At 39.4% G+C, this 513,727-nt stretch overlaps 8 protein-coding genes and 1 non-coding gene across 17 annotated transcripts; 2 read left to right on the top strand and 7 right to left on the bottom strand.

Annotated features, from left to right (window-relative positions):
* Nucleotides 1–25,899: 25,899 nt before the first annotated feature.
* LOC129133254 (small nucleolar RNA SNORA47) lies at nt 25,900–26,028 on the top strand. Its single transcript, XR_008535938.1, has one exon. It is a non-coding gene; the product is annotated as a small nucleolar RNA SNORA47 (small nucleolar RNA).
* Nucleotides 26,029–27,189: 1,161 nt separating this feature from the next.
* AGGF1 (angiogenic factor with G-patch and FHA domains 1) lies at nt 27,190–51,691 on the bottom strand. Of its 2 annotated transcripts, none has more exons than XM_077171216.1 (14): nt 51,206–51,691; nt 50,110–50,206; nt 49,457–49,662; nt 48,583–48,729; nt 46,200–46,388; nt 41,941–42,010; nt 35,428–35,539; nt 34,120–34,171; nt 32,025–32,126; nt 31,514–31,679; nt 31,188–31,270; nt 30,055–30,182; nt 29,109–29,208; nt 27,190–28,287 (listed from the first exon to the last, which is right to left on the bottom strand). In XM_077171216.1, the coding sequence occupies exons 1-14, from the start codon at nt 51,383–51,385 to the stop codon at nt 28,087–28,089; spliced, it is 1,833 nt and encodes a 610-aa protein (XP_077027331.1). In that variant the 5' UTR covers nt 51,386–51,691; the 3' UTR covers nt 27,190–28,086. The 2 variants fall into 2 exon arrangements, with proteins under 2 accessions (XP_077027331.1, XP_054508233.1); XM_054652258.2 differs by lacking the exon at nt 41,941–42,010 and adding an exon at nt 37,097–37,448 and having other exon boundaries at nt 51,206–51,628.
* Nucleotides 51,692–83,399: 31,708 nt separating this feature from the next.
* Nucleotides 83,400–92,290, bottom strand: CRHBP (corticotropin releasing hormone binding protein). The gene is made up of 7 exons (XM_054652433.2): nt 92,118–92,290; nt 91,587–91,680; nt 90,804–90,961; nt 88,733–88,943; nt 86,950–87,098; nt 85,507–85,624; nt 83,400–84,130 (listed from the first exon to the last, which is right to left on the bottom strand). The coding sequence occupies exons 1-7, from the start codon at nt 92,196–92,198 to the stop codon at nt 83,973–83,975; spliced, it is 969 nt and encodes a 322-aa protein (XP_054508408.2). The 5' UTR covers nt 92,199–92,290; the 3' UTR covers nt 83,400–83,972.
* An 11,399-nt stretch (nt 92,291–103,689) lies between these two features.
* Nucleotides 103,690–105,184, bottom strand: S100Z (S100 calcium binding protein Z). Its single transcript, XM_054652767.2, has 2 exons — nt 105,001–105,184; nt 103,690–103,848 (listed from the first exon to the last, which is right to left on the bottom strand). The coding sequence occupies exons 1-2, from the start codon at nt 105,139–105,141 to the stop codon at nt 103,690–103,692; spliced, it is 300 nt and encodes a 99-aa protein (XP_054508742.2). The 5' UTR covers nt 105,142–105,184.
* Nucleotides 105,185–125,688: 20,504 nt separating this feature from the next.
* Nucleotides 125,689–131,813, bottom strand: F2RL1 (F2R like trypsin receptor 1). Its single transcript, XM_054652674.2, has 2 exons — nt 131,549–131,813; nt 125,689–127,574 (listed from the first exon to the last, which is right to left on the bottom strand). The coding sequence occupies exons 1-2, from the start codon at nt 131,619–131,621 to the stop codon at nt 126,472–126,474; spliced, it is 1,176 nt and encodes a 391-aa protein (XP_054508649.2). The 5' UTR covers nt 131,622–131,813; the 3' UTR covers nt 125,689–126,471.
* A 32,183-nt stretch (nt 131,814–163,996) lies between these two features.
* F2R (coagulation factor II thrombin receptor) lies at nt 163,997–172,214 on the bottom strand. Its single transcript, XM_054652267.2, has 2 exons — nt 171,734–172,214; nt 163,997–165,485 (listed from the first exon to the last, which is right to left on the bottom strand). The coding sequence occupies exons 1-2, from the start codon at nt 171,792–171,794 to the stop codon at nt 164,281–164,283; spliced, it is 1,266 nt and encodes a 421-aa protein (XP_054508242.2). The 5' UTR covers nt 171,795–172,214; the 3' UTR covers nt 163,997–164,280.
* A 3,627-nt stretch (nt 172,215–175,841) lies between these two features.
* IQGAP2 (IQ motif containing GTPase activating protein 2) lies at nt 175,842–299,794 on the bottom strand. 8 transcript variants are annotated; one of them, XM_077171411.1, is made up of 38 exons: nt 299,723–299,794; nt 278,203–278,302; nt 236,527–236,683; nt 235,316–235,393; nt 233,491–233,567; nt 228,893–228,960; nt 228,455–228,568; nt 224,008–224,189; nt 223,338–223,425; nt 222,613–222,776; nt 222,004–222,091; nt 219,402–219,565; nt 218,702–218,862; nt 216,230–216,354; nt 214,023–214,186; nt 204,507–204,597; nt 200,375–200,536; nt 199,070–199,212; nt 197,975–198,145; nt 195,135–195,218; nt 194,365–194,436; nt 194,132–194,201; nt 193,629–193,837; nt 192,747–192,896; nt 191,734–191,897; nt 190,898–191,122; nt 190,143–190,283; nt 189,710–189,794; nt 188,032–188,264; nt 185,828–185,960; nt 184,322–184,424; nt 183,281–183,422; nt 181,488–181,575; nt 180,378–180,590; nt 179,374–179,534; nt 178,387–178,530; nt 177,268–177,376; nt 175,842–176,804 (listed from the first exon to the last, which is right to left on the bottom strand). In XM_077171411.1, the coding sequence occupies exons 1-38, from the start codon at nt 299,766–299,768 to the stop codon at nt 176,691–176,693; spliced, it is 4,983 nt and encodes a 1,660-aa protein (XP_077027526.1). In that variant the 5' UTR covers nt 299,769–299,794; the 3' UTR covers nt 175,842–176,690. The 8 variants fall into 8 exon arrangements, with proteins under 8 accessions (XP_077027526.1, XP_054507591.2, XP_077027530.1 ...); XM_054651616.2 differs by having other exon boundaries at nt 175,844–176,804; nt 224,011–224,189; XM_077171412.1 differs by lacking the exons at nt 222,004–222,091; nt 222,613–222,776 and having other exon boundaries at nt 175,847–176,804.
* F2RL2 (coagulation factor II thrombin receptor like 2) lies at nt 206,237–212,526 on the top strand. Its single transcript, XM_054651617.2, has 2 exons — nt 206,237–206,797; nt 208,512–212,526. The coding sequence occupies exons 1-2, from the start codon at nt 206,740–206,742 to the stop codon at nt 209,597–209,599; spliced, it is 1,146 nt and encodes a 381-aa protein (XP_054507592.2). The 5' UTR covers nt 206,237–206,739; the 3' UTR covers nt 209,600–212,526.
* Nucleotides 299,795–311,193: 11,399 nt separating the features above from the next.
* On the bottom strand, nt 311,194–431,121 carry SV2C (synaptic vesicle glycoprotein 2C). The gene is made up of 13 exons (XM_077171924.1): nt 430,739–431,121; nt 396,826–397,529; nt 376,216–376,396; nt 363,285–363,436; nt 342,815–342,948; nt 342,583–342,672; nt 338,154–338,264; nt 336,350–336,438; nt 335,831–335,995; nt 333,014–333,147; nt 331,424–331,623; nt 330,379–330,542; nt 311,194–320,702 (listed from the first exon to the last, which is right to left on the bottom strand). Exons 2-13 carry the CDS (start codon nt 397,403–397,405, stop codon nt 320,519–320,521), a joined length of 2,184 nt encoding a protein of 727 aa, XP_077028039.1. The 5' UTR covers nt 397,406–397,529; nt 430,739–431,121; the 3' UTR covers nt 311,194–320,518.
* Between the last annotated feature and the right edge of the window lie 82,606 nt (nt 431,122–513,727).

The following is a 513,727-nucleotide window of genomic DNA, read 5'->3' as shown; positions in this document are numbered from 1 at the left end:
TCAGTATAAGTAAATGAAGGAGACTGTGCTTTATCACTCAACCATGCAGCCTTTTTTGCTGCTTAGACTGCAGTTCTGCATGAGACCTCAATGCCTCCCAGAGCATAATGCACTTAGTTGCAGATGAATGTGTCCTAAAACCTCACTTAATAACAGGAGAAGCCAGTTTTATGCATTAATCACAATACTTTCAAGTCTCTCTTCCTTTCTATTAATGGTTGGGAAACTTAAATTGGGGATTTGAGCTGCCTGCCCTACAGTACAACTGAGATTTGGAAGAGAGCCAGGAGCTCAGGAATGCCACTCAGAACACATACACTTACAGGGTACATACAAAACCTATTGTTTTTGGGTAAGCGATGTTACCGAAAAGACCTCTAAGATTTGTTGACTATCTAGTTTGAGATGTTTTTCATGAGAATTTACCCAGGTATCAATGGCAAAAACCATATTTTAACTTTGCAGACTGAGCTTGGTGAAAATATTATGTCATATCCTAAACTGTGTTGCTAGCTATTCACAGTCCCTTCTTCTGAATTGATATCAATTATCAGATAAGTTATTTTGTTAGTCAGTCAGTCAGGTTTCCGTAACATCCCAGTATTTCAGTTTCTGCCTTGCTCCCTTTGAATTCAGTGAAAACTTTGCTGTTGGTTTCAGGCAGCATTGCAGGAATCTGCCCATTCTCACATGGATTTCCCTTGCTTAGGTATACATTTGAGTTGATGCCAGAAAATAAGCTGTAAGAATAGAAGTCTCAATTCTGGAGAAGCATTGCTAATGCAGCCCTCAAGCAGCAACCCCCATGCTGCTTACTTTAGGTTTATGGTGAAAGAGCACAACTAAAGAGGATAAGCCTCTCTGTGCAACATGCCAGAATGCTTGAGAGGAGTGAAGGCTGCTGCAGGATGGGGAACTATGTGGACTGCTGAAAAGCAACAGGAAACTGTGAAGAGTAACAATGCTTTGCCTGACAGCAGAATCAAAAAGTCCTAGAACCAAAGGATGGTTGAGTTTGAAAGGGCCATGAGGTCAAATCCCCCACACACCCAAGAAGGGTGTGTGGCTGGTTGCTTGGGATGGGTATATCTGGATGTAGTTTTTTGTGGGAACTCAGCACATCACTCCGGATGTCCAGAGTTACCGAGAGAACCCTTGGGGGTCTCGGAAATCCTGGAATGTTGCCAGGAGTGTTTGGTGGCTTGATTTTGATCCATCTACGGAAGTGACAGCAGTTTGAGGACGTGAGAATCACTTGGGAGTGAAGGGTGTAAAAAACACACATTTATAGGGTGAAATATAGATTTTAGGGTTTTGGTACAGGGGGGTTATGGAGACAAGATGGAGGGATCAGGGCATGTCTCGTCCTTCTTCTTCTTCTTCTTGTCATCCATTTTCTGTGGTGATGTTGGCACTTGGGGATTGGTCCATGGTGAAAGTGCACTTGCTAATATGGGTGAAAGGTATTGGGAAATAAAGGTAAATATCATGTACATAGATTTTAGTATAAAAAAACATGACCGCCCCGTGGGTGGTCAGAGTGCCCTTGGCTGCCTTGCAGGTCAGACTCTGTTGAGCAGACAGAAAATTTTGTAGATAAGAAATAATAAACAATCTGAAGATCGAAAAACTGAAGAGTCCAGACTCGTCCTTTGAAACGTGGGCTACCCAAGAACCACCCTACCCGTGTCCAGGTAGAGACAGACAGCCGAACTGGACAGTTTTTAGTATCTCCAAGTATGAAGATGACAGCTCTGGACTACCTATTCATTCCAGTGCTCAGTCACCCTTACAGTTCCCTGATGATGTTCAGAGAGGATCTCATTTCACAGCTTCTTTCATGTCCATTGCCTCTGGACCTGTCACTGTGCACCACTGAAAGAGTCTATCCACCTTGCACCCTTCTTCTGTTTTACATTGATGAGATATGCCCTGAGTCTGCTTTTCTCCAGGCTCAACAGTCTCAACTCTCATCCTCTCCTCAGAAGCACAGTGCTCAGAAGGAGCTTAGAGACACAAGAATGTAGAACAAGTAAGTGATGATCAGTGTGAGCAGAAGCTGGAGCAGAGCTGAGTGGCTGCAGAGGAAAATATGTCTGTCACTGAAGTATGAACTGAAGGAAAGACAAGACTCCTTTTCCTACCATCAGTACTCTTTCTGCATCTTGCCTGTGAGAAGACAACCATGGATTTACTGAACAAGGAGAAAGAGGGAATATTTAGAGGGTGCACACTTATAGCACACTTTTAGCACCTCTTACAGCACACTCCAGTCATGCTCCTGAAATCTTCTTGCTGCAGTATGCCTGGACTGATGAGAACTTAAGCAGAAGGCTTTACTGTGAGCAGCATGCACCAGCCAAGGATGTACAGAAGAAACAGCTATATTGAAGCAGAATCTACCTGCAGAAATGCATATTTAGTATGGCCTCAGAATGAAGTCAGTGCATCCAGGCACTGGAAAATATTCACATGTATCAGTTTTTCCACTACTAAAGAACTTTTGCTGGCTTTAACTGCAAAAATATATATATCCTAACAAATTTTATGCTCACAGGAAACCAGTTTTTCACACATGACTAATTTCAGCATGATGAATTGAAGCATATGAGTGCTTTTGGAAACCAGAGGTTTCCCTGAAGCATCTTCTATTTTTGTTTTTTTCCAGGAGAAAGCAGTGGATATGCATTCTCTATGGTGTTTACACCGGCAAATCCCTCCAGAATGAGGAAAATATACTCCCCAAAACTTTATATCCCTTCCAAAGCCAGTCACAGGCTTCACTCTGACCTCAATATTAAGGCCTTATGCTCTGAGTAGATTGCAAAGTTTATGTTGGTATTATTGGAAGTATCATCTATAAATCCCAGTTCATTGCAGTAAGAATATACTACTTCAGAGGTCCTATTTTACAGGGACTTGAAAATCTGGTACCTGACAACCCACTATTGAAGCCAGTTACACTCTATTCATGGGTCATTTACTGTAAAACCAGTTTAAGAATATATAAGTAAGCCTGTACAAAAAAAAAACCAAACAAAAAAACCAAAAAACCGGGCTCTTAGGCTCAACAGTTTCTCGGTCCTTTCATATTGGTCCAACAAATTTCTTAACTACAGTAAAAAATAACATCCTGTAAACTCAGATTACAGCAAAGTCAATACCTAAAAACTATTTAAATTATCCAGATTCCATGCACTGTTTTTAACTTAAACTAGATATGAGAAAAATAGTCATGACAGCTAGAATAGAACTTTTCTTGGTACACCACTGTGTGTTAAAACACCCCCGTCTTTATGGTACTTTGATAATGTATAACATATTATCAAAGGCTAACTTCATGCTTTTACTCATCAACAATACAAGAAATCATGCCACTTGGAAGGTAAAAAATATATTAAATACAACAGGTGAAGGTTACTTTTGCTTGAGGAAGAGCAAAGTGTGCTTTTCAGTCCACAAATCCAATGATTCTCTCAACAAAGATGAAGAGGAACATTACTAACAATAATGACCTCTCTCAAACTCAACCAAAAAGCAAAAGAATCCTTTTTAAAAAAAATTCCTGCCCCAAATTCCTTTAATTTCATAACTTTGAAAAATCACTCACAGCAGCAAAACTGTGTTTTAATTTACCTTGATTTTGTTACACTGTCTCTGTGACTGCTGCAAATAATTGTCTCCCAGTTGCAAAATCCTACAAAAAATATACCCTCTGGTAGGTATTGTTCAATAGAATGACGTTCCTGGAATTGCTTGCAAATCTCACTATAGAACTTGACTTTGATCTCCCTTTAACAGTCAGATTTTGACGGGCTTTGACAATGCCATTTCACTTAGTTTTGCCCAGAAGTTAATAAAATACTTGACATTATGGATATTTTGCAAGTGGAGTAAGAAATCTGCTTCAAGGGAGCAAAGCTGAAGAGAAAACAGTCTGGTTTCCTTTCCACTAGCACCTCTTGCCCCACTGTATGAGTTGCCAGGTGCAGATTGTTCTGAGAGTGCAACAGAGGGGCAGGTGGCCTTCTCTTACTCTCTACCTTTGTGTGTGAGCAAGGAAGTTCATTGGTGCCTGCCCTTCTCTGTCCGCAGTTGTTTGTTTCTCCCTACAGGAAGGAGAAGATGAAGTCCTGGCATTTTGCTCCTCACTGCTGAGAGGTGATGAGGTGCCCCAGAGATGCAGATTCCCTCCTGGGGACGAGCACCTGCAGTCATTTTCCCTAGAATAGGCCAAAATGGTACTGTCCTTACTATCAGCTTTATTTTGAGAGACACAGCAAACCTTTACTACAACGTTTTGAAGAGGAAGAGTAACATATAGAAACACTTAGCAACAACAGTCTTCAGCCACTAGCAGTAGCAACGGGTGTCAGCATTTACCCGAGGAGCTGAACTTCTGGCAGGACAATGGCCACGTACTTCTAGTTATGGGCAAATTTTCTAGAACAAGATGGATCACACCACATTTAAAAGGCTTAGGCTCCTGCTCTCGAGCAGACCCTTTGGTTTGCCTTTGGGTTGCCTGGAATCAAATACTTCACAGCACTCAAAAGCTAAGAAATGCAGCTGTAGCTCTCCTGACAGCACTGAACAGTTCCCCCAAGCAGCACTTGGTGGTCGTTTCCTCAAAAGCAGCTTGTTCTTTGCTCGTTATTACTTCAACAACAGAACTCTTCTCCCTTGATTTATTACTCTCCGGGAATATCTGCACAGAAAATCCCTCTCGGGTGGTCACGGCACCACCGGAAAGGTTGACTCCTCGGCTTTGGGGCTCCGGGCACTCTGAGCACAACTCCCGGCGAAGCTGAGCCGTGCTGAGCGGAGCCGGGCAAACGCCGCGGCGGCCTCGGCGGTGGGACACATCTCCTCAAGTCCCGCCGACCGGAGCGGGAGAACGCCCGGAAAGTGTCAGCGCTCGACGCTGTCGTGCCCCAGCTTCGAGCACCCTGTAGCAGGGGGCAGCTCCTGGGGTAGTCCCGACAGCCCCTGACCCTCCCGGCTTTCCCTTACCTTTTTCCCAGACCCGTTCATCCTCCAAGGAGCGGAAGGGAGCGACCCCGGAGAGCTGGCGCTGCTGCCCAGGTGAGCAGTGCTGGCACGGCGGCCGCTGCCACCTTTTTCAGGGCCGGCCCGCCCCCGCCACCGCCCCGCGCCCGGCCCCGCTCTGCTGGAAGCGCTCCAGGAAGACGAGATTCTCCTCCGAGCCTCCCGTGAGGAAGGAGCTCAGAAAGGCTTCCCCGAGTTACCCGCCCCACGGGCCTCCTCTCTTGTCCCTGCACTGGATCATTGTTCGCCCTGATCGGGAACATTTACTAATGGGGTAAAGCGTCCGGGGAAAGTACAGCCAGCCAGGTGCTCTGAGGCTAGCATGATTCGCATGGCTAAGAGTTACACAGCTCTCTTTGAGACAGAGTGGTAAATCCACGTGCAGAACTGATAGCTTGCTGCTGGTGCTCTTCAGGATTCTCCAGTAAAACTCAGCCTCACACTCAAGAAGAAGGGACACAAATTGCCTGGAGTTGAGAAGGAGTAGAATAGCCATGATCTGGAGCAAATCTAAACTGCCAGAGGTGGGACTGAAAACATATTTCAAACATGTATATTAATCTTTGAGATATCCTAGTATACAGCATGCATGAGGTAGGTGGAGAGCATCATCTTGGGAATGACATCTTTGGGTTTGACTCTTTCACTTTATTACTCTTCCCCCCATGCCTTAAAAATGCTAATGTCTGCTTTTCCATTTGACGTACTGCTGTTTCTACAGAGCTCATTAATATAGTCAATGCTTTGTAAAGGTACTCAAGGCCTCAATGAGGGAACTCTATAAGATACTCAGACAACACCATAAAAACAATCCCTACCCCAAAAAAGTCAAAGGCTTGCATACAAGGCAGTGGAGAGCATGTGCATATCACAATAGCAGAGCAACATTAAGGATGACTGGGAGCTTTGGGACAAATAGTGGTCAAGTCACAGCAACTGTCTAACCAAAATCACCAAAACCCTCAACTACTACACAAAATAAACCCAACACACTAAACCTGTACAGAAAATTAGTTCTAGACAGAAGAAACAGAACCAGCATTGATCAGCAGGTTATGTCAGATTAAGACTAGGGACTGTGAAGATCTGCCCTATTTCTAGTGAAAAAGACACACAGTCAGCAAATACAATCTTTGAGCTCCCCAGAAATGCTAGACAGTGCACATATTGAAATGTCCTCAAAAGCAGGTCAGAACATCCCCCTTTTTGTGGCCATACATCTGCAAGAGCTGTTGTCTGGGAGCTCATGTGACAGAGGCCTTGAAATTCTCTCAAGGTCTTTGTCCTGCACGGATGAGCTGGGTGGGAGGTTAGCTACAGCCTCAGCTGCACACAGCCATATTCTTGGATACTTGGTACTGGAGCCATGATGTGGTCTCAGAGGAGACATAACCTTCTTTCTTCAGAACCTCTGCACAAGCACCAGGTACCAGTCAGCCAACTGGAAATCTCAGAATCAACTTAGCTCAGTTATTTCCAGTAACTGTCAGGGAAGAAAGCATCACAGTCTGCCCTGGTACCCTGCTTCCCCAGGTGGACAAATTAGGGATTAATTAATTAATCTTGTCATTCTGTGCAGCCATGCTGTCTTTGCAATAAAAACCCAGAAGTATCTTACCCAGCCATGGCATCACAATAAGGGCAGAGTGCTCATATGGACACAGGGGCTCCAAGGGCCCCCAGCATGAAGTTTTGGATACAGCAACATAGACTTTTTGCAGTTTCCTCACAGTCTTTTCCTTGCATTTCTCCTTCATTATTTTTTAATGCAGTCCTTATACACCAGCTAGAATTTAATCTCTCCATAGGTTTTCAGACCATCACAAGAACAAACAGAAAAAAATATCATTAAGGGTTGATGTTAGGAGCAGAAGTAAACAGATATCTAACAATACTGTCTAGTAGAGCAGTAGAGCACAGCTGGATGAACAGGACACTGCCTGACAGAGATTCATCATGTCAGGCATGCTCAGAAAAGTATTGCTTGTGGCTAAGAAGGAACAATTTTTTCAGAGAGCAAATGTCATTCAGTAATAGTAGTAGTACTACTACTACTACTACTACTACTACTACTACTACTACTACTACTACTACTACTAATTTTAATAAATAGCAACAATAGTTACAGATTTACATTCCTGGACAATTCACTGCCATTTTATATAAAATATGAAGGTGACAAAGCTGTGGGCTTTATGCTGCTTTTTAGATGGCTGGTTCTTGGGCAGTCCCAGTTCATCTTCTTCAGCCTGGACTTGGGGGATGAAATAGAACTGCTGCTCACTTGAGAGTGAGGGGTGTCGGTTCAAAGAGTTTCCAGCAGACTTCAGACGGTCCTGATAGTATTTGACTTTGACAGGACTGCTAACAAGAGTGAAAGGCTACAGCATACTTTGCTAATCCTCTTATCTATAGGCTTCAGAATGTATCAATTATTCAATTTGCCATAGTTAACCTTTCACAGTGTAATCTTTGTATGCAGTCAATTCCATAATATTTTAAGTACCTATCAGCTGATGTTATAAATTGCATCAGTTAATATATACAGTAGCTTCTTTTCTTGCCCTGGAGTGGTTCATTGGTTGATAGACAATCCATTTTTTGTTACACATGTCGTCAAATGGAACTATTTTACATTCTTATGAATAAAAAAAAGTAATTAAATATAAAAATAGTATAGAAATAGCACAGCAAAATTTGTAAACTACAACCTAGAAAGCCAGAAACATCACACAAGGCAAATACTCATGAGGGATATTACCTGTCTCTAGATTTAGTGCAAATCAGAAGAGAACACTACACAACACTGAAGAAGAACTACAAATAGTGAAATGCCCAATTCAAGGAGCCAGACCAGCAAAATAAAGTATTCTAAGATATTTTTGTCTAGAATAGGGAACAAACATTTCACTACATATTTCAGATGAGCTTTTCTTACTTTCAAGTATATTTAGGACACCTAAGGACAGGTCCTTTGGTCAGCATGAGGACATTGTTTTGTTCTATCATTAAGCATCACTGGTGGATCATATGATCCACTCCTGGTTCTGTAGTAAGCCATACTACTAATAGAATCAGATGAAGGAGACATTCTCTAATTGGGAAACAGTTTAAAGGAATTCAGTAATTCCTCACTTGCACCATATTCTTAAAAAAAAAAAAAAGGAATTGCAGAAAAAACTCATATTAAAAGTAGTGTAAAATAAAAAATCTTCTCTAGCTCAGGCAAAGTTCTCTGTACTTTTTACTGTGTCCCACAAATGAACAGTAAGTAATAGCTTTGGGAATTTGCTGTTGAGTATTCACTGACATAAATTTTGCTATAAAATAGTATTAGGAGTATTCATCTTAGCCATTGTAGGGAAATTCTTCTTCTCATTTTGGCAGGCTGTGTACTTACTGAGAATATCTTCCATCCTGGAAAGACATGAACATGGCTTTCAAGAGCTACAAATACTTGGCAAAATCCTGTTACTTGGCTAGGGCACAAAAGAAGGAAGCAGCATGAATCACTCTGTGCCTGTAATCTCTCAGGGTAACGCTTCAAACACACAAACATGAATTCACTATTTTAGAGCACTCCACAGCAGGACCATGTTGTAAGCAATCCTTTGTCAAAGATGATTATTACATCACAGACTATGTACTTGTGTGACACCCATGCATGGATAGACAGGCACAGGGCTCATGCCAGGGTAACTATGATGAATACAAACTTCATGTGAGTCACTGACTCTTTAAAAACTCATCAGTTCTGGGGCAAAAAACAATATACCTGTGCAAAATGTGTGTTAATACTATGGTTACAAATGAATGCTTCTGCACCTGCTAGAATACAAATATTTTAACAGGTACATTTGAAAACTCTTCAATGTTATTGCTTAAAACACTACCCAGCTCATTGTGCAGAAATAAGCTAATTTTTTCATCTCTTTGCAATAATGCAATGAACATACACAAATACAATTGGTTCTAAACAACTAATGAGACAGACACAGCAAAATGAATAATTTCTGTTGCATGTTATAATGTCTAACGCAGAACCATTGCACCAAAAAATAGTGTTTACAGATGTGCAAGTCATGGGTTTCTACAAATAAATACAATTTAGAAAGTCTGACTCTCTTTTTGGCATTTTTGCTTTCTATTTTACATTTAGATGAATTAGTGTAGCACACAAAAGACTGAGCTACTCTAGGAATGTCTAAAGTGATTTCATCTTAGAAATACAGTGAAGGCTCCTTAGGTCCAGCAGTTGGCAGGGAAAAAAGCAACCAAACCATTCTATTTCATGTAACATTAAAATTGCATATCCTTTGCATACAGTAGTCTCAGGGTATCTACGTATCTACATATTAGTTGTAGTTATGTCAGGCTTGGACAAAAACAATTTCCAGAGCAGGAATTGTAAACACTTCAAAAGCAACACTTCCAAAAAAAAAAAAAAATCAAACCCAACAAAACCCCATAAAGAGCATAATAAAGCATAGTAATTTGTGAAGGATCTGGTGGTGGCAAAACCCCACGTTTCTCTCTGAGCTGCACAGTCCTTAGTACAACAGCTGCAATCTGTTTATTTCCACAAGCAATGAAGATGACTTGTGTTGCCCTCCAAGAAGCATCCAAGCAGCATCTTCACTACCTTCTTCCCAGCTGTGGTAGTAGGCGGATTAAAAACATACCTACACAAAAGGCACAGAAGTCCTTTGCACATGGCAAATGAGAGCATAAAAAGCTGTGGTGTGTTCAAGGCATAATGCTCTAAGGGCAGCAACAAAGAGGTGCAGCTACCCCTTTGCGCCTCATTCCTGGAGGCAACCTCAAATTTCATAAACCCGGGGGGTAGAGTCACTGAACTGCTTGCTGCATACCAATAGTTTTACTCACTAAGTGGCAACACGCTGTCTGCCAAGCCAAGAACTCCCAGTCTGCAGTTCATCCAGCCTGTAGACTCCACATGGGTATGGATGGATTGCTGGAGGAATGGCAACCAGGTCCTACCTATCTTACCACCTTCTTTGCCATAGTGCTGGGTTGCTCTGCATGGCTTTTGAGCTTACAACAGCTGAATGAGCTCCTCTTTAAGAGACAGGCTGATTTCTTACAGGCCCCCTAGCCTGGAAAATCACATCACACAGACTGTGAGATCTCCAGAAGCAAAGCACTCCTCACAGAACTCATAGATAAAGGTACTACTCACTTGAGTGATAACTTCTTGTGCAAGGACAAAAGGTATGAACACTGCCATTCTTCCCCAGCTTATTTCTGGTAGCAGAATAAACACATGAGATCGCAGATCAGAGGGCAGTCCAACCTACTTCTGGAAAACACTCCTAGAAAAACCTAGGGAAGCAAGACCATTTGCAACAATATACAACTCCTTGCAACTTGTTTGCTGACCCAAACCATTTTCATCTGTAAGTCAGGTAGGTAAAATATTCTTTATTTGCAGCTACAAATCTCTGTGTGCAATGTTTACAGGCTTGTATCAATAAACCAAGTTCAAATCTATTTTAAAATCTGACTTTAAAACAACATAATGGGTTTCTCAGTGCATTGTATGAGAGGGATTATTTTTCCATTGTGGGTTATTTCAGATACTAACAAATGCCACAACTTCAGTGAAAGAAAGAAAAAAAACCCAGTAAAAAAATTGTGCTGCCTTAGACTTATAATCGTACCCCCTAGTGTTTCTTGAAATATGCTTTTGCAGAGAGTACCCTGCCTCAGTTTCCCTTCAAACTTGCAAATTCATCCCATTGCTTCTCCCTTCCCTGTGTCCTTCCCCACCTCTATGAGCTTTTTCTCTCTTGCAGTTTTTGCCCTTTTGTCCTGCCTGTCTACAGGGTCACACCTTCACTTTCTATTCAAAAAAACCCTTTCCACAGCAATAATAGTTTGTAAAACCTTCTAACACCATCTTTCTCTCACCTCCAAGATTTTGGATTATGCTGTTTGCTATCGCTGCCTAATTTTCCTGCAATTAAGTGGTGACTCCCTAAATCAGCTTTCTGCTTTCTGCTTTCTCGCTAATCCATCAATCAGTTCTTTTAAAGGCTGATCATATTCCCCTCTATAGAGTCCTCCATATTGCTGGAAGAGTCAATAGTGACAGTGACCATTCACTCACAGGATAATCATGATTTCCAGTTGATTGAGCACAACCAGAAGTTGGTTTAGGATTCTAAATGGAATGTATTAGGATGTATTTAGGATTCTAAATACAAAAAAGATCAATCAAAAAAGAAATTATCAAAATAAAACCAAGAGAGAAAAATTATCCCAAAGCATTTCTACCTTCTCCCGTCTGTGACCATCACCATGTATTTATCCTGTCTTATAACCAAGAGTCAAAATTAAAATGATCAAAATTAAATTAATCTAGCTGCATACATTACATACTCCTGCCCATTGCAAGATCATCATCTACAGCAACTGCTGCTCTTTTACTCACATGACTCTGAAATAACAGAGATCAAAAATACTGAAGGCAGATGGATGAATTTCTCCTCCTCCTTTGTACAAGGAGTAGTTTAGCATCAGTACTTAATAGGACCACAATTATACATTTGCTTCAGCAGGTCAGAAAAACCTCTCTGAAGAAATTGTGATACCCGGTTCTACACAGGACAATGAAAAAAGAATCAGAAGTACAATCTGTTCTCAAAAGGAGTCAATTCATTGAAACTCTAAGAAAACTCCTTGTCATTGTCCCTGCAAAATTACATTCTAACCCAAGTAACTAGAAACTCTGGCTTACCCTGAAACAATTTCATCCACAATACGCCTCAGAGCTGTATACAGTAAAGGCCCTCAATTCTGTATCCACAGGCTGGTCAGGCACTTTTCTGGAGTGCTTTCTTTAGAGACCTTATCTCCTTTTCCTCATCTGTCTTTGGAAATTGCCAATAGCCTACAGTCATACATACTTTTCTTCTTGCTCTTTGGATGCTCTCTTTCCTTCCAATCCATTAATTCCAGGAATCTCCTTGGGCTTGGTTTTGGTTTGGGTTTTTTTGGACCTATAATCTCTCAAACCAATTTTTAATTAAATAATGGTTCTTTACAGTTTCTCAACCTATCCCGTAGACTGAAGCAAAAATGGGGAATAAAAATAACGTTTTTTGGGTTTTCTTGGCACTGTCTAGGTATGTGGTGTTCCATAGATTACTCAATTACTGCCAAAGCCTAGTTAATCTGTGAGGCTGGTTGCTAGCTGCTCAGATATTCTGATTATGTAAAATTTCCTATCTTTGACCCTGGAAAGTATAGAAGAGTCTACACACAAAGTATTTTAAGTCACCACAAATGCTCCCACCTGGTGGAAGTTTTTAACACAGGATAACATTATACAATGCAGTGAAATTTACTTACAGAAGGGTGGCTACACTCATCATGCATGAGGCTTATGCAAGTTCTGTGCATTTGCATAGGCTTTTTAGTACTGGTGACACAGTGAATAGTTTTAGGACATGGAATACCTCCTTGCATGGGAAGTGGAAGTTGGTATGTTTGGAGAAGACATCTATGCTTATTTCTCAGAAGGGGACAGAGAAGGGAGTGAGCCATGTACTACAGGTTTGCTTATCCTGGTCCTGAATTCCTGGATTCTTCACATCTACTTTAATCACCTGGAAGCTGTTGTTTAATGCTGATTTCACATTTGCAGAGTAGTAAGGCATGTCTGGCCATAGGAGGAGGAATGCAGTAAGAGTATTTGTGCTGTGCTGATCATTAAAAATTAAAATAACTCCAAGATGATGAAGAACTAAGCCATTCAGCAAGAACCCCTCACCTTGCAGAAGCTCTAAATAAAGAGACATAGAGAAAACAAACAAGCAAATGAACAAACCAGCCAAAACAGGTAGGAACATGAGAGTTAAAATCAAGGCTAGCTGCATAAAAGCCCCAAATCCCTGAAAGGACGACGTATGAATTCCCGCTAATGCTGCTGTCTGAGCACCCCCTGGTGGCCCATAATGAGCAGCTCCAGAGACGAAAACGCCGTCCCGCAAGGGGAGGATGCAGGAGAACGTAGTGTGTCCCCGACTTTGTTTGGACAATTGAAGACTGTATGCAATTTAATTATTTTTCTTCATGTATTTTGTTCCCAGAATTTCCTTAATTTTCATGTCATCTGACTGGTTAAAAACTTGTGTTCATTTAAAACTATTTTACCAATTTGTTTTAAACTAATTTTCTTTGGAATGTGAGATTAGAATCAACTGAAAAAAATAAGACCGCATAATAATATTGGGAGGGAAATATAGAGGGAGCAGAAGTCAAATTTGAAGTGCTTTCCAATATACTGATGGCATCAAAGTATATTTTAATTTAATTGCAGAACATGCTGAATTTACTTGGTTTCAATGCAAGGCTATTCACTGTTTTGCACTTGTATTTAACCTGGAAAAATAGTGGAGAGTGATCTAATCTGTCGTGTTCATACATCACAGCTTTGTAGTTCCTTATTTTTCCAGAAAAAAATAAACTTAATTTTACATATGAGAGTATTTTTACCTATGTACAGAATATGTGTCATGTTTGCTCTTTTCTGCAATTATTTGGCTTACAGTCTGTTATCAGTTGGGTGCAATGTTCAAGAAGTGTAAAAACAGTGTACTGTTTGTCCTGGTTTCAGCCAGGGTAGAGTTAATTTCTTCTCAGTAGCTGTGACAGTGCTGTGTTTTGGATTCCAGATGAGAATGGTGTTGATAACACACTGATGTTTTGGCTTTTTGCTAAGTCCTGTTTATCCTAAGCCAAAGACTCTTTTTTTCCCCTTGTCTTGTACTCTGCCAGTGAGGAGATAAAAAAAGAAAAACAAAAAACTGAGAGGGAGCATAGCTGGGACTGGTAACCCAAACTGCCCAAAGGGGTACTCCACATCACAGAAGGTCATGCCCAGTACATAACCTGGGGGGAGTGACTCAGAAGAGGGGCCAGTCTGAGTTTGGGAAGGATAGTCTGGCATTCGTTATTGGGTGTTGAGCAATTGCAGAGTGCAGCACTTTTTTTTCCTTATTATTACTATTGCTTATTATTATTTACTATTATTAGTGTTTTCTTCTTTATTTTCAATTATTACATTGTTTTTATCTTAACATACAAGTTTTTTTCAATTCTTCTCCTCATTCCACCAGGGTGGGAGGAGAAGGGAGAGGGTCTTGAGGGAGTGGCTACATGGTGTTTCAAGCCCACCTGAACTTAAAAACAATATTAAAAGAAAAAAAAAATCACCTGAAATAGCATGAGACCTCTCTTTCCTATGGAAATTTCATATATTTACCACATTTCTAGATCCACCAGACATTATTCCTGGAGACTTTGCCATAATAAAGGCACTTGTAGTTAGAAAGAGTTTAACTAGTGCTGTCAGACAAAAGTCCATCTCTTATACTCTCTTACCTCTACTAGATATTACCTAAGTTTCCCACAACAGAAAAAAAAATCATGCATATATTGCTTGGGTTCATATGAAAAATTACTATTTTCTCAGGCTTATGGATTGAGAAGAGAAAATGGAAAATATCTTATGTGCTGGATGAAAAGCATGGAAGACAATGACCCTCCTAAGTAATCTAAAAATCCAGGGCAAAGTATCACTCCAAACTGATTAAGAGTCTGGAACTTGGATATCTAAATGCTGGAGTATTTCAGACTGTTCACAAAATATTTTGACTGTCCTTGCTTGGAATCCTGAACACAGGTCCACTAAAAATGCATATTCCCTCTCAACCAGTCATCTACTGAGAGAAAAATCAAAGTGATAACCCCAGCAGATGTGTCTAGTTACCAATTATCTTTTAGTTTCTCATCTTTTTCTTAAATACATGAGGGGAATAATTTATACCTTGATTATAAGATATGTAGCAGAGGGGTCATTTAAAACCTTTGGTGGAGCATGTATTTCAGAAATACAAGCAGAGAAAAAAAAAAAACTTCATTACAGTTAATTACAATTAAAATGGATTTGGAAGAGAAACTACTCATATTTTAAAGGCAGACATGAAAAATGTAATGAGAGCCAGACCCTGATCTGCACTTACCCCAGTTTTCATTGGTGTAAGCCTGCTGCCTTTGAAAGACTTTCTCTCCCTTCATACTCCTCCCAGTGAGATGAGAATCAGGCCTGCAGCCTACCTGCCCACTCTTGCCATGATGATGATGAGAATGATAATGAAAAAATTAATGAACCTGGAGTCAGTATTAAAAATTGCTTGTACCTAATACTAATTTTCCTCATGGCTGTGAAGCCCTCTTTTTGATGAGAAGAAAAACAGAACAGTTACCAGCTGTTCACATAATGACGAACACTAATAAGGGAAGACATGCATGTTAATGAGCTGGGGGAGGGGAATCAGAAGGGGCACTCATCAGTGCAGCTGTCAGTGCAAATCCTTCCTCTGAGTATTTTGGAAATCTGATGGCATGTCGGCATGTTACGCTGGCAAACAGACTTGAGAATGGAATCAGCCCCAGGTAAGGAAAACAGCACTTCTAGAGTCTACTTTCAGCCCTGGCCAGGTGATCAGCCTGTCTTTTACCATGCTGTTAACAGTATTAGGACAGGTATTCTCACCACGTGTCATCTTCTAAAATATTATTATTGCAGTCACAAATGAACAGTGAAGCTGAGATGACCTCATGGGTCCAGCAGAGAACAACAAGTAAAGAGAGATGTGTGGATCAGAACTGGTGGGAGAATAAGGATGCCCTTTGTATTCTCTGGTCTGTATATCACACAAACAAACTGAAGCTTAAAGGCTTGTCTGCATGCAGAGCTCTGGTGCCTTCTTTCAAAGTGATTTCAACCTTGTAGTTTTTTCAGTGCAAAACCCAGCACAAACCAGTCGTCCTTAGTTTAAACCCAGTATTTTCATCAGTTTTGGGTCAGAGAAGCACAGGCTTATGCTGAAATAAGCCATTCAGCCCAAAGCAAAGTTTGCATTTAGGCTTACAGCACTCTAATTAGCCCACATCAGTTATGTGAAGACAGCACCTGCTCCCAGGAGTTGTAGGTGTGACAGACATCAGGCCACAATAGGTGCTAATCAATTGCTTGGAATTCACTTTCTCCAAATTTTCTGAAAGCAATCTGAAGAGGCATTAGATTCGTGGAGGACCTCAGCAACATGAGTCCTGGTAGCTTTATTAGAACGTACATTTGTTCAATTTGTTCACACTGAATAATCTTGGGAGGCTAAATCATCAAAACTGAGCAATTTAGATCTGGAGAATGAGGCCAACCTTAAAGAAAACCATGCTCCAGAGCATTTTGACCTGCTGAGGATTGCTTAGCCCCATTCACATGTGCCAATCCACATATGCACAAATTATAGTCCTACATAGCTAGAGGTAAGATTGCCAATATGAAGGACAGTGTTTCATGCAAAAACACAATAGGTAATGTAAAGCTGCATGGCTGGATCTATGCTGATTTACATCTAAATCTACACTTATGCATTAAAAATGCCTTTAAGTTTTTAGATGTGTAAATAGGTCTTGACAAAAGCTCACTTATCAGGTTTTTACTTCTCAGTAACAGATGTGGCACTTAAATCAGTACTGCAAGTTGTTATATCATCCTCCATGTTGGGCTCAGATTGAACAGAAGCTGCCAGGGACACGTTCTTTCCTGATTAATATGAAGACAGTAATTTTCTTTTTTCTTTTTTTGCTATTATAGCTGCAAGAAAAGTGTATGCTACACAGCAGTCAGCACTTCTCAGCAGGAAAAATTGAGACCAAGAACACAGAGATCTATGAAATCAGAGATGGAATGGAAAACCTGAACAAGAGACATAAATTAGAAAAATTATTTAGAAAAAAATCAATTTCCTAGTAAGTTCCACTTAGTCTCACAGAATACCCTGAAATAAAATGTAAAACAGGGAGTCCAACTCCATCAAGATGTAAAGGTTGCACAGTATGGAGGTCAGTGGCACCATGTGAATTCATTTAACTCTGAAAAAGTGTTCAAAAAAATAAGTTCAGAAAAGTAAAGGTTTCTGTTGCTTTTGCAAATGCCTGAATTTGAAAGATGTACCAATAATAGGATGAGGTGCATGGTAAAAAAAGCACACCCACACACAAGTGTTCTGTAACTTAGATTTGCAGGCAAAGGCCACTTCAAGAGGTGAAATGAACTGCTGGTGACCTGACTACTCCCTACTTAAGTGACCCAACAACATTACAAGGTTGCTCCTGTACATGCTCCCTGCAGGACACAACAGCGGTCAGAATAGGGCTGGAAGAAGCTCCTGGATATCTACCCTGGCTGCCCTCTTGGAAGCAAGACCTTGAACAAAACAAGAACTCATTGCACAGGGACAGCTGTGCAACTTGCTACAATAAATGTCCATTCTGCCTGGAGATTCCTTGACACCCATGAAAGGGGAAAAATTTCCAAATCCAGTCATCTTGTGCTGCACCCTAGACTCATTCATACTAGTTTCTTCCCACATAAATTTGGTAGACAACTGGTTATCATCCTCTTCAACACCATACCTGCAAACTCTTTGTCCATGCACTCTTTTTTTTGTAAGAATTGATAAACCAAATTATTTAGCTTGTCATCCCAACCATGTTTTCAAGTCCTCTAGTAATTCTTGCTATAGTCCTCCAGACTACTTCCAACTTCTGGCACAGTAGGAGCTGAGGGGGGGTATGCATGGAAAAACAGATTTCTGAACGCCAAAGAAATGCTTAAATTACTTAGATGAAGCTGTAAATAATCACAAAACCTACTGCCATTCTCTTGGTGAAATGCAGACCAAGGCTTTCATTCTGCAGAAGCATGAAGGCAGAGGTGCATAAGTCACTTTTCCAGCCTGGGAAAGCACAGGTCTCATGTCCCATCAGCCAAACAGGCAGCTGAATTTTCAATTGTGACCGCAATTATAAAGAGTGTTGAAACCACCAGACTTCTGATAACAGACTCTCTGCATACCTTCAGGGCGCCTCTACCTCAGCAACCTTTAACAGGCCATGTCAGGCCAGGCAGAAATACTTTCTGCTCTTGGGAGATGTTGTGTGGGTGTGCTCCTCTGTGACATTACTCTGATCATAATCCCTACTTATGTGGCCATGCTGGAAATAAAGTGGTCTCCAGCTTTTGCAGCCCTGGTGATAATGTCAGCGCAAGGAGCCACTGTTGTCACACACGAGCAAGGCAATTGTATGCCAGTGCATAGCTACAGCACAACCACTTTTGACATGAAACAACAAGGAAAAACAAAGGGAAAATTTGGCAGGAAATTTATCCAATGGGAATTGCAGTCCTCAAGGTTGAAATTTGGTCAAATTTTTCCATGTGTTCTGAATGCCTTATGGAAACTTTGACAGCCCAAAGAAGATCTTGGACTTTCACCTCTTCTGGAAGACTGCAGTACAGTAGGACACTGACCATGTATTGATAAGAGCCTTCAAAGATTGGTTTTCTGCATCAAAGCACTAAAGCTTGTTCATTGATTTTACATATGGGAGTAACAAACATAGTGGTCAACATGGCTTCACTGAGGGCAAATCATGCCTGACATATTTGGTGGCCTCCTACCCTGGGTGGATAAGGGAATGTCATCTAAGTGAACCTGTGCAAAGCATTTGATGCTTCCTTGCATGCCCTTGACTCTAGAGTGGAGAGCCCTGGATTTGACAGGTGGACCACCCAGTGGGTAAGGAATTGCCTGAATGCTCCTGCTTGAAAGAGTTGTGGCCAGTGGCCAGGAGTCTGGGTGGAGAGGAGTGCTGAGTGGTGCTCCTTGGGGCTCTGCACTAGGGCCAGGATTACTCACATCTCTGTCAGGGACACAGCCAGTGGGACCAGGTGCACCATCAGCAGGCTGGCTGATGACACCCAGCTTTGCAATGTCACAGCTGCCTGAGGGGCCACAGCACCACTGGAGGGGCCTCCAGCATAAGACATGAACCTGCAGGAGCAGATCCAGAGAAGGGCCACAGAACTGACCAGAGAGCTGTAGCACCTCTCTTATGTGAAAAGGATGAGAGAGTTGGGGTTGTTCCGTTTGCAGAAAAGAAGGTAATGGGGAGACCTCTCAGTACCTAAGGGGGACCTCCAGGAAAGGTGGGGAGGGTTTCTTATCAGTGTAATTATAGGATAAGGGTGAATGAAAGAGCACAGCTTATATTAGATATTAGGAATAATTATTTACTGTGAGTCCACTGAGGCACTGGAAGAAGTTGCTCAGGGAAGCTGTAGATGCCCCATTCCTGGAAGTATTCAAGGCCAGGTTGGGTGGGGCTTTGAGCAACCTGGTCCAGTGGAAGGTTTCCTTGTCCATGGCAGGGTGTGCAACTAGGAGATCTTTAAGGTCCTTTCCAACTCAAACTATTTTACGAACCTATGATTCTATCACCAAAAACAGTAGGTAGCTGATGTGCTTATATTTTAAATCCTAAAAATCATTAATTCAATTGCTGCCACCACTTTCTGCAGCTTCTTCAGCCTCATGTTCATGCACTGGTTTTAAGTGTGCTGATGTAGAGTGCAGACCAGACAGCATGGGAATCCCAGTGATGAAATGTGTGCATCCAAGGAACAGCATGAGATTTTTGCTGTAGGTCAGAAGATATGAATAGGAGACATGACTGAAACGGAAACAGAGACTGAAGGCAAAAAATGGGATCCAGTTGCTTGCCTGCTAAATACGTTCTGGTCTGTGCAGTAAAAGTTAGGGACTCTGAGAGTACAGAGGGCACAACAATATAATTATACATTAAATGATAAAGCAAAAAAACTTAATTGAGATGACAGTGGTGTTAAAGCAGTCAACAACTGGAAAGTATAGTTCTCGCATTTCTGCAGCACTTGAGAGCCTTACTGCAATGATAACAATGTTCTCCTCATGTTGATTTTCTTTGTGATGTATCAATGAGCTCAGCCATATTTTGACTTTGGTTACTATCACGCATTCTGAGGATCTAGGGCTAGGAACGTATTTCTGTTCTTACTAACTCTAACTTAAATTCCAAGTAACTGAACTGAACTCAAAGAGGTGTCATCATCAAAAAACCCCCAATAAACAAAGAGATGCAACCATCAATGAAATAACATCATATTCTTATGTAATCAACAGAAACTTACAAGTGGCAAGTATGGTAAAAAAATACCATTCTGAAAGCCTAAAGTGAAGACTGTTATCTTTACTTTGCATAAAAGGATTTTTTACTCCAAATGAGCCTTATGGATTCCAAAATACACTTTGTAAAGCCACTGCTAACGTCAATCGAGTCACTCCAACTGAAGCCAGTAGAAAAAAATCATGCCAGTGCAGTTGTCAAGAGTTAGGTACTTCAAGGCTCTAGACTATTGTTAACAGTATAGAGAATATAAAACATGTAATCATTCAAAAGAAAGTTACACAATCTGAAAAGTACAGTGTTTTCAAAATAAGCAAGTATCTTGACCCTGTAACATTGCTGCAATTTGGTTGACACTATGATAACACCAACTATTAGTGCAGCTGTCACTGCACTAATAGTTGGCAATTCAACAAAATGCTGAGTACAAACAACCAGTAAATGCTTTATTTAGGTGAGCAAACATAGGGGATCTAAATCAATGTCAATAGAAAGATCTTCCTTGGCTAACTGCAGTAGTGTAACACACATAGTTTGGCAGGAGGATGGTGCTGCAAAATGAGAACACATTTTCTCAGTTTGGGATCATGTTCCTGCAAAGTCTGACATAACCATTTGAAATTGCAAAATGAGATTAGCTCAGTTCATTAGAGCATGATGCTAATAATGCCAAAGTTGTGCATTTGATCCCCATATAGACCATTCACTTAAGAGCTGGACTTGATAATCCTTGGGTCCCTTCCAGCTCAGAATATTCTGTGATTCTGTGAAATTTCTCCTCCAGCTTGAAGAGTGGGGGTACATGTATATGCGTGAAGACTTCTATACCAACACTGTTCAGTTTGCATGGACAGATTTTGGTAGCAGGGGAGCTGACAGAGGTGGCTGCTGTAAGAAACTGCCAGAAGCTTCCACTGCAGCCCCAGGAGGGGTCCCTCATCCGAGCAGGTGAACACCTGAAAGGAGCCTGTGAAACTTTTTGGAGCACAGTCCTAGCAGGGACCCGTGAACCTAGAGAGGGACGGTCAAGCTGAAGTAGGTTTCCTGGTAGGACTTGCGTCCCTGTGGAGGACCCACACTGGAGCAGAAGAAGGACCCCTCTCCTTGTGCAGTGGCAGGAACAACTTGTGATGAACTGGCTGTAACCCTTATTTCCTGTCTCCCTGCACAGGTAGGAAGTAGAGCTTGGAAAAGAGGAAGGGATGTGGGGAAGGAGGTTTTAAGACTTTATCTTACTCCTCATTATCCTGCTCTGATTTTTTTAGTAATCAATTCAAGTAAGATCCTGAAGTTCAGTCTGTTCTGCTGGCAACAGTATTTGGCGAGTGACTTCTCCTTATCTCAATCCATGAACGCTTTGTTGTATTTTCTCTCTCCTGTCCACTGGCAGAAGGGAGTGAGAGTGTGGCTTTGGTGGGTGCTTGGCATCAAGCCAGCATCCAACCACTACCTTGTTCCTGCAAAATCTGACACAACCATTTTGATTTCTCCTGCAGCCTGAAGAGCTAGGGCAGGTGTACGTGTGTGCAGAGTTCTGTACCAGCATCCAAGCTGTTATCTACTTAGTAAAACTGGCCTATGAGCTTCAGCAGTCAGATCATTAGGTGATGGCAGCCAGTGTGCACTCACTGAAGTCAGGGTGAAATCCCAGTTGAGGGTCCTATCTTTACATTCCAGAATCTGTAGGTTTCTCTCTTGAGCTGTCAAACCCAGGCACACTGTCTAGTGAATAGAAACTTGTTTCTTTCAAAGCAAAACAAATAAAAACTATGGCGAACAAAATGACATGACTTGTTAGTTAAAATCCCCCAAGAAAACATACTCTTTACCTAAATCAGCAGTGGCAGCTATTAATAATCCTGCCAGCTGTTACAGGAAGCCTTTGAAGTATACTGAGATCTCCACTTAAAGGTCTCCTGATAACACATCTACTGCAGCATTTTAAAAATGAGCCTTACACTCAGTTAAGCCTTTTTAATCTTTATTTGTAATGACTGAAGTGATTTATCTAGGCTTCAACAGTTCATTAGTTTTAATGGTGGATACTGGGAATTGGCATATTACCGTAGCCAGGTGTCAGCAGTGTCTAGGGGAAAGAAAATACTGAATGCAAGTCACAGGACAGTGAGGAAAGAAGTGAGCATCATGTCAATGTTGTAGACAGTTGTTTAAATATTTTTGTAATGCTTCACCATCACTCAAATAACTCCAAATAAACAGACATGGATTTTGCAGAAGACCTGAGGAAGAAGGAATGTAGCAGCTTGTTCATACTTCCAAAGCGTGAAAGGTTACAAGCATTAAAACCACATTCAGTTTTCACTCAACTCTGGCTCTGGCAAAATTCAACGTAAATGGGCATTTGAGCAAGCAAGGTGCAGACTTCAATCATCACCCTAATGGGAGGATGTCTGCAGGGTGCCACATGTACAGACATGAGGGAAAACAGGTAAAGCTGAAAGTCACATCCATCTTTCATATGTATTTCCCGATCAGTCAAAGCATACAAAAACTATCTAAGTTTGTAATGAAGCCCCACATATTGCAAATTCATCAGAAGATATATCCTTCTTTAAATACACTAAAGACAAACAGTGGGTAAAGTTATTTTAGGGAGCTTTTGTACTGTGAGCAATTTCCAAGTCAAGTGTTTATTATATAAAGGTTGAAGTCTCAAATGAAGCATTTATATGATAAAATGTAAAATGGAACAACTGCATTAAAAAAGTATTCTTTTCAAGAACATCTCAGTATATCCTCCTTCTCCAAGTGCTTTAAAAAGCTCTGAACTGTTGGACAGGGGACTTGTCCATCCAGTTATGTTATGCCCAACCTGAACAAAGAGAAGAAGCCCACTTCTAGTGGCCCCCTAGTAACCATGTTCACATCACATTGACTCTGTAGTAGGTAACAACTGCTCATGGCCAAGTAACACACCCAGACAGAAGCTCTGCTCTTTTGTATCAATCACAATCAATAAACCCCAAACCTCTTGGTCAACAAAGGCCAGAAAGTCTCTCAGAAAGACTCCCAAACAGAAAATACACCCCAGATATGCCTCAGCGGGGTTTTTCCTGCCACTGTCTTCAGGAAGGATGAGTGCACCTACATTACATTATATCCATTAACACAGTTGTACGCAGACCTGCCTCTAAGCAAATCTTTGGGGTCACCATAATTTTGCATAGCGTTACACAACAGAGAATGCCTCTTTAAAAACCATGTGACAACATAAAAAAACTTGAAATGGTCAACTGCTGTGCCACTTACTGATTGTATCACCTTTTTTTTTTAACCTATGCTTCTCTGCTATGCTCAGTAGAAGAATGCTGGACTTGCCAGCCTGCCAAGCCATCTCCAAAACTCTGGTTTAATCTTTACCATTAATCTTTACCATTCACACTCATCACATGCTTATTGTTCTTGCGATTTAACCTCTGTAGAATCATGAATCCCAGCTTCAAAGACAACTGGTGAAAGGTAGAGTGGTCAGCAGATTTTTCCTCACTGGAAGGACTTCAACTGCCAATTCTCCTTAGGCTCTTTGCTGGTTTTCTTACTAATGTGAGTTCAATACTTCCTTCTGCTTGCCTAATATGCCTACAGCCTCTACCCCAGCTATATCCAAAAGCCAATCAGTTCTTGACTGTACCTTCTGTGGTAATCACAGAGTTGCAAAGTAGCTGAGGTTGGAAAGAACATCCGGTGGTTTTCTCTTCCAACTCCCTGCTCAAGCAGGGCCACATAGAACTGGTTGCTTTTTGAATACCTCTAAAAAGGGAAAAAATAGTCTTATTTCTAGTGCATAGTTGAAGAATCAAACAGAATGATTAAGGATTTGCCAAGGAACTTACAGAACAGAAACTATAATTTTGATTCACAATAAGCCTTACTCAACATCACTGGGCACTTTAGACTATTCCTGCCTGGTGGTGGTACAGGCTGAGTAAAGAGGATAAGATGCTGAAAAAACAAGCCCAGCAAGCAATCTGATGGTGGTAACTCAAATATCACAGTTTTACTTACTCAGCATCTTGTTTTTTATGTGTAGAAAGCAGCTAAATCAAGAAATCTGATGATCTAGAGAAAAAAATAAGCTAGAGGAAGCAATAAAGGAAGAAATAAAGGACTGAAGGAGGAAAATGCTGGAGGTGAACAGGTTATTGTGCAGGACTCAGACTGCTACACATTCTAGCTCGACAACCTGTGAATTTTCCAGTCCAGCAGTTGAGGTTTGGCCAAAGCACACCACCTGCAGCAGGAACCAGGCTTGTCCGAAGACTATCAAGGCAACATCATTGTCCTTGGACAGAAAAGGGAAGGAATATGAACAGAGGCGCTGGGTAGCAGGGGCTGTAAGGCTTTTTACAACAGAGAGGCAGGGCATGACAGATTCAATTTAGGAGTCAGCTCTGTGTGAATGAGGTGCTCTGCTGACTCCCTTGGTGGGCCACGCTAGCTCTTCCTGGCATCTTTCTCAAGATCACTCCTGAGACACCACTCATTCATTCTTAGGATCATTTCTAAGTCTAAATGTTAAAAAAGTAATGTAAGTGTACTTTTAAACTACTATCGACAGCTTCCGTTTTCGTTTGTCTACCTGTCTTTTGGTAATGTGATGCATTCCCTACTCCCTTCGCTGCTCCTGAGCTGCAGAGCAGCACACCAGCGGGCAGCTGGAGGCCCGTGCCGGCGTCGTGCCTCTGCCCTGCCCGGCAGGGGAAGCCGCGGGCGGCGCGGTGCCGGCCGACGCCGCGCCGGGCCCCGCTCTTGCCCCGCGCCGTGAGGGCAGACAAGATGGCGGCGGGGCGGAGGCTGGCGGGCGGCGTGGGCCGGCCCCTGCAGCGGGAGGCGCTGCTGGGCGCTGCTACTGGGCGGCCTCCCGGGCACAGCGCGGGAAACCAAGCCGTCAGCCGCGTTTCTTCCCTTGCCCTATTAACGAAGAGCTGCAGGAGCGGCAGCATGTGTCCTGTTTGCAGCGCTGAAATGACACCAGGATGCTTGGGCACAGACGGAGAAGAGCGGATGGTGCCCCGGTGCGCTGAAGGGCTGAACAGGATCACTGCTGCTGTAAAGCCGTATGCAGGTATGTTCATCAGCAGAGAAGCAGTGCTGGATTAAAATAAGGTGCAGATGAAACCCGTTTAGAAATCAGAAACTCGCTGAGAAAAAAATTCCCACGTTTAGAGATCAGAGCATTTGGAAAAAGATCACACAGAAAAAAATCCACTGGAATGCACTTTTCAGTATGTCTTCTTGGTAACTAAGATGCTGGTTTTGACCTCTCTTCTGCTGCTGTGGATTCATCTGCTGGAAAGACCCAGTCTTTCACTAAACACAACCTTCGCATAACCAGCTGCAGCAGCTTTGCTGGAACAAACACTCCTGTTTCATCCTACTTTGTTTTGTAAAAGCAGTTCATGTGCAGATAGTTCGGGGCCTTGCAACACAACACTGATTGCACTCCATGTTTTTCTGTGCCAGCTGGACGGTTCCGCTCTTAAGATAAGAATGTACCTACTACTCTTTATTTTGTATTTCAGAAATATGTTTGCTAAGTTGACAAAATTCACTGTGAGGACTACAAAAAACTGTTTATATAAACTGATTAATTTTATCCTTAAGAACTTTAGGATTATAGGTATTCACTAACAGTATTTATATATAAAGCAAACTGCTAAAACTTGACTTTAGCTGTATAAAAAAGTAGCTTGAAGTGTCATAAGCTGGGAAAGGCAACAGGATGGTTGGAGGACTGAGAAGGTAAGACAGTTCACCTTTATGCTGTATCTTACTGGTTATAGCCTCCAAAATTATAATAGTGCAATAGCAACTCATGTTCCCCTTCTGACATGAGGGAAAGCAGTACTGCATTTGCACATAAGACTTGCACACCACTGGTGGTTTTCACCTCATTTGTAAGAGGTGACTAAAGGATGAAAAGTCATATTTAGCACAATACAAGTCTTCTTACTCAATAAAGGCACACAACTGCTTGATGACAATTACTCAAACTTACCTCCAGTTGTTTTGTTAACAATCTGTGTATTAATGGTAGTGTTTTTTCCACTTCCCTAGGCAGCATCAAGAGAGAATAGGATTTGTTGCACCAACACTGAAAACCAAGACTAAGCTTCAGCCCTTTATATGGAACTGCTGAAAGAGGAAGCTGCAGTACTGAAAGCAGTCAGTCTTGACTGCGTGAGACCATGCCTCTCACAGAAAGCAAATGATGTCTTACTTCAAAAGCTTCATGAAATGCAAACTTGTTGATTTACTGTTCTTAGAGCTGTTACACTTGAATAACTGGGGAGAGGGGAAGTTATGGTTCCTACTCACACCACATTAAGGTTTATAGTTTGATTTACTTTGAAGACTACAGAACTAAAAAGAAAAAAAGGTAAAAACATTATTTTAGCATACAGGGGCTTTTTCCTTCTGCTGGCAGGAAGAGGCTTTTAGATAAATGGTGATCTAAAACTTAACAACTACAGACCAGAACTTACAGAACATTTTTTCCACAGGTATAAAAAGCCTCTGAAAAGGTGAAGTTGCCAATAAAAAGGAATGCAACAGCAAAGTACATAATATGGCAATACTTGTATATTATTGCAAAAGCAATAATACATGTCTGTCACTAAATCAGTAGAAAACTAACTGCTTACAAAGGCAAACAGCAACCTCATTTTAGTTATGCTGCTCCATGCACTGAGTGCGGATAATTTTATCTTCACCTCTGTCTGCAGAAGAGTAAGGTGTGCTTCACGTTGTAAACTTGGGCAAGTTTCATGATTTAAATAATAGACTGGACATTTTGCTTCATACTGTATGTGTCTTGATTAAGACAAATGGCTGGTAACTTGTTCTGCTTTTACTCCACAGTGCTTCACAGTTGTGTGCATGATCTGGTAGGATGGTGAGACTACGATGTTTTCCTTGGACAAGTATCAGAACTTCAACTTGAACAAAGTGGGATTAAGTTTTACTCATTTTAGAAGAGGATTCCCATCCCAAAGACAGTTTGAAGAAGCACACTGCTTAAATTGACAATGATTTATTGTGTTTAGGAACATTCAATAAACACCAATCTTTTAGCTTCAGTTTGGAAATCCTTCCCCATCAAAAATCAGTTATTTGTGTTGTTTTTTCCTGGCATAAACTCCATTGCCAGCAATGGATGTATCAGAAAAAGAAGTTAATAAATACAAACAGACAGCAGTTTTCTAAACAAACCTCCTCTTTTAAAGGCATGATACAGATTTACTAAACAAATCTCAAACAAGTTCTTCACAGAAGAAAATTTTGCTACAAGCTGTCTCTGAACATTGTTTTCTTCACTAATGCTGGTAGTTTATTTCATGGAGTATGGTATTTTTGAACAGTAATGATGAATCATTTAAAAACAAGCCTTTTCCCCCTTTTCCTTTGCCAAATGTCTGCTGAGACATGTAGCTAGTACTGAACTGTGTGAATTTAAGAGTGGTGTGCCTCTTGTTGAGCACATCATGACAAACATGAAGAAACAGCAATATGGTACTTTTTTTACTAGGGATCTGGGGAATTTATTTTTTCATCTTGATTTTAAACCACTGTTCAAGTGTAAAGGTATCATATTTAAGTGTAACAGATGTTTTGTGTAACTTTCTGTGAAGTGTAAAAACAATGGAAGATTCCTGTTTCTGATGAAAATAATTTTCAAGTACTTAAATTTGAATATCCCTCTAAACTCCATTCATATCGTATTAAAAATGCGTATAAAAGCATGAAGACTACAGAAAACCAGTTAACATAACAGAGTTAATCTTGAATAAGGTTTTCCACAACTGTATTTTACATATAACCAAACTCCTGCTTTAGCAAAAGCAAAAAGAATAAAAATAAATTCTCTCCCAACTATTTATACTCAGGAATTACCTTGCTGTGGGACTAGATAGTTCAGTCTACAGTCCCTCTAACCCAAAGTGTACTCTTAGCTGTATCCCTTTGTGATTTAGGGTCTTGGAAGTTTTCAGCAAACCTCTCTCTTGCTTTATCCCAGTTCTTTTTATTCTTGCTCTGGACAAGCTGAACATCTTCAATTGAGGCTGGTCTCCTAGTACCTAAACCTGCATGCTTCTGATGTAACTCCAGTTGGATCTGTCAAATACATGAAATATTGTTGTAATTCCAAGTTAGGTATTCTAAATACTACAAATTCTGGTTTTTTAATACACATGCCACCCCCTCTCCCCAAGCACTTCTCTTTTATGTTCTAAACACCTAGATCATACATGAACAGTACCATGAAAATGATGTGTCACATCACCACTTCTGGAACTATGATGTAGAGTCCTGAATAATATCCCAAAATGCCACAAAAATAACTATTATACACCTCACCAAGTGAGCAGCATATGATCCCTGTGCTGGCTAGTTTGACAACACAGGGTATGGTGTGGCTCTGAGTAGCACTACTGCCAAAAGACAACACATCTCTGGGGACAAAAATGGGGCTAACATGGTTGCCACAGAGGCCCACAACTTCCTGGCTACAGTGACTTCTGCCAGCTTTTCCTCTCTCAATGCCCATCATCTAGCTTGATTTTTGTGCTACGTCAGCCTCTGAGAAAGAATTCCACCCTAAACTGATCTTCAAATCACATCACATAAATTATTCCAATTTTCCTCCAGACTTTGTATACAAATACGAGATTACTAATTCAATGGCTAGAAACTGCCTGTCTTCCTTTGCTTACTTTCCTAATGAACACAGTGTAGGAAGGGACAACACTACTGAAAAATTTCAAAATATCCCATTAGTCAAAGAAAAAAGAATTTGAGGTTAGTCCTACTGAGACTATTCTTTCTTAACCAGGCTTTTTATAAGTTTCAAGTGAATAGTGGCATAGAATTATATACTTTTCTCTACAAATACATTCCTATTATTTTTGTCTCAAGTGAAAACCAGAAAGACCTACCGGATCCTTCATGCCACCACCATCCTTTCCCAGACCTTCCCCCTTCTTCCATCCCATCTTCTCCAACATTTTATGTCCTTTGTTGCTGTTGCTGATTTCACTTTGAAGAAAGTTTAAGATAACTGATAAGCAAGAGTTAATATAAAAGAGTATGCTTTCAAATACTGAAAAATAGAAATGTGCATACATATAGAAATCAGGAATCAGTCCATCAAGAGCTATATAGAAGAACAAGCCTCAGGTCAATATCAGCTTTCTAAAACCTCCTGAACTACTTGTTTGCTTTAGGAGTTAAAAGATACATCACGGTTAGGAGGGTATGGATTACAATATGGAAAAAGTGGTATCGCTGCCAAATCATCCTCCTGCACCTATTTCATCATCTCACGCTTCCTTTTATTAATTATCATGCACCTACAAGTTCATGCTTCTTAAAAAAAACCCCAACTACAGCTACAGAGGCAATGTAACAACTGAAGGAACATCAAGTGTCATTTGAGAGGTATATAAATACATCTCCTGTGAGTGGCTGGATATTGACAGTGAGAGAAGCTGCAGGTGAAAAATCTGCATGTGCACTATTACTGGAACTGAATAGGAAAAATAAAAACTGAACCACTTGAAAAACAGACACTATTGAAGATGTCACTAATGCAGCTGGGGAGTTCTTTACATTTTTGAGATGTAAGTGTCCTTACTGCCATCCTTAAGTCCTCACCTTCCATATATTTTTATATGGAAGGTGATGAGTTAATATATAAAAGAACGTGAAATGGGAAGTGTGAGAAACTTAAAATTTTCTAGCTCTCCTAACACAATATATACAGGTTATCTGTAATTTAACAAACTGCAGCCTAGTAACAAATTGATACTTATTTCATTATCATTTTTTTAAAGATTCACAAGAGAAGAACATGGAGGATACTTTCCCCCACCCGCAACTTACATATGAACAGAAGCTGAACTATCATCTCTCTGGAAGGTTCCTTCACTTCCAACGGTCTCTCTGCGTTTTCCTGCTCTGTCTTTGTACTTTGGATTTTTCACTGCCTTGTTGTCTTCATATTCTGTGTTCTTTCCAAGCAGATTTAATTGCATCAAGACAAAGAGAGTGGGGTTTAAATTCTTTGTTTTTGTTAACTTCCCTTTTTCCCTCCAAAAGTATGGGAGCTTCATCCTTTTTTAGTAATTCTAAATCTTGCAACAAAATCTGCAGTCCTCGCTTAGTATTTTCTTAGCTTACAAGCATACCTTGGAAACCATATTACTGCCATCATCATGTAACATTGCCAAATTCAGTAATTTCTCAGAAGCTGTAAATAAAATAACAGATTCTTTTGACTCTTCTCTTGGTACGAAGAGTCAATCTCTCCATATTAAGCAGAAAATCATGTGCACATCACACTGGCTTTTTATATAACCATTTAGCCTGTTCCTCAGCAACTACTTTTTTTTCAGAATAAATGACAGAATTAAGTATGTTTACAGACTCTGTATCAGTATTATTTTGGTATCTGAAGAATTTCATAGAAATGATGGCATTTTGTTTTCTACATGAATACTCAGTACAAATGCTGGAAGCAACGGCATGTTAAAATTATCTCTACAACAGAAGTAATTTGAATACATATATTATATTGCCTGTATGTTCATGTTTCTGTTCTTCTATGGACTTAAAAACCTGAAAAAATTCCCATTCCCTTCCATAATTTTTTCAGTTGCTCATTGTGTTTTCTTTCCAAATGAAAGACAGGACTGCAACTCAGTGAAAACTTAGTCTACAGACATAAAAACGAAGTATCTTGCAAAATCTTAACTTCCAAAGGATTAGGAATCTTGTACACTTTGAAAGGATCTTCAATTTTCAATGGAACTTTCCTGTCCTCTTATCATCATCTTTCTTTGTAGAGGTTTGTAAAAAATACTTATTCAGGGTACAAAAGACAAACAAGGATAAGTTTAAGGGCATTTGAAAACCTCCCTTATTCAACAAAGTCTGTGGCTTAAAATAGGAATCACAAAGTACTTAAAAGAACCACAAGATTACAAAAACTTAATCAACTTCTACTGTAAACTCACCTGTAAACCATATTTTACCCGTATTTGTTTTAATGCTTTTCTTCTGACTAGCTCTCTCTCTTCTTTGCTAAGTGCTGGACAAACTAAAAGGAAGAACATAGGATTGAATTTGCAATTACTAAGGTAACAATGTTCTGAATTATAAGACAAAGGAGAGAATTTTTGTTCTGACATTATTATACATAGACACATATACCAAGAAGAAAATACATCATTATGTACAACTATTACAAGCTGACAAGAAAACTATATGAAAACTGAACGAATTTATTTTTATAAAGTAAACAGCCATAATAAAATATGTATCCTGTGATAATATTACTAACCAGAAGACTCTTTTTTCTTGTCCAGGCGAAGATGTGCTCTAACTTGTCCTGGTTCACATCCATCACAAGTATCACTGCCGGGGTGAATATGAAAAGAAAGCACAGTTTCGCCAATCTTCACCTCATCTCCATGCTCCAGGATGTAGGGATCACACTTTGTTTTAGGCTACAGCAAACAAAAGTTTTAGCAGGCAAATTTAAAACTCATGAAGGACACGAACTCTATTTCATGCACACTACTTACAACTCAGCAGTTCAGTTTGCTCTCACAAATGTAGGCAACTGTTTAATTACAGTGGATATTTCACTCTAGCGACTGTAACCATAGCGGATTTTTCCTAGCAAACATTAAGTACTCCAAGTGGCTAAAATCAGAAGGGAACCAAGGCACGCAGTAATGTATGAAAGAAGACATACAATGGCATTGTAAGTGATTTGCCATAAAACATTTAAAATGACCACAAGATTAGTTTTCTGCAATATAAAGAGCACTAAAACAGGAGGTACTCACCTGGAGAATCTGATTTCCATTAACAACTGTTCCATTCTGACTGCCTTGATCCACAAGAACATAATTTTGCAAATCGTGGTCAAAATACACTTCTGCATGAAACTGACAAATAGAAGCCTAAGTTAAACGTTCTTGTTAAGTGAATACTTAACAATTTAAATGTTATTTTACAGTAAGATTTCAGAATATATTTTGAAACCTTTAAAATGAGCGGCTCTGGTGCTCCACGTTAATAAAGTTTTCATATTTTATGATTTCATTCTTATGAAATGTAAATGAATGGGCCACAACAGTATGAACTAATGTATACAGTTAACGTAATGACTTTGTTCATAAGCTGATTCATTACTGGACAACTATATTCTTCCAACGTGGCAAGTATGCTTTACTTAAAGTAACTGTAAGATTTGGTAATATAGCCTTCTTAACTGTTCTTCTAAATAACAGGCTTTTTCCTCTTAAGGTATTTTAGAGCACTGGCATTTAAAAATAAATCTCATTCTGCTTCCATTTACTTGGTCTTTCATATCTGAAATAACTCCCTAAATACCATGCTTTTGTAACTTTCATATAACTCACCTTCTCCTGCATCTTAATACTTAGGACACAATCAGTACCAATCTTCTGCTGCTTCTTTTATCTCCTTTCTGATATTGAGACTAATAATATGGTGGGTTTTTTTGTTTTGTTTTGTTTTTTTTTTGTCTTTTTGCAGTTCTGTATAGGTATTGCTCCCACAGACCAGAAAAAGTGCAACTCCTAGCCAAATTCATAAAGACATGTACTACCTCCAAAAAAGGCCACTGAACAAACCCAAGTATCAACTTCTCCAACCCACTAGAACTTTCAGTAAAAGCAGTAAGTCTAGAGAAGTGGCTGTTGAAAAGTGACTGTTTCAAAATTGACAATTTAAAGCAATTGTAGTTGCTGTTTTCAGTTAAGAAAAAATAAAAATTGAAGATTGGCTAGCATTTCTTACTACATGGAACACTCCCATAATGATGCAGACTGACTCTAGCTCATTCGATAGACATTTCATTTTCTACTTCTGCTTTGCTGAATAGAACTAAAACTTCTAAAGAGGTCAAATCTGCAAGGTGTAGCATTTTTTAAAATCTCACTTTCCACTCAAGAAAAGCAAACACCAAAGTTGATCACAGCTAAAAAGTAAGAACAGTGAGGAAAACAACTAGTACATAACTTTTTATTTCTGCAGATATGTAATTTATCTTTTCACCTTTGACTCCTTATCTAAAAAGTGAAGTAACTTCTTACATAAACTGTCAGTACCTGTAAAGTACTATAATGGTAACATTACAGAAAAATAAAAGTCTTTTGGTTTCTTTATTTGCCCAGTTTCAAACACATGCCTTAAAAAGTTATTAATAGCAGGGAAATATTTACTCCGGAAATTTTTCTGTATGAAATATAGCAACTGATTAATGAAAACTATCATTTAAAGTAGAAACAGTCAAGTGTGTTTCATGAGATACTTGCATTTATAGATTTTTTTTTTAACAAACTTTTTGCTTGGATGACACAACTTTGTCAATCTACAGTTTTATTTTATTAGGAGTGCTGTATTTAGGGTCTGTGTTGAAGTATTTAGCAAAATAGAGCACAGAATTTATAACAAAAATTTCTATTCAATCTACCATTGAAAGGAATTCTGTTAATTTTTCAAACTCTCTCTACATAATTTCCACAGTTGCTTGAAAGAAAATAAAAGAAACCCCTTTGCTCTGAGCGTAACTGCAAGGATTGCATTACTTGGTAAAGAAATTCTTACTATCTGGCATCAAAATTTTATATATCATTAGTACTTAACAGGATTTGTTCTTAAGTTCAATAACAACAAAATTAAAGACTCAAAGCTTTTGAAAACACACTGTTGATCACGTTAAGCTCCCATTCAGTAAAATACTGTATGTTTTCATTTTTTCTAAATTCAAGTCTGGCTAAACCCATATCTCAATCCGAAAGTTCTTTCAAAAGATTAACACAATGTTCCAAATTTAAAGCCATAAAATCTAAAGCTTCATTCATACATTTATATCTTCTGATCTACCTTTCAGCAGACATGAACAAGAGTTACCTTACTGACTCCAACTTCAGGAATCTGAAGTGTGTGTCCAACATCTTTTTCTCTGGAAAGGCAAGTTGATATACAAATCACAACAAAGTATAAGTAGGTGTTTTAAGTGGCTCATGAAAGGTACATTTCAGTTGAACTGTAGTATCCTATTTCTCTTCAAAGCTATTAGGAATTTTTTACAGATAGAAAGTATTGTGTTGCTGTATACACAATGTAAAGACTTGCTTTAGGTCCCTTCTGCCATTTGTATAAATGATATAAAGCAGATGATTATAAATGATCAAAGAGTACCAATAAATTCTTATTTATAAACCTGATATTTCTATCTGAACTGTCATGCGATGCCTTTAACAGTCTGAACTCTGCATCCTTCAGGCTCTTTAGTGCATCTTGGTGTCCGTGTTCCATGGTGAAGCTGAACTCTTGGTCACATTAGGCAGGTAATACAAGTAAACAAAGAGTAATCTCTACAACAGGGTGAGTTTTGGTTTATTTGCATTTTTTGTTGTCAAAACAGTGCAGTAGTAGGAAGAAGGGATTTGTGTATTACATTCTTATACTAAGGGATTAAGAAGCAAGGCAGCTAGTAAAAGACCTATATGCAAATTCAAAGCAGAGCTGTCTGTTGATCTTCACATACATGACTCAACCTTTAAGAGCAAATCAAAACATGTCTATCAGCATTAGACAGAAACAGCTTTTCCAGGATAAGGTTTTCAAGTAAGCATGGAAGAAAGCTTTACATCATCATTAAATTCATCATCCACACTGAACAAACCAGGTTTAGAACTGTAAGAATGCATACAGTCTAGCACAAACCAGCTTATCATCTAAAGCCAATGAACAAACCCTACTGAAATTTGAAGGTGTGAGGAAGTCTAGTGATCCTGGATTTCTGAAGGGCATTCTTCCATTTCTGAAAAAAAAGTACTTCAGTGGCCTGGGACAACATTTACTTACTTTCTAGGAAACAAGTTTTCAAAGAAGGGCTTGCAGCTGTTCTGCCACTGGAACTCAGTCACAACATCAAGTTATCACTAACTATTCAGGTGTGCTGAGCTGCATTAAGTGTGTATGCTGTTACATTATCATGATGACATGTTATGTGACCTGATTTCCATTTCTTACTGTGGACTCAGAGTTCCTCACAACTGATTTGGTTCCTAACCAAACTCAGAGTTCCTCACAACTGCTACAGGCTAGGGAGACAAGCATGAGGAGTAGAGACAAGCAATCCTAAGTGCTTTTCACAGCTTTTAAAGAGAGGTAGTTTGGGATATAGATGTAAAAAAATTAATTCAGTCTTACCTTCCAATTGTAGCAGGTTTCACAGCAGTGATAATATAAAGTGACCCAGTCTGTAGAACTGGTGATCTTATTACAATTACTCTGATACAAGGAGGCCAGATCTTTTCTTCATCTATAATTATATAGGAAAAAAAATCACCACCACCATTACTACCAACACGTTTCAATTTTAACTTTATAGTCTATAGTTTTCAAAAAACTGAAAAACATTCAGCCTTTAGCTGGCTGAATAATATACAACTTTCATTAAAAGAAATATGTAACAACATCTGAGAGAAAACTTTGATGAGATTGTGGTTTCAAAGGCTGAGTGCACACCAAAGTATTACAAATATTTTCCTAATTCTGGTTTACATGTGGACAACTCTTTAGTTACAGCAGTAAAATATATATACATTTACAAAATTTACTATATATAAAGTATACTATAAATTTATGGATCATTAATTGTCACAGATTAGAAAACAATTTTACTTTGAGAAAAGGCAGCACCTTTTTGTTCACCACATCACAGACCTACTGCATATCAAACTTTGTATCTGACAATTTCTATGTCAAATGCATTTTTACTGGTTTTTTTTCTCTTAGGAGTACTGTTCATCAACATGGATAAGAAAAAATAATAGCTAGAACCTACAGATGCATATGCTTTTTTGCCTGATGATTATATTAAGATACTATATTCTGACAGCTGCATGAATTCTGTACTTGGATGTACATTTGTAAAACAATCTCCAATGATCTCAGCTAGGAGCAGACATAGATAAGAAGATACTACCTTAAAAGGTACTAGGGGAAGAGAAACTGTCCCCAGTTTTTATTACTTCAGCAATACTGCCAAATTGGATATTAAGAAAAGACAATTTAGTCTGAAAGCCTGATGGTAGCAAGCACATTTTGGTTAGCATTAATCAGCCACAATCTGAGTAGTTAAGTAAAGTAATGAAAACATAAGAAACAAACTGACAATAAACTGTGAGCAGGGCACAGGCTACAATACAGTTTTCTATGGGTTGTATTTAATTCTATGATTTGGAATGTCCTTTGCACATACTTAGTTCCAACTGGCTGCATCAAGCCTTTCACAGGTTACCTTTACTTTTTGTTTTGGTTTTTTAAGGACCTAGTACAACACTTTGTTATAAAACAATATACAGGTTTCCTGTCTATATCCATTTCTCACAATTTGCCACTGGAATATAACAAAATAGGATTTCAACTAGTACTGACTACTCCACACTGCTTTTCACCACAGTAGACTGATCTTGCATTCAATTGCACATGACGGTTTACAAACAGTATAAAAAATACTGTATATTAATTTGAGAGAGTCAATACACAGAATTACTGTAAATTACTGTCTAGAACCCCTATTTTAGCAGGATTTAGAGTTTCTTTTCTCCTTTCACTTTCCCAATCAAACAAAATTTTTGGAATCCCTGAGGTTTTTACACAAGCACAGACGTTACATCAGTAACAGCTTTTATAGAAACTACTATTTACTTTTGTACAAGTGAGGAGAGGGAAAGAAATGCTGGTAACATATAGCACGTTTTCAAAACACCCCAAGTCACATACTTTTATATATTTTTCAAATTATACAAACTGTTTTTTTTAACAGGCTTCTGGAAAAGTACAGTAATACCATATATAATCCACAATAATTCACCTTCATTTTCTGAGTATTCTGAATCACCAGTTTCTTCACTTGTTAATTCCTCCTCACTGTAGGTTTCACACTCAGAATCTGTAATTTCACCTTCTTCTAGTTCACTCTCTGTGTCTGCTGTTCTACTGTCATCTGTACACGCTGCAGCATCTGGTGTACTTTTGTGCGAATGTGAATTTATACCATCTGTAGAAATGGATTCTTTGGCTGTTAGACTGTTTAGTGGTTTTGTGTCCATTTTAGTCTTCTTTCTTATATTTGGAGACTCATCTTCTTCAGTAGAACTTACTTGCTCGGTGGTGGAAAAGCAATTCAGACTGTTAGATGATTTCTGCTCTTCTGTGTCCAAATCCTGGAGGGGAGTTATACAATGTTACAGTCTTTACAGATTGAATTTTTCTAAAGAATAGCCTGGAAGTAACTTCTTCACTTAGGAAGAATTATTTTTAGAACGATTAAGAAATAGTTTATTTCACACATGCAGTCAGGAGAACTTTTACATTTCAGTGAAAATATTTTCACATCCTGTTGGATGTGACTGAGACCATCTTCTATTTGGGAAAGTGTGACTGCCCTCCTCTTCTAAACTTCACTTACTCCTCTTCTAAACGTCACTCTTTTCTCACACTTTAGAAATGTTTAGAAACTTTAGAATCTTGTCCTCATTTTCAAACTTGTACAACATCACTCTGAATATTTTCCTATTTTGCTTTTATGACACTCACTTCTGTCCCTCTCTTATTCAATTCTTGCAACTTGCTTAGAAGGTCTTTAACAGATCTTCATTGTATCTTCCTGCTGTTTTTTCTTCTTTTTTATTACCAGAGTCTAGAGTATCTGGAATGCTCACTCATGCTTTAACTATAGACCTGTTCTTCCTCCTTTCAAAACCACATCTTTAACAGAGCCTTTAATCAAGACAGCAGACAGAGAGTGCAAGCTTAACTTATGCTATGCGAAATAGTTATACTAAAAATCCATTTTCTACTGCCAAAAGTTTCTCAATTTCTCTACTGAATATCAGACAGATTGGATCATTACAGGTTTTTCCACTTCCACTTATTTCATCATCAGGAAAAAAAAAAACAACAACATTTTTTAACGGAGAAACCTGAAGTTTCATATTAATTTTGCCAGAGTACCTTAAAAATGTAATTCTCAATCTAGTAGCTTGACAACTATGTTAAAAAAATAAAAGGGAAACAAATAGACAATAGAGAAAGAAGAACAGAAGTATCTTTAAAAGATAAATAAAATCTCAGATTAAATTATGTGCCACTTTGAGTTCAGAGTAAATGCATTCAATTGCCTTGAATTGTATCAAATATTGCAATACAACGGGTAAAAAATACATCCTTGACCACCTTCCATGTGTTTCCATTTCAAGATAAGTGAAATAATGTGAATATTAATATAATGGAAATTAAAGCACTTTCAGAATTGTTAAAATGCATCAGTGCTACAGACTATGACAAACACAAGAATTCCTCTCAGCTATTGGTTAGGAGAGTGTACATTTGAAACACCTTCAGTAAGACAGCAGGTTCTCAGGTAAAACCAATGCTTTTATGCTTTAACTGAAAGACTATTGGTTTGTTCAGGGTTTCTCTATAATGCACTTGCCCTCCTCCCTGAACTCCTTAAGTTCTTGAATAGAAAGGAACAGGACAGGAAGGTCACTGTCTAATGTTGTTTATTTTAAACAAAAAAGTAGTAGTCTTGCCCTAAATAAGCCTACACAGTTTAGACATGTCAAACACATTAATTCCATTAGAAATATTTTTGGAAAATCTGATTTTTCCTTTTATGAGTTATATTTTTCAGTATGTCTGTCTATATTTATGTTTGGTACGGGTATTATATTGATACCAAACATACCAAGGTGTTCTGCACTCTAAAACATATTACTTCTATTACAGAGTAATCTAATAAAGTAGTTCAGGGTACTAATGTAATCTGAAAACAAAGAAGCTACACCATCTGCTCAAATCACAAGCAAGGTGAAACAAGACATGACTGTGATGCACTGATGCCCAAGTATGAGGCTCTAACCACTCAACTCCACAGTGAACCCCATGACATTCTTTGATTTTTGGCATAATTTCAGATATTTTAAACTAGAAAGTAAAAAGGTGCTGTTTCAAAGCCTGGCTACTAAAAACTCTTGGTTCTGTGTTCAAAACAGGAATTTTTAAAAACAGTCTTATAAACAGACCAAGGATTCCACACATACATTCATTCTATGATTTTGCCAATATGACCATTAAGCCTCTTCTCAGCAGCTTCTCTATTTTTTCACAATTGCTGCATTCAACTGTTAAGAAAGCAAATAAACTAAATAGTCAAGTACTGATAAAAATGCAGTCTTTACATTTGAAAACCATGTATGAAATAAAGAATTTTAAAATTGAATATGCATTTTGAGCACTTCGTGATTTCATGGATCTGTATTAAAATGCACATCTGGACAAAGTGCAGATGTATAAACATTAAGCATATGGATAATGAATGAACCTTATAGCATTTGACACAATCTTGTGTTGCAGAAATGCTCTTCCATTGTGTGTGACTATGTACTGGTTTCGGCTGGGGTAAAGCTAATTTCATTCAACGTGCCTAGTGCAGGGCTGTACTTTGGATTTGTATTGAAGATGTGGCTGATAATGCAGAGATTTGTTTCTAGTTTATTGCTGAGCAGCGCTTACACAAACCAAGGTCTCTTCTTGCACCACTCCACCAGCAAGGAGGCTGGGAGTGCACAAGGAGATGGAAGCAAGACACAACCTATATAGTTGATCCCAGCTGTCCACAGGGTATCCCACACCATATGGCATCATGCTTACCAATAAATGCTGGGGGAGGGACAAGGAAGCAGGAGGGATGTTGAGACTTTGGCCTTTGTCACTATTACCTGTGCTGGAGCCCTGCATTCCTGGGGATGCCTGCCTGGGCAGGGAAACAGTGAATTAATTTCTTGCTTTTTCTTTTGTTTGCGCATGTGGTATATCTCAATCCACAGGTTCTCTTACTCCTGTCCTTCCAATGCTCTTCCCAGTCCTGCTGCTGGTGGAGTGGGTGAGCAGCTGTCTGGGACTCAGCTGCTGACTGGAGTAACCATGGCTGACTACCCGTACTAACACAGAACATGTGTAGCACGTAATAAAGTCTAACTAGGCAAACAGCACCTAATGCCTTGCCTCTGTAGAGTCATCACTTAAAAACCAGGAACTGGCAGTAAGCACAAAATTTGGTAAATACTAGTGTAGTATTTCAGGGTACTAGTGTACCATGAAAAATGCAGTAAATTCTAGCAATGTACTTGATTTCTCAATGACTATCTAACTCTTCATCCCAAACTCACTCCACAAGACACAAAGTATGCAAGCAGATGCTGATTTTAACCATTTTTTACACCATGATATTTTCTCATACACGTACATTTTTTCATTGTCGCCTTGCCCAATACATCTAGACTGACACCAACACTCATGAGTTAGACATGGATAGACTCAATGTGATCCAGGTTTGAAAAACTTTATATCTACTGGGTATTACCACATGATCTCTGGGATTTTTCTCACTAAACTGAAGCTGAAAGGTGCAATCAATCTGACAGATAATGAACTATTTTTTAACTACAGAGTTGAGTTGGTTCATATTTCTGCATCCCTGACAAAGTCAGCCAAAAGTACTTTGAAATCAGGATATTTATGTATCCTATTAGGACTGATCTTATAAGAATAACAAATAATGCCTATGTGACTGGAACTGATTGTTTTACGTTATAGAAAATATGCCACAAACTTTTACAATGACCTGTTGAAGTACAGACTGTCCTACTTAGAAAATATATATTATCATTGTCATTGAACTGTTTTTAATGAAAATTTCAAAGTATTTTAAGCATTTAACTATACATTTTGCTTTACTGTTACAGAGCAAGACATTTTGTCTTTCAACACTTCAATTTTTCTGTACTATGGCTGACCACCATGCATGTTCATGCAATTCTTCAGCATCCCCATACATGGGAACTTATTATTGTGAGCATAATTGGCTCAATTCTAAGAACTGCACTGTTTAAATTATTTTTTTTTTCTAAATTTATTTTATACAAAGCAGAGAAATATAGACAGATACAACTTTTCTCAAATGTGTAGCCTGTTTTTTGGTCTGCTAGAAGTTCAGTAGGTGATTTAGCAGATTCATTTGTTCTCAGCACTCTTCTACAGGACTGAATAGCACGCCTTTAGCATTGACACCTTCAATATGAAATTAATCTGAAATTCAGTATTTTACTAAAGAAGTAGTTTCAAACACTTAAAAACAGCTCTTCCACTCAAATGACTAAGGTTTCATGTGCTAAAATCATTCCGCAAGTACTTTAGTTACTCTTATCCACTCTACACAATACTCAATTTTCCAGTGCAAAAAATCTAATTAAATGTCAGAAAAAAAACCCTCTTCCTACAGCATATTGGAGCCATTTTATACACTGGTGGTGGACAGCTCTGAATTAAATAACAGTACCTAAAGAATGAGTAGTTTCTTTAGTCCAGTCGATTTATGTTATACAGGGATGCTAAATACTTCTCTTCCCAAATATTCTAGAATGCCATCAAAGTTTTCTTCAGATGTTACTTACAAAGTATTTAAAATCTATTTGAAAGCTACTTTCCAGGTGAATGAATTTTGATTAAATAGCTTTAAAAGATTTATTAATTCCTTTAGGAAAAAAATGTATCCAAACATCAATTACTAGATATTCTTTTTTCTTCAACAAAAATATCAAGGTTAAAGGTAAACATCCATGGACTAATGTGTGTTTGTTGTCTCAACTCTACCTTTACCAGAAGCTGCCAATCCAAAAGAAGAAATCTTCATATTAGCCATGGTTTCTGTCAACTGACGTACCTAAAGATGGGATGAATATCAGCAAAAAGTAAACTACATGTGATAAAAAAAGTAAAAAGTCACTGCTTCAAGAGTTGTATGGGAAACACTGCTATAACCACCTTGCCTCTCCTACAGATGTAGCTATGATGAATCTATAATGGAAAAGAACATGGTAGAAGTTAATTTTAAGTACCACACTGAAATAAAATTTAGTAGGTGGTAGCTTGAAAATTAAAAAAGAAAAAAAATTATGGAAAAAATGGCACGTGTCAGAACTTCCTTCTAAATTTTGCTATGTATTTCTAACAGCCCAAATGCAGCAAGTAGAACTGCAGGATCACTACTGCACAGTCTATTCTCCAAACTACGTGGAAGCCCTGGATCTTGATACTCGGCCAGGGATCCTATTATCACTTATGTCACCTTTTAAAAAATTTTTAAACTTTTCCAAATTTAGTTATTTAAAGGTTTTTCTTGTACAGAAGAAAACACCATGTTTCTTGTCCCACCTTTTTTCTGACCTACCCCTTCAAAAAGATACTAGAAGTCAACTGCATGTCTAAAAGTTTCAAGGTATTCTACCAATGCTTTTTTATGAACTGCACGGAGGCCAGCACTTCATCCTGGCAAAAAAATCCTGACTGTCAGTTAAAAACAAGCAAATAGAGATAGCATACTTTGTTTCACAAGTCAAAAGAAAACTATTTGCAATACAGTTTCAGTTTGTGACTGAAAAGCAAGGATGTCTTTAAGGAAAGTTCTTGTATGAATTAGGAACATTTCCCAGGTGATAGTAAGCACACGATTTTCCACTCTGCTGTTTTTTACAATTAGAATTACTTTCATATTAGCCAACATTTATGAGTATTTTCTTGTTTTTCAAAAGGTTATTCACCTCTTAAAAAATGCAATAATATTTTAACATATTAATTTTATCCTTTGCAATCTCAGAATTATATTGGATTTTTTTTAAGAATGTTACAATATTTTTTGACAACTCACTTGTCAAAAAATAATTAACGCCTATTTCTGTAGGGTTAAGTATCCTAGTTTCCCACTTACAAATAAATACTGTATGTAAGATAGCTGAGTACATGAATTTCCTCACAATAGCTAGAAATTAAACCACAACAAAAAACCCTTCTGTGACCAGAAACAAAGTTAATGGATTGTTCCAGTTACAATAGTTTTTAAAACAAAAAAGGTACTTTGGCTTATATTAAGTCATTCAAAAAATCACACGCAATTTTGGTAAAAATCATTGTTTACTAATACCATCTACCTAGAAATATATGCTTGATAATCTACACACATAACTGCTAAATTTCCTTATTTCTTGTATTTGACAATTTCTAAGTTATTATAAATATCTATAAATATTTGTTCACATTTATTCCTTTAACTGAAAAAGAGAGAAAAATTGGATATGGTTCTGTAAGTACTGCTGTCTTCCCCTGCCTTAAGGGGAATGGATATTCTTATAAAGAATAAGAATGGGTATTCTTATAAACCACCTCAGCTTCAACCAAGAATTATAAAGTTCATGGGGTGAATGACCTGTTCCAGAAGGACACCCTGTTTTCTTAACACTAGTGGTCTATAGCCCAGGCATTAAACCAAATCCTCCTCCTACCTGTAGAAAGGCAAGTAAAACCTACTTTGGTCAAGAAATGAGGCAATGTTGGGACCAGTTTTCAGGCTAGCAGCACAATTTAATAATGAATTGGGAAAAGCAGTAATGATGTACTAGTCTTCAAAAGCATTGTAATAACCTGAATAATTTAAACAGCATTCAGGGAAAGAAAAGGGAGAAGGCTGGGCAGTATGTTTGGAGAAAAGCATTTCAATATACAATGCTTCAACTACGAAGTCCTGTTTAAAACCAGATGTTTTTAGATTTATTCTACCATGAATGAATTAGTGCCTTTGCCAATACAAGACTAAACTGGACAATAATACTGCCAAAAAATACCATGCATCTATGCACTTGACTGTGCAGCTTATAAACTAATTTTCCAATTTTGTAACAGAAAAATACTGTCTTTTATTCTAGAAAATCTTAATCTTTTATATTAATGTAACATGGAATTTTTAAGTGATTAATAACAGTACAAGAATGAAATGTTTTAACTTAGCTATGTAAACTGTATCTGTAAGTTTTTCTTCTAAATCCAGCAGTGCATTTACAAAGAAGTGCACTAATAAAAAGGCATTATTTTATTTTTGAAGTTTAAAATTGAGAGCGTCCTATGTTTCACTTTGTATTCTCTCTGTTTTTGTTAAAAAAATAAAAAAAGACCACAATTACTTCTTTGACATAGGCCTTCACTCCCTGTTCACAGAAGAGAAGATCTGTGCACTACAGTATACTTTAAATGATTTCTCTGTTACCTTTTTGGTGAAACAAATTAATTCACAAATAAAGCAAAGTACTCAGTTCACCATGAATAAAACAGACTAGAAAAAAATGGATGTTTACCTCCTACCTTGTGACTGTGGAAGTCTCACAGAAAAGATCTGCTAACAAGACTATCTAAACAAAAATATTGGTACAAAGTAAGCTTAAGACAAACCTCTATTTCTAGTATAATGAGATTACAGAAGCAGACTATGATGGGAGTCTAAAAAGTAGTCAACATTATTTGACAGGTCAGAGCTATACATGGCTTAAAACTTTTATAAACACTTGTTGGTTTAGGTAACAGTTCATCACAGAACTAAATTTAAGGGACCTATTAATCAGTTTATGATAAAGACTTATTCCTATGAGCTTTTCGTGATTCTTTCCTGACACATGATGGATAAAATTCTGTACTGACCAATGCCTTTTGAGAGTGGCAGAATGCTAATTCAGCATTTGCACAGAGCAGGCTGTGAACCTGGGTGCTGGTAAAACTGCACTTCCACTGCAATAGCTCTGTTCTCTTAAGTCTAAAGAATCGTTATGCTTAGTGTTTGTAAGTACCCAGATCAAGCTTTCCAAATGGAAAGGTTCACTTGAGGTTTCCTCAAGGAGCAGAAATTCCTGCATTAGCCACAATTTGTTTATAAAATGTGTAATCAGTCAACAACCACTATACATGTAACCTATTTACACTTTTTCTTAATGTAAATAGTTTCCATTTTCAAGTCTTTCAGATGACCTCACTCTTGATTAAAATTTTGAACTGTGCACTGATGTTATATGACTATTACGTATGGATATCTGGACAGTAATGTAATTATTTCAGGTTTTAACCAATCTGCATGTCTGAGGCCTATATAATGAAGCTATATAATGGTTAAAGCAGTAGCTTTGAAGAATGCAAACCAAAGAGAATTCAAACTGGAGAAATCAATATACTCAATTTTATCTTAAAGTAATGAAACAAATTGACAGAATAGAACTCAACATCAGTAAGAGTGTTCGTAACAGAAATGCTTCCTGAGGTTTAATAGCTGTGTTAGTACTTCTTGGTGTTTAGGAGTCAGTAATGTTTTTCAAGAAATGGTATGCTTTCTTAGCACTCAGAAAAATTTTGTAATTTAAAATAGGTATTAATTACAATGGGCATTTATTAAGATGTACAGCTTATCCACACACTTATGACAATGAAAATGCAGTGAGCAAGTATCAATAGGAGAACATAATATGCAAAGAAAAAGAACTTCAAAAACACCAATCCCAAATGATAGCAGAGATACAGTAAAATGGCAATGGACTGCACTCTGGAATGCAGTCACAGAGAAAGGATTGTGTACGAGTGTATTTTCAAAATTTAAGTTTTTTTTGTTCATAATGTGAATCTGAAAAAATCCAACCACACATAAAAACCAACACCAAATCATAAGCCAAAATCCCAAACCCAAGACATTGGATTTACATTCTGATGTAAATCCAGCCCACAAAACACTGAATTCATTGTAGTGTACCTGCTATTCAAAACACTCAATTTTAGACTCCTTTACAGTTGGGTAGTATTTAAAAAAACTTGAAAAAGTGAGGGGATCCAAGTTAAAAGTTTAATTCTTAATCACTCAATGGGAAAGTTATTTGAACACTAACTACACGTTAGCAACCTGCTGTATATAGTTTTAGTATGTTTAAATAGTTTAAAAAATAAAGCATACATTCTCTGCATAAAACCAAGCCCCACAGTCTGTAAATTGCATCATAGACAAAAACCCAATAGATTTTGCATTTTCTGTCTATCCGTTCTGAGGTTACCTTATACTCATCTGCAGCAATCCACTCTGGTTCTTTTCTCTTCTTCTTCCCCTTTTTATCCTTGGTGTGCTTAGTACCAGAGGCCTGGTAAGACTGCAGATCCACTCGTGAATGAAACTGGTATCGGCCGCTTTCCACATCACAGTAGTAATAAATTCCAGTTGCTGGGTCATAATACAGTTGGTTTTCCTTTATAAGAAATGAAGAACAATGTTATCACATCAATAAAAATACTGTTCAAAGAAGCATCTAATTAATAAAGAACTGTGGTGGCTTGATCCTGGATGGCTACCAGATGCCCATCCAACCACTCTGTCCACTCTCCTCCTCAACAAGACTGGTAAAGAAAATAAGATGGAAAGCTCATGAGTCAAGATGAAAGTCACTATCATGGGCAAGCCAGATTTGACTTGGAAATAGCTAAAATACAGCTGGATGATAAGGATTAAATTAAAACATCTCTTCCATTTTTTTTTTCACAAGCTCAATGGTACTACTTCATTCCCAGCTCCTCTCCCTGTCTTCTCCCACTTGAGTGGTGCAGGGAAATGAGGAGTAGAGGGGCTGAGATCAGTTAATGGAAGTCTCTCTCTGCTGCTGCTTCTCCCCTGCCCAGCATGGGATCTCCAAGAACTGCTCAAGCATGGGTCTTCCACAGGCCACAGTTCCTACCAGGGAAGCTCCTACCAGGGAGATGTGCTCTGAGCTCTGGCATGGGCTCTCCAGTCCCCTAAGTGATGCCTTAGGATTTTAGCTTTTATATTTTTCATGTATTTGTAATCCTGCAGTTTATTAGTGTCTAACTCCAAACTCCTTATAGAGTGTTAGCTGCTGCTTTCCCATTTTGGCCAGACAAAACAATTCCTCTCCAGGCCTGGGAATTAAGAAATGTAAACAAAAGTGAGCTGTGGGTGGAAGCAGACTTGGGGTAAATGACTTCATTATCTGAAAGTGTAAATGGAAGATTAACCCCAAAAATGCAAATGGACCAAACTTATATAAATATAAAAACCCATGACCTGTTGTCCATTTTTTGGGCGTAGCCTCTAGGGAGGCTTTGGCTGCCCTAAATGTACCTAAAGGCCCTTCAATAAATGTAACTGCTTATTCCCTTGATTTTGTCTGGTCTCTGTGTTTAGGTAGCCAAAGAAGGCATCATAAGGAGCTGCTTCTGTGTGGGATCCTCCATGGACTGTAGTATGAGTAGTTTCTGCATGGTCTGCTCTGGTGCTTGGAGAACCTCCTCCTGCTCCTTCTTCTTTGCCCCTGGTGTTCACAGGGTTATTTTTCACACTCACCCCCCATACAGACTCCACTGTGCACAGTTATGCCCCTTCTTACACTGGTTTCAGAGAGGCACCACCAGCTTCTCTGATGGCCGTGCTGTGCCCTGCAGTGGGACCAGCCATGTCCAGGCAGCCCCTGGCCTTCTCTCAGAGAGACTATCTCTGCACCCCGGCCCCATCATAACTTTGCCAGCAAACCCAATGCAAGAACACTTCCTGTAATTCAGAACACTTATGTACCAAGAAAAGATATTCTTTTGGATAATTTGGATAATTCTACCATAAACTGTAATCTATAGCCCCAAACAATTATGTATAACTATATCCACAAACAATGTCAAAACCAATGGTATCCTTTAAGACCTTAAAAACGAAGTCCAGAAGCATCCTGAACAGAGTTGCCTACCTGATTCATTTTCTACAGTTGAGTTGAATATAACACAGCAAACAAACTCTCTGTTCTCAGTGCAGTACAGTGTATACATATCTATCCACATATCTGTATACATATACAAACACACCTCAGAAGACAAAAAGAAAACCTTTGCAAAAGCTATATAAAAACAAACATCAAAAAGTAACCATTAAGAATTTCTAACCCATCATCTAATCTTCTTCTAACATTTCTAAAAGAAGTGTCTTCTTTTCCTGTAGAATCAAACTAGTTGGTAACAGTACTCAAGTAAAAGCACAAACATTTTGTGTATTTTCTCCCAAGACTCTTTTCACTGTGGAGAACTGACTTCAGAAATATGTTTTTTTTTCTAAACAAGACATCTTTAAGCTCAAGCTTTTAAGTTTGAAAGAGTTACAGATCAACTTTATAGCATATAATCTGTACAATTCCAAGTAACTTAGAGACCTATGAGACATCAAAAACAGAATTAAAATCTAAACTTGTATCTTAGCCTGCTATCTTTAATTTGACTGAAATAATTAATAAACTAATTAACAAACTTTTAACTATTCATTTTCAGTAACCTGTTTTTCAAAACATAAGATCAGCTTGGATCTTAGTTCTTCGCTCCTATCAACTTTTACTAACAAAACTTTTGTGATAGACAAAATATTCCAAGGATTTAGGAAATGATCCTTACTGAATTGTAGTAGAATCCAGTGCTATGGTCATAATACAATCCTGTATTTTCATCATATATAAATCCAGTTTGTGAAACAGCAGCCTCTGCAGCAGCTCTCAAGCTCTCTGCCAAAGAACCTTCTGGTGCTGAAGTTTCTTCTGTCTCCTGATAACAGAAAGCAAGAAAGATAAGTGGTCTGTGAATCTGGACTGTTTCAGAAGGCAAAAATCCGGCTGTGGTTTACTGGAAAACTCCTACTTATTTAACAAGGACCAAAACTCCTACTTATTTAACAAGACTTCAGCCTGTGTCTTTCATTTTTCTCCAGCTTTACTCAAAAGTGACTCAACCAAATATACATACAAGAAATATCTTTCAGAGCATCCCTAAGACAGATTTCTGACATCTATTCCATTTCAGATGCTAGATGCACAAACTCAGTAAACTGAGTGACCTAAGAGAAGGCTGAAGATCAGGGAAGAAAACCAACCCACCACAAAATAAACAAAGAAACCCCACCACCAATGTTCTTCTCCTTATATCTTACTTCCTTACGTCAATGGAAGAAAATACAAAAAGCACTATTTAAGAAAATTAGCATGGACATATTGGACATACTATGCTGAAAAAAAGATCTCGCTTCCAGGCTATGCAGGATATATATGCCTTTTCACAAGATCTCTCAAATTCCAAGACACAAATCTAAGAGGGTGCTCCACCTGGAACATACTACAAAAAGAACTAGTTTTGAAGTACAAGGGAATTATCAGCACTAGACCATCACAAAAAATCATTTTGTATAAAGATCTCAGGACCGCAAGCACATCTTTTAGATGGAATATTAACAGAATACTGATTTCAAAACTGATAAAACTCCAGACAGTCCAAAAACCTGTGAATTCTGGACGAAATTTTCCTCTTCTCCACCTTCAATAGCTCTGGTGCTATCCTTCCTCAGCGCAATATTAACACCTGCCTCCGATTCCTCTGTGGAGTTATGCTCAGTGCCTTCACTCTCATGACTGTGCTGCACTGGTAGCTCCGATGCACAATCTTGAGTATCAGTGTGATTGTAATAATTTTCATAGTAGTAATAATCTGTCGGGGAAGAGAAAGAAAAGTTGAAGTTGCATAAATTAGCAAGGGAGTATTTTACTAATGCAGTTTAAGGATGCTAAATCTTAAACTGGAAATTTATACAATTAAGTAGTCTAACGAAAATCAAATATTAGGTAGTGCCTCTACTCTGAATTTATTCCAATCCTACGTCTTGTTTTCATATACTTCAAAAATTGGTAAAGCATGTATGTTTGCAACATGAGATTACTACGTAACAAATTACAATGGCATGAGTTCTGCTACTTCACGCTACATTTGATCCTGAATTAATGCCTTGAATGAATACCAAAAGGTCTGAAAGATAATGTCAGGTTAAGGAATTTAATTCAGCAAAGGATATCGACCCGAAATGTATTCTATATTACAACATTTTCAAACTAAGATACTGTTCTATATCCCTAGTTAAACAGTCACCACCCTCTCTACCTGCTTGTGACCATGCAGCACAGTCCTCTGTCTGTACTTCTACACTAGACGTATCCTTCTCCTTTCTATTATGGATTTCTTTAGTGAGTTCTTCTACCTGAAAGAAAAATTGCATGTTAAAAACACAATACTGCCATCAATTTTAGTGCTCTGCCATCTCAGAAAAGAGAGTCAGCCTATTTCGCATTCTGTAATTCAAACAAAACATAATGGCATCACAGGTGTTTCAAGTGATTTTGTTTGGCAGGAGACAATTTTGTACTTGAATGGCTGGCATGAAGAAACACATAATTTCTGCTCACAAAGGAGCACAGAAACTTAACCGAGGTTATTCCTAAATGCCCACCCTGTAAACTTGGATTTCAAGCAACGATCACTGTCCTGTAGTGATGACTGTGGCATTTACAAAGCACAGAATGTTCTGAACTAGAAGGAAACCACGAGGATCACCGAGTCCAACTCTCGGCCCTGCACAGGACACCCCAAGAGTCACACCATGTGCCTGAGAGCATTGTCCAAACGCTCCTTGAGCTCTGGCAGGCTTAGTGCTGCGACTGCTTCTCTGCGGGACCTCTTCCATTGCCCAAGCATCCCCTGTGCCAAGAACTTTTTTCCAATATCCAATCTAAAATGCCCCTGACACAACTTGAGGCCGTTCCCTTGGGTCCTGCCAGAGAGGAGATCAGTGCTGCCCGGCTGCCTCCCCTCACAAGGAAGCTGTACACCGCAGAGAGGACTCCCCTAAACTTCCCTTTTTTGCCAAAAGCATTCACAGAGACGCCTTGCCATTCTTCCTTTGCCTAACACTTCGTTCAATAAACTTATTTTCCTCTGATACATGTAATTTTTCCTTCTGACTGCAAATCTAACCCTGTGGTAGAGAAGGTGTTACCATTCTCACTACCAAGCTCTGACTCGAGACCTCAAACCTGCTCTGCCCCTCGCAGGCCAGGAGAACGCGGCGAGCTCCGGGAGCTGAGGAACCCTGAGGAACGGGCACATCGGGAGGAGGGGACAAGCGGAGCGCATGCCGAGCGGCTCCCGGCCGGGGGGCGGAAGGGTCGGAGGCCGCGGTATCCGGGGCGCGGGGCCCTACCTGCCTCCTGAGCGCCGCGCCGCTCTCCCGCTCCCGCCGGTACAGGCGTTGGGCGCGCCGCAGCCGCCGCCGCGCCCGCTCCAGTTGCTCACGGCACGCGCCCAGTTCCGCCTGCAACGCCGCCACCGCCTCCTGCTCGCCCGGGTCCGCTCGGCTCTCGGCGCCCGGCGGGGAGGCCATGGTCGCCGGCCCGCTCGCCCCTGTGCCGCAGCTCAGCGCCCGCCCTCCGCCCGCCCCGCAGCGCCCGCGCGGCTCCGCCCGCCGGCCCCGGCCATGGCCATGGCGCCCGCCGGGCGCGAGGGCAGGAAGCGGCGCAGGGCGCGCGCCGCCGCCGCACCGAGAGCTGTCCCGCGCGGGGCACGAGGGTCCGTCCGTGGGGCGGGGGCGGGAAAGCGGCGCGGGGCCCGGAAACGCGGGGAGCAGCCGGAAGCGGCGCGCGCGGTAGTGCGCGTGCGCACGGGAAAGGGCTGCGGCGGGACCGGGGGCGGGGCTGGGGCCGGGCCGGGCCGGGGGCGGGCCCAGGGGCGGGCCCAGGGGCGGGGGTCAGGGGCGGGGGTCAGGGGCGGGGCCGGGGGCGCGGCGAAGGCGGGGGCGGGGCAGGCGGAGCGGGGGCTCCCGGGGACTGGGCCGACACCGGGAGCTGGGGCGGGCCGTGCCTCCCGTGTACGGCGGCAGCGTCGGGAACAAGATGAAGGATGAGCAGCAACGCCCAAAGGCGGGGTGGTCTCGGCGCCGGACGTGCTCGAAGTCTGTTACTGAGCTCCACCATCACCTAGGCTTCGTCGTGTCAGGCAGAGCTTGCTGCTGGTGGTGGGCCCCAGGGTTCCAGCTGCATCACATAAGAAAATGAAAAGTAATTCTAGCGTGTGCTTTCATGCAAAAGTAGGGCACATTTTTGTTTGAGGGTTTTTTTTGTGTGCGTTTGTTTGTTTTAGAGTGGGGAGGGGGATGTTTCTTGAGACTTCTCAGTCAACAGTGTGGCAAACCACACCATCTCCTGGCTAGAAATTGCCGCGTCCGGAGGTTGTTGCAGTTGGAGCCATTTACACATCATTCAGAGTCAGTGCTGAGAGCTGCGGTACTGCAGCCCTGGATAAATTTCTGCTCCTGAGATTTCTAGAAGCAGTTGCAGAAGGTTCTTGGGCTTTCCCCATGAGCCCCATCTCAATATCATAATTTTCCAAACTTAACCTCACAGGCTTCTTATTTTAAGTGTGCTTAAATGATGATGATGACCACGGTGCTTCTCAGTTTTCAATAAATTGTGTGATACACTCTGTTGCTTTTGTGTCTTGCTGCAGAAACGAGAAGTATATCATAGTAGGCTATTAGGTCATAGCCTAATAGCTTTCAGATGTGGCAACAGTGAGTGTGCTGCATACATGGACATCTACATCTGCTTTCAGATATATCCTGAATGATGCACCACCTTTACACTTCAAGTACACTTTAAGTAATATATTAATTTCATTTGCATGCATATGTTTTTAACATATTACATTTCCAAAAATACAGTCTAAAGACACCTGAGTTTGAAAAGCATGGTACCTCGCAGTGCTAATTTAACAAGAATGCTACTGTTCTCTGTGAAGACATGCAGTCATGCGCCACTCATCAAGTACTGTTCTGACTGAAAACCACCACAATCTAATGCCTGATCTCTATGAGGTGGGCTACATGAGCAGGCAAGAAGCAAATCGACTTCTGTCCATATCCTAACTCAAAGGAAATAGGAAAAATAATACATATATTTTGTCTTTAAAGCATTTTGTGAAAGGATGTAAAGCTCAACTGTGGACTGGAGGTCCTGAGAGATACTAAAATAACTAACACAGTTTCAGACCTCAATATTCCTGATTGGAAAGGTATGTCTCATCAGTTGAGAATTAGTGTATTGTCTCTATCAAAAAGTGTTTTATTTTAGATAATGGCTTTTGTTTGCATCAGGATGGTTTCACTCAATGTGTATAAGTAAAGAGACCTGAGCTGGAGTGAGATACTTCCTGAAAGAGCAGATTTCATTCACTGCCCTGTGTTAAATTGTGTGAAGTTTAGGGAACTGCACTATCTTCTTTTTAAAAGACTGGCCTTTGATCTGTACATTAAATATTCAATTGTAAAAGTAATGGATGTTGCAGTTTAGGCAGTGAAAAGAAGATGAAGAATGATGCCAGCTCTCTAAACAGTGCCTATTCCTAAAGGTTTGCAGCAGACAGAAATGGAGAGGGTGGAGATGATGTGCATCCCTGCCACCAATCTGTCAGTGCCTCTCAATATGCCATGTTGCTACCCATGCTCTTAGTGTGCCCTTGACATGGACTCATGAACTGCTGTTGCCACCACCCTGTCTGTACTCCTCCTTCATCCTCTAGGATTGAGTCCTTGTGCTTGGAAGTATAGGTGGCATCTCAATCCAGCTAGACAAGAAACAGATGCTTAACTCCTGCACCTCGTGTACTAAAAGGAGGTGAGGACTTTGGTCATAGGGGCATTTGCCACCAAAGGACAGAGTGCTGTGGAATAAAGATGAAGTGGCTTGTAGGAAGCAGGGACAGCAAGGCTGCTGAAACACAAACTGTCTGGCCAAGGGCATTATCTCCAGAAGAGCTTTCCTCACCAAAAAGCTGTCACGAGCCCAGACCTGCATGAAAGAAAATGCCACAGCGCATGCTGCCAGCTTTTATGGCTCCAGGATTGCTCTCTCTATTTCCTCATTCCCCTACCCCAGTGGAGGATGTGGTCCTCATCTATTCCTTTTTGCAGGTTTCTCCTTCTAAGGGGAGTGCAAAGAAGTGGATGAGTGCTTGAAGCCATCATTGCTATCACATCTTCAAGGCATTGCCCCGCCTCTGAGACGGTGAAAGCCTCTGTGAATATGATTACATGTGTTTTCTATTGCAAAAATGAGCTTAAATATAGTGATTCAAAATTCCTTGTCATTTGTAACCTTGGTGCTCATAGTTCTGTATTCTTGTCTTGTCTTCTCTTCTTCCATGTGAGTGCCAGCCCCACTGCACTCCAGGTTTTGGGGTAAATCTCTGGCTGTTCTTTTCAGGTTTGAAGTTTCTTAGGAAGTGGTGATCATGGGTTTGGCAGATACATATTTTTAGCCTTGCAACAACATGGAGATTCTGAAAAAGCTCTTCAGGTGGTGATATCATATCTTGAGGTATGGATTTTCACAGCAAAATCTTCAAAAATCTTCCTGGAACTTAATGGTTCCTTCATCAGCATATCACATTTGATGAGGCAATGACAAATGCAAATTTCAGTGCCCTATTTAAAGCAATAGTGGCACTACTGCACACATCACAACCTACGCATATATCTTAAAGAGAAATCAGCTACAGGGAAAGGAAAGAGAAAACCAGTTGAAGTAGATCAAGCTGCAGATCTTTTCAGCAGGGAATCGAGATTTTCTTCCCTGTCAGCACTCTCCTTTTCTTATGGATGTATATTATTTGAAAAATGGATGCTTTCAAGCTTGATCTTAGCTCTCTGGTGTGGCCCTAAGCTTTTTTTAAAGGCGAGAACATTGTCTAGAGTGGCACTTCTCAGAGAATAAGTTCTTTAGTACATCCCCTGGAGTCTCATGGTCTACCTCTTGCCATGGTGCTGCTTTGAAGAAGGCAGATTGATTGCCTGTGAGTGGATTAAGGGATCCTTTGCCATGATGAGGAGTCAATACTGCAGGAGAGCAAAATGTGTCATGCCAGAGAACTTCATGCAGTTCCTCAGAGCTTGGGCAGATCTCTGGCTTGGCTTTGCTCTGGTCTGGGGTCCCAGCTGATTGCTGATCAGGGGTCCCAGCAGCATCTTCTCAGAGACATGAGGAGTATTTCTGCAGAAAAACAGCCCCAGAACATTATGTATCCAAACAGAGGACAGCTGGTCAGTGACCTCTGTTCTGATAGGTACTGAGGATATGGCACAGGGGTTTTGTCAAGCAGGACCAGGAAGTGCTTGTGAAAGGCTGCAGGTACCAGCAAAAAGTCGGTAATTTGAGCTGGAATTCATGCTATATAAACCCTTTCAGCCAGCGTTAGCTTGTTTTGCAATGCTCAGAGATTTCAAATAGAATCAGTGAACTACTTGCTACAATCTTGCTGTGGCAACTTTGAACCAGTTTTAAGACACCAGTATTAATAAGGTTTTAAAATTTCTGCACGTGAGATTCCTTTTGTGCCTGCACCATGGGTGGCTGTCTCCCGTGACAGCATCCTAAGGCTTCTGGGCTCACCCAGACACTAACTGCATGTCATAGGCCTACCCATTGTCCTACTGCAAGGACAGGCTCCCCAGTTTGCAGCTGGGGATACTGCTCCCATGTTGAGGCATTTGAAAATGAGACATCACAGCACACAGATTGCAGAGCTTGAGCTCTATGAGCATATTTCCAATATTCCTAGAACTTCTGACCTGGAGACATGCAAGTGAACTCAGAAAATCCAAACAGGTCTAACCATGACTCCATGCAGTGGTCCTTTTCCACTGGTGTCTCCCTGTAAAGCAGGGATGTTAAAATAGCTTTTACCAGTAGGTGGCATTTAAGGATTGGGTTTGGTGGTTTTTGTGGTTTTGTTTGGTTTTTCTTTTTTTTTTTTTTTTCCATTTTTCCCTATTTTTAATTTTTTAAAATTTAATGCTCTGAAATACAGTATTGAAAATTGCCTAACTAGGCCAAATGCATTGCTAACCTGATTTTCTCCCTCCCTCCAGCTGCTGGAGACTGTCACTGAAATTGGCTTGTGGCTGTTTCTTGAGATGATCTAAGGGCTGCCAGCAGAGTAAAGGAGCAAGACTTGCCTATTGTGTCTATAGGAATTGGTACCCTAGAGAGAGTGAATCACCTGCTTCTAAGGGACAGATTCTTTCTACCCTTCTCCTTGGAAATGTCTGCTGCTGGGAGATACCTGTATCCTTAGTGCTGTAGAGTGAACAGATAACGTTAGCACAGACACCTGAGCTGCTCCAAAGTTGGAATGTTCTTTTTTGAACTTGCTATTAGTGCAGAGGAGTAAATATGGATGTGCCCTTCTTGCTGTACAAGAGATAACACTGCATGCATTTTATCATTACCCCCTGAGGAGCTTGTCTCAAAGAGTACATGCAGATTCCGAGCATGTGTGACTCACCATCCAGCATCAACCTAAACTCTTTGGCTTTGATGCTAACTTTGCTTACTTTATAAAGGCTATTAAATACATTTTTTCAGTTGCAAAAAGCTTCCAAATATCCGAAATCTTTGCTTAGTGATTGTGAATAAACTTTGACAACTTTCCTGAATTACAAAGGCAAAAATAGATTAATGCAGGAAAGAGTCAAAGTGGTAAATGAAGGCTGGTCTCTGAAGACAGCAGAGTTCAATATTGGGGGTTCAGGCTGAAAATCCCAGAAAAAAACAAGATCTGATGCTAATGATGCCAAAATAGTTGCAGGTAGCCCTCTCTGCAATGCTACATCCCCATCACAGAAGGATCCCACTGGCATGACAATCATGGTGGATTTGTTAGCTTGTGTCATGCGTGCCCCTTTGTCAGTGCAGCAGCAGGTGAGATCTTACTTTTCTTTGGGATGTGGTGCTGTGGTGTCCAGTGCCTGTCATATGCTCACACCCAAGGAGCATGCCTTCCCACGTGCTCTTTCCAAGTACTCAAGTGCAAACCCACTTCATCCGCTCCATCTGCACTTCTGCACCAGCTGTGCTGATATTCCTCTTGCTCTTCACCCTGGCCTCTGCCAAATCTTAGGCTAACAATGGCCAGGCAATGACAAAGTGTGTGGTTTGCCTGCACACTGCCTACAGGGCCTTTCTCTGCCTGTAGCATGCCCCAGAATCAAAGATGACAGTGCTTGTTACAGGAAGAGAATCAATCACACAGGTCAATTAAAAGCAGATGGCTAAGACCAAGAAAACTGCCCGTGTGGGTTTTTTTATCATGTGATATCAGGGCAGAAAGTGTGCCCACCTCTCCATGGCCCATCACACACTAGGAGCATGCAAATTTTATGCCTGTTTGATCAGCAATTGTTAAACATTAGTAATTGCTACTAATAATACCATAGTACTTATAGTATTAATTATTACACATATTTCTGGAAGTTGCAGTATTCCCACTTCCTCTCATCGTGCAACAGTACAGGTTGCATAATTTTTAAGTTCTGGTTTTAGTAAAGAATTAAAAGGAACACAGAAAGACTGGATGATGTGCAGGTACAAATTTGAAACACTTAAACAAATTGCTGACAATTAAAAAGCTCTCTTTACAGGACTTTTTCTTGCAAATGCCGAACGTTTCCATCTGGATAAATGTGGGGAAAATGAAAAAAAAAAGCAAAAGAGATAGTTTTGTGAGGGAAACTAGGAAGCAAAGGAAGAAAACTCATCACGGGGTTAATTAAACTGTCAGGTTTCTTCAGCTGATTCATATTTCATGTAAAATTCTATAGGTGTATTATCTGTTAAAAAGTAGCTGGAGTAGTGATCCCAAAACTGATTTAGACATTTGTAGCCATGGACAGATGCATGTAACTATTTATCTTCCAATGCTATTATGTAGAGGCTCCAATTAAGAACAAATCAGGTATGACATATTTTAATACATATGCCATAGGAATTACCTGACATTCTGCTGGAAACCTGATGAGTTAAAATTATTTTAATAGCTTTATTATCTGAATTGGAGCCAAATGGAGTTTAATCTCATTAAAACAACAAAAATTTTAATATTAATTATTAGATAATTAAATGAGAACCAAATGCAACTCAATGTCCAGATTATCTACAGTTTTGATATGAAGCCAAATTTTTAATTTTTACATGTCTTTGGGTTGACATGGGCAATATATCAGATTTTTATCTAGTATATTGGGGTTTTATCTGCAAAAATTACCATCTTTTCTATTCTATGATAAAGTAACATTGAGGATTGTGGAGTTTTAGCTTTTTTCATTCTTGACAGCCTCTTGAGTCTGATTCATTCCTCACATCCAGAACAGCTTCCATCCCTATGGAATGGAACAAAAGTTGTGTCAGATAAGCAATGTTCAACATGATATCCTGTTCCCAATTATACCCCTATGATTTCCCTGTGGTTTCTCCTTCTGGGGACCCATTTGTCCTGAAAGAGAACACTCAGGCTGTAGTGTTTTCAGTTTGCCATGTGAAGCAGGTCTTTCAGTACAAACTTTAAAAGGTATTTGTGAATATACTGTCAGAATTTGTATCTGCATTTAACTTGTACTTTCATGTCACGCACACACACACTCATGAGAATGAAAGAGGGTTTAGAGATTTTATAATGAAAAATACAGGGTTTTTTGAGTCACTCAAATAGAGTGGTTTAAAGGGGCATATTTTATTCCCCCCACACAGTCCTCATCAGAAATTTTCTTATAATTTTCCCAGTATATTCCATCAAGTCCTAAACCAGATCAGGAGTGGTGTTCACTGTGAAGAAAGCATAGGGCATGGCTAGGAAGGTTGTGCTCTTGAAGGGACATGCTCCACTGTGGGTCAATAGCTGAGGTTCAGCTCAACTCCAAAAACACTGCTGACAAGCCAAAGTGGGGAGATGCGGATGTGCTTCAGAGGGTTCCCTCTGCATGATGGTGAAACTTGTGGTGTCTTTCTTTTCTCACCACTCTGTTTAGCTGGCTTCCCAAACATCAGTAAATCACAAAAATTAATGTTTTTTTAGTATGAGCTCTGAAAAAGTTATTTTCCTGCTGTGTGTTAGAAAAGTGCATCAAGTAAGCAGGAATGCATCTGTGTTTTGAAAGCAGGAAGGTGAGCCATGAAAATTCCACCAAGACCATGGTCTCAAAGCAGTCCTCAATTTGCATGGCTTTTTGTTTTCCCCAGAAGCTATTACAATGGTTTCTTTCCACACAGAGATTCTTCTTAGACATCAGCTGCTTTGAAACCTTTGGGTTTACCAGGGCCTTCTTTTTAACTGGTGCTCAGGGCAAGTGTGTGAAGAGACAGGTAGGAGAATGTTGTTCCTCAGGTGGCAATGTCTACTTTTCTCTCTTTGCCAGCACAAATACACTAAATTCCTTTGCTAGAATTTCCCTGATACTAACTAGCCTGTACTGTTTGTTTGCCACTGTATTATTCCCTTAAATTTCTGTTGAGATTTACATGTGCAAATACACAAATCACCACAAAATTTATGTCTAGATGTCCATCAGCTGCAAGGCATAACAGCTGCCTCTTGTTATTAATCACACCAAAATTGACTATTTGGACTTCTCACTGCAGAGTGCCAGTTTGCCTGCCCAGTTTTTGAAGAGTGTGAGACTGGCTACAAATGAGACCAAGAGAAAGCAAAACTTGTAACTGTTACAACAGTTTTAGATACCTAATCCAGCTACTGAGTTAGTGATGACAAGCCAACTTTGAAACAGTAGCAAAACTGAATTAACGTCTAACTCATACATGAGGCCGCTAGTATTTTCCCTTCTCTTTCTCTCCGCTTTCTTGCTGCTAGTTTTGCCTCTGCCAAGTCCTTTAGCAGTCCTCTTTTTCACTGCAGATGGAGCACAAACAATTCTATAAGTCTCTGCTCATGATGATGTTCATAACCACAATGATGTTCAGAACGCAGCTACTCATTTAATGCTGTAGTATTAAAATGTAATGCTACTCACTGTCGTGCCTCTGTTCAAATGACTTCTTGGTCAGTAATCAGTCCCAGCATCATAACTCTGGTGCAAACATCTATGTTTTTCCTCTGCATAATGGGAGGGTTGAGGAGAGAATTTTGTTACTACATTGCCAGTATAAACTAATCATCTCTACCCTGAGAAACATACTAATAGCTTTTCACATGAGAGGGGGAAAAATTCTGCTCTGTGCTAGCTAGATTTGTCAGGATACTTTAATAGCAGATAATTTATCTTTTGCCAAAGTAGCAACGAGGGACAGAGAGATAAAAACAATGGGTGATTTTGATGTGAAACTGGACAAGAATTAGGAACTTATTTCAACAGCTATGATGTACTGAGAAATAAATATATTCTCAAGCCATTAAAAGTCTTGGAGGGGCCTGATGGCTTCCAGTGACAAAGGTCTGTGACTTTGATACATGTACCCTTGTCCAACAGCTCTTCAGAGAAAACTGGAAAATTTCACAACGCAAACATTCTTTCTTATAATCAAGCAGATCAGACCACTTTGTTCCATGGGATGGTGAAGTTTCCCCCGATCACTTTGATCCTTCCTCTCTCCCCAGTCTTTCTGATACCCTATGAGGTTATGTGAAGTAGCTGGGGAGCTGGACTGCTAGGCCTGACTGCATGTTGTTACAGCTAATGGAAAAGATCTTTTCTGCAAGGCTCAGGGCTCGTACCTGGGGCAAGCAGCTAGCTTGTTCAAAAGCCATCAGCAGCCACTGGGCCCTCTAACCTGGATTTGCTGAACAAAAAGGAAGGTCAGTCAGTCCCTCTCACAGGAGTGGAGAACTGACAGAGCGGGCAAAGGCCACAGCTGCAGCAGTGGCTGCATCCTACACGGCCCCAGCTGCACAGTTCTGTGAGTGCCTCTGGCATGTGCAGAAATTGAATGGCGAAGGGAAAAGCACATCATTGGTGGTTCTGTGCTCATCATGCTCTCACCTTGGCCATAGCCAGAGCCAAGAGGCACTGGCTCCTCTGCCACCCCAGGACAAGGGTGGCCAGCAGGGTCCTTCCTTCCTGTGCAGGAGCAGGGGAGCCACAGGCACGGCCAGTGGGGGGTACGAGTATGCTGGCCTGGGGAATTGTGCTCAGGACTGTCCCTGTAGGTGCTTGAATTTGTTAGTGGCAATGCAGCTGTGGTGTATCACTGTTCAGCCCCACAAGGTTCTCCTCAGCTTCTGGAGTTACACAAGCAAGCCTAGTGCTTCCCTGCCCTCACATAGCTGTATGCAAATACTGAGTGTGTGAGAGAGGATTCTGCAGGACTCTTGTGACTCTCCCTTCTTGAGACTAGTTTTCTTGAGATGTTGTGGTCAAAATTTGAGATTTATGAGATTTTTTTTCAGGGATTTATAGCAGAATTTGTAGGGGGTGGGGGGGGAGTATTTGAGTACTCACGTGGGCTGCTGAGACATTCTGTCTCTCAGAGAAAAGTGTTTTTTTCCAAATAAAATGGTAGGGCAGCTTGAAATCCATCTTAGCTGTAAGAAGTTGCAAAACTTTAACATCCAGTACTCCAAGCAGATGTTATCAGTGCCTGTAACTCATCTTTTCAGTCACCCTGGTGAAGGGTCATGGTAATATCCCACAAGTTACATATACTTCCCTATAGCTAAAAAGTAACTATGCTAATAAGATGCTTCTTCCTGGATAATCTGATCAAATAAATGTCTTTCCCTGCAGCGATTGCTCTATGAAATCCTTTGAAATAAAAATTTTTAAAATTTAGAGCCTTGGAGAGCTCTTTAGGTGATGTTTCCTTTTGGAATCCACTAAGGCAGCATCTGCATTTTTCAGTCCAGAAGGTTTTCAGGTGAAGTGAACCATAAGATTTCTCCCAAGTAAACATTCAACTCTAGCTAGAAATGGCCTCATTACTCAGCAGGTTGTACATTCATTACTGGTTCTCATCTGGAGATCTTGCAGAGTCACCTGGAGCCTCGTCTAAGTGTTTTAGCATTGGCAAAAATGGGTATTAATGATTGGACCTAATAGGGCCCCATTGTAAGATTTGATTTGAATGTCACTGAGTAACTGGGCCACCTGGAGTTGACCTGCCTGAAAATGTCAGTACAGCATGTGACTATTGAGAGGGCTAGGCACTGCTGTTTCGATTAGTCATTTTATGACTCTGTCCCTAAATCCATCCATTCAGCCTTTTTTGGGCTTAAATCCAACCCCAGCTGCTCAGGCTGGGAACTGCCTTCTCTTAGGAAGACCAAAGGAAATTATTTGTGCTGTGTCTGTTTGAATCAAAGACCAGCAGGGGAGACTTTCTTCCCATCACAAGTGAGTTCAAGGCTCTGGGTGACAGGTAGGCCACCACTGTAGCTTATAATTACTCCAGTTAAATCCCCAGCTGCATAAATAAAGTGAAAATTAAATTAGGATATTGTAAATTAGGATATTGTACAATATTAGATATTGCATGGTTCCAGATGTTGGTGTCTTGCTTTCTTAAAATAATCTTTAAAATGCAGTCACATGCCTAAAGCTCTATGATGTGGTAAAACTTTTCTGTCAAGCCATGACAGGTACCAATGGGCTATGCTGCATCTGAATGTATTAGGCAAATCTGACTCCAACTCTAACACTTAAGAGATGCTGTATTTTGAGATAGCCATCCCTGGAGTCATCCCTCTTATTCAAAAGTGGAGTTACAGACTAAATGTTGAGATCAAAATTATAAATGAAGTGAATTTTTTAAATTGCATGAATTGTGGTGGCTGATTTCAGGAAAATGTAGTGATCTCCACTTTTCAGCAATAATATCCATATAGTTGGTGTCTGATTATGGGATTGAAGGATAATTCAAGTCATAATGGATTTTCAGAAGTCCTTAGAGGAAATTCATGCCCAGAACATAGTCAGCAATGAGGCGAAACCAGATTATACAGGATTTGCCACATTACTTCAATGTCCATTGGTCTTTGCCCTTACCTTCTTTCCTCCTGCACAATCTGAGGATCACACACATAAAGGTGGTTGGACTTGATGATCTTGGAGGTCTTTCCTAACCTTAATGATTCCATGAGAGTCTCCCAAGTTTGCACCAAATGATGTGAATGTATGTTTAATATATATATTTATGTTAGGAATGAGTGAGAGCTCCTACCTTAGGCTCAGATTTCTAGCAGTAGCTTTATTTGAGGCAACCTCCATGCACACCAAATTGCTCTCTCTCACAAGTTCTTAAGGATGGCCAAGTAGGTCTATTATAAAATGAATTATGTACACAAGATTGACAAACAAAAGATTTTAACAGACTATTTACACCACAGGATAAACAAAAGAACGGCTAGTACATACATGAACAGTGCATGATGAAGGTACCTATGTTAGCGTTCAAACACACATAATCACATAAGTGATTATATGTAGTGCTTTTTATTTAAGAGCTCTGGGAATTGGGGTAGTTTCCACCCAAATCTGATTCCGACCATACATTCGAGATGAACGTGTTTTATACTCTATCATTACATAACTTTCATGTTAATTATTAAACTTATATTGTTCTATTGTATACACAGATTTCAGCTAAACATAGCCCCCTTTAAATTTCCAACATAGTTTCTCACGTTTCTTCTTATGGTTATATAATAATTATATTTAATTACTAAACAATCATCACATCTAACAATTATATCTTTTATCATACTGCTTACGCAGGTGCAGTGATCTGAGAAAACACAAAGCCCAATATTTTCAAAGACTATTTTTAACATTTTCCAGAGCTCCACTATCACCTATATTACAGGTAGTGAAGAAACAGCGCAGACTTAGGAAACCAGTGCAACTTACCACTGAATTGATGACAGAGCACACGACTTTCACTCAGTTCCCAGGAAAGTCACTCAAGACAGGTGTCTTCATTTTGAGGAGAGGTCCCCACACATTTCCGGGAAATGCGCAGAAGACTTGCTTTGTGGAAATTTTGTGTAGCTTTTATGTTTTGTAAAGTGAAGTGTTGGTCATTCAGAAACACAAGGCTTACCTCCCTTCAATTTGCTCTCAAGGCAAGAGAGAACTCACGACTGAAGAGCTGTCCAGCCTGGGTTATCTCACCAGTTAGCAAATTCATTTGAGGGGGAAAATGCCCTGAGTTATTGGACCAGCTGATAGACAAAACAGATAAGCTCTTCCATGGTAGAAGTCCTGCTACAATATATTAGAAAAATACTGGAAAATGGAACCCAAAATGCCTCTGCTCTTATTTACACCTTATTAAGTTGGTTCAGTTCATCCTTAGTTTTGATTCTTGCATGACCATCTTTCTTCAGCGTTATCAGGCTCTCACAGAGTAACATTCAATTTCTGCATTAAAAACATTTACAAAAATGTGCCATATTTTTGCCACGTAGCTGTCACTATGATAGGAATGTCTCAGAAAAATAATTATTTTATACACAGCAGAATTATATTTCTGAGTTGCACACTGGTCACAGGTCTGTTTCAATTGGCTTGCCAGTTCTTTCACACATATCTTTTTCATGTTCACAAGTACAGACTTCCTTTCTTTGGTGTGTGATAAAAGATGTCTGTTGTTGATACTACAGTCCAGCTTGTCAGTTGATTACAAGGTTGTATGAATTTGCTACCCTATTTCAATACACCATTAATTTTCCTTGGAAAGATCTTAAACAGATGATCTTACTCTTTTAGGCACTTTGGAGAGATACCTCCATTTATTATTCTGTGAATGATATATCTTTAATTAAATACCAGCAGAAATATTTCCAAATCATCATCACTCCTTCCTGTCTGTGCAGGAGTTGATCTTTGACCAAAATGGGGAATGATCTCCAGACTGAAGCAGCTTGGGTGCTCTCCCCGTCTGCTTCAAAGATGCCCTCAAGGACTTGGCTGCCAGATGCTTGCAAATAAGTAGTGTTAATGCTGGAAGTTACCAATGCTGGAAGTTAGGAGAAAGCAGTGACACAACTTCTTTTGCCTATTCTTCAGATTCTATTTACCAAGCAAGCTCTCATCTTGGGCTGAAAGCATGACTCAGACCTGTGTGAAAAAGTATTTCAAGAAGCTCATGAGTCTTAATCATTATCCTCCACCAGATGTCAGGGAGCTCTCAAAGTTTTTCAGAGACAAAACTCCAGTTCTTATCCATCTGCTCGGGACTAATTAAAATATGGTCTGGACAAGACAAAAATGTATGTTGAATAACAGCACAGAAAAAAAAGCAAGATAGCTTCTGTGAAACAATTAGCACTCTGCAGGCCACAAACATTTGGTGCTGTTGCCATCCTTTTGCACAGTAATGTTAACAGGCAATCTTTTTGTCCCTGTGCTTATGAGGAATGACTGTAAATGGTCCCATTACTTTTAGTATCCATCTACAGGCCCCAAAAATCCATTTTGGACAACCAAGGCTGAGCTGATCTGTGTTGGTGGCTTTTGCATAACTTTGCTGCATCGTCGTGCAGGCTGGTATGGAGAAGTGTTGTAGGTTTGTCACAGTGCAAAAGAAGATGGTGTTTGTCATCATTGCCTAAAGAAAGGCAGGGAATGTAGAAACAGCATCCAGGAAAAAGGGAACAATTCCTGAAACAATTAATCTAGAGGAATTGCATTCAAAAACAGGATAATGGAGGGATAGTTCTTCTCTAATAGGAGTGAAAGAGGTTTTTGTCTTTAGTTGTTAGTGATAAATAAAAAATATACATTTTTATGAACACCTGAGAGAGCAAGTAGTCATAATAGAAATCTTCGCATAAAATCCAGCTTCTAAGCGTAGAAGTATAAAAGGTTGTTTAGCCTGGAGAAAAAGAGGCTCATGAGACACTTTATCACTCTCTTCAATTTCCTGAAAGAAGATTGTAGCCAGGTGGGTGGTGGCTTTCTCCCAAGTAAGAGGCAATAGGACGAGAGAAAATGGCCTCAAGTTGCACCAGGGGAAGTTTAACTGGATATTAGAATTTTTTTTTTCTTGGAAAGAGTTGTAAAGTATAGAAACAGGCTTTCCAGGGAAGTGGTGGAGTCACCATCTCTGGAAGTATTTAAAAGACATGTAGATGTGGCACTTGGTATGTGGTTTAATGGTAGACTTGGCCATGCTGGGCTAATGGTTGAATTTCATGATCTCAAGGGTCTTTTTCAACCTAAACAATTCTATGATTCTATGGTTCTAAATAACAATTCAAAGTTAAAACAATCTGTATTATTCCATACAGTGGGCTAAAAAAAGAAATATAAATCACAGGGGATTCACACTGAAATTTCATTCCGGTGACTCAGATACTTGTTTCCAGAAGAAGCCCCATACATAAAATGTACAATAAGAGAAATAAACTAATTATTTTTAAAACCTGTAAATTGTAGAGACTCATTTCCCCCTCCTCCCCTTATCTGCTTCACCAATGCCATCACAAAGCTATCACCCAGCAAGCAGAGAAGGTAGTACTGCAGAAAATATGTGCAAGGAATTGGGAAGCAGGTAATATGAAAAAATGTCATGCTACATAAAAATATATTTCCTTTGGGACATTCATAATAAAGTGACAGCTACATCCTAAGAAATATGGGATTTTTTTTCTAAAAAGTTAAGTTTCTCTGCAAGATTCTATCTAAACCTGAAAAAAACAGGCCTGATTTCTAGACTAGCTGATGAATGTATGTAGCACTTTTCCAATTTGTTTTGTGGAATGGTAAGACTCTGGCATAAAAGAGCAATACTGGAAGACATATTCAGTAGCTCTTGGGAAAAACTGGTGTGAGGGCCAAAAAGGGGAAATGAAGGAAAAGCTCTGCATTCCTGTTGTGAGCTCTGGGCCTTTTTATTTGGATTCTGACTGATAAAGTTTCATACTTCCTACATGATCTTTCTCCTTAAGGTACAAATTGTTAAACCTGAAGTATTCAATTAATCTAGAGGAATTGCATTCAAAAACAGAGTAATGGACGGATAGTTCTTCTCTAATAGGAGTTAAAGAAGAGGTTTTTGTCTTTAGTTGTTAGTGATAAATAAAAAATACACATTTTTATGAATACCAAAATAATGTCTTCCACTGTATAACTGTTGTGATATTTAATTATGTGAAGTTACAGCCTTAGCTAATTAGTTGACAAAAATACATTTTTTAGAGCTTTTCCTCTGGATTTTTTCATGGAACTAAGGATGTTTGTTTTTTCTTTAGCTACATAATAAGAAAAGGCTTCAGGAGATGTTCATCAGGAGAACAATGACTATTTGGAATATGAATTTTTCTTTTGAATCATCTTTTCAAGGAAAACTTACATATATCTTACAAAAACACTTCCCATGATTTCCCATGGGGAAAGGTTCACATCTATGTGTGCTGCCTCTACACAATTGCTTGTGTTCAGCTCTTTAGGGAACCAAAACTGAATAGACCAATTTCAAGGGTACCTTGATGACTGGTAATACATGAATATCAGGAAATACTGATCTGATTTAGGGGTTTTGTCTTAACACCTGAGAAAAACAGCAGATATATAAAACCCCAAACACAATGAAATCATAAACATTTAGTCTCATGAGCATTTGAGTGAATTCAAGAGACAACATTGGAGAAGTGGGCTTATATGATACCTGCAGGGTTTTATTTAATTTCAGTCCTCATCTGTCCTTGATTCTTCAGAGAATCCAAAGACATCAGCTTGGATCTGTGGGCTTTGTCACACCTACAGCTAAGTGATTAATTTGAAATTTGGAAGGACTTTCTGGTTGAGTCATAACCTCCAAAGGCACCTCTTCTGCAATGCCAACAAGCATTTCCACCTTCAGCATGCAGCCACATATTACCGTAACACAGTGAGCCTCCTGTTTGAGTCTGTCCAAAATTTCCTGGTGATAGCTAGGAAAAAGAAAAAAAAAAAGGTTGCTTTTATTCTGCTTCATTTTCCTGTTCTGCTGTACAGTGTTGCCCCTGTGTCACTGGGTGGTGGGAAGTAACCAGGTGAGATCTCCAGTACCTTGTCCCAGGTGACACACTCAGTCAAGCCCTTCCCCAGGAGAAAAGATGGGTTCAAAATGTTTTCCCCTAACAGCTGCTTCTGCTGTGATGCAGCCAGGCAGTTAGATAGGTGTCTGGACCAGTTACCAGAGCCAAGGGTTGCAAGAAGTCCCAGCACATGCCGATGCCCCCCAGGAGAGGACTTGTGTTTACAGCCATAGGCAAGTAGAAGATAGGGGCAGGTGCAGTGGCTCTCAGCTTGGGAGACCATGCTGTTTTTATGATGAGACTGGAGCCAAGGGCCTGCCTTGCTTGCCAAGGGTAGCCAGAAAACTCCCATGGACCTGGGAGGCTGGGAAGAACGTGGGAAGTGCAGTTGTTCTCAGCTCTCAGGAGCCGCCTCCATATACCACCCCTAATTTCTTCAGCCTTTACGTCTGTTTATTAAGCCAATTTAATCTAGCCTTAAAGTAGCTAATATTAAGATCTGTTTCCTGTGCAGAAGGCAGCAGGTCCCAGAAGCTGTCTCACCTGGAGACACATGATTCTGGAGCCAAAAAGCCCCTCCATCACCATGGGCTTCTTGCAACATGCAAAGTTTGGTTTGCAGCTCAGGAAGATGAGGTGTTGGTCAGAAAGAGGACGAAATGGCTTTTCCCTTCACTAATGTCAAGGTCATGGCTAACATTTCCTTTTCCAGGAATATGGCTTACTTGTCTTCAGTTTCTTCTCTTGGTCTACTCTAGAACTATTATAAAGGTGATTTTTATTACTTTATTAGTGACTAAGTGGCTTTAAAATGGGACTTTTACAATGATGTTATACTAATATCTAATGGAAAATATTTTATTGAAACCTGAATCATGTTGGCATTTTAACTTCACCTCTGACTCAAATAATTAATACATTAAATGGGCACTGAAATATCTTGAACAGCCAGATTTGAAGTAAAGTATCTTAAATTGAAAAAAAATTAAAGCTAATTGAACATGACATATCTTTCAGAAATTTGAAATAACAGCTCAGATGCACTGAATACCAACCCCCTTCCTTCTCCCATGCACAAAAAGTATTTGTTTCTTTTAAACATCAAAATGTCATGAATGTGCCTTTTAACCACATTTGTTAAGAAATGCACTGAGCGGTGGTTAGAAGTAAACATGAGTTTTAAATGTTCTTAATTGTTTATCCTGCCTATTGTACAGTCTTGGAGCTCATTTGCCCCAAATGAGAAAACAAACAGTTATTTCCATGACTCACAAGCACTCAGAAAAAAAAATAATGGAGTGTTTAAATACTAATCTGAGATTTTCTTACTCCTTGGAGTAAAAAGATATTCTCAGCCAGTAAAAAACCACTTTGGTCAGCTCTAGTCATAAAGGACTAGTAGTAATTGCATTCAGGAGCTCAAAATGTTGGTGCTGCTGTTGGCTCTTTCTGTTCTCGTACCCTAGTCTTGGTCTTTGTCATGTAATGGACAAGACATAATCAAGTTTTTCAGTAAGATAAATAACCTGCTCTCCTTCTTTGAAAGTTAAATAAGATTTACGGGATGGAATGGAGATCTTTACTAGCTTTGTAATTTGAAAACAATTGCTATTAATGAACAGCTTTCTTACAAAACACACAAACCACTTTTGATTCCTATACTACCAATGAAGTAAAAGGCATCTGAAATGTCAAGAATGGTTTTCATTTAATCAATGTTAATGTTTATTCATCAGTTGAGGGATTTATTAAGAAATCATTTCTAGAGGAAAGATGAGGGGGGAAGCTGATGCATCTTTTTAATGGTGGAGCCTTAAGATACAAAAGATACAGACTAGGGCATGCTCATGGCAAAAGATACAGACTAGGGCATGCTCAGAGGAACAAGAAAGTCAACTAATGCAATAAAGAAAAAGGATCTGAGATGAAAGAGGACACTCAGATCTCCCACTCCTTTGGGGACACAGCTGTCTCCACAGGAGCTGGCAGCATCTTGCTGAACACAGAACACAGTTCTGGATAGTCTCACATGGTCACTGAGGCCACCCCAGTCTGGGAACACCCAGGCCATCTGGGCCTCTAGGTCTTGGGGCTCAATAACCTCTCCAGAGCATACCTGGTACTGCCCAGCACATTTGAATGTATGCTCCAGCATGTGGCATTAGCTTCTGCAGCATTCTCAGCAAGGCTGGTGTAAAGGGAACAGCAGAGGTGGGGCAGCATGGAGGCAGCACCCTTTGGTGACCTAAGCTGGATGACATCTTCCAGCCACATGTTTGTTGTCTATTTTAATATTGGAAATGTTAGTTTTACCCACAATCATAATGTGGTTTTACAACTCTTGTCCCTTGTGTCCTACTGGTGTCTGATTTTTGGCAGAGTAAGCTAGTCACATGCAGGTTGATCCATGCTGCCTGGAAGAAACTGCTCTCTGAAACATGCCCAGGTTTTGTACTGAAGAGATCTGGTACAGAACACAGGCTAGCAGCAGGTCAACACTTGCCCAGAGTGATGGTTGATGGTTCATCAGCCTGTTTTGGTTGCTGGCACCCTGTGGTTAAATGGTATAAATATTTTCAGTGAATCTCAAGAATCAACATTCAGGATAACAAATCTATGCTATTCCATTAACACATCCTCCTGCTTTATGAACTGAGCTGACAAAAAAAAGGGGAAATTACTTCTCTGTGTTTTGATCTCCCCAAAACAGCTGTGTTTCAGCATACAGTTTTGACCCATAAATTTTCTCAACTTGTAATTACCTTATTTGATGCATGCAAACTCATGTTGTGGCTTAGAATAATTCTAGATTATCTACTTGAAGCATCTTTGCTATTAAAGTCCTGTACCACTTCCAGTTCCTACACACAAAGTACTATCTCCTACTTTATTCAAGTATCAGTAAAAGTTAATGGATGGAAAAACCTAATATCACTACAGCTAAAACATGATCTCAGTATATCTCCCTGCAATCATTTTCTTTAGGCCTGCATAGAGGGAAGAAGGGTGGGGGATTTTGGACCCTAGCCAGGATCCCTATTAAAGGCTAATTTATTCTTCATTGTTTAATAGACAATGTTGAAAACACAAATATCAGTGGGATAAAAATGGTTTATGTAAGTAGCAGTGGGGAAACTCTGTGGTAAACCAAAGGTGAGACTAATCCCCTAACAGAGAGAAGTGAGTAATCACAGCTGAGTCAGAGAGAGCAAGGTTTTGCTGGGTGTTGAATGTGTCCATGAGGAGCTGAGCATTTCTATTCCTGTGACAGTGGTCACTACAAGAAAGGCAGGACCTATGTGAGCACCACAACAATTTGGAGACAACTGAATTTCTTGAATTTCTAGTGAAACCGGACCAAGTGGCTTTTTACCATCTGTGAAATGAGAATTACCACTGAGCAATTCATTACTGGAGGTAAAAATGCTCCATGTTAGTACTGCAAAAAAACCAAAGAAGAATCATTACTATGCATTTCTTTAAAAAGGCCAGATAACCTTTTCAAGAGCGCTCTTAAGCCAGGAACAGCGTGATCTAGAAAAAGAGATGTATTTCCAATGCTCAGCTAAGATCGTGCCACTTTATAGCTCTTGTTAAAAGTGTGCAACATCAGGGGAGAATTTAGTATGCTGTTTCTCAGGGGAGCCATTTGCCTTATGGTATTTGCAGCTTGCATAAATAGAGGATGAGAGGGATGTTGATTCTGAGTCTTTTCCATAAGTATTAATACTGAAGAAAACAAAACATGTGGGTGGCTAGGCCCCAGAGTGTGCTTGGAAGATTGCAAAGGGAAATCGTCTCCTTCAACATATCCATTTGCAAACTTCAGTCTAATGGTTTGTCCCTGGAAAGCAAAGGTGTGTTCCAAAGCAATATCAGATCCTTAGTTAGCTGTTGTCTCAACAAACTGGGAAGTCTCAGGCTGTTCCAGCAACTTGTCACTGCCAGAAAGGGGAGATTGTGTTTCCACCCTCTCCCAGCCTCAGTTACTCACACCTGGCCCCGAATCAGAGTGGCTCACGGAGTCCTTTGCTAAGCTGCACTGTCTCACTGGCTTGGCAGGGAGTGATGTGACAGGTTCTCCATGGGAGTGGCACAGAGGAAGGTCACACACACTGGAGAAGCCAGAAGGAAGGAAGAGGAGGACATGAGTGGTGTGACTCCAGCCTCAGTCACTAGCATCCTCTGACATCTCAGCAGAGCAGACAAAACCAACTCTTTTCCTGGCTTCTTTTTTTTTTTAAAGAAGTAAACAGCTTTAGATCTTCTCTTCTCCCTGTCTCCACCATCATGAAGGATGATGATGATGGTGGTGATATGAACACAACTTACCTGCTGGCTTCATTTGCTGATGTGTCCGTGTAGGGTCCTAGCACCTCCCCTTGGGGTCTGTGTTCTCCCTGGCAGAGTTATGGTGCTCCCTTACCTTCATGGCTCTTGAGGCTTATCTAGTCTTGATAAAGCAAAAGGGTGAAAATAAACCACACTACAGATTTCAGTCAGATGTTCACTTCTAAACACAGGCTTGTGTTCAGTATCAATGCACATCAGTGCATTGCTATCAGTATCAATGCACATCAGTGACCGTATTGTTCAGTCTTGCATTTGGGAGTGCTTTCCAATTAAAAGCAAATCACTGAAAGCGACTTTCAAATTGGTTTCATTGAAGAAGAAGAAATGAAGGGAAGCTACTCGAGATCTGACAATAGCTGGAGTGATTTGTAAGCATGAAGCATGCAAGATAACATTTAATTAACAGTGGCAAAAATAGAACATCACTTTGAATTTACGTAAGTTCTCTTGTTCTACATATGAGCAATGCCTTCTCTTTAAGTTCCTCTTTTCAGAAAAATGTATTAACCCTCCATTCCTGTAGATGATGTAACAGTCACAGGTTGGGCAGCATTTCCCCTCCCTTTTTTGAAGATTTCAATATTCACATATAGGGTATCCAGACAGTATGTTCCAAAAAATCTCAATCAAATAATTTTCCCTAAAGCAGTGAAAATTACTGTTTGTATAGTAGAAGTTACAAATAAATCCTCACATCTAACTGTGCAGAGATTTGTTTATTAGCTGCTGCATGAATTTGAAGCATCTCTGGCTTAATCAAGTATTATGTCCAGAGCATATGGAGAAGCTGGGATGCCTGTAACTCAGGTGACAATCCTGGCCCCCCTGATCAGCAGAGCCAAACAAACAGGGTTTTGGTGCCAGTCGCCTGATCCATTTTGGATGCCTGCTGTTCCCAGGCACTATTTCTCACTGATGACCAGTGAGAGGACCCTGACACTGTGGATGACTCCAATTATTCAGAGGGTCTTGGCTCAGAGCATACCTCCCAACCCCATTATTACTCCAGTGATTCCAGTGGATGGGATCCCACAGCCTCTACTCAGCACACAGTATGACAGTGTTACTGTCTGTATCCAATTTCCATCCTGCATCAGAATGCCAGTGTTGAGACACCACTAAAATGGCCATTAGGTTTGCTTCAAAGCCCCCTCCAACCCCTCTGGCCTGCTGCATCTCCCTTTGCAGTGAAGCTGGGCAAGTTGCCTCTCTCAGGACACCATTCCTGCCCACCAGCTTTGAGAGCCAGTGATGGCAGGCTGATGACAGAACAGCAGCTGTTTAGTGGGGCCGATGGTGCTGGACAGGGTGCCCACCTTATTCTCTGCTCTTGCAATTCCCTTGTGATGGAGAGGGTGTTTTGGACCTAGAATACAATTGGAGGGACCATATAATGCTGAGTAGGCAGGGTATGGCCTCCCTGTCCATGGAGAACTCCACCCTTCACTGGCTAAGGCCCTGAGCATCTTGGTGTGACTATGGAGCAAGCACCCAGATACCTGCTGAGTCCTCTCCAGAGAGAGCACCTTTGAGGGGCTGGGCACTGCAGTGAGTGCACGGCTCACTGGCATTTGAACACACTTGGTTTTACTCCACTCTTGAGTTTTGCAGGCTTACTGCATACTATACTACACCTCTGTAAGTTAGAAAAATCAAAGAAACCATATCCCAATATGAAAAACAGCAGTAATTAGTAATGATAGTAAGCTGTACGGGAATTAGTAGTTAACCCACTAGTAATCAATAACTAATTATACATGGCAATTAATCAATTCTACAGGAAACATGAGCATAGGTGGGATCTATTTCTGTGATCTTATTATTCAGAATTAAGCTGTGCTCCAGTTTTTGTGACAGCTGTTTTGAAGTTGCTGGCAGAACTGATGGCTTTTGAATGATGGTGCCTCCTAATTGTACCCCTGGGTCATGATGAACCAGCTTGGTCTTTTCCAAATTATTTTCCTTTTTGCATTTGATGCAATGCAGGATCCAAAATCTACTTGACTTTGATGTGTCCTCTGTAAAGTATGCGAATACACGCTTGTCAGAGCTTTCCCTTCCAGATCCACTTTTCCTTAATAAGATGGTAAGAACAACTGTCCAAATCAGCCAAGAGATGGGAATACACTCTGATGGATCATGCTCCTCAATTAGTCTGGTTTTGGATAAGAGCAAGCCACAACCACTGAGACAAATCCCCCAGGATTCAGATTAGTTCATTCTTTATTTTAGATTAGATCTTCTGAACACCATTGCCACTGTATCCTCACCTCCCCACAAAATGGTACCATTTACTGCCTGTAGAGATTGACAGCTCAGATGGGCTGAGAATGAGCAGGTTTCTTATTTTTGTAATCACTGTTATCTGTGTTCAATCTAACCAGATTATGATAGCACACACAGAGCAATTTCCATGTTTCCATGTGAAGAATCTGTTTCTAACATGAAAAATATTGAATTTGGACAGGTAGGGCTGATATAGCTGTAGTGGCAAATGGATCAGCCAAAACCAATCTCCTTCCAAAAAATAGCTACATATTTGGATGTAATGAGATGATAAATGTGGGTGTCAGCTGCATTAAGAATGGACTTTATTATGCAGGGATGGCTCTGTGAAGCTTTCCAGATTTACTTATTTTCTGCCTTTTATTTTGAGGATCCAATTCTTCCTGCTTCTAAGCAAGTTTTTTTTTATTATTTTTATCATCTCCTCTCTTAAAGGAACTCAGTGTACTTGAAGGAGTCTTTTTTCGCCAGTTACACTAGTAATATTTCTTCTTCCCAAAGCTTCAGGTCAGCCCCAGAGCAGCATGAAGACAAAGGATTTTTAGTACAATAACAAACTACTTGTACATTCCCAAAGGTGAGGTTGGAGCTTGACTGATTAAACACTCAGAGAACCTATTTGGTTACCACTTCATTTGGGATACTTCATTTTAGGCTTCCAATCGATTGTTGTATTTGGCAGAACTTAAGGAAGATTTACCATAACTCAAATTCAATTATGGTAGTGTAAGAAACATGCCTTATCAATCTCATTTGCCTTGCAAACTGGCCAGATTTCCAAACCGAAGTATTTTGAAGAGAAACCAAAAACCTGGGTTTGTGTTTTGACTTCCTTCAAAAGGTGCCTATTTCAATGCTCAGTTTGCTACAATATCTGAAATTGAGCAGGAATGAAACCAACAGCTACTTAGAAATCTTGTTGGTTTTGTCATGTCTTGTATCCTCACAGAAGAGACAACAAAGTGCTTTGAGCCTGCTTGTTGTTGTGTCTGATTGGTGCAGTTCTTGGGCCCAAAGAATTCATCAGAAGAGAATTTTTCCCTTGTAAATATAGACTTCTTAATTCAAGAGGTTGTGAAATCTTTCCAGAGAGGTTAGGTTTTGACTGTACCCCTATACACCTAGCTCCATACTGAAGGGCTTTTTGGGACCCACAACATCCACAAGCAGAGATCTCTGATATCAAGAGGTGCCTGGCTTGGGTTGCAGTAGGTGGCAGGTGTAGGTTGTGAAGCTGCATGTGTCCAGCTCCTGCTGAGCCACTCACCTCGTGTGACTCCTCACCACCACAAGGGGTTTTGGTCTGGGAAAAGCAAGGTAGGATCAGCTGAGATTCTCAGCAAGTACCCCCATCACTGTAATTGAACTCCTGACATCTGAACAGAAGAAGTCATCACCATCCAGGTTCTTTGAGTTCTACTGTGCTGTACATATCTGCTGTCAGTTAATTAAAGCTGAGTTTTCCAACGACAGTGATTGTTCTCCAGACAAATTATTATGATTTTTTATCATCTGCCATTATGATAATTCCGTAGTTATTTTGTTGTGTGACAAGTACTCAGTCATGCCCTCTACTATTGCCTCTTATTGTTTCAATAACTGAGCTTTATATAGTGTTTTATTTAAATGCATGTCAGTGCCTGCCTTTATCTGCACATGTCCAAGGTATGTGCAGTGGTCAGTGGGCCCTGATGATGGTCAGACTGAGTGATAGAGTAGCTTCTTCTGCTCTCCTCCACAAAAATGATCCTTCCCCAAGCACCTCCTCACCACCAGCATTGGGAAGCATCCCAGGGCAGGAGAAATCCTGTGGGAGAAGAGCCAAGATTATCCTCAATCAACAAGAGAGAGCCAGGCATGGCACCAGGGCAAAGGAGGAGAACTGGTGTGCTGTGCCTGTGACCTTAAAATTCAGAAGATGTTTCTCCTCCAGCTTTGGGGCATGTGAGTTCCTGGCAGAAGCGATAAGGCATTCCTCATATGGCTTCTCCTCTAGGTGCTTTCCCTTCTTCATAGCCCTCTTCTGGATGATCTCTAATAGCTTTATATTTTTCTTACACTGTGGCACCCAGAGCTGCCCCAGCACTGGAGTTGAGGCTGCCCCAGTGCAGAGCACAGCAGGACAATACCCTCCCTTGCCCGGCTGGCCATGCTGTCCCTGATGCACCCAGGACACGGGTGGCCCTCCTGGCTGCCAGGGCACAGTGGATGCCAAGTGGTGGGACACCCATGAGAAATGTGCCCTTTGTGAAACAAGCATCATGTGCTTGGCTTGAAGGACAGGCTAGGGGCTCTTCAAAATGCTGTGTGAGTCCTGATGAGGGATACTGAGCACCAGTATATAGATGGAAGGCAAATTTTGGTAATAAATCTGCTTGCTTTCCTGTTGAGGGGCAAAGTTATAAAAAAAACTATTAGTCAACACTGTAATTGATGGTTTGATGGTAATTTGCAGCAGCATGGTACCATGAGTATCAATTTTATTCAAAAGAACAGATAATGAAAACTTTTCATTTTGTAGTGACTCACGTGTAATACACTGCATTTCCTTTAATAGGAAATGATGTGCGTACAAAATCCATAGTTGCTATGATTAGTTGTTGCTGATCTTTAAAGATAAGAAGCAAAGTGGGGGGAAAAAATTGAAAACTGTGTCAATTTATCTACAAGAAAGTTACTCAGATACTGTAAGTAATGAGTCTCTGAATAAAAATGACTATAATGAATCACTTCCTTGAAGTATAATTTAGCTGTGTTTAGAACTGAGTAAGTACAGCTTTGAGGTCCTAAGGAGTGTGCATTTCATGAAGGCAAGTGAAATTTCTTAGACCCATTAAAAATTAGCTTAATCTCTGTAATGTAATTGGTAATACAAATACTCCAGTGAAGGATAATGGAATCTAGAGCTTTTTGAACCCTATGTGAAAGAAATAATGTAGTCCCTGCAGATACATAAAATCTAATTGGCATGTGAGGCCCGTGTAGTGTGATGGCACACGAAATGTATTTTAAATTTGCAGGAGCAGACTTTGGGTGGGAAGGAGGTTATACAGTCAAGCAGTTATTATGTTCTGCAAATCTACTTTCCTTACTTTTCCGCTTTCGTGAAACTCCTCCCTGACTGTTGATTGAAACTTCACCACAGAGAAAGCAGGGCATGATTTCACAGACTCAATGTCAGAGCAGATATTTAGGAGATGTTTTAAAGTTGCTCAGACTGCTGTTCAGAAGGACCAGACACGTCTCGCTCTGAGTGCTTATTTTCATTGTCAGTTGTGAAAGATAAAAATCAACATAATTTTAGCAGCAAAACTTCAACTTTAAAAAGATATTGTACATTGTTACAGGGAGTAGCACAGTACTGCTAATAAACCTATGATTTTTTTTGTTGCTGCCTTATGAAGAAAGACTCTAATTCTGAGAACATTCAGTCACTTCACAAAAAAAAATCGTTGTAATTTCTCACTATTGCTGGTCATTCGAAGTTACAATTGTTCTTCTGAATTTTTACCTCTGAAGACAGAAATCAATGGAATTGAAGAATCATTAAATATCCTGAGTTGGAAGGAAGGCACAAGAATCAAGGTGCATGTCCTAGCCCTGTACAGGACATCACTGTGAATCCCACCACGTGCCTGAGATCATCGTCCAAATAATTCTTGAGCTCTGTTTGGCTTGGTGCTGGAGAGCCTGTTCCAGTGCCCAACCATCCTCTGGGTAAAGATCCTTTTTCTGACATCCAATCCTGTTACAAATTCAGGCCATTCCTGTGGGTCCTGTCACTGGTCACCACAGAGAAGAGATGAGTGCCTGTCCATCCTCTTCCCCTCACCAGAACAAGATGTAGGCTGCAATGAGGTCTCCCCTCAGTGTCCTCCAGGCTGAACAGACCAGGTGACCTCAGCTGCTCCTCATAGGGCTTCCCCTCAAGGCTCTTCAGCATCCTCGTGGTGCTCCTTTGGACACTCTCTGGCCTTGCATGAGGCTATTGTGGCACCCAGAGCTGCCCCAGCACTGGAGGTGAGGCTGCCCCAGTGCAGAGCAGAGCAGGACAATCCCCTCCCTTGCCTGGCTGATGCCCCCAGGACACGGGTGGCCCTCCTGGCTGCCAGGGCACTGCTGCCCATGTTCAACTTGCCATCAACCAGGACCCCCAGGTTCCTTTTCATGTTGCTGCTTCCCAGCATCTAATTTCCCATTCTGTCCATACATCCAGGATTGCCCCATCCCAGGGCAGAATCTGTTACTTGCCATTGTTGAACTTCGCATGATTGGTGATTGTCCATCTCCCTAATTTGTTGAGGTCTCTCTGTGGGACCTCTCTGCCTTCAAGGGAGTCAACAGCTCATCCCAATTAAGTGTGATCAGGACAACTTTGATAAAAGATTTCTAATCCACCTTACTTATTGAAAATAACCCTTAATTTCTAAGTGTTTTTTTTTTTCCCCTAAGAATCCCAAACAGCTTGAACAAATCTCTATCTGTTCCTGTATCAAGTCCTATATTATAAGGCTCTTGGCTGTGATTCTCTCAGTTTGTTAGAGCACAGTGCAAATAACACCAGGATTGTGGGTTTGATCCCAGTATGGAGACCATTCAGTAAAGAGTTGGACTTCATGATCCTTGTGAGTCCCTTTCACCTCAGAATATTCTGTGATCTGTGATTGCTCCGTGCTGGTGGGTCTGGTAACAATGTTCCCCTTTCCATTGCCAAAAAACTTGTGACAAATCAGACAACTTTTTTCAGCTGACTGATTCTTTCAAATGCCTAGAGTCACTTCTCTAGGAACAGATTTTTTTCCCAGCACCTCCAGAATATTTCCATCTTCTCTTCTGAATAATTTTGACAACAAAGACTCTGCACTCTCTATTAAATCTCTGCATTATAATTCACATATTTCATTTATACCTGGTATAGATGGAAAGAAAAACCCGAACAATTCAGCCGAAGAATTAATGCATGGTTTTAAGTAAAAGAGTTTTCATTGTCAAACCTCGGTGGATTTGAGATCTTTAAGGTGGGAAATTCAACTTCCCCCTGGGCGTTACATTATTTTTTCTGAACAGCCACCCTGGATTTAATATTGTTTCCTGTCCAATATCCCTCTGTCTTTGAAGAGGTTTTTTTTTGCAGTTAGAATTGTTGATTATTTCTTTTCCCTGCCTTCAACAACTCTTGACAGTAGGCTCTTTAGTAGTTTTTGTGGTGCTGCAGAGTTTTTCAGTCACTGCTTAAGTGTTGGCTCACCTATGAGTTCAAGGCTTGTTGTTTTCTTTCCAAGCCTAGCACAGTGCTCTTGTGCCATGTGCTGCTGTGGTATCATGACCCCTTTTATATCACTTCCCTAAAAAATTTCAGTGGTGACGCCAAGTAAAAAAAGATGAAGAAAACTGGTCAATTCTCAGACATCAGAGTCTGCACTAACACTGTCACTCACACTTTTCCCCCAGGATTTTTTTGGTTTTAGCATTAATTGTGAGATTTGATGATTTTGCCTGCAGTTATGGATGACAGGGTGTCTAAATAGTGGACATACAGCTTCTTATCAAAGCCAACATTTCAAAACACTTCCTCTTCAAAGACTTTCATTACATTTTTATTGTTAGGGTCTTGATTTCTTTCTTTATTCTTAGGAGGCTTTCCATTTCTTGTCATCCTCCAGGTTACAACCTTGTTAATTGATAAGTGCTTTCCTTGCTTCTTTCAATAGATGTTCAAGTTATTCACCTATATCTAATCTTTTTCTTTTTACTCATTTGCAAAATTTCCAGTTGCCTTATTTTTTATTTTTCTTCTTGCAGTGCTTTTATTGTCTTTTTAAAAACTTTTTCACTTATGAAGATACTTATTTCCTTACTTCTCCAGTACTAAACCCTTGAGGATTCATGCCATTTGACATCTGAGAGCTGAGTTCTTGTGACTGAAGTTCTGCAACTCCTGAAATGATGAGGGCCTCCATAGATACACATACACGGATTGAAGTGACTTGATTTTCTTCATGAGGTAGGTGTTACAGCACAGACCAGAGAATGCCTCGTTGTTTGGGATCCAGGTTTGTCTAAGACAGCCATCAGGGAGGAGTGATACCATTGATGGTGATGCCTAAATTTATGTTGATTGGAAGACAGCCAGTTCTAAGAAAACCAATATGTACTGGAGTACTTCACATGAAACAGGATCAACAGGAGGTGCTGCCCATCATATCCTGTCTTCTTCATTTTCCTTTATCCATAACAATAAGTTTTCTTACTAATAAAGTCGACTTCTGTTCAACATGGAAGGTAAAATCTCAAATATCTTAGCATTAAGATTCTTTTCTACAAGGCCTTGGTGTTTTGGAGGTATTTAAGCAATGTTAGCATTGAAAAAAAGGTACAACAAGAAGCTGAAAGGTGGAAAATCCCACTATGAAACTGCATGAAGTAAAAGACTCTGAGTTTACCTTCACTGGTGACTTAGTCCTCAGCTATTGGATCTGAAAGTTGTTGAAGTTTCAACTCCTCTGTTTCCTAGTGACCAAGGTGTAGTGTTTTAAAGACCTCTACCTCTCCCCACTTTGAAGGGAGGCATATGAATGGGAACAGTTTGACATAAGAGCTATTCCCAAATGGCGCAGTGCAGAAACTGCTCTGGTTCACTGAAGGGTGCTCAGAAAATGCTGGTGGGACTACACACAGCTAGGGTCACCCTGACAGGTACAGGCACCCAGAAAGAATGAACTGAGCAAGATGTTAGGGGACAGACATGCTCTGTCACTTCAAGCTTTCTCAGAAAAAAAGCTTTTTCATTGAAAAACCCCTGTTTTTCTCTCCCTGACTGACCAAATCAGTGGCCTTCTATAATGGAGTGACTAAATCAGTGGACAAGGGAAGGGTTACAGATGTTATTTATCTGGTCTTCTATAAAGCCTTTGACACAGTCCCTCACAATATCCTTCTCTCTAAATTGGAGAGAAGGATTTTATGGGTGGATTGTTAGGTGGATGAGGATTGGCTTGATAGCTGCATCCAGAGTGTAGAGTCAATGGCTCAGAGTCCCAGTGTACATCAGTGACAGGTGGTGTCCCTCAGGGGCCTGTACTGGGACCAGTGTGATTTAATATCTTCACTATTGTCACAGATGAGGGGACCAAGTGCACTCTCAGCAAATTTGCAGATGACACCAAGCTGAATGCACCTGATGCCATCCAGAGGGACCTGGACAAACTCTTGAGAGGGCCATGGGAATCTCATGAGGTTTAACAACATTGTGCAAGGTGCTGCCTGTGGGTCAGAGCAGCCCTGGTACCAGCACAGGCTGGGGATGAACAGATCCCAGCAGCCCTGCCCAGAAGGAATTGGGGGTGCTGGTGGCTGAGGCTGGACATGACCCAGCCATGGGCACTCCCAGCCCAGAGAGCCACACGTGTCCTGGGCTGCATCCAGAGCAGGGTGGGCAGCAGGGCCAGGGAGGGGATTCTGCCCCTCTGCCCTGCCCTGCTGAGACCCCACCTGCAGGGCTGCATCAGCTCTGGGCTCCCAGCACAGGAAGGACAGGGACCTGCTGGAGGGAGTCCAGAGGAGGCCACAGAGATGCTTAGAGAACACCTAAGAACACCTCTCCTCTCAGGAAAGGCAGAGACAACTGGACTTTTTCAACCTGGAAAGGAGAAGTGCTAGGGGTGATCTAATTTTGGCCTTCCAGTACCTGAAGGGATCCTACAAGAAAGATGGAGAGAGGTTTTTTACAGGAGCATGCAATGGCAGGATAAGGGACATGGATTCAAACTGGTTAGGTTAGGTATTAGGAAGGAATTCTTTACTGTGAGGGTGGTGAGACACTGGAACAGGCTGCCCAAGAAAGTCGTGGATGCCCCATCCCCAGACGTGTTCAAGGCCAGGCTGGATGGAGCTCTGGGCAACCTGGTCTAGTGAAAGGTGTTCCTGCCCACAGCAGGAGGGATGGAACTACATGACATTTAAGGTCCTTTCAAACTCAGGCCATTCTATGATTTTAGGATTATAGGATGTGATGTTTCTGACATTGGGTGGTGATACCAACACTGCTAGCACTTCAGCACAGCTTGGAAAGCCCACAGTGGTTTGCATGAGGCTGGAGCAGGGATGTAGTGGCCAAGAACCCCCCAGTCAGAGACCCGAGTCAGGGTTGCTTCATGTCGTGGAACAGCCATCAGTATTTCTGTCTGTTTTCCTTGGAATGAAGTGAAGCATTCCCACAGTCCCCACTTTTCCATAAACACAGCCCTGCAGGGGTGGATACGCTCACCAAGTCTGACCAGTCTGCCAAAGACATCCATCTGTTTATGAGTCAGTCACAAAAACAGGGCTTCCAAAACCAAAAGAGGGAGATTCTGAGGCATCCTGTGGTATTCACCCTCTTCAGTCACAGAGATTAACTGCAGAGCTGCTGAATAATCAAGACACTTGATTTTGGATGCATGACTGTGAGATTAAGAGCCATAATTTAGAGTGCAAGATTTCAGGAATGCAGCTGGGTCAATTAGGCTTCATCGTTAATTGAGCCCTGGAGGAGGAACAGTGTACTCTTGTTACTGGCAGGTGCCACTCCCAGAAAACATACCAATCAGACCTTGCTCTCAAAGCTAGGACACAGCTCTGGTCCTCTACTGTACTTGTGCTTCCCAGAGTTCTTCAAGGCTGACAGTCCTTTCCTAGAAAGGCCTGGAAAAAATAAATCTATATTTTTGTATCCTTGCCTTCACGGGTCAGCAGGACACCTGACCAAAAATCTGAAAGAGGGAAGGTACCAGTAAGTGTACTTCTGAAACATTCTGTGTGGAGGGAAAACCAACCTAGAGAAACCAAATTTTTGCTCATAATAGTTCATGGTTTTTCAGCAACATGTATTCAAAATTTTCATTTCCAGAAAACTGCACAAGACTTAGGAAGTTTAATCAGTGTGTTAAAAGACCTCTTCATAAAAAATACAATATAAGAAATCTTTGCCAACTCTTTGAATATATTTATTTATGTTTGGATTTGTGTAAGGAAGACTCATGCTATAAATTTTCATTAAAAACATGTCATTAGAAATAAATAGTACATTTATAGTCATAAGTAAAACAGTAGTTTTTACGCACACGAATGTTTGGCTTCCTCTTACAAAACAGGAATTGTATTTCACCACCTTTTTTTGTTTATTTGTTTATACTTGATATAAAAGGATAAAGCTGCTGCATGAAGTTTATATTTATTGTGGATTTAATATATCCCCAGACTAGTTTTTTGTCTATTTTCCTAATAATATTGATACAGGAAAAGTACCCCTCTATTCTTGTTATTGATTTTCGATATGGTAAATGAGCTTAAACATCACAGAAAGAATATAATGATAATAACAAAGATTAATACATTTTTTGCTTTCTTCTGCTTGCTGATGGGAATGACTGATTTGTATGAGAAAAGAATTATGTTTATAGAAAGGCTTGACACCACCAGCTACTTAAAGGAAAAAGTACATTATTATAGAACTTTATTTTCATTAGCTATGTGAAGATGCATGTCCTGGTTTCTCAGATACTAGGAAAGCAGAATTCCTCAATGCTGTTCTCCTTTCTTGTTTCTGTTTCCTGCAGATCCAGCTGATGATACTCAAATGTCACGCGGTTGATGTGTTTGCCACTGGAGACCATCCGCAGCACAGTGTTGTCACAGCCAATCTTCATTTGGGCTGTTTAGGGAAAAGAGATATAAAGGGGCTATAAAGACACATTTATATGACAGAAAGTGAGGGAAAAGAGATATGTAATGATGGGAATTATGAAGCACCAATACATGCAGTTTTGGAAATAAAGAAAATTTGTGTGTCGTGATGACCTGCTGGTGGTGATATTGCTGATTAACGTTTGTGTTTGTGAGTTTTGCTTTACCATGCTTGGGTATTTAATCAAGTATCCTTCCCTCCTCCAAAGGCTACTCCATATCTATGTGCTACTGTTAGATACCATGAGTGATGGGTAAGGGTAATGGCACTCTATCCTGGAGTTAGCCAAAATTAGCAACATCAAAATATTTCCCATTAGAAGGATGAGTGGATTTGTGTGTAAGGACGTTCTTCACAGGAAAAAAGGCATTTGAGAGTCCCATCAAGACAAACTCAAATGGTAGTGCCCAGCACGTGGTCCTTCCACTCTGAGGGAAATTGAGTGTCACTAACTGCTGCTTTAGGCATGCCATTTGAGTGGAGGCTTGGCAAAGCCTTTTTGTTTGGGGAGCTTGGGGGAACTTCCTCACTTGAGATCAGGAGCTGCTGAGATGGATTTCCACTTCCTTCACACCACCAGGAAAACACATTTTAATCTCGTTCCAGTGCTCAGGATTATCATTTAACAGCAGCGCTTACCAGTTAAATCTTTGAAAAGTGCCTGGACTGTTAAGTTGTAGTGTGATGAAAGGCAAGGGAGACCACAAGGACCAGGCACATTCCTGCCCTGCAAGTCTTTGGAAATGCTGCTTCTCCAGTGCCCTGTTGGTACTCCTGAGAAATGGCAGATGTGCCACAGGGGTTAGTCTGTCATATCACTGCCACACTTTACAGTCTGCTATTGAATATTAGGGAAACTGGAAGTTCTTATTTTTATGGGGAGAAAGAAGGCACTGGACTAGCATGATAATGAAAGAGGTTCAGAACCCCAGCAAGTTCAAAGTATAGAATGGGCTTTTGGGATATGTGTTACACCACCAGCAGAAAAGGTCTTGGGAACACTAAGTAAATGAGAGAAAAGCTCTTTAACTGAATCTGTCTTCATTTGTAGTGAATTTCCAGACCTTTTTATGTGCTGACATTTTAATATTTGTTTTTGTCATAGGACAAGAATTTTTAAAATATGTCTGATTCAGCCTTGTCATAATGATTACTAAAGGGGCAAATGAAGGTGGTCATGGGTGTGCTGTAACACATAGCCAAACCACAGGCTTCAGCTCTCATGTTCTGCTAAATGTGAAATTCACCCTCTAGCAGGAAGTCCAGGTGTGTGGGGGGATCCCTGCATGTCTTATTATGGTTAATTATTTTATTATGTGGAGGTAATTGGAAGAAGTTCTTACCAGACCCATGAAAGGAATGGCAGAGGTCAGCTAGTGGAAACATCTTGGATGGGTCTAAGCCAGCTCCTCCAAGAAGCTCTACAAAATCTCCCACTCCTGCACAGCTTGCAGATGGTTTCTTAAAAAGGCAGAGGCCAAAAGTTATTTACCATTCATCTTCAAAATGTAGCAGTTCTGCAGACATTATTGGAACTAACAATAGGTTTTAGAAATCCCCAGTGCTTAAAGCTGTGTGAAATCAGTTTCTCATCCTGAGCAGTACTACCTTGATTTTATATTAGTAAGTTAATTTTCTTCAGGCATTCCAAAGAAAGACCTAAGTAGACTCTGAAAATTACTAACAAGTAGAAAAGGTGTTGATTCAACTGCTTTTAATGCAGATAGGCAATCTGGTTCTGGGTGCTTAAACACGTAATCAAATTAATGCAGGCATGGGCTGTGTGTATGCCTATATTCAGCTGGCAGGCAGGAACTTCAGTTTCACTATACCATACTCATTCCTAAAAAAATGCTAAAGTGCACCATTGTGGCAAAGTTCAGTTAAGGTAGAAATTAACAAAAAGAGTATTTTCTTTTAAAGCAATGGCTTACTGTATATTAAACCCACAATTTTCCTGAAATTAATGCTGTTTGCCAAAAATCTCTTGTATAGACACCTTGAGCACCTTTGGGCTGTCACCCCTATGCTGCTATTTAAGTGCCTGCTTTCTTTACCTTCCTTTGCTGTTGTCCTTTTCTGCTCACCACTGAAAAAGTCAACTAATTCACTTGCCCATCTCTCAAAATCTAGTTTGTTCAGACACTGGCAATCTCCTTGAAGAGCTCAGGCTGTCAGACTCACTGCCAGGACAAAAAAAAAAATTCCTTGCTCTATTCTTCTGAATATTTTGTAATTGATACCTTCTTACACCACCCAGGCACAGGTATCACCAATAGCTCCTGTCTTCTTTTGTTGGTTTGTCATCAAACACCAAATACCCCAGAACAGAGCAGAGAATGCTGAGCATATGGAGCAGGCAATCAGCTGTGAGCACATTTGTATTTTGTCTGTGACAAAATACCTTGCTATCTAGTGGCTCCATTCTCTCTTCAGAGGGTTTGCTGCTTTCATTAATTTAAATACAGACAGACAGCTCTCGGAGAGAGGGCTCCTTTCTTTATAATGAAATCCTTACCCTTTGCTATGGCAAGCAATAGTTACTTTCATTAATGGTGCTTTGCATGATCTGGCTGCCATTGCAACATTACAGAGACAATAGTGACAGAGACAGCCCCAACTCTCCTCTCTGGGAGAAACCAGAGCCCTCCTCGTGCACACAAGAGGTCCAGAACACCCATGCCTTAGCAGCCAGCATCACAGCCTGTCCCTGCTTCACCCCTTCCCGCTTCTGTGCCCACAAAAATTGCACATGCTAATATTTTCTTAGGAAACAAAGATCTCACCTTTAAAAAGAGACCATTTAAATGTCCCAGGATAAGATCAGATATTTTTATCACCACTGGGTAGATTATGGAGAAGCTGCAGTTTCTGTGCTGGTGAGGAATGACCATGGTAAACCTTCCTGAGGGGGTCTGAGAGATGACATTGCAAGCTGGGACATGGGAAAAGGTACAAGAGTTACTTGTCCAGTCATCGCTGCATGTAGCAAAACTCCATCATTACAGTAGCAAAAAAGCAGAGATATAGTTTAATTACTGTGAGTTACAACCAAAGGCTGAAAAAAAAATTGTGGCATTTTCTGAGGTTCTTGCATAGCATTTGTTCCTTAAAAATTCCCTCCCCCTTTTTTTACTATATAGCATGAGGTCTGGCAGAACCTGAGGGTGAAGCAGTCATTAGAGGAGCTCACACCTGAAATCTGTACATCAGGGGCTCATGCTGTCAAGGGCTCATACAGTTTGTCAGTTTGAAGGAGGCTAAACATGGGTGGAGGGAGGAATTGTGTTTAGTTTTGACAGCTTATTGCCTGATATTGCCAGCAATTCCCTAAATCCTATTCTGCTTCTCTGAACTGGAGTTTCTTACACTGCAAAATATCTCATTGAAATGGGAGCATGATTTTATCTTTAAGTTCAAACTTATGAGTTCAGGTAAAGGAGTATCTTCTACGTGAGCAACCCGAGGGATCCTTGGCATAGCTCTGGAGTCCTGCAGTTGCTTCAGCAGGACAGTGACACCAGCCACCTCCAGCAGCTGAATATAATAATCACATCTGTGGGCATGAAGCCACGCCAGAGTGGGGACCTAGCTTGCAGGCCCAAGTCTGAATAACTTGCAGTAAAGACATAGCAGACATACTGTCACTGCTTTTTGGTTTGGGGAGCCTTTTTTTTTTGGTGTTTTTATTCGTGTTTTTTTTTCCCTTTTGTTGTTTTTGGGGGGTTTGTTTGTTGTTTGGGTGGGGGTTTTTGTTTGTTTGGTATTTGGTTTTTGGTTTTTGTTTTGTTTGTTCTGCTTTTGTTTTGTTTGGTCACTTTGAGTAGTTAGCAGATAAATCAGACTGGCCTGAACAATAATTGTTAAATGTCCTGTCCTCTCTGGAAAACATAATTCAAGTGAGGAACATGTTGCCCAGTCAAGTTGTGGGTGTCCCACTGCTGGAAAATTTCACAACCAGGTTGGATGAGGCCCTGGATAACCTGGTCTACCATGTGACATTCCTGGCCATGGTGAGGGGGGTTGAAACAAGATGATCTTTATGAACTCTTTCAACCCAAGCTATTCTACGATTCTGTGATAATTTGTGCCTTGTCGGCTCAGAGGCTTAGGCAAAGAACTTGCGGGTAGATCTCTGTGATCATATATCTCTCATAACTACCATATAACATTCAATACACTGATTTTACTGTTGACCTTTTTCAAATATTTTTTCCTCATTGTTCACCCAGATCTAGAAAATGCTGAGATTGAAGTTACTCAATTAATACTATTTGTTCTAGCTAAATGAGTTGGAACATGTCAATATTAGATTGGGAGGGATCTTATTTGAAAGAAAGAGCCTTATGGTCTTGCATATTGAAGCCTGTGTGACCTCTTAAGCTCCTTTGTTTTCCTGGGACACACACTGAGGCTGAGTCAAGCCTGCAGGCATGCAGGTGCACATGGTTCCACTGCAGCCATGTCAGTGCAGACAACCACAGTGAGAAACTCAGTGCAAAGCAACACATTCTCTTGGCTTCCTGCCCCAAATTCAAGCCCCTTTGGCAGAATGAATTGCAGACTTACGGAAGAGATTGCTGCTTTTCTTGACTGTGACAGTAAATCCATTGCCTGGTAGCTGAATCCTGAAGAAGATCATTGCCACGTTCTGTGATGATCTGATGGTCCTCTGAATATTCCCACTTTCACAGAAGTCTACGTATCTTTGAGAAGTGGTGAGAGGATGGTCCAAGGAACTGGGAAATTTCTCTCCCTTGAGTATCCATCCATCAAACACCTACAGAGGTCCAATAATATAAAACTAGGTTTTGCTTAATACTCTGTTAGCAGAGAGCAGAAACATGAAGTATAACAGACACTCTTTTCTTTTGACACCAAATAACCTGTTCAAAGCCACAAACTGAAAACAAAAATTCACTGTATTTATTGATTTCCTAACATTTGACTAATTATTCATGCTTCAATGGATGTTTAGGAAAGGGATGCATATAACTTTTGTTTTTATCTCCTTCAGGTGACAGCTTTTGTTACCTACTTTTTTTTTCACATTCTTTTTTTTTTCTTTGCAATTGCATTGTTACTATAAGGAGTTTTTGACCAGCTTGATTTAGATGCTTTACAGCTTGTCATTAATGGTCCCAGTGGACATGCAGAGATATTGGAATACAGAAAACTTTAGGGAGGAATTATTGGCAGAGGTTTTGCTCTCGCTTGTGTCAGCTATTTTACCTCATCCTAACCACTAGAAAACAAAACGAATCCTGCATTATTTATCTGGACTTTAAGTATCAACTTCTACAAATCTTTCCTCCATTAAAAAAAGCAACAATTTTCCCTCACCATCTTCAGATCAGAAGCAGAAATACCTATTAGTTCTAGCATAGATACACAGCTGCCTGCCCTGTTGTTTCAATTCCCTCCTAGCTGCTCCCACATGGCAATTCCTTGAATACTTCAGTCAATATTCCCAAAATTCAAGGATCAGGTTCAGCTGTCGCTTCAGTCAGTAATTCTGATGTGAGACTTCCTGATGAAAAAAACATCAGGATCTGTCTCTGGATTTGCCAGAACTATAAGTTTCTGAAGTAATGGGATGTAGGTGTTCAAATTACATGAGAGAAAAGCTGTATATATATATATATATATATATACATATATATATATACAGAGAGAGCAATATAATAGAGAAGTTTGGGACACCATTACCAAAGAAAGGAAAGCCCAATAAAACATAAAAGATATCTTGGCATTTTTCTAGCCTCCATGAGCGACCATAAGTGCAGGTACAAAAGCCTTAGCCCCACAAGAGACTGAAATCAGCCTCCCTGCAGCCACGTGGGGAGACATCTCAGCCAAGATATGGAATGGAAGGACAGAATTCTGAGCAGGAGACAAGGAAAGGGCTGAAGGGCAGCTTTCCTCCTTCACCCTGTTCCCAGACCTCAGCTTGCCACTAGATGGGTTGTGGTCTCTTCTGTGCCTTGCCAGTTCAGCAAAAAGGGAAAAGTGCAAGGCGAAGGGAGCCAGGGACCATTGAACCTCCCCTTCTGTCCTTGACTGAGTTCAGATCTTGGTGAATGCTCCTGCCTGCCAGAGAAATGTGCTGGTAAAGTTTTTCAACACTGGAATATAAATGGTTCTGAGTCATGAGCCTCTTTCTGTTCAGAGCCAATATCCTGAAAAGTTCTAGCAGGGAATTTTTAAAGAAAACCTGCAATGATCCACTCACTATTAATCTGATGGTAAGTGACCTGAGAGCAGAGGTCCCAGAGCAGTAACAACGATCCAGAGATCTGTATCATTATCTGCTGGCTCATCTGATTCACAGCGCAATGAGTAAATCCTACTGCCCAAATTTTCAGCTGTTCACCTGGGTATGGACACTCCACAGAGGCACTTCTGGAAAAGTTCAGGAGAGGTACTGTAGGCTGGAGAGGGATCCTCATCCCACATCTGGCTTTGCTTTAGAGGAGTGGTGATGGGGGGGACACAGAGTGCCTCAGGGAGGGGAAAGAGCCATCCCAGGGGAGGTTGCCTTGCCTGCTTTTTACACACAAACACACACAAGACACAGATGTGCACGTGTGTTCGCCTGCCCCTTGCACACACAGTAAACACCTCAAAAGCAGCTTCTTACCTTCAGGAAGTCCCCCCCTTGGCAGTCGATGTTTACAAAGTCGTAGTGAATCGTGATGAGCTCCTCGGGCTCCCCGATGAAGAAGGTTGCGCAGTGCAGCTGTGGTTGGTCTGCGGTGAAGGTGAACTGCCCCTCTATACTCAGCATGTCAATGCACCCTGGAGAAGCAGGGACAAAGGGCTGCTGCTGCTGCCTGCTCTGGAGGAAGACTCCGTGCCAGCTCCCACTGTGCAGGGAAGGAGGGGGATAGGAGAGACCACCCCCCCGCACTGGGATCCGGCTGGCACTGAGGACAGGGAGAGCCAGCTGAAGCAATTAGGAGCCTGCTGAGCATCAGAGGATGAATAGTAACTGGCAGGTGTGAGCACAAACGTGTGACGGGGGGAACGAGGGGGGACGGTGTGTCAGTCAGTGTGTCTGCATCTCTGAGCAGAAAACTCTGTGTGTACACGTGCACAAGTGCACAAGCACTCTATTCTTTCAGATTTCTCTCCAGTCACAGCTGCTACACCTGCCCCACCCCTTGGCAATGTGACCCTGCCTAGCGACATGGGTAGGAAATCCCCATCTGACTCCAGTTATTTGGGACCATTAACTATGAACCCCAACCCTCTGCCTTAAACCACAGGTTTCTGCAGGTTTAATGCTTTGTCCTTCTTCTCCCTAGTCTTGCAAAAAGCTCCTGCAGCTCTGTTACTCCCAATTAGCCCTTTTCCTTCCCTGAGGTACACCCAGGATTCTCTACCTGTCAGTAGTCCCTACCAGAGCACCAAAGAAACTCACGGAGCGACCGCCGGTAGATCTGTCCTGCAGACAGCTCTCGCTTCAGATCCTCACTGAGTAGTAGGAAGGGGTCATCTTCACCAGCATCCCTCACCTGGTTGAAGATGGAGGGCAAAAAGAGTCTGGGGCAAAGTGAAATGCAGCTCTCTCCCTGCACCTCTCAAGAACAGGCACAGCATATTATGTCCCCCGTCCAGAAACAGTGCAGCTCTGGAAGAGCTCAGGCTGAAAGCTGCCAACCTGCAGTAGAGGGAAAATAAACTTGGGATCTAAGAGGTGAGCCCAGCAGCTGAGTGCACTGAGAGTTTCTTAAATCCTCAGCAAAATTGCTGAGCATAAATTAATAGAGAGGTAGTACAGAATACATGGGACTGTTGCATTAATGTTACCCAGGCATAAGTTTAATGCAGGAGAAGTGGGAATAGGAAAGGGAGAGAGAATAAAGCACAACGCTTGAAAGATGAGAGCACAAGTTAGAAGACAGCAGCTAAAAGCACAGTGAGATGTTTAATCTCTAGCCCTATTGCTCACCTCCAGGTATCTGGTTTCTCCTTTGGAAGCTGCCAGGAAGATGAGAACGAGGTGGCATTGAAACTGGAAAGCAGACGGCATGCTGACACCTCCTCTGGCAGCTGTCCCCCTGTGACCAAGTTTCTCCGGGTCTGTGCCGGTATGCAGAAGCCGCTGGGGTGTCTTGGAGCGACTCTTTTTATAGAGCTGTTGGGAGGGGAGGCACTTGGTCCCCGTACTGATAGGGTAACCCATGGTAACTGAATTCCTCTCACAGTGACACAGTACGTGGGCATGACAAGGGTCCAAATTACAGCCACAAATTTTCAAGACGGTTGAATTCCCCTCTCTGGCAGATGTCTTTCCTCCTAATCTGTCTGGTGGAATAGCTGAAAACCTGTGGGGGAGAGAGCCCATCCCTGTGCATATATACGGGGCACTCATACACTGTGTTTATTTCCAGTTATTCCAAAGCAAGCAATGAGGAGCAACCCTCCCTCCTCCCGGGGCAGTCTGGGGTATTTCAGACTGCAGGGCTTTCTGCCTACCTTGTGCTGCTCTGTGACATGCAGCTCTCTGCAGTGCCTGTGCCAGGCGCTTCCTTCTGGCCAGGCCTGGGTGGGCACCCCTGTGTCCCAGGCAGGTTTGCAGCCTGTGCATCCCTCCAGGGCTCTGCAGCAAGCACACGGGCAAAACCAGACAGCTCTTCCCACTGAAAACAGCTTTCATACAGAAATTATGAAAACTTGGGCTTCCCAAGGGCATATTCATTACAAAACCCCTGATACCACTTCAGCCTTGATCCCCAAGTGAAACCTGAGAAGACTTTTAAAAGTTGAGCCTGTGAGAGTTCTGCAGAGTTAAAAAAAATCTGGAACTCAGCAGAGGTATTAGACGTAGGGTATATATCTGAAATCCATTGAAGTTCCTTGGGAATTACAAGTTTTGTTGGAAAAATGAAGGGTTTAGTCCCAGTCTGCATTAGAGGATGGCTGGAACATTAATCAGGAAGGTGAGAGGTGCCTTGGAGACCATGAGGACCAGAAGGGGCTGCAGAGGAGCCCAGCCTTACTTTCTTTTTTTTTTGCTCACTCTCTAAAGAGATTGATAAGGTTAAAATTATAGCTTGACCCCTCCAATCCCAAAATCGGGCTGCAGTGTCCCAGTTTGCCCTGCCAGTCCCCAACCTATACCTCAGACACTGAGTGTTGAGGAATATTCAGTGCAGGGAGGTGGGTGTGCAGCTGCAGTGAGAGCTGCAGATGGAGGAGTGGGGGCCAGGAGTCTGAGCCCAAAGTAAGAGGCTGTGAACTGCCAGCCTCTTGAATTCCAGAAGGGACCTGTAGTGCCAGCCAGGTGACCAGACATTACAGCAAGAGTCGCAGACTCAGCTGGAAGACCACAGAGCTTCACATCCATAGACTGTGAGGGTGCAAAAGCCCAGGCATTCCTTTGTTCAGGGTCCCTCTCTGGATGCACCAGCTCAAGGTTTCTATTCTGCTGCTGCACCATTATAAAATTACCTAAAAGAGACAGAGGTCTGAGAGTCTGCTGTGGAAAACCTGGGTTTGAACTGGTGAGGAAAGATAGCCTGCCTGCATGTGGGATGTGTAGGGATTTGAGTGGGGACCCATCAGCTCACTGGAGCTGCCTGCTATGAAGGAGTTTGGATCCCAGCAGTTAAAGGCTCTCATGGTGGGTGTGACTGCCTGAATGCCTCCTGAATGGTCAGACTGGGACATTATCTTGCTGTGAGTCCTTGAAGATCGTCAGTGAAGGACAGCGTGTTTGATTGTGTGTCAATTTGTTACTGAAGATTTCAGATTTCAGAATTCAACTCCAAAAATTAGTGAAGGACACATGGTACTGCAGCTAAAATATTATGACTCTGTTAAACCAGATATGAGGTAATCTGCTCAGAATGAAACATACAGCAACGATGTCACCATAGTTTAAATTCTTGCCTATGAACAGCTAAAATGTGGGCTTAGCACAACATTCACCGGTGGAAGAAAAGCAGGAAGCTCCACAGTCTGGAGGACACCCTGGCAGATGAAGTGAGGGTACTGTCCTTCTCCAATAAACAAGGCGGTGGGAGAGACAATAGGTGACATCTCCATATCTGCTATAATTTATTGCTCACACAGGGCCTAAGGTGACTTTGAAATTCCTATGCAACACGTTGGAGCTTGTTATGAATATACAGATATTCTGTGCAAAAGCTGAACTCAGGTATTCTTTGCTGTTGATGTGGAACTTAATTTTAACAAAAGTGCTAAGATTTTTTTTCCCCCCCCACTTTTCAGCTCCGGGCTCAGCAGGAGCTGATAAAGCACAATGACATCCTGACCAGCATCACAAAGCCCCCCAGTGCCTGGAGTAACTCTCTGTGTCTTCAAAGACAGGGCTGTCCTCAGCCCCCAGTCTCATATGCCTTCTTTTGTGCAGATCTAATGCTTGGGGAAGACAAGAGTTCGGGATGGAGTAGGGAACCACACTCAAAGAGATGCAGCTGCTGCTGCTGCCTGGGGCTCTGCTGCCTCAGGTGGAGCTCAAACAGATCCCCAAAAGGGACCACTCAAAGGGAAAAGAGGGGGTTCATCTCCTAGCCCTGTATCCCAGCTGCCAGAGGGTGAGAGAGGATGTGAGGCCATCTTCTCACTCAACTCTGCTGCCTCCTCAGTGTATCACAAGTCCCCTTCCCCTCTACCCTCCCTTTGTCTCCCGCAGCACTGCTTTTGTTAAAAGTCACTTGCAGAAGCTGAGATTTTCAGGGGATGAGAATGTGACTAACAAAGCAAAGAAAAATCTCTTTGAATTGGGTTCAAAACACCCCTGCAGCATTTCAGAAGGGAAAAGCACCTTCAATGTGATACAAACCCTTGGTGAATGAGGAGAGTGTCATTTTTCTTTCACGGAGTTGAGTCATGATAACACTCTGAAGGACAATTTTTTTTGTTAATATCAAATTGTTTAGCGCAGTAAAATGCCTTCCCAGTGACACCCTGTTACAGGCTAAACAATGCAGTTGATTGGCACCTTGGTCTGCTAACAACTGTGGGTTACCCTGGGAGCAGCCCCTTTCCCTGGCAGAAATGACGGAAAGCCACGATGCTGGTTAGAGCCTGGGCTGAGTGCAGGGCATCACTCACTCTGCTCTGCTGCAGCTCAAGAAGGTATTGTTTAGGCACCCCAGCCTTTGCAGAGCCTTGGGCTGTTAAAGCAGGGGGTGGTCATGGGTGGTCTTTTCAGGAATGTGCTTTGGAGGACCTGCCTTCCCCACTCGTGCTCAAAGCTTGTAGATGTCTTGTCAGCTATTATAGAAAAGAAGAAATCCCAGCTGTAGTAAGAAGTGGAGAAAATAAAGCTGAATAAAGATGATAGTGAAACAAACTCCATTTACCCTCTCCCATAGTGATCAAATCATGCTTTGTCCTACAATATAGATGGTAAATGCAGCTTCTTCTCATAAAAAGTAACAGGAAGAATACACTTGAAGAGCTCAGTAGTGAGATTTCTTAGTGAGAAGTGCTTGAGCTACAGACAATCCTTAGGGATCCCTCCCTGTAGCAAAGAGGGGCCAGGTGTTGTGAACCCTTTTGGGCTCTCAAAAAGGGTCCCGTGGGTGCCCATCTCTTCTTACACCTCAGCTGCAACCTGGCTTCATGCACAAGCAGCTTGAGCAGACCAAACCCCTCACTAGCATCAGGGTCTTAAACATGAGTCAATATTTTCTGAATAGACACAGTTCCAAGCAAGCTTCACCCCACAGGGAGCAGCCTGGCTGCTGCATGTCCCGTGGGGGCCCCTCTGCTTGTCTGTGACTGGTGGTTCCTTGAACTGAGAGGAGCAGCAGTGAGACTGCAGTACAACTGCTCCAGGGAAGAGGAGCAGTCCTGCCTCAGGCACTCTGTCCTCAGCTGTTCATGCTGATTTCTCACTACTGCTCAGTGCTGGCTGAAGAGATGCCATGTGGGGTCATGCACAGTGTGAGACATCTGACTGGGCTTTAAACTTCAAATCGTGTCTGTCAGCTGCTAAACCTTGTGCTGAGCTACACTTATTTCCCTTATGCTTTTTCCCACTCTAATTGAGAATTCATTCAGGGGTTAGCTTTTCATTTCCCTCGTGGTGTCTGTGAGATGTAGTACTAGTCATTCCTGTCTTGTTATCATGTGGCTGCAGGTCTTGTACCAATATCAGTGTCTTTGAAGACCAGGAGATTGCTACACATCACTTCTAGTTTATTACACATGTTAAACTGTTTGTGAATCCTTCAGTATATTGTTTCTGTACAACCAGATCAGTTAGCCCAGATTAAAATGAGAAAGAAATCTAGTGTCTCTATAGTGTCACAACTGCTACAGTGAAGGCTAAATTTTTTGTCCCATTTTTGCTAAATCCCAGTTAATCACTGCTTTGAAATAACACCCCAGAAAATAAAGCAAGGGGAAGACTGTTCACAGTCCTGAAAGCCATTAGGAAACCACATCTTTGATACAGACATGTACAAGATTTCACTTCAAACTCTGTCTGAGCCAAAGACAAATGTGCAAGAAGTTCCTGTTCCTGGCTCACAGGACTATGGACATACAATAGGAAAGATAGAATTCAGCATGGCTAAAGTAAGTTGGCCCTGTCAATGGTTTGAAGATATGTCCTTTTTGCAAGAACCCAATCAGAGTTACAGTGACAGCTGAAGGAGAACATTTCTAGCTGCAGGAACACAAAGTCTGAGATCACATTTTGTGCTTCAATCCTTTACTCATGTTTGTTTCAATATCAGGCAGGTGTTCCAAGAGTCCATGATCCAACCTGAGCCCAGGACTCCTCCCTCTGTAATCAGTCCACAACTCCATCACTGATTTCTCTCGCTACCTGTCTGCCTCAGCTTTGTGCTGGGTATGACAAGCCTCTTCCAAACCTCTCCACACATCTCTCTGTAACATCACTTCTATTACTTCTCTGTATGTGTCTAAATTGGCTTTAAATAGAGCTGAACTTTCCATTAGGTGAAGTAAGAGTGGCTTGTTAACTCTGGGCAGTTTGACACAAGAGATGGTGTGATTTGTCACATTAAGTGGCTCACAGGGATGGCAAACGCATGTGATTTATGAACTGAAAGTCTATCAGCATCATGCAGGCTTGACAATAAGTCTTGCATTAACTCTATTTATGGCATTGGCTAAAAGCAAAGACTGTGAAACTCGCAGTTTAGCGGGTTACAAATAATCAAGCAAACATTATATTCAGACACTGAGATTATCCTGAGGGCGGTTATCACAACCAGCTCTGCCTGTGAGTCAACCAGCATCTACACAAAGCAGTCAGGGCCAAGAAGTGGGAGAAAAGTTTTTTCTCAGGAAGGAGAAAAGAGATATGAGAATGGGTGACTGGAAAAAGCACATGCCATTGCTCTGGTGCCAGTACCGGATGTTTCTTGAGCTGTTTAATTTTATCGTGGACTTTCCTCCTCTGTGGATCCTTTAAACAGAATCTCTGCCCTCAAGGGTTGCTGCAAGAAGGCCTCAACACCAGAGCTGCAGACAGGTGTCAGCATGGCCCCCAGGCGGCCTCTTTGAGCCCATCATATTTGCCTTTGCCAGCTGCAGCAGCTACTCTCATCAGTACCAGTGTCCCTGCAGAAGAACAGTCTCCTTTCCAAAACATGGCGCAGTTACTGCATCTAGACTTTGTTTGGAAGCGTAACCCTCATGGCCCAGGTTCCATCCTGTTCTAGATCTCCTTTCCCACAGCTGCAACTTTCTCCCAGTGATCCTCCCCAAAGCAACAGCCCCTGTTCCTTCTCTCCCAAATTTTCTGTTCAGCTTGGGGCTACTAGAACATTTATCACTTTGTTTTCAATGCCGAGCCAGTTTATTACATAGAATATAATCTCAGATGTGTTGAGAAATCACTGCATTTCCACTTATCATGTTTCAAAATTTGTTTCATCTCTGAAATACCTTTGAAAAAGGACCACTTTCCTAAGTGACATTTTAAAATGCTTTGGGTTTTTTATCCAAGGACAAGAATTTCTTAGCTAAAGTGACTCTCCCTGAGGAGAATAATTCTCATCCAGAAAAAACTGTAATTCAACACAATTCTGGCAGTGTTAGACATCACAGTAATGGACCCAACTTCAGAAACACTGTGAACTGTTCACAATTCAGGCAGTCAGTATGAGTCAGATAAGAGATGTCAGCATACCAAACATAATAGTATATTTATCCTTTCAACTGCTCCCTCTGCATAGTCCTTTGTTTTTCATGTGTGTGATTCCTTACCAGTCATCCCCAGTACTGTGCAGTCTGCAGAGCCAATTTGATTAATTAGGCTCCAAATGCTTTTAGGTGAAAGTACAGGAATGTCTTGTGTTAGTGTAGAAATCACATATGTTGAAGGACCTTGGCTCACCTGGTCGGCATTTTTCCACTTCCTGATGTCTAAAGGCAACTTCACCTTTGCTAGCAATGTTACAGAGCACCTTTAGCTCAAGTGTAGTAATGGGCTTTTTAATTTCAAACATTAACTATTCTCCTTCTTGCAATACTACTCCTAGGGCACCAAAATGACCAAAAAAACCCCTCCTCTGAGAGAGAGGACTTTCCTAAAAGTGCAGAATTCGGTCATTAGTGCAAGGGCAAAACCAGTTTTGCTTTCATCTACCGAAGGCATCGATAGTGCAATGGGATGGAACTCTCCAGCCCTGTGTCTTATCCAGACCCATCATTCAGCCACAGGGATCTGCCACTTGATGTCCCCAGCCAGAGCTGAGGAATTTACATTCTTCTGCAGCAGTCTCAACTTCTCACCATTTTTCTACTCCAAGAAAACAATCTTAAGTAGGGCTCCAGGTGGTTCAGTTGCTTTTCTGCCCTTTATAACTTATTCTACACACAGATCTTTTTCCTGCCATAGCTTTATTCTGTAGTGCTTTTCTGAGTTCATGCAACTACTGGGAATGTAAAATCAGAGCCATACATGGAGTTTTAAGGCAGAGTCCATTGACAGATATTTGAAAGCAATACTGTGATGATTGCTCTGAACTCCATACAGTCAAACAGGACTTGAGAGGGCAGCTTGAGATTTAAAGCAAATGTGTGACAGGAACATTTTGCACTGATTTTCCCCCAAAGACTTGGGTTCTGAGCAACTACTTCTTCTGTCCTCCTCTTTGCTGTCTTGTTGCAATATTTGCAGTTTTATAGACATGTCCTTATTTAGCCAACCAGCTTACAGAAACACAACTTTCCATTGAAGGCTAATTTAGAGTCTCAAGCACATGTTCTCAGCTGCTGCAAAATTATGCCACTGAGTGCAATAGGCTCTGTCATTTTACATCAGCTGAGAATCTGCTTGCAAGGGCAAAATAAGTGGATGCAGCTGCAGTTCTCTTCCTTGGGAGTTGCCCCTTATACACAACTGATAGCAGGTGGCTGAGAGCTGGTATTTAAAAATGACAAGATTTTTGGTGTTTCTTTTTTTTTAAAATATTTTTGCTGAAGTTCATTCATGTGCTCTCTTTGTGCTGCCTGGTCTATAGCCCACCATCCTCCAACTCAGAGGAAAGGATGTGGACAGAAGTAATTTAGAAAATGGATTTCCAGATCATAAATTAAACATTCTCTCTCATGCCATATCATGTGGCAGAAGAAAGATCAAATCGAAAATGTTACCCCTTTTTTCTTCAAATAATACAGTGCTATTCAACAGACGTAATTATCCCTAAAGGCACATGCAATAATTGATGGCCTGTCAATCAAAGCCCTTATTAGACATGCACATGATGTCACATCACAGTTTAAATCTTAATCTAAATCTCAATCTTCCTGCCAGTCAAAAACCTTTATATAGATTAATCTGATTTCAGATACAAGTTTTGTGTGCGACCTTTTACCCAACCTTTTCAAGGCTGTGATCAGAGAGGAACTGGATCTTTTATGTGTGTTGTTGAGCTCGTATGATGGACTCTGGGCTGTCCCTGAAAGTTTGTTCTCCTGGCCCTGCCCTGCTTTATGCTGTAGCATGGAGCCTGGAAAAGGGGTCTGCCTTGGGTGGCTGAGGGACCTGGGGTGGACCTACACTGCTACATTGGTGGACGGCAATTAATAACATTACTAGCTACTGGAAACATCATCTGTTCTGCTGGAGTCTCCTGGGGTCACTTCTCTTTCCCTTCTCACAAAGCCAGGCAACTTTGTCTCTCATCTTTACAGGGAGAAAATGGTGTTGTGGGAGATTGTTATCCCATTACACTTGACGCCTTCCAGCTGCTTGGGATTATTCTCCTACTGCACTTCCACACCTTCCTTTGAAAGGTGGTGCCTTCCTACTGGACCTAGCTGGTAAGTCACAGCTTGGAGGCACAGCTCCATTACAAACTCCTTGTCTTCATGGGGGTGTCATGCACAGCTCTTCAGGATTGGTAGCTGGATAACAAATCTGAAGAAGTTATAAATTTACCAACAGGTAATGCATCAAGCTTTGTGTTGCCAATTGCACAGGCACTTCAAATCTCTTTTGAACTGAAATAAAAGCAAATGGCAGAGGCTGAGGCTTTCAAGATAGTGGAATTTGTCTTCTGCAAATCTGCTCTTTAGATGTCAAGCAAAGAAATTTCACAATATAGAGAAAAGATCTTGTCTGGCATTGTTCTATTTTTATTGGTCTTTGATGTAACTGGAAAATATTAGGCCATGTTTTGGTGTTCAAATTTCTATAGGTTTTTAAGACAGCCTGATATAACAAATGGAAAAAATGTCTGTAGTTAGTCATCATTTCTAATGCTGAGGTGCTCTGGAGAAAGCCACACAGCAAGCTTGATCTGCATGTAAAACTTCGAAGTGCTCACTAGATCCATGAATTACAGAAGACTTGAAGTCAGTGGGCAAATGTCAGTAAAAAAATCCTACCTTCAGGTTTGAAAGAGAGAATGAAGACCCAAAAAGGTTTGCATCAGCAGGACATCATGTTCATAGTGAGGTTGGCCTTGCATGCACCCTCTTGCATAGCCAATGTCCATGGTTTCAATGCCATCTTCCTTCCTGAGGAGTGCTTACAGAACAGAGGATTACTCACAGTTTTTTTTCTGGCTCAGAGGCAATTCAAAACTTTCAGGTGATCCTCATATATCTTTCTTAGAAGCGATGTCTACTGGAACAGCTAATGGTCTAATGGAACATTACTTGGCTCCTGTGTGAGAGGAGTGAGAGAGGGTGCCGTGGGTCAGCCCACAGGTAGCCCAAGAATAGGATGGCTAGTCTTACCCCAGGGGCCCATATTGTGTGAAGGCTTTGTGGGTTTGAGCTTTTGAATGTGTTTTGTGCATTTTCTTAGTTTTCTGCTTGGTTTCCTGTCTTTGTACAAAAAAGTTTCTTCTGACAGAACAGACAGAGTTTAACATTTGTCCTTGTAGTTAAAACAGCAACAAAGAAACACCTAACAAGACAAGCTAAAACCAGTGATTTATGAGGTTTTATGAAACTTTGTTGGAAAAAAGATCATTTGAGTCATTCTCCTCTGACTCTCCCACAGCTCATCTGCAAGTAAGCCCCTTCCACAGAGCAGTTAGGATGCACACAATCCCTAGCAAATTCAGCTGATGAGATGGCTCTCTGGCCCTCTCCGCTGCAGCAGTGACTCTTGCTGCCTGACTCCAGGGGAAATTGCTGCTGCCAGCTGTGACCCAGCATAATTCTGCTATGCACATGGGCTGCTACATGTACAAGGGTTCATCAGGGATTGCCTTCTTTCTGGAGTTTCTTTCCAGAAAGATTCTTGTTCAATTTTTTTAGAGAAGGAAGTGGCTTCTACTGGGATAACCTTAGTCCTTTTAGCTTGGAGTTGAAGATTAAAACAGGTCTTCTTTCACTTCCCCTTGGAGAACAGGGAAAGGTATAGTGGCTAGCAACTCTCTGGGGCCCCTGAGAAACCGTAAAAGTGGTCTTATATTTTCTGGCTGATACTTTTGCCATCCTGGTCCAACACTTGCAATGATATTGAAGTACACAACATTAAAGGGAGCAAAAAGTTGTCCATTTGTTGCCAGTTTTACTTTTGTACTTTCTGTCATGTTGGCTTAGAAGATATTTTGTGAATCCTGCATAACTTTTTCATTCAAGGGTTAAAGCATGCTGTGGCACTGTCACCATTGCAAAGTTTGCTTTTCTTCCCAGATAACACCATTTGGTGGTGGCCCTGTTCTTAGGATGCTGTCTGCCCCTTGTTACATTTATTACACCCTGCAAAATCCCCTGCTAATAAGAAATTACATATTCTTAATCATATGTAATTTCATACAAATGTACACTTTGCTAAATGATATTTGGATGCCTGGGAAGGAAAGACAAGTGAACTAATTCTGCAAATATTGCCTTGCAGGGCACATCTTCATTGGGGAGTGGTTTTTTAATAATGTCTTACACAAACAGAAATTCTTCATTTAATTCAGATGCCCTTTATTATAGTTTGAGGTTACCAGCAAAATAACAAGGATATAAGAGCTCTCTGTGCAGGAAAAAAAGCCACAATATCCTGCCACTGAGGATGCTTAAGTATGCTTAATTCAAACAGGAGTGTGTAAATACTCTTAACTCAACCCATGAGCAAGCTAACACTGGAAGGAGTTTGCCTACTCTCTCTTGCCTGGCCGTGGGGCTCAGGGAACCCCTAATTCCATACAGGGTGGGGATCAGTGTAAGATGAAATAACAATTTTTCCATAAGATGACTCACATTACAAAGCTGTACCCTGGAATTTCATCATTAAATCTTCCACAAGTGGTCCTAAGAGGCCTCCTTTTAACCATGCCAAAGTAGTCAAAGCAGAAGGCATTTACACATTTCCCCCAAAGACCCAGTCCTTCCATCAGCCCTCCAAGCAATTTGGTGACTAAATCTTCTATGTACTTGAATAATTTATGATATGAATAAATTCATTTATGCCAAGTGAAGAGGTTGACTACTGGGATGCAGCGATGCCAACAGAACAAAATTGAAGCTGGAGACAGGAGGAAATGAACCCATAACAATGGCAAGCAGTATTGTATGCTCCAGCAGCAAGAGACAGCTGTGACCACATCTGAAATATGAGTGTGGGGAGCAGCAACTAACAAAGGTTTTAGAATAAGCAGAACTGAGCTAAAAAGAATCTGCTGGTTTTGAGCTGCAAAATAAGATTATTATAAAATGACTGATAACTAAATTGCAGGTGTTGTGTCTCATTCCAAATTTTTTCCATGCAGAAGGTATATAAGTAACATTCCCCTGCCTTTTACTTTCCACTGACATTGGAGAAATAGAAGTCTCAACTCGTGCCAAATGATCTGTCACCCCAAGCCCTTGACCTGGCCAACTGATGAAGGCATGTTACAGATGCATGGAGTGCAAAGACTGGAAATATTGCACATCTCAAGTAGTGCAAGCTGGCTGTAGTCCAGCTTACACCAGCTGCTGACTAGGTCCATAAATGTCTTAGAGCAGTAACAGTTGGAGGAATTATGGTTTGCATTTACTAATCACCAATGAGGGCTACCTAACTAGGCATGCTTTGCTTGCATTTGTGGACTGGAGATTGATTACATAGAGGATTTTTAAAATTCCTCTTTCTTTAGCTGTTCTTCAAAGAAATCATTACATGCCACTGTCAAAGCAGCAACCAGAATGACAAATTCATTAAAATCCACTTCATTGTCCTTATTGGAGTCCAGGTCATTCATAATTTTATCGACCAGGAGGGGGTCCTTTTGGCCCTAGAGAGAAAGAAAAGTGACTTAGCTGTGCAGGTCTTGAATGTGCACTTCTGACATGCCTGACACCACTGCTATGTTACAAGGCTGGTGTTATTAAATAAAGGCTGCATTAAATATGCACCTGAACAGTAATACATCTCTAGTCACTGCAACATCAGAAACTAAAGAGAGTGCAGCCCTTAAAAGGTATACGGGTTCTAAATGAGGACTGAAATGAGTCAAACAGATTTTAGGAGATACTAAACATGGATCTTCTTGGTCAAGGTGGATCTGTAAAGTGCATTTCTCTGTATCATCCCTTGACAAACAGTACTTAGATTTCCAACAGAATACTCATAAATTGTCGTATTATATATCCATTTACCAAATTCAGAAGAACTCTGGTTGGCAAAAAACCATCCTATTCAGTGGGAGCAAGACCATTGAATCTCATAATAATAAATCAATAGCCAAGATTAAAAGAAAATCCAATTCAAGGAAATGAGTGCAATGTAAAGAAAATCCTTCTGGGATAGGGACCACAATAATTTTTATAATTAAGAGGATACATAAAACCATTATTTTTAAAGCTTTGATTCCATAAAAGCATCTATGCTGTGTAATGTAGAACACAGCAAACATGCAAAGAGATATTCAAATCAGCAGATTATCATTGAAAGGATTTCCTTAGCACCTCTCTGCAGGGCACACAAGCATCAGTACTGTGTGGCCAGTATGCACAAGCTACTTTCCTCTCTCATGACAACTGGTTGCTGCATTTAAGTCTTCAATGGATTTATCTATGCCTTATTATTAAAAACAAACAAACAAACAAACAAACAAATTGACCATTATTTAGCATTGATCTTGCTACTGCTCCTAGGCCGGCCTAGGCCTCCCGCTCAAAAGCACTGTGGAGTTTGCAGAGCATCGGTACCCATCTCTGCTGCCAGTGGTACATGGGAGGGTACTGACCACCCTCTCAAAACATATTTCTCAAACGGGACATTTGACATCATATTCTTCTGTACAGCTCCACAAAGAACTGTTATCTGAGAGACTGTCATAGGATGGGCCTTGCACAAGGAGGTGCTATCCCTATCCAAGCACTTGGATAGCTGCTTAACCCACTCATGACACAGTCACTCAGGAGGTTCAAAAGCTGCATCTTACTGAAAGGAAGTCAGTGAGCTCACTGGTGAGGAGCTCCTTGAGTTCTCCTTTACTGAGCTTGTTCCTGTCTCCTTCTTTGCCCGAGTAGTGATGGAAAATCCTAATCAAGGTGTCCATTGCATCTTCCAGTGGAGTGGTCATAGCAGTGAGCAGGAGAGCTGTGGGGCAAAGATACGGTCACTGACATTGCACAGGAGTCAAACCAAAGGCCAGTCTCTGGGAAAGGAAGGAGGGCCAGATGAAGACAGAGATTGTTAGGCTAAGAGTCAGGCTTTCAGTTGATCCATCCTGTTGGCTGTGTATGAGAAAGGATGGACTGTAATAAAAAAACTCCATGGTCCTGAACTCATAAGCAATTGCTTCAAAAAGGTGAATGGAAAGAAAGGATTTTTATTTAAGAAAACAAGCTACTGTGTTTCCATTTTATAAAGCTGCTGTAAAAGGAAAACTTTTGTGCCTATACCTGAAAATACAGGAAAAATGAAGGCATACTTTCCTTCCTGATAATTTAAAAATTTTCTCAAAAAAATGTCTTCAAAAAGTTCCATCTGGGAAAGTAAAAGTGCATTTATATAGAAAGCTCCACACCAGTTTAAAGGTGGTCAGAGGAAGATCACCCGTAATAAGAATAACTATCATCTGTCAATTTACTCAGTCATATTTGCTTGGGCTGAGCCTTTTCCTATAAATTGCCTGCAGTAAACAGATGTGAGCTGATCATCCCCAAGGTTTGCTTCACTGAGGATACAGTAAGTATGCTGCTTATGAGTGAGTACACAGGGAAGCAACATAAAAAAAACAGATGGAAATGCAATTACTTGCAAAGTAGTGGATTCCAAAAGTAACTGAAAGTAGAAATCCAGAATAAGTGAAACATGTTGAATGAGCCCCAGAGAAAGATTAAAAAGCCAGAATGCACTTCAGAGTAGGACTGGAGTCCTAAACAATATCATAATGCAGAGGTTAAGACTTACCTGCTTTACAGGCTAGCGGAGGTGTACACAAGAAAATACCTAGATCACAGAAGGTGATGGTCACCTTCCTTTCAAAACCCATGCACAGCCTCTTGTTTATCAGGCTGAGAGGGTGGATTACACAGAGACAGACGTATAATTGTCACAGGGATGACAGGTCTTCTGTTTCCCTCTGCATTTGCCTGCTCTGTTCAATAAAACCTCTTGCTCTAACTGGGTCACTAAAATATTCACCAGGCAAAGTAAAGGCTCCATTTGGAACACATGGGATACTTTTTATCATTTGACCTTTTACAAATATGCCCATTCAGGGCCTTGAGGTCAAAATTAGAAAATGCTAACAATCACCAAGTCGATATAAAACAACTTTCCACCATTTTTAAAAGAACACTTCCTAATCTGTCTTTCAGCATTTCTACAGTCTAAGTGCCTCAGTGCTGGCAGCCAGAGTTCAAAGGTGCCTGGGTACCTGGGGGTAGGCTTGCCCGTGAGATTGCCACATATCTCTTGAGATATCTACTTTAATTGTCAGATATCTCCATACACCTAAAACATTTTCTCTTGATGAATGAAATTCTTGCTGTAGTAAATGAGTCCCCAGGAAGAAATCAGGGAACCAGTTTCAGTGGAAGGTGTGCCTGAAATTGCAGTGTACATTGAACAGCAGTCTTGGCTTCATTTTTACAGTCCTGCACAAAAACTGTAGTCTAGCATTCTTTCTCTGAATAAATGACCTGGCCTCAGATTGTCAATAAGTGTCTTCTGCCCAAACTTCAGGAACTTGTTGATGCTGGGAGTGATGGCTGAGGGATACAGGAAGCAGCAGCTTCACCATGATAGGGTGTACCACCCCAAATAACAAATGACCAGGGTTTTCATGACAGACACAGGAAACAGAAAACTGCTTGTGAGTTTGCTTGAGGGTTTAGTTTCCCTTAATAAAGCCTTGTACCAGCTGCACACACTTGTCCGGCAAGAACAACTGTGCAGACGAACAGTGGAGCTGCAGCTCCTTCTTTGTTTCATTCCAGCCAGAGGGAAAGAGAATTAGGTGGGCATTGTTTTTAGCTCTGAAATCCTCTAAGCACTCCTAATTTTGACTACTACCATATATCTCAGCCCACACCCCTGCCTGCCTCCGGTGCCTTCAGATGTGTTTCTTCTGCCTGTGCTGTTGTGACAAGTCTCCACAACCTGGGGGCCTTGTGTGGGCCTCTGGGGAAAAAGGGAGGGAAGAAGAGGGGGTGGAACACATAGAAATACTGGATCCCAGTGATAAGGGAAGTGACCATGAGTAAAGTTTCATTTCCAAAATACGCAGGCCCTTCTGGCTAGGGGTCCCTGTTGGCATGCACGGTGCTGTGTGCAGGGCATACACCTGCAACTGCCATCCCTGTGGCCAGGAGTACTCACCAGGGAGGGGCAAGCCAGCACTCAGGGAATTGTTATAAAAGGTTAAGGTAGAAACCAGAGGAACCAGAGGAACATATCTCTCCTGCAGTCAGAGGAAAGTGAAGGAGGAGAGCTGCTCTCCATACCTCTTCTGTATTTGGGGAAAGCTCATGGGTGCCTGATATCGTGCAGGAGTTGTCCTTGTGCTTCTGTCCTCCTACAAACACTGGGATTTAGCTGGATCATATAGAGCATATGAGAGAAGAACATGAGTGATATCAGGCACAGCATATATCTCCCACTCAGTTCTCAGAATCCTCTGTGTCTGCAGATGAGAAGAAAAAGTGCGGAGCTCCTAATGTAGCTACAGCCACATGGTTCTCTCTTGCCTGTGATTCACTAATGATTATAACTATTGCTCAGAAATATTATACAGATAAACATCAAAATACTTGGTTGTTTTTTGTTGTTGGGTTTATGTGGGTTTTTGCCATTTATTCAACAGCAGCTTCACCCACGCCCAGAAGAAAAACCACAGCTGACTCAATATATAAGCATGAAATCCCTTTGTTTGTCTATATATTATTACACTGATCCTCTGGCTAATGAATATTGCAAATTAATTATCTAAGCAGAGCCTACAGGAGGTACAACTTCCAGGAAGCAGGTGTAAACTTTCAGAGTTGCCATCCTTAGGACAGAAGAAAGAAAGAGTTTCCTCTATTATCTCCAGAACATCAGCTCAATAATTTATACAGTGATATCATATGCACAGATTCTTTCTACAGGTACTTTCACTCCAGCTAATTGTGCAAGGAACCTTCTTTTCCACCCATTAGTGGGTGACATACACAGGGAGCAGCTGCAGTGAGCTTGTTTGTCAAGGCGTCCACGCAGTTTGCTGTGACCAGTCCTTTCCTCCCTGACTAGCAAAATCCTAACAGTGGCTCCAGTGACAGCAGATGTCTCACAACTTCTATGAAGGCAAGTCCCAGCACTGTATACTGAAAATTCATGATTATCAATCAATCAGCTGTTTCATACTTCCTCATCCAACACCCCAGAACAATCTGGTTTAGTATGATAACCAGTTGGCACTGAAGATAACTAAAGTCAGCACAGCCTGTAAAGCAATTCAGTATCAGGCCAAGACCTGACTGTGTCAGCAAACACCACTCTCCCATCAGTTCTCACCCTGCACTCTGGGTTTCCAGCAAGTTAAGCACAGGAGCAGCACCAGATGTGGCTGACAGAGAATGTAGGACTGCCTGTAGACATGGTGAAGGATGGTGTCTTCCTCATTCATGCCTTAACTTTGTCCATCAGAGCCTGCAAAATGTGTTGGTGGGAAAGAACCTCTGGAGACGCTTAGTTCCACTGCCTGCTCAAAGCTGGATAATCTTCAGCATTAGACTAGACAGACACAGCTTTGTTCGGTAAATATTAAAAATCTCCAAGGATGGAGATTTCACAAGTTCTTGGGTAACCTGCTTAGGTGTTGCTCTGTCTCCCTGGGGAAGATGACTGCCCTAACATCCAGTCTGAGCATCCCAAAGTACAGTGGTGGGCACTGGCCCTTTTTGCACCACCTACCACTACACCACAAATACTTCGACTTTATAAATTACCTTCAAATAGTCTTGACTCTTCACTTAAACTCAAAAATAAATTTGGAAGCAGTCTATCTACCTAGCAGTCTACCCTGACTCACCCAATCTATTTCCATGTTTTACTGTCCTTTCATGTTATGTCCTTGACCCTTATATATTCTCCCAATGAGTGTTTCAACATTAAAGAGTGCCCTGTGGAAGTGATGGCTGTCAGAAGGCAAAGGGGCAGAGTCTCCACCTGGCCTGGCACAAGTAGTCTACAAGGCTGAATTCTGTATGCCATGTTTTCTCAATCAAGTGATAGACTTATGCTAGCTAGGCTTACACAATGAGACAGTCACCATGATTTCCAGAAGATCATCAGAGGGATGGGGTACCTCTCACGTGAGGACAAGCTGAGTGACCTGAGGTTGTTCAGCCTGGAGAAGAGAAAGCTCTGGGGTGATCTAATTGTGGCCTTCCAGTACCCAAAGGGAGCTGATGAGAAGGCTGAGAGGGGCTTGTAAAAGAGCAGGTAGTGACAGGACAAGGGGTAATGGCAGCAAATGGACAGAGAGTTGGTTTACATTTGATATAAGGAACACATTCTTTTCTGAGGGTGGTGAGGCACTGGCACAGGTTGCCCAAGGAAGTTGTGGATGCCCCATGCCTGGAAATCTTCAAGGCCAGGCTGGATGGAGCTCTGGGAAACCTGGTCTAGTGAAAGGTGCCCCTGGACACTGCAGATGAGTTGGAACCGGGTGATCCTTAAGGTGATCCTTCCAAACCAAAGTTTTCTGTGATTCTATGATTTCACTGGAGGCTGTTGAGAGAAAGGAAGGTTGTTCCTTGCTCTGTAAATCTGAGAAAGGACCCAACATGCAGGACTGATTCCCCTTATTTTAGTTAGGGTAATATAAACATGCACCCAGCTAGAAGGGTCTATAGTACTGTTTCTCTCCTCCCACTTGGAGATGGGACAGTTAGATCATAGGCAAAAAATCTTATTATTCTTTTTGAGGTCTCTGCTCCTCAAACAATGAGCAGAGCTCTGACTTGTTTGAAAATAGTCAGTCTTTGACATAGGTCAGCAGTCTTCTTCCTCCACAGCTGGGAAGGAGCTTTGACTTATTCACCAGGATTTCTCCTTGATCTCGAGACAACATGACACAAGCTGCCTTTAAGCCAGAGCAGTTTATAAAGTGCCACTCTAAGCCATAGTAAAATACTACTCAGCTTAAGTGTGAAAATCTTGTACTTAGGGCATTTGGCTTTCAACATTTGCCAGAATGCATGAGGGGAACATTTTCTCAAAAGTAATTATTGCACTGGGAAAGGCAAGTCAGCCTCCCACCTACATCCTGTCATTATTTATTTTTCCCAAACTCACACAGCTCTTGGTATGTACATATTTTGAATCAGTGTTGTAGTCCCAAAGTGGGAGAAGGGTGAGATGGAAGGCAAAACTGCAAGGTTCATAAAGACATTTATACTACACAATAATAATCCTATATTGGATTAGAGCCTAGATTAGACCAGAGTGTATTAAATAGATTAAGGAGTTTATGAGACTTACATTCGAGTTAGAAGTTCTTGTGAAATTATAATGAGCATTTTTTCATTTTAGGATTGTTAGCATTTACATTGGTGGTTTGTTGCCATATCTGGGTGGCTGATTGATCTATTCATTTACATAAGAAATGTCTCCCTCCCCTGTAGGTTCCAGCTGACATCTTCAAAGTTGTTTAAACTGCTGTGATCCCATAGGCAGCAGAATAGCAAACAACAGTTGAATGTCTTGCTAGTAGCTTTTACCACCTGATACTCTAGGTATCTTTTTTAATGTGTTCCACTTCAAGGGCTGCCCAACTGAAGTGTGTCCTTATATTCTCTGTTGAGTCCTGTTTTGAACAAGTTACACACCTCTTTTCCAAATACATAAGTGACTTTTTCACTGAACTGTCAAGATCATTGAACCCTGCTTGTTCCCATAGTGGTCATTCCTCTTGTGATACCCACTTAGCACAGAGATTGTGGCATTGTCAGTATTTGAGGTACTGACTTCAGTTACCACATACTGCTTTCTTCTCCTTCTCATAGAAAATTTTTCACCATTTCCTACCTCTGTGAGCAACCATCCATTATTAGCCTGTGAAGGCAACATCTACTGTATATGAATGTACTGTGCTGTATATGAATATGTAAAATATGTAGAAAACTTTCATTAACCCTAAACTGGAGTTTAGAAGTATTTCTGGCTAAAGTTCTTTCTTCCTCTTATGCCTCTGAAGCAGAGAGATCTGTGCAGCTGTGTATCAGCCAAGAAATTTATGAATTTAACATTGTCTATCTACGCCCAGGAAGGATGCCAAAATAGTGTAGAATATCTTGGTGTAGATGGAGAATCTGAGCCAGTTGTGCTCCAGGTAGTGGCAGAGGGTCCCATTACAGAGCAGCCTGGTAATCAGAGACCACACACCCAGTGCCAGCTGGCTGTGGCAGCTCACATTACAGCTAGTACTTGGCAATACATCACCATCTGAACAAAGCCAGGATACTCATTCCCCTTGCATTAGATCTGCTGAGCAGTAGGGCAAACCCATCCCTATGGTGGCTCTGACTGGCTCATGTTTTTTCTAATTCATACCAACATGCAGCAGTCTTCAGTCTGATTCACTCCAATGTCTGGTTCCTTCCACAAGGGTTTTGCAGCTAGGTCCAGGTTATGTTTCATAATTATTGGGATCTCTCCTTGCAGGCAGTGGTCCTGTGTCCTGTGTCCCAAGATGGTGAGCAAGGCACCTAGTAAGTTGTAGTGGTAACAAAATCTTACACAAATTTTCCATAGTCTTAGGAGGGTTGTTGAATTATTCCTGCCTCAGTTCCTCCTTCCTGGTTTCCAAGAATTCATACAGCAGCTGCTACTTTGGGAACAGGACTCCAGGGCCTTGTGTGAGTAGCTTTCTGTTGCCAAGGAGCATCTCTGAGCAGTGAGGGCTCCTGCCCCATGCAACTATGCAATGCTACATGTGCTTGGCCATGCCATGGTGTGTGGGGTGGCCACCATAGCTCCAGATGCAGAGCTCACTGCGTTTTTCCATCTTCTCTACCCACCCTGTGAGCTCAAGCAGGCCCATTTACAGATGACTGGGAGATAAATTCACACCTTCTTCATCACCAGTGCCAAACTAAATAGTAAAAATGCAACAGGAAAAAAAGCATTCCAAATCAACTTGATTCAGTTTTTCTGGGCACAACTGATGTTAAATCAATATAGAAAAATGAGGAAAATATAGTGTTTTCTTAATTTGTGTGTATTTAAAAAGTAGGAATATTCCTTTGGTCTGGAGCTGCCCCTTAGTGTCCTGCTGAAGAACTGCTTCTTCCAGATCTCAAACTAGCAGCAACTGCCAAAGCTGTGGCAACCAAGGGAGAGGAACCCCCTCCTGTCTGCTCCAAGGTACACACAGATGTTTCACTACTGCTTTAGTACAGTAAGCCCTGTACAGGGGTCAGCATTGTCAACAGCACACCAGTCAAGAAAAATTATCATTAAAAATTATGGAGGAAAGAAATAACCATTGCACACAGCCCTGTTAGTAGAGGTATAAACTCTGCAGAGAATTTAAGTACTTAATATAGGCCAGTGTTAAAATAATGGAATTTAGGCTCATGATTTGCTGAAGTCAGGCTTTGTATTCCACTATTGGCCCTTAACAACTCATCCCAAATTTATCAGCTGCAGAGGGAAAAAGAAAGTTCAGAAGCACTTAAGGTTAATGCTCCTGTTTGAAGGGTAAATGCAGGAAAGGTCTAGAATAGTGTAATGTTCTCCAGAAATGTTACAGGAGCATTCTGCAAACAGCCACGGACTCTTGTCCAAGTGCAATAGGATCAAGGAACCTCAAGAGGGCATCGAGAGTCAGTAGATGGTGAGGGTATAGAAGGAAGGCTTTAAAAAGGTAAGGACATGGCTGAAAGCCTAAGCATTTTGCATGTGTTTTTGCTGTTGTGGAGCTTGAAGAGGTTCGCAGAGGATAGAGAAAGAGATATGTTGAAGAATCTGTCCTAGTCTAAAGTGAAGGTGGAAGATGTTATAGGACAGATCCTCAAAACAAGAGGTAACAAGCCAGGATGGGATGGAATCCAGCCTAGGCTTCTAGAAGAACTTGAGGTAGATGAACAATGGGAGCCTCTGGCTCAGGAACACAGCAAGGAAAACTGACTGGTACAATGCCAAATACTACCCAGAAAGCCAGTGAACATCAGGTCTGCTGTCATGTTGGACAAAGAGGTAGAGACCCACCTGAAAACCAGAAGGGTGAGAACACGACTAAACACAGTACACTGGGGAAAAGTAAAGAACAGTCACAATGCAAATCTGCTGGCACTCCCTGAAGGAGTTTGTGATGACTGACCTCCCTGATTACTGCCCACATTGTTCCCAGAAAGCATTCCTCACTCTTAAGGAAACTAAGCTGCCATGGAATACAATTAAAAGAATCACACAGGAGATGTCTAACTGGAAGATAGGTAATAGTAAATTATTGGGTTTTACAAGGGAACAGAACAAGCAATGGGGTCTCACAGGCACATGTGCTGGAGGTAGTGCAAATCAATATGGTCATTGGTTATTTCAGAAAGGGAAGGAGAATGAATGAACTTTTTGTTCATAAAAGTTAAAGTTCTGCTGTGAAGGATGCAAGAGAACCTCATGAAATTAAGTGATATCGTGTCAGATAAATTCAACACAGATTAAATACAAAGTGTCATGGGTACATTTTAAGCTCTGATTTGACTATAAGAATTCATAAGAGAGATCTTGAGGTTACTGCAAGTGAACATGTTGGTTCAGTAAGAACCTTAAAACAAACAGGGCTAGGAAAGAAATGGAACACAAAAAACCAGAAGTGTTTTTATGCCACTGAGCTCAAGGGAAGGCCATTTATTCAACATCATGGCATTCTTCCCACCTTCATCTTCCTCTCAGTACAGCAGAATTATAAGAGCAGCAAAGAAACAGCTTCTATGTTAGAAAGAGCTAAATATACAAGACATCTCAGCCTGCAGAAGTATTTAACTGGGAATGTCAAAGAATTATGTGTATTCAATAGTGGCACAGAGAAGGTAAGAAGTAATTACTCATTGTGCTTACTGGATGTACTCCCTGGATGTTCTTACAGCTATTGCAGCTGCAGTTGCTCTGAGGGATCTGCTCCAGAAAAGTGAATTTCTGATAGTACTAGGAAAGAAGCTACACGAACCCTACAGGTGCAATGCATGTCTCAGCAGAGGCTAGCTTGAGTGTTAGAGGCTGATGCGAATTAGGAGGCAGAGGTAGAGGTAGTTAATACACAATTGATTTAATTGTCTTTAAAAGACAAGGAAATTAGTTGGTTGTTCCTGGTTTAATGAGCACCATAAATGGCCCAGAGATATTTTGCATGCGTGTGAAAATCAAGAACAGCTGAGATGGTGGAAGTAACAGAGAAAGTCAACAGGCATAATTTCCTCTTCACACCTTAGAGTGTGGGACTGCATGTTTTCTCTCTATTTGGAGGAGGAATTGATAATACACTATAGTGTGTAGATACACTCCAATGTATCAGCAAGATGCACCACCCCTTCTGTTGTGCCTCCACGGCTCCCTTTGCAGGGCAGTAGCAGGAGCTCCTGGCTCCCAAAGCCCTGGCAGGTACCCCATGCAAGCCATACCTCATGCAAGCTGTACCTGGCCAGTCAGGGAGCTCCTTCATGTCAAACAATGCGATGGTCCCTGGGCTTCCTGTTGGTCTCCTGGCTCACACCCTGGCCACACACTGCCAATCTCATACCACAGCCCTGTGCCACCTGGCATGTATGGTGCCAAGAGGCTAGGTATAAGCCCAGCATGGTGACACAGAATGCACTTGCACTTGTGTGTCCCTGGAAACTGCACAAACATATTCTCAAGCCTTTGCCAGCACTTGCTGGGTACTGCTGTTCTGATTCCTGTCACTTCTCTTTGCTGTTTTTATCCTTGCTTCTGCACCTCCCATGAATAACACTTGAAGCATTTCAGCCCCTGCATTTGCAAAGGGCTTCCCTGGCTCTAGTAGCCTTCATCGCATCTCAGTCTGCAGCATGAGTTTCTTACAAGGTTGTGCATCATTTCCCATCATCCTGCTACAGGAAGCCTGTTTTCTGTGGGTGATCAGTTAGCTCACTTTCAAGTCTGCTACATTAGATGCCGAAACTTAGCGTGAATGGAAAAAAAATTAATATTTCAGCAAACACCTTCAGTGCATAAAGCCAAAGACATAGATGTTGGACGAGACAAAGCAAACACAGGTGATTGCAGAACTATTACTCAACCAATACACATCATGGTTAAAATATATCATCAAAATTTGGAAAAAGAGGGAAATAAAATCACCAAAGTGAGTTAAAATGGGTGAGTAAGAGTTTTGAAGGATTGAAAGCCTACAAAGCAATTACACTGAAATGGGCACTATGTCCCACTAAAATAAGACATCATGTCTGCTGTAGGAAACAGAGCAGTCATCCACAAATCCTTTGCTCTATTGCCTTCTAAAAGGATGTTATATTTTATTGCTCTTGTTCTATTTCCCAAGTACTTCTATAACAAAGCCTTGAAAAAGCTTAAGTTACATTCACAGCCTCCTCCTCATCTCCTCCCAGCCATGGTGAACAGTATTACACCTTTTATCAAAATGTCTTCTCTTTACTTCAAGGAGTGACATAACACTGTTTAAACTCTTTCTGAATCACAGGACATTGTACAGGTTGCATTCAAACTCTGTGATTGCAGTTTGTTTTCTATATCTGTTATACCTGAGAGTTTAATAATATTAATATTGTACCTTCTAAGAAGCATATATCACTCTGAACAGAAATTCCTTCATAATCAGATTCATACGAATTTCTGTTATTTGCTTTTCAGATATTTGAAAATATCAGAGTCCGTGAGCTATGAAAAGGAGAATGTCAGTGACTCATATGATGTGCGACATTTTAAAATTTATACTTTTACTTTCCCTGCAAGTATTTTTTGCCTTTTTTTCTTGCAGTGATTTTAGTGTGACATTAGATTTTAGCTGTATGGAAAGTCTTTTCCAAACTAACTCTTTTGCCTTCATTTAAAGGATTTTTTAAAGTTCATTGTCACTCTGTTATTTCCAGTGAAAGCAGGACAATACACTGACACATATGCAGAGACTGGTGTTAAATGAGGTTTTAGGTGTACTTTTGATGATACAAAGCACTACCATTAGTGAATTAAAAGGCTTGATGATATCACCATTCCTACTTGTTCTCTTGTTCTAGAATATTCTGGTTTCTTGGGGTAATTGGCAAATATAAGAGGCTGGTGGGTTTGCAGGAGCAAGTTTATGCTACTATCTTCTTTCTATTGTGTTGAGTTGGATATTTAAATATGTTCCTTTTGGTACAAAAGTGAAAGCATCCTTATTTTCAGATAAAAATAAGCAATATCAAATAACTGAGGCTGTTAAGACTCCTTGGAGGCATACTCTGAAAGAAGTATGTCAGAAACTAGTATTACATCATTAGTGACTGCTGCCTTAATTGTACAGCCCTCTAATTATGGTTCCTTTATTAATTACACATGCTGTATCTTCCAGTGGTCATTGAAAAATAACAGGCACTGATGTCTTTTATAGTAGGGACTATCTATGTAAAATGATGCCACTCATGGAACTTACAAACAAATGACAGATGTTGCTGATCTGTGGAAAGTTCCTAAATGATATAACAAATTATGTGGTTTTTTTGTCAGGCAACTGAGCCCAGGCATTTCCCATTCTTCATTCTTCATGTTACTGTCAAGAAAAGTCTGCAGAAAAATGAAAGGCAGATGCTCTCATTTCCTCTAATGATGCAATTCCACTAGTAGGACAGGTCCAGCACTCTCAGTTGTTCCTGACTCACCTGACACAATAGGTTGCAGCTCAAGAAGTGCATCCCAGCCCATGTTCTGCCTGTGATATCAAAGAGAAGGACTTGCAGCATCTTGCAAGGGTATTACAATTCCTCACTGAGGAATCACAGAATCACACAGAATCACTAGGTTGGAAGAGACTCTTAAAATCATTGAGTCCAACCCATGCCCTAACACCTCAACTAAACCATGGCAGCAAGTGCCACATCTTTTTTTAAACAAATCCAGGGATGGTGACTCCACCACCATTCCAGTACTTTATCACCCTTTTTATAAAAAACTTTTTCCTAATATCCAACCTATATTGGATAGACGGCAAAAATTAGGTGCATATCAAGCTCTGCTTTTGCTCAAATATTGATTTCTTACTTAAGAAGTACATTTTTTTCTTGAGTCCACTCTTGTGAAGCAGCCTCAGCCACCACTCTCAGCAATATGAAGTTATTTGTAACTACAATGGCCATGGTAAACATGCATTAAGTCAAAAGTAGAAGTTGCAGGTGAAGCAACATTTCCACAATGGAAAGCTTCACATGGGCTCAGATGATCTGGAAATAAAGACAGAAATCAACTATCACTGACAATAAACTTCTGCCTGTCATACTATTCCAGAAATCTGGAGATTAAAAGACTTAGACAGGAACATCTCTTCTTGCTCAGATAAGCTTATGCTTTGAAGATTTGGTTTTAGCAGTGTTTCAAATCAAAGAAAAAACAAAGGAGATTGAAAGATATTGTGAGAATATTCTGCTTTGAAAGTTACACTCCAGGAGCCCCATATCTCCCCAGCAATCTGCTTCCCTGATCCCAAACCTAGCAGGGATATTTAATATCACCTGTTAAGTCGATCTTCTTCTCTTGCATCAGATATGTATGTGTATTTTGAAATGGGGTATTACAAAATAAAGCATAGCACACGGAAACCGGATTGTCTTTCGCGCTGGTTTGTTAAAGAGTGTGCAATAACAGTTGGGAACAGAAGAGGGAGCCTTTAATCACAGTATCAGCTCTGTTTGGCGATACTCGGAAAGTTAAAGCATTATCCTGCATGCAACATTCTTTTCCCAGATGATCGACGGAGTCCTCAGCTAGTTCCAAAATATCACCGACCTTCTTGGGCTTGGACTGACAGCTTGGCTGGGATGTGACACGTACCTCTCCCCCTTCGCTGAGAAGCTGCGGTCCTGCACCTTGCCGTGTCCCTTTTGTCTGCCCAGACGGCACCGTATCCAGCCTCATGAAGCTAGGAGGCTGCTCTGCAACAGTGTGGGTGTGATCTCAGCGGAGGGCTGTCTACTCCACGGAAACACCAAGAGCTAAAAACCTTGCATCTCTGACTTTAGTGCAATGGCTTCGGCTCCTCATGGGGAAGTGGGTGCTCTGGGAGGGAGGAAAGAGGCGGCCAGGCAAGATGAACTACCTTCTGCAGGTGTCTGCCTACTCATTTAGGATGCTTAGATACCAAAGTAGAGATGTGTGTCTTGAGCTCACTTCTGATTACAAACTGTGAGGAACTCTATCTTTGAGAAAAGAATTAATTGCTCAGCCAAGAGGAACCATGAATTCATGCTAAGGGAAACTGTGCATCAGCTGGCATAAGATGTGTCCCATGTGCACACTTGAGTAACACCAGTACCTGAACAAGAACACAAATGGTCCTCAAGCCACAATGCCCTGTGGAGCCCTTGTTCTTCCCAATCACATCAGACAGGTCTGGTTCAGTGTCTTTGAGTGCTACAACCAGACTCTAGGGTTGGTGTTCATGCCAAACACTGTTTAAACTTAAAGCACACATGGAATATCAAAGATTGTTGAAACAAGAGGGCTGCTTTCTAAAGACCTGCTATCTTGATTTCAGGTGTAAGCAGTGGAAACCATGACCTTAGCAGCAATGTCAGGTAGTGCCATTTCCCCATGCCTGGCAGAGGTATCTCCACTCTGTGCTATCCCATGTCCTAGAGACAGAACCTTTGTTATCCATCTGCTCATGCCCTGCTATAGCACAGTTACCAAAGTGAAGGTAGCTGGCAGTGGACTCTCCTCTCTCTCTTGCCATCTCTTCCTCAGCACCTTCTTGGCTCAAGCTGCAGAATTTGATTACACAGACCTCACTGTGGGCTGACTTTTGCTGATGCTGGTGCCGGCCCTACATCCTTCAATAGCAAACCTGAAAAAAGGCACCTGCATTCTTCAGAGGCATCAGACCAAACAGACCCTTGACAAGCAGTTTACCAACCATCACCTTTAGAGATTTTCTTTGTCATCTCCATTGCTGACCCTGCTAACCAAAATGCCATGCTTGCTGGGAGTGCTGCAAGGCTCCTCAACCTTGTCGGCTCACCCAGGGTCTGGCAGTCACTCAGACATTTACTGAGGATAATCTTACTGGCTATTGTTGTAGTGTTCATGACTCTGCCTATTTAGTCATAGTGACACAGAGAGCTTCCAGGCAACCAGCCTAATACACACAACACAGTCTTTATAAATTATGACAGAGCAGTTCCATAACTTCCTTTCAGCATTTCATTTCGCCATCAAATCACTCTTCATAGCAGTAGCATACTTCCCCCAGCTCACAAATAATATCACTACAATACAGCATCCCAAGCATTTCAAGCTGTGCTCCTGAAATTAATGGAGACACATTAGTGACTTCAAAGCAGGCAACTTCATTTGAATGGGATACAGCACCACTTGCCTCCAACATGTCCTGGATTAGTGCTATTGTCCGAGATACTTTTACTCTTTGAACCATGTTGTTCAGCTTATCCACTCACAGAAAGCCAGATAGGTTTGCCAGACTGGGATTTGAAGATGAAATGTCAAGGGTCGTGTTGTGTCAATCTGAAAGTATGTGCTAGTCCTGAGTCACCGCCAGCTAAATTCAGGGAACACCACAGTGTGGCGCTCCCTCCCGAGACAATGCAGTCATTTTGGCTCATCGACGGCTTCTTGTGTTTTCTTTATATCCCCCTGGCTTCTGACAATGCATGACACAGGACACTCTTCAGCACATTAAGGAAACTCCTACCCATCACATTTTATCTTTTAATTTACGTTCTTCAAGTTAATTATTTCATTTATTTCCTCTTATTTAGTGGGTTACCCTCTCCAAAGAAGCAGCATATCCCCTTGTTTTACCTACCCAAATTACTCCTTTTTCCCCAAGTGCTTACATATACAGACGCAGGCTCCATCCGAACGAGCTCTAACTCTCCACTTGCTGCAGTCCACAGGATTATGTGACAGAGCAGTCTATGACTGCAGTCATTCAGCTGGGGAAGCATGGACCCAACTGCTAAACCACAACACTATGAGTACATACTGTCCTGAACTCACTCTGTGGAGAAAGCATGAATACTGATAGTGTTCTGTACTGCTACACTGCCATATAATTAAAGGCAGCATAGCCCAAATGTTCAAGACTTCCCTGAACTAAGCCCTTACTAAGCAACAGGATCTGTATTCATACCATGCACTATGGAAGAGTATTATCTCCTCTACAAGATATCACATAGCCATTAAAATCCTGGTAAATGCTATAAATTAGGGAAGGGAGGGGAAAGGGTATTATCAAATAAACAGCACTTCAGACTCAAACATACTGAACTCTGTCCCCAGTAGTTTGCTTCTTGAAGGTGAGGCACAAAGCTGGAGTGCAGTTACTGAACCAAATGTAGTTGATAACTGCAACAGAGATATTCACTCATGCCACTCATGTTTGCTCTCAGATGCACTCACCACTTGATGCATGCTCGACAATTAAAATCCTGCCAGCCTTAAGAATTACTGTACATTGATTTTTAGAAGTATTTTAAAACACAGACATCCCTCCTGCCCATTGTTTCACCAGAGATCTCTGCACCAACTGACTGGTTATGGGAGCTGAAATACCTGGAGGCGACCTACTGATAGACCTGAGAGTTGTTATCAGGGCATTTCTCAAGTTCCATATGTAGATTGGTCAAATTTAGGCTTTTCTTCTCCTCCCACATTTTGTTGCCTTGCTTCACGATACAAGTGCTCATTCATGCTCTTTACTGCATATTACTAACACTTTTGAAACAAAGGATTGAGGCTCAGTCCATGTGTGCTACCTGCAGACCTTGTTGTTGACACGCAGAACTCCAAACACAGACCTAACTTTAGCAGCAGGACTTGACTTTACAACATGCATAATAATCCTATGGAGACCAGATGTAGCAAGTTCTACCATGAAGATGCAGTCTCTAGGTTCCAGCTATATTAGGCCTCTAGCTATGGGTCAGGTGATCCGAGATTACACTCATTCTCTCCTGTGGACACTCCTATGCTCTGGCAAAAAGCAATATCCAGGTGAGCACCACACTGACACAAGTCGCACAGAGCATTCAACAGCTATGTGGCAGGGAAGCAGGGTACCCAGAGACATGGGAATGGACACACTAGCTATCTCTGCACTTGGAATGCTGCATCTATACTGAGGCACAGACGCTGGAGATTGACAGGATTTAGTCACAAATACCAGGTCATCCTTGGTACTACTGAGCTGACTCTGTACCACAGATGCAATTCCAGGTTCTTAATGAACTCCAGAGTAGCTATGAACCTACTTGTCTCCACGTTCACACAAATAGACCTTTCCCCCCTTTTGTCTGGCCTCCAAAGAGCTGGCCAGACCATCAGGGAAGCTGGTTGTGGACATACTTCAATGACATAAAAATCCATGTCACAAAAGCTAGCACTGGATCAGTGAGTCCTCATGGATTGAGAGAAGTGGTCACAGCATCTCTGCACAGCATTCCATGCATCCTTCACAATCTCTAGTCTTTTTTCCATTATCTGAAGCATCTCCACCTCCCTTGGCCTGGATGACAGAGAGCTGACTATGTAGCCAGCCTGTTGTACTGGTCCTGCTAGCAAACAGTGCCTGGAGAATGTTTACCTGCAAACCCAAAGAAGGTTATCACTCCTGAGACAAAACATGTAGGTAATATATACCCTCCTGGCTGTTGTTGAATCAAAATGATGACTACTGTGTTTATGCCATATTTAAGAGTGATGCTGTTTATTAACCGTGTTCAAAGAGCCTGTGACAGATCAAATACATCCGTAATGAAACTTAGGTCCCAAATGGCTGTTTTTGTAGGTAGGCATTATACTGCTTGATTCCCAGGGCAGTTACAACATAATGTGCTAAATATCTTCAGTCATCATACCACAGTCAGACAAAATGAATGCTAAACTTGGTGGGCACAGGTGGTATTCATTGAGGAGATATGAAAAAACTTAAGACAAAAAAAGCTGAATTACTAACTGAAGTGGGTTATCTTTTGCCAGAGTTATACCTGAGTACTGGGAGCCAATGCTGTAATCAATAAAAGGTTCTGACATGTCAAGGGAAATATAGTTCCATCAGCTCAATACAAGTACTGAGCAGACAGTGAAGAGTCTAAGAAGAGTCATCACTATGGAACTTCTTGACCTTTCCGGTAAAAGTCACCACTGTTTTTATTAAGAGAATTCTGGACCTAAAAACTTTATGGAGTTCTTGGAAGAGGCCAAGCACAAGTGGAGATAAGGATGATCCAGCATATCCAGTCTACTTGGATTTCCAAAAGATTTTTTTGGCACAATTTCTGATCAAAGATTTTCAAATAAAGTAGTCAGCCATGGAATAAGAGGGAAGGTTGTTCTAGAATAAGTGATTGCAAAGAAAGAAATACACAGTAGCAGAAAAACAATCAGTCATCACTACGCCAGTAACTCACCAGAGTGGTGCCAGACTTGTAATGTTCTGCATGTTTATAAATGGTCTGAAGAGTGTAAAGCACTGAGGAACAAAAGTTTTCAGCTAACATTCTAACTTGGCATACAGAACTACGGCTAGTGAAAAGACTGTAACCAGTCAGGAGAGAGATGTAATTAGACAGCTGCACGAAAATACCAGCTCAATGCTAAGGAACAGGAGAAAAAAAAAAATTAAAAGCAACCTTTAGTAGTCAGGGCTATTGGGGAAGCAACACAGTGCAAAATAGAAGTCATCACTGTACCATCCACAGCTTGACTACTATGTGTCATTTGGAGACAGTGTATGGAAATGGGAAGGTCTGAGAGAAAGGAAACAAGTCTGTTGCTGAGTGGCTGACTGGGAAGGAACTGGCTATGACACTGCAATTTGCAAAGTACCTAAGAGGGAATATGATACTGGCTTACAAAATTTCAAGTGGATGGACAAGACAGTTAGGGACTTACTCATATTATCTTCTCCTTTAGGAATGAGGGGCCACCCAATGAAGACTATGGGTCCTGATTCAAAGTGAATAAAGTGAGGTTGACAACATGACACTCAAATGAGGCCAGCCAAAAATTCTAATGCTGAAGGCAGCAGGATTTTGAGACACTGTGATGGGGGATGTGATTCTTGGCTGTGTTGGTTTTACTCCTACCTGAGTGTCTGCCTCTAACTTCTTTCTGTTGCTATTACACATTCTCTAGTCAGATAGACCTGCTCAGCAGCAGCTTTCCTCACAGCTGGCAAGGACTTCAGCTGCCCCAGCCTTTGTCTCCTTTTTCTTTCTGAACTTCAGAGCACATTTCAACTATGCTCCAAACTGCAGCACACAAGTGGTGCTGGCCACATCTTCTGTGTATCTGGTGTGCTGGCCAGGTGCCTCGTGCAGCAGTCCTGCTGTTTTCTTGACATGTCCCTTGATGCCTTGCTATCTTGTTGACCTCCAGAGGAGAAGGTGAGATTATTCTAGCAGAGCTGGATCTACCCTGAGTCAAAGTGAGCAGAGCCATTCCTATGGGCATGGGTGGAGGCTTGCTCCCTGCTGCTTGGAAGATTAGGCAGCTACTGTGCTTTGATTTGCCTTGTAGCTGCACAGTGGAAGCATGTTGATGGTGAGACAGTCTGAGCCTCTCTCCTGTTCTGGACACAGAGCTCATCCAGCAAAACAACCAAATACTGTTCCAAGCCAAAAGTAAACTTTTCACCATCCTCCTAGTTTAACTTTAACCCAGAGCTGATCCAGTCCACCCCAAGGTCACACTTGCTTGTGACAGTATGAAGAAACAGTGTGATCACACAGCTGGGTTAAGGGAAAGGCTAATCTATTTCTCAGGTGCGGCATAAGCTTGAGCTGCTTGTGAAAGCTTGACACGGTGCACATAAAATACACCTGATTTTCAACTCCCCGATGCTTTCATGAATGTTGCATTGATTATTTTTTTAGCATCTAAACCTTTAATCAGCAATAGGCAGGAAGAATTTTTGGGTTCTCTTAGTGTTTGAATTACAAAGTTGGCACTGTTCAGGCATATATTAATTTTAAGCTGAAGACAATTACCTTTATACCAACCAACCCTGCCCAAGGGTACAGCCTCCCCTTCTCCACTCCCCCTCCCAAAAAGGTTTAAGCAACCACCTCCACCCTCACAGGCTGTATTTTTTACCCTACCACTACCTGGCTGCACAGGCACATAATCAGCAATTCCAGGAACTAAATAAAATCAAATGAAGAACCAGACTAGTCTAACTGCTTTGTTAATTGAAGCAAACTAATTCATGCTAAATTCAGGAAAAGGATTTGCAATATAGCTACACAGAAGGAAAGCTTCACTTAAATGACTGTGAGCTCTTTGAATAGTATTCTCCAAAATCTGTCACACATCACAGAGCCCCATTTTAAAAAGAAATCATTCTATTTATTAGAACTTCTTTCTCAAGAAGCTTTCAACATACTGCAGTACCGTCTAATTCTTACTTGTACCATTGGCAGCCCTCCACTGTTGCCACAGGTAAGAAAGATCCTTCATTGCAGCCTGCTTTGCCAACCTGCAGGTGAAGGCTAGAAGGGAGAGATGGTCAAAAGGATCAGCACTTTCCTTCACAGGAGCTGCAATAGAGTTGTCTAATTATTTGACAGGAATGACAGGAAAGAAACAAAGAAAGTATAGATATACAAAGAGTGCTTAGTGCACTTCTGATTAAATAATGCAAGAAATAAATTTTGTTCCCCAAAAGACAGGCTATATGAAGCATGTCATATTTTAGACATTTAACAGTCATCTGTGAATCATGACAGTCTCTTTGTGGTATTATACAGACACACACTGCCAATCTATCATCTTTACAACATATAACCTATAACCTTTGTACTCCTGACAGAGCACAGGTAGGTCTGTAAGTACATGAACTGAATGCCCTTTCTTCATATTACTCACTACTGCATATAGAGCAGGAAGCATACTGCTTAGCATGATAAAGGGAACAGACTATGGTAAGAGTTCAGACAGCCTTTTGTGAAGACAGTGTAACTCTCTTAATTTCAAATTCTTCCAGTGAACTGTGGCCTCTTATGTACGTTCATTTTCCAGAATGAAAGGGTGCTAACACCTTCAGTTCAGTAATAAATATGCAATTATTTCCCTGCACTTGTCAGGAAACAGGAACAGAAAATTGTTTATGTCTGAGAAGCATTTGTGTTCCATGTCATCTAGAGCTGGAGTAACTCTCCACTCCTTAATGAGACATATGTTAATATACATTGCTATTTTAGCTAGGCCCTCTGAAATACTATCACAAAACATCCTACTTTCATTGCTCTCCAAACAAACGTGTCATTAGGTAAATTTTACTTAACCCATTTAGACATTACAGCTACAGTTGTCATGCTTGCAACAATTGTTAGGAATATCATCTTTGTTATGTGAAGCCAGGCAAGCTGAACTAGTCAAGTTGAACTACTTTTGAAGTGCATGTAAAAGAACAAAAGAGAGCACTCAACTCAAATGTGTTACAAAAAAAAATCTTATTTAGATGTCTTAAAAAATACAAGGCGTATTTTATAAAATCAAATATCTATCCATCAAAACTTTGTTGTATATCCCCATATAAGATCATGTACTGGCAAATGTTAAGTAACAGTGGATAATCTCAACTAACATTTTATCCCAGCGCTAGCTGATAAGATCAGCTTGTCAACTCTAATAGGATAACATTACAGGTTTTTGCTATGTTAGTATTTACAGCACAACTTGGAAAACAAAATATAAATTATATTATACCAAAGATAATAAGCAATCTAATCCAAGATGGTGAAGAGGATTCTCTTCTACTTCTCTCTACAGCTTCAAATGATAATCAGTGTAAGCAGGTAGACAGAGCAAGGTCCTATACACACAATCTGTTCAGCTGCTTAATAGATTACAGTTACAGTTAAACAAAACAGATTTTTCTGGCAATTAAAAATACTAACAATACTGTGTAATATTCCAGAGACATTTTGCTTATTAGCAACTTTTATATTCAACAAGAATGTCTTCAGCCTCACTTCTAGGTCAGCAGCATTTTTGCACAGCATCTGAAATGTCTTCTTTTTTTCCCCCAGTTTCCCAGGAAGATTTATCTGCTTATAATTTCTACATAAAATAAGCAACTGTCAGTTCCAAATTCCAGACTTCAATGTAATTAAAATGCAGAGGTGTTTCATCAGAGTCTCTTGTACAAAGTCTACTGTCACTCACATCCTTTCACCAGTAATAACAAAAGTTCACTTTCCTAAGATTAAACTCAGTAGGTTGATTTATTGGTCCTACTTGAGTTTGAAGAGTAAGAATTTGATTTCTTGAGGTACTTGCTTGATGAGAGAGACACTTGCATCCTCTGTGTAGTTCGCACACTTCGGCAAAGAAGAGCATATTTAAGGTTGTCTCTGAAGTCTTTTGAAATATAATAGTAGATGAATGGATCGATACCACTATTCAAAGCGGAAAGACACAGCGCAGTTATGTACCACACATACAGATGGCTCTGGCTGTAGGTCTTGAGGAGTGAATAGTGCACAATAATCAGCACATTGCTAGGTGTAAAACAGACGAGATACATGGACAGGACAACAATAATGAGTTTGATTGCTCTTTTTCGTTTCTTCCCAGTGCTTACATCTATGATGGAAGCGCTCAGGGTCTTAATCATTAGAATGTATGCAACAGCAGTGATGATAGCCGGGATTAAGAAGAGTCCAATCGCAAGTGAGAGGAAATAACTGAACATATCATGAGCCAAAACATTTTCAGGCAACACATCATGGCAGGTTGTGATGTTTAGATTTGAAATATATGCTGTCTGATTAACAAGATACAATGGTATGTTGCCCAACAAAATCAGTATCCAGATAGCAATGGAGATACCCAAAGCAATTTCTGATTTCTTTTTTGAATTCACTATGGGGTTCACTACAACCCAATACCGTTGTACACTGAGACATGTCATGAAAAGGATGGAACAGTACATATTTCCATAGAAAAATCCAACAAATACTTTGCAGAGACCTTCACCAAATAGCCAGTTATTACCATTTAGATGGTATGAAATCTTCAGTGGGAACCAGACAACAAAAAGAAGGTCTGCCAATGCCAAGTTAACCATATAAATCACAGCCGGATGTTTCTTCTTTGTTCGGAAAAAAAAGACCCAGAGGGCCATGGCATTGCTCGGCAAGCCAATTATAAAGACAAGTATATAAACAATGGGAATAAAAACTGTAGTCAGCTTTCCTGTGAGGACTTCTGCTACAAATTCATCCACCTTGTATAACTCTTCTGAATTATTTGCAATTGGAACCTTATAGCCAATGAAACTTCTTCCTTTTGGTTTGCTGGAGCCATCATTCTCTAAAATTAAAAAAAAAAAAAGTTGTTACTGGTGTTGAAGTACAGACTTTTTGCCCTTTTAAGAAATAAACTAGATACAACGATTTGCTCTGAACATTTACAGACAGCCTCATCAGCAGAAAAATTAAAACTGATATTCAAACACTTCATGATTTATCTTCCTTTTCTTTTAAATTTATTACCCAAAGGACAACCTTTATCCCTTCAAGAATTCAAGGATTCTACCAGAAACCAAAACACTTCTCCATGTCACCAGTGATATTAAAAATGCCTTGTTAAAAGGCTCCTACCACCTGAACAGTTACAGTAGAAACTGCTTCAACTACCCCAGGGCACCATTAGCTTTTCACAGAGAAGAGCCAGATCACCTGAGTGCTGGGTCACAGCAGGCTAATTTAACTGCAGTAGCTTGGCCAGTTTAGATGGCCCAAAAATCAGGTATGCAGTTAATAGAGAACATATTACCTTTCAGACAAGCTAAAACTGAAAGTCAGAATGCCATGTCCAAAGCCCTGCACAAATAATCTCTATGGCATGCCACACATTACAGTGTATCCAAACAGAAATTTGAACACACTATCTCTGTGCATGAAGTTGCAAAAGCATCTGGGATCTCCTTCAGGAGAGTTGCTCCCTGTGATTTTTACTCGAAGTATCTATCAGGTGGTAGAGCAGACACCTAAGGTTGCTTCATACACAAACTGCTGTCACTACAAGCTTTGCTCTGCCTCTTTGAATGCTGAGGGAGCTTACAAACTGTATGGGTGAGGCAGGTGCTCCTGACTCGAGTCCTGCAGGACAGACTTTGAACAGCCCAGTTCAGAACCTCTGCACACACAGCACAGTCCTCCTCTGCTAACAGGCTAAACTGCACAAGCAATATCCTGGAATCCACACCATTCTGAAAAGTTAGACATTCACCTACTGACATCCATTCCACACAGCTAAACTGTACGGACATGGAAGCTGACTGGTTTAGGGAGGATTATTTCTAAACTTTCAATCAATATTTGTGGTTTTGTTTAGCCAAAGCCCCCCAATTGTAATATAAAAAGAGTCTTTTTGAGTGCCTGAACAGTGAGCAGCATGAACAATGTTGAAGCACAGCCTCCCCCTTTGTTAAAAATTATTAATACAGTTCCAAATGAAAAAATGCTTCCACCTTACATTTTAAAGAATTCTTACACAATATGTAAATACACAAGCGTGTGTTTCTCAGTACAGATTCCACAAGGCAGTCCACTTTAGATGGCTGTTCCTTTCAAATTATAACTGCAAAAGTCTGATGTACAGCATTGATTCCTGTCTAGACTCTGCAACCTTCTGAAAATGCATACAGAAATATGCACACTCTTGAGAATTTTGAATTCAGTTAACTTTGATTCACTTGAGCACTTAAAGATCTCCAGACCCAGGCAGCCTTCTCTGGAAAACTGAGGTGCAAGAAAACTTTTTGCCTGTACAATGACATGGACAAATCTTTGCAGTAGACTGCATGAAGACAGAGGCTTAAATTATACTAACAAAACCACCATCCTAAAGAAAATTAATACAAATGCCAAATAGTCATTTTGGTCTATATGTGGTGTAATTACAACAAACAAAGCAGAATAATAAAAATTCTCCGTTCAGACATTCAAGCCCCATGACCACATCCGCATACTGTTCACTGTACTGCAAAAGTTCATTATAATGCAGCAATCCTAGTTCCCTATGCTGAGCTATGAACAGGAGAACCCATAAAACCACCCTAAAGGACATAGCTTACAGATACCAGATACTGAAGTGATAATGAGCTAAGCAATGCTGATTTATTAGGCTCACAGCTTAGCTGAGAAAGATCCTGGGAGATGCTTGGAAGCAGACCCTACAGACTAAGTTGATAGCAGTGATCAGGATACAGTAATAAAATGCACCATACAGTGCTATGTTAAGTACCTGTCCATCAGAAAGTGGTCGATACCATCAAATTCCAGTCATGCTATTTTTATTCCATTCCAAAGACTCAAATTATTGTAGAGAACCAGAAGAATATACACTCCCACTTTGTTATTACTAAAGTTTTATGATCAGATATAAAACAACGCTTTGCAATTGAAGTTCAGAGGTTAGGTAGGAAAAAAATAAAAAGCCTCATCAAAAAGTCCTGAAGTGTTAGTGTGAGACACTACAGTAAGAGGTACACTAAAGTGGATGCACAGATACCTGAACCACAGACAGGACTTTGTACTGCAAGAGTGTCAGCATAGAGACAAAGGTTTGTTTTATTCTACTTTGTAAGACAGAGTGATTTCACAAACCAAGTCTTGTTTTTATACTGACTTTAATTCGAGCCTCAAAACATACTGGGCAGCTTTTTTCAGACCAACTAGCAACCTATACATATAAGGACACGGTGTCCTGTTACCCTGCAGTTAACACTCCCTCACTGAGCAACCAATCCTTTGTTAGGTATGTGCATTTCTACATCCTTTCTTTACTCATTCACCACTTGGCGTTTTCCATAACAATCGAGCTCTTTTCCAAGACTGAGTTTCACCCTGCTTGACTCACATACAGAGAATGCAGTTGACTTGCTAATCTGCCCATGGGAAAAGCGTTACTCTCTCCTCCCACAAAAGACTGTTTCAACACCTCTGCCATTTGTCCAGAAGATATAAGCCACTACAAACCAAACACAGGATTATGCCTACCCTGCAGACACAAAAGTGACAGCAGCACGGAGTATCCAAAAATTAACTAGTTTACTCGTGGTAGTAATACTCCCAACAGGACTAAATTTAAGATTATTCTGGGTTTTGGATCTTTAACCTCTCTCCCTCTTCCCCGAGAATTCCAAATTCCTTACTCCGTTCAGGTCAGATAATTAGGGTATTAAATGGCAGCTTGATTCAGGAACTCCGCTCTGAAGAACACAATTTGCAGTTACCTATTATCGATCCCTTGAGAAAATATGACGTATGCTTGGCTTCAATACGTATATAATGTATATCCTGTGCTTGGCTTCAATATTTGCACAATCTTTACGCATATGATTTTATTAGGTAAATAAGCCCGGTAAATGAAATATGGAAGGACACAGCGAAAAGGTATGCACAGATATGGCAATGGGGTTTATTACGAAACGTGGCAAAAAGTTAACTTCAAGCAGTGAAATATTAATATAGTTAAGGCTTTTTTCCTCAAACTGCACTTATGTTCAACAAGCAATAGCACAGACTAAAAAATTTAAAAAGAATCCTAGCTTTTTAAATCAGGGAAAAAAACCTAACATGGTCTTTAAAGATTTTTCATGTTTATCGCAAGGGGAGGCGGGAAGGGGACTATAAGAAGGTTGGACAGGGGCATTTTACAAGGCCACTAAGTGACAGGACCAGACGAAATGGTTTTAAATAGAAAGAGAGCAGATTTAGACTACACGGTAGAAGAAACTATTTATGTGAGGGTGGTGAGGGGCTGGAACAGGTTGCCCACAGAAGTTATGGATGTCCCGTCTGCGCCAGTGTTCAAGGCCAGACTAGACAGGGCTCTAAGCAAACTGGTATAGTGGAAGTTGTCCCTGCCCGGGACAGAGGGGAAGGGTTGGAACTAGACGGGAGCTTTTTGGTCCCTTCCAAGCCAGACCGTTCCACGATTCTCTACAAGGCGAGTGAAGCCAAGCCCCACGGGTCCCACAAGCCCTGAGAGGGCTGCGGGCTGCTCGAGGCGCCCGGCTGTGCTTGCCCGTGAAGCGCTTTCCCCGACGGCCAGGGAGCCCTGCCCGCGGGTCCCGGCAGCCACACTGCCACCCACACGAGCTTTCCAACCCTCTCCGTTCCGGGCTCCCCGAACCCCAGACAGGCCAGACACCTGCCCCGCCGAGCGCCCCGCCGTGCCCCCGCCCGCGGCTGAGGGGCGGCCGAGCCCGCCGGGGGTGCCGCGCTCGCCGCCCCGCTGATGCCAGCCGAGCTGGCAGCTCACGCCGCTCCGCTCACCTTCAGCAGGGGCGGCAGCTCGCAGCAGCACACAGAACAGCAGCACCAGGCACAACCCACGGCGTGCAGCCATCTCACCGCGCTCCGGCCGCCGCCACTCGGCCCCCACTCCCGGCCAGTTTCACCTGATACCTGAGCGGGGCGGGGCGGAGGGCGCGGCCGGGCCCAGGACCAGCCCCGTGGTGGGCGGGGCCAGGGCGGGCCCTTCCCTCTCGGCCGAGGGTGGCGGCGCAGTCCCGAAATGGTGGGAGTCGCTCGCCGCCGCCTCCGGTTAGCCCGGCGCAAAATGGCGGGTGCGCAGCAGCCCCCGCAGGTTGTTGGTCACCGTCAGGCCGTGCCTGGCAACCGCTCGGCCGCTGAGGGGCGGAGCAGCTCCGGGGGTCCCGGCTCTTACCCTGCTCACGCTGCGCCCGCGGTCGCCCGTCCCCGAGCCCGCCGGTGGGCCCTGCCCGCGGGGACTGCGCTGTAAACGGCCCCTCACTGCCCAGTCTAGCTGAGCGGCGCGGCTGCAGGAGCGGTCCGTGCCAGGCTGCTGCTGGAGCAGGGCAGGATTGTTCTGTGCCACACCGGCAGGGCCCAGCAGCGTTTAGTGGGGGCGTGTTACTTCGGCTGCCTCGTAACACACTGTGTTGTGTCTTCCAGGTTTCTTATTCTTCCGTGTTATAACATCCCAGAATTGTGGAATCTTAGAACAGGGCATATTGGAAAAGGCCATAGAAATCATCTCATCTAGTCTCCCTGCCCAAGCAGGTTCCTCTGGAGTGCATTACTCAGGATTTTGTCCTGTCCAGTCAGCTTTTGAATACTTCTGGAGAAGGAGACTCCACACCTTCTCTGGTGAATCTGTTCAGTGCTCTGTCACCCTCACAGTAGAGAAATTCTTGCTCATGTTCATGAGGAACGTCCTGTGCATCAGTTTTTGCCTGTTACATTTCTTCTGTTGCTTGGCACAACTGTGAAAAGCATGGTCCATCTTCTTGACAGCCTCCCTTCAGATCATTAAAGACATTGATGAGGTCCCGTCTGTCATGGGTGGCTGCACAGCACTCCGGATAACAGTGACTCCTCCCAGTTTTGTGTTGTCAGCAAGTTCTCTGGGGAGGCATCTGGCCCTTCATCGAAGTCATGGATGAGCACGTCAAACAGCCCTGGGCCCAGATATGTCATATATGTGTTACATGCATCATATGACAGGCAAGAGAATGTCTAATTGCTGCTTAACCCCCAAGCATTTTGTGGTAGTACACTGGCATGAACCAGTAAGAAAGGTTAAGTAAGATGTTTTCACTTTGCAGCTTTACTTAAGCTTAGAATACCCCAACTTCCCTTTGATTTTGCAAATAGGTATTTCAGGAACAAAATTAAGCACAAAGTAATGTCATCAGTATTTTCTGTTTATCTGCACAGATAAGAATTTTGAACATTTTCATGGTCATCAAATCAAGCACACTGCTTACCAAATTCCAGAATTAAAAGCATGTGTTCAACCCTGGTTGGTTCATACCTACAGTCAGAAATGCTCTCTCTGCCTTATTCTGCAAAATGCTCTGTGTGCAAGCAGTGATAAAATTGCCTTCTTTTCCTCTTTTTTGAATGAGCGTTATATTTATATGCATATACTGTGTGGTTCTGGTTTTACATGGTTCTGAAAGAGAATAAATATTTTTGGTTTTGTCTTTCTGTGGTGGCCATGAGATACAGTTGGGAGTAGATGTCTGGGAGTACAGAGAGATGAAGGTAAATGGCACTGGGAAGTTTTGGGTGTTCAAATTGACATTAAGGACCTCTTGGTTTTGAGTCTTTGTTATAAATTACTGCATGCTTAAAGCACAGTTCCTGTTTGTCTTCCACACAAGTTCCTGTTTGTCACCCACACAGTTTATGGATTTCTCATCTAAGTCCCAGCCTTCTAGCTAAACACTGGGAAAGTCATAGCCCATCCCTCCAGCCTACCTCCCTGTCTCACTTTCAGTGCCATTTTATTTACTTTACCATTATAAACCACTTCAGAGGCATTTAATCCTGCTTTTAATCACCTTGTACAGTGAGCTGTAGTCTTCTCATTTAGCTTTTTATTTAGCCTCCCTTTACTAGTCTCCAGAGTTTTTCCTCTCAGATCTCTATTACTAAGGAGTGGTCAGTCTTTCTCATCCACCAGCTGTAGCTGGTGCTCTCTGGCCAGTGCCCTGTTACAGTTTTCATTCTTAGTACACTCTTGATTTATTCCACCCAGTCCATCTTTTTGTCCCCTTTACATTCAGAGCAGACAGCTCTTTCTCTCTCTTTCTTGGGTCCAGCAACAGTGGAAGAAACTAAGCACACGTGAGAAAAGTATTTATTGCTGTTGCTAAGTAAAATCTGTTCCCAGCTGTCCTGTGACAGATCATGACAGGAGAAGTCCTGTGGCTGTGTGTAGAAGCACGTGTCACTGCAAGCAGCTCTGGACTTTGCTCCAGGTGAGTGTAAGGAAATGATACCAGCATAGATTTGTAATTTGTCTAGTTTCTTGTAGAGGTGTCAGAAACATGTAATTGATGGGAAGATAACTTCCTTCAAATTTTTATATTAATATAAAATCATTAGATTCCCAAACAATTAAAAATGGAGCTTACAAAAGAAAATGTCAGGAGACTTTAATATCAGAGAACACTATCAACCTGTCTTATAAGAGAGACCTTATTGCTGCCTTATGTAGAAGGGGCTCTTGAGAAAGGTAGGGAGAAACATTTTACCTGTAGTGATAGGACAAGGGCTAAGATGTTTAGCTAAAAAGAAGGTAGATTTAGATAAGTGATAAGGAAAGCGATTCTTTACTGTGAGGTGGTGGGACAGTGGAATAGGCTGCCAAGAGACATTGTGGATGGGGCATTTCTGGAAGAGTTCAAGGCCAGGTTGAATGGGGCTTTGAGCAACCTGGTCTTATAAAAGGTGTCCCTGCCCATGGAATGGCATTGTACTAGATGATCATTAAAGATCTCTTCCAACACAAATTACTCTATGATTCTATAGCAAACTAATGGTCTTTGGCACCTGTAAGCAGTTCCTGCAGTCTGTGCAGTGCCAGCCAGGCTTTTGTTCTGATTTTGTTCTACTCAATTTATTGAGAAATTAGAATTCCTAGTTTACACTTTCAGAAGGCATAATATTTGTTATGAAGATTCCCCACATATAGTCTATAAATCAGTTCTTCCTCGAGACTTAAAAAATATTTAAGAGAAATTAGAAATTGTCTTACTCCTGCTCAAATCACTAGGACTTCTCAACAGAGCAATGTCAAAACTTGCTTATTTTAGATGTTTTTATTGAAGACAGCTGATTTGTCAAACCTATTTGCAGTCCTAGTGTGTCATTTATCAAACAGTTTGGAAAGAAAATTAACAATTTGTAAATAAACAAAAGCAACTGTGTTCTTGTTCACACTTGTTTATAATTGATTTAAATACAACTGCCACAGGAAAAGTAAGTACATGACTGTAGAGGCTTATGAAACCTTCGTTCTCTGTTACAAATTGGGTTCCCAATTTTCTTGGGTTTTCTATGTACTTTTCTTTTTCTATTACATATCTGTTTATATCTCTGTGTGTCTGTGTACACACACACATATATATAAAATACATATATATGCATATATAAATATAAAAATACACATATACTCCTATGTTATATTATAATGTGTTGGGAAAAATCATCTTTAATACAGTGGCTTGAAGGGAAGTTTGACCTTGCACATCATTGCTTATCAAAGCATACCCAAAGCTGACAAAAGGTAAGTGAACAGCTTGTCATTCCCTGCTCTGTCAATGTTTGTTTGGAGCATGTTGTCGTGAGAGTCTCGTGCACCTTGGGACAAAGGCCATTACTGGAAATGTACCCTCCCTTGCACTTTGAGTAGCTGGCGAGTGTGGTTTTAACACAGCTCAGCACAGGGGCTCCAAAGGGGACCTTCTGTGATACACTCCTTGGGCCTTGAGTCATTTTAACAGCACGGTGATGTCATGTAATCATGAAGATATATTACTGTCAAAGATAATTGTTACCCCTTAGGTAATTGAGAAATGAACATGGTGTCATTGCAAGGCATTTGTCAGTACTCGTGAAGTGTGTGCTAGAATAAATGGGTGGGAGCATTTTTATTATGTAGGGTTTGTCGTGTGTACTTTTTTGCTCCATGGGAGTTTCTAAATTCAGATGGCAAATATGTTTTTAGTGTGTGGCTTATTTTAATTATATGGTATGTCTGTTGGGGGAGAAGATAAGAGACAGTTGTTTGTGCCTTGTATCTGACATAAATATATGGATTTTTTTTAAGGAGCAGGAAGAATTTGGTTTTGGAAGGGAGAAGAAATAAAAATGCCATAACTTTAAAAATCAGTATGTCTTTTAGGGCTGGCACAGCACTTAAAATATCCTTCAAAGAATGTGGCCAGTGCAAGTGTTCTTGGAGGGAGAGTAAAGGTTGGATCAAATGAAACAATGTCAAGAATTTAATTTTAAAAACTAATGTAATTTTGGACTCAGAAGAGCTGATGCATTATCTCTCAGTGCTTTATCCTGCCCTCAGGCTAGCCACCTGTCTTCTTGGAAACTTAGGGGAGTGGAGTACCTAATGTACTCAGTTCTCAGGAATGTAGAACCATGCTACCATGGTTCTTGCTTGGTGCCTAGTAATTTTGAACATCCACACCAGTGCAGGTATGTTCTGGTGATAAAACTGAGGGCTCAGTTTATCTTGGTTAAATATGTTTGATAATGTATTTGTGGAACTGACTGCCATAGCTAGTATTTCTGCCCTCCTACTGCCCTCTGCTACTGGGCTGGGGAGGTCTATGTGTGCCCTCACATGCATTATGTGATAAGGTTGCTCTCAGTGGCAGATGAGATGAATTAATTTCGAGAGCAAGTTAAACAATTTTTCGTTTGATATTTCCTTCAATAAAGAATGTTCTGCTCTCTCAGCTATCCTAGCTACATACACCGAATCCATGACTAAATTAAATAGTTGCTTGAATTTCTCAAAGGCCCTAATGGCGGTTGCTAATTCAGTGATTTGAGGAATCCCTTCAACTGCTTGAACTTCACACTCCCACTTCTGAGTGTTCGGATTTCTCCACGTCATCACAGATTTGTGTGACCTCCCAGAACCATCAGTAAAAACAGAGCCTTGAGTGGTGTCTTACTTTTTAAAGAATTTGGGACCAGATGAAACATTTCTTTGAGTAATTTGTGTTTTGGATAATGAGTTGAAATTTGGCCGGGATAACTGTCAAGAGGAATTGGAGATATTAGTTTGTCTGGAGTAGTTTCTAATTCGTTAAGTTTCAGTGGTAAATAAATGCCTGTGAGGTGCCACCCAGCAAGGGTCTGGATGCAGGTTCTGGCCTTAGTAATAAGTTGGGTCATTAGCTCTTGAGGAGTAGTTATGGTTTTCTTTGGTTGGTGGGGTAAAAACAACCACTCAATAATTAATAATTGGGCTACAGAGGAAGGGTCCCATTGAAAAAGAAGACCATGGAACTGGGGGGACTTACCAAGGACTGCAAACTGGAAGGGAAAAATTGGATCAATGCACTGAGCTTGACGAGTTGAGATTGCATGCGCTACTTTCTGTAGGGTGTTATGGGCTTCAGGGGTGATGATGTGTTGTGAGTCCAGGTTATTGTCTCCTCACAACAGGTCAAAAAGAGATGCTAGTTCTTCAGTAGTCAATCCTAAAAGGGATCGGATCCAATTGATGGAACCACACAATTGTTGTAGATCTCTCAGTGTTTGGGGGTCATCTTTGATGGCAGTGTTTTGAGGGACAATGGTCCGTTTGCCAGTTAAAAAGCTGAGGTATTCCCATGGACAAATGTGTTGGATTTTTTCTGGAGCGATCTTGAAACCCACTTCCTCAATGGCTGTGACAGTCCTTTTAATTACGGAATAGAATAAGTCTTTGTCTTTGAACAGATTAAGATGTCATCCATGTAAAGAAGGACAACAGCTTCTGGGAAGACTTTTCTTATCAGTGATAAGATTCTGGTAACAAACATTCGGCACAACACAGGAATTTTTCATTCCCTGTTTAAAGTACACTATTGATATCTTTTAAAGGGAGCTTGATGGTTGACTGATGGGACTGAAAAGGCAAATCTGGGAGCATCCCTGGGGTGGAGTGGAATATTAAAGAAACAGTCCTTGTTATCCAGAACTGTGAGTTGGGGAGTCCTTGGGGAGCATGGAGGTGAGGGGAGACCTGGCTGTAAAGGACCCATATCTTCCAGGATTCATTGATCTTGCAGAGGTACTGGAGGAGTCTCCACTTGTCTTTACCTGGTTTCTTTATAACATAAACAGGAGTGTTCCAAGGACTAGTGGATGGTATAACGTGCCCCTTGGATGATTGCTTGTCAGCTAGTAATTGGAGCGCCTCAAGTTTGTCATTTGTGAGGGGCCACTGATCCACCCACACTGGTTCGTTGGTCTTCCAGAAAGTGGTGGAATGGCGCACTCCACAGTGGCCCCAGCTAGAAATCCCAGGTTGGTTGCGGGGGTTGGTTGCGGGATTTCTAGCCTTGCCCCCACTGGGACAAAACATCTCTGCCCAATAATGTGATGTTGCTTGGTACTATAAAAGGTCTCACTGTCGCAATTTGTCCCTCTGGCCTTTCCACATTGATAAGATTTTTGCTCCCCAGGGAGGTGACAACTCCTCTGATCCTGGAAATTGTGCCACTGGGAGACACCAACTTCCAGTCATCTGGCCATTTGCACTGTGGAATGAGGGTGATATCAGCTCCAGTGTCAGCCATTCCTGTGATAGAAAGAGTCTTTTCTTTATAAGACATGGCAATGCAAACCTTTGGCTTTTCCCTGCCGAGGACATGAGAAAGGTAAATGTCATAATGATCTAAGTAATCTTGTCCATTTAATACATACATTTGGGCAAAGGGCGTGATCTTGGTTAAAGTGAAAGGTGGGTTAGTACAGATGATTGAAACAGTCACCTCTTGACCAGGATCACCTGAGATGACTTCTGGTGTGATGTAATGTTGTTGAGAGTGTGAATAATATCTCCCATTAGCAGTACTTGGGTGGGTCTCTCACCTAGGCTAGGGTTGAGGTATCCTGCAGGTACCCTTACAACACTTTCATCATTGAGCATCAGGTACGGAGAGCTGTATAAAACATGACTTGTTGATTGATTTAATTGGTTGGTTCGCTGGAAAAAGCGGAGTCCCTCTGAGTGATCTCTTTCCTCTGAAATGTACTGTCTGGGAATTGGTCTCCTGGATGGTGGGGAAACTGGGGCAATACAGCCTTCCACTTGTTGTCATGGCATGGGGTTGTGTCATGATCTGCAGTCCATTTCCCAGCCGATACTGTGGACTTTAATCTCTGGATGACTTAAACACAGGGTGAGGACAATGTGCTCAGATGTGCCCCATCTGCCCGCAGTTAAAACACTTGATATTGTTCTGTGTTGCCAGTACTTCCCCCACCCCTTTACTGACTGCTAAGGCAACAGTGTGTTCAAGGGAAGTTACCTTTGAGCAGGTTTCCACCATCTGATGAATTGTTGATTCTGGATCCTGAGGTAGTGTTCTTAATACCTTTTCACATTCGGAGTTGGCATTATTGGCTGCCATTTTTCTCAGGAGTTCCTCCCTGGCCTCTATGTTATCTATTTGCTTGTCTATAGTGTCCTTTAACCTGTCAATGAACTTGATAAAAGATTCATCAATGCCCTGTTGGATGGCAGAAAAGTTCTACTGGGGGGCATTGCCATCTGGTATTTTGAGTAATGCTGAGCGAGTGGCATCTTTGTTGTCATGTAAAACAGGAAAGGGTAGCTTGGCCTGAATGAATTATCAAATTCACTCTCCCCTGACAAAGTGTCCATGGCATCTTTTGCATCTCTGTCTCCCACCTCATGCTTTGCAATTAGCAATTTTTTAATTTTAGCAATTTTTTCCATTGTGTCTCCCATAACATAAATTCAGAGGGAGACAACAGGATCGTCATTAAATACCGAATGTAATGTGGTACCAATGTATGTCCTGAAAAAGTAATTTCAAGCACATTTTTGAAATAGGGTGAGCTCCTTCCATAGTCTTTTGCTGCCTTTCTCAGTTCTTTCACTTCATTGTATGGTATTTGTTCCTACATGGGATTCCTTCCCTGGAGCGGTGGCCGGTGAAAAGTGAAACGCCCAGGCTAGATAAGTGTCCAGCCAACCTCCAGCCAGTCAGGCACTTCCCCAACCCGGAGTCAGGGCCTTGTGCCTAAGGCGATGTCAAGCCTTGCGGACGTGTGGCCGCAGTAGAGAGCTCCGAAGTCGCAGGATGAAATGAAGAGGCGACCCTCAGTTTCTTCAGGGAGGGTGGTTTTATTGGTAGGGAAACGTGCAGGTTCAGGTAGAAGGAGCTGAGGGCCCCGAGGCAGGGAAAGCCTCGGTTTTACAGAGGGTGGGAGGGGTGAAAGATAGCAAATCAGAGAGGGATACATTAAGGATTGGCATGATCGGAGAACCCATCAAACACAGTTGCGGGAGGGACCCTGGCCCCTAACCCAATCACTCGACACCCTGGCCCGAACTCTCTAGAAAAAGAGGCAGGGGTGTCGAGTGACAGGCAGGCTGCCAGGGGTGGGGAACAAGAAAGATAACCAAGACAACTGGGGAGGGGTTTGGGGATTGACACAAACTGGTAACAGGGCAGGATCTTCTGAGAGAACAATGGGGGGAAAACTGAACAAGCATAAAACACACCACAACACTTCCCCTCCTTAAAATAACTGGTGCAATAAAGCAGTCTAAGTCTTGTGCTAAATCTAGATTCCCATCTTTCAAGGCATCTTCCCTAATCTGTGCCCAGCTCCCTCCCGGCTGGATGTTGTGGTCTGAGGTGTCACTGTCCTCGTCTTCCAAGGAGACAGGGAAGGACAGGCTGCGGTATGAAGTCTCCTGTTGACCAGTAGGATCCGGTGGCATGGACCTGTGAAGGCCAAAATGACCTTCTTCTGGCCAGTCCAACTTCTGGTTCCGGTGGCACAGGAACCGGAAGCAGCAAGTGTTGAAGGGGAGTAGGCTACATCAGGGGTAGGCCACAATTGGCTTTTCAGGGGAAGGGGTGGGTCCCAACGCACACACCATCAACGTCAGGGGCAGGGAGGAACCCAACACAGGGTGGAATGCAATGACTGGGGATGGAGAGGTGGAATGGCGGGAAGGGCTGAATATGAGGGGAAACCACCATTTTATGCCTTGGGACTTAAGATGGGGGTCACTGCCATGTGGCCAACACCATGGGATTTGTACCCATTTTGGCCCATTATGTTCAATGAACAGAGAGGAGAAGGAGGGTAAGGCGGTGTTGGATCAAGGAGGAGGTTAGGGCTTGGACTGGTGTGGCCAGTGCCAGCCCAAGAAAGGGACAGAGGGGGACAGGAGGTAGCAGGAGGCAGGTGGCTCTCCTGTGCCTCGGGGCAGGTTCTCCATCCTGGCCCACCCTTTGGGGAAGAGGAATTAGGGTTGGGGAGGGAGGAGGGGGACAAGTGGGGAGAACCGGGGCCCCAACTTTCCCCCTTTTCCTTTACTAACGTAACAATAGCATCAAACAGAGGATAAGCTCTCCCGACCTTAAAATTCCCACTGACCTGTTCCCTGTATGAACATTTGCCAACCTTTCCCCAGAACCTAAACAGAATCGACATCCTCCTGGGTAATTCCTGGCAAGTGTTTAAACAGAAAGCAAACAAAAAACTTTAAATATTTTTTCAAAAAAGAAACATCTCCCAACAGCAGAGCTCCCTTAACTTGGATATAGATCTCCCACTGCACGATGGACAGTTTAATTCCCAAGGCTGCCTTCCCATGAGATAAAAGTAGAACAGAAAAGAAGAGCTTGTGTGGGTACTTCCCCCAGCACCCAGCAGCACCCTAGCTGCATCATTTACCAAGCAGAACGCAAGCCAAAGAAAGGGTCTTGTGGGGGTCTGTCGGTTCCAGGTGATTCTCTGAAGACGTCAGACTCTGCAGGACGTGCTCCAGGAGGGTTGTCAACTGGCCAGTTGAAGGATGTCTCAGACAATCAAGATGATCTTCTTATGGAGCTGGAGTTCTGAGGTGACTGGTGTCCAGGCACAAGGACTCACGGAGCCGAAGCATGCTGGAGACGCTCTCAGGGATCCTCCAGAAGAGGTCCCTGTTTGGGCGCCAGCTGCAGCTGCATGGCAGATGTCGCCGGGATGGCCACCTTCTCAAGACCATCTTCCCCAAGAAGATGGATAGCCCAGTCAAGCACCAGATGCTCATATGGCCAGTTGTTGAGGTTAAACCAACAGAAGGAAGCAGGAGTGGCTCTTGTATGGGATTCCAGTGACTGTTTACTGACAGGTGCACTGAAGGGGGGGTCCAGGGACAGCAAAGAGCCCCGAACGAGGGAGAGTCCAGGCTTTTTAACCAACCCAGAGTCGGAGGTATATAACAACCTGAAGGCCAGTGGGTGAAAGGACAAGGAGAGGTACAAAAGTGGGATCAGGGGACAACAACCAATGAGGGAACAGGGGAGGAGTGACAAAAATGTGGACCAATTGGAAGATAGAGAACAATGAACTTTCCAGAACTGGGGTGGGGATTGAGGGTGATGTTACAAGTACTATTAACATAAAACCCAGAGAATTGTGGGGAAAAGGTCCAAGGAGTCACTCTAACCTGAACCATGCTATCCTCCCAAGGCATCTCAGCCTCTCCTTCATCCAGGTGGGATACTACAGCTGAGTTTGTAAAGTTGTCTTGAGGGGAATTGACATTTATTTTCAGTATGGATTTATTACAACTCTTGTCTTGTTTGTACCTCTATGCTGGAAGGAATATAGGGAGGAGTGTATAAAATAACAATTCCTCTTCAGGTAATCTGAATCATTACATAGTGAATCACAAACATACTGTGTGCCCACAGTGTTGTCTTGCATCAGAAAAGGTTGTTGTCTGTAACATACTTCAGTGTAGTTTGTTTGCTGTTCCATTGAGCACCAATATATTATTTGTTGGATATTCTTTACTCCATCCAAATCTTCCCTAAAGAAAACTGGACAAAGTCCAGAGATTATGTAAACAACTGGAATACCTGAAGAACCTTTGTATTCTAAAGACTTGTTGAGTCTAAAGAACATTTGGAGAAACCTGATAACATACCTAAAATATGTCCAGGGCTGCAGCATATTTTCCATATTCACTGAGTTGGCTAAAGTGTTGGCAAAGCTACATATTAGGAAAAATGTTTTAACAATCAGCACCTGTTTTGTGGAGCACTCATTTTCTGGAGAATCTGTAGGACATCCATCACTGTCACTTTTAAAGTTGAGACAAACGAGAATGATGTAGGCATGTGTAGTTTATCCTGGCAGGAGAATTAGGTGATGCCTTGAGCACAGAAGTAATGCCTCCAGCAGAGCAAATAGTGACTCTTCAGCAATGTTTCTAGCTGAATCAAATCCCAGTCCTTTATTGCACTGACCTCAGTGGTCTTACTTTTGTTTAGAATCTGAATACAATAAGATCTGATGTAGTGTTCTACCTTGTAATTCACCCTCAATGGTTTCACAGAGTTTCACTTCTGTTAAAAAATAAAACAAAAAAAAAGCTATTGGAATGCTTTCAAGACCCTGTCTAATCTGATTCTGACTAGGAGCACCAGATCTTTAGGTCATGCTCAACATTACTGAGCAATTGTGAGTCAGGCAACAAGGAGGAATCGTTACCTTTTGAGAGAGAAACTGTTCAGCCCCCCTGCATTTTTGCTTCCCCACCACACAGATGACAACAGTTTTCCCAACCAAATGAAAGACCAGTAGCTCAGAGGGAGAAGCACCAGGTGGAGCACTGAAGAAAACCACCACCAACTAGGTTTCAGAGTAGCAGTAGACCACCAAATCCCCATGGGATTTGTACCCATTTTGAAGAGCTAAACCACAGGTGTGGAAAAATGCCAATCACAAGCCACAAAGTTGGGTGAATGCTGGGAATAACTGCTTTTTGAGTTTGAGATAAAGAGCATGAAGAGAGTGACATTAAACCACATGCCTGGTCCCCTTCAAAGTGCAGTACCTCATGCATCTACTTCCACCAGCCATTTCATGTTTCTCAGTTTACTAGAAGTATATTTTTGAGCGATGTTCTGCTACCCTACTGTTACTACGCCTTACATCACAGTTCTCAGAATTTTTGACTCCTTCTGGCTCATGTGTAGGGGATGCCTATGAAAAGAAATTCACAAATCAAGGGAAAAAGCAGTGATTTATGAGTAATGACTTGGTGATACTTTTTTTCTTTCCCTCTCAAGATCCCTTTTTCTGCTTACCAGAACTACAACATACTGTGCAGCATTTAAGTAAATCTCCCGCAAATCCACAGATGAGAAAAATGCATGTGGAGAAGCAGGGATGGACTGAGGAGAAGTTGTGTGAAAGGAAGAACAGTATTCCTCAGAAGAGGCTCCTGAAATCTACGCCAAGTTAAAACTGTAAACTTGCTTTAACCTAAGCAGTAGTCAGTAAAAGCAGGTGGTGCTTTACTGCTGAACAGCTGATACAATGTGAGCTGTGATTTGGTCAGTGCATTCTGCACGTGTCAGTTTCAAATGGTGTTGGTTTTGATTACCTCAGTTTTGTTGAGAATATGTAATTATCTAGTCAGATAAGTCCTGATACAGCTGTAGGGATTGATGAACTCTGAGAATTGTTGATGGTTCCTTGAATTTAGAGTTTGCCCAAGCAGTAGTGCCATTCTCAGTTGCAAATGAATGCCAAGAGTCAGCATCCATTTAATGGCAACAATGAAATCCTGTGCACAACAATTAAGCACTTGCTAATGCTGGGATCTGTCTAATCAGATAATCTTTTTAGATTCCAAATGATACTTTCAAAGAACAAAGTAGAAATTAATTCTGAGAGCTTCGTGGAAGATCTCTGTGCAAAGATTTTAGTTCAGTTGGACAGATGAACATGTGACATTCATTCATTACAGGGCTGACCAATGTAAAAAATATATGAACAGTATGAACATTGTTAAATAAAGAGGGTTTAAGGACAGAATTCCTAACTCCTACTCTAAACAGTTTTTCTCTATGTAGTTGCTTCATCAACTTTCTATTTTTAGGGCCTGTCTCTTCCTCATCCTTGAAAATTGATACTGGTAATAAATTAAAAGTAATAACTGTTAGGAATATATGATTTATTGAATCAGAGCATCATGTTCTAAATTGGGATGAGTTTAAGGTTTATATTGTACCTGATTATTTCCCCATTTTTATTCTGTAGCCTTTGGAAGTTTATGATAGCTGCTAGTCTGAATTGCCCTTTAAGTTGCATGTATGAAATACAACATTTTAGCCACATCTCCTAACCAGTTGTGAAAATTTTAACAGAATCATTAATTTATTAACTTCTGACCATGAATTTAACCTGTGTATTTACCTGGTATGTCAGTATATCCATGTTACATACATATGTTCCTAATTTATCAGTGATCTAAATAAGATATGAGCAATTGTAATTTTTCTATTCATCATGATAGTGAAATTTTGCAACTGGCATCTGGTAGAACGATGGGGGAAAAGAAAATACTTGAAAGGCCATAGATTTTCTTTTTCTTCACAATGTACGTTGACTTGTACTATTTCCATACCATCTATGTGGGTTGGCCCATAGGCTGGAGCAACTACGTAAGAATCATGGCATACTTATTCAAAGAGAGGCAGAATTTTAACAAGATCAGTTCTCCAGTCTGGTTGATGTCATGCCTATGTTGATGTAAAAGGGAGAGTGTTTCAGATACGTGCTTAAAAAGTCCAAGGGTGGGTCAGGCAGTTCATGTGGTAACAGTACTGGTTTATGATATTTAAAAGGATGCATGATGTTAGAGTTCAAAAAAGGCAAGTAGAAGAAATTATTGTTTTGGCATTGTCTGTTTTGGCAGGGACTAATATCTTGACTATTTTAGTTTTGTGCCAATAGATTAATATCAAGGAAGTTAAGCAATAGACATACCAATGACTCTTGCAAGCTACATTGAACAGGATTAAAGTTAACTTCTACTGCTTGGCATAACATACAAAATGGTCACATTAATAATTTAGGCTTTGACAGGAGTCCAACAGTATTTATGGCACATGATAGAAGTGATAGAAAGATGATAGAAAATGTTGCATCACATTTGTATAAGACCTGATTTAGGCACCTGGGAACACTTCAGTCTATTCACAACCTATTCTTCACAACTAGGGACTGGGGTCAACCACCCAAACACTGAACCAGGTTCAGATATAAAAATCATGGCACAAAGGGCATCCAGAAGGTAGGAGACTTGTGAAGTTTCTTGACAAATGATGCTGGGCATGCAAGAGGTTTCCACAAATTCTCATGAGCATGGTGCAACTCTTGTGGATTACTAAAGAGACAAACCATAACTAACTGGTAAATTTCCCTAAGCAGAATGTATTATTTGAGTGAAAGAGTAATTGGGGAAATACCATTAGTATTTGTCCTCTTTTTCTTTTCTGTGTATCTGCTTATGGTGACTGTTGTGGCTGGTATCCAGACCCGTGGGTCTTCCTTTGAATAGTGTGTTCATTTGCCATAGTTTTCAGGCTCTTCTGAGGTATAGGTTGAACTTTAGTAGGGCCATGTGTCATTATGGATGTTATTCAGGTTACACTCTGATGTCCTCCATTGCTTCTCTGTGTTTCCTTCTGCATTCCAGCACAGCCACAATTTGCTGATGGAGAGGACACCTGGAGCCATTCTGTGCTCTCCAGGGAGACCAATTGTGCCATGCATTGGCAGGATCTGCAGGTTTGGCTGGGCAAGCATCCACAACAGTGGACTGCAATAAAGATCACCATTTGAGAGAGATGCTGGCACTTCGTAACTTTGCAGAATTTCCTGCATCAAAAGTTATCTGTGAAAGGATAGGGCAGGTCTCTGTACATGCTGCCTTGTGATAGACCTTCCTTGCAAACAGATGTTGTTAGTTGTGGCTTTGGGATGGGCAAATTAGAAAGGCTGAAAGAGAAAAGAAATCTTTGTTTGAACCCATGTATCTCCCAGTTCTCTAACATGGAGGTGATGTGTCTGTTTGGTTTGAGCACATATGGTCTTTTCATAGTTTTGGTGTCATCCCTCTAATTCCAGTAAATGCTATTTCACCATAATTCAAGTGGTTTGCAGATAACTTTTTTGAGAATTCTTGCTATCATTGTCATTAAGGTGAAAGGGGGCTGCTTTTTTTCCTCCTAGGGATCGTTTAATAAAAAATGCAGAGATTTGAACTATTTCCAGTTGTTTTATCAGTGGCTTGTGGTCTATCTAGAAGCAGAGCCTAATGTCCACAAAGAAATTAGTTTAATGGATAAAGTGTGTCAGTTGACCAGGATGCCTGAAAATTATTTGGAAATTCCCAGTTGAAGAAGCATGTGAGGAGGAGATCCATGCAGCTGTGCTGAGTCACAGGCTTTCCACACAGCATCCTGTCTGTTCTCACAGTGTTTATTCAGTGCGGCAGGATACACCCTTGTCCCCTCCCAGTGTCTCAACCCACCTCCCACTGTCTGAACCATCAGGGAAAAACCACAAACACTTTATCATATTCAATACCATTGATTGGACCAAAATTGAAGCCTGCCACAGTATTAAAAAAAGCTAGTGTTATGACCAAAATTAATTTTATTACCAATGGTATAATTTCTTTATAATTTTAATGAACAACATAATAATTATTATAATTCATATTTAGAAAAAAATTTTCTATTCAGCTGAAATTTTTCTAACTTTTAAACTGCAGATACATAATGTGTATGTCCTAGATGTAATATGTTCTAGACATTGATTATGAAAATGCTTAGTCAATTCATATTTAGAAGCAAAGTGCTTCTAAAGAAGCAAAGAGCTGTTAGGATTTGCAGGTTATTTGCTGCATGTGCAGAGCAGTCACTTTCACCACTGAAGAGAAAAACTGTTAGAGAAGGACAGAAAACTTCCATCTGCCTTGCTGCAGGAGGACCATCTTGGAATGTCATACCTCTGGATGCTACATTGTCCCTGCTTCTGCCCTGATGTCCTTTGGAGTGGCAGGGAGAAGTGAACACAAGCAATACTATACACCAGCAACCCTAGCCTGATCACCTGAGCACAGCACAGCAGTACTGGAGCCCACCTCAAATGTGGGGCTACTGCTGCAAGGCACAAAATCAGGAAACATTTTCATTTTCTCCTTTTTCTGTCTAAAACTGTTAAGTGTTTTTGGGGGATGCGCAGGGAGGAAGCAGGACTTGGATTGCTAATCAGCCCCCAGTGCAAGGAGCAAGCAGTTAATTCCTTCAGGAGGGGTGAAATAGTTTCTTCTGACAGTTGTATTTATTCCAGCCGCACTGTATTGTACCAGTCCCAGGCAATTTTCACTATTTTGGTTGCTAGGTGACTATGTGAAGTGAGATACTTCATCCCAAGATGCAGGCATAAGAGCATTCGGCAAGAGCCTGTCTTCACCAGCTTCTTGTGAGGGATAATCTTGATTTTTTGATGGCCTGTTGTTTCCAGTTCTCAGGTAGTGGTGTACTTGGCACAAGCCAGGGTCTGTCACGGAGGCTTCGCATACCTGCTTCTGCCAAGGTTCTAGTTCAGTATCCACTGCAAGTCTGGGCTTGGCTTCTGCAGGCACAGTTGCTTCTGAGACCCTCTTTCTCACAGAATCACAGAATGGGTCAGGTAAGGGACCCCTGTGGGTCATGTTGGCCAACCTCCCTGCTCCAGAAGGGTCATCCCAGAGCACATGGCACAGGATTGTGTCCAGATGGTTCTTGAATATCTCCAGTGAAATTCTCCACAACTTCTCTGGTCAGTCTGTTCCAGTGACTGATCACCTGCACAGTAAAGAAGTTCTTCATGTTCAAGTGGAACTTCAAGTACATAAGTTTCTACCTATGGCTTCTTGGCCTATTGCCTGGCACTATTTCTGCTGTGCTTAAGGCAACTAAACTCACAATTCTGGCTCTTGATGAGTGAGGAGCTGTTTTCCCCTTTTCCTTCCTCTCTCGCAGCCAAATATTGGTGCAGCAGGGTGAGGTCAGATATCTCCTGCCACTTTCCCTCACTCCTGGGGGAAAGTCCCTGATAAACACACACCCACCAGCTTCCTTTGCTAAATCCAAGTAAACCTTTTTACACTATGTTTAATAATTTTACATTGAAACAATATGATCTTACCTCTGTATACTCTTTTAGCAGTTAAGAATTGTCATTTTGCAAAACAGTATAAGAGACTAAAGTGTAGGAGCAGCAGTACTTGGATTTTAGCTCCCTACAAGTTCTGCATGGTAGTTACCTGTAGTAGCTACTCAGTATATTAGCTAAGGTCTCTGGCTTTGACAGCAAATTAACTAGGAGTATGGGTGTGGGAATTAAGAAAGTCTAAATGTTTCACACATGTTTTCTCATTGAAAGGTATAGTCTTAGGGTTGCAAAGGTTAATTCTGAATATTTAATTCAACATATCAATTGATGCTGGCAACTTCAACACTAGCCTTACTGCTGAGCATTTTCGGCAAAATGAAGCCCAGTACTTTTCTACCTACCTACCAATCTGTGGTTCCAGGGATTTGAAATAAAGAAAATATTGGATTTTATTTTGCCCAGTGTATTTAGGCTTGTTGAGACTTTAGCAGAAAAGCTGGTTGATCTGGTTTTTCTAGGATGGAGTCATAACTGTACTACCTTTCTTGACCTGATGAAAGATAGGTTTTTTTATAGCATGCATATTGTGGTGTACACATAAAAATTATTTAAATATGATTAATCTACCTCTACTTATATAGAAAAATTACATTAAAATATATAATGAATATGCAATTAAATATTCAGTACTGGTCATAGGAGAATACAATGAAGTATTGTATGAAGATCTGAAGGATTTATGAAAAGTAATTAGATGGTTCAGGTAAAAACCTGATCCAAAGAGATAAAACTCTTGGTATTTGGCTTCCAACTCCCTGCAAAGAAAGTAGCCTTGTTCCTGCCAGCCTCCCACGCTGGGCGGAGCAGCAAGAGGCTGCCCGACTGAGCTTGGACCTCTGGATGAACTGCAGGCAAGGCTGTCCCTGCTGGAACAAACTAGCTTCCTTTGGCCTTAATGGGAGTTACAGATACTCTCTTGTGGAAGATTTGTCTGAGCGGAGCTGGGGGAGAACAGGTCTGGCTGTTTCTCCTCTGTAAAAGCATGACACTTTCTGCTCTGTAAAAGCAGACACCCTGACTGCAAAGACAAAAAACTGCCCCGAAACCAGCAGTATGTCCTTCCTGCAGGCAGAGTTGGGGCCCTCTGTGCCTAAGGGCTTAGGGGCTGGCTGCTGAAAGTAAAAGTGCAGTCTGCTCCATGCCTGAGAGACATCAGATCTCTAATGCAGAAGATCCTGATTCTGCTTTACCACTGGATGTGGCAACAAAAATTTCTTCCTTGCTCTCAACCTTCTCCTCCCCAAAAGAAAATCTGCAGAGAAACAGAAGGAAGAGGAACACTGCCCTTTTTTACCCATTACCTTGAGGACTGAGATGTGTAAAGGTAGCTTAGGTAGCTCTTCATACAAAGCAGTGCTTCTATCACCAAGTTAAAAAAGAACTGCAGTGTTTGGACATTTTGCTTTCTATTTATATCCTGACCTGGCAGGATATGACCTAACACCACAAAATCTTCAAAAATGTGAAATAAAAATATGAAGGGTCATTCCCTACATTGCTTTCCACATTCTCAATATCTACAGCAATGAAGTGAACAATTTAAACATGCACCAAAACTTTACAATTTTCAGGTACATTCCTGACTGAATTATCAGGTTCATTCCTGAGAGCAATGAATTCCCCTATTTTATTACTGACTATGTAACATAATGGCAAACATCATATTGCCAGACTGTACAGTCTTTTTTAGAGTGCTTGTTCAGGGACCTATAAAATAATTTTAACTGGTATATATTAATTCATTTTAATTAGTATATATTTTCCCTTTCTTTAGACCTCTCTCTTTAGTTCCCAAAACACTACCTCTTACCAGGCAATTGGAAAAAAACACAGAACTGTTGAAAATTAGACAGTGGTAATAGCATGTCTATAGTTGAGTTAAAAAGAAGCTGTTGACAGTCACTACCCAGGTTGATACTATTTTGCAAATAATAAGCATAGTTTTTCATTCATTTATTGTCTGTACCTTTAGCGATTAGAATATATGCAAGTTGCATTTTTAAAGGATTTTTAGTTCTTCTGGGAAAGTCAGGACTTTTTTCAAAATTTTATACAAAAGCTGGATTCTCACTGTAACTAAGTTCAGCATTTAAACGTTAAGAAAATACAGTAATTATAATCCTCATCATAAAGCCTCTTGGATAGTAATTATCAGCTCTTCAGGGCAAGGATTGCATAGTGGCTTACTCACTTTGCACTGTTTGTGCTTGCTTTTTCTAGGCGCTATCAAAATATACATTCAACTCACTAACTTTTAAGGAAAAACCCATCCTGAAGTGATGAAATGAGGAGGTAGCCTGGAGTGATGCCACTATGTGCTGATGCCAACACTGAGCTCTTGACACAGAAGCTCACTGCGCATGGAGAGCAACAAGGATATTTATTGCTGCCTATGCCTTTTTCTTTTGTGTTTTCTGTTCCCCACCCATGTGTAAGTCTTACAATAAAATAAGTCAGATAATACTATGCCATATCCGGCCTTCCAAAGGACAGGATCCCCTCCCCACTGGACAGTGCCAAAATAAAGGACTTGATGTCTCAGTTCATCTAGTGAGCCTGTGCCCGAGGACACTATCTGCATCATCCTATGGTTTTCAGCAGTCAAATACAACATGATATGAGCAGAAAGATGGGCTTCTGGAAAAGAAGACCAGTTTTGTTTAAATCAGGGGAAAAAAAAAATTTAAAAACTTGGGATGAGGAGCAGGAAACTGAAGAGGAACATAAAGATTCCATGAGGATATGCAAAGAGAAAACTGTAACAGGCAAAGTACTGCCTTAAAATACAATACAAAATCTTTTTATAAATACGTTGACTCCAAAAGGTGGTGTAAGGAGAATCTCCATCCTTTATCGGATGTGGAGCCAAACAGTGACAAAGGAAGAGAAAAAGGCTGAGGTTCTTAAGTGCCTTCTGTTCTTCAGAATGAAGCAAAATTAAAGAGCAGAATGAAACTCCCATAATCCAAGGGGAAATAGTCAGTAATTTGCTATACCACTTATACACAACTCTATGGGGCCAGATGGGATCTACCTAAGGGTTCTGAGGGAGCTGCTGGAAGTGCTCACCAAGCTTCTTTGCATCATGTATCAGCAGTCCTGGCTAAATGGGGAGATCCCAGTTGGCTGGGGGCTGGCACAAGAAGGGCTGGAAGGAGGATCCACAGAACTGGCTATGGTCAGTCAGACCTTGGTGCCAGGGAAGGTCACAGAGCAGGTCATCCTGAGTGTCATCACCCATCCAACATGGATTTGTGAAAGGCAGGTCCTGCTTGACCAACTCGATCTCCTTCTAAGACAAGGTGACACATTTAGTGGACAAAGGAAAGGCTCTGTATTTTTTCTGCATATATATTTAAAAAGCCTTTGGCCATTTCCCACAGCATTATTCCAGAGAAATCAGCTGCTCAGGGCTTGCACAGGTGCACTGTTTTCTGGGTAGAAAATTGGCTGGATAGTAAAGACCAGAGAGTGGCAGTGAATGGAATTATATCCAGCTGGTGGCCAGTCACCAGTGCTGTTTCCCAGGGCTCAGCACTGGGGCAAGTCATATTTAGTACCTTTACTGATGATCTGGATGAGGGCATTGAGTGCCCCCTCAGTAAGTTCAGAGATGACACCAAGCTGGGTGGGAGTGCTGATCTGCTGGAGGGCAGGAAGGCTCTGCAGAGGGATCTGGGCAGGCTGGATCATGGCTGAGGCCAATGGTGTGAGGTTCCACAAGGCCCAGTGCTGGGTCCTGCCCTTGGGTCACACCAACCCCAGGCAGCTCCACAGGCTGGGGCAGAGTGGCTGGAAAGGACCTGGGGGTGCTGGTGACAGCAGCTGAACATGAGCCAGGCTGTGCCCAGGTGGCCAAGAAGGCCAATGGCATCCTGGCCTGGATCAGCAATGCTGTGGCCAGCAGGGCCAGGGCAGGGATTGGCCCCCTGTGCTGGGCACTGGGGAGGCAACAGCTCAAATCTTGTGCTTTCATTTTTGGGACCCTCACAAAAGGAAGTACATTGAAGTGCTGGAGTGAGTCCAGAGAAGAGCAAACAAGCTGGTGAAGGGTCTGGAGCACAAGTCCTGTGAGGAACAGCTGAGGTAGTGGGGGATATGTAATCTGGAGGAGGGACATTGCTCTCTACAAATACCTGACAATGCAGCCTGGTCAGTCTGTTCTTCCGAGTAACAAGTGACAGGATCAGAAGCAATGGGTTCAAGTTTCATCAGGAGAGATTAGAAATGGAAATGGTTATTCAAGAAGAGGGTTGTCAAACATTGGGACGGGCTGCCCAAGGAAGTTGTGGAATCATCATCCCTGGAAGTGCTCACATGTGGATGTGGCACTTTGGGACATGGTTTAGTGGTGAACTTGGCAATGTTAGGTTAACACTTGGACATGATGATCTTAAGGGTAATTTCTCATTGAAATGATTCTGTGATGATTGGCAGTTATTTTAATTCTATTTCTAAATAGAACTAAACTGTTCAGATTTAAAAGAACAATATTTTGTAATTAGTGTTCCTCTTCCGAATGGTTTATTATCTCACTGTTTTTGTCATAATGAGTGTAAGGTTCCAGTAGATGATAATGGGTAATTTCCATCATACATATTTGATGTACTAATCTGAGCTCTGACTTGGGGACAGGCAGTGCAAGATCAAGATTTAAGTGCATTTAAATAGGAGGAGTCAGTTAGTGATGCTAACTGAGTCAGTTAGTGATGAGTAACCTGAAAAAGCTGCACTTTCACGTATGGTTAAAAGCAAACCTTCAGTAGATGAAAGACTCTTCAGTCCTGCCCTTTACTGAAAAGAAGGTGAAAAGAATGGAAAATCCCTTGAATGCATAGTGAAAGCTAATGAAAGGGTGAAAAACTCATGGTTATTAATGATTGCCGTATCCTCAATTTAGACCAAAAGATAATTTTTTTAATGAACTGGTAGAGAGTGTTTCTATACTGTCAGCTTTTCCCAGCCCTGCTTATTAATGGAATCATAACACAGTGACAAAATGCACAGCAAGAATAACATGTGGAAGGAAGTAATCTGCAAAATGGCTTAGTGTTTGGATGGTTATGAAGTCATGCTTCCTACCTGGCACTGAATTTTACTGTAGCTATTACAAAGTGAGTGTTGCTGACAGCTTTGGCAATTCATTGTGCTGAATCTCACTGAAATTGCACAGTGCAATGACTTGCCTTTAATTAAAGAAACAGTTACACTTGATAGAACCGGCTGCTACACCCTACACACAAGCCCATGATACCAAACCAAGACATATGCAAAATATGTTGGCAGTGACTCCAGCAGAATCTGCAGCAACAAAACCTAAAAAACCTTTCTGGATAGAGCTCTGACTACACAACAGAGGAAGTTATTAGCAGAGAGAGAAAGGCCTGCTACTCTCTATCTAATATCTTCATTCTTTGTGCAATTAAAATTTGTAGTGCAATGAATAGAACTGCTACAGTAAACATCCAGCTATATAATTTTTACCTATGAAAGAGTTGTTGAGAGAAAGTTCTTAGCTATGTATGAAAAGGAGAGCACAGCGATTGCATGGATGATTATGATTAGATTTATTGTTGATACAATAATATTGCCAGGGAAGTATAAATAAATAATCACTTTGTCATCTACTGCAATAGATTATAGTATAGTCAGGTCATGTCCCTCCTGTTGAGTTGCAAAGTTCAGTGAGACCACAATTGCTTTCTAAATTTCTCAGGGAAGTCTAGGTGCAGCTAGGTTTACTCATTCCAAGACTGGTCAACAGTTGATCTCCAAAGTGCTACAATATAAGCAGGTTTAGCTAGAAATGTTTAGGTTTAGAGTCTTTGGCCTTACAAAAGTCCCAATTGCAAAGCAACAAAGCACCTATGTTGCTACTTTAGGATTTCATGTCTGTATGGTAGCACTTTTTACTCACCCTCCAAAAGTGAGTGTTCCTTGCAGGCATCCCTGCCAGGGAGGGGGTCCACCCTGAAGCTGCCTGCAACATCAGGAGAATAGTTTGCCCAGCTGACCTAGCCTCCATCAATGCTTTATCCTTATGCAGGCTGATGTGCACCAAAGTGAATCAAAAACATCTCAGCTCCCCCATCTCTGGAATACATTAATTATGCCATCATCCAGATAGTTCTTCCTGCAATATCTGCCTGGTGTTTTATATTAGGACAAACCATATTGACTGCTCCAGGGACAGTGGTGTGGTGGGGAAGGACACACATGAAGATCTGTTTTGTCTTTCTTCACCATCACAGTGAACTGCTAGCAACACTCAATAGGATTTTAGAATAAGCAGTAAATGTACTATATGCTGAAAGTTGGTTATAAAACTAGGGCTGTGATAGCAAGCTGTACTGGCCATGACACAAATGAAGCTGCCCTTGCTATGCTTCAATCAAAATATGTTGCAATTATAGTAGGTTCTTGTCCAATACAACAAGCAAGAGTCAAAACTCTCCAAGCAACCTCTTACAGAAAAGACAGCAATGCTATCTATTTGTCCCTGCCTTTGTCCCAAAATATTTTTTGATGAGTTTAAGGAGCTACCACATCCTGCAAGGACTCACTCATGGTATTTCAGCTTTGTTTATAAAATGAGCTCCAAATGTTTTTCTATGTAGAATTTATTCCTGTTGAACTATACTGAAAGATCATCTTTGAAAATGTCATGCTTTTGTTGCGTGTAGTCTCATTGCTGCAGACTGGTTTGCTAGAGAAGTCCTGGGTTTAGGCTGTGGGGCTGGATGTTGTTATCAGTGTCATTATGAGCAGTGATTGACTCTGGTTTTATGGCTCAGAAAACATCTGCTTCTCTGTGTGAGGAAGAAAAACAGGAAATGCCTGCTTGAGAATGCTGTTGTTGCAGTGTTTCAGTGACAGCAATCAATTAAAATAAAACTGATAAATGACTAATACAGGTCAGGGAGCTGTCAGGGTGGGTTCCCATTGTGCATACACTCCAGAGTGGCTCCACGTTTTGCATTAGAGCAGTGTTTGATATGGTTGCTCTATAACCTCACATGCCTGCAGGTCCCCAGCCAGCAGAGAGATTGTTCCAGTTCTTTAACCCAAGAGTAATGTCATCTCTATCTCCATGGTCCCCACATAGGGCCTTCCTCCTACTCCTCCCCTGTTAGGAGCAGAGTAAGTCTGGGCTGTTTGTATATTGCTTATGCAGGAGGAAGAAATGAAAGAAAGCTGGAGGCAGAAAGTTGCTTTTCTTTAGCACCAAAGAAAAGGGAGGCCAAGAGGGGTTATTCCTCAGTCAATAGAAACTCCGGAATTAGCCTATTCAAGGTCACTCAGTAGCCAAACCCACAAATTTTTAAGTGGGAAAAGCCTGTTTGCTGATTCATTAAGCTAAATCTTGTTTTTTTTTCACCAGAGGCAGCTAAATCTTAGAGGCTGTGCCTGGTTTGTGACACAAGCAAGACTAGTATGTGCCTATTAATGAGGGCAGCAAAAATTCCTGCCCTGTATATGATAGAGGAATCCCAGGTTTTGCCTGGAACTAACATTCTCAGACAGAGCTGTTCCTTTGCTTGGGGCCAGAGGCTAGGCAAGCTCCTGAGCTCCAGAGAAACAGGAGGCAGAGCCTTGCTTGCTGCACATCCTAGAGCTTGTATGCTGCTGCATGTGAGCCCAGAGAGCATCAGATGGATGTTGATTCATCCTTCCTGCCTCTCTTCCTCCTCCTCCTCAGTTTGGGTGTGTAGCTGTGCTCACAAGAGTTGGCAGGTCAGGGATGGAAGGGCCATGAGGGCCAGGACAGCCAAATCACAAAGGCACCTGCTGCCACTCCAGCTGTCCCCAGGGGGCTGTTTCTCCCCAGTCTCAGCTTGAGGATGTGATGCTGGGCTGGGTACATGAAGCAGTCAATGTAGCTGCAAATCGTCTACTTGCTCTGCTGAATGAATTTGCCTTTCTTTGATGGTTTTGAAAATCATGACAGTTCAAGAAAATCTAAAATCCCACTTAGATTTCAGTAGTGCTATCCATCCACTACAGGTACCTCTCTCACTTGAGCGCCTCATAAAGCATACAAAAGTTGAAAAGAAGATTCCATCAATGTATTTGTAGAGTTTCCTGTATATTCATAAGTGAACTCTAACCCTCTTTATGTGGGCAATGGTTTTACAGTCCTTAGTTTACCCCCCAGTGTAAAAAAATAGCCCTGAATGGAGAAGTAGCTTTCTCTTGAATGGCTGTTCTTTGCTCAGTTTGGTTTTTATATTCTGGTCTGGAAAGGGGGGGTGAGGAAAACTAAAACACCTTGTTTCATTAGAGTACAAACAGGACATACTGTGATGAAGCAAAGATAAAATACTTTGCTTAAAATAACAGTTGCTCTTAATGACTGATTTTCAGCTTAGAAAATATTTTCACTGCTTTCACAGATCATGTCAGTGCACTACTAATACCAGTTCATAAAAAAGATAATAAAATATAGACTGAAAGGTACCTAGAATGGTTTAAATTACAAAAAGCCCATTTTTTTCCCTATCACAATGTACATAATGTATAAGTGGATGAACAAGAGATAATATACTTTCAGACAAGCCTGTCTCTTAAGCAGTTTTAAGATTTGAAATATAATTTTGAAAGTATTTTTAGTAATAATATTCAGTATCTCTGCTGTAGTAAAAAGGGTTAAAGACTCTGATATAAAAGGGTTAGAAACCATTTAAAGAAAAAATTCTATACAGCTCAGCAAATTAAATTTTATGTTTCATCTAGTGAGGGAAATGCAGTAAGTCTCTCCTTACAAAAACTTTAGTAAAGAAAACATGCAAGTAAAAATAAGAAAAACAAATAAAGCAAAGATATCTATCTATGTTGCATTTCAGAGCTTCTGTAAATACAGTTTTCAGTGATAGGGGAACTATATTCTATTTTTACACCTCCTAGCTTGTTTTTGAATTACAAAAGCAGAAATCTTCAGCATATTTTTAATTTCCTTGGTCATTAAAGCTGTGGTAAGTAACTAGATGTATTATATTCTTTCCTGGGTAGGATTGCATTTATTTCTTGGAGTCAGGAAAAGGAGACCAAAACCAAAGTGTGAAAATAAACTGAAAGAAATGCTACAAGTGGCATTAATATACAGGTTTACTTCTTATGTGACTGTTGTATGTTGTGTTTAGTAAAGTTGATTTGGCACAGCCTGGATTTTGGTAGTGGGGAGAGCCACAGAATAGGTTTCTGTGAGAAGCTGCTAGAAGCTTCCACCATGTCTGACAGAGCCAGTCCCTGATGGCTCTGGAGATGGACTGCTGGCCCAATTAGAGAGGTTGGTAATGCCTCTGTGATGACACATTTAAGAAGAAAATGAAAAGAGTGCAAGCGCAGTTTTTTCCAGGGATGGGGAGGCAGTGCTGCCAAGGCTGTCCCGGCACAGCACGTGGCGATGCGCTGCGGGCAGAAAGGCAGAGTGGCAGTAGTGGCTTCTCCTTCCTGGTGCCCCACATGAAGAGAGGCATTACATAGCACCAGCACCAGGGTGGCCACCACTGCCTGCTGTGCTGGTGGGGCCTCCTGGCCAGCAGCAGAAGCATGGTGAGCGATTCCCTAGATGAGATCAATCAACTTCTCAGCGCAACGGGATCCTGCAGGAATCTTTGAATTGGTAGGACTCATTGGCAGTAGTACCTACAGGCAGCAGTTTTTCTTCTAGTCAGATAAGAGAAGGAAGGCAGGGCGTGAGGGAGAACAACATGAAGGCATACAGGTCAGGGGAGAAGGAGGGGGAGGAGGTGCTCCAAGCACCAGACCCAAGATTCCTCTGCAGGCCATGGTGCAGACCATGATGAAGCAGCTGTGCCCCTGAAGCCCATGGGGATCCATGGGGGATGCAGAGATCCACTTGCACTCATGACAGAAGTACTCGCATGGCAGCAGGCAGGAGAATATTGTGATCCCAGGGAGATGGCCCCTGCTTCCAAACTAGAGCAGCCTTTCCTTAGAGAACTGCATCCTGTGGAGGAGTAATCAATGCCATGCTTCCCCAACAGTTTTGGGAAGATTGTTTGCCTGTGGGACGGACCCCAGGGCATAGCAGAGAAAAGGCTCCTCTCCCTGGGTGAATAGTAGAAGACCTTGGGTGATGAACTAACCAAAAGCCCCCATGCCCTGTCTCCCTGAGCTGTTGGCAGGAAAGAGGGAGAGGCTGGGAATAAAGAGGTGCTTTAATGGCTTATTTTACTTCTCATTATCCTTCTCTGACTCTGTTAAAATAAATTTACCTTATACCTTTAAATTTAAACCTGTTTTGCCCTAAGAGTGTTTTCCCACTTCTTATATTGACTCATAAGCCCTTGGTTAATTTTTCCCCCCTGTCCACTGCCCAACTTTCTGTAGCAAGAAAGAGTGAGCAAACGGCTTTTGTGGATGTCTGGTGTTTGGCCAATGTCAAACCACAACAGTGACCTATAGGAAAAGCATCCAACAAAAATGTCCTTGGAGTTATTCAGAAAGAGGAAGAAATATTAACACTTGAACAGACAGATAAAACAATGTAGAAGTTTGCCTAGCAACATTTTCTCCCTCCTGCTGTTTGTTCTTCCCCATCTGGGACTGAATTCTCAGTACATATGCTTTAGGCAAGCTGTAAAGGTTTATCCACATTCAGGTTATACAACTACTCTAGTTATGCTAGCTGATCCAATTTTGGAGCTGAATTTTTTTGCATTATATAGTTCCTCCAAAAAATGTCAGATGTGAATGGTATCATGGTCAGATGTGAATGGTATTTACAAATCCACAGGTTTGCTGCAGGCAGGAAGAAATCTTCTTGCTTAGAGCATAGTGTTAATAACACAAGGGTCATGGGTTGGATCCCTTTTTTGATCACTCACTTAAGGGTTGGACTTAACCAACTCAGAATATTCTGTGATTCTTCTATTTGCAACTATATTGATGAGCAATAGAAGATTGAATAGGCAGTAAGGATTGTTTCTTTTAAAAGAGAAAAGATAAGAGGAAAATCAAAGGAGTGACCACATCAGAAAATAAATACTTGAATCTCTGAGTTAAGTTGTTGAGTAATGACTAACTAGGTGACAGCAAACCCTGTGTGCTTTGAAAGTAGATCTCCAAGACATCTTGCTGTATAAATGATGATGGGAACTGTGTGGGATATTGTCTTGAACAAGAAGCACTCAGTGTGTCGGGAGGTTTCGGTAAACAGGACATAGTAGGAGGTGGCAGTAACAGAATGCACACTTCCAGAGCTGGATGCCTGTTTTCAATTAAGTGCCATTCTATGAGAAAGGAAGTGTACAGCAGCATCATCATTTCCCATCAGTGTTACTGCTGGCTTGTGTCCACCATATCACCTTCTGATACACAGGGTCTAAGTGCTCCCCACCCTCTAGAGTGGATGCACCTGAGTGCCTGGCTGAAATTGAAGGTTTGGTTTTAGGAACATAGCCTACTTCCTGTACTGTTGATAGTGAATGCTCTTTCCAGTTGGTAAGAAAAAAAATTGCATTATTGAAACACATATCTAAAGGGGGGGAAAAAGGAGCATTATAAGGAGCCAAAAGTGATTAAAACTTTTAGAGGTAATCTGGCTCTAAAAGTATATTCAATAATTTCTATTTCTATGTTCCCTTCTGAGGAAAGCATCTGTAAAAGAAGCCTGCCATCTGCACAGGAGTCAAAGTGAGAGACATGGCAAGCCAGCGACAGTGGGCTGTGAGTCCCATGGGAGTGTGAACTGGGAGCCCTGAGCCCAAGTGCTGTGGCACCACCTTCACTGCTGCCCTGGGCACATGCTGCTCCAACCCTGAGGATGAGAATACATATATAGGAGCTTCCCAAGAATTGCTGGCTCTGGTACATTATAGTGTGGCACAAAAAAAATAGTGAAGACACGAAGTTCCTAACACAAAAGTGAAATGATCCAAAGGCAAGAATAGTGACTTTCCCTGGTCCATAAAGGAACAAAGAAGAATTTGACTCAATGTCATTGATTTTTATTTTAGTGAGGGAAGAGCAGGACAGATTTGTATTGTAGGTTGACGTTATCAACTCTGACCTTGGTGGGATTATGTTGTGTGCAATGCATTTTGTGACATGTTTTAAATGTCAGACCCTGCTTTTGAGGAGAGATGCTTGTTTAGAGGCTACAGACACCACTACTGTAAGGCTGGTAGCACAAAGATAAAAAAAATATTTCCCAAAACTTTGTTGAACCTTTTTGCAGGTTCTGTTTAAAATAAAGCCACTTACTTTTTCAACAAAATTCCAGTATTTTTTCACCTTTTCAAGTACAGACAGTGGTTGAGAGGGCTAATCAGTATTTTACAGTTCAGCATGATACTCAGATCTGGTTTCTAGTGGTCTCCTCCCCAACAAATCAAATTACAACAGCCATATCTAGTTATTTTAATGCTCTCTAGTGTTGACTTGGATTATAGCATGTTATTTTTCATCCTCTGCAGCTGTATTAGCAATGACTAAACCATTTTCCAGCACTTGCAAAATATAATGATAAAGCCTGTATTTGGGTCATTAATGTTAGAGGTTACATTAATTTCTTTTTTTTAAATTTGCTCAGCATCTTTTAAGATTTTACTGTGGTTAGATCAAAAAAGATGAAAATGATGGTAAAAAAGGCCTTATTCAGGAATTTATTTAAATATTGCACTGAGCATATTAGACCGTTCTCATTCTTCCTCTGGCTCTTGGAGACCTCCAGTGCAAAGCCATAACTGATGATCTACTGGCAGGTTTGTACTTTCTTTCCACTTCTGGATTCTGTCTAAAGTGGGGAGAGATCCAATGACCTGATGCAGTTTGCCTGTTGCAAAACATTGTTAACAAACTTTGCAGCCATGCTCGCATTTCTGGCTAGGGTTCACCTAAATAGGTATGTAGAACTTAGAGCCAGCAGACCATATTTTTTTGTCTGAGTCAGGCTGCATGCAGGTGGCAGGCTGTAAGGCAGGTGCATGCTCAGCATTACCTCATGCAATGCTTCTAGTGAGAACATGCCAATCCCTGCAAAATCCTTGCCTTGCTAAATTAAGCAAATCCTCCCATGTGAAATTAGTTATACCAGTGACTGCTGGTATATGAGGTATTCTACCAAGAGAAACCATGTTGATTGCAAATCTTCCTCCACCAATATTGCTGCAACATGCAGCTGGCATAACTGGAAGATTAGCAAGCTTCCTTATGCATGTTTAGTGCCTGAGACATCCTTGTCTCCAAATGTTATATAGCACAAGCTGGTTCTATAGCTTGCTTCACATAGAAAATTATTCATTTTATATTCAACATTATGGAAGAAAAATGAAGGAAAGACTCAAGAGCAGAAGGTAGGGGTAAAACAGCATATACATAAATGGTTTCACTTCTCTTGGTCAGATGTTTACTTCTTCCTCTTCCCCCTGAAACAAGCTGTTAATTTTCTTTCCCAGCTAGCAGTGCAAGCATGAAGATATGGCTAGGTTTTCCTGTTAATTTAAGCATGTCAGTCTAAATTGCAGTACTTTCCTGGTTCAGTTTCTTCAGAAAGCTACCACATTCTGCTTTGCTGCATGGCCATGCTCAGCAATTCATAGAATCTTCAATTCATAGAATGGCTTGGATTGGAAAGGACCTTCCAGATACCCAGTTCCAACCCCTTGCTGTGGGCAGATATTCCTTCCACTAGACCAGGCTGCTCAGAGCCCCATCCAGCCTTGGCTTGAACACTTCCAAGGATGGAGCATCCAGAACTTCTCTGGGCAACTAAATCTACTCTGCTTTGGTTTAAAGCCATTATGCCATATCCTATCCCTGAAGGTCCTGGTAAGTCTCCCTCTCTTTCTTATCAACTTCCTTCAGGTTCTGAAAGGCTGAATTAAGGTCACCCTGAGTCCTCTCCAGGCTGAACAACCCCAGCTCTCTTAGCCTATCCTCACAGGAGAGGTGTTCCATTCCTCCTCTCAACATGGGCTAAAGAGCAGTCCCCCAGGCTGTAACTCCAGGAAGCACAGAGGTAATTCTTTTCAGCCAGGAAAGAGCAAATGTGTCTTGATGGTTTCAAGATGGATTTGGATTTTGCTGAAAAACAAGACCATCCCTAATGTGATATTAAACAAAATGAGAATGTAACTTATGTCCATTTGTGGAGTCTTAGGCTTGCAAACCACATAGATGTATCATTCTCACTCATGTACTTAAAAATGGCAAAACCTTGAGAATAAAAATCTATGCTTGAATCCATTAAGGAACAGACACAAACCAATAAGAGATCATAGTTAGAAAGTCTCTCACTGTCACACCATATGCAGGAAGATTAGGTCTTGCATCACTTGTGCTGGACTAAAGACACCTTTTTTCCACTGCTGTACTTCTTGGCAGATTTTTGTGGCAAATCCTATAAACAAATTCCTACTTAATTGGATTTCCATTTTCATGTACAGTCCTATTACCTACATGCTTGTTTCTAAAACTGAATTTCTGTTATTTTTCTTTACTGTTCTTTGTAGCAAAAGACTGCTCCACAGAATGAAGTTAGCTATTGGTTAGCTAAATACCACAGCCATTTCAGTAGATATGGACACAGTGTAAAATGTGAAAAATGTCCATGCTAGCAGGGATAAAGGATATTTTCAAGTCCTAAATATATGTTTGATGACTAACCACGTGCAAGAAAGCACATTTGGAAACAGCATAACAAGATGATAAATAGAGATTTTCCAATGTATTTTTGGAGAACCATTTACTTATTGTGAAACAAAATCTCACAAATTTTTCTGAAACTAATTCTCAAAAATACCACATTCCTAACTGAAACGCCTAGCATACACTAATGGTAACAAAACCAAAAACAAGCTAGCTCCAGCTGCTGGAAATTATCTCCCAAGTCACACACTGCACCATGCAATAGCTCGGTTTTGGTTCCTCACATTCTGAAAACCATACAGACTGTTTTGAAGTAGAATATGTAAAAACATAAAATGAACAATTTCAGTGTCCAGAGATATAAAATAATGCTAAGAAAGTAAGTTAACAGATAATTCTAGAAATTACATATAGGAGAAAAAAAAAAGCCTGGAAAGGTATTTTCACTTTTTTCAGGAACAACTGGATGGATAGAGTGATTCCATATATAATAATTTATTCAACCTGATAGGTATAGTTCAAAATACTAAACTGGGATTTCTACAATAAACTGAACAATGCAAAGGATTTGTCTGAAAAAAAAGTTTATTTGAAAAACACTCAACAACTATTATTAAGAAATTATTTTTCCTTTCTACATTAACATATTTACATATACTATACACCTTTATATATATGTATCTATGCACACACACATACAGAGTTTTAATTTGAATTGTGTATTACTATATTGGATCCATAAAGCTATGTATCGTACAACAACTTGGTGTAGGGTTTTGCATTTCTTGGATATAACAGTCTTCTTTTTGTCTGTAACTGTGTAAAATTGACCAATTTGAAGACAGGTTATCTCAATGCATTGCTAGTAATTTCCTGTAGACACTGTTATTCACATTAGTAGTCAATGTAGCCCTTCTAGTACTAGTGGTAGACATCAACTGGCCACTGCTGTTACTAATGTTAGGATCAAAAGTCTTTTTACAATTGAAGAGACTGAAAAATTGTCTCTGATACTGAGAAGAAGCATAGTAGTAAATAAAGGGGTCAATGCAGCAGCTAATGCTGCTGACAGAAACACAGAGTAGATAGGCAAAGTAGAGATACTCTAAGCTGTTGTCATATGAAAAATGGATATAATGAATTAAGAGGAGAACATTTGTTGGTCCAAAGCAAATAACGAAAACAGAAAAAACAGCCACACACAAGAGCAAGGCACGTGTCTTCTTATTTTGCTTTGCAACAATGGTGGAAGAACTAAGACAGCGAATGATACACACATAACAGACAGTAGAAATAATAAATGGCACTATGAAAAACACAGAAGAGAAGATAGAGAAGAAGTGGACGTAATAGCTGTGAAGTTCGGATTCTCTCAGCACATCGTGGCACGTCGTTATATTTAACCTGGGTATTTCCATTGTTTGCTCTCGTAGGAGAAAAGGTATAACCCCGGTTATTGCTACAAGCCATATGATGAAACAAACCAGTGAGGCACGAGGTAGTGTACGCCACCCCAGGGACTGCATGGGGTACACCACAGCTAGGAAGCGATCGACGCTTATGCTCGTCATAAGCATTATTGAGCAGTACATGTTGCAGAAGAAGGCAGCAGTGATGAAACGGCACATCTGAGGCCCAAAAACCCAGTCATTTCCAGAAAAGTGATAAACAATCTTAAATGGAAGCACACTTACAAAGAGAACATCTGCAAGAGCCAAATTCAGCATGTATATTACAGCTGGCTTTTCGATTTTCATCTTTTTCAGAAACACGAGTATCGCTGTAATGTTCAGAGGGAGACTCAGCACAAGCACTACGGTGTAAACCGAAGGAACAAAACGAGTCAGCCATGGACTAGTGAGGTATCTTGCCGTTTGAACTGACATCATTCGTCGTTCAGGTAGAAATGATGCAGTCTGATTGGTGGCTCCTGATCCAACTTCCAAGTCATTTTCAGTATCACCGTCAACAGGAATAAGATCAGCCACTGGACTGGAAGAAAAACGGATGGAAAAACTTCTGATGATGTGTGGTATGCTGCTGTTATCTGGAAAGCCTGAAAAGTAAAAAGTATTAAGATTAATAAGTCAATATTTAGATGGTATGGGGAAGTGAAAACATCTTTCAAGAAGGAAAGTTAAGATTAGATTAGGTAAACAAAATAATAAGGTTAATTTCTGATTCAAAGCACAGGTTGCCCACAGGTCATCCATTTTATTTTACCTCCTCCTGCTACAAATTTAGGTAAGATGTCCTTCTTTGTTTCCCATCTCTTAGTTTGAAAGCTTTTATTAGTAGTGATTCTAGCTATGCTCAAGGATCCAACCTAATCTATGCTCTCCTTGGGCAACTTTAACACAACAGGCAATCTGCCAGCCTTGAACTGTCTTGGCCAGACCCTTCACACATTTTGTAAGAAATGAGATGCTGGCATAAGTGCTCATGCACAAAATTCCCACTGGAAGTACTAGAAGTACTCATCACCAAAATCACAAAAAGTAAAAGTGCAACTAAAGCATCATGGTTTGGAAATATTTCTGTGTGCTCTGGAAACATCTTACACAACTCGAAGGCCCCCATTAAGAGAGATGGCAGAGCAGTTTTCTAGGTAGATATGGATCAACCTTTTGCTTGTAACAGATGGTTAGCCACAGATGGCACTGAAACACTTCCCGAGTTCTACTTACCCTAACCCACAGTGTGCAGGACAGGATGTGTCTGCCACACCCCCAGGGCACTTCTGAAACCTACAGTTCCCTCTACAGTGAAGTCTTCTGCAGCATGCTTTCATAGCTAAGTCATGACAGGCTATATCTACTTTTTGAATGTAACAAGCCAGGAAATCAGTGTCATGAAGCATTAACTGTCTGGCAGGGGATTATTTATGTAAAAAAGAAAAAAACAACCAATTAATCAAAAGAACTATTTAGGCATTATTTCAGCAAAGTTGTTTGTATGGAGAAATACTTTCTAAGACTGTAATTTTCAGTTTTGGCTTAATCTGCTTTGGCATAGAGTAATTCAAATGTACTGTGGGTAGACAGAAGTGAGAAAATTACACCTACTCAAGTAACCAGTCACCTGTTTGCCTGTGCAATTGATCCTTTGTTGGATCTTTGATAATTAAAACAAAAATGAGGTGTCTTAGCTCACATTTGTGAGTTGAAAGTACATGATTCACCTGTGTAAGATCCTGCCTGTTAGAAGCAATTATTTGTTCTATAGTAATTGAAACCATTTTTTTTTAGCAAAATATCTGAAGGAAGCAGATGGCAAAGAGAAAAATGGCTCCATCTTTAAGCAGGAGTTACCTCCCTTTGTGCACAGGCAGTGGCAGAAGGGCCCTACCCGGCATGGATTTTTGTGAAATTCAAACTTGAATGTGGGGGGGAGATCAGAGGACTGGTAAGGCAATTTGGTGATTTTATTTAGAGTGGCTGTGCTTTATGTACCATGCTGTGTCACAGCAGCATTCTAGGGGCAGAGAGACAAAAGGGAAGTGTTGGAGAGAACAGTTTTCATATGCAAAGTGACTAGATTGCAACCTCTGCTGGCCAGAAAAAAAGATGCTGGGAGCTCATTACAGAAACTGTAGTAGGAATGATGTAGTTTGAAACAGAAATGATAGCAGTACTTGAGATTTGCTGATTGCACAGAAGGGCACTAAACACATTTATACTAGGGTCTATTCTGTCTTTTTAAAGAGAACAACGGCAGAACTATAGGTCCTTAATCTTTAACACATTATACACTTAGTCCAAGCAGCTGCATGGCTCAAAGAGTCAGCTCCTAGCTTTGCAGCCAAGCTGCAGCACAAGTCCTTTTGTATGACACCTCTAACTTCAGCCTGTGGCTGACATCAAAGAGTTAGGAGATTTCCTATATTTAATGATCATTGCAATAGAAATATGTCACAAATGACAGGACTGATCTTCATCTCTTTTGGGGAGCATTATAACTATACTTGAATGAACAACCTCCTCTCCCCATATTTCTTACACCTGGAAGCTTGACTCCATGGTAAAGACATCAGTAAAAGTGAGGAAAAATCTGTCAACTATACCTACTGTATCTCCAGTACACACAAGTTTTATAAATTTAAGACTTTTAATTCTATGAGTATTTTCAAACCAAAAAACTATTGAAAGAGAAGATAATGATAATTTTAGTCCCCCAAAGGTTGACATGTCCATCTTGCTTTCTCCACCACTGTAGAACAGTGTACAGAACCAAAGAAAGAGGTGACATGGTTCCATGTGAGGAATGCATGTTTTTGGGAACACAAATATTAACAGACTTGAGAGAGGAAAGCCTGGAGTTAGGAACTGTGTTGCCAAGACTACCACTGCATGAGGTGGTAACTGAGACACCAGCACCTCTCTCATCCCAGTGTCCCTCAGCTTTGAAGGACCTGAGCTGTGCTGCAGTTTCACACTTTTGAGAACCAGCAAACCAACTTAATCAGTCACTGACCCTTAATGATGAGGTTAAGTCTCTTAGTGTGGGTGCTCTGGGTGATAACCTGACCCACTTCTCCTTACTAACTCCTAACTGAGAACAGTACAAAAATATGCTACAAGAAAAAAAATGCTATGACTGGGACAAGTACCTTTCACTGACTGCCAGCCATTGTATTAGCTATTGCCTATAATTAATTGAACATTGCTAATAATTTTAATTACATCCTGAATTCTTGGAGACATCTTATTTACAAGTTTATTAGATGAAGGGATTTAGAGTCACTTTTACTCCATTACAGAAATTTTCTAAAAGTAGAATCCTATTACAATAAATCAGAACAAAAAAGTATAAATAATTCAAGTTTCTTTAAAATTATCTGGAATATTTTGGTGAAAACTATGTGTTCTTTGTATAAGCAGAGGCTTTCTAAGTTCAGAGTTGAACTCAACCTTCATTCTGTCAACATCACCTCCATGCTGACTCCTGTTCTCAATCCATGTCCCCATTTTGAACTTAAGATGACATGAGGTACTACTTGCAAGCCAGCTTTGTGGAAAAATGTAATAAGGCATCACACTTGCTATTTCGGTGCCACTTGACAATATAAAGAATGGTGACTTAAATTTTCTTGATGAAACTAATTTAATTTGAAAGCTTGACAGCCATGTATCAGTTCCTATCCTTTACCAAGCTGCTTGTATGACAAAGTGTAATTCTAGAAAAAACAGTATGCACTCCATACTCTCTGAAACAGAAAGGCAGACAGATACTGCCCTGAGGTTTTGTATTCTTTTTCTGTCAGTGTTTACATGAAAAAGCTGAAGATAGAGATTTATTCACAGAAGGGAACAGGATGAAATAAAGTCATATAATTTCAAAAGATTGTAATGAACCTTCATAGCAAACAAAAAGGCCAGAACAGGAAAGAAGCATTACGTTTAAACTGGGTTAGTACACGACTGCCAATGTACAGTAGCTCCACAGAAAATAGCTACAACTACACCAGAATCTGTGCAATTATTCTTTTCTAGCTGTTTTCAAGCTACAGATATCATTTGTCTAAAACATATTTCACTACAGCTTAATTATTTTTTAATAATTAAAAAATCTGTTAGAAAAACACAAGTAAAGCTTGTATAATGATTATAAATGTTCAGAAGGTCATCTTATTTTTCTAGGCTGCCATCCAATCCTTTTGGAAGAAGTCAAGCTTGGTTGATTTTTATTTTTATAACAAATAGGAACTCTGTCATATCAGCAATGAGAATAACTGCTCTATCAAAATATCTATAAAATTTAACCAGCTATGAAAGAACAAGATTAGTAAACTATGAACAAATCAACAGCAGGATAAAGCAGTGAGGTTTTATCCTTGAGGTGTGTGTACTCAGGACACTTGAATAATAAGCAGTCTTTGCCTCCAACAAGTACTTCAAGAGGCAAAAATTACATAGAATCAGTATGACACTCAAGTTGCCCAAAGTCTTCTTTTATTCCCTGGAGTTTTTTCATCAGTTCTCCAACAAGGACATAGAGGAATTACATAGAAAGCTCAGCAAGTTTGTGATTGTTTAATTTTAACACTCCACAATGTGCTATTTTCTATCAATTATTACATATTGTTCATCAGCATATGTGTATAAACTATACACATATGCTGTTACCCTGACATTTTTTTAAAATACAGAGATATTTGTAATTTCTTTTCATGTCTATTTTCATATGCAAAGGACTACTCTGCATCCCACTCTGTGAAAAAAAATACAACAGCTTTGACCAATCTTAAGATCCAGAAGAAACTTGAAAAATATTTCTGTAGGCCCATGAGTACAGACAGGATGTTATAAACCAGCAGACTTCACATCCCAAGGGATATCTTTGTGATGTGAGAGACTAGAGAATAGGCTCCTACACAAGCCAATCAAATATGTTCCCTATGTGCTGCTGGACAACCAATAATACTGATTTATGGGCATTACTGGTGACAGCTGCATGTAACGAATAGGTTTCTTTTATCTCCTCTTTATATAACCCCAAGTGATAAGCATCTAGAATCTAAATTACTCAGTAGCCCATAAATTAGGCATATGAAGGCAAGCTCTGAAGTGCATGCCAGACACATTAATTACAAAATAAGACACAATCTTGTAGGAGTGATGATAGTTATTTGCTTTTATAAAAATAAAACTGAATTTTTTATGCGTTCACATCTCCATTTATACAGAATTCATTATTAGATTACACAACTGATGTAGTAGCGATCTGAACACATTTACTTGCAAGTTGTTTTCTTGCAACTGGGTGTCTGCTCTGTTTTGCTCTCCTTTCTCATCTCTTTAACCACATATGCTGGCTTCAACCAATATAATCACTCTATTTTGCCAGCAGTGTCCCAAGGCAGGGAAGTCCAGGCGAGTTCAGACCTTAGTCAGCTCAACAGCACTGGTCAGATAGTTTGTGGGCACTTGACACCAACCTACTGCCAAACTAGTGCTTTTTCACCTGCCCAAAGGAACAGCACGGTCAGTAATGTGGTAACTGTGCACAGTGAAGGATGAGGGAAAAGCAGGAGAGAAACTGCAGGTCAAGGCCAGAGCAGATCTCGGAATACAACAGTGCATGGGCAACAGGAACAAAGTACATTGTGGTAAAAACAGGTTATCTAGGACAGTGGGGAAATTATATTATTGCAATGGCAATGAGCACAAGAAGAGCAGAAGACATATTCAGACGATTGGGTTTTGTTTGTTTTGTTGTGCATGAAGTAACTGGAAGAATACCACCAACAGTGAAATTTTTGTCTAGCATTAACATGTACAGTTTGTTATGTTAATAACAAGCCAGCACCTCCTTCTCTTAAAAAAATATTTTCTTTAGACTCCCCATATGAACATGATCTTGACAGCTTCCTTCCCACTTGTCCTTGTGCCAAAAAGTTGTCTAGCAAAAATTATTTACCCTCTCTGATGCTTCCCTCCCAGCATACTTACAAACACTAGGTCTATCCCCTTTCAGTTTAGCTCAGTAGTCAAAGTATGTTATGCTCTGAAATTTCCTCTTAGCTGCTCATCCAATCAGCCCTTTCATGTATGTAGGACCTGAGGCTTTACTGCAGGCCATCTCGTGGGACTAAGTTATTTCTACAGCAGCACTATCACCACTAGCTGACTGAAAGAAATCTTAAACTGAATCAAGCAAAACAATAATAGCAAAAAACCTTGTGCTAATCTCTAAATGCACAATCCTTTGTAGTGCTGTGCCTCTGCCGTAAGATGTGAGGTTACATGCATGTATGTCTTCTCTCACCTTCCTTTCCTCAGCATCTCCATCGTCTAACAAGCTCTGAGCGGGACGGAGCCATGGGCTCACCAGTTAGGGTACTGATGTTGCTATTAGTGAATAACCCTGAAATATCCATGGAAATCATCTATCTACTCGGGGTGCATATTCTGAACTGTTTTGTGCTTGGCAGATCATCCGAAGTTTGCGCCGCCTAGAAATTGAGCTGGCACTCCCTCCTACGCTGTTAATGAAAGGTTAAGAGAATCCAGCAGCAAGTCTCGCCGACCAGGTCCGTTCCACCACCACCTGCTGCTGCCTGCCGCCCTCCTTAGCTACGGCGTCACTCACCACCCGCAACAGCCTCTCCTCGCCGCTGCTGTGAGCACAAAGAGCCCAAGAAAACTCGGCCCGAACTGGAGCTCCCAGGCGGGAGCCGCACGGCCCGGCTGGTGCGGGCACACGGTGCCGTGCGCTCGGACCCCTCCGGTGGCTCCCCGCGCTGCGGGCACACAGCGGGCCCCGCCGCCAGCCCCGGGCCCGGCCCCCGCCCCGCGCACCCACCTGGCCGGGCCGGCGGGCAGCACAGCAGCGCCAGGGCGCACAGCAGCGCCCGGGGCCGCATGGCCGCGCCTTCCTTCCCGCACTCCCTCCGTCCGTCCGTCCGTCCGTGCGGGCGAACCTCAGCAGGCTGGGGCTGTCGAAGAGCCGCACCGGGACTCGCTGCTGCCGCAGGGAGGGGGCTGCGCTCCGGGGCGCGGCGGCGCGGGAGGGGAGGGAAGAGAGAGAGGGAAGGAAGGGGAGGAGAAGGCGCAGGGGCAGCGGCCGCGGCCCCACGGGACACAGAGCCCCGCAGCAGCCCCCGCGCCCGGCTGGGACACGGGAAGCGGTGGCGGGCGCGGCCGGGGTGAGAGGTCGGGAGCGCCGGAACAAAGGGTTATGTTCAAGGAATTATTCTAAGCTAAGTTTGCCGAATTTGCAGTCCGACTGCTTCACGGGAACAGTTCCAAGGCCAGATGAAATGCCTGCATTACTCACAGCTGAAAGATCACGCTGGTTCAGAAAAGCCCCTTACAGTTGATCTACTTCGAATAAAGGAGATGACGTCCAAGCTTGCTTTTATTGCATGTGTTCAGTAAACTGCTCTGCAAACACAGGGCAACCCAAAAGTGATTCATTGCCCGGCTCTGCAGCCCTGTCCGCTGTACCAAAATCCCCGAGAAAGCGGTGGCGCTCCCCAGTGCAGTGGCGCGTGCCGTGGACAAACTTGTGCTCTCCTTTAGAGATGCTCATGAATCAAGACGGGTTGAAGCAAAACCTACATGAAGGTTATATAGGAAAATATTTTGGTAATTTTGCAGCTATTAATTAGAAGCTTTGCTTTACAAACATCCCACTGATGTTTAAGTGCTTTGTGTTTATTAAGCCCGTAAGACAGTCAGAAGCTTTAAAGTGGACACTGGCTTGCTAGGGTGTGCTATCCATGCCTCAACTGTACTGTTTACAGCAGTACAGACAAAATGGGAAGGAGGGGAAGGTTGATTTGAACTTGCTTATATGTATGAAGTGCCTTTATTACTGCAGAAGCACCGACCTTTGTTTTTAATGGAGAATAAAGACCCGGAAAACAAATTTCCCTCATCATAAGTACTGGTTCCCAGCAAGCTCTGTGTCCCTGTGGTGTTCTTCTCACAGTGCTAGTGCTAGTTATATGGCATGGTTGAAGCTGACTCTGTATAGAGCAAGAAATAAATAAAAGTTTTACAGCTGGCCAGCCTTCCTACAGTTCTAACATCCCACATGCTCTGGGAAACCTAGAAAAAATACCTTATACTTAATTGAACTATTCATCTGTTTGGAAAATACCGTGATAAGAGGTGATTATTTCATCTGGGAAGAGAAAGTGAAGCTATTCTTGGTCATTTCTGTGGTCTCACAGTTCTATAAACACACACAAAGATTGCTCTTCTAACTTTCTAAACCCAAAACAGAACTGAACAAAACCAGGTAATTGTAAAAATTACTCAGGTTCTCAAAAAAAACATATATTGCCAATATTTTTCTTACATTTCAAGAAGCCTTAACCAGTGGGTCAAAGTTTGAGGAATACATTAGATTACAGAGTTTGTGAAACATACAAAGAGAAACTCAGATTGAACCTCCAGGAAGTATTTTAGTCACAGACATTAGAAATAGTCATAGTGCTATTCCATTTCATCTTTGTAACCTAGTTATTATAAATACAGCAAGTGAATAAAACTCATGCTTGTTAAATTTTATGTCTGCATATGAAAACCAAATTTAAATTTTGTATCCTTTAGTTATGTGAATCAACTTGCTCCTTCCTCTCAAGATAACTTATTGTAACAGAGATGAAGAGTTCATGACTTATAAAACTTTAGTTTTTAATTCTACTTGTTGCACCTTTTTCAGAATTTTGGGTTTTTTTAGTAGAGGTATGTTACAGAACAAAATTTCATTCCTGTTAAACACACCAAGTTTACCAAAAAAAGACTGCACCTACCTAGTGAGACTGCTACATCATTACTGTTTGTGGAAGATCATTCTTGCTGCCAATACAGATTACCCTGTAGCATGTCAGAGGTGGGTAGTTACTGCTGAAAGATGAGCATAGAAACATACCTCAAAAGCAGGGAAATCAGTCATCTAGGTAGATGGTTGTGTATCTAGTTACAAACTTTTCAAAATCACATGTGGCTGTCGGTGTTTGGATTTTCTGGGAATGAAGGTTTTTGTTTTATTCCTGTATTCTTTAAAAGAAAGTTGGACAGCTAAAGGAGGTCCGCAGACCAGTGAAGTAGTGAAATAGAAAAATCTAGTGCTAAGTGAAATAGAAAAATCTAGTGCTTGTGTTGGTGTTCCTGGCCTATGCAGACGGATGTTGTTCTGCAATTTTGTGGGTAGTTTTGTATCTTCAGAGGCCCTTGAGAATGGAAAAGTTCCAAAATAAACTAAGTTAGCTGCCAAGCACTCTTAGTCAACTCTGAAGACACGATAGAAAAATGCAAGCCTTGGGGTTAACAGGCTAAGACTATTGCCTATTATAATTTCTTTTCACTACCACCAGTTAAGGAGGACAAAGTTGAGAGATAGGCAGGTTGTGCAAAGAAATGCATTTTCTCCTGTAGCAACAACTGATGCATAGGCCCAATTCAGTTGTACTGGCTTTTTTTCCTCAGATTTTGAATTGGCAATGCAAGTGTTTCCACACCACCATTTCATGACTGAAGCTGGTTTCAGCAAGTCCTATCTACTGTTGAAGTCCCCACATTGTATCTTACAGTAGCCTCTAAAAAGCCTTTCTTTTTTGTTGTAGTTAGTAGCAGTCAGCAGCAGTGGGTGATAACAGAATCACTTTGCTCATTTGTATGGTGCTTCACACTACCATCAATCTTATGTGGGGGTAGAAAACATTGTGGTCAGTCCTGTTTAGCAGGGTTCATATTATTGTTCAGTGGCAAGGCCCTAAATGGAACTACCTAATTAAGGAAAAAAGCTTATAAAGGAGTTCAAAGAAATTAAATGGAAGTTACTCTTTGATGTGCACTAGGAAGAACAGAAAGCCCAGGAAAAGGGGTGTGCTGGTACACAGACTGTACCATTCATACTTGTCATTATGTGGGAACCAAAGAAGCTTTTCTAAGCTTGCCTGCTCCAGGAAATAACAGAGGAATGTGCTATTTGCATTAGAACCAGGCAGGTACTAGATGTGTCAAGTGTATCACACAAAATTGCATATCGAGGAGTGAGTTACTCCTGTCAAGGCTGTGGGTCTCTGGCCTGTCTCACCAGCACAACTCCAGGCTTTTGGCATTTCCTCAAGAGTCTGTTCTTAGAAGCATCATCACACCTGTGGCAGATATAGTGCTCAGCTAGAGTTTGTTAAAAATACAGCCATTAGTCAACTCCGTTGCAAATAAAAAGGGGAACAAAAGATTGGGAATTTAATTGATATTCAAGTAAAATTCAGTTCTCTTCTTTGGAAGGAAAAGTGATGCGCTGTTTTCACTTTTCTATCTAGCTATTTTAAGTGAAGCAGGGTATCAATACTACAGCGTTTATGTCATATTAAAATAGTTTATACATAAACAGCTAGAAGAAAAATGGAATCACATCATAGTTTTTTAATCCTGTAATTCGGGATATTATCTGTTTTAAAGTAGTCATGTATTCAAACTTAATGTCATGCATAAATTAATACCTCTGGCAAATGTAATAATTTTTTCAGCTCATGTAACACCACAGATCAGTTAGTATATCAGCTGAGTCTGTAATCCATTTATCTGCCAGTGACTTGACACTGTTCTATTCCCTTACCAGATTTAATATTTATTTAATATTTGCTTTTATAATTTGTTCCAGAATGTCTCATTCTCCATCTTCTGAAGTGTTTGTTACAAGAAAAGTGAGAGAAGGAAGTATTTTCTATTGGTCACATTACCTATGGCACAAACTTTTTCTCTGTAGATATAAGTGGTAGTTCCAAAGCAATATCATCATCACATTCAATAGCATAAAGGCCACGAAGTCTTCACTGCTGAGCAGCTTTCCTCAAGTGTACTGGGGACAGTCAGGCTTAGTTGCATGCAATTTTATAAATGCTCTGAAAGAAGTTCTTTCAATTACCATCTAAATTTCAGCTTTAATAATTCCTTGAAATGAAATTTAGGGACCAAGCCAGTTTAATTAGGTAATGTTTATTTTACATAAAACAATCTCCAAAGAATATTTTAAAAACCCAATCTAAATACTGATTTTATTGCATTTATTTTCTTACAAAAAAAAAAAAAAGACAGACAGGCACAATTTAGGTATTCAAATACTTCAAACTGAACAACTGTTCGCTATTCAGATTTCCCCAATACCACTCCAAAGGCTGTGAAAGTAGAAAATGTCATTTTGCACGAGGCAGTAGTGCATTTAGTAGGAACGAATCGCAAAATATATTTTTGTGAAGCAAGTCGTTATTGTCGCTTTATAATTACCTGTAAAATTTTTTGAATTGCACAATAAGTTTGCTTTGCAATTGACAACTGCCACAAAATAGGCCTAGTATGTAACTAAGTATCTGCTCAAACTATCCCTTAGAAACAAATTAGGTTTTCTTTTGGTAAATACTTAAAAGTCTAGTATCAGCTATATTATATATCTGAGGTAATTTTAAAAATGTTTCAATAGGAAAAGGTTTATATATTTAACTAAATTCAATTTCTGCCTACCTTAAAATCTACACAATAGCTGTGTGTCATAAAGAATATTTTGATTTGAAAGTACCAACACCAATGAAATCTTGAGCTGTTTAAATGAATAGATTTCTTGGTTTTCTGTTTTTTTATCAATGCTGAAAAGGCACTGTGTACATTCTTCTGAACTTTTGGTGTTTTAGGGTGTGTTTTTAAAATTTAACAAGCATCCAACGACAAACTTCAAATGTTTATAAGCAAAAAAATACTGAATAGACTTCCCACTGATTGATGAAGTCCATGATATCTGAAAGTACTCATTTGCCATAGAACTTCTTATTCAGCAAGAATATGAGCAAATTCACATTCACTTTAGCTTTATCAAACATTTTCATTACAGCCACACCTTCATACTGCATCTGAAGCAAATCCTGAAATGAGAAAAAAATCATTAGTGTCTGTCTGAATCCATACCTTACAGTAACAAGATGTGATAAACATCACCAACTCCAGGTTCTTCATTACTTAAACAATTGCATGCAAGTATTAGATACATGCAGAAAACATTACATGTCCTCTAGATCTTAAGCTACAGATGGTCAGTAACAGCAAACCAGAAGAAATACTGTTTTCTGTGTATTTCCTTTTTTTTTTTAGTATTTCCTGCTTGCTGCCTGAACTAACGTGGAGGTTGATTTCATATACTTGCCCCAAGATAAACAGTAATTCAATGCCCATGCCCAGCATCCTGCAGAAATTACATAGTTGTTTTCCACATTAGCTGCTGCTCTGTACTGATTGACTGGTTCATGGATACATGTGAAAAAATATTGAAAAGGTTTGAGTTACACGAAATGCAACAGCAGCTGTACAGCAAAGTAACAAAATTCAAACCTGGAAATGGAGCTGCACTTTTTCCATCTCAACTCCTAAAAATTTTGCTTTGATTTCAAAGTCACCCACTTCTTCTCCAGGTGTGATATCAAACATCACATTCTTAAACCTTGAAACAAGAAAGGTAATTGAATACATAGGCTGTGCAGTTTTGTATAATCCAGAGACAGTTTTGGGGAAAAAGCCTGCAGAACATAGAACTTTGACCACAAGCAGTGTCATTGGTCTCAAAAGAATCTCTCCATCCCTCCCTGCACTGCATTCCATACAGTGTCTTCTTAGAGACTTTCTGGTAGTATTGGTAATATGAAATACAGAATTCTGAAGTCTTTGGTACTGGAGAAACACCCCCCCAAAAAAACCCAACCCAAAAAAACCCTACCAAATAAAACAACCTACCAACTAAAACCAAACCAACAACAAAAAACTCAACAAAACAAGACACCAAAAAAGAAAAAAAAGTCTTTAGGAAGTTTAGTGAACAAATTGGATCCAACACCCAGTGGATAGAAACAGGACAACCAGATTTTCCTTCTGCCATGCCCAAGGATCTCCTTGCAGGTACATATTTGCCTCATGTGGCTTCCCCTACCTGATAAATCCACTTGAGGGGGAAAAAAAAAAAACTGGAAAAAACTTTTCCATGCAGAAGGTGAATGGCAAGGTGCAAAGAATGGAAGACAACTTTCACTACCACAGCCTCAAAATGGAGGAATACAAAAGGGATGTTAAACCACCACATCCGTTCACCCTGCCGTAGAGTGAGGAAGAGCAGAAAACCTCAGGGTAACTAAGTTATTTGAAAGTGACTGGTCAATATATGAAAAAGATTATGACAACTGCATAAAAACGTGGTCATTAATAGTGAGTCTGCTGCTAAACTTGCACTTGTCCACGTAAGACAGTGCTAGGGTTTGCTTGTTAAAATATTTTCCCAAAGTAATAATACAGCAAGGCACAAAGTTAAAAAAAATTATAACAATTAGACTGTAGCATCCTTCTGAATGCAGAAGTCTGAGGAAATTTTAGCTGTGCACAGGAAATTGTTAAGATTTCTTTTATCAAAAGCCAGACCCTTTCAGAAATTGTTGATTAGAAAATACTTGGAATTGCACTTACTGATTGGTTTGAAGATCTTCAATTTCTAGGATGACACCTTTTTCATGAAGTCTTGCAGCTGTGTACTTTAGTGAGGTCTGTTTCAGCTTTTTGCTTCCCTTCACCTCCTCTTTTCCATCAAATTTAATTGACCTCCGTGAATTTCTGGGAAGAGAACAAGAAAACTGGCTTTTGGTGTGTTTATCAGATCCTTAATACTTCAGTTACTCTTCAGCCATATTTAACTTTCTTTCACTCTTTCTTGAACTTCTCTAAAAAAACCAAATTAACATCCCAGAAAATCTAAGAGTTAGAGGAATTTTTAGCATGCAGTGAATCATCTAAATATCTTGCCAATGGTTTTGAATCACCTTTTAGCACTTCTTTCAATTCTATTGTGAAATGCAACTCTGATCCTCAAAAGTCCTCAATCTTCAGTTTAAAATAGCAATTTGTAAACTTAAGGTGACATACATAGTAAATACTCTGTAATTAGAGTTAATTTTTGGATTAATGAAGCATATACTAGGAAAATTCCTATTCATGTCAGTAAAATGTTTTAATTTTAATACTTTGGTGGCATTGGTGGGGGGATTGCTTTCAAGTAACTCCATCATATCTGAAAGATAAAATTATTTAGGCATTTATTTCCCCCGTTTCCATTCTAAAAATAAACCCCAAACTATAAAAAAGGAAGAAACCAATAATTACTTCCCAAAGCTTCATGACCTCCAACCTTGCAAGTAGATCTGCAAAGTAGCACCAATTAAATATATTGAAAACATCTATGTATCTCTTTACATAGACATAGCCTTTCTTTCTCCAGGTAGTCATTAATAAATGCTAGACTTTAATATCCAGGTGCTGACACAGTTAACAACTCTCACAGACCTTTTGCAGACTGTCAATCTGTTGGAATCAAAGCTTTAAACTACAGATTAACACCTGCTCTCACTCTTGATAAAACACACTAAAAGACACATTAAAAGAAAGAAAGACTCAACTCACCTCCTTGTTAAGTTGTCCAAGCAAGTTTTTATATAGGTGTTGTAATAATTAATTTGTTCCTCATAAAATGCTGTCTTTGAGTTAAGTGCATTCAAAGTCTGCTGGAGTTTCACCAGTTCAGCTTTTCGATGATGTCTGTATCTTCTTTGATTCCGGATATCCTAAATAAATTTATTAATTTCATTGTTTTATTAATTTGAAATTTTAAAAAGCCTCAGTTCATTACCATTCCATTTTGTAATTACAAAATCTGACTTCATTACTGAGAGAAAGCACAAAATTATCCTGTTAGTTCTTACAAGAACAGTACCTGTAGGGAGTACTACAGTTTCTTCACATGGCAATCACATTGCTGCTCATATATAGAAGTAGTGTTGAACTTTGCTGTGCTCTACAGGGCCTAACAGATGAAGAACTCAAAAGAAAAATGTCATTGTTGTGCTAAAGATAGTTGAATATTCTAAGGTTCTTATGACCAGTATGGGTTGTGGGTGTAGAATAGGATTTGTTGAGAGCAGTCCCTGTACTTTATCAGCATCAGGACGAGCACCACTATTCTTGTGTCCTGCCTAACCACAGCAGATCAGTGTTAATAACAATCGGATTATCTTTCATAGGGGTTTAAGGCTTTTGAAACCTTATCAAGATCACAGCCATCCTTAATTGAAACACCACCAAGAAATTCCAATTAATTGGAATTGTTAAAGTATACGAAGTTATATTGAAACATTATAGAGGAGGAGTTAAATCATCATCAGCATCAAATTCAATATCAGATTTGGATCACAAAGGTTGCAGTTTTATGTCATTCATTTCAGACAGCTATTCAGGAGTGTACTGTCTCTCACTTATTTTGTCAGTGAACGAAAACAATTTGCTTCGTATGTGGATACTTCAGTAGCTTAGGGTAGCATTCCCTAAAAAATATGTTTTACTTCTCTGATTGGAATGTATTTAGGCTAGATGTTAAACAACATTGATATACAGGGAAACACTCAGTTTACCTTAGCAATCTCATTTATAATTTCTTGGTACTTAGTTGCTGAAGACACTAGTCCTGCTTGTTCCAATGTCCGGAGATTTCTCTGAATTTTCCTTTTCTTTTGTTCTATTGGTAGCTGCCCATCTTCAAAAATAGACTGACTGTGCTTCATTTTCTCTGGAGTTTTGGAATCTAAGATGGCACGTTTTTCTACAAGTTTCAAATTCTCAGATTCCTGGAGGTGGGGGGGGAAATCCAGAACAGTTATTTTCCAGATTTTAATAACAGTTAAAAGTTCAAGTACATTGAATTCTCAAGTACATTGAATAGGAGATTTTCAGGAATCAGGGCACAATCTTTATGTGCTATTACCACTTGGTCTCAAAGTACCCCATTTACTATGCCTTTGGACATACTTTAGGTACGTAGTGACAACACTGAGACACACATTTGAATTAATCAAAATGTCTAATTCAGCCAGGCTCAATGACTTCATCACCTTGTGGGAAGACTGCCCAGATCTCACATATGCACACACTGAGGTGAGCTAAAACCTGCACATTATTAGAATGCAGTTTTGTGTGTCAGTGTCTATGGGAAAAACTTCAGCTGTGAGCTCTTCCCACTCGATTCCCATACTAAGGATAGCAGTAGTTCCCTGAGATTTGCTTGTATAGATTAAGCAAATAAACTAAAAGGTCAGGCAAGTTGAGTTACAATACTGAATTTAATGAGGGGGAGAAAAAAGATGAGTAGAAAGATTCACCTCAGCTATTTGTTGTGTTATAATATAGGAGAGAAAAGGCCACGTTAAGAAAAAAGTAAAGAAAAAAATATTCTAGTCACATTCTAGTGACTCCAATACAGCAAGAAAAAATATTCTAATCTAGTCTAGCTCACAGCAAGACTTATATTTTGTTTTCATCTGAAGTTGTTTTCCAATTATACAGTAAATAAACCCAAATATACAAGTCTCATATTTTAAAGACTCTAAGTCTGAATAGTCTAAAACTGTCAACAAACAATTTCATTGTTATAATGTGATGGAGAAAGCTGTCAGAGATCTGTTAAGGTGTTCAAATAGCTATAATAAAATACTTCCTTCCCTATTCAGGCACAGTATAACACTTACCTGTTGTGCAGTGGCTGGTGTTTCTAATATTTCTAAGAGTGTATCCCCTGGTTGTGTTCGTATCACATCCACAATGAGTCTTTTGGTCCTTTTGAAAAGGATATATAGATATTACAAAACAGTTATGACTGTATCACTTGTACATGTCATTTCTTCGATCATAAAAGAAGTAAACTCCCCCTTTATTATGGATTATTGGTAAAATTTGCTTTTTAGCTTTTTATGTTTCACATCTTCCTTTAACAACATTGAGTATCTGGTTTCTACACAGTCTGAATAGAGAAATACATGTAAGCTTCCCTCCATTTATTTTAGAAAACAGACAACCTACTAGCACAGTAAAACAATTACTGTTAATAAAATACAAGCAACAACTCGCATGTGGATTTTAATAGTGATCATGACAAAATAGCAGACAGAAATGTAATGTTTGAAAAGCCTGAGCTACTCAACATTCCATTAAGGGTCATATTTACTGAATACAGTGGAAATGCACTCAGAAGTGCTGAACTTTGAATGAATTTTTCATTTGATGCAGCACATTTACAAAAACCATTTAAGGACGCATATTTCTCTAGTGACCACAGACAAGAAGCATTTCCTTGCTAAAAAAGGGAAGCTGCTGCACCCTGATATGTTAACCAGTTCTTTTCTTGGTAAGAATTTATCTAATTCCTGCTGCCTATTTTTTTATAATACTTCCAAGAACATCCTGCTACAGAATTCTATTAATTTAGAGGACAGGATTACTGAAATAGCTCATTATTCTTAACAATTAACAGAAAATTAAAGATGCAGCTTAAGTTTCCAAGGAAAATGTCTAAATATTGTAAAAATTTCTATGATAAAGCCTAATAGAGTTTAAAGTGATAGTCTACCTAAGTACAGTTGCTTCTTCAGAAGTAAAACATTACACCATTGAACAAATCCAGAATACTTATTTCTGATTTAAAAAACCCAAACAGCTTAATAGATCAGATTTTAATTACAGCCCATGTCTGCACTCCTAGTTATTGGTGCTGTCTTTCCATTTTAATGTGAATTTTTGCCTTCACACACATGGGGTACATATAAGCCCAGTAATAGAAGAGAGCAGCATTCGGTTCTCCCCCTTTCTCAGATTGTACTAGGATCTGAAGTAGGCCAATCCCTTTTCTGGATAGCTTGAAATAACGTCAAAAGATGGATGCCAATAATGTGAAAAAACTGCTGTTATATAATTAATTTTTACTATAAAGTAGCCTGCATTCCAGTATATCCCTGCAGCCATTTTTTAATTTGTTCCCAAGACAAAATAAACACAATTTTCTTTCCTGGATAAAAGTATGAAGCATGTGCTATTCCTGCTGAAGTAACAGTTACATTCTTTAAAAATGGCTGATGACAGTATATCTGGAAAGTGTTTATTTTTGAGGGGGAGCTAAGGACATGGTAATACTGTCTGACCCTCATAAGTGTAGACTGCTTTTCATCTCTGCTTTCCCAGGGCTGAGGCATTTTAAAGTAGAGTGCTTATACAGCTTCATGAAAAAACATTTCCTAGATAATCATGCAGTCATGCTCCAAAACACAGATAGCAATATATTTCTTTTTTCTGGAAAAACTGGCAGTTATTCTGATTTTTGTAAAAGTTTGAGTAGCACTGACCACAAACTGTCTTTTGAAAACTGAATGCACTCAGCACCTCAGAAATGTACTTAGGCAGGGTAAATATTTAAAAAGCAATAGTTAAAAACAAACAAACAAACAAACAATAAGTATTGCCAGAATATACATGTTTGAGCAAAACTTACTTTATCATCAAACTTTTGAGATCCTGATCTTCACCTTCTCGTAACTCATATTTGCTTGTTAGAGACAGTGAAATCTCTGTTTTTGCAAGTTGATTCAGTGTGCTTTCCCTGTTGGGGTCGTTGGGATCAACAGCTCCTTCCCCTAAAAGGAAACATATTTTACTCCAAGTTTTCCAATTTTCCCACGATTCAGTACATGAAGCAAACAAGTACCTAGATGAATCACTGTAAACATTCAGAAATATTAAACTTATTATATAGTGCCTCCAGCTCCTTTCACTTAGAAGCAGTCTTTTTTTGGACATTGAACAATCAAAACAACAACTTAGCTATTTATAAGCCCAGCTACAATGTTTTGGAAATTACACCAATCCTTGCTTTTCAGGCTCCTGATGTGCAAAAGACTTTCATGTTGTCTTCTTAAAGAATAATACAAACAATGTAACATCCTTTATCCTAACATGCAGTGATAATGAAGAAACAGAAGAGTAGCAGCCATGTTAACAGGCTACTCACTTGAATGTTGGTGTTATCCGTGACTCCTAGCTACTTTCTAAACAGTTTTCTACAATACATGCAAATTAAATACCACTCAAATGCATTACTTTCTAAGGAATTTGCATAATTTTAACAAAGTAATTTTTATTTGGATAATTAAGTATCAAAAGAAAAAATGGCTGGTTTTAGAATTTTCTATGTACTTTGTCTAAGTTTCTACCCAACACCAGCAAATCTTAAGATCAGCTTGTTAAAAAAAAATCACTTGTTTCCTATCTGCACATAAAATAATCTATCTGATCATTCAAAATAATAGTAATGTTTGGATTTTGAATCACACATTAATTTTTAGAGTGAGTAATGCAGTTAAGAAAAAGGTTCAAATATATGGTTCAATGTTACAATAAGTGTTTGGAAAATAATTCTGTGGTAAATAGAGAAGCAGAAGCTATTGGTCTGAGAGACACAAGAGTATTTAAGCCAAGCCTCTGTTTAATTCTGCCCCTAAAATGAAGTTACCCATAAAGACAAAAAACAACATACCAAGGAAAGATTCTATATCAGGAACAGGTCCCAGACCTTCCAGCAATTCATTCAGCAGGTCCTTAGTCTCAGTGGCAATGGCATCCTGGTGTTCCAAAAGCAGCTATAAACAAATGTAAATTATATCATTATCCAGAAAAAGCTTTCCTGGTATCTTTATACTTGAAAATAAGCCTGGAAACTAAATACTGAAAAACATAGACCTATCATGATCAGGATCATGGAGGACCTTCCCAAAATCAGGAAGCACCCTGGATTCTGGGCTAGAGTTTGGAATTGCCCTTGCTGTAAAACAGCTTGTCTTGCTTCTCCAGCTATTGTCTCTGGAGTGCTCAATATCATGGCTGAGCAGAAGATCTGCAATTAGGACTAACAAAGTCCTAATTGTCACAGAATAAAAGATAATAATCCCAAGCAGAGCATTTTGGTGCTGCATCCTTAACACCCAAAGGAATAAAGACAGTGTTGGTGATCCACAGAAAGATACTATTTTATGTATATCCGTTCCAGTAGCTTACAACAGTGTCAGTGATACCTTTCAGAAAGGACTGTATTTTCTAAGTGAGGAACAAGCTCTGCAGCACCCTCTGCACCACCTAATAGACATGTTATGCCAGTCACTAGACTCACTGGAGGGACTAATGCTCACATACAACTTCTGGTCATTACCTGCAGGCATAAGTCTGTTGCTTCAAAAATTAAAAGAACAGGCAAAAAGACAGACCAGAAAGTTTTTTTTAGCAGATTAGGTTATTTGTTTTCACTTTAACTTATAGAGTGGCCCACTGTGAGTTGGGTGTTCTACCTTTTCCATAGTGTACCTGGCAGTATTTGAGAGAGATTCTTTGTGGTGTTTGTGGCCTTTTTTTTTTTTTTTATGGGGAAATGTTGTTGTGGGATTTTTTTTTTACTTGGCTGGGGGACACACAGGAGACATATTGCAAGCCAGGAAACAGATAGTAGTATCCCAGTTTTAGGAGTAACAAGTGGTAAACATTTAACTTACACCCTATTAAGTCATACTTCAGACTGCAGTTACTCTGCTTTTTACCCACAGTAAGAACAGGAATGATACCACAATGTCAATTTTTCTAAATCTGATGTTTTTCTTGGCTTCCAAGCAGTCACATGACAGAATGCTAGAGCCACAATATACAGTTTCTATTCACAAAGGTTTTCCTTCAAGCTTTCACTTTCTTACCCAAGACAGAAGATTGTTTTAAAGTTAGAAATGTCACATGAGACTGGAACATAATTGTTCTTTCCCCTTATCAGAAAGTGTTACATACTAACTATTATTCAAGATGATGCTGTTGCATGAAAGCAGCATTTACATTTTTCCTAGGGAAAAAAATAAATCTAATATTCAGCTTCAGAATATTTCAGAGATGAAGTAAAGAAATAGCTTCAAAAATAAGAATGAAAACTAAGCTTTCCCCAGAGAGTGCAAATATTTGATAATCTGTATACCATAGTCCATTGACTAGTCTGTTTTGATTGACTTACTGAATGGGTATTGATAATTTCTTCAATAGAAATATATATGACAGGCTTGCTAAGGGTCACCATATCAGAGTATTCATCAATATTGAATTTCTCCTCTGGTTCAGGAACATCACACGCTGCTTGAAAAAAATTCCTAAGAGAAAATGAGAAAGACTTCAATAATTGTCCCTTATAAATTCTCTTTATTTAGCCTGTATAAAAAAGCCATAGTCAAGTCTTTGACATGAATTATGTTTCTCTTATAGCCTGCAATCTACCCTCAATGTTTCAAGGAGGCAATATGTCAATACAAATAAGTCTTCTCTTTCCTGGGTAGCTGGTGGAAGACTATTTTAAAGGGGCTGGGTTTTTTCCCCTACTTTGTAAACAAAGTACATTTTAAGGACTTAGAGAAATATCTATTTAATAGCCATTAAATAGATATTTCTCTAAGTCCTTAAAATTATAAAAGGATTTCCCTGTTATTTTATGAAGGCAATTCGCAGTATGAGGTGTGCTGAGAAGGAATTGATTGAAATAGATGCACAAAATTCCCATTTGTCCCACAGATATTTATATTGCTGTTAGGCAGAAAATGAGGTGTTCAAAATGAGAGAAAATTTAGATTGTTTATAAATAGAAGAATCTTGAGAGGAAAAAATGCAGTGTGGTTGAAGTGTTACTTCAGTATGACTAGCATGCACATGGAGTACTGAGACCTGCTTCCCAAAACAACAACTGGTGTCTCTCCAAGCAACTGACTTCTTCAGGGATGAGCACAGATAACCAAGAACCAGCAGGGTCCTCTTGTAGAGAACCACTTTGTTTTCTGAAGTGAAAAGACCTGAAATGCAGCAGCTGGGAAAAACAGGGGTTTGGATGATGCCTATGGGTTTCCTCCAGGAGCCATATTGTGCAGCCCCTATGGTGTTTCAGGTTCACAGCACCTTTAAAGTATTGGAAAACAATAATTAAAAAGAAAAAAGAAAATGGGCTGAGATTCTTCACTTTGGAGAGAAAAAGCTGGGGACTACACATCAAGTTATGCAAAATCACGGTGGTATTGCATGAGATGTGTTCAGAATTCATTAATCAGTCCAAAAACTAATGGCCAGTAGGGTATGCAATGAAACTGCAGGAAAATTTTAATTTTAACTAACAGGTCGCAAACCTCTAAATATTGCTACAGGAGGAGTTGTGAAGGCAGATGATCTCAAAGGCTTAGGAAGGGTGTGGACAAATTTCTGCACAAGTTCATAAATGCAGAGTAAAAGATCCAGGCAGGCTTAAAAGCTTTGAGCATAGCTAACATTGCTAATATTGTTCCAAAGGGGACCAGGCAGCTAAGGGCAGCCACTGTTGCTGTCTAGGAAGGGCTAAGTACAGAGCATAGGCATACAGATATTTAAGTTAGCTTAATTAGTTGTAGCAATCAAGGGCTGACTAGAGCAGTGCTCTTTTATTAGCATTTGTTATTCTAGCTGTAACACTTTCTACCTTATAGCTTCTTCATGTTTATGTCATGCGCTTAAATACTTCATTAAAATTACTAATTATCTTATTATTATTAAAATTACTAATTATGTATCATACTTTTTATGAATTGAATAATCTCTGTGTCCATGGTTGATGTCTCTCAAGGAAACCCATTATATGAACAGTGCATTTGCTTTCACAAAGGGCAGACACTAAAGACAGAAACTCTGAGTGCAAGTTTATTGCAAAACTCAACAATACCACAATGTAATAGCAATGAATGGGCAATAACCCCAAAGAACTTGTGTCCCAGAATGTAGGAAAACGTGCAGTTTCCTACAATTGCAAGATAAAAGAATGATATCTGTATAGAATCCGTCAGCAAAGATCAGAGAATAAAAACAAACCCTACAACTTTGTCCTGGCAAATATTTTTTTCTTCCTCAGACAAAATGTCCAGATGTCCTCCCAAATCAAAGGAGACATTGATTCATCTGGATAATGATTTACCACAGTCTGTTCTGTTTTGCTGTAAGGCAGCAGAGGCGATCTCAAATTAATGCACAAGCTAAAATGCAACCTATTACTCCTGCTCCAGTTTCCTTGTCAAGTGAGCATTTCTCTTTGCCATATCACTCAACATTTTTAATATTTTGAACAGGAAATTCCTATCAACAAGGAGTCCACCTCCCTTACTCATCCTAGAGGAAAGCTCTTACTCTGTAGGTATTTGTGAGGGCTGTGCATACCTGAACTTCTGGTAGGTCTGTGAGAGGTAAGAGTTCATAGATGACAGATGTTCACTCTCTCCTTCAAAGAGTTTGTTAGAAGCAGCATGCTGGAGGACTTTTGCCACACAGCCTAGGTTCCTCCTCTGGTCAGGGTGTATCTGACCCCCAGCTGTTATATCAATTATATCAAAGCCATCAGGAGCAACTATGGCCGGGTTCATGTAGCGATAGTACAGAAGGTTGCCAACAATCTAAAGAAACAGTTAGAGAAGAAAGTTAAGAGATCTTCCCTTTGTCTACAGGAATGACACCTTACAAAACATGACCAATCATTTCTACTTCTAAATTAGACATAGGAACTGGTGCTACAAGAATCCTTAAGACACACATTACCTATGGGGCTAACTGGAAGAACCTCTTACATGATACTTCTCCTACAACACCTCTGTGAACATCAGTTATGGACTTTTACAACCATATTTCAATTTGATACTGGCTGTAGTTCAGCTAATGCAAAGCATGGAGTTAAACACAAACACAACTCTTCTAAATTTTGCAAGGTTCTGCTCCCAAGGCTCATTCTTTGAAGTGCTGCAGATACTGGCAGCATTTAATGCACTTGTTGATAAGGGGACCCATTAATTCTCAAAGGGACTGGACAGCAATGCAGCCCTAGAAATCTAGAGAACAGATTTCCCAAACTGCAGTTTCTGTAGCAATGCTGCAGCATCTTCTGAAGATAGCAACTTCAAAGCATTCCTGGTCTCAGAAACAGGCAGGACTTTGCTTTCTGCAATTTGCTTTAGCTGATATGCATGCATCTGCAGAACTTCCAGCTTACACATTCAAAGACTTTCAAGGGGGTACTCCATTTGTTATCTAAGTTTTTTAATGTGTTGAGCAGTTATACTCAGTATTGCTGGAGTGATGAACAGTGAAGAATAGGGAAGTTCAGCTAAAATGAAAACCTTGTACTTTTAGAACCATGAAATTAAACACTGATAAAAGAGTCTTTATTGAAGTGCAAAATAGTCCTAATTTGACAGGGTTGTCATTCTCTCAGATGTTTAGAAGGCTTATGGAGCAATGCCTCTAAGTCCTCTAAAGAGACACCATGGCTGTGGTAGGATAACAACAGCCACTGTGCCAGCACCATACTTACACTCGCACCTTATTTTTCAGTCTGCACAAATGCTATTTTTACAACTTTTACAAGCATCTTAAGTGTAATGTAATCAAAGTGTAGTATAATCTACTCAAACTTTTCTTTTAGAAACCTTCCTCATTGGATTTAAGTTACAATTTCTTAACATTTTAACGACTTTAGATAGGGGAGAAAAAAAGAAGAGGACTACAGTGTTCTCCAATGAAAGGACTGGTGATCACAAGGACCTCACTACCAATCCAAGCCCCGGGATGATTCAGATAAACTCCAGCCTTGTCAGTACAGTTACTATCCAAAACAGGTTGAGCACCCTCTTCCATAAGAATTGCTGAGCACCCAGTTTAACATACTTAGATTGTGGCAACAGAATTCCCCATTCCCCCTTCCTCAGCCCCTTTGCAACTCAATAAGAAGTGCCAAATTCCTTCAATAAATGCTGCTTTCCCAGTTCCTTAGAATATTTAGTGTTAATAAAAATCTACTTTGTCAGTAAAACAACAAGCTGCTGGCAGTGTGCCCTAGGAAGTCTACCTTTAATAATTCATCTTCAGTTGCATCCGGGAATTTCGCATGGAGTGAGCTCTTCAGAACTTTGGCTATGTATCTCATTCCATAACTACATGCAGAACAGATGAAAAGGCAAAATATTGGAAAAGACTTAGATGAAACAGAAAGCAATCATTCTAGTCAGCGTAAGTTACTGGCTTCTTGCCCACTTGCCCATGAAACACTAGAATGAGTTGATAATGGAAAACACAAAATGTTTCAAGTACAAGGAGAGGTTTGCCAGGCTGCTAAAGCAGGGCAGAGGCAGAGAAACCACTCCCTCTACTGGGCAACCCATCCCAGAGGAAGTATCACAAGCCTTTGAAAGCATGGGAAGGATTTGAAAGGATCTCCATCACAGAGGTTCAAGTGAACTGCACATGAACTGCCTCTTGGAGAGTCCTAACAGAGCACTTACGGCATCATATTGAGAGAAGAGAATATGGATGTGAGAACTTTGTCAGTTACTGCCCGCAAACTCTGAATAGATGATTCCAGTTTATTGACCACTTCTGCATGTGTCAGTGCTTGTTCTGTGGTCACATCGTATGGCAGTTTGCTGCAAAGCAAAAAAATAAACATGAAACCAGGTTATATACATTTGAGAATAACATTTTTTTTTTCTTCATAAGGGCCATTAGTGAACAAAAGTCTAACAAATACAACTGAAGCTGGATTTTGTTACTAAAATTGTTTTGTTGTGTTAGATGCTTCGGCTTCCTTTTTTTGGAGGCAACTAATTTGCTTAGTTGGGAGTGCACATGTTATCATGTACCTTCCCTTAATAACAAAAGCAGAATACAAATATAAAGCATGCATCTCCACATCCCTATCCCAGCATAGCTCATCAAAAGCCTTGGACACTACTAACATGCTGTAAGTAAAAAACTTGAGAAAAAGACTAAGTTGTTCCATGGCATAATCTATTACATTTACAAAGATTAAGTAATTGACTTTGGAAGGACATGACAATAAACGTGATCCTTTCATTTTTCAGAACAAGTTAAAGCACCTGTTTGTCAAGCATCTCTCCCTAAAATCTCTCTGCTGAAGGAAGACTGAGAAGGGGTGCATGGGCACACATACAGAACAGTTTGACACAGAAAGAATAGGAGAGCAGAACTGAGGGGTTCCTTATGTGTATGGTACAATATGTCCATCTTCCTCACTCACCTGGCCTCACCAGTCTGCATTTCTAGCTGGTTTACCCATGCCTTGTAAACATCCACAGGACTAGTGTTGATTATGAGAGACTTGTCCTCCATGATTTCCTTCACCACAGGGGCCAGGAGCTGGCGCAGGGTGTTCTGCCCACGAGCGCCTCGATTGAAGCTGACAACCATCTTAATGACAGTGGGGTTTCCAGTCACGATATCCTGGATCTGGTCTACCTTAGAGCTGTATCAGGAACAGAAGAGTTATGACTTATGCGTGCAGTAATCCATATTTTCGAATCCCACACTTTCAAAACTACTCTGTTTCTATGTTGAAACCTCTTTATATAGCCTACTTCTTAAGGCTTTTATATAAAATAAAGTGGTACATAGAGACTACCGTCTGAATTCTGCATGTGTTATAGTAATGTCCTGGAACAGCATAGTCCATGGCAGCTAATTTATACCTGATTCAGACCCAAATACCTGTTCAGCCAGTATCCATTAAGGGTATAAAATAACATTTCATTATTTCAGGATTTACAGAACATAAGATTATATGAAGAAAGATAATACTTTACCCTTACATACTCAAGCACAAACCAAGAAGCCCTAGCCTCTTTTTACAAGCCATTTTTTCATAGAGGAATACAATAGAAAGATTATTTTTTTCTTGAATCAGGGATCACTTGAGTTTAAGAATGACATCCAGAAAACAAAGTTCTCTTGTAATAAAATTATGTATGCAATTTTATGGTAGTTTAAAGATTAACCACCAGCTTCCTTTAATCATGAAGCATTCATTGAACTGTCTAAAACACAAACTAGCTGAACACTCTCTGTGACTGCACATACGTTATCTCCTCTTCTAGAGCAGTTTTGAAGAGTTTCAGAAGCAGGTATTCTTCCCGTTGATTGGAGGCATAGTTGTATAGAGTGAAGATGACTGTATCCATAAACTTCGTTGATTTGTTTTGTGGCATCTGGAAAATCAGCTTTGCCAGATACGTAGGATTAGTCTACAAAGCAAAAGAAAATTACTTGTATATGGTTGTCCCGGACAAACTCCCCCCCCTTGGAGGGCAGCTCTCTATGTTTATTCACACCTAAAGCAGTTATGTTGACTCAACTATATGTCAATTTTCCCTACGTGTTTTACTTTTTTCCAAATCCTAGTACATAAGAAACACAGAACACTGCACAGTCAGTGAGAAACTCCGTCAAGTATTTTATTTGCAGTCTCTGGATAGCAAATAGAGAGTCTCTGCATCTAGTCTATGTATTTGTTGACAATTAGAATTTACCATATGACAATAGCTATCTACCAATAAAACTTTGCATACTACATGTCTGCTTTGGAGGGAGTCTGCCCTGGCAGAATCTAAAATTCTTCTAGAAAAATATCAGTGAGGTCAGATAAAAAAAGCACAAGAACAGATACATCATGTCCTGTGAACTGCATTGCAGACCACTTCCCTAGCACCACATAAAATGTACGCCACTAGTGACAGTAATTTATGTGGACTACAGGGAGGTAAACATTTCTCTTCAGACAGAATGTTCTGTACAGACTGAAGTATGCTCAAGCAAAAGCCAGCCATATTTGCTGCACACTTTAAAAACAACAAGGATTTTCTCAGTTACAGGAAGTATTAGAAATTGACCATAGTGTCTGCTGCAGTCTGCATGTTATTTGGAAATATTTTCATAATCACTAATACAATTATTTAAAAAATAAATATTACAATATTTATTACAATACATTTCTAATACAATACATTTCTAATACAATACAATTTCTATACAATGTATTTCTAATTTTTCTTCAAAAAAATTGCTGCCATGTTAATTTTTGCATTAAAATTTACCTGTAGAAGGTAGAATAAGTGTTGATAAGCCTCTAATTTTTTTCTTCTCTCCTTACTCAAACCTTTGATGCCCTGTTTGTCAACCATAACCATCTCTTCCAGTTGACTTTTGCTCTTTTTGTTAAGTTTCTTACTGTGCAGTACCACATCCTGCAGAAAGATGATCAAAACTCTGGATTATATATTCACAATTATATATTATTATATATTCACAATTATATATTATTATATATTCACAATTATATATTCACATTATATATTCACAGGCAGATTGGAAAAATGAACATTTTCCCAACCATGTTAAATGCAGTATTACTCTAAGTGCCTTAATTAGCAAATTTGTAAATTTTGCTGTGCTACTCATTACCCAGTTTTTTAACATCTTCATCTCTCATCATTATGGCTTACTAACAATGATTGTGTGAGGCCTGATCTCCTACACAGACTAATTCATGATTAATTACCATTGAACAAGCTGTTGAATATGATCAGAAGTCTACTCTAACACAGAAAAGATGTAAAAAAATTTAAATCTGCCAAGTAATTACTCTTGTCCACAACTGGCAAAATACAGTGACGTACAACTCAGGACAACAGAACATCTAGCACAAGGCAGACACATGCAAAGATAGTGCTTAATTTACCAGGAGTACTTTGACTGAGCACTAGTACAGGCTGCTCAGATTGTTGGAGATAATTAGCCATCTGGACATGGTCCTGGGCAACCTGTTCTGGGTGTCCCTGCTTGTGTAGTGGGTTTGGACCAGATGACCTCCAGAGATCCCTTCCAGCCTCAGCTGTGATTGTGTAACCTTGAGTTCCTTCCACAATGGGAAGTGCTCAGTGCATGCTACTAAGGGAGCCTGAACAGAGCCTGCTGACCTGAAGGGTGATTCTGTTTTTCACCAGCAATCCAATCTTTATGTCCATTAAGTTCAAATCCTTCTCCAGTTGTTGATTGGATCGAATTTTTGTAACCACTTCTTCCCTTAACCTCATTACTTCCAGTTCTTCTTGAAAGTCTAAGTCACTTTGGTCCAAGAGGTAGGCAAATTTGCGCAGAACAGTCAAGGGTGGATTTTCAGCACCAACTGCAGTTGAAGAAAATAGGCTTGTTAGTTGATGCAATACTGAACATCCCTAAAGCCCTCAGGAAGCTGATCACTATGCAGAAAATGTGAAGTTCATGCCAATTATGCAATATTTTTGTCATACTTTAAAAGTACAGCTATACAAAATAGTTTCAGCTGTAGAACAATTGTGTTACAAACACTTGGACCTGCTTTTAAATAAGAGACTGAAATCTCATGTGAAACTTATAAAAAACCTTAGAGCACAGTAACATACTTGCCCCCAAATATACACACCCAAATGTTACTACTTACTTAGTGTTCTGTAGTCCTCCCTGGCCTTGTTTGCTCTAAGAAATGCTTGTATTTTCACAATTTGGTCATTCTGAAAAGGGTCAAGATTAGGCAAAATAATTAGCTGTGACACAGTTCTGCTCAGAAGCATACTGCAAAACTTGCACCCTCTTTCCTGCTTCCCAAAACTGCTCCTGCATACGTACTACCATGCTTTAATATTTCATCTTCAAAATGGATAAAAAATTACTTACGTGATCCTTGAAGTATTGTAGGCGGTTCCTGTAAGCTCTCCTTGCTAGCCACATTTTGACCCATGACTGAATCTGAAAATTAAATAAATTAATTTTAAAAGTTAAGGGACACTGCACAAACTTTCATGTGTGTAAGTTTACTTTTGAATGTCTGCTTCTGCAGCCATGCTGTTCCTGTGTGCTCAGGGCCACAGATGACTGTACCACCAGGCTCCTACTGGCCAGTGACCAGATAAAGGGGTTCCCACTAGGCCACTATATCAAGCAGAGTTCAGGTTTCTACCACCTGTGTGTAACATTATCTTTGGAAATAATTTATACCTTCAGGTCTCAGATCTCAATTCTAAACCAGTTCCCCTCAAAAACAGGAGATTCTGTCACAATATTCCATCTGTGATCTACAATCCAATCATGATATAATGGTCCCATTAGCATCTCAGAAAAGTGAGCATTTTTCAGAGAGAGAGATTTGACAGCTTTTAAGGAAATAATACACTGTCATCCCAAATGTTTTCTAGTTTAGTGCTGGGAACAGAGATGTAAGGAAATCTCTTTCAAGAGCCCTTCAAGTTCGGCAAAGCCTGTTGAAAGTAAATGCAGAGCTTTTAAGAAGCAATTTGCTTAACCTATCAGCTAAACAACTTTGAATGCCATGCAAATTTCTGGAAAACCTCCAGCCCTGTACTCCTAGTCTCTGATTCCCAGGTGGTGATGGACTATATCAAGGAATAAAGCATATTTGATCCCCAAAACACATTGGGTGCTCTTACCTTAACAATAGCAGCAACATTGCCTTGAAGCACCTTTAACCTGTCAACATAGCTTTTCCTTTGTTTGAATCCTTTCCAGAAAGCCTGTTTTAGAGAAGGCAGAAGACTATTATCCCTAGTAACAAACTCATGTTTATTAAATCTATGTAACATACTAAAATCATTAACAGTGATTTTTTAGGAAAAACTCTGCTATTGTGATAAATAGATAACTAAGGTATAAGTAAGCTTGCCTCTGCCACTATTTTTTAAGGTGCCCTCATACATGACATGTTAATTTTGATCCATCTCAGCACATTTTATTGTCCAGTGCTATTTCCTTCACCATCCTGAATTCATCCTTACTCTTATCACCAGTACACCCACATCCTTAGCATCCCAGTCACTGGCTTCATCCCACAAGTGACTTGCAGCTCTTGCCATTACTTAGCCTCATCTCCCATCCCTGGAATAGCAATGGAGTGCCTCAATCTGGGACCATCTCTGTCCACGTGGATAACAATATGATGATCAGGAATAGTCACCATGGGTTTGTAAATTAATTGTGAAAGGGTAAGGGGAGAGCGGTGGATATTGTCTACTTGATGTCAGTAGGGATTTCAAGACTGTCTCCTAACAATATCCTCATAGACAAACTCAGGAATGTGGGCTGGATGAGTGGGCAGTGAGGTGGATCAAGGACTGGCTGAACAACAGAGTCAGAGGGTTACAATCAGTGTCACTGGGTCTAGTTGGAGCCTGTCCCTAGTGGTGTCCCTCTAGTGTCACCCCTAGTGGTGTTCAATGCTGTACTGTTCAATTTATTCATCCATAACTTGGATGAAGGGGCAGATGCCTCCTCAGCAAAGGACACAAAGCTGGGCAGAGTGGCTGATACCCTGGAGTGCTGTGCAGCCCTTCAGAAGGACATCAGCAGGTTGGAAAGATGGACAAAGAACCATCTGAAATTCAGCAAGGGCAAGTGCAGGGTCCTGCACCTAGGGAGGAACAGCCCCAGGCACCAGCACAGGCTGGGGCTGCCCTGCTGGGGAGCATCTCTGTGGAGAAGGACCTGGGGGTCCTGGTGGACAAGAAGCTTCCATGAGCCAGCAGCGTGTCCTGGTGGCCAAGAAGGCCAATGGTATCCTGGGGGCCATTGGGAAGAGCATTGCCAGCAGGTCATGGAAGGTGATCCTGCCCCTGTACTCAGCCCTGGTGAGGCCTCACCTGGAGTGCTGTGTCCAGTTCTGGGCTCCTCAGGACAGCAGAGACATGGAGCTGCTGGAGTGGGTTCAGTGGAGTCTAAAAACATGATGTGGGGTCTAGAACATCTCCCTTACAAGGAAAGGCAGAGGGAGCTGGGCCTGTTTAGCCTTAAGAAGAGATGACCGAGAGGGCACCTCATCAATGTCAGTAATTATCTGAAGGGAGAGTATCAAGAGGGTGGATCAGGCTCTTCTCAGTAGTGCTGAGCAAAAGGGACAGGAGGCAATGGGCAGACACTGATGCACAATAAGTTCCACCTGAGTATGGGGGAAGAACTTCTTTACAGGTGGCCATGTACTGCAACAGATTGACCAGAGAAGTTGCAGAGACTTTGGAGATATTCCAGAACCATGTGGATAAAAGCCTGTGCCATGTGCTCCAGCATAACCCTGCTTGAAAAGTGAGTTTGGACCAGATGACCTGCTGTGGTCTCTACCAGCCCTCCCCATTTTGTCACTCTGTTGCATCCAGAAATTGTCCCTTACCTATCTGGACCCACATTGCTCTTGCCCTGGTCTCTTTTCCAAGTTAATTCCTTCAGCTTACTCTGTTTGCTAGCTCAGAAACAAACACTTGTCAAGGAATCCAATGACACGGATATCAGATACTTTTACTGCTGCTTTTGCCTGTCATCTCTATCAGCCAGTGACACCAGCCTTGTTCTCTATTTGTTGTCTTTCCACAAGTCTTTTTTACTTTAATGCAAATAGAAAGAAAACAGAGAACAACTTTATTTACCTATATTTCTCCATATTTTGAACTTATTCGCACAGACTTTGAATTTCTCAAAGTACAATTCTTTACTGGGCTCAGACACCATGCCGGAAAATGAAAAGTCAATCCCAATAACAACCACTAGAGGTAAAGATATTTGTCATAATGAATTGTTAAACATAGTTACTGTAGATTAAAAAAAAATTCTCTTGTGTATTTTTCCTTTTTTTTTTTTTTTTTTTTTTTGGTGAGTGGGTGGTGGAACAAATTGGTCCTAATGGGAGCTGTATATTTCACCATCTAAAACCAGTGTGCATGTCTCTGTCAGTGTTTGCACCCTCAGCAGAACATTTCCTTTTAGAGTTCAGCAAACCGGAAACATCCAAGAAATACTGCCAAAGAACACCAGGACTGCTGCCACTCCCTGTCCAGTTATGACTTCATGGAGCAGAAACTAACCACTTCCAACTAGGGATAGTCTAGTAAGGAATGTATTTCTTATGTCATGCTTTGCCAAGGAATTTTTGCTTCGATACTTAACAAATACCTTCTGGTGTTGTACTGTGCATAGTTAGGCACACCACAAAAAAATCTGAGCATGCCAGAACAAAGCCAGGGCTGTGCATTAATGAGCTTTTCCCAAGTAACTTTCACTGGAGGTGGATACAATAGATTCTTTTAAAATTGGACATTTGCTGTGTGAAAGAACATAAACTTGTGCTTTCACACACTTCTACAGATGTAGAAGTTTAAATTGCTGCTGCTGGAAACAGGGAGATAGATCTGTTTGAGAATTTTATCAGTGGTAGTAACCAGTCATGTCACCTGTTATATGCAAAAAGCAGCCCAAGTCACATTACCTTCTTGTTCTAGAACAGTACCTGTATTTTGATGGCAGATGGTTCCTGGTTTTGAAGATAGGCTTTTCTCTCCTGAAAGTTTTTTCTGACTAAGAATCCCCTTGCTCGGGCTTGCAGCCCAACAATCAGATTTTCATTGGCAAGCCACAGCTGCTCTCGATTGTAATCTGCTGTAACTTGCCCAGCAATGTTCTGTTAAGAGATTATGGAAAAAGGTCATTTAAAAGACAAAACTGTCCTGGAATTTGTACTATGTTCTCTCCACCTCCGCAGTTCATGTTCATCCTATCCAAGTCCCTCTGATTTACCCTTACATTTTAATCAGTAAGAAGAAAGATCTGTGGGGTTACTGCTGAACCCTACATGACAGGTAACTGAACAGCTTACAGGCTTCAGTTATTCAAAAGGGTATGCAATTTTAAGAGGGTATTCTTTTATACATTAGCAGGGTTCTGCTTTCCTAACACAAGTGTCTTGTACAGCTCAGACATCTAGAAGTACTAACTGAAGCAGCAAGCTCTCTGTTTCAGAAGGACTTACACTGACTCAAGCTCTTTGTGTAGAGGAGTAAGCCTGTAACTTAGGTGAGCTGCATCAAAATATAGAAGAACAAATTACTCAGAGGCTTGTGTGATCTGCTTTGTTCTATTTCACACTCGTGCAAAACCTCTACAGTAAGGGAGCTAAAATAGCACACTCATCCTCTTGAATCTGGAGATACATGAATGCTGTCAGAGGATTAGATTTAAACAGAAAATGGTGGTTCCACCTGCTCACAAATACATCATAAAATTATTTGTTATAGGCCAATGCAAAGTCCTATAAAAGGATATGGAAGCAATCAGACTTTACTCCATTGTTGTCTGCTGATGGTCATTAAAAGAAATGCTGTAACTTCCAGTAAGGAAATCCCTAAATCATTGTCAGACACTAGACAGGAGACTGTGCTGCCTATCACTGTCTGCTTAGACTTAAGTTGCTGCTCTTGTCAGAAGCAGATACTGATAAAGTGACCTTCAGTTTGACCCCCCACAGCCTCTTGATAATTTCATGTCTCACGCTTTCTCAAATGTTTATGTTGCCTTTGCAATAAAAACCAATGTTTTAGCCACCTACCTGGATTTCTTCACCAGTTAACCATGAAGTTTTTGGTACAACTCCTTTGGGGGCAACACAGGTACCCTCTTCAGTTTCCACATTGTAATAGTAATCATACATGGCTTTCATTAAAAGTTTAATCCATGGACTTTCACTAGAACCTAAAAGCAGTTCATACCGTTAGTATACATTTGTGTCCTGTTTCACTGATAAATTACAGCTCTCCCTACTCATTTCCCCTTCCTGTACTTGCTGTGAACCCCTTTGACACGCAAAATCTCTGTATATCTTGGGCCTTTTTGTAGTAAGGATTTTGAGAATACCCTGCTAGGTGGATGAGAGTCATTCCTCTAGAGCAAACTGGTGATAAGATTAATAAAACATCTATAAGGTTGGTACAGATCCACTGCTACCCTCTCCAAACCCTAACATGTCAAGTTAGTGCTCCTGAAACAGTGTGTCCTCTGTCTTACGTAATCTCTCATAAGTGAAACAGACTGTGTTTATAAAAAATATTTTTCTTGTCTTCTGCCCAAATTCTGGACTTACTGACTCTTAGCTCACACACGACATTTCCTATATCCACATCATTTTCTTACTTATTGCTTTGGTAAACCAGTCTGCATCCTGACAGGCAGGAAAAACCTCATTTCCTCATGGACAAAAGGCCCCAAGATAAAACTAGTAAGGCCTTAAAAATATTCATGTTGCAAAGTGAAACATGCCCATCTACTGTAAGAACGGGTGCTACACTGACAGTAATTTTTTTTGTAACCATTAGCTAACCTTGGCTGTTGTCAGCTCTGACAAAACATCCCATCATCTGCTAAGAACAGATTCTAGCCCCAGCTTTTGCTGGTAACTGCTGCTCTGGCAATGCACAGGGACCATAATTGGGCTGTGAACACTGTCAGATGCTGGCTTGATCTTTGACAGCAATCTGTAAGACTGATGCGTGCATCTCTGCATCTGCTAATATGAAAAAAATTGTCAGCGAGCAATAGTTTTCTGAGAGAATGGACTAATCTATTGACAGTCACAGAGGAGTTGCCATAAATTCACTCAGAGGAAGGTTTGAGATTCTATGAAGCCTCTGCTAGACTCTAGAAGTCACTAGACTTACTTCTCAGCAGGTACTGTGGTCTGCATTATGTGCACAACAGTACAATGTCACGTAAAATGCACTTGGAAAAGTATAACATTTGTCAAAAGACTTTAAAGCAGCAGCTGTCTCCCTCAATTCACAGATACCTCCTGTTCTAGCTTTCTGGTTGCCTCAGTGATATGAACATGTGGAACTGTCCTGTTTAGGAAGTTCTTTACCTTCTGTAGTTTTCATGTTCTTGGCTTCAGAGAGCTTCCAGAAGTAGGCTTCAGCACATTCAGGAATGACTCGTAGTCCAAACCTTGACTGTAGTATCATCAGGATTGGCTGTGAATCACCATTCTCCAAGCTCTTGTTAATCATTGATATTCCAACAGCCACTAGGGTCAAATAATAACAGAGAAAAATTAAGTGTCTTATACTCTATGTACCCCTAACTGTAGCCTCCAGAAACTTTGAAAATAGACTTCTAACACTGGCACACACAGACAGCATGGCATACACAGCAATTCAGTGCTTTACTCATTTACATCTTCCTTCATGCTTGTTAGGACAAGTGTCTTAGATAGAAAGTGTCTGCTCCACCCAGGCTTGGATGCAGCCCCAGCAGAACTGAGAGCTGTCTGAGGGCATAGCTGCTCCCCATCATGGGACATACCAGGTGACAGCAGGGCAGGGGTTGAGGATGGCAGGTAGCCACACACTCAGCCTGCCCTAACAGACAGGCCGTCATCTGCTGATCACCTGCAGCCTTCTAGAGATACATGAAGTAATTTGGTTACAGGCTGTAAATGTTAACATTCACTTCTACTGTACAAAATGGGAATTAAAACTGGTTGCCTTGAGTAAATTCTTGCAGCAGCATAGTCAGCATCGTGAAGCAACCTCACCTCCTCAGGAACTTGTTGAAAGCTAATTCACGGCCTCAAATTTGCCAGAGATGCAGCTTTTGCTTTCAGGGCATATAAAAGCACCCTGAGAGGTGATGCTGTGAAGGATGTGCAGACTTTGATGTCATGTGGCATTACCCATACTTTAATTCAGGGCTTCCTTGCTCAGATCCCACCATCACTGAGGGAACAGATTCCACAACACCTGGCAGCATATGTGTGGAAGCACACGCCACTTCAAAAGTACCTTACCCACTAGATGTTTAGGCTGCTTTAGAAATCACTGCTCTGGTTTTTAAAGGTGTTCCTTCACATCTAAATTCAAGATCCATGCACAGAGGAACAATTGAATAGGGCTAGAACATCCATTCTGTGCTTTGGAACAGACCTCTGCCCAGCACACACATGTACTGGAAATGTCTTTCTACCATTGCTGTGGCACTGTGATATCCAGGCATTGGGCCTCAGCAGCGAGGAAGCAGAAAAAACTGGGAAGCTACACATTACAGCTGGCTGCTGCTGGCCCCAGGCTCATACACAGTCCCATATGCCTCATCAACTCTGTTCAGCAGTATTTGAATGCTTTCCTTCCTCCTTTTCATCATGCAGTTAAGAGTGCTGGAAGATATTTTTACAAAGACAAAAGAAAACACAAGCTAAGATGCATTTATGTAGATTCACTGCCATCTGGCTTTTCCCCATCCTTTAGTTAATTATGTTTGTATTTTTGAAGAAAAAGGTAAGAAAAGTATTTATCAGGGAAAAAAACTCAGCAGAAATTATTCCTTTCAAGTGCTAGCAATTAATACTGTGGCTCTTACTCTAGAGAAAGGCCATTTGGACCCTGAAAAATCATAAGATAACTGGGGGTTAGCCATCCCCAACTGCCAGAAAACTGTCAGCTCCAGTCTGCTTCTCTAGCAGTTAGGATGCCAGTACCAGATCAACACTGCAAAGGGCTTTTTTCCACACCCATCCTCCCTTTTAAACAGCTGTGATATACAAAGCCACAGTTGTCTGGTGTGATAAGCCTGAACTCTCAACAAGGCCAAAGATCAGCTTTTTCCTATAACTTGGACTCTCTCAGGACACACAGACTTCCTGCTTTGACAGACTCTTCCTGTGCAAGACTGAAGTCAGTGTTCAAATCTACTCCTGAAGGCTATATAGCTGATATTTGGCTGATCTCTTTTTGTCCTCCACTTAGATAAGAAGTACAATGGTTGAACTCATTAAAGAAGTGAAGCAAGGTGATGCAAAACACAGAGCAAGCACCACAAGAAGTTAGGAAGTGCACCAGCACTTACTGAACATTTCTTCCTAAATAAAGGTAGAAGAAGTCCTTAACTGACAGGGATGACTGTAAAAGCCTTTCAAAATTTTAGTATTGTACCATTTAGTATTTATATAAGGCATAAAAGTTAGTTTGGAAGTGATCAAGACTGTTTCAGTACCACTGCCAGTATCTTCTCTTATTTTACTGTTGATTTTATTGCCATTACTGCAGGAATCTCAAAACCACTTTTTAAACTGAAAAATACATCTTTGACTACCTTGTGAAAGTTTTGGAGTTGTTTGCCTTTCAAAAATAGTGCCTGAGTGATAGATCAAATAAAAGTTCCTTTCCAAGTGGTGATCAAGCTGAACTTCATGTTTAGACTACGTGAACACAACATGCAAACTTCCTGAGACAGGATGTGTTGGTTATAGGAAGTATCAGGTTCTGTGCCGTGGGGAAAGGTTAAATCTCAGGTTTTAGTTGCAAAACTTAAGAGCTCTTTAAGAATGAATGCCCTGTGCTGACAGTGCTTCTTTTCAACTCACAGGGCAGAATACACAAAATTAGGGTTTTTTTCCTAAAAGTGAAATGTTAAAACAGTTCCACTGAGCATCGTTGATTGTGAAAAGCTGGGCATTTACTACCAACACAGATTAAAAGAAAAGATTTTAGTACAACAACTAGGTAGTGGATGGACCAGTGATTTACCATTAGCAACACTGTATGGTATTGCTGTATGAATTATGCTGTCTTAATTTCTGCAGGGTGCTTATGATACATATTCTTAATGCTTTTACTCCAGTGAACACTAATGAGGCAATTTTTAAGTTGCTCTTTAGGTTTAACTCAAATCTGTTTAGAAGCTACGTGTTTCCTTCTCTTCTATGTGCTCATGTTTCCTCACGGCTCTGGGTGGCATTCATGGGAAGCAGGTTTTTCCACAAAAGAAGGTATCAGCACTCCCTCCTCCCTCAATACAAAAGCTTGGTTGAGACAATGTGTGTGTATCTGACCCCGTCTCAGAAAACACAAGCCCAGTGCTTTCTATGGATATGTGACCTACAAAAATACTTCACCTGTCTTCAGTGTATATGCCTTGTTATGTGAAGATATTAGTTGTTTAAATAATTTCTAAAGTTATAGTAACACAAAATGCAACGTTCCTGTAGCAGGGATAGCTATTTGTGGTGTCCATCTGCGTTCTCTTCCATCCACCCCTTCCCAAGCAGTAACTCCTGGCATGCCTGTGGGCTCACGGCACAGGGGATGGCTGAGCACGGCACTGCAGGAATGCACCGACTCCAGCACTTGCATTCACAAGCTCCAAAGGTGCAACAGAAAGCAACACTGACTCACGCACAGCCAAGGGAAGCAGAAGGCTGACCAACACCCACTGCCTTGTCTGTGCTGTGCTGGCCTGGCCTGGAACAGGCAGGCACATCACCGTGCTCTCCAACCTGCCCCATAAACCCAGCGGCGCTTGCTTCTACATTGCTTGCCAAAGTTTATTATGTATCATGAATATTTTTTTCTATAATTATTATATTCAATCAAAGCTTTGACAAAAGGTGTTGAGTGCATTCGGTACACAGCATTCTGACAGATTAAGCCTCAACATTTTTCCTACAGATTTCCTCTTCCTTACAGATTGGAAGACCATATACTTTTCAAAAAGAGCTAGCATTCCTTGTACACTGCTTTAAAAGTTAATATGTTCCTGATTTTTGTTTGTCAGCAATCCATAAAAGACAACAGAAAGAAATATGAATAAGCAAAGTTGTAAACATAAAAATTTTCCCTTAAAATATGCATAAAGATTTTCATTTTAAATACAGCAAAACAAGCTCCTGAACAGCATATCTGTTCTCATTCATATATTTCAGGAGTTACATGAAGATACAGTGACATTAGAAAGATTGGTCATGATGAAAACCTGTATAACCAAATCTGTTGAATTATTAGCCACACCTTAAAGATTACCACTTTAGATGGGATAGGACTAACACCACTCCTGTAGTTTTAAGTCATCTCAGTTTTAGTATGACAAAGAACACGCACTAATTTCTTTTCATGTATTTAAAGGCTTGCACCTTCCTTGCACAGTGGAAAACAAAAATTACCAATTTCATTTTCCCAAGACCAAGAAAAACAAGAGCAGTGGAGATGCAGGTTAATGCTTACAGGCTGCTGCTTCTTTTATGTTGTTATTGCTGTCATTGATTCCTCTTTGTATTTCATCCAGCCACAGAAGTGCTGATTCATCTTGAGATTCCTGGGAAAAGGACAGTAAAAAGCCTTGAAAAAACTGAATAATAAGAGTTCTCTCAATACTGGGATACAGCTGCAATATACAATCTCTGCTTTGCAAAGCTGTAGAACACAAAAAAGGATTTGACTGTTTAAAGTCATCAATGAAACACATTCATATTCTATTTACTGACTGGAAAACAATCCTATTCAGATACAAATCTCTGAAAGTTTTGATGTCTAGAAAAACAGAATTTGCTAATACTGCTGGCATAGAATTCATTCTACTAAAGATCAATAAAAATTGAAACATTTTTATTTCCACAATATGTAGGCAAAGTAGTCTGAGTCACATAAAATCACACATTACCAGGAAGCACTGTGATAGTAGGAGAGAATAGCAGAAGGCTGCAGGAAGTTGGCTTTCTTTCAAAATCCCTTATTTGGAAAGGATCCTTGTGTATATCTAAATACATGTTATATTAGAAAATAGCAGTGAATAGTCTCATAGAAAGACAGCTCAGCTTTAGTAATGATGACTTAGCTCATGCAAGCATTTCTATAACTAAGCAGGAGAATAGGTACTCCTCTTCTTTCAGGTCTAAAGTGCATGACATTAAACCCAATGTAAAATAGGAGGTGTAGAGTGGGATAGTAGAGTGGGATCAACATCCCCACTAACCAGCCCTACTGCCTAGGTTCACTGGTGATACCAGCACTTCAGCAGATAAAACAGGGTTAAAGTGATATTTAAAATCTAATCCAGTAGGGTTGGTGGGAAATTCATGCTAAAGAGGAAGTAGGAGTGTCAGACCTATAACAGACTAATGATGAGAGAAGCTGGAATGTATCAATTAAGAGACATCTAGGAAAATATACACACAAATATTTCAGGGAAGAAAACCAGCTAGAAACACATTCAAACTAAAACAGTGTGGACAAAGAAGCAGCTTTGCAATAAGTATCCCTGGTTAAGCGCTGAACCTCAGACCAAAGATCTAATAAATCTGATATCCACAGAAGCTACAAAGAGAAAACAGGGTAAAAAACCACTGAAGACATGCTCTTCAGCTTGCATCATATGTGTAAACAAGGTAGCAGAATACATAAATAACATGAAGTGGTGTCAGACAATCACAGGACAGTGGACACATACTGCTTATTTTTCTACCAAATGAGAGTTAGCACTTGAGAGAATGTTTAATAAATTCCCAAACTGCCACTGAATTTTGAGAAAAGCATTGAGAGTTCCTAATCTGGTACCCAGCTTTTACACATTAAATACAAGAACAGAAACAAATACTGCTCCAGAGACAAGTACAACTTATGCTGAGCCTCACAACTAGCCTGGACGCTTGACCAAGGCTTGGGCTAATTTTGCTTGCTGAAACAAGCTGTCGCTATTTGGCATTGAAGGGAAAAAAGACGGGGGCGGGTGGGCGGGGCGGGGAAGCCAGTCAGAGTAAAAGGAAGGGATCAACAAAGCTGCGAGTGAAAATAGGGGAAAGGTTTTAGAGGCTGCAGTCTGTGGAGGGGTGGAAATTGTCTGAAGAGAGGAAGTAGGTGGATTGAAGGAGCCAGACAGCTAACAGTGGGCAGGGAGGCAAAAGGCAAAGCAGAAGGCAGTTTTCCTAAGGCATTTTTGTATGTGTGGCTTCTTTCCACCTTTGCCTTTTGCTAAACTGAGTTCATCACACTCTTCTGCAAGCCCAGCTTTTCTCTGGAGTACAGAGTTCAGCCACATGACATTTTGGTCTCTGAATGAGACCCTTGAGGATTTACTAAACACATCCCCTGATTTTTCCAAAAAACATGTTTTTACTCCAAATATCTGTATGCACATATGTCAGTAGAACCCTCCATATTAGCTTCAGGCTTGTGGTAAATTAGGAGTTAAAATGCTGCTGTAAAGCAATTTTATCTCTGTGTTGGGCTGAGGCTGAAACTGAGTCATGTGTGCATATTTGGATACGTCACACCCTCTTGCTGAAGTAGACAAAGAACAAATTAGTTCCTTACCATAAACCTCATGCTTACAGGATGCTTCTGGAGGACAGATCAATCATTCCTTAATCCCTTACACAGGGGAAAAAAGCCCCCACAAAACATCTCTTGAGATGAACTAGCACAGCACCATTGTTCAGCTGGCTGGATTTCACACACTACAATGAAGATACTGTTTTTCACTGGACTGCTCTCTTTTACCTCCAGTCTTTGCACTACAGGTGAGTCCTCCTTTCTGTATCTATTGCATCTTTTAGTCAATAACATGGACTTTTTGATAATGCTGTTGCTCTACCAGCTGTGAACATGAAATTAGTTGTACATGCATGTACCAATTACGAAAAACTGTTCCAGGATGTCTCCTTTAAAGCAGATTTTTATTCTTTCACTTCAGTGACACCTTACCTCTGCCAGTCATTTTCTGTAAAGAATTTTTTAAGGGCACTTTCTGCACTTACTGAAGACACATCTTTTATCTAGTATTTTTGTAACGATACAATAATTTTAAACCTGCAGTGTCTTGTTTTGCAACTTTATAGATGGTGTTATTAGAAGGAAATGCTCAGATGACTATTGTGATAAAAATAACTAAAGGAAATGATCAAATAATAAACCTTCCTAGAATTAAAACTGTTTTCCAACCAAGCTCATTTTGAAAAGCTGGTATACATAAATATATATATACACACACATACATATAATATACATATATATATGTATTTATACCTTTATCTATCCATCTACACACACACACCAGACAATGCAGGCACATGTATGACTTTTAATGAGTGATTACAACCAGCTCTCTGGAGTAACCATCAAAAAAAACTACTAAAAATTATGCAGTCTGCTAATTCTTATTTTAAAACATTCTACTGTAAATCTGACAGTGAACAATAATAAAACTATTATCTTTATTTTATTCAAATATGGAAAGGTAAAAAAAGGTTCAAAGATTTTCACCCATATTTCAGTTTGCTTCTGAATTCCAGTTTCATGGTGCATGCTGAAGGCTTTACAATAAGTATTCTTGCATTAAATGCAGCTAAGAAAACTTAAGTGACACAAATAATTACACAGTTGTTTACTGCGCAAAATCTATTTTACAACACATGGCTTTAAAAAGCATTTTGAACACATTTGGGCTTCATGTGAAGATGTCAATGTCCCTACAAATTTGTCAGCTAAAGACTGAGGAACAGGTGTTAATAAAATAGTATTACTGTTTTTGCCCGCATGCTGACAATATTTACTCAGAGATAATTTTCCTGCTGCTTGAAAAGTTTTATTCACTCCCCAGTAAATTACACCTAATACCTGCCCAACCATTTGTTTTCAATTCTTAGGACATTGCCCTTGCTCAGGTATGAGAACCTGAGAAGATCTGGTTTGCACTAGGCAGAAGCTGAAGAAAAACAATTTCACATGTGAGACCAAAAAAACCAAGGATAATTTCAGTTTTCTAATTTGAAAGTTTCAGTTTGTCTTAGGCTAGAGAGTGCTTTTTGCAACTTTTGCAGTCATTCATTTCATACATGAAGTGACAAGGATAGTAATGGTGTTTGATCAAGCCTAAACAAAGACTGCTCATATGATGAATGACCAACATTCCTGCTACTGGGAAAAACCCTCCACTGGTCATAAGAATTACAGAAGTTTCTTATGTTTTTCACCAAAGATTACTGAAAACACTCAAAATGCAGAAAGATCAGCTAACACTACATTAATGATGAATTTTCAAGATTTGGTGTGAAATGATAAATGAAGACTGATATCTGTACACTTGAGCACCAAAAGCAGAGGAGAATATCTCCAAATATTTTAAACTTATATTGCTTTTCATGTAGAGATGGTTATCTTTCTCTGCTCCTGAGTTACATGGTTAATACAGTAGTTTGTCCTTTTTAACAATTTTCACTTTGTTTTATTTTTAAGCTTCAGAATTTTCACAGAATGGCTCTGCAATTAAAACAGTGTCTCTTATCAAAACTTTTCGGGGAATTTCAGCGAGAGACTATGATTACATCCCCCCTTATGCTATAGAAGGGGAAACAACAACCATCCATATCAGAGAAAACAAATGCACTTCAAAAAAGTCAAATGACTCCACATTAACAGAAGTGAGCAACACCACACTGGAGTACCTCACTAGCTCTCTGAGCACCAAGCTAATACCTGCTGTCTACCTCAGTGCTCTGTTATTGGGCGTGCCTTCTAACGCCATCATTCTGTGGATGCTACTCTTCAGGATCCGCTCCGTGTGCACCGCCGTCCTCTACACAAACCTGGCTGTTTCAGACCTGCTCTTCTGCATCATACTGCCCTTCAAAATAGCCTACCACATCAACGGGAACAACTGGGTATTTGGGGAGACCATGTGTCGGGCGGCCATGGCGGTGTTTTACGGCAACATGTACTGCTCCATTCTGCTGCTCACGTGCATCAGTGTCAGCCGCTACCTGGCCATCGTCCACCCATTCACCTACAAGAGCCTCCCGAAGCGCGCCTACGCCATCGCAGCCTGCGCCGCCGTCTGGGCCATCGTCTTCCTCTACATGCTCCCGCTCGCCATCACGCAGCAAAGCTATTATGTGAAGCAGCTGGACATTTATACCTGCCACGACGTGCACAGCGCCTGTGAAACTGTGTCTTCCTTCCAGTTCTACTACTACGGGTCCTTGGCTGTATTTGGGTTTTTAATACCGCTTGCAACTATCGTGTTCTGCTATGTCTCGATTATACGAACACTCAAGACTCACGAATGGTTCTGGTATGTCAAAGTCAGTCTTTTGATTCTTACCATCTTTGCTATTTGCTTTGTGCCAAGCAATATTATCCTTATTATCCATCACATCAACTATTACTATTACAACACGGACAGGCTGTATTCTTTTTATCTAATTGCTTTATGTCTTAGCAGCCTAAACAGCTGTCTTGATCCTTTCCTTTATTTTCTGATGTCAAAAATTAGAAGTCAATCCAATATTTATCTGACAATGGTTAAAATATCCAGGGAAAAATGAATTTATTTCTATAACTGGAATTATGGTTTTGTACAGTACTAACACTGACAGCAACAAATCTCAGGTGTGACATTTATACTTCAAGTAAAATGGGTTAGAAAACACAATCTCAGTTAAATTTACTTCCTTCCACACAAGGAATATCTCCAAAAATACACTCTCCAGCTCTATAACTTTATTACATGTGTTGCAACAACTGTGGTACCTAGATTCAGGGAAGCAGCTCTGCACCTCCATTTCCTTCTGAGATCGCTTTCTGGCCATGGAGAAGCTGCCAGAGTATCAGGCACCCCAGCTTCTAAATACCAGAAGAGGAGTCAGCACCCAATGAGCACTTCTAGGGCAATTCATGACACTTGAAATTAGCTCTCAGCCAACAATCACTGCAGGAACAGTGTTACAAAAACGAGTTTTTGGCCTGGTGAAAATGGGAACAAGCACTTGGTACATGCCAGGGAGCAATCAAGAGCAAGTACTGCCCAGGATGTTGGAAATACAGAGTCCCCATAGGTTCACAAAACATAAGTCTACAGCAGTGGATGCAGAACCTGACTCTTCCAAGGCTACCTCTCCCATGAGGCTGCTTAACCAGCTCTGCACTGGAGACTTGTTCTTCCACTTCGTCAGCACCTGCACTTCCCTAACCCACAGGGATTGCTGGGAGCTAACCCTTATCAGTGTGAATCCAGGCATATATTACTCTTGCTTGGTAAGCAAAACAGAGAAGCTATTTTGTAGTATTCTCTATTTCCACATCCTCACAGGAAATACCTACAGTGTTACAAATACTGCAGCTAGTTACTGTTGACTATTAGTAAAACAATGGGTCAATTTTTACCTTTACAGAAACTCAAAACCTACTTATATACTAAGTTCCTAAAAAATTCCCTCAGTGATGTCATTTGAATTTGTAACTGCAGCATGTAAGTGAGGATAAAAATGTTTTATGTAGTTTTGATAATAGTATTGTAAAAAAACTTTACTTAAATAAACTGAGTTGCACTAGAAAATGCCTCAAGGGAATTTGCAGCCTGGTGACGGTCCCCTTTTTCTATTTCTTCTGGTTCTTAAATTAAGTTAATTTTAATCCTGCCATTCCTTCAACATGCACAAGAACAAACTTTAAAGATAACTCTAAAATAATTCAAATATTACACAACTGTTGAAAATATAAATGAGGTGAACCCAACTAAAACCTCTGTACCTATCACACAAAAAAATGCTACAACCAAAAATAGTAATTTGGTCCATCTGTTTAACTTTCCAGCTATCCACAATATGCTCCCTTAAGACAGGATTTCTCTCCACTGGGACCTGAATACATTTGCCTTGAAAAGGCTTTCAAAACTGTTAAAAGCTGTGGTTTAAGATTTACAGGGCAAATGAGTTCCAGGTTTGTGTTTTCAGTTTCAAGCAAGGAACAAATAGGTCAGATCTGAGATGAGGACCTCAGATTATAAGGATAATGTGTTCTGGCAGATTTGGGTGCAGACTCCTCCAAATCACAGAATCACAGAATTTCTAGGTTGGAAGAGACCTTTAAGATCATTGAGTCCAACCCATGTTCTAACACCTCAACTAGATCATGGCACCAAGTGCTACATCCAGTCTTTTTTTAAACACATTGTGGGATGGTGACTCCACCACCTCCCTGGGTAGATGATTCCAGTATTTGACCACTCTTTCTGTGAAAAACTTCCTCCTTAATTCTAGCCTGTATCTCCCTTGGCGCAGCTTGAGACTGTGTCCTCTTGTTCTGTCGGTTGTTGCCCGGAGAAAGAGACCGACCCCCAGCTCACCACAGTCACCCTTCAGGAAGCTGAAGAGAGTGATAAGGTCACCTCTGAGTCTCCTTTTCTCCAGGCTGAACAACCCCAGCTCCCTCAGTCGTTCCTCACAGGGTTTGTGTTCCCAGCCCCTCTCCAGCCTCGTTGCCTCCTCTGGACAGGCTCAAGCATCTCACCGTCCCTCCTGAACTGAGGGCCCAGAACTGGACACAGCACTCAAGGTGTGGCCTCACCAGTGCCGAGTATGAATGACCTCCCTGCTCCTGCTGGCCACACTGTTCCTGACACAGGCCAGGATGCCTTTGGCCTTCTTGGCCACCTGGGCACACTGCTGGCTCATGCTCAGCTGACTGTCAACCAGCACGCCCAGGTCCCTTTCCTCCTGAGCACTGTCCAGCCACACCATCCCCAGCCTATAATGCTGCAGGGGGTTATTGTGGCCAAAGTGCAGGACTCGGCACTTGGACTTATTGAACTTCATCCCATTAGATTCTGCCCATCCATCCAACTGTTCCAAGTCCCTCTGCAAAGCCCTCTGTCCCTCTAACAGATCAACACATGCTCCCAGCTTAGTGTCATCTGCAAATTTGCTAATGAAAGACTCTAAACCCTCATCCATGTCATCAATAAAAATATTGAAGAGGACTGGCCCCAGCACAGACCCCTGAGGGACACCACTGCTGACTGGCCCCAGCTGGATGTGGCACCGTTCACCTCCACCCTCTGGGCCCGGCCATCCAGCCAGTTCCTAACCCAGCACAGAGTGCTCCTGTCCAATCCATGGGCTGCCAGCTTGTCCAGGAGTGTGCTGTGGGAGACAGTGTCAAAAATCACCACAGCTATGGGGAAGTGACAGCAAGCTGCTTAGAATAAGTGAGTAGGTTTGACACATATGTTTTTCCAGATGCTGGGGCAGGAAGTTTATAGGGAGACCTATCTCATCCTTGTAAATCAAATACTTCCTTTTATCACAGCTCACTCTTAAAACATGCTAAACACAAATTCTGAGAGATCTGCTTTATAAACAGGGGATCAGAAAAAGTGGAAAATAGACAGACTTCAGAAATTGCACTCCCTTTACAATTGTGTTTGGATTTTTTTTTAAGGAAATGTCAGTCTAAATCATATTTTTACCTAAAGAATGGCCATATCTATGATTGATCTTTGTTAAGAGTAAGTATGCGTCTAAGTGTTTCTTTTGGGAGCACTGTGCTTTGTTCTCTTCTGAAACAGGAGCAGCCCTCCTGTTCACAGAGAAGGTGCTCTAAGTACTTGCCAAAAGATTGCAAAACCAAAATAGCTCAGAAGAGAAAGGCCAGTAGAAGTCTCTAGGAACATCAAAAATCTTATAATGAGAAGACTTCAAAGAGATTATACAATTTTTGTTCCAAAATATGGAAACACTCATTTGTTTCCTATGAGCACATTCACACCAGGACAGGAGTAGGCATCAGGTTTGCATCTGGGGAGCACTGGGGCAGCTGGCAGGAGCGAGCCAGGGTAGGACTGCTTTGTCCTGTGGGCTGCAGGTCTGTGCCTTGGGGACATCCTGGCTCCCTGTGCAAGCACATGGCATATTTTGGGTCAGCACTGTGCAGCCAGCACCCTCTCTGTGCACAAACACTGACCCCAGCCCATCCAGGACAGGTGAGGTCAGAATGCACGAAACCCTCCCCAGCACACATGCTGAGAGAGAAGGCTTTTCAGCACTGAGGGCTCAGTGAAACCAGCCCTTACCTGGGAACCCTGGTGAGAAATTGATTTGTGCAAACACCTTTCAAAAGCTCTGACAGCATGGTTTCACAGCAGGTACCCCAGGTGAGGTGACACAAATGCTGGAAGACACGTTACAAGCCAAAGTTTGTAGACTTTCCCCAGCTTACCATGTTACCTCAGGGACACACTGTGTGAATTTTGATTGTGTTTTCCAGACACTGGGCATTTTAAGTACTGTGCTAGTAGCTTTAGCTAACCTTCAGTCACATCCTGCAAACTGCTAGGCTGATCTTTGTTTATGCTTCCCTGAGCTGTAATGCTAACCAGGCCACTGCTTTTGGGGAAGCAGATAGCAACATCCAGCTGAAATAAGTTTAAACTGAAGGCATGTGCAAGACCATCAGCTTGTTATTGCATGATAAAGCTGAAAAAGAAATATGTACAAAATTCCACTATAATAAAACAACATAAACAAAGGAGACTCCTCAAAATACTTCCCAAAGATTTGTTAAATAACACCACAGTTGTGACTTCTTTCTGGCAAAAACCTCACTTTCCATCCATACTGCCTGACACAGTCTTGTAACTGTATCCTTATACAAATTCCTAACTGAGAATTGCTGCTTCCTGTATTTTGTAATAGCTGCAGCAACCTAGTAGAATTAAAATAAATGAGATTACAACAGTAGCAAGACATATGCATAAAATGTCTTAATTTTAATATATTGAGAATTAATCCATTTTGCCAGCTAGAATAAGTTATAGTGCAAAATTACTTAGTGCCAGTTTGTAATCACTCACTTATTTACAACCTCACTGGGCAAAGACAATGCAAACATCAGGGGACCAGGACAGGGACACAGAAGCAAGTGAAATGAATTGGCATTTCACTTTTCACAGAGAACAGTAAAAATTCTAACCTTGCATTTTTGTGCTTTGGCATGGTGCAGAACATCCTGATAATGCCTTGCATTTACTGGTCTCACATCTTGCAGTTTGGCTGTGGGCAACAGCAGGGCTTCTAGAGTTTTCTCAGGATTTCCTTGGTCAACTGCTTCATTAATGTGTCCAATTGCAATGATTCCTGTGAAATAGAAATGTTATTAAAGATGCACTTATCTAAGAAAGTTGCAACTTTTTGGATATCACATACAAAATCAAAGAAAGTTGCAACTTTTTGGATATCACATACAAACAAAGCAGTAACATGAAGAACAGAAAAATCACGAAACAAGAAGCAGAGGCAGCAACAGCAGCTGATTTTAAATTATTTTTGTTCTTATATTCATTTGAAGCTATACAACTTTCCTTCCTATCACAGTGATTGATATATTTGGATAAAACTCTTCCTAAAAATCAAAATTATCCTTGGCAAAAAAGGGAAAACAGATATTTCTATTTTCTGGGAAGAAGCACCTACATGAAGATTAAGAAAAAATTGGGTGCCACATATTTATATGTTTAACATATTGGCTCACAGTGATGAAACTTTTATTTCCAAGTGATTTCAGATCACATTAGTTGAAACCCTGATTTGGACAAATACATATAAACTGCACTCCCAGCTACAGCATTACATAGCAACTTAACCTCATTTCTTGTAATTTCTCTGGAAATAACCAACCTAACAATGCTGGCCAGTGGCACTCAGCACTTCAGTCAGGAAGTAAGGCCAAATGTATTTAATAAAACCTTAACTCATTTTCTTCAGACTGGGCCCAACAATTTCAAATCCATTTCCTCCTGCCCCTAAACAGTACTGAAATGCACTGCTTGTATTCCCTAAAGGGAATCACAGAAAGGCATCAGTCAAGGGTTTCACCATCACCTGTGAGGGATGACATCCCTGCTCCCAGGAGATCGTCCCTCAACAAGTGTCTCTAGACCCACCAGACCCACCTGGTGAGGTCACAGATCCAGGTCATCATGAGGCTTGGGGAACGAGCAATTTTTCCAAGGTGGTCCAAAAGAGGGACTTTGCAGATATGGGACTTGCTTAAAGAAACAGAGGCTCCCTTCTTCTTCTCTCTGCCCATCTACCCTCTCTAAACATTCCCAGGCAGAGGTCAGTGTCACGGAGAGCAAGAGCAGCTATTTTGGTACTGAAGACTTTCACTGCTACTGCAAGGTCTGTTCCAACTCCTAACAAGTGCAGAGGTTCAGACAAAAAAGTGACTCTGCCAGTCAAACTGCTCAGCATCCAACCTTGTTGGAGGACACAGGGCAAACAAGCCGTGAGGATCCATGGCAACCACTGGACTAGATTTAGGAAGCAATAATCCAGCCAGTTTTAGAAATTCTGCAATATAAAATTTCCCTTACCAGTATGAAACAGCCGCATGCAGGACACTAATGGCAGTCCAGGAAGGGCAGGAGCAGCCTGTGTCTTACAAAGGCTTTCAAAGTGCACTGAGACTGCTTCCAAAATGGCAGGCAGTCTGAAAGCTGCCTCTTCCTGCTCCAGCAAATTTGGCATAACTTGATAGCCTCAAATTTCTACTACAGTGGAAGATTTTGGTGCTTTAGCTTTTTTGAGGTCCAAATAACCAGCTATCACATTTAATATAACACCACCCTCTTATGGCAAAACAGTTACCTTCAACTTCAAAAATAAACTCTAAATCCATTCACTTGAGAACACATGGGCATAAGAAGCTACTTGTCTGACAGGAAATCAAGTTACCCAAAAGGAGAGCAAGACAGATATTTGCATTGTCTAACTGCTTACTGACTCCTTTGTGAAAAAAATCACTTGGAATCATTTACACATTAAAATACACTTTTCAATGGAACACTGCTTGTAATTTCCTCCCCTATCTCCCAATATGCTCTTTGCTCACAACTGCAAAATCCCCAAAGTGAGACCATCCAGGGCTGGAAGATACTGCCAAGCAGGCAGAACCACAGCATTTTTAACATTGCAGAAGGCAGGCACCCTGTGATATCCTTCAGTTGTCTGAAACAAACAGGAATATTTCAAGGACAGTCAAAGATCATCAGGCTTTCAAAAATTTTAAATGCTCTTCTCTTTTCAGGAGTGTCTGAAGGAGGCCACTCAGTTCATAAATTTACATACCAAAGACCTGACTATGACCTCTGCGGGCAATGTGGAGGAAGAATTACTTACTTTCATTTTCTTCTTGAATTTGCATATTAACCATGTCAATGCAGTTCTGGATATCATTCCAGCTTAAATAATCTTGGCCTTGAGATGAAGCCTCTGACTTAATAGACAATAGTGTATCAGCATAACTATAAGAAGATATAAAATACATAAGTGTATTTCATATGTAAGATAAAGTGCCATAAAGTATTAGTCAGATGTATCATCCATCATTTAGTGACTAGTATTTTTTTTTTCCAATGACTCAATTTCAGACAAACTCAGCTCTTGGCAGGAATTATACAGACATGCAAGCTGCCTGTTCTACACATGCATTTCAGGATCTGAAGAAATGGCCCTGTAATTCAGAGAACTTTTCTTGGTTATATGGCATGATGGCAGTACATACACACACATACAACTTCCTATGTGGTGCAACAGATAGATGTGGGGATAATTAGTCAGCTTCTTGCTCTAGAAAGCTACTGTTGCCTTCTAGACACTAATTCAAAGACCAGAATGTCAGTCAGTAGTGTCAGGTAGTAGCATCTCCTGCTACATCCATGAGGAAGATGATGAACCATGGGCAAGGGACTAAAAAAAAAATTATGCCCCTCTTCCCACAGCTCAAGATCATCCAAGCACAGACTCTGTAGCCTGTGTCTACGCTTCCTAGAAAGCTCAGCGATCAGATGAGCTTCACAGTACTCAACATTTGCACTACTTCACAGTAGTGCAAATTCACATGTATATAAGTTAAATAATTTTCATATTCCCAAATCAAGCGTAGAACTACTACAGTATCTCAGATAAAATACATATCTTCTATTTCCATCAGAAGCCTGAGGAATGAATGCCTGGCAGAAAAAAAATAGGAGAGATTTATAATTTCCTAATCTGATTTGTCTTTCCAGCATCTAGTAGCCTGTGTCTAAGGATTTCTGGAGCTGGAGACTGTGTATCACTTTAATTGTTGCAAACAAGTCTACACTCCGTTAATTTACCTGCTCTATTTTAAAATCTTATGAATTATTGAGGAATTAGCCCCACTATGGGTTTTTTGAGATGACAGCTTTTTAAAAAAACAATTAAACTTTATATTTGACAGATCCAATATTTACTTCATTAAATTCTCAAAAATCCCCAAACAACTAGAGCTACTAGAATCTGATTCTAGTAACTAATTCTAGTAACCTTCTTCACAACATTCACAGTTTTGGAGACCTATGACATTCCCCTGAATTCTCTCTTCCAGAAAACACATTCCAAACAACTCCATCTCTTCTGATAGAAAGCCATTGGACAGCGTCTTCCTCAATGAAATTTTTCTAGTTCTACTCTATCTCTTCTGGTACTGTGCAAGTCAAAGCTTCCTGTGATATTCAACATATGGTTGGCAGCACAGGTTAACATAATGGCATAATAAAAATTTATTTAGTTGTTAAGTCCAGCTAATTCCTACCTGTTTCATCTGTGTTTCCTGACAGTGTAATCTAAAGATTGGGTCAGTAACATTGCCAGAAATGCTGCACTTGGGACACTTTGGGGCCATTCCTGCATATTTCTAACATTGCTTCTCTTGCTCACAAGCATCACCTCACATCAGCAGAGGCAAAGTAGCAGAGTAGTTTTGCTCCATTTTATGTCATTCTTCTCTCTCTCACCAAAACTGGCCTCTTATTTGTAATCTGACTGCCTTCCTTCTGTCTTTGAGACACCCAGCAAGGGCTGCTCTCAGATTCATGTCCCCAGACAGCCTAGTGAAGATCTTCAGCTTCTGTGGTCCCTTTTGCCCACTAAGGCCTTCCAGAAGCATGTGGAGCCTTCCACCACCTGTGCCAAGGGACAGGAACTGGTCCACATTTCCATGCTCTCCTTTGCATGCTGGGGGCACAGGTCTCTTGTGTTGCCTGATTTTTTATTGATAGACAAGAGAGCAATTGCAGTAACAGCACGCCTATGGTAAGTCAGGCAAGCGGCAGGGCAAGCAGCTGGCAGCCAAGTGGAGGCTATCATGTAATGTTGAACACAGGTGCATGCCACAGCATTTTATTCACTCATCCAGCAAGCAAAAAAGGGCTTGGCCATGGCTCAAGAGATCACCTGGACCCTGAGGCATTAAACACTATCTCGTTCCAAAGACCATCTTTCAGAATTGCAGAATGGTTAGTGATTAACAGTTTCCAGCTACAGTTGTTTCACATTTTAGTGTCTGCAAAAATCCTTGTAAGATCTTCATGTTTGCTTTCTGAAGATATTCTCCCTGCAACTCACACGTCTACAGCCTTCAAGGCTGTTATTGCTTATATTTAGATTCAGCAATTGTAGTACAGCAATTGTCACACTCTTCCTTATTAATTTAATCCACAGATGTTTATCTTGCAGCCCTTTCAACTTCACAGCCACAACACAGGACAGCCCACCCAAAAAAAAAGCCTACTTATTTTTTTCAGAAGTTGCCAAGTCTCATCCAGACAAGACAAAATGAACCTTTACCGTTGCAAGTTTTCCTCTTCCAGATTATTGAATCCAAGACATGGGTTTCTGAGATGATTTTTTATCATTAGGATGTCCTTATTTTCCAAGGTCTGGTTTAGCAACACAACAGCTGACAACATTTCTACTGCAATAGACAGTTCATCATGTGCCAGGTAGTTCTGTAGGACAATAATGTACTGCAGTCAGGAAGCTAAATAAGCAGTGTAACAGATTTGAGTTACACACTCTAGATACCATCAAGGAGATGGGTTTGATTTAAGAAGCCTGGAAAGTTTCCTGGTCACAGACATGCCAGACTGACACAACAGCAATGGTGGAGCTCAGTGGGTTTCTATGTTCCATCCAGTCTCCCTTTCCTTCTTTTGCCCCACAATCTCATCTCTTCTGATCCTACTCATAACAGGAGATTACTTTTCTACATAATATATAAACCAGAGTTAGTCCTCATTAAGAGCATGCAACAATTAAAAAAAGTCAGTTGATTTGTTGCAACACAAGAGCTCAGCCAGACTGAAGTGTGGCAAGAAACAAACTATGCAATTAAATATTGCCTTTTCAACCAAAATGATTCATGCAATACATAACACCATGGCAAGAGAATTATGTCTGATTTTACACAACAACATGCTATGTTTGTGCTCTTTCATGGTCTGGCTACACAACATCAACGAGCAGGTTGTAAGTTTTTCACTCTTACCACAGCATTCTGTTGTTGGAGGTTGAACAGCTCAGTCTGATAGACAGCAGCAGCAAATGAGTGAACAACAGGCAGCTGTGCCTCAGGTTTCATCAGTGCAACCAGTGTTTTACTAGGATCACAGTTACGAATTGCTGTATTGATATTGTCAACCGCTATAAGTTCTAAAGAACAGCAGGGAAAAAAAGCTTATTAATTTTCATATGCTGTTTGCTCTTCATGCCATGTAGATGACAACTAGGTTATTTCAAAGAATATAATTTTCTGTCATAAGAGAAAAAAACATTTTTCTGAAATGATATGACTGCTGAATGTTGCAAAAACTGTCTCTGTTCAAAGGTATCAAGCAAAAAATGGACTGGAGGACTTTAAAACTTCTGGACTTTTAGAAATGAGAGACTACTTATTGCACCTCTAACACAAAACAAGGAGCTGACTCCACCCTGGCACAGAGAAAGATCAAACTCCTCCTGGGTGTGCTTGCAGCAGCTATTGCTGTGTATGTCAGCTCCAGCATCTCAGTTTTGCTTCACCCCAAATGCTCCCTTCCTTCTGCACCACATTTCCTCTCTCACCTCTTCCTTTGGCAGGTTCGAATTGAGCTAGCTAAAACAGGCCAGTACCTGAAGCACCAACAGCATTATTAGCATCCATTTCAGGAGGCCTGGTGGAAATCAGCCAAATGTATTAGAGGGGTGGGATATTCTGCCAGAAAATTAGTAGCTGAACAGATGAAAAACCACATGCTATGGTTTCTAGAGCTTCCTCTACATACCAACACCTGTTTGCTTTTCTGCCAGTGTGGAAGATCAGTCCTTACAGGCACTGCCACCTAGAAATGAATCCCTTTGCTACAGCTCAGATTTTAAATTAAACAGGCAAATAAAGGAATGTGAGGGTACGAGTGTAAACCTTTTCAGTACCTCAACAATTTGCCTGTTTTGCTGTTTGCTGGACTGACTTTATCAGGGGTTTGAAGCCCAGCAGAAAAATGCTGAAAAACACTCCCCACTTGGGCAGCTGCAGAAGCATTACATCATCCCTCAGCTTAGTCACTGCCACCATAATTGCACACCTGGAGGAGCCATCTTTGGAGATAGCCAGGCCAGGACACACCCAGGAACACACTGTAAAAGGCACCACTCTGGTCTGGCAGAAAGGGAAGCAGCCTTGAAGGTTAGAGCACATGTGGCTAGTTGAAGAATAGCAATTATGCAAATGCCTTTTCCATCAATAAGCCCCACTCCTCTACCTTATCACATGGCTTTTCTGTGTACTGTTACCCAGGGAACATTTTTAGTTACCACTGATTGCTCAAATCTGAGACAAGACTTCTTGTACAGAAGATACCATCCACAGTTCATGTATACAGCAACACTCAGAGCTTATTACACAAAACAAAGTCTTTAAAAACCTTCTGGCCAGGCACACCTGAAAAAGCCCCTCGCCTCTTGTGTAATTTTCTCTGAAGCATAGTCATATGGGGCCACATTGTCCCTGAAGACTGTCTCTATTGGCTATTCCTAAAGTTAGAAACCAGGAAAGGCTCTCATAGCTACAGCATGCATTCATGCTTTTTTAAAGAAAAAAGTAAAGAGGAAAGGAGTCGAGGTCCACAAATGGACTAGACTAGTTCTGCAGCCAATAACCAAGCTACTGACTTCTAGTTTTGAAACCCAGCATGCGAATTGCAAAACATATTTTACATTGCTCACAGTCCTATAACAAAAGCCACTATTTTTTTTCTTCTCAAGCCAAACAGAAGAACTAATTTACTCTCCAGATTGCTGTTGTTAATGCTTTTCACACATCACATCTTCTTCCCTTTATCAAGAGGTAACTCTTTCAGAGAAAGTACTCTTCACCATGGCTAATTAATCTGAAACAGGCTAACATTTAAGGTATAAAGTCAAATTTATCTTCTGACTGAAGCTGACCTCACAATATAGCCTTTAAGGCGCATCACAAAAGCAATCAGCCTGGATTTCAAAGCATTGAATACAGTACCAGAGACAAAACAGCCATGCCCAAATGCAGTATGAAATGACAGGAGATCAACCAAAGGTTAACTTCCTAGCAAAGAAGTTTCCAGTCAAAAGCAGCAACACATGCACTGCAAATTTAGATCCCCTTTAACTATATATTTTTTACTTGTGTTGTGTGGCATTCTTAACAGACTAAGAATAGGTTAGATTTAGGTAATATGTGTCTAAAAGTGAGAAAATTTTTTCCCTGCAATGTGAAAAATATTCCTCTGTCTTAATTCTACAAGTATGGTCATTGCTCCCAAATGAGAATTAATACTGCACTAATAAATATTTGTTCAAGCCATCAAGTTTTCAGTTTTTTGCTGCTGTGATTGCCAATAGCTCAAATCTCATTTATCTCAATAAGAGTACATATATACTTAATAAGAGTACGTCCAATGGAGCACAGATTGGTGACTTGGCAATTGTGACACTGAGAAGAAAGATTATGAGTGTAAAATGCAACACATATGGTTTCAGTTTGAGAAACCTTGTTTATGTGCAAGAATTGGTGGACTCAATTATCTTAACATAATTAAATGGTGATGGTAAAGAGTATTAAAACAGTTACTCACTAAGCTTGTGAGCCTCAGCTTCCACATTGGCAACACTAACTTCTTTCTGTATTTCACTTTTGTCGAGCATATTTGGAATGCCTGCTATCTAACAGATCAGAAAAACAAGGTTTGATTATGCTTTTGTTTTATGGGAGATAAGGGATAAAGTCTGGTGATGGTACACTGGAATTTGATTGTACTATCACCTGTGCATCAAATAAAAGGCTAAGTAAACACAGCATTAATCTTCTCCTGTGATTTTCATCTTACTTAAATTAATAGATTTTCTCCTTAAAACCCAACTGGCACTTTATTTTAATGTTAATGATTCAATATTACTTTTATTTGTACTCAAGTTATAACTCACTTTGAAAACAAAATATTAGGGGCTGCATGTTATGCCTTAAATTTTCTTCTTGTATCTTAGTTAGTAAATACTCAGAAGGATACCATGCTCTTTAGAGCAAATGCAGCTCTTTGGTGTTGATTAATACATCAATTATTCTCAAATCTTTATAAAACTTTTCATAAATGATGCAGAAAGGCAGAGTAAAGACAATTTCTCTCTGGATTAAAACCAGCTAAAAAAGTGCAAACTGACATGTAGTACCTGTTCATTTCGATTACCTGCATTTTCTGTTCTTTAGAATCACACAATTGCAATAGATACCATGAGGAATTTTGCGGCAGAACTTCAAGTAGGCTCAGAGCAGGGCGGTTCAAGCCTGCCATCAGTGCCCCTTCATCTTGCCGGTCAATAGCCTCATTCACTTGGACTAAAGCTATGTGAACTGAAAGGAAAACAATGCCTATAAACAGCAAATACAGCTTTCCTGGGGAAAAGAAGTCCATTGCTGTCAGCATCTCACTTTTTGCAAAAGCCAGCTAGCATGGCAATCTTTATCTAGCAGAGAATTACCTCTTTCATGTCCAATCCTACAAAGGGAGTCTCTGGCTCTGTGTGAGCCTGGGTGGAAGCAGTTCAACCACAGCTAATCAAAAGTCTATGAATTAATTTTGGGTCTATATAGAAGAGGGGGTCAAAATTTACAGTATACTGCACAGAAAAAGAACATAAAGAAACAGAGCAGGCAATAAATGATTTGATTCTGAACTGAGGAATCCTTACAGCAAAAACCACAAACAGAAATTAGCCCCTCCCCCAGCAAAGATTAGTAGAGAAGGAATGGCATGACAGAAACAGTTGTAGACAGATATTAGGCATTTGTGCATATTTTACAAGTTTCCAAAGAAATGTTTTGTTTGTTCAGGTGGACTCTAGTTGTGTTCCGCTGGAATCTGGGAGATGACATATTTTGTGCACACTTCCATGAGGATCCAGAATAGCTTACTGTTTATTTTATTGATATTGCCTTGAATCTCAGCTTGTGTCAGCAATTCCTCGTAGACATCTCTCTCTTCATCAGAAATTGTGCCATTCTAAGAAAACAAAATTGTTACTAGTTCACACAAAACAGTTTGCAGAGAGAAAAGCTATTAGCCAAAATCATTAAAACTGCATCAGCTAAAGCATTTGCTGAATGTATTTGTAAAGCAATTTGTTGACTAAGTGAACTGAGGAAATTGGCACTTTTTCATAGAGACCATTAGCTCTCATGTAAAAGAACACTGCAAATAATTTCACATCAAATATCTGTGGCAGAGGTTATACTTTATACTCAAAGAAGGGTATTATTGTGTTTACAACTTTTTAAGCAGTAGATTTGTTTTTCCTAAAGCAATTAATGGAAGAAAACTAGGTTTTTTTACTATTTAGTCTTCTGGTATATTTAGCCTTTGGGCAAAGTTAAGCTGCATCGTACTCATAGTAATCATATTCTTATAAAATTGGCTTTTAGCTTATTTCATTATCATTATTTCTCTTAGTTATCTTAAAAGTGGAGGTTTCTTCCCAACTGTAATAATTTTAAAAATTAAGTTAATTTTTAGAGCAATAATAATGCTATAGCGTGACAAGAAATATGAAGAAACACGTGTACTAGAGTACAAATAAAACACCACTACCTTGAGTCTTGCATTTGATTCTTTCTTCCTTTTAGCATCAAAGAGCTCATTCTGATAGTCCTGTGCCAGTTCCTCATCCACGTTGAGCAACATTGCATTTGGATTCCTCAGGGTCACGATGGTTTGCTCTGCTATTCCCTTCTCCACAGCTTCGTTGATTGCTATTACAGCTGCATGCACTAAAATTGAAAGCACAGTCCTAAACTTCAGGAAGCAAAAAAAGTCAAAGCTGTCACTGTTTCTTCTGATTTATTGGAAAGGAGTGTTGGATTTATGTTCAGTAATTTACAGATTTGAACATTCCACACCATTTTCCCTCTAGACTGCAGAACTTTGTGTTTACTCAAAGGTGGCACATTGCTGTCTGTTCCATGTTCACCCTTCCCCCAAACAGGGGGGTGCTCGTTTCATCTGGGGTAGAGTTAATTTTTTTCTCAGTGGCTGCTATAGGGCAGTGTTTTGGATTTGTGCTGAACAGAGAGTTGATAATACAGAGATGTTTTTGTTACTGCTGAGCAGGGCTTGCTCAGAGCCAAGGCCTTTTCTGCTTCTGGTACAGCCACACTGGGGAGGAACTGGGGGTGCTTGGCAGGCTGGGAGGAGACACAGCCAGGACAGGTGACCCAAACTGACCAAAGGGATATTCCAGACCACATGGCACCAAGCTCAGTGTATAAAGTGGGGAGGAGAGGGAAGAGGGGGACATTTGTAGTAATGGAGTGTGTCTTCCCAAGTCACTATCACATGTGATGGGGCCTGGCTCTCCCGGAGATGGCTGAACACTTGCCTGCTCATGGGAAGCACTGAATTAATTCTTTGGTTTGTTTTGCTTGTGTGTGTGGCCTTTGCATTTCCTATCAAACTGTCTTTTTCTTAACCCATGAGTTCTCCAGCTTTTACCCTTCTGATCTTGCTGGTTGGGGAATGAGTGAGGGACTGTGTGGGGCTTGGCTGCTGGCTGAGGGTAAACCATGATATGGTTAATATTTTACTGACAGAAAACAAACCCCATTATTTATATTTTATCATTAAAGTGCTATTTTATTTAGAAGGTAATTACATGTAGGAATTGAAAGTATTTTTGGTAATTTTTATCTTAAAGCTGTGTGTCTCCATATAAGATTACTGTCTAAACTGAGTATATCTGAGATATGCTGCACAAGAATAAGGAAATTGAAGTTCCATTAAACTAATCCTCTGGAAAAACACATTTAAGACCCTTCCCCCACAGGCAGGATGCAGCCCTGCACATCACATTTGAGCCTCTCTGAGATGGATCTTTGCACATCAAGATCTCCATGAGCCCCTAGACACATGAGACACCCTGATGTAATGGTCCCTCCTCCTGTCACCTGCAAAGCCACAAGACAGCAGAGTTCAAGCAGAGGCAAAAAACATTCAGCAGGCTTTGCAGGTCCTCAAAACACAGGAAAAAGGGAAAAGAGTGCCATAGAATGGACTCACCGCAGACACTGATCAGCTTAAGTGTTAAGCCTTTCCTTTGAGAAATAAACTTCATCTACTAAACAAATAATTGACTCCAAGAATTTAAGAGTCACAAAATCTCATGCTTTTTCATACAGTAAATTTGCATGAGTGTACAAATTCAAAACCACTTATAGATGAATTAGATGTAGAGTAATAGCTAATATACCCCTCCCAGTTACTCCCTGAACATATTTGGCCCTAAGATCAGTCTGGATGAAGGACTTGCACTAGAGCTGCACTTTATATCTGGGCCTTCATGCCACAAAGAGACCCCAGTACCTGTCTGGTGGCACATTAATCTCAAATATTTTACAGACTGTGTATCTAGGTCATATCCCAAAGGAGGAACATTGCAGCTCCCCATTTATCAGCACAGCAGCTTGCCTAGGATTTACTTTCATGCCACCAAGGAGATGTGTGAAGGGAAAACACAATGACCATCTTTCCTTACTTTGTCAATACTTTCTTTCTACTTGGCCCTGCATTGTGCTGCTAAAGTGGAGAAAAGCATGCAGTAAAAAGAGGTTATTTGGATTAAGTTTAACTGTAGGTCTAAATATCTGAGTCTAAAAGACTTTAATTTCTCTCACTTTATGAAAGAAAGTAGAGATGCTTCAGATTTGAGGTTTTAGGGAAAAAAGGACTGTACAAATTTAGGGAAGTCAGACAAAAGATCATATCACTGAAGACTCAATAGGGGCAAATGAAGGATGAAGTGAAGCTATACACCCTCAGAGATGGCAACTACTGGAACTTGCATGGCTGTTGGTGGATAATCCATTGCTTAGCACTGAGCTCATGCCAGAAGGTTGTTCTAAAATTGTTTCACTCTAGCTCAGCAGAATACAGCTGGGCAGTAGAAGCAGCTAGCAAGGTGGAGGAGATACAAGCAGAGAAGCACACTGGTTTCATTTGTCACTGAACTTTGTGAAAAGACAAAGTTCACATTGAGCAGGAGGAAAGGTTTTTCATTGAAAGGGTGGTAATCACTGGAACAGGCTCCCCAGGGAAATGGTCACAGCATCAAACCTGACAGAGTCCAAGGAGCATCTAGACAATGCTCTTAGCTGTATGGTTTAGTTTTATGTAATTCTATGCAGATCAGAAACTTGGACTCAATTGTCCACATGGGTCCCTCCCTGCTTGAGGCATTCTGTGGTTCTGTGTACATCCATACCCACTCCAAGGGACAAAGAAAACTGTCCTTAGACACATATATGATCCAAACATCCTCATATAACAAAACACATAGGAAGGGTGTTGTCTCTTCCACAGTTGTGTAAGAGGCTTCAGTAACCTAAATGGAGCTAGCAAAAAGCAGTCAAAAGATACGTTCAAGATTAGGAGAGAATCAAAGAGATGTTGGTAGATGTGAACCACCTACCAGGAGAAAAAATGAGAAGCCTGACTGGACTTGAAAGAGCAGGCTGTAAGCTGGTAATAAGAGAGAGGTTTCCTTCCCGAAAAAGCTCTCTGTGAAAGCACCTCAACTTATTCTTCCCATGCTGATTTATACTATTGCTGGCAGCAGAGCGGGAGTCATCAGCAGTTGTTCCACTTTTCTATCTCCTTTTGCATACTCCACTTAGGAAGAGGACGGTAGACCCCTTCCTTTGGCAGGATCTCCATTATCCAACCTCACTAGTGTGTGGGTTCCCATAGCAGATGTTTCCTGTCGTGGGGCAGAGCATGTTATCTACAGCACAATCCTTGTTCAGAGGGACAGAACCAGCATCAGGAAACCCTGCTTTTTTAAGATTGAAAATACTTCACAAGTTCAAGGAAGCCCTACACACTATAATAAGACTTTCAGTGAAGGATGTTTCATCTTCAGTGGAGGAAGCTCCCTGAAAAAATACTTGGTAGCCACTAAATATCTAAAAATCTGCTAAAAAACTCCTGCCACTTTAAAAAACAGCATTTTAAGATCTAGCTTTGGTGAAGCGTGCACACATTAAGCAGGTTTCAAAATACGCAACACAGACAATTTGAATCAACGTCAAGTGTGTTTTAAGTTAGGCTCTGAAAATTTCAGCACGCTAAGTAATATCATGAATCAGCTTGCCACTTTGCAGGGTTGAATAAAGTAGCAAAGACAACCCTTCTGTTCCTCAGTTTACTCTTCTGAAAAGACAACTAAGATCTTAAAATAACTAGAGCTCAAGTGTTGATTTAAGGGAATGCACTTGATTTCATATAATTTAAACTCAAGCAATTTTTTTTTGTTATGTATCACTTCATTTCACACACACAAAAAAAGTGATATAGAGAAAAACACCAAGACTTACACATGAATAGGCATGAGCAGCAGAAAAATTTCTGGTTTTGAATGGAAGCTGCTCAAGATAGACTCAAAAGAACCCTAATTGTCCAGCAGGGCCTACCCTCCAGCAGGGTTCTACCATGCAATGGGTCAGACCCCTGTGGTCAGACAGATTGAGAGCTACCCAGGGAGGCAAGTTCCAAACATACAACACCATATGTGAGAGAGTCCTCTGTCTCTGGAACAATGACTTGTCCTCACAGCAAAATGTTTGGGTGTTGTAGGAAAACTGCAAAAGGCAAAAAATAAAAAGAGGCAGCACAGAGAAGGCACCATGTTCCCATGGCTGTCTTCATTGTACTCATATGGTGCAGAGGCACCCACAGAGATCAATTCATTATTCTAGAGGAGCGCTACCTACCAGAAAACACAAAACATAAAAACAGAAACATCAAAATATTGTGAGAAATCTTTGCTTTTGGTAGCACTTCCTATAGGTCAATGGAGATACCAAAAAACCTCAGACTGCAAATTTTGAAGAGGTGTTGTAACAATAAAGCAATGTGGTAGTGAAAATTTGTTTGCTTTCCTTTCTAGCTCTTAAGAGGTGGCAAACTAAGTGAATGAGAGCACAGAACATACATTGTTAGCATTCTGTCAAAGCATTTGGTAGAGAACAGGAGTCACACTTACAGGCAGCTTCGTCCACTGATAATTCACTGGCCAGAATCCCACCAATTTTACTGAAAGATGGCATCTGTATACCATATTTCTCTAGCTCCTTTCGCATGTTGCTGATTTCTTCCTCTATTCAGACAAAAAAAAAATATTGTCAGAACAGAAACATGACAATTTCACTATGAATAATCATACCTACAAAAATGTTTCTGAAAGTGCTTCTGACCAGGGCTTCTGAGAAGTTTTCCTCCCCGTTTTGAAGGACTCTAAGACATGACAAGTATTCAATGAAAATTCCCTCCCTCCTGCGCAGCCTTCCACCTGTTTAATTTGTAACAGTGTTTGTAACAATGTTGTCAGACGAGAGAGGCCATAATAGAAAATATGTACAATGTTAGCAGATTTTCAGTGTAAAAAAACATTTAATATATGCTTAGATAAGCATTTTTTTACCTGTGAAGTCTACTTTTCCCAGAAGGTCCTGGATCTGTGGAGCTAGTCCTAGTTTGAACAGATATAAACTGCAAAGAAGAAAATTAGGGTTTAAAGTTCTGCATGTGGTTGAGAAGTTTACTTTCTGTACAAAAGAAAAGCACTTTTATAGAAGCTTGTCCTTTAACCCTTGACTTGCATGTGGCAATACAGAATAAATTGTCACTTCAATTTTCTTTGTGCTGTATTTTTAAATCTTACAAAAAAAGAAATCTTTTATTTCCAAGAAGCACCTCTGAGAGAGAGGCACTGTCTGTGTATCTCAGGTCACAGGGGATGTATAAACAAGAGGAAAGTCTCAGTGAAAGATAGGTAAAGAAATACAAAAGCTAGTACTGGGGGAAAATCAAGATCTGAAAGCATTTTAGCACAGCTTATATCTTTGGATCTATGTTATGGTTTAACTTGCATTAATTACACCCCTGTAATTACTAACAGAAGACATAAATCACTGACACCCTTCTTACTAAGGGTAGAGGAACAATGACCTGTAAGCCCACCCCACACCATCTCAAAATATTTGTGTCATTAGCTATTTTACTCTTGGAAAATGAAGAAAGTTGATTTTATGTACTATCCAAGAATACTTTCATTTCAATATAGCATGAAAAATACCTTCACTCATTCCTAGAGCTCTGGGGTGATATTGGAAATAAAACAGCTGAATACATACATATTTTGTCAGTAGCTTTGAAACACAAGGCATGTACTTATCTACATAAGACTTATGTTTCTATAATTTATCAGTGAAATTCAATAAACAAGTAAGTTAAGCAAGAAAGAATGAAAAAAGATAAGTTGTAAAAATCTATGTTACGTAAATAACACATTCTTCCAAAAGGATTGTTTTTCACCTCTTTTGAAACTTACTTCACCCCAGCATCATTCATTGCAAATGTGCTTCGTGTTTTAGGGGTTTTGTTTCTAGAGAAGCATATATCCCTTCTGTGTTTTGTTGTAGAGGCGATTTTTTGTACTAGCAAATTATGGGGTGACATTTCAAAGCACGTAGTTTGTAGCTCTTGTACGTATTTAGGAGCACATGGAGTCCTCATTTATCTTCCATGCTGCCACAGCTACTCCTCTGTCCTGCCCCCATGTGGATGAACACAACAAAGGATCTCAGGTAGGTCAATCTGCCTTTACAGCTTCTCAAAACTACTGCTGATACCATTCTTATATTTCAAATCTGTCTAAAATGTAAATTGCTGTTTCAGGGGGAAAAAAAAGCACATAGACTTTAGAAGACTATAGTTAGGAACCATGTTCCTCTGTTACCCAGGTCTGCCTTCCAGTCTTTCTGCGTAAAGAAAGATTTTGCTCCAAGTTTGAGACAGGGACACAATCCTGTCTGAAATGCTGGGTGTCATACAAACAGTTATGGAAATCAGCAGCTGATGGTGCTGACTCTTTTTTGGGTCACCACAATAAAAAGATACAAGAAAAAAGAGTGCTATGAACATTAAAGACTATTTCTTTTGCTGTTCAGCACTTCCAGAAGGATGTTGAACCATGTATGGTATTTCCTATACTCCTTTGTTTGGATAAACTTATTAACCACCAGATGGTGCTGAAAATGTTCTTCAAGTCTTGCAGAGAACACAAAGACACTTCCCCTATAATTTCACTTGAAACAGCTTGCTTAATGCTTTTGTTGTGTAACTTGAACCTCAGAAAACACACAAAGTCAAAAGCAGGGATCCCCGTGGTTAAGAAAACTGAATTCATCAGGAGCAAGGGGAAAACAAAGGAGAAAGAGGAGTTCCCAGGTGAAACTCCTTTCAATAGAAAGCATCACCCACAGAGAACTGCATCTCATATCAGGCAGATGTTCCCAGGACTTGCTTTAGGATTAGCTCATGTATAACATGCTGTGAAAAATAGATATGAAAATAGCATGTTTTTTCTTTTACAGCATGCTTGTTATTCTGCTGCTTCCTAGGAAAACAATGCTTTGAAGCAGTCCAGCTTCCAGAGGGATAGTTTCTGTAGATATAGCACTGATCTTCTCACAAAGATAATTTGAAAACTAAATTTTTTGGTGAAAAAATATCCCCAAGCACTGCTATTTATGAAGAAGAATCACTTAGCATCTTAATTTAAATGAAGCTGTTCTTAACCTCATTTAGTGCACGAATAAACATAAGTCTGCTTTCAGCATAAAAATGGTGCAAGAAATGGAATCTATGCCTTTGTATTTTTCAGGTCAGAAGCAGACGTTCTAGTTCTACCACTAATTTCTTCCCGGCCTTTAGCCCAGTCAATACTTCAAGTATTGATGTTTCAGTGAGAGAAAAGCAAGAGGTAATTACATTCATCAGGAATATAATAAGAAATTATTTGCTAAGTAGCTCCTTCCTGGCCAGAGCAGTGTTATATTTGACAGCTCAAGTCATCCCACATGCTTTAAGTGCAATGGTCTTAATTTCAGTCTTGAATCAGTACATATCCTAAAACTATATTTAAACCATGATGCTTAGAGTACCCATCTATCTTCAGGCCTTCTAGTAGCAAAAGATCAGCAAAACAATAAACTGCCAATGACTTTTCCTGCAAAATATTATTTTTTCAGATGTCAAATATAGGTTTTGGATACAGCTCTGCATTCCTCTGTGCCAGTCCACCTGGGAGCACTGATGGCCAAGCAAAGCACGCTGTGCTTAATTCTATTCTTTCCCAAACAGCTTCCAATGTACCTTGTGTGACATTGCGTGACTGAGATTGAAGTTTGATTTAAAAGATTAAAGTGAAGGACTTCTGGCATGCATTTTACCATTTAAGGTATGGAAATAAAGCTCAATCATTGCTTCTTCTATTCTTACATCCTGCACAGGATACAAGCACAGGGGCCTACAATCTCATGGGAAAGCATAATAAATAAAAGCATTCCAGGCCTATTCCCCTTCAGTATGGCATGACACATTTGATATAAAGTCCATTTCTAAAATAATAACACTAAAAAAACCCCCAAAAACATAATAAGTACACAGGTACAGAGCTGGAGCTTTGTGCTGATATGCATCAAGAAAAAGTAATTTAAAGAGGACAACCTTCGAAGCGAAAGCTGAGACAACACAGACTAATTCTGGTACTGCATAAATCTTGGGGCATGCCAAGATGGAGAAAGGAAAATTTTTACCATAGGTCAATCCACTGTAAACCTCAGTTCAGGATAAGAGGCATTGCCATTGCAATGATAAAGCAGATATTAAGAAGATATTTGATGGAGCTGTTGTTTACGAAGCATTCAAATCCAGAGTTAATAATGTCCTATATACATGAGAGAGCAAATATTAAAATTAAATGTGTTCTTGCACCTCCTGCAAAACATCCGAGCTGGCCCATAACACAGCTGGGGGGTGGGGGGTACAGAGCCCCTGAGTCAGCCTGACCTGGTTTGGTTGTAGCCCCACATATTCTCTTTAGGAAATCGCTTCAAGCTTACACAAGGCACCTGCTGTCAGAATAGACTGCACTACCAAGTTACAGGCAAGAACCACCCTCAAATAGTCCTGGTGTCAATTCCCAGTTAATAGTACACCAAGTACAATAATTTCAAGGGGGAACTCTAGTCAAAGATGGCAAAAATATACTGGGCTGTCAAGGATGAACACCTGGCATGTTAAGCAAATACAGTGAACATTAGTGACATAAGTCCTGTTTACTGGGAGTGAGTGCACATCCCATAATTCAAGAGTGGGCACATAATTTCAAGGATTAACCCTAAAGAAGATTCAATAAAGCATGTATTAAATAGTTTCTGTCTTACAGCCCTGGAGCAGATAATGTGCCTTTGAACAACATTAGAAACAGAGAAGAAAGTTTGGACCGCAAGTTAATTCTGTTCCTGTGAAAGATTAGTGCCAAAAATATTTAAAGGGAAAGGTCTCTATGTGGAGGAAATTAACTAGAAAAACCACAGGAGGGTGGAGCTGTCTGCCAACAACACTGCCCCTCACACCAGGGACAGCACAGGGCAGATGTTTTTGTGCTAAACATAAAGAAAATCCTTAAGGCAGAACACAAAAAAACCTTAATCACTACTTTCAGTGGTGTAGTCAAGGCCTCTCTGACTTTACATTAAAAGTCAAGTTGCTAAGAATTTTGAAGTCTTTGAGAATGTATCATTTTTACATTAATCACCACAGAATACAGTAATTAGTTGCTTCAGTTTTGGGGCAGAAATACATCAGTTCATCATTATTTTCACTCTGATCAGCATGTCTGCTCCATGGTTTTACTAATGTTTTGCTAAGTTTCTCTTAATTTGTTTGGTTGATTTTGGTTGAAGTCTTTATTTTGAAATTGTATGTTAATTTTGCAAGGGGGGTGTACTATTGAGAGAGGGATATGTGTGCTAAATTCAGTAGTCCTTAATATCTATTTTGAAAGTCATTTGTCCAATAGACCTGACAAAGTTCAATTTTTGTCTCCAACTTATAACTAATGAACTTGAAAATTCTGACAGATTTTGATACACTGGTTATGCTGAAACCATTTCAAGACTTACACTCCAAACTTTGGCAGTTACTATGACTTTTATAGGTGTCAGCAGTTACCTTAGAGCGTGAATGCAGTATATCATCCTAGGGATGTTTTTCCGATCATAGACATCTGTAGTCTCTGGGTAAAAGATCTAAAAGGCAAAGAGCACACACTTAAAAGAGAAGACTTATGACTGAGCAGAAACATTTACTCTGCAGAACCATACCTTAAATTTACAGAATTTCAGCTGTTACTTTTATACAGCCATGAGTCACATCTCTTCTGATGTTATTTTAACTCAATCAGTAGTTTTCATAAAGAGCAGCTAAATAAAGCATAAAAGCTACTTAATAAGAGGGGAAAAAAGGAAGATGAGGAGGCAGCATTTCAATAAGATTTTTAGAAAATGTTCTTTGGCATAAGCCCAGCCAGTAGTGCTTGTCCTCTACAGACATGCAAAATCTGGAATGCAGTTACAATTTGCAAAGCCTCATTACAAACCAAACCTATCAAGTATGGTTTAAAAATGCATAATTCTAATTGCCAGCACCCTTAACTTTGTGAATACATCATTTGCAAAGGAAGATATTTAGAGAGAGGAATATTAAGCAATTTAGCCAAGAAGTCACATCATAAGTTCCAGTTCTGGTTCTACCACTAATTTGTTCCTGGCCTTGGTCCCAGTCACTAAACACTGTTTCTCCACAGAAATATAATAAAAAGACTTAGTTAGCCGTGAGAGTTGGCAGCATGTGTCCAGCCCCAGCTGGTCACTCGGGGCTGCACTGTCCCATGGTTAATAGGACCAGACTGAGTAAGTCAGGAGTACAGTGCCCTCTTCATCATTTACTCAAAACAGCTTTGTGAGGGAGAATTGGGAAAGCTTTTGGCCATGACCATCCTTTGCGACAGAAACACAATCTTTCAGAGGAGAGATGGCAGGGTGGAAATCAGCCAGCTGAACAGAGGACTGAAGGACTCAACTGAGAAAAAAATGCCTAACCTGGAAAGGGCAGGAAACCTTCCCACCTCTCCGGCATCTCTGATGGCAGTCATGAGTCCCCTTTTTGTTATGGGCACCTGCAGAGAGTTTGCCTACAGCAGCTGACCCTTGGTCCATTCTGCCCTTCAAGGAGCTGCCTGAGCATCCCCACTGTGCCTGACCACAGTGCCTCAGGCAGCACTCAGGCTGTGGGCACCCAGACACCCTGGGGTGGGGAACTGCTCACCTTGGCCTGTGTGTTGCTGCTGGAAGGTACAAACAAGCAGCATAGGTGTTTGCACACAGCCCTTTCTTAAAGGATTTTCATCCAAAACAGACTCACTGGTGCCCAGAAACAGCAGCAGAGGGGGGAGATGACAAGTGAAGACCCTCAAGGAGGAAGGTAAATATAAGAGGTGACCCAAGAAAGCAGCTGGTGGAAGAAGAGCAGCAGCACAGTCACGCAGATGCACTGAAGGGTGCAAGAACAGTCTGGAAACAGGGTAGAAGCAGAGAAACTGGCACGTACAGTAAGAGGAGGAGGCAGCAAGAGGCACGATGAGAAGAGGTAACCTAAAGGAAGCAAATATTTAAGTTTTCTGTTTTAAACCATGTTCCTTCTAGGCCCCCCCTCCAGAGACTGCATTAGCAGTAAGATATCAAGTGTTTGAGCTAGCTCAAGCACTGCTAGTGTCCCTGCCTCAGCCCACACACACTGCCAGCAGCAACACAGCACTGACACTCCCACTGCTTTCCACATTACCTTCTCCTCAGATTTGTTTTTTGAATTACCCCTTCCCTGTAGACTTACTATAAGGAACTGTTTATGCTCAAGCAAATGAAAAGGTATCTCAGTGAGCCAATGATTTGAGCCAATGGTTTTATTTAAATTTCTTTGCTGAAATTTAAAGGCTTACCTTAGGCAGACCAATGGACTCCATTGCTCTTAACCACTGCACAGTGTTGTCAGTGTGTCGAAAATGAAGGCCAGATCTCTATTGGAAACGTAGAAGATTATGAAAGTCACATTAAGAAAATTCTCTACTTATTGATCCTCCTGTTGTTTCCCAGTTTTATATCCTGAAGTTGAGTTCACAGAATTTTCCCTTATTTGAACCCAGAGACCAAAGTGTAGCAGCTTCAATTTTGCTAATGAAGCATCCTAACACATAAACAGCTCCATGCTGAGTTCAGCTCATTCTTTCATGTTACATAAGCCAGATTTGTACCCATTAGGGTGGACTGTGATGGAAGTAGAGATTTGTACAGTCCTTCAGTATTCTTTGGGAGTAGAGGTTGGATGTCAAAGACAAGGAACCAAAACACAGGAGTTGCAACACTGCTCAGCACTACCATGAAGAACAGATAAGGAAATCTTGCAAGTCTTCAGTTCTACCTGAATACCTGACCCTCCCTAAAGCCTATACAAGCAGCATAAGAGTACAGTGGGAATGTATTTTTTATTTTATTTTCAATGTTAATTTTTAGGGTAAAGGGAAAAAGGAATCTCTCGAGTTTTTGAGATTTTCAAGAGAAATATTTAAATGTAACTGGAATTCTTAACCATGAACTTTTTCTGGCCCCTCTACATGTTGAGATAATGCATTCTATAGTGGGACTACTGTGCATGAGTGTACATATCTTTGTATTATCAAGGTTCTTGGAGCTAGCAAAAGCCTGCACAGGGAACAAGCTAGGCTTAGTTACTGGTGGCTTGGTTTTGGCTTCTTGTTGTTAAAAGTTGATAAAATAAACACAGAGATCAAATGAAGTGAATTTCAACATAGAAAATGAAGAAAGTTTGAAATAGTTGTTAAATTACTTTTGACTTCTATTCCTAATGAGAAATAACTTTATCAGTTGAAAAGCTCATGATTTCCATGGAGCCAGAAGTGTAATTTGTGCATCTTTAAAAACTTGAAACAACACCAAAACATTTTTTCTAAGGGTAGAATATTTCTAACTTATCATGCAGGCTTCCTGCAGCTGTGCATCTTCTATCTAGTCCCTACAGCCTTTAAAGAAAGATACAGAAATCTAACCAGCCATGCTTGGGAATCTTTAGGAGCTGGAAGACAAACATTGCTGGGTTTTGTCATCCTTGTGAGAGAACTGAGAAAGTTATTACCTTGTAGCGTGCCTGCTCCACATCATAGATCTTTTTGTCTGACACCACATTAGGTGCAAAGAATTTTGCAAGCTTGGCAAGGTAAACACCATTTCTTAAGCCTTCTTCCAGTTCTGTAGTTGGGGGCAGCTCTTCGTCCAAGCAGACCTCCATCCATCTACAGAGACATTTGAGAAACACTGTTATTTGGGTTTTAATATGAGTTACAGCTTTTGCCTACAGCTATCATACTTTAAATGTCACCATCACAATGTTATTATAACAGAAAAGGACAAGGGCTAAGAAGAAAATTCTCGCATTCATTCACATGGCATATCAAAATGATTAGAGGGTCATATCTATGATTGTAAGCCATCAATAAGCAAACAGCATGCTTTGAAGTATTCACACCCCAGGGAGTCTAACTCAAATATTTTGAACAGTACTAGGCTTTTGAATTAACAGTAATTAAAGCTGAAAACCAGAAGAAAACATGGAGTGTATTATTGATGTTTGCATTCAAAAAAACCTCAGTGATTTCTATGCCAGTGCTGAGCCTCATGAGCATCAAGGACAGAGTTCTGGGCAAGGCAGGCTCCTGCAGCCAATGTGCTGTGCAACACAATCTCAGGCAATGCCCAGCTCAGTACAGAGCACTCCTGCAGATTATCTTCCTCCTCCTGCATGGGAGCTCTCCACTGTCACCCATGAAACGCAGTACTGGTGCTGGAGGGATGAGTGAGGGTCTTGTGGAAAAGCCCAGGGTAATTTACACACTTGAGGTCTGCCTGGCAGTAAGCAGGTTGAAACATGGCTTTTCCTTAGTGACAGTGACTAAACTCTCTGAGGTCAGAGGATTAACTAAACTGAGTTTAACTAAACTCTTTATGCATTTGAGACTTAAGATGTGATAGACATGGTGCTAGACAGAAAACAATATTAATTGAATACATAGCCAGTTCAGAAGGCAAATAACAGACATGAAACCATATTATCTAGTATGTTTATACTGAGTAGCCAAGAAAAATTGCTTCCAAAGCATTTCCAAGAAAGATTAGTCTCTTAATCACTGAACCAGAAGTTCTTTACATTGGTGGTCTAAGTGCTTTGGCCCTGTGATATTATTCTTATTTCCAGCAGCTAAATCACATTACAAGAGCTTTAAATCTGCTTAGTTCTTCACAGTGTTGTTTTTTATTTGCTTAGTCAATCTATCATGCTTTTAGGACATTAATATCAATACAAATAAGAAAGCTGAAGGGCAAGAATAAAGTGGAAGACATTAGTTCACTTTGCTTACTGTCACTAAGGCAGCATCACTGTAAGCAAGACAGCATTCCAAATCTAACATCACCTCCATAGGGGTGACTTCAGAAACCAGAAATCTTGGAGCCAGGCTGGAATTGCCATGTAGAAGAAGAAAGCTCACTACATCATTTTTTTTAACATTAAAACTCTAGACAAATGTTCTACTCCATTCCACTTTTGGATGTGTTACAGGACATATGAAAGTTGTTTCACTGAAGCACAGACTACCCAAATAGCTCTTTAGGAAAACAACACCCATAAATTGAACACAATATCACACAGAACTGCACTAAGGAAGTGTCATTAGGAGAACTGTATTCTGCAGTAAAAAAGCTGCTTTAGTGAGGAGAATTATATTCCTGATGAGTTTCCCAGCTTTATCCTGCACTACATGTTTGCATGTTATGGAACCATGCCAAGGGTCCCAAAATGGCATTTTAGAAACTAAATAGATTTATACACTAAGGCATCATTCTTGGCATCTCCAAAAAAGACAAGGAAGAATGTACATAGGTGTACTTCTAGGCAAACATGATTTTTATCTGAGCCAGTTAACTTTTGCTACAGAATTTATTTCCTAGAATGTGACTTCTAGAAAAAGAATTGTAGAGGTAAGCATCAGGAGCTTGCTGAACCCCAGCAGGTATTCACTATGAGCCACAGCTGACTCTGCTGCTCAATAGACCATCTCCAGAGAGATGAACTGTGTGCTCAGAGCAGCATTTTGTACCTTGCACTGGATTCTTTGCACTTCTAATTCTCAGTTTTCTTCTGGAAGGGTTTTTCTAACATCTTAAGTCCAGGGCACCAACAAGGTACTGCATTGGAACTGTTTTTGAAGAAGATACGCACATGCGCCCACATGGAATTTCTTTTCTTCCTTACAGTACAAAAATTTACTACTTTTATATAAAACCGAGCCATTTCCTGAACTCTAAATGAGATGCTAATCCAAAGTGAAAGCTACTCCTTGTCTTGTCAAACCTCTTGTAATTCAACAATAGTAAAATTGTTGTAGGTTTTTCTCCAGCACGGTGATAAGCCTTTAAAATTAATCTGGAACCCTCCTGTTCTAGTTAGGGAAGTTACTGTGTCTAGCACGTAAATGTAGTAACCTGAGGAACAAACAGGAAACAGTATGAGGGTGCAAAGAAAGCAGAAAGAAGAAAAAAGGTAATGTAGAATACAGCTATCAAACAAACAAATCCAGATAAATATACAAGGGAGTAAATATCTTTTGTGAAGGAGAATGTTTGCAACTGTGTGGAAAAAAGAGGGGAAAAGCAAGAGAGAACTAAGTGGAGCAGGCTTGAAAGATGCAAACTTTCTTTTCAATTTATGGCCAAAAATCTCTAAGTTATATCTACTCTAGAAAAAATTAGGGGTCTGCGATAAGGCAACTAACAGCATTTGGTAATCAGTATCCAAGACTGAGAACACAGCTCTAGCTGTATTACATGTAAGATATGTTTTACCAATGCCTGGAAGTTGCAGAATTCAGCTACAAGATCTACTGTGAAAGGATTTACTGTGTTTTGCACATGTTTAACCAGAGGAAGGAAAAACCTCAGGATTTTAATTAAATCCTGCTAGCATACAAACAACTTTGCAACTTAGTTATGCAAACAGCTGGAAGGTGCTATAAGTATTCTGCAGAGCCTTCTCTTCTCCAGGCTGAACAACCCCGACTCTCTCAGCCTGTCCCCACAGCAGAGGTGCTCCAGCCCCCTGATCGATTTTGCAACCCTCCCCTGGGACCTGCTGGACCAGGTCACATCGTTCCTGTGCTGGGAGCCCAGAGCTGATGCAGCCCTGCAGGTGGGGTCTCAGCAGGGCAGGGCAGAGGGACAGAATCCCCTCCCTGGCCCTGCTGCCCACCCTGCTCTGGATGCAGCCCAGGACACGTGTGGCTCTCTGGGCTGGGAGTGCCCATGGCTGGGTCATGGTGAACTTCCTGTCAACCAGCATATCTGTAGTACTTTTCTCCCCAGTGCTTCTTGCAATAACAGAAGTTTTGTTCCCTTTACACTGATCCAGTTAAAAGGCAATTGAGGTTTTAAACAGAAAGAACATTACTTCCAACCTTGTGAGGTTCTGCTTTTTAAGACATAGTTTGGTGAGTTTATGAAGGTTTATATGACATGGTAGAGTCAGCAGAAGCAGACTGGACTGAGAAAACCAGAAATGCTTCCACTTTTATTTCGTTAAGTGAAATCGAGAATATCCACATGACAGAAAGGATTTATAGGGACCTTTGGAGCAATTTATTTTGCTTCAATGCTAAAGAAGCAGCATTGCTTTTGGCTCACCTACTGTTTTCCTGAGCACAGAGAACTGCAGCATCAGCATCACCTTTCAATCTGTTGCAGAAACTGTTGCCCAAAAAAAGTAGTTAATGCTGTTGATACACATGATGAGGGGTCTATAACTCAATCTCAGTTAGTATGTTTTCCTTCAGTAAGAAAGCTTGTAGAATAAGACTGTTATAGCTATCAAATGTGCACAGGCATTTCTACCATCCCTTTTAAACAATATAATCCCATAACAGTACTTTTAACAACTTTAAGTTAAAGACTGAGGTAGGCCATGAAAAATTTACAAATTGGTGAACATGATGGTTTATTTGGTCTCTCATTTAAGCTAAACCCAAACCCAACTCCATGGTGGATAGACAAAAGTCAGCTTCAGGGAGCAGAGTAAAGCATACAGCATCACTGAAGTTCGGGGTTGTACTATGTAAAATTAAAAATCATTCAAACAGTCCTACTGAGTTACCCATGCCAGTTATAGTCCTATTGTCTGGATAAAACATGCATAAGCAGGTGTTTTCCTAAAGATAGATTCTTGGGAATGAATAAGTAGAGCCCACTTTGATTTTCATAATACTGCAGTACTTACCAACACACAAACAAAGGATTTGCCTTAGACAAAAAAGCAAATCTAGATCTGATCAATGAAAATATATCTCCAAAACTTCAGTTCCAATACATAGTAGTAGAGAGCCAGCCAGGCATGAGTATTGAGTATTTGCTTTGCTCAGTTCTGTTTTAACTCTTGACAATCCATGGCAGAGCTGTTCAGCAGGGAATTTCTGGCAGGAAAATGTGTGACGACTTCAATGCCAGACAGACTCAAGAGCAACAAAGAGCATGCCACTGAACAGGAGATCCAGTTTCCACATTTGACTATGTGAGGGAACAGATTGCCCAGAGAAGTTGTTGAGTCTCCCTCACTGGAAATACTCAAGAACTGGCTGGACTCGATACTGTGCAACTGCTCTGAGATGACCCTGCACGAGCAGGGAAGTTGGGCCAGATGACTGACTGTGGTCCCTCCCAACTTTAACCATTCTGCCATTGCATGAAAGCAGCAGCAGTAAAATTATCTTGGACTGCATTTTAAAACAAAACCCCCTTTCTGAAGCTCGTTCAAGGCAAGGTCAAGGGAACTGGAAGCAACAGTGCTGCACTATGAACTTAACCAGTTATGAAGTTGTCATTGACAGTCTCTGTGGTCAGCAAAGCAGACACACAGGTCAAGAGACTGGAAATGCTAGAGTCAATGTTCAGCAGAGAAGAGAGGATACATTGCACAACCCACCCAAAGCCCATCGCATTCACCACGCAACCACGCAGTAAAATTTATACTTTTGCTGCCCTGCCCTTTCAGATTTTTGTGGCAAGATGTGGATTCAAGGGCACCAGGTTTACACCCTGTGGGAAGCAGACCTTCAAAGAAGAAAATATGTGACTTCAGAGCCAAAGCTTAGAGCTTTGCTGCATGCTGCTGTGGAAAAGGTATAGTGAAGACAAGATAAATGTAAGTTATGACTCATTTATTACCTCCCTTGCTCACAACCACAGCCTTTCAACCTAGTTCAGCACAAGTGAAACAGACTGCTGACCTAGAGAGTACAATGTGGTCAACTTGTTCCAAAGAAAAATATCTTTTTTCTAGAAAATAATAGTAACCACAATCAGACCCAAAGCAAATTGTTAGACTCTAGCTTTGAATGTCTGTGAAGTGGTAGAAGTGGTTTAAGTCAAAAGTTTTACTTAGAGATATGCAAAAATACAGAACTATATGAAGCACATGAACTCATAATTTAAAATTCCACACTATTATGTCTCTAGTTTCTGACTCTACAGATTTGTTAAGAAATCTCAGCTTCTAAATTTCCATTTGCTTAAAAAAAAATATAAATTTCTTTTAGCTGCCAACATTCCCTTAAATATTATTTGTTTTATAAAGGATGGTGACAGCAGCCAAAGCAACCCAGGTGTGTTCCTTGGCTGAGTAGGGGGGTAGTAGTACTGTTGATTTGTTTATAAGGAAAATCTGTGTGTTAACTTTGGAATTTGTTCTCGTTATACTGCAAGCTTTAGTATGATACATCTCCTAAACCAGAAAACTTAGGAAAAGGTTATTTCACAAACAGCCACAGGCTACTTCCAGGGAAAAAGCAGGCAAAACTTCCAGCCATTCCAGGAAAATAGATAGATAAAATTTGAATACCATCACAGCAAAAACCTATTAGTTGTATAAAAAAGTGCACAACCTTGGAGGGTTGACTTTGAGGCTGTGGAGAGTAGAGTGGATAGCTGAAAAAACTACTTTCTTCCTTTTTCCCCCCCTCATGTTTTAGTACATTCAGCCCCAAACTGTTCTTGAGATGAGAGCCTTAGCTCAAGACAGAGCTTCAGTTCTCTGATGCCAACTTACTCCTGGAGCCAGACACCCTGGAAACATCAGCTTCTAAACTTGAGGCTCTAGTTTCATACTCCAGAGACAGTCTATACTGCATCTGTAGTTTACCCATCCTAAGAACTTACCTTGTCTGAAAGAAATCAAACTGTGATTGTGGGTCACCACAGCAGCAGGGTGAAGGAAGGTGTGATATAGGTCACCCCAGTCACAAGTTTTCTTGTGTTACATACAAGAAGTAATGTGAAAGCAGCAACATGGAGGACACCATGAATCACTTGGCTACACAAGGTCTCAGAACTTCAGCACATAAAGAAAATGTCAAATCCTTTAGTAAGAGATTTTGGGTAAAATTGCAGTTGACAATTTTTTTACACTTCCATGAGTGGGTTCAAATTCAAAGCTGCATATCTTTGAATCTCCAGCTAGTGTTAGATTTAACAGCATCTCAGCTTTCTACAATCATGATTTCACCAGGGAGGATACTGACTTTCAGCAAGAGCCACACTGAAAACTATGAAACATTCATGTGTGGATTCTTAGTGTATAAATGTTAAAACAATACAGATCTCACTGCACATTTTTGCATTTAGTTGAGCCATGCATGAGCCTGAAGTTTGTTGCGACATTCATTTCCCTGATCAAAGCCCTTCTGATGCATTTCATATTCAATTAAATTAAGCAGAAGCTAGGAGCAGTCACGCCTTGCCTGACCTGCACAGCACACTAAACCAGCAATAAATCATATCAGCAACATTTTTCTACACCAGATTTCTGCTGTCATGACAACACTGCCATGTTTACAAAATAATCTTAAAGGTGTTATAAAATTCTGGTGCACAAGATGGCAGCACAGATACTATGCGCTGGTTTAATCTGTTTTATTCCAGCCACCCTTTATGTGGGTTAATCAGTGATTAAAGTTCACAAGGCAAGGTGCTGCTGAGGAAGCTCTGGAGCCACGACCTGGCCCCACTGCCATTGCAGGCTGCATGCACCCAGCAGCAGCCAAGTCCTGTTCACTCTGTAGTCTTTTGGTGGAGAAAAGATACAAAGACTCTCAACCAACACCACAGCTGACAACAGCAACACACTGTGCATGTATTGCAGGACAGTCCTCAACCTTAGCAAACAGCAAGGCTTTGTTTTGCTGCCTTGTCTGTTTACAGAGACATTAAGATTTAGCACTGGGTATCAACTACAAACTCCAGGACTGCTATTTGAGACAATGGCGCTTGAGTGGGGGGCCAACAAAGCCCTGGCTGATGGCTACAGGGATGCCTCATCTTTCCCCCCTGCTCTTGGCCAGGCTCCAAGGTGCCAAGGTCTGGAGAAGAAAGCTGAAGAGGCAGTAGAAAGAGCAGTGCCAGAAAGGGAGCTCACCATGGTGGCAGAGACTGATCAACCACAGCAAATATGTGTCCTTAAGAAACTTCACCTAGTTCTTCTAAGCAGAAACAACAGCACTCAACAGGTTACCTGAGCAAATGAGGTGGAATTATTAAGCCTGTGTTCAAAGGTCTCAGGAGAGGTTAAGTATCTGCTGATTGTATGGTGTGAAGTAGCCTTTTTTATGTGAAGAACTGGATTTTCATTTGAACAAAAAGGGGAAAAAAGGATGGAACAGAATAGTGCTAAAAATCTTGCAAAACCTGCACAACTAAGTTAACACAACCCAGACTGACATGCATCACCCAGCTGCAGTGTCTAGACCAGTTTTAATAGCCTCTTCCAACAGGCAGCAGAGACACAACAGCAGAAACACAAGTATTTCCTGTGTTAGTCTGGCAGTGGTGGCTCAGTGGCCCCTGGAAAGCATAATTTCAGACAGATGACAGACTCAAATCACTAATGCAATTTTAGGTAGTGCAGACACAAGCTCTGTAACAAGTCCCACATACGAACATAAGTGGTCTCCCTACAAATAAAACACCACTTTTCTCTGAAAAGAAGATGAATTTGGCATATGAATTAATCTCAACTTAGTTTTTCACTAATCTGTATAGACACTGATTTGATAAACAGAAGCAGACACAGCAATAAAAGCACTTATACAGTACAGCATTTGTACATATGGAAATGTTGCAAAACACGTTCTTACCCCTGAACACACATGTTTGCTTTAGGAAAGCACTGCAGATTGTAGTTTAGACTTTCACATTGTAATGTCTTGCTACATGGTACAGCAGTTTGCTTTGCCCTATTGTATCTTCTATAGCTACACTATGGTAATACAGTTTAGAGCACACTCTTAAAACAGCATATGGTATTTTAGACCTACCAATTTAAAAGGTTCTGGCCTGGAATAATCTCATAGTCTTCCAAGCAATCCACTTCAGCAGAAGATTCATGCCCTTGGCAAGTCTCAGAAATATGGCAGTAAAATAACCAATGAGTCCTGGAGATAATCTTCACACCTTCTTCACACAGTAGTCCCACTAATCTTAAATCACAGTCTTTACTCAAGGCCCACACCCTGTCATGGCAGTAATTCCTATCCAAATCCATAGAAAATATAGCTACAATCTCCATGAAGTGATCTAACAGTCATTTTGATGAAGCTTCTACTGAAACTAAATCACAGCTGTCCATTAGGAAACATGCTAACATGTCCATTAGAAAATAAGCTAACCCTCTCCCAAAATCCACTGCATCATCAGATGTGTTGTTTCTAGCAGCTGTCAAACTAGCCACACATGGAAGAACATCTAAAAATACCATCAAAGTAATACAGTAATTCTTACATCAAGACCTAGTATTATATGTGTTTGCCCCTTACCACTGCAAAGTGCCTTCCATGCAAGTAATAGTCCTCAAGTGTCCAAGGGATGTGCTATTACCTTTCTTTGCAGGTGAGCAGAAAGGCATAAACATTCCCACCATGTCTACAATCATCACACCTTTCTAGGGAAGAAAAGTAACCCAGGGAAATACCTCCTGTGTAGGTTCAACACAGAAGTTTTTATAGTGTGCAAGTGTTAAAGCCAAGGCTACAATTCAAGATCAGCAACAGGAGACAGTTCTGCCTGCAGACCTGCTTTTTGGCAACTAAAGCAGCTGGATCAGCAGAAACTCCCAAAGGACGTGCAGACTGAAAATTGCATTGAGGCCACACAGATGAACTATGGTAGAAGAGGAAACCAAACTTGAGCCTGGCAGGATGCAGAGTGCTGCTCTGACTCCTTGAACAGTTCGAGTCCACTGGATCAGATGTGGACATTTATATTTTCCTGACTAATATCTAACAAAGGTTAGTTTTGTGAAAGCAGCTAGCAGCAAGTCTGCAGGTACAGGAGCCATAAAATAACCCAAGACATACATCTTCTAGACTAGCAGCTGAAACTTTTAGAGAAAGGTGCAGGACAGCAGCCAAATCAGAATTAAAAGCCACGCATGAGAGAACAAGATGTTAAAAGAGTGAAAAGACTGAAAGAGCCAGCTTGTGAAAGGCTGAACTGTTGTTCAAAGCATTTACTGTTACGTAAACTTTACAAAACTGCAACAAGCAGTTTCAACTTGGTCCCATGTCAAAAAGAAACACAAGATTGAGGAACAAAGATAAAACCAAGGCATTTAGGTGAGACACAACATACATAACACCTACAGTTACCTGTTCCTGTTTATTTCTTCCCATGATAATACAAGAAATGCTCTCCTCCACTTTCCATGGCTCCCTACCCACTTAACAATCTATAAAATTCTGAAAGCACATGCACACAAATTAAGTCTGCTATAGAGGAGGAAAATGCAGGCAGCAGTATAATAGCATTTGATAATCCATAAAGAAATGAAAACTGAAGAAAGGAATGGTGTGACTTCACACTGGTGAAGAAAAGCAGCCACTCTATAGGAGAAAACAGGAAAAATATTCACGAGTGCCCTGCAGCCTCACTTTTATCATCAGAATATAGGCTAATAACTGCTGAACAAAGCTTTGGATCCTCCAGGACCATATCTTTTTGCCAGTTTCAAAACTGCAGAGTGTTTTATTCACACACCTGAGGTAAACAATTAGCACTGCTTTACATTTACACAAAGGGTCATAACCAGAATTCCTATATGATATGTAGACATTGGCTCTCAGTGAAGAACTGGCTTTAATTTTCCCAGTGTAAGTTGGAGTTTTTCTTGAGAACATATAACCAAATGCTACATAAAATAGTAACTCAAACACATCTTTCTAGATAACATTTAAGATACAGTAATATAGTCATTCTTTAAGAAAATGAACTGGAGGAATTGAGTGGTAAAACAAGAGGTTTTAGCTGCAGAATTCTAAAATAGTCACTTGGAATGAGGAATGTACTAAGAAATTATATTAATGTATTAAGGTAGCAATAGGACAGTGTGAAAGCTAAACTGTAGTCCAAAGACTAGGCTAGGCTAGGAAGAAAAAAAAGGTGATTGTAATCAGCATGGTAAAAATTAAACAGCATGTCATGCAAAAAGTACCCAGTGTCTGGTGACAGAACTTCAGTTTAAGGGTTTTGAGCTCACCATCCCCAACATCCGTGTACATAAGACAATCTCTTCTCCAAGAACAAACAGTGATACACCCCTATCAGAGTACTCACCAAGTGATAAGAATCTACCATCTATGCCCTAGTATTCAAGTTACTCGAGACTGTAAGAGACGTACAAGCAATACTTAATCAGCTAAGAGCCTTCAAGTTACCAGACAAGGTATTAAGGACTGGCAAAAGCAGGCTACTGGGGACACCATTTGGTTCAAAGGCCACAAACATGTCAATGGTGTATCAAGTCTGTCTAGTGGAATCTAGAACCAGTTGAGAACACCCTCCCCTGCCACCACCTTGACTTCAAGTACCAGAATATGCAATCTTTCTATCCTGTCAAAAAGCAAAAAAAAAGTATTTTAAAAGTGTTTTCAATGGGTGAACCATCTATCAGCATCCACACAGTTGGATGGCTCGCCTCCCCAGGCAGCCCTCATTGTCTGGCTAGCTGACTCAGTAACACAAGAACCACATGTCCATGGCTGATCCAGGCTCTGTAACACCATTGCCACTGCAGCTGCCACTCAGGCAAGCCATGAATGCCTCTGGATATTCAGTGTCACTGTGTCAACCAGCAGCAGAAAAGCAAAGCGGCAGGTGATTCCTTGCCAGTGGCAGCCCAAGCCAAGTGGAGCACATAGCAGCCACACAACCCCAGCCAGAATGCTATCACCATTACTGGTCACATTGTTTAATCACAAGATGCAATATGCAAGAAAAGTCTTCTTAAACCCTATTTTGGGTGTTTGAGACTACTTACGAGAAACCACAGTGTTTTATGCAGAGTGGTACATGCAAAACAAAGTTCTTCTTTGTTTTCTTGTTCATGCACAAAGAGGAAATAAAAATGCAAGAATTTTAAAATCCGAAGGAAAAACTGACAAGTTTTAGAGACTATTTCAAACCATTCATGGAGCTTATGTACTATATCTCTGTTTTCAGTGAGGTTTCAGCATGCTCTAACCCTCTAGCAAATTGTTAGCCGCACAAAGGCTCGCCCATCAATTTCTGTAGAAGTAATTTCTGAAAAATAAAAACTGCTTCAGAGAAGCTCAGTAGAGACTTTTTCAACCATCACAATGCCCAATTAGGAAATACTCCTGTACAACCTCCAAGAGCTTTCAGGCACAGAAATTAACTTAAAAACTTCTGTATTAGAATATGGAAGTGGCTACCATCTTTTTTTTTTTTTTTGAAATCAAAGTGAACCACAGGGCAGACACCCAGGCATCCTTATCAGCACTCTTTCATTAGGAAACTAATTTTTAGGGTGGTATAGCTCATTGTATTATTGTCACAAAAAGGCAACAAGAAAGAAGAAACACCAAAATGGTCTACAGGAGCACTTTCCTACTTTTTTTCATAAACAGCATTAATCTCAGGGCCTCTAATTTGCACTTAGCTAACAATTTAACACAGGAAAAAAAACCCATTGTACCTGTGAACTTGAACCAAAAAGTATTTTAAGTCAATTTACCTTGCTGCCAAGCCTATTCATGACCTAGTTACTTTGATCAAGTTAATCAGCAAACCATCACAACTTGTTAACTCTCAGCCCTCCACTGAGACCTAAGCGACTTAGGTTGCTATTTTGACCTGTGAATTTGCTCCCTTTCTTCCTCTGCCCTTTCCTCTACACTTCATCCCAATCAAGTACAGCACCTGCACAGTGCCATTCATGCACTCTAGGAAGATACTGCTTCAGTTACATCCAGAAGCCACCACAAAAACTGGATCCTCACTTTCCCCTACAATTCATAGAGCATGTTTTTGTATGTTTTCAGTAGGACTCAGGTATTCTGAGCTACTGGCAGCTGCAGCCTGCAGAGCCTGACCATCACAGGCAATATGAAGCCTCATGTAAGAGGGCAGTGATGCCACTGGCTCTCATGGCAACCTCTCCTGCAGCATCCATCAGCCAGCCTGCACTGTGGCAAGCAAAGCAGTGCAGGGTGTGAGGACACTAGTCAGTCACCAGTGCTGGGAAAACAACTGCCACAGGGGAGAAGAAGAGAAACACAACCGTCACCATGCCAAACAGTTCCTTTCAACAAGAGAAATGGACAGGAAGAGTCAACCACAGTAGAAACTAGATAAGGAAGAAGCACAGGATGAACACCAGGACAGAAATATCTACAGGAAATAAAAAGCCTGATAGACAATGATGACTGAGGTTTTAAAGGGGTATGGAGGTTTCTGTACCTTAGCCCAGGTCAAAAAAAAATGCAAAAATAAGACTTGCCAAACTCTAAGGAATACATGAGATCCCCACCCTCCCATCAACTTAATTATCAGACGTCTGAACACGAGCACTGGAAAAGATGCTTAACCGGGGGCAGAAAATTGCCTGGTGATCACAGCAGATTTGTCAGAAATAGTGAATCTAAAATTTTTCATGAGAAACTTAGGAAAAGAAGGAAGACCCCAAAAGATAGCGTTAGTATAACTATGCCCATATTCCAACAGGTACAAGTTGAAACTAAACAAACACAAAGTTCTGACACTGAGCACCTTCGTCCCTAGATCTTCCCCTTCACCAAAGATTTTAAAAGTATGTCTTGCAGAACTTCTGCACATTTACTTTGAAATCCAGCCAACTTAAACAACGTATTTTTTTCAGCTTTTCATATGAAATTCAATATCATCAAAATGTCTCCATACTCTTTTTCGTCAGGAGAACTAATATATATTCAAAGAAACTTAACAGCTAAGTTGCTCCTAATTTTGAACATGAGAGTTACGCTCTGATTTCAGGAGTGCAAGGGTTCTTGCAATGAAGTGAAAAGCCCAGCAGAAGTTCCATGCTCACCAAAGCAGATATTTCCTATGCAGAAGGGCAAGCTGTTTTTCTCTCACTGGGCTGCAAAAATACCCAAAGACCCTCTCAACAACTTTCATCTTGAAGCATATGAAAGTTTAAAAAAAAAAAAAAAAGAAAAAGGCATACATCCAGCCTAATGAGCCAAATGGGATGCACAGACCCTACCTGAGCAGCAGGTTTGATCAGCCCATTTTGTAGCTACTGGAAATAAAAAGGTTTAACAGCAACTGCTTTTCCACTAATCGTCTTACATGTTACTTTGAATATACAAGAAAAACATATTATATTCGTGCACAGTAACAGACAGTGTACATCTTTGAAAGAAACACTAGACTAATTCTTCTACCCATCAACTGATCATGGCAAGTACATAATCTTTACTTCTCTTAGTCCAATGAAAAATAGTGGAATATGCCAGCATGCAGATGGCATAAAGTCCTAATTCAAAGATATTCCCTTTTCTCAGACAAAGAGCTGGAAATTATTCTTTTCTATATATCAGCACAAAATTACTTTGTCTTCACTATGGCTGGCCAGGGAAAGAGTGTAAGCATTTTTCTTCAGAAATAAGGGGTTTTTCTCCTTGCCAATTGATTTACAAACATGGTAAGTGAAAGATAAGCTGTCTTTTCAATATCACTCTGGCAGATGTAGTTCTAAACTACAAACAGCTTGTTAACAAAATCCTGAGCAACTTAATTCTACATTTATAAATGTATATGTTATTACTGAATTATAGCACACTCCTTTCACACAGCTTACTTTACATAAACACTGCCTCTCTGCTCCATTCTGGTTTGCTTTGGAAAAAACCCTCTCCCGCCACTGCAGCATACCATATCCCAGGGTAAAGTATTTGCAACAACCAAATAGAGAAACACCAACTGTGTGAAGCAAGAGAATCAAGAATATTCTAGATTAAGAGGGAGAGTAAACTTAGATTTTTTTCAGAAAGTTTTCAGGGTTTTTTTTATGCATTGTGTTTTTAAACTGATTTCAGTATGGATGTATTCAATTACTGATTGTGCTTACATGCAAATGGTAAACTCCCAATCTCATGCTGGGTGTTAAGGTTAATTAGATTTTCCTACATGCAAATTTTTAGATCGTTTGGGGTTTTAAGTCAAACACAAACTTGACATGGAATTTTTAAAATTTAAATTAAGATAATTGCGTACTTGAGAGACAGCACCATGCATTAGAGTATTTGCTATATAGCAGTAATCACACATCTGCCTTTACTTTTAAGAGTTTAACCAGAAAATGATGGTGGGCAAAAATTTAAACACTGTATTTATATTGCCAATTACCACCATTCAACAGTGGCAAGACATCAAAAGCTACCTTTGTGTTATATCAATTTCTGCTATATAGAGGAAATAGCAGTACACTATGTAAGAACAAAAAAATTAACCTGTACATAGCTGTAGTTCTTCAGTTCAAGGAAGAACTTTCAGTCTCTCCTTCATCCTCTGTCAAAGTGACCTAATTTTCCATGACAAAATACCTGCCCAAGAAAACTTAATTCTAATTTTCAGCAATAGCCAGTGCCTTCATCTTGCCTTTTCAAAATTCTAGAAGAGGTGATTGTTTGTTGCTTTGGTTTATTTTTTCTACAAAAATCTTGACTCAGCGTATTCTACTTTAACATGACTAAAAGTAAATTTATATTATTGTAGCAACTTTTATTATTAGTATGTAGGCTTATAGGAATGTGCATCAGGCTGCCCAGCAGTCCTCCAGTTACTCAGTTTTGAATTCACAAATCTTGTCACCACAATACTCCCTCCTAAGCACTGGGATTGTTTCAGCTCTGTTCTATGCATGTGAGTTTGCATGGCCAGAGTTTTTCAAGAGCAGAATGTCCATGTCAAGGGAAAGCAGAATGCTCAAAAGCATCTAGAAATATTGAAGCAATGTGGATCCAAGTCTGGGTGGGAGCTTGAAATATTTAAACAAGAGGAATGCATTGCAACCCCTTTTAGTTTTGCATACATATTATCAGGTCTGTACTTAGCTCTCCTAATACCATGGTTTTCTCTTTGGCAAAGCATTTATGACATATGAAGAACAATTATTTGAACCAAGATGAACAATATCTGATGTTCTATGCTTTTAGTTATAGACTGGTGGGAACATAATCTCTTTTGATAGTACCTGTCACCTCAATGCCTGAATGGGAAGGCAATCAAATCATGAGCCCTTCTAACTCCTTTTAAGTTACAGGTCAAAGATATGATATAGGTTAGGGACAATTGAAGGGCAAAGATCTTTCTGAATGAGTTTTAAATTATGAAAATTTTGACTTAAATGCTGTATTTAATGGTCTTACCAGAAACATCTGTTGGTATTCTGGCGGCAATAATCAGGAGAAGAAGAAGCAGTAAAGCACACTGCTTTAAGGGGCAGAACCAGTACTATATCACATAGGGAAATGAAGTGCACAGGCTGAACATCTAGACTTATCTTGCTTAGTGCTGTGCTTTAATACAGGTGGATCAGTTTACATGCCAGGTTTCATTCACTGTTTGGTTTTAACACAGAACACAGAGACAGAAATGAAGTAATAAGAAACATGCTGCTCAGTTCATTTATTTTGGGAATACTCTGTGTACCATATTCCAGACCAGGGTCAGACATCTGAAAACATGACAGTTAGTAGCAAGTTAAATTCCACATACATTCCCAAACCAGCAGAACTCAAATTTATGCATCTGCCAGAAACAGGAGAGGAATAGAACAAAAAACTAGTGTTAGAAGACAGCTAATTTTCCCACAAAATCATATCTGTTAGCCTCTTTTGCCTTTGACATTTGACAAAGGAGAAGCCTTTGACTCTAGTCTTACTTAATGCAAATTTCATCTGCCTGTGCAGGCCACTGGCCAGGAGCTCCATCGCTGTGTGCCAGCATCAGAGTGCCCCAAGTTGCTGTGACAAAGGACTCCTGAGGATGGCAAGTTGCTTCCCAGGGCAGTGCTTCTCCAGGTCCCAGTATAACAGAGTGACCACAAACAGCAAATGCTGGTTTTTTGGACCATGTAGCATGGGGGTGAAGAGGACAAAAAGAAGCATCTCATGTCAATACGTAAGATGTTTGCATCTGAAATTCTGCCAAACTGCTTAAGTGAGGCTAAGGATATAATTTCAAGTTTGCTTTATGGTACAGATAGATAGCCACTGGACAAGTTAGCGTGCTTCTCCTGCTTCCCATTCTCTACTGCACTCTTGTCTGCATTTCCCCGTCAATTTTGGCCACATCAGTGCCCCAGGGATAGTGGAGAGAGTAGAACCAGGGAACTGATCCTGCTGAGAGCTAATGCAGCAACACAAGATACATATGTTAGTGTTTGACCAAATCAATTCCCTGATCTGACACAGCTTGACTGCATGAACTATTGCTGGCACAAGACAAACAGCAGGAGAACAGGATTACCCACTCTGCGGTCATCAGAAAACACAGTTCAAGAAACACTGAAGCTTTTCTTTTGCACTTTTTTCTTTTTGCCTATTGCACAACTCCTGTATTTAATAAGCACACACACAATTATACAGATTTAAAATTGAGATATTCATCTGAAATGCAGCTATTTCCTTTTTGTAGTTGTCAGCCTAATTTCTAAATACCCTTTGGTTTGTACGTGGGATACTACAGTATCCAGATGATATCATTTTCTGGCAACTCTGGCAGGCCTAGCCTGTGAGTCACTTTGCAAAATGTGGGGAGAGCCTAGCTAGGGAAGTACACGATTCAAAGGTTTCTATTGTTCTAGTGGACCATGGGGTCCAGACAAGTTCAGCCAACGCTCAGTACAGAAAAAGCAGCTATAAATGAAAAGCAGCACCTTAGAGGAAAGATCAGGCGAATACAATTCTACAGCCCCAAACACCAGTTACACTATCACATGCTTGCATGGATTGGTTTATTAATGGCAGGTATGCAAACACACACTGAGGTACAAGTTACTTTATCTGCTTTTTCCAGCTGAACATTTCCACAGCTGTAAGCAGCAGTTTCACTAACCCTGTTCACAAGGCAAGGCTACAGGACTACAACAAGGCTTCTCTACTCAACACTGCCCAACCCTCCAATTAATTTACCTGGGAAATAGATAGAAAGACACATAGAAGACTACAGAAAAAATTTCTCATTACAGACAATCTTGAGGAATAATGCTAATTATCATGGAAGTGTTTCCAGTTCTTCACTGAATCCAGACACTTATCCACCCCGAGAAGAATGTTTCCTCTTTAGTCACTAATTGGATCTTGTTTCTAAAGCCAATCTTTGTTTCTAAGTCTGTCACAGTTTGGGAACAAGGTTGCTTTAGGGCCAGAAGATTTAACTGACTATCCACAGCTGACAGAGACAGTAGAAATATTGTCCACTGATAAAAGCATGGCACGCATTAACATATACAACTTTCCTTTTAGCTTTTATTTTGTAGCTTGGGTAAGATCTAACACTAATAACTCTTTTCAAGGTATATTGGAAGTATTTCATCTACCGCAACTGGAGAGTCTAATTTCACATGTTTGCTAACCAGAAGGGCTGTCTGCACACCAAATGGCAGATTAATTAATTGCTTAAAGAGATATGTACTCCAAGAGAGAACAAGCACTGCTCATTGAAGGCAGTGGTGCATACAGGAGCAAGATACAGGTTTGAACCAATGTTTCCTTGGTTCAGACACAACCATTCCTCCCCTCCCAAATAATGGTGTTAGCTAAAAATACCCAAAATGCTGTGGCTGAGTTTGTGATATGTGTACATCTCCTTCATGTGACATTGGAAACAGACTTTTTTCCACATTTTTCTACCCCTGGTCCCTAAAGTAATTTTAGAAGTTTAAAAGTAACCATAATTTGATGATTTATATCCAACAAGTACATTTAATGTGTTTCTGCATTTCATGACATTAAAAAACTAACACAATTACCATTAAAAAGCCACCCTTATGTTAGAGTATTGTATAGTGCTCTCTACCTTTTTTTTTTGTCATCTTTGGCTTCGAGTTTTCTGACCTCTAGTCAAGCAAAGGCCAATGATACACTATGTTCTTTGAACTCTAGCAGAGACCACAGCATCCTGAAGTATTTTGCACTCCAGCTGTGGAGGATGCTAACTTCTCCCAGCACACAGCACTGGATGAATTTTCAGACACAGTACCAGGTGGCCTCCACAAGCCAAGAAATCCTCAGCAGTAAAAAGATACAGAGCAAAGCTGTCATTAAGCCAGCTCTGCCCTGCCTCACCTTCACCCCTCCCTAAGTCACTGAGACATCATCCAAGCAGTCCCAAGCTCTCCTCTCAACTGCAGCTGTGCTTCTGACAGAAGAGCAGCAGAGGGGTTTTCACTGTCCCTCCTTTTAGAGCTGTGTACAAGAGAACACTCATGTGCTAAGCTGTCACATCATGCAGCACCCAAGACAGAAAATCAGTATTTGTTTTCTATCTGCTTTTCTAAAATAAAAGACCATACCTGTGTCTATACCGCAATATGATAAAATTGCATGGTGAGCTAAAAGTAGTTTAGATATACCTTATCATCTCAAAAAAGATGGGAAAATGTGTCTTTTCTGCACCTGTGAAAACAAGGGGAGAGCAAGCCTTTCAAAGTAGTGGAAGAATGGCTCTAATTCCTGTGGTCAGTGAATTTGGATGCAGCTCTTATTATGCAGAACAGCTCTTTAATCAAAGACCAATTTCCCCAGGACATGGCTGTCTGGAGAAGGAGCAGTAACCAATGTTCACCTAGGTGAGTCAAGTCAGTCAAATCTATCATACTCACATGCAAATTGAAACCACAAAGGAAAAGCACAGAATTTCTGATGGGAAAATTGGATTTCTAAAAAAGCTAGTCAGCAGCACCATTTTGGTTTTATCAATTAGAATAAAATATTGCAGGTTTGTATGCACTATCTACGCTTACTCTCAAAAGCCAGTACTTCAAGTCAAACTACTGGACTAGCTGGATCTGTTGCCTGCTTTGTAAAATATTCCCCAAATACTTACAAAAGCACTTTTTATCAACTACGTCTGAAATTGTTATTTTTAGTACCAGGTTCATCCATTTATGTGAGTAAGTGTCTTAATTTCATACTCCTGTTAAACCACTCCCTGAGAAGTGTTTGTCATCATCAGTGTGCTGGGCTTTACAGAGCAAGTGTAAGTTTCTTCTTGCCATCAGAAGACTCCAAGCAAATAGTTTATGACAATTTCAGTCGTGCATCTAAAAGTTCACCTGAATATGAGAAACATACCAGAGAACATAAACTGGAGTGACAGTTACACAGGCAGGACAAGAGAACCATAGCTCCATACTTTACTTCCCAGCATATCCAACTAAGTACAAATATGTTTATTAATTAACCTCAGAATACTCTGAGGTTTCATTGAGGCTCAGTTTCTCACAAGTTAAAAATTATTTTAAACATGTGATTTCTCTGTACTACCTACATCAGAGGGCAAAACCAGAGCAGGAAGAAATGTGACAGGTTTGTAATGAGCTTCTGTTCTGAGTACCATTAGACCTAAAGTTTAGGTACAAGACATCATGCTTCTTTGCACACAAACAGTACTGGGCACTATTCAAGTGGCTGTTACAGAGCACATCATTTATTCCAGCAGCTGCACTGTGGGAGGGCACAGGTGTGTGCAGATGGAGCACAACAAAAGCAGCATTCCCAAGAAATGAAGGCTCAAAATTACTTGGTTCTTTCAAAAGGCATCAAAACACAGCACTTGGAATCATGTCAGGCTGAAATCCAATTAATACTCATTTTATTAATGAATCTAGACATTTTTCTATGCATTTACATGAAATGCATGAAGGACTAAGAGGGACTAGTCTAATTATCTTGAGCAGAGCTAAGCTACTGCTCAATTTTTTTTTACTAATCTACAAATGAGAGCTTTGTGGAGATCAAAGGCTGTCACTAAATTATGGGTCATTACCCCAGCATCTTAAAGATGTACTTGCCTGCTCTTTGTCAGAGAGATCAGTGTGTTTCGCTATGAGGTGTAGATCTGTTCTGCCTGATTTGAATACTTGCTTTATGTATGGTCCTCTATGCATCTCCTCTACAAACTGAGGCAATGACATGAGTCTGGGGACAGTGGTACTCGCTACCTTCTAAAAACTCTTTACTCTGCTTCCAAGGCAAAGATCACCAAAGCTGCTACGTTATTGTGCAGCTGAAGCTAGGTTTGCGTTCTGGCCTGAATTCTTAGCCTAGGATTTATGGGCCATGTCTGAATCACTAACAAAAAAAAATGGCATCATATACAGTGTCTGAAGTTGACCATCTGACACAGCAGGTTAGATGCTACAGATATATGTATGACCCCTTCACCTTTAGCATTGAGAGCAAGGACAGAAAGGCTGTGTGTCTTTATCACTACCCTTTCAAGTGACAAACACACCGATGTGCAAAGGTTGCTTTCCAATAGAATGGTTCAACACTCTCATTAAACAAATATATTGTTCTTTTCATACTCAATCTCTATTTAAACTTTTTTTTTTTAATCCAAGTGGTATTTAATTACATTCTGGATGGAGATAATTTCAAAAGAACAAGAGTTATTTTTTAAGAACCCAAAGTTGATGCTTTTGAATAATTTATGATTTAAAAGGAGAATATGGGTGGCTTTTTGGCTGACTTTAACAGCTCTGACACCACATCTTCATGATAAATTTTCATCTGGTCAGTAGTGCTCACACAGAGGTCTTCTTTGATATATCCATTTCAAAGGAAATAAATCTTGCACAGAGAGGAACTTGGCAACTGCCTCTAACCAAGAGTGCTTCTTGAACCAAAGTAAAACAATGAAGCCTAATTCATTCTGACCCAGAACAGGCTACTACTATAACTGCTGGAATTTCTCCAGATCTCCACAAGTACCTTGATGGAAGCTGCAATAACCTCGAACAACTGGTTAGTGCTTAGACAGCAACCTTGGCATACAGCAGAAAGCTGTTTCCATAGTTTCATTAGAGTTCTTCCATGTGTTATAATCAGCCTTTGCCTCACTACTGACTGGTAATCCTGATGGCCACTCTATCAGGGCTCCCCAGCAAAGGGAAAGCCAAACATCCCCTTCAGTTTTCTGAGTTAACCCTTTGGCCTGACCCAGGAGTCAGTTGCTCACCCATCACATGAAGTGTTTATCCAGCTGTGTGCCGAATATTTTGTCCAGAAGGACCCTGCAAGAGACAGTATCAAAAGCTTTACTGAAATCCAAAAAGATCACATCAAATGGCTTCCCCTGATCAGCTAGGTGGGTTACCTTGTCATGAAAGGAGATCAGGTTTGATAAACCAGACTTTCCTCTCATGAAACCATGCTGGCTGTGACACATGACTGCATGGTCTTTCAGGTGTTTCTCAAAGCATCCCAGAATAATCTTATCCATAAATTTACCAGGTATTGAACTGAGACTGACAACTCTAGTTACCAGAGTTGTCCTTCTTGCCTCTTCTGAGAACTGGGACAACTTCATCAGCTTCCAGTCAGCTGGGACCTCTCTGGACTTCCAAGGCCACTCAATCATCAGGAGAGGTTTAGTAATGAACTCATCCAGCTCTTTGAGGATTCTTGGGTGGATCCTACAGCTCCACAGATTTTTAGGAATCCAGTTGTAGCAGCAGATCCCCAACTCCACATATTCTATAATTCTGAGAAATAACACTTAAAAATAAGACTAATTAGGCCATGAGTACTGGATGTACACATTTTCTACTTAATTGTGTGACGTCTAATCAGCAAGTCAGTGATGGGTATGTTGACTTAAGCAAGTGTGCTCCTATGGGGAGAACCAGATGAGACCACAACCTAGAAGAACTGAATGCTAATTTGATTTCTACATGCAATGAAAGCCACAGCCAGCACTATTTGTCTACACTGCCCAACACACTGGCTGTATTGCCACTTGCCTTTCTTACATCAAATGCTAAAATGAAATAGCAAGTAAATTGCAAGAGCTTCCAAATTCAATGATAAAAGACAATCATCTCCAATGCCTGGAAATTGTGAAATTAACAATCATGAACATCTGGCTACCATCAAATCATTCTTTGAGCATCAGAGAGGAGCATTAGCTGAACCAAAAGTATCTAGTGTTCCTACCTTCATGCACACCAAATGGAGATATCCTGGCCAGAAAAATATCTGCACTGCACATAATAACAAACAGCTGTTTTGAAGCCAAACCAAGTGTCTTTCCCAGGGAAAAAAAAAAAATGTCAGCCAGCAAGGAGCACAGCACAGCAGATGCAACTGTGCCACAGCAGCCACTTTCTCTACCAGTGCCCAGTTGCTGAAGGCAAAAGGAGAAAATCTCTTCCAGGTTACATCACACCTGCCAGGGTTTGCTCTGAAAGAGGATGAAAGCTAATGAGGTCAGGGAGGCTTGGTTTGCAGCAATCATGATTTGCATGAAAAAGAAACCTTCCAGAAACAAGACTACACCAAGGTGTAGACACATGCTTATAAATAAACAAACCAAATGGTTAGGTGACTGACTTTGACAAATTTTGCACCTCTTAAGCCCAAGTCTGAACATTAAATAAGAATCAACAGATGTATATCTGTTTTCTAGGTCATTATGCTTATGTTCTTACGTAAAAAGCAGCATTCTTGAGCTGATAGCATTCTGTTATGGGGTAGGATAGCTTAAAAGGACAAATATTACACAATGATTCTTTTCAAGCACAGCATACTGGCAAACTTCCATCACTTGCAAACAAGAAGTTTGACCTGGGGGGATGAAATTCTATAGAATTTAAGATCTCATTAAAATACATAGTTAGGGTTTCTCAGTGCAGCAAAAAACATAAAAGTATCACCTACTTGCTAAGCATGTAGACGAATTGGTACAGTATTTTAATTATAATTTATTGCCTTTGCAAAACCAGGGAGATGATTCTAAATAATTGCTTCTGATGTTCAAGATAAAGGAAGATGCACACCTCTCTGGGGCAAAGAAGGGGATGCCAGTAAAAGGTGGGAGCCTATTTGGCAGTCATAAGCAGGAAGCAAGTCTCTCAAGCATCCCAAAAGCAAAGACTGAGGAAGATGCAGTAGTGGGAAGAGATCAAATGAACTGTAACAAAATTGCAAAAAGGGAGCCAGAAGAAAACTTCACTTTTTTTTTAAATGAAAGTAAGGAGGCAGAACAAGGGTTGGAACATATAATGAGGTTTGGACTTTTGTAGTTTTTGGTTTCCCCCTCCTCCCCTTCAAAAAATAGAAAGACACTGATTAGGTTTCATCTAGGATTGGCAACAAGATCTGCTGAAAAATACAAGATCTTATCCCCACAGCCACTTTCCTTCTTTTTAAAAAGATCCTTCCCTGACCATGCTTTAATTTTCTTGCTTGCCATTATCTAACAAGCAGCTTTTAAAGTATTGCTCAGGCTACACAAATAGTCAAGGATTTTCAGCTTGCTTTAGATCAGGCACACACCCATTTGAAGCAGATGTGAGAGATAGTAGCAAGAAAAAGCCTTTGATGCAGGGACACAGCAGGCAGTGCTGTACATATGAGTAAAAGTGCATCAGTTAGTAAACAGCAAGCAAGAAACAAATCTCTGGGATTTTAGTATTTCTTAAATGAAATCATAGAAAAATAGAAACTGCATAAAGAAATGCTCAGTATTCCTGCACAGATCATATTTCTCCTTCTGTTAAGAATAACTGGTATAAATCAAATTACAGGTCCTATGTTTTGCTCAGGAAACACTGCTCAGGTTTGCACAGGATACATGTCCAGTAAGCCAAATGTTTAAAAAGTTTTCTTCCCATGCAAAGTCAAAAGAAGAAAGGACAGAAACAGAGGACAATAATTAGAACTTAAGTTTCACATTCACTTCTCACAGATGACAAACAGCAAACCAGGAGCTGATTCAAAGTTAAGCAGGAAACAATGAATGACCATGTAAAACTGATCTAGAGAATACATCGCATGAGCCTTTGTCTGGATGACTTTTCTTTTTAGATAGTTCACAGGTCACAGATTTTACCAGATCAGCACAAAATACTCACCAATAAGACTCAATTCATCCCAGGAATTAGCCTCATACCAAGTCTGGATGGCTCCTTACGTTTTGTCATCTTTCCCCATTCCCAAACTATTTCATTTGTTTGATGTTTTTTTATTTGTGCTTCTATATACAGTACAGGTCTCTGTTTTTCAAACACTATTTGATTTGTCCTGTCCTGTTTACTTTAAAGTTTTTTGGCTATTCAGTCCTTGACTATAATGCCCATCTTCAAAACAAAAACTCCACTGTAACACAATGTGTTTAACAACATGTTTTTAACTGTCAAAATTACTATAGCAAATTACCCCTTGATTGTCAAATATCTTGGTCATACAAACTGTTTAATCTGACATGATCAGAAGTTGTTTAATCTAGGGATCAGTGACTATCAGGTCTTAGGCACTCCAAGGAATGTACCACCAAGGATAGGCAGACCTTGTCCCCATCCCTGTAGTTGAGTCCCCCACCAAGTACAGAGCTGTGATCTAACAATCACCACATAGCTAGCATAAATGTGTTGATAGTTATAGCACTTCTAGGCTACTTAAAAAGAGCAAAGACCACAGTGTGCTTTTGCAGTTCATTATTAGATGCAAATCATTGTTTACCCCATGAATATACAGAGCTTACAGTTCAACATTTGGATGGACCAGAACAAAGATCTTATCTTTACAGAAGTGAGCACTCAGCACTTGTTCTGAGGGAAGATCAATGTTTAAACTGTACTATTCAAAATTTCAACAATTGAAAAGAATTATTTAAAAAAAAAGCATAATCATGACTAATTTAGCTGTTCATAGCACTACAGGAAGTATTAGCACTGTACCTGCTAAACTAAGAGAGGTTACAACAAAACTATGTCCTGGCAACTATCAGAAGCCCACCATGGGGCAAGCCTACATTACCTGATGGTCCTGCAGGCTGTCAACTTCCTGCACAACATGCCACCACCTGGATTTTCATCCATCCCTTTCACCACAGCTCCAACCTGACTGGACTCCAATCCATTCTCCCACTCCACAAGTTCACTGCCTTGCAATCCCATCTGTCTATCCACCTCTTGCCCGCATGCCTGAGGCAAAGAACAGTTTTTCATCCTCTGAAGAATCAATCTTCCCCCCTCATTTGAAAAGCTCTGCTCAGTTCCTCATCTCCTTCATCTCCTCCTTCACTGCTTGATGGTGGCCTGTTGGGGCAGGCTCCTGGGAGAAGTTTGCAGAGTTTGCTGTGGCTGCTCTTCTCCCTGCATGGGTCACCTCTGCTCTCCCACACCATCAATACATGTTTGCTTCTGCTCTTCATCTGGTTCCTTTCCTTCAAGCTCACACTTGAATTCTTTTGATGTCATCCGAGTCTAATTTCTGACATAAAGACAATTCATGACTTTGCCAGCTGCTTTTCCCAGGACATACTCTGAGACTAAAGCAGATGAACAGCAAGACAAAGTCTCTTCAAACTCAGGAACAGACTTTATCACCAGTATCTAGGGAACTGCAACCCCAAATCTGTCCCCAACACTCAGATGGAACAGAAGGCAGTCTCTTCAAACTCAGGAACAGACTTTATCACCAGTATCTAGGGAACTGCAACCCCAAATCTGTCCCCAACACTCAGATGGAACAGAAGTGACCATTCAAATCTCACACTCAGAATAGCTTTTCATCTTTCCCTTCCCTCTTTCTCTGTTGATGAAACCATTTGCTTATGGTATCATCAGAGGGAGCATCTGAACATCATCTTACCTGCTTTTTTTTACCAGTGCACGTCTGTAAGTATTGCTATTTCCTCATCCAAACCTCATGCTTTGGCACACTCAGTGACAGTAATAAACCATCTGCACTGCACCACGTTCAAAAGTTTTCATTCTCTGCCTGCCTACCAGAAAGCCATATGTGCTACAGCAGTGCCATACTTGCTGTGCAATGCCTTTTATATATACCGAGACAGGATATGCACTGTATTCAACCCTAATCTGTTCAAGTAGGTCACTCAGAGTTCACTGTAGCACACACCACTGACAGAGAGTATCTGGAAAACAGTATTTCCCCAAATACTCCGAAAAAGCGTGTCAAACACAGACCTCAATCAATGCAACTACCTATTAAAAAACCCAGATTTAATCAGAGCAATAATTTGACAAAGTCAGAACCGTGACATCCCCTTATCTGTAGGTGTAGGTCTTCAGTTGCTAATAAAGCACTTCCAAAATTAAAAGTAGTGGGAGTGAAAGGAGAGAAGTGACAGAAAAAAGAGATTGGACCCCTCTGCTGTGGTGAAATCCCAGAGCTTGGAGCGCTGCATTCAGCTCTGGGCTGGGAAGGACATTGACCTGTTAGAGCAAGCCCAGAGGAGGAACACCAAGCTGATTAGAGGAACTGAGCACCTCTCCTACAGAGAGACTTGGATTTGTTCAGCCTTAAAAAGAGAAGGCTTATGGGTAACCTAAATGTGGCATTCCAATACCTGTAAGGAGCCTACAAGAAGGACAGAGAGAGGCTTTTGATGGAAAGATAGATGTGACAGGGGAGGAAAAACTGAAAGAACAGGTTTACATTTGATATTGGGGAAAAATTCTTTACTGTGAGGGTGGTGAGGCACCAGAACAGGTCGCCCAAAGAAGCTGTGGATATCCCATCCCTGGAATCGTTCAAGACCAGACATGGAGGGGCTTTGAAAACCTGGTCTAGTGAAAGGTGTCCCTACCCAAGTCAGGGGTTTGGAAATAGGTGGTCTCTAATGTCCCTTTTAACCCAAACCATTCTATGATTTCAGCAGCTAGCATCAGATCCTCCAACACACTCAATCAGTGGTGAAGACTTGCAATCTAATTCTTACACACCAGAAGAACAGAGCTACTGCTAACTTTAATGAGGCAGGCCCAGAAGTTAACATGAAAAAGTTAAATCTTAGAGATTGCATTTTTCAAGTTATGGGAAAAGGAATTAATGGGCTCCTTAGAAACCTGGGTGCATGGTTCTTTACTGTTCACATAAAAATTGTCAAACCTGAAGCAAGTCAAATGAAACAAAGCTGTGAGTCTCCTCTCTGTATCACAGCACTTTCCCAGTGAAAGAAGAAAAGGTCTGGATCACTATAAAGCACCCACTGACTGTTTCTTACACAGTTTTTCTCAGGAAAGTGGAAGGAGTTCATCTTCAACTCCCATGTAAAAGTCCATCTACACTCACATTATAATTCAAAACACTTCTTCCAGTCTCCAACCTTGAAAATCTACCATGGGACAATAAGCTATTTAACAAGCTGTTAGGAAACTTCTGCAGATCAAGTGATAAGCCTCTGATGTGTCTTGACAGGTTCACATCAATTAATAAATTGTAGTTAGAAGCTTTACCTCTAGGAAAATCCAGTACAGTTCACTGATAGCACCATAAGCCAGCATAGCTAACAGAAATGAATAATGAAAAGGCTCATTTTTATCACCAGATTAAGCACTTTTGACCTTTAAAACATGACCTCTATTCAAGGCAGAATTGTACTTTAGACTCATTAAGGACATATTATGTCAGGGTACTTCATCACAATTTCTGAATGTGTGCCTTGAGAGAAAGTTTCCAGCAGATGATGCAGCAAGAGAAAAGATGCCTGAAGTTATTCAGGTTTTTGGCTTCTTGATCAGACTCCTTGGAGTAATATGGTCATCATGAAAACATTCTGCAAACACTAACGCCATAGTATTTCAATGTTTAAATGTCAAAATTCGATGAAAGCAGTATTGTGCAAAAGCACTAACAACTGTTATTTTAGAAAGTGCTTTATCAGGCATTACCAAAGCTGCACTTCTAAACAAAGCAGTTTTCTTGTTTTACTTCCACGCCCTAATGCTTGCCAGACAGAATTTTTACTAGTAGGCAGCCATGCGAAAGGATTCACTGCCTTGAGGTGATATATCCCATTTTACACGAGACACATTCTTATTTTAACAGCAACACCCAAAAAGCTGAATGCTTCACATCAAATATTTTTAGACCTAGCTCAGGTAACAAATTTGCACACGCTCTTCCCAAATCTTTGCACTACCAGTCATGAGAAATTTAGTTTTCTCTCCTGTAGCAGGAGGAAAACCCCAGCTACAGATTATTCTTCTGTACTGGGTCTGCAGCTACAGATGCTCTAGCAAACCCAGGCTACCCTTCCTTGCTCTGTCCCAGCACTGCATGCACCAGCACAATTATCTGACCTTAAAAAAATGGCTAAGAGAAAGTGACCACAGAGAAAGGTCAGGGGCTTTGTTCCTCAAATGAATCTGAGAAGTGGAACACCTGAAAAACAACAAGAGCAAGTAATTCCTTCAGCACCTTTATCACAGCCAACATCAGCCAAAAGCATTTTTTTTTTCCCAAAGAAACAATGGACTGTTTTCCATGCATGGAAAAGCACAAACTATCATAGCATTTCATTTACAAAAACTGTTTCTTTCACCTTATTCTGTCAGTCAGAAGAAAAGAAGAAAAAATTTAAAAAGGAAAAAATTTAAAAGGAAAAACTTTTTTAAAAGGAAAAACTTTTAAAAGGAAAAAATTTAAAAAGGAAAAATTTAAAAAGGAAAAATTTTAGTGAACTGTCTGTCCCTCTGAAAGGCCAGAAAGCCATTTCCGTACCAGTTTTATTTTCACCAATTGGTTGGGGTGGAGGAGAGGGGAAAGTGTTAAAAGGAATTTGCTTATTCTTGTAAACTCCCAAATGAACTTCACACTCCCTCTCACTCCCAATCCTTGCCATTCCTGTAAACAAGAGAAAAAGACTCAGATAAAATCAAAACATTCTACAAATTTCTTATTATGCCCTTGTTGTTGGTGATGAACCATAAGCCTTTTGTAGATTGGAGGAAGTTTTTCATTACCGTCACCTGCTTATTCACATCTTGCATCACATGAAAGGCCACAGAGCACACTCAGCATTAATTATTAATCTAATCATGTTATCGAAGTACCAGCTAAGCAGGATCTTCAGAGAAGACACAACTCCTCTGGTGACACCCAGTTCAGACAGCACAGAAACACAATAACTAGAGAGCCTTGTGAACTCTGCCCTGAGACAGTCGCTTCTTTTGAAACACAGGATCTTGACACCGATGCAATTCAGAAGCACTGCATGCATGTTTTCTCTTGGAACTTGCTGGAAACTAGTGGATTGCTGAAAAATCTGTGCTGCAGTGTAGGTATCAAGGCTTTTAGGAAGCCTGTAAAGCAATGGCAGAATTCAGCCCTTGGTTTTGAAATCTAAAGACAAGCCACAAGAAGGTGAAAGTGCTCAGAGATGAATAGATCAAATTCTTTCTGCATTAAGGATGAATCCAAACAAAAAATGCATGAAATATAATCTCTTGCCAATTACAGATTGGCAGAATACAGATAGAGATTTTGAGTTCATCTGCTGAAAGCAGAACAAATACAAATAACAGTTTTGCTGACCCTAGTGAATATTCAGTACATAAGGAGCCCTTTGCAGATTTCAGAGGAGGTCTCAGTTCAGCAGCTGCAGTGTGCTGCCTCTTCCTTGGCACCTCAGGTTATTAAAGGTCAACCTTGTCAAATCCTCCAGTTACCCCAGCTTTCCTAATTTTTTTTGCACCGTAATGCAAAATTCAAACATTCATTAGAGACTTTTACAAAGGTCTGAAAAGGCTGTTAAATGAGTGGTTTTTTATTTATTATGGTCATTGTTGTTATCATCATCACTATTGTTATTATCATCATTATAATAATTAAAAGGTTCTTCACCCACAGGTGAAGTTCCCCAGGATATTGGTCACAACACCAAGCCTGACAGAGGTCAAGAAGTATTTGAATGACACTGTTAGGCACATGGTGATTTTTGGGGTCATCCTGTGCAGGGGAAGGAGTTGGCCTTTGATGTTTCTTGTGGGTCCCTTCCAACTCAGGATACTCTACGATTCTCTGATTTCCCAAGAAGCAAAATAATTGCTGTTGACATTGAAAATACCATTGCAATCTCAGGCAGTAACCACCACAGCAAATGAGTTACTCCCTGCAAGTTTCAGACACTGAAAACTTTAGCAGACATGATTTTTCTTACTTATATTGTTCGTCAACAAGGAAGAAACAGAAGATGCTACAAAAATAATGAGAAGTCTGCCTATACTCCTACCTTTTCCTCAACAGAGTAGGAGTGCATAAGCTCACAAATAAATAAAACTTTCTGTTTTTCACAAATTCTGTTTTCTTTTATTGCTTCTCAATTAGAAAAACAGTATGTGCTACTAACTGTCATGTGATATCACTTTGACCCTGAGGAAGTGGAGAAAATGTTGAAATTGGAATCACAACAGAACTATATTTACTTAGGAAAGACAGATCAAGGTCTCTGTTGAGACAGAAAGCAGCAGGAGTATTAAAAATTATATCTGGCTTTATGCACACAAAAAAAGAAAAAATGCCAATGCCATTCAATACTATACTTCACATTTACCAAGACCTCAAGTGTAAGTTCTCCTCAAAAAGACAGTAGACATCCCAGTATTAAGTATTATACTAATCACAAGGTAAGATCAGGGCTCTCATGGGAAGGAAAAAAAAAAAGGAAAAGAAACATGAACAAAGGATTTGAAAATACTGTAAAAGCATGCTATTAAAAATTCAAAAACCTGAAAACACACATCTCCTTCAATGCCATCAGTACTTCATAGAAAAAAAACCAAAAAGCAAACCACAATTTTTTCTCCTCTCCCAATAGCTTACATTCAACATTAAGTGGAATTTTGATTTTTGTTTTCTAAAACACTTGAAGATAGTGTGCCTCAAAAGTTACTGGGTGGATCAAGTCAACACTTCCCTATTCTGTAGATGTTAAACAGAAAAATGGGAAGCGCTGAAAACCAACTTCAGTCACGAATCCCATTGAACTCTGTTCCAGCAAAGAGGCTGCCAGACCAAGGCCTGGCACTCCCCCAAACATGCTGCAAAGTAAATCCCACATGACCGGGTCTGTACATCAGGCAAATGCAGATGTACTTGAATGAAGCACACTGTGCTTTCCTTGGATCACGACAAGGGAGGGGATGCAATCTGCAACTTGGAAACTGTCAGGAAAGAAATACATTCCAGCTTTTAACATCTACTGATGTGACATAATTTCACTGCTTTGTTTCTTTAACAGAGAAAAAGAGTTTGGCACAATGTGTAAACAGATATTTGATTTTTACCCATTTTAGAGCAGCCTGTTTGACAGCCAAGCTTTAAAGACAGTCCTTCCACAGAGTGTAACTTATGATACAATTGATGTTTTGAACCTTTCTCCAAGGCCAGTGACAAGCTGCCCTATGGGCAAATATGACTGGCATGCAGCAGCATCCTCCATAACCCCACTCATCTTCACACCCCAGGAACAGCAGCCAGGGTCCATAACCTGCATGCAATGGCCCTCCACAAATTCTTCCCATGTTAAGCCTCCTACTTGGAGTTTTTTGCACATTTCAAGTGAGCCATTCCCCTGTCTTTCCTTGCTCCCACAGCTTCTTCTATTCTATCCACTGTCAAACAAAATACATGAGTGACCTGAACATAGCTACAACACAGCAGGGCAATTTCTGTGCTGTGGGATATGGATGCCTGCAGGAATCTGTGTTTTTATTGTCTCAGTGGACGAATTCTGCGTTTAGACCTACAATAAGCAGACTTAGAGAACAGAATGGCAGGGGTAATGAAAAGAATTGAGTTTAAGTCAATTTCATCCATTAGAAGAGCTCCTCCAACACCCTTATGGCGTCGAATTTTAAAATGCATCTACCTGCATTGATGGCAAACGAGTTCTAAGAATAGTTAACATGCTATAGTTGACAGAAGGGCTCCAGTTGCCAGACTAGCTTTATCACTTCTCTTGTGAGGCGAATGCATCACCAATAGCACATATGGGAGCAATAAAAGCCAGAGTGAGAATACAGTCTCTCATGTTTGCTGCCTTGCAAAGTGAGTAATGTACTCCTGCCTTGCAGGAATTACACATCTTCACAATGGCAAACCATGGACTCTCATTCCAGGGCAGTCAAGCTCTTTGCCCTCTGGATAGCTGAGAAATTATACATGCCATTAGCCATCATCCTACCACAATAAATCTGCACTCAATGCCATAGTACAACTCACTTGTCAAAACTTACCAATTCAATTAAAATGATAAAAAAAGCCCTGTAAGATGCTCTCCCCTTTAAGATAGTAGAGCTGCTACACTTGCAGATCATGGAGGTGTCTTCTCCCAAGCCAGAACCTGCCTAGCATTTATAGACACTAGAAGCTGTACAAAGTACTTCCTAGCACTTCAAGCTCAAGAGCAGCTCCTTCCATTCACTTGAGAGGATTCATTAACAACCCTTCCCCCAGACTCGAATTTTCCAGGCTTAAAACCTGTTCACAGCTCAGTCTCTGCTTCTGGAACCAATTTCAGGCCTTAGTTGTCAGGAATGGTGCTAATGTACAGTAGAAACAGTGGAGTATGTTAAATGTTCGAGGCCATGTCCTGGTGCCACTGCTGAAACAGAGAACCAGTACCTCTCCTCTTTTTTTGTGCCTACCACAAGGCTAATTCTGAACACATGCACCAGATTACAGCAATATTTGGGCTACCATTTCTCTTTTCACAGAAGAGGTAACTCCACAGTTGGTCTTTTGTCCTTCTAATGGCACCAACCACCTCACATGAGACACCAACAAGTTCATATGATTTGAAACTGTAAAATAAAAATCTTGTCAGGAAATTTTTTCCTTATGTTTTAAAGAAAACATTCAACTGAATTACTTTAATTCAAGAATGCCTGCCAGTTCCAGAACACAGTTGAAAAACAAATACATCACTTAAATTTTCCAGGGGATGGTTTGGCTTAAAGGATCTTTCCCCCTTTTGGTGTTAAATCTGGGACTGAAGAGATTACCCTGGAACCTGTCTTCCTGTGCATTACAGAAAGTGCATAATTAATTCAAAGAAACATGGAGAGCTGGAAAACAGAAACCATGAACAGAGGCATTTTCACAGCTCTCCCTAATTTGAGTGAGGTGGAAAGAATTTGAGAGGTTTACATAGCCACACACAGAGGTCTGCACATGCCTATCTAAATCTAGCAACAAAAATAGCAAAAGCAATTATGGGAGGCTGTCAAATTATCAGCCTCAAATGACAATGATTCCAGAACTCAAGAAGTGCACTCTGACAAATGTCCAAGCTCCTACAAAGTCCATATAGACTCTTGTCTCCTCTGGGACACTACTATACCTCTTAAGAGACCCTTACATTTAAATACAGGTGAATACAAAGTCATCTTTATATAAGCACATGAATTATTGGAGACTAACAGCAATCCAAAACATCACGCAGTGCACACAGCTGAGCCACACAACCTCACAACCCAATCCAGCCCAGTTGCAAATCTGACCACATATTGCTTTAAAAAGCAACCACACCCCTTGCAGAGCAGTGCCACCCATCTCCTGATGGGGAGCACTGGTTGTGCAACAGCTCTATCTACTAACACAGGATTCACATGGTCTGTGGCCAGCAACGTCCACAGCCAAAGCAGTTCCCAGCATTACTCCATTCTTAAATATGAGATACAAACTGCCAGAGTGCTCCTTTTCTGGACAGTGAACAGTTGGGACATTTGCAACAGAAGTGATTTTCAAAGGAATCCAGACCACACGCCTCAAAAATGGTCTTATTCTATAAAGTGTTCGCTTGCAGTACCTAGAAGGCAAAAGCTGGGTGCAACGCCATGCCTGCACATTCAGTGAGCACTGACCCTTCCAGTCCTTGAGCTGCTTTTCCCATCCAGGGCTGGGGCTACAGCAGCACATGGGGGGGGGGGGGGGGGGGGGGGGAGGGGGGGGGTGGGTTTTGCAAATCTAAACATTCATTAGACCAATTTTAGGACTTTCAGTCTCAAAACAGTAGCTAAGTCACGGAGATGTGGATTTCTAGCATCCATTAAGTAATTGCAAAAGCCTCCTGCTCTAGCAGCATGTTTCTTGTGAGCAGTCATTTCTTACATCCAATACACAGTAAGATCCCATACACACCTGCGGGCACCTCACTCGCATCAGTGGTCAGTACAAAGTAGTGCTATAGAGCTGACCACATACAGCTGCTGACCCTTCTCTTCTGACCTATGAAGAGCTATTCATACCTCCCCACAATGCTTTCTGACAGAGCCTGAATAAACACTTCCTCCAAAGATCAACAGCTCTCCAGGACACGGTAAGCTGAGAAAGAAGGATCTCAACATGTGAAAAGTACACTCCTGCAAAGGGGCTTTTAAGAAGCAAACTCCTTCAGTCCAGGTAATCTCCTACTCTGGTCCAAGGCAAACAGGCAGATGATGACTGCTTGCCTTGGACCAGAGGAGGAGATTAAGCATAAAGCAGTGAGTGCTACACTAGGGATATAGTCCAACGGGACGTGTGCCAGGGAGAATGCACCCCTCTCTGGCCAGCTGCTCCAGCAGCATGGCATGCAGCCACCACAGCCTGCAGTCCAGACTGGGTGGCATAGGCAAAGCACACAAGCACTGCCATGACATGCTGTCACTTATTCTGTCATTAACACACAGAGAAGCAAAGGCCTTGGCTGCTCTCAGGTAAATATGAAACAGGTGCAGAAGGATTTACCCAAAGGTCAAGAGCAACACTTAAGCCCTTCAACACTAAGCAGAAGATGTTCTTCCTTCCCATGATGTCCTTCCTACTGTCACAGATCCTTCCCAACAGCATGACTCTCTTAAGCAAGGTACAAGCCCTAAGTACATCTAATCCCCACAGCTCTGTTCCTCTCTACACATCTCAGCCCCAAGCTTCCTTTAGCAACCTTCCAGATAAGGAGTTTTGGGTTGGTGATGTACAAGCACCCCCACCGGTATCCCTACTCCTTCATGTGCTCCCCATGATAATGTAACAACTCAGCCACTACTGATACCTTGGTGAGGCCACCTCAGGTCATGCTTAATATTAACCCCGAGCTACCCAGGGTGCAGAATGAAGCCCCTGCTTTGACCTGGCAATTGGGTAGACTTGTGAGTGGAGTATAAAGTCATAGAAGCTTTCTAGTTGCACCTCAGATAATCCAAAATGTAAAGGAGAAAGTGAAGGAGAATTGAAAATGCTGTGTGCTCTCTTGGTGAAATTTAGCCTACAAACATCAATACATGGGCAGCAGAGCATGAACTAGCTTCAAATTTGTCAGTCTTCCATTAAAAAAAAAAAAAAAAAACAACAAAACAATGAATTACAATTCCTTTTACAAGACAATAGTGCCTAAAAGAAAGGTGGAAAACTTTAAGAAAGAGAACTAACTGGCTCTGAAGTGACTGTACTGTTAGCTCCAGTGCATGCTATGGGACAAGTGCCATATCGTTCAGCCTAAAAAACAAAGGTCACATCCATCATTACTGGGCATCATTATTCCACAAGTATACACACAGAGCAATGACCCGTTATACGTTACCTCAACATGCCAGGAAGCAGGTCAATGCATCCTGCACAGAAACTAGCACAAAAGGTTTCTCTCACCCTTAGATCTCACCATCGAGACTTTTCATATGCAAATATCACTATCCAAGCAATTATTGGATTGATTGATACCACTGACATCACACTTGCATACAAAAATTCTGGCTTATCAGCACAATTGTATAACTCTCCAAAACAAAATGCTCTTCTACCAATATCTGGCAGTCTAGGTAAGTGTGCTGAGGACCAAGACGTGAAACAGCAAGTACACTTGTTGGTCAGTACTTCTGTGTGGACCAGGATACTTCAGCAATAGGTATAACACAGCTAAGTAGGTCTTTTTCAAGGAATTTCACGTCATGACACACCCTAATTTCAAACATTTGACCTTTACAGAGGTGCTGCCAGCCACGTTCACTAGTATTTTATTTGGCTAAAAGCAGGCAGAGGTGGGGAGACAAAGTTCATAATTTACAACATGGTAGTAGACTACCAATACCAAAAGAATTTTCTGACAAACCCCTACAAAACTTGTTACTAAGAAATATTTTAATATTTTCTGTCTAAAATTAGGTAGTTTTACAACTGGATTACAATATTTTATATTTACTAAGGGCACAGGTCTTTAAATATTTCCTGTAGTCTGAAAGTATTTGAGTAATATTAATTCACTCATGGCCTGCCAGGGCTGAATGGTTACCATAATTTTATTCCTGGAGAAACAGCAACATGAAACCTGGCAGACTTCACTCATAGTACACCAAGTCTTTGTAGGACTCTGGTACCTTCCCCAGAAGCAGTGACCCCCTTAGCCACCTTCCATGGTCCCACAGTCCTGGCAACTTGAGCTTTCTGTTTTGCTATGGTACTACAAAGCTTTTGGCTTTAACAAAAGCCAAGTAAACACTTCAGGGTTTGACCTTTTAAGTACATTAAACCGTAGGTACATTTTTGTTCAGCAAGTCATAACTATCATATCATCAACCAATACTGCAACTAGCCATGCAAACCAATTAACAAAACCAACATTATGAAAGAGGCAGGTTTTAGAAACAAAACAGGACAATTTGTTTTTCTATTGAAAATAAGTTGCAGAAGAATGAGAAAATACTTATTCAACATAAAAAAAAAAAAAACTCCTCAAAAAGAAATTTCCTGGATAGATGTCTTTTACTGTATCTTTATTGTCCTAATACTGAAGCTAAAACTTCAGTGTTTTATACAAGTTACTGCCTTGCTGAACAGCTAAGCAAGAAAAAAAAATGTTCTGGCAGCTCTGTTTATGAAATTGCAGAATATGCTTTATGAAACAAAGTATATTGCATTTCATGCAGGGAGAGTCAAGGCTAGTAAAATGAGGAGTTCCATGGTTCAAATTCAATCTTATCATAAGAAAGTATAATTTCTAAAAAGCCAAGAGAAACAGTATCTACTTCATTATAGATGATTATAAGCCTAGCCAGCCACAACACATTTAGTGAAAATTTGATTTGCTTTATATGCCAAAGCTTCAATCACAATTTAAATCCTTCAAATCTGTATTCTCTTTGCAGTGCAGTAATTACACATCAGCAGAGACAAGCAACAGCAAAAGCCAAACCCAAGCCAGAATTTGGTGTGCTGGGTCATTTCCTTTGGAAAGGAGGATGCTGTGGTCAATATTACCTTTGCCAGACTGGGGCTGGGAAAAATGCAGGCATGCACCTCTTAAAATTCACATAATACAAGACAACCTGAGGGCTTGTAACACAGCTCTTTATGCCCACCTTAGACTTTTGTTATTTACTAGTATGATTGTCCAAATTATACTGGATATATGTCTGGGTAATATTCTGTTAATGGCATCCATGGCTACATTTCTTGAAGTGCAAAAATCCCTATTCTTAATTGTATATTCTTGATTTTTTTTCTTCTCAGAAGCTCAAGGAAATGGGATGTTATCAATTTGTTGCTCCTTTTTGGTTTTTTGTTTAATATGCAAGAGACTATGCTTAAAGATAAAATATATACCAGCAACCAAAACCTCATTTTATCAGCTGTGCAATCTCAGGAAGAAAGGGGCCCAGCAATCTAACAAAAAAAAAAAAGATTCTTTCCTCAATATCAAATATAACACTCTATCAAACTTTACTGACCTCTGCAGATATTACAAGCCTGCTCATTGTATTTAAAAACCAATTTCCTATGTTGTATAGGTGTAACAGATACTCTGCCTAGCTCAGAAGGTATTTGCAGAAGCATCAGCTACCAGTGACAGGATTCTTTTTTCATGTTGAACTTTTAGCCAGGTTTTTATTAAAGCTGGGCTACCATAATTAAATATACAAACAGTGATCTGAAAAGCAGCTGAAAGTGTACATTCTTTACCTGTTTAATTAATTCTGGAATTTTAAAGTGCAGAGCTGCTACAAAGTAATGTTTTCATTACAAACATGGTGAGAAGCAAAATATGCCTCCTGACACAGCCCCAGTCATGTTCTGCTTGATCTTTTGCTATTTATTGTTTATTTCAGTATTTATTACTCTCCAATATGGACCAAAGCACATTGTATTTGCACACATTTGATTATCTAAAATAGTATTTATTTTAATAGTATTTAAATATGTCATTTCAGCAGCTGCCAACTGGAAAAACTCACCTTGACTTACTCATTCAGTCTGTTTATTGTCATTGATATCCACAGCGTTATGAATATTAAGAAGTCCTCTCCAAGCATTCAGGACAAAGATAAATATGTCTTAAAGGCAGTTCCCACTCCCCAGATTCACCCAGGAGGGTACTGCTGTGAGCAGGCAGAGCTCTGGGTGGTTTCACAACCAGCTGCTGCACCTGGGGCTGAAGGCACCACCCTGCCTGCTCTGAGTCAGACCCACTGCCACAAGCACACAGCAGGAGAAGAGGGCCTGCACATCCCATGAGTGTTGCTGCAGAGCTGGGCAGCACCCAACTGGGACCCCTCCATCCAGCAGCAGCCAAAGCTGCAGATGCCCATCACTTGGGAATGTTTCCTGCAAAAGCACTCTCCCAGTGCAGCTGAAGGGCAGGACCCACCACATGTTGTGGAAGAAGCTTACACTCGAGCCTCCCCAGCTGGTCTCATTTGAATTGTGACCCTGTTGCTCTCCATCTCACTTTCCAGAGTCCCCAGTTTTGTTCAGGCTCTGTAGTGACAGCAAAAATGCTATAATCATGCAGGTACAGACAAGGACTGCAAATGAACGAGTTTCACCCCTAATCAAGCTCACAGAGTGAATAACCATGCAGTGAGAAGAGATACAGAACTTTCTCATATTTCCCATTTCTCCAGACTGGTGCTGGGAAAAGCGTGGTCATGCACCTCTGACATCCGAGCCTGGGGCTGGCACTAGCTCAGCTTCCCTGGACAACATAGGTCTCCTCCTGGGAAAGCAGGGCTAGGGGCTACACAGCCCTGAGACTCAGGCATTTCTACTTGTTTCTACTTTGTAGAAAAGCATTTTTGAAGCTGTTTGTTGCTGGGTTGTTTTCACAGTAGCAAGAGTGTCTTGGGGCAAAGTCTCATGGTACAACAAAATTACCTCAATGGTTCTCTGTGAAGGGAGAAGATTCCCCTCACACTCTGTTTTCTCACAGCAGCTCTGTCTACCCAAAATCACTCACAGGGCCACCACCATGCCCTGCATGGTCACCCCTTCCTTCCTAACGAGCACTGGGACTGGTGCACTGAGGCAGAGGAGGACATCCAGCAGCATCATGCTGCCACTTCAGCTCCATCCATGACAGCCCAATCCCTTAGTAAGGGAAGTACAATGCTCCTCACACTGCAGAACTCATCCCCACCTTATGAAGTAATCACCATTGAACAGTATTAGTAGATTCTGATTTTCCAAACAGAGAACCAGAAAAGCTTCCAGGTACCTAACTACCCTGGAAGTGATTGTCCTGGATAGGAAGTCCCATCATGGACTGCAGAGCTAAAACAATGTTTCCTCTAGAGAACTGCTAGTGGCAAGAATCTCTATGAAAATAAATACAAGGAAGGGGAGGAGGTTACTCACAGCAGATGCTATTTTAAGTCATTAGTTGTAAAAATAATTTCACATCTCCTTGTGAAATATCAAGGGAGCTGCTTCAAATTAGCTACAGGACTCAATTTCAAAATGACAAGTAGCCTGGGAAAGGGGAAGGTTGAAGAGAGCCAGGAAGAAAAAGTAGTCGTAATAGCAGTGGAAGAGAAAAAGTTGAATTTGGAGACTAGATGCCATAAGGCAGCAGATAGGTGAGTTGCAACATACCAAGGAGAAACCTTGAGTGAAATCAAACCTTGACTCACTGAGGTTAGCTGATACAGTGGACCTGATCTAACACCTCCACAAGTGAAATCTGCTCCCTTCCCTCTCTCCAGTGTGCAGCTGCACCCCATCCTCTTCCTCTTGCCTGCTCAGGTTCTCCTCTGACCCCTTGGTCAGACCAGTCAGCTCACTAAACCACAGAAAACTAACTCAGCAAAAGACCTTCACATAGCCAGCGTAGCAAGCTGACTCATCTGACTGAGGGCAATCTCTTCCACTGCACAATGGGGGCAGCAGGATCATGTGGAGCAGGTCAGTCCTCCCTGGCAGCAGGATGACACTTGCCATCTTAAATATCTGAACAGGGAACCACTGCAGGAGAAAGAGGAAGAAAGGGCAAAGGAGGCAATGTTTGCTACACCAAATGGAACAATGTAGTGAAGAGGAAGTAAGAATGGCTGATTTTTATAACAATACCCCTGGGACAAAACCATTGGCAGCTATTGAAAGGGAAACTCTGTGGATTCAAGGCCCAGAGCACAATTTAATAGTAGATTACTGACTGAAATACACTTGTTTAAACCATTACAAAGATGCTAAGCTTCATCTTCACACTAAGGTTTCACAGCTTGCACTACTAATCACCGTTCAAGTTTTCTTTTCTCAATAGAAATTCATAGGAAAGTCATCCAAATACAGTTTATAAGTAAAACACCATCATCAAGAAACACAGAGCAGAAGCAGGACGCTACCAGTGGTGCCAATAACAATAACGTGAGTATAAGAGGCATCTTTGAAAAAGTCTGATCAGACAGAATATAAAATAGGCTTTTACATATGTAATAATTGTAGCACTTGAAGCTACTTCAAAAGCACAAGGATATTGTACCCTGTTTCCCTGCTCTCTAATTATGAAAATGTTGTTGAATATTTGTTTTGAGAATGAAGTGAACATAGCACAGTACATTTGCACAAAGGTGATCAAAACTCTGTGCACTTTCAAATCAGTGTTTCATCACTGTTTCTGTTGCTTTAAGAGATGAGTACTGCTGACCAGTAGGAACTGAAGCAGGAGCAGAGTCCATCTTCTCTCATTGCCCTGCCTGCACTTACCACTGTAACACAAAGATGATTCAATTATTAAACCTGTAAGAGCCCAGGTGATTTTCTGCCATCTTAGTGACCTGAGTCACTCCACAAGAAGTAGCACCAAGGGGGGAGCACAGCCACAGAGCCAGGAGAAAAATACTTTCTCCAGTTAGTCACATAAGGCTGACTCAGTTTCTCACAAAACTACAGCCTTATTTTAGTATCCAGCCCCAATTTTCAGTGAAAATGGACACCACAGCCGTTTCAGGATGTTGTCTTGATTATTTCTAAATCTTTCTTTGAATCAGACTTTTCATACTGGCCATTAATTTCTCATACTGAGCACTATGATGCTCCAACATTCAGTTAATCCAAGTAATTCAAGATGTTGAATCAAAAATTATGATGCTCAAGAACACAACAGGCCTGAATGTCCACATTTAAAGGCCAGAATAAGTGTGCTTTCTTTTACTCACCTTTTTGCTTCTTCTAAGTGGCACAGATACTCATAAGCAATATTCTGACGCCTCCTCTCATCCATTTCCTCTGCAGAAAGCCTTTCATCATCCACAATAGCTGCAAACAGAAACCCATATCAAGTTATACACGAGTCTGGGTGATTTTTAGAGCAATTTTACTTAGAACCTGGGTGAATTGCTGAAGAAGGGAAATAAAAATAGTTATCACTTCTCTTTAAAAGAGGCCTTTTATAGTATGGTGCACAAAGATGTCTAGGTCACCAAGAGTATTCTGTTCTTTCTACAGAGAATTCCTCAAGTTTCACTTCTTCAAGCACGTATTGCTCTGAGGCCATTTCTGGGTTTGGGGACAGGACGGAGCCCTCACGGTGGGGCTGATGGAGCACTCAAACACAGGGGGCTGAGGCTGGGAGCCAGCAGAGTTTCAGCTTACACATTCTCAGAAGGGTTTGAGGACTCTCATGAGGAAGCTCAAGGCAAGAAGCAGGTGGAGCAGCCCCATGCTAAGCAGATCCTCAACACCAGAGACAAAGACAGCACACTGCAAAGGTATCTCAAGGACAGCATGGGAATTGGCTGCTGCTTCAGGAACCCATGAGACTGCAACATGCTGAGCTGCCTCCCACTGATGGAGGTGATGACGGTTGTAATCAAATGAACCATCTGTGGTTTCTCCTACTTACTGCTGCAACCTCATCACCTCCCATAAAAAACACTCTCCCAGCCTATTAAGCATAGGTGTCTGTGCACATTTCCAGCTGCAAATAACTCCAATTATTTATATCTACTACCCAGTGACTGGTCTTTCTCTACTTTTAGAGTACAGAGGGGGCCTCTGTGAGCAGCTCTCCAATTCTTCCAAATGTTTCTAGCAGTGAGTCTGAAGGAGCATACTGTTGTGCTGACTTCTAGATGAATTTCAGCCACAGCAGTGAGACTTTTGTTAACAGCCTTCATATACCAGTTACCAAAATTACACCCTATTTGTACTAAGCTGAGTGTTGGACTAGATCATCTTGAAGAGATCTTCCAACCTCGATCACTCTGTGAAAAATGTGGTCCTACATTCTTTCATGTTTTCAGTCACATGCTCACATCACCTCTCACACCATAGCTGGCAACCCAGTGAACCAGAATGAGGGGCAGCTCTTGCTAAAGTGACCTGTTTCTGGGAGGATTGGCTGCCTGATCTGAGCCACTGCATACTTGCAGGCACCGTGGTGCAGGCACAAGGGAGGGGACGGAAACGCTGGGCTGGACTAGCTGCTTTCTGTGGCATCTCACAAGGCAGTTAGCTGAGAACATCGTGACACATCCTCAGTAAAAAACCACAGCCCCTGCTCCTCCTGAAATGCACTGTGATGTGCTTTGCTAGTTCCATTCCCACACAGACTTGTGCATGCCACAAGCAAGTTTTCAGCTTTTCCCTGACAATTGCTTCAAGTAGGGGATAAACAGTTTCAGGTAATGCATACAGGAAACGAAGGTAAAAGGCACTTAAAAACAGTAGGACTCCTCCGAGTTTTGCAAGTACTTGCATACCTTGAAATCTGTACCTCAAAAAAAAAAAAAAAAAAAAACAAGAGCCAGAGAAATTATCTCACATGCATTTAATGAGGACACAAAAGAAATTACACTACACATCCACATTTTGGACTGATGCTACCATACATTTGTTAAGGTCTTGTATAGCTGCTTCAAGCTTTGTAGTTTAAGTTTTAATGACCATATGGGAGTTGATATCTCTCATCTTCCTTTGCTTTTAAGATTGCTCTTCCTAATTACCCAGATGTTTCATACACCAATCAAACAAATACATGTCTTGCTCAAAGTTTCTTTTAAGTCTGGTAGCTCCAATAAGCATGACTCACTCTAAAATGAGCTCTCAGATACTGTAATCAGGATATCACTTGCCATGAACCAAAACATTAGTTTGGAGGTAAACATGGGATGCAGATGGTAAAGCACTGTGCCTGGCAAACTGGCCATGGAGGCTGCTCTAATACTGCTCTTGCCCTCACCACCATCAGCACAACCAGGCAGGCTGCTCTGACTCCACAGCAGAGCTCCTCTGCTGCAGAGGGCTCCTGACTTCCCAGAGCAAGGGAAAAAAACTGATAAGCCTTGACACTGAAACATAATATATCATTTTATTGTTTGCAACACTGAGATCAAGGGCCCCTTTTCAAAAGCTCTGCCAGCTATGAGTGCTCACAAGTGGAGACAAGTGCTGTCAGAAGAGCCCAGCTGATTGTCCTACTTGGCTGTGGTACTGTCAGCTAGAGTGGGACAGCCAATACCAGGTCAAGCCTTCATCCCCCCATGGCAATTCCCATGCCCTGTTCCTTGTAACTTGTTAAACAGTTGTTTACTCCTGCCCTCCAAAGACAACTCAACACAGCCATAAGCAAATCTGAAAAAAGGAAGCTTGTCTGAATATAGGTGAAGGAAACCACATGACCCATGTGATAAGTATCAGTCTAGGAATTAACCTGAATAACACTAATGTTTTGCAATTTAGTCCTGGATCTGCACGTCCTTGGGTGCCTCCCATACCCAACAAAGGTATCCTAGGTCAAGCAGCCCTGGCCAAACTCAAATCCCTCATTAAAATTATTTGCAAAGATTGATTCAGAGAGTGGATGAAGGCACCAACAGATATTGTGGAATTGTAATAGTTGCTCTGCTTAGCAAACACCGCAACAATGAGAGGTTCAAAAAGAAGCAAGATTCAAAAAGAAGTAACTTGTACACTCTGGGAAGTGGAAAACCCAGCTCCTTTCTGGAGGGGCTATCAGCAGCCCACAAGCTGGAAATCAAACTTTTCTGTTTGGGAAAAGCAGCTAAAGTTTCTGGGTTGGATATCTGACCACTGAAAATACAGAGCACAGGGAATGCCAACACCTACAGTGCTAATCCTGGGAGGAGTCTCTTACAACACCAGCTTCCAATAAGTCTGATTACACACTTACCCTCCAGCATATACTGGCTTCAAAGCAACTGTGCTATCACATCAAGAGTTGTTGCAGACACAACTTTAGAAATAGAAATAACAACCTGCAGGTAGCCTCAGGACTGAGCTGCAGAGGCAATTACTTTGAAGACTTGGGTTCTTAAAGTCTAGTCTATAATAATATATTTTGGCAAGGGCTTCAGCTTTTGACTAGAGTCCTGTGTACCTCTTCCTTCAAACATCCTGAGAGCATCCATCAAGCCAGCCACACCAAGTTCAACAGACAAACAAGTTTGGTTTGGAGACAGAAAGCTCAGTCTTTCTGCTTAACAGAGCAAGTATTAGTCAGAAGACTAGGAAGATTGATGAAAGAATAAACATATTTCTGCTCTATCAGTAACACTTTGATAATGCTCAGCTCACAATGGAAGAGAGTGCTGCAATAAAGGGTGTTATGTGGCAGAGTAATCAGGGCTGGGCTTCACCTGAAGATCTACACCAAGCCAGATCCTGACACAAAATCTTCCAGCTGAGAAAATCCAAATGCCATAGAACAAGGCACATTCTCCATGAAAGTTATACTGAGGGGAAAAGTAATGTAAACAACATCTTATGATTAAATTCATTAATTATGTGAACTTAACTTCAAATTCAGCAGAATTCCCTTGAAGGGGGAACATTAGCAGCACATCTGGACAACCAACAAGATCTAATAAAAAATACTAGCCTTAAAGCTATTTCAATTCATTTTAGATGTTAACTCTGGGTTAGCCAAGAGTCAGTAGACATAAAACATGTGCTAAGATACCAAGTTCACTCATAGACACTTCTTCACGAAAAAAACCACTAAAGGAAGAGTGTGTATGAAACACATGGCACAGTGAGCAGTACTAAAACTTAGTAAATTGCCACACATGGGAGATTTATTGTGGTACTCAGTACAGCACACCAACTTTCCAATTCTTCCCACAACTGATACAACAGAAATAAAGGAACATTCTACTGACAGCTTCCTATGTATGTAAATTCTACATATTTAGCACAAAAGTAAGTGTTTACCAAGGAGTTTTCCTAAATTGAAGACTTGGTCATCTTCCATCAACAGACACATCGTACTTACACGCACTCTCCTCATCCTAAAATTGCCCTGTGTAGACAGTATCTAGGACTAATTGATGTTTGAGGTCTGATTGTCAATTGCAAAAACTTTCTGATGTGTGTGCCCTGATCCAAGACAACCTCTCCAGTTGTTGGCAAATTCTTGAAGCTATGCCAGTTGCTGACCACAGAGCTGAGAACTCAACCAAGGCACTCCGTGACCTACAGTCAACATGGTGCCTGCAGGATCTACTAATTCAGACTCAGTGTTAGTAGACAACATGAAAACACTTGAAATTTCTGGATTTGAGCAAGTTTTCAGAAATAGAGCCACCACATCTGAAGATGCAATATTACTGAAACTAGCAATCAGCCCAGGTGCACAAGGGCCACTGGAGCCATGACCTTACTAGCAGAATCCAGAAAGAGAACCAAAACTTCAGGTTCACAGAGATGTGGTCACTTTACAGAGGAATTTTAAAAACAAGTATTGTCTCTCTAAACATCATCATCCAGTTCTGAGTTCATCTTCATATTACATCTATGACAAGGATTTTTGGGGTCCCAAGACCACAGAGATAATTTACATTGATACTGAGCTTACTGGAAATCTAATCACTGTTTCAGTGCCTCACAACCCTTAGAGAATTTCTTCCTAATGTCTAATCTAAATCAATCCTCTTTCAGTCTGAAGCCATTCCCACTTGTCCTATCACTACATACCCTTACAAAAAGTGCCTCTCCATCTTCCTTGTAGGCCACAATAAGCTCTCCCAGAACCTTCTCTTCCCCAGGCAGAACAACCCCAATCTTCTTAGTCTTTCCTCACAGGACAGATGTTTCAGCCTTCTGATCATTTCTGTGGCCTCCTCTTCCAGACCCGTTTTACAGATCAGCATCCTTCCTATGCTTGGGGCCCCAGAGCTGGATGCAGAGCTCCAGATGGGCTGTTTTGTGGCTGGAGTGGAGCAGCTATAATCACCTCCATTGACCTGCTCGTCACAGTAGTTTAGGTTTGAATTTACATTTACTAAGAGATGTTTCACAGATCTAACATGCAACAGAGTTGGCAAATTTGTCCATGGACTGTACTTTTAAAGGGTGTTAAATTTAAATTAATATGTAACAAAAAAGCATGCAAGGAAAAGTAATATTTGTTACCATTTCTAAATACAAATTTATGAAACACTTCTTGAAGCATAATCCTTAAGTAATATAGGTATAACCATTTACCAAACAGGTTTTGTTATCTTGGAAAAACTGATGCTGGAAAAAAAATGCTGCAAAACTTACAACAGCACTTAAGGCTTCCTGGTCATTAATTTTCTCTCACACATATGACTATCTGCAACAGTTCAAGAATAGCACGTGGCTGCTCCTAGCAGGCAGACCCTTTAATAAGGCATTTGCCACAGACATATCAAAGGACTTCTTACACTGAAGGCAAAGAAAGGAATAGAGGCTTTTATTTCCCAGGGCCAATCCCCCTCAATTTCCTGCCACCAGAGACTTTTTCCCATGGAAAGCAAGACGTGAGCAATAAGGAGGAGGGCTCTTTTGGCACCACAACCGGGAAGCTCAATGAACAAGACATAACAGACTATGGAGAGAACAAAATCCTCTTACGGTGATAGAATAGAATTTGTAAAGTCAGAGCTGGGGTGGGGGGGGGAAAGAAAAGATACAGGAGTACATACTATAAAATGCTGGGATAAAAGTTTTTCACGAGAGCGTTTGAATTAAACATTAGCTAAAGCACATTTTGCAGTCTCAGCTGTCTGCAGCCACACAGAAAGCAAGGCAAGGCAATGTTTCAGTTCACTGGAAAGAAGTTTGGCAAATTCTGTATATGCCCCCCTTACATCTTGCTGCCTCCTCCTCCCAAGCTCATACCCTCTATCCAAAAGTACACATTGGAGCCACCCTATAACAAAAACAAAAGCCAGGGAGCCTTTCTTGCACAAAAACTTCTGACTGACTGTTTGCTGGCCACAGCCAGTCCCAGTAACAGCTGAGCCCAGTACAACAGGATCTAGGCAGCATCCCATTTATGTCTCCCTGTAGTGAGAGGACCTTAGGCATCTGTTATCACAATTCACTGCTGTAGCTTCAAGAAGAAGCTAGCTGCATTTTAGATGGTCACAGTGACTTAAAACCATATGTAATGAGAGAATATATAACTATCTTGTCCTAGTTTAAAAGAGGCCAATAAACTCATCTTTTGCCTTCTTTTTATTCCTAGTAAAATTCATACTCTCAGGTACTTAGCATCCCATGAGTGCCTGCCTTGGGCAGTTCAACTCCATGGTTGCTCCTAGTTTGGCAGTTCATGTGCTGCACCAGCCAAGCCCCATACATGGAGCAGGTTGAGCTGGCAATGCTCTGAGGCAGGCTCACTGCCACCCGAGCTGTCCTCATTGCAACAGGACAGGAGCCCAGATCGCTGCTAGGAAGCTGCAAAATACAGGGGAAAGATTCATGTACAGATATTAGAAAAACAATTCTCAAAGCTACAAGTAGATGGAGTTCCCCCCTGAGCCTCCACTCCCATATCAACTTGCAGGTATCCAATGTAATGATTTATTAAATATGCAGAAGCAAGTGTGTCAACTATAACAATGTGAACAGAGATAATTCAACAGGCTACTAAGAAAAAATGGCTTTACAGTGCCAAAAACGTATTGCAAGTATTATATATTAAGGCATTTTGTACCTACAGGTCTATTTTATGCTGGAAGCTGTTTATCTTTGGATGAATAATTTAAGGCTCTGATGAAAACAACTTTCTATAGACTTCTTCTGTCAAAAAGTACAAATGCAAGCAACTAGCATGTGTCTCTCAGCAATGAGACCAGATGGCCTGAACATTTTTCTGTGTCTCCAGTTAGGGGCATTCAGTCCATTCCCTGAAACTTGCTCACAGGAAGGTCTCTAGACAAAGGCAGACACTGCAAGCACTGAAAAACCTATGGCAGCTGTGAACTTGGAGGGCAGATTCACATGAGAGAGTAGACTAATACACTTAATTAAAGAGTGGGGGTCTTCAATATGTAACTTGTCAAATATTTCCGACATTGAACTACTCTCTCCCTTAAAAATGGCTGTATCTCTCCTAATCTAGTTATTTCATTGTGAAAGCATGCATGTATTTTCAAACAAAAATATAAATGCATCTTCTGGCCAGCAGATAGATATTATCCACTCTCGCAAATTATGTGTCGCACAGGATCTCCAGGGCCACTGTTCTGGACTACGTCTAACTGCCAGACACTGCACAAACAGGGAAAGCAAACACACACCATTAGCATAGGAGTGTTGAACAGAGATATCCAGTAAAAGACATCCTGATATAAAATTAAAAATATTTGCTAAATCAGTCTTTCCCCTGAGCTTTCCCAGAGAGCCTCATTCCTGTGCATTTACTTTCCCAAGTCCTCCTCCTTCTCCCATTTCCTTGGTAAAGGTCTTATTTCAGTCATGTGTATCTGCTACCACAAGGCCAGCCACATCCATTTACAGATACTGAGTGCTATTGCAATACATGGACCTTGGGACTATCATACAAGGGGACAGTGATGCAACAGCAACCACATTCCATGCTCCTGAACCCAACTCTCAAAACCACTTCATTTCAGCCAGACACTGACAAAAGTCTGTAGGGCTCCTCAGACACATCTCAACGTACTTTAATCCCCACAAAGTTTAGAAAAAATCTCATTTAACCACAGACACAAGTTGGCTTTGGCATTGAGCAAGTGACTACATATGCTGCCAAAAAGTTTAACATTCAATTCTCTGCTTATGGTTACACATTCTGTACTCTGCTTTTAAACCTCCAGCTTTCTACACTATCATCACATGAGACTTCAGTAGAGGTAAATATTAAAGGACACTAAGTAGTTCTGACATAACCTTACTGTATGATGATACTAGAGAATGGACATCTCTTTCTTAGTACAGTAATTTAACCCTGTGCAGAAATAAAACGTTTCATTTTATCTTAACTTCATTATAATTGTTCAGTATGTTTGGAAGAACAAGGAGATAAAGTAATGGAATTGAAGGAAGCAGATGAAAACCAACCGTTTTAATTTAGCTGCAAGTGTTGCCATCTACGATTACAAACATGGAATGCAATGTATCAGCTTGTTGCTCAACCACTTCCACCAACATTTAACTGCTGGTCTCACAGCCTACAGCACACTTGGTGTAATTGCTTAATAAAATAGTAACTGTTTATCTTTGCATACCCTGCTAGCTGGTCAGTTCAAGGCACAACAGGTTTTCCCAAGATTGAGGTGCTCACAAAACACCATTAAAACTCTAGCTCCTTTCTGTGACCCTAAACTTTTAGGTCAACTTAGACAATTGACCTTAGCACTCTTCACTCATTTTTTTTTTTAAACACTCTTTACTCATACTCACTATTTACTAATAAACCCTCAGTCTAGGTTCCCAAAAAAGGCACAAGTCTAAGGAAGATCTCACACTGATGGACCCTGAGGAGGCAGTGAACACCAATTACAAGCTACTTTCACTCAGAGGCCATACTATCTCCACATGCTTAGTCCAAATACATGAGCACGGCCAAACTTCAAGGCAGCTTTCAGAAGCTTTCCTTCTCCAGAGATTAGTTCATAAGAAAACAAAGAGTCAAGGGTTACTTTACCACCTTTATCCATTTGCTGTTTTCTTAAATAAGGAACTTGTAACTTGAATTCAATGTATTTTGACACACCTTTTGCTTTGCTCATTTCACTGGAATTACTTTAACCTGTTTGCTTTTTATTAATAATATACCTAAAAATCCTAAATAAAATAGCCAAAATTTTACCATACAGATTCCATTTCCTTGCATTTTACCTACTGTGACCTCAATTCAACTTAACACAAGCAGACTGTAAACAAAATAACGAGAAAGACAGTTTAATCTTGCCAGGCTAGTAAAATGCATTATGCAACTATGAAAGACAGAAAAATGCTAGTGTCTATAATGTGTCTTGGTATGAACCCTGTAATTAGATTCAGACAGAAGACAAATGCAAGTATTTTGCCTAAAAATGCCTTCAAATTTACTTCTAGTATTAGGCAGTTTATATTTAATTTTTCTCTGAAGAGAATTGCACATATATCAATAAATCAGATGTATACACACACCTACATAAAAGGACAAGTAACTTGTGATCGCTAAAATACTGTGATGATGATGCCAAAAAAACAAAAAACAACTAATCCAAAAGGCATTCATCCCTATGCAAGCAGTTGGAATAAAGAGTCTCAACAAGTTAACAGGAAAGGTGACTGCAGCATGCAGCCTTCTGCAGAACCCCAAAGGCAGCTTTCATTGTGTGTAATCACATCACACCACTGCCTGAGGCCACAACCACACCCATCAACATTGGTGGCAGGCCAGAAAGCCACTGCAGAAGAGGAGTGGAAGAACAGGAAAGTGGGGCTGGAGACCATCAGTAGGAAGGGTAGGGCACAGACAGAACTCACTACAGTGGCAGTGGGAAATTCAAATTCAGGCTTGTCTGCCCAGTGTCTGTTCACACACACGGCTACCTACACTTCTGTGGCACTCCTCTTAGCTATTTGCACAGCAAAACCTCTGACCTAGCAACAGTAAGATCACCCTAATTGTGTTGTTAAAGACACCTCAGCCAACACACAGGGCCAGAATAAATCACAAGGCTTACTGTGGCAAAGAAGGACCCTACCTGAGAAAGGTAGGCATGTTTGACAAGAGCTACTGATGATTCACCAAAGGCAAACTACTTGAAATGAAGAGCATAACACAAATGTTTTCTGCATCTGTTGATACTACTTGGTAGAAATTCAAAAGACAGATAGGCATTTAAACAATAGCTAATTAAGACAGTGCTCTGCAAATACTGCACATTTTCTGGCTAAGTCAAGACCTTGTTCAATTTCTGTTTCAGTCTTGAAAAGGCAAAAAAGACTTGATCTGCATTACAACTTGAGGCCAGCGATTGCTACTTGAGAACAGTGATTCATAAATACACTTGTAGCAAACCTCTTCTACCCAGGGGCTGTTTAGGGAAGGCTAAACTTGAATGCAATAAAGAGGAAGACAAGAACAGGGACAGGGGAAGTGAAAGAGAGGGGAAGGGGTGAAAAACTTATACCTTCTGAAAGAAGTTTGGGAGGAAGGAGTTACCTAATGGATTCAATATTCAGATCATTGGACAGCTGAAACCAAAAAGCTTCCTATCACCAAACTCTCAGTACAGTAACCAACTGAAAGAAATGTGGTAATGTGTAGCCTAAAGAACAGAAAATTAGGATGACAGGCAGGAATTCTGGAATAAAAGAGAATCTGCAGAGAAAGCCGTGTCTGGGTCACTAAGTAACTCATACTGTAGAGCTTTAGGAGTCTTGATCTGGGCCATGAGACTCCAGAGGACTGAAACACCTGCCTAGGAAAAGCCATAGAGCAAGAGCACCACTTAATCACTGAGCAAATTGGAAATTGCCATGAAAAAGACTGCTGTGTAGAAACCCTCAGCCTTGACATCTGGTCTTTATTCTACTGTTGACAATTCATCATCTTCTGGTTCTTTCACGGCCAGTCTTTTGCAGGGTCCTTCTACCAAGGTCTGAATGAACCATCTGTTCACTTTTTCCACATTCTGAAAGGAGCTTCAGAAAATACCTGAAACGTTGCAGCACATTTTTCCTTCAAGATACTAATATAAGTATGTGATTATACCATCAGGTTAAACTGCAAGAGCACATTTACCTCTGCCTGGGTTTTAATTCCTAAGTAATTCTTACGGTCACAATATCTTCAAAGTTTGTAATTCAAAATTCTTTGGCTTAAAGGCACAATGGATTTTTTTTTGTTGTTGTTGTTGTTGTTTAATCTTAGTGGGGAGAAAAAAAACTTATGTATTCAGGACAATAGAACTGAAAATTCAGTTTGCAGCTACAGACCCAGACAATGAGATTGAATGGTTTAAACACAAAAATTACTTCAAATTCACAAGAACATAAAGAAATGCCATATGTTGCATAATACTTATATATAGATATGGTAAGTTTAGGTGATGAGCAGGACCCTTGGGCACTCAGAGGCAGAGAAGAACAGAGCCATGGCAACTCCTGTCCTCTCCCCAGCATTCCTGACTCCCCTCAGAAGACAGCCAAGCTGCTTGTTGAACAAGTCCCAAAACTGCTGTGCATTCAGTACTGTTTCTACAGCTGAAATGGCCCTGCACAAGCAGGAGCCACAAAAGAAAGGGTGGAGGCACAACATCAGGCTCATAAGTTAGAATCTCACTCCAAAACCTCTCAGCTTTGTTGACTGTGCTGGTCCACACAGAGGCAGAAAGGCACAGAGGATGGAGATGTACCTTCTTTGTTCCTGCTTCGTGGCGAGATGATCAACTCTTGCAGGAAGAAGGCAAATGCAGTGTGCCTGTACAAGTGCTCAGCACAGGGGCAGTGCCAGGCCAGCAATGACCTCGGTTATCACTTGAGGCCTGCCTGGCTGCTTTCACTGTGTAATAAGCAAGTGTTTGCTAAAGTATTGGAGCTGATACTGCTGGCTCCAGGGTAACCTCCTCCCAGTAGTCCCTGGTAGGTCACTTCAGGTGCACAGGCACGCATTGCTTGTAGGGCACTTGTCCACAGAGCTTCTGGACAACTCTGACCCTTATTTCTTACTTGCATAAACACCCAGTAATATGAATTATTTTTTCCTTCATCATCAGGAGTTCGAACCATAGGTGAGAGCAAAATCACAAAGTGTTTGAGCCTTGAATAACAGACCTTTGAGCAAGGTTTGAAAAGAACAGACAAATCCTGACCTTTTAAGTCAGTACATCCAGTACGTATTTACTGAAACTTGAAGCTGTTCTGAGTGACAATGACACATCTATCATCGCATATATCACTGCAAAATCAGATACAGAGTGAGCTAGATATTGCTCCGAACATATCAATAAACCAAGTACTTCCATTTCCAGGACAAGTCTTTGACAGCTGCACCCAAAAGATAAATTTTTACCTAAACCATATACTAAAAAACTTGTGAGTGTTTGTTCTATTAAATTTGCTCTAAACTGAAACTTTGTTCATAGCATCTTGAATAACTTAATTTTTCACGTTATTTGCTTAGGTCTGCCTTATAACCCAAAGTAATTTTGGGGTTAATGGAGCAAGTACTGACCTCAAGAAGGCCTCCTCATTACCTTGAGTGCTTTCCTCTAATGAGAACTATCACAGTGACAATGCTAAATATCAATTGCATAAAAATATCAGGAGCATATCAGAAGCATTATGTAAACACCCAAAACCCAAGTATTTTGCTTGAAACAGCAATATTAAGACCTTCAAAATAAAGGAAGCATAACTAGCTTTCAATCACTGTTATGGTAACAGCAGTACAAGCAACAAAAACTTAAGACCAAACTAAGTTATGTGTTTGCAATTTTTGAAGTCTCTATCCAAAAAAGAAATTTGGGCCCTTGTGCCATGCATAAGGGCTGGGCACAGAATTATATAATCTTTTGTATAGCTGCAGTTTGTTTTCTTTCTTGAGGCACTTCTTCACAAAATCAAGTCAGTTGCTCAGTTTCTAGCAGTTCTTCTTCCAAGTTTTGCCCTGGTTTCCAGTTCACACTCTATGGACAGCTTCCTTAAAGTGAGGCATTTACTTCTGCTAGAGAGAGCAGAGCAGTGTAGAAATATGCTTCATCAGCAGTACCTTACCCAGGTGAGTTTCGACCATTCCTATTCTGTATAGTAACTATTTTTGTATAGACCCACTGTCACAAGAAGCCTTGCTCATCACAAGTATTCATCTTCTTCTTGGCTTCCACACTAAAGGCTGTGAAGTGTGAGCACATGTGAAATACCTTCTACCTAATTTGTAACAGTTTTCATACAAATGGTCAACTTTCAAGAAAGTCTATACTTTATAACTTGAGGAAATGATATTAAAAAACTTGATCACATGTAAATTTGCATCTGAAATGTGCCTGAGAAGCTACTAGAGACAATTTCTACTACTTCTATAGGAACCCAAAATTGTTAACTGCTCGTTTCTTTGTCCTTTTGGGGAGTCCAGGCCTGTCAATGGGCAGCATTTGCAGCCTGGACAGAAGCAGCCTACCAGTCTGCAGCTTCCTGACACAGTTTCAGGAAAAAGAATACAGATGAACATTACAGAAATCCACCTCTGTTTTTATCAGAAACTTTTGCAAACATTTATGAAGCTACTTAATTTTTTTTAAGTTTGGCAGCAACATAACAAAAAAACCCTCCCTCCTACCCCTCTTCCCCCCCAAAAAAGAGGAAATACTAAGTGTTATTGCCATGGTTCAGTGTTATAGGAAACACCAGCCTTTGTTTTGCCTGTTACTAACTACAGTACTAAGAAAGTTGATTCATTTTGTTCTAGGACAGCTCATATCTGTGTAATCTTCAGCAAAACCATGTGGTCTTACTTCTCATTTTCTGTGTGTAGATATACGTTGGTGCACAAGGGGCTGGTTTCACAAGTGATAAAAAGTTGTGTATTTTCTGGACTCCTCTAAGCCATTTGTTAAACATCACTGCCATAGTCAGAGGTGATATAAATTAGCAGGCAGTCCCATCCAGTCCTTGTAGGTCAGTTATCTATCCACCTTCAATAATCAGCTGCCATGCAGCTTCGAATGCCAAGCCAAGGCTGGTTCTTCTCCCAGCATCCACTAAATCACAGTGAAGAAATCTGTGCTCTGCTGTGGCCTGAAAAGCAGTATTCAAAACAACTTCTTAGCTCAGATGTAGTGAAATCATGTTTACTGTGTGCCTCATTTTAAAACAGCTGACATTTTTCCTTGGTTAAATCTTTGCCCCAGATTTCTCTAAACATAATCCCTGCTCTACCCTCCTTCTTGTTCCTTTTCAGTTACACCACAACCTACTCATGCTGATACTTATTCTGCCACACTGTATTGAAAAGATATGAAATTTTAGAACTGTTTACCACTGAACAGATACCATCCAGCCAGTTGTAGCTTGGATAAATCAATTAGTCTTGAAAAAAATAAAAATCACAGAAATAAGCAGCACATACCACAAGTTACATCTCATCCCCAGCTTTGAGGCCTCGCAAGTCAAGAGTAATTTTATCAGCTACAAAAAAAAAGAGGTTGCAAAAGCATCTTGAATTTCACTTAGTGTAAAAAAAGCATTTATTTTTCTTTCTTGGTTGGATAGTTTAGAACTCAGTTTCTTCAAATTTTCTTAACACTGTAGCATTGCCTGGCAAACACTGCCATGCCTTTACTGACATGGATTTGTGAAATTACAGCACTAAAGACAAGATTACCTTAAAATATTTCTGCAATTCAAAACTCCCTGGGCAACAGGGAGCTGAAAGCAGCCCCAGCTGCATCAGGCGGACAGGGCACAAGGCTGCCAGCAGCACCGCAGCAGAGGCAGCTGGGGACGCCAGGGCGATGCATGTGACACTCCTTCCTGTGTGCCCCAGTCCACCTTTGAGTTCTGCTTGCACGTTTTCCTGCCCCACTGCATGCACACTTTCCAGATCTCTATATGCAGCAGTAGGCACAACTTTAACTTGATCTGCTCTTCTTCCAGGTGCTGGTGCTCATCTCTACTCAAGCTACTCCGTCATGCTGGCAGACCTGCCTGCAGGCTGCAAACCAGACTGGGGACCTAATCCAGCCAAAAATAATTCCATAGGAGGAGTCAAGGTCACTTGTTCCACCAGCAGAGTTGACTGAAAGCACACTCAAAACCACAGTTTCAGGGTGCGGTTCCAGGGCAATTTTAACACCTCTAAACTTTGTCTGCCACAGCCCCACCTGGCCAGAAAGTCCCCCTGCCTTGGCCAGCAAGTGAAGCTGTGAGACCTGCTGTCACCCACTGCACGGACCAGAGGTAACTGCAAATCCAGCAATGCAAATCAGCTCTGCTAGGAGAGATTAGCTTCCTGACAGATTGGGTATTCAGGCTGGTGAAGTTGTCTTCAGCAGCATGACAGAGCAGCTGAAGACAAGTTCATGCTGCTGAAACCTCACCAGCTGCAGCAAAGCAGTAATTCAGCCAGAGTATCAGGCACAGGTACCCCCAGTACTCAGCTATGATTCCTCAAAACATCTTTGAAACAATGCCCTTAAAACACAAGTGAAACATTTACTGGCCTATAGCTCAATCCTACAACCCTGTGGAAAAGCAGTTGCCTTCATGAAGCACACTTCTGTACAGAATTTGGGCATTTCCCATTCCAGCTGCCTCTGGATTGGATTAATCTGTGCTCTCCTCCCAAAAAAGGAGAGTCCAATCCCACAAATATAATCAGTTTACAGAGCAGTTTTATAAATCAAGCACAAATGCAGGAGGTCATTATTCATTTCAGGAGGAACAGACAGTAGAGGATTGATAGCATGCATGACTACAAATTCCTCTACACACTTTGAAGCCTGGTAAGAGTTGCTTTAAATACCTTGCTAGATGCCACAAAAGCTTTTACTGCACTTTCAAAGAAGCAGGTCAGAGTCCACAAGAGAGGACTGGCAGAGACCACATCCTTCATCACTCACTTTAGCAGAAGCCACGGACTGCTTAGCCTCATACACTGCTTAGCCTTATACACGAAGGCCAAGATAAGCATCTGAGATGAGGACAGTAGTTTCTAACAGCTTTGGAGCCTGGCTGGCAGACAGGACCACACCTGGAGGCAGAAAGTCTTTATGGGTTGGCAGCAGTTTGCCAGCTGCTGTGAGTCAGAGCTCTGAAGTGCTCCTTGAATCTGATTCCTGAAGAATTTCTGTCTAGATGACCTCAGCTTGGTCAATAAGTGATAAAGAATTGACATATTCCCTCTGGATAAGTATTTTTTGCTAGTGCATATTCATTTGAGCGAAACAGTAATTTGTAATTTCAGCACTGAAATCAGCCATCAGCACAAGTTCTTAATGGCTGTTTATTTGCTTACACGTTTCAAAACGTATTTAGAAGCTAAGTGTTTCACTGTGCAGAGTTTGTAGGACAGCCATCTGGTTTAGTACCCCATTCTTTCCCTCTCCTGCCACCTTACCAAGGCTGTTGGCCACCAGAGAACACACTGCAGGCACTGCCTGCCCCACCAGCCCCTCACCACCACGGGCCAGGGCACTCTCGTCCTGCATCACAGCAACTGGCAAAACTCAACTGGAGTAGTGCCAGGGCAACATGTTGGTCTCCACCACAACCCCATCCTTGTATCAGATACTCAGCAGCCCACTTCTCCTCCCAGCAGTAAAAATAAGGCAGTATATGTTCAGCAAACCTCTTCAAAGCCCAGCTGGCACCACTCTGAAGGGAACATGGCTGTCTTCTGAAGGTGAACCTAAGTGCCAAGGTGCAGGAAGTGCTGACCCAAGAATGAGCTGTGCAGGACAGAGCCCTCGTATCAGCCTGTCTTATCAGAGATCAGCAAATTAGGCGTGTACAGCAGGCATCCCTCCCAGGATGGGGGCACCTGGCCCCTGCCCCCCAGGCCAGGGTGGGCACATCTTCTCCCCTGTCCAGTACCTGCACTTTCATTCCACAACATGCAGTAGTTCAAGGATACCTGTTCCAGAAAAACAACGAAACAGCCTGAACAAGTGAAGCAAACACAGCAGGTTAATAATTTCCTGCAAGGAGCAAGCACAGGAGAGCACTCTTGCTTATCATCACACTGAAATATGACCCACCAGTCCTGCCTGTCACTGACAGGCTTTTTTTTTTTTCTACTGTAGGGTTATTCCTAGTAAAACATAGTCAGCTTGAACCAGCAACAGTATCGAGCAAACTTTGAGCTGGAAAAATTATGTAACAAGCCCCACTTGACAGAAGAGGTGAGCTAAAAACCTGCATGCTTCCTACTCCCTGCCTCAAGTATTGGACTTGATGTAGCACGCTCACATTTGCTATAAATCCTGTTTCCAGTGCAATATTAATATTTCCTGTTTCAACAGCATTCAAGCAGCTTTAAGCATGCTCTAACATAGCTCTGTCCTTTCTTTACCAGCAGACTTCAGGGGAGATGAACCTGCTTTGTACAAAAAGCACACAGAGAACCACTCCTACCAAGTGAATTATGTGCACTTGGTTCAACAAAGCAGTTAAACTTTTTGAGTTCTCATTCAGCAGTTTAATTATTAGCAACCTACAAAAAGAGTGGAAGAGATAAACAGTGTATTTGGTTGCCAAATAACACCCATCAATAAAAAAGGAGAAAAGTGTTCTCATAAGTCACAGGCACTACAAGAAAGCATACACCCAAAAGAATATATATGCATAGGACACAGCAAAACTTTTTTTTTAAGTTTCAAAAAACATTTAAAAAAAACCCAAAATCCCATCTGTTTTCACTTAGGAAAATCCTATGGAACTTTTACCAAAAGACATTTCCTCCTTTTTAGACTGAAAAAGAGTCATTTGTTTCACTGCACTTACTAGACATGCAGACAAATTTATAGTGTTTTATGTTAAAAGCTTTTCAAAAAGCCACTGGTTTGCAAACTTTCACATCCTGCTGAGCAAAGAAGCTAGGTATAGTTTCATAGAGAGGCGTAGGCTGTGTTTCACTTCAGGTTTGCCCTGCCTGTCTCCACAGGCAGAGCAGCACTCCCTCATGAAGCTTTATGCTGCTTATGTCTCATCTCCAAACTCCTAGTGCCAAACAGCAGCAATTCTGGGAGCCAACACCAGAAGCACAAGCAATGCCCTCATCACTGGATACCAAAATATGTTTTCCCCTGTTTTAACCCATCATCCATGTCCCATGAAGCTACCTTTCTGATCTCAGCAGCAGAGATAAAGACTTATTTGTGCCTCCAACAGAAGCATCTGCTGATGTTGGAGCACCTAGCTCAGTAGATAGGGACTCAGGGCATTCAATATTGATTCAGCTACTCTAAGCATGTTAATGCCTAAAATCCTTTTCAAATCCAGACACTCACTCTCCATAGCTTCACTACATTCCTGGAAGTGCAGTAAAGCCTTTCAGATAGTTCACAAAAACTTAAACATTTGTTTCTGCGCACAGATTTCAGGGAAAACTAGCTATAAAGGAGCTGGGAATGTCAGGAAATGAGCATTCTCAAAGACACCATTGCCTGATTTGGTGTCTTCCCATGTTCAGCCTGCGAGGCGCATCTGAGATGTGTACTTTTTTTGTCTTCATTATCTTCCACAATTATAAAAATGGCTCATACCTCTGGTTGTAATATAAGTCCCAATTCTCTGCAGTTTTGTGAACCTCCGCTTCTGATTGTGTTGGGATTGAGAAATAAACCAGGCAACAGCTGTAGCCAGACTGGAAACCACTATGTAAATTCAGTTGCAGTGTGCCTGTTAACACAGTTTCAGCTGGATAAACTGGCTTCCTTGTAATTTGACATTCTCACTTGAATTGGTACTGGAGATAAATATCTGTCTGAAGGGCTCAGTGGAGCACCAACAGAAATCTCTTCTGCATCTCTTTTAAGCTATTGACAGCAAGCAGAGCTGGAGGCACCTTTCAACAAGTGGTCCAGGAAGCCACAAAACTTTTGCCCTAATACTCCAAGGGAAGGCTCCAGGAGTTTGCTCTGAGCCCTGATTCTCCCATGAACTATGCTTATCCTGAATTAGCACCAGCCCAGAAAGGGACTGTCTTGTTGGATTTCATTCATCAATTTCCTGACTTTAAATATGAAAATGATCAGCTCTAACATTTTTTTTCCTAGATGTTTTTTGTGTCACTATATCAGCAAAGCTTGCAATGTACAACTTCTTTCATGTTCAGGATATGTCTTCCAGTGAAATGCTACTCATAATCATGCACCAGTTATATAGTACCTGGCAGAAAGTTATGATAGTAAAATGCTAGCATTCTTCAGAGCAATATACAAACTCTGCTAGGAACTCGAAGCCAAAGTCAAAAGTCCAAGTTAAGTTAAATGTTTAAAACAGTTCTAGGTCACTAAAGCAAGCGGTTTTAGAAATTTGATCACCTAACTTGGACAACTTATTAACTCCTTAGGAAATCCAGCATAGATGTGGTGTTCTCAACAAAGGTTACTGTTTGTCAGTAATCCAAAGTGAAGTTTTAGTTACTTAGGGAACCTGCAACTTATGATGGTCTTTCATAAGAGCTCACATAACACCAGTGTTAGTTTTCTAGTTAGGGAGCTTTTTCTTTTTTTGGTTTTGTTTTTTTTTTTTTTAAGGTGCTGGGTCTCTTAGCTTCTCAAAATGGCAGCCAAATGCAATGCAGATAAAACATATGTATTTCTCTAAACACAGGCTAAAAACCCCAAACATGCAGCTCAACTTGTCACTACAGACAAGGCTATGGCTTGTTCTTTAAAGTAAAGAGATCTCCATGGAGTTTTTTGGTGTATTTTTCTTAAATATTGCCATCAGTCTGGCATATTTCAAGAGCCTTTGCCTACTCTCTTGAAAGGAATATTATTTTAAAGGTTCCTGCAGCAAAAATTTCACTCCAAAAAGAAGTGGATGGAGTGCGGCACAGCAGCGACAGCTTCTCACTCAGGGAAGGACAGAATTACTATCCAATCCCAAGCAAGCATGGTAAGAGGGGAGTCACCATTAGAAAAGACAAATGTACTCTCATCCACTCTTGTACCTGGGGCAGAGAGACCTGACACCAAGACTGGCTACAACTCAGAACATGAACATCCCCATGGTAACTAGAACAAAATGCTCTCAACTACCATAGCAAAGCATAAGCACTGAGGGGACAGACCGTATCTTCAAAACTGTATTTAGTGTCCTTAACACGTCATTCTTTCCCATAATAATTGAGGGCTACAATCCTTAAAATACCCTGAGCAGCTGTGGCAATAAGGTGATGCCATCCTCAGTGCCCAGGCAGGAACAAGACTCAAAGGATGAGCCCTTTGCTTTAAGTCAAAGCCTAATCTTTGCCTTTATCAGAAGTCATGACACACAGACTTCTACCTGTCCAGACCCATATATCCTGAGACCAGCCACGCCAGATCTACACAGGAAAGCCCCTGCTGCTGGAGTCCTCATGGGCATACAACAAACATTTCCCCATCTCTACATCTCTCTGCTGAGGCTGGAGCACGATGCTGCACACCTGGACACTGCCCAGCTATACGTGCAATGGCACAAGCAGCTGGGAGGACTGGTTTTTTCACAAGCAAAATAGTCACCTTTGCTAACACAACACCATGGGCACTCAGACTATGCCTGTAGTAACCAGTGAACAAACACCTTCACAAGGATGTAATCCACCTACTGGGTAAAACAAAAAACGAACCTAAAGGCAGGTTCCACAAGCTGCCGCAATAGAGGGCATCAATAGGGTGAATCGGTCATTAAGGAGGAGAAATGCTCAGAAGAGCATGGCATCCTGCAAGCTGAAGGTCTTACTGCCAAGCTTTTTCTACTTGTCTTAGGTGGAATCTAGGTGGCCCTTAACACTGTTAAGGAGTTTTGTGTTTCTTTCTAAAGGGAGGTTTCAAAACCGGTTTTAGACAAAGCCAGTACGATAAGAACTGGGTAGTTGCTCATTAGACAACAGGATGCCAGGGTTGTTGAGAACTTTGCAAATAATTTGTGTGTTCCCATTTTACAATGCCTGAAGTATCAGAAGCATTTCTTGTAGGAATGGCACAGCCACGGGCTTGAGCTGCTCTGGCCCACAAGAGCCGGGAAAAGCACAGGCTGGTGCAAGATCCCAGCACGGCAGAGCACGGGCGGGAGAGACCAGCAGCAGGAGGAGGCAAGGTGCTTCAAGGGTTTTCCTTAAACACACGTTTGGGAAGTAATTACACCCCCTCCGAAAAGAAATGCCTGGTACCTGCACGGTCTCTCCCCGTATCCCAAGTACTTCAGAGTTGCAAAGGTCTAAGACAAAGTTATAAAACTAGAAAGCAAAGGTTTATTTTATAATCCGAAATTCCGAAGTGATAATCCAAAGGTTACCAAGTTACAACCTGAAACGGCAGTCATAACTCAAGCTACGAAGTTAAAACCCAAACCCATACCTGTAACACCAAGTTACAACAGTAAAACGCGAAGCTCGACCTCTAATCTGAACTAATCTGAAACTCCCGAGCTGCAATGCGGAATTACAGCTATAAGCCATTCACAAAGTTACAGAACAAAACGCAGCCCCCTGAAAACACGTTCAAAACCCAGCCGGAGCCGGCTGCGAGCTAACTTAAAAGGAGCCGGAGCGCTGCGCGCTGCCGCAGAGTCTGCTGGGCGGGTTTTATTTTGCCTTCAACTCGCTCTTTTAAATCGAGAAAGCAGCAAGGGAGTGGGAAATAAAAATAATAAAAAAATAAACCCCAAACAAACAAACAAAAAAACAAACAAAAAAACCCCAAAAAAACCAACCAAAAAAAAAAACCCAAACCAAACATAACCCAAAAAAAAACCCCTAAGAAGAGGTCCCCAAACGCCCCCCAGGACCCCACTCACAGCCATAGCGGGGCCGCTGCAGGGACGCCAGCTCCTCATGGTGCATCCTGCCGCCGCCGGGAGGGACGGCGCCGGCCCCCGCCCGCCCTTCTTATGCTCGGCCCGGGCCCCGCTGATTTGCTGCGCCCGCGGCCGCGCCCGCCCCGCGCCGGGCCGGGGCCACCCGGGGCGGGCCGGCGGGGCCGGGGCGGCCGGAGCGCGGGAGAGCGCGGCGGGCGGGGGAAAGCGCGGAACGACAGAGGAAAGGGGAGAAAGAAAGTGAGAGACGAGGGAAAGAACAAAACAAAACAAAAAACAACCCCAAGCAAACAACAGCAACAACAAAAAAAAGGTAGAAAAGCGCCAGGTCAGAAAGTAGAAAAAGAAGGGAGGATAAATCAAAACGTAACCAAAAAAAAAAGAAAAATCCTGCCCCCCTCAAAAAAAACCCACAAACAAAAAAACAACAAGAACCCAAGCCCCAAAGCAAAGGAAAAAAAAATCAACCAAAAACCCCCAAAACCACAAAAAAACCCCAAAAGGCCGCCAAACAACAACAACACAACAAACTAAAACAAAAAAAAAAAAACCAATCAAAAGGCAAGGCCCAAGGCAAAATAAAAAAAAAAAAAAACCAAGAAAAAACACAACACAACAAAACATACCCAACCAGCAAACCAAAAAATAAAGTCGAAAGAAATTAAATCCACTGCCCCCAAGAGCTGGTGAAACAAGGGGGGGAAAAATGCAAGCAAAACAAACAACAAAAGCAGAATAACCCCCCTCTCAAAAAACATAACAGAATAAAACAAAACAAAAAGAGTCCTAAAATCAAAAAGGGGAAACCCTTCCCTCCCAAATGCAGGAAAGAACCCCAAATCAGCAATCCATGCAAACCCTCTGAATGAAAGGGAAACAAACCAAAAACCACCACCCCAAACCACCAAACAGTTTAAATAAACCAAATTCCACAGTGCAGAAGGCCAAGGAATCTCCCCTATGGTGTTTTGGCCGGGTGGACTTTGAAGAGAGGTGAAGAACCAAGCCTAAGACTCCCTCCTGTAGTTTTGCTGTTTCAAAAAATTCTCACTCAAACAAGCAGCGTTTCTACCAAACCACAAAGCCATCACCATGACCTGCAGGCACTTTTGGAGTTGGGTTTACTTGTGTGGACCTGTCGCATGTTGCTGCTCCTTTCTAAGGAGTTTTGTGAGGGAGCTAGGCATGTTCCTCGATTTCAGACTCCTCTCCAGGGTGTCTCTGTCAGAGAGGGCTTGATTTTGGAGAGCTGAGCAGCAAGTCCATGAATCAATGATTCACATTTTGGGGCCACAGGCTCCCAGGTCACTATGAAATGCACCTGAAGATGGTTTCTCAAATTGCAGTGTATTATACAGCAGGACTATACCCTCTCGAAAGTCACTATGCCCATACCATGAAGTTTTATGGAAGACAGGATGAGGTAGTGTCTCTGCACAGCCACAGCCTGCCCGTGGGACAAAATGCACCTGAGCATGCTTGTATTTTAATGACATGTACCAGGTGACTCTTAACCTGTGTGTTTGCAGGTTGTCTGGAAGATTTTAGTCATTTGTGTTTCAAAATAAAACACTGCTGGATCTGTAGAGTCTCCTCTGTGGTTGGGCACAGCTCACTGAGGTAGGGAAAGACACTCCTCATAGTACTTAAGGCATGGATTGTTGAGGCAGAAAAGATTGACAGAGCAGGGGAGAAAAACAACACCTCAGAGGAAACATTGTTTTTTTTGAGGTGCTTTTGATTTCCCCTGCTACCTTTTCCTTCGTCCCCAGAGATCAGGGAGGATGACTTAACAGCAGAGGTGTGTGATGCAAGCACCAGTAGAGCTGCAGTTCACACTTGGCTTTCTGAACGCTTTCTTGAATTTTAAACAAATACCCATTTACTTGCTTCTTCTCTTGTATAAAAAAGTGGGTGAACAAACCCAACATGAAAAAGAATAAATTTGCTTCTACAATTTAAAGAGTTATTGAAAATCTTGCATTTGCTTCAAATGACCATTTCTACAGCCTTTTACACTGTTACATAGCCTAAGTCAAGAATGCACTGTAGAACACTTTCTCCATCTCTTTTATCCTTTAGTCAAAGAAAGATAATTCAAAGTTTTCTTAAAAATATATTTTCTGACTAAAATCAAGGAGCCTTTTCCCCCTGATAAGTTTCATTTTGGCACAACTGCATCATGCTTCAAATGACAACACTTCTCTCTGAGAAGTGCTTGGCCTGGTCTGCAGGTTTTGCAGATGTGGTGTGATACAGTAACGGAGGGGTCTCTGTCCTGAAGGAACAATCTGCCAAAGCCCCAGAGGGTCTCTGTGTGATACTGCCAGTCTCTGGTGAGTTTTCTTATTCCCCTACCTGCTGAAAAGACAAGGGTGTGTGCAGGCATGATGTCACACACACATGCATTGACACCTTTGCTGAGAAAATGTTCCTCCCTGTCTCTCAGCCTCTGTGCCTGCAATGCGTCCCCACCCTCCTCCTCCTCCATGGGTGTCCTTGGTCTAGGTTGGCACTAGCGCTTTTGTCACTGCATGGGGACTCAGATAGTTGTCCCGGATTGAAAAATAACTTTTTTCTCTTAGTAGGGTTGTTTCTTAGGCCAGCAGTTGGTTTGTTGCTTTCACACACCTGCCTCTAGAATGCAAGTGCCAGCTTAGAGCAGGGGCCAGACCAGGGTAAGAAATGAAACGCCAGGGTAGGGAGAAGTGAGAATGTTTTTTTGGCAGCAGTACCTCTGTAATGCTTGCAGAACACCAGGCACGACAGAAACCAACTGCTCTCAGTGGGAACTGAGACAGGTAAAAGAATATTGGAGTAACAAGCAGCAGCCACACAGGCCTGCTCATGACATTCTGCATTAGGTTTGTTAATCCCCACTTTTCTTAGTTTAAAGGCAAATTCCATCAGCTGTTTGTGGTATGAAGATTTAAACACCTCTGGAAGGGACCAGGCAGAGAAGTTGCAGCCTGCCCCTGTAAACTGCTGGGTGCTCTGCGTGGGGTGGGGAGCAGCCCCTCTGCACCTCCCTCCTCTCCTTCTTCCTTCTGGGCCTTCCGAAGTCCTACTGCAGCTGTGACTGGCTGGAAAGGTTCCCTGCAAGAAAGGCTGTGTTTTTTCCCACTTTCTTATGGGGAAAAAACCCGAGTGCAGTAGAAGATTTAAAGTGAACCACAGATTTTAGGCAGCCTACACCAGAGCTAACACTACGGACACTACATTCTTTTTTATGAAAATACACAAGCACTCTACTTCTATATGTTACAAAGGAGTATGCTCTAAAGAAATCAGTGTAGTCAGCTATCTAGAGTAAATGTTTGAATGTGAACATTTCCTGTTCATACTCTGGGTCCTTTAATGGAGCTTAAGATCAATGTCCTCGCCATATTATCAAGGACACTGTGGATAACATGCTTTCCACTGCATTCATACTAACAATCCAGCTCGAACTTCCACACCTGCCTGTGAGGAACACTGTGCCCCAGTAGGAACAGAATGTGAGAGCCAGCTAGGAACAAATAGTCTGTATTTAAATACAACAACTGTGTGTTCAGAGGCACTCTGGACTGCTCAAGGTCTAGAGGAGAATAAGCTGAAAGAACGGAGGGATAAAAATGTACCCTTCCTATGTATCATTGCCTGTAAATGGATCAAAAAACTGCAGAGGCCTCTGCTACTTCAAGTTTTCTGACAGTCCTGTTGTGTACAGAGAGATTTTATATGGTGAAGGATATTGATATTTGAAATTCTTGGGTGGCTTATGTAGCAGTGACGCAAGTACATGCAGGTAATTAGAGACACTAGGCTTTTTGTTGGAAATAGAGGCTTTAATGTCACTTTTTCTGTGACAATACCTGAATTTGTTGTTACATCATGTGCCTTGGCTGGTTGCATTTGCCCTACAGAAAGGAAAACTGCATTTGTTAATTTAGAAGAGGTTTTGTTTGGTGGCTTTGGTTTTGATTTGTTTGGGGTTTTCTGTTGTTGTTGTTTCCTATTAGCTATTGTAGAGAAAGTCCATATTCTTTTTAATTTTGCAGAGAGAAAATCTGGGCTGGAGAGATTGCCCTGGTGAGTAGGAGTGGGGAAGCTGCTCCTAGGGCAGGTCAGCCTGAATCTCTGCAGCACAATACAGAAGAAGATTAGCTCCAGGCAGGCTCCCAGTTACTGCAAAGACCTTTTCAATTGTTTCCTTCTTACAGCTAATTAAAGGCTGACAAGCTTAAGCTGAACGTGCCACACGGTGCTTGTGCAGACCCAACAGCAGTGTGCTGTAACCAAAAATGTCTTGCTGCCCTTTATGCTCCCTGTGCTTCCAGGGAATGAACTAGTGGAATGAACTCTCAGTGCCTCAGGATGGTGGGAGGGGTCCCTCAGCCCTGCTGGATATCGGAGGTCACCAAAGTGATGGTCACTCACAGGGACATGAGCTGGTGTCCTCGTGTGCTGCCAAGGATACTAGTGGAACTAGTGGGAACACAAGGTGAACCTAGACTAATAATTTTGTCTGCATTGCAGAGAAAAGGCCACAGCTGCTGTGTTTATGAATTCAACTCAAAGGTCAAGAGGCGCTCAAGGCTGTGTTAGGGAACACAAAATCAGGAAGTGTCCCCAGCACAGCTGCCTCTAAGGTCTGCTGTGGGTCTTGCAAGCAGCTGTCTCTGCAGGGAAAGGGATCAGCTCTGGGAATTGTGCTGGGTTACTGCCTCCCCCTCAGAACAGTATTCTTCTTATGCATTATTTATTATCATGAGGTAAGTAAACAATTAAGTCATCACATAATTGGCCACAGTGATCCTGGAGAAAATACAGACTGTATCAGTGGGGACACTGTAAGTCCCTTGCTCAGGAAAAGCAAGTTAGAGATATCACTTGCCTCTGTCCCCTTCCTTGTGTGCCTAGAAGAGAAAGGTGATGGTGCAACCCAGCCCTTACTTACCTCGTTCTCTTCTCAGCTCTTTCTTTCCAATAAGTGAGGGCCTGTCATCACAGCAGAAACCTTATTTAAAAAGGTATATTAAGTTCAAGCTAGACTGGAGCTGCATCAGTCAAAGGAACTTAAAGAAATGTGAGATTTTACAAATTCAAAATATCATGGCAAACTGAATGGCAGGTTAAATGGAGACCTGTAATAAAAGAGATGAAGTGCCTTTTTCTCTTAGCAGGAATGATTCCTTCCCATTGAGGAAGTGATTTTTACTTCTCAACTGTCCTAGCATATGGTTGGAGGGAACACTAAACACCAAACCTTTGTATTTAGAGGAACACATTACTCAGATTTTGTAATGATTTCTAGGGTAAGACAAAGTAGTTGGAAATATGCCTAACTCTATTTGGCATCAATATAAATAAAAGAAACCAAATTATATTATTATTTGATAAAATTGAAAACTCATTTTTTAAAAGCAAAAGAAGCAGTCTGTGGGATGGAGGAGAAACAAACATGTGAATAAGTTTCACCAAACTTGTAGAAAAAGAAACCTGAAAATGTGGATTAAAAGGCATGTTAAAGTGTAAAGTGTTACGTTAAATGTGTGTAAAATGGTGTATTTGTATAGCACTGACACCTGAAAAAGAAAATGTTTAGAGAAATTGCTTCAGAAATCTGTCTTCTTTCTGCACTTGCAAACCTGATGTTGTTTGCCTTTAAGCTCCGGCTGCCAAAGTAAGAAGGTGCTTAAGCATCCACACTGCAGTTGTTCTGAGGAAAATAGCCTTTTTAGACCTCACGTTTTTTGGGAAAACTAGCAAATACAGTCCTGGAAATATGAATAGCAGTTTATCCTCCAGTGTTTTTGTCAGAAACACTTTGTGACTTCCAATTTAATAGTAAATCCAAGGATTTTTATTTCAAACACTGGCATCCTGGAGAAAGCAATATTGTGATTTCTCAGTGACTCTTCCCAGGCCCTAGATTGCATGTTACAAACTGGAGAAACACAGCTCATGCTGACTGACAGAGCTGTGCTCATAGGGCTGTCTGTAGGGTCACACCATTATCTCAGTCATGGGACTAAGCTAACTGAATGTTCCTCATTGCTGCCCAAAAGCTGTGGTTTTCTTTTTCAGAAGCCAGCTCAGCTCCCAAAAAGCTGCTTAAGTGTAACAGAGGCTGGAGTGATGTGTCGTGTGCTGAAAGTGAGAAGCAGTAGTGGAGTGGCAATACCACATTACAGCACAGCTTCTTGTGTCTACTTCTAATTGCCTAAATGTCATGCATCTAACATTACTTAAGGTGCATTTTGAAGGTGTACTTTTATATGCCCTTTCCTATCAGGTGAGGGCTCCCTCTGCTTTCCCCATCTGGGCAAGACTTTGTTAAATCTTGTCTGTCAAGGTACCTAAGAAACCAGTTTCTCTGCTTGAACAGGTTTTTTAAAAAAGGAGTATTTGTTCAAAATGTCTTGGACAAATGCCCTGGTTCCTGCAAAAGTGGCATGAATTTAGCAAGACAGAGGTGGAAATCTTTCTGCCAGCACCCTGACAGAAAAGAGCTTTCTCCATTTTCCTGTTGGAATAAATATTTATTCATTTAACAGAGTACTTCGGAGTGGAGTGACTCTCCTTGTCTAGACGTAATGAATAACCATAAAAATGAATTCAGAACTGTTTGAAAGCAGGGAACATCTGTGGCCGGCTGCAGCTCAGGGATTCAGGAAAAAAGCATTCTTTATTGAGTTGGATGTAGCAAAACTAAGATCTTGATTGTTTCCTCGCATGTTATCCACAAGCTATAAGCTGTTTGCCTGTGGCAGTGTTTCTTTTGGGGGGTGGGATTTTTACAGGTTTTGGAGGGGCATTTTTTTGGTTTTGTAACACAGCATCTGTGTGCTTCTTTGTGATTGCATGTGCTTAGCAATGTTTCCACTCCACTAAAAGTCTATGCATTATTCACTCATTAATGTTTTATTTATTTATTACTCTTGAGGCACAGCATTAGGAGCTTTGCATTTACAGCATACTGAGTGACAGCTAAGGCAACCCTACAACTATTTCTTGCCTGCCAACAGTTGCCCCACAGATAAAGCACAGGCTGAACTCCCATGGATTTCCACTAGATTAATTCTGGTCTTCTTATTTCCATCACTTTTCCACTGGCACAGCTCCAGCCTTTTGAAAAGCTCCTCATTATTCACATTAGTGTAAAAAAATGAAGAACATGTCTAAAAGACTGACAAATTCAGGCTCCAGGAGGCTCAGCCAGGAGAGCTAATCCCAACATCCAGGACCCTTCACAGAGAACACAGTGTCGGCAGCCTCCTCTTATTTAAATCAAAATGGCTCCCATTTGAATTGCACTCCGGGAAGAGTCTTTCTTGTTTTCCGAAAGGAAACCAGGTATTCCTCAGATAACCGGATTCCAAATCAGTTGTGTCTGTAGCACTAAAATGAGCATGAGAAAAATGAGCAGTGAAAAGTTAATCAGCATCTTGTGTAGGTTGGGGAGCATCAGTATCCTGACACTGGCTCCTTGGGTTATGGCAGCCCTGCTCGCATAGACCCCCAAAGCTGGCCCCACTCAAGACTTGTTCCCCCAAAACATGTCAGAGATGAGCTAATCCCTGGGCAAGGACACTGCTCACCCATCTCACAAGATGTGTGTGCCTGGGTGAAGGAAGGATCTCAGTCTGCTGCTGAGCAGTGACAGCTGGAACTCTGTGAGCTTTGTTAACAAGGTCTTTCCTGATCCCTCCATTAGTTATTTTTCCTGCTCCACCTGTAGGTCAGTTTGACGATTGCACTGTTTCAGTGTGGACCAGTTGATTTTCCATAACCAGATTACTGATGGTAAAGTATGGTCCCTGAAAAAGGTCAGTGTTAATGCTCTCACTGAGGGAAGATCCTGTGTCACCGTGAACAGGTAGTTTTCCTCGGTTTCAACATTTGTGTAACAGTAACAATGCAAAGAAACCTAGCTAATTACATAGTTAATGACTTCTTAAACAGATGTCAGCTCTCACCCGTCTGTTTTTTCTTTTGGTTTATGATCAATCAATATCTCTGATGTGCTTTTGGCATACAAAGTCCAGAGTTTTACCCTGGAAACTGGGCTCCATTTGACCTTGTATTCCTGTCTTCAATAATAACGTACTCAGTATGTCACAAAACCCAGTATGGCAGCCCCACCAAAGATACAGAGTTAGAGTTCACATTAACAATGCAATACCAATATTACTGTAACCCAAAAGCACATCAGCATCGTAGTGTTCCTTTGTTCAACATTAGCATCTTTACTAACAGCTGTGACCATTCTTTTTTATTTCTTTTTTTTTTATATTTAAATTTTAAACCCTCTGATTTTAGCTAAAGACTGAAGACTCAGTATTGTCCTGCATACTGAGAAATGAGCTGATGGGCAATTACTCTCGAGCAGCCTGAGCTTACTTTTCATATAATTGTACTGAACACTATCAAAACAGTTATTTCTGTAACTCCTTATAACTGAATAGGAGGGATAGGGAAACATTCATAGACAACAGTTCCCAGACTTGTTGGATGGGAAAGAAACCTGGGAAAAATTACTCTAACTGGTATGTAATCCTACATACGAGGTGGAATGCCTTTCAGGTAGTCTGGTTCTAACACCAGCGCTGTAATGCTCTTTGTAGGCAGAATCTCGAGTTTGCAAGGGAGTCCATGGAGTATGTGTGCAGGGACAGCCAGCCAAAAATAAATTATGCAGAAAATACAAGATTCCACTAGTGGCTTCACTTTCGGAACTCTTGCGCAAGTGGAGTACTCTTAGTTTTATCTGATTTCTCATTCCCACTCTCTGTAAAGTCCAGTCTAACTGCAAAGCAAAGGATGTTTTTATTTATAGTTGTGTACACCCTGAAAGTCCTGCGGTTAAGTAGTCTGCAGTCTCTGTGGGCACAGAGTAAAGTTAAATGCATTATAAAGCAGATGTTGGAAAATTCACTTTTCAGATCTATTGTGATTATTGGGAAAAACTGTTGTTCTGCAATGATTGAACTCTGCATTATCATGAAACTTTAAAATTAAAGTGCTATTTGACTGGGGGAGAATAAAGATCAGATTTGTAGCTGGAACTGTATTTACTCAGAATTCAGCAAAATTATCGGGATATCCAAGCAACATTTTAAGGTTTTGCAGCAGGCACTTCACACTTCATTCTTGCAGCTAAGCATTCTTAAGTACCTACGTTTTCAGCCCATAACAGTGTGCTTGAGGAATAGTTTGACAATTCGTAATTCTGTGACTAGAAGTGCGACAGTCTGGCTGTTCTGAAGAATAGTGGAATTTACTCAAGAATTGATAAGGTTGGCACTAGTTTGTCTTTCTATTTTCACAGCTGGAAACATTGCCTGGATTGAATAGTGTGGGCGTTTCCAAATGTAGTTCAGTCAGGCATTTTTTTCTTCCCAAGCTATTTAGTGCTTACAACTTCAGTCTGCTATAGTTGTGCGTACTAAAATCACCACTGAAGTCCTAATCAGATCAGTTAAGTTCGCTGTGAGAGCCACAAGCAACATGGTGTGAAGCACATCTGCAGAAAGAGTGCATTAACTTGTGTACTGTGAAAGTTTTATGGTGACACCAGAAAACGTACAGAATGGTACAAATTTCTGTTCAGCTTAATATTTTTAGGAAAGAAGCCAATACTTCTTATCTCTGTTGCCAATGTAAAGTGCTTTTAAAAAGTTCCAGAGATGAGTAAATTGGTTGCGGGGCAGTTTGGGTTGGATACTGATCTCATGTAATATATAATCTGTGTAACATTACCATTTCTATGGGTTAAATACAAATCACAGCCTAGCTGGCATCCTAGCAGAAAGCAAAGCATATGAAGGATTCATGTGATCTATTTTAACATTTGTTCTTAGGGATATACTGTGCTGTATACCACAAAATGCCTCCCCCGCTTACCATTTGCATCCTTGCTTTCTATGCACTCATCTCAAAAAATATGTAAATGGACACACACAGACTGTTCTGAAGTAAGTATCACCATTTTGACTGCATAGCTTTGTCAGCCAGGGCTATATGTATGTATATATATATATAGATAGATAGATAGATAGATAGATAGATAGATAGATAGATAGATAGATAGATATACACATATCTGTGTGTGTGTGTGTGTGTATATATATATATATACATACACATATATATGCTTCCAAAATTGATTTGGAGGAATGCTGTCCTACAAGGCAAGTATCCTTCTTTGCAGAGTGATGTCCTGATGTCCTCCAACGCGAGATGTCATCCAACACAAGATTTCCTGCTACTGAAGGTTTTGTTCAAGAGACCACATGATGTTTCTGAGAGGTAGCTGTGAAGAATATCTGCAGAAAACTGCAGAAAATAAGAACAGTGTTTCTTCCCATAATGAGACTAGAAGGCAAATCTCCACTAGAGAATGAAGGGTACCCTTCAAATGCAGGTAGATGGGGATGTACATCTAAGGAGACTAAAAATATGAAATAGTACTTCTGTTGGTTGTACTTAATAAATACAGAATGGTATTTTCTATACTGTACCACAAAACAACCTAGTTGCTAAAGGACAGTCACAAAATTATGCATCGCCTTTGTAATTGGGTTTTGCCGACAGTACTCTTGCATGAGCTGAAAAATGTTTCAATTCACATGTAGTTTAAGTTTTTCCTGTTGGTGACACAGCTGAAGAGACTCATGTGTTTTGTTTAGTCCCTCATCTGTTTAAAATAACCTATATTTGGAAATGTGTTTCTGATTTAGTCATGGAAATGTTAGAATATAAATAACTCCGCATTTTTTTGTTATTTTAAAGCTACCACATTTGATCTGTTGATGCTTTTTGGATGGCCAAAAAGCACAAATGCAATGATAATAATTAATATTGTTGCAGTTCTGCTTCAGTTTTGGTGGTTCCTGGGGTGATTTTTTTGTGTATCTGGTGGTTTGGGGTTTTTTTTGTTAGTATGTGTTTGTTTGGCCTTGTTGTTGGTAGTGGGTTTTTTCCTGTGAATCCCAAGTTCTTATGGAACCATAGTTTATTGTATAAATTTCCACTGGCCTTTCAGATTCATGGATCATTATACTTTGCAGCAGTATGTTTTTACATTGAGTTAGACTAAACCCTTTTGTTGATAACATACTCCTGCAATGCAGTTATATACTGAAAGGCCAGGTGTCTATTTTGTGTAACTATGTACCATAAAAATATGAATCCCAGATGGTTAACCAAAGAACTTTGCCTCTTACAACCATAGTACCTTTTACTCTATCTTCTTTTCATGGTCACTTAAACTCATTTAACTTTATTAACTTGTTCCATGTTTACTTTTACTATATGTTCAATTTCAACTACAGGCACTAAAGATGAGATACATAGAGAACCATTGTAAAAGAACAATTAAGGTAAAAGAACTGTTTTTTTCTATAGTGGGTAGTGTAGCATCTTGTGGATAAAGAATAACAATATTCTGGCTATCATCACACCTGGTATGTATTCATTGCAGAGAACATATCTTTATTTTAATATAGCAGAGCAAAAAATCATCCCCATTTATTAATCTGATGTACACTAAATAACTTTGCATTTGTTTCACAGATGATAAATATTTTGCAGATAAATTTATAAACACTTCCACATTTTATAGATTTATACTGTACACAGTCATCCTACACAGAGCATGCCCTTTCACAAATATACAGACAGCTTTCCTCAGAGGACTTAATCAAAACACTTGGTCAAACATTTTGGAAGCTGGCAATCCTACACAGATGAGGATACTGGAAAGATGAGTTCACAATTGTACCAGCTGGACTTGAAATGAAAAATTCAGAACTCCAAAAGAGGGAATTTATCAAGGCACACACATGCAAACACATAGATACAATAGTGATGACTGTAACCTGCTTTCCAGGCGCACACAGCAGTAAAGGAAACAAAGAAAGAAAGAAACAGAGAGGTCAGGACCATTGCCAAGATCTTGGTGCAGATTAGCAGATCTGAAGTCAAATTCCCACGTTCAAATGGCAATTCAACTTTAAAGTAGCTTGTTACCCGTATATACAATATGTACATGTTACCTTGCATTGAGAAATGGAGATTGTCGGAAATGGTAATGATTTTCTTGACAACACATGGCCACTGACATACCAGTGTGTTTGTACACTGAAGACTGCTTGAAAAATGGTACAGCCAGTTGGCTGAGAGCAGTTGGAAATTTGAGTGGAAGTTTACAAGCAGAAACTGGAGACAGAAAGTAACTGTAAAAAACTAGGAAAGAATACATATTTTCCTTCTGCTGCTTAGCATTAGAAAATGCTGTCAGGTTTTTAAGAAGATCAGTAACCTGACAATGCCAATAAATTGCAGTGAAAACAAAAAATGAACAAGTTTTTGAGAAAATCAGTAGCCTTACAATACCAGTGAGTTGCAGTGAAGACCAAGAGCCCTACTTTCTGCACCTCATCCTTGATACCTGACTTCTGCACATATGTCATTACACTGCAATGGAAATTGCCCACTTGAAAAAACATCTAATTTTGTACGGTATATTCCTGCATATATTTGAGGCCAAACATGAGATACAATTTAGTTGTCACAAAGTTGTGCAGCTGAAGGTAATACAGCATTTTTTAAAGTTTAATCTGGGTTTTTAATACAATATTCTGTAGAAAATGATTAAAAAGAAGTTGCCAGTTGATTCACTTAGGTTATAGCATTGGTATTGAAATCCTTTTAATGTTTGTGAAGCACTACATTCATAGGAAAAACAAGGCTAAAATTATTCATCCTAAAAAAAGGGCTGAAAAACCACATTTCTCTCACAATAGAAATTCCAGCATGGCAGTATATACAGTCATATACCTCCTATATTTGAAAGACAAAGCTCCTGACCCTAAAAAATTGCTTCACCAATTTAAATAGGGATCAGATTACACATACAAAGCTTCTGACATGTAACACTTTGTAGGATCCTAAACCATTTGGAGGACAATAAATGCAGGCAGACACTAGCAGCTTGGGGTATTTTTTAAATTCTTATAAATGAGCGGGCTTTCCTACAGTGCTAATTTCATGCCTGCTCTCAATTTTTGTTAGCAGCAAATGTCAATTTAGCCTTTCATTTAATTAGTGAGGCACTAAAAGAATCAGTCACCATATTAGGACGATTGGTAGCAGGAAGGAACAGGAAAGCACTAAAAGGTTTGTCCAAAAGAGATGATGGAAGGTTGTGTTTTTGAAGTAGCTCTTCAAATATTCTCCTTTTTCTGCCAAGCCATTGATTTTAATCTATGTTTACCCATTTATGTATAAAAGGTAGTACTATCTACTGCTGCTGTAAATTTGAATGACAATTTTCTACTTAAAACTGCCTGTTTGTGATGACAATTAGAAACACTATGCTATGGTTTCAATCATTGCATATGTTTACTCATTGGAAAGGTCTCCTCCTTTCCGAAAGAACTATCATGTTAGCCTTGCTACCCTTTCTTAGCCTCCTCCCAAAGGTTTTGTAAGCACTGGTATTTAGTTTATCAACTCAAAGGAGACATGGGGATAAAAAAGAATAGCAAGCTGCTTGGGTTGGATGGTTTGTTTGTTTTAATCTTATTATAGAGCTGGCTTTCCTATAGCAAACATACGTTCTTTCATGTGAAGGGAATATGCCCTTTCTTCTGCTTTCTTACTTCTGTAGCATGAGTGTATGTCCCCTACCAGAGGAAGAATACTTCAGAGAGTGAACATCCTGAAAAGAGCAAAGAAGAAATGTAGCAGATGCCAGAGCTTTTGGAAGAGCTCTTTCCACTGTCACTGGTCGGTGGGTATATGCAGCTATTTTCACCCTGGACTGGCTTCATTTATAGTATCCATGACTTAATATGGCACTAATTACTGTAGAAGATCTTCATGGGTGTTAATCATTAATTGAAAAACACCCTGGCAATGGCTCTGTTTCAGGCTGGTCAAAAATTGCTGATAAGAACAGTAGCGGATAATTCTTTAACCACATCACTAGAACAACAGCAGCCATATATGCAGAAACAACGAAAAACATACAATACAGAATATCACAGACATTTTCTCATACATTACACAGAAATTAGTGTGTTGATATCCCCATGGACCATTTTGAAGGCCTTTTGGTTGAATAAGACAAAATTCATAGCTTTTAGGAGTTTATGTATCTGAGAGTGCGGTGTCTCCTAGCCACTGGAACACCAGTGCCTTTGCATGATGTGCTGTTTTGCTGTTTGGCACAGTGTGATGGGGAAGGAGGGTGGGCTGGGCAGACAGGGGAAGGCAACAGCCAAGTCAAAGCTCATTTTTCAGATCATTTCAGGAATCCCCTTCCAATGACTGGAAGCTAAGGGCCACTTGAGATGACTCTTGGCATCCCAACAATTTTGCACATGAATAAGTAAATGTTTCTGCACAAGGAATGGAGCAGGATGTTATTTGTGTTCAAAGCATAATGCACAATGAAAAAAGTAACACTGTCATGGAGAAAGAGATGAGAACATGATTTGTAAATTTAAGATTCATCTGTGTTATAGAGATGTATGTATCCACTCACCCACATATGTGTTCACTTCTAACTGTGTACTATTTCTTTACAATATGCAATATTATATAGCTTCAGGCTAGGATTTGAAGAAAACATCTGAAAAAATAAAAATAATTGAAGCCTATTTCTTGAACTATTACTCTTCATTGTTTATATTTAATTTGATTCTGTTTCAATATTTTTCCCAACCCTCTTCTTTTTAACTGGGTAAGACAGACCCATGTAAGATTCACAAAATATTTTTATCACATAGCCAGTGGGGGATGGGCATACATGTGGTCATACAAGGCAGACATTAAGAGGACAGAAGACATGACTTATAGATAAGAATACATGCAGAATTGTACAGGAGAAGTGCTAGCCAACAACTCTATCGCTTGACAACAAATGAAACTGGAACAACGCATATGACACTGGACTCTTGCAGAGTACTCTATTTGCAATGAGCTGTGAGTGCTGTCCTTTAGCATTACAACAGCTTCAGCTTGCTTGGTCGTGACTACTTGTGAAAACTGAATGGCAAGTGGTAGATGTCCAAAATTAGAAAGTAGAAAGCTAAGCAAAAAACCAGATCCTTAGGATCCAAGAGAAATGAACTTAGGTGGCTAGCTGTGGAGAGAGTGCTGAAAGTGCCTGCCAGCTCTTTTTCTCTCTCACTTTCTCTCTCACTCATGGGCTGGTATGTCTGGCTACAACTCAAATGTGTTGATGGCCAGAGTAGGGGCAAGTCTCTACAAATCATCTTGGTTATGTGTCATTAGAATGTATACTCATGAGTACCCTGGGTGGAAAGAACAATACTTTCATGTCAGGTCATCCTCACCCAAATGCTCCAGTTGTTATGTAATCTCCAATCTTTAGTTATCAGACTGTGTACTGGTCCGGAGCGAGCAATATGTTCTAGACCTTTGTCAAAGAGAATAGGTTGTTTACCCTAGAAAGCACTGTACTTTTCCCTAAGTGTTTTGGTCCTATTAAATGTAACTCATGTGTATGTTGTGGGAATAGACTGCTGAAAATTACTCCTTTGTTCATTTTGAGTTCCACAGGATGTATTCAAAGGCCCAGAACTCCATATTATAGGCCAGCAGCTTTGTACATAATTCAACAAAATGTTTAATAAGAAAAGTAAATAAATCAGGCCTAATTTATCTTTCTTCTGTTTTTCTATATATCAATCTTATACAGCTAGAGTGGGACTAAATGTTGAAGGGTCCTTCCTTTGCAGGACTAAATAGGAAATTGACTTCTACGAAAAAAAAAAGCAGCTAATGATAGTGAATCTAAATATATTTTGCAGCACTTGTTGAAATTATTAGAAGAAAGCAAATGAATCTGATAGCAGTAAATGGACTGGTTGTAGACTATTTGAGGTTAAATGAAGGTAAGTGAGATCTGCAAGTAGCATTATAAGTTGATACTTTCCATTTAATTAATGTTTTGAACTGAGTTCCAGATTTTCTGGCTAACATGTCTCTTCTAATATCACATTATTACCTGAACCATGTCTTACCTTGAAAGTACAAGCAGAAGTCTGTATTTTCATGCTGTGTTTTTTCAACTAGCAGCATTTGAAAGTACTAATGCAGGCAAATACCTAATATTTTACAGTAAGTTTAATGAACAAGAAGGCAGGAAATATAGAAAAGCAGCCTCTCAGATGTGTTTTCTTCTGGAATATGATTACTGAACATGTGTTTTCTTTCAAAACACCAGAGGATGTGGAGAATTTCTGTTTTTACTTCTTGTGTCTTTGACCCCCTGAGTGCAAAAATTCATTTTTTAACATTGTAATTGAAATTTCAACTGCATTTCCAGGTTATTAAACAGGAAACATGGCTTGTAGGTTGTATTAGCATGATATCATCTTGTTTAGGTAAAGAGGTGCGACTGGATGTAAACATTTTTCTCTGAGTAATGAAGATTAATTTAAAACTCAGAATGGGAAGAAGGCTAAAGCCTAGCACACGGAGGCTGTCCTATGAGGGACTGAGGACTATATTACTTTGCTGAGAATTGGTATCCGACATTGTGCCTCAAGAGCAGTTACACAAAGATAAGGCTCCACAGTTGTAGATAAAAGAAAAGAAGAAAACAGAATATAATTTCCTCCAAATGGGGCTGAGCTAGGTGCACAGGCAAGAAGACTCCCTCAAATCAGGAGATCAATAGGGGCTATTCTGAGAGGACACCTCTCCTTTTATTAGGTCAGCCTTCAGGTAAACGTGGAGTAGGGGCAAGTCTCAAAAGGTGAGATTCACACACAGAAGGACTTCTAAAGCTTCTTTACATATTGTTTTAAAAGTTATAACCAAAATGCAAAAGATATGTAACGAAACTTCTTACTGAATGTCAGAAACAGGTGAGAGGGTTTTAATTTTCTTTAAGGCTGGTCCCCTAGCAAGAAAAGTAATTTGGAAAGCAGAACTTGAGTTAGCAATCTTAACTTTGATCCATATTCCTAAAATGATAAAGGACAAGTAGACTACTGGAGCCATCAGGAAGGAGGGGTAACTCTTTTTCATCAATGCTCAGCTTTTGTACTACACAACTCTCTAAGGGAACTGGTTAAAATCAAGCTGAGAGGAAGAAGGTCATTAATTACCAATGTTGAGTGCTCCACCATGAACACCTATTCCTAGCTCCCTTTCTAGGAGCCTGTACTCAGCAACCAATGCAGTGGTTCCCAAATGTTGTAGCGCATGCTTCCAAGCAGCAGTGCACTAGCATGGACATAACCAAGATGGTTAAAGAGTACTAACATGATGAATAAGATGCTTTCAAGAAATTAGAGTCTGCTAAGTCAAGTTCTACTATTAGACAACCTGTAAGGAGTGAAACTAATTCGAATAAAATTTCCTTGCCAAAAATGAAAACATGTGGTCTCTTTTGTGGACAGTTTCCAAATTTCAAAATATTTGACTGTTATGGTTAACAGTATTCTAAATGCCGTGAGTCTTATATGTTTTCAGGGGTCATTGTGCTTTTTGTCATTTCTGCTGTTGGGATGAGCTTTTCAGCTGCACAGAAAATTCCTAGATGTTATATCCTACTTCAGTCTAGACTGACAGGGATTTCTAGTTAGCAGTCAGTCAGTTCTGTGTCTGTGACCAAAACAGACAAATAAGCAGTTTTGATTACATAGGTTTTATAACTGTAATACACAAATGCTATCAAGTTTTGCTTCTGTCTGGTATATTAGGAATCTAGCCATGCCACTAAGTGATTCTCTGTGTGACATATAAGTGAATAGACATAGAAAGAAAGTGCAGATCCTTCTGTTCAATATTTATTACCTGTGATTGCTTTGGAGGCTGCAAGAAAAGACAGAATTGCTGAAGACCAGTCAAATTACTTTTGCTTATAATGTGAGTAACATTTGTGTCCAGATGTCCATAGATTTCTGTTCCGGTCTGTGGATTTCACCTATCTCACAAAGTTATTTATAGCATGAAATTGCATTCACTTTTTTGTCTTTATGAGATAAATCTTTACTGTGCTCAAGCAAAAACTATTGAATATTCAAACACCTTTGATGTTGGCTTGCACACTCACTCAAATCTGTTGAGCCAGCTAGCTTACCATCTGGGAAAATTCTAACTTTAGGTTTTGTTTCATATGTTGGAATTATTCTTGGTTTTTTTCTTTGTTCATCTCTTTAATTTACTTATTCTCCCAATTCCTACCCACTATTCCTTTTTCTTTTTTCTACCTTAGAACATTATCATTCTGGACCATGCAGTGTCCATTTTTAAAAATCTCTGCTAATTCCTGTTGTTGCTACATTTCATTTCATCCAGACTTAATCACAGACCTATGATATAGTCAGGATTTATGATAAGACAAACACTGAAATCAACATAATTTTACACGTCAGAGATTTTAGAGTGTTAAACTTGAATCATAGCCCTCAAAAGCTGAATATTATTCTTCTGTGACCCATTTCCTTCAAGCTGGTCAGAAGGCATGAAGTGCTGCATGTGAGTGTTACGGGAATTACATGCAGAGATGGACAGAATATACTACTGCAAGAGGACAGTGCAACACAAAGCAATATTTTACCATTGTTGTTGGTGTTTACTCCAAATATGTACAGAGGCTTCAGATTTCAAAATAACTTGTGCAGTATGTGCAAGGAGTTGAACATGTGCTACTAATGAATTGCACAGAGAAAAACGGCTCAAATATAATATTAATTGCAGAAAAAAGCCTTAAATAGTATTAAGGCTATGATTGGTGGAAAAAAGGCCACAGATGAAAAACTAAGGCCAGAATTTTTTTCTAGACCTTAGTGAAATGAGTTTTTCCTCATTTATTAGCATAGTTTAGAAATTTAAGAGTCATGTTGAAGTCAGATTTAAACATAAAAATATTTAATCTCAAATATCTTCATCCTAACACTCCAAAATAAACACACTTGCTAAACTTTTTTTTTTTTAAATTACCAACATCAAAATAATGCCCCCTAGTTTTCCATACTCAGGCTTTTTAAATTCAGCCAATTTTCTCATTTCGTAGGAGAAAACAGCATCTTGGGGCTAACATTTTTTGTGCTACAATGTGTAGCAGAGGCATTTGTTAGTAACTGAAAATGTCACTTCTAGAATCAGTAGATTAAACAGTGAACTATGAATATGTTGAATGATCTTCTTTTACTGATTCTTTTAATATGACAGAGATGATGGCTGACAAAGATTGCAGTGCCACATATTACTACCTAAATCCAAGTTCACATCTAAGAGCAAGAGAAAAATCAATTAAAAAAGGTCTAGCTTATTATATGATGACCTTACTTGAAAGTTTAGTTGCTTGGCAATGATTCATCTACCTAATAAATGTTGTCAGACATAATTAGAAAAAAATACTGAATAAAATTTTCCATATGTTTTATAGAAAATTTGTTATTTCACACTTGAAATCACAGATAGTTAATCAGCAGATATAAGTTGTCTTAGCTCCACTGAAAGCAATGCAATTTTTTGTCATCAGAGGATCTGCCTCTTTTCTTTGATGATTTTTTAAATGTTTATCTGTATTAAATTTATAATGCTGATTTTTTAAAGAGGTCCCATAACTTCTTGCATAGCATTAGGACTGATGGGGAATTTTCCATAAATCAGAACAGTCCACAGCATAGAAAGAATGTATTTAGGATCATTTGTTTTCCATCTATGCACTTGGTCTAATAAAAGCATTACTATTCCCTGCAGTCTTGCCATGGCTTATTTCTTAGTGGCTTTTCAAAGAGACATTTGAAAATATCAAGTGGTCAGAGATTCCTGGAACTATTAAAAATAGCCAAGAAAATGGTTATATTGAGAAGTATAGAAACTATGAAAGTAATTAAGGTCTTTATATACATAAATTCTAAATAAACCTCTGAAAGTATCATCCTTATAGTTCAATGGCCTGATTCTTCCTATATTCTTCCTAACAACAGCAAAATTATTTGCATTCAATCATTCCTGGAAGAAGACAAATTCACTGTTTTAAATGAAAAAAAAAATCCAGATGCCACAAGTGACAATAAACCAAAAGTTTTCTGGAGCATCAGCAGCAAAACGTGAAAATGTTAACTTTGTTATTCTCTCTGCTGCATACCTATATGGACTTTTAAATTCCCTGCAACAGCTGTTGCCTTCTCCTCAGTCAGTATGGGGTTTAGTTGGTAATCTTTGCTGAGATTGAATCTGCCTAAAAATGTTTCCCAAGGAAGAGTCATTGCCACGAGTTTTTATCACCTAAGCACAGCTGCAGAAGGTCACTGTTCCCAGTATTGATGCAATCAGTTGAGTTTCCTGATAAATGCTGCATGCATTGATACATTAACATTCCCTGCACCAATACTGCTAAGTAATAGATTTGCACATCTGTACTGTTACTAAAGCTCACAATGCCAAGGCCAAATTTAGCATGTGTTTTTGAAATAATCTGACTGCTTGCATTTTAAATATCTAATTATCAGTATGGTTTTTACCTTCCTGGATATGTCACCAAAACTGCTGTAAGAGGTAGCTTTGCACTTCAAAGTGAAATGGGCTTGAATAACAAAGTATGCAAGCAAACAAAAGTGAAATTTAAAACTTTCATACAGAGGTTGCTAAATCTCTGCTACTCCAAAATATCTTTTGGGTTTGATTTCTGACATTTGAGCACTCTACTGTGTGTTGAGAATCTGAAGCCTTTGCACCATCAGTCAGGAGAATGGCATTTGTACAAAGAAGGAAATAAATAGTGAATGTTTTTTCCAGTTACATCAACACCTGGGTTCTTGTATCAGGAAGCCGAAGTCCTACCAGACCTCCACATACTAGAACAGTAGAAGCAAGGAGAATAGGGATTGCTTTGGTGATACCAACAAGGGAACCAAATATTAGGTTTCCAAGTACAGCTGCAGCTTTGCATAGTGCATTCAGAAAGCCAAAGCCTGTTGCCCTAGAAGAGAAAACAGAAGAAAGTTAAAATACAGGTGAAAGAGTAACACCTTTGAGACACATCCTCAGTGCGAATATATCAGTACAGTCCCAATAGCTTAAAGAAAATTTATGCCAATAAGGATTCAGTGCTCTTATTCAGTGCTCTTATTTGAAATGAGAAGTTAAAGCTCAGCTGCTACAGTATTTCATTGAGGCAATTAATTTTTCTGCCTCAGGGATCAAAATGCGAAATGAATGACTGAACAGGTGAGTTTGCACCTCTAGAATTGAACATGGAACTTGCAAATGGAAATTCAGTAAGACTTAAATGGCTACATTAGGAGAGCAGACATGTCAAGCAGCTCCCAAAGGAGAACTGCTTTGTCATCTGTGTGATGATTATTAATCAGAATTAAAGGATGATCATTTTAAGGTACTGAATTAAAACTGAGTTTCTTACAGGTGGTACAGATGTTGAAACAGTGCTTTTTCAAAGGCTAATGGGACTTCCAGTATTAAAATGAATGTTCATCTCTTAGAGGTAAAGAAGATAAGGTATAAAAAAATCTGTTGGGTGAAAGAAGTATCTGAGAAACTTTGGACAAAAGAAAAAGGAAATAGACTGCCAAGAGAAAGTATGACACCCGTAATTCAGGTGGAGTCTTGCATTACAGTGATGTGATTTTAGTAGTCTGAAGTATTTTTATATTTTGTAATTCTTGCATATATGTCTTATGCAAACTGCCATAATTTAAATTGTGTTTTGACATGACTGCATGATTCATTGATGCAGGAATAAGCTTGCCCTACCAAAAGTTTCCCAACAAAGATATCTGTGTAATGGTAGGATGTGTAACATTTGTCAGCTCTCTTAGAAATTCAGGAAAATAGTTGTTCTAATTTTCAGAACAAAATATTTCTTGCTTGTACTGCAATTAAAAGCCCTAGTCTAAACAACAGGAATTAAGAGAAAAGCTAGTTTTCTAAGTGACTTAAAAGGCTCTGCTTATTCTACTGAAGCACCTGTGAGCGAAAGGAAGAACTCTTATGCTCAGATGTAGACTGAAATTCTGGGAAGTTTGAAAAGATTCTACTGGAGCTTCTAAAGAGGAGCCAAGAGAATCAACTTGAAGTACAAATACTTGACTCCAGCTGAGAGCAAGGATACAGTGTATCAATGCTCTTTGCAGAACAGATTTTTGGTTTTGAAAACTGCAAACAATTATATCAAGGCATGAGATATCCTCTGTCTGAAGCAACTGATTGACCTGGCCACGGCCCAGAGTGTCAGAGTCCACCTCCTCTGCTCTTTGGCAAATCTGTACCTCAAAAGCGTAGATCAGTTAAGCCTTTTTGTGTCATGCTTCCAGGCTGTCTGCTTGGGGAGTGGTAAAGGCTTCAGTCTGGGAGAGATGACCACCAGGATACAGGGGCTTTCAGCACTGTTCATGCCCTGTCTGGGACACTGTGCTTCAGAACAATAACAGTCCTGGTATATTTGAGGACCCTTCATCAAAAGAATGATGACTAGGTCTAGATCCTTCTTGTATATTCCTAAAATACTGTGGTTCGCTCTAAGAAACATAATTCCATCATTCTAGTTAACCCAAAAAGTCAGCTCCACAATAACAACATTTGGAGTGTTCCCTTTTGAAATAATGGAGCCTTTCCTTTTGAATTCTTAAATAATTTAAAATAATGTCTGCATGTCTTAAGACATGTAATGTACTAATTAATACACCTTCAAATAGTTTTTTTCCCATTACATTAAATATTTATTTTCTATTGTTGCAGACCAAAGTCAGTTCCCTTACATAAAATGTTATAAAAGTAAATTTAGAAGAGTTGATAGTGTTCTAGTGTCAGCTTTGTGTATTATATGTCTTTTCTGAATCTGGAACAAAACACAAATTACTTTTTTTTTTCTGGATGATTACATATTTATGTACTATTAATCTGGCAATATGTCTCTTGCACCCCCTAGCAGTATTTTAATCTCTGAAATGTCTAATATTTAGCAAAGAAATCACTGTTTTTTCTGAAATAAGCACAATTCCTCTTTGTGTAAAGCACGGCATCCATCCAGACAGTGCATGACACTAAGTATTGGCAGTATCAAAGGAAAAAGAGAGAGAGGTCATTTCTACAGCTGAGTAGAAACTATCCAAAAAATCTGTGGGAATAAACAAGTAGAAGAGACCTAGATATGCCTCTTACATGTTCAAAGTCCTTATTTACTTGTTTTATATATATTTGATTGAACCTGCAGTACTTTTACAAAATACATAGTGCCAGGGAAACCTAAACATGCACATCCGGGACATAACAATTTTGAAAATGACAGGTTCTGCCCTCTGGCAGCCAGGACCCCCAAGGGCAGCCAGAGAGCACATTGCTGAGAGCAGCAGATGAGGAAACTTGGGGGAAGTTGTGTTTGGAAATTTCTGACAGAGAAACATTTGTAGCAGCTCCTTGAAAATACCTTTTTCAAAGGAGAAACGAGCAAGGTAAAACATTCCCATTCTAAGTACGCCCTTTGGAGGAATGGGTCTGAAGGGGGAGCATGAGATACACTGAAGGAAGCAGAGAAGAGCATCCTACTGGAGTGAATTTCCACAGCCTAGGAGAAAATAAGCAAATGTCTAGCACGGCAACATTTGTGCTCCAGGGACATATAAAGCCCAAAATATCTGGAAGAATATGACCCAGGATGGGGTGTAGCTACTGAGAGGGAAGGAGCCCAGACTGGTGGATCTTGTAGCGTTCACAAATCACAGAGTGGGTAAGGTTGAAAGGGGGCACAGTGAGTCACCTGGTCCAACCTCAAAGCTCAAACAGGGTCATTTTAGACCAGCAGGTCTGTCCCCAGCCTGCACTGGTTATTCTTCCTGAGGTGCAGGACCCTGCATTTGCCTTTGCTGCATTTCAGATGGCTCTTCTCTGCCCATATCTCCAGCCTGTCAAGGTCCTTCTGAAGAGCTGCACAAAGCATGCAGGTAGGCAGGAGGTTCTTGAGGAAAGGGCTTTGTTAAAATAGACAAGCAGGTGGAAAAAGGTTAAAGATAACACAGCTAGACTGGAAAACCAAGTTTATGTGATAGGATAACACGAGATTGCAGCTATTCTGAAGAACTCAAGGGAAGAAGGAAAGGAAAAGAGTCAGAATGGTTGTAATGTCAGCCTCATTTAGGCACAGAAAGTACTTCTAAAGTTATGGTGGTGACTGGTTGAGATCAGAGTCTGCACATAAATATGATTTTCTTGGTTTTCAATGCTGATGTAAAATCAAACTTAACTCCAAGTAACAGTAACAGGAAAAAAACCCACAGAAAAACTAGACACCTAGTCATCAACAGCCTCAGTATATTCAGAGATACCAGAACTCCCCAAAGAATACACAGATCCAGCTAAAACAAATTCGGATAGATACAGGCAGGAAATCTTTGGAAAAACAATACCACAGAACATATGGGGATGTTTTACTTATGTTTAATGTTGTTTTATACTACCTTATAAAGAAAGGTAAGCTGTTTCACAGATGTTAGCTGCTTATATCAACTAGTTATGACAGTGGTCTGAATACAATTTTCTGAGCAATTTGAACCGTTTCTTTTCATGTTCTGATTTCTACAGATGCCACTGTTCTTTAGACCTACTATTGATTATATACCCAACATTACTATATCAGGTTCTAAGGTAATTTTGTAATACATACAATACTTCTTCTGTCTGAACAAAATAAAAATATTTTTATTGCACTTAAAAACCAATTCTGTTTGTAAAATTGACTTACAGAATTTTGCTGATTGTAAGGGGTTTTTATTAGTCTAATCCCATTAGTATTATCAAAATATAACCAAAAAAAAGTAAGAAAAAGTAAGCTCATTTTATTGCTCTTAGCTGTCCTGATAATTAAAAAATTAACAACCCAGAAGAAGTTGGATCTTTTAATCTTTAAGCAGATTTCAGTCATGTCCTTTTGCCTAAAATAAGCACATAATTGGCATGAACAATAAGATTTTAACAAGCTTAGAGTAAATTGCTGTTATGACCTGTACCAGAAAAGCATTGTCACTGTTTAATCTTATACCGTCATACCCTTCAATTTTAATACTGTGTTTGAATGTGTTTGTACTTACAGTACAGAACAAGGTGTCAAACCATTATGGAGCTCTAGGTGTAGCAAATTCAGACTGCTTGCTTTTTTAGAACATCCTTCTTAGAACAGTGTTTGTGTTTAAAACTCTTTAAAATCTGTATTAATTCATGCTTTTATAATTAATTCTTCTGAATCCAGGGAAATAAAAATAGCCAGGAAATAAGTATGCTGCAAATCACACGTGTATGACTACAGTCTCTTGCAGCATTAGTACAGTAGTCTCTGTTACAATGTTTGAGGAAAGTCCAAGAGTGTCAGCAAATGATTAAAGTTATGTATCATCTTAGCATGATGAACAAATTAAGTGAAAAATTCCAAGGGAATAGCACCATTTATATATGCACCCATTTTCTTTGTGTTGACCCATTATTGGACAAACATTTGCACAAAAATGTCATGTTGACCTCATGGGTAATCCTCATTACTGGTCAAGGGAGACCAGTCATAAGTAGCAAGAATTCTTTGTCCAGCTAGAGAGTTCATATAAGTCTTTCAGGCACATCAGTAAGAAAATGCTGGTTAATCAATTTAGCATTGTCTTAAAAAAACCCCAGATACAGAATTTAGTATTGATAGGAGAAAAATGCAAATGTCTTTAATAAAAATGTCAGCATGAAGAGAAAGCTGGATGTTACTGAAAAGGAATTTTCCCCAATGTATTTTACTTCTGTTGAGAAAGCTGTGACAAAGAAAAATGCTTAGCTTCCTTTCATCCAAGGTCCACATAAAAATGGCAAGAGCCCAAACAGTTAAAAATAGAGGGATTATCCAAGCCTTTAGATTAAAAGAGCTTGTTTCCTGATTGCCACATATGTTCCTTCTTAGACCAGGTGCTTGTATTCCTACATAAAATACTTCAGATCCACTTTTCCACTGCTGATAAAGTATCTAAAAATTTCATTGTCCTGTGGCAGAGTGCTACTAAATGTGCAGCACAAATATTTGTTATCTATCTTGCCAGAGCAATTTACAAAAACAGCAAGGTACAACACAATGTTGTTAGAATTGATAATATGTAAAGAATTAAACAGAGTATCCAAATGTTCTATGGACAAGTTTCCATGCCCAGATATTTTTATATTCTCTTAAAAAATTAGTACAGAACTGCATATCATGTAGTTCATGGCTTGATCAATTATAGTGCTTAGTGTGCAAGTAAAACTGTGGAATTTGCCTTCCTTCCTCGGACTACTGCAAAAGGCATAGGTGTGGCAGGTCATGCCTTAAGAAATTTAAAATTTCAGCAAAATGTAGTTGAACTATATCCACAGGATGAGAGTAGAAAATAGCTGTCAGGAAATCTACTGTAAGTCAATTACTGCTATTATGACTCAAAAGAATATAAAGTTTCTCTTCTTTTTCTTCTCTTTGTCCACACCAATACAAACCTGGAGATAAGATACTGTGAGAATAATATTTATTGCTCTGGGCATAGATCCTAAGGGTTCAAGAAGTGAAAAAATTAAAAATCATGAACTGAAGATAGACTTATTTCTTAATTATGGCCAAACCCTTATGAACTTTTTTTCAGAGGCATTTAAAAAAGGGAAAACAGGACGACTTAATTTTATAGATCACCTTGAATTCTAAGTATTCCTGGACAAGATTCAAATCCAGATCTATGGCAGCCATAGAAAAATGATGAATTGTTGGTTATCTGATGCAATCTGATTAATTCTCTATGTGGAAGACAATCTATTTCTATTCCACTTTCTATTTAGGTTTTAGTTATTTGTTGTATCATCTTTCTGATGAGAATCTTGGCTTATAATGCTGGTGCTTCCCAAGTTCACAAGAAGATACTTACCATTTATGTGAAAGTAAAAATTGCTTTTTAAAGTAATAAAAATGTCCTAAGCTTCCTCCTTCAGAGAACTTAAGCTTTCTTCCATCCGTATTTATATTACAGGCAGAGCTGAGGAACTGTGCAGTGTGATTGCAGGCCCCTTGGGCACACATATTACAACACAAGCTGTAATTACCTCATCACATAATATTTTTTTTCCACATCACTCTGCCAATGTAGAGAACAAAGAGGGCTTGAGGGTAAAATATAGAGGTAGTGAAGAAAACTTAGTTTCCCTCATCTACTAGAGAAGTTGGAAGATGCACTGTGAATAAGATTGGGAACTGCACAATGAGAAAACAGTTTCATGGTTAAGAGAGTGGAGTGCTGTCAGAAGAAAGGATAAAATCCCTGCTCCTGTCGCAGAATTTGCATATGATGCAAGCAAGTCCCAAAAAGCTAACAAAATGATCTTTAAGCACACATTTCATATTTTCTAGGTGCTCAGCTTAGCACCTTCAGGTTTATGTTGCTGGAGTGCTAGGCACCTCTGGCTGTATTGAAGTTACACTTTCAGCCCATTCCTCCTTCTAAAATGCTCAGTGACTGGAATTTTTGGTGTCACACACTCCAGCCTACAGATTTCTTCTCCTGATGATAGCAGAGTCCATTAAGAATATAAGGTAAAGGACAAGAGAAGAGACAAGAGAAATAGAAGTTCTTTATATTCTTGAGCTGTATTAATTTACTTGCTTGTTGAAAATCACTAGCTAGTTTATATCTAGCTATCATGAGCGTCTTTTAAAGTTTGTGTATTTAAAAGTTTAAAAAATGGTAGAATATTATCAAAATATTATTAATAACTTCATATATATCATCTAGAAGACAGAAACACACTTATGACCAACATTAGTAACATTATTTTCTATTTGAACACAACTTCCTCATTTACCTGAGAACCATTTGAAATTTATACATCCTCTAATATCTATTACAGCAGTTGTACAAACCAGCTGATGTTTTATGAAGAACGTGAAAGCAAAAGCTAACCTAAAGTAGTATAAAATTTGGCAGTACTCATCAAGAAAGTAGGACAAACTAGTTACCTCAATTCCAGGGATTAGTAAACTAAAATGTAAATATATTGATGAGTGTGAATTTATACAGAATCAAAATATGTCAAGATTTTGAAGCAACTATAGCTGATGAAGAATAAACTGAAATGTGTACCCTGTATCACATAGACTGCACATTGCCAAACTGTTTACCACACTCCTACCTGGCTAAAAGCCAGTATGATCCCTAAATAGCTAGAGTGCGATTTATGAAACACCTTTCATATTATACTGCATGACACCAGCAAAGCCTCTGCAGTTCAGGAACTGGCTGGTCTCCAAGAGGAGGAAAATGAGAGGCTACCCAGTCCAGCCTCCTGTGCATGGTAGCATGAACTGGCCTCCTTCCACCCATCTATCTTTGAGCCCAACCTCCAGCATCCCTTTGCTGCACATTTGTGGTCATTTCACTGATAGGCTGTAAGAAAATAGTATTAAACGCTGACAGAGTGAGGAAGGATTTTGTGCTTAGATTCCCTTTACAGGAGAATCTGGAAGCCAGTTTCAGGACCAGATTCACTCTGGAATTTGTTTTGTTTTTGCTTTGTAGCAAAAGAGAATGTCATCTTAAGTACGAAGGATTTTATATGAAAAAACAGATCAGGAAGCTTCATGTTCCACATATGCTGAGAAAGGCTGTTCAGCCCTACAGTTACTTGCAGAAGCTGGAAATTCCCAGCAAACTGTGGCAAGCTGTGCCTGGTTATGGAGATCACAGGAGTCTGAGAAGGAAACCCAGGACTATGAGAGGTGAGCAATGCTGGTTGTTAAACTGCAGCTAGTCTGGATAAAAAAAAAAAAATTGGACAAACATTCTTGTAAGTAAGTTATTTGAGTCCCTGAAGGAATTAATTTTCAAAAAGTTCTACAAAATAAGAAGTAGCTTTGCCCGTCTAAAAAAAAAAATCTCGAATTGGTTGTTTACTCATAACCAAGCTGGCAAAAACTAGCAGTCATGATTCCATCACTATCAGAACTTCTGGGAAAAAGTCTCATCAAAAGCCTATGTCAACAATGTCTTTCCAGGCACAGGTACATTTACCTATCAGCTTTTTTGCGCTGATAATTCAAGGGGACAAGTTTTTTCTCTGATTTGCTGTAAAAAACAACTCAGCTTCAATTAAGTTTCTGTTTCTGGACAGTAATTCCTGCATACAAAAGATTTTTAAATAGAGAAAAGTTGAGTAAGAAATTGCTATAATCCCAAAGCTAGAGGAATCTATGAAAAACAACCACTTGTAGATACAACTGCAGATGCCTTAACATCTGTATAGATATATATAGATATATATCAGTTAGATTCTTTTTATCATTCCTAGTCATTATTTTTTTTTTCCATTAACAGCAATGACTTTTCCAATAATTTTTCTTTATTTCATTTTAGTAAAACGTATGTGGCTATTACATTCAGGAATACCCAAAAGATGGTCATTTCTACAGGATATTTATTAAAATTATTTCATAGTATTTGGATTGTGGAAGAGTTCTTGCCAGAAGAGCAATTTCCTGAGGTGTATTAAAAATATTAGCACTTAATTTTGAAGCTCAGTGCCTGGGATTCATAAATAGACTGGTATCATTACTTGATATAATTAGAGCTGTGGACATCAATTTCTTGTCTGAAGAAGCACATAATTTTAAAATGACAATGAAAGGAAAACAGGGAAGCTAGTCTACACTTTTCTAAATCTCTTCATGGACAATGTTAAAGACAAGATAACTCCTTTCAAAAAAATTACACTTGCCAGTAAGGCATCATTCATTTATAAACTGGAAATATTTTTCACTGCATTTCAAATATCCAGTGGATGACATAATAGTTAGCACTGCAACAGGAGAAAGGACACAACGTCCTTTTTTAGGAATCTGGGAAATTTTACTTAAATATTTTTAGGAATTTGAGAGGGGAGAAGTATTCAAGTCATTTCAAGATAGCACAGCTTTTACATTTTTGCACTCCCCATACAACAGAATATGATTCAACAGTTCTTCCTTCAGTCCATTAAGTGGTGTAAGGTCAGGATTGAAAAGTGCCCTGTATCCAAAAAAAACCCCAACCTATGTTATCTAGTAGCAATGCAGGATTTGTAAATTGTCCTGAGATTTCCTGCAAGAGCCCTGAAGAGTCAAGAGCAGCGCCCAAGATAATTTTTACCCACTTAGTTTACACTGCATACAAATTCAGAGCAGACTGATCAGCAGCACAGCATGGTTCAGACAGTGATTTTTGTCAAGATTCCCACCATTTCACAGTCAACAGACAAATGCAGCTGTATTTCTGGTTTGGACCAACTACTGCCCTTTTATACAGTTAAACTACAGGAAACTCGAAGATACTCCATTATTGTTTTCAGAAATACTAGCTGTGTTTTAAATGGGAGTAGCTGTTAGACCTTCTGCTTTCAAATGAAACTACATGTATGGTATTTTCCTGATTAGGAGATGTTTCATGCAAATACATACTAAGTTACTCAAAACCCCTCATTGTTTCCCTTTGTTTTTCATAGGACAAATTATTAATTTGGCCCTCTCAAAACATCACTAACTCAGTAAGGCCCATATAAAATAATTTCTATTTGCCATTTCTGCTGGTACATAGTTTCAGTGAGTTTATGGGAGATGTAACTGCACATACCTTCTGTCTGTAGGATACAGCTCCACAGTAATAACATCTAGAGAGTTCCATGCTGAGATGGTGAGGCCATTGTAGAGGCACAGCATACCTATCATCATGGATTCGCTGGTCCCAAACCACAGGAAAAAACAGCTGATGCCAGAAAGAACCATGGAACCACCTAGGTACAAGGCAGGTGAAACAAACATGTAGTGGAGTTGTATATAAAGAATAACCTTTGTTTTGCCTTATATTTCTATGCACACAGTGTAGCTAAGTAAGTGACCCAAAAATTTGAGTTAAAAACCAAAGAGACTTCCTCCACTGGTAAGGCCAGACAAAAAGACAAATGTTGAAGAAAGGAGGTCACAGAAAAAGATATGACTTCTCACATATCAAAATATACCACAAAGTATTAGGTTGGAAGCTTCTTTGAATTCCCAAAGCAAGATGCCTGAGCAAAACTACTCCCATTATTCTTAGATGATCATCTTTTGCAATTACATGAAACATGTTCATATATTATAATAAAAATGCTGTATTTATTTTCATGTATTTATATAGAGATATTGTCCTAGAAAATAATGACAATGAACTACCACATAGTTATTTAAGCAAATTGAAAACAGATTTCTCATTGTAGACAATCCACAGGAGATACCTTTCAACTGTGTTCCTATGCAAAATAGATAACAGACAAAGAACAGCTGATACTTTCCAGGAGCTGCTCCACTAGCTGAGGGTCACCTGTGCACACCTTTCCTTCCTTTCAGCTGGAGCAGAGATAAACCAATGGTCATCAGTCTCCAAAATCTCATTCTAAATGCCTGGAATTTAGAATTTAGACCATGGTCTTGTAATATCTGTGGAAGAGCAACTACAGGTGGCTACAGATCCTTTTTTTCCCTAGAGTTTCAAAACTGGGGGCTTTTATAAATAGTATTTATGATGGCACACAAATGACATATCTGCAGAAATAATGTTTTTCATTTCTCTAGCCAAATTCCTTGAAAAGAGGACACGTTACTTTTGATGTTCCCTGTACCAAAGTGAAGCCCCTACCTAGCATCGTTAACCGTCCTATTCTATCCATCAGGAGAGCAGACACAATATTTCCTGGTAACACTGCCAAAGTTCCCAGGAAATTAACAAAGTAGATCCAGTAGGCACTGTAGTCATCATCAAAAGAAATCTGGCATCCTGTCCTGATGTGAAAAAATGTGCAATTTATCAATTCACTGTCAACAAATTTATACTGCTCGAGATCTGTGGAAAGAAGAAAAAGAATAATTTCAGCTAACAGCCAACTCCATGTGCAACTTTTGATTAAAAACATTTCAAATTCAAGCAAATGTAATGACAACTTGGAGCTTTCACAGCTTTGCAAAAAGAGCACTAGTTACTGCTGGTAATTTTGATAGTTTTTATCTTACTAGAAAAATTTGCAAAGCTCTTGAAAAGGACCAACTAAAGCCTGGAATTAGGAAGTTTTAGTACTATATGTTACCCTGGCTGGACTGTTTTTGGTTAAGGCCTTTCAGCACCAGCTGGTCTTCCATAAAATGTGCTAGGTATCTGCAAGTTTCTATTACTCAGTCTTTCTCAGTATCCGGCCTACTATTTCCTGATGAGACTGTGAACTGTGGTCAGTTTGGTTTGACTTCCTTTAAGGGAAATATTCCCGTGGAATTTAGTTTAAACTGATTTTAGTTCCTGAGAAGGCCTCATGGTCTTCAGCTTGTCCATAGATGAGTTACTCTATGTAGTTGATTCTTCTGCCAATACCATTCCAGAGAACTACCCCTGTATTCCTTTTATTTTCCCATTCCTTTTGTCAGCCTTATAAACCTGAACCAAGAACACCTTCCTTCCACATTAAAGTCATTGCTTGCTCTGAAACCTAGGTCTGTTACTGTTATGACTACTGTAGTTACAGGAAAGTGGAAAGAAGTGCCCCATCTTTTCAACAAGCTTAGTTGTCCATGTTCTACTTTGAGTTATGTTTTATTAAACTGGAAAAAAAGTAAGTCTTCTGTTTAAACATATGAAAATATGGATTCATATTTTTGTCACAATACTTAGGAGATTTGGAATGAATATAGACGAGGTAATTTGAATCCTATACTCAGATTCCCATGCCACAGCAAGCAGAGTGAACGAAGTATTTCACCAGACCCTTTTGCACTAAATAAAAATATAGTAGTTAAAGCTACCAGTAAAATGGTAAATGCATTTTCTTCTGTCCAGACTGAATCTCTTTGGAGATGGTTGAAATCAAAGATGAAAAATAAATCACTTATTATGTGAATAAAATAAATAATTCATTTTCTGAGGCACTATTAGGCCTGAAGTCTTTCTTGTGCAGTGAGATCCATTCACTTCTCTGTTGTAACAAGCTAGCTGCTTTTTATAAATTATTATGATTATGATCATTATTGTTATTATTATATAATAATAATAATAATAATAATAATAATAATAATAATAATAATAATAATAATAATAATAATAATAATTATTATTATTATTATTATTATTATTATTATTATTATACTACAAGAGGACTTCTTGTATGTCTTATTGGAAATCCAGAAATTATAAATGTAAGATGAAAACATGCATCTGACCAATAGGCATTTGAGGCTGTTTCTCATACCTGTGTTGTAGAAGGTGGTATTCACGAAAGTACAGTTCCTGAAGTATGTGTTCAGTGAAGTGATGTCTTCAAAAACACAGTTCTTAAAAAGTGAATCTTCAAAGGTTACTGATTTAAACTTCATCATAATAAACCTGCCCAATGCAAAGAATTGCTGTCAATTTACCTTCATAGTTTTGAAATAGCAACAGATGCAGCTGTTTATATCTAAAAAAATCTCAATCCCAGTAACAATGGTTCCTTTGATGCATTTTGCAGATGTGATTAATGATTAACTGATTCTAGAATACTATTGCTCAGAAGAATTAGTAAGACAAATAACACCACGTAGTTACTGGCCCAAATTGGTAATATAATTTATTTGATAATATTTCTGTTGTTACTTGTCCTTAATCATCAATCAAAACCAATGTAATGAAATTCATGATACAGCCTTGTGAAATCACAATTGCTAGTAATTTGACATTACACCTGGAAACAGGGAGATCATGCTTCAGATATTGAGTCCCTGGGAATAAACAAACACTAGCTCATACCAACAAGCTGAAAATAAAGAATTTTTAAAAGAATCTTGATTTGTCAGAAGAGCACACTGGTTACTGGGTTAGGCTCAAATGCAAAACATACAGGTGTTAAGCATTGTTTTCACAAATGGCTATAACATGAATAAAAAGTTACATTGCCAGTTACACAGCTAGACACCTAACTGTAAGTATGTCCTCATTAATTCTGTGCCTATGGATGCAATTATAGTTATAATTACTATGTACATAAAACATAAAAAATTTGCTGTCAGCTTTATTTATGAACATCCTCCTTCCTACTGACTCTCATTTAACCTAGATTTTATCAAAATAAAATTAGAAAAATCAGTGACAAATTATATTACTTACAGTGACTTTCTACCCCCATGTCACTAGACTAAAACAATGCTTTTTTGAGTAAGACTTTTTTAGTAAAATTCTACCAAACAACATGATTATGCTGACATCAGCAACCATAACAAATATGTGGAATGGCATCATTATTTTTGTGATGTCTTTTATTTCACATGAAGGTGTGGAAAAAAAGGGCAGATTTTGCTTCCAAACATAGATCCAACCTTATTCTAATCAAACCTAGTGTCACTAGCTAAGTATTATTCTTATAAGAAGAGTAATAGTAGGAATAGGAACACAAAAAATATGCTATCTACAAAGGAGCAGGAATTAAATTCTCTCACGAAAAAATTTTTTGGAACACATCTTTATGAGAAAGGAGAGAAAAAGCTAGTATTTATCACACTAAGTGACTTACTAACCAATGAATTCTTTTTTTGTATTGGTCAGAAGAATCGTGTTTTCAGACCATTAGTTTTAATTACTATATAATTTCTCATTTGTGACAGACTGATTAAAATCAGGCTGGAGTTACTCATTATCATTTTTCATACAGCAGTTTCCATTCTAAAATGTAGACTAGTTCCAGAAGAGAACAAAGAAAATATAGTGACTAGATTAGTAAGTTAAAACAAAAATGACAGAACTACATGTTCTACATTCTTCTGATGCACTTTTTACCTTCATACAGGAAGTATGTGACCACATTAAAATTGGTGTCACAATGATTTGAATTAAAACTCAACAGAAAAGCAATGTATTAAAAAGTCAAGTATTGATGGATCTTCTCATTAAGAAAGAACATGAAGGAAACAGTGAGATTGAAGGTGAGTAGGGTATTGAAACATTTATGAAGCAAGGATATCAAATAGGTTCATATCTCCTGGAAAATGTTTTGTGAATCCCAAATAAGTCTCAGAGGCATATTAAATTTGCACATTTGAAAGAGTACATTACTGATTTACCATAAATTAATGTTAGATTTACTGTTTTACAAGAATATTCTGTTTAAATTGATACAACCTCAGTTACAGACAGTTCTCTGATTTTAGGAGAACATCTACATTCTGGAAAGAAGTGGGACTTGGAAGCTATGGCTAGGTTGAAAATTACATAACAGCTATTTTTTTCTTCTATACATAAACCTTTAACTATGTCAAAACTCAAGCACTACTACTAAATCATCACAAAATCAATTTTATTCACTTACGTATAGATTTTCGTATGGAAATAATAATTACTTATTATCATGCCTTCCAGCAGACTATTCACATGGTTGGTGTGTACATTTCTTAATAGAAACCAGATATCTAAACCAGCTGTGTTTAATTTTCCCCTAAGTTATCTAGTTATTTGTGAAGTCCAGATATAGCCTTAATATATTTGCCTTTGGCTAAAAAAATCACAAAAGGCATTGCCAGGGTGGTGTTTCCCATTTCAGAGCTGTTCTTGCTTTTCATTGGTTTACAGTAACGTTTAGCTTTCATTTTTCTGTGATAAGATCCTAACCTCCCAATGTTCCGTCTGTTCACAGAAGTGTCTTTCATAAAAAAAAAAAAAAAAAAAAAAAAAAAGCAGCAACAGAGATGAAAGTACATCTTTTCCCAGCCCCCTACAATATACTGCATATGTTGGATCTGAAAACCTTTGAATCCCACTGTGAAAGGAAGTAAAATTGACGTAGGCTTTTTGGTCTGTTTTGCAGGAAGATGAGGAAGCTGGGTTTACATGGTAGATCCTCACACAGGAACCACAAGGGCATGAACATTTCTTCCCATGCTCATGAGTCATAAGAAATTAAGAACAGAAATAAATATTCACTAAAAGGTAACAAAACCATCTATCATTACTTCATGGAAAAAAACGGGTTATTAGGATGAGCTCTAAAACATGCATCTGTTTATTCCAACTAAGCCAAGATATTAGGAAACCTCTAGACCTGTCATTGATGTATTCTCCATTGCTGTGAATCTGATTTTCCAGTGTGAAGTTGAAGACGAAATGTGAGACCTCCTCGTTGCGGAAATGTTTCACTCGGGATGCATACTCATCTGACTGCAGATGTTTAATGACATCAGGAAACCAGACAGATAAGCCATAGTAGCTGTGGAAAACCAGAAAAACTTCAGGCACCAATCTCACTCATTCAGAAATCTGCGCAAGGTGTGAATGAGCAGCTCCCTTGGACACTTATGTGACTGAGCTGTTGCTCCATCAGAACAAAATCCTCCATAATATAGAATTATTGAAAGATGCTGACACCAGAAGATGTCAGTTTTTCAAAGAAGGTATTCCTGATGAGTCAGGTTTGCAACCAAGAACAGACTAACTGACAAACACAGCATTTTGTGGAAAGATCCTGAATAAAACAGATGATTATAGTGTCAGAAATTTACATGCAGATGATTTTTCTGTCTGTCAAGACTACAAAAAATGGTTAAATCTCAACCACTCTTACCCAAAAGACAAGGTGAACCACACAGCTGTAAGTTTGATTGTATTATCCTTCACTGGGTAGTTGAAGCATCTCATAAATGTCAACCAAATCTGTAAATCATTATGAAACACATTTATTTACATATCTTCATTTATTTTGAACAGTTTTCTTAAAGGCTAGAAGATATTTGATTCTTATTTGCTTGCTTCTTCAGGGCATGAGAGAGAGCAAATCAGCTCTCTGGCCACACTTCTTTTAATGCAGGCCAGGATGTGATTTGCTTTCTCAGCTGCAAGCACATACTGTAGTCTCATATAATTTTTTTTTTGCAACCAGGGTGGACTATGTACAAAAATTCAACCTTATTCTGATCACCCCAAGCTTTCTTCATCTCTAGACAGCTTCATTTTACTTTTTCAAATAAGCCAGGGATTGTCTCAGAAATGTTTTCTTCTCACTTCCCAGTATTAGACAAACTATATTCCATAATTAGGGATACAATCACAGTTTGATATATTGTAACCTACTATGGCTAGAAATTGATGCCTGCACTATATGAGGAAAATGTGGGAGTACCACAGGGTCAGAGACAGTGTAGTGGAACTGACTGAGAATGGTGTTCTCATCTCTCTCCCTCTCTTGGAGAGGAGAGGAGAGGAGAGGAGAGGAGAGGAGAGGAGAGGAGAGGAGAGGAGAGGAGAGGAGAGGAGAGGAGAGGAGAGGAGAGGAGAGGAGAGGAGAGGAGAGGAGAGGAGAGGAGAGGAGAGGAGAGGAGAGGAGAGGAGAGGAGAGGAGAGGAGAGGAGAGGAGAGGAGAGGAGAGGAGAGGAGAGGAGAGGAGAGGAGGAAATCTGTTCTCAGAGGCCCCAATAAATATCATGCAGTGATGACTCTGACCCAGGGTCTAGTCTAGTGATATAAGAAAGGATGTGAGCCAACCAAGCTGCAGCTCCTTGAAAGCTGGTTTAGTAATATAACAGCCAAATAATAATATTTTAGTCTTCAAGTGCTCCATTTTTGGTCAGTAATTGTAAAAGTAGGCAGGTTTTGGCATTTTTTCTTTTCCCTGGGGAAAATGTGACTTTTCCTAACAAAGTAATTTGTGACAAACCTCGCTTAACAACACTTCATCATAGTTCTAGAGAGCTTGAAATGACAGATTTTTAATAGCTGTGAAAAGACAGTTTTGAACTTTTAAAAGATTAATTAATGAGGACTGTTTCAATTTTTGTTGCAAGGCTCAAAAGATACTATGTAATTTTGGTTTTACAGAAAAATTAACAAAAGGATAAGAAGCACAGTCCCAGCAAGCTTGTATTAAAATCTGAAATAGCTCTAAAATATTTTTCTGGTAAAACATCTGAAATATCTAAAAAATACATGCAGATACAATGCCTTACAAAGGCATTAATGTACACAGTTTATTAATGAATTTAAAATTTTTAACTAATGTAGCTGCCTCGTTTTCCTCCTGATAATTTTTCATCTACTCGTGTATCACCTCCTTCCATACATATATATTGATCCACATTCTCAATACATAGTTATTTTGTGCTGTTTATGAATATCACCATGTAATTATTAGCCATCACTTCTGTGAGGACCAATGCAGCATTTTCCTCCTCTGGAGCTGGGATAAAGCTCTATGATTCACCTGCATTTTTCCTGGGTCAGGAAACCAAAACCTTACACTGGTTCCTTATTCCCTCAGTTGCATGGAAAATGTAGCATTGCAGCTATCAACAGCAGGACTCAGCAAATCCATCTAATTTCTGAAAGTTAATTAAAAAGGTGATTACAGAATGAACAGAGATGTTGTTACTTACACCATACAGCTCTGTGCGGATTCTTACAAAACACCTCCTGTACCAAGTTCCAGTATCGCTCTCAATTTCTATGAGCTCATCTATCTGTTTAGGTGTTTTGATTCTGGTAACCTAGAAATAAAAACAGAACAAAAATCATGAACTGCCTACAGAGAAGTGTTGCTGGGGTTTATTACACCCCAACTACTAAAATGAGCAGATACTCAACCTGTGTCTACACTAGACATGTTTTAGATTTATAAAGGAATATTAACACATTGTACTGCTGAAGTCTTTATGGAGGTAACAGTTTCAGAAAACTATGTTCAAGGCATGCAGGAAATACATTTCCTCTGGCTACAATAAGCTGTTGCTATCATATTCTTCTAGAGAGTTGTTGCATATACCCCCAATGCCACAAAGGATAAAACATTAACTTCATCCTCCAGTTAGCCATGCCCAGAATTTGCCTTCAAACTGTTTCTGATTTGCTATCACAACATTGTTGGAAGTGATTTGATTAAAGACACAACTATGAAAACAGAAGAATTCAAAATGTCAAGAATTAGTAGTTGGACAACCTTTTATTATTTTGTTAGTTTTTCTAGTGTTAAACAGAGAATTTAATGAAGAGAGAAGTTAGGTAAAATTATCTGGAACCATGCATATTATTGCTGTTATGAACAATCATCTACTCATCTAAAGTGAAATGAGATAAACAGACATCAGGGGAAAAATACTGAAAATGACCAGTGATGGAGAATGTAATGCATCCCGCAAAGCTAATTTTTAATTTTACTCTCTTGTGTAGCAGAACCAGGATGTGGTTCTGCTACACAAGAGAGTAAAAGTGGAAAAAAAAAAGAAGCTAAAGATAAAAAAGAATTAAAGGAAAAAGGAAAATTAAAAGGCAGAACCATGGTCTTTCCAGACACAAGACCTGACAAACATATAGTAATGTATGGTTTCTGTTTTAGTTTCTGCTCTGGTCCCAGCTTCATAATGATATCACAAAAGGCAGTGTATTCATCCACAATTTATTTTATTTTAATTTTAAGTGTATTAGTGTATTTTAAAAGATGAGTCGAGAACAGAAAGAAAATTAATAAAGTAGGAAAAGGGACTTACACAGAAGGAGGGAGAGAGCAAGAGACTGCATGTTTGGTGTTTGGCTGCAGTTTCAGAAGTTAGACATAGTTTCTGTTTCTTCTTAACAGAATGAGGACAACCCCTGCCCCCACCTCTAATGTATCACAGTGGATTACAGGACATCAGGGAATAGCAATATTGATGATAAAGGTCAAGTTTTGAGCCCACTGCTTTTACAGATGTATGCTGTTTGAGATGCAACAGCAGCCTCATCCCATGAACAAGAACACAGAAAAGCCCACTAAGCAGTTTGAGGTATAACTACCCTCATTTCTGAAGTACTACAGCTCACTGTTTTGCTAGATCATGACTTTATCAAAAGCCTGTAAACTTCTTGTTAATGCCTCTTCCAATAATCATGTCCACATCATTGCACTCATCTCAAGCTTTTCTTAAACTGCTTTCAGGAAATATGTTATGCAAAAGACTGAGTCAAGTCCTCAAAAATCATGTGGTATCTCCTACATACAGAAATCCTTACATACCTCTCCTCTGGGCAGAAAAGAAATGCCTTTTGAATTTCACGCTTGTGGGTTCAGGGACAGCATTTTCACTGTACTGGGCACCTGACTCAGTTGGAGCTGTGGAGATTGAGGGAAACATATGTGTCCTGCGACCACTGTATGTGGCTGGGGACAAAAGTTCCCTGGCCTTGGTGGCTCTTTAACATATGAAAAGTCCTATTGGGTCAGGATAATAGTCCATCTGGAACATGCAAATTCAGCATGTCAGTGTATGAAGAATGAAAAAACACCAAACCCAGAAAAGAAAACCTATTTTAATGAAAATGATGCTTCTGTTTAAAAGCAATGGTTAGAAATATGCAATGTTTTACATTTTAAAAAATCAAGACTTGTTGCAAGAGAAATATTTGCAGGAAAAGGAATCAATACATGGCAATTGAGGAATGGATAAAAATTTGATTTTAGGATGCATTTTGATTTTTTTTTTAAACTTAAGTATTTAAACCAAGAGATTTAATGAATAGGTATTTTAAAAACCCAGGAAGATAATAAAGCATGTACATAAACGTCTAACTTTGGTAGTTCCATGATTGAAGATACTATCAAATTATTGATTTCCATTAGTGTTACTGCTTTCAGGACAAATTCTTCGTGGTATGAAGATCTACCCTCTAAATTAATCCAGGAACCAGAATATTCCATTTTGGATTAATTCTAAACCCAACTACTTGTCATTTGATGCCATCTCTTTCAAAGACTTGAATATAATCCCCTCAATAATGTGAGTAACAAGAAAAAACATAACCTGAGGGGGGAAAAAAAGCTTCAAGAAAAAGATTAGACCAATATAATACAGGAAAATGCATAAAAGAAAATTACACTAAAAGTATAGGTGTAATGGAGAAAAAGTTACATTGTCTGTAGAGTCAGAAAACCTACTATCAAAGTGTGTCTGATGTAACTAACAACATTAAGTGGAGGAAAATAGTAAAGCATAAATCATAGAATGGCATTGGATAAGCAAATGAGGAGAACAGAAAATATGTGAATAAATTAGTAAGACAAAATGTCACAATATTGAGGACTAACAGAAAAAAACCCTAAAAGGATATGTCAAAAAAATTATGCACAAGATCTTTGCTTTCTGGGTTTTATGAGATGAAGTGCTGATGTTGTACAAAAAGAAGAGAATGATGCATTTTCTAATCAATTTAATGCAAGCTAAAAATAGGGACTTCTATATATGTCTAACCTTGACACACAGAGCCAGTATTTCTAGTCTCAACTTGATATATGGAGTAGAGTTTTCCTAATGCTCAAGGCAGAAATTGGAAAAATTAATGGCTGACCAATTTACAAAAGTGACTGTAGATGAAGTGTCTGAGCATCACATTTTAACAACCATAGAGACAAAGGCTTGTTAGATCACAAGAGCTGGAAACAACAAGCATGTGCTTTGCTTTGTTCTTGACAGCTGCTTTGGGACGTGATTACAATTACGTCAAAGTGACGTGAGAGGTTTATCCTTTTGCCCACATTTTCTCCTAGCACATTTCTGTTCTTCTTCCTTGTGCTTAAACCAATACTAAAGGGGGACAGGGTCAGCACTATGGCTGACTGTGAAATCAGTCAATGAATATCAACAGTAGCAGAAAAAAAAACCCTGGAGTCACCAGGAGCAGGCATATTCAGTCTGAAAGCTGCTCAGATCAGCAAGAGCCAATTGTGAAATTACACCATAGCTGTATGGTGCTAGGCAAATCCCTTTACTCATAAATTAAATCAGAAGATAAAATATTAGATTAGGTGGGATTAGGGGTAGGTCACCAGTGTACCAACAAATGTGGATTTAACATGGTAAATGTGCTAACCAGCTTTCTTTCAAGTTAAATACAGGAACTCTTGAGCTTCTTTGTGGAAAGGTTTAAATGGAAGCAATGGAAACTACATTCAAGGCAGCAAACACAAATCTCAGTGGAATATAAGTTATGTGGTCAGATGGTCGTTCCTCAAGACTGCCTGCAAATGCAGAACCTTTAAGAGGATTTCTTAATTGAGTTACATGTGCGTTAAAATAAGAAGAGAGCTTCTGGAAGAGGAAAAACATCCCACACACGGCTCTGAGGGTGCACATACTGCTACAGCACTGCACAAGCTGGAGAGGCCAACTGGATTTCAAAGCAAGAAAGTGCTGTTTGATACTTCCCTGTATCCAAGAAGACAATATTGTTTTGTATTGTCATCATAAACAACAAAAATGCCATAAAAAATTCTATTTTTGAATTGGCAATTTCTCCTCCAATAGAAACAACCCATCAATACTTTAAATAGGGTTTTATAATTAGGCCTCAACAAAATTAATTTGAGCCCTTCCAGACATTTTGAGAATAGTAAATGTTTGAAATTACTATTTCATAGAAATGAAAATGTAGTTTTTAAAACCATTGTGTTACGTGATAAGAATAGGGAAAAATTCCAAATCCTAATGGCACAACAGCTAACTAATTTGGACTATGTGCCTACTGTTAGTACTAAGGGTCAAAATTTAATAAATAAAACATGGGTAGAATCTATTAGCTATCTTGGTACACCAGATAAAATTATCATGCTGTGGCTTTATACATCCATGAATATCCTGGCCAAAGGCTGATTTTTGAGCAGACGTATATATAACAATTTCAGTAGGAATTCACAATACCTTTTATTTAGAAATTTAGAGTGCCAAAAATTGGCTTAGCCATTTAGAGAATTAATATTGATTGCTTAAGCTGTCCAGACCTCACCAGTCAGGAGGCCTGCTAATGTGATAGGAGATTAGCTTTAAAAGCAATACTCACAGTGAAGACTTTCTCGGGCTGACCACGAGCACGCATGTTTGTGTCATGAATTTGCTTGAGTATCATCCAAGCTTCATCGTGTTTTCCGACCTAAATGTTAGAACAAAACATACATACAAATTGAGTTACTACTTACAGTCCCTGAATGATCTAAATGCCTGTTTGGTAGAAGTCATGATATACAACAGAAATAATTTTCACTGGAATCTAGAAACCATTTGGGAAGTTATACCTCCAGCAGGAACCGTGGGCTTTCCGGCATAAAGGTGAGGGCAACCACTGAAGAGACACAAGGCAGTGCACAGACAATCACAAATACTCGCCAGCTGTGGAACTGGTAGGCAGAGCCCATGCTGAAACTCCATCCTGTGGAAGCAGAAATTCACAAAATGTATAAGGAGTATTATATGTGTTATCCTATATATGTTGCTTCTTGTACATGCAAAATGATACCTGTATTTAAATGAAGCCGGACTGATATATTTCCAGAAATATTGGCCACCTAAAAAGTAGTTTTACACTATGACTTTTTGCCTCCTGCATGTGACAAGTCATACTGGAAAGTGGTTGTATTATGGATGAAAAACTTTCTTGTTTAGAGATGAAGAAGCTTCTTTAAATTCTCTTAACAAAATCTCTATTAAGGTAGTTATGTGAACCAAACAGGAACATCATCACCATGCATAGGAATATATATATAAAAAATTAGTTTTCTATGAACAATGGAAGTGAGACTTAAAAAACTACACACAAATTATATATTTTATGGAATTGTATAGCTCTCCTTAACATTAACTTTTTCTACAAAATTGATTTCCTTACTCTTAATAAGAATCACCTATGTGAAACTGGAGGACTGGTAGTTCAGCTTTTTAATAAAATATTTGGTTGATTGGTATATTATGACTGGACTATTGAAATGTTATAGTTATAAGAAAACTAAGAATTTATCTTAAGAAAGAGAAAAGTATTATTTGGTAACTACCTGGCCTTTAGTCTGGCTTCAGCACAGCAGGAATTTTCAAGTAAAATTTTCAAGGATAACTTATTAAAAGGTGACTGAAGATAAGAACAATGGTAAAGGACAGAAGAGGTTACTGAAAGAAAATGAAGTCTTGGGTAATGAAAGAACTGATACACTGGATTAATCCATTATTTGCTACCTGATTATTCTAGGCAAAAGACATAGTTAAATCCATCTGGATGTCAGTAAACAACCCGTAGGATATAGTAACAAAAGGCCTATTAAATAGTTCTCCAAAGGAGGTATTTATGTGAGAAATGTAAAGCGTGTTTTGGAGTGTAAAGATTCTATGCTGTGGATCATAAACACATTATTGGGAAAGATTTCTTTCTCATATTAATGTACTTACATACTACCACATGAAAAATACAGATTTATTTTTATTCTTTATCAGTGTTTTGGTGAAAAATCTTGATGAACAGATGTGGGAATGTGTGTTTTTCTGGTCTCTCTCTTACAAATTTCCTATGTTTCAGAAATTATATTACTTTGCTGTGCAGCCATTTAGCACTGCCACCTTTACCTCAGGGAGAAAGGTATAAAATCTATAAGAGGATTGACAATGATCTTGGAATCCCATGTCATTTTTTTCAAGTAAGGCTCCATATAGACATACTTTACTGCTCAAAATATCCTTCCAACTGAACTAGGATGTCTAAAAATTAATGTTAAATTTTATTCAAAAATATAACTGGAATTAAAATTGACAAATAAAATTGTAAACAAAACAAAAACAAAGACATGAAAGTGTATTAGAATTCACTATTTATTGATTTTTGGAAAATGTTAACATTTGATCTTATGGAATTTCAAGACTTAAATAATGTGGGTTTATTTCACATCTAAATTGTGAAGGGAAGTAAAGAAAGGTTTACCGCGTGTTAATGAAGCAATTAGAGATCACAGCTGTGTTTTGGATATTGTGTACACATTTTATTCTAATAATTAGAATAATATACTTCATTACGTAATTTAAAGTATAGAACAAAATCATCTAATGCAGAATTATTTGGTGAAGTTATTTTTTGGTCTGACAGTGAGCTGATCTGAATCTCTGAGCAGCTGTGCAATTGCTAGTGCTGCAGGGAAGGCAGTACAGGGCAGGAGTTTCATTCTTTCAGAATGTTCAGTATCAGTCAAGGTACTGGCTTTTGTTGTTACTAAAAACTGTTCCAGAAATACACGAAGCCACTGGAATAGTGAAGCAATCTGCCTTTCACGGCTCCAGTTCACGTTTTATGAGATTGAGCTGTACAAAGGGCAATTCTGCAGTAAATGAAATCAACCTGAATTTATACCTGTTACAAAGCAACAGCAACATCTTGTGCTCTGTAGCCAGTCCTGGAAAATGCTCTTGGTAATTTATTTTTAGTTGTCATTTATTAATATAAGTGAACCATACTACACTTAATTAAAAGCAATAAATGCACTGTTCATTCTGCTGTCATTGTGACAACCTACAAAACATCTTTTTTACTCCTCAAAATACCCGAGGGACATGTCAAGTGAAATGTTCATTATAGTTTTTATTGCTTTTGTTCCATCTTTTTCACTATGTACTGTATTAGCTGCTGCAATTTATCTTGTGATTTAATGTATCTGCCAAATTTATGATAAAGAGGAATGTCATTATTATAAAAAACAATTTTAAGAAAAAAAGCTGGAGCTGCACAGAGCTTTCCAGAGGTTTTTCCTCCCATCTACTCCAGCACCAGCACTAGATGAGCAAAACAAACATGTATTTCAAATGCACAGCAAGTTTGGATTTATTTTTATATTTAACACATCCTTTTTCCCTAGGTCATGAGCTAATCTGGATAATGGAGCCATTAGAGCAGCTCTGAATTTAGCTCACAAAGTGGCTTTCATTCCCTTTGTACGCGAGTCTTGGAAGTAAATGAAATTGTGTTCTTGGCTGTAAGTCAATCTCCTTCTCCCCTGATTCATGGCAAAATAGCAAAGGCACAGCAGCACTACATTGCTGCATTCAGTGCACTGCTCAAAACTGGAGCCGACCTTCACCCTTGCTCCCTGGCTATGCTGTACTCAAGAGCCATTAATCTTAAGAGCAGGGGCAAGTCACAATGTTTTATGCATTGCAAAACATTTGTACCAAATGCATCCTGGCAGTAATGCACTGTAGAGCAACCCAAAACCTGTGATGGCCGAATCTGAAGCTGCTGCAGGAATCTTTGTGCTAAATACTACCCTCCTGCTTTCCTGGCTGCTGGAAAAGGCCAAGTGAATCACAGACATGGCAATTACTGATTACAGAAACACAGGAGCACACAGTGGAGCAAAATCAAAATGTACAAGATGCTAATTTGTAGCCGATCACCAATTTATGAGTTGAGCACAATGTCAACAAAGTCTTGTTCCACAGAACAGCATACTATCAGCTCCATAATTATAATATATCAAACAGATATTATAAAATTCTTGCTCCAAAGGAAAGATAATTTTTCACAGACTTTCTGAATATATACAGAGGGAAACCTGTCCACATTAAGATGAATTTTATGAATATATAACACTTGATAAACAGTAAGTACATTCAAGCACAAGGATCCTCTCCTACAGTAGACATGTTACTAGAGAGCAGGTTTATGGGGATGATTTGCTTAACTTTCCACACTAGGGGTTGCAAGGAACACCATAGATCTCTACAAACTCACATACGTTACACTAAATTGTAAAGTGGGCAATGAAAAACATGGGTGGCCAAAAGCTCTGTATAAATACTGGCTGGCAAGGAGGCAGTTTATATACACCAGAGGAATGAAGCTGTGAACACCTTTCTATGACACTAAAGCTGACAAATATAATCAAATCAAATATTGTGATTTTATGGCATGCTAAAGACTGAGCATATTGACAATTTTTGTTCAGTATGAATAAGAGGAACTAATTTCATGGCAGTGTCATAAATTGCCAAAACCTGATTTTTCATAGATTTCTGTCTTTTAGTAGATCAAAGGAGGGAGTAGATGCAGAACCATATTTAAAAATTACAGATGGGAGAGAAAGAGTACCAATGAAGTTACATTAATTCATAGACTTCACAGATTCTTCCAAGGAATAAATTGACATTTTTTTATAGCTTTTCTTATTTCTGTTTTACCACACAACCTTTGGTCAGAAATCACCTTTCTAGCCCTCATTCTCAAAGTTTTTGTTTGAAATATTTACGGGAACTAAGAAGCATGATTGCTCTAAATTGTCACTTGGTGGCACTGTTACCGTACTCAATACAAATAAAGCTTAAAACGATTGCAGGATTTTTTACTATCAAATGTTGCTGTTTCGTTGAGTATTTCCCAACCCTAAGCTAAAGCAAAATTATGAGGACTGGAAATATTTTGAAGCTTGCATCATTTAAGTACCTTATTATTGCACTTATATTTTTTCTTCCCTGGCATTACCAAGTTTAACTGTCGGTGTCATTTTGAGACCATATATTGTAGTGCTACTCATTAGAATAAAAAAAACTGAAAAAGAGAAAAATTCAGATAAATTTTGTAGCTGAGGAAAATCTGCTACACATTTTTACAAAACTGGATGAAAACCATGATTTTAAACAACTGCAGAAATGATGTTTTCAGAATTCTTCAGTGTTGTATTACTGTGGTATTCCAGTAGCGCAAAGTAGAACACTTGTCTTTTCTGTGATTAAATTATTAATATCACATGGGAAAAGCAGTTTTATTTTTAGCATGTATAGAGAGTTAGATACTCTACAAACCTAGTCTCAGCAGGTCAGCTACTGGTAATTTCTGAAGAAGGAATTTGGAAATGAAATAGCTGAAGTGTGGCAGGCCATGATGGAGGGAGCTGACACTTAAAACATGATGAGAAGGAACAAAGCATTTTCTAAAGACACATTTCCTCTGTCACAGAGGAAGGGGTTTGTAAGCACAGACCCAAGTCACTCCTCTGTGCTGGCACTGACATTTATCTGAAGACGTACAAAAATCAAGTCTCCAGCCACTCCAGTGGCAGTATTTTGTATTCCAACAATCTCCAGGACAGCTGCAAGAAGAACTGATCTTGCATAGAAAATAATTTGCTCTCAAATACTATTAAACCCATGCCTGCATAGTACTGTAACCCAGGTGTAGTACCTCTGATCAGCCATATCAATAGTCCACTTTTTAAATTTCTCTAATACCTGCTGTAGAACTGCCCTGAAAATTTTACTTTCCATTAAGGAGGATGTTTGTGTATCCTCATACCTCAAACAATAATATGGTATGATTATGTGCCCAAAATCTAAGGTTCAGTAATGACAAGTAAGGCTTTCACTTACACAGAAATGTAATAATAAATATACTAATGTATGAGGCCTGACAGGAAAAAAAGAACTCACAAAAATTCGTTTCAAATCAATATTTAAAATTGCTAGGGTAGAGGTAGATGTGCGGGGAAGGTAAGGGAGATGTGTAAGTTGCGCATGGTTTGAAATGGTCTGTCTGAAATCTGACTTTCATTTGGCCTTGAAGTATGGCTATTAAGATGCTGTGACTCACAGTGTAGGCAAGAAGAAGAGATGAACCTAATCATATAAGAGAATTAAAGCCGTATCCCTAATAAGAGAACTGCAGCTACCCAATAGTCTGGTCATGTTACCTATCTAATCTTGGCAGAAGCTGGAAGTGGTAAGAGGTGTCTAATAACTGGTCTATTTATGGGTATGAAATCAGAATCTCTCTTGCCTCCCTAGTGATAAATATTAAAACCTGTAGGGTCTTGAAGCAGGCTGTTGCCAGTAATGGGCCTGATGGGAATGTAATGCCTGTATCTTGAGTTGAACAAAGGAAGCTATTCTTGCACTTCAGTTTTCTTTACTGGGAAGGATACTGGGCCAACCAAACAAACAGAGACATGAATATGACAAAATCACTCATTATCCATTCATGTTATGAAGTCTAACAAGGCAGAAGAGAAGCTATACCGAACCAGAGAGCAAGGACTTGCAAACTAATTTGACCATTATAAATTTTCTACATATTCACCCTATACAGCCTCCGTCAGGGGACTATCCCAGTAATTTAGAAGGTATAGCTGTTCCAATAGCTATGACAAACAACGGCAAAAGAGTAAAGAGCATTCGCAAGAAGCAGCTTATGGTATTTTCAGAATTTTTTTTGCCTTTTCAGCCCTTTCTATATGACTGAGAAAGTATGATAACAAGAGCATTCACCTACAGTTCACAGAGCTGGAAAAATTCCATTTTAACTAATGTAAAGGAGCACTGAAACAAATTATCACCTCTATAGATAAACAGCAAATTAAAAACAAACAACAAGCCTTTGACTTAGTACTGTTTGCAGGAAACATTCTGTCTTGAATGGTAGCTGTAGGAATTATCTGACATCAAAACAATTGACAGAAGAGGAAGATTTCTCTGCCTCTTATGTTATCTTGCACAGAGGCATACATGTTTATGCCTTTTAGTTTGTGTCCAAGCCACCACCCTTCATGACATCACTCAATTATATGTCAAGTTTTTGGCAAGATGTAATGTTTTATTGTGGTTTTCTGTATATTTATATGATGCAAATAGTAATACTCGCCCAGGTTAAATCTTAACTCAATGCTGTAAGACCACAGTAACACTGAAGAGGTGTAAAAATAAGATATTAATCAGTGCCAAAATACAGAGAGTTTTGGAAGAGACTGTATTGTTAAAATCCATAAAGAAAGACATTGACATGAAATGCAAAGCCATTATCCCATAAGAGGAGCAAGAAAATATAGACATCATGTCTTGGGGTGGTTTGATGATGATACTTTTCCCGCTAATCATCTGATTTATGCCCAGAAATGGCTGCTGTAGTTTTAAGATGGCCCCAGGAGTAGGGCTGGGAGCCTTGAGCTCCTGCTGGGTTTGGTTCAAACCTTCACTTTTCATGTGCTGTGGGCAGAGTGGACTGGAATGCTACATTGGTCCTTTTGTTGGATTAGTTTTTTACTAGCTTGAAGCACGGAGGTTTGGGGTGTTTTTTTCCCCTTCACCTGGACGCTGTACTGGGAATCCCCTTGGCAGCTTTTTTGTGGTTTTTTTTAATGTTGTTTTGGGGGGGGTTATTGTTTTGTTTTGTTCCTTGAACTGTTTTGGCTTTGATTTGGGTTTTGTGGTTTTTTTCAGTCCCTTAGAGGAGCCAGTGAGGGGTGCCATGAATCCCAGACCTCAGAGAAGCTGAACCAACATAAGAAAGGACACTAAAATCCACCAGTTTTGCCTGCTGCAAGGAAGAGACTAACGCCAGAAAAGTTTCCATCTAGTCTGCTGTGCAAACTCCTGTTCCTTCCCTTCCCTGAGACAAGGAGGGCAGCCACCATCTTTCCCTCCTCACCACACAGTCTGGTCGGGACTGGAGTTAAGGTTTTGAAATTTCAGTGTCTAGCATTTATTCAATCCTTTTCTGTGCCTTGCAGGCACCCTGTTGTGGGTTTTTTGTTTGTTTGTTTGTTTGTTGTTTGTTTGTTTTTTGTTAAGAAATAGTTTGCTTTTTGTTTTTCACTTTCACCCACTGGTGTTCATTTTTCATTGGCAAAAGGCATTACAGGAGCTCTCCTCTTCAGAGGGAACTCTCATTTCAGAGTGTTTTCTCCTAAATTTGTCTCCAAACTGAGACACATCAAATTTGTCCAAAGCTTCTGCATGGTTTCTTCATATACCTGCACCTCCTTCCTAGGAGACTTAGGGTTGTCACCCAATACATTTTGACCCAGGACATATGTTTGGCTGATGTGTGATTACCATACAGAATTTTGTGAGCCTTTCTTATGTTGATCCCAACTTCAACTATTCATTGCACCCAACGACATGACTCTTCATGAAAATAAGGGCTAAGACTAGAGCATTCCACTTAGAGGAAAGGAACAAAGGATGCCACTGATGAGGAGTGGAGACAGGTCTGCAATTCTGTACTTCTGTAACCTTGGTCACCGAGAAGTTTCCATTCTCAAGCAAGGGAGAAATAGTGGAAATGCACTTTGCTAAGATGTCATGCTGGTGGTATAATATCTCTAGCATCACACAGGACACAATTTTGCACCTTAGGAATTCTGAACACAATTGCAATGCAACTATCCTATAGGACTGGAAACCTGCCAAAAAAGCACTTCAATACAACATTGCAACATCTTGGCTTTAATGATCACCATTAAGAGTTTTGTCTCTGTCCTGTCATTTAATCAGACTTCAGACACCCATTACCAGAATTGAGCCTGAGTAACTTCAACATGGCTTTATTCTGAATGCAAATACCATTATAGTTCTTGAGAAGTGCGTATATGCTCGCTTGTTAGAGTTTTTGGTTAATTGGTTAACAAGCACAGATTTTGAAAGCTTGCTATGGCAAATCTCTCATTTTCTGCTTAGATGTTAGTGTTTCTAAAATAATCTACTTTGTGCATTCTCAAAATAATTTTATTCTGCTCTACCCCATAGTTTATAAAATACAAATCAGTGCAAAATCTCTCCAGAAACTTAAGTGGATTGCATACTCCTGAAATTTAAATTAAGAAATACTGTGTAGCTATTTAAATTAAGTAAATATGCACATTATAGAAGGCTAGAAGGTTCTGAACTTCCCTTCTGTGCACTCATGGTCCTGATGGCTGAAGAGGCTGACCTGGAACAGAGGCTAGGCAGACTTAAAGGAATGAAGTAGGTATTTATTAAAAGGCCTTCAAAGGATACACCTTGGGAAGTACAAAATCCCAGCTGGGGCTCTGCCCAAGACAGACCCAAGATGGACAACTGGTCATGAGTTTTCACACTTTTAGAAGTTTTGGTCAATTAACATATTAATTGTTGGGGGTTAACATATTAATTAATTAATGGGGTTAATTGTCCAATTACAGCTCCAGGTTAGGAAGTCCCATCCTCCCAGGCTGCTCTCTCCAATTTCCTGTTGTTTATACCTTTTTGGGCCTGAAGCTGCAACAGTGTTCTTGGTTCTCAGGCTGGAAAAGGAATGTTTGTCTAACTGCCCTGTGAAGAGAACTTGCTAACACTTTATATGAAGTTCTGAGTCACACACTAAGGCAGTACTGAAATCTGAAATATGAAAGCTAAAACTTAAGGCATTGCTCAGAGTAAACTGCACAAGTCTGCTAGAAATTAGTGTAGAAGAACACAGGTCAACTTTTGTCCAGGGTTCAGATGAAAAGAGCTGTGGTATGTAATCAAAAGCTCAAAAGTTTTATTTTACTTTAAATGTCTGCTTTTGTCACATTTCTGCATGCAAATACGATTTAGAAAATTTTCTCATTTTAGTTAAAGACCTAATATAAAGCTACATTATATGGCACCATTCGCAGTCCTACGGAAGCAAATACTTCTGTTACTGCTCTGATGGTCTTTTATATATACATTTTGAATCTTCCTAATGTCTTTGTAATCCCATTGACTTAGGGGAAAAATATTAGTGCTGGGATGGTTATAGTTCAGTGGTTTATATCTTTCCTGAATTTAATGACCACCAGACATTTTTCAGCTGGATTTATGGAATACTACCTAGCTGACTAAGGCTAACTATGTAAGAAAGATTTATTTAATTTTTTTGTGTCCATATGGCCTAGAAGCATTTTATGAAAACCAGCTATCAAAAACCAGCAGTAGCTGAACTTTCTTAGCTTGACAACCAGATAAAAGTAAGCATAAATATTGAAATGTATTTTTCAAGTATGAACAAGATCTATTCAATAATTACATTAAGTTTGCAATAGAGACTTAAAACTGTAAAGATGATGTTTTAAGTACTCAGATATAAATAAATAAATAAAAAAGAATAAGCCACCAAGGGTTAATATGTAGCTGAAAATCTCATTACAAGGACTGTGGCACATAATTGATCTGACTGTTTGGCTGACTGAGTCAGTGGCCCCAGAGATTTATGTATTCAGGCATTTCTACAAAGTCCTGCCTTGGGTCTGGCTCTGTGCAGCTGTTCAATGAAGGCGCTTCACAATCTGCAAAACAAAGAGTAAAATCTGCCAGCCACAACACTGACAACATCACAACTTAGAGGCTTGTCAGTCTAAGAAAAGGTTATGTCAAGCTTTCCAGAGATGATGGTTCAAAGAGATGCAATTAATGTCAGAAGTGGGGGAGACAGAATGTTAAGAGAGGCTGCTGTCAGGGCTTCAAAATAACATGGCCAATGCTGGCACCAAGACTCTGCAACCAAATATCACTAAAATGTTCTTCAAAAGTTGTATGAACTTCATTTGTATGTACCTTTAAATTTGTATTAAGTTTTTACCTCCATTCTCCAACGTGTAGTTAGTAGTTCTCCACTACTTTATTTAAGAATTGAAAAATGGCTTTGTATTAATTTTGAGGCATCTGTTTGGACAGTGCCAAAGAGTACAAAAAGAGTAAATCATTGAGAGCAAACAGAATCCACTTCTATAAGAAGACAATATAAAATTGTCAAATGCCCTGCGCAGTAGCCATTATGAACAAAGTATATAAGGAAACACTTGTCTTCAATAGAATCCATTCATATTGTTGACCTACCCATACACAAAATACAGATACAATGATATCTATGTATTCTTGTGTGAAAATACAGATACAATGATATCTGTGTATTCTTGTGTGGCACCCTCCACCATCTATCCACGGCCATGAGATCACAAATGGTGCTATATTTGAAGTAATGAGTTGTTGCAGACACTGCTAAAAGCAGCAGTTAGATGGAAACTAATTGAAAATGTAAGTGTTCCTGTCCTGCTCCAGGACTCCCAGTGATTTATGTGCATCTGGACTAAGGATATTTAAATAATGGGCTCATGGAAAAGAAGGAAAGAGAAGCAATTAATCAAAAAGGACAATCAGTAAAAGGCACAATGAAACACTGTAGCTTATGAAAAGAAAATGGGGCCTCCTTATCTAGCTTAACGTAGAAACAAAACATTAATTGAAATGCTGGAACAATATTGAAGAATACCAAGAGGACATGTCTTTTGTCAGTGATACACATTCTACCTTTTGTGTGCTCCTGCAGTGTAACAACAGAATATCTCTGTAATTCAAGAAACTCTTTCAAAATTTAACCATTATATTTATTTGTTTGAACAGTGTTGCAAGAAAATAGCTTATTTTCAATAAGCATATCAGTGCTGTGATTAAAGTATTATTTCCTTTTTTGCTATTTCGCTTGCCTCTTGTTTTCTCTTAAAAAAAATGAAAAGGAGTAATATCTTATCCCTGTAAGAGAGACATATAGACGAAGCAGGTAGTTTATGTGATCAAATTATTAGAGCCAATGTGCATTCTAGGAATTATCTTCTAATCTAACAGCAGCCAATTGAACAAGCCTGGCCACATTTCTGGCCTTACTGTACAGACTGTAAGGCCTTTCTGTTCTGTGTGAACAATGGGTCAGAAGTCTTGAATTCAAGCCTTGGTCAAACTTCCAACAAAATATTTTTTGCACGCTCAAATCAGTACTAATAACTGTCAGTCTATCATAGTGGCAGCAGGAGGTGGATTGTGCCTGTGAGCAGTCAGTCACAGTGTTTGAAATGCAATTATGAAGGAAACAATGAAAACACAATACATTAAGAAAACAGATAATTATTTTACATTCTTTATTTTATACAGCTTCATGACTTCCTTGAGAGCCTAGAATCATAAAGGAATCAAACGTTTGTATCAGACTGAACTAAATAATGTTTCTGTGGGAAAATAAAACTACATAAAAGTCTTACCTTTATTGCATCTTTATCTGTATTTCCTTACTTTTTTATTACATGGCAGTGCCACTTTCTTGAAACAACTAAGAGGGTGACCAAAACATTCAATGCCTAAAATCAAGTTGCCCCAGTACTAAAAAGAAAGCAATAGCAATTCAAACAGCAAGGGAGGAATAGTGAGTAGTAGAAAGCAGCATTTCTTCACCTTGCCCAGCACCAAAGCTGAGGAAATTGGGAATGGAAACCTCAGCCTAGAGCCCTCACTATGAAATCTTAATGCTTATCACTGCTCATTTTATACTGTTTTCTGCTAACATCTTTGTAAGGTATAAAAACAGAGCTGTCTTGGAAATATGAAGTGCACAAACACTGTAAGGGAGGTAGATCTGGTTTTGCCATATTTTTGAACAAGTTCCTCTCCTAAAAGTGTGATAGTCACATACACTGGTAAGCATGGATATTTGAATAGACCTCAGTGGAATTACTTTCACTAAAGTAGGCATGACTTTCAAAAGTAACACAAAATATTTTCCTCTGAGAAAAAGTATGAACAAACTTCTTGAAAAAAAAAAATCCAATGTCATTTGCAATTGATTTTGTTAATTTTATTTTAAAGGCAACTGGACTGCAAACTGAAAAATTATATTACAATTGTATATGCAATTCTTAGAAAGAATATATTATTAAAGTGAAAAGAAACTATTACTAAAAGGAAAATCACCAAGTTCTTCAAAGCAGATAGCTCTGCAAGCCACAGAAATAATATGAAAGTATGGTCGGCAAATTTATAATGCCATATTATGTTACAGAGGAAATTAATGTATTTTTGTATATGCTTTATCTCATGATTTTTTCATCTGTTGTAGAACAGTCAAAAAATCAAACATAGGTTTTTTGTGACTTAACATTAAAAATATTAACAAAGAAATCATATCTGATTAGCATCTTCCTTGTTTCTAGACATGAAAAGCAAGGTTAATGTCTGACACTGCAGGTACTTCTGCTGGTCAATCTGAACAGGTTTGTAAGGCAGCTTTATTAACCTGGATTTAAATTTCCTTAAATTATACTGAAGACCAATTTATTGTGGGAAACTGATTTTTCATTAACAGTGAGGCTGAAAAGTTGACTATTTTATTGTCATAAGAATGATTGACTATTACTACAGTTTTTGTGGAAAATTGTGTTTATGGCATTGAACAATGATGTTTATGACAACAGTCTGTTCACCTGTCTGTCAGTTCCTCCACCAGCATTCTTTAAAGCCATTAAGATGCTTCAATCAAATGTCACAGGAAGTAATAGTCCCAAAGACAGTCACATTCTCCAAAGCCTTGTGAAATATGCTGCCCAGGCAGAGAAGAGAGAGTCCAGTGGAAGATGAAGGAAAAGGCAGGAGATATCAGTGGTCCCTCATGGATGCTGAAGCCTACCTGGGTATGGGGAATGCAGCATAGCCACTCAGTCCATTGGCTTTGGCACTGGTCTGACCCAGGTCAAAATGAGTTGCTTTCTACCTGAGAGCAGCTAGGCCAGGGCTGTATTGCACCGGGGAGCGTGGTGAGAGTGTGGATATCTGAATGTTTCTTATTCCAGAGTTCTGGGGGAAAGAAGGGGGAACTGTAGAGAGTGTAGCAGAAAGGGACCTAGAAAAAGCAAGGACAAACTAAAAGGACTGCTGTGGTGCCTTGTAAGCAACACAGGGGAAGAGAGAGCAGAAGGGAGTTCACCAGGATCAAAAGGTGATTGACAGAAACCCCTAGGAAATTGAGCCTCATATCTTCTTTGCTCACAAAACAATTTGCTAGATTTTTACTGAACCTTTCCCTAAACAAATTTTCTCTTTCACCTTCAGCCTGAAGTGCCAAGGAAAAGGTTATATTTGAAGCTCATTAATGAGCATCTTTAGTGCTCATTAAGTAGATGTGCTAAAAGCTACTTAAACTTCTAGGGCTTGCAAATATAAACATTGAAATGACCATTTCAAACTGTGCATTAGAGCACAGAAAATAAAAAAAAAACTGATAAAGTGGGGTTTATTTGCTCTCCTAGCTAGATTTGCATAAGCAGCACTTCTAAACTCTGCTGTACTCTGTCATTATTGTTGTTCCTAAAGATGAAGATTTTTTAAAAGTACACATTCAGTATAATCTAATTTAATAGGATTATTTCAAATGAGGAACAATTCACAAATAGAAGTTGATAACTCAAGTTAACATTGAAACTGCCTTGTACACACTTTAATTAACTCAGATTTGAAAAAGTATAGATAAAGCTTCATTTGCAGAATACCTGATAAATGTAAGTGCATTAAGTATTTGCAGGGGGAAGAATAGCACATTGGGGATCAATCACTTTGCCTCTTAGAGGAATGCAAAAAAGATCAACAGATGTTGTGTGACATAGTAGATGCCTTTATGTCTGATCTATTCCATTTATACAGAATGACACAGTCTCATAGCAAATGCAGATTCAACCTTAACAAAGCTCTAACTTATTTAAACCTTAAATGGTATTTTTCATTTGTGAAGGCTGATTCTGAAGAGAGAAGATAGATCAGAAAGGAAATTGTATGAGGCAAATTTGAAAATTTGTTCTTGGTTTAAATTTTGGTTTACATGTTTCCTCCAAGTCTTAAGAAAAAGCACAATATATTGATTTCAAATTCTGCAAATTTCTTGGTGCATTTGTGAGCTTTTTACAGCTGAGAAAAAAACCCATGGTTCTCTTACCCAGGCCACCTTCTTTGGCATTTCTCTTTGTACTGGACAACTGATGAAATTCAGACACGTTCTGCAAAAGTACCAAACTACCATATAACAGAAAATCTTGGGTTCAACTTTTTCCCAAACAGCTGTTGCTATGGCATGAATTTGTTCTAAACTACCTTGAAAAGGAAAATTTTTAAAGTCATGTTTGAGGAAAACAATAGAAAAGAAAAGTAATATTAAGGAATTGGAATTTTTAAAAATTTATGGTCCAGAATTTTAGAAATTAAATTAGGACCAACGTACTTTTTCTACCAGTGCAGGGTTATTTGGCCAAGAAGCTTTCTGTCTTCCATTTGGAGCTACCAGCCAGGATAATTTGATAGACATGTATTTTCCTATATGTGCTGGGACTATTCGATGCTCCTTGTTTTTCTATTTTTTAAAAAATTCTAATAATTTTTTCTTTATTTGCTGTTTTCTAGTCTACCCCAACACAAGTGAAGGAACAGTAAGTGTTTAATAGAATGGGGGTGTGGGAACTTTGAGGGGCATCTGTTGCATCAACTTGCTTCAAACCAGAGTCCATAATGGCCCCTGCAGCCTCAAGCTGAGCTTTTACTTCTTTCATGGCAGTTTCATTCAGATGCTTAACAAACACACCATTATAAAATCTTTTTCATTATCTGTACTACCAACCCTTGACAGAAATATCAGATGAGTCTGTAAATCCACACTAAACAGCTCCTACCATTTAAAAGGATCCAGGTCTGCTCACCAGAAGTGCTGAAAGATGAATGACTCCTAAGATCCTTCTACTTTTATTGCTCATCAAGCACTAGTACTTGCTATGCCCTAAGTCTCTAACCCACTGATAGTATGTAGCATTAGTGTGGGAATTTTTAACCCAATACCACCGCTGCTGTGTGACACTGAGAAACCCTTTAGCCCAACAAAAACCCAGACAGAATAAGGGAGTTAAAAGGTTTTCTTTTTTCATTGCTGCTCCACAATTTTAGTCCATCATGTTCTCAGTTAAATCTGCAGCAGCCTGAGAGGTTAATTCCTCCATTAACACTGCCTGGTGCTTTGCATGCTGTGAATTGCACAGTGAGCCAGTATCTATCTCCTCATCTGCATAGCTGCTGCATGCAGGCCTGCTGCCTTGCCTGTTTTACTACTCTACAGTTCATGACGCTTTCATGCAGAAGGGGATTTCATTGCTGTCTTGAAGATAGGTTTATCTTTTTTATCTTCAGTTGGATGACACAAAAATGGAGCACACATGACATGGAAAGTACAACAAAAATGTTTTCAAGCCATCATGGTAAAGGGTGATAAAAGGATCACTTTCATTGCCAACAGAGCAAATTTCTTCAGATTAATTTAATTGCTTTACCACAACAATCTTCTGCTACAAACCGAGAAATATTTTTCAGGCCACTTTGCAAACCAGTTTTTACTCAAAAGAAAAACAGATTGGTCCATTCTCCTCACATTTGCAGTCAGACGCCATTATATACTCCTGGGCCTAAAAAAAGACTTATCTAATGATGGAAAGTAGAATAAGAACAGTCAACAGGTGTCCATTAGTAGGTCTAGTGAATTTAGCATAGTTCTAAACTGTTAAGGACAATCTGTTGTTTCATGTGCCCTTGACAACATCCAGTGAATGAAGAATCTGTAAATATATTTGGCAGTTCATATTAGTACTATATAACAACTGCATTTGAAACTTAACTTCTATCCTATCTAAATTAAGTCCCTTTTTCTGCCCTTTAAATTCATTTAATCATATTGACATGATAAAAAAAAAAAAAAGAAAAAACATTCAGAGAGAATAGAAGTGAATATATTTAATATATTTTACTGACCAGGAAATGAATACAAAAATTTCCAGTAGGAGACATAATTAAAATTTTTTAAAATAGAAGTTAGTATTCTAAATATAGTGCTTTGTAAGACAAGAGTGAGTGCATTATTTGGACACTTCTATTTCTGTATTTTTAAGTTCTGTTACTGTAAAGAACTTCCTCTCTCAAAAAAAAATACATTCAGGAAAAAATGGCCTTCTCTAGTAAAGCTCTAATGACTGAAGTAGAAATATCATTTGTGACAAGTGACAAGTTTATAATTTGTAACTGTGACTTTTAGTCACAGCATAAAACATCAATTGTTTGCTGATGCAATACAAAACTCTGCTGTAATAGAGAACATATTAATACATTCCCACTTACAGCCAGAGAGACACACTACACCTAGGCAAGAAATCTTCACTTCTGAAATGGAATGCCATTTCTGTAGATTTCTTATTCCACACTTTTTTACTCCAAGTTTGTTTCCTGAATAGTGCTAAATACCTGTCTTATGAACACAAGTAAGTGGTCCTCAATTTAGTAGGACAAAAGGCTCTAGTGATGAAAAATGAATACTTTAGGTGAAGATCTGTCATATAATGTGATTACCCTTGTCTGAAAGAATGTTTAAACTTACATCTGATTTGTACTGAAAGTGTTAGAAAGAAGTGTTTTTACTATTTTCTTGATTCTTTATTATTAAATTTGAAGTGGTTTAGGGAATAATGGAGCCTAATTTAACTGGAATCTTTTGCATATTTATGGAGGTAATGTCTCTTCTCTGGCCATACAGTGGAGACTTGTTCACTAATGTCATTTGACATGGCTATCTCTTCTCTTCTCTGGTTAATACCAGAAGTGGGGTGTGAGAGTCTGGAAAAAGCTTCAGGTTCCCCCTGAAGTTTATGCTGTAACAGCCTGGATATCTGCACCATCCTGTTCTCTTCCTTGCAATCTGATTTCTTTTTGGTCAAGCACTCCTCTTCTTGTTCAAGAATAAGATTTAAGAACCAGCGAAGTCAATATGTTTTATGACTAAGTAAAATACTGTAGGGAATGTTGCAAATTTCAAAAGATTTCCCTATAGTCCATAAAGCCAGAAAAGGCTTGTATGACTCTTACAGGCAAAGTGCATAAAATCAGACAGAATATCAGAACTGATAGGCTAAGGATGCCGAAATCCTTATCTAGCTTCCCCTGATGTTTAGTTTGGAGATATGTTACAATAAAAATTGAGACTGATTTTTACAATCATGGCACAGAATTTTTTTATTTTTTAATAACTGATAAAACAATTTTCAAAATTCTTTTTAATTCCTATTCTCAGACTAAATAATAAACTTGGTGTAAAAAATTTTGTACTATATAAATATCTGGATTTTAAACTAAAATTTCTCTTTCTTGGGATTCTTCATAATTTGAAAACCAAACATTTTTGAAGACTATTGTAATACACTGTTGAAGTCTCTGACATCTTTGAACTACTCTACTTTGAAACAGGAAGCTGAAATTAAAACTGCACTTGCAGAAGTATTTACAGAATAATTGTTAATTCTCCTCTCCAGACTGATATAAGCACTATAGAGAGATATTTCTTTTTAACAGTCTAATCTGAGACTTTTAAAATTAGTTGCAATTTGAAGCATTTCTCTGCAGATGTTTCTTCTCCACAGCCTGAGCTCCAGTTTAGGAGACCTTGAACAGGTCTACACAAACTTTCAGTTTTTAAACAATGGCCAACAGATATTTAAGTCAAAAAGCCTTGCTAGAGAGATGCTTGTCTTCCAGATGATATTAGCCTTTCCATATGTGGTGACGGCAGCACTGCATCACACTTATCCTTCAGTTAATAACATGTTGATGTCAAAACAACAGTTATCAACATTTTATTTTGTGTTCCAGGGCATCTCCTGTTTCAGACTGCTATGCTGCTTGAACAGCAACAGAGATAAACTGTTACATATACAGAGTAATCTGTGCTTTCTCCCAGAAAGATGTATCTAAATGTTCAATGGGCAAACATACATATATAGCTTCACAGTCCGCCTTGGGCTAGATAAGGTATGCTTATGAACCCAGGACTTTTTAAAAGTAGCTTGTATAAGAAGAACTACAAATGAAAGGAATACATTGGTAAATGAGGGAAGAAAAGAACATTCATAAGTATTCTACTCTGTTGACCTGGTATCTTTCTATTAAGAGAAGAATAATTCCACTGTGCTCAATGACAGTTTATTGCTTTTTTTACAGATGGAGCTTCATTCATTGCTGTTGAATAACTTCTGAGTCCAGCTGAGAAAACCAAACCTTGTCAGGTCCTCAAGTGAGAAGCAGAGAACACAGAAATACCCATGCACAAATACAAATGCAGTTTAAAAGTGGGTGTGTAGTTTATAATAATTATGTTTTGCTTCCTGGTCACTGAAGATGTGAATGATGAGAAGTACAGAAAGGGATTTGGAGGAAAATCTCTATCTGTTTAATTCTGGCAAAATAAATCTACATAGAAATAATTCAGAAATAGTAAAAGAGAAAATACCATAAGAGCCTCCTTGTAATGCATGTAATACAAATGGTGTAGACATCTGAATGGGTGTTTCCTTGACCTGGAATGTTTCTGTGAGGGGACAGCAATGTGTGACCACACTCCCCAAATGCTGGAGCAGGGCTTGCCCTGGGAGCAATTTTTGCCAAAATGATATACAAACTTACTTCTTTTACTCTGAAAAAGGATTCTTCTGATAGCTTGATTTTTTGGCCTTTTTTTGTTCATTGTAACTTACCTTAATAAACTGCAAGTAGTGATTTGTATGTCTAGCTCTAAAGCATACTATGTTTTCAAATTGCTTTTTACTTTCTCTTGTCTTTTATTATTTAACAAATATTTTTGTAGGTGGAAAAAGCAACAACAAAAACAAGAACAACAACAAACTCAGTGCAGCACCCCTTTTTGTTGCTGATATTCTTCCTCTGCTAAAGAAAGAGAAATGTTTTCCCTGTAGTGACACTCCTTTGGTATAAGTGCACTATATTAAAATATACTGCCATGTGATGTTCTAAAAGCACCTCAGTAAAGGATATAAAGTTATTTATAAAATCTACATTAAATTAGACAACCTATGTAAATTACTCTGTCATAATGTTTGCATTTTCCATGGAACGATAAAGAAAATAAAAGTCCATAGGAAAGCAAAAAATACTTGGCATCCAGAGCAATTTACTACTTTGGAAAAAAAATCCATATTGTGCCTTGTCAGCACAAATTCCTCTCTTTGCTTCCAGAAGTTCAAAGTCAAAAGGCAAGGTTGAAGATAGAGATTCAGGTTTAGTGTACTGAACCCTAAAATAATTTTAATGCAACAGTCTAGGTATTTGATTAGTCTGCACTATTATAATTTATTTCTGGACATTATCACTTGCTAAATATTCCCATCACTTCAAGCAAACCTTCACAATAATGCTTTGATAAACCTCATCGCTTGGCTAAAGGAAGCTGCTTTGGATGCCAGCTCACAGCGCTGCTTTACTTCACTTGAGGCCTGCCAGAGAGAACTGCTTAAGAAGCTGATTTTTAAGAATGCCTGAGCAGTCAGAGCAACCCTGGAGACCTGTGAGCACTTAGGTCTTGTAAAATGCAAGCACAAGAGACAAAGAATTGAATCTGTACCTCCATATTGTGTTTAACTATGTCAGAGAAATTAAAGAGTTCTTTGACAAAGTAGCTTGTATTTTACGTGGGTATAGCTTCAGCCATTGCCCTCACACTTCCCCACAACATTTAAATATACTATGTTTCATTTATCAGTTTTTACACCACTAAAAATATCTACTAAGAAACATTCAATACAGCTTTATTTTCAGACTAATTTCAGGTTTCAGCACTGCAAACATTAAGAAAGTTCTTACTCTTCTTGTCAAGAATGTTCAATTCACAAACTATCACTGTATCAAAGTATCACTACTTAGACATTCCTGCAATTTAAAATTTCTCTGATGGAAATCTCCACATCATCTATTTTCTCCAGATTTAACAATGACACCAATTAAATTTTATTGTGTACAGATTTTCGGTAATTTAAAAAATCTGACTGAATATGGATATTGCTGAAGTTTTGCATATTGTAATAAATTATTTATTATTTGGCATACAATCTATTCCCACTATACCCTCCAAAAGGAATCATTAAATAATAATATTAATAATAAATATAAAAATATAATATAAAACATAACATAATATAATATAATAATAATTATTATTATTTTTATCAGTTAGATCACTAGTTCAAAAACAGATACGAAGTCTCTTCTTTAAGCTATCAAGCTTCAAGATCTTTAATTTCATACTAGAATACCTCCAAATCACAAGGAGATTTTTCTTTCTTCTATGGCTTTTCTTACCATAATGAGGAATTATTGCCCAAGCCATTGCGGAAGCGTAGATGCCACCAATCATCCAAAACATGCAGAGCCAGCTCAGGTGTTCACCTCGTTTCTCCCGAGCAAGCACTTCCGAAAAATAGGAGAAGACTGTTGGCATAGCTCCACCGATCCTACAAGGAGATACAGATAATGGATTAAGCAAGAGAGTTACAGCTAGATAAAGTTTGAACAAGCCTGTAGCAGCAGTCATCAGAAACCTCAAATACAAGCACCTTCTCTGGCAAGTGGTTTTTTTTAAATTGCACCATATATTGGAGAACTCTAGAGAAAACTTTCATAAGTGTTTGGATGTAATTTTTTGTCAAATATTTCCTTGAAAATTCTATGTACTATTTATTACATTCAGTGTTTCAAGGGAATTGTCAATGTGTCAGTCACTGGAACAGAAACCAGTGTGAAGTCTTGACTTTCACCGTTACAAAATCATGGCAGTCTACTGACAAATGCCAAAATACATTGCTTCTAATGGAAAAATATTACTCATTTTCCCAAAGTGTAATGGGTATTTTTCTAAGTCTTACCTCCCATTATTTAGGTAACCAAGAAATAACGAAATGTCATTAGGATTTTTTTTTCACAAAATTCAAAACATATTCTACTCAATTGGACTACATTGTCGCAGACATCTTTCATGAAAAATCCTTTCTTAGGATTTTTCCTTGTGAGAAGCTGCAGTTTTCAGCAACCAAAGTAAACAATGGTTATCTGCTGCTGTGGAATGCAACAGGTGATTGGTCTCCTGTGGGTGTTTGGATTTCTTGACCACTCATGGCAGAGCTGGCTCTTGCTCTGTCTGAGACACAGATCTTTGTTATTCATTCTTTTTCTATTCTTAACTTAGCTAGCTGCTGAAGAAACCTTTTCCTTTCTATTGCTTTTTAGTATAGTCTAATGTAACATATATCATAAAATAATAAATCAAGCCTTCTGATCATGGAGTCAACATTCTCGTCTCTTCTTCACCCTGAAAACCCTTGTGACCACAGTCACACTACACGAATAGCTAAGTCCACGCTGGCTTTTTACTTCATTTTTTATGAAAAGCATTTGCATTAATATAATATTCATTTTTTTCTTATGGTAAAATAATCATTGTCTGAAGGTCAGTTGCACAAAAAAAAAAAAAGAGAAGATTCAACTTGGTTTTACAAAAATTAAAGTAACTCAAAATATGTATCACTTTTGGTACCAGTTTCCAAGTCATCTTTTACTATCTTTATCTGCTCACTATGTATGCAAGCTGCCTAATGTTCTACATCACAACAAGTGCTTGTGGATTTTATTTTTTCCAATGTAGAAAATACCTTCAGATTACATGCAACATATGGCATGGTTTGAATTTATAAGTGAATTTTAAAGATAAATGCATATTTATGTATCATCTGGCAGCTGCCAAACTGGAAGCAAACAGCAAACCTCAAAACAGTTTTAAATAGATATTAACAAGGGAAACATGAATACGGAAATGGTATTTCACCACTAAGAAAGTTCAGTGCCACAGCCATACAGTTTATTTTAATATATCTTCATGTACTGTTATGAAGTATTGGGTTGAGCTTATACAGGGGATTGCTGTTTTCTCTTTTCCTTTGTACAGGTCTTCACAGAGTCATAGAACGCTTTAGGTTGGAAAGAACCTGAAAGATCAGCTGATTCCAACCCCTTCATATGGGCAGGGACACCTGGGACACCTTCGCTAGACACAGCTCCATCCAATCTGGCCTTGAACATTGCCATGGATGGCACGACATTCCTCAATACCCTGTTCCAATGCCTCACCATCTTCACAGGAAAGAATTTCTTCTTAGTATCTAACCTAAACCTGCCCTCTTTCAGTTTGAAGCCATTCCACATTGTTCTATCACCACACACGATTGTAAAAAGTCTCTCTCAATTTTTCTCACAGGATCCCTTCAGGTACTGGAGGATCCAATTAGGACATCCTGAAGCCTTGTCTTTTCTGAAATACTGCTGGTCAATATTTAGCTTTACAACGAATCTTTTGCATAGTTGAACCTGCTAGCTATTAAAGGCTCTTCTGGTAATGCAAAGGTTTACACCTCTAGGAATTCCTGTTACATACACAGCTAACAAGGTGTATCCCACTTCTTCTCATGGGCCGAAATACTTAAAGCCTTCACTAGGAAACTGCCCTGTCACAGGCAACAAAGGACAATGTCCTTGGAGCTTCCCCTAGGCTGAGGAAAAATTGAGGGGGCATGGCCAAGAGTAGAACCACAACTCATTTTCCTGTGATGGGGAAACCCTGCTTTTATGGATTCAATGCTCTCCAGTTTCATAAATATAAAAGGATTACTGCTATGATATAAACCCTCCAGGGTGCAGAGATGGCTTTGAATTGCACTCCCACATTGTTCCAAATAGAGTACTCATGGTTGTAATTAGAGTTTCTTTTCTAAGGTCAAAAATTTACCAGTAGAACCAGAAACAAGATCTTCCTCTTTCCTGACAAAGAAGAAAAGTGCTGATAAGGAGTTATAGGTGTCCGCTTTCAAGAAGACCTAATTTAATAGGTTGCTCATGGCATCCATTGGGTGGATGTTTCAAGTTGAGAAAATCTACCTTGTCTTAATGCCACAAAATGAAGAGAACCTGACCAAAAGTAGCTAAAAAGGCACCTCCCACCTGTTAGCATGAATCAACTATATAATGGATGATGAGAGGTAAATGCTGCTTTAGCCATTAAAACTGATCCAGATGGGTTGACATATATGCTACATCCTAAAGGTTCTCCAAAGCTACAGAAGAAGCCCTGTCCAAATCAATAGGGCAACTTGGCTAGCAAATAGACCCTTTATACATGTAAAAGGAATTCTGGAGCCAAAAAATAAAAATGTTTACTTAGGATATGCAAATAAGCAAGAAAAAAAAAATCAGCATTGAAAACTCACAATTCTTCCGTTTCAACTGATTGGTTTATTTGGCGCTTCCAGTGAGTACATCAACAGGCTAAAAAATTCTTTAAAGTCCAGATAGTGTGTTTGTATTGACTAAACAGTGAAAATAACCAGTCTAGAGTTTAAAGGAGAAATACAGGATGTACTTTCATCATTCAGAAAACTGCTGCTATGGAGAGTTGTAGGTGTTTGTTTCACAGCAATGGTGTAGTAAAGTGAGTTATGTGCTTTTCTGCGCCTTAAACCTGTGAATGGAAAATTTGCTTCTCAGCTGGTTAAACTCGTCCTTCTAGCCTCATATAAGTACAGAGTATTTTAGGATGCTGGTACATATGAAGCTCTTCTTATATCATAAAGCTACTACAAGGACTAAAAATTGATTATGAAAATCTTAGAAAGGCTAACCAACTGCAAAACTGAAGGAACAAGGAGGAAGATGGAGAGGAAGCATCCTCCTGCAGAAGACTGTTCTTTTGCTCTTAATGCTGGACAATCTCAAACTGGCAGTAGCCATGTCTCCATTCCCTAAAACTTGCTCCTAAATGCAGAGGAAGTGACAGCAGGAAGGGAGAGTAGGAACAGCTACAATTGTTCTCACACCAAACAACAATGAGAAATAGTCCTAAAAACTCAATGGACCTTGAGAACTCTTCTAAGGAGCAAAGAAATTTCTTCCCAACTTGCAGAAGTTTTAACTTGTGCTTGGTACTACAGTCATTTTCTATCATGGAACTAACATGGTGTCTGGTATACTGAACATTGCTAGCAGAAGCATAAACTACATCTCCAAGACTGGGACAAGAGAAGATCAGAGTATCTCCAACTTCTTCCATCACTTTCTTGTGAGGATTTTTCAGATCTTTCAGCCACTACTGCTATTTATGAATTAACTTATCAAAAGTTCATATTTAAAGAAATCCACCAATAAATCATGCAACAGGTGCAAAGAAGAACACAATTGTAACAGTTTTAAAAAAGAAAACTTTGGCTAGATCCCATCTTCAATTGCACTCATAAAAACCCTTAATAATTCAGTGCGTCCAGGTGAGCCCTTCCATATTTTTAGGGAAGGAATAAAATTTGATTCTCAACATTTTTGTATTGTAAGTTTGAAAGCAACTGTCTTCTTGTTGCCTGCCAACATTTTGTGAAATGCATGTTGGCATGTACAGGAGTGAATTTCAAGTAAAATTAAAAGCAGAACTGCCTCAGTAGGAAGACTTCATCTTTTGTTTTAAGGGAAATGCAAATGCTATTTTCCCACAGGTTACAGTGTTAAGTCTGCTTCTGGCAAAGAATTGGTATTATACAGTGGGCTCTTTACTGTTACTGTGTTTGTAAATGATATGGCTCATTGTCACTTGCAGAAAATAATTTGATATGTGAAACTACATTCTTCTCTTGATATGTCTCCCTGTGCAGATAAAAAGCCCATGAAAATTGTGGGTTGACTTGAGAAGACTATTCATTCTAAAAATGGGAAGGAGTTTAACTTTCCTAAACAAAAATTATTCAAACAAGCTGAAGCTTTAATATCTCATCTCTTATTCATTTCTGTTATCTCTTCAGTTATCCTAACCAAAGCAGTCAATGTAAACATGTTACCCACAGATATCAGAGAGAAGTCCATGCACTACTTCCTTCTGGGTCATGAATAGTATGTATCTTGTTAGTATGTACAAAAACTAAGTACTTTTTTTCCTATCTTCCTTCACAGATAAATTATGTGGAGTCTGAACATTTTTTTAGAGGATTAAAAACCCACAGATCTAAGCCTCTGGGATGATGATCATGAGTGATATCTGTCTCCTGAATAACACATTCTGTAATGAGGCAAAATCTAATACCAACAGGAGGCAAAACTTCATTGAGCTTGGCCCAAAATCATGAAATAAGTTCTCTCACTCAATAAAAATCAGACTTTTCATGTGAAATAAAAGGACACATGCCTTCAGCCTTGATTTTTTTTTGATAAATATGTAGGAATATATGAAAGAACAACACTAATAAAATAGCAGGAACCTTTTGCTACTGCACGTATTGCTTATATGTGGGAGAATACCATAAATGTCAATCAAAAGAACAATAAATAATGATCTTTTTCAGTTATTCTTCATCTTATGTAATAAACCCCATCAGAAGTAGGCAAAGCAAGAGAGAATGCATATTTATTTACACTCTCAGTTCAGGTTTGTTCTGTGCAATTGTGAGAAAGGTGAAACCAAAAGGAGATTTAAGGGGTGCACCTTAGGAGAGTGGGATTCAGTGAAACAAACAATAAGCTAAGATACATTTGCATTTTCTCTGTTACAAACAAAGATGATAAATGTCTGCTAATCTACCTTCAGAGCTGTGATTTGTCACAACAGATTTTGGCAACTGCACAGTGTGACAGCTGGGATGAAAACACGTCTGTGAGGCATTCAGAAACCTCTGGCTTCAGATGGAAGCTATTGTTTATTTGCAGATTCACTAGCCGAAAGGGCTTGAAATGTAAAAGCATAAAAGGAATAGAGATAATAAGGACAAAAAGCCCTTACAGAATACTAAACATACAAGGTAGGGTGGTGTTCGTCTGAAATACCTTGTCTTCTCTTTCAAACTTGAACAACATCCAGACTAAAAATAGATAGTGTCTGTGTGAGACTGCATTTGCAAGTTGTCACCTTGTTATTCGTTATTTGTTAAAAAGTGATAGAGCTCAAAACACAGATTCAGAGATTTAGAAACAGCCCATCACTCCTTGTCCTTCCATCCAATTGCACATAACAGTTTTCTTAACAGTTTTCTATCCCAGTACCACAAGTCTCATTGAAAAATATCACTGTGGTTTTCCTTTCAGAACTGCCATTAGACTGGCAAAGTATTTAATGGTGAGCAAACAGATCAACATTTTCCTTGAGAACTGCTGGATAAAGACCTAGAAAACTGCATTACACTAAAGACTAAGCTTTGTTGATCACTGTACCCATTTTTAAATACAAGTGTTTCTTTGGACTATGAGTAAGGAAGTTTTTTTGCAGGTACATAAGTGGCCTGTATGCTATTAATAGCAAGAGAGTCCTTGTAAAAATGATTCGCATGATAATTTACTGAACTCTACAATAGTCAGTTCTGACGAAAAATGAATTGACAAATAAATAACTCATTCCCCCTATTTACCCAACACTATTTAAAAAATCAAGTTTAATTTACATTCAAGCATATAATAGCAAAAAATGTGTCAGATATGTCAGATAAATTGCTTTCACATATGCTAATTAATTCTTTCTTTTGTAGATTTTCTTCTTCTTTTTCACTCTTCAAGTTTTTACTTGAAAGACAAATACCAAGGTCAGTGTCTGCTATAGACCACCAAAACAGGAAGAAAAGGCAGGTGAAATAGTCTAGAAGCAATTGGGACAGCTCTCACAATCACTGGCACAATCCCCCCACTGTTCTTGTGGGGGATTTCAACCTACCAGATGCCTGCTGGAAAAGCAACAGAGTGGGGAGGAACCAGCCCAGGAGGTTCCTGGAAGATAATGCCCTGACACAGCTGGTCAGGATGTCAACAAGGTAGGGCACCCTACTGGAACTGTTGTTTCTGAGCAGAGGAGGACTAGTGGGTGATGGGATATGATGGCTGGAGGCTCTCTGGGCCACTGTGATAAGCTTTCATTGTCAGAGAAGTAAGGAAAGTTGGCAAGGAGAACATGTACCTTGAACTTGTGGAGGGCAGACTTGGGCCTGTTTAGAAGCCTGGTTGAGAAAGTCCCTTGGGAGGCAGTTGTGGTTGCCAAATGAGCCCAGGACCACTGGACATTCTTCAGGAATGAAATCCTAGAAGTGCAGGACCAGGCTGTCACCATATGCTGAAAGTTGGACTACAGGGAAGAAGACCAGCCTGACTGAAGAGAGAGCTGAACTCCAGAAAAAACATAAGAGAGTTTATGATCTAAGAAAGAGTAGGCAGGCTGCTCAGGAAGAATACAGGGATGTCATGAGATTATGCAGGGAGAAAATCAGAAGAGCCAAAGCCCAACTGATTCTTAACCTATGTATTGCCGTAAAGACAAAAAAAGGTTTCAGTAAATATATTAACAACAAAGGCAGGCTAAGGAGAGAACCCAGCCATTTTCACCTGAAGGGGGAAACACAGTGACAAAGCATGAAGAAAAGACTGGGGTCTTCTTTGTTTCAATTTTTAACAGTCAGACCAGCTGCTCCCAGGGCACCCAACCTCCTGATCTGTGAGGCAAGAGCAGAAGCAGAATGAAGCCCATATAATCCAAAGGGAAATGTTCAGAGACCCACTACATCACTTAGACACGCTCAAACGTTTGGGCCTGGGTAGGATCCATACAGGAGCCCTAGAGGTGATGGTGGAAGTGCCCACTGAGCCACTTTCCATCATTTACCAGCAGTCCTGACTAACTGGGGAGATGTCAGTAGACTGGAGGTTGGGATATATGATGCACATCTACAAGGAGGGTCGGAAGGAGGATCTGGGAAACTACAGGCCTGACTGCAGTGTCCAGGAATGTCATGGAGCAGATAAGCCTGCACCATCACATGGCACATATAGGAGAACCAGGGGATCAAGCCCAGCCATCATGGGTATGGCTTGTGAAAAGCAGGACCTACTTGATCTCCTTCTATTATAGGATTGCCCATCCAAAGTGGGCGATCCTAAAATAGAAGGAGATCAAGTAGGACCTGGTTTTCACAAACCATACACTATGGAGGAGGGAAAGAATGTGGATGTTGCCCAACTGGACTTTAGTAAAGCCTTTGACACCATTTCCCAAAGCACTGCCCTGGAGAAACTGGCAGCCTATGACTTGGACAGTTGCCCTGTTCCCTGGGTAAAGGACTGTCAGGCTGGCTGAGCCCAGAAAGCAGCAGTGAGTGGAGTTACACCCACCTGATGGCTGTCACCAGTGCTGCTCCCCAGGGCTCAGTACTGGTGGCAGTCCTGTTAAATGCCCTCCATGATGACCTGGACAAGGGGATCAAGTGCACTCTCAATCAGTTTGCAAGTGACACCAAGCTGGGTGGGAGTGCTGATCTGCTGGAGGGCAGGAAGGCTCTGCAGAGGGATCTGGACAGGCTGGACCATGGGCCAAGGCCAGTGGTGTGAGGTTCCACAAGGCCCAGTGCTGGGTCCTGCCCTTGGGTCACAGCAAGCCCAGGCAGTGCCACAGGCTGGGGCAGAGTGGCTGGAAAGGACCTGGGGGTGCTGGTGACAGCAGCTGAACATGAGCCAGGCTGTGCCCAGGTGGCCAAGAAGGCCAATGGCATCCTGGCCTGGATCAGCAATGCTGTGGCCAGCAGGAGCAGGGCAGGGATTGTCCCCTGTACTGGGCACTGGTAAGGCCAACACTTCCAATCCTGTGTTTAATTTTCAGCCCCTACCACAGGAAGGTCATTTTGATGCTGGAACATGTTCAGAGAGGATAACAAGGATGGCAAAACATTTGGAGCAAAGTCCTAAGAGGAGTGGCTGAGGGAACTGGGGGACTTTCAGCTAGAGAAAATCAGAAAAAAAACCTTTATCACTCCTACATCTACCTGAAAAGAGGTGTAGAAAGGTTGGTCCCCCCTTTTCCCAGGGACAAAAAATAGAATGAGAGGAAATAGCCTCAGCTGTACCATAGGAATGGCATAGTAGGAAAAATTCCTTCATGGAAAAAATTCTTCATGGAAAGGTTTGCAAAACATTCCAACAGGCTGCTCAGGGAAGTGTGGAATGTCCATCCCTGGAGGGTGTTAAAGTATGTAGATGAGATGCTTAGGAATAAGGCTTAGTGGTGGACTTGGCAGTATTAGTTTGATGGTTGACCTCAATGATTTTAAAGATCCTTTCCAACCTAAATAATTCTACGATTCTATAATTTTTATTTTGATTTTTTTCTGTTGTGTAAGCTCTCTTTATTTACCCTTGTCTGGTCTTTTCCTTCCTTTTCTCCCCTTTATATAATCTTCCTTTCCTCATAAGAATGCTGTCTTCTCTCACAGAAGGGAAGAGAAGGTTTAGAGAAGACCCCTTTCTCTCTCAGAACCTCTCATCAACCTTTACCCACATCTGAAGCTGCAAGGACTGAAGCAAAGCAATTTGTGAAGCTCAGACCTTGCCAACTGCTCACTTGGCTTCACTGAGAAGTGTATATCCCTTTTGGCATAGCCTATCAGCTTTGAAGCCAGTCACCTGCAGAGCTATTCATTAGCTCACAGTGTAAAAACACTGATAGCCCTGGGTAGGACACAGCTGGATGCTGAAGAGGAATCAGAGGCAGAAGATTACAACATTTTGAGAGTGAGAGAATACAAGGTTCTTCACAAAAAAAAGCAGTGGAACAAGTGGATATGAGGAAGTAAAAGATAAATACAACATGATACTAAATAGTGATGATACAGAATTATACAAGCTGGAGGTTGGTCTAGGTCTGAAGTTCCTGAAGGAACTGCTTGGGTAGGTCAACAATCTTGTCCTCGTTCCACACAGTCTCCATCTCTGTTGGAACATTTTTGCAGTTGTTATGTATATAGACTGCTTGTACACCCTTCATGTCACAGTCTCCAAGGGGTGGATATGCAATCCTAAAGTGTTTTTTGCCACTAGACGTAGTATACAAAACTGCTGGTAAAAGTCAGGGTGTGTGGACTTACTCAGGGAACCCCTCAGAACTGCAAGTTACGAGAAACTACATTCACAGTTTTGGATTTTTGCTAACTTTTGATTCCCCATGAAAAAGTGAAGAATTTGAGAAAATACCTGAATTACGAGTTTTGTTCTACCATAGTGACACCAGCACTCTCTGATAGATTCCAGTAATATAGAAGGAGTACTGCAGGAAGGTTTAGAGATTGTCTAAGGAAGGATGAAGAAAGTTGTCTGTAGGTAAGTCTCAGATGTAATGAAGTATAGTCTAAAGCAGTCTCAAAAAGGAATATTATGTTAATATATCTTGAGAAAGACTTTTTTCACAAGGGATAACAGGCAGGAGAAAAGCTTCTTAATAGCTTTTAGTTACATCACTTAACAATATCTAACCTGTATTTCCTAATATTTCTGTGGGTTTGGAGAAGAAATTTGGCCAAATTGGCAATTATGGCAAATTGAAGAAATTTTGCATTCTGGATATACTGTGTGCTTTTAAAAGAGGCCACATTTATTTAGCATCTTTTTTTTTGCTCAGAAGAAAGAATAAACTCCAGCTTCATTCAAGTTAGCAGCTATGTTGTGAGCCATGCTCTCTATCAGAAAAACATTCTTTTGACAGTTTCAAACAGATTCAACAAGGTGCTTTTTGATGATAAATATTTGTACCTTCCCACAATGGCTAATGATGAATACCATGCACAGTTTCTCTTCTATGTCTTTTCACTTTGTAGGAAACCATGTCTAAAGCCCTCCTAGACCTTTATCAGACTTCTGGATTAAATTTGAGTGATCTTTAATTAAAAGAAATTATCCCAATAACTCTCTGCCCCTTCAGAAAACTCCCACTCCTCTCCAGTCTGAGTAACAATACTATTTTGCCTTTAAAACATATAAAATCATTCAAGTTCCATAGTTGGGCTATTTGAATCACACAAAATTACTGGAACAAACTATCCTCACTCAAAAACGGAGGTACAGTGGAAGGTCATTGAGAAGCCTAGAGAAAACGTGTGCCTTTTCCGAAAGGAAACCAGAGATCTGGTTACCTGAATATGGAGAAGGCTGGGGCACTTAACTTTTTTTCCCCCTCAGTCTTCATCATGAAGAGCTCCACTCACATCAGCTGCAGGAGACAAGGCAGGGGAACTTGAAGAATGACAACATTCCACTGCAGGAGAAGATCAGGTTCGAGAACATCTAAGTAGCCTGAAGATGCACAGGCTGATGGGACCTGATAAGATACACTGGTGGGTCCTGATGAAATTGAAAGACAAAGTTTCTAAGCCACTATCCTCCATATCTGAGAAACTGAGGCAGTTTTGTGAGGTGCCCATTGACTGGAAGAGGGGCAAGTTTTGTGATGTGCCCATTGACTGGAAGAGGAAACACCTATCAAGATGGGATTTTCCTCATCTTGAGGGTCTGACAAACAGATTTCTAGAAACCTCATGGCTTTCACACTCCTACCCTGATATAATCTGAAAGGGATTATTCAGGGGAAAAATCCAATCTTTGAAGAAAACAGCAAATATGAGCCAGCCATGAATCTCTCTCTGCAGTAATTGCTATGAGGAACAACTCTACAGTTCATGCTGTCTTTTGTTGTTGTTGTTGTTGGATTGGTTTGGAGTTTGTTTTGTTTTGGAGACTCCATTTAATATATAGTACATGGTGACAAATTATCTATGATCTATTCATGTAGCTCTCAAAGATGCGGTAGGAGGACTTTGAACAGAGTGGGGAAAGTGTAAGATAAAGATTTGAAGGGCCTGCTCCTTCAAGGACCTTTAATAATATGCTGGGTACACAGGAGAATGTGGTTCCCAATCAAGGACAAACATGTATCACAAGGAAAGCTACAGGCACTGACTCTTACTGTAAAAGCTCCTAGACAGGTGAGGAGGAAATGGTGTAGGCAAGTTTCTCATGAAGCATAATAAATACATATTTTGCAGTATATCCCAAAAGGGACAATTTCAGTTAAAGCCATTTTGGGTCTGCAAAAAAACAAACCTTTGTAGCATAAGGGTCCAGACCTGCCCCAGGAAATGGACCAGGCTAAGCAGTAATACAACAAGCTTCTCAACTTTGCAGGATCACAGAAGAGTGAAAGTGTCATGCTACATGATCTGTAGTGTTTGTGCATGGAGTGAAAAAACATAGCTTCTGGAACTGATGGTAATTTATGATAAGGGATTTTTTAAATTTTGTTTTTCTATGGGATTTGGGGTTTTCAGGAAGTAGAATATTGCCATTTTTCCTTCTTGTCTTATAAAGCAGTATCTGACAATCTGGTGACAAACTAAGAGATTCTTCTAGCTAGATGACTCCTCACACTTTTCTCTCTCCTCTTGTCCTTCTATTCCTCTTCCTAAATCAGTTTAAAACTACTGAGTGCTATGGTAATTTCTTTTTGGTATTCATGTTGAGCCCTAGCCTACTTCAGACCAGTTCAAAGGATTTCTCAGAGCACAAATATCATACAACTGCATTGCTGAACCATAGCTCCATAACATAAAGGCAACAAACCATTAAAGAAATGGAGTTCATGTGTGTGGCTTTACAGCACAGCTGCTGTGCTCTCATCTGATCCTGCCTATTCAGCATACCAAAGACTGATAGTGGTCTGAACTGGAACTGTAATTAGGAGTCTTAATCTGAATCAAGCAATGACCAGAAGTGCTAAACCAAGCAGTCAGCAGAACAGAGCTCTTGTTTATCCAAGTGTGCAGTAAAGGTATAGGTTTTCTCATAGTAGTTTACTTATCTAAGTCCTTCTCTGCTCATAAAAGTTTATATTTATAAATTTAATCACTGAGAAGTTATTTAAATGAAAAGTAAAGAAAACACAGGTTCATAAACTCCAAATGTTTCAGAGAGAACATTTGACACAGTTTAGGACCCCATTGTAAATTTATCATGATGCCATGTGCACAATATTGTGCACATAAAGACATTAGAAACTTTACAAATATTACCAAAAACTTAGTGTACATCTGTATTGAGAGTGTTACTTTGCTGACTGAACAAGATACTGTACACAAAGAAGCTGAGGCTTAAAAGAGTTAAGCAAGTTGATCAACTTCACAAAACAAATCCTTTGCAATATAAGAACCAACTCAATCTCACAGTTTTCAGTCTGTGTCTTTCCTCCAAAATTATTCTTCCCCTTCAGGCTGCTATTCAGGAGTGTAGTAGCTGCCTTGCTTAGTTCTCTCACCACTGACACGGATTATATTTCTACACTAAATAATGTGCTCATGCAAACAGAAAAGTTTTATTAACACACAGAATTGTGAAAATTAACAAAACCAGAGGAGCTTACCCAAATCCAGAAAACAAGCGACAGAAGAGGAAGAAGCCATAGCCCTGGACAAAGGATGAAAGGAAGGCAAAGAATCCATTGACAGACATACATATCAGGAGTGATTGTCTCCTTCCCACCTTGTCTGCCAAGCCTCCCCAGAAGAATGCCCCCACCATCATCCCAAGGTACACGATACTCCCTGTAATACACAAAAATACAAAAAGAGATATTTTGTCAGCTACATAATTGACAACACCAAAAATCAGTTAACCTTCTAACCTTACAAAAAGACTAGTATACTGATGATTTTATCCTTTCTCACTGAATAGAAATTACATGCACAGTTTTGTAAATGTATCTAGAGAGAACAGATTTCCTACTGTTTTTTTCATCTGTTACCAGACACACTTAATATAAACATAAAACTGAAGCTTAATATAGATACTAAAGGTGCATCTAGCTAAAACAATGAACATGCAGGCAAATAAGTCTGACTAGGAGGAGAAAATGCCACTATTTCCTCAGAATTAAAATGAATTCATGTTAAATATTGCGAAAAAATATTACTTCCCCTACAGATACAATTTGTCTGAACATCTCCTGCAGGACATTAAACATCAGGATCGCTGGGAGTAATATGTGCTAAAAAAAGCTGACTATAAAACAAACACTTTTCACCTGAGATCTATAGAATCAAAAACGTCCATCTTGATTGGTTTTTTCTCCCTCCTACATCAGTGTATTTCTTTATTTTAAAAGTCAATGTCCTTTCAAAGCAAAAACACTGTAATGCTCTTGACTTGTTGTTTTGGGGTTTTTTTTGTCGTGTTTCCCCCTCTAAATAATTATAATAAACGTAACAGATACAGTTACATTTCTTAAAATGGTATAGCAAAAAAGAATATTGGGGTGATATTTTTTTAGCATAAATTGTGTTTCCACATGTACTTTCTCACAGAAAGGTAAGTTGAAATATTTAACATTTTAATTGTTCACATCTTAACACATTGTACATAATTTCCTTTCCAAACACCCTGTGGAACATTTGACAAATATGTATAACATATTGAGCAGACTGTCAGAAGGAAAAAGTAATTCCCAAGTTTTGGACAGAACCATTAACTTTGTATTTTGTTTAATACGTGGAATTCTTTTTCCATCTAGTTTCTTGTTGAACTTCCCAGGTTAGGTTTTATATATTCTGCATATTGCTACCATCTTCTACAGAGCAGGAATTACTCTCTAAGGTGCTAGAAGTAATTAAAATACTAGAAATCTTTGTTATGCGTCTCCTTTTGATTAATCTCAAGAATGGACAAATTCTCCAGCATCTCTAATGGACTGTAATTGCTGTGAAATTCTGGCCTCCAAAAGAATCACCTTTGCCCTGCAGAAGGTAGTTGGATGGTAAAGGAAGCTGAAGAAAACCCATTTAAATTCCTGGGCTTGGTTAAATGTGTATCAGTGTAGAGTTTACTCATCAGTATTTCTGTTCTTGGAATTACAGATGATAACATCTGAAGTGCTGACATCTGCAGGGTCTTATACACCCTGAAGTGTCTCTGTTCCCTCTCATGTTCGTGCAAGTAGTTTCCACTGCTGTTTCCTTATGAGACATAATTTGAAATAGGATATTTTTTAAATAGGATACATATTGTGTGTTATATTGTATATTAACAAGATTATAGAATCAGAATTACATAAAGTGGTTTGGGTTGGAAGGGACCTTAAAGACCACCTTAAACTTCAATCCCCTGCCATGAGTAGAGGCATCTTCCCTTAAATCAGATGCTTCTGATTTCTCAGAGCTGCATCTAATCTCAGGATAACAGATCCTATGCTGCTCATCACAGGAGAATTGCTAAAGCAACAAACTCCGTAAGAAAAACAGTTAAGTGTCTTCTAAAAAACAGCATTTGTCAATGAATATTTTCTACATTTTGCTGGGTTCTTAAACTTTCATCAAAAAATACTGATGATAATACAAGTAAATCCAGAATTTGCAGAATTACTAAGGCATCTTTCTTTACCTTCTTTAGCTCAGGAAGGACACAGACATTACAGTATTCTTTTTAAGTATAGAGGTGTTTAGGAGCAGACATTTATTGGATAGCTTTTTCATTCTGATCAGAAATTTTATTCCACTAGTTGAGATTTTCCTGTAAATGCACATGGCTAATGTATTTCCTGGTCCTAAAGAGACAAAGATTGGTGGGTAATTTAGCATATTCATTCAACGGCTTTAAGATCTCTCCTGTGGGTTATTTCACCATGCTGCAGGTGGATCGCTGCCCATAAGCAGTTTGGAAACTCCATCCAACAGATCTGCTGCTTGCTTGACAGTAGGAGTGGAAAGAATGTAGCAAAGATCATCAAATAGCTATATTGCCAGCAGACAGATTTCAAAAAGAAAAAAAGTTCATTTTTATTCTTACAGTGAAATTCATTACATTCTTTTCCGTATAAGTATTATTGGGTTTTCCCGGTCAACATTCTAATATAAGAAATAGAGAAGACCAATTAAATAGCCTTTTATTTCTTTATAGAGATAACTTTGAAATATTTTGATGCAAATAATCATAATTTTACCAATTTACATTCCTTGTGATGCACAAATATATCAAAACATTTTGAACAACGAAAGAAAAATGTTTCCAAGTCTTGAGTTTAAAAAAAACCCCTTTCTTTTAGATGAAAAATCCTTTGGTCATTGTACTGTGTTTTGGACTCTTATACTGATGTAATTCTCCTAAAGAACATCTGAAAGATGCTGCTAAAAATAATATTCTCATCCTGTCAATAAACTGCTATAAATAAGCTGCTCTCTGAGCAGCAGCATTATCTTTTTCTTTCCCATTATATTAACTTCCAATTTTTTCCTAATTGCCTCGTAGTCTTTGCACACAGCCTGTCCTTGACCAAAGATCTGTAACCCTTCCATCCTGAACCTACTGCAGCTACCAACAGTACACGTTTTGGTACATTTTCTGTCTTCTATTCTGTATTTTCTGTCTCTCTTTATTGTAAGACATTCATACAATGGTTTGGGTTGTAAGGGACCTTAAAGCCCATCTATTTCCAACCCCCCTGCCATGGGCACTCCTCATTAGACCTGATTTTTCAGACCCCCATTCCCCCTGGCCTTGCAAACTTCCAGAGACAGTGCATCCTCAGCTTCTCTGTACAATCTGTCCCATAATGAAGAACTTCTTCCTTATCTAAACCTGCTGGATTCTGAAAATTCTCTAGATTTTGGGTGTCTCTTGTTGGCACTGGCACCGGCACCAAAATGCTAGGATTGGGGTAGATTGAAGTTCTCCTTTCTTTAGTTCAGTAAACTTTAGTTTACTTTAGTAAACCTTAGTTTAAACCCCTCCCGCATCATGTAAAAAGAAAGTGCTCTTTGTCTCAACTTCCAAATTTTTCCTTAAGATCATTTTACCCTGCAGCAATATTCACAATAAGTCACAAAAGTGAAAAACGGCACAGGAGAACTCTAACCATGTAAAATAGCTGAACAACCACCCAACAAATGTAAGTAGCCAATGAGCTAAGATGATAATTTTATTGTCATCAGATTATCAAGAGCATTTCTTTTCTAACCTTTGTAGTTCTTGTTTATTATGTTATACCACTGGTCAGAACATAAATGTCTTGTGGATAACACTAAATTTTTTGCACATCTTTTATAATTCACACATTACATTTTGCATAAATTCATATATGTAAAAATTAGGTACCACATTGTTCGTCAATCTATAGATGTATATAGATGTCAACCTAGCATGTAATGCTGAGACTGTACTCCTTTTTTGAACAGCTACTACCAACCACAAGACTGGCTACTTTTCTCTTTCTTTTTGTACACTTTTCTCTAAAGAAATCAGCTAATACAGTGGAAGGAACTCACTCGTTTGATATCCAGTCGGACCTTAGAACATATTTTAAATATGTAAAGACTTCGAAGGATATCTGTATCATATGTCTTGGATTTTCCCCACAAGGTAACAAAACTGTCTAAAACTGTCAATTTTTGGAAGAGCATTGAGAAGAGGCAGATGGTAGCTGAAAAGAAACATGCTAAAGTAAATAATCTCTTTTATTGTTCTTTTGACAAGTTTTAACAAACCTGTATTTTCTTTCCATCACAGAATTCTTACATATTTCAATGATTTTCACCCACTGCACAAATGTATGTAATACACACATCCTCTTCAGACAAGGGAACCTTAGTGTGGGATTGCTTTACACTATACACACACTTTGGCTACCAGATGGCTAGATATTTTTACAGGTATGTGTACACAGCATCTTTCATACTGCTAGAAAGAGTTTAGCCTAACAAACAGCTGACCAAAAACTCCCTTGGTATCCAAATGCTAGTTATGGACAATTTAAACAATGACATAACAATAAATGCATAACTAGTCACTTCAGTTAAGCAGTATTTTACTCCTTCTACTGCCATAACTTTATTACTTGCTGATATCAGTTGTAATTCATAGCCTGGTATTTAAAAGATAGACAAAACCTTCTGAGAAATCAGTTTGTAAGTGTATTTAGTCAGGAAAAAATACAGCAATGAAAGAAAAGTCAGATTTCGCTGCAATAGAGAGACTCAGAGGCTATGGGACTCCCTGATTAGCTTTTTGAATTAACATACCTATTGTAAATCAGTTATAAAATGAGCATGGAGTTTTTGTTTCCTGTTACGTGGTTTGGGTAATTTGTCTGAATGAGGAAAGCATTTCATACAGCCAGAAAAAGAACACATGTTATAAAAAGACTTTAAAAATAAGATTAAAATATCATTTCTATTCTGGAAAGAGCAATTATAAACGTCATTCCATAACAAGCAAAACAATTTTTTTAAGAATTATAATGTAATCGGTGTTTTACTTACTTGTACTTGGATCTTCCCATATGCTATTGTTTAGAATATAATAATTCATAGTGAAGTATTGCAATGCCTATAAGTAGCATGATGAATATAAGAATAAGAATATCCAGATTTAAATTTGTTTTAATCCTGATAATACAGTATATTTGGAGTTTAAAGACTATAATCTTTCAGACCTGTATTTAATTATAATCTGTTAATAGTTTCTTTGATCAGAAAAGACTTGGAAAATTGGAGCAACCTATGCAGCAACTGTCAAACATAACCTCTAATTAAGTATTTGCAATGGGAGGTAATTAAGGCAAACACTTATCCATTAAGACAACAAATATCACAAAGCTGTAATAACTCCAAAATTGACAAAAGAACTCAAATTTTCTAGCCCATGTATTTAGACATCTAAAACCTACGTACTTAATATATTTGATCTTCACTTTTTATTTTTAATATTATGCCATTCATCCCCTCAGAGGTGCCATGGCTGCAATATTCCTACATTAAGAACTGCCACAAACTAGTATTTATCTGTAATACCTATTTCTATGTTTCTCTAAATATTTCTTGCAGTGGTGAAACGGCAAGCTCTATATACACAGAATGGTAAAATTTTAATGTGTGGATCCAAGTGGTTAAAGTAAACCAGAAACTGTTCAGCCATCTGAAAAAGCTGATAGGTGCTGTTTTCCAGCAAGCATGTGAGATAGACACCATATTAACTAAAACTAAACTTTTGCATGAGTCTTTGCAAGTTCAAGACTTCTCAAGCCTTGAATTTCCTTCATCTAAACTTTAGCTGTTTCTCATAGTAAACATTTAGTGTCTTAATTTCAGATGTTAAATGACTTATCTTACCTAATAATATGAAATGTATATAAATCCCCAAAATGCCACAGCATGTCAGGCTCTTTTTCTATTACAACTTTTCAGATCCACTCCTCCCGCCTTCCCTGTCAAGACAACTGCAGACAGGCTTTGATATGAAATTTCACACTGTTTAGCACAGATGCTTAATTACACACTTTTTTTAAGCTCTTTTCTCTTTGGCTTAAAGTACATTTACAGACAGTTAAGGTTCACTTGTATTATTGGAATTACTTTTAGAAATCAGGGTAATAGGGTTTATCTGTTTAAATGCATGAAAGATATTTTAAAATGAATGTTGAAGCTCCCCATTCTCAATATAGAAGTTTTTACAGCATCTATCATGCTGCAGTCATTCTTGGGCCTTCAAGAAGAAAACTTTCAGCTGAGTAACCTCTGTGTTTAGTTCTCTAATAGTAATAATTCCAAAGTGACAAGCCTTTGCATGATAGACCATTTTGCTTTTGCATTTCTTTTAGCTGCTTAGTTCACAAAACATTCTGGATATGCTTCACAGTCAATAAAAAGGGAAAACTTTATCTCCATAAGAACTAAAGAAAGATATAAATTCAAGAAAAAGGAAAAGACTAAATTCCAGTGAGACTATTGGAAAATGAAAATACACCCTCATCTCTTCTTAAATTTGTTGAGCAATACAGAATCATTAGTGTTTTCATCAAGGCAAAAAATCTAAAAATATTGTTTCAACCCAAAACAAATTTTTAAAATTCTTTTTTTGTAAAATTCTGTTTTTTAAGTATTTACATAAGAAAACAACTCAAGGAAATCCTCTGATGTACAAGCTGCAAAAAATACATCTCATACAATTGATAGCTCACGGCAATCAATTTAAAACTATACAAGAAATAGTCCGTCTGCTTCATTAGTAGGAAAAAAAATCCCAAACAAAGAAAAAAAACCCAAAAAAACCAAAAAAACCCAACAACCCACCAAACCCAAGCACCACTTTCAAATATGCCTACAAACATCTGATGACATTCAGTCAAATACCAACCCAGAAATTCCATATAAATAAAAATCAAATTAATTCTGTCCAGGGTTCACACAAAATGATCCTGTTCTCAAACATTACTGATGAGCTGCAATACAGGATCTCAACCATGAAAATCAAGAAAATGGAACTTAAAGCAAAAACAAGGAAAAGTAATATCATACTCAGCTGACCAGCAAAGATGGGAAAAGAGCAAGTAACTCAACACTTCTTCATGCAAACCTGTTTATGATCTTAAAGATAATGAGAAAAAAAAAATTTTTTTTAAATTAAATTAAATTAAAATTTAATTGTTTATGCTGCATTATCAGCAGCACAAACAATTAAAAAATACAGGTTTGTAATGTTATGATTGACTATTATAATTTGATGAGTGATTTAGTAAAAGAAAATTGTTGTGAGGTAGCCCAGTACTCTAGTTCTAAAAAGAAGTTTCACAAATACAAAACAAAATATACAGCCAAAAAAGTACAAAACATTAAATAAAAAGTAAAAAGAACACAAAACTGGTGGTTTCTCCCATAGCTTTTCCTTTTCAAAAGAACAAAGTCCAAATTTTCAAGACAACTTAACCCGAGAAGTGAAACAAATGCAGAACCCAAAACCAACTGAAACTAAGCGGATAGGACTTCTGACATATTTAGAGAGCAGAAAGAATGTAATGCAAGACAAAATTTGACTATACATAATTTTATGTCACCAAAACTTTAGATTGACAAATACCTACCATTTATTTGCCTCAATTTAACACCAAGACTTAAGTAAAAATCACCTGATGGTATGGCTACCCAAACAGATCAGCTTGCTCTTCCAAAGGTCAAAAGGTCAAAGATGAGCCAAGAATTTCTTTTTCTTGGATGGAAAGAGGAAGTAAGAACTGTTCTATCCTCTCCATTAAATAAAGAAAACAAAATAAAGCAAAAGGAAAGACAACAACCCAACAAAAGAAAAAAAAGAAAAAAAAAAAAAGAAAAAAAAAGAAAAAAAAAAGAAAAAAAAGAAAAAAAAAGAAAAATCATACAAGAACAACCAGCCCCCAAAAAAACAAATCAGAACAAAACCATTTCTTTTTTTCCCGAGGAACACAACTTGCATGTCTCAGGAATCTACTCCAATAGATCCACCCTGAGAGAAATCACAAAGATGAAAATTCATTGCTGGAAATGTTTGATCAAAACTCTTCTAGTCCTATAAAAGAAATACTGTCCATCAACAATGAATGAGACCACAACAATCATTCACACAAATTTCATTCAGTTATTAATATGGTTTGTTTTTTCCCTCTGGCATCCTTATATTATATTTATATGCCTAATATGCTTAATTTTGATTAGTTTCCTGTACCTCAGTTGTGAGATTTACAACTTGCAGTGCTTGTGGCATAAGGCTCAATTAAATTCCATCATGAAGCATTTTGCTTCCGTATTTCCCCTCCTTAGGCTAATGAAACTAGTTTTATTTTAAATATTTAGGGCAGACCAAGGTGATATAGGTATAGACCTTTAAATTTTCAGTTCATTTGGAAGAAAACATAATATTTTCTTGCTCTACGTTTCTGCATGCTAGTCACTTTCCTTATAGTGTATGTTTAAAATTTACACCAGCAGGTGTGTTGATACTTTTTGTTTTAATAATGAAATAATACTCAGTTTTGGATTATTATTTCATTAGTAACACACATTCTTATGTACTCAGATATTATTTTAATTGAAACACTGTAATGACAAAAGGAATAAGTGCTTCTGCTCATCCTCATATCCAAATTAGATAAATTAATAAATTAATAGAAGAAGATCAGTAGCTGCAGAGATTGTGACAGGTAATAGATTACTTGCTAGGCTGAGGAATATTCTGCACAGCTGCATTTTCTGATAAGGCAGCAGTACATTGTCATCATCACTTCTACTTTTAAAATGCTATCATGCCAAGAACTTAAGTCTTTAAAAAAAGTATTATCTCCTACCAGATGCAAGCATAATTTTTATTTATTCCATAACAGACTTATCAGAATAAATATTTGATCAGAGTTATTCCATTTCTTCATTGGAATAATTTCTAAACTGGATACTCACAGTCACTATTTCAGCCAGCAGCAGCATACTGCTATTTCATACAGGTATTACTTGGATAGATAAATCAACTGTGCATTATACAAAAAAAGATTAAAGCACTATTTCCTTGCTACTTCCAACACAAATAGTCAATCAGCATTCAAATTTAACAATGTGGAACTGTAAAAAGCAAATAATACATGGTATTTTTCTTCCCTTATAAACAATATTTTACAAGATGGTAGCTACCAATATGCCATATATAGAGCACAGACATTAACATAAGCTCAGGTAATCCCAGGTGATGACATGGAGCTGTTGACAGATTCCGTAGGTGCTATCATTGAACATACTATTTTCACATTATCTTCTCCTTTGATCCAACAATTCCCTCTGGCACTAGCAAGAAAATTCTAACAGACAAGCTTTGGATAAAACACACCTAGTTAAGCTGTCCTAGGCCCCCTAATTCCTGTTTTATCCCCCTGCAACTGGGGAGGTTCCTCTGGATTTTTCTGCTCTCAGATTTAGATGCTAAATTCATTGCACTTTTGTCCATCTCTGAATTGACCCTGTCATGGTAGAAATTGCTGTGACTTTGCAATTTGAAAAGCGCTTCCATGGCAGTCCTGAGAATCAGAATGATTATAAATGCTGCATATGCTTGAACAGTGCATAGCACTGTGCAATGAGTTAGGATTAATTAAATTTCAAAGCCAAAAGATATATTTCACTAAAGCTTTAAATTGCCCGTGCAGTCATCTACATTAATCATCTCATTTCATATCAAAACTGTTCATTTTGGCCACATGTTTTATTGCCTGAATATTAATTTCTAATTCAACTAGTCCTGCTTCTGACCCTAAACAGAGCACATCCCATGAATACCACTAACTTTTAATTAGTGTTGAATTAAAACAAAAATTCCAAACCATAAAAACCTACATTAATAAAAGATTCATCCAAGGCAGTAAATCAAAATACATGATACTAAGAACTAATTACCAAAACTACAATTTCAGTTGTTTCTGTTCAATATTTAAGAAAACTGTTGGTTATCTCTTCAATCAGCCATTAAGTCTGTTTTCTGTAAGTATATCCTAGTGCAGAAGTAAACTCCTTTCCTCATAAATGGGAAAAAATATCTTCTTCTTATTTTGTTGCATCAATACAGTGGCTGTTACCATCATTATTCCAATGAACTGGAAGGGTGGGGGAAGAAAAATTACAATTAAAAAAACAAAGCAGAAAAAAACCCCAAAGAAAAATAAAGAAAAAACCCTAAAACCTAACCAAACCTTTTGCTTTCAGAAACAGACATTGAATTAGGCTGAACTCGTTCAGAAACAGATTACCAAAATTAATAAGGGTCTGAAACACACATATTTGCCTGAGAAAATGCCTGCTTGACCTCACCTAGCATAGAGCTGCATGAGAGTGAAAAAAATCTTCCATTCCATGTCTTCGTTCTGCTTTCCAAATTACAGTCAATGAAACAGATTAAATAATCCAATTCAAAATTAGGAATAATGAATCAGAGTAATCTTCTGTGTGATGCCAATAGACCTGCAGGTGCTGGTGAAACAAAACAGGCTTTTTAATTATGTATTTACCATGGTACCACGAGGCATTGTTATAATGTCTAAATGGAAATTTTTTTAGATTAGTGCATCTATCAGTTTATAATATCCATTGAACATGACTTGCTAGTGGCAGCTTCAGAACCAACCTTGAAAATTGCCCTGAATTCTAATGGATTAGGAAAATACTTGTTCTCTGTGAAAATGAGCAGGTCTGATGAACAACAGACAAAAGCAATATGCAGTGCAATAGAGTCACATATCACATGGGTTATACTCATCTATACTCCTTCAAATTGATATAAGATGCTCCACTTCTCGCCAGTATAAAGCAAATCATTTCAGTCCAGATAGACTGACACAAAGAAATTTGCAAATAGCCACTTTTGCCTATCACTGAAAATGCAGATCTTCTTTAATACAATGGATGTAAATCCAGTTTCACTTTACACCATTTTCTTAATTTTTCTACTTTTAGTACTCTCCCAACTTTCTGCAATCCCCTCAAAAAACTATGTAAAAACACCTTTCTGCCACTTAAACAGGTTTCTGTGAGTCTTTGTCATTACATATTTATCCTGGGTAAAGTTTACTTGTTAAGCAAGAATAACTCAATATATGTAATACGCCATCAAAACCTCTTGGTTTTTTTCCTCTAGCTGAAGCAGATTGATAGATGTTGTGTAAATATGTCATAGGCTTAGTAGAGCCAGGGAACAACATTTTTCCAGTTAGCGGTATGGAAGTTCCCATCTAGCAGTGTGAGTAGTAAGTAAAGTTGATCTGAGTGTAAAATATGAGATTCCCTAGTAAAAAAAATTAATATTATGAACAGAACTTCCCTAAGTTACCCATAGTTCTGCTCACATGATAAATCTGTGAGTAACTCACCCCAGACTCCTGTGGCCTGTTAATAGCATGTGACACTACAAAATCTTACATTTATATTGTTCCCTTACATCAATACTTCTCATTCTGTATAGGGCTGACAAAGCACTGAAAAATGAGTAAGACTAAATGCAAGCAAGAGACTTGATTATAAATGTCAGTAAATCACAGTATCCTGTGATTTGTTGTTAAATCAAACAGACTTTTAGCGACAATTATAGCTGTTGCTGAAAAAGCATTTGCATGAAGGGAAGATTTAAAAAAACTTACATATGTCCTATTCATGTATTCCTTTGTGTAAGTATTTTTTGTGTAATATTGTATAACCACAACTTTGATTCTGCATCAGTTATGAAAGTAGTAATATTTCATATATTTTGAGCTATAAACTGATAGCTCAAACAAGTGAAACAAGTATGTAAAGTGAGAATTGATGTGCCCATCTGCATTAAATTTACATCTGCATTAAAATGAAGCCAGACCAGATTAAAATTCTTTTTTCCATCTTTTTTAGCACTGACACTCCCTTAAACAAGCCAAAGGTCTGGAATAGGAAGCTATTTCAAATGGTTGCTATAATAACATACAATTTTCTTTCAATTCTTCAACATACTCAGAGTGTAAGATAAAAGACAAGTCAAAATTTGACAGGCTCAAAAATCCTTGATAGATTAAATTCAAGAATTAAATGCATAGCAAGATATTTACTCAGCTGTGATGAACAAGCCATTAAATAATGTTTGGTCCATGTCTTAAGGAAGTTGATTACCATTTTCTCTGTAAAAATATTTCTTTGTCTTGACAAGGAAATACATTCTCTGTTTTGTTTCATAGATCAGCATTTGATGCAAGATGCAAAATTCAAAGCTATGCAAAAAATCTGAAAGCTTGCAGATTATACTAAACTCTGCTGCAGAATTAACCAAACTGAGACTTGTAAGAGACTGCACCATATTCTTTTTAATGTTCAGTTTGGCTAAAAAACTTTATTTGACACATTGATTTAAGAATTGATGTATTGTCAACCAGGGATCCCATGGTAGTTGAGAGAGGGAGGAAAAAGTGAAGGCGACAGCCAAATTAAATGTGTGAAATCAACATTGCCCTCAGGCTTTTCCTTTGGGAAGCATTTCTTTCTTTTGTCCACTTTTGTAGGACTATAAATTTGTGTGACATAAATGGTAAAATTACTGATCTGTGCTGGGATAGGCTGAGCCAGAAAATAACCTGTCAAGAGCAAAAAAGCAGCCCAAAGATTTTAGATTATTTTAGACAAACTCAATCTCTGAGACAGATTTGGAGAAAACTACAAGCAATAATTATTTAAATTCAATTTTCTATGCTAATAAGTGATACTAAAAACTGGAGAGTAGCACTTTGGAAAGGGATATGGAAGTTGAACATGATCAGCAGTGTCCTAGTAGCCAGGAGGGCCGCCCTGGGGGCATCAGGGACAGCATCACCAGCCAGGCAAGGGAGGGATTGTCCTGCTGTGCTCTGCACTGGGGCAGCCTCACCTCCAGTGCTGGGGGCAGTTCTGGGTGCCACAGCATAAAAATAAGACATTAAACTACTAGAAAGTGTCCAAAGCAGGGCAATGGAGATGATAAAGGGTCTCGAGGGGAAGCCTTATGAGAAGTGGCTGAGGTCAGCCTGAAGGAGTCTGAGGGAAGACCTCATGGCAGTCTACATCTTCCTCATGAGGGGAAGCAGAGGAGCAGGCACTGATCTCTCTGGTGACTAGTGGCATGACCTGAGGAGGTGGCATGAAGCTGTGCCAGGGGAAGTTTAGGTAGGAACAAGATCATGTTCCTCCCCCAGAGGGTGGCTGGGTATTGGAAGAGGCTCCCCAGAACAGTGGTCACAGCACCAGCCTGACAGAATTCCAAAGGTGTTTGGACAATGCTCTCAGGCTCTCAGGTATGATTTTTGGGGCTGTCCTGACCAGGATGATGGGTGGGGGTCAATGATCCTTATTGATCTTTGCAGTAAAGCTGCGTGTGGAAACAACCTGAAAGAGGAAAAACATTTGAAATGGGTCTGTTCACCCTCTTAATACTGGCTTCAACAAAGTGGTTGGGGAACAACATCATACTCAGAAAAAGAGGGTAGCTATGACCCACCTTAGATAGTTGCTTACACTGGGAGCCTGCACCAGCACAGAGCACTGAGTACACTGTGTTTCATTAATGGTTTAAATCTGTGCTCCCCGATCCTGTCTTGTGACAGTCCGTGATGTTCCATGTGATACAGGCTTAGTCCAGGTCATAACAAAAAAAATCCCTTTGCCTATTCCCTCCACTGTCCCCTTTATCCCCATAGAAAACAAAACCAGACATAACCACCATTTTCACATGTCCATATTTTGTTACAGCTTAGAAATTGTAAGGATCTGTCTCTTAATTTTTCACCCTCAAAAACCTGTTTGGAAGGGAAGTGAGAAAAGCACTGAGTAGGAGGACTTTATTAATGTCATTTGCAAGGGAGCTGAACTGCACCAAAGGTGAACAGCATGCATGATGGCATTTGAATTTCTGGCATCTCCTTCTGAAGGAGTAAGACATTAATCCTACAGACCAATTTTCATCTTGTTCTGGAATATTTAGGATGCATTTCAATGACTGCAGCTCTATTTCTAAATATTTCTATTGCTGCTAAAGATTTATTACTACTATTAACTGTAAGTGCAACAGACTGTCACTGTTATTTCAGTGAGATACCTCACTAGCAAACATCTGATATGGCTCCAATAGTAAATAGTCTTTACCTAGATGCTTTTATTGTGTATATATACCAGATCATATTTAAGGACCTAACTTTTTTGCTATCTATGCTCTCTTGAATAAAATTCATACTTTGAAATTTATACAAATTTCACATGTCTAAGAGTACATCTACTAGGTCATCATCAACATAACATAGTAAGAAAAAGAGAAACAGGATTTCCTTTATTTTATGCCACTTGTGGTGTATTGTGTCATAACAAAGGCAGTACCATACTAATAACTGGAATATAACCAGAAGACACTCCCCTTCTCCCACTGTATTTTATGCAGTAACATGGAAGAGGTCTCATTCATCTCTATGACCTATACTAATATTCAAGAAAACAAGCCAACAATGTTATACACAGATAACTGCTTACCTCAGCAGTAGGCTTACTGTGGTGTAAAGACAGTTTTGTGACAATGTATTAAAATTCAAACCTCTTAACCAGCAAATAATCCCACTAGGCATGTAGATACATGAATATTTAAAAAATACTCCCATCAAACTCAGGTTGTGCAGCCCCTCATTCAACACCATTTGGTGACATGCTTCCACCTTCTGCCAGATCTCAGGAGAAGAACAAGTAATGAAAGCTATATGATTTTGCCTAAATTAATTTAGACCCTAGTGTGTGTTTGAAACAGCAAGCCTATGTACAATCCATGAATTCTAACTCTCATTTCCTTTAAAAGCTTATTGAAGTGCAACAGCTGCAGCTTGTGTTTTAGTCATAGGTAGGAGGAAGTATCATATATTTGCATAATTGGAAAAATTTTGGCTAGGAGAGACTTTTGAAGAGCTTTATTCTGACCTCTGCTAAAAGCACAGTTGCCCTCAGAACAAGATAACTTTGCTTCAGGCCTTCAGTCAGCTTTTGAGAATCTCCCAAACATCCCACAGCTTCTCTATGCAACATTCCCACTGGTTGACCACCTCACTCCGAACTTTCTTCATTGTACCAGACGATCTCCAACTGCAACTTCTGATCTTTGTGCTCCTTTGAGAAAAATCTTAATTCACCTTCAAAGTAGTTTCTCTCAATTTTGTTGCTGAATAGTACAGACAGATTCACCTCAGACCTCTTTCCTCCGTGCTACTAAACGCCGGGTCCTTTTGCTTCTTGTATGCTGTGTACTCTACTTCTCTTGTGACATTACTGGTTCTCTACTAAATTTGCCTGCATTTGTTAATTTCTCCTTTTCAGGTGACTCCACAACAGGACAGAGAATCCAACATGTGGGCTTACTGTGTTCAGAAAATAATCACTCCCCTCTGCTTACTGGTCACTTTTGCCAATGCACCTGCAAAATACTGCTGTCCTATGTCAACTTGCTTCCTACTAAAACGCACAGATCCTTCTGCAGAGCTGTTTTCCCCCCAGCATTTTAGTAACTAGCTTCGACGAATGCCTTGGGTTATTCTGTCCTGATGGAAGGACTTGTATTCGTCTTTGCTAAGTTTGAAGGAAGGTATTTGTTGAATATAAAGTTGTCAAAAATTATCATTGCAAAACCAGAATCAAATTAAATAGCAAGGATCTGGCAATCCAGTACTTCTTTAAACTAAGAAATGGAAAAATTCAGAGATCATTTGGTATTCTTAGCAGAGCTTATAAGCACATTACATCAGCTACTAAGCCTCTGGAGAGCACTTCTTCTCATGTAAAGAGAAAGAACTGTGTGGATTAAAGTTATGCTGGTTATGTTTGGTAGGTTTTAAGACAGAGTAGGCATGGGAACCACTATTACTAAAGCAGCTAATATGCAAGTTAGTAGTCAATGCAGAATTGGTAGGCTGTTGTCCCAGGCTGAGACAACAGCTTTTGCCCAAAATAATTAGTCATGTCAATTCTATTCTTCTTTCTACAAATACTACAAAAAAAATGATCATTAAGTTCAGAAAATAACAGAAAAAACCCTTAGGTCAAGTTATTATGTGACACTAAACGTGAGGTTTCAGAAAATAATATTATTTCCACAGTAAGCTGTTTGTTGCTGTTCATATTCACAGTACCTGCATTATCAGTCCAGTGATTTACCACAATACTTGTGTTTTTTAGAAGGAAGAAAATGTCTGTAGGCTGGCTCATCAGCTAAGAATGTCTTTTACATATAAAAATTATTTCTAAGTTTGTTACAGAACTATCTTTGAATCTGTACCAAAGTCTTGACTAACACATAGGTTAACGCAATGGTAAGACAGGACAGAGTCGAAGACTATTCAGCCTCCAGAGATCATTCAGTCTAAATTTCATATAGAGGATCATATAGGAATTCAAAAGAGACCAGGGAGACTATTAGAAATCAGTGAGAAGCAATTGGCCTCTATAAAAGATGTCCTAATGGTACACATGCAAAAAATAAAAATAGAAGATTTAAAAATAATCACTAAATCCTGAGATGTTGAGATTTTTTCTACTATTGAGATGGATGGGCCTCTGAGCAACCTGACTGAGTTAAAGCTGTCCCTGCATACTGCATGACATTTTAAAGGTCCCTTCCAACTCAAACTATTCTATGATTCCATGAAGAGGAACAAAAAAGGAATGGAGGTGTCCATCTGAAAAAGGTGCCAACTGATGCTGCGAGCAGTGGCCTCGAGACCAGCTGAGCAGGAGTCAGCCTGTACGTGCTGCCAACAATGGTGACAGCAGTGCAGCTGTCAGGGGTCCTGCACAAAAGGGTGAGCCCTTACAGGTCCCATGGGAGAACCAGCGACAGGACAGTCAGAAGGAGCATTCAGGCAGCCTGAACAGATACACCTGCGAAAGACTAGCTTTGCTTAGCTTAGGAAAAACATTGTTTCTGCAGACATGCTGAGGAAAGAAAAAACCATAATAAAAATTTTACATTAAAACAAAGCAAAACCAGCAGCAACAACAATGACAACAACAACAAAAACCACCACCACCACCAAAAACCCAAACAAACAAACCAAAAAAACTCCAAAACCCCACAATGAAACTTAAGAGCAATCTGAATGGAAAGACCAATCTGAATGCAAAGACAGAGAAAAATTGGATAGAAAAGTATATCCAAACCAGAGCCCAGAGAATTAACCTAAGATCAGTCTGTTTCTGACTGATCAAACCAAAAAGGTAAGATGCAAGCAGGAAAAGTGTTAAAATAACATCTTTACGCCTGAGCCCACCACCTGTCTCACGAAGGTACAGTCTCATCCCATTGGTGCCAGAACCCAAGAGGCCAGTGTGAATCCACTTAAATGCAGGAGTTAGCAAGTACAGCCAAGTTATATATACATCAAGGACACCTTTCTCTCATACTTTGTGACGTGTCACTATAATGTTGAATAATTTAAGCTAGTCAACTGCCCTCTTCTTAAGAAAACCACTTACTTGAGATGAAAAAGTATTGGTTTATTAATGAATTCAAAAGACAACTTGAGGCTAGTTCATGGCACCAGCACATTTGTTATGTGACTTTATAGTCTCTGAGACATAGCTGGTGATCAATAAACAGTGATTTCAAGCTCATGCAAGGGTCAATATGGAAGGATTTTGGGAAATTGTCCTTGTGAAAGTGAATTTTGAAAAAATAAAAGATGCAACAGGGAGGGTCAATAAATATTGTCACATGTTTTTAATTAGCTCAAGTTCCCTAGTAAACTGTCATGGCATGATATATGAGAAATTAGTTTTTACAACTAAATCAATGAATGCTTTTTCAAAGAGAAATTAAGATGCTCTTAGTGTGCCTTTTGACAGTCTAGAAAATTGCCTGAAAAATAAATACTGTATAAGTGTACTGATTTTACCTTATAACTCTTAACATTAGTCCTGTGACACTATTATTCTAACAATATCAGAATCCTCTGGATTACGGAATTCTAATCATGAGAAAAAGAATTATGCTTGTCTGGAAGACCTCAGTTAGGATGTAATTATAAGGTGAAATCACAAGTGCAAAGTAATTGAAATGCATGGTTGTGAGGGCTCAGTTATGAAAACATAAAAAAGCTTTCACTAAGCATTCACTGGTACAATGAATATTTTGTATCAGTGGAATTAAGGTTATGCTGTCTGCAAGCAGTATATCTACTCTGTTTATAAGCCATATGTAAATTAGTGTACTGATTACTTGCAGCTTATGATACATTTTTGGTAACAATGGGCAAGAAATACATTTTTGGTGAAATTATTGCTAAAGCAGTCACGTGTTGCAATGTCCTCAATACACACTGGGAAAGAAATTGCTTATTGCTGTTCTTTCCTGCTTTTGTGTGTTAATCGTTTAGTACACAATTATTTGTTAATACCAAAACAGAGAGGCTAGTTTTATATTATTGCAATAGGAAGACATATTATGATTTTTATATTTCAGGCATGAGAATACATTGCTTGCACAGCTGAGTTTTCCAGAGCTGTTACCTTAATTTTGTCAACAAGCATCATTTACACACACACACACACACACACACACACACACACACACACACACAAAAATATACAAATACTTGTAACTATGATGTATTTAACAGCTTCTGTACTGAATTTAGTTAAACACTTACAGACTTATTCCAGTACATCTCAAGACAGCATCATAAGAACTCTAGTGACAGGGAAATCTTCAACCTTCTTGACATGGGTCAGACCCCAACAGGTGGATGTGAATACTCATGGCCCCTGTTACTCTGGGGACAATACTCCCCACTGCCAATTTCAAATACCTCCATAATATTTAATGCAGTTGTTTAGAAAGAATACTATTTGTAGAAAATACAGTGTAATATTAATTAACTGGAGATTTGGGGGTTACCCTCATATTTTATCACCCTGGAGAACAAAGACAATTTTGACTCTTTCATTTGTTGAGCAGGGTGTATGTGGTAAAACAAGCACGTTTATCAGTAATTAAAAATGGGAGTGAGAAAAAGAATTTTTGTTCTACCAGTATAAAAATTATAAAAATTACAAAAATTATAAAAATTGAGGTGTAGATTTTAAAGATATTAAAGTAGATTTTAAAGTCAGCTGCCAAGAACTAGATGAAAAAATCATGTTAAAAAAGCAAATTGGGTATTCACTACTTTTCTAAGATGCATTGTATGTTAGTATCAGCACTGACTCATTGACATTTATCTAGCGATACAGGTTTGCATTGTCTTTGTTTCTCATCCTCCTTTAAGAAGTAGACTTGAAAGCTCACAGGTCCAACCATGACACATACAATGTTGGCATTTAGTGTAAACAAGCAATAAAAAACAGATTATATGTATTCAGCATATAAGCTCTTTAACCATTAAAACTGTAATAATTTATTTCCCTCCATTTTAAGTTTAATCACTGCACTACAGGCAAAGTAGTTCTAATAACAAATGATCAAATAGCAAAGAATAGCGCAAAGGACACAGTTATCTGAGAACTCCTCATCTGTTTCCACTTATGCTCCTGTCACCTGGAGGGAGACTTAGAGATGTAACTGTGGGAGACTGCAGTCCACAGTATTGAAACCTACAGACCCTCAGTGCTGGTATCAATATGTCAGGAAACTGAGCAAGGCTAAAATGAAATCTGTTGCAACATAAACATCTGCTGCAAAGATGGAGGGTGCAAGCAGACATCTGCTACAAAACAAAGGCTTTTAAATGTCTTGTAAATCCTCCTTTTTTCCAGTCTTCAGGCCCAAGTAACTTATTCACACATATACATTTCATTTCCTGCTTTGTCCCAATTGCCTAGGCTCCTATCTCCCCTTTTCCTTGGGGAACCATTTCTACAACTTTTCTCCAGCCCTGCCCCATGAGAGCCTTGTTTTACCTTCTGTGCCCAGGCATGTCCAGGGAAGACAGCATGGACCTGATTTGCAGCACTGCTGCTCTTACCAAGCCACACAAAACTGGCCCAGACTGCCTGTTTTCCACACCACAGGAGGGAGCAGGCAAGGGGGTGGGACACAGCCTATCGCCATCCGCAGAACGGACACAAAAAGCACACCTCAGGCTCTTGTTCATTCTTCTGTCACTCTGACCCTAAGGAAACAGCATTCTCTTTGGATGGCTGGAGAGCAGTCATTGGCATAAAAGGACTAAAAACAAAAAGAGTGAAAGGCTGGAATAGATAGCATTTTCTCTGGAATTTTTTCATTTTCTAGATTTAATTTCACCTCACCATTTCAAAGGTTCATGTGTGAAAACGTTGCCATACAGCTGTATCATCTGCTCTTTATTACATCTTTATAATTTCAACAAGACTCCAATTCTCCATCTGTGGGCTGGTTTTGTGGTTTTACTTTTTTTAGATTAGCTCATTTGGACATCTACTCTTGTATACAAGAACAAAACTTGTCCCTCTCCTTATTAAGTTTTCCAGTGTGGTCTTTCTCTTTAGGGATTTATTTACTGACTGACTAAGAAAACAATAATCTAAAAATAAAACTACAACATTAATTAAATTCTTAATACATATAATTAATTTTAATTTAAATAATTGTATTTATATTCAAGACAAACCTCTTTTTATAAAAGCTTCTCTGTCGACAAATATATATTTAGTCTTACTATAAGCAAATATTTTAATAGCAAAAAGATAGAATGAAGAACTTTACTTACCAAGCCATCCTGATCCAGAATTGGGTATACACATATCTGTTTCAGCACTGGGCAACACAAATCCAACCACAAACACTTCAACCCCATCAGCCATTAGGGCCATTCCTAGCACAAAGAAGAGGGCCCACTGGAAACGACCATGGCCACATTCTTGTATTATCAATTCATATTGCTGTGCCAACTCTTCTTCATCAGCTTTCCTCTCTGTTTCCAGTTCATGACGATCCTTGTATTCATCACGCATGGACTGACCTAAGGCCACCATGTCATCCTTACCCTGCCCCATGTTGGGGATTCCCTGATACTCCCCTTCATAAATTTCATCATCTTCATCATGTCCTTCGGTTGCTTCACTTGATCCTTCGTCATCATTAGCTTCTGCACCATAACTTCCTCCTTGGCCATAGTAATCATCATCATCTTCCTCATCCTGGAATCGACTGTAGGACCTCTGTGTGTAGCCATCCTGGGCTTTGTCAACTGCTTTATTAACTTTTTTCACTGCTTGCCTCTTCACCTCTTTAGCAATATCTTTGGCCCCTTTCACTAGCAAAGTCCTGTCTTTGTAGGTGTCCTCCATCCTGTGTCAAAGAAGGACTGCTGTTAGGCTGCAAAAGTACCTGCCAAATATTGTTTGGAATGTCTACTGGGTGTTGGACATCAGTGGAAAAAGCCCAGGTACAAGTGAAGCTGTAATATTCAACCTGTAAAATACAAGAGAAAAAAGTTTATACTTTGCTATTTTTAGATGCCTCTTCACACTGATACAGAGTCATCCCAATCTTTATTTAAGCACTGAACGTCAGAATAGAGGGCTTCGAATATAAAAGCCTGCATTTTCTTCAGAGATACAAATACCACAGGTTACAAGGAAAATATGCAAAAGATAAATTTAATATCACTATCAGAGAATCTCCAGAATTCAATTTTTTACTGTCTAGTCTTGGATAGCAGGTTTTATTCTGAAAGAAACCAAGCAATTCCATGCATCATACATCAGATTGACTCTGTCTGCAATATCCTTTCTCATTTGAACTCCCTGTTTTGTAGGAAAGGGCTACAAACACTAACCTTTCTCTCAGTGAGCTACCATGAAATATCTCTCTAGCCTTCTATTTAACACAAATCCTGTAGAAAGTTAGTATTCCTCCAATCTGTACCAGTGTCTCAAAGCTGACTGAATTTGGCCAGTGCATTTACAGGGCATTGACACCGAGTCTTAGCAATATGAAATCCCACCCTAAAAAATTCAGTGTGGGGAGCTATGTGGGCAGAAGTGGCAGCACTTTCACACTTTGGAGATTCCCAATACCTAAGTCATGGACAGACACATTCCTTTCTTCGCTATCTATACCCACAGTAGGGACAGAGTGGAGCAACCGTGTATTATCAGCTAATGCATCTCCCAGTGTTAGTCCAGCATGAGCTCCCAATAACCAAGCTGCATGAAAGCACCAAGACATTTTCCCCAGTTCTCCTCCCTGCTCCCCTGCTGTGTCTTTCAATCTTGTGCAGCCCCTATTGCAGACACAATGAGTCAAGAGCAGTTTGCTTATTAGACTTAAGACTAACCATTCCCTTCTCTGTGCGGTTTTCAGGCATATCTACAAGACATTTGCTCAACACACATCTGCACTATCACTAGGAGCGGGAGAAAGAAATGACAGCAGCATGCAAGCATACAGAAGGAAGAAATGCAGAATCATTTTTTGGCAACAGTCTGTAGTTAGCACAGCTAAAATCAATTACAAAATTGCACCATTACTCACGTGTCCAAAGTGTGTGTGTGTGCACGTGTGCACATAAGTGAATCTGGACACTGCAACAGATTGTAGAAGCCTCCCCCCTGGGAGAAAGCAAGCAAGGTTTTTAGCAGTGCTTCTAAGAAAATATGGCCTGCTTCCAGCTTGGGGAAAAGGTTCTTTTTAACCATGATCATTTTAATGATCTATTTTCCAGCATTACCTCAGAAAAACTGCAGTAATGCAACTAAGGAGGCAGTGAGATATGATGCAGGAGTAAAAATAGGTGGAAATTTCTGAAGCTAATCTTATTACCCTTTCTAAAGCAGTGTGAACTGCCCTCAGATCTTTATGGGAGAAGACCAAGGAATAGCTTTAAGAAGTTGTCCTTTATTCATTCTATTGCATAAACTGTCTCCAGAAGTATACTCCAGACATGAGTTTTAGGGCTGATAGTGTTTTGAAGGACAGGAAAAAACTACAGACTGCATTAAATAAACTAAGGATGTGATGTATTTCTGATACAAGAAAATGAAGCCTACAATCACATTGACATGACTTTAGAAGAGAAAAGATATTTCCCTAGCTTTGTAATAATAGAAATTCACCTATAGTAAAAAAAGTCTTTTAGTATCTTCCTCTGGATTAATTTCATATACTTTGACTGTTTCTCAAAGAAATCAGATGTGATGGCACTACTCAACTATTAATGGGAACTGAAGCATTTACTGGAAGAGAAATGCAGTCTTAAAAAGGTCCTGATGTAATATTTATGACTGCAAACTGTAGCCTGACTTTAGGTGCAAGATGATCCTTTTAAGTAGGTCATCCTGGTGAATCTTTTATGCCAAGGCAGTTTCTCTAATTAGAGCTTTTTCTCTAATTAGAGTTTTCAAGGTGCTCAGTAGAAGTTATCTTTCTAGCTAGAAGTATCTACTAGCTGTTACTGAACATGCATCAAAACATCCATGGATCTGCTGAAGCCTTCTACAAATACTTTCAAGAACTCCAAGAAATCCTAACAGGTACTTTTCTGAGTGCTAATGAGTACAGTGTATTCCTAGATTTTAGATAATTTTACAGTGTCCATGCAACCCATTTAACCTAAATTCTGAATTCCTCTCATTCTTAGACTGATATTTGTTTCTTTTTGTTTGTCCAGCAAGGTTTTTCAGTTGTCAAATTCCCCATTACTAAAGGGTGCATATGTGTGTGTGTGTGTGTGTGTGTGTGTACACATATATATATATACATATATATATATGTATGTATAGATATGTGTGTCTGTGTGTGTGTGTGTGTGTATGTATGTATACATATATCTTGAAGAAAGCAGCAGTTTAGCAATACCAAATGAACAAAGAGTCTAAGAGCCAACACTGGTAAAACCATGCCTTACCCTTCTGTAGTACACCTACCCCATGGGTTCAACAGACTCAAAAAAATTAAAATTTGCAAAAGTAACTGAACTTACTCTGCAGTTTGTGATAAACCAGGTACATCAACAAGGAATTTCACCTGCTCATACTCACTAAAATTATGATAACCCTGTCATCCAAAAACATGCAGACAGACAGAGCAAAATTTCTGTCTGGGCAGAAATCAGAAATGTCTCTCTATCTTGCTGAAGTTTCCAAGCAAAATGCTTAATCTGAACACTGTTTTTTAAAACAGCTTTGCTTTCTCAATGAATTGAAATCCGTGCCTTAAGGTGATAAGTACAAAGAGGAATAATTTACAGCCCATGCATGATAGCTTCCCACCCTTTCAATTATGTTGGACTGATTACTACAAGTAAGTAACTGGAAAGTCTGAAAGAGTAAGGATTAATGACTACCTGAGTAGCATAAAGCAGCAAAAGCAGAGATGATAGTCTAGCTATACACTCTTCTTTGTACCAACCAATTCAGCCAACACGTTCACTGACTTTCACTAAAGCAAACACCATATTCCTATTCAATTCCTTCAACTAAAACAAAAAAAAATCCCAGGAAACTAGTGTTTCTGCCAGAAACAGAAATACTCCTTCAGGAAACACCTTAAAAAAAAACCGGTTTGTAAAAACACTCAAAGATGCACACACAAAATAAAAATCAAAGCATCCTTTTGCTCTAATATTTATTCTTTTCCACTGGTACATTCACAGATTTCACTACACTTAGCATTCTGTATAGATTGTGATACATCTGAAATAAAGATTGGACATAACAAACTAAATCAGTGACATCCCATAAAGATATAAATCTATGACAAGTCAGAAAACTCACTTCCACAAAGACTCAGATCTTTGCTTAATATAGGCTGCAAGAAGACTCACTGGATACTCCAAAAAGTGGTATTAACTATACGTATATAGGATAATAAAGTCTTCAGAACAGATCTGGAAGTCACACTCAAATGTGCATTTCATAGATCATAACTACTTCCAATTTTACCACCTTGTCAAATTATTTTATATCCCAGGTTAAATGGGGCACCTGAAGTATGTTAATTCACAAACAGAAGATGCTATCATCTTGCAAGTGTTCTCAGTAATTAAGAAAATAAAACAACCTATGCTTGAATTCACCAGGATACCTGCAAACTTCCTCCTCATCTCTTCATGTGCAAAGCCTTCTGTTTATTTTTCCAGGGTAGTATTTACTTCAGTATAACCTAATAAAGAATAGAATCCTTAATAAAGGGTACTTATTTATAGAAGTATTAAGTTATTTAAAATAAACAAGAGCTGGCATCAAAGCTGGTGTGAAGCAGATTCATTTTGGGTAATGCTAGCAGATTAAAAGCTATGTTTCAGTATTTTAAGCAAATTTTCTTTCTCTCATGTCTCTAGTGACATTGATAGTGGAGCCCTGGAAAATGTTAAAAATAATCTTTGAAAATATTGGGCTTTGTGTTTTCTCAGATCACTGCACCTGAGTAAGCAGTATGATAAAAGATATAATTGTTAGATGTGGTGATTGTTTAGTAATTAAATATAATTATTATATAACCATAAGAAGAATAGTGAGAAACTATGTTGGAAATTTAAAGGGGGCTATGTGTAGCTGAAATCTGTGTATACAATAGAACAATATAAGTTTAATAATTAACATGAAAGTTATGTAATGATAGAGTATAAAACACGTTCACCTCAAATGTATGGTCAGAATCAGATTTGGGTGGAAACTACCCCGACTCCCAGAGCTCTTAAATAAAAAGCACCGCATATAATCACTTATGTGATTATGTGTTTCTGAACGCTAACATTTTGGTGACCCCGGATGGGACCCTGCAGGTGCTGCTGAAGTGAGTTTCGCGACTCGACCATGCTCCAGCCGGCACCAAGGAATTCTCGGGGAGCTCGATCGGCCGCAACCACTTCTGCCGCTCGCAACGTCCCCGGGAGAAAGATAAGGTGCTTTTTACTTTGGTTTGGGTGCCTGCCAATGAGACGCAGAGAAAGCTACGCTTGGTTGGGCTAAAGGAATTCCTGCTGGTACAAGCCTAGGCGCCATTCCTAGTAAGACAATCGCGAAAGCGTTGCGGGTTCGGCAATTTGTGGTACATTTGGAATGGAGAAACTTAAAGGGATTTTGGGCGGCAACACCTCTATCCCACAAAGTTCTCCTTTGGGGTGCTTATTAGCACATTGGAAACGGGGTAATTTTGGGGAAGAATTGCGTAAAGCTAAGTTGATTGATTATTGTAATACATGGTGGTCAGAATATGACTTGGAGAATGGTGAAAAATGGCAAAAATAGGGTACTTTGCAATATAACACTATTTCGTAGTTAATGTCGTTTTGTAAACAAGAAGGAAAATGGGATGAGGTTCTGTATGTTGATTTCTTTTTCTATTTACAGGAAAGCCAGAATGGCAGGATGAATGTGGATTAATGATGGTTAAAAACATCTGCAAGCAATAAGTGTGGGGTTTGTGAGGAACATTGTTTAGAACACTTGGCGTTAAAAGAAAGCCTAAGTAGGGAAAATTATTACAGATATTGATTTACAGGTAGCTCCATTTGAACAAGAGAACCTAACCCTATCCCACCTGTTCCATCTGTCCCTATCCCACTCCCTGCTCAACACCCCACCTAGTCCTGAACCTGTCTCGTCTAGTACACCTTTCCCTCTTTATCCTCCTCTCCCATCGTCAACTGATCCCTCTTCTTCGGAAGATGAGCAAAACCTAACTGTGGTAGAAAGGAGAGAGAGAGAATTAACAACCCCGGTAGCCCACAGAACCAGGAGTCAGTCTAACCTTGCCCCAGTTACGGATAGAAAAGACATAGGCAGACAAAAACGGACTGTAATTACACCCTTGCGACAAGGTGTAGGAGTGGAAGGGCCAGTATTTGCAAAAGTGCCTTTCTCTCCTGCAGATTTAGTTATTTGGAAACAATCAGCCGGAACTTACAGAGAAAATCCTGATAAAATGGCATGAGTAGTAAAAATGGTTATAAAAACTCAAAATCCTGACTGGGATGACATAGAAGTAATATTAGACACTTTGATGGATTCTACTGAGAAAGAGATGGTACTTAAGGCAGCCAAAGAAAGGGTAAGAGAGGACATCAGAAACGGACTCATAACAGGGAATTTAGATGAGAATTTCCCAATTGAGGATCCAAATTGGGACCCTAATTTATTTTGCGATATGGGGAGACTACAGAAATAGCAAGAGTGGATCCAAATAGGACTTCAGAATGCTGTGCCCAAAAATATAAATTGGTCTAAACTATATGAAGTTCAGCAGGAAAAGACAATGTCCAGACTTGAATAACCAGTTTCACCAGGGCAATCAGTTCCAGCAGGTTACCAAGGGGATGGTTTTGGGGGAGTATACCAGCTGACTAGACATAGAACCGGTAGAACAAGTTAAGGAACCTGTTATAAATATACAATTAGGACATAAAGAGGTCAAATTTCTAATAGATACAGGAGCTACTTACTTGGTATTGAATGATTTGCAAGGACAAATTGGGAACAAGAAAACAACAGTAGTCGGCGCTACAGGGAAAGAGGAAAAACAGCCATTCTTGCAACCCCTAGATTTGTGTTTTGGGAACAAAGTTATAACACACGAATTCCTATACGTACCTGAGTGTCCAATTCTGCTTTTAGGGAGAGATTTGCTAGAGAAACTTGATGTGGTAATAACCTTTGAAAATGGAGAGCTTATAATGAAAATACCTGAATCAAAGACGGGACAGATATTAATGATCAAAGAAAAACCTGTTCCCTCTATCCCTATGGAGGTAGAAGATGCAGTGATTCCCTCTGTATGGGAGACAGATATACCAGGGAAATCTAAATTGGCACAACCAGTGCATGTAGAATTAAAGGAAGGGGCGAGGGCCGTACAAGTCAAACAGTATCCCATAAAACCAGAAGCATGGCAAGGAATAGTAAAGATTATTGAGAAATTCTTGAAATACAGAATTTTAGAAGAATGTGAATCAGAATTTAATACACCAATATTTCCAGTAAAGAAGCCAAATGGTGAATATAGATTAGTGCAGGATTTGAGAGTAATAAATAAGATAACAAAGGACATTTATTCAGTGGTAACAAATCCTTACACATTGCTAACATCCGTAAAAGAGAAATATAAGTGGTTTACTGTAATTGATTTAAAAGATGCCTTTTTCTGCATACCCCTTGACAAAGAAAGTAGGAAACTGTTTGCCTGTGAGTGGGAAAACCCAGGGAATGGGAGAAAGACCCAGCTCACCTAGACACGATATAAGAACTCGCCGACCCTATTTGGAAACCAACTGGCAAAGGAACTGGAAATTTGGACCAAGAATGGGCAAGTACCAAGAGACCAATACCTGTTGTTGCAGTATGTTGATGATATACTAATAGCTACAGAAGAAAAGGCAACTTGTATAAAGGTAACCATTGAGCTTTGAAATTCACTGGGATTGGGAGGTTATAAAGTATCCAGAGGAAAGGCACAAATTGCCCAACAGACTGTGATCTACCTGGGATGTGAAATTTCACAAGGGCAACGAAAACTAGGTACTAACCATATCCAAGCTATTTGTGCTATTCCAGAGCCCCAGAATTTACATGAGCTGTGAGTCTTCCTCAGGATGGCACACTGGTGTCACCTGTGGATCATGGACTATGGACTGAATGCGAAGGCCCTGTGTGAAGCTCAGAAGACGCAGCCATTCACCTGGGGCAAGCCACTGAACGAAGCCTTCCTAAAATTAAAGGAAGCACTGACAACTGCTCCAGCATTAGGGTTACCTGATCTGTCTAAAGATTTTCAGCTGTTTGTACATGAAAGGCTGCGCCTAGCACTAGGAGTCCCGACTCAACGTCTGGGAAGCTGGAAAAGGCCGGTGGGCTACTTTTCCAAACAACCTGACAACATAAGTGCCAGGTGGCCTCCATATCTGCGGGCAGTTGCAGCCACTGTGATGCTGATACAAGAAGCCAGGAAGCTTACTATGGGAAGGCACATAGATGTCTATGTACCACACCTGGTAACCACTGTCTTAGAGCAGAAGGGGGGCCATTGGCTATCTCCAAGCAGGATGATGAAATTCCAGGTAGTCCTGACTGAGCAGGATGATGTCACATTAAAAACAACTAACCTTTTGAATCCAGCTTTGTTCCTAGGTACCACAACTGAAGAAGGCCCATTAGAGCATGACTTTGTAAAGGTAATAGAGTACACCTATTCAGCAAGAGAAGACCTGAAGGGCGTCCCACTAGAGCAGCCAGAATGGGAGCTATTTACAGATGGGAGCAGCTTCATGGAAAACGGAACCAGATACGCTCGATATGTGGTAACAACAGTCAATACAGTAGTGGAGGCAAAGGCATTACCACCAAATGCATCTGCCCAGAAGGCAGAACTGGTTGCTTTAACCAGGGCACTAGAATTAAGTGAAGGGAAAAAGGTAAATATCTGGACTGACTCAAAATATGCTTTTGGAGTGGTGCATGATACAAGTGCATGTACACGGAGCACTGTGGAAAGAAAGAGGATTACTATCTTCTCGAGATACACGCATTAAACATCAGGATGCAGTCCTGCAATTGATAAAAGCAGTACAAAAACCTGAACAAGTGGCAATTATACACTGTAAAGCACACCAATCAGGAAACTCCAAAATCTGTGAAGGAAATAGAAAAGCAGACTGGGCAGCCCAACAGGTTGCTCGAAGGGTGCAAACAACAATGGCATTGATACCTTTAAAGCTTAATGAATCCCAATTCAATTTGCCTCCAGAACCAAAATATTCAGTAGAAGATGAGAGACTGGCACGTTTGCTAAATGCACAAAAGAATTCAGAGGGATGGTACGTGCCTGCACAAGACAGATAGTGGTACCTCCCCTGATAATGAGAGAAGTTCTACAAATTAAACATAATGAATGTCACTGGGGAGCAGAGGCATTGGTAAAATTGCTAAAGCAGAGTTTAATTTTGGTACGGATGTCAACAATGGCAAAATCAGTAGTGTCAAAATGTGATATCTGCTTGAAAAACAACCCAGTGGCTAGGTGACAAGCACAGCTAGGAAGAATTCAGATAGGAATAGAGCCAGGAGATTATTGGCAGGTAGATTTTGTAGAACTGCCAAGAACTTGAGGATACAAATACCTGTTGGTGGGGGTTGACACATTCTCTGGGTGGCCAGAAGCCCTTCCCTGTCACACAAACCAAGCAAAGGAAACAGTTAAGTGGTTACTACAGGAGATTATTCCCAGGTTCGGGGTACCCCTAGGGGTATCATCAGATAGGGGGCCCCATTTTATAGCTACAGTAGTAAGAGAGGTAAGTAGATTGCTGGGGATAAGTTGGGACCTCCACACACCATGGAGGCCCCAGTCAAGTGGACAGGTAGAGAGGATGAATCAGACACTAAAAAGGCAAATCAGTAAAATATGCCAAGAAGCCAAATTGCAGTGGCCCCAGGCTTTGCCAATAGCACTGTTGAGGATTCGGATAAAGCCTAGGAGTGGGATGTCAGTCAGTCCTTATGAGATATTGTATGGAAAACCATATGAATCTCCTGAGCCTAACCCTAATGTACCCGTCACAGGAAAGCAGGAAGTGTATAATTATGTTCTGTCTCTCAGGAAAACTTTAGCTCGGCTCCGGAGCATCCTCGTGTGGAATAGACCACTAATAACTCTAAAGAACCCAGTTCATACCATACATCCAGGAGACAAGGTGTACATCAAGAACTGGAACGAAGAACCGCTGAAAGAAAAGTGGAGTGGACCCCATCAAGTGCTACTGACCACCTTTACAGCAGTCAAAGTAGCTGGCGTGGACCCCTGGATTCATTACACCCGAGTGAAGAAAATCCATCCTAGATCACGGACTGTGTAAACTGTGGAACCAACAAGGCTGCAGATAAGATGTGTTTAATCACTTTGAGAATTTTATCAGTAATTGTGCTAACGTTATGGTCATTAATGTCTTTGGGACGTGGAATGCAAAATGATCAACTAACTACTCTTCATTCTAGAATGAAGAGAGAGGTACAAACAGAAACACAGGTGATAAAGGTTTCTAATGCAGTTCGGGCTGAGAATGTAATGATTGGATTAGTCAAAGACTTTGCCAAAATGCAAAACACCAGTAGAATAACGCCTGTCTGCCAATACCAAAGGCAGCAGGAGACCCAGTAAATTGGGGAATCATAACATCAAAACTACCTGAAATACAAAAGAACAAAACAATTACATTTAAACAGGTACCCAAATTGAGACAAGTAATTAAGGAAACTTGGGAGAAAATAGGAACATGGATGAGACCCGTGGGCCAGAAAGACTGTATTCTAAGTGATGGCATACTAGGAACTCCTATGGGAGAATCAGGAGGCATCACACAATGGCAATGCTATTTTCCACACTATAAAAAGATTATAGAAAATGTTACAGAAACCAATCTGGTATGGAAGTGTGAGGCCAAGGATCAGAAAGATCAGACAGAGCCTTGGGACAGTGCGTGGTCTGTGAGTATTCTTTGAAGATTCCAATATATGGCAAACACCCCTTGGTGCATTAAGTGGGAAGGCCCCGAGAATGAAACAGATCCAGCAATAATGAACACTGCCACCAGTAGCAGACCAAGGGCAGACAAAGTAAGTTGGTGGGCATGTAATAAAACTTATGACTGCACTTCTGATGATGCAGAGATAAAACAGATGCCACCCCTGGCAATAGCCCTACAAATTGGTTGTGCTTGCAGAGGGATCAAACATAAACAAGGCAGAGTGAATTATAAAGCAGTTGTAGGATGTATCAGGAGTACAGTACGTGGTCCAGGACAATTTGTATGGGCAGCAAGCGATGGTACCTGGACAACACATCTGCCTGTAGATGGGAAAGTAAAGGAGATTACTTTAGGCCTTCCAACCTCATGTTCAATTTGGAAAAGTCCCCATTTAACAGAAAACATGAGCTTCTGCAGATAAGAGCAAGACGAGAAGTTCTAGACAATGAAAATCCAGATGACACTTGGCAAGAACCCACTGGTGGAGTGAAATTTGGGTGGGCCCTAGAGTCATTACTTGGTCCTATAGCAAACTATCAGAGTAGGGAGATGCTGTACAAACTTACAGGTCAGGTAGATAGATAGGCAAGAGTCACCCGGGAAGGATTTAAAGAATTAAACGTACAATTACAAGTCACCAAAAAAATGACTTTACAAAATCGATTAGCCTTAGATTTGTTACTCCTGAAAGAGCATGGAGTATGTGGATTTTTAAAGAGACAAGTTGATCATTGCTGCGTTCATATCACAAATGTAACTGCAGATGTAGAATATGACATCAATCAGTTGAAACAAATAAATCATGAAGCACAAGAAGAGCAAAAGGACTTGACCACAAGCTGGTTAGGAAAAAATCTTTAAAGGGTTAGGGTGGAATGTGAGTTCATGGATTAAATCTATCATTGAGAGTGTGATAATCTTACTAATTGTATTCTTAGCAATTTGGTTAGTTTACAGCATCTTAAAGGGAGAGATACAGAAGAAAACATCCTGGAAGCAGAAAATAATAAAGGCACTGACTCGAGATCCACGCCCACCATCTTCTGGTTCTCCAGTTCGTGATAGCATCCACATCAACCCTGGATTTGAAGAACACCAAATATAATTGAGGAATAAAGGACTGTGTCAAGTGAAAACATTTACACCTATAGTAAAGGGAAAATGCTTTCAAAGGGGGGAGAATGATAGCGGAGCCCTGGAAAATGTTAAAAATAATCTTTGAAAATATTGGGCTTTGTGTTTTCTCAGATCACTGCACCTGAGTAAGCAGTATGATAAAAGATATAATTGTTAGATGTGGTGATTGTTTAGTAATTAAATATAATTATTATATAACCATAAGAAGAATAGTGAGAAACTATGTTGGAAATTTAAAGGGGGCTATGTGTAGCTGAAATCTGTGTATACAATAGAACAATATAAGTTTAATAATTAACATGAAAGTTATGTAATGATAGAATATAAAACACATTCACCTCAAATGTATGGTCAGAATCAGATTTGGGTGGAAACTACCCCGACTCCCAGAGCTCTTAAATAAAAAGCACCGCATATAGTCGTTTATGTGATTATGTTTTTTTAAACGCTAACAACATCCCTAGGCTGCACTCTTCCAGCTCAAGCTGCAGTAGACAGAACTGTGTACAATACTGCAAGGCAGCAGTGCCACCACCAGTGGCTGTCCCCAACACTCTCCCTGCTTGGATGGTATTTTCACCACTGGTCCTGTACCAGCACTTGTCACTGCATCCTCTCTGCAGACACAACAGACGTATGCAAGATGAGCATGGGAATTCATTTACCTAGTACACATCAGTGATCCTGAGCTCAGCAGAAACAGGGTCTTTATGGTACATTGCAATCTTCTTTCTCCCATTTTACTATTTTTCTTTCTCATTAAACCTGCAGAGATAACTGTTTCTGCACCATATGCTCTACCTGCCCAATTCTTCTTAAACTACTTAACTAATTAGAACAAAACTATTAAACTATTTAACTAATTAGAACAAAACAAGTGGAATTGCTTTTAGCTTGTTTTTACTTGATATTTCATAACCTTTTTCAGAAAAAAGAACATGTTTGCCTGACAGTAAAATGCTTGAGGACATCTGCCTTTAACAAAAAATATTACCTTTAACTGCTCCTTAGAGCCTTAACATATCACCAAAACCAAATAACTCTAATAATTCTTTCCTTATAGTGCTTTTGATCACAGGCCTGATTCTTCCCCACTTACATCTGGATATATAAGCAATGAAACCAGGATCTGCAAAAGCTCTCCTTTAAGCAGTACAAACTGGAAAGCTAACAGTATGATGAAATCAGACCACATAAGACAATGAAATCACAAACCTAAGACAAAAGCTATTAACTCTGTCCAGTGAAAATCAGGAAATCTTAACTGAATAATCTCTGATAAAAATGCAATAATATTGTAAAAACAAATTCTCCAAGAAAGGCAGAGCGGAAAATTGTAGGTACAAAGTTAGGAGGTGGGACATTCTTCACTTCATACTTCCACTATATTAGTCCTCCATGCTTTACTTCTATGCTCTAAATATCTTTCAAAGAATATCCTGAAGAAGGATGATACAATGCTGGTAAGTTTTATGAGCACTATCATCCTAATGCTGACACAGTCATGTCTAATTCATCTCACTCTTTATCAGTCTCCTAAACCCCTTTGATACACAGTTCCACCTAAGGTCACAGTCTGGAGTGAAGGTTCATCTATGCTCCAACCTCTCTTATTAGGCCTTTTTCATGCTTTCTTTTGACCTACAAAAAAGGTTCAATATTGACAGCAAAAGAATTATTGAAGAGAAAATAGATATTACCTACTCTCTGGTTGTAATAACAACGTCTAATTCCTTAGAATTAGACTCAGTTCAATGCACCCCTAACAGGCTAGACAGAGTTCCAAATCTGAAATAGTCATATCTACTAATTAAATTATTAGTAGGAACAAAAATTAAAATATTATTAGGAACGAAACTGTTAAGACCCTACAGTGGAATGAAGCTTTCCTTCATTTTTTATGTAATCAAGAGCTTGCTTTCCTAGGAAAAGGTGACTGAACAAAGCTTAGGACATGTTTTGAGATGTCTTGCTGTCTTTCCTACAGTAAATTGTAAACAGAGATTAGCATATACAAGAAAATTTTGTTAGTCCAAAGTTTTAGGGTTTTTTTTTTGGTTTTGGATTCTTTTGAAATCTAATACTTCCTGGTCGTTTTGTCTTACAGTACATAAATACCAGAGTTTTGATTGCTTTTGTCAGTTTTGCAATCAATCTGATCACTATTTGGCCACTTCAAGCTTCTACATGCTTTTACCTGGCAAACACTAAAATAAAAAATAATTTCTTTAAAGACAAGGTGGGATCATTGTGGTTTTCCAACACTGTGGTTTTAATTTGTTCCTTGAATACTGTGTTTCCTGTGGACTTTTTCAGTGAAGAAGTGCTCCCTTCCAGTCACTTTGCTATTCACCCAAAGCACATATTACTTCCAGGATCTGTATTGGGTGGTGGTTAACACAAGCTTGAATGCATCACCTTGTTCAACAAGAATTGACAAGAATAAAACATCATCAAACCTGAATGACATAAGTTAAGTTTCACCAGTAAAAGTTAATGAGATTTCATACTCTACCCACATTACATGAATGACTACCCAAATCTTAGTAAAGTTGAAATTTCATTATTGATAAAAACTTTTTTTAGCCAAACATATTCAAACATATCTCTGCACTTTTAAGGCTGCCTTAAAAGGAGAAAAAAAATGCAAAAGAAAATTGTTTCCTCTGAAGCCAAGGGCTATCTCCCTTCTCATACCTACTTCTCCTGAAAATTCGCTTCCATCATCAGTTTTTCCAATGTATTTTGTACTTTTTATCTGTCAGAATCACAGTGGAAAGCATCATCCTGCATTTCAATAATGAAGGAACAGCACAAAGCAGTTGGACAAGCAAGTTTTCATTGCTCAAGGTTAGCAAAAAAAAAACCACAACCCTCTACCAAAAGCACACCGACTAGCAATTTCTGTCTTGTATCTGCCACTGTCATGTTTGCTGCTGTACAGAAAGCAGACAAGTCTTCTCTGAAATAAAGGCCCACCAGCTGTCATGAATCATTTGAGATCAAAGGAAAGCAGAAAAAAAAATCCACACACAAGAAAGAGGGAAACCTGGGGATAGATATATATTAAAAAAACATATTTTAAAAACACCAAGACTGAAGTTTTAAGAAGAACAGCCAAGGAGATCTATCCTGGAAGTAAAATAAGAAAATAATGCCCTGTGGAAATTCTCCAGGGAATAAAATCTGCAAATGCAACAGGACAAGCCTCAACCACCGAAGCAGACATTTCTGAAATTGCTTTGCACAAAGCTGTAATGTGCAGGTACTTTGAAACAGCAACTGTACAAATACTAGACTGACAGATGCCACAGAATAGCACTGGAGCTTAGGGAAAACTTGGAAAGGTTGAAGGGCATCTTGTAGGGCAAGCTGTATTACAAGCTGGAATTACGTGTCTTTCCTTTCTTCCTGAAATAAAAGAGGTAAGCATTCTTTATTTTTTAGGAGTAAATACAGGGTCACACTCTGATATCCCACTGGGAAAAACTTTCTGAAAACATTTAGCTTTTCATTCTGCTGAATTTCTGCTGGGCCACATCATTCCTGTGCCTGCAGAATGAGAGTCAAAAGACTCTTCCCAGTTCTGCCAATTCTATCTTTATCTGATGCTGCTCTGTGTTGGCCTCTGCATGGGGAATCAGCTGCTGTGCTCAATAAACCCTGGTAGGAGAGTAGTGGTTTCTCAGCATAACATTAAAAGGTACTTGAACATCCTGATTTTCTCATCCATACTCCCTTTTCAGTCACTTTGCTATTCACTCAAAGATCATATTATTTTTTCTTTATCTTTAACATCTGTTACTTTTTGTTATTTGTAACAGGTACATTATTGCCAAATCTCATAAATCTGGCTACACCAAAATGCAAAGTTAAGATGGGGAATATATTCTTTGAATTGAATTCATATTTACATTGTTTAAATTTAAATCACTTTCTTAAATCTGCATACATGGCCCTACAGATTCAGGTAAATATCAGACAGAACACATTCCACGGTGACAGCTGGGCCACTTTAGGAGGAATGCTCTCCACTGGTTGAAGGGAACATTTCCCCTCTGTGTGGCCACACTGACTACCACATCCAACTTCATGCACTTCACCATCACATAGTCTGGAGAGGATCACTGGAGTGGTTAGCGGTCTGGGATGCATGACTGCAAGGAGAGTAACTCTTTTTTGCCTGATCTTCAGAGGAGAATACTTTAGGAGAAATCTGTTCACCATCCCCCATCATCTAATGAGAGATTAAAAATACAATGAAGATGGGTGCTTTTCAGAGGCAAAGACAAAAAGAAAAGAGGAAACAGTTTCAAGTTGCAGCAAGAGAAATTCCAGACAGTTCTAAAGAAGAAATTCTTCATGTTAAGTCTCCAGCCACTTACATGGCTACACAGAGGAGCATTGGGTTTCCCAGCATTGGAGGTATTCAAACCTTAACTGGACAAGACTCTGAACTATTTAAATCCAGATCTGAGACTCGGTAACCTCCAAATTACTTCTTCACCCAAATTACTCTACCATTCTGACAGATCAAAAAAAAAAAGTTGATTTTCTCACATTAAATGAAGAGCTCTATTTTTATAAATCAAAATCAAGCATCAATTGCTGAATATGTCAGTACACAAATATATCTTTCACAGAATAACAAAAAAGGTTTAGAATTCAGTCTGGTAATCTAGAGAGAGACAAAAGGACACCTCAGCAGATTCTAGAAGATGGGCGACCATTTAGGCCCCTAAACAGCTAAAACTGGTTAAGCAACCACTGCCCATATGGGAAAAGAAAATAGTCTTCTGTTTTTATACAAATTTCATTTTGGAGAAGCACTGGGAAAGATGAGAGAGCTGCATGATCTGAAATATATATCAGATTTTTGTCACATCCCTGTCACATGCTATAAAAATGCCAACATTTTTATGACTTTGCTCTAGTTCAAAATGCTTGATCTCTAGTGATTTTGAAATGCAAAAAAAATGCCATTGTTCCTGCTATTTTTGCTCTGTTTTCAAAAGTAAAATTCTATCATAGATAGATAGCATTTATGTTTCTTGATGCAAATTAATTAGGATATGTAGAAAATATGTAACAAATGCTATAGATTATTAATGTTCAAAAGTGCAAAAATTTCTTTTAAAATTACTTCCTCAGATAAACTACACAGAATATTTAATAATCTTCTCTTTCCTGCTTTGAAATAGTGGCAATTTAAACACAAAAAAATTAGACCACTTGTGAAACTCGACATGGGCAGATATAAAAATATGTTTTTAAATTTGTATTTGGTAATTTCAAGACATTGCTCTTTGAACTGTGTTTTTCCATAAATTTACTACTTCTGAGAGAAAACAGCCCAGAAAAATACAGACACAAAATAGAAAGCTGTGTAACTACAGAAGTAAAAGCTCTACGTGTCAGGAACAGATCATTACACATTAGAAGGCCATAACAAAGTTGATAAGGAATATACTTGCAAATAAAAAGTAACAATGACTTTCAGATTCTGTTGTGGATATGGGAACTCAGCTATAATCAAGAATGACAGAAGAAAACATCCATGGAAGGCTGTAAGAAAAGCAGCCTGATAATATGCAGACAAGAGGTGTCTAGGCAAAAGGTATTTTCAGTGTTCTCAAAATATATCTAAATATTTATAAGATATATAAATAGCAAAAAGTTCCTATGAGTTTAAGTAGAAAGTGAATTAAAAAGCTTTACCTCTTATTTTTCCTTCTGAAGTAACTAAAAGTTTATGATTTCCCTTCAAACATCTTGGCATCTCACATAAAAGAAGGAGGTTAAGGAACAGATTATCGTACTTTTAAAGTACCCGGCAATCCTCCATTATTTTCATTTTTGTACAAGAACAACCAAGACTCCTAGACTTCTTTTTGCAAAGTGATTTAGTTTTACATTCACCTTAATTTTCTCTTTTATTCCTAAAGAACAGGATACATTCTAAATTATTTGGCTAAAAAAAAACTGTACTGTGTATACTCCAGATCATGTACACAAATCTTTTCTAATGCATCCTGTTTCTTTAGAGTTTTCCTAGTACTCTTTTCTGCACCGTGCTTCATGGAGCATTTTTACTGGAGGGTTATGATCACAGTAAGGTATTGTTCATCTTCAGATATACCCGAGCTATTAAAGATTATGGAACCTGATACTGAAATAAAATGCTAGTTCTGCTGCACTAAAAAAAGTGATTCTTCACACTCATAAAATCTTACCTCTCCCAGTAGGGAAATGCAACAGTTTGAGGTGGAAATTACTTTTTCACAATGAAGGCTGACTCATTGTCTACCAGGCCTTAACTAGGTAAGAAAGGAAATCATGACTGCTCAATGCTCCCCAAACACAAATGATGCTGCTAAGAACCCAAATGCATTTTACTTAAGGCTGCACTGACTTACAATTGTGCAAATTGTTTACCTCATTTTATGCCACACTGGGAAAAACAGACATTGTAGTGCTTAGCATAAACTTATATTTTAGCCAGATTCAAACTGCATTGTGTGCTGACTACACATTTTCAGGTTTTTATCCTGAATCACACTATTACTGCAGGTTGCAGAGTGCGTATGTGCCTTAGCACATGCAGATGTAAGAAAACTTCAAGTAAATTAATCAAAGTGCCTGTAGGTTTATGGGTCCCATTAAATCACAAATATAATACTTGTATTTTAGACCACTACTTCATTCTGTGAACTCCATAAGCCTTTATTTTGTGGATTTGGTAACGTAGGTGAGAAGGAACCATGACAAAAGATTAATATAATGGACAGATGAAAAGTCTGTACTGAAAATACAGCAGACTCAAGCTTTTCAGATTCAGTAACTTAGACTTCTAACAAAGTGGGATTTATCTGTATCTCAGAGTACATTATACAATCTGAGCACAACCACAGTGTGGCTTTCTTCCCTTGGGTAGAATATGTAGAGATGGATGGCACAACTGAATAAACACAGTGCTCTGCCATTAAAAGCACAAAATAAAGGCAGCAAAATGAAGATAGAAGAGCTGGTAATTTTTTTTTTCAATTTCGGCAAGCTTTCTGCAGCTTATTTTGAAAACAACCTACTTGACAATTTGAAAAAAAAATTCTGTTCCCTATGTTTGAATTTACACAGCAGAAAGGTGTGGTGAGCTGAAACATCTCAAAAATAAATTGTCATACAAACCATCTCTATTTTATTTAAAGCAGAGTGCCACCTGGTAATCTTTGTGCTTTATAGACATGAAGAATTCTCTGATTCACTGAGATCCTCAGTATTCCACCTTATTCTTAGCCTAATTTTTAGTCTGGTTCTTAAAATGTTTTGACATTCAGCAGTGAAGTTTACCATATTCTTGAAGTTCCCTGCTTTGAAACTGATCACACTTCTCTTGTAGAGTTTTAACTGGCTGTCAGGGCTCCTAGTCCCTCATTAAGACTCATTAAGACCCAAGTGCCTCGTTAAATCCAGCCCTGCCTCACCCAGTACCCCTTCCAGTACACCAGATGCTCTGCCATGGGCTCAAGTTCCCTCTTAAGCTCAGACTTGGCCACCTCAAGTCTGCCTGAGCTTCACTACAGCTGCACTATATAGCTCCATCTGTCTCCTATTGCCTGCTGTTCCTGAATCTCAGACTGGACTTGCCTGACAGATCACAGACATAACACTGCCCTACTCTGTCTGACGAGCACCAGACACTTGATGAAAACTGTTGCTCTCGCCGTGCTCTTCCTCAGGACAATGTTCCATCAGTGGCAGCACTGCCCTGCCCACGCTGTGGTCCCCCTCATCTCCTGCGCTGCCGTCTCTCCTGGAGCAGTCTCATGGTTGCTGCTCCTTGGCTACCCTCCTGAGGGCCAAAGCCTGGTCAGCCAAAGGTCCTGAAATAGCAGGCCAAAGGTGCTTGCGTGAGGGGTCCCAGTGAGACTTGCAGGGCAAACCAAGTCTGTTGGGACACTCAGCATGCTCACAGAAAACAAGATCATATTCCTGATTTGCAGACTACCCTTAGGACCATTAAACTTTACTAAAAGCAGACAGTAAAGCTACAGACAGCAGGCTAAAATTCTATATACACAGGTCCATCTCTCTACTGACAATGCTGAAGGCATCTCTAGACTCTAGACACCGGAAATTTGAAAGCAGCTTTATCCATAGAGAATGGTATACTCAAAATTATAAAGCCTCTTGGGACCAAAACTATAATCTGGAAGAGCAGCAGGAATAGCCAAAAAACCCAACATGGCAGTATTTTTCATTATCATTAGCAATCTCTGACCACAGCTGTTATCAGAATGGCTAGTTAGAAACCTTACTTTTGACATATGTAGCAAGTGCAGTCTACAAACAGACATTCTCAGGTCTCCTTTCTGGCAAGACAAGGGGAGCACACTGCGCTTCACACACTGAGCTGCACTTTGTAGCATCGGCCTCTCCTACCTATCTGTGATCTCATATTTCTGTTCTGCCACATCAAGCAACAGCACACCCTTAAAGAGTGTTTGCAAGGAACATTAAGGATGAATGTTTTAGACTGGATTGGAATAAATTAACACACTCACACTGAAACCAGGGTGATAGGCAATGAGGTATCTATCACCTTTTACAGAACAATTATCTTCAGTAGTTTGCTGGAAGTGTGTGCTGAAAACACACAAGAAACAATTCAAAATTCTGCACAACTTTTAGCATTGACTAGGCTTATGAATTTATAGCACTTCAGCATTTTTATATTATGACTGAATATTCAGGAAGAAAAATGTCATTGAAAGAAACCCTTGAGAGGACAAAGGCTGAAGCAACAGAATCTCTGTGGCACTGCTGTGCTCAGGAGCTGGGGGCTTGATTTCCTGTGCTGCCATTCAAGTAGCATATTAGACATATTATCAAAGCATTATCTTCTGTCAAACATAAAGAGACTGGGAGTCATTGGACATCTTCTGGAGCAGGTGGTGTCAAAAGTCTTAAATCTGTTGAGTCTTTCGTATGGATCACACCAAGAAAAGCTGTTATCCGCACAGTTCTGAAGGGGGCATAACATACTACCTCTGCCAACTGCTGAGATCAAATGTATTAATTTCTTGATTCACATTAAATGGGTTTTCATTAAAAGGAACTGGAATAAAAACATGGGAGGGAAAAAGTCAAAATCAGTAATAGTTGCTTAATAATTATAAAATACCTCCACCTTATTTTATTCCTTCCTGCTAAAAGGAGTGCTTGTTTTTTACAGCAATGTAAATTAGGCAAAGGAGACACACAGTCATATTTTTGACTGTGGTTTCTTCTAAATCCCGAGGTTCAGTATAATATGATAAATCAAACCATTAGGGAAGAGTGTACACAGCAGCCTTATTTAATTTTTCATGTCTTTTCCACGTTTTAAAAGGTGGAGCCCACCCTCACTGGTTCAATCCTTAAAAGCCATGCATTCCCCAAGAGGTAAGAATTACTTATCATTTAACAGCTTAGTTTTACCTTTCACTAGACAGTGGTCTCTGATGCTGCAAAGGTCATCCTGACCTGTCTGTGCTCTAAAGCAATTTCCCTTGAATTTATGTCTTCCATCTGATTAATCATTATCCCCATTTCTCACTCTGGCTCTTTACTGATACTGCCCTCAAACAGAACCAGTCATGACCCTTCAGCAGATAATCAAGAACAGAAGCCTGCATAGTGGTTCCATGTTCACAAGCGTTTTTTGTTTAACTGAAGATATTGCTACTATCAGTCACACAGAGAAGCAATGCCACATCAATAACATCCCTTGACAAGGGGATCATACTGTTATCAGCACCTCAAATACACTCACAGAGCATGTTTAAGGACACTATTTGCACTCTCCAGTGATTCTAATACACCCTCATGCTTTGGTACACATAATTTAAATGTTCTACATTACTAATAGGCATTTAGAAGCATTTCAATTTTTCTTCTCTTCTGACTTGGCCTGTAATTATCACTTTTATTTCATCCAAAAGAAACAGTAAGACCCTTCTTATCCACCCACAGTGGGGGCCCTGGATGACTCAAATCAGGTAATATTTTTGGTTCAAAGGCAGAAAATGATCTGCATGCAACCAGTGCGAGCTGACTAACAAAATAAATTGGTGTTACACTCGAAGAAGGTCTCCTGCGTACTCTGGGGCTGGAGAGTCTGAAGAGAGCATAAAAAAAACGCCAACACACTTGTGTGTGTAGAGGTATATGTCCAAAACAGGCAAAATGAACAGCACGTAAAGTCTAAATTAAGGCCCAGTACACTATAGCAGCTATGCTCTAAAAATAATTTTCCTTTTCTAGGGAAAAATAAGAGAATACTTGGATGCCATAAATTTTTACATTTAATCAGAAAAGCAATTTTAGTAGAGAATTTTTTACTTTATCAGCTAATTAGTTATTTATTATAGTTTCAATAAGCTTTTAAAAAGTATCACATTGTGGTGGCCACAGGATATAGGTCATATTAAGGGCTTAATTCCTTGAATATGTGCGCATCAGTTTTCACTGAAAACAGTTTTGTAGATTGTATAGTTGAATCAACATTCAGTGTTTGCTCCCCCAGAGCAAGGGACTTCCCCTTTAAGGAAGTTCTTAATTTAACCCAAAATTATACAGGAATTTGTATCAGTGCATCTTCTCTGTCCATTGCAGGTGCTCTCCTGGCCTCTCTACATCTTTCAGTGGTTCACACCAGAGCGATACATAAGCCTTGCATCCTCTGCTTATGAATTGTGAAAGTGTGAAAGCACTCTTAGACCAGCAGGTAAGAGGTTTTCTTAGTGGTATTTTTAACACTTACACGGATTTTTTAAAAGGCCTCTACATGTTTACAGAGCCCTTAGGAAGTACAGTAACTGTTCCTTTTGAATAAAATATATTCCATTTATGCTGTACATTTTCTTAGGAAAATCTATTTATTAAAAATAGCTTCCTAATTAAAAATCCACATTACTAAATTATCAAAAAACAGAAGACATGACCAAATTACTGCTTCCATTACTTTAAAATATTAAATAAAATTGATTTTAATATTTTAACAAAAGCAATCATTTAAAGAAAATTGCTAGCATAAAGTTCAGCCAACAAAAGAATACTTAAGCTCTCAGTAGTTCATTTTCCCAGTCACAGGAGTGGAGGAAGGCAGTGTATTGGAACCTGTAGCTTGCTCCTATTCCTAGATATTGAAATACAGATATACAAAAAAGCTTCCATTTTTTTCATGTGTAAAAGGGACAATAAAAACTAATTTTTTCCCAAATACAAAAAATATATTTTTACCCAATAACCACAAATAAAATGGACCTAAAGTATACTTCATAAAGAATCATCAATATTTGACAGGAAAAAAAAATTAATTGATAATTCAGCTCCATTTCTTACTCATGTCCTGGCAGACACTTGCTCTGTCAACACTTATTTTCCACAAGGTTTCCACTTTATCAACAAAGTGGTCTTATTCTACAGGAACCTATGCCCTTGAGGTAATAATTCATATGAACAACTCCATAGCAAAAAAGATTATAGATACATTACATATCTATGTGCATATAAATAGATATTTGTACATATATGGGGAAAAACCTTCACTGGATATGTTTTAGAAATTAGGTTTCTGTGTTTTGAATTCCCACAATCTGCTTCTGTACAAGACAGGATTTTTTTAAATTAAATAATGCATCTGATTACATTATTCTTAAGACTAGTCATATGAAAAAATAATGAAGAAAATATGCCAAAAATCTTATGCCCCTACAATCAGGAAAAACTTTTCAGCACAGGATGCAAAAATCCTCACGTATTTCTAAGAGAAGGAAAGAATTAACTATGGCTGTCACATGTGAACTTGGATAATGAAGGCAAACTTTCTATCTCACCACTAGCCCAAAGTAATTTTGGCAGATAAAAATCCCTAAAACGCTACAGTCTTCATGTTTTCTGAGCTACGTGAGGAGATTTATTCAACATATTATTTCCACCTTAGAATTACGTATTTTTTACTATGAAGTCCAGTTACTTCTATTCAAATTCTTTCTATGTACTCCTTAGTACATTTCCCTAGAAAGAGAAAAATAGCCAAAAAGCTAAATAATGGCCAGCTACGAACTGACACTACATGCTACAACATCTCCATAAATAAACAGAGAATTAAATGATTCTGCAGCTCTACAGTTTGGAAGAACTGCAGAAGAATACTAAACAACATAATTTTTCAGCTAGATGCACTTTTTAATTCAGGTTGTTATCTGGATTTTGTTTCTTCACTTGCTAGCATCTACAGTAATTCTATTCTGAAACACTGTATCTTATATAAGCATATGTGAAGCCTAGAAGATTTAGGAAAAATATTATTTCTATCTTTACCACAACATCCCCTAAAACATCAAGGTGGAATGTTACCACACTTCAGGTAATACCCTTGAGTTCCTCATATTTCAGCAAGTATACACAATAAAATGACTCTTTGGTGATTTCTATGAGTAAAAACTACTTTAGAGAGCAGTAAATATATTGAAAGAAGTTGGTTTGCAATAGTTTCCCAAATATTGGAAAATTTATTATCTTCCTTTGGACTACAGAGCTGACATTCATCATGCTCATTTGTTAATATAATACAGAAAATAGCAAGTAATTTCTCCAGTGAAAATTTGTTCTTCTGAGAAAAATTACTTATTTCCTGGAAAGAAACAGTTTCCCCATCTGCTAAGATTAAGTGGAGTGGCAGCAGTATGACATTCTACTTAATAATTTTGTACAGCTGGTTACAGCAAGGAATCTTCTATACTGTCTTGAATGACCACATCAACGATAAATATTTTTAAAGACAGAAAAAGGAACTTAAATCAATTTTGTGAGTTCTGGTAGTTCTGGTAGTTTTCTGCCATGAAATTAGAGTTGAAATTGAACTGAAACATTTAAAATTAGGAGGAAAATTGTAAGTAAAATTTAAAGTTTTTCATGCTATGTGGAGCAAAAACAACATACAGGAGGCAATTCAGTCATCTTCCTAAGCAAAAGGGTGAGCCAGGTATGAGAAATAACGATTACTCACAGGTAATGAATTTCAATCCCAGCTGGGGATCTGAAAGACATTTATTTTCTTAATTTTTAAAAATTGAAGTCCACTGATACTTTCTAAAGCAGCTAGGCCAAGCAATGACTTATATGTAGTAGAGAAAATCACCCTGAATGGGTTACTCTGGAATTGTCCCTAGGTCACTTTAGTCAAAAGATGTGTCAGAGCAATACTCAGTGGGTTTTTTTTAGTGCTTATAGTCAGCTGTTCCAGATTCATAATCAACACTGTAATGCTATTTTACAACAGAAAAAGCTTTTTTTAAAACCATTTAACAAATGTGAACTGAAAGAGAATTTCCAGGAGTCTTCTTGTTTCTACAAAGGAAGTTAGTACAAAACAAGCAGCATTCCACACAAAACTGCCTTGAGGAGGTAAGGGGTCCAGGACTAAAGCCTTATGGTTCCTTCCAGACTATTAATGAGTAGTGCCACATCTTGAACAGCTACCATCTTCATGAAGAGACATGGTCATGGACAGACAGCAGATAGCCAAGCCACAGCTCCAGCAAATACCTTCAGGGATATTTGTATTTTATTAATTTGGATTTTAGCTGCAAAAGTCTTTAAGGAGCAAGCTTTGCTCTGTTCAATATAGGACCTAATAAATGATGGTATTTGATAACAGCTACTTTTATCTAATTAACACCTATTTTCTAAACATCCGGTTCTTAAAATGTGTTTGACCAATTGGCTAGAGGCCTTTTTATCTTCCCGGCCTTCTAGTTTTTCTGAGCAAAGACACAGAACCCCACTGATTGTATTATCTTTTAACCTTTGTGAGTTTGTGATTCGTTGTTCACGTGTCGAAGGACTGATCCCTTAATTATTTTTAATACGGGTATCTCCTGAATTCAACTGGAACATGTCTTTAGTAAGAATTTTTGTAAATATGGGCCTAAATATATTTGTTGAGATATTCAGAGTTTAAGGAGTGCATTTATAGAACAGAAGATAGGTCATATCCTCAAGATCATGTAGTAAGTAAAATTTTTAAGACCTTTACAATTAATGAAGACAGATTCTCCCAAGTTCAGAAATTAAATTTGAAGAAAGAGAAGTTGAATAAATTTTAGCGCATTTAAGCAGACCAATGTTAGCTGTTTCCATTAGGGTCTAACACTTATAACACCTTTATATGTTTTTTAGGAAAAACAGACTCACTTCTCCATGTCCACATTGTTGTTTGTTTGTTTTCCTTTCCAGTTCATTTGAAGGTACGGAGAGCACTGGAAAGGAGTTAGTATTCCACCTGAATGGACCAAAGAAATTATCAAAGACTAACATAAAAGGCTTTTCAGTTTTCTCAACAAGTGGGCTGAATTTTTGCTGCAACAGCCTTGGCCTACCCAACTTGGGAAAACCTATGAAATATGTTCAATTTAAGAATCCACTTGTTAATTTAGAGCATCAAAGAATGAAGTTTTAAGTGAATACTTGCCGTTGCTCATAGGGATCATGTCCTCAGCAGGTAAATGTAGTGTCCACAAAAGGATCGAAACATACATAGAGAAAATACATTTTTTTCTCTTTAAAGGTGAAGTTATGCCCTTATAACCTTTATAAGGTTTTATAAGGTAGTTATACACCCACAAAATGGATGTGATTTCTTTTGTTGATGGTACTGACAAACACATGCACACAAAATATTCTATGCTAGTAAATATGACAATATCTGCCAAGGCTGACCATATAGGTTCTATCTAAATACAAGTTTTAGATACCACTGAATACTTGGAATCTTAGAAGGTTACAAATTTTCTAGCTAAGTGCTTATTTTATTGATCAATATAGGTAGGACTATTTAAAATCAGATGGAAAAAAAGAGAGAGAAAAAAAATCAATTACTTTTTAGCCCTTTCTCTCCAACAGGCCTCTATATTGACAGATTCTAAGCCAAATTCCCATTGAATGCAATTGCATTAACCACATTTGAATTACAGTGAGATTTACTGTCATGTAAACTAGTCCTTATATGTGAGTATGCAATAGGTGTCCCTGCTCTCACAGCTGAGGAGAAGCCTGTGTAAAATATCTTTGTCAACTGATACTTGAGCCATTACATAATACTTGATAGCTCAATGGGACATTTATCTCCATGCTGTTTGTAGGTAGCCATGTCACAAAATATTTTTTGTGGAATTCCACCCTAGAAAAATCACACACAGTAACATCTTTCTAAGAGAGAATGAGAGATGTTTTCTCCAAGAAAAATCAGTACTAACATCTGTACTAACATCAGTCTTTGGGCAAAGAGACCCCATTTTGATTTACATTGCTGTACAGCACCATGTACCCTCTGCAAATGCAGGATAACCACATTCTGGAATGCATTAACAAGAGTTTCACCTGAGGCAGCATTCCCCTCTGTTTGTCAAGATGTGGTTAGATTAGTATTTCCAATTTTGCCCCTCTTAACAATACATTGTTATAGGGAAGAAAGTCCTCACACTGAGCCAGTGAAGCATTGGAATGGTTACACAGAGAAGCTTGGAGGTCCCCATCCCTGGAGATATTTAAACTTTGGTTGTGAAAGGTCCTGAGCAACCCAATCTAACTATAAAATCGTCCCTGCCTTTAGAAGCAGACTGGATTAAGTAATTTCAAGAAGTACCTTCAAATGTACATTATTCAATGATGCTTTTGAACTGCAGTAGTGTTGTGCAGAAACCTTCCTGTAAGTTTTAAATTAATTACCTTTGAACGAGGACAATCTATCCGCATCACGAGGATAATCTCAAGAACGCACTGTAGGATAATCTCAAGAACAACATTTGTAGTTCATTCAGAGCGTTGTATTGGTGTACCAAACTGCCACAGAAACTAGCTATTTTAAACATCTTCATTATGTCTGCAGTATACTGCAGCCCGTGATGAGATGGCACACCAAGGGAAAGAGCAGATTACATCTGCAAAACAGAGACTCCTACGAGCCTTAGTACTCCTTTTTTTCCTCCACTTAACAGATCATCCCTAAAAAATTTCCAGGAACAGTAAGAAATTTGTTAGTTATATGTCTTACATCATTAAGGGTGTTTTTGTCTGATAAATTCTTTCATTAAATAAATCAAATTCTGTTTCCAGAATTTGATTTATTTAATGAAAGAAGTAACGGTTGAGTTGTTTGAAAGTAGGGCACTGCTCATAGGCTGAGAAAGAGTTAAAAGGATAAGTGAATGCAGTGTCAGTGGCAGACTGTCCACCAGCTAGTCACGAAGAGAGTCTGTGAGTTCTGCTCACAAGAACCAAGAACTTTGCCCAAAAGAAAAAGCCAACAGCAACTGCACAACTATTAGCTGATATGAAAAATAGGAGAACAAGACATCAAATAGTAACCTTTGGTACTTTCACCTACTGTATTTCAGGTGAATATTAAAATCAAACGAGCCTGAGCAGAAAACATGAAACACACCAATCAGTCTAGCTTAAAAAAATAAATTATACAGGTAAAGCCTTTAAAATGTATGCCTAGTATATAAGGCATACATATGCTTCACAAAATGAAATCACAAAACATAGGAATGGGTCAGATTGGGAGGGACCACAGTGGGTCACCTTGTCTAACCTCCCTGCATAAGCTAGGCCATCCCAGAACTCATGGCAGAGGATTGCATCCAGATGGTTCTGAATTATCTCCAGTGAGGGAGGCTCCACAACCTCTCTGGGCAATCTGTTCCAGTGCAAGGTCACCTGCACAATAAAGTTCTTCATGTTCAGGTGGAACTTCCTGGGTATCAGTGTCTGCCCATTGCCCCTTGTTCTACTGCCTGGCACCACTAGGAAGAGCCTGGTCCATTCTATTGGTACCCTCCCTTCAAATACTTGCATACATCAATGAGTTCCCTCTCACTTGTCTCTTCTCAAGACTGGACAGGCCTAACTCACTCAGCCTTTCTTCTATAAAAGAGATGCTGATGTCCTCTCATGAACTTTGTCACCCTCCACCGAACTCACCCTAGGAGCTCCATGTCTCTTTGGTCCTGAGTCCAGAAGTGGACACAGCACTCCTGGGGAGACCTTGCTAGGGCTGAGTACAGGGGCAGGATCACCTTCCATGACCTGCTGGCAATGCTCTTCCTAATGCCCCCCAGGATACCACTGGCCTTCTTGGCCCCCAGAACACACTGCTGGCCCATGGACAGTTCTGGTCTAAGAAGTCATTAATTTCTCAGCCTTAGGAACAGTACAGGGAACCACTGTTTGTAAGGCTGCAGCAACAGCTGTGATTGCCAGATAAATGCAAAACCCTCTGTGGTTAAGGGAGGTGGGGATGGTAGAATACATTTTTCAAAGACATCTTGGAATAAGCACTGCTATGCTTACAGACAGCAAATTTTATCCTCCAGCTCCGTACAGAATGAAAATGGTGTCAGCTAAAGATACAGAGGCCCTGTGAGGTGCTGTGAATAAAGTCATCTCTCCATTCCAGAGTTACCATGGTTAAATGGTAAAATAGTGATTAAATAATTATTTTTCATAATGCATCTCATGAAGCTTTTTCCTACACAAACCTTCATGTGATCATTAAAGGGGAAAAATCCTGCAAGATGCTTTAATGCCGCTATGAACGGTATGCATTGTAACATGGATTTTCCGTCAAAAATCAAGACGTGCTTGTGAGACTCAGACTTCCACTCTAGAACAAAGCACATAACTAGGCCTATGCAGTCATGACCACAGAAATAACCTGCAGCAAAAGAGAGAGCCAGCTACAGGGATGCTGCTTTATCTTAAAAAAAAAAAAAAAAATCTTGCGGCTGGCAAGGAAACATGAAGCTGCAGCAGCACCATGTTTTTATGAGTCCCAGATCAATATAAAGCTATATGCCTTGTGTGCTGAAGCAGATAAATTATGTGATAGGTGTCATTTGTATTTTTAATATGGTGCATCTTCAGTCCAATTAGAAATATTTGGATGGAATCTCCACCTAATAGTGAAAGTCTCTGATGTTTTGCTAATGCATAGCAAGTCTTTACTGTCAGCAGTCAGTCAGCAGAAATACAGACAAACAGAGGTAAGAATTCAGTCTCAAAAATGAAAGGATGCTAACGGTATCTTAGTATTATTACAGTGATTACACTGCATTACATCTTTAAGCGATTTTGTTTATTGTTTATGCAACATTTAAACTTTTATTAGCCTCTCTGGATGAGAAAATGACTGAGTTGGAACCACAGAGAAGGAAGGATTGAGCTTGATGTTGCTTTCCTCCATTTGTTTTTGTTTGTTTTTTTACAAGAGGACAAATGTCTCAATAATAATCACACTAAAGAAACTTAAATTTGATTATATTTCATGCACATTTATTTATCTCTTGCTGACATAAAAATGGTAATTTGAAAACAAATCTGACTAATAGATCACTGTCCTGTAACATATATATTTACATGAGAATATGTACTCTGTATGTTTAGAATGTCTCTAGATCAACTGTGTAGCAATATAAAAAACCAAAGAAGAATTAAAGGTTGATAATTAAAATTATCAACCACTGCTTTATGGAAAAAGAGGTCCACCATGTTTTGCAACAAAGATACTAGAGAATACATAACATTTAATTTAAAATGGAGGAATTTTGATAAGTTAAAAGGAAAATTTAACTACCTTTTTCTTTGCAATGTCAATACTTTGAGCACAATTTCAATTTTTTTCCCTTTATATTGCTTGCAAACACTTAAAAGAAGAAAAGCTGTAAATCTAGTCCTCCGAGTCATTTTACAAAGGACTCCATTCTGTTTTAATAGGAAAATGTTATGCACTACATCATATGAAAGCAGTGGCAGCAGCTGTGAGTTTCCTATCACAGGTTTGCAAACACATTTAATCTAATTGATGAGCTTTTGTTTAAACATGCATTGATATGCATTCTGTGATGCATATGGGTTGCAAAGATTCATAACAATATACAGCCCAAGTAATCTGCCTGTGATGCTGAAACAACTTTTATAATATTGAGAATGTGAAATATTTTTGTTAATACTACTTTCATGCAAGAGAAAGAACCACAAACAAACAAAGCAACAACAAAGAAAAGAAAAAGAGAAGACACAACTAACTAAAACCCTAGATAATTATATAGGTGGATGCATTCTATTTCACACTGAAACCTAAATTCAAATCACACTGATTTAACAGAATAATCAGGACCAATGTGGATAAACTTTTGTCAGTTGTGCTTTGAAACACACATTTCAAAAAGCCAATTTGAGATCTACCACTTGTTCAAGTAATTTACACAAGTTTACATTCCCAGGTATATATAGATTCAGTTACAGATTTCACATTTTCACCTGAGGTAACACCATGTTTTGTAAACATAGCATTTTTTAGTATTTATTTTTTGTTTTTTGCAAGTATCTTTCTCACATGTTCCTCGGAACTTAGGAAAAAACCTAACACCTTTGCTTTATTATTTTTGAAAAGATATTAGATTTCTCAAATATATAATGAGAAAACATTTGGTTTGAGTTCATTTGGTCAAATTTAAATCCATTTTTCCCAAAAGCAATGACACATAATTTAACATCAAATTGCCAACAGAGAAACTCAGTATTTAGTCAGTGCTACTGATATCCAGGGTCATTTTTGTTGAAACACCATAGGAATACAGCTTTAGAAACACAGACATTAAACAAATGATTGTTTTTTCTTTTTCCTCAAGTATCAATTCAAGATGTTTGGAGGCTCGACATGAATCAATAATTTTAATTGACTGACTGTCTTTTTCTCTGTATTTGGCCTACGCAAAGCTTTCCTCCAAATAAAAGTAGAAGTCCACTTGGAACTGACTGTGACTATTTCGTCAAATTCTTCATTTCTTTGGAATATAGAAAAGTGATACTTCTTGCTCCCACATTAAGGAAACAGATTAAAACAAAACAAAACAAAACAAAAAAAAAAACCAAACAAAAATCCCAAACAAACAAACAAAAACCCCAACAAAACACTAAAATAGTAAGCTATCATTCAGGGAAATTGTAGAAAATGCCTAAGTGAGAGGGAAGGAATGGGGTTTTGTTTACCATGCTGCTTTCAGTAATCAGGACAATACTGAATAAATGAACAGTTACTGGGAAAACCAAACATTTTACAAGATGGTGAAATTGTTGTTCTCATTCCCACAGGGAACTCAACCCAGGGAAAAAAACAGTAAAACTTCTATTTGGGAGGATATGCGACACAGTCAGAACAGGACCCTTTCACTTAGAGAACTTGGAGGAAAACTTCCAATAGAAATATACTATTTACAATTAATCCAATCAGAGACCTTCATTTGGCTTGTATGTTGGGAGGTTTTTTTCCTGAAACCCTTTGTGGCTTATTGTGAATTCATCAGGAAAATCCTTCCAGTATCTCCTTACAGCTCCACTTCCAGTTCTATCTGCAATTCCCTTGAGGAGCAGTAATTTTTGGCATAGTTTGTGCCACCTTTACAGATGAATTCAGCTGCTCCCTCTCTCTCCTAAGGCAGAAGTTCCTGTTAGCTCCCTGCACTGCAGTGCAATGCAGCCCAAGTACCAGCAGTACCAAGTGTGTTTGTCTGAGTAGGTTTCCCTTGTGTTGTACTAACCTCTGCAATCCATCCCCCTCTCCATCAGAGATACACTCAGCAGCGTCCTAACCCTTTACGGAAAGGAGAGCAGGATACTATCAATCACAGAGGAGCCTGGGTGATCTCAGCATCTTTCGATGAGACAGCCTCCCTCCTCCCCACCTATCTTTATATGCTTCTTCCTCATCTTTCTCTTCTCTCCTCAGCCCCCTCCCTTCTGTACAGATGTGCCATCCCCACCCCAGCCAGGATGACTCAGCTCCCACCCTCGTCCCCTACTCTCACTGCACCCACAGTGTTTTGCAGGATTAGGCCCCTAAGCCTAATGAGAGATCCTACACATTCAATTACCCACATCACCCAGCCCTCCAGCCCCTGGGGTGTCCTGCCTCCACTCAGGACTGCCAGACCTGCTCCTATGCCTCTTTTAATTCCTCGGGCTCTTCTACCCTGCAATACTCTTTGGTGTTGCCTCGAAAAGGCTCACCATCCCTATGGCTCTTCCTAACCCTAGGACTTGGGCTATACTTTTCATCATTGTGACTTCTCTGTTCTCTCCTCCCCACGTATGTCAGAATCGTCTCGGGACCTAAATTCCCAAAGCCCCTTGCAAAACAGGACTTAGTATGTTTTGGAGAACTCCTTTCCTGAAGCTGCAGAGAAGGAAATCCCTCCCTGCACCTTACGGGTCACAAATGCCAAACTGTTTTCTCAACGCAGTCAATGTGAGTGTCAGTTCTTGAAGGAAATCTATAGTGACAAAAGCAACAGTGTTCTCAAAACCACTTAAATTGATTATTCTCTTTGTTTTATCCTGTCTCCCCTCCCCCCTTCCTTTTCTGTTGCAAGGTCTGAAATGCCGATTGTTCCCTCCTTAATATATCTTGGAAAGTGTCGGTCCCCTGAGGAACTGGAATTGACAACCTTTCTGCACCTTCGGTTTTCCTCCCCATCCTTAACGACATCTGCAAACTTGTGTTCCTCAAACATCTGGAGTCTGTGAACCTCGATACCCCTGGTTTTTGCTCCCCTAGCGTGCAAAAGTTTCAGCTTTAAGAAGCTAGATTCTAAAGCGAAGATTAGGCGCTCATAGCTCCTCAGATCTGTGTAACCTGCTCTCTCTGTGCAAAGACCGAGATCTGGGTAGAGCTGTAGCAGCAGCCGAGCACAGACCGCTCTCCACGCTCACCGCGGAGATGAGAGGGAACCCCGCGCTGCCGTCTAGCGCCCGACCTGCCCCGAAGAGAGCTCTACCCCGTCCCCGGCAAGCAAGACCCCTTTAAGTCCCGTGAAAAAGTTGAAGTCAAGCATGCAAAAAAAAAAAAAAAAAAAAAAACAAAAAGGAAAAGTTGCTCTCGAGCAGTCGCGGCAGCCCGAGTGCCCGGAGCATCACTTACCCGGGGGCAGGCGGCGGAGAGCCGCGGCAGCTCCCTCCGCTCCCGCTGCCGCTGCTCCTGCTCGCGGCGTGAAGCTGCGGGAGGGAGCGAGAGGAGCCTCTCGGAGGAGCCGCCGAGCGTGACAGACCAGAGGAGGGGCGGACCGGAGCGGCTGTGTGGGCTTCGCGTTGCGGTGGAGCCTCTGCGGCAGTGCCGGGGAGAGAGGGGGAGCGGGCGGGAGCGGCGGGAGGCGCGGGGCGGGCGGCGGCCGCCACCATCAATAACCGGGGGCGTGGGGCGCGGAGAGGGCGATCCCCGCCGCAGGCAGCGGTCCGAGCCGGCCCAGGCGAGGCACAGAAACGCCCCCGCCCCCGGCACCGGCACGGCTGGAAGCCTCCGTAGAAATAGGGCCCTTTTCCTGCTAGATGAGAAAAATTAAATCAGTGACGCTCACGCGTTCACTTTATTGCAGAAGACAGTGTTCTATGAGAGGTGAGGACAGGAGAGAGCATATGAAATTGCTTGTTTCAATACAGGTTGCAACAGGCCCGATGATCATCCAGAGATCACTGCATCCCTCCTCTTTACTCTCTTCCCAGAGTGCGAGCAGTGAACACTTTGCAGCAACAGTGCGAAACCGCCTGTGCTCCACACGCAAAGACTGAGAGTAAAGATCAGTGCTGGTGCATGAAGAGCCACAAGCAATATTCACTTTCCTGAGTAGAAAAATTCCTGACTGCAAGAGTGAACAGACTAGAGCAGATTGCCTGAAGTGATAGTGGACTCGTATCCCACATGTTTCAGGAAGACATCAGAAAAACATGTTTATTGGTTGTTTTAGGATGAACAGGTAAAATAGATTAGTTGTGAAACCTTTCTTTTCAACAGTAGGAAGTTATTATGTTTATTACTCTAATCAACTTACATTTAAAGTAGTGGCATCAAAGACTGAAAACTACATAATAACTTTATCACACTAGATGTTATAGCCACTCTAGAACAAAGAACATGGCGTTAGTTCCTCCTTTATGATTGTATACATTTACTTGCAATTGTATTGGCAAAGTCTGTAATGTGACAAACACAGTGGTATTGCCAAAATGAAGGTGTGAGAGAAACTGAACAGGTAGGACTCCATATTAAAAACCAGCAAATATTCAGCCAGGTTTATTAACAAATATGGGTTTTGAATTCATCTTTCCAAAATATATTAATCCACAAAATATGCCTATAAGAGAAAGGTAGGGTAATGGGCAGGTACCATCATTGCCCCGTCCCATACTCTGGACATGCCTAGTGTGTGCCCACTACAGTGTTGTAATTTTTGATAGTCCATCTGCCTTTGAGTCTTCCTGTCAATATTTGTGAGCTTCTATGCTTTGAAATATTTTTCTTTTCCTCTGTTGTTGAGCAAAAGACTCAAACAGCAAAAGAAAGTGGCTTATTGATTTGCTACCCAGGGGAAAATCTGAATGAACTATGCATGGAGTGCTGTCAAGTGTGAAACACAAGTAGAGACACAGAAAAGAAACACCTATTACTTTTCTGTCCCTTTCAATAATCCTAGCATTAGAAGATTGCACCTGGTGTTACAAAATAGCACTTTAGTAAATATACTAAACTTGTCACATACAACATACAAAAAGAAAACAAATTCCAAAATTTTCATATGGCAACAAAAGAAAAGGCTATTTGTGCTATACAAATAAGAATGGTGACAAAATGACATTTCCATCCATTTACTGTTGACTATTTAATAGAAAGACTTCTGTATATAAAATGCATCTTAAGCCAATGCTACTGTATTTTACTAAAATAAATTGATTAGTATAAAGACCTGCTCCCTGTGAGTTCTTGAGCGCATATAACAACTATGGAAGAAAGAAACACCACCACATTTAGGTTTTGAACATATAGGACTAAAATGCTAAGGGAAAAACCCCACTGTGATAAAAGCATAATGGACAAACGCAATGTTTTTTCTTAACCTTACCTTCAGATTCCACTCAGAAACAACCACTACAGCAGTTCCTCCTCATCTACTGCATTAGAGAGAGGGACGTTTACGAGATAGGTTTGTAGGCATTTTCTAGCAATAAGGAGGATAGATTAAAAGATTAAAACAAGAAGTTTTAATCATTTGATCCACAGAAGTAAAATGTGTGTACTTCCATAGTCAGGTTAAACTGCTGTAACACTGTGCTTCTGCTAGACACATTGGTTCTTCCATTTGCTCTTCATCCTGCCACTTTCTTAGCATCAGCTTTATCCCTTGTGTGGCTTTAGGATTAAATGGTCTGGTGAGTGCATCTGCTTTCAGAGTAACTCTAGAAACCAAAGGAAAGTATGTCAAAGAGTGGTAGGCTTTCACCTAGACCTGTGACTGGCTCTCTTGTCTCAGGCTAAGTTATGACAATGCTGAACCTTCTGCCCAAATGTGGGACTGATTGTGCCAGCTCAGATAACTTGTTGTGGGACCATGAAGCATCACTGAAATAAAACTGCATAATGTCTACTTGATCTGTTTTCTATACATGAGGAGTATCTGTAGGAATGCAGAAATTTTTACCCCTAAAACCTCCCCTCTGCAGGTTGGCAGGAAGTCTTATTCCTGCCACCAAGAAAGAGATCCTGAGCTTGATCGCTTGAATACTGGCGATTTAGATTAATAAAATACCTCTCAATTTGAGATTTCTACACAGACTACTTCCATTTTTTCCTCTTCCTAGATCTGATGGTTTACACCTTTCTGAAATTGGCTCTCAAGAGTACTCTTTCATATCAAATGTAAAATTTTATCCTTGTATTCATTCATTTAAACTTATGATACCTGCTGCCCCATCAGTTTTCTATAGAGACTATGACACATCTAGAGTTTTTCATTTACAGCTGATACATTTACACAATACATTTGTCAAAATATACATTTCTTATTGCTAGTGAATGACCCTAGAATATGACCACAAACACATTGCATTCATTTTCCAAGAGGACAAAACCAAAGGTGTTCTTTCTAGCTGTTTGAAGAACAGCAAAACCTAATTGGCATTACTTTGTAAAGCAATTGAAAAATTCAGACCTTGTGATTCTGAAATATTATTTATCCCATACTGGTTTTAAAAGTATATGGCAAATAAATGTCTGTGTTAAAATACTGTAGATAGTTAGCCATCATTATTTTTTAAATTTATTTTAACCTGACTGTTAAATGTTTGTCTGTGTCATATTAGCTTTGTTTCTCCTTTATTTCATTTCAAGGAAACAAATACAGTAATATTTCCATACAGAACCATCTTAAAATAGCAACCAGAAAAGATTGATAGCATTTCCTTTGAAACGGAAGTTAAATTCTTCACAGAACCAGGATCTTACACCAAACTGCATGTTTCTTTTGTACAAGTTCCACCTTTATCACTGTTTCAATCCTACAAGTAATTTCCTTGACTTAAAACAGGGTAACGGGAAATGAAAAGAATATAGATGTAAAGCACATAGAAACATTTGGGGTTAATCTTCAGCAAGGGGTCAGGGATCCACAGGAATCCTCTGAGCTGCCATGGTAAACAGCTTACCTCAGCCACGAAAGCACTTCAATATTCTATTGTATGCAGCAGATAAGCCTTTCAGACTACATCCATGCACAGTGACCTGAGAGAAACATTTGGACACCCCTTTCTGCCAAATAACTAGTTATTCTGCCAAATAACTACCAAAACATACTGAACAAATTCATTATGACTTCAGGTGACAGAGACGGAAAAAATTGTCTACAGATTTTCTCTCTAAAGAAAAGAAAAAACAATTCTGTTTTCTTTAGTCACGCATGAGCTGTTGTCTGAATTTGAACCTAAAGATTGAATAAAGATATTATGTTTAGCTATAGTCAATTGAAAATATTACACAAATATAAAGAGGACTGCAATGAAAGGGAAAAATCTGATACTTGTCAAATGAAAATCACTTTTTAAATAGTCCATACGGTAGCAATTCATACCTGTAATAAGCATCTCTCAGACTGCATTTTCTTGTGTCCTCATAAAACAAAAGAAAACCACAACAGGTTAAGCCTACCTATCACTGATCAAAAGATCCTCTACCTCTTCTAAAATTAAAGGTTTAGAATCACTAAATAAATCCTCATATAATGGAGGCAGGAGCAACCTGATCAGCTAAGTACTCTACCAAAAGAGGACTATTAATATCGTAATCCTTTTGGTCCTTATTCCCATAGCATTTGTTCTGTTTTGTCTAAATCTGTTTGCTAAATTTCAAAATCAGATTTGCAGGAATGTGTGACTTTCTAGACAAGGGTCTAGTTTAGGGTCTTCTGCTGATCTGCTACACTGCCCTTGAACAGAAAATTGTCTTGAGCCTCCGTTTCCTGTCTTGTTCTTTGGTGTCTTTTTTATTCAAGATTTTTTGTCTTTACACAAAAGGAATAATACTATCTCACTGCTGTCATGACTGAGCAGTTTAGGTCACTTGAAGGATCACCATCAAAGCTATTACAGAAGCAGAGTTAATATAAATTTGAGAAAGCATAATAAAAGTTGATGGTAAGGTTCGCTCTTACTACATGGAGGGAACATGCAAAGGAAAAAATGGATGAGAATCAATTTAGAATAATTTACACAGAGTCTAGAAATGGAAAAGGGTAAGGATGCAAGAGGGTAATGGAGACCCTCCTGTTGGGTCATGGGGTTCAAAGGGGACCTCCTTGGTTTCTAAACTCCTGACAGAACTTAGGAGTGGCTGAGTACCAGAAGTGATGAAGTACCAGAGACCCTGTAATGACCTCATATTTTCATAGCTAAGTATTTGCACCTGCATCCACTGAGATATATTCTCTGAGACTAGATAAATGGCATGAAGTTACAATGAAATTATGCCAGGACTACCTTTTTAATGAAAAATATACTGAATAACATATATTATAATTTAAAATCTGTAAACAAATCATGTATATAACCTGATGTTTCAATCATGAATGCACATTTTTCCTGCAGTTATCTCAATGATGTGTATGGTGCCTCAGAGTGTTGATTCTTGCATATGTATAATAAAAGCTATGTAAATCACAACTTGACTTAAACTTCCCTGTGGTATCCATAAGCATCTGAAGAGATTGGAATCCTTGTTTGTAGTATGAAGCTGGAACATATCACACAGCTGAAACATTAGTTAATATGTTAGTTTCAGATAGAAAGTAGATAGGTAACAAGTTTAATGGTCTATATTTGGATAACATTGTGTATTCATAATTTCCTTTCTGATTTCTTTTTTTCAAATAAGAAGGTGCAACAAGTGTATTTGTCCTAATGAATTCCTAAGACAAAAAAAAAATCCTGTAATTAAAGAAAATTCCACAGAAGATTTGGGGGCTTGGGGTTTTTTTCCATTACATATATTGCTCCATTCTTTGAAGGTATGTATAATCAAATTAGAGAATAGAACGAAGCCATAAGAAACTTCAGTTCCAAAGACAAAACAATAACAGGAGTCATGAAATAGATCTATATAAAATGCACAGCAGTGCAAATAGATGATTCACTGTGGACCTCAACAGAGGTTATTGTAAGAAGTGGAAGAAAATAAATACAATTAAACACATCAAGTGTGCTTTGCACAGGCATTGCTCATTCTGGATTAAGTTAATGAAAGAATATGATATTCCTGGAACTGTTAATCAGCCCAGGAACTCCAGGAGTCTCCTTAATTGTTTAGCACTCTGAGTATTAAGCACTTCAAAATCTGTACCAGATTCTATTCCATTATATCTTTAGAGCTATCTTGACAGAATTTGAACATTTAAAATATCTATATATAATAGGTGCTTTTGTGGACCACATCATAGGAAGTATTTTCATTTAGGAAGAATAATCTGTACCTGAAAGCTAATTATTTGATGATTATTTAGTCCTTTATAGACTCTCCTCTCCTCTCCTCTCCTCTCCTCTCCTCTCCTCTCCTCTCCTCTCCTCTCCTCTCCTCTCCTCTCCTCTCCTCTCCTCTCCTCTCCTCTCCTCTCCTCTCCTCTCCTCTCCTCTCCTCTCCTCTCCTCTCCTCTCCTCTCCTCTCCTCTCCTCTCCTCTCCTCTCCTCTCTTCTCCTCTCCTCATTATTCAGTGTCATTTGACTCCACTGTATCCCAAGGGATCTACTAACAAGAACCTGGGTCACTCTTGCCCTTCTGGGATGGGTCTCAAGAGCAGACTATGAGTGGTGTAATAGACATCAACCCCTGGACTACTTTATGCTTTAGGATCAGGAGGCAAATTTTTATGTCTTTTAAACTAGCAGAGATTTTGCATTTTGGCAGGAGTAGAGCTGAGCTGCAAATCTGCTTAGGAGTACTTGTAGTTGTGTGCAAATAATGTGTTCCAAGAGACTGTCTCATTTCAAACATAATTCTATAAAACATTTCAAAAATAGAATTAAGTTAGGAATGTCTGTAGAGTCCATCCATAAAGCTATTTCTAATTCAAAAAATAAGGAGACTTCTAAATCTTTATCTAAAGTCCTATCTGAATATCCAACATAAATACAAAACATTTTTGAATCCTCTGGTTGCTGCAACAGCTGGAGAAGCAAGCCTGAAATCTGACTATTTTCCCCTGTATGCTAGAGTTATATGAACATATATGTGTGCATATATATATGTGTACACACACACACACATACACACACACACACACACACATATATATATATATTCCTTTCCCCAGGGAAGTGGTCATGGCACCACTCCCACATTTACAAGCCTACAGTTATGTCATCTTTGAAAGATAGATCTGAAGCATCATGTTTCTTCCAGTGATCAGTTTTTCATATAAGGCGAGGGTGGGGGATGTCTAAGTAAATATTCACACAAGTAACAACTCACCAACTTGACTAGGTTCTTAACACTGGATTTCTGAAGGAAGTTTATTTTTCAGTCTTCCTCTCTTTAATGATGTTTTGTCATATCTATATTATAAAATCATGCCTGGTGAAATAGTTTGCAGAATAAATCTAAAAATGCTCAGTAAGTCTTTTCCAATGTTAGATAATTAATTTTATCATAATGTTCACAGTATATGTACTATAATTATTTCTGGTCAATATAATTTATTCAACATTTGCCTTGAACAATTTTTCTAACTCTGTTTTGCAGGTTTTCAATTAGTTTTCTTTCTCCTAAATTATTTTTTGATAAAAAGAATGCCTAGTTCCCAAGATAGTAAAATTTGTATAAAAAGCTCATCTGAAATCAAATTTGTTTTAAATCTAGGGTGTCATAGCTTTTATAAACAAAACTGATGAACTTGTATTTGAGCATTTGAATTTTTGCACAGATCCCTAGTTTTAAAAAGAACATCAAAATGGTAATGTAAAATAATAAATATTTGGAGCAAAAGCACCAGATAGAAAATGTTCTCCTGAAAGATTTCTGACTTGTGGTGTTGTTTCATAAACAAGTCAAAGATTCTATTTAGATTAATCACTGTTTTTGCAGAGATGTGCAGCTGCAGTTGATCATATCTCCTACTTATCAACTTACAAATTATTGAGCTAATTTCATTTTTGGCTGAGATGACATACATAAAATATAGTAGTACATAAAGGAGATGACAGGAAGAGAAAATTCAGCTTTCTTCATCTAATGATATTTTTCTGAAAACACACATTCAAATTATGAATTTTGTTGCTAGGAGCAACACCATACAAAGTATTTTCCCAGCTGCCTTAGTTATTACAGCTCTGTCTACTTATCATCACATGTATTTCTACATGTAATGTACTCACTACTAATTTCATTTTCATAGCCTTCCAAGTCAAACATTTCTTCCAGAAAGCCCACAGAGACAATCATCCAAATGGCTGTTTTGTTCCAGTAACACATCCGGAAATAGGATGATGTCAGAGGAGAAGCAAGCAGAAAATAACACAGTTAATATTTTTTTTTTTTCCTCAGGACACTGAAAATAGCACCTCTATGCTTCTATTTGAAATTTTCTGGCTCTAAGATGGAGGAGCTTCTGACTGGAATTGAGTATGTTGGCAGACATGCTGAATGAATACACATTCAAGAGCTCATCGTCTGAATCAGCGGAGTCAATCACTCTAAGAAAATTCAGATCTCTGAAACTGGAGAATTTTGGGGATGAAGTCACTGATAGGTAAAATTATATTCACCTCCATCTTTTGTACTTGAAATATCAGTATAAATCCAATATTTTCTGCCTCTAATTACCTGATTTATGCTCTGCCATGAATTGACTAGAAAAGTTCATGTACATAGAGTCATAAAACATTGTGTGTTGGAAGGAACGTGTCAGGATCATTGAGTCCAGCTCCTGGCCCTGCACAGGAGACCCCAAAAATAACACAAGATACTCAAGAGCATTGTCCAAATGCTTCTTGAATTCAGAAAGGGATGGTGCTGTGGCAACTTCCCTGGGGAACCTGTTCCAATGACTAACCACTGTCTGGGTGAAACATGGTTTTCTGATATCCAGCCTAAACCTACTAACTCAGCTTTGTGGCGTTACCTCAAGTCCTGTCACTGGTCTTGAGAGTAAAAAGATCACTGCCTGCCCCTCCCCTTTCATTCACAAGGAAGTTGTAACTGCAATGAGGTCTCCCATCAATCTCCTCTTTTCCAGGCTGAACAGAACAAGTGACCTCAGCTGCTCCTCCTAAGGCTTCCCCTCCAGACTCTGCACCACCTTTGTTGACCTCCTTTGGACACTCTTCAACAGCTTCATGTCTCCCTTACACTGTAGCACCCAGAGCTGCCCCCAGCACTGGAGGTGAGGCTGCCCCAGTGCAGAGCACAGCAGGACAATCCCCTCCCTTGCCTGGCTGGCCATGCTGTCCCTGATGCCCCCAGGATATGGGTGGCCCTCCTGGCTGCCAGGGCACTGCTAACCATGTTCCACTTGCCATCAGCAAGGACCCCCAGCTCTCTTTCCACAGTGCTGCTCTCCAGCCTTTCATTCCCCAGTCTGTCTGTACATCCAGGGTTGCCCCATCCCAGGGCAGAATCTGTTACTTGCCCTTGTTAAACTTTACACGGTTGGTGATTGTCCATCTCTCTAATTTGTTTTGATTTCTCTGCAGGCCCTCTCTGCCTTCAAGGGAGTCAACAGCTTCTCCCAAATTAATATTGCCTGAAAATTTACTTAATATTCTTTCAAGTCCTTCAGATAAAATAAGGGATAGAACTTAGCCTAAACATGATTATCTGTGTTTGGATGCTCAATCTGAAGTGCCTCTAGGAATTTGATCATCAAGTTGAGCACCCACAAATTCAAATTAAGGTAAATTATGTCTGTGATTAGGTCTGGTTATTATGACTAATGTCAGGGAGTAGCAGAAGCAGGCTGCTCAGCAAGGGGAACAGGGAGTTAAACATGACAGTAAGGCAGGCAAGAGCAGAGACAAGGAGCAAAGGCTCACAGCACCCCAACAAGGTGAGCAAGACAGGTCCAGTGTCAGTAACAAGGTTCAGCTAAGAATCCCAATCCTCAGACAAGTTCAGAGCTACAAGGGAGGTCCAAGGTCAAGACAGGAAGTTGAGTCAGCAAGTGAATGACAGGATCAGATCTGAAGACAGTAAACAAGATCAGACACAGCCCAGTGACAGACAAGTCCACAGAGATTAGACAAGTCTGGGATGAAAGCAGATTGGCAGGTGAGGGCTGGAGTCACAGGGGCATATGGCCAGACACAGGCAGTGAAGACACAGTGGAGACGGAAGGCGAGGGCTAGAGCTTCAGAGGAGTTCCCAAGCGAAGGGGACAGGCTGTCACCTCTCTCAGCATTGTCTCACACAGCAGTTTCTCTCGTGCAAGGCCGGGCAGCTGCACTGCAAAGGCTGGCCCTGAGTCACACAGAAGGGAGAACAAGTCCAGGTCCCTGCCGCCAAATTTCCACCCCTACCAGGAAAGTGAGTTTCAGCTGGCCCACTGTACTCTATGAATACCCTTATCTTTTGTAACTCTTACTCATGATCTTCTTTTTGTGTTTAGGACGTGTTTGAGGAAAAAAGGGTTTGCGCTGTAACTGACACAGAGCATTTCTGTGTCATGCTTACCTCTAGCAAGACGCAGTATTAATATATTTGCAGGTTTTAAGCATTTGAGATACATCGCACTTACATTCATTATATTAAATACACATGCATAGAAATACATACATACACATATTTATCTATGTTGTTTATTGCACACATACACATGTATATTACTGCTTAACCTGACATACAGCAAATTTGTGTTAAGGTTTATTCTCAGTATTTCAATTTGTGTGTACAACGTGGAAGACAACCTTTCTTTGTACACAGAATCCAAAGCAGTATACTTAAAGCAGAGAAAAGGTCAAAACAAGGTTAATTGCATTTCTTGACATTTCACAGAAAATATGAGCTTCTTGCATGGTAAAAGTTTAAAGGAGCAGCTGGCAATACTGGCAGAAAACTACAGATAATCAATTTATCAACACAAAAGATAAAAGCTGTATGTTAAGAGTAATTAGTAGGGCATTGTAAAGTAGTGGGAATGATACAATTGCAAGTACAATGTTAGCTCAATAATGATGAAAATAACCCAACTGTTTGTTTTGTGAAAGTGATCTTTTTTCCCCCTAAACATACCCTATTTAGAAACTGGAGAGGAGAAACAAAACCAGAAAAAATGATCGCTAATGGCTTTCAAAGTGCTACAGAATTCAAAAGCTTAACAGACAGAAACACATGTAATTAAAATTAATAAGCATATTTAAAAGAGTTTCTCCTATTAAAAATCTAATTTTTGTTCCAACTTTTCTGCAGTCTACAGAATAAAGTTGAATTCAAAGAAAAAGAGCCAAAGGGTAAGACTTGGAAACAGACATGAAATATTTTTTCATGAGAAAAAGCCTCAAACATGTTTTCTGGACTACAATATTTTTGACAATCGTATCTTGAAAAAATTTAGAAAAAAGCCACAACTGGGCTTCTAACACATCCTGTTTCATAAAGAGGTTTCCTGGGTGCAAACTGTATTAAGCTCTGATGTTTCTAGATGCCTTTTGATACCGTGTTCCCCCAGCCTCAATGGCAGCTGGTTCTCTGCTGCTCATTGCTTGCCAAATGGCCATTTTTATAGTATCCAAGGAACATTTCTCTCCACTAACTCAGATTGTAATGTTAGCAGTCCTTAAATTGACCATTGCAGGATGGTGGGTAGGGTACTCTCCAGCCAGGAGAATCTGAAACACCAAGAGTGGTGTGATATTGCTTCGAGCAGTATTTCTGCACAAGGAGAAGGGGCAGCTGGTGTTGGGTGGGGAGCTTAAGGTTTGAACTTTTTCATGGAAGAGATGAGCAACTTATTAGACAGGCCAGTAAAAGCAACTGACAGATATCTGAGATGACACTGAGAAAAAAATTAATACATATTAATACACTCAGTTTTGACATTATGACCTTTTCATGACCAATACCTATCTTTTTCATAGTATATTTCATATCAAGGCACTTTTACACTTCATATCTTTTATACTCTGCTAGTCTAATGTATTGTCGTGAAGAATTCGGGTCCCAAAGTAAAAGAAACATTCACCCTTTTGGAAAAAAAGTCTAGACCTAGGTGTAGCACTGCAGTCTGCCAGATGCCATCCAAAGAATGTCTGTAGACTAAGCAGTGATGTTTATTGTCTGTAGACTAAGCAGTGATGTTTAAATTTCTGATTTTCAAGAGATTTTATACTCTTGAAAATCAGAAATTACTTTACTACCCTTGCCCAATTCAAACTTCTTCTAAAGGGTTTTGATTAACATGAATTTATAAACAACACAATACACCTTAAAATAATGCCAGTAGATAATCAGGAGACTGGCTAATAATACTATTATGAAAATTAGAAGTATGGACCATATTTGCAAACTGGCTTAGCAGCACACTGGCATATTTCTGTCTCAGCTTTCCCAGTTCATCAATGTATTTATTCCTCCTCAGGCTATGACAAGCAGCCTTTGAAAGCCATGACATAATATAATGTGTATGTTTCTCCAGTTCTCACTAAATGTAACCTGCTTTTGTTGATATGACTATATATAATGACAGGTTTTTTGTCCAGTCGTAAAATCTTTATCAATCACAACAATATTCCAAAAAAACCCCACCATATATTGAAACATCACAAAGAGGACCAGTATTAAGAAAGTGCTGAATGTTAAAATATTGACAACATCAAACCATTAAACACTTCAAAGACCTCGACTTACATGCTTAGAAACAGAAATAGCTTTAATATTAATTTTGTTAAGCATGGTCATTTCAATTCAAGAGCTGGACAGTGGAAAGACACCAACCTACTAAGAACATTACTCCTTAATATGAACAGAAAAATAAAACATGACCTTTTTTTAATTTCACAATGGGAAGCATCATGGAAAGTACTTTGAGAGCTTAAATATAGAGTCAAGTAAGGTTACCATTTTTTTCATTTGGTTAATAGCTAGAACTGCTAGAGCAAGCTGAGAATGAAGTAAACATCATGTTCTTTCCCATTCCAGAGTCACTGGTACTTTCTTTGATACAGTTATGGTACACCAAAAAACACTACAAGGATAAATTTTCATCACATGTAATTTTCTTCTCAATAAAAGTTTTACAAATTGGATACTGTTCTGCAGAAGACAAAAGTCAAAGCCATTCTTGATGAACTCATAATAAAAACTTACCTCTTTTCTGCAATAAATCAGACCTTCTGCAACTAAAAGCTCTAGTATTTGCAATTTATGAATGTTATTTTTTTGTTGAATGAATAAATAAATTACTATATGTAAATGAAGATCTTACTCAAGTATAAGACTGCTGAGCTGTGTAATGCAAAAGTAGTGTATCTGATCTTACCCACCATGGTGCAGGACCACAGAAGCATAGAATGGCTTGGGTTGGAGGCATACTAAAGATCATCAATTCCATCCCCTCTGCCATGGGCAGGGACACTCCTTGCTAGACCAGGCTGCTCAGAGCCTCATCCAGCCTGGCCTTATACACTGCAGGAATGGGGCATTGGCAGCTTCTCTATGTAACTAGTGCCTTGCCACTCTCACAGCAAGGAATTTTTTAACCATATCTATTCTAAAACTTCTCTCAGTTGGAAAGCATCCTCCCTTGTGCAGTCACTACATACACTTGTAAAACATTCCTCACCCTCTTTCTTGTAGGCTCAATTCAGGTACTGAAGGGCTGCAATTAGGTCCCACCAAAGCCTTCTCTTCTCCAGGCTGAACAAACACAATTATCTCAGTCTTTCCTTATAGGAAAGGGTCTAATCCCTCTAAGCATCTTTGTAGCCTCCTCTGGACTCCCTCCAGCAGGTCCCTGTCCTTCCTGTGCTGGCACCCAGAGCTGATGCAGCCCTGCAGGTGGGGTCTCAGCAGGGCAGGGCAGAGGGGCAGAATCCCCTCCCTGGCCCTGCTGCCCACCCTGCTCTGGATGCAGCCCAGGACACGTGTGGCTCTCTGGGCTGGGAGTGCCCATGGCTGGGTCATGTCCAGCCTCAGCCACCAGCACCCCCAATTCCTTCTGGGCAGGGCTGCTGGGATCTGTTCATCCCCAGCCTGGGCTGGTACCAGGGCTGCTCTGACCCATGGGCAGCACCTCGCACTTGGTCTTGTTCAACCTCATGCAATTCTCATAAGCATGATCAGTGGGATCTATCTTATTAGAGAAATATGCAGATGAATCTAACACCAACAATGAACAAGACTCCATGTCCTCCACATGAGCTCCTGGAGAGGCTTTATTATCATGCAATTAAACCACAAATTATGCCACAAAGGGGATAAAAAGAACATAAGGCAAATATAATTTAAAGGAAGACTGAGACTGAACAAGGCAAGAGGTACACAATTACATCTTTTAAGTAACAATGACAATGGTGGCTTATTTATTTACAATTTGTTGATGTTGAGGTGCCTTCTATTGTTTGACATTTTTTACAAATATTTTCCTATAGATGATACTTAAAACTCAAGTCAAAGAGCATGGAGGAACCATCACAAACACTTTCCATTTCCTTTGACAGGAGGCTCTGAGGGTCATGTTTCTGTGAAGGTTATTTGAGTTTTACAATCAGGATTTACTTCTTGCCAGTAGTCTCTAATATTTACTTAATATTTTCTGCCTTCATTAACATTTCAGTCAGCAAGTTTACTTGCTTTAACACTTGCAGAAGCAAACACAAAAAGAGTTTAAACTTAGTAGCACTTAATTCAACTTTAAAAATAATTGACTAAATTTTCAACATTTACTTACCTCTAACATCATATTAGACTTCAAATACTGAAAGAACAACTAATTCTAAAGTAAAATAAAAATAATTTATTGCAATGTATAAGCACCTGCATGATTATTATGCCAATGAAATAGCATTTAGAAACATCAGCCTGACTTTTTTAAACTTCCACATAATGAAATCTGACATACTGTGAAACACTTCAAAGAAGTCACAAGATGTTAATTACTTATGTGGCACTTCTAATTAGAATACAAACAACGTTGATGGCCCCTATGTTTAAACAGCAATAATATCCTCGTCTACTCAAAATTTGCCAGACCTTCAAAAATAGTGCAAAATTCAAGAATTAAATGGATCATTCTTGTGCCTCTCTAGTAACTCTTAGGAAAGAGTCTGACTCAAACAAGACCTATGGTAATACATAAGTAAAGTCAGCCATAGATAAACTGAAAGTCTGAAAGATACTGTAGTCTTCCAACCTGCACTATAACCAGCAGAAGTATTCAAAGCAATATCATACAACTTCTCTTCTTTTGCCCTTCATTCACAGTCTGGATAAAACTAAGCCTATACATAATCACTATTATTTTCAATGAGTTAAAAATACCCAAAAGACCAAAAATAAAAAATCACCACATCCTATCATTTAAAGCCCTAAATTGTGACCTGGAATATGCAGAAGAAGCAGATTAAATGAGTTAAGAAGCTACCAACTCAGTTTAGTTGCTCTTCAAAAACAAAAAATGTTTCCAAGTGTTAGGCACCATCAAATCACAATACATTAACCCAATGTGCTACAAGAGCATTGTTTACCTGTAGCTGCTATCCACCACAGAATGCTGCATCTGGTTACCATAAAACCTCAAGTAGTGATTAGAGTAATGGTAAACAGAATTTTGGTGGGTTTTTTACAGAGACAAAAACTGAAATGTTGTTGATCTCTGACAGTCTTTTACTGTCAAGAGGGGGAGGCTTGGTGCTGAACATCTGACGAGAAAAAGTTGGTTACTGAACACTAAAGTGTAAGTCACTCTAGAGATCTGCCAAACATGCTACATAGAATAAACTATCATACATAGAATGTATGATACAATCGTACATAGAATAAAACTATCATTTGTGTGATTAGGACTCCAGTTTCCTAAAGAATTATACTAAAGTTATATTCCTGCATCTGAGAGTTTTGTTGCAGCACAACAGTCAATGAAAAAAATATTCTAGGAGGCTAAAAATTTTAGTCTCTTTTTTTAATGTTGACTGCTGAAATTGTACTTCAAAATTTTCACATATAGTATAACTCCATACTCCATATATCTATAGCTGTATGTACAATTTATGCATGGAAGTTGCAGTTTATTAATCTAGAAAGTTTGTTTTCCCCAGTATCTGGGTATTGCAGTGTCAAACACTGCTTGGTATTGTTCCAAAAAGCTGCTCCAAAAAATGATTCCTGATAAGCTTATAGCTTGAAAAGAACAAAAGCTCAAGATAAACAGCAAAGCATTTGGTCTGCAAATCAGATGTAAGAGAGGGAAGACTCAAGACTTAAGATTGTAAATCACAGAGACGTTCAAGGTTAGAGGACAGCTTGATGGATGAGAAGTGGAGGATGAATTCCACCGTTCTGGAGTGTTTTAATCGAAGACTCTGTCGAGGAGATCTCTTGTCTTGGTGAACAACTTGCCTTCTCTTTATGCTGCAAAGAAAGCCTCTGCAGTAAACCATAAGAAAGCATATTACATAACTATTAGATCAAAGGTGCTTCTAGCCCACCAATTTGGACAGTGCTCAGAAGTGGATGCTTAGGAATTTTAAAAGGCTTTTTGAAGTTTAAAAATGAAAGCATAAATGGTGAGAGTAGCCGAGCATTGGCACAGATTGCCCAGAGAGCTTGTGGAGTTTCCATTCTGTGACAAACTCAAAAGCTTTCTGCTAGGAGACACTGAAATGCTGTCTTCAGTGCAACATAATATTCTTATCTTCTTTAAGACTTCTCATAGTCCTGAATTTTGAGGAAAATGTAATGAAATTCCTAAATTAGTTTTTTTTTTCAGTGTGTTTTTCTGAAAAGCCATGAAAAAGCAAAGTTGAAATTAACTAAAATACGTCCTTTCTGGGTTGCCCTTTTTACAGATGCTTGGATTAAAAAAAAGCTATTATATAGGTAAATAGATAGAGTTTGTAAAAAACATTGAATCTTCTCAAAGCTATTCCACAAACAAGTGCTGTAAAAATCTAAAAGGTATTGCTTCCAAATTCTCTTCCTACCAACAATTTATGGTATATGCTGCATAATCCCCGTGTCTAACTATGAATAATGAGAATGGTTCAATAATTCCTTGAAATAAATGGCTTTTTTCCCCTCTACCATCACAATACTCATGAAAATTTTATCATTTGCAAGAGAATAAATTTATAGATGTAACTAAATATCGAATTTTTAATTCTCTTTACCTTTTGCAATTGGAATACCTTCTATATAAACATTAACCTTTTCACAACTCTCTCTTAACCACATGCAAGAAAGCTTAGTTTGTGCATGAATTTGGTTTAATGTATATACCTTAGTCATGTATGCATTTAATAAACATTCAAATCTAGAAAAAGTCCTCATTCTCTCCATATATTGAAGACTAGAAAAAAACAGAAAACTTCAAAAATCATCCTGTATATTACCATTTTGATAAGGGTATTTTTGTCTTTGACTGTAGCAAATCCCTGTGGAAACAGAGTTCATAGGCCATGCAAGACCAAAAACCCTCTCAGAATTAGAGGACTGTAATCAGCAACATGTTGAGAAATAAGTGACTGCAGCAAATCTTAAGTGAAATCTGAAGTGTACCACTTCAGAAACTTAATTTTATCCCTATTGTGATTACAAAAGTTTGACATTAAGTTTAGTAAATCTCTGAAAATTCAATGAGTTTGCCCAGCGAAACATGAGGAGGTGGTCTGTGCCTGTGTTACTTGCTGTGGACTACTGTGTTACTCCCAGTGGACTGATTCAAATTTCATGGAGCTTATATCTATCTAAATGCATGTATGCACTTAACAAAATCAACAGTCAAGTGAAGAAGCAGTTTGTGAGGACTTTTTCCTTCTTCTGTTTCACTGTCATGTTGGTTTGGTGCTTTTTATGTTTGTTTATGAAAAGCCACCTTTATAATTGCCTGACCTTGGTTGAAAATACGAAAGCAGAAATTATTGACATAGTTTCATAAATGCTATGAAAGAAATAGACGTCAGGGATTAAAATTGCTGTGTTTGTCACTGAACAGCTATTGCTTATCTGAGATCAGTACCTTGCTTTCAAATTTCCTATAGTACATTCTGTCATTATCCTACACCTGTCTCAGATAATACACATTAAAATTGTTCAGACACTAGGACAATTTCAGCTATCTATGGGTGCCACAGACATCAGGCCCCACAGAATTCCTTCCCCTGAGAAGAAAAGGAACATCAGCAATCTCAGTAAAATGCCTTGTTTTTTAAAGGGTCTAGGTCTTTTAAAGTGGTGCTTACTGCACTTCACCTGTGTATGTCCCAATAAACAAATAACATTTCTCTAACACTTCTTTAGGGTGCAAAGACCAACATATTATTCATATAACATTTCACTATTATCCATTTGGAGCAGATATCTGGAAGATTTTTAAATTTCTACCAGCTGGAATACTTCAAAGTAGTTGCTAATTTATGGGATAGACAAGAATTCTTCAGTTGTTGTGCTGATGTATCACAAAGATCAGGTAAGCAACAGAGGTATAGGAAATTTTCTGATGCTAAATACTCACAGTTTCTCCCAGCTATCTCACAGTTTCATAACAGCATTTACTCTGAGGAAGAGCCAGCAAAACTTTGTGAGCATTCTTACACTCTCACTGAGGAAATTCCAAATTCTGCATGCAGGGACATTATCTCTGCTAATGCCCATTACATTATTTCTAAGGAGAACAATTTCTGTCACTTTGCATCCCCAGTAGTCTGGGTATCACAAAAGGACTGATAAAAGAGTGTCTTAAGGATAAAGTTTCACTTAACATTCAAGTGATTTCTCACTAGGTTGAGGAGAAACAGCATGGAGAACACAGGTTGTGCATGATGTGCTGTAGTTGCCAAAATGAAACAGTGCTCTGTGAGCGATGTATTCTGATAGCTTCACACTGTATTTCTAAAATTTAACTGGGAAATGGCAAACTTCAATGTACCATTGAAGAACAGCCAATGTTTTTCAAGACAGGATGCATTCTGCTCACCATCGACAGGTCATGCTACAAGATGCATGCATTCTTCACCAGAAGAATATCTACTAGTTAGCAAGAAACCAGGGAGTTAAAATTAAGTTTCTTCCATCAAAAGGGAAAACATTGTGACTGAAACAAACTCTGAGATCTTCCTTCTGACAATCAGCATAGTCTGTCTTTTGTAGCTTCTGTTGTCCCCAGTTGATCTGCTTTCTCCTATATTTCTTGGCAAAGTATTGGGCTATATTGGTGGTGTTCTAGAATTATTCTGTGTTATAGAAGACAGAAAGAAGCACGCAAATTCACACTCTATTCACTGCCAAATCAGCACATTCTGTGTTTATGATTGTTTAAAAGGGTCATACAGAAAGCTAATCTTATGAAGGTAGATAAGGGAGGTACAGTATCTCAGAATGACTAATATATCTCTTCTCTGCAAATAACACTGGGAATTTCTCCATCTCTCTCGGACAAATTATTACTAGTTCAGGAATGACTGATTCAAAAAGGTTTATGTACTCTTTATCAATGGCAGGAGAACATCCAACAGAAGACAGAGAAGGTTGCCCTAAGGGTTTAATCTAAATCCAGAAGCCTTGCCAAGTCTAGGATATCTCCTGTACTTAGAATCTCAGAATACTTCCCATAAGTTTGCTTGGAAAAAGGAGGATTTGTCAGTGGCCAGTAATTAACTAAGTCAGTTTTCTTCTGAATTTATCAGTGTCTGAATTTGAAAGAGCTATTTATTTTGGTGGGGAAGAACATCATCACTGCTTCAATCTCAGTAGTAAAGGAGAGAGAGACAGCATCTTCCTCAAAAGTTATCCATAAAAGCTTAGTGGCTTAGGACATTGACTCCTTATGCTTCAAGCACCTTCCTGAACATGAATGATCTCTTTTGCAGATGGACTTCTGATCTTTCCTGTGGATTGCCATATTTCAGTTTAATTAATTTATTTAGACCACTCTGCAACACGTTACTAATGAGCTATTTCAAGAGCAGAGCAAAAAATTCTCAGTGAATGGACTCTTTTCATAGGCTTTGGCAATGTCTATATCTCAATGTCTGCTTTTTCTTTAATTTCACACTTCCATCCTTCTGCCTGCCTCTGGCACAGTACCTCAGAGAAATCCATGTAATAACATTCTATATTTTCAACACTTTGATTTATAGATTTCATCTACACTGCAGTGTCTTTTAAAAATCTTATGTGAATCCTAAGCCAAGATCAGGTACTTAAGTATTTTTTAGATTGAGAAACACTACAAATTTAACACCATTCCTCAAGAAAAGGTCTGTGTAGAGATAAAATCCTCTTGTATGTACAGATTATGTAAAAAGGCAAGTTACAATTGGCACAATATACAAACATATGGGTGACAACAAATCTATAAGAAGAAGTGAGAAAAGGAATATTTGGACATTTTCTTTGAGTTGTTACAACAAAGATGGTGAAGCATTTTAAAATTGTAAACCTCATTGTTATGACTAAAAACCTTGTGAAACTTTGTTATTATAAGAATTAAAGTATTAGCTTAGTGAAGCCTCTGATTTCTGGATGTTTTAGGTATGAACTTCCAAAGTCCTGACGTTAGAAATTCTGGGGTTTTTTAGAAGATTCTGAGTGAACTCAATACCCTACAGAGATTCAAGCTAAAACCACAGTTGTTGTGTTTCCTCACCAATTTTGAATATTTTCTCACTTTACCTCTTTTAAATGCATGGTCACCCACACAGAAATGAGTTCTTCCTCATATTTAAATTGAACTTCCTATGCATCTGCCCATTGCCTCTTATCCTATGCTTGGCGCCAGGAGGAAGAGCCTGGCTCCATCCCCTTGACGGCCTTCCTTTAGATAGATACAGAGAGCGATGTGGTCCAGCCTGCCATGGTGCTTCTGACGGGCTGCACAGCACTCCGGGGCATTGGCCTCTCCTCCCAGCTCTCTGTTGGCAGCAAACTTGCTGAGAAGGCCTCTGTTCCTTGATTCAAGTCATGAATGAACAAGTTAAACAAGCTCAGGCCCAGTATTGAACCTTGGGGGACGCCACTAGTGACAGTGAAATGCTGGACATGACCCAGTAACGTGTGCCCACAGCCCAGAAAACCAATTGTTTTCCAGGCTGCTTCAAAAGCAGCAGGTTGAAGGAGGTGATTCTTCCCAACTACTCTGCTCTAGTGTGACTCCTACTGCGTCCAGCTCTGGAGTCGTCAGCCCTGGAAGCACATGCACTTGTTGGAGCAGAGGAGTCATGAGGATAATGGAAGGGCTGAAGTACCTCTGCTGTGAGGACAGGCTGAGAGAGTTGGGATGTTCAGCCTGGAGAAGACAAGGCTTCAGGCAGACCTTGTAGCAACCTTCCAATATTAAAGGGGGGCCTATAAGAAAGATGGAAACAGATATATTAGCTGGGCCTGTTGTGACAGGACAAAGAGTGGTGATTTTAAACCAAAAGAGGATAGATTCGCACTAGATATAAGGAAGATTATTGTGCACTGATGATGTGAAACACAGAGACAGGTTGCCCAGAGAGGTGATAGATTCCCCATCCCTGGAAACATTCAAGGTCAGGTTTGATGCCCTGTTTGACACCTCTGAGCAACCTTGTCTAATTGAAGATGTCCCTGCTTAATACATGGAGGCTGGAACAGAGAACATTTTAAGGTCTGTTCCAGCCCAAACCATTCTATGACTCTATGATTACTCTCTTGGTGAATTCACCCATACTTGGTTGGATAGTTTACTTTGTATCAAACAATAACATTTGAATAAGAAAAGTCAATAAAATATCTGTGTAAGTTATTTTAAATGCCAGTGGAAAGCAGTTTTACAACAAAACCCTCATTTTGTATTAGTAAATTAACAAATCCTCTTAGCATAAAGACATTTGGAAAATATTATTCAGCTGGGGGAGTGGTTCAACCCTGGAAGAGGTTTCACAGAAAGGTTGTGTAATATCTATCTTTGGAAATAGTTCAAAGCCCTGAGCAACCTGATCTAACTTTGAAGTTAACTCTGCTTTGAGCAACACATTAAATTCCTGAGGTCCCTCCCAACCTAGATTTATCTCCATCACTTATTTAAATGAGACATACATGAGCATCTGATTATCAATTCTTGACCACGATCAAATGTTATTGAGATTAAATATTTTGGGAGGGATTTGCAATAAACTCAGAAGCCTTACAGAGTGCTCACAGGAATGTATTTGATTAATTTCTGTTGTTTCTGTTGTTGCTGGCAAAATTCCCAGGGAAACCTGCCCTTACAATTTTTTGTTCTGCAGATATACACCTCTAGCTGTTACTGTAATGTTTGCCCATGGCAGATTTAAAGTATGTAACAGCTGACACCAAAGCAAGCATTTGGCTCTTAGGGAAGACTTACATAGAAGAGCCTTGGAATCTAGTAGAAAACACTGTTTTAGAAACAAGCTGCTTCACAGTAATTGCTATCTGGTAAAATTGTTTTGCAGATCCATGAAACAGTTTCCATTTATGTACTTCTTCTCAAATTCTATTTCTTGTCACATTGCTTTTGACACAACATAGTATAAACAAGGTAAATGTTGAGGGGTAAAATTACAATGAAAACTTAAAATGCGAAATGACAAAGTAGTGCAAATGATGAAATATTCTTAAGTTTTTACTGATTAGCTCATTTTGACTAGGCAACTTGGAAGTGTCTCCATTTGTACATTCCATTGTTTCACATACTCTTTTTTTTTTTTTTTTGTATTTCCAGTCATGCTTTAAGCAAAAAATATCTCGCAAATGATTTGTATTTACTTGCCTTTAGCACAAAGACTTTTCAGACAGTCACAGACATTGAGAGATAAGGCACTGCCATTTACTTCAGAATACAGCTAAGCACAAACACATTTGTCACACCGCAGCTGGCACACTGCAGCATCACTCCCAGCATCAATTTCCAGTAACTTTTCTGCAGTGCTTACATTCATATTGCCCAAGTGCAGGTCATACTGTATCTAACTGATGAAGACCAGCATGTACCCACTCCAAGTATGGGCTCAGTCAGCTCAAAAAGGTATTGTTATTCATGAATATGTATTCAATTATTTTCAGAAGTATTAAATCATTTAACTTCAATTAGACACATTTTAACTACTCCATTTCAAAACAAAGTCAATATGAGAGATATTTAGCTTAAATCTTTTTCAAGAAGCAAATAGCATTTCTAAAAAATTGTAACTAAGTTTAGGTTTAGAGGCAATTTTATTGATTTAGTGGGTCTTTGCATATAAATTATATCCTCCTACATCCTTCTAATGGCTATAATATTAATTCTTGTTTTTATTTCTGACCATTATTTCACTTATACTTGCTCCTACAGGTCATTCCAAGACTATACTACAAGATTAGATGGCTCAAGTGTTATATAAATACCTGATTTTAACCCCAGTGAGTCCCAGGAAAATTCATACCTGTGCTCCATACAGTCAGAATGCCTCCATCATATAAACTAAACAAGGAAAAGGTTTCAATGATTCCTCTGCTGTTGCTAAACATTGCATCCCTCTTCCTGAAATGGAAGGATATGCTCTTACATCTGATGATTTTCTTCCTGGTCCTTCAAGATTTATAGATCTTCAGGTCTGGATACAATAGGTAGCTAAGAAGATGAGCTCTTTTTAATTTTATTTTATTTTATTTTATTTTATTTTATTTTATTTTATTTTATTTTATTTTATTTTATTTTATATTTTCCTTTGTTACTCCTCATCCAATTCTCATCAGACTGCAACTGTATCAGACTTCTACATGTCATGCATTACAGAACTGCAGATGACTATATTTCTCTATATTCTTGCAGTGGATAGATACCTTAATGCACACATGAGGCGCTTAAATGCTGAAATGCTTGAGACACAAAAAAGTTGGTAGCTGGTGTATGACACAAGTCAGGCTGTGCACCACGCTGAATTACTTTGCTGTAGTTGGCTGAAGTCTGAGGTACAAGGTAAATGCTGTATGTATTAGATACCATAGTTGCAACAGTGGGAATAACAAAATAAAATAAAATTAAATTAAATTAAATTAAATTAAATTAAATTAAAATAAAATAAAATAAAATATAAAATAGGTGTAAAGCATACAACTGGGAGTCAAAAGGTGCTAGAAAGGGCAATAGCACTCAGCAAGGAAATTTCAAAATCTGCCTGGATAGCATTTTGTGTACAGAAAGAGATGGTCTGTATAAAACCTTCCAACGATCTTGGTGTCTTCATGATGAACTCAGTCAGTTTAGTGATGTTCTTTGAGGGAGTGCTCCAACTAGATGTGGTAGTCTGATGTAGTTTAGTAAGGGCCAAGCAGAGGCATTGATTCCCTTGATTTATGAGCTGTGCTCTTATGAACACAGCCCAGGATACCACTGGCATTCTTTGCTGCCAGGGCACACGCTGGCTCATATTCACCTTGCTGCATTCCAAGACTTCCAGGGGTTTAACCCCAGGCAGCAGCCAAGCCCCACACAGCTGCTCCCTCACTCCCCCACCAGAGAGATCAGGAAGAGAATTGGAAGGGTGAAAGCAGGACAACTCATGGGCTGAGAAAAAGACAGTGTAATAGGGAAAGCAAAGGCTGTCCACACAAGCAAAGCAAACCAAGGAGTTAATTCAGTGCTTCCCATGCACTGGCAGGTGTTCAGCCATCTACAGGAGAGCCAGGGCCCATCGTGCAAAATGATTACAAGACAAATTACATTACTGCAAATGTCCCCCCCTTTCCTGCTTCTTGTCCCCACTTTATACACTGAGCTTGGTGCCACGTGGTCTGGAATATCCCTTTGGTCAGTTTGGGTCACCTGTCCTGACTCTGTCTCCTCCCAGCCTGCCAAGCACCCCCAGTCCCTCCCCAGTGTGGCTGTACCAGAAGCAGAAAAGGCCTGGGCTCTGAGCAAGCCCTGCTCAGCAGTAACAAAAACATCTCTGTATTATCAACCCTCTGTTCAGCACAAATCCAAAACTCAGCCCCATAGCAGCCAAAATGAAGAAAATTAACCCTACCCCAGGCAAAAGCAATGCACAAGGCATCTTCCATATCTTCTCCCATGATGGTCAGCTCCCAGCCTGTCATCCTGAGTAAAATAATTTGCATTTGCCCTTGCTGTTATTTATTAAATCCTCTGTCAGCCCATCCCTCCAACCTGTCTGGGTGTTTCTGAATGACAGCCCTGCCTTCAAGCAGGTCTCCTATTTTCTGCCACCTGCAAATTTGCAATTGTGCACTCTCACTACCTTCAGAACATTGATGAGGGTATGGAAGAGGGTATGCTTCAGATAGATACCCAAAATACTGCATTTGAAGTAGGGCTGAATTAAGAGTACAAACCATTACCACCTACCTACAGGCCCAGTCACCCAAACTGTTTTTAACTCACTGAGTTCCATATCCATGTAGACTGCAACATTTTTGGATGTGAGAGTATGGTGGGAGAGTTTCAGAAGCATTGTTACATTCAACATAAAGGTCACCTAGCGTTATCACCTCCACTCACATCAATAATTGTTCATTATTTTACCCTTTTCACCTTTCACTGCTACAAGTACTTGAATGCAAAAGCCTAAGAGATATCAAATATGTGGTTAAATACACTTTTTTCTAGGATGAAGATGTATCACCAGATAGCAGAAGACTTTGCCCAAAGCAGTGAAGTTGCTTTCCTTACTTTTCTATGCTTCAGATTTCTAAGAGCTTCCTTAAAATTTGGTGCAAGCTAGGATGTAGCAAATAAAACCATAAAAGAAAGTATGAAATGGAATTTTTTCATTTCATTTCCAGTTGAAGTGGAAAAACTCAATTCCACTATGGTATTGAATTAGGTCAAAAGTCTTAAACATGATGGACATATTGTTGAGAATTCTGGGCACAATGGCAACAGAAGGTCAATTCTTAAAATGCCATGTTCTCCTCAGTTCATTTCATCATCTACTTTCTGGAAATCAGTAAAGCTTGAAATTAGAGATCACTGGTAATATCTGCACTTCTGAGGAAGACTGAACCTAACAAGAAATTCAAACAATTAAGGCTTCAACGCTTACTGAACAGAGTCCTTAATACAGCAATACTTGTTTGTTTATACAACAAAAAACTTACAGAAGTTGAGAGTATAATACACCTGGACAATAGTAGTAATATGCGTTAGAAACAGTAGATATAAAAATTCTCATAAAAATCACTGGCAAATGTGAGGTTACACTTTGTACAGATGACCTATTGGATTTTGTTACCTAATACTCTTTGAATATTACAGTACATATCACTTCCTGGAGGCAAAATAAATTTGAATGTTCAAACATCTGGGTTCTTTATTCCCCAGACAAAATTAAACATTTTAAATCCAAAGATCCAAATAAATTAGAGTTAATATTCACAGTTATGAAACCAATCTACCTGTTGCTAGCCATTATCAACTGTTAAAGAAAGGGCTGTGAGAGTGTTTCAATTTGCCATTGAACATATCATTTGAAGCACTGGAAAAAAATGCACAAACATTCTCCAAAATTTCTTTTCCCAAGCAGCCCAAGCATGATGCCCAGTAACGATGGTGCCCTCTATAACTGGGCCACGTCTTACTGTGAGCAGCTGGATACTGTACAAGCTGTCATTCCAGTTCAGGACTCAAATTACAGAACTGAGCAACTTTTAATTGAAAGTTGGATAATCTCCTCAGTTTCGGTGGTGATAATGCCATATTTCACTTTGAAATTCCTAGAAGTGAAACCAGTTTAGTTGGTACTTTTTCTGTGTACATGACTGCTTGTGTGCACACAAACCATTTATTTATGGTTCTGACTGCCTCCATATAAACTTACCACAAAAAAACCCCCCGAAAAACCCCAAAACACACCACACGCCCACCTCTGAAATAATTATGTAGTTATGTAAATAATTAATAATTATAGTTTTGTAAATAATTCGTAAAGTTTATCAAAAGAGGTATTGTCAGATTTGAGGTAAGAAATAAGGAAATCTCTCACTTCTCATATGGCCCTTAAAGATGGCTTATTTTTACTTACAAATTAACAGACACTAAGCAATCTATGCTGTGAAATATAAATTCCGCTTTAGCAAATTGTTGTGTAAAAAAGACCAGAAAAAACCTTGGAAATTAGAAAGTCATAGACTTTTTAATGACCATATGGTTTGTTTCATCTCATCTGCAAGTTATTTAACAGATTTGCATTTCCTGTTTCTAAGGAAAGAAAGAAGAGTTGCCTCCTCTTTTTCCAATTCAAGAGGGATATATGACATTTCTAGAAAGAATACACTAAACAAGAGGAAACATATTCCAACCAGATTAATTAATTTGAATATGGGGTTGTTAGATAATAATCCAAGCATAAATATCTAGAAATGTTCATTAAGATGTCACTGATCTATGTTAACCTTCCAAAAAAAAATTAGTATTTCAAACCAGGTAGGCTCCAAATTACATTAACACGGGAGAAACTTGATTGCCTTAGAGCTATCTTGGAGTTTATTACTTTTCAAATTATACCTGGCATGATTATTGTGGACAAAGGGGTAAAAAATATGTGCAAAATAAATTATTGAAAACATTACATTGAATAATGCATCACTTGTTTTCTTATGAAAATTTCAATATACACCAGGTTCAAATCAATTCAAGTAATCATGAGCATTTTCTGCACACATGTAAGATAGCAACAGCAGTTTTTAAATAGAATTTTACCCTTTACAAGGCTGTAATGGAAGGATATATATTTAAGTTTTAAAAGTCCTCCATTAATTTGTTTGCCTGTGAACACTTCAGTCATTCTGAATTGCATAATGAAGGAATAAAATAGTTATGGACCATTGAGGTATGGAGAGGTGTCTGTGCCAAGAGGCACCAGGCAAAAGGAAAAGCTGGGGAAATGTCCTTCCTCAGTTCTTCATTTTTCTTGGATAATTAAATAACAATATTATATAAATTTTAGGAGCAATTGTGGAGACTCATTTTAGCTCTAAAGTGTTAAGTATGAATCTGGACACACATTTGACACCTCTTAGGCTTTTATATTCAAGTACTTGCAGCAGTGAAAGGTGAAAAGGGTAAAAGAGGCCTTCTTTTATATATAGTTAAATGTTCCTTTATTTCAAGAAAAGCAGCAAGGAGAATTTAGAGATAGAATCATAGAATATTTTGGATTGAGGGTGGTCCTTAAAGATCATGAAGTTCCAGCCCCCCATCAAGGGCAGGAACACCTTCTGCTAGACCAGGTCATTCAAGGTCCCATCCAACCTGGCCTTGAACACTTCAAGGGCTGCGTAGTCCACAACTCCTCTGGGCAACTTGTTCTAGTGTCCCACCACCTTCACCAGAACAAATTTCTTCCTCATATCTAATTTAACCTAACCACCTCCAGATTAAGGCCATTGCCCCTTGTCCTGCTGCTACATGCCCTTGTGTAACATCCCTCTCCAGCTTCCTTGTAGGATCCCTGTAAATACTGCAGGGCTTCCCAGAGCCTTCTCTTCTCCAGGCCAAAAAACCTCAACTGTCTCCTCACAGGAGATGTCCTCAAGCCCTCTGATCAACTTAATGCCCTCCTCTGCGTTTGTTCCAACAGGTCAATGTCTTTCTTGTCTTGGGGGCCACAGAGCTATTTATCTTCAAACATCCTACTAATCATGTGGAGAGGGAGCTAATCTGAGAAGCAGGAAATAAACTTTAGTCTCTAGAGACAGTCTGAATTGAAATTCAGCCTCACTCACCAACAGTAGATATCCTGATCATGGGGCTTGAGGAAAAATATAGTCATTCATCCTGGTACAATGCTGCACCAGAGTAGTGTAGTCTAAGAGACAGATATTACTTCCAAACTTTAGTGAGCATGGAGAGAAGCCAAGACACCCAACGTCTTCCCACAGGCAAACTTTGAGGTCCTTATGTGTATGCCTGTTGACAATTGCCTAAAGACTTTGGGAGTTTTCTAAGGAAAATATTAGCGATTCAATCAGGTACTTAAAAATTCAGAAGGAGACGAACTTCTGAATCATGTTTTCTCCCTCAGCATTCAATTTTGATTTATACATCTAAGCATTGGTACATAAAATAAGGATAAATATATGGAAATTATTAACTTGAAGAGTTATGAAGACACAAGAGGGAAAAATCCGTCAATCATTTTGATAGTAGTGAGAGGGTGATTCTAAGAGAGGAGAGCACTCTCTCTACAATGCAGGAGAAATAGGTCCCAATGAAAGGGAAACAAAAGGTCAAAGGCACAGCTTTTCAGTGCACCAAACAAGAGAATTACATATTTGGCTTCACTAATTAATATTCATTCAAAATTTCTGCAATTATCACTGCATACTTCTGTCTTTTAAAATCATTGCTGCTCTTCCCCACTATCTCTGATGTACTAAGAAACCTAAATATTGTACTCTGATCTAGTTTTGAACAGAGTCACTTTAGCCCAAATTAATTGTTAGGAAGAAGAGTTTGGCTTCCTTCTGATAAACATTTTATTTTTTTCATCCTACTGAATCATTAAAACCAAAAATCACAGACAAAGACTCTCTAACTAGTCTAAGTTAGAAAGTGGTATGTGCATTATGCCAGCGGGCGGCATGGGCAGGATCGTCCCTGAAATGCGTGATTGCGCTGCACAAGGTTTTTGCCTTCTTTTTTTTATTTCCCAAAATAATATACACACATACCCCAGCACCTCCCATCCTTGCTTTGTATTTAAATGCAGTTATTAGTCCTTCATGCGTGTGCAATTCTTCTCTCAAATTGAGTCGGTGGTCTCGAATTGGCTCAGTGGTCCCAGGTATGAAGTCAGGAAGGTCTTTGTCGGGTCTCTGTGACCCACTGGCACAATCCAACGGCCCCAGCTTTGTGATGGATTAAGATAGAGTGCAGGTACTGGGCATTGTTCTACTGGTTTCAATATGTTCCTATAATGGTTCACTTGCTCCACTTTCCTCTACAAATGAGCTGATAATATAACAATTAGCTTTAGCTTAAGTATCTAATAATCATTAACTTATCATTGGTGTATCTAGCTTCAATATGAAGTGGTTCTAACCCTCAGCTAAAATCTTAACCCTTTAAAATCATGATTCACTACAAATGGTTCCTGACTAAAGAAGCACACTGGGGACTGACAAAAATAGTTATTTTTGCCCAGTTTTCTTGGGCATGGCAGGCTAAACAAGGAAAGGATGCTTTTCAGTGATGAGGAAAAGATGATTCCCTCTTACAGTTCCTAGTACAGCTCCTAGGGCTTGGGGTGTTGGTTTGGTATGGATAAAGGCAAGCCTTCCCTGAGGATGAAGAGAGTTTTTTGCTCTAAGGCACTTCTCTCAGTTAAAGAGAGAAGCAAAGAAGAAAGAAACTAACAATCAATTTCTGGGTATCAGCCAAGGAAAGATATGCCTGAATCCATTAGGCTAAGAAGGTTTCATTGTGTAGCTGTTCTAAAAGATTAAGTAGCATGGCTGGCTTCAGACTAAAGAACCTGTATTAGAATTGCAGCATTCATTGATGTAAGTGACTGACAACAGGCTGCAGATTGTACTTTGTAGGCCAGTATGATACCTTGTCGTGATGTAAGGGTGACTCAACAGGCCAACAGCCAGAGAACACCATTTAAATATCACAGTTTGTACTAAGGAAGTACAATTGAACAAAATCAAAAGTATATTTTGAAAATCAAAATATGAAAGAAAGGATTTCTTTTGCTTAGAAACAGGCATAAATTTAAAGTGGCAGGGTACAAAAGTCAAAAATACTACTGCATTTTTTCATAGCTTACAGTGACAATGGAGAAAATACCCACAATCTTATCAGACACAACTAAAGATGAAATTTTGAAAATCAGCACTGTTTCAGTGTGATTTCCTCTCTGTCCCCCAACTTACACACAAGTGGAAAAACCCTCTACATCTGAAGGTAAGTCTTCCATATGTACTAAAATCTCCATCAGCTTTCAGGAAGAGTAGAGCTTTGCTTTGAAATTCTTATGTACCCTTCCTCACTGTGCTGTATAATCAAATGTAGTAAATGTGAGAGTAGCAAGAGAGAATAGTTCATATCTTCACTGTATTTCAGTCCTGGGAAGAACACACAGCTTATAATTCTTATTCAGAAAGCTAAGGTCAGCTAGGACTGGGTCATCTCATCTGATTCAGTGTAGCAGAAGATACTACATTTGAGGTCCTTCAATTTAGGTCATCCAGCTCAGGAATCGTTTCTGTGATGCTTCTTTTTAAATTTGTGAAGGTCAGAACTACATTATTCCAGCATCAGTTTCTCCAATAATGCATACAGAGGCAAATAGTCATTGCCCTTCTCCTTGTATTTAAATGATGAAAAATTTCATTTTCATTTGATGACACACTGTTATCCCAGGAGTTCATATGAAGATATTTGGAATTTTCTCAAATTTCACAGTTGGATATTAAGCTATTCCCTCTCTCTGGATTCGTGACATTGTGGCTACCTATACAATACCATATTTTGCTTCTAAAGATCTACTTTACCAAGTGATATAGGTGACTATTACCACTATTTACTTTTCCAATGCTTTTAAATAAACCCAGAATGAGATTATTCCAGGTGACAGATAGAAATGTGATAAAGAAATACAACACTTTCAGTGATTACTCCCCCCTATATTTTTTTGAGATCCACCAGTCAGCTTGTATTGACATTTGATCTGCCAATACAAATGAACAATAATATTTTTAATCAGGATCCTATTTAATAATGAATTAACCCTTATAGATATGAATTTGTTACAACTATGTCCTTATTTTTATGAAATTAGCTTATAGTCTCCTCCAAAAATTCATGCTTGACAAGATACATTTTCAAGAAATTAAAGTTATGGAAATAATTATATTCTATGTCATCTGAACACTGTCTTTTGCCTCAGACTGGGAGAACTTCAATTGGCTTATAAAAATATTCACATTGTCAATGTCTTTCTCTTGAACTGATACAAGGCCTTCTAACCTTCAGAAGTGATTTCTATAGCAAAATATCAGACAAGTTTTGACATAGTGGTTTCCAGACCTGGTAGAATGTATTTACAAAGCATTTTAAGCAAAAATCCTGTAGTCAGAGATACCACTCACTCAGTATACAGAGAACATTGATTTTAATTTAAAGCGAAGATATTTGCTATGTAAGTGGTTGTCTTTTATATAAGCTAATATGACATATATAAATGAGCATCACTGATCACTCCTCAGCTTTCCTACCTAATGTAGACCTCTGCCTCACCCTCCTTATCCTTGTATTACAGGATCATGATTTAAAGTTAATTCTTCCAGAAGCATCCATCCCTTCAAAAATCAAATACCTGTCAAAGAAATAGAAGGGAAATCAATACACCTTTTCCTGAAACAGAAAACTGGATTCCTAAAGATAAGCAATGAACTTCACAAAACAGATGCATGTAAATGTCTCCACTTTAACCCAGCAGTGCTCTTACTTCCCCTGCAAGGAAAACAGGCATGCATCTTTCCTTTAGGGCAGGTGGTCATGTCTTGATGTTCCTGTGCTCCAAACCAGAGTTTATCCTCAACACATAATAGACACTTCTGAACAGCAGTTTGGGGAGGAGGTATTAACACATGGTACTGTTTAGATCTGTAATTGCACACATCTATAGAGACGACATTATGTGGAAACAGAGAAGAACTGAGCAAAAATGGAACTTGTTATTCCTCTGTCTCACGTTCAGGTTTAAAAAGAATCGTTGATTTTTTGCCTAAGAAGAAGCTGTTCCTATGATATAACTATCCTAATTATTCCAATAAAAACAATTTTTTGAGCTAATGGAAGAGAATCTTCGACAAATAAGAACGTCAGAGGGTGTCTCATAAACTTTACGAATTTTCCAGCATTTTGTGGCAGGTATATGCAGATACACTATGCACAGAAATTAGGAAAAAAAAAGCCCAGTGTTCTTAGATCAGTAGGCAAAAAATGCCAAAAATATCTCTCTTTGCACTGAGAAAGTAAAAATACAAAAGGCAAAAATGATTATGAGTCATTGCTAACATATCATAGCCTCTGTGAAAGCCAGATAGGGATAGAATATATGAAAGTCACTAGTCAGCATGTGCGAGGGAAGCCCACACCAAGATAAAACTATTCCAAAACACAAATTCTGTGAAATGCATAAGAAGAAGCTTGGATCTTTTGCAATACTTGACAGAAATAATCCTACTTAGCTTATGAAATGTACAGTACTCAAGCTGCAAAAATTCCTTTGCTTCTGTAAAGAGACAGTGACTTAAAGAAGATAAACTAAAACAGAAACTCATTTCCATTCCCCTGCAAAACTGGTGGCATATGTGCTACTCCCAGATTGTATGAAAGTGTAGATAAATTCTACATTGTACAGATATATTTTGCTTTTGATTAAAAAATTACAGCAAGTTTGTCTCTTAGGAGACTGAATAGGACTGGTTTGAGCTTCTAGTAGAATGGCTGGAGTGACAACATTTATCTGTTGTGCTGATATTTGCTTTCTTCTTCTTCTTAAGTAAGCTTGATTTTGAAACAAATTTCATGCAAGTGGTATTAGATGAAAAATTTATTGCCTTAGTAAAACACAGCACGCTACCTCATACCTTCTTTTCTTTTACAGCAGTGTCCCTTGTACATGGTCTGACTGCCAGAAACTAGAGCAACAACTAACAGACTTTGATTTCACGATCCTTAAAGATGAAGGAACTCTCTGGTTTTAGCCTTCATTTAGTTTCTTATTGAGAAAGTATACCTTTCTCATTAATTCTGCATTGTAAAAAGGTCAAAACACATGTAGAAGTGAACTATGCATAACAAAGACTGAAGATTCTTCTCCATTTGAAAATGTTTACTTCTTCAAATCAGGTTCAAAACCATCTAAGGAATCTGATGAGGTTAATTTACAGGTCCTGAGGGAGCTGGCAGACAAAATTGGTGAGCCATTATCCACACACTTTTAAAAATTGTGGCAGTCAGGTGAAGATCATGATGACTGGTAAAAAGTAATTATAACCCCCATTTTACAAAGGAAAGTGGAAAACCCAGGGAACTGCAGGCCAGTCAGTTTCACCTCTGTGTCCAGCAAGATCCTGGAGCAGATTCTCATGGAAACTATGCCATGGAAACTATGGAGCATAAAGAGGTGCTTGGTGACAGCCAACATGCCTTTACTAAGGGCAAATCATGCCTGACAAATTTGCTACAGCACTAGTGGACAGGTGCAGAGCTACTGACATCCCCTCCTGGACTTACACAAAGTGTTTGACACTGTCCCACACAACATCCTCGTCTCTAAATTGGACAGACATGGATTTGAGGGATGGACCATTGGATAGATAAACAACTAACTGGATGGAGAGTCAAAAGGAGTTGTGGTCAAGGGTTCATGGTCCATGTGGAGACCAGTGAGGAGTGGTGTCCCTCAGGGGTCAGTGCTGGGGCCGATACTGCTCAACATCTTTGTCAGGGACATGGACAGGGGGATCAAGGGCACCCTCAGCAAGGTCACGGACAGCACCAGCCTGTGTGGGGCAGTCGACACAGCTGGAGGAAGGGATGGCATCCAGAGGGACCTGGACAGGCTTGAGAGCTGGGCCAGTGCAAACCTCATGGGGGTCAACAAAGCAAAGTGCAAGGTCCTACAGCTGGGTCATGGCAATCCCAGACACACCAACAGCTTGGGCAGAGAAGTGATTGAGAGCAGGCCTGCAGAAAATGACTTGGGGGTTCGAAGAAAAACTCAGCAAGAGCTGGCAGCATGTGATTGCAGCCCAGAAAGCCAACTGTGTCCTGAGCTGCATGTAAAGGACCATCAGAGAGCTTGAGCACTTCCCCTACAAACACAGGCTGTTCAAGCTGGAGAGGAAAAGTTGCCTGGAGACCTAAGAGCAACCTTCCAGTATCTGAAGGGAGCCTACCGGGAAGACGGAAAAGGATCCTTCATCAGGAACTGTAATGGTAGGACAGGGAGTAATAGGTACAAATAGTAAGATGGACATTTTAGGCTGGATATTAGGAAGTAATTCTTAATTGTGAGGGTGATAAGATAGTGATTGCCCAGGAAGGCTGTGGGTGCTCCAACCCTGGCTGTGTTCAGGACCAGGCTGAGTAAGGCCTTGAGCAACCTGGGTTAGTGGGAGGTGTCCTTGCCCATGGCAGAGGGGGGTGGGACTAGATATTTTTAAGGTCTCTTCCAGTCCTTAATATTCTATGATTCTGTGAAATGCAAAACCAAGTCATGCCTGTATGCTAGATGGTGCATATGTAGTCATCCATGATTCTTAATAGAGATACAGTTTCAAAACTAGAATCTAACACAGGAATTGTGGAAGAACTTTTAAAGAACCAGCTCCTGTAAATTAAGAAGGAAAGGATATTAAAGCAAGCCACTTTATGTGTACAAATTGAAAGAAATTTACTGTGTGAAAACATTCTCATACCAGAAAGGTTTTTGCTGCTAGAAAAAAATAAACATGATTCATAAATGGTTTTCATCTTTTTAAGAAGCGAATTACAATGGTCATGGTGAATTGGATGATCAGCCTGAATGATTGTCTCTCATTTCCAAATTCTGAAATCAGGATTTTCTAGTTACCTATCAATTGAATCATATTTGATGACTAAGTAAGTAAGGAGTAATGGCTCTGCATATCTGAAGACTCAACTGCAGAGGTAAGAAACTGAAATTCCTCACACATGACTCTGGATGGTGTTGCTCTTGGAAGGAAATCTTGATGACCCTGAAAATCTCTGTACCCTTCAGTGAAATTAGAGAGGAAAAGCTATCCAAAGAATATGCAGAGGAATCTGACATTGATTTATTGCCTTACAGAAGTGATTTATTCATTCTGATTTTCAGTTGCATCTCTTAGCTTCTGTAACACAATGCAACAATTCAACCCAAAAACTGTGAAGGTTACTATTAGGGCAATTCTTAGTAGATTGTCCCAAAAATACTTCTTTCACTCCCTAAATGAATTAATCCCTAAGAGAGGGATTTTTAGGAGATCAGGAGATCACTATACCTGTCATCCTGAACTAAAGTGTTGCATAATAAGAGTCAGCATAGATATCTTGCCTAATTTTTTTAGAATAGTCATAATTTCCATATGTAATTCCCTCTGAAGAGTTAGGAGAGTCTTTTCAGTCTGTAATAAAAGAACCCTTTTAAAAAATTTGAATTCATTACGTTTCATCCTTTTCCTAAAGACAAGTTCAGATTTCAGGTCATTGTTGTACTGACTTCTTTAGGTCACTGATTTGTATTAGGTCCCAAGTGAGAAATTACAACTGGGTCATTGACACACCCAGAAATAAAGGAAGTTCGTCATGTATTTAACGTAAATGCTAATACAGATTAAAGAGGTAATAACAAAACTGAACTGTCCCAGCCACTTACTGCACTGATTTGACTCCAGACAGAGCAGCATGAAACTTCCATTGCTTTCCTGGCGCTCTAATCCAATCACTATTTTATAGTGTCTGTAACACATACATCCCCAGGCACTCCACATAAAAACATTATTAAAACAAACATTACACTGGATAAGCTTTTAGAAACTAAGTATCCTTTTACTGTCAGTTTCTTCTAGTGGAGAGACATGCAATGATATATATTTAAAGGATTTACTGTGAAAATGAAACCAGGGAACATTTAGAAGATATTAATCAAATGAGCATGATGTACTAACTAATATGCATCAGCATTCAACTAATATGCACTCAACATTCACCAGGGGGTAGAGACACTGGTGAATCTGATCAATTGACAATCTTTGCATATAAATTCCTGAAGAAATTGACAGCCAGTGCAGCTGAAAGCAAATAAGAGCTACAGTTTGTGATTAGCTTACCTCAACATGAATGCTGCACTATTCTTCATAACTTGGGAAAAAGAGCTAGGGCAAAATCACAGCCAGACTAAGAGAGATGTTCATCCATTTAGATCTTTATTTGATAGGTTTTAATGCTGGCAATATACCTTCTTCAAAATTGCATTAACCCATGTGAAGAAAACTAGATTTGAAACAAACAGCAGAACTCTGTGCCCTTAACCAATATTCTGTGTAGTTACAGAACCATTTCTTTTAATCCAATAATTTTGGTGAACACACCAAAAGAAGCCCAGTGAACACACTCTAAAGAAGCTGAGAAAACAGAGTCATCTTGCAGTCTGAATGTTCTGTTCTAAACCTGTACAGCTTCAAATTCTGTTAAGACAGAATTATAAAATAAATAAATAAATCCTAAATTGCTATATAAAATTTTGCTACATTAACTTTACTTACATTACATGTAAGTAAAAATAGTTACTGTCAGTCTCCATTAAATAGACAGAAAAACTCCTTAGATTTTCTCTAGGTGTCTGAATTGTTTCTATATCTGTAGAAACATAGGATATCAGTATAATTTTGTTATCAAATGTTTGGATCCCTTGGAAGCGGCCCAATGCATAAGAAAAGAATAAGAATACAAGAATAAATGAAAAGTGAGAATTACAATATAAGAATGTGTATAAACAACAAACGGCCCACTAAAACACAATATAAAAATTAATCATCTCTTTGAGATCAAAAGACTTCAAAGTTTTCTGAACTTTTAATTCTGTCTCTTTCTGAATATTGTCTTCCCTCACTTGCATCCCTATACTTTCAAAATATAAAACATGCTGCCACGTGCCCAGGGCAGTCACACTTAGTCAAAAGCATTTAAATTATTGCTTTTGCAAAACTAATATACTCATGGCTTTCAGTTTGAACTATGTGATTGCCTTGCAATCTTCAAAACAAAATAATAGCATTAATCGGTTATAACAATTTCCTTAGATCCTGAAACTCTTCTAGAATTTATATAAAAGAGAATCTTGGAAGCCCAAGGAATATTTCAGCACAGTCACATTTTTGAAAACTCAGTTTTTCCCTTTCCAAACCTAGTAAAAGTCAGCTCAACTTCAACTAGTTGTATAGCAACAAGAAAACTAGTGTATAATGGAATTTTTAACCTCAGACTTGGCAGACTTCCTGGAAAATATTGAATCATGAAAGGTATAACATTTATTTAAAAGCAAAATTCAGAGTTGATCTCTAAGCTGACCCCTTCTATGTGCACAGTACTGGAAACAAAACTCTTCAGAGTCCAATTTTTTAAGGTCTGTTTGCCAGAGAAACACTATCTTTCTTGCTCTTAATAGACAAAGTCTTCACCTTCTCTCACAAATACTACTAAGTTATCATGGAAATAGAAACAAATGAGGAATAGCAAAGACAACATTTCATTCAGAACAGTGATGGGCTTGTAAAGTGCAAGGTCTTCCAACTGATTTGGTAAACAAGGGCAATAGTGTGATCACCTGTCTGGGAGCAGCAGACATTTAAAAGCAGAATATGCAGGAAGAAAATATGGCTGTCCCAATTGTAAGGAAGTGTCTTCTTTCTCTGTAGAATTAGTAGAGAGGTAGAATTAGTGAAAATTATTTGTGATACTGAAATCACTAGGAATATTTCTCTCCAATTGTGATACTGAAATCACTAGGAATATTTCTCTCCAATTTCCCTTTGGGACTTGGGATCCAGGATTCCTCATTTTCTGTTATTTTGGTTTCATTTGCTTGATGTTTGGCAGTGTCTATGTTCTGTTGGTACTAGAATATAAATTAAAATACCAAAAGCACCAGATATCTTATAGTATGAGTCACAGCAGAGGCCATAAATCAATATTTCAAATGGCAAAATTAATAACTTTATGTAAAGCAGTTATGAAGCCTGCCTGGAAATCTAAATCTGATAGAACAGAATGTACAGACCAATTGCTTATTCCTTTACTAACGTAAAGATAGGGCTATTAACTTATCATGACTATGAGAATATTTCATAATTTTTTGCTTGTTTCTGGTCTTCCTTTCAGCCACAGGATCAACCTGAAGGAAGTGGAAGTCATTTAAACTCTTTTTTATGCCTATTTTAACACTGGACACACTTACTTGCTTGCATGTTTCTGGATTTTGTAAATGTTATTGTACAGTCATTTCTTCTTCCATCATTGTTGAATCCAATTTGATTCAGACTGTCCATTTCTTAAAAAAAAAAAAGAAAAAAAGAAAAAAAGAAAAAATGGCAGTCATGAGAAGCATATTCATAGTTGGAATTTAACTTCTGATTTCTTTTACTGGAAAGGAGAACCAGAATAGATTACATGGGGCTACTGGAATTTTTTGGATGCTAAATCTCCAGCTTTTCAAATTGCAAAAACTGGAAAAGCTACTTTTTGAGGGCAGAAACCATTTTTTATAAGATTTATTCTAGTTATTAATACCAATGTAATCAAAATTATATTTTTAATGATGTTTTTTCAGACTTGATTATGCATCTTTTCTGGATTTTTGGCTATCTATCTAGAAGGTTAGTCATCACAAAGAATTTAATATAAAAAATGCCAAATCAGTATCTTTCTCAATGAATAGTTGGATGGCAACCTGAAACTGTGTAGCAAAATTAATTATTCTTATTTTCCTTTCACAATGATAAGGGTAATTTTCCAGCACAGCAGTGGCTGCAGAGTTCTGCTCTTTCTTGTATCCTTAGCAACACATCGTGTTCCCTATTTCAGACAGTTCAGTGCAATATAAATGTACCACATCCTTTCTGCAGGGGTATGTATCACCAATTCCTATCACCCAGTATGCAAAAGCAGAGAGCAGTTAAAGAGTTCATCAGGAATAGATGTCATTTAGGAAGCCAACTGGTGTCATAAGTCCAGCAGATATTGTTTAGAGCTACAGTTCAACATAAAAAACTTATCTCCAAGACTTGTCTCCGATACAGACAGCTTCATTATAAACTACAGTTTAGGACCATATTTAAAATGTCAAACAGATTTTAAAATTATTGTTTTGCTGGGGTTTATTTTGACATTTTGAAAATTATAGGGGAAAGTAATTTACAAAACTCAGGATCAGTCACAAAAACATGAGCAAGACAGAGCTACCATTAGCTTCCAGGAAAATATGCAGATTAATCTCTCATTCAAATTTATATGAATATGCAGAATGCAAAAGGGAAGTAATATGGATTTACAGGATACTAAAAATACTAGATTTTTTTCATTGCTTCATACAGAGCTATCATTTTCAGTGAGAAAAATTCCATCATTATCTCAAGTGAAGGAAAAGTAATTTATTGTTAATTTTATCTCAAGCAAAATCTCACTGATATTCTTTGAAGAATTATAAAACCAAATTTGGAAACTTGCAGAGTACCGCTACAGGTGTTATTGCTAGCACACAAAATCAAAATGAAAACCTGTGTATTACATTAAGAGGCAAGAGTTGAATAGGCAAAGTTTTATTTTTTTGATATTGTTGGTTCTAGGCAAATCTTGTAATTTTTTATGTCTATAATATTTAGAACAAAAGCAAAGTAATTGCACTGGATTTTTCAGCTCATAACAGTAAGACTGCAGCAAAACTTTCCTTTCTTCATTGATATGTTTCTTGGTGTGTTTGTGGTATTCAATTTTTGCCCTATGTCACAGCTTTTCATCAAGGCAATCCATAGTACATCTCTTCAGAGCAAAATCACTTCTGAGCTCTAGATAACATTGCAATTTAGAGGTGTGTTCTTTGGAAAGATGGGAGAGAAAGCCTTGAGGATTACTGCATTTTTCTTCCCACACAATTAGGCTTCCATGAATCAGACCTATCTTTCTGCACACGAGCAGAATGAAACTCTGCTCCATGACAGATAATTGTATATCAGTTAACCATGACAGTTAATTGTAGATCTCTGAAGCTGAAGAACTATGGGGAACATCCCTCCATTGCAGAGCTTGTTCACATTTATTCCATTTCTGAAAACAAACATAAACTAGAACTCCTGTATTTCGGATTACAGAACCATCTCACAAGCCTTTTTTAAAAGTAAACAAAATAGCTCGGACCACCCAGCTCTTGTCAACTGACCTTACATAGTTATCCAGTCAAGGTTAATTTGCTTGGGGATATCTGAAGATGCTGTCATGGCAAAAAGAAAAACCGCAAATGAGTTTGAAAAAAGTTGGCTTTAAGTACATGCTGTATTTGATCAGCTCAGACCAGCCACATAGCTCAAAAATTCTTGTACCATTCTAGTGTTTAATCACCCTGATTCACAAAAAGCTATATTTGAATAGACATCCTGGTCCTTTCACCTTTGGAAAGCTATTTCTGCAAGTGTTTCCCAAGAAATCAAAAATGTCTAGGCAAAACAAAAACAAAACCACAAAAAAAAAAAATCCAAACCAAAAAACATAGCTAAAGAGAATAAAAAGTCATAGAACTGTATTTTGGATCTTAATTACATTTTTAAAATTTTCCCTGGCTTCTTCCAGAATCTGTTTCCCCTCCACCTAAATCCATCTAGGGTTACATGAAGCAGAATCAGACCTAACATAGAAGGTCTCCTGTCTGTGAGTTGAAGGCATCTGTCAGATAGATAGATATTCTCATCAGTTGCCTGACCAGTTCTTTCAAAAACTTTCTTCTACCCTAGTCCTGTAATAGGGTCCAATGTCCCCATAAATCCTGACAATAGTGACCTCTCCTATCTGTGAAGAACCTGACAGACCATTTCTTCTTATTGTTGCCATCATTGTTATCTGAAATCCTCAAAATTTTATGTAATACTTACTAAGTTCCTATTGATATTTCCTTTCCTATATGAATTAAAAGAGATTCCTCATAAAACACAATTTCCCTTGAAAGAGGGATTCTGATTATCTGGTATTTAAAAATATATTCAAGTTCAATAAGTCATATAAACTTTCCTTTGATGCATGCTTGAAGAACAGTTTTTAAATATAGTTATAAGTATATGAAAATTCATGTGATAAACAAAATTTTAAAAAATAAAGGAAATAAGAGAGCAAACATAATGAAGATAGAGGACCTTTCTGTGAAATGGTGTTAAAAATATATTCATTCTTTGAATGATACTATCTAATTGCAATCCATTTTGGCATGGAAGTATATCCAAAGAAAAAGCATACAATAAAACACTTGCTAGATTAAGTACTTGTAACAGGAGGACAATTCTGCCATTGCATAGACTTGAGTTAGCAGAAGAATAAACACATTAATTATTCCAATTCCTTTACTTCATTAAACAAGTTAACATAAATGCATATTTGATGAAGTAGTAATGGAAAATGTACAGAAACATTTCCACAAAATGCAAAATCAGAAAATTAACACCTTAGTGAAAAAGTCAGACAGTTTTAAAAGGCATCTTTAAAATTCTGTTTAAGAAGTTCTTTATATTCAAATGAAGTTCATTATATTCTACTGATCATTCAGCTTTTCTCTCTTTTTCTAGATAAAGCTGAAAAACATGCATGATTGATTAAGTATAGCTAAGAAAGATGGTAGAAAGGAACATCCATTAAAAAGAAGCAATGAAAAGACATGGATAGCTTTTCCAAATACTCTTTGTTCACTGTGGATTAAATGCACCAGAATACAAAAGCCAGAATACAATATCACAAAACATAAATTCTTTATGATTTTAAAAAATGTTGGGGGGTGGGGGCTCTAGTGAAATACTTTTTGTTATAAGGAACAGGTAAGCTGTGTACTCAGTGGTTTTTCTGTGTAATTGCATTCAGGATGGCCTACTGACAATTTTCCACTAGAGACTAAATTTAAGAGAAAAGCATCTCTGACACACTATACATTATGGCTACTGGGGTAGCAGCCTAAACTGGGGACAGAAGAAAAAAACATGCTCCAGAGCCTTGTTTCATCCCCTGACATATTACAACAAATCTTGCCACCTTAGGATTCTGTGCTACATGGGACAGTGGCAGACTCCAACAAAAAGCTGACTGCAATAAAAATATAACCACAAGATAGCACATAAAACTAGACTATTACAAACGGATCAAAAATTTTAAATAGGGATAATTCTTACACATCTTTTGTATATTGCAATTGCAAGGCACTATTTATCTACTTCAAAAGACTTCTCAGTACTCCAAAAATATTTAGGTAAGAACAAAAATAATATCTGGCAATCAAATAAGTTATTATGTCCCCCGCACAACAAATTCAGAGAACAGTGTATTTGAGCAGGCCTGTTGCAGTGTACAAATACAATGTATGCTCATTCAAGTCAAATATCAAAGGATGAACTAACAAGTGATGCAGACCCTACTGCTGATATAAGCTGTAAATATGTATTTTGTGTTAAATACATGTTGTAATAGGGGATCTGTGGAAAAATACCTCATTGTATTCAATCATGCCAACTTTCAAAAGTCAAAGAAATGTCTAAAACTTTGCACTGCATCTTTTTCTTGTTTTTACTTTTCATATGATAACAGATTGCTATTGGGACATTAGAGAGGATCAACTTATACCTGAAGAGTTTAGATGTCTTACTGCAACTGATTATTTGGAGAATTAGCATTCAGCTCATAAAGGTCCATTTTACTTCCTACAGATAAGAGGGAAAAAGGTCTTACCGTTGTGAGACAGTTGTAATGGTACAAAGAATACCTAGCATGTTTGTATATTCATTGTGGAAGGGATAAACAGTATTAATACAAATAGTAGTTAGATTCATGATGTATTTCTGGGTCATATAGAATGGCATTTCCACTGGGGATGAGTGGAAAATTCATTCTTTGGTAGAGTTCACGGGAGAATATTCTAAAGTGGAAAATCATTCTGATATTTCCTCAAGGATTCAAATTTACTGTCAATTATTTCAAAGAACCAATTCATATTAAGGAAACAAATCAGCCGACTTACAGAACCAACAGAAAAGTACGATACAATGTTTGCTTAATGAAGACAGCAGAAAAAGAATTTGAAGAGTAGCAGCTAATTGTTCTTTATGCATTTTTTGCTCTGGTGGCAATATATCGCAGACAAATTTACTGATATGTATGATGTGCTATGGGCAGACTTCCTGAATGCATTGTATTGTTTTGAGAATTCTAAGAAAGATGATGCTATTTATGAAACAGCATGAAAGACAGCATATTCATTTTCTATCCATGTAGCATGAAATTCACTGTACAGATATCTGAAGGAAGGATGCGAGGACTGGAGTTCTGGATTTGATCTTTACACATCCATCAAATTTGTGGTATGACTTTATTGTGATGAACACCAGTTACTTATGGACTACTTTTGTCCTTCTCTTATGACAAGGTTGTGCCATGGCCTTGTTTTGAGTGAAATATGAAGTGAGAACAAATAACAAGCCCCAACAAGCAGGAGGTAAGTGTAATGAGCAACAAACAGTAGGTGAAGTATATGCAAAGGTATTTAGAAAAATCATCAAGGACTGTCTTAATGGTGGTCTCTAGCAGATATCCAATGCCACATAGGAAAAGTATGCCCAGACAGAGAAATGGTAACACAGAGAAGCTAAGCTGTTGCCCATGCTAAGACTGGTCAGAGAGAGGGTCACATTCCCTGAAGCTCAGCTGCATCACCTAGTCAGAATGGGAACTGGGGAAGATCTAATTTGATGATATGTGCCTGTGTGTGAATATGGATGAGACAGTCTTCCTAACATCACCTTTCACCCACCTAGTAAATTTCACCTAATATTTTAGGAGTGTCATATTGTTGGTTTGCACCACTTTTTTTTTGCACCATTTTTCCACATCATCACTAAGATTCAACCAAATTAGAAAGGCCACTACTAGACCCAGGCTGCTCTGAAGTTTTCCATTAAACAAAATCACAGGACCCCGAAGGTTGGAAAAGAACTTCATCTAGTCCAGCCATCAACCCAGTACCATTACAATCACCCCTGAACCATGACCCCAAGTGTCAGAACCAGATATCTTTTGAACATTCACAGAGATGGTGACTCTGCCACCTACCTAAGCAACTTATTCCAATGCTTATTCTAACTACTCCTTCAGTTAACATTTTTTTTCCAACATCTAGTCTGAACCTCCCCTAATGCAACTTAGGAGTGTTTCTTCTCATCCTTTTACTTGAAACAAGGCATCAGAGACTGACACCCACCTTGCTACAACCTCCTTTCAGGTAGTTGTAGAGAGTGATAAGGTCCACTCTTGACCCTCCTCTTCTCAAGACTACACAAACCAAGATTCCCAATGAGGATCCCAAAACTTTGAAGTGAGGGTCCCAAAACCAAACACAGGATTCCAGGCGTGGCCTCACCAGTGCCCAGTGCAGGGGGACAATCCCTGCCCTGCTCCTGCTGGCCACAGCATTGCTGATCCAGGCCAGGATGCCATTGGCCTTCTTGGCCACCTGGGCACAGCCTGGCTCATGTTCAGCTGCTGTCACCAGCACCCCCAGGTCCTTTCCAGCCACTCTGCCCCAGCCTGTGGAGCTGCCTGGGCTTGCTGTGACCCAAGGGCAGGACCCAGCACTGGGCCTTGTTGAACCTCACACCACTGGCCTTGGCCCATGGTCCAGCCTGTCCAGATCCCTCTGCAGAGCCTTCCTGCCCTCCAGCAGATCAGCACTCCCACCCAGCTTGGTGTCACCTGTGAATTGATTAAGTTTGCACTCAATCCCCACACCCATATCATTGATATAGTTGTTAGGACTGGTACCTGTACTGAGCGCTTGGGGACCACACAGGTGACCAGCCACCAGCTGGATTTAGTTCCACTTGCCAACAAATAGTTATCAATCTATGCTCATAAACAAGCACTGGAACCTCAGTTTTGGAGACTAAAAAAAGCCCGTCTAGCCTCTACATATTTGCTTTCCTTGTATAACTGTATACTATCATATTAGTTACACAAGTAACCTCAGTGACTTAGGACAGATCTGGAAGAAAAAAAAAAAAGTCTACTTCATGTTTTGTTACGCAAACATAAAGCAATAAAACTTCATCTCAATTTCCTCCACTTCTTGCTCATTTTAAGGGCTGTTTTTATGCTGTTTCAGTGACTTTAGTATTCTCCAAAAAATTCATGTGTTCTAGAGGAAAGAAAATTGTCAACAAATTGTGGTAAAGTAAGTTAAGATCTAGAGAGATGGGGAGCATTAATTGACTGCTATTCATGGCAGTAAATAAAGTGACCATCAGCTCCTTCCAGCTTAAATGGGAAGTAATAAAAAGCATTCTCAATCTTCCATGCATTCTCCACAGTCTACATAAAATAAACTAAAGAGAATATTTTGTTAAATAAGAGGTCTTCTCCTCTTTGGAAACCCAGAGTGCTTATACCATGCAGATGTTTGCACAGCATACAAAATCCTAAATTTTAACTGAGAAAGACATTTTACTCATTCTGGGAAGGACAATATCCATGAATATTTCCTGTGAAATCTATTATTGTTTCAGGCAACTTTCTAACTGAAAAATAAAAATGATAATTTAATTCTACTGAAAAAGGTCTCTCAAATTGATATCCCATTATTTTTTTGACTCCATATACACAGATATTGGAAAAGTAAAATATATTACAAGTTTCACATGATCCAAAGTCAATCTTGTGCAGTTATAAGTCTAAAATAAAAACTGACTTTTAAGTTTTATTTTCTTATTATGTTTCTGAAGTTGAAATTTACTCTTCCATGATAATTTTGCTGTATGGTATGAAGTTATGCCCAGTATGACATTTAGAAATAGTCTGTTCCCGAGTATCAGATGGAACTCTTACTGCTATTGATGAGCTATGAGGAGTGCATAGGAAATCAAATTCAGAACCTGGGATTCTTCCTCCAGATATTAATTTAAAAAATACCTTATTTTGGTTCTGTGATTTGTGATGCTGCCTATGAGGGTGGGTTGCATCTCCCGAAAAGCTCTAAGGTCATCAAGAATCAATGAAAAACTAGAAACACGGTAATGCCTTATGACTAAGAAGTCCCCTAAAGCAAATACCAACAAGTAAAATGGGATTTATGGAGAGGAGGAGGATCCAGGAGACCTTGCAGTCTTCCAGAACCTACAAGAGAGCTGGAGAAAGACTTTTTTGCAATGTCACATAGTGATAGAACAAAGGGTAATGGCTTTAAATTGAAAGAGAGTAGGTTTAGATTAGAGACGTAAGGAGAAACTTCACTGTGAGTATGGCAGGGCACTGAAACAGATTGCTCCAAAATATTTGGAAAACCTGAAGGAATGTAAGAAAAGTTCAATCTGCCCACAAAAATGCTAAGGAAAATACTTTGAAGAATCAAAAATCTTCTCAAATATTTTCATATCCAAAGTAGATTTTAAATCATGGGTATGCCTGAAAAGAACTGAACTGCTTTGACCTTTTAAATCAGTGTGTTGCTGCTTTACCTTAAGCCCTTCATTTATTTTTTAAAATGGCTACATGGCCTTTTGACACCAAAAATTAGAAGCTTTATTTCTCATTGCATGTTGAGATACTATTTTAGTTCCAGCTGGGAGATTTTGGTTAGGCATTCAGAAGAATCTGTTCACAGGGAGGGTTTAGATATTGGAATGGGCTGTCTTGGGAGGTGGTGGAATCATCATCCTAGGAGTATTTAAGGAAAGATGGCATATGGCATGGAGGGCCATGGTCTAGTTGACACAGTGGTGTTTGGTCATTGGGTGGACTCAATTATCTTGGAGATCTTTTCCAACCTAATCAATTCTGTGACTCCTTGTGATTAGTGGATCTTGCCTTTTACAAGGAGACTAAGCATCCTGAACTTGGAAGGATAACTTTCTATTTAAAAGAAAAATAACACGTAAGATTGCTTCTCTCTGCTTTGGAGTGAAATAAACAGTTGCTCTGGACAAATATGAACCAAACAGGCAAATCCATTACCTCTGTTCATCTGAAAATCAATTCATGTTTTTACTTAAGACATAAAGATCTGGATTCAGCAGATCATGTTCTGAACAATAGTATTTATATTAGCTTTCTACCACAAGTGAATTCATCTCGCCTAATACTGACATATATATATTTGCATTTATACTGGTTGTGTAAGTTTTCTTTACTGTTAACTAAGGCAAGGCAGGGACAACTGTGATGCGATTCCTCCTGTTTCTCATAGACCCTTGTCCCAGGATGTAGTGATTCCCACTCTAGATATACCTGTCTCTCCCTCCATTAGGTATTGAGGGAACTCAGAAAACTAGATTAGACTGATTGAGGTCTGGTGAGATCATCATCAGGTATGGACTAGGGACCCACACAAGTGTGTGTTTCTATAACTAATTTAAAAGCTGGTGACCATTTATCCCATGCCATATTTTGTTGAAGATTCTAGCAGAAACAGGATGCTCTAAAAAATGACAGAAATAGGGAAAATTGATAATAATACACTGGTATGCTTTGAATTTTTTGTTCTTGAAATGCTTGGTTGCCAAACTACATAATTATTTTTGTACCAGACCTTCAGAACATCATTTTGTTAGGAGACGTCTTTCCATGAGAGCTAAGACCTCCTTCTTCTTCAGTTCAGATACAGTCTAACACTTTGCCTGCCTTTTCAAAATTTATTTTATTTTCTATTGAATATTGACTTCATATTACTAGTAAATACATAAAAAATGAACACTTTACACATCAGAGGTTGTGTACCTGAAAAGAATTGTAGTCTTATGAAGTACATAACAAGAAAACTAAAATTAAGGGCATTTGATTCTTTCAACATGAAGATACTGAAAAGCTATTTTCTGTTCAGTTATCCATAATCATGTACTAGTAGTAATAGCTGTATGGACATTCTCTAATTTTAAGTAGCAAGGACCTGATCTCAAACTTTTTTCTCTAAAACTCATTGTAAAATGTCATGAGTAAGTCATAAATAACAGATCTGAAAAGATTCTTCTAGCTATCCACTTTCTTGTTGTCTGGATTTCATAATTACTATGTAGAATTTCACATGAGAGCCCTGGAAAAAATTCTGAACCAACAGTCCAGAAAAGCTGCTGCAGCAATCACTGCTACACTTTCTGTATTTTCCAGTTAGTAAAATGAAGGATTTTAATCTTAAAATGACAGTGTACTGCATATCCTCATAAATATGCCTTCATACAATGACAAATGACTCTTGATTTTTTCTGAACTGAGAGGGTATAACCATATAATTTCACAAATAGAATTATGTTTGGTGTTGGGAGTTTTTGTTTGTTTTGGGGATTTTTTGTATTCCTGTCACTTCTGTGTAATGGAGTTGAGCAAATATGCAAATATGACTCACAACTTGCACAATAAAGCAAGGCCTTAGCCAAAAATTAAACAACAAATCCTAGCCGAAAAATTACATAGGACTCCCCTGGCTATGCATGAGGGAAAAGGAGCAAAATTTTATTAGCTTATCTAAAACATAGTGTAAGGATAAACAAAGACATTCTGAAGAATTATTCCTGTTGCTAAGTCACAGAGAATAAACAAACTATTAATGTCAGAGATGTCTAATTTGCACCTTCAATAGTTTAATCCCAGCTGATAACTATGTGCCACAGGCCACCACCTACCTCCCTCCTCCCCTCCCCTCCCCACTGCCCTCTGGAGGGATGGAGAGGAAAATTGGACAAAGTAATCTGAAGGTTGAGATAAGAATAGCTTCATAATTGAATTAATAATAATAACATTAATAATTAATAATAGAAGAATTAGTAGTAGAGAGATAGTGGAATGATGCCCAAGACAAACAAGTGATGAAAAATGCAGTTACTCACCACCTGTTGACCAATACCCAGCCTGTTCCCCAGCAACAACTGGTCCCTGCCAGCCTACTGTCCCCAGTTTATATACTGAACAGGATGTTCTGTGGTGTGGAATATCCTTTTGGCCAGTTCAGGTCAATTGTTCTGATTATGGTCCTTCCCAGCTTCTTGTGCACCTGCTCACTGGGAGAGCATGGGACACCAAAAAGTCCTTAACTCTGATAAGAACTGTTTAATATCTAACTAAAACATCAGTGTGTTACCAACATAATACCATACTGAATTCAAAGTACAATATGGTACCAAGTTGCTGAGAAAAGAATTAACTCTATCCCAGTTGAGCCCAGGACAATACCTCAGAACTACATTTGCACTTTAGATAAAAATGCTTTTGTCATGTTTGCTATGGCAGGTTATACAAATACTTTAAACTGTTTTATAAATCCTTCCATAGACTTGAATTGTGATGAAATTATTCTGCTGTAATTTTATACCATATTCTTGGGATCAGTATGCTATTAAATATTTTAAACCTACCCCTGGCAGTGTTGAAGACCAGGATGGGCAGAGCTTTGAGGAATCTGGTCTAGTAGGTGTCCCTGCCCATGGCAGGGAGTTGGAACTAAGTGATATTTACCAAGCTTTCCAAATCAAATCATTATAGGATTCTATGATACTGAATATATAGAGAGGGTAAAAATCTTCTAATCATTTATCAGTCAGTGGAAATAAAAATGTAAAACTGAAATTCAAGGTTTTATGGTCTTAGGGACTTAACATCCCACATTTAATGAAGCCTCACATACCCAATGCAATGCAGATTCTGATAGCAATCTATTCTTTGAGCAAAAAGCCAATACTTATTCAGAAATTTGTATAAAAACATTCAAAGTAAAATAATTTTGGATTCACAAATATCATGAACAGTCATAAAAAGGAGCAGATGATGTGAAGGAACATGCTTTTCTGTTTTGCTTTCTAAAACTGCATTTGTAGCCGGCCAAATGGGATCTCATGATTGTTTGACAACATTTACATGCTTTTATTTCACAACATGTTTGGTATACAGCCATCTATATTGCTGATAGCTTTTTCAACAGTTTTGAATTCTGCATTTGAGTACATATTCTTAAAACCATTCATTTGTTTTGTACACCTTAAAACTCAAAATTCTTCAGTCCCGATGTGCCGTGGGACTAATATCAATATGCACACTCATCCATTCTTTCAAAATTGGTCCTATGAGGACTTATGTACATAATCTGATGCACAACAACTTTACTTGGGCATAAGATACATATAAGAGTGTGTGTATGTGTGTGTGAGTGTTTGTCTACATATGCATGCATAAATGTTTCCAAGTTCTGGGCCTTAGACAACACCATCAAATTATTCAGCCTGTAAACTGTTCTTGGATTCTTCACAGAAATACAACATATTTCTTCTCTCCACTTGCAACTCGTTTGCAAATAGAAGGTTTGTCAGACATATCAGCCTTTAACTCTGACAAATGAGACCAGCAATTAAGCCAGAAAGTTATTCCTCCTTGTGAATGTTTTCTGGTAAAACAGCACATTCTAAGACATGACTCACCATAATTTATTGACTCCATCAAAAGAGAAATATTTGTGTAGCACAAAATTTTGGGTAGGAAGAAAAAATAAGATGCAAGTAAAGGAAAAGGAGTCATCACTCTTTTCTTTTTAGAGCAAGGCCCTCAGGATGCCTAAGAGATGTCATGCAATAGGAGGTCAGAAAGAGGTTTTCTGCAGAAGACAGATTTCCTCTTTTCCCTGGCTCTGGCTCTTGTACTGTTGAATTGTCTCTTTTCAGACACTATAGTAATGACTGCTGGATGCATTTTGTCTTCTATCCATAATAGAGTTTCAACCAAGCTTGAAGATTAAAATAAGTCTCATACCCATTTATATCTAAAGCAAAAACCAATTCCAAGGACAACTAATTTATCTTTTTTCTTTTATTTAGGCCTCGTCTCACTAAAATATCAAATGTTCTCACCATCAGTAAATATTTAACAGGGTATTTTTATGCACTTATGTTACTCTTGGTTGCAAAAATATACTATTGGTATTCTATAAGTAATCTAAATAAATTTCATTTCACTTCAGAAGTTCATAGAATTTCAAAGGGGTGGGAATGACTGTGCTTTTAAAATGCCAAAAAAACTAGATATTCAGGAAAAAACCCAAGACAGATATTACATCCAAGTATAAAAAATTAAGCAATAATAAGAAATCTCTCATTTTCAAAGGAGTGAATCAGCACTGAAATCCCTGTCCAATCTTAGAAATCTTTACAAGGCATTATTTCCACAGATATTAATTAGCCTTATAAAAATATCTGTGTTTGATGTTACTTCAGAGAGGAAAATGCTAAGAAAGCATTTTTAAAATACAACATAGACAAAGCATTGTAGGCTCAATCCAGCAGTGTGGAGTGAAGTCACATAAAGTGTATAACAATGGTGATCACAGCATAGGTTGTAAGAGTGGTTAGGTTTTGTGTATCACCTAGCACATCTGATAAAACAAGTTTTCCAACTGACAGATTACTGAAGAATAAACTTTGAAAAGTTTATTTTAACTTTCTTTAAGTAAAAGAAAGCATGTCTTTTGATTTCTCATGGCTCCACAGATTTTTTTTGTACTTCCTGAGACTGCCTCTCTGTTAACCAATACTTTACTGCGATTTCTTGCTGTTGTTGTTGTAAATATCACAGTAGTTTAAAGATGGTTGATGTTGTAGTTGTTGGCATTATTTCAAGTTCTTGAAAATTAAAAACATTGAGGTTTGTGCATATGACTTGCCATGTTTATGTTTTATGAGTAAGATCAGTTTGAAACAAGTCCTCAAAAATTAGTGATTTAGCATCACTGTTATTTCATATAAATTATTGAAGTTATTAATTTAAAAAAATTGATGTAAAACTAATTCAATTAATGGTCTTGGAACTCATTAATTATGGAATAAGCTAATGCTGCCTGAGGAAGGAAACTTACTCTGTGTGGATATCCAAAACTAAATTTTAACAATGGATGTATGACTTTATGTGGTTCACAAAATAAAAAATAAGCTGTGTTGCATGATTTTGTACACATTCTCTAATGCATCAGTAATGGCTCAACACAAGATAATTATATCATTAACACAGTTAAGGTTGGGAACAAGACCTGTAATTTGTAAAATAGAAATAAGAGACGAAAAATTTTGACTATGCCATTTATCTTCAGATTCTTGGCTTTTCTTTTTGTCATTTTATCTAAATTACTGTTTGGTTCTGAGGTTCCATTAGTTAATTATTAGTTTTTAAAAAGAGAAGCCATGGAGATCAGAAGTATCTTAACAATAATTTTTTAAAATGTTATCAGTCGAATTGTTCACACCAAATAAAATAATAATGTCAATATTGTCTGTAGAAGACCTCTAGAAGATATCTAGGGTAGCCTCTGGCTTATAGTAGGACTATTCCCAGCTTTAGGGCAGGATAGCTGTGAATGCCTACAGCCAGGTTTGGGAAATCTGTCAGAACAGACATTCCACAAACTCCCCATGGCAAGCTGTTCTAGTGTGTCATTAGGGTGAAAAGATTATTCCCAATGCATAACCTGAATCTCCTATGCTGTAATTTGTGGTCATTTCTCCTTGTTACTTAAGCTGCTCCTATCAAGAAGAATTTGGCTTCATCTTTCAAACGCTTCATCTTTCAAACTTCCCGTCATGGGGTTGAAAGCTGCCTCTTATCTTCCTATTCAAGCTGAACAAACTCTAGTCCCTCCGTTTCCACCCATAAATCAATGCATTCTAGCACACTCTCCATCATTGCTGCACTCTGCTGGACCTTTCCTCATTTCCCTGCATCTGTTTTAACCAGGGCATCCAGAAACAGGTAGAGTATTCCAGAAGGTCCAGTCTTGCCAGCTGCAAAGACACAGCAATTTCTCTCAGTTCATTGGCAACACGCTTCCTAACATAGCTCAGTGTGCAACTTGAGACTTATTTGGACAGTGAGTATGCGTGTGGCTTAAATTCAACTTACTTGGCATTACTTGTGAAACTGATTTGGGCTATTACATACAGCCTGTACCTACACCAGATAAAGAACTCTGCACTTTTTTTCTTGGAATTTTATGAGATTTCTGTTAATCCAAACTTAAGGGCTATAACTCTATCATTAGATATTTAGGCCACTCCCAGCTGGTATATGTTATATTTTATCTCATCATCAGGGTCAATGGTGAAAGCTAGTCCAGTATTGGTTTCAATATATTCTCCTGGCTGCCAATCAGATAGCAAGCCACTGTCTACAATTGTCCAGACAATTTTCAATCCATCTGGCTGTTCATTCATCCAGATATACTTTCTCAACTTCCAGACAATAATGCTGTGGATGCTGGTGTCACAAGTCTTATTAAATACAAATATTTTTGTAATTTGGATGTCACTTGGAAATATCAAAAGAAAATCCATGTTTGGAGCCAAAAATTTACTGGTTTGGGTATTATAATGTCACATTTGAGGTTGTCTCAAGAAACTAATCATATTATAGGCATAACTTCTTGTGAATATGTGCTTGCTGCTCAACCAATACAAAGATATTTCAAAGATATGGTAGCAATCATCCATATATAACAAGTTGTAATGTAGAGTTGCGATGATATAACTTTTGGGATCGTGAAGCTGCTATTTGTATACCCTTGTACTGGATTTCGGTGGTAAGGTTTGAGGTACTAAGGGGTTGGAAAGGATGGGGAATGAAGCTACAAGGATAGCCAATGAAGACTGTGACAGCCAGCTTCAAAATAGACCTGCCTGCTGCCCAAGGCCCATCAGTGACAGCAGAAGCACCTATAGGATAACATATGTAAGAAAGGCAGGAAAAAACTGTGCAGGAGCAACTGCAGCCCAGGGGGAGGATGAGGATGAGAATATGCAAGAGGAGCAGCTCTGAACCACCAAGGTCAGTGGAGAAGGAGGGGCAGGAGATGCACCAGGCACCAGATATGAGATTTCTCTGCAGCCTGTGGTGAAGGCCATGGGGAGACAGCTGAGTCCCTACAGCCCGTGGAGGACCATAGTGGAGCAGAGATTCACCTGCAGCCCATGGAGGACCCCATGCCAGCGCAGTGGATCTCTTTGAAGGAGGTTGTGACCCCATGGAAAACAGGAGTCAGGAGGATCCAGGCAGGATCTGTGGACCCCTGAAGAGAGGAGAGACCATGCTGGAAGAGGTTTGCTGGCAGATCCTGTAGACCTGTGGAAAGAGGAGTCCATGCTGGAGCAAGTTCTCTGGCAGGACTTGTTACCCCCTGGGGTACCCAGGCTTGAACAGTCTATTTCTGAAGGACTGCATTCAGTGGGAGGGACCCACACTGGAGCAGTTTGTGAAGAACTGCAGCCCATGGGAAGGAGTCATACTGGAGAAGTTTGTGAAGGCTGTCTCCTGTGAGATGGTCCACACACAGGAGTAGGGAAAGAGTGGAATGAGTCTTCCCTGTAAAGAGTAGTGAGCTGCAAAGACAGCATGTGAGGAATTGGTCACATGCCCAATGCTCCACTCCTCTGTGACACTTGTGGGGAGAAGGTACAGAAAATCAGGAATGAGGTTGATTAGGGGATGGTGGTTTTAAGATTTTTCATTACCATACTCATAAATGAGTATCAGATAAAATGATTTGCAATAAGTTAATAAGTTGAGTCTGGTTTTGCCATGGTTGTAATAGGTGAATAATCTCTCTTTATCTCAACATGTGAACTTTTCATCATATTTTCTTTCCCCTGTCCAGCTGGGGAGGGGAGTGTTACAAGCTTTGGAAGGCATCTGGCAGCCAGACAGGGTCAAGTCATCCCAACAGAACTCCCATCCAGGCTAGCAGAAGGAATACAGTGTGCTATTTAGACCCATCATTTTATCTTAATGCACTTTCATAATGATTTAACAAGTATTTCTCAGCTGAGTGCATAACAGTATTACTTCTACTAGCTACACAAATCGCTTTTATCAGGTTTACATCAATAGCTAGCCTTATAATTTCTTTGATTATTGCAAATTCATCTTGCATTTCACTGTTCCCTCAGATTAAATATTTAAACCAAAGAGTCTTAAATCTCTTCTAGCTGTACTACAAAAAACACTTCAATTGAGTTAATTCAGTTTGTACCTCTCTTGTTTGATGGACCTGACCTGAATCTCTGGATAAGGGATTTAGTGTTCTTGAAAGGTCAGCATCACCTTCTTTCTATTAGCCTGCAGAAGGAAAGCTGAATTTCGAGTTCATTAGGCTTTTCCTTGACAAAAGATGCAGTCAAACCACCTAACATAACGCACAGTTCATCATCTCTAGCACATATGATTTTTTCTTCTTCATGAGATAACAGGGATACAAACTCCCCTCCTCTCAGATGTTGATCTTCCACTAAAAGGAAATGTGAATGTGTGCCAGAAAAGATCCACAATTCATCTCAGACCATAGGATTCCAAGGCATGACGCAGCAGGTGCCTATAATTCAGACAAAAATAATCAATATTAGTCTCATTTCCTTCTGTCAAAGGCCTAATATTTTCTTTTTCTTTCTTAAGAATATGCAATTTATTCCAAAAAAGGCAGTGCACCACAAAATATGCACTTGAGCAGGGGCTCAGGGATCACAAGGTTGCAGCATCTTACTGCAGGTGTAACCTTACTGAAATGTTCACTTAGTCCCATCCTTTTTCTTCCCTCTGTTCCACAACAGACAGTAATAAGTACGTGGGTGGAAGGAATCATTTGAAGCTGACAATTTGTTGTAGCTCCTTAGAGTTGCACAGAGTTTTGTCTTGATTACTGGTATCAGTACTTCATTTCTCTTTGCCACAGAATTTCTCTCAGCACATTATAGCCTTTCAAATTCCATGTACTTCAGAAAAAAAAAGGAAAAAATAGAAAAAAAACAGTAATTCAAAGTGGCTCAGAAAAGACGAGATTAACATTAAAAAGCTGATACATTAAAATTACATTTTTCTTTCTAATCTCTTATTGTTCTTAGATCTCTAATGTTTCTTAGATTATAAGAGTACTCTATTCACTTTACATTGTAGTCTTGGAGAGGTTAAAGGTATTTACCTATTTATTTATTTGACACCATGAAGATCCACATTCAAAATATGTCCCTTAAAATTCACTACCTAAGCCTAGGGGCCTACAAGTTTTCTCATTATAATTGTCAGGATTCTACATTTCTACTTCTGGGGGACTACTGAGCCGCCTAAGGACTGACATGACCAGTTTATCTCATTTTTAACTCAATCAGGAGTCACACAGAAGAATTTCCCCACATAACTTACCTCTGGAATCCAAATTCTACTAGTACAGCTTAGAAAATTACAGTCTGTCATGGTTTGACATTGGTGCAATGCCAGTGCCCCCATGAAAATACAGTCTCCCTGGTGTCTGCTGTGAGATGTGACCAGGAATAAGCAAAGCAGGCCCCCACTTAGAAATAAAGAAAACTTTATTAACTACAACTACATGTAAAAAGAAACACAGGGAAAATGAAAGCCCTCCAAAAACAATTCCTCCTCCCCCTCCCAAATTTCCAATATATCTATCCCCCAAATCACCAACTCTCAGTCCATCACCACCCTTCAGATAATCAATTCTCAGTTCATCAAGGAGTGAGGAGTCCTTGTACCATGGGCTTCCCCTGGAAACACAGTTGAAACCTCTTGTGTTCCCATGTCACTCGTGGCACCACCCGGAGAACATCTGCCATCGTGACCTCTTCCTTCCATGTCCAGTGCTCTCACCAGTGCACATGGACCAGAGCTGCTTCTGGGGTTTGCCTTTTAGGGGTGCTTTGTCCCGTTCCAAAAAGAGCACAGTATCTCACTTCGGGACACCTGTCCCCCCCAAATTTCACCCCCTGGGGCCAAGGGATCTCAACACTGAACTCTCTTGGCTCTGAGCCATTGCCTCCCCCTGGATGCAGTCTCTGTGTCACAGGAAACATGGTTCTGTCCATGGCTATACAAGAAAAGTCCAGCCAAAGGCCACTCTACCATCTCTTCCCACCTAAGATTCTTCTCTACTCTTCAGACATCTTTCACTTGCCCACACCTTCACACTTGCACATTTCCTTCTTCCATTTAATCTCTATCTCTCTTCTAGGAAAGGTTAATGTTCTGCAAAGTTTTCATTGTCCAAAAAAAAAGGGTTAAAAGCTCCGGCTCTGACCGCCCGGAGACTCCCACAGCGGCCGGACACCTTCTCACTGCAACCCTCCCGCCCTCCCTGTACCAGCTGGGCTGTGCTGCCAGCACATGATATCAAATTTCAAGGTGGCATAGGCTCTCTCTCTGTCTCCTGGGGAGGGGGTGGCGGCTGCCCGATGCCTCTCGGTACTCTTCCACCCTTCCGTCCTCGGGGCCTCTTCACCTCCCATCTCTGTCCAAGCCTCAGCCTACCTCACCCAGCCGGCATGGCTCCCCTCTCCCGCCCAGCAGCAGCAGCAGATCCGAACTCTTTCCCCACCTGAACCCAAGAGAGCTTCCCCTGGGAGTGCTCTGCTTTTAACCCCTGTGTTCTCAGAGGCATATCTATGTCCCCAGTGGCCACACCAGGTGCCAATATTAAAATCTGACACCTATTGGCTTGACCACATCATCCCAAAAAACTTACTTCCTCTCAAACCACGACACAGTCCCAGAAAACATTGTCAAAAGAGATAATACTCTGCTTCCTAATTTCCACTGCCAAAGAGAGCACTCATTCAGAAACTGGAAGAAGCTGAAATTTCTTCTGTGTGTATATAAATCTTTCTTCTGGAAATGTAGCCTCAGTGAGGTTTTCCAGACATCATTCCATATGAAAAGTTTGTGGAGAAAAATCGTTTCATTGAAAAAAATTTTCAGAACAAACCATATGCAACTCTTACAGAGTACATCTGACCCACAGCACCGCTTGATCATCTTACATAGTTTGGTTACAAATGTTAGAAGGTATGACAGCCTCATAAACAAGGGAAACACAGTGTGTGGTTTCCTCAGAATTATAGCACTTCATTTCCACATTTCACCTTTTGACTTCTTCATTTATTCTTCTCAGTGCCATTTCACTATGTAGTGCTCATATGACTTGGAACTAGAAAATTCATACCTGGAACTCATATCCTATTTCCACATAGGGAATGAAATTATTTCTTTTTAAATAAATCTACAAAGAAAACAGGAAAATACTAGCTGGGGAAAAAACCTAAAAAGTAATAAATGCATGAGTTTCAAAGAGGCTTTGTTTTTAGTAGAAATATCCAATTGTAAAAATGTGCGTAGAAGTCTGAATCTAAAGCTTTAGCTGTATTTGTCCATCCATTGCATTACACAAACACAACTAAATAGAATGAATGACACCCACCACAGAGAACTGTTGCTTAGTACCAAGTTAAAGCAATTAAAACAGTAACCATGCTTCTGCTCTTCTCAATTCCATGTTTGTAATTCTGTTATTAGTCTTGTTCAATTCTCTCACTATCTTAGGTTGTATCATTTCATGATGGCTGAAGCAAAGACTGCCATGATCTTTGCAATCCAAGCCAGTACTTTCTGAGCGGAACAAGTCCAGGAGACCATATTCTTTAGTCAGCTTATCCATTAAAAATTTTTATTAAATGTACTCCATGAATCTCCTGGGTTGCTTTGGCCTTGATATCCTGTTTCTGCCTAGAATCAGGCCCTGCACCTGTAAGGCCTTTTCCATTTTTCTGAAGAAAGCTTTATCAATTTCTTGCTATTAGGTGGTTTGTGGTCAAAGCCCCTCATGAAGTCATTTAGTTGATTCTGATGCTCCTTTACCCACAGAACACCGATTAGATCTTTTTGCATTTGGCCTTCTGGCTTTGTGCCTTTGTGTGTGATGCAACTCCTCCTCCCTGCCTTCCTGATCTGTACTACCTAAGGACTCATTGCCCACTCTTTACAACACTCTATTCAAGCAAACCACATCTGTGATCCCAATGAGACTGAAGCTCTTCAGCAGCACCTGGACTTCTGCCCTTGTGATCCCCATGCTGTGAACTGATACACAGGTGTCTGGGATAGGCCTCCAGGAACACTGTTTACTGACTGGAAAGCAGAGACTCTCCTTTATGTTGCGTCACCAGGCACTTCCTTACTCTCTACCATGTCTTCCTGCACCTCTCTTCAGGCTTTGGTCACCATTCCCTAACCTAGATTAAAGTCTTCCTCTCTTGCTGGCAAATGTGTTCCTGCCCCCATCTCTCCCCTGTCATTCTTATTCTTCAAAGTAAGCTAAGGAAAAAACAAATAAAAACAAAATCTTTGTGTGTGACATGAGCTGTTAACCCAGCACTGCCAGATGCCTTGCTGCTCCACTCACAATCGGCCTCCTACCACAGCCTATCCACAAGAGATCATTTGTCTCCAGACTTTCTGAAGTCCAAGTACCCTATGAATATCAGTACCTTATGTTTGTTAAGTTCAAATGTATATAACTCATATGCCATATAACAATGATGGAAAAGCCTCAAACTGCTTTTACACAGCATAAGAGGCATCCAGCAATTGTTTGAGTATTTTATTTTTGTATTGCCCACTGCTGATCTTAAATTAAATCTAAACTCACATGCATGAATAGCATATGAAATGCATGCACACAAAGCAGAGTAAACCAATGTGCAGGACTGGTGAAGAAAAACATTCTATTTATTACCAGTATGGCTTCAGCTGTAGTACCATGTTGCATGCTGTATAGTACCTCAAGAAGGATACAACTCTTTCAGAAAATAAAGCCCATAGAAGAGTATAGTGGATGCTCTGAGGCTTAGGAAAAATGACATAGGAAGGATGACTGAGAACTGTATTGATACAGTTGAGAGGAGACTGACAGAATCAGGACAAGAGTCTTAAAATACACAAAATGTTTTCCAGAATGGAATCATAATTTCTCCATGGACCTATAAAACATACAAGAAATACTGGGCTAAGTGAGATTACCTTAAGCACCAGGAAAAGTCTTCCAAGGTGAAATAGTGAAGTACTGGGACTCTTGACTTAGGACTGTAAAATTTTCATGATTGGAGGATTTTTGAAAAAAATTTTTGTTTACACGAATACCTATGAAGGATTATTTATGTAGAATTTATCTTGCTTTGAATTCAGAAGGTGCAAAAAATAACATTCTGAGGTCTTTTCCAGTTCTACCTCAAGGTTAGGTTTTTATCAGTATTATTAAGAGAACAAAGAGCAAACAAGATCAATAAAGAGACAGGCCTAAGATATTCAATTTAAATATTTAAAAAACACTTTTTAAAAATTAGAAGAATCCACTATTTTTTGTACTGTGAGTGTTCTCAAACCCAGGGAGGCTGTGGGGTCTCTGTCCTTGAAGATATTTTGAACTGAATTAGATACAGCCCTGAGCACCCTGCCCTTGATGGCCTTATTTTGAACTGGGCCTTGGACTCAATATTTCCATAAACCCCTTCCATCGTCATCCATTATGTGTATGACATGAAACCAAATATTTGCAACACATTTAAACTAGTGATTCCGATCTTTCACTCCACCAGTGACCAAGGTCATGATACAGCTTTTTAGCTGCAAGTACTCTTACAATTGAATTATTCTAGCCTTTGTTATAACCTAACTTGTTTTGTAGAGAAACTGCATGAAATGAAGGATTTGACAAATGCCTGAAGCATTAATAATTACAGTCACTTATAAATCACTTCTCTCCTTGGTCAGCAGGGAAGCAACCTAAGCATAGGGGTATTCAACCACAAATTTGAGAACTGAGTGTTTATTAGAAGTTGACAAATATTCATCTGACCTGCTATCAGGTATAACAAAAACTGTGCTACAGAAGACTCTTCCCAAAAAAAGCACATCTTTTCATAGTTTCATTTAGATATTTTTTTATCAGTGCACCTGTCTTCATGATTCTTTTAAATAAACAGCTCCTGAAATGAACACAGACTATCATTATCATGGAATAGCTACTTAATTAAAAATGCAAATTTAATTCAGTATTTGTCTTTAAACGTTAGTGGGAAAAAAGTATAAATATGTTCTGTTTGATGAGTTGTATATGCAAAAAAAAAATATTTTAGAAATATACAACCCTTTTAGTTTTCTTAAGACATTGAATATCAAGACTGATACTTGAATTTTTTAAAAATATATTTATGGTTTTTGTGAAACTATTACAATAACCCATAATAATACAGAAATTTTTAAACTGGAAAACATTTAAATTCAACTTCAATGCACTTCATTAACATGAATAAAAATTCCATTTATTCCTTTTTTTTAGTGCTGTTTGGTGTTAGCCATATTTAGATAAATATAAAAAACTGCTGATCGTCACCTTTTTAACCACCACATTTTTCATACTCTAAACCATTATATTTTAAAATGGTCTGTATGAGAATAGGCTTATTTTTAACAGTGGCATGCCCTACCACAATTCTAGAGTAATGGATGAGAATTTGTCAGAATTGAAACAATTGCTGTTTTTCTTATCAAAAATGAAGCCTTTTCACTAGCCATGGAAAACACTAGAAACTGCTTAGGAAAAATTTCTGTGAAGACATGAATATTGTGTCTCTCACATACAGCAGTAACAAAAATTTGAGAGAAAAGCCCATAGAAGTCCTTAAAATGGCAAAAAAACCCCCCTACATCTTCTCATGAAATCAATCTTTCATTGAAAAGAAAAGCAACATCTACAACACAAAGCCTGATTAATTTTAACATATATGGAGGCAGCATGGACCAAAGCCTAAAGCTTCAAAGTAGGTAACATTAGTCAACAGAATTTTAACAGGAAGAATAATTAACAGCTGGAGCAACTTCAAAAACATAGGCTGGGTTTTTTATCACTGACATATTTAGGTTAAGCTTAGACATTGTTCTGAGGTTTTCATAGCAATTAATCAAAGGAAGACTCATAGCCTACAGGGTGGAGACAATATGTAAATGTAACTACAAAGGTACTGTCTGGCTTCATAAATACAGAACATTTAAACTCTTATGCCTTTTACTGGAAGTTCTTACTGGAAGTTCAGCCCTAATTGGTTTGTCAGCAAGAATCCGACTGAAGTGGGTTTTACAAAGTGGTATATCTGCCATGGAACTTGAGAAAATCAGAATTTCACTGGGACAGTAGCTTTTGCAGTACCGGAAAAAAAAATGCACGTACCTTTGATTGCTTCCCCTAGCCCCTAAAAGGAGGTAATGAAATGGCTGTTATTAAAATAATACACATTGTCTCAAGATATCACAGTAACAGGGCGAGGCAGTTTTTTTCCAAAGCAGGATGCTGCCTGCAAGAAACCAGAATTAGCACTATTTTCTGTTGACAGCATTGAGACTCCTGTTATGCTTATTACAATTTTCTGTAACTCAAAATTTATATTAATTTTTCACACTTGACTCAGAAATTGGAAATATTCAATAAAACCCATACAAGCAACATGAAGGAACACATAAATTAAAATAAATAAGCAAAGATAAAGAAGAATTTCAACTAGTTCCAGGTTTCTAAAAGTTTTTCAGGGGTATTAAGTAAACTATTGATCAGATGGACTATTCCTAGCACTTTCTCTCTGCTGCTAGGTTTACTTCTCAACATGTTTTCTCCATGAAGGCTCTTTCATTCAGACCTATTTACATATTCCTTTAATTATCTAAAAGTGTAACTACTATTTTAAAATCATACCCCAGATACTTCTATCTTCTTTCACAACTAACAGGAAATATAGGAATGCTGAAATTTCTGACTGGTCCTGTCTGTTATGAATTTATCCACTTAATACTAATTGGTTCTCTCAGACACTGCCTTTCTAAGGCATCTGTAGCTTTCTCTATCACTATAGCAGATTTGGAAATTTCCATAATTTAATTGAAGACATATGTGAGCTCTAGATTTTTTATTAGCTCTTGGGTTATACTTAATAAAACCCCAGTTTTAATGCCAGGTTATGATCTGCTCTTTTTCTGCGCATTCATATGTTACAACCAAATTTATGACTTGACTCTTTTTGTGTTCTTTTATCATTTTTTTGATAGGATCTTTTGTGGGATTTTACTGAAGGCAATTTTTTTTCATAATGGCTCATTTCTTCTATCATTAGAGGGATGAGAAGAATTTGTGGTCTTTATTTGTATGGTGACTGAACCAATGTGCAGAAGAGCTGTATTTTGCTAATGACATGCAATTTATCTTTTCTTCTTCATATCTTTTTTTTTTTCTTTAGAGGAGCAGTAAGAGAATGCATTAACATTTGACTATAATGTCTGTGTTCAACCTTTCATTTAAGGCTACACTCTTCTAAACTCAGAATATTGAGCCTTGAAGAAAGTATCCTTACTGAAAAAATATGTTTTTCAAAGCACTCCAGCTTAGAAAATGTTTAACTTTCTTTTAATAGTAGGAGAAGCTCATTTTATCATGCTCAAAAATAAGTTGAAAGTATCTCCTTTTAATTTTCCCATTAAAATTATCACTTTTGATGAAGAACATGAAGGAAAATACCAGGCAAAATAGTAATTTTGGGGAGGTCATAAGTCACTGGAAAAACCTTTGCCTGAGCCATAATTATATCCCTCTGAGAGCAATGTGGTACCAAAATAAATCTCACTGCCAAATTGTGAGACAAACTTTTTGTTACACTACAGCTGAAAACATTCTTTGCTCACTGCCAGCAAGCATAACATTTTGTTTTCAGCACCCACCCACAGCTACTCAGAAGAGAAAGCATGTGTACAGGAACTGAACCATTAGCCAGTCAGATAGACTGTGAGAGACTGTTCTGCTCTGCCAGCCAGGCAGAATGGCATTATAAAAACTCCTGTTAAGGTATAAATATAACTTTCCTTTCTCTCCATTTGCCATGAATCTTCACAAGTCCTCTAATATAACAGAATCAAAAGTCAAGAGTGAAGTTACATTGCAGATTTCTTGCCCTTTAAAGGGCAAGGGATAGTATCTGGCATTAAACAGACTACCTTCAAGGATGGTGATTTGAAGTGGAAATTAACTCAGAGTGGGAATTTACAGTGAAAATTCACTGCTTTTATTTTCTGACCATTCATGGAAAAATCTAATGGCATTAATGGAACTAAGTATTTCAAGAAACACTAATTCTGGTAAAGGGATGGATTTTGGTGTCACATACAGGCACAGGATTCTAGAAGATATGTTGTAATGCCAAAGATAGGAAATGTCTTTAAATAACCTATGAACCTGGGAGGAGAAACTCAAAATTAATGACCAGTCTACTCTGTGGAAAAGCCACTTCAAGATTTTGATTTTTCGATGTCCCAAAAAGAATGATGAATTTTTCTTTCAAAATACTAAGATTTCCATCTTCCCTTTTCCCTATTCTGCTACAACACAAGTCCATCTTGTGCAAGGTGAAATAGTCCAAAAAGGCACACTTGAGACTGATTACAGGCAATGTCGTTTCAGGTCTCGTAATCTGACAGTGCAATGAAGAATTTGTGTCTCCTACTGAGAGCCATTCAGTGCTACCAGATTCTGGGTGCTGTGATCTACATACTAGAGGGCAGTATCTGACTCAAGAAACAGCATAAGCTCTCTTTAAATTGGACATCACAATGAAAACAGATGCGAAATCGGTATTAAATGCCACTCTATAGACACACAATGAAGTTACAGCAGGTGTTTGTTGACCTAGCTTCATGGCTGTGATACTTCCTGTGATGGATACACTTAACAGAAACAATTATTTTAGAGACAGTGTAATTTACACTGCTGTTCTTTTCACTGTCTCCCATATGAACACACCTACAGTTAAAATATTGTCAGCAGAGCTGGATCTTTTCCTGACCACTGCCAGTCTCCTTACGATGGTATAACACCAAAGAGCAGAAATCTTGTCTTGTGTAATAAATTCTGTCTTATGCTATTACCTTTGAGAAAGTATACTATACTTTTAGGTCCAAGTGCAATTTTCTCTATTATATGTTTGACAACAAATCAATACACATATAGGACATTCATTATATTCCATCTGTAGTGCCTCCTATCCCAAATAAAGAGAAGAATAGAAACTAGTGTTGTGCTCATATACCAGGGAATGCTGGTATATATAATATTTGTGAAGTATTTGCAGGGAAATAGAATTAATTCTTCCAGATGAGTGTTTTCAAGATTTCAAAACTGTGGATTATTTTAAAGCAGTAAGTAATAAAACTTACTTTAGCAAAACTGAGTAGAAATGCCTATTATGTTTCCATGTTCAACATCCATGTTGATGTACCTTACTGACAATGATGAGGTCTAGTTCACTGCTCAGTGAATGCTGTACAACATGCTTCTCACTAATAAGAAGTTTAAAACTTCCAACTTTCAGTTATCTTCCATCCCTTTTTCCTGATCAGATTTGAGTTTCACTGTTACTGAAGTTGAATATGAAGAACTGAATACTGAAAAATATGGAAAAACATATTCTTCCTTCCTTGAAAAGGCTTCCACCTCCTGGAGTGTGTTTTGAGTCTTCTGGGTATTTTTGTGAAGGACTGTATCCAACCTACCTCATTCAAAGATATGTCCTTTGACTTAATTTTTGGAAGATGGGATTGTCTGCATGAAAAGAGACGGACAGGATCAAATCCCTGGTATGTAAATTCTTCAAACTTTTGAAGCCAGCAATGCTAAATGTATGCATAAGTGTTCAGTAATGGCAACAGAGAGAGTTGATGGACTAAGCCCATGTCTGCTAAACATCTCACAGGCAAATAAATATAAAAGCTCCTCAATGAAGCTTTTAAAAATATAAGGACTATAACGTAAGGAGCTATAGTACAGCTGTGATAGGAAAGAGCAGAAAAGGGGCAGAAAGCAAGAAGCAGATCAGAAATTGCACATTGTTTCACCTGCCATCAGAAAAGACAAACAAACAAACAAGCAAACAAAACCAACAAAACCAAAACCAAACCAAAACAAAACAAACAAAAACCCCACCCCAAACCAACCAAACAAAAAAATCTGCATGTACATATTATTTCAGACCAAATAAGAAAACTGAAAGAAATAGAAGGCAAAACTTCAGACATGGCTGGGCACTGATGGCCTCAGTTCTATCTAGCTTCATGTCAGAGGTAAATTACTAGGTCTCAGGACAAATCAATGAATATACTGAAGGGCAGGTAGTCCAAAAAGAGCTCCAGTGATCGGTAGAATGTCCAAGAGGGACTGTGTTAATTTCAGCAAGGATGAATGCAAACATCACCACCTGGGAAGGAGAACACCCTTGAACCTACGGAGATGTATGGCTGCATCACGTGTAAGGGTTACTTGGGAAAACAAATGCCATGACTATAAAGATGCCCTTCTGCCCACAACTTTATGTGCCAAGTATGACATTGGGTAGTCTGGAATACCACTTGGGTCAGCTGGGGTCAGCGGTGCCAGCTGTTTCACCTCCCAACTCTTTGTGCACCCCCAGCCTTCTCACTGATGGGGTAATGTGAGGAGCAGAAACACTTCCATGCTGCTCAAGTGCTGCTCCATAATAATGAAAACACCCCTGTGTTATCAGCATTTTTGCAGCACAAATCCAGAACATAGCCCTACTCTCTAAAAAAAGTCACTCTATCCCATCCAAAATAAATCTGGAGATACTCAAAATCTGACTCGACACATCCCTGAGCAACACACTCAGCTTTGAGCTGGTGTGGGGACGAACTGTGCAATCTCTCTAAGGTACTTCCCCAGTTCATTTGTGATTGTGTGCAATTTTGCTGGATGTTGTGTGGTTTATAACTTGACTGTATAAATTTCTGTACAACGTAGTCTAACCTCACAGCTGATCCTATTTTGAGCAGGAAATGGACTAAGATCTCAAGTCCCTTCCAAGCTTATTATCTTTTGATGCTATGCTTGGCAGCAGAGCCAGGTACTGCAGTGACAAACATTAACAATGAGCCAGCCAAACAGTTTAGGAAGCAACAACACAGATAGAATGTAAACACCCTTCAGAATAAAATGATTCTTTACTGCACCTCTTAAATGATTCTCACAGAATGATTCTCTAATGCTCAGCTGTAGAAACAAGTCACTGCTACACTGGAAATAATTTAATGATACAGTCATGTCTGAACTTTCTTTCAGGTCTACTATTGTCAAAATATAGCAAATATCAAATATGAAGCACTATATTTGGACCCATGAAAATCAACTGAAACAAATATATGGATTATCAGCAGACTTCATAGCAAATTTCACAGTAATATTATTTGATGAAATCATATCTGAAATAATGAAGCAAACATCTTCTTATTTACTTATCCCATAAGCAAGACATCCAATATGAAAGACATAGTTGACAGAAGATGGAATGATGGTAATATCTAAAGAAATTACTATAAGAAAATTATGAGGTGTACCTTTGCAGGAGTTTTTTCTTCTGGGAAATAGCTTTTTGGCAGACATAAAAAAGAATGTCAATAAAACTTGTGTTATAGGTTCAAAAATAAAAACCCCTGCAATTCCTGTGTACATCCTTTGTGCAAAAAGGTATAAGTGGGTTAAGTCTTGCTCAGTTATATACACCCAAACTGCAGATTTTTTAGGTGAGTTGAGTGCTGGCCCAATGCCAGTGCACCCACTAGAATTATTTACTCATCTTCTGCTGCAAGATATGGATTAGGAGGAGAACAAAGCAAGAAATCAGAAATCAGAATAAACCTTCAGAATACTTCTCCCCCCAATTCCTCTTTCCCCACTGAAAACAAGTGAGTAAAGAGACAAATTTGGTATTTTCAGTCAGTTTACCACTTTTAAAATAATCTTTCTTCAGTCCACTTAGAGAGAGAAGTCTCTCCTGACATTCCATGGAAACTTTTCCAAAACCATTCTCTCATGTTTTTAATTTTCACAAATAGCAGCCTCCTGGAAATCTGTGAAGCCTCTGCCATGGTTTAGTAGTCTTCCCACAATTACCACCATGGGTCATTTCAGCTTATTGGGGTACAATTTTAAGGATGAGTTGTTAAAAAACACAGAAACAGAAAAAAAAATAGAAACAAAAAAATGGAAACAAAAAGTAGAAACAAAAGTATTCTTCTTTTATCTCTGGGAACAGAGGTTTTCTTCTTCTATTCCTGGGGCAAGGTTTATCATCTCTCTCATTTCTCTCTGTTCAAGCTTGTCATTGGATCACAGCTACTTCAACATCTGCTTGCTTCAGCACAGGTGCCTTTGCTCAGAGCCGGTGGTTGGAACGTTACATCCCTCCAATGCATTCCATGAGTTACAGGGAAAAAAAGTCTGGTGTAACAATTATATCTTCACCACAGCATTACAAATGAATTTCAGCCCAAGACTAAGGCATCTCCTCGAACTCCTCCCATGTGGGATTTGACCCATTCTTCACTGGCCTCGGTATCTCCAGATTGTTTTCCCTGTGTGTCTTTACCCTTCCCTTTTCACGCACATGATAGAGGATTGATGTCTGCAAGTTCCATCTGTGCACTAAAAGAGTAATATCTCACCCTGGCCTGTGGATGGTTACGTGACTTCTGCTGGGCAGCGACCGTTCCAGCAGCATGGCTGTTTTCTGGCCCCTGCTGCGTACAATTCCAGCTATGGGGCTCCTTTTCTGCGCGTGGCTGCAGAGCCACCTCTGTTCTCAGCTGCACCATTTTCCATGGTGCCAGAAGGACTGCTCAGCAGCTCACAGCCGGAGCAGGGCCCAGCTGAGTTCCACCTGAAGCCAAGCGGAGCTGGCCTGGCCCGCCAGCCGTGGCTGGAGCTTGGCAGCAGCAGAATCTCAGCCGAGCCGAGCCATGGGCTGAGCCCGGCCCGCCCAGCACCTGTTCAAAGGCTGGAAGCAAGAGAGTTTTTCCTGGAATTTGTTTGCTTTTAAATGTGATTTCACAGAGGCATATTCAGCTCTCTTAAGTGGTTTGACAGGGTGTCAATATTCAAAGCTAGTCAGCTGATTGGTTCTGTCAGGTACAAAGGAAGCTGCTAAAATCCTTACATGGAATCACTTCTGTAGCTCATGGATTTTTTCCTTAACTAAAAACTAAACTCTGTTAAACCATGACATTATAATGTAAAATTTGATGTTGGAAAACCCATAAAAGAAAGAACAGAACAAAACCCAACACAATTGTCTAGTCAAAATGAGAGAGACAGACGAATGTGCTCATCAAGTCTAGATAATTGTTTTAAGGAAAACAACTGAAAAATGATCAACAAGTCATAAAGTTTCCCTAATGAGGAGACATTGACTGACGAAAAGCTTGGCACACAGAGAAATCACAGTAACAGCTGCCTTTACAGCAAAGTGGTAGGTCTACATATATTAATCATAAGATTAGAGAAAAACTATCTGCTTACCCATCTGAACATACTCTACATGAAAAAGGCCTTGGTGAATAGCTTCTAAATCCTTGGTTCACCCTTGCTAGAAAGAAAATAGGTTTGCACAGGGGACAATAAGCTACAGGGGACAATAAGGACCAAATGGTTCTGGGGGGAAAAAGTCACTAAAATGCATTGATCCAAAAGGGTACATAGTGACAAAACCAAAACAGACTTCAGTCAGCTTCATGTGTCTGTATTAGGACAGTATTTTCGGTAAAGGAAAAATAGAAGAAAAAAACAAAACAAAAAAAAAAATCCAAAGAACAAACAAGCAAACAAACAAAACCCAAAACCAACAAAATAACAAATAATTGGAAGTTATAGCTTAGCATCAAAAGTGATGGAACTGCTGAGAGAAATTGCAAATGAGAAGGAAAACATATTCAAAGTATTCTCCCAATGGCTGGGGAAAATACCAAGCAAACTACTCACTGGAAATGTCATGAAGTTCAAAATACTGAGAGCAGTGATAAATAGGAAGGCTTGCACAATATGCACAGTTGAAAACATAATCTGAGTGATTCTTACTACCACTACATTTAAATGATGTAGTAGTAGTAAGAGTAAATGATATTTGCTCAGAAACAAAAATATAAAAAGTTGCCTGCCACCAACATTATTTCATGTTAAAATAGAGACAAGCTATCCTTCAAGAGCACAATAAGCTCTAATTAATGCATAACAAAAACAAGAATATGGTTTCAATAAATATATATAACTATTTGAGATGTAAATACTTAAAAAATAAGAAGAAATCACGTTTATTTCAACTTTTGAAGTTTAGACAGAAAGTTCAGATCTGTCTTATTGGATAAACATCAGCTCCTCCTACTGAATGTAGTTTTACTGGGTATGGCTTTTTATCTCTTCTTACATAATTACCATAGAGTCCTTTGGACAATTTCAGAAATACTTTTGGTTTCTGTTCTATTTCTATTTTGGTTTCTAAATTCACCTTTCTTTTTGAATCCTCATGGCAATCCTTAACATCTGTTTGTCCCAACAAATTTTCAGTTTCTGAATACAGAAAAAGCAATGGCTAAAATTTTCCCACATATTTATCTTCTATTGGAATAAGTACTCTGTCTTATCCAGTGCATATGAACAGTGAAAGAATATTTTAAAACTTATTAGTACAACTACTGTCTACAAATATATCAGACAACATAAACTGCATCTTCTGCATGGATTTTGAAATCCAGATTTAAAAGCTCCAACAACATAAACAGAAACCCAAGCTATTTTGAATGTATTGGAGAAAATTAAAGCTGTAAGGTTTGTGATTTATTTTGTGAGAACATAATAAAACAAAATCAGTCAACTGCAGAAAAAGGCATCTTATTAAGTATCCTGGGTGTCACAATCATTAGATCTAAGGGATCTCATGATCTAGACAAATCTGAGGAGGACCAAGCGTTAAAACAAAATAGAACTATCTCATTATTAAAAGATGTCAAAACAGAATAAAAATATCACACTGAACTTCAATTGAATCAATGCTTCACCTATAGAGAAAATTTTCAGTGAAACTATTCACTGAAGTGGAAGCTACAAATTATGACAAACTTATTCCCTAACAGATTACAAAGCTGGAATACATGTACAAGTTACTTTTGTATAGCATTTGAAACTACTTTTTTATCTTGTACAGAATTGCAGTACCCTTTCATTTATCTTTAAGATTCCACTGTCTTTCACACAGAAGAATGAATTTTCCAGCGGGACTGTCTGACTCATCACAAAGCACTGCTGCTATACAGGTTGCTTTGGTTGATACTGTTTGAATGAGTGTGCTAACTTGAAAGGGGCTTGGAAAGTCAGGGCATTGTATGAAAAAATGTCCCAATCTACTTGATGGGTAGAAATATTATAAACCTAAGAGTCTGAAGGAATGAAGAAGTAAAATTAATATGGGTATTTTTTTGTCTGTGCTCCCTGCCATATACCTTATGACTTCTTTACATTTAGAAAACCAGAGCCATACTCATATTTTTATATCAGAAAACCATCTATCCCCCATTTTTAAACTGGATTATGTTGTCCCAGCCCAGATGGCTTGTCTACCCCTGGTCCCTTCTTTCTTACTTTGACAGCTTTGAAAAAAACATATGAGCATATAACAGAATAAAAAATCTTTGCATTGTTCCCTACTTTATTGACATTGTGGGTCAAGTGCCCAGAGAGCTTAAGCTGCTCCACAGACGCAAAAACCTGGCATTTGCCAGGGCAAATGATCAACAATGAATTTTTTTCTTAATGTTCTCTGCAAACATTCATTCTACAATAGTGTTAAATCAATGTTCCACATTTACTTTGAGGAGACTGTAAGTTATGACCTACTCTAAAATAGAAATCAGGGATTTTAATGAGCAGAGTCAAAACCTTCATAAAGAGACAAAACATAGCAATTTTTCTTCTGAGCCCATAGCTAAAGTTGAATTGTATTTCTCCTATTAAAACATTATTTTTTATTGTTAAATAAGCAATTTTTCTCTCTGTTGCAAAGAAAGCAATTACCCTAAATTTCTCCTCACAACAGTTGTTCTCCAAACTAAAAGTCATTCTTTAAGCTTGATATAAGTCATAAAAGTTATGGTATTTCCAAAATGTTCCCCTCACTGGCACTTCAGTTTACATGAGCAATTCATGTAGAATGACTTGGTCGAAAAAATCTGTGTTTAGTTCTGCTTCTTTATAACAGCATTCAAACACAAAATGGAAGAATTATAAACTTACAAGCAACTAATAGGAGTGAAAGAGAGAACTGTTCTCCAAAGCACCATTAGAGACATTTAAAGGAAGTAGAAAAAGCAATTATATTTGTACATGAATTACAAATACCATGAATTCATCCTTTTCTCCAATTGTTGTTGGGGTTTTTTTTAATTGGACACCACAACAGGTACTATTTATGAGGAGATGTCTTTTCTTTTCTTTAATACTTGCCAGCTTCTGTAACTCTTTTTCCTATATTTGATGATCCTCACAAAAGCAATCATTTCTGCCAATGTATTTCTCATTTACAGAGCATGCACCATTTTTAGTCCCAATGCACAATATTTTTAGTCACAATTTTGATCTTCTCTTAAACTAATTCTCCTCTGTTGCAGATCTGTAAGCCATAAAATTACATTAAAAGTTGAAGCATCATTCAATGCATTGTAAATTTGTAGACAAATGAGAGAGGCTGTGCAATACAACAAAATGTCCATATCTATTCTGCTGGGCACAAATATGTAGTCAGTCTCCACTGCAGTCTCAAAGCTAAACCAGCAAAGCCACTGCAACACTGACCTGCCAAGAGTGGCAGAACGCTGCCAATCATAAGGTCAGGTTTGTGCACTAGCATGGGGGTCAGTCAAGGGTTGCAACTTCTCCTTGTTTTTGACTAATCCCAAAGCTGGAGACGGTCCTAAATTCAGCCAGCTGATTATGATGGTAGAAAATCAGATGCAGCTAGCAAGTAGGAGCTCCTTGTCCTATCTCTAAACCCATCAAAAATTTCTTAGAGACATGGAAATTGTTGGATATCTGTGCATAGGTTTAACACACCTACAGACTATAAATGGAATAGAAGTGAAAGATTTGCACATGTTCTTACTATACACTCTGTCTAAATTTTAAGGTCTGCTGGAGAGGGACGGGCATTCATGTGCTTTTCTCCTTGTAAGTATTGCCACAATATTCGACACACAGTGAATGTATTTGTGCTTAGAAATACAGTGCCCTTCCACTGCCACTACTCAACATGGAAGTACTTAACCCTTCATTTTTTTACTTTCCTGGGACAATGATTGTGTTGTACGGTTATCTTTGTGTCCTACACCAACTTCTATGCACATGTACGTAGGAATGCAACTGGAATCACTACAGGTTTATGAGTGAGACAGCAGGTCAATAGCACTAACTCAGCTGAAGAGAAGATAGCCAATGCACTGCCCTCAAAAGTGATTTCTTGTGATGTGGCTGATTTTAGAAACAAGTTTACAAGTAAGACTCACGATTGGTATCTTTAAAATGAAAATACTCCCTGTTTCTAATAGGGATTTCTAACTTTTTTTCAAGTATCCTTTGCAAATGCCACACAAAAAATTTAGTTAAAACATTTTTGCACAGACACAACCCATTTTTCTATTTTATTCTATCTTCCAGCAGATAGGTAAAAGAGGAAGGAAAAAGCAGAACAGGGGGAAAGAAGAAATAATAAAAAATTCCTGTGTTTAGAAAGATAGAGGCATAGATTAGGCACTTTGTAAAGTCACAATCCTGTGCTTTACTATTTGAAGTCCTTAACTTTTTCATTATAAGGTCTATTTAGAAGCCAATTTTCCTGCAAAGGAATTTTTAAGGCTACTGATTCTGGTGTAGAAACACTGCTTTTGTAGAAATTGGGAGGACATTGCAACAATAAAACCCTGTTGGAAACTGATTATAAAAAAAATTCCCCTAGAGATTGTTGTAGGTGGAATTAGCCACCACAAAGGCAGGAAGGTTTAATTATATGTACCACTCTTCTGTACAATGTAATCTTTACAGGCAGTGCTGATTATCAGTAACATTTCTCTACATTTTTTTGTTTTGTTTTGTCTTTTAAAATATATTTGCAGTATACATATATCATCTGCCAGGAGCAAGACCCCAAACAGCTCCAAAGCTACACTACAGCCAAAGATAAAGGGTGAGAAGGGAATGGGGGGCTGATACTGAATTGCTCCTCTTTCCTCTGTGGTTAAATCCAGGACAGCTGTTGTCTGCTTAGTGTGTGAATACCTTGAAGAACACAATTACTAAATAAAATCACAGCTGGTTTCTTCTCCCTCCTCAAAGAGAAACAGTTTATTAGGGAAGCACATAATTCACATCAGAGGAGTGATTTTGAGAAGGTATTTCCATTGTAAGCTGAAATTTCATTCCTTTGCTTGGTGTCCCTTCAACAAGGGTTGGGAGCCAGAGGATAGTCCAGAGCATCTGCTTGAGAAAAAAAACCTCAATGACTTCATAATGAGAATTCATAAAGATAGAAAACATTTCAACCATTCTATTCTCATTGTTTTTACAACAAAAACAAGAACACAGGATAAAACACTTTGTCCTCCACATCACAGTGAAGCATGAACACAAAAAGCCATGACACAAAATAACACAAAACAAGGACCCGTTTCAAAAGTTATTAATGACTTCTGTTGGATCCCCAAAAGAAGTCATTAATATATCCCCAATATATCCCCCTTTCAAGCTGCAAAATAGATTCTGACCATCTCTTATGAGTTCCTAGCCCATCACATCACCATTTTCAGAATCAATACTGTTTTTCTAAAATTGCGAAGTCTACCAAGGAGATCTTTGGGAGGAGAGCTGAAAAATATTCTAGAGATCATACCAAATTATTTGAAGCACATTCTGCAGAGCTCACATTTTGATATACTTTTCAATTCAGAAGTATAAAGTCTTCAAAATCAGTCTACCTGGTTTGAAATAGTCTTTCCTGCCACAGAATGCATACTGCGTCAGGGATAGATGATTAGCTACAGAAGACCTTTTTTAGCAGTACACAGTTCTGAATTGGCAAGGAACATTTTTTAAAAACCCCATGATTTGGTAGCACACAATCGGGCATTATCTTTTTCAGAAAGCACTCCTAATTTTACTCTGTATGTTGCACAAACACACACAGCCATTTCAAGTCAACACTTTTTTGTCTTCTAATCACAGTCCTTAATTTACCCCTAGAAGAAAAGCACAATTTTTAAAATAATGATCTTCTGTGACAGTCTATAGAAATCTTTGGAAAGTTGGACATTCATTGATGTGTCACGACCAATACTAAAATATTAGAAATAACTGCCACTTTCTTTCAAAATACCTATTTTTGCAGTCCTTAATGATAACTCTTGGGCACAATAATAATAAAAGTAGTTTAAAATTGTCTGCAAATGTGTGTCACAGTTTGTAGATGACATGAAATGTTATCTTCCTTTCATCCTTTAAGATTTCATCAGCTGATTAGTGAGTAGGAGCACAATATCAAGAAGGTAGTACACTCACAATAACAGAAATGTTGAAGTATTAAAACAAAAAGCAGCCAGAAGTAGAGGGCCGGAAAACAATTTATCAGTCTCTCACAAAGGTTAATTTTATTCACAATACTTTTTTTGATGTCTGAAATGCTATTAATTCCATGGCCAACACTAGAATGTAGCTATTTAATAAAAAATAATAGGAATATTCCTGTTAAATGTGTGATGCCCCAAAGGAGCCTTTGGAAGAGATGCCAGCACTGGGCAATTCTTTAGGCTTTTGTAAGGGTAAAATGTTTAAATTTTAGCATTTTATTTCTAGCTACTTCTTACCCAGAAAAATCCTATGTAGAAAGTTTCTTTTTACTTACATAAATAAAAATAATGAGTTTTTTAAAATTTCCACTGATTTGCACATCAACAAGAATACTCTTGAAATAGTCTAAGTTTAGTTCTTCACTGACAGAAACTGGTAGAAGAAAGAAATCTGAAACAGAAGTCTGGTTTTTGCATCTTATTAAAATTATTTTGCTTTGTATCCCAGAGGTTACTCCCCTAGATTTTGTGTGCAGGATGAAATTAGTTTCATAATCTAAGAATTTTTGGTTTATATATTATCAGGTTGGCAGAGGACCTGAAGGATCATCTGTTCTAACATTTCTTGGGCCTCCACCAGATGGCCCAGTACCCTGTCTAGGTTGATCTTGAAAGTGTTCCATTTTGGAGAATCCCCTACTTCCTTGGGGAGTTTATTCCAATGGCTGATTGCTCTTATTTTGAAAAATATTCCTCTCGTGTTCAATCAGAATCTTTTCAGGAGTAACCTGTACTTATCATATTTTTCCATGTGACTCTTTGTAGAAAGGGAGGCTCCATCTCCTCTGCAGCCACTCTTTAAATACTGGAACATGGTGGTAAAGTCTCCCTAAAGTCTTCCTTGTCTCAAGGCTGAACAAAGCCAGTTCTCTCAGCCATTCCTCACATGTCAGGATTCCCAGACCTTTGATCATCTTTGTGGTCCTCTCTGGACCTCCCCTGCAGCCTGTCCACATCTATTTTGTACAACAGGCACCAAAACTGAGCAAAACACTCCAGATGAGGCCAGACAAGCACTGAATAGAGCAGGATAATGTCTTGGTCATCTCCGCTGGTGATGCCCTTGATGTCACCTGGTCTCCTGTCACCTTTCTGTACCACAGCAGCCACTGGTCACTCAAACTGAACTTTGTGCACCAGGACCCCAGGTCCCTTCCCACAGAGCTGCTCCCCAGATTGACAGATCCCAGCCCATGCTGCACACCTGGATTATGCTTTTCCAGGGGCATGACCTTATAAGGTTCTTGCTAGCTCACTCCTCCAGCCTACCCACTTATTCCTGCAGGATGGATCTCCCTTCCCAAATGTCCTCTTTCCCACTCAGCTTGGTGTCATCAGCAAATTTCATTGGGTCACACTTGATCCCCTCTTCCAGATCACTTATGGATATACTAAGCAGTACTGGGCCCAATATCAGCCCTGAGGAACCGCAACTGTGACAGGTTGCCAGTTTGAAAAGGAGCTATTTACCAACACCCCCTGGGTACCACCTGCCAGCCAGGCTCACATGCCTCTTGTCCAGACCATAACACAACAGCTTCTCTAGGAAATGGCTGTGGGAAATCATACTGAAACTCTTTAAGAAAACCAGATAGAACATGTCCACCCCATATCAACCAAGCAGGTTACTTTGGCATAGAAGGCAATCCTGTATGTCAAATTTGTCTGTGCTGATTCTATCCTGGCTTTTTCCACTCACATGCTTCATCTGCCTTGTGATAGCCTTCAGGAGGGTTTGTTCCATAACTGTTGCAGAGACTGAAATAAGAGTGATGGGCCTATAATTTCCTGGATCCTTCTTTAAGAGCTTGTTGATGGGGATGACATTAGCTTTCTTCCTGTTTTCTGAGACATCCTCCAATCTCCACAACTTCTCAAAGGCCATGAAGAGTGTCCCCACAATGATGTTAGCCACCTTGTAATGCTCTAGGATAGGTATCTTTAGGGTTCATCAATGTGTAGGGACCAGACCCCTGCAATGTTTCACACATCAGCTCTTTCACCTCTGATGGCAGGCTTGTTTTTTGTACCAACCTAGAGAGCTGTTCTCAAGGCCAGGAGCCCAGCAGTGCTGGTAAAGACAGAGAAGAAGTTTTGAAAAACTTATCCCATTCAGTATTGTTGGTGAATGATTCACTCTCCTATTCAACAGCAGGCCAGTATTTTCCTTCTGTTTCTCCTTGTTGTTTATGTACTTGAAGAACATTTGCTTGTGGGTTTTGACACCTCTGGCCAATTTTTATTTGAGATCAGCTTTTGCTTTTCTAACTGCACTTCTGCAAAAGCTGGAAGTGTCCACTTTTCCATATCTCTTATGTTTTCTTCTGGTTTTGAGCAGGCTCAAGAGCTCACAGTTAAGCCAAAGGGTCTCTTGCTCCACTTACCTCCCTTAACCATCAGAGGTGATGAGCTGTATTTGTGCTTGTAGAAGAGCATTCTCAAAAAACTACCAGCAGAACTATTTGCAAGCTCTGCTATCCTACATGGAAGCTTCCCATGAAATTCCTCCCAGCTGAGCTCTGGATAGCATCAAGTTTGCTCTCCTAAAACCTTTGTGTTAGTACGAGCCTTCTGCACCTGGCTGAATTCCAAAGCCCTCAATATTGTGATCATCTCAGCCTAGGCTATCACTAGCCAGGATATTACAAAGCAGGTTTTTTTTTTCCTTTGAGCATAGCAAGTCCAGCAGCACTTCACTCCAGGCTGGCACATTCTGGCACATTTTCATGAGGAAGCAGTCCTCTACACATGCCAAGAACTTCATGGATGTTACATGAGTTACTCTATCGTTCTTCAATAAATTCAATAAATTTGTTCTTCCAACAAGTGTCTGGGCAGTTGAACTCACCCATAAGTACCAGGTTCTGTTGATGAATCTTGCTTAAAAAACATCATACAGCCATTCATCACAGTTCTCCAGTCAGGTGAGTTGTCCCACCATGCTTCAGTTATTCCTAAGGTATAATTGCATTCTGACAAGTTGCAGAGCTCTAGTTCCTTGTATCTGCTCCCCAGGCTGTGTGCATCAGTACAAGTATACTTGAGATGTTTGGTCTTCTGATTTTCTCCTTGGGAGGCAGCTAAGAGGCATTTCTCAGAGCTCTGGTTAGCCTGCCTCACTCACAGTAGGTTGTAATGGTGTCAGCATTGCCACTTTGGACCATGCCACCATCTGTACTATGGAAGTGCTTCATCTTAGGTCATTTAACTTCCTATGGCTTTTAACATATGAAGTTAAGCAATTATTTCTCACAGCTTTCAGGCTTTACTTGCAAATTTTTAAACTTGGTGGTTTTCCTCAATGTTTACACTAAGGTGCAAATCTGTCTGTGCATTCATAGTAATATCCATTAGCTAATGGTGAACCAACTTAATTTTGAACAGAAGACTGTCAAACTGGCAAACGTTTCCCTCCAGTATCAAATTTGCAAGCACTTTACTCCTTTACCATAAAAATGATCTAGTGTATAATAATTTCAAAGTTTAATCTATGCTATATATAAACTCTACTTGAGTGAAAAGAGTCTGATTACGATGATGACCACAATAACATTTATTATTGCTGTAGAAAGTCCAAGTAAATTAATAGTTCAAAGTTTCAAATAACCTCCCCCTCTATTTATTGAGATACTCAGAGGAGTTAAAGGCAAATTTGTTGCTTCAAAATCAAAAGAAATTAAACCAATTGACTTTTTTCTGTAGAGAGGCCATTGCATTTAAGAAAGTGAAGAAGACAGTTACCAAGCAACTATGTTCAGCCTACATACACTGTCTATTCATAATCCCTAGCACAGTACAGGAAATGACAGGCTGTCACTACAGAAGAGAGAAGTGCTGAATTATGCCATTTCTTTCCTGTGCTACCTCCTACAGGAGAGAAAGCAATTATATCCTACATACATTGATTAGGTCAAATAACTAAATAACTGCAGTAAGTTTGAAATATTTGGATGTCTCAGAGCAGTCACATAATGCAGGGTGAATGCTTCCAAAAATACAGCAAATTCTAGAATATTAGTACCAGAGAGGTTGGACAAACATCTCTTGCATAGCTGTCTGGATAAAGACAAGACTCAGTTCCCTGAGAGTTTCAAAGGCAGAATTAGCATTTCAGTTGGCCCATCAGTGTTTTAATTTACAAGTCATTGTCCTGATCCTACAATTATAGAAGGTGGGCAGATTGTTGTGACAGCATGAAACACTGTTAACTTCACTGAAGCTCTGCATGCATGTAACCTTCAGCACACACTGAGTAAAATAGAGGACCAGGGCCTATTATGACCTTTTCTAGGCTTCTAATAAATGAAAATATAGCACTTTCTTGAATACCTGACAGAATTCAAGCCTAAATGAAGTCAGTAAGAATTCCACCATTAACTTCTATAACAATTTCTTAAATTTCTTCATAATCTTTATGCCTAAAAGAACCATGAGAATAGGGGACATTTACTTTCAAAATCAAGTTGGAAAAAATAAAAAAGAAAAATCCTGAAAGCTGGTGTTGCTGCAATTTTATCAGTGCGGCTGGGATAAAAAGAACTGATTCCTCTGCTGCAATGATGACATGTTCTCAGGCAACATGTTTCTCACTGTCAGCAGCAAACAGACACTCTGAAACAGAAGTTTAAATTTTGTAAAAACATTTCATTTTATTATATTGTATTTTTCCTCTCTTTTCCCAAATAGATTCTTCTTGTCTAGACCAAAAATAAATAAGAAATACAAAAATAGTTTATTAGTTATTAGCTGACAGAAAAGGCAACAAACACCATCTTCTGTATTAGAGAAAACCCACAAAAATCCCATGATTAAATAATTAGCAAGATAATGAAATGAGAACATAAGTATTTGCTCATCTTTAGAGCATGGACTTCATTCTTGGGTTTCATTCACTTTTTTCTCCACTGACTGTAGGAAAAAATCTTTATGGCTTATTTACTTCAATCCCCATATGGGTCATTTACTTTAGAGTCAGACTTGATGATAATCATCAAGGTATTTTTTGATTCTTATTACTGCATTCATGAAAGTTTGTCTAGACAGAAAAAAATCTTACCCCTCTTCAACGGTAGGAAGAGAGGTATTTACTATCTTTTGTACTGAGATCTACAGATCCCACACAGAATTAAGGTTATGCAAACATCACTATTCAAGGGGTTACAGAAAGGCCAGCAGTATGGAATCTGTTTAGAGGAGGAACAGAACATTTGCTCCAATACAAAATACTGTTTGTACAGAAAATCTTTTTTATTCCCAGCTGGAAATAATAGCTGCTTTCCAGGACTCCACAAAATGCTATCAGCTGCTTAGGGCAGGCATAGGGGAAAAGCATCTTCTTGGACCCACACTTTGTTCCAAATAATATAACCTGAAAGCAACAGAAATCTACTTGTCATGAATGTTTGGAATATTAAATAAATCTTCCAAGGCTGACAGATCAAACTAGAAGGATTTGGGAAGAGACGAAGTTCAACTGTATAAGGAAGCATTACTTTTTGTGGGGCTTATGAATTAATTGCTAAGAGTAATTTTTTTTCATTTTACCTATTTACTAGTGATTATGTTTTTCTGGAACTAGCAGAATTCATCATTTACACATACAGTGACATCCACAACATGCTTCATTTAACATACTAAAAATCTAAAAGTAGTCTCCAGAAGATTAATCCCTAAGAGTAGATCTTATAAATACCTGGTTTAATTGCAAGTTTTTAACTGAATCATCATAAATCATGAAAGTGAACAACTATAGTAGTTTTAATCACCCTTGTCATCAAAATCAGAGGTGTTTCAAATTTTTGCTTGAGCCATTGACAAATCACAGAAAGTGAATGACAATAAATGAATGACAGTGTGCTTTTTCTTACAAAGAATAGGGCTAGATCCTAGGGAGGGAAGAATGCAAAGGAAAGGCAGTGGAAACGACAGAGGCTGCATGTTCAAAGAATGTAAATAAATTATAAAGGACAGTCAGTAACCATTGACCAGAAGACTAGAAATGGATTAACAAGATAAAGAAACCACCAACTCCTCATGCACAAAAAATCTTATCTACTTTTTTTGTACAATTTTTGAGATCAAGCCCTCTTCAGAAATTTTAAAATAACATAAACCTATTTTAAAATCTTTCATGTAGTGGAAATCTGCTTTCATTCTTTCACTTAAGTGGCACTGCTTCATGGTCAGCTCCTTACTCTAGGCATTAAATAAATAGGATGTGTATATTACACAAAGTGGAACACAGTCCATGCCCTGGAATGCCTCATCAGCACAATTCATGGTCAGCTTCATTAAATGATTGTACAGATAATCCTGGCTATTCTGAAGAAGCCAAAATGATGCTCCTCATCAGAAATACTTAAAACAGAGAGATTATGACAAGTGTTGCCTTTAACCTAGACATTTGCAATTTTTTGCTAGTTAGGGTTGTGACTAGGAGTATTCGAGAAGAATGTTCTGAGTTAGTTCAGATAAAATATAAAAAGTTCCATTATGATAAACACATGGCTACTGTGTTTGTTGTTCTTTTATCACCCATAAGTCCTCAATTCAAATATAACAAAAAGTTCTCTTAAGTATCAAAATATCTTTAAAACTGGTCTGAGTTCTTTTACAGACAAATTGCATAAAATAAAGTTTCTCAGATTTACAGAGTTAGGCAGATATGTATCCCCAACAGAAAACATCTGGATAACAGCTGTTGCTATTAAATGCCTGCAGAATAAATTTTTTCACTATTTCTTTAAATAGTGGAAAAATTCAGAAGGTGTACAAAGAGCTTTAAAAGAAAAAAAAAGGCCGGAGCAAGAGCAAGCAGCAGGAAATGTCTTCATTATCTGTTTTCATTATTATTTTTTAAGTTATTACAGATTTACTGCTGCTGAGAAAGTATTTTTTCCTAATTAGAGATGAGCTAGCAGAGTGAATCAATAGCAGCTGTTGCAGTCTTATGTTGTCAGCCCAGGCAGTGAACTGGAGAAAAAAAATAAAACAAAATATCCTGGAAAGTGTCTTTCCTGCTTTTATTTTTTTAAGTTTCTGAACACCATTTTTGTAGGGAAAAAATGCATTTCTAGGATTCAACATTAAGCTTGTCTTACCACTGTTGATCTAGGGCTGCAGACAAATTGAGCATTAAGCCTTTTCAGAGTATTAGGTCTCCAGCTTAGAGTTTATTTCACTTGACTTGCAGAGAACCCATTTTATCAATAGACTCCTGAAGGCTAATAGTCCCAGATGGAGCTTGGGACTTCTCCAACATATAATGCAGACCAGAAGATTCATAGAATCAATTTCTCCCTCATTCCCTTTCTCCAGCTTGTTTTGCAAAT

The sequence above is a fragment of the Agelaius phoeniceus genome, chromosome Z, assembly GCF_051311805.1.
Source record: "Agelaius phoeniceus isolate bAgePho1 chromosome Z, bAgePho1.hap1, whole genome shotgun sequence".
NCBI lineage: Eukaryota > Metazoa > Chordata > Aves > Passeriformes > Icteridae > Agelaius > Agelaius phoeniceus.
The sequence above is the reverse complement of the archived record's forward strand: the minus strand, read 5'-3'. Positions and strand labels throughout refer to the sequence as shown.

Coding starts and splice junctions, on each gene's coding strand:
- SV2C (XM_077171924.1), bottom strand. CDS start 397,405: ATGGAGGACACCTACAAAGACAGGACTTTGCTAGTGAAAGGGGCCAAA. Junction 335,996..336,349: donor TGGTTCACCTTGTCTTTTGG/GTAAGAGTGGTT, acceptor GGTTTTCCACAG/CTACTATGGCTTATCTGTCT. Junction 331,624..333,013: donor TACCACCTTCTACAACACAG/GTATGAGAAACA, acceptor TTCTTTCCACAG/ATCTCGAGCAGTATAAATTT.
- F2RL1 (XM_054652674.2), bottom strand. CDS start 131,621: ATGGCTGCACGCCGTGGGTTGTGCCTGGTGCTGCTGTTCTGTGTGCTG. Junction 127,575..131,548: donor AGCTGCCGCCCCTGCTGAAG/GTGAGCGGAGCG, acceptor TTTTAATTTTAG/AGAATGATGGCTCCAGCAAA.
- IQGAP2 (XM_077171411.1), bottom strand. CDS start 299,768: ATGCACCATGAGGAGCTGGCGTCCCTGCAGCGGCCCCGCTATGGCT. Junction 228,569..228,892: donor GGGAAAAGTAGACTTCACAG/GTAAAAAAATGC, acceptor TTGTCTGAATAG/AGGAAGAAATCAGCAACATG. Junction 189,795..190,142: donor TCTTCTCTCAATATGATGCC/GTAAGTGCTCTG, acceptor TTCTGCATGTAG/TTATGGAATGAGATACATAG.
- CRHBP (XM_054652433.2), bottom strand. CDS start 92,198: ATGCCGTCTGCTTTCCAGTTTCAATGCCACCTCGTTCTCATCTTCCTG. Junction 90,962..91,586: donor GATCTACCGGCGGTCGCTCC/GTGAGTTTCTTT, acceptor CTGCTTCTCCAG/GGTGCATTGACATGCTGAGT. Junction 85,625..86,949: donor TAAATGGTCTCTTTTTAAAG/GTGAGATCTTTG, acceptor TGCCTTTTTAAG/AAACCATCTGCAAGCTGTGC.
- F2R (XM_054652267.2), bottom strand. CDS start 171,794: ATGCGGCCCCGGGCGCTGCTGTGCGCCCTGGCGCTGCTGTGCTGCCCG. Junction 165,486..171,733: donor CTGCCCGCCGGCCCGGCCAG/GTGGGTGCGCGG, acceptor TTTACTTTTCAG/GCTTTCCAGATAACAGCAGC.
- F2RL2 (XM_054651617.2), top strand. CDS start 206,740: ATGAAGATACTGTTTTTCACTGGACTGCTCTCTTTTACCTCCAGTCTT. Junction 206,798..208,511: donor CTCCAGTCTTTGCACTACAG/GTGAGTCCTCCT, acceptor TTTATTTTTAAG/CTTCAGAATTTTCACAGAAT.
- AGGF1 (XM_054652258.2), bottom strand. CDS start 51,385: ATGGCCTCCCCGCCGGGCGCCGAGAGCCGAGCGGACCCGGGCGAGCAG. Junction 50,207..51,205: donor GCGCGGCGCTCAGGAGGCAG/GTAGGGCCCCGC, acceptor TTTTTCTTTCAG/GTAGAAGAACTCACTAAAGA. Junction 46,389..48,582: donor CTGGATTCTACTACAATTCA/GTAAGGATCATT, acceptor TTTCTTATAAAG/GAAAACCAACTGTATTATGA.
- S100Z (XM_054652767.2), bottom strand. CDS start 105,141: ATGACCACTCCACTGGAAGATGCAATGGACACCTTGATTAGGATTTTC. Junction 103,849..105,000: donor AGCTCACTGACTTCCTTTCA/GTAAGATGCAGC, acceptor CTTTCTCTCTAG/GGCCAAAAGGACCCCCTCCT.